At 45.2% G+C, this 576,716-nt stretch overlaps 3 protein-coding genes across 14 annotated transcripts; 2 read left to right on the plus strand and 1 right to left on the minus strand.

Moving 5' to 3' along the window:
• Positions 1-389: 389 nt before the first annotated feature.
• CERS3 (ceramide synthase 3) lies at positions 390-283,196 on the plus strand. 8 transcript variants are annotated; one of them, XM_073653363.1, is made up of 13 exons: positions 396-476; positions 144,237-144,285; positions 201,499-201,579; positions 223,920-224,096; positions 245,207-245,324; positions 256,382-256,500; positions 274,144-274,201; positions 275,713-275,763; positions 277,023-277,115; positions 277,474-277,602; positions 277,692-277,798; positions 279,061-279,214; positions 282,611-283,196. In XM_073653363.1, exons 4-13 carry the CDS (start codon positions 223,921-223,923, stop codon positions 282,725-282,727), a joined length of 1,122 nt encoding a protein of 373 aa, XP_073509464.1. In that variant the 5' UTR covers positions 396-476; positions 144,237-144,285; positions 201,499-201,579; position 223,920; the 3' UTR covers positions 282,728-283,196. The 8 variants fall into 8 exon arrangements, with proteins under 8 accessions (XP_073509462.1, XP_073509464.1, XP_073509461.1 ...); XM_073653361.1 differs by lacking the exon at positions 201,499-201,579 and having other exon boundaries at positions 390-476; XM_073653360.1 differs by lacking the exons at positions 396-476; positions 201,499-201,579 and adding an exon at positions 144,022-144,114.
• A 12,625-nt stretch (positions 283,197-295,821) lies between these two features.
• LINS1 (lines homolog 1) lies at positions 295,822-322,557 on the minus strand. The gene is made up of 8 exons (XM_073653365.1): positions 322,370-322,557; positions 320,466-320,665; positions 310,617-310,825; positions 305,413-305,502; positions 302,301-302,442; positions 301,231-301,830; positions 298,070-298,253; positions 295,822-297,428 (listed from the first exon to the last, which is right to left on the minus strand). Exons 2-8 carry the CDS (start codon positions 320,596-320,598, stop codon positions 296,693-296,695), a joined length of 2,094 nt encoding a protein of 697 aa, XP_073509466.1. The 5' UTR covers positions 320,599-320,665; positions 322,370-322,557; the 3' UTR covers positions 295,822-296,692.
• A 14,616-nt stretch (positions 322,558-337,173) lies between these two features.
• On the plus strand, positions 337,174-408,004 carry ASB7 (ankyrin repeat and SOCS box containing 7). Of its 5 annotated transcripts, XM_073653367.1 has the most exons (7): positions 337,175-337,378; positions 341,638-341,682; positions 345,109-345,206; positions 358,281-358,364; positions 360,245-360,500; positions 365,901-366,506; positions 404,854-408,004. In XM_073653367.1, exons 5-7 carry the CDS (start codon positions 360,263-360,265, stop codon positions 404,991-404,993), a joined length of 984 nt encoding a protein of 327 aa, XP_073509468.1. In that variant the 5' UTR covers positions 337,175-337,378; positions 341,638-341,682; positions 345,109-345,206; positions 358,281-358,364; positions 360,245-360,262; the 3' UTR covers positions 404,994-408,004. The 5 variants fall into 5 exon arrangements, with proteins under 5 accessions (XP_073509470.1, XP_073509468.1, XP_073509467.1 ...); XM_073653366.1 differs by lacking the exon at positions 358,281-358,364 and having other exon boundaries at positions 337,180-337,378; XM_073653368.1 differs by lacking the exons at positions 337,175-337,378; positions 358,281-358,364 and adding an exon at positions 337,397-337,668.
• The last annotated feature ends 168,712 nt before the right edge of the window (positions 408,005-576,716 follow it).

Genomic DNA, 576,716 nt, shown 5'->3' on the forward strand with positions numbered 1-576,716 from the left:
TTCATCCAATTTTAATGTGGATACCCTCAAATGAAAGCTGAAAGTCTGAACTTCAACTGCATCTGAATTGTTTTGTTTAAAATTCATTGTGGTAATGTCTAGAACCAAAATTAGAAAAATGTTGTCTCTGTCCAACTATATATGGACCTAACTGTAGCCCATTTCATTTTTTTGTTGCTCAAATCTCAGCTGTCATTTTGTGTATAGACTGACAAATAGACTGCCATTGGGAGCCAATGTAATTGTATAGAATGCTGTATATTGTCAAGTCTTTGAAAAGTAGTACCAGTCAGTACCAAGCCCCAGGGAGGGCCTGCTGGAGAATCAAGGCGTGTTCACCTGACATGGGAATTCTCACCTTTGAAATCAGGTCCTGGAGGTGTTTGTCTGTTCTTCCCTGCAGGTTTCTACAACTTACCTGTTCCTGTGAGCTGTGCCAGCCGTGTTCTTACCCCGACCAGTCTGACTCTACACAGGTAAGGGACAGTGTGAAATCTTTACGTGAAGCTGCACACAAAGTAAGATATATGTTATTTCTGTTGGTCAGTGACTAATCTATTATATGGACTGAAATCTGATTAAAATCAGTAGACGCTGCTGTTTTTTTTTTTTAAATAATTGCATAATGTTATTGCTTACATGTGGATACATTGACAAAGGAACGCGAGTTAATTTATTTACATTTATTGAGTTGTGTGATGCTTTCATATCTGTGATGCTGAATCAAAAGAAGTTCTTGGTCACTTTTGTGACGTGACGCGAAACTATGGCTGTGACACAAGCTGCACGCCCAAGAATCACACTGAATTGATGACGTTTTAACCTATAAGATGCTGTGGCATATAAGACACAATGAGTCCAGTAGAGTTGGACTTCATGCTATTTGCATGCCGTGGCCTCAGCAGTTTGCAGGATGCAATGCGACCATCTTCACTTTCATTATGGTGTACATTGGCATCGTGATTCTGCAATTTTTGGCGTTGGAGCATTTTGAAGCCAAAATCAAAGTGTAGCCTCAACCTAAAAGTACTAATATGATTAGTTATAAAATGATGTAATGTGCCATACAGATATAGTCAATTCTCTGTTATCTAGATCACTTTGGAATAAATAAGTATCTAAAAATAATTAAGCGCAAGCAAGATATCCAATGTGCCTCACAGTGAATTATTGCTCCCAAATCCTCATACTGCTAAGGAAATGTCACAGCTTGATAATTATAATAAATCAACAATTCTAAAGTAAAGCCCGTATAAGATGCTTTCCAGTTTATTCAAAAAGCTATTATTAATTGCATTTTATCATTTTGATATCTTTGGTATCATAATTTTGATAAGAATAGAACTATTATTATTCATATTATACAGAGAATAGTTCTAGAACCAGTTTAATAATGACCTATATTTAATAATCTGACTAGTGGGAAAAAAATGTGAGATGCATTTAACTTACACTAGGAAATTACTCGCAAAATTATGATTTATGCGATACTGCATGATGCTATACAAAGAGCTCAATAGTAAAAAAGTATGTCTGAGCTTCTCTTAGTGGTGGTTGCAAATAGGAATGATTTTACAATTTTATCTGTCAATGCAAGGAAGTGATTGTTGTAAAGATATACACTGCTCAAAAAAATAAAGGGAACACTCAAATAACACATCCTAGATCTGAATGAATGAAATATTCTCATTGAATACTTTGTTCTGTACAAAGTTGAATGTGCTGACAACAAAATCACACAAAAATCATCAATGGAAATCAAATTTATTAACCATTGGAGGCCTGGATTTGGAGTCACCCCCAAAATTAAAGTGGAAAAACACAGTACAGGCTGATCCAACTTTGATGTAATGTCCACAAAACAAGTCAAAATGAAGCTCAGTATTGTGTGTGGCCTTCAAGTGCCTGTATGACCTCCCTACAACGCCTGGGCATGCTCCTGATGAGGTTGCGGATGGTCGCCTGTGGGATCCCCTCCCAGACCGGGACTAAAGCATCCGCCAACACCTGGACAGTCTGTGGTGCAACGTGACGTTGGTGGATGGAGCGAGACATGATGTCCCAGATGTGCTCCATCGGATTCAGGTCTGGGGAACGGGAGGGCCAGTCCATAGCTTCAATGCCTTCATCTTGCAGGAACTGCAGCCACATGAGGTCTGGCATTGTCCTGCATTAGGAGGAACCCAGGGCCAACCGCACCAGCATAGGTCTCACAAGGGGTCTGAGGATCTCATCTCGGGACCTAATGGCAGTCAGTCGAGCACATGGAGGGCTCGACTGACTGCCACCCCACACCAATGCCACCCCACACCATTACCCCACACCCCACACCATTACTGACCCCACTGCCAAACTGGTCATGCTGAAGGATGTTGCAGGCAGCAGATCACTCTCCACGGCGTCTCCAGATTCTGTCACGTCTGTCACATGTGCTCAGTGTGAACCTGCTTTCATTTGTGAAGAGCACAGAGAGCCAGTGGCGACTTTGCCAATCCTGGTGTTCTGTGACGAATGGCAAGCTGTGAGCACAACCCCCATCTGTGGACGTCAGGCTCTCATACCAACCTCATGGAGTCGGTTTCTAACCGTTTGTGCAGACACATGCACATTTGTGGCCAGCTGGAGGTCATTTTGCAGGGTTCTGGCAGTGCTCCTCCTATTCCTCCTTGCACAAAGGCGGAGGTAGCGGTCCTGCTGCTGGGTTGTTGCCCTCCCACGGCCCCCTCCACGTCTCCTGGTGTGCTGGCCTGTCTCCTGATAGCGCCTCCAGCCTCTGGACACTACGCTGACAGACACAGCAAACCTTCTTGCCACAGCTCGCATTGATGTGCCATCCTGGATGAGCTGCACTACCTGAGCAACTTCTGTGGGTTGTAGAGTCCATCTCATGCTACCACGAGTGTGAAAGCACAACCAACATTCAAAAGTGACCAAAACATCAACCAGAATGCATTGGTTCTGAGATGTGGTCTGTGGTACCCACCTACAGAACCACTCCTTTATTGAGTGTGTCTTGATAATTGCCAATAATTTCCATCTATTGTCTATTCCATTTGCACAACAGCATGTGAAATTGATTGTCAATCAGTGTTGCTTCCTAAGTGGACAGTTTGATTTCACATAAGTTTGATTTACTTGGAGTTATATTCTGTTGTTTAAGTGTTCCCTTTATTTTTTGAGCAGTGTATTAACCGATTCAGGAACAGGTCATTTTCCCTTTCCTGAACAGGCACATTTTTGTTTTATTTTTGTGCATGTGCTTTTAAAGTCCCTAAAAATGTTTCTCGTTTGGATATTCAAAAAATAATTTCCTCATTTATTTTCCACGATACATGGAGCTTAATTTTTATATAATTTTTCTTTCTGTTTTTTTTTTGCACACATTTGGAGAAAATGTAAAGAAACTTACAAAAAAACCACGTGTCTACTTTTCACATTTTTTATTCATTTAATTTTTTAACGAAGGACCACTAAAAACATTTTAAATTGTCCTCCCCTTTCCATGGAAAATATTTTTATGTACTGATAATATTTTTTTGATAGGGCCTTGGCTAGAAACTGGCTAGTGATTCAGACTTGCAGTGTCTTTTTTTTTTGTTTTGCTTCATTTATTTATGGGTTTTTTTCTATTATATTTTTGATTTTTTTAATTTATGTATTTTTCACTTATTTTACTCACTGTTTAAACATTTAAAAGACCTTCTGGGGGACATTTTAACATGTTATTATTGGAGATGAGTGGATCGCTTCATGCCACCCAGTCCACAGGCCGGGTCAGTTGCAAATTTCTGGGGCTTCCAGGTTCCCCAGCACAGCATTTGATTCACCGGCCTGGTGTGACACCATTTGGGCGGCGTGCAGTGCATAGGTCGCAAAGAGATTGACTCATCTCTAATTATTGTTTTCTTTTTATTGGGGGCTAGTATATTAGCTTCTGTTATCGGGGAATTTCAGCCTCCTACTTACATAGCAAAGCTGAATAGGTCTCCTAGTATTCAACAGATCCTGCTCTCTCCAAACAGGGATCACATGACCATGGGTCTGGAGGAGGAGGAAGCACCCTCAGGACTTCCTAATCTATATACACAAGCGCTGGTTAAGCATTGTATATACATCGATGAAGGTAAACATGGCAATATACCATGTCTACTGCCCAGACATTTATAGTTTATGGACAGTCCAGAAGTAGTTAAACATCAAAATACAACCCCAATTCAAAAAAAAAAGTTGGGACACTGTATAAAATGTAATTAAAACAATAATGCAAAGATTTGGAAATCTTTCATAGACATATTTTATTCACAACAGAGCATAAAAAACAGATCAGAAGGTGAAAGTTACACTGTGATGCTAGTCACTACTCATGGACAAGCCGTGAGGCCGTGTAGTCAAACGTTCTGGGGTCAGACTCCAAGAGAGCACATAGCAAACAAAAGGGAAAAGACAAAGGCGTAGTCAGGTAATGGTCCGAGGTCAGAATACCAGGAAGATAACAAATCAGATCAAAGGGGCTAGGCAAACGGGTGGTCAGAATGAGGTCTAAGGTCGGGCAGCAATAGATCAATAAACAGAGCACAGGAATACAAGACAAAGCAACACCAAGTAAATGCTACGATTGGCAGAGATCTGGGGCTAACAGCTTAGAGTCACGGGTGTGTCAGAAGTGACAGTCACCCTGCAGTTGGTTGCAGCAGATCTCTTCGTTTGGCATTACAGACAACTTCTTAAAAGCTATATCTCTAGGACCCAGCGGCTATCTTCCTCTGGCTAATTAAAACCCTGGCCTGGGTGTATAAATAGCTGCTGTGTGCAAGAGGAAGGTACCGGCGATATTCATTGCTCCTTGTGAAGGCTTGAGCGAGAGCAGTGCTTCTTCCTCCCTGGTGCTAGAGGACGTGTGCACATTTCTCTGGAGTCAACTAAAGCTAAGCGATTTTTCCTTGTTATCTTTAGTGTTCAGTGGAGATCGACTAGCAGTCATCCTCTCCCTTCCCTAGCCTGAGCCTAATGCCAGGGAAAGACAGGGCGAGGTACGCGTGCGGCGATTGGTGAAGAACCAATATAGGGACATTAGTGGAGACAGGGTGACACTAGATCAGCCTAGGAGGTCTCCACTCCCCTCTTTCCCTAGAGTCTGGGCTCCCTTTCCCTCTTCCTATTGTGTTGCACTAAGTCTTTCCCACACCTTGTGTGACACTTAGCTAAGTAGCTGGGTAATCATTTAGAACAGGGAACACCTGAAGGAAGCTCAGCTTCTCCCAGTCTCAGATCAAAATACTGACAGCACAGCATGCCCCTGCATTAGATTGGACGACTGAGCTGTCACTCACTGCATCCAAAGCACACTGAGAGGAGGAATTGTGATAGTACTCCCTCTTCTAGGGGAACCACTGGACCCCCAGGTTTCCTAGGAAACCTAAGATGGAAGGCCTTCAAGAAACAAGCTGGAATTCAGGATCTCTCCTCTGGTCTGTCTCCCCTCCAATGAACAAGATATTGGAGGGAATTTCAGACCTTCTGAAAATTCACAATTCTCTGCGACTTGTATTCTAAACCTCCATTGACAGAAACTGGAGAAGGCGGGGACAAGACAGACAACACTGAAGGGACAAACTCTTTTAACAGAGATCTATGGAACACATTAGGGACACGAAAAGACTGAGGAAATTTGAATCTGAAAGCAACCGGATAGACTAACTCCAGAAACTCGTAAGGGCCAATAAATTTAGGTCTCAACTTCGCCGATACTTTCAGCTTAATATTTTTGGAAGGTAACCTAACGTTTTCTATCGGCCTTCCGTTTTTGACTAAGTTGAGCCATCCCAATAATCCTTTGAGCCTCCCTCCAGACATGTGTAAGTTTCTATATGGCCACCTCCACTCCAGGACATCCAGAACTCATCCTAGAAAATTCACCAATATGAGGATGAAACCCATAATAATTGTAAAAAAAGGTGAGGTTCCAGTGGACTGATTGACCCGACTGTTAAAGGCGAACTCAGCAAGTGGTAAAATTGAACAATCCTCCTGCTGATCCACAATGAAACATCTTAAAATTTGTTCCAACGATTGACTCCTCTCTGTCTGACCATTGGTTTCAGGGTGGTAAGCAGAGGAGAAAGACAAATCAATCCTCAATTTCTTACAAAATGCTCTACAGAATTTGGAAACAAATTGCACACTCCTATCCGATACAATGTTCAGAGGAATACCATACAATCTCACCACATGATTGATAAACAACCCGGAAAGCGATTCCGCATTAGGTAACCCCGATAATGGAACAAAGTGAGCTTGTTTACTGAATCGGTTAACTACCACCCAAATAACAGTTTTCCCAACAGACAAAGGCAAATCAGTATGAAATCCATGGACAAATAAGTCCACTGTCTTTCTGGAATTGGCAGTGGAGCCAATTCCCCAGCCGGCCGGTTATGACAGACTTTAGCGTGTGCACGGGTTTTACAAGCAGATACAAAATTCTTAATAGCATTATACATGGATGGCCCCCTAAAGAGTCTAGCAATAGCTTTCCGTGTAGCAGTAATCCCAGGATGACTACTCAAGACAGAATCATGAAACTCCTGCAATAGATACAATCTTAGGTAGACCAGCACAAATAATTTGGAACCTGGAGTAGCGGAAGGGGCTTTACAGATCTTCGCATCCAACTCCGAGGATACCATAGAAACCACAATACCCTGAGGAAGAATGGAGGATGTAGGCTCTGGAGAAGAAACAGAATCAAAGCTGCGAGATAAAGGGTCAGCCCTCATCTTCTTGGACCCAGGCCTGAAAGTGATCGAAAAGTGAATCTAAAAAGAATAAGGGCCATTTGGCCTGTCTTGAGGATAATCATTTAGCTGATTCAGTATAGACTAAATTCTTATGATCTTTCACCTCCTTGACTTCATGAACTACTCACCAAAAAAATGTCTTCACTCTTCAAAAGATAATTTAACCGCGAGCAGCTTGCGAATCTCAACATCATAAATTCTTTTGGCAGATGAAAATTTCCTAGAAAAAAATGCACATGGTAGCAAGTTGGTCAGTGTTTTTGAACTTTGAGATCATACAGCCCCTACCCTAACCTCTGAAGCATCCACCTCCACAATGAATGGTTTCTTGAGAACAGGTTGGATTAAAACTGGAACAGACATAAAATACACTTTTAATTTATTAAATGCCCCAATAGCATCTGCCAACCAACAATTAAGTGTGAGATTGGTGAGAGGATTAACAATCTGTGAAAAACCCCTAATAAATTTTCTGTAGTAACTGGCAAACCCTAAAAAACATTGTAACGCTTTAAGGTCACGAGGTTGAACCCAAATAATTATTTTCTGCACCTTTCCAAGATCCATCTTAAACCCTAAGCTGATACAATGAACCCCAGGAATGATATCTCTTGGACAGAAAAGGTACATTTCTCCAGTTTTGCATAAATAGAATTCTCTCTAAGCTTTTGTAAAACAAAACGGATATGTTCATAGTGCAAATCCAGATTGGGTGAAAAAATTAGAATATCGTCAAGGTATACCACAATGAACCTTCTAATACAATCAAAAATTATATCGTACATAAAATTTTGAAATACTGCTGACGCATTGGTTAACCTAAAAGGCATAACAAGATTTTCAAACAGGCCCTCAGACATTAAAAACTAAGTCATCACTCATCATCCTCCCAGATGCGTATCAAATTATAAGTCCCCCTAAGATCCAGTTCAGAAAACCATTTAACCCCCATAAGCTGATTATATAGGTCAGGTATGAGTGGAAATGGGAAGGTATTTTTAACCGTAATTTTGTTTAATTCACGGAAATCGAGGCAAGGCCGGAGACCCCCATTTTTCTTTTTAACAAAGAAACATCCAGCAGTTACAGGCGAGGATGAAGGATGGATATGACCCTTCTGTAAACTTTCGTTATATATTCTTTCATGGTAGTATGTTCAGGTCCCAACAAATTATACAAATGAGCTTTAGGTAATATGTCATTAGGGACAAGATCGATAGCACGATCATAAGGTCGATAAGGAGGTAAAATCTCTGCCTCTTTTTCCCAGAATACATCTCTGAAGTTTTTCAGGTACCCTGGCAGACCCTCCAGACTAGCAGTGCAAATCTATTCTGACACTGTTCAATAACAGGATTGTGAATATATAGCCATGGAAGCCCCAATACCATCCCAGCAGGTAAATTGTCCAATACATGGTAAGAGATGGACTCATGAGTGAAATGTTCCCATTCTAAGTGTGAACTCCATCATTACCAACTGGACAAGATTCTGGAGTAATAGTGTCTTGTCAAGGGCAAAAACTTGAATGGGTCTTTCCAACCTAACTGTCTCTAACCCTAATTGCAGAACCAGTCCAAAATTGATTAAGTTGGCGGCAGACTCACAGTCAATGAAAGCTAATGCAAAAAAACATTGGTCCTTAAAAAGTAGTTCCACGTTTAGCATTATTTTGCCTGAGGAGCAAAAAGGTACCTGGGAGTCTGGGTGATCTCCGACAATCACCCAGACTTAGATGTTTCCCGTCGGCTTACATGCTTGAGGGTATGCCACACAGTCCTTAAGGAAATGTCCAGCGCGACTACAATTGAGGCAGAAACCGAGATCATGCCAACCTCTCCTTTCACTGGCCCGAGAGCTGGCAGCTCCAACCTCCATTGGTTCCGCCTCAGGTAAGTGGATTGATTCGAGAATAATGACCGAAACCTCGTTGCTTTTCATGTCTCTCCCGAATTCTTCAATCCATTCGAATGGCCTGAGTCATGGCTTCCTCCAAGGAGGACTATGCAGAGCCAGAGCGTCCTTAAGTGTATCAGAAGGACCTCTGTGGAACTGGTACATGAGAGCATCATCATTCCACAGAAGTTCAAAGAACCATTGCCGGAACTCGGAACTATAGTCATCAGTGATGAGGCCCCCCTGTGTCAGGTTAATGATCTTTGCCTCCGTGACCTGGAACCTGTCAGGTTAATCATAGATCATCCCAAAGGCGTCAACAGAAGACCATTCTGGGGCTAGTGGGGACAAAGAAAATGCCAAGTCTGAGGGTCCCTTCACAGCAGAAAAATGATTATTCCCACCCTCTGGGACTCATTTCCAGAAGACCGTGGTCGTAAGGTAAAATATAGCCTATAGCTCTCCCTGAATGCCCTAATCTGGTCTTTCTCCCCCAAATATTTATCAGGAAGTGTGCCACTACTGGTTTGGGAGAGACCAACTACACTTCAGAAGGTACCGAAGTCATAACTACAGTCGGTAGCGGAGAGCTTTGGGAAGCACCCATAGCACTAGAAAATGGACCCTGCAGCTGGGACTGTGAAGATTCTAGCTTCTGATGCAACCCTGGACAGATCCTGGAATATCTGGGTCAGATTCGCCGCCTGATCACAGAATGTACTAACTGGATCCATTGGTGGTGAAAAAAATATATATGGCCAATCGAAATGTGACTCTAGTCACTACTCACGGACAAGCAGTGAGGCAGGATATTCAAACATTCCGGGGTCAGATACCAAGAAAGTACATAGTAAACAAAAGGGAAAAGACAAAGGCGTAGACAGGTAAATGGTTCGAGGTCAGAATGCCAGGAAGATAGTGGATCAGAGCAAAGAAACTAGGCAAATGGATGGTCAGAACAAGGTCCAAGGTCAGGCAGCAATAGATCAACAAACAGAGCACAGGATTACAAGGTAAGGCACCACCGAGCAAATGTTACAATTGGCAGAGATCTGGGGCAGACAGCTTAGCTAAGTAGCTGAATAATCGTTTAGAACAGAGAACACCTGAAGGAATCTCAGAACCTCCCAGTCTCAGATTGGACAGCTGAGCTGTCTATCAAAATGCCGACAACTCAGTACTTCCCTGCACTAGATTGGATGACTGAGCAGTCACTCACTGCGTCCAAAACACAATGAGTGGAGGAATTGTGACATAGACATTTTCCATTTAACTTGAATAAAATAATTAATTTAGAAATTGATGGCAGCAACACATCAAGTTAAGACAGCGTTAACAAATGACTGGAAAAGTAAGTGGTACTAATGAAAACCAGCTGGATTGTCAATTTTCAACTGTCACATGACTGTGAATAAACAGAGCATGTTAGAGATGCAGAGTGTCACAAAGGAAAGATGCTCAGAGATTCACCAATCTGAAGACCTGAGTCTAAAAATTTTGGAACAATTTCAGAAAAATGTTCCTCAACATAAAATTGAAAAGACTTTAAATATCCCACCACTGGAAGTACATAATATCATCAGAAGGTTCACAGATTCTGGAGAATTCCATGTGTACAAGAGACAAGGGTCCCGGCCAATATTGTATGCTCATGATCTACAGGCCCTCAAGTGTCACTGCATTAAAAACCAGGCATAATTCAGTGGAGCAGATAATTGCATGGGCTCAGGAAAACTTCAAAAAATTGCTGTCTGCGAACATAGTTTGCCGTGCAATCCACAAATGCAAGCTAAAGCTCTATCATGCAAAGAAGAAGCCATATATCAACAGAATCCAGAAACACTGCCAACTTCTCTGGCCAAAGCTCATTTAAAACGGACTGAGGCAGAATGGAAAATTGTTCTGTGGTCAGACGAATCAAAATTTTAAGTTATTTTTGGAAACCATGGATGTCTTGTCCTACAGACTCAAGAGATAAGGGACCATCCAGCTTCTTATCAGAACACAGTTCAAAATCCTGTACTCTGATGATATGGGGCTGCATTAGTGCTTATAGCATGGCTCGCTTGCACATCTTTAACCACTTCGCACCAGAGCCTGTTTTTGCCTTCGTGACCGGGCCAATTTTTTAAATTCTGACCACTGTCACTTTATGAAGTAATTACTCTGGAACGCTTCAACGTATTCCCCTGATTCTGAGACTGTTTTTCATGACATATTGTACTTCATGATAGTGGTAAAATTTCTTCGATATAACTTGCGTTTATTTGTGAAAAAATCGGAAATTTGGCGAAAATTGTGAAAATTTTTCAATTTTCAAACTTTGAATTTTCATGCCCTTAAATCAGAGAGATATGTCACACAAAATAGTTAATAAATAACATTTCCCACATGTCTACTTTACATCAGCACAATTTTGGAACCAAAATTTTTTTTTGTTAGGAAGCTATAAGGGTTAAAAGTTGACCAGCGATTTCTCATTTTTCCAACAAAATTTACAAAAACATTTTTTTAGGGACCACATCATATTTGAAGTCACTTTGAGGGGTCTTTATGACAGAAAATACCCAAAAGTGACACCATTCTAAAAACTGCACCCCTCAAGATGCTCAAAACCACATTCAAGAACTTTATTAACCCTTCAGGTGCTTCACAGGAATTTTTGGAATGTGGAAGAAAAAAATTAACATTTAACTTTTTTCACAAAAATGTTACTTTAGACCCAATTTTTTTTATTTTCACAGGGGTAACGGGAAAAAATGGACCCCAAATTTTTTTGTGCAATTTCTCTTGAGCGTGCTGATACCCCATATGTGAGAGAAAACCACTGTTTGGGCGCACTGCAGGGTTCGGAAGGGAAGGAGCGCCATTAGACTTTTTGAATGTAAAATTTGTCTGAATAATTAGCAGACGCCATGTTGCGTTTGGAGAGCTCCTGATGTGCCTAAACAGTGGAAACCCCCCACAAGTGACACCATTTTGGAAACTAGACCCCTTAGGGAACTTATCTAGATGTGTGGTGAGCACCTTGAACCCCAAGGTGCTTCATAGAAGTTTATAATATTGAGCTGTAAAAATAAAATTTTCACATTTTTCCCACAAAAACGTTTTTCATCCCTTAATTTTGCATTATCATAAGGGTAATAGGAAAAATTGCACCATGAAATTTGTAGTGCAATTTCTCCTGAACATGCTGATACCCCATATGTGGAGGCAAACCACTGTTTGGGCGCACGGTAGGGTTTGAAAGGGAAGGAGCGCCATTTGACTTTTTGAATGTAAAATTTGTTTGAATAATTAGCGGACGCCATGTTGCATTTGGGGAGCCCCTGATGTGCCTAAACAGTGGAAACCCCCCCACAAGTGACACCATTTTGGAAACTAGACCCCTTAGGGAACTTATCTAGATGTGTGGTGAGCACCTTGAACCCCAAGGTGCTTCACAGAAGATTATAATATTGAGCTGTAAAAATAAAATTTTCACATTTTTCCCACAAAACTGTTTTTCATCCCTTAATTTTGCTTTATCATAAGAGTAATAGGATAAATTGCACCATAAAATTTGTTGTGCAATTTCTCCTGAACACGCCGATACCCCATATGTGGAGGCAAATTACTGTTTGGGCGCATGGCAGGGTTTGAAAGGGAAGGAGCGCCATTTGACTTTTTGAATGTAAAATTTGTTTGAATAATTAGCAGACGCCATGTCGCATTTGGGGAGCCCCTAATATGCCTAAACAGTGGAAACCCCCCACAAGTGCCACCATTTTGGAAACTAGACCCCTTAGGGAACTTATCTAGATGTGTGGTGAGCACCTTGCACCCCCAGCTGCTTCACAGAAGTTTATAATATTGAGCCGTAAAAATAAAATTTTCACATTTTTCCCACAAAAAATGTTTTTCATTCCCTAATTTTGTATTATCATAAGGGTAACAGGATAAATTGCACCATGAAATTTGTTGTACAATTTCTCCTGAGTACGCCGATACCCCATATGTGGGGGAAAACCACTGCTTTGGTGTACGGCAGGGTTCGGAAGAGAAAGGAGCGCTATGTTGGCTGGGATAGGCAGCAGACACCATGTCACATTTGAAGAGTCGCTGACATGCCGAAACAGCAGAAACCCCCACAAGTGACCCCATTTTGTAAACTACACCTCTCAAGGAATTCATCTAGGGAAGTAGTGAGTATTTTTTAATTTTTAAATTTATACCATTGGGCAGTGAAAAAAGCATAATTATATTTTTACCAAAAAAAATGTTTTATCCTCAGATTTTACATTTTCACACAGGGCAATGGGTAAAAATGGTGCCGACATGTGTCACACAATTTCTTCTAAAAGTGGCAATACCCCATATGTGGCTGTATCGTACTGCTTAGCCATACGGCGAGATCTGGGGGGGACGGAGTGCTATTTGACAATTGGAGAACAAATTATTGTAGAATAGGCATTTGGATTTGAGAGCACAAAATTTTCTGAATTTCTTTTGGGGGACAAGGGCCATTTCGCTTTTCCAGAGCCTTTCTGCTACCAGTAACTTGGAAGTCCCTTATATTTTTAACAGATGACGGACCTGAGTGGGGACTAGCTTTTTTTGAGGACTGAGTTGAAGCTTTTATTGGGAACATTTTACGTAACATTTATCCGGCGCTCTAGGCTGAGCACTTACATCGGGGTTTCCATCTAAATTTCCAAGTGATGTAATTCAGATGAAACCCCTGCGGGATCCATTCACTGTAATGAGGCAGCAGAGTTACTCTGGACTCCGTCTGGCCTCTGTTTAGCGGTGTCCTTTTTTTCAGAAGTGCACAAAACTGTGGCCAACCGCACTTTTATGCACGCCTAAAACAAATGACACCGTGGGATCCCAGGCCAGACGGCGTCCGCAGTGGCCTATATCTGCCTCATTACAGGGAATCTTCCGTCATGGGTTCCGGCTGAATCACATATTTCAGAGATTTACACGGAAACTCTGGTGTAAGCGCTCAGCGCAGAGCGCAGGATAAATGTGGGCAGAGCCTTAGTGCGATCTTTGGGAGACATAATAAACAAATCAGTAGCAGGTGAAGAATTGGTTTTATTTATTTTTTGCGCCGTTCCTAGTGTGATATAACTGATTAGATTACTTTATTCTTCGGGTCGGTGCGATTACAGAGATACCAGATTTATATCGGGTTTTTATGACTGACAGCTGTCACACACTAAAAGACGCTTTTTTTGCAAAATCTAGTTTTTGCATCACCATATTTTGAGAGCTAGAATTTTTCCATATTTCGGCCGACAGAGTCATGTGATGGCTTGTTTTTTGCGGGACGAGTTGACATTTTTATTGGTACCATTTTTGGGTACGTAACATTTTTTGATCGCTTTCTATTCCGTTTTTTGGGAGGTAAAATTAACAAAAACAAACAATTCAGGAATTGTTTTTTGAGGTTTTTTTTTATGCCGTTCTGCGTGTGGTAAAAGTGATCAGGCAGCGTTATTCTTCGGGTCAGTACGTTTACAGCGATACTACACTTACTGTATTTTTTTTTATGTTTTGGCGCTTTTACACAATAAAACAATTTCATAGAAAAAAATATTTTTTTTGCATTGCTTTATTCTGAGCGCTATAACTTTTTTATTTTTCGGCTGATGGAGCTGTATGGCGGCTTTTTTTTGCAGAACAAGATGACGTTTTCAGCGGTACCATTTTTATTTCTATTTTGTTTTTTGATCGCATTTTTTTCCACTTTTTGTTTGGCGATATGATGAAAAATCATATTTTTTTGCTCCGGTTTTTATTTATTTTTATTACGGTGTGCACAGAAAGAGTTAATTAGTGTGACAGTTTTATAGCTCGGGTTGTTTCGGACGCGGCGATACCAAATATGTGTACTTGTTTTGGTTTTGTAAAAATATACGGATTTATTGGTTTAATATTTTATTTATTTATTTTTATTTATTTTGTGATTTTTTTTTACAGTTTAAAAACTTTTTTTTAACTTTTTTTTACATTTTTACTTAGTCCCTGTATGGGACATTAATTTTTATTTTTCTGATCACTGATCTCATGTAATGTAATAGACATGTATTACATTACATGAGATCTTCGCTGACTGCTTCACAGTCATAGTCTCCTGCCTGGCTTCAGCTGCAGGCTGAGCCAGGCAGGACACCATATATGGCAGATCTGGAGGCGGTCATGTGACCTCCAGCTGCCATAGCAACCCCAGGTCCTGGAAGGTATCAGGGGTCGTCGGAGAGGTAAGTAAGACGACCCCCTCTCCTCCTTCTATCTTCTATATGCCGCGATCACTATAGATCGCGGCATATAGAACATAGCAAAGGGTTAACATCACTGGGACCTGATCCAATCAGGTCCCGAAGATGTCCCTTGTCAGAGCTAACGCTCTGCACCGGAATCGCAGCGCTTGCAGGACCCTGGGGGTCCTGAGCGCTGCGAGACCACCCACCGTTTTTAAACGTCGGCGCTGCACAGAGCCCAGCAAGCGCCGACGTTTATCTACAGTGGGCGGTCGGGAACCGGTTAAAGCACTATTCCTGCAGGGAATTATATAGAGCTTTTAGAACAACATATGCTCCCATCCAGACAATGTCTATTTCAGGGAAGGCCTTGCATAATTCAGCAAGTCAATGCTAAACCACATACTGCATCATCACAACAGAATGGCTTCACAGAAAAAGAGTTCAGTGATGAACCGGCCGCCTGCAGTCCACACCTTTTACCAATAGAAAACATTTGATGCATTATGAAATGAAAAACCCGGAAAAGAACACCCAGAACTGTTCAACAGCTACAATCCTACATCAGACAAGAACGGGCCAACATTCCTTTCCCAAAACTCCGGCAAATGGTCTTCTCACTTCCCAGACATTTATAGACTTTTGTAAAAAAAAAAAAAAAAAAGAGGGGATTCTACACAATGGTAGACATGGTCCTGTACTAGTTTTATTGAGATGTGTTGGTGCCATCAATTTTTAAAGTAGTTACTTTTTCAAATGAAATGGAAAAATTTCTATCACCTTCTGATCTGTGTTCTATGTTCTGTTGTAAATAAAATATAGCTATAAGAGATTTCCAAATCGTTGCATTCTTGTTTTCTTTACATTTTACACAGTGTTCCAACTTTTTTGGAATTGGGGTTGTATGTAACCCCAATAAACCCCCAAAACTCTGTGTCCCTTTTCTGTTTTTGTGCTTTCCCTTTTCACTCCTCTTCTTCCCAGAGTCATAACTTTTTTATTTATTCAGTCAATATGGCCATGTGGGGGTTAGTTGTTTGCAGGACGAGTTGTACTTTTGAACGACACCATTGGTTTTACCATAACATGTACTGGAAAACGGGAAAAAAAATCCTAGTGCGGTGAAATTGCAAAAAAGTGCAATTTCACAATAGTTTTTTGTGTTTTTTTGCTTACCACGTTCACTACATGGTAAAACTGAACAGCCATTATGATTCCAGAGATCATTATGAGTTTGTAGATACCAAACATGTATAGGTTATTTTTTATTTAAGTGGTGAAAAAAAATCCAAAGTTTGTTTAAAAAAAAAAGTTGCCATTTTCCGGAAGACCAATAGCGTCTCCATTTTTCAGGATCTGAGGCCGGGTGAGGGCTTATTTTTTGTGCGCTGAGTGGACGGTTTTATTGATACCATTTTGGGTAGATATGATGTCTTGATCCCCTGTTATTGCATTTTATTGCAATGTTGCGGCGACCAAAAAAAAACGTAATTCTAGCGTTTTGATTTTTTCTCTCGCTATGCCATTTACCGATCGGATTAATTATTTTTATAAATTGATAGATCGGGCAATTCTGAATGCGGCGATACCAAATATGTGTATATTTGATTTTTTTTAATTGTTTTATTTTGAATGGGGCGAAAGGGGGGTAATATCAACTTTTATATATTTTTTACTTTTTACATGCTTCAATAGTCTCCATGGGAGACTAGAAGCTGCGATAATCTGATCGCATATGTGTAGCAGACTCCTACATAGCATCCCGGCAATGACAACCGCAGGGGTCTCCTGCAGACCTCAGGTTGTCATGCTAACCCATCAGCGACCCGCGGTCATGTGACACGGGCGCCGATGGGCGGACTAGTGACGTCTTTCTGCCGCGTCCATGTTAAATGCTGCTGTCGGAGATTAACAGTGGCATTTAACATGTTAACAGCCGCGGGTGGATCGCGGTTCCACCCGTGGCTGTTAGGGGCACATGACAGATGTTCAGATCAGCTGCCATGTCCCCGGGCTCATCGCCGAGCCCGCGCCAAAACAGAAAACACGCATGTCGTCAAAGGGTTAAAGAGGGTCTATCCACAAAAAATTACTGTTCAAACCAAGCACAGGCGCTCAGTGCACCATTGGCATGGCTGAGCAGTTCAGTGCAGCTTCTTATTTACTTTGCCATCTATCTCTGCCTTGCTTTTCATTAATTTTATAGCTTTCACTTTACAAGAAGCAGAATAGGGCTGACACAGATGGAAAACAAGTAGGTGAGAAGGTGCACTGGCCTGCTTGATCATGCAAAGTCTGCACCGATAGCTTGTGCATGGTTTGAACAGTCATTTTGTAGTGACAGACAAGCTTTAAGATAGGCATTGACTTTTAAGCAGATCAACACCTTTTTTTTTTTTTTTTTTTTTTTTAAATTAGTAAACTTTTATTGAAAAACAGTAAAAAAACAAGGTAACAACTGTTCAATTGGCAATGCACAAATTCTTCTTACAACACTACAAGCATATAACATACAATTAGGCCAATGCACAGTTATGCTATAAATTCAAGCTTTAATAATGAACCCCCATTACCCAATAACCGCGGCCGACACCCAACCTCTTACCCCCTCTGTTGTGTGCAATACAAAAAAAAACAATACAAGTTTAAATAAGGAGATTTCCGGGTACCCCGAAACTCAATAATACAGAGAATAGCTAATTTACACAGCTCTGGTGGACTGATCTCACTACTTTATAACATTCTCTTAGACATTATATTGACAAACCTGCTGATGCTTTCAAAAGAGAAATGGGAAAGTGTAATGGGACCCATAGAAGAAAATCACTGGTCAGATACAGTTAGGTCCATATATATTTGGACAGAGACAACATTTTTCGAATTTTGGTTTTAGACATTACCACAATGAATTTTAAACAAAACAATTCAGATGCAGTTGAAGTTCAGACTTTCAGCTTTCATTTGAGGGTATCCACATTAATATTGGATGAAGGGTTTAGGAGTTTCACCTCCTTAACATGTGCCACCCTGTTTTTAAAGGGACCAAAAGTAATTGGACAATTGACTCCAAGGCTATTTCATGGACAGGTGTGGGCAATCCCTTCGTTATGTCATTCTCAATTAAGCAGATAATAGGCCTGGAGTTGATTTGAGGTGTGGTGCTTGCATTTGGAAGGTTTTGCTGTGAAGTAAACATGCGGTCAAAGGATCTGTCCATGCAGGTGAAACAAGCCATCCTTAAGCTGCAAAAACAGAAATAACCCATCCGAGAAATTGCTACAATATTAGGAGTAGCAAAATCTACAGTTTGGTACATCCTGAGAAAGATAGAAAGCACTGGTGAACTCATCAATGCAAAAAGACCTGGGCGCCCACGGAAGACAACAGTCGTGGATGTTCGCAGAATAATCTCCATGGTGAAGAGAAAACCCCTTCACAACAGCCAACCAAGTGAACAACACGCTCCAGGAGGTAGGCGTATCAATATCCAAATCTACCATAAAGAGAAGACTGCATGAAAGTAAATAGAGAGGGTTCACTGCACAGTGCAAGCCACTCATAAGCATCAAGAATAAAAAGGCTAGGCTGGACTTTGCTAAAAAAACATCTAAAAAAGCCAGCCCAGTTCTGGAAGAACATTCTTTGGACAGATGAAACCAAGATCAACCTCTACCAGAATGATGGAAATAGAAAAGTATGGCGAAGGAATGGTACAGCTCATGATCCAAAGCATACCACATCATCTGTAAAACACGGCGGAGGCAGTGTGAGGGCTTGAGCATGCATGGCTGCCAGTGGCACTGGGTCACTAGTGTTTATTGATGATGTGACACAGGACAGAAGCAGCCGAATGAATTCTGATGTATTCAGAGCCATACTGTGTGCTCAGATCCAGCCAAATGCAGCCAAACTGATTGGTCGTCGTTTCATACTACAGATGGACAATGACCCAAAACATAAAGCCAAAGCAACCCAGGAGTTTATTAAAGCAAAGAAGTGGAATATTCTTGAATGGCCAAGCCAGTCACCTGATCTCAACCCAATTGAGCATGCATTTCACTTGTTAAAGACTAAACTTCAGACAGAAAGGCCCACAAACAAACAGCAACTGAAAACCACCGCAGTGAAGGCCTGGCAGAGCATGAAAAAGGAGGAAACACAGCGTCTGGTGATGTCCATGAGTTCAAGACTTCAGGCAGTCATTGCCAACAAAGGGTTTTCAACCAAGTACTAGAAATGAACATTTTATTTACAATTATTTAATCTGTCCAATTACTTTTGGTCCCTTTAAAAACAGGGTGGCACATGTTAAGGAACTGAAACTCCTAAACCCTTCATCCAATTTTAATGTGGATACCCTCAAATGAAAGCTGAAAGTCTGAACTTCAACCACATCTGAATTGTTTTGTTTAAAATTCATTGTGGTAATGTCTAGAACCTAAATTAGAAAAATGTTGTCTCTGTCCAAATATATATGACCTAACTGTATACTGGAAAGAGTTCCACAGCTGTCTTTAAGTGAATCCCATAGACTGTCCCATATATATGTGATACACCAGGTATACAGGACACCTCAATTCTTATTTAACATAGGATTTCGTTCAAGTCCCCACTATTCTAGATACAAAGCTAACATAGCAGATATGCTTCATATGATGTGGAACTGTCCTAACTTGGTGTCCTTTTGGAAGAGTGTTGTAGCAATGATTAACACGGTTTATTCAATTAACGTACAGCTTTCACCATTAGTATGTATACTGGGATATGTTGAAGATCTGACTATTGATGAGTATGGCAAAATTGCGCCGACACGTATGTTATATATGGCAAGAAAATTGATAGCCCAAAAATCGATAGCAGATCAGGAGCCTATGATATCAGAATTTATTGATAAAGTTAACTGGCTAGTAAATGTGGAAAAAGGCATATACCTAAAAAGAGATGTTATCTCTAAATTTGACAAGATATGGGGTCTATGCATTGATGGCTCTGGTTTGACATCTAGGGAACTGAGGAGATTTCGCCTCGGCTTGCTTTGAGTTACGTTTATATGATGCCTCAAATTAAACTTCTCTGAAAATTAATAAAAATGTTATTAGTGCTTCCACAAGTTATATGTAATTGGATTGACTATTGTTACTATGTTCAAATATTTGTTCATCTAATTCTGCTGGTTTTGCAGAGTCAAGATGTGTAAATAACTTATGTTTAATGCTTCTTAAGGTTGGGGGGTGGAGAACTGTGTTTCTCCAATGTTTGTCTGGTTGTTGTAATTTTATTTTTTTTTACCTTTGTGAAAATCTTTATAATATGAAGGTGAAGTGTTTCTAATCAGTGCAGGAATAGGAGAAATCACACAGCGCAGTCTTCTGGCTCCTCTCTGTCGCGGTAAACTCGTGACACCCTCCAAATGCTGTAGTTCCCTCAAATTAGGGTTATTGCAAATGGGAGTGTATCTTGAGCAGTCCTTCATTCCAAGCCACTTTCAGATCAATATCTTTCATTGTTGGACTGTTTAGCTATTACCAAGTGTCTCAGAAGCTGAAAAATGAATAAAGAATTATAAATTACTGAGCATTATTCAACTGATATTTTAAGACAAGCACTCATTTATGTCTTTAGTTATCTCTTCGTTATAGTCACTCTATACCCACACTATGTCCAAGACATCACAGTTGCACCAACACGTTTGAACACTTCACCCATCAAGAAATCTGACATTAGTGGGATGTTCCAGCTTTCCCCTTCTTTCTCCTTCTCCTTTAAGACGTACCTGATCGGGTTGTTTTTCTTTTTTCTTGAATAGTTGTGACGTTCAAGTCCTGACCTCTGTGGTTGGGAATATCCAATTGCCAAGAAATGCCGCTATTGATGCCAGGGGGTTTCCTAACATTTCAATAAATGCATTATGAACGATCCAAGAATAGAATAGGATGCACCATGAATCAGTGGTCCTGACAGATATTAGGCAATTTGGGAAACAAATGAACATTTGAAATAAGAAAATATAAAAATTTGTTTTCCTTTTTAATTTATTTCACATGTAATATTTGCTGTAAAGCTGATTAACCAGTGGCAATGAAAGCGTTAAGCAGGTAAGAGAGTATTTATACAGTGAGCTGGATAGTTCCACTTCTCGGCAGCACGGTGCTGTGTAAATAGAGGATGTCAGGCTAGTGGGAGATACTGACAATATTTATATACACCTGTCCCATTGCCCAGTTGCAAAACTATTGTTTTTTTTTATCCTTAACCTCATATTTCCTGAAAAGGCAGAATGCTGATTACATAAAACAATATTAACTCACCATTGCCATTACTATGTGGGGTGTAGAAAGTGTCATCATTCACACTTGTAATCTGACTAATGTCTCCTCTGCTACTAACAAGACTCCAGTATGGCTCTGTTACAGAATTTATATTAGATTAAAGCATAGTTATAAATCTGTATCTAAGGACTCGTTCAAACATCCATGTTTCACTTACGTGTTCTATTCATACTTTTCATGGATAGGACAAGTACCCATTATAATCTATGGTGCTGTTCACATGTCCATATTATTTGCAGAGCAAATGGCTGCAAAAAAAAAAACTATGGACACATGTCCAATTTTAATCCAAGTCATGGGTGAAACTAACCAATGCAACTCAATGGATCTGTGAAAAAAAATGATATCCTTGGGATGGTAAGAAGTGTCATGCGAACCAAAAATGAATACATTAAAAACAGAATCTAGCCCATGGATGAAAAATCGGTCTGTTTTTTCTTGTACATAAAAATAACTGGACATCCTAAGGAGGCCTTACTGAGTGTCACAGTGAGCGTTTCGCTGTAAACCAGGGTCCTACCTGGGAATATAAATCCTGAGATCACAGTTTATTACAATTTATTATACTCTGTTAAATTATTTTTGTATTAGCCTGGCATCCCATTAACACACCGTATGCCAGATTAAGGCTAGGGCCAGTCAGTGACTTTGGATGCCACACAATTCGTGTGATCAGAGTGCTATATGCCGCTGCTACATCGCAGTGTACTGCAGGTGAATGGGGTCCTGTTGCTTCATCTAGGGTACAGCGACAACCAAATTGCAAAAAGTCAAACCATTCTGATTTTTTTTCAACTTGCTTGTTGCAACCATGGTACCCTATGATTGCTTGTTGAAATCAGTTAGACCTCATTTACTTGCATTAGGCTATGTGTCCACGATACAGAAATGAAGCGGAAAATTTTCGCTTCATTTCTGCATGTCCTTGCCAGTAAAAATGCGTGCGGAATTTAACACGCGTTTTTGAAGCGTTTTGACATGCGGATTTGCCATGCGTTTTTCTAATGCATTATAGATGGCAATTCCGCATGCGTAAACGCACAAATAATGGACATGCTGCGGATTTTTCCGCAGATAAAATCCGCTGCGGAAATTTCCGCAGCATGGGCACAGAACATGCGGATTGTCATTGGTGACCATGGGGCACGTATTACCAAGCGTTTTTCAAGCGTTTCTACAGCAGAAATTCCGCAGCAAAAATGCTTGAAAAACGCATCGTGGGCACGCAGCCTTATCCTGCTTTGTAGCAGCGGCACAGAAAGTGATCTTTGACTGCATCACCTGCGCATGTCTAGCCCCAGCCTAAGGCTATGTTCACAGATCTTGGTTTTTTCAGCATTTTTTTTATGCAAATTTTCAGCTGTGTTTTACAGTACCAGCAATGTCTAGGAGATTTCAGAAATCTCATGCACACATCATGTTTTTTTTTGTTCAGGATTTTGTGCTTTGCATGTTTTTTTTGCACAATAGAGCATGTCACTACTTTCAGTGTTTTTTCAGCGTTTTTTCACCCATTGAAAGTAATGGGTGGTGAATAAAAAGCTGAAAAAACCCCACCAAAAATGCAGGTGTCAGGTTTTTCCGCGTTTTTTGTGGCAAAACCAGAATGAGATTTTTTTTTCACTGAATTTTATGTATATGGATAAAAGGGACAAAAGGACAGTGAAAAAAACGCTGAAAAAATGCACCCTTAAACAAGCAAAAAAGCAGGAAAAATCCTGAACAAACCTCCTGGCAAGAGATCAGGTTTTGCTGCAGAAGAAAACACAGCAAAAACGCAATGTGTGAACATAGAATAAAACTACTGGCTGACATTACACTGCTTGTAGTGGTTGTCACCAAGTTTTTTGCAGATCTCGAATGACACATGAAGCAGTATTCTAATCAGACCATGTCTACACTTGCATAATTCCTTCCATAATTTTTTTTAAGCACACCAAAATCAGGAGTGGATCCCACACAGAGAAAAACTATAATGAAATCATTTGTATGTTTTGGACCATAGTTTTGAGTAACTAGTACTGATACAAAATACTAACCATTGAAAGTGTCTTTATGCAGAGTTTAGCTCTGCATTGTGTGCCACTATGGGTAAGATTTATTAAAAGTATGCACAAAAAAAACTTTGTTGACCACAAGAACCAATCACGGCGCAGATTTCATTATGCCAGAGCTATTTGCAAAATGAAAGCTGTGCTCTGATTGGTTTCTGTGGGCAACAAAGATGTTTTTTATAGACTGAATGGGATCATCCTGGAAGAGCTTTTTTTCTACTAATGACAGATTTGTTGCAGCTGTCCCATTAATTTATATAGGGCTCGCAAAAATCCAACAGCAACATTTAGAATGAATGATTGAAATTTTCAGCGTTAGAAATTTTTGTAATGAATTTGCATGTGAACATACTCTTACTTCACAGTCTTCAGTCCAATCTGCAACTAAATCCTTAAAGGAATATTTTAATGAGAAGTAAAAGGCAGAGTCCTTTGATCCCAACATGGTGTTTAAATGTTACAGTTTTCAGCCCCTCATGACATAAATGATGTTGTGTTCCTAATTAAAAGCACAAAACTAAAATATGAAGAAAAGCGCCGGAGTCTGCAGTTATAAAATCTGTGCCTGGCTTTGAAGTAGGATTAGATGTAGGTTGTTACAAGCAGGCAGCATGAAACCTGCTCCAACAAGTTAATGCTACTGTATGAGCAGGCTCCCCTCACAGAGCCAAGAATTACATAGAAAAGCACATATCTCTAAGAGGGTCCACTGTATTGTCTGCTACTGATGCACAGGAAGCATGCAAAATAGTGTGCCCTTTCAGATGGTTCAGGAGTTGCTAAATGTTGCCATCAGTTCTGTCACTTGCAAAAATGATTCATAGGTTTTAATAGTTTTCCACAGTGACATATCGTTGCCAGGGCCCGATGCAAGGCAAGAATTAAGCCCCCAAATCCAGTAAGAATGCCCCCCGAATGCCTCCTTAAAACAAATGCGATGATTGTCCTCTAACAAAGTATAATTGTCCCCTTAGTGCCACCTCCAAAAATAATAATGATTTTCAAACTTGGAAATGCCCTTAAGAATTTTGTACCAATGACAACCGATTATATGCCCCCCATCTCCACCCACGGTACACCAGTTCCCTTAAGGCATCCTCACATCCTCCTTAACTATGCAATGGGTGGGCGCAGGAAATGTTTGGCCACTATTCCGTCTATGAAGTTGCGCTATAACTGAGCAGCTCTGGCCACTGCCAACACCAGGAACAGCTGATCGGCGGGGTTGCTGGGTGTCCCTGTAAAGTTGGCCAGAGCAGTAGTCATGACCGAGCTGCTGTCCGGTTACGCTTTAGCACTTTACAGGAAAACAGTGTCCCAGTCCCAGTGTGCTGTCAGGTGTGGGGTGCATCACATACACTTGTAGGCCAGGGGCCTCTGCTGTCTCCAGGTCTCCATCCTCAGGAGCTGCCGCACACAATTCAGGGGACTCCAAGTTCATTGCAACAAACAAACAAACTTTTACTGGAGAGTTCAATTTCATCAGGTGATAATGACGCGCCCCCTGGGCCATGTTGTTAGGGATACCCGGAGCCGGATCAGATGGGGGTTGTAGTCTCCGAGTGGCTGTGACCCGGTCCGTGCCCAGGGTGTCAAGCTCAGTGTGTGGCAGTCCTATGATGTTACTGGATGTTCTTTATGTCGACTACGCCACCCGTTGAATTGCGGTCACTACGGCCGCCGCTGCAGCAGGGTCCGCTGAGGCTGATGGTGTTTGTGCAGCTTCGGTAGTATAACCCCCAACGGGAGGGGTATAGCCTCAGGGGGTCAGGTGCAGAGGATGGTGGTTGTGGAAGTGCAGGGATGATGGTAATCAGAGACAGAGTCGGGTTGTGCAGTTCAGGGTTCTTTACTTACTGCAGATGTTCCGGTCACTCCGGCCTTGAGTGACCACCCGAGCCGTGCTGCGTCCACCAGGTCCTGGACTCGGCCAACCCCCAAGTAGTTCTGGAGCGTGGTTCTGAGCTCCCGTTCTGACCTGTCCTCGTCTCTGGCCTTCCCCACCAGGGATCCACCTATGTCCGGCTCCCTCGGGCCTTCTGTTGGTAACCCTTGACTCTGGGTTCCCTGACCCTACGCGTGGTCTGCCTTCCGGGTGGATATGGTGGGTGGCCGTGGCAGATGCTGCCCACGGCCTCCGGTCTCTGGCTGAGGTATGCTGTAGCCCCCACCAGTTTGGGATCCGGTACCCTGTTGCCAACTCTTCACCCTGTGATTGTATTTGGGTTCTCAGAGTTCCTTCTTTCTCCCCCTCTGGGTCTTTCTTTCTCCTCTCTCACTCTTGCTCTGGGGCTGCTCTGCTCCTCTGCTCTCTTCCACTCCTCTGCAAAGACTGATGTCTCTCTGTCTTCTCACAGACTGACTGTGGCTGACTGACTGTGGCTGACTGACCCTGATCTTAGATGGTGCCCACCTTAAATACTCCCTCTATGTGTGAGCTCAGGTGACCAGCACCCAATGAGCTCCTATCTTTACCCAGGCTGCTCCCCCTATCTGCCCCTACACTACTGGGATGTACCACCCCCCTCCCACTCCAGCCAGGAACAGATTCGGTCGTACCTGCACATTTCTAAGTGGGAGTACCGTTGGTCTGTTCCTCGGAAATGGGATGTGTGTAGTGCATGCAGCTTTCTGAGCTCAGCTCCACACTCCATCCTTACCCGGGAGTGGAATATCACACCTCTGGGTTGAGGTGCAATACCCCTGTAGCAGCCGAATCCTCGGGGTGCTACATTCCCCCCTGGTAAATCACAGCACGTCCTCGGGCTGTTAAAGATAAAAACATCCAAAACATACAATTTTTTCATAAACATAAACATAGAAAACATCATATATATATCAGCAATAAAACTTTTTCATAAATAACATTCTTGTAAACATTCCTGTCTCTGGTTCCTCCGGTCACGGTGCAACTTGTGACCGGGTAAAATGCGACAGTCTCTTGAAGAAAATGGTTTTCCCATAAAACCAGTAGGGGGCGCTTTAGAAAGCGCAACTATATACAAGGGGAGGTATGGCCGCTCTCAGTCCTCGGCCAGGTAATAGGAAAGGGATGACAGCTCTCAGTCCTCGGTCAGTGGGAATAGGGACACACGGGTTAACAGTTCAGTTCTGTGGTCCCAACGGGGACTATATTAGCAGCAACGGTTCACTGTGCCCCGACGGGCAACTATATACAGCTTCTACTCTGCTGTACTCAACGACGACGTCCTCCTGCTCTTTCTTTGTGGTTACCTTTAGCTTCAGACCTGTCCGGGTCCTCTTGCTCCTCTTCACACCGCAGCTCCTCCTCCGTCAGGCGATGCACATGGAGGGCGTAGGGTCCTTTGGCACACTTGTGCCGGGTGAAGGTGACCTTGTCCCCTATATAAAGGTCACGACCTCTGTGTCCCTCCGGTAGGTGGGACTCAACGTCTCTCCTGGTCACGAAGACGTCGCCTGGGGTGCGGTGATCTCGGATGAAGCCCCACCCGTGCTGCATATTAAACTTGATCACAGTCCCGGTGGAAGGGGGACCATGGGCTGCACGGGGACTCCTCCTGGCCCGGCTCTTCTGCTCCGCGCTCTTTATTTGGGCTTGTTGTTCCCGGACCCGCCTCTCTCTCCGCTCCCTCTCAAAGACCTCGAGCTGCTGCCGGCAGCACTCTGCACGCTCCGCTGCAGCTGCCCGGGTCTCCTGAGTGAACCCCATGAGGTCTTCTCCGGAGGGGTCCCACTCAAACTGTGCCTCCTCTAGCGGGGGCGAGGTCCTCTTTATCGGCTTCGGGGTTCGTCTAGGGGTCTTTCTTTCCGGAGTCGAGGATGGTGAAACTCCGGTGGCCATATGAAGGGCTGCCCATCCGGGCACGTATGTTGGGCGAACAGATCTTCTCCCAGATGCGGCACTCTTGGTTTTATGGGCGCGGTGGTGGTGGCGCCCGGGTTGCCCAGGCCTTGCGGCCAGGCCTGGGGCACCTGGAAAGTGAAGGGCACCGTAAGGACGGCGGCGCCCTGGGCTACTTGGCCCTGCGACCAGGCCGGGGGCTCCGCGGAGGTAGGGGGCGCTGTTGGTATTGCGGCGCCCGGGGGTACTAGGCCCTGCGACCAGGCTGGTGGTACTTCCTGCTTGGTCACGCTCGGGGTCGAGGCGTGTGACGTCACAGGGGTCGCGGCTGCGGCTTCCGGTTGAGGCCTAGTCTGTGGCGGTGACGTTGCGGTTACGGGCACGGCAGGGGGTACTTCGGGCTCTGCGACGGGGAGCTGGGGCAGGTGCGCGGTTTCCCGGTTTGGGGTAGAGACGTCCCCTTTACCTGCCTCCTTTCGTTCGGCTCCCTTCTCGGCGCCGTCTCCGGCCTTCAGTCCTCCTGCGCCATCCTCAGAGGCGGTCTGTCTCCTCGTCTCGGGTGGCGTGCTCCGCTGACGAGTTCTTGTCTGCTGGGCCATCTCTCGGCTCCACTCCGCTAACGTCTCTCGCTGCACCCGGGCCATCCTCCGTGCGAGGCCCTCCAGCGCGGTCTGTGCACACTCCCGGTCTCGGGGGAGCTGTGCTAGGACCTCCACTAAGCCTAGTGCGGTCGTTGCTTCTAGCAGGCTCCTGACCAACGGGTCGGTGCTGCTCTGCTCTCCTCTTGTTGTCTCCAGCAGGCCTTCTGGAGTGGCGACCGGCAACAGGCTCCTGACCACTGGGTCGGTGCTGCCTGGAGTGGCGGCCCGCATCAGGCTCCTGACCACTGGGTCGGTGCTGCCTGGCTCTTCCTCCATCTCCGGGTAGGCTCTTTCTGGACTCTCCTCCAGACGTCTTGTCTCCGGGTGCGCTCCCTCCAGACGTCTTGTCTCCGGGTGCGCTCTCTCCAGACTGCTCCAAGCGACACCCATCTTTGTTCTCTTCCTCTGTCTCCGCCCACTTCGAGGGTGGTCCCGGGGCAACTTAGTGATTGTCAGTTCCAGGGGCAGTTCTTTCACGCTGACAGACACCTCTAGCATCACAGTCTCTGTTGGTGGGGGCGGTTTCCGCTTTTGGCGCCATTCTTCGACCTGGCCCACGATGGGAGGTGGCCTTTTGCCACCCTCTGGCACGCCCATAATGGCGTCCGCTCCCCCAAGGCGGGAAATCTTCAGAAATGGCGGGAATCGTCTCCCAGTGGCGGGAAACTCTGCAGATGGCGGGAAAAAGCTGTTAATGGCGGACAACCGGCGGGAATCGACCTGTGATGGAGTCCGATGGCGGGGACCCTCCGGAACCGGCAGGAGACTTCTTTTTGAGGTAAACTTGTTCTTTTCTTCAGGCACGCAGTACCCGGTTGTTGCGGGCACGTAATCCTGCCGACTACGCCAAAGTTGACGCGCCCCCTGGGCCATGTTGTTAGGGATACCCGGAGCCGGATCAGATGGGGGTTGTAGTCTCCGAGTGGCTGTGACCCGGTCCGTGCCCAGGGTGTCAAGCTCAGTGTGTGGCAGTCCTATGATGTTACTGGATGTTCTTTATGTCGACTACGCCACCCGTTGAATTGCGGTCACTACGGCCGCCGCTGCAGCAGGGTCCGCTGAGGCTGATGGTGTTTGTGCAGCTTCGGTAGTATAACCCCCAACGGGAGGGGTATAGCCTCAGGGGGTCAGGTGCAGAGGATGGTGGTTGTGGAAGTGCAGGGATGATGGTAATCAGAGACAGAGTCGGGTTGTGCAGTTCAGGGTTCTTTACTTACTGCAGATGTTCCGGTCACTCCGGCCTTGAGTGACCACCCGAGCCGTGCTGCGTCCACCAGGTCCTGGACTCGGCCAACCCCCAAGTAGTTCTGGAGCGTGGTTCTGAGCTCCCGTTCTGACCTGTCCTCGTCTCTGGCCTTCCCCACCAGGGATCCACCTATGTCCGGCTCCCTCGGGCCTTCTGTTGGTAACCCTTGACTCTGGGTTCCCTGACCCTACGCGTGGTCTGCCTTCCGGGTGGATATGGTGGGTGGCCGTGGCAGATGCTGCCCACGGCCTTCGGTCTCTGGCTGAGGTATGCTGTAGCCCCCACCAGTTTGGGATCCGGTACCCTGTTGCCAACTCTTCACCCTGTGATTGTATTTGGGTTCTCAGAGTTCCTTCTTTCTCCCCCTCTGGGTCTTTCTTTCTCCTCTCTCACTCTTGCTCTGGGGCTGCTCTGCTCCTCTGCTCTCTTCCACTCCTCTGCAAAGACTGATGTCTCTCTGTCTTCTCACAGACTGACTGTGGCTGACTGACTGTGGCTGACTGACCCTGATCTTAGATGGTGCCCACCTTAAATACTCCCTCTATGTGTGAGCTCAGGTGACCAGCACCCAATGAGCTCCTATCTTTACCCAGGCTGCTCCCCCTATCTGCCCCTACACTACTGGGATGTACCACCCCCCTCCCACTCCAGCCAGGAACAGACTCGGTCGTACCTGCACATTTCTAAGTGGGAGTACCGTTGGTCTGTTCCTCGGAAATGGGATGTGTGTAGTGCATGCAGCTTTCTGAGCTCAGCTCCACACTCCATCCTTACCCGGGAGTGGAATATCACACCTCTGGGTTGAGGTGCAATACCCCTGTAGCAGCCGAATCCTCAGGGTGCTACAATAACATGTGGCATAGGGCACAGAAATTCATGTTCCTTACTTTCTTTACCACAACGCAGCTTCAACCCTAACCCTCGTTCATCCTGAACCACCCCTAAGCCCACTGACTCCGGCAGCCTCAGGAATTTACTGTCCACTTCAGCAGTGCACCCGGGATCCTCCACCTTCCGTCTACACGGGTCCCTGTCCATCTTCCAATGTACGCCAGACACGATGTGCCTGGTAGCCCCTATGCCAAACCCTGGGGTCCGGACGCGACAGGGGCATCCGCTCGGGATTCTAGTAGGGGTTCTCACTGCTTTGAACTGATACATGCTGACTCTAGCAGCCCACTACACCTGAACTTGACCTTGTCACTGCACTTCTCTAGCCACACACTATCAGGAAGTGCCCACCTTTTATGAGAACTAGATCCCACCCACTGAGCTAGTTCAATCCATTAACTATAGCTTATCCTATAAACTAAACCTATTGAACTATTGTCCTTATGTTATGTCCTAGTTTTATCCTCTGCTTACCCTGCACTATGCACTATTCGTTAACATACATTATAAATATATACATTAACACTTCACATTACCTATATGCTATACATTACCAACAAACATTATAAGAAATGCACATCCCTATTCACATCACATTTCAAACCACATAATACTGTACACACAGGGTGTGACAGAGACTGTCGTGTACCTGCCACTCAAGACAACAAATTGCGATATGTGAATAATGACTTGCAGTTTTATTGCATTTTATGATGACATGTAAAATGTATAGAGTGTGTTGTAACTAATGTATAGTCTTATAAGTGCTGATGCTGCTGTGTGGGCACTGCAAGGTAATGCCTAAGGTAACTCTGGTACACTCAGCTCAGGTATAGGGAAAGTATAGGACAAAGATTAATACTTAGGTAGTAATAGGAACATTAGGGCAGATAGACAGTGGTGGGTCTTATTAGTGTATAAGTTATAGCAATAGTGTAGGACACAGTTAATGTTTGGGATCGGCCCAGATTTGGGTGGGGAAAGGTCAATTAAAAAGGGAACCACTTCCTGGTTGAGTTCATTAGAGTAAGTATGAGTTTCGTGCCAAGATCAAGTACAAGGTGCAGTGGGCTGGAGGCATGGGAGGTACATATCATTCTGGTAGCATGAGGTTGTACCAAATTTCCTGCGGACCTTCCTGTATAGTCCCGTGTCTATGGCCCGAATGACGCACAGAGGAGTGTGCCTTAATCCCTTCCCTATAGAGGAAGCTGGACGGAGAACCGCGTGAGGGAAACATATCGGATTTTGGGAATGCTGTGCCAGATGGAGAGTCCTTAGGGCTAACAAGACCTGTTAAAGTGGGGATAGTTCGAGCTGAACATAAGCAAATGCTTGAAATGTACTGTGTTGATGGATCAACAATCGGAGCGTTCTGTGCCCAATACTGCGAGTTAAAGGCTGATGTACTTGAACTGTCCAGTAAAGTTGAACTGGGTGTCCCCTGCTAAGTGTGCGGCTGTTCTTGGAACTCTGAACGTGGAGACAGCAAAGGCTCCCAGCCTGCAAGTGAGTACAGTGCAATGTACACAGCACCACACTTATGGACTGGGACACAATTTATTTGTAATGTGCCAGGACGTCGTGAGCCTGTTCCTCCACCATGACTACCGCCCTGGGCACCTTCCACAACCTGAGCAGCCGTACAGGGGCCCAAGAAGTATGGAAGCCCATTTCTACCTCTACAGCAGGTGGAATTGTGCATTAGGAGGATCTATTGGACTACTCGTGTCCGCCAGTGAATAAAGCAGAAAATTAAAATTTTAGAGATGAGTGCTGACCTTCTGAGAAGCAGGCTCCTCTGGACTTGTGATTGCCACATGTGACATAGACAGAAGGAGCTTATTACTTCCAGGTCATAATCATTAATATGGGTTAAAACTTTATCTGACATATCATATAGATAAGACTTTGCAGCTCATCTTTTCTTTGTATTCAGAGCAGCAGTCCTTATGTTATTGTCATCAGATAGTGCTTACTTAGTAGCTCTTTGTTCTTTTTTGCATGGGAGTGTTGGAAGGTCAATGGTATTTATAAACATAATGGCACATGGAATAACTTGCTTAACTTGCTTAATCCTTTGTTTGAGTCTCATGTGTCAGTTACCTGTGACCTTGAAAAGTAAATTATTTCAGACCAAACTTAACAGAAGACACATTAGATTACAAGTACAAAAGTAGAGTAAATCAAGATGTCTGTTGGGAGTGTCGGACTAGGGTGCCAAGGGCCTACCAGTAGCCAACCCCAGGGACCCATTTTTCAGCTTCATGCAAATATGACATTGTTACATAAAATTGTGATTGAGGACAATGAACTGGGTAGATTGTTAAACGAATAAGATGCTGCCTTTGTCTGTACATATTGATTCAAGTATATTGTGCCAAGTACTGCTCATATAAGAGGGGCCCACCGGAGGATTCTCCTGTTCTCCTGTGGGACTTTCCAAGCATGGCTGGTGGTTGAATGATACTTTGGACGATCGTTCGTCCGACAGCCATGCCCCATACACAGGAGTGCTTTTGTGTTCTCTATGAGAAAGCTATCACCAGAAATCTCTGACGACAGCTTATTTCCAGGATAACAAAGCGATCGGCAGTCAGAAATTGGACATGCTCCAATAGACATTGTGAAGAATATTGGAGATATAATCCAATGTCAATAATTGTATCCTATTTGGCAGGGGATTATAAACATTGTAATGCAGTGGCTTGCGGCATTACTGTAATGGTCCAGGGTGTGTTTTGGCTGGCCATGTACCTCCCCCTCAGGTGACTGGTCACATGACTGTGACATCAGCACAGATCCTGTGCACACAGAAGGTCTGATCACATGACTATGACATCAACACAGGTCCTGTGTGTGCACTGGAAGATATATAAAGCCTGGTAGTTTTGAGACAGGGTGTGAAAGGCGTGAGGCCTGATCCCTGTGTGTGAGACACCATTAGCCTGGAGAGGCTGGAAGAGAGAGGCCTGGTGAGGCCTGGTTAAGCCTGGTGAAGCCTGGAAGGCAGAGGCTGGATCTAGCATACCAGTAGCCTTTTGAAGGTACGTGGCTTGGAGACTACGTCTGGGAAGCTTTAGAGCCCCTGCAGTGGCAGAGCCGAGCTGAGAGAAGCAGCTAAAACCCGGAAAAGGTAAAAACGCTGCTTGATGTGGACATTGATATTGTTACCTTGCTGAAGGCTGTATCAGGAGCCAAGTGGACATATCTGTCACTGGAAAGGCTCTTGGACATTATATGTGTAATATGTCGGTGAGCCACTGAGATGGAGTATGTTATATGCGGTTTATGATGTGTAATAAACTGCTGGACTGTGAAATACCGGAAAGACGTTGCATGTGTGCTTTAATTGATCCGGTGAAGCGAGTACCCCCAGCATGATGAATAGCGCTGCCTTACATGTGGTGGAGAATGCGGGCAGGTTGCTAGGGGAAACTACAGCCCGGTTGCTAGGGGTAACGGCACAGGACGACGAGTGTGGATACAAGCATCTTGCTGTGGCTCGGCAGGGTCATGAAGATTAAAGCATCTTGCTGTAACTCAGCGGGGTTACGAAAATTGTCTTCACACTCAAACCTGGTTTGCTGTGGCTCGGCGGGGTCACGAAAATTAGAGCATCTGGCTGTAACTCGGTGGGGTTACAAAAATTGTCCTCGCACTCAAACCCGGTTTGCTGTAACTCGGCGGGGTTACAAAAATTGTCCTTGCACTCAAACCTGGTTTGCTGTGGCTCGGCGGGACCACGAAAATTTTCAGGGGGAGAGCGGTGTCTAGTGTGAATAGTGTACCGCAATGGCTGTGAACGGAGCAGCAAAAGAAAATGAAGCTATTGAGCGATTAAAGTGCCGGTTAAAACCGCAACAGGTATTTGAGAAACGTCTACAGGACATGGTGCAGGAACGGCAGGAGCTGTGGGCACCGTATAGAATGGCAGCAGTGAACCATTCGGTGAACTCTCTGGGGGCGCCAGTATTGTCCCAGAATGCCTGGGGAGATGGTAAGAGATGTTGTGAACTGGGTCCTAAGACTATTGCTGATTTTTTTTGTAAAAATTCCCCTACCGGTGTGGTTGTTCAAAAGGGGGCGGAGTCTAAAAAGGGGCAGATTTTCACAAGAGCGTGGAGTATAGAATACCAAAATTTGTTACTGGTTGTGGGTTGGTACCGCCTAAAAATGACAATGTGACCGTTGATAACGGCGTAGCTCCAGTAGAAGGGGTTGATGTCAAGGTGGGAGGTGACTTGTTGGTCCACGACACCATGGGGAGTGACACAGACCCCACAACTGACGGTGACACTATGAAAGTAGAAAGAGAGTTCAGTCAGGAGGAGCTAAACGAGGAGAGAAAGGCCCCCTCTCGTCGTCGACGGCGCAAGGGCCACAAAAAGGTTGCTCCTGTAGTCTTTGCTGCAAGTGAAAATAAAGAAAATGTAGTACTGTGTGCCTTTGTTTCAAGTGTGGATCCTCCTTTAGAGGCAGAAGAGGAGGTGACGTTGCCAGTAGCAACCTCCGGTACAGTACTGAGACAGAAGGATCAGGATCTGACAGCCCTGAAAGAGGAGGCGGCCAGTCATGACCAAGAGCTGGAGCCTATCAGGCAGCAGCGTCAGAGTGACGTGCAGCAACTATGGGAAAATCTGGAGAACGTGTCCTCAGACCAGCGGAGCCTGGAGTCTGAACGGCAGAAAATATACCAGGTTGTGAGGAACTTACAGCGAGACCGGGAAGGAAGCAACGAGGAAATTAACCAATGGAAGGAAATGTTCCAGGAAATTAAGGAGGACCGCCGCAAAACCAAGGAGGAGGTTTTGCAGTTGAAGCTTGAGAAGGAGGCGCTGCAGGATGAACTTTCTGGGCGTGAAAAAAACCTAGAATGACTGCGCGAACATTTCAACTTGGAGCTGTGTGAATCCAAGAAGGAATATGGTGAACGCAGTGGGGAACTGCAACAAATTAAGAGAGACTATGAGGATCTCCTCAGGGTTAAAGAAAAACTAGAGGATGTTAAGGCGGATGCAGAGCACATGCGCCAAGTGGTTGAGACCACTCTGCTGGACACCCGTGATGAAAATGGTGATCTCTGCAGAAAGACCCTAGGTCTGGAAGCTCAGGTGAAGGAGCTGCAGACGTTCTATGATAATCTCCAGAGGGCAGAGGCGTGCTTTAAGGAAAGAATCAGCAAGATGGAAGCTGAGCGGAAAAAGATGGAGGAGTCTATCGGAGAAGCCACAGACCAGGGCCAGGAGTTGGCCACTGGAGATGGGAGGTATGAAACAAATACCTACTCGAATAGTGCGAGCTTGGATGATTCGGTGGATGTAGGAGCCGAGATCAAGGAGCTCAGGGAGTCGCTACAAGCCCATTTGAAGCAAGAGAAGCTTGAGAGACTGGCTGTTGAGAACCGAGTGGGCGCAGTGGAGACAGAGAGGTCTGAGAGAACTCTACTGTTAAAGGAGCAGTTGAAGCAGGAAGAGTTTCAGAGATGGGCTGCTGAGAGGCGAGTAGCTGAGCTAGAGGAAGAAGTTTTCGAGTTCAAAGGTCGCCTAGCAAAGTATCACTCAGTGAACGAGGCCTCCTTGGAGAAGGAAAAGGGCAAACAAGTTGCACTCATTCCCTTATACCATGAGAAGGTGGACCTGAGGAGAGCTAAGAGAGTGTTAACAGAAGATAAATATGAAATGGAAGTGGTCAAGACGAAAATTTGTGAATTTATAGCTGTGAGTCAGCTCAGGGAAAGCCTACAGGGTGAAGAAGCTGAAAGTCAGTTGCCCCTGAAACCTGAGCTAGATGATATTTTGGAGACCACTGGTGAGACAGAAACTTCTCGGTACAAGTGCCTCATAGATGTACCCGAGGATTTGAGAGAAGAATGCACCAGTGAGCCCGTGCATGAAGAGTTTAAGAAGGCCATGGGAGCCTGTGAGGTGTACTCGACCTCAGAAGCTAAACAGCTGGTGGTCCTGTCCACGACCGAAGTCACAGTGAAGAGGGTGGCTATCCTAAGTGACATGCACTGGCGATGTATTCGCACAAAGCGGTTTCTCCGGTTGAAGACGGAACAAGCCATTAGACAACTGGAGCTAATGAGAAAAGCTCACAGTCTGCGGGAAGAGGTCATCCGGGTGCCTCATGTTCTGGTGAGAAAGCTTATTGGGAGAAATGGCCGAGCCGTGCAGATGATGGTAAAGAAGTCTGGTATGATGAAAGTAAGCAGTCCACTTGATCGTCAGGACTGGATACCAGATTAAGACAGCATGGTGTCATTCTCCACTGTAGGAACGGAAGAAAGTCTAGCATATATACGCATGCTGATGGAGTACCGAGTGACCTACCTGCAAGAGGTAGAACAGTTGAATCTCGCTAGACTGCGAGTGGAAAGACAGCATCGTCTGAGCAGCAGAAGATGGCAGCCGTCTAGAAATTGTGGGACCAGACAGAGAAAGGGCCCTTCAAATAATAGAACGGCTACAGTAGAAGTTAGAGACTTTCCAAGATGTCCTGAGGATAGTGGGCGTGGGTTTAGAGGTAGTGAGGGCTCCAGTAACTCAGGTTTGAGAGACCCATATAAACGACCCAATAGAGTATGGGACATTACGAAGTCTAACCGGACCTTAGATACCAGGACGTGTGAGTCACACTGCTGTATGGACCGCTGGGAGCTGGGGAGGTCTGACAAGGTTATGACTGACCGCTGGGAGCGGGGGAGGTCTGACAAGGTTACGACCCGGAAATGTGACTTGACGAAGTCAGTGACAATGACAAATGGTAGGTCCCTAAGGAATGGGCTAATGTTGATGACTAATGTTCCAGGGGCTGAGCAGCGCAATTGTCAAGTACATGGTCTCGGTGTGAACTGTGGGTAATAAGGTGATTGTGTATATTATGTGTTCAACCCCACAAGTTTGAACAGAGGGGGGGATATGTAATGCAGCGGCTTGCGGCATTACTGTAATGGTCCAGGGTGTGTTTTGGCTGGCCATGTACCTCCCCCTCAGGTGACTGGTCACATGACTGTGACATCAGCACAGGTCCTGTGCACACAGAAGGTCTGATCACATGACTATGACATCAGCACAGGTCCTGTGTGTGCACTGGAAGATATATAAACCCTGGTAATTTTGAGACAGGGTGTGAAAGGCGTGAGGCCTGATCCCTGTGTGTGGGACACCGTTAGCCTGGAGAGGCTGGAAGAGAGAGGCCTGGTGAAGCCTGGAAGGCAGAGGCTGGATCTAGGATACCAGTAGCCTTTTGAAGGTTCGTGGCTTGGAGACTACGTCTGGGAAGCCTTAAAGCCCCTGCAGTGGCAGAACCGAGCTGAGCGAAGCAGCTAAAACCCGGCAAAGGTAAAAACGCTGCTTGATGTGGACATTGATATTGTTACCTTGCTGAAGGCTGTATCGGGAGCCAAGTGGATATATCTGTCACTGGAAAGGCTCTTGGACATTATATATGTAATATGTCGGTGAGCCACTGAGATGGACTATGTTATGTGCAGTTTATGATGTGTAATAAACTGCTCGACTGTGAAATACCGGAAAGACGTTGCATGTGTGCTTTAATTGATCCGGTGAAGCGAGTACCCCCAGCATGATGAATAGCGCTGCCTTACAACATCTACAGCATACAGTTGTAACTGGACACTTCTGCAGCTAAGAAAGAGGGAGGGGGCACGAGAGACAGTGAGTGCCAAATATCTCACTTAGCAGCTCCAAACCAAGGAGTTACACCCCCACCAGCTAGCTGGTGGGCTTCAACAGGAAGACCCCCTGGAGATCAAAGCCATGCGGCTCCCTTTGTGTCAGACAACTATAATTCAATACCGAGTTATGGAAATACTATACATCCCAGAGATACACCAAATAGAGTTTTGAAATCCCACGAACATGAGGAATGTCACCCTGGCTTCCAGCCCAGTCTTGCGTGTAGGGATGAGGAGATACATGACCTTTCGGAAACCCCTAGGGCCCCTGTGTTTGGTCTCCATGCGTAGCAGGCGCCCGGCTGGATCTGATGACACCAGAATCGGCTCCCTAGGACCGTCCATTAAGGAAGTATAACCCATTTTAGTTTTTGTAGTTTATAGCTGAGGGAGACCAGGGGTAGAGATTTAGGTCTAGCCCAGGCGGCAGGAGGGGGAGTGACCCAGAGAGGTTAAAAGCTCCTGCAGCTCTAGCCCAGTGCTTTTACTTTAGGAGGTTGCCTCCCATGTGGCAGCCCCTCGTCTGCAAGCCAGGTCTTCCATCTGACTGGTAGCTGACTCTTAATATCTGCGTATATCTTTTGTACCACTACTATTGTGTTTGTATCTCTGACCATTATGTATATATAACCCTTAGGTATATAGTGTATTGTCTAGTGTGCCCTTAAGGCGATTAATTATATAATTTAACCTTGCGCTGCTCTTTTATCTCGATCCACAAATCCTCACGTCCGTAGTTCGGTCCAACTAACACGCTACCGGGGCTGGTTTCTGGCCTGATATAATTCCCGTTAATGGACCTGGGGGCTTATATCTAATAGAAACTGGTGGCAGCTCTACCAGGCTGACAAGGTTCTGTTTCACTGAGGTCAGTGAAAGGGGCCTCTCTGCCTGTCAGGGGTGTGAGCGAGTGTGGTGCCACGTCAGTGACTAAGTGGGCCACCTCTTCTCTCTCCCGGTACCTTCCTGTTCCCATGTGGACAGGGGGTGTCTGTGTAGAACTGTACCAATCAGACCGTACGCGTCCCTGAGGGGGTGCGGAACATCACAATGGTGCAAAGGGCAGATCCATATCACGTGTTCCATCTGACGTAATTGTGACTTCAGGCAGGTGGCAAGGTGTGGATCCTTCACATGTGGTGGCAGCGGTGGGATGGGATTCTGCGGGATCTCTCTGGTGCCATTCATCAAAGAATTCTCCTCCCACAATCAGTTAGACGGTCGGCCAAATGCGTCGATATTAGCAGACAACATTTGTGTAATGTTTATGGGGGCCTTAAAGGCTGACATAGCGAATAGGTTCTAGTCTTATTTATTATTTCTTTGTTTTACTCAGTTATATAGCGCTATTAATTTCACAGCGCTTTTCAGAGATTATCGGCACTGTCCCCATTGGGGCTCACGATCTATATTCCCTATTAGTATGTCTTTGGAGTGTGGGAGGAAACCAGAGAACCCGGAGGAAACCCACGCATATGTAGCACCCTGAGGATTCGGCTGCTACAGGGGTATTGCACCTCAACCCAGAGGTGTGATATTCCACTCCCGGGTAAGGATGGAGTGTGGAACTGAGCTCAGAAAGCTGCATGCACTACACACATCCCATTTCCGAGGAACAGACCAACGGTACTCTCACTTAGAAATGTGCAGGTACGACCGAGTCTGTTCCTGGCTGGAGTGGGAGGGGGGTGGTACATCCCAGTAGTGTAGGGGCAGATAGGGGGAGCAGCCTGGGTAAAGTTAGGAGCTCATTGGGTGCTGGTCACCTGAGCTCACACATAGAGGGAGTATTTAAGGTGGGCACCATCTGAGATCAGGGTCAGTCAGCCAGTCTTTGCAGAGGAGTCAGTCTGTGAGAAGCAGTGGAGGAGAGCAGAGGAGCAGAGCAGCCCAGAGTGAGAGAGGAGAAGGAAGAAAGACCCAGAGGGGGTGAAAGAAAAGGACTCTGAGAACCCAAAGTCCATCACCGGGTGAAGAGTTGGCAACTGGGTACCGGATCCCAAGCTGGTGGGGGCTAAAGCACACCCTAGCCAGAGACCGGAGGCCGTGGGCAGGATCTGCCACGGCCACCCACCACATCCACCCTGAAGGCAAACCACGTGTAGGGTCAGGGAACCCAAGGCCAAGGGTCTCCCAACAGAAGGCCCGAGGGAGCTGGACCTAGGTGGATCCCTGGTGGGGACGGCCAGAAGACAGGACAGGAAGGAGGGCTCAGGGTCACGCTCCGGACTTGCTTGGGGGTTGGCTGAATCCAGGACCTGGTGGGCGCAGCACGGCTCGGGTGGTCACTTGAAGCTGGAGTGACCGGAACATCAGCAGTAAGTAAATACCCTAAACTGCACAACCCGACTCTGTCTTTAATTACCATCTATGCTGCACCACCACAACCCCCATCCTCTGCACCTGACCCCCTGAGGCCATACCCCTCCCGTTGGGGGTTATACTATCAAAAGCTGCACCAACACCATCAGCCTCAGCGGACCCTGCTGCAGCGGCGGCCGTAGTGACCGCAATACAACGGGTGGTGTAGTCGACATAAAGAACTTTATAACATCTGTAGGACTGCCACATACTCTGAGCTTGACACCCTGGGCACGGACCGGGTCACAGCCACTCGGAGACTACAACCCCCATCTGATCCGGCTCCGGGTATTCCCCTAAAGAATATGGCCCAGGGGGCGCGTCACATATACGATGAGAACATACAAACTCCTTGCAGATGTCTTTGGTAGGATTTGAACCCAGTACCCCAGCGCTGCTAGACTGCAGTGCTAATCACCGAGCCACCGGGCAGCCCTGATAGTCAATACCATAAGTATAATTGAGCAACTATCTAATGTGTGTGGGCATTACTCTCCTGATGATGTCAGTTGAGATAAGGCCCAACCCTTTCATTTTCCAGACAAGCAGTTGCCAGATACCTCCATAAACTCTATCCCAATAGAAAACAAATAAATAAATAAATAAAGCTGGTCTAAGCCAAACCCAAAGTCGGCTAGATAGCTGTAATTTTATGGTCTAAATTTGGCAATATACGTTAGCTGTCAGCCAAATGATCACCTGGCTAACAGCTAGATCTCCTAATTACTCCATACACAGAAATGTTCGGCCCGTCCAAACTTTCCTATGTTTTGTACAAGAGAACCATTGCCAGATTATAATCTGGCAGTGGTTATGTGCCCGCCGAATAAAAGGATCAGGCGACGGAATTCCATTCCTTACCTCTCCTGACATCAGGGTCGGTGTCAGCAAGTGCCGGGGCCCACTCACCATCGGGGAACCCCGGTGCGCTATGGGACCCGTGTGCGGTGCCGGTGTCAGCGCCTGCTCCCCCCCCCCGCTTGCTCAGGGGCCCGGCACAATACTTACCTCTCCCCGTGCCTCTGCAGCAGTTCCTGTATCTTCCACGGCTGTTGCATTGTGACGTCTCAGGTCAGAGGGCGCGGTGACGTCTTTACACTGTGCTCTCTCCTGAGCTGTCACAGGCAGCGCAGAGCCGGAAAGACGCCGGACCGGGTGAGGGGTCCAGTGCAGCGGCAGCAGGTGAGCAGTGAGGTGAGTATTTGATTTTTTTTTATATGTATGGAGGCATGGGGCATTATATGGTGGGGGGGAACAAGTGACATCCTGCATGGGGCATTATATGGGGGGGAACAAGTGACATCCTGCATGGGCAATATGTGGTGGGGGGGGACAAGTGACATCCTGCATGGGGCATTTTTTGGGGGGAACAAGTGACATCCTACATGGGGCATTATAGGGGAGGAGAGGTGACATCCTGCATGGGGCATTATATGCGGGGGAGAGGTGACATCCTGCATGGGGCATTATATGGAGGGGAACAAGTGACAACCTGCATGGGGCATTATATGGGGTGAGAGGTGACAGCCCGCATGGGGCATTACATGGTGGGGGGGGGACAAGTGACATCCTTCATGGGGCATTATATGGGGGGGAGAGGTGACATCCTGCATGGTGCATTATATGGTAGGGGGGAGGTGACATCCTGCATGGGGCATTATATGGGGGGAGAGGTGACATCCTGTATGGGGCATTATATGGGGGGGAAGTGACATCCTTCATGGGGCATCATATGGGGAGAAGTGACATCCTGCATGGGGCATTATATGGGGGGGAACAAGTGACATCAGGCATCGGGCATTATATGGGGGGGATAAGTGACATCCTGTATGGGGCATTATATGGGGGGAGAGGTGACATCCTGCATAGGGCATTATATGGGGGCAGAGGTGACATTCTGTATGGGGCATTATAAGGGGGGGAGAGGTGACATCCTGCATGAGGCATTATGTGGGGGGGTGACATCCTGCATGGGGCATTATATGGGGGGGTGACATCCTGCATGGGGCATTATATGGGGGGGTGACATCCTGCATGGGGCATTATATGGGGGGGTGACATCCTGCATGGGGCATTATATGGGGGGAGAGGTGGAATCCTGCATGGGGCATTATATGGGGGGAGAGGTGACATCCTGCATGGGGCATTATATGGGGGGAAAGGTGACATCCTGCATGGGGCATTATATGGGTGGGAGAGGTGACATCCTGCATGGGGCATTATAAGGGGGGGGTGACATCCTGCATGGGGCATTATGTGGGGGCCAGTATTCTGTATGGAGCGTTATAAGGGGGCCAGTATCCTCTATGGAGCGTTATATGGGGGCCAGTATCCTGTATGGAGCGTTATATGGGGACCAGTGTCCTGTATGGAACATTATATGCGGACCAGTATCCTGTATGGAGCGTTATACTGGGGCCATTATCCTGTATGGAGCGTTATATGGGGACCAGTATCCTGTATGGAGAGTTATATGGGGACCAGTATTCTGCATGGAGCAATATATGGGGCCCATAATACTGTATGGAGGACTATACTGTCCGGTCTGCACTGTGTGCTGCGAGGATTCGCCGGTTTCTGAGCTGTTGTAGAATTTACTATAGATATCGCTCATGTAATGTAAGAAGTGAAATCTTCGGCATTGTACTATATATATTATATATTTCTCTGCGGTATCTGTGCATCATGAATCGTGGTATGTTTTGTGGGTCCAGGGCCCACAAATACCTGGAGCTGGCCCTGCCTGACATCATCTGTTTAGGAAGAGTCAGGAAGCCGTAATACACATTAGATTGTCAGCTGAAAGAAATTAGCAGGTTTGGCTGACTAATGTGTTTTGGGGTCATATGGTGTATGGCCAGCTTTACACATGATAAATAGACAAGTCTTTAATGGAAATCTGTCACCAGGTTTTTGCTAACCCATCTAAAAGTAGCATGATGTAGAAGCAGAAGTCTGATTTCACCGATATATCAGTTACTAGGCTGCTTACTTTAGTTTTGATAAAATCCCTGTTTTATCGGCTGCAGATCTACCAGTCCTTTGAATGCTGAGCTCTGTATAACCCGCCCACACTACTGATTGACAGCGTTCTGTGTGTCACAGCACACTACATGACGCTGTACAGCGTCCTTGCCCATACCCCCTGTTGACGCTCATTTAACAGCTGCAATACAGCCTTCCTGCATCTATGACTTTACATTGAGACCTACATGTTCATTTATCTACTGTAGAAACACTGCATTGGAATAAAATATTTTATTTGCATTGAAACTAAGAGTGTGCGGTGATACTATCAGCTTTCTGTGTACGCTGTGCATAGGCAGAAAGCTGCTAATCTGTGGTGAGGACAGAGTCATATAGAGCTCTTGAATATGGAGAACTACATGGCAGCAGGTTTACTAGTACTCTGGGCTAATCTCATGCTGAACAGTGATTTTATCAAAACTGCAGAAAGTAGCCCAGTAAGTGCCAAATTGCTGGAATCAGGTTTTTTTTCTCTACATTACGCAGCTCTTGGATTAGGTAGCAAAAACCTGGTTACAGATTCCTTTAATGTATAGTGAGATATACAGATAGACAAATTTGTAATTCGAGGATTTTAACTCTGCCCTTTCCTCTACTGGTTTCTACTTCCTTCTGATGCAATGATGTCCCTTCACAGCATTAGAATGGTAACAGCAGGGAGCCAGTGAGGTATTGCTTCTTTTATTGTTCCACACCAATCTTAAGGCCCCGTCACACTTAGCGACGCTACAGCGATCCCGACAACGATACAACCTGTCAGGGATCGTTGCTGCGTCGCTATGTGGTCGCTGGTGAGCTGTCAAACAAGCAGGCTCACCAGCGATCAGGGGAGCAGCGACATCGTGGAAAGAATCTTTGCACGATGTCCTGCTCCTGGTTACCAGCCTGCTGAAGCAGGAGCAGGCTGGTAACTATGGTAAACATCGGGTTACTAGGGGCACACGTGCCCCTAGTAACCCGCTGTTTATCATGGTTACCACTCTGCTACGGTGAGCAGGAGGTTACCGCTCACCGTAGCAGAGTGGTAACCATGATAAACAGCGGGTTACTAAGTGCGCGTGTGCCCCTAGTAACCCGCTGTTTATCATGGTTACCAGCCTGATCGCTGGTCCCGCTGGTCACACACAGCGATGTGTGATGACCAGCGGGAGGGCAAAGACCAAAAAATGGTCCAGGACATTTTGCAGCGATCAGCGACCTCACAGCAGGGGCCTGATCGCTGCAAAGTGTCACACATAGCGACATCGCTGGTGAGGTCGCTGTTGCGTCACCAAAACCTTGACTCAGCAGCGATCTCGCTAGCGATCTCGCTATGTGAGACGGGGGCTTTAGCATTTTGTGATTTTATTTGTTTACTTTCCAGACAATGCTTTTATATGTTTATGCTTGTACTCTGGCAGAACTGAGTTTTTTGATTCACCCGCCCCACCTTCCTAAAAAAATACAATGAAACGTTAAGGCTGAGTTCACACGATGCGTTTTTCATGCGTTTCCGCGGCGTTTTTGCAGTTGCGTAAACGCCGCGGAAACGCATGAAAAACGCATGGTAGAAGGGCAGCAATGTTCCCCAATGGAAATCCGCATGTGCTGTGCCCATGATGCGGATTTTTCCGCAGCGTAAACGCTGCGGTCAAAAATCCGCAGCATGTCAATTAATTTTGCGGAAACGCTGCTCTTTTGCCGCCATTGACTTGCATTAGACCGCATCACTGTATATGTTGATGCGCTTTTCATGCGGTCTAATGTGCGGATGGTACCCGGGTGTGGATGAGAGGACTCTCATCCAGACCCAGGTACCATTAAAAAAAAAAGAATAAAATAAAAAATATATATATTCTCACCTTCTGACGGCCCGCGCTGCGTCCTGCCGGCTTCCCGCGCACTTCGGGGTTGAATGATGAAGGACCTTCGCTGACGTCAGAGTCATGTGACGGGTCACGTGACGCTGACGTCGGAAGGTCCTACAGTCTTCACTGCCGGCAGCCGGGACCGATGAAGCAGGACACCGGGGGCCATCAGAGGGTAAAGTATAGATTTATTTTTTATTTTTTGACATCACACACTATATAAATCCATGCCGGTTGCATGGATTTATATACTGTGAAGTTGACAAGCACTTTCCAAGTGATGCTAAAATCGCTTGGGAAGCGCTTGTCAACCCGCATGCGGAAATGAAAGTGAAGACCGCTTCATTTCCGCATGTCCCTGGCAGGAAACCGCATGTACAATCCGCATGCGTTTTTTCCTGCCAGAGAGATGCAGAAACGCTCAGGAAAAAATCCTGAGCATTTCTGCATCGTGTGCACATACCCTTATTCATATGTGGACTCCAAAAGGAGTCAATAATGAAGACTATAACTTGTTCCACAAATAAGCCATGATTGCAACTCCTTCAACATTTAAAAGAAAAGTGGTTACGCAAAAACAATTATTTAAAAACTGGTTTATTGTGAACAAGCAGTAAATATTAAATTTAAAAAAAAAATGAATACCTCAAAATGGTGCAATTAAAAAGTACAACATAGCCTCAATATGGCTGCATCAGCTAAAAATGATAATGTTTTACGGACTTATAGTTTAACAGCACATATACAGTCCGGCTCATAGTTATTGGCACCCATGAAGTTTAAGTACATAATGTGGAATATCTCCTGAAAAAATGAATCAAGTGAAACATTTTTTTTTGTATAGAGCACTCGTGTTAAATACAAAAGAGCAAATGATAAACAATAATTTAAAACCACAACCAATGGGAGAGAAAAATAGAAAAATCTAAAGCTTGCTGTGTCACTGGTATTGGCACCCTTTACATTAATTTAGTATGGAAACACATTTTGATTCGCCTGTAGTAAATCACAAAAGAGATTCACCTGTGATTAATTGTCGGTTCCCATGTGACATAAATTAGCCAATGAATGATGACTTCACTGTTTTAAAAAGCCACGTGGTAGGCCCTGTTCCTTGGTCACAATGGTGAAGACAACAGAGCTGTCTGAGAACATCAGAACTGCTATTATTAGCAAACACAAGACTTCCAAAGGGTAAAAGGCCATCTCCAAAGACCTTGGTATCCCAGTTTCAACAGTGCACAATGTTATTAAGAAGTATGCCAAGCATGGAACCGTCAAGAACCTCCCTAGACATGGGGGAAAGTAGAAAATTGACAAGAGATGTCTTCAAAGGTTGGTGCGAATGGCGGAAAAAACAGTGTCAAACATCCAAAGATCTAAAGGCCAACCTGGAACAGTGTGGGGTCATGGTTTCAACAAGTACCATATGCCGCACACTAAACCAAGCAGAGCTTTATGGGCGAAGGCCAAGGAAGAAACTATTGCTGAAGAAAATAAATAAAAAGGAATGACTGATCTTTGCCAAGGAGTACCTTGACAAACCACGATTCTTCTGGGAAAATGTTCTGTGGACAGATGAAACAAAAGTAGAGCTTTTTGGCAATGCAAAGCAACAGTTCGCTTACAGATGGCGCAATTAAGCTTATAAGGAAAAGAACACCTTACCAACAGTTAAGAATGGTGGAGGATGCATAACGCTGTGGGACAGGGCCGTATTTGGAGTTCCTGCTGCCCTAGGCACTGTCAGCGGTGGCGTCCCCCCCCCCCATCGCAGCCCTCCCCCGTCGCGGCCCCGTTGCATACAATCCCCTCCCCCTCGGAACCCCCCAATCACAGACAATCTTCCCCCCTGTCGCGGCCCAAGTTTCATGTAGCTTCTCCACCCATCCTTGCAGCTTCTCCCCCCACATTCCAGGTAGCACATATAAAAGGTTTGTAGGGGTAAAATCCTGCAGACAGACTACCTTGAGATAAATAGAAAAAATAATAATCTTTTAATGATTTTAATTGGTTTATGTGCAAGTTTATTCTCCAAGTGTTTGCATGGGTTTCCAACCACACTACAGAGACATACTGATAGGATGTTTACATTGTGAACCCCAATGAGGACAGTGTTGATGATGTCTGTAAAGTGCTGTGGAGTTCATAGTGTAATATAAATGCAAAAAATATTATTCCTAATATGTCACAATACCAGGATCTGAGGATCTTCTATTTCGAGGTCAGGGGCTCCCTGATGCGATGTTGCTGGCCGTCTCGCTGTCTTCCTCTTGACACTGCATTGCGGTGGACAAGAGAGCATTAACTATTTAATAAGAAGTATGCAGTGTGTACTAACTGAGCCATAAACCCTCCCCATACCATGTCCAGCAGACATTGCAGGATTACTATATGGATTTTATTATTAGGGTACGGACACACTGGCGTGAAACTTGGACGAGCGCAATGCGTGATGTTATCGCATTGCAGTCGGACCAATGTTAATGTCTGAGAGCACATTGGTGAGTGTCGGACGCTTTTTTCTCATCCAGATTCAGGATGAGAAAAAAGTCGCAACATGCTGCGACAGTATGAGACTCACCAATGCAAGTCTATGGTCCGACAAAATCACGGACCGCACACGGACCATCCGAGAGGCATCCATTTTTTTCACTGATACATTCTCATTCTGCAACAGAGAACACTGTAAAATGTTCATGTAAATGATTGTACAGTAATAGCTGCTGAGAAAAAAAACAGATTGAACACGGACAGCACTCGGATGTGATCTGAGAAAAATGTCGGACACTTGCATAGCAGTTGCATGCCAAACAGACCAAAAAACCGATGACACTCATCCGACTCTCCTGGATGAGAAACGGACCGATTTTAAGGCGGCGGGAGACTGTGTACCACCATGTCCTCAGCTCTGTGCTGTGCACAGTGTACCGCCATTTACCACCATGACCAGGGGCGTACATAGAAATCATGGGGCCCCATAGCAGAAGTTCTAATTGGGCCCCCACCCCCCCCAAAAGAAAAATGTAAATAATTGTTGGGGGCACAGAAGAGATCTCACCACTTTCCAGCCTTTGCACAGCAATTAATAAATTGGGTAGTGGTTCAATGCAGTTTGAGGGGAATATTTTTTTCATAAGAATTTGGGAAAGTTATGAAATGTCCTATAAATGTCTGTCCTATTCCTGATGTAAGGGTCTAGACTTTTAGCTGAGATGAGATGGCCACATTGCCTTAAATGGGGACATCATGAGGGAATAAGCCCCTAATGTATTACATGGTCAAGTCAGGTTATGAGGTAACTGACAATATTACTTGGAAATTTCAGAAGTGGTACAAATCTGGCCTTAACCGGTTTTTGAGCGGGAAATGGAGAACAGCTGATTGGTTCTGTAAGGGGGGGGGGGGGAGTGGGGGCATATGCCTATATAAGGTGACGGCTCCTGTCAGGAGGGGTCAGTTTTACCTCAAGAGCTGAAGAAGCCTGAAGACAGAATGGAGGAGCTCCTGAGCCGGCTGCTGGAGAAGGCGAGCGCTGGGGGAGGTCGGGACTGGCTTCTGCGGTGCCTGGAGGAAGATTCAGCGGCACAGGAAGAGGCAGTTGAGGGGGCGATTGAGGAGCCCGAAGATGGCGAGATACAGGACGGAGCGCCGGTTCCCCGTCGCAGTGCGAGACCCAGGAAGCTGCGGCGCTGGTCCCCATCACCGCCGCCATCAGGAGGCAGGCGGAGCCAGGGCAGGAAGAGGCCGGCGGCATCGCTAAGCGGGGAGCCTGTCAGCAGGCTCTCGCGTAGTCCCGCGAGGGGGCGTGGTTCCGTGAGCCAGCTGGCATCCGGGTCTCCGGAGCGCGGGACGGATGAAGACAGCGGTGCAGCGGTAGTTGTCGCGACCGCTCCGTGGAGCCAGGGCGCCGGCTTGCAGCCGCAGCAAAAGAGCTGTCAGGCGGCTGCAGCTGTGGCTAGTACCAGGAGGGCCCCTTTCACTGAGACCGCTCAGGGGTCTGGTGTGAGAATAGAGAAGACGTCAGTAACGCAAGGACAGAGGCAGACATCTCCGGCACGATCTTCGGATGGTGAGATACTAATGCATAATGACAGTTTAATTGATAATGTTATTTCTAGCTCAGCCTCTCTTAAAGAAATAATTAATATTGCTGTGCAGGATGCCCTTAGGGGATTTTCTAGGTTTGATATGGGGTCCTCCCTTAAGGTTTCTCAGAGGCCTCATGTACCTGCAGCTTGCTTCAAGGAAGCATTGTCCTGCGAGGTTTCCCCTTTGGGTTTTCACTTGTCTGCGTCGGTGAAAGAAAGGATCTGGGCTGGGGAGTATTTGGATGTTTTTTCCCTGCTTCCCGGTAAAGATGCTTTTTGGACCAATAAACCGGATGAGGAAAAAAAGAAAATTTTTAAATCTTTTCATTCGTGGCTACAGACCTTCTTAATTTATGCGGCCGTGTTGGGGGAGAAATCCGCGTCTCTTTGCTGTGGACTCTTTCAACATATAGATATTGTATTGGAGGCTTACCGCCATTTTGGCGGTACTGCTTGGCTGCTGTATGATGAAGCCTTTAGGCAAAAATTGTCTGTTCACCCTTCATTAAAATGGGGGGTTAAAGACGTAGGCCTATGGCTACAAATGATGGTCCCACAGAGGCAACCTAATATTGTTAAAAACCCTGTTTCGCAACAGATTCAGAAAGGGTTATGTTTCGCGTTTAATGAGTCCTCCTGCAGATGGCTACACAATTGTCGTTATAAGCATGAGTGTTCCATTTGCGGGGGGGCTTACCCAATGAATAAATGCTTCAAGAAATTTACTCAGTCGCCTCAAAGGGCTATTGCAAAAGAGCCATTTCTTAATGGCAAAGACACCGGTGAAGGAGGCAGAAATGCTACCGTTTCTAAACAAATATCACGACAGGGAGAAAGCCCTGCTACTGTTTAAAGGTTTCACAGAGGGTTTTTTTGTACCTAGTTTTGAAGGGTCTGGTTGCAAGGTAATTGAGAATTTACCTTCAGCCAGGCGTTTTCCTGAAGTAGCGAGAGAGAAAATTGTTAAGGAAATTCAGCTCGGTAGGGGTGCTGGTCCATTCATTGATCCCCTTTTTTGAATTTTAGGATCTCCCCATTAGGGGTTGTTCCAAAAAAAGAGCGGGGTTCCTATCGCCTTATACATCATTTATCTTTCCCTCTCGGCGATTCATTGAACGACCAGGTGGATAAGACTAAGGCGTCTGTCCATTATGCCTCATTTGACATGGCCGTAGATTTATTACGGAATGTCGGCGGCAATGCCATGCTAGCTAAGACGGATATTCAAGCGGCTTTTCGCCTGCTTCCTGTTCATCCATCTGGTTATTGTTCATTGGGTTTTGTTTTTGAGGGATTTTATTTTTTTGACCGATGTCTCCCAATGGGTTTTTCGTTATCTTGTTTTTATTTTGAAATTTTTTCTTCCTTTCTGCAATGGTGCCTTCAATCTATTTTCCCACAAGGACATGTGTTACATTATTTAGATGATTTTTTATTCTTAGGCCCTTCTGGTTCTGACATTTGTTCCCAATTGTTGACACGTTTTTTTTCCATTATGGCTATTTTTGGGGTCCCCATTGCAGAAGATAAGACGGTTTTTCCTTGTACAAAACTGGAATTTTTAGGGATAGAGTTAGATTCTAATGAAATGGTATGTAGGCTGCCATTTTATAAAGTGATTAAGCTGAAATCACTAGTCTACCTTTTTCTGCGACCGGACACTGCTTCTTTGAGGGATTTTCAATCTTTATTAGGAGCATTAAATTTTGCTTTGCGCATAATACCTGTCGGGAGAATTTTTTTGAGGCGTTTGTACGATGCTATCAAAGGCCACATCTCCCCGACGTCCTTGATTATTATTTCTCCTGATCTGAAGGAGGATTTATGGGTGTGGGCCCGGTTTTTGGACGAGTATAATGGTGTGTCTTGCTGGCAGTCAGAATTTCAATCAGCGGATAAACTGCAATTGTTTTGTGCAGCCAGTCTTTCCGGTTTTGGAGGATTTTTCCGCGGTGCATGGATTTCAGAGCTTTGGCCGGGTTTTTTCTGCGGTAAGGATTTTACTATATCCTTTTTTGAAGTCTTTGCAGTTTTTGCTATTTTTTCCATTTGGAGTTCTCGTCTCGATAATTGTAGAATTTTGTTGCGCTCCAGATCTCCAGGTCTTTGTTTTTCACTTAACACTATGTCTTCTAGAAACGGGTTGATCTCTAAAATTTTGAGGCATTTGATGTTATTATTACTTCAGCACAACATTTGGCTTAAAACCTGCGTTTCTACAGAATATAGTAATGTAATGGCGGATCTTCTGTCTCAGCAGCAGGTGGAAGAATTCCTTGCGCGGTATCCAGAGGCAGAAGCGGACAGAACGTGGCTTCCCACGTCCCTGTGGGATCTGGTTTAATTCATGTTCCTAAATACATTATTCATTCCTTAGCTCCGCGCACATGGGCTGGTTATACATGCGCGTGGGAGCGATGGCGGGGATTTTGTCAAGTTAATGGCTTTGATCCTCATGCATGTTTTGCTACTTCAGCCTTGTCATTTTTAGACATGTTAGTGAATGATGGGTTGTCTCACTCAGCTTTGGCAAAAATTGTAGCAGGAATATAATTTTTCTTAAAGCTATATGGGTCAGCTCCCTTGTCGTCATTATTTGTGGTAAAGCAATTTTTAAAGGGTTTTAAACGTAATTCTTTTTCTGCAGATACCAGACAACCAGTTACGATTGAACTTTTGTCCAAATTGTGTTCAGTGGTTTCTGAGGTTTGTTTCAACCTTTTTGAAGCAACTCTTTTTAGGGCCATTTTTATTACTTTATTTTTTTCAGCAATGAGGACGGAGGAGTTATTGTCAGATAATGGGCTTCGGCCTACGGGGCTTCTGTATTCTGACGTTTCAGTACTACAGCACAGTATGGTCCTTTTCTTGAGGAGGTCTAAGACAGATCAGTTAGGCAGGGGTACTAAAATCATAGTAAGGGCAATCAGCGATTCTCCCTTATGCCCTGTGTCTAACATGAGACGATGGCTGTCAATTCGCCCCCTTGGTTTTTCCCTTCTATTCATTCATAAAAATGGTAGCCCAGTAACTAAATTCCAATTTTCTTTCATATTGAGGAAATGCTTGGGCGATTTGAAACTGGGGAATTTACGTATTACAGGTCATTCGTTTAGGATAGGGGCAGCAACTACGGCTGCCCAAGCTGGCCTAGATGAGAATTTGATTAAGCAATTAGGGAAGTGGAAGTCAAATCGATACCAGTTGTATGTTCGCCCTGACTTGTTATTTACATGTTGATTCTTTTTATTTTGTAGGGCCCAGATGTATATGGATTATTGGGCACTCTTATGTTTATTGGGCGCAGAGAAGGGCGAGTAAAAGAAATTATTCTGAAAATTTATCGTTTAGTTCATCCAAATTTCAAATCTTCTGGCATGGTATTCGTGGTATGCGTTGGTCACAGTTGAAGAAAGTATTATTAGATTTATCTTTACGTTATCCTATACCTGATTTTTTAATTTTACATTTATTGGGTAATGATATTGGCAAGTTTCGGTCTTCTGATCTGCTCTGGCAAGTCAAACAAGATCTTCTCTGGATTTCCATTTTTTTTCCTGCTGCTACAATTGCCTTTTCGGAGATAATATCCCGCCTTCGTTGGAAATCGGATGGGGTATTTTTTCTTGAAAAGATCAAGCGTAAGGTGAATAGGGATCTTTCCAAATTTTTGCCAAGCCTCAACGGTTTCTGCTATAGGCACAGAGAGTTGGAGGGATATGTAGTGGGGATGTATAGTAGAGATTCCGTTGATCTTTCTGATGTCGGTTATGACATTTTGAATTTAGACTTTCAGACTATGATTGAGCATTGGTCGGGTGGCTTTGTGGGGGGGGGGCTCTGCTTTTTAAGCAGAGTCCTGGTGGATGGGTCACCCAGATACTTGGGTGGATCCGTATGGAGATAATTATTAATGAGTTATTTATTAAATTATTTATTTATGTCTGGAGCAGTTTTAATATTTAATGTATTTGATTATTCATGGATTTACTATATTGATAATTTTATTAAACTTGACAAAGGTACCCGACCAATAAATAAGTTTTACCCCATATATAATGGTAGTGTGGTTCTTTTATTAATTTAAGTATGTTTATCAATTGTGGGCTTTATGAGATGGCCACATTGCCTTAAATGGGGACATCATGAGGGAATAAGCCCCTAATGTATTACATGGTCAAGTCAGGTTATGAGGTAACTGACAATATTACTTGGAAATTTCAGAAGTGGTACAAATCTGACCTTAACCGTTTTTTGAGCGGGAAATGGAGAACAGCTGATTGGTTCTGTAAGGGGGGGAGAGTGGGGGCATATGCCTATATAAGGTGACGGCTCCTGTCAGGAGGGGTCAGTTTTACCTCAAGAGCTGAAGAAGCCCCGCCCTCCCACCCCTGTTATTTTGCTTTTGGTATTTATACTGCTAGGTTTGGGTGCTTTGTCAGAGGATCGGTCACCCAGATACTTGGGTGGATCCGTATGGAGATAATTATTAATGATTTATTTATTAAATTATTTATTTATGTCTGGAGCAGTTTTAATATTTAATGTATTTGATTATTAATGGATTTACTATATTATTTTATTAAACTTGACAAAGGTACCCAACCAATAAATAAGTTTTACCCCATATATAATGGTAGTGTGATTCTTTTATTAATTTAAGTATGTTTATCAATTGTGGGCTTTATGACTTCATAAATCTGTGCTACAGTAAATGTATCACTTAAACATGAGCCATGTATGAGGGAGTCGCAGTTGGAGTCGGAGTCATGGAAATTGAGGAGTCGGAGGTTTGGCTTACTGACTCCACAGCCCTGCCTACTGTACCCCACCTCAACTCCCAGGGCAAAGTATGGTGACCCCAACACAGTATAATCCCCCAACTGTGACCCCCACACAGCCTTCCATGCAGTATAGTGAGCCTACATACAGTATAGTGGGCCTACATACAGTATAATGGCCCCCACACCTCTCCACACTCCACTGAGTATAATGCACTCGCCATGGTCCTCCACGCAGTATAATGCACTCGCCATGGTCCTCCACGCAGTATAATGCACTCGCCATGGTCCTCCACGCAGTATAATGCACTCGCCATGGTCCTCCACGAAGTATAATGCACTCGCCATGGTCCTCCACGCAGTATAATGCACTCGCTATGGTCCTCCACGCAGTATAATGCACTCGCCATGGTCCTCCATGCAGTATAATGCACTCGCCATGGTCCTCCACGCAGTATAACGCACTCGCCATGGTCCTCCACGCAGTATAACGCACTCGCCATGGTCCTCCGCGCACTATAACGCACTCGCCATGGTCCTCCGCACAGTATAACGCACTCGCCATGGTCCTCCACGCAGTATAACGCACTCGCCATGGTCCTCCACGCAGTATAACGCACTCGCCATGGTTCTCCACGCAGTATAATGCACTCGCCATGGTCCTGCACGCAGTATAATGCACTCTCCATGGTCCTCCACACAGTACTGTATAATGAACTCCTCATGGTCCTCCACACAGTATAATGCAGTCCCTATGGTCCTCCACACAGTATAATGCAGTCCCTATGGTCCTGCACACAGTATAATGCAGTCCCTATGGTCCTGCACACATTATAATGCACTCCCCATGGTCCTCCACGGAGTATAATGCATTCCCCATGGTCCTCCACACAGTATAATGCACTCCCCATGGTCCTGCACACAGTATAATGCACTCCATGGTCCTCCACACAGTATAATGCACTCCCCATGGTCCTGCACACAGTATAATGCACTCCCCATGGTCCTCCACACAGTATAATGAACTCCCCATGGTCCTCCACACAGTATAATGAACTCAGCATGGTTCTGTATGCAGTATAATGCAGCCCCCCATAGGGTAAAAGGCAGCACCCACCATATGGTAAAATGCAGCCCCAGTCCTCCAGTATTATCAGTACTCACTGATTTACAAAAATAAATAAATACATACTTACCCCTCCTTGTTCCCCGCAGCTTCAGTCTCTGCAGCGCGTCTCTGTCATCACCTCAGCAGCTGCCAGCTCCACTGTCTGACAGAGCGTGGAGCATCATCACCCCACTGCATCAGAAGCAGAGGAGGAATGATGAGAGAGAGTGTCATATGACTATCCCTCATCCATCATTGCTTTCAACCAGGGTCGCTCCAGGTTTTCGTGGGCCCCGGGCGAAAGAGTCTCAGTGGCCCCTTTAATACATACAGCATTCATGATGCACAGATACAGCGGAGAAATGTAGGTATACAACACAGGGCAAAGGCTGCTCCCTCATCCTTCACATGCATGTACACGCACACAGCACGCAGACATGCAGATAGTACACAGATATGCACACATACATATGCAGACAAGCACATACTCAGATACGTACATATTTGAACACATTCTTAAAAACACATAAAACAGACATAAATAAATATATATATATATATATATATATATATATATATATATACATATACAGTACAGACACACCTTCTCATTTAAAGATTTTTTGGTATTTTCATGACTATGAAAATTGTACATTCACACTGAAGGCATCAAAAACTATGAATTAACACATGTGGAATATTACTTAACAAAAAAGTGTGAAACAACTGAAGATATGTCTTATATTCTAGGTTCTTCAAAGTAGCCACCTTTTGCTTTGATGACTGCTTTGCACACTCTTGGCATTCTCTTGATGAGCTTCAAGAGGTAGTGACCGGAAATGGTCTTCCAACAATCTTGAAGGAGTTCCCAGCAGCAGGACCACTATCTCCGCCTTTGTGCAAGGTGGAACAGGAGGGCAATTGCCAGAGCCCTGCAAAATGACCTCCAGAAGGCCACAAATGTGCATGTATCAGCACAAACGGTTAGAAACCGACTCCATGAGGGTAGTATGAGGGCCCGACGTCCACAGATGGGGGTTGTGCTCACAGCCCAACACCGTGCAGGACGCTTGGCATTTGCCACAGAACACCAGGATTGGCAAAGTCGCCACTGGCGCCCTGTGCTCTTCACAGATGAAAGCAGGTTCTCACTGAGCACATGTGACAGATGTGACAGAGTCTGGAGACGCCGTGGAGAGTGATCAGCTGCCTGCAACATCCTTCAGCATGACTGGTTTGGCAGTGGGTCAGTAATGGTGTGGGGTGGCATTTCTTTGGAGGGCCGCACAGCCCTCTATGTGCTCGCCAGAGGTAGCCTGACTGCATTAGGTACTGAGATTAGATCCTCAGACCCCTTGTGAGACCATATGCTGGTGCGGTTGGCCCTGGGTTCCTCCTAATGCAGGACAATGCCAGACCTCATGTGGCTGGAGTGTGTCAGCAGTTCCTGCAAGATGAAGGCATTGAAGCTATGGACTGGCCCGTCCGTTCCCCAGACCTGAATCCGATTGAGCACATCTGGGACATCATGTCTCGCTCCATTCACCATGCACCACAGACTGTCCAGGAGTTGGCGGATGCTTTAGTCCAGGTCTGGGAGGAGATCCCACAGTAGACCATCCGCAGCCTCATCAGGAGCATGCCCAGGCGTTGTAGGGAGGTCATACAGGCACGTGGAGGCCACACACAATACTGAGCCTCATTTTGACTTGTTTTGTGGACATTACATCAAAGTTGGATCAGCCTGTAGTGAGTTTTTCCACTTTAATTTTGGGGGTGACTCCAAATCCAGGCCTCCATTGGTTAATACATTTGATTTCCATATATTTTTGTGTGATTTTGTTGTCAGCACATTCAACTTTGTACAGAACAAAGTATTCAATGAGAATATTTCATTCATTCAGATCTAGGATGCGTTATTTGAGTGTTTCCTTTATTTTTTTGAGTGTATATTATGACAAAGTCACTGACAAAGTGCTGGAGTGGAGGGGAGATATGTTTCATAGGCTATTAGCTTCAGTAAATTGAAGCCTCAAAGTTTTCTCCAGCACACTATGTACTGAGAGGGGTTAAGCAGCCATTTTATAAGGGCGTGTTTTTTTGTAAAGGACCATAGAGCGGGTGGGAGGTCGTTCACCATATCTCCACCCCAGGGTGTGGTCTGGGGTTTAAATAGACGGCCTGCTGAGGCATTCAGTGTTCGGTATGGCTGGATAAAGGAACTTCAGAGTTTTGTGTCCTAACAAGGAAAAGCTGAATCGCTCATTTGCTAATCCTGAAGCGTGTGGATCCCACATAAGGACTGTTAGCACCACGCCAGATCCCTGCATTGACACGCAGGGTCTCCGGCGTGTCACTTCACTCACCCGCGCTGCGGTCGGTGCTTCCCTTCCCCGTGCTCTACCTGCTTCTAGCAGGGCTTCCAGCCATGTCCTTAGGACACCCCTGAGCTTCTCCCCTCTTAAAGGGCCAGCGTGTGCACTTGCTATTACATCCCCAGCCAATGGCTGTGGAACATTACATATATATTGCTTCCTCCCCACTGGGAGGTGCCTGAGCAACCTTCCTGTTCCGCAGTCTAAGTTGTTAAGGTTATGTACCAGTCCTTGCTGCACTCTGATGCAGATCCAGCCTGCTGCACTCTGGTGCAGATCCAGCCTGCTGCACTCTGGTGCAGATCCAGCCTGCTGCACTCTGGTGCAGAGCCAGCCTGCTGCACTCTGGTGCATATATATATATACAGTGGGTATGGAAATTATTCAGACCCCTTTAAATTTTTCACTCTGTTTTATTGCAGCCATTTGGTAAATTTTAAAAAGTTAATTTTTTTCAGTACTCTCTGCACCCCATCTTGACTGAAAAAAAAACAGAAATGCAGAACCTGTAATTGTGATACATTACTAACAGCTGCCATACTTAAGTGAGTGATAAGTCTGCAGTCACTCTGTGTGACTGCAGACTTATGAATCTCCGCAACGCAGGCACAGTGCACTGCGGGGATTCGCTGGTATGAGACCCAGGACTGGAGGATATGTATACGTTATACATACAGTGGGTACGGAAAGTATACAGACCCCTTTAAACATTTCACTCTTTGTTTCATTGCAGCCATTTGGTAAATTCTAAAAAGTTCATTTTTTTTCTCATTAAAGTACACTCTGCACCCCATCTTGACTGGAAAAAAAACAGAAATGTAGAAATTTTTGCAAAATGTATTAAAAAAGAAAAACTGAAATATCACATGGTCATAAGTATTCAGACCCTTTGCTCAGACACTCATATTTAAGTCACATGCTGTCCATTTCCTTGTGATCCTCCTTGAGATGGTTCTACTCCTTCATTGGAGTCCAGCTGTGTTTAATTAAACTGATAGAACTTGATTTGGAAAGGCACACACCTGTCTATATAAGAACTCACAGCTCACAGTGCATGTCAGACCAAATGAGAATCATGAGCTCAAAGGAACTGCCCAAGGAGCTCAGAGACAGAATTGTGGCAAGGCACAGACCTGGCCAAGATTACAAAAGAAGTTCTGCAGTACTCAAGGTTCCTAAGAGCACAGTGGCCTCCATAATCCTGAAATGGAAGAAGTTTGGGACCACCAGAAGTCTTCCTAGACATGGCCGTCCAGCCAAACTGAGCAATCGTGGGAGAAGAGCCTTGGTGAGAGAGGTAAAGAAGAACCCCAAGATCACTGTGGCTGTGCTCCAGAGATGCATTAGGGAGATGGGAGAAAGTTCCACAAAGTCAACTATAACTGCAGCCCTCCACCAGTTGGGCCTTTATGGCAGAGTGGCCCAATGGAAACCTCTCCTCAGTGTAAGACATATGAAAGCCCGCATACAGTTTGCTCATAAACACAAGAAGAACTCCAAGACTATGAGAAATAAGATTCTCTTGTCTGATGAGACGAATATGGAACTTTTTGGTGATAATTCTAAGCAGTATGTGTGGAGAAAACCAGGCACTGCTCATCAACTGCCCAATACAATCCCAACAGTGAAACATAGTGGTGGCAGCATCGTGCTATGGGGGTGTTTTTCATCTGCAGGGACAGGACGACTGGTTGCAATTGAAGGAAACATGAATGCGGCCAAGTACAGGGATATCCTGGATGAAAACCTCTTCCAGAGTGCTCTGGACCTCAGACTTGGCCGAAGGTTCACCTTCCAACAAGACAATCACCTGTTATGATAGGCTACAAGCACTAAGGAAAGACAGGAGATCTGTCCCTACAATAGAACTAAGCTAGATCCCTACGATGTAACGGGGAACCTGATCCTGCGATCAGACCCACTAAAGTCCTCAGCTAGTCTGAACGAAGACCTATAGATGTGAGGGAGGGATCCCTACAAGAACTAGGGACTGGGAGAAAGATGGACACCTCCTAGCAGAAATTGTAGCAGTAAAAAGACAAACACACAACATAGAACATAGAGTTCAAAAGACCTAGCTAAACTGACTGACAAAGGCTACAAAGCACCTGGCTAGCTTAAGAGTAGAAATTACAATGAAGTCCAGCATGGCCAGAAGGGCGGAGCAGGATTAAATAGGCAAAAAGGTCATGTGACCAGCAAAATAGAAAAAACCTAACAGGAGAGTTCTAACAGTACCCCCTCTTATATGAGGATCCTCCGGATCCCCTAGGCTCAGGCTTATCAGGAAACCTCTTGTGAAACGCTCTGACAAGTCTGGAAGCAGAAACATCATCCGCCCTCACCCATGAGTTATCCTCGGGACCGAAACCCTTCCAAGTGACGAGATACTGCAAACTCCCCCTATACCGTCTAGAATTAAGGATGCGGGAAATTTCATATTCCCCGTACTCCACCACCGGAGGAACAGTGGCAGTGGCGTCTCTATCTGATACATCAGCTTTTTTCAATAGAGAAACATGAAACACCGGATTAATCTTCCAGGAGGTAGGAACCTCCAACCTAACAGCAGATTGGTTAACCACCTGATCCCTGCCTCAAAAGTCTCAATTCCGTCTCAGCTGATGAGACACGATCAGGATCATCATACAACAACCCCAAAGCAGAAAAAAAACTATCCACTGATCTAAAGCACGGATCACTAGGTTGGAGAGAAAAGGCCCATTCCTGAGGTTCTTTGCGCAAAAGTGACATTATGAACCCTATGCGCTGTGATTCATCACCAGAGGATCTGGATCTCAAACGAAAATACAATAAACAAGCATTTTTAAAGGAAAAAAAAATCTTGTTGTTCACCAAAAAATAAATCAGGCAATCGTACCTTTGGCTCCACAAAATGCGCTCCAGAACAGCTACTCACGTGTTGTTGGAGCTCGGCCACCTCCAGAGAGAGTCCCTGCAGGCGTTGAGCCAAATCCTGAACCGACACCATGATGGAAACTGGAGGTCTTTCCTAAGAGATATTTTTGGGCTGGACTTACTGTTATGATAGGCTACAAGCACTAAGGAAAGACAGGAGATCTGTCCCTACAATAGAACTAAGCTAGATCCCTACGATGTAACGGGGAACCTGATCCTGCGATCAGACCCACTAAAGTCCTCAGCTAGTCTGAACGAAGACCTATAGATGTGAGGGAGGGATCCCTACAAGAACTAGGGACTGGGAGAAAGATGGACACCTCCTAGCAGAAATTGTAGCAGTAAAAAGACAAACACACAACATAGAACATAAAGGTCAAAAGACCTAGCTAAACTGACTGACAAAGGTTACAAAGCATCTGGCTAGCTTAAGAGTAGAATTACAATGAAGTCCAGCATGGCCAGAAGGGCGGAGCAGGATTAAATAGGCAAAAAGGTCATGTGACCAGCAAAATAGAAAAAACCTAACAGGAGAGTTCTAACATCACCCTAATCTCGCAGCTAAAATAAGAAAGGAGTGGCTTCAGAAGACCATTCTTCACTGGCCCAGGCAGAGCCCTGACCGAAACCCAATTGACCATCTCTGGAGAGACCTGAAAATGGCTGTCCACCAACGTTCACCATCAAAGCTGACGGAACAGGAGAGGATCTGCAAGGAAGAATAGCAGAGGATCCCCAAATCCAGGTGTGAAAAACTTGTTGCATCATTCCCAAGAAGACTCATGGCTGTAATAGCTCAAAAAGGTGCTTCTACATACTGAGCAAAGGGTCTGAATACTTATGACCATGTGATATTTCAGTTTTTCTTTTTTAATAAATTTACAAAAATTACTACATTTCTGTTTTTTTTTCAGTCAAGATGGGGTGCAGAGTGTACTTTAATGAGAAAAAAAATGATCTTTTTAGGATTTACCAAATGTCTGCAATGAAACAAAGAGTGAAAATTTAAAGGGGTCTGGATACTTTCTGTACCCATATATATACACTGCTCAAAAAAATAAAGGGAACACTCAAATAACACATCCTACATCTGAATGAATGAAATATTCTCATTGAATATTTTGTTCTGTACAAAGTTGAATATGCTGACAACAAAATCACACAAAAATCATCAATGGAAATTAAATTTATTAACCAATGAAGGCTTGGATTTGGAGTCACCCCCAAAATTAAAGTGGAAAAACACACTACAGGCTGATCCAACTTTGATGTAATGTCCTTAAAACAAGTCATAATGAGGCTCAGTATTGTGTGTGGCCTCCACGTGCCTGTATGACCTCCCTACAACGCCTGGGCATGCTCCTGATGAGGTTGCGGATAGTCTCCTGTGGGATCTCCTTCCAGACCTTGACTAAAGCATCCACCAACTCCTGGACAGTCTGTGGTGCAATGTGACGTTGGTGGATGGAGCGAGACATGATGTCCCAGATGTGCTCAATCGGATTCAGGTCTGGGGAACGGACGGGCCAGTCCATAGCTTCAATGCCTTCATCTTGCAGGAACTGCTGACACACTCAAGCCACATGAGGTCTGGCATTGTTCCGCATTAGGAGGAACCCAGGGCCAACTGCATTAGCATAAGGTCTCACAAGGGGTCTGAGGATCTCATCTCGGTACCTAATGGCAGTCAGGCTACCTCTGGCGAGCATATGGAGCTGTGCGGCCCTCCAAAGAAATGCCACCCCACACCATTACTGATCTACTGCCAAACCGGTCATGCTAAAGGATGTTGCAGGCAGCAGATCGCTCTCCACGGCATCTCCAGACTCTGTCACGTCTGTCACATGTGCTCAGTGAGAACCTGCTTTCATCTGTGAAGAGCACAGGGCGCCAGTGACGACTTTGCCAATCCTGGTGTTCTGTGACAAATGTCAAGCGTCCTGCACGGTGTTGGGCTGTGAGCACAACCCCCACCTGTGGACGTCGGGCCCTCATACCACCCTCATGGAGTCGGTTTCTAACCGTTTGTGCTGACACATGCACATTTGTGGCCTGCTGGAGGTAATTTTGCAGGGCTCTGGCAGTGCTCCTCCTGTTCCTCCTTGCACAAAGGTGGAGGTAGCGGTCCTGCTACCGGGTTGTTGCCCTCCTACGACCCCCTCCATGTCTCCTGGTAGCGCCTCCAGCCTCTGGACACTACACTAACAGACACAGCAAACCTTCTTGCCACAGCTCATATTGATGTGCCATCCTGGATGAGCTGCACTACCTGAGCAAATTCTGTGGGTTGTAGAGTCCGTCTCATGCTACCACGAGTGTGAAAGCACAACCAACATTCAAAAGTGACCAAAACATCAGCTAGAAAGCATTGGTACTGAGATGTGGTCTGTGGTCCCCACCTGCAGAACCACTCCTTTATTGAGGGTGTCTTGATAATTGCCAATAATTTCCATCTATTGTATATTCCAGTTGCACAAGAGCATGTGAAATTGATTGTCAATCAGTGTTGCTTCCTAAGTGGACAGTTTGATTTCACAGAAGTTTGATGCACTTGGAGTTATATTCTGTTGTTTAAGTGTTCCCTTTATTTTTTTGAGCAGTGTATATATATACACACACACACGTATGAGCCATTCTGGACAAAGTGAGTGCAATACAGAATACATCCACTTAAGAGCAGAGTCACTTATCCGAGAGGCGAGCGTCCTCCACCCCCCACGTGCTTGGGTAGCAGGGACTGCTTCACAAAGGAACCACTTGGCACAAAAGCTGGTAAGCATGGACCTCTTTGTGCTTGCCAGTGCCCACATCATGCTGTAAATTCCTGTACAGGCCTTCAATGTGAGTGTTGAATGCAGCAAGAGTGGCTGGCCATAGGTTTGTTGAATCAGAAGCAGCTGTACCATACGTGCAGATATTATAATGCAAGCAGCTCTCCTCTACACTGCTGAGTGCAGGGCACAATGGCGTGAGTTTGGATGAGACGACTTTCTTCTTCCAACCATTAACCTCAACTTGGTACTGTCAACATCATGCTGTAGATTTCTGTATGCTGACTGTGATTGTAGCAGGAGTTGCTCTTCGTTACACTGATGAGTAGGTGGCATGGCATCGTTCTCTTTCAACTCCTTATCTCGGCTGCAGAGTGGGGACACTGTGTCCTCTACAGTGTAAACAATTAGCTGTCAATGCCTTAGCATGTCATGTGGTCATCCAACCACAAGGTGGCTGTATTTTGGCTACAAAGTGACACAGGCCACGCTAATTATATATATATATATATATATATATATATATATATATATATATATATATATATACACACACAGTGCTCAGCATAAATAAGTACACCCCTTTTGAAAAGTGAGATTGTTACTCGATAGATCACTGAACACAAGAACAATTTCCAAATTTTTTTACAAGACTGAGTTTCATAGAACATTTTTAAACTTATGACATACTGTAAAGTATGGTTATTAATATAACTTTAATTTCAAAATCTTCAGTTTTGTTCAAATTATGAAAACATTTATACACCCCACATCAACAACTACTATATATAGTATTTTAGACTACCTCCATGATTTTTAAAGGACAGCACCATGTCTTCTAGGCAAGGAATGAACAAGTTGGTGACATATAGCAACATCTTTCTTTCCATTCTACAAGAAAGACCTCTTTTAGAGCCTGGATGCTGGATGGAGAGTGATGCTCAACTTGTCTCTTCCGAATTCCCCATAGGTTTTCGATTGGGTTCAGATTAGGAGACATACTTGGCGAAGGAATCACTTTCACCCTGTTCTTCAGAAATGCAACAATTGCCTAAGATGTTTTGGATCATTGTCATGTTGAAAAAGTTCACGTCTACCAAAGGCACAGGGTGATGGTGGCATCTTCTCTTTCAGTATAGAGCAGTACATCTGTGAATTCAGGATGAAATCTAGCTTCTTGACACGGGCAGCTCTCATGCAGCCCCACATAGGGACACTACCACCACCACGTTTCGCTATAAGCACCGTGCATTTTTCTTTGTACTCCTCGCCATTGCGGTGCCATACAGTTTTGAAACAATCAGTTCCATTTATCTTTATCTGATCACCCCAGAGTATAGAGTCCGTGTAGCCTTCATATTTTTCAGCATGGGCCCTGACACCGCTCTGCTCCCAGCTTATTACTATTCATCTAAACAGACAACAGAACAGACCGGATGCTGTCCTGTGCTCATCACACAGGGCACTGGGGGAGATACTGCACAAGGGAGACACTCGGGGCCAGTGCAGGAACACAGCAGGGACCTGCTCCGCCCCTGAAACAAGATGACATTTTGTTTCAAGCAGTGACAGTGACCGCAGCCTCTGGGACCTGCTCTGATCATTTGAGTATCCCAGGATGCACTTGGGATACTCAAACGAATTGTCATCATACAGGAAATAGAAAAAAAAATACAATAGCTGTTAGAGAAGTTAGGGAACAGTAGGGAATTTTGAAAGCAAGTAGTGTATATCAGAAAATAGTTTAGATTATGGGACTATGTAGATAGGGAGTTAGGAGAAAAATGCTTTGCCTTCTGACCACCCCTTTAAGGCTAAGATGTAAGTAAACAATATGAACAAACCTTTTCTTTTGCCCGGCCAAATCTAACTTCTCTGAGCCTTTAACATAGTGATTATAATAATGGTAAACATTTCTTGTGAAGCTTTTAAGTGAATACTATTTATTAAAGGAGGTAAAACATATAATGGATATCTTTTAACAAACAGTTGATTGTCGTGTTTGTGATGGGATCTGTAAAGTACAGAACTTATGATGCAAAGGTAAATAGAGCTTTATTTAAAAAAATGATAGTTTGTTTCATTAGCCAATTTACAATTTGTTTTTAATTTTTATAGCTATAATTGTGGCTCCTAGTGCAGAAAAAAGCATAATTGTCCAACAGCAATCTGTATTTCTAAAAACCAATGGCAGAATGCTCCACATGGCCCTTATATTAAAATAATTTTTTTATATTATACATTCATTTAATACAGAAAAAAAAATAATTTGCAATGCAGTGCAATAGTTTTGCAATGCTAAAGAACCTGACAGACTGCAATACCGGTAAAAAAATGAAAAATATATTTTATGGTAAAGGAAAGCCTCTTATATTCACTTACGACAGTGAGCATTTAAAAGGAGTTATTACCACAATGGCAATATTTTTATACAAAGCACAGTATTTGCATGACTATTGTTACTATAAAGTATAAGCAGGGATTTACATTGAAATCCTGAGGTCCCATAGCAAAAGTCCTAATTGCCCCACCCTTTCAATAATATATTCAGTAGAGTACAGTGCTGGTCACCATTATTGGCACCCCTTCATTTTTTTCATAGACTGTACAATATCTTCAGAAATAAATGGAAATGTACCAAAGTTATATGCTCAGGATTTTTTAATTAGTGGTCCCAAATAATACAACAATAAAACATTGTTTTTCAACTTCCATGTTGCAATTTCAAAGAAGAAACAGAATAAACAGCATGTGCAACAATAACGACACCCCTAATTAATACTTGGCAGCACACCCTTTGGCGTTGCTGACAGTCTCCAAACATTTATTGTAGCCATCTATAAGTTTCTTGCACTTCTCACCTGAAATTTTCTCCCACTCTTCCTTTGCAATTTGTTCAAGCTCTTAAATGTTTGCAGGGTTGCTTTTCCCAATGGCAGATTCCAGCTCACCCCAAATTTTTTTAATGGGATTGAGGTCAGGACTCATTGCTGGCCTTTTTAAAACAGTGCACTTTTTTTTCACCATTCCTGTGTACTTTTGGATGTGGGCTTTGGGTCATTGTCTTGAGCTTCGACTCAAACCAAGTTTTCTTACACTGGGTAGAACATTTCACTCAAAAATCTCTTGATAAATCTCTGATTTCATGATTCCTGTGATACGGTTAAGGCCTCCAGTACTGGATGCAGCAAAGCAACCCCACAGTATCATGGATCCTCCACCATGCCTAATTGTTGGTAAGATGTTATTTTCCTTATAAACTTCATTGCGCCGTCTGTAAACAAACTGTTGCTTTGCATTGCCAAAAAGCTCTATTTTTGTTTCATCTGTCCACAGAACATTTTCCCAGAAGGATTGTGGTTTGTCAAGGTACTCTTTGGCAAAGATCAGTGATTCCTTTTTGTAACGGGCCGGATGGTGGAACCACTGTGCTGTGGTGCAAGGAGAGGCCGGAGGGGTGTGACTAGGTGCCTCACCAAATCCGACCTTAGATTTACAGCGGCTTATCGACTCGGTTCTGAGGAGGGACTAGGGAGGTGGACCAGGTGCTACTCCTGTACTGACCTCGGGTGGATGGCAGCTGACCCCCAAGGACAGGAGGCGGGTACAGACTGACACGGCTGATGGACAGGCAGACTGACACAGATGATAGACATTCTGGTGGGCACGGCTGAAAGACAGGCTGAACAGAGTGTTACAAACAAACCAACAGATCCGCAACCACCCAGATGACGGTACAATCAGTCGATACTGAAAGATCCGTGATGAAGTCCATCACAGTATGCTACCAGGGAGTGGAGGGTACTGGCAAAGGAAGTAACTGACTGGTCGAAAGTTGCTTAGAAGTTTTGTTTCGGGCACAAGAGGAACAAGCTGACACGAAATCCGCCACATCCTAGCGTAGGGTCGGCCACCAGTAATGTCGGGAAATGAGCAGAACTGCCTTCTTTTGTCCGACATGACCGGCCAGTTTGGATGAGTGCCCCCAAAGAAGGACGCGCTTTCTATTTGGTGCCGCCACATATTTCTTACCGGGAGGAAGCTGGAGGTTGAGCAGGGCAAATGGGAACCAGGCAAGATTTGTTACAATCCTGGCCCCAACGGAGCACTTCTCCAGAACTCCAATTTAAGACTTGTTCGTGTCTCCGCAACCATGGTAGACCTAGTAGCAAAGGGTGAGAGAAGCTGGGCATCACATAAAAGGAAATCTTCTCTGAGTGGAGCATTCCTACCTGGAGCATCACAGGCTCAGTAGCGAACAGGATGGTCTCCGAAAGGGCCCTCCCATCCACTGAAGAGACTGCCAATGGATCCGGAAGGTGTTGGATAGGAATTTAATACCGCTCCACCAGGGCCTGCTAAATGAGATTACCAGAGGCGCCAGAGTCCAGATAGGCATATTCAACAAAATGGATGTTGCCGCAGGATACCGATACTGACGACTGAGAGACAAGCTGGCGAGCACGACTGATAGACAGGCAGGCAGGCGCATGCACTGGGACCTGAGAGCTGTACAGAGTGTTACAAACAAACCAACAAAGTTGCACAGGCACCTCCATATTGGAGGAGGTGCCTTAAATAGTTAGTGTCCTCCGGCCATTGGCCAGGGACACTTTAGGAAGACGCTCGGTCCCTTTAAGAGGAGGGGAGCGCACGTGCCATGCGCGCACCCCGGGCACAGTCGGCATGGTGAGAGGATGCCGGACTGGGACTCTCCGGCCGGGGGCTGCGTCGGTAAGGGGGTTGGCGTCTCTGCTGGGGAATTAGGGAAGGAGGCAGAGACGCCGACGCTACCCTTTTTATGTATTTTTGTTACGCTCGCACCTGGACTGACTGGCGTGAGCGTGATTAGTGATCCCACTGTACCGTGAACCGAGGAGTGCCTGGAGGGGCGTAACTAAGTATCATCCCGATCCGACCAAGGTTTCACGGCGGCTCAGTCAACTCCGTGAACCAAGGAGGAACCGAGCAGAGGGACCAGGTGCTACTCCAGGTCAGACCCCGGTCACAGCTGTTGACCCACACTGGGGAATGCAGAAACAGGCAGGTTAGGCTGGCATACAGACAGGTGGGTATTGGCAGGCACGGCTGGTATGCAGACAGGTGGGTACTGGTAAGCACGGCTGGTATGCAGACAGGTGGGTACTAACAAGCACGGCTGGTATGCAGACAGGTGGGTACTGGCAAGCACGGCTGGAGTGCAGACAGGGAAATACTGGCAAGCACGGCTGGAGTGCAGACAGGGAGGTACTAGCAGGTTGGAGCGCAGGCTGGATAAGGTCCAGTACAGACTGGGAGACAGGAACAGAGCAGCAGATGGGGTAGACAAGCAGAGTAAAGCGAAACCGCCGGAGCGGAGAACAAGGCAGAGCAGAGCGGAACTGCCGGAGTGGTGGACAAGGCAGAGCAGATTGAAACCGCCGGTGCGGTGAGTAAGCAGAGCAGAGCGAAACCGCAGGTGCGGTGGACAAGGCAGAGCAGAGCGAAACCGCCGAAGCGGTGGACAAGGCAGAGCAGAGAGGAACCGCCGGAGCGGAGGAAAAGGCAGAGCAGAGAGGAACCTGCTGGTGTGGTGAGCAAGCAGAGTGGAGCGAAACCGCAGGTGTGGTGGACAAGGCAGAGCAGAGGGGAACCGCCGGAGCGGTGGACAAGGCAGAGCAGAGGGGAACCACCGGAGCGGTGGACAAGGCAGATCAGAGGGGAACCGCCGGAGCAGTGGACAAGGCAGAGCAGAGAGGAACAGAGCAGCAGATGGGGTAGACAAGCAGAGTAAAGCGAAACCGCCGGAGCGGAGAACAAGGCAGAGCAGAGCGGAACCGCCGGAGCGGTGGACAAGGCAGAGCAGAGCGAAACCGCCAGTGCGGTGAGTAAGCAGAGCAGAGCGAAACCGCAGGTGCGGTGGACAAGGCAGAGCAGAGCGAAACCGCCGAAGCGGTGGACAAGGCAGAGCAGAGAGGAACCGCCGGAGCGGAGGACAAGGCAGAGCAGAGAGGAACCTGCTGGTGCGGTGAGCAAGCAGAGTGGAGCGAAACCGCAGGTGCGGTGGACAAGGCAGAGCAGAGGGGAACCGCCGGAGCGGTGGACAAGGCAGAGCAGAGGGGAACCACCGGAGCGGTGGACAAGGCAGAGCAGAGGGGAACCGCCGGAGCAGTGGACAAGGCAGAGCAGAGCGAAACCGCAGGTGCGGTGAGCAAGAAGAGCAGAGCGAAACCTTAGGTGCGGTGGACAAGGCTGAGCAGAGCGAAACCGCCAGAGCGGTGGACAAGGCAGAGCAGAAAGGAACCGCCGGAGCGGTGAACAAGGCAGAGCAGAGCGAAACCGCAAGTGCGGTGAGCAAACAGAGCAGAGCGAAACCGCAGGTGTGGTGGACAAGGCTGAGCAGAGAGGAACCGCCGGAGTGGTGGGCAAGGCAGAGCAGAGAGAAACCGCTGGCGCGGTGAGCAAGCAGAGCAGGACAGGGCTGCAGGTGCAGGCAGAGAGGACAGGGCTCTGTTCACATGGAACAGACTGGAAAATGCAGGAAGATTGCTAGAACACAGGAGGTAGATACGGAGGAAGGGAAAAGGGACAAGCAGAACTAGATACACACAAGGTACTTTCAATGAAGTAGCGAGAGGACACAAAACTCACAAACAGAAGTACAGAGACAATGAGTTGGAGTTAGGTGCAGGTTCAGACACAGCAGGAAAAGGGAAGGTACGGATATAGAGACAAACAGGTAACAGGCTAGGAGACAGTTCAGACAGGAACTGACACTGCAACGATATACAGGAACGAGCCTGGGTATACAGCCCCCAGAGACGGAAACAGACTAGAAGTCACAGGTAACAGGCCTGGGTATACAGCCCCCAGGGTGGCAGAAACAGACTAGAAGTCAGAGATAACAGGCCTGGGTATGCAGCCCCCAGGGTGGCAGAAACAGACAAGATACAGGACAAGACCTGGCAACTCAGAGGCAAGGAGCACACTGATAGATAGTGTTGCTCAGGCACCTCCTTCTGGGTGGAGGGCGTTTAAATATCCAGTGACTCACAGCAATAGGATTGAGACGCATTAGGAGTGCGCCCACAGCAGCTATAAGAATCAGGAAGTAACCGGGCAGCCGCCCTAAGCAGTCAGACAAGAGACATGCACACAGCATGAACTGGAGCAAGGTTTGCAGGCTGGACTGATGGGTAAGATTGTGGTCTTGCATAGTGGGAGGTGGTGCACTATGCAAGCATGCCGCCAGGGATGTTACAATTTTCTTCAGCAATGGTTTTTTCCTTGGCCTTTGCCTATAAAGCTCTGCTTGGTTTAGTGTGTGGTGTATGATACTTGTTGAAACCATGACCCCACACTTTTCCAGGTTGGCCTTCAGGTCTTTGGATGTTTGATGTTGTTTTTTCCACCATTCGCACCAACCTTCGAAGACATCTCTTGTAAATTTTCCTCATTCTCCCACGTCCAGGGAGATTCTTGACGGGTCCATGCTTGGCAAACTTCTTAATAACATTGCGCACTGTTGAAACTGGGATACCAAGGTCTTTGGAGATGGAAGTCTTTGGAAGTCTTGTGTTTGCTAATAATAGCAGTTCTGATGTCCTCAAACAGCTCTTTTGTCTTCACCATTGTGACAGAGGAACAGGGTCTACCATGTGGCTTTTTAAAACACTGAAGTCATCATTCATTGGCTAATTTATGTCACATGGGCATTGACAATTAATCACAGGTGAATCTCTTTTGTGATTTACCACAGGCGAGTCAAAATGTGTTTCCATACTAAATTAATGTAAAGGGTGCCAATACCATTGACACAGCAAGCTTTAGGTTTTTCTATTTTTCCCTCCCATTGTTTTTTGTTTTAAATTTTTGTTTATCATTTGCTCTTTTGTATTTAACACGAGTGCTCTATTCAAAAAAACTGTTTCACTTGATTCATTTTTTTCAGGAGATATTCCACATTATGTACTTAAACTTCATGGGTGGCAATAGGTGCAGGTACAAAAGGGCATACCTCCTAATTTTTGATAGGCAAGGAGGGGGACATGCATTGTGGTAGTTACAGAGTAAATTTGCCCCTATTGAAGCACCATAGTGTTCTCATACACTATAATACCCCTTTCATGGCTCCCATAGAGTATGATGCCCCCAAAAATGCCCCTCACACACAGTATGATAACCCACAGTGAATTTTTGCACAGTATCCCCACACGCACAGTAAGATGACTCCACAGTGCCCCCAACAAAGTATTATGTCCCCACAGTATGATGTTGCCATAGTACCTTCAACACTGTATAATATCCCTGACGCGCCCCCTGGGCCGTGGGGTACTCGGCAACCGGGCCTCTGGATGCCGGTTGGGGAATATCACGGTGGCAGGCCCGGTCCGTGACCCAGGGCGGTCATTAAAAGGGGTATAGTTTATAGGGGATTTGGGAAAGTTCGTGACGCCACCTGTGGAATGCGGCTAAGGGGGCCGCCGCTGCGGAGCAGTCCTCTGGAGCTGGTGTTACGGCAGCAGGGACTGTGTGGCTCTCCATAGGTAGAGCTAGCTCCAGGGCAGCGTGGGGTGTAATGGATGGCGGTGCAGGGGAGAGACGGCAGGATGATCCTGGAGGAAAGACGGACACTCACACGGGGTTAAGCTTCTGTACCTTTACTGGTGATGCTGCAGGCACGGTCCAGGGTACTCCAGGCGAAGGGCGCACTTTTGGACTCTCCCCAGTGAGGGGGTATAGGGCCTCCTGATCCGTGGCTTCACTTGTTAAGCTTCTGACCTGCCTGCAGCTAGGCCTAGCTTGGTTACTGTCTCTCTTTGCACCTGGTGGTAGGGCCTTCTCTTTGGAGATCACTCTACCTGGACACTGGGGCCTCTGTGACTCCTAGCCCTGGTACTGTAGTCAGCGTTTGGTGAACCTGGGACCTGTAGTCCTCCAGGGGTTCCGGTGGTTCCTACTGGGTGTAAAGAGTCCCTGTAGGCGCGGACCCGGTGTCCGGTATATATATCGGGGTGAGCCTGGTATGCTCCTCTGCCCCCTCACTACTTCTTCCTTCTTCTCTCGCCTTCGGCCACACTCAGGCCCTCACTAGGCTTCCACACGTGCTATAGGCCTTGGCTCGCCTAAGCACAGCAGCCAGCGTGCTGCCTCTTCACTGGTCTAAGTGCCAGCACACTCTCTCTCTGACTGAGAGACTAACTGCCTAGCTCCACCCTCTGCTCGTCTGAGGTGGTAGGGTGGAGGTGTGTGAATGTGTGAGGGCCTCTTGTGGAGAAGTCCATCAATGCACCCTTCTGGGTTCTGTGGCACCACTGCGCAGCAGGGCGCCACATCCCCCCCTAGTAAAACTCAGTACTCCTGGACTGAAGCATTTTTCTCAAAACAGGTTAAACAATAACATTTCTTCCCTTTATGGGAGGCACTTTTCTTGATCGTTACAGGTAACATTATAATACAATAATATAAAGTATCTTCAGAGTTCCTCAACTCAGTTCCAGTGAGATCCCAACAGGGTATCCCTCTCACTGGTTAAAGTGCAAAGGTAGCTTGAGGGACCTGTCCGTAAACTCTCCACGTAGGCCCTGGGCGTGGCTGTATGGCACAAGTGATCCGGCGTCGGACCACGACTTCTGCCACGCCAAACAGGTTTTTGTTCTGAGGTCGCTTAAAGGGCACTCCAGGGAGTGCAACTATGTACATGACAGATTTTGGGCTGCTCACAGTCCTCAGCTACCGAGTCCTTTATATATATACCCTTACGGGTAACTAAATGCAATGAAAAGTGTCCATGTCACATAAATTGTCCATTAGCAAGGCAAAATAAATCAATAAATAAATACATGAAATTATTACAAGAACATACTCTACGGGGTAACTATTTATACTGTCAGTGTTTCTCTATTTACTCTCTATACCTGACAGGGGCCTGGCCTTTTGTGCTACGCGATGACCTATGTAGTACTGGTATGCGTGTAGTATGGATGCTTGCGCTATTTTCCACTCTATCAGCTCTATGTGTTGGTGCACTGCAAGACTGCCTTAACCTCTCTACGGAACTAGCAAGTATACCATTGGCTGGGACTTCTTGCTCTTCTTCAGCCGGTGATCCTTCTTCCGGGGATTCTTCCTGAGCAGGCTCTTCCGGGGCACTTACAGGTCTTACTTGCAGTGGAGGGTCTTCTGGCTGTTGGTAGAAGTGTATCACAGGTATTATTATAGCTCCACCTAGTTGAGGCCAATCTGCCGGGAAATCTCCTAAGTCAGTATGGAGTACTTCTTCTTTAGGCTCCTCCGGTACGGTGAGAGGCACTTCTTCCTGGGGCTTCAACAGACTTGGGCACAACTTCAGATGGTCTCTCGATATTGTTGCAGTGGTTCTTCCTCCGTCTTTGCTAATTAGACAGGTTTTCCTATTGTCGAATCTGGAATTCAAAACAGTGTAAGGTTCTCTTTCCCACTGGTCGTCAAGTTTGTGGTTTCTCCTTTTTCGTTTTAGCACAACTTCTCCAGGTGTCAAGGGTTCGGCTGGTGCACTCTTGTTGTACTGTGCTTACAGCTTATCTCTCACCCTATGTAGACTGTCTTCGACACAGGCCTGTACTCTCCTGTACTGCTCCTGTCGCGTCGTAGCCCAGTCTTCAGTGGACATATCTGCTTCTGGCTCTACCACTCCAAGCTCCAGGTCCATGGGCAACTTTCCGGGTCGTGCTCTCATGAGGTACGCTGGAGTGCAATTGGTGGAACTCACAGGTATGTGATTGTATAGATGTACCAGGTCAGGTAGTTTGTCTGGCCACTGATTTCTCTCCTCTAGCGGTAAGGTCTTCAACAGGTCGATGACTATGTTATTCATCTTTTCACATAATCCATTGGTTTGGGGGTGGTACAGTGTAGTCCGGATCTTCTTTCACCCGTACAGATGGCAGAACTCCTTGAACAATTCGACTTCAAAGGCAGGGCCTTGATCCGTCAGCACCTGCTCCGGGTATCCATGGGGCCTGCAGAAGTACGCTTGAAACGTCTTTGCCGCAGTCTCTGCCGTCAGATCCTTGACAGGGGTGACCACCAGGAACCGGGAGTAGTGATCCACCATGGTCAAGGCATAGGAGTATCCTGACCTGCTGGGTGACAGCTTGACGTGATCCAAGGCAACAATCTTCAAAGGTTGAGTTGTCTTGATGGGCTGCAGGGGTGCCTTCTGGCTGCTGTAGTCTTTTCTTCTGAGGCTACAGGGTCCACAATCCCGGCACCATCTCTCTATGCAACTGCGCATTCCAACCCAATAAAACCGACCCTTCAGCAGGGTTTCTAGCTTCTTCCAGCCAAAGTGCCCCACTTTATCGTGGTAGGCCTCCAACACCATCTGGATGTCTGTCCTGGGCACTACTATCTACCATACCATCTCATGGGTCCTGGTGTTGACATACCTTCGGCACAGCTTCTCTCTATAGATCAACAGCCGGCTTCTCTCATTCCACAGTTGCTTGGCTTGCAGAGGAGCGTCCTTCTCCAGGGAGGAACCTTCCTGGGTTATCAGTTCTTTAATACAGCTGACAACTGGGTCGCTGTCCTGGGTCTCCTTCCAACTGTGATGAGGTAAAGGGTTTAGTGTCTTACCACGATACCTCCTGGAGGTGCGCTGCTCGTGGACCATCCCATTTCTGTGGAAGGCAGGTAGCTCAATCTCCTCCAGGTCATCCACTTCTTCTTCAGTGTCCGACTGGTGAGGCATTCTGGATAGGGCATCAGCGTTGGCGTTCTTGTGGCCTGCCCGGTACTTGATGGTGAACTGATAGTTTGACAGTCGGGCCATCCAATGCTGTTCCATGGCTCCCAACTTGGCTGTCTCTAGATGCGTCAAGGGGTTGTTGTCAGTATAGGCCATGAACTTACTGGAGGCCAGGTTGTGCTTGAATCGTTCAGTGATGGCCCAGACCAAGGCCAGGAACTCCAACTTGAAGGAGCTATAGTTTTCCGGATTCCTCTCGGTCAGGCGAAGCTTCCTGCTAGCATAGGCAATCACCTTCTCCTTGCCATACTGCTTCTGACTCAACACAGCTCCTAGTCCCTCGTTGCTGGCATCAGTGTACAGCAGGAAAGGTTGGCTGTAATCAGGGTAGGCCAGGATTTCTTCACCAGTCAGGATCTCCTTCATCGCTGCAAAGGATTCAGCCTGTTCCTTGCCCCACTGGAATGGGGGACTTTTGCCTCTCTTGGACTGTCCTACCAGGAGATCTTGTAAAGGTGCTGCCTTCTTGGTGTAGTCCTTTATGAATCTCCGGTAGTACCCGACCAGTCCCAGGAACTGACGTACCTCCTTGAGATTCTTCGGTTCCGGCCATTTCTGGATGACAGAGACCTTCTCCGGGTCTGGTGGTACTCCTTCTGGACTGACTATGTGCCCCAGGTACTGAACCTTCTGTTTGAGCAGGTGGCACTTGGAAGGCTTCAATTTCATCCCATACCGGGACAACGACTCAAATACCTCTGCCAGGTGCTTCAAATGGTCCTCATACGTCTTGGAGTACACTATCACGTCATCCAGGTATAGCAGCACGGTCTTGAAGTTACGGTGTCCCAAACAGCACTCCATCAATCTCTGGAATGTTCCGGGGGTGTTGCAGAGTCCGAACGGCATACTGTTGAACTCGCAGAGTCCCATCGGGGTAGTAAAGGCCGTTTTCTCCCGATCCTCCTCAGCAACAGCTACTTGCCAGTACCCACCAGTGAGGTCAAAGGTGGAGAAGTAATTTTCAGACTTTAATGCAGCCAAGGATTCCTCTATACGGGGCAAAGGGTATGCATCTTTGTGTGTTATGCGATTTACCTGTCTGTAATCTACACACATTCTCATGCTTCCATCCTTTTTCCTGACTAGGACCAGGGGAGCTGCCCAGGGACTACAGCTATCCCTTACTACCCCTGCCTTCTTCATGTCGTGCAACATCTCTTTCGCCTTCTGGTAGTGTGCTGGTGGTATGGGCCTGTAACGTTCTTTGATGGGTGGATGGTCACCTGTGGGTATATGGTGTTGTACCCCTTTAATCCTCCCAAAGTCAAGTGGGTGTTTACTGAATACTTGCTCGTATTCCTGAACCACCCTGTTTCTGATGGGCAGGAGTGGTGTCTGTCCCAACATGGAGCTGTTGACACCAATCCTCCACCTGGGTTCCCAGGTCATTATCCTCCACTTCGTCTGGTGAGGTTAAGGACTCCGCCGTGTGTATGGAATTGTTATCTACTGTGTACAGATTGATCGTGGTAATCTAACCTCGTCCTCCCCATAGTTTAGGAGGCGTACGGGCACCCTCCCATTGCGTACATCCACTACCCCTCTGGCAGTCAAGAGTGTAGGTCTATGCTCCGAGCTACGGGGCTCTACTACCGCCTGGTAGATCCGTCCTTTGAGACCTATTGCTGCTCTACACCAAATCAGCATCTCACTCATCGGGGGGATCACAATGGGTATTGGGTCTGTCACCCGTACATTACCAATTTCACCACCTGTTAGCTTTACCTGTTGCTGGTACATAAGGGCTCGGATCTCTTTCTGGAGCACCCTCTGCCCTGGTTTGGCGGTGTCAGCCATCTGTTGGAGCAAGAACAACACTTCTCCCAAACAGTTACCAACAATATTTGTGCCAAGTACCATATACAAGTCTGTATCATCAGGATTAGTCTCTACTACAATTAGTCCCTGGTCCTTCAGTTCCACTCTTCCCACCTTTACTGCCACATCCTTAACCCCGACAAAGTTAAGGGGAAGGCCATTTGAGGCATACACGGAAAGGTTTGGATCTGGCGGGCGAAGTTCGTCTATGGATCAGAACCTTTTGTAGAGGACATCAGGCATGATGGTTACCTGAGATCCTGTGTCCAGCAGGGCTGGTGTCGCGATGCTGTCCAGCACAATGGACAGGAAAGGTCTTCCTCCCACAAACCTGCGGTACCAGTTTGATGGGCCTGGAGGGTCTACTCCTGGGTGTCGGCCCTCGGCCTCAGGGTTTGCTCGTTTAAAGGACAGTTCCGCGCTGTGTGGCCTGCCTTCTGGCAGATGAGTTCCTTTGGAGGGCTGCGTTGGTCGCTGGTCCTCCCACGGGGTGACGTTGCTCTCCTTCTTCTCCTCATCCAGGGGACATCCTCTGGGCTGTCAGCTAGCAGGATCCTTCCCTCCGGCTCAGGCTCTATCTGTAGCTGCAGGGCGCTCATGACAGTGGTTAGAGTTTTGCTTAACTGACGCACTTCAGAGCGCAGGCTGTCCAGCTCGCTAGGGGGCACTGTTTGCATCTTTGTTTCAGCTGTTACTGAAGGAGCAGTGGGTGCTGCGGGCACTGGGGTGGCCCCACCCTGGTAACGCTGGATAGCAGTATCTGATGTTTCCAGGGGTTGCAGACCCTTTATAGCCATGTCCTTAAGGGTGTCAAAGGTGGCATCTGGATGGTCTAAGGCTCACCACCACACAGTTCTGCTCTCCTCCTGGGACCTCAACCCCCGGATGAACTGTTCCGTCAGCATTTTATTTTCATTTTGTATGCTGGCCGGACTAACCTGTTTCAGGGCCCGCAGGACTTCCTGTAAACGCCAGGCGTAGTCCCGTACACTGTCCTCAGGCTTCTGGACACAGTGGTAGAACCTCATCCGGAGATCTGTCTCAGTACGGTTTTCAAACACAGCTTGCAGCTTTTTAAATATTGCGGATACTGACTCTTGGTCTGCGGCTAACCAGGTTTCAACTTCCCGCTCTGCAGCACCAGTCAATTGTCCAAGTACAACAGCGGCTCTTTGTTTGCCTGTCATCGAGTACATGTCCAGCACACCGCATATTCTCCTTTTAAATCCGGACAGCGTATCTGGTCTGCCGCTGTACTGGGGGAGCCACTTCGCTCCAGGGATGTACGGTAGGGCCATGGGTATGACAGGGATTAGAGGCCCTGCTGGTGGAGCGGCTGCTTCAGCCTGCTCAGCGCCGAGCGCAAGTGGAACATCGGGGCCGTTAACCAGTACTCCGGCGTTCTGCTGGGCTTCGGACATTGTTGCGCCCCCCTAGTGAACCGGAGCCTACCTTCTTCACTTCTCATCCGGTAGGCCGCAGCTCCGCGGGCGACGGTCTTCTTCCAGGACCTTGCGTCGCTCACGTCTGACGTCAGAGTGTCCTCTGGGCTCCTTCCAGGACCTGACGCTTCCTCGTACGACGTCAGGGGCGGGGCGTGTCCTAGGCTTCGTGCGCTTCCAGCGGTGACGCCTCTCCGATTCCCGCGGTTACGCCCCTCTTCTTCCTGCACGGCAACAGGAAAATGGCGGGAAATCTCGGGAATGGCGGGAAAACTTCACCACAGTGAGTACTACAGTCTTTTAAGGCGCACAGTACCCGGTGGCAATGGGCACGCAATCCTGTTCGTGACGCCAAGGCTGACGCGCCCACTGGGCCGTGGGGTACTCGGCAGCCGGGCCTCTGGATGCCGGTTGGGGAATGCCCCTCACACACAGTATGATAACCCACAGTGAATTTTTGCACAGTATCCCCACACGCACAGTAGGATGACTCCACAGTGCCCCCAACAAAGTATTATGTCCCCACAGTATGATGTTGCCATAGTACCTTCAACACTGTATAATATCCCTGACACGCCCCCTGGGCCGTGGGGTACTCGGCAACCGGGCCTCTGGATGCCGGTTGGGGAATATCACGGTGGCAGGCCCGGTCCGTGACCCAGGGCGGTCATTAAAAGGGGTATAGTTTATAGGGGATTTGGGAAAGTTCGTGACGCCACCTGTGGAATGCGGCTAAGGGGGTTGCCGCTGCGGAGCAGTCCTCTGGAGCTGGTGTTACAGGTAGAGCTAGCTCCAGGGCAGCGTGGGGTGTAATGGATGGTGGTGCAGGGGAGAGACGGCAAGACGGTCCCGGAGGAAAGACGGACACTCACACGGGGTTAAGCTTCAGTACCTTTACTGGTGATGCTGCAGGCACGGTCCAGGGTACTCCAGGCGAAGGGAGCACTTTTGGACTCTCCCCAGTGAGCGGGTATAGGGCCTCCTGATCCGTGGCTTTACTTGTTAAGCTTCTGACCTGCCTGAAGCTAGGCCTAGCTTGGTTACTGTCTCTCTTTGCACCTGCTGACCTGGTGGTAGGGCCTTCTCTTTGGAGATCACTCTCCCTGGACGCTGGAGCCTCTGTGACTCCTAGCCCTGGTACTGTAGTCAGCGTTTGGTGAACCTGGGACCTGTAGTCCTCCAGGGGTTCCGGTGGTTCCTACTGGGTGTAAAGAGTCCCTGTAGGCGCGGACCCAGTGTCTGGTATATGTATCGGGGTGAGCCTGGTATGCTCCTCTGCCCCCTCACTACTTCTTCCTTCTCCTCTCGCCTTCGGTCACACTCAGGCCCTCACTAGGCTTCCACACGTGCTATAGACCTTGGCCCGCCTAAGCACAGCAGCCAGCGTCCTGCCTCTTCACTGGTCTAAGTGCCAGCACACTCTCTCTCTGACTGAGAGTCTGACTAACTGCCTAGCTCCACCCTCCATATATATGTCCCTGATGGGCTCCCTCTGCTGGTCTGAGGTGGTAGGGTGGAGGTGTGTGAATGTGTGAGGGCCTCTTGTGAAGAAGTCCATCCATGCACCCTTCTGGGTTCTGTGGCACCACTGCGCATCAGGGCACCACATCCCCACAGTGCCGAAACACAGTATAATGACCCCACAGCCACCCAACACAGTATGATGCCTCTACAGTGCCCCCATATACATTATGAAGCCCAATAGCGAACTCCTCCCCACAGTATAATGCTTCCACAGTTTCCCTATGCACATAAGGCCCTCAGTGACCCACACACAGTATGATGCCCCTACAACCTTACCACACAGTGTGATCCTCACATGGTCTCCCACACAGTATGATGCCTCCACAGTGAACACCAAACAGAATGATACCCCAAAAGCACCCCATACAGTATGATCAACCACTAACAGTATGATGTCACCACAGTCCCCCTACACAGTGTAATGGCTTCCTACAGCCCCCCACATATTGTGATGGCTCCCAGAGCCCCACACTGTATGATCTTTATAGAATTATTGAATATGAATAGCGGTACCAGAGCGCCAATAACAGGGCAAAAATATTAAAAGGACTGGTTTATTAATACACACAACGCGTTTCGGTGGACACAGCCACCTTCATCAGGTGTGACTAGCAGCAAACAATTGATCCTTATATACATTTGACTAGGTATACAATTACTTAAAAGGGGCGGGGCCAGATACAGAGTAATACCTCTATATTAACCCCTTGAGTTCATATATGCTTAATAGAGTAAAAAGGATTGTTATAAATTAATGCCTAATGAAGCATATAGGTTTCTTATAAAAAGGATTCGCTGTATAAAAACTTGTGAATCCTATAATCATAATACTTAATAGGATATATTGTCATCTACCACCCTATATTTTATATTATAAAAAAAAAAAAAATTTTTACATACAACATAAAACAATGTATAAATATAAAGTTATAAAATTACCCAAAATTCATAAAGATAAATGTAATCCCCCTGGATGTCCTATTATTTCTGGTATTAATTCTATCACATCCAACTTATCCCACTATATTGATCTTTTTTTACAGAAGTACGTTTTATCCCTAGATTCTCATTTAAAGGATTCCACACATTTAATTAGACTATTGAGAGAATTACCCCCTCTTCCAGGCTGTCTTCTTATTACACTCGATATAAGCTCTCTTTATTCCAATATCACACATGTATTGGGTTTACAGGCAATTAAAAAATTCCTAGATGAGGACCCTAACTTACAAGATCCTCAAAAAAACTTTTTATTGAGGGGTATAACTTTCATTCTTGAGAACAATGTATTTTCTTTTGAGGGGGTGATGTATCGGCAGCTGAGGGGCTGCGCGATGGGGACGAGGTTTGCCCCCAGTTATGCAAATCTATATATGGGGGCATTCGAGTCTATCCACATCGTGCAATCCCTCGGCGCCGATAAATCCATCGTTATGTACCGCCGCTTTATAGATGATCTGTTTATCATATGGAGGGGAAATACTGTGGAGGCTGCCAAATTTATTGATGAATTAAACTCTAACGACTGGGGTCTTTCCTTTACCTCTACCATATCTGAGAGTAATATTCAATATCTTGACCTTCAGATAAATATAGACAATTCGGGTAAAATATCCACATCTACCCACTTTAAGGAAGTGGATGTAAATAGCTATCTTGAATTTGACAGTGGCCATCTACCCAGCTGGATTAGAAATATTCCATACGGTCAATATTGGCGTGTCAGAAAAAATTGTACACATGATTCGGATTTTTTTCTGGAATCTAAGGTTTTACAAAAACGTTTTAGAGCTAAGGGATACCCCCAGAAATTATTAAAGGATGCTTTCTCCAAAACTAGATCCCTATCACAGAACTTGTGTATCAACAAATCCAAGAATACCAGCCAAGAGCCATACAACGATTTCAGTTTAAATCTGATTACTACTTATGGTAAACCTACGCAAGTGTTATCCAGTTTATTAAAAAATTACTGGTTCATTTTAAGTAATGATCCAATATTAACTGGTCATTTACCGGAATTTCCTCATGTCATATATCGGAGGAGTAAAAATCTAGGAAACTATATAGCCCCTAGCAATACAACAATTAGTAGAAGACCGAACCATTTAAATGTAGCTCCTATTAGCAATAATGGATGTTATAAATGTAACGTCCCTAAATGCTTATGCTGTCAATCCATTGATAACGGAGCCAAAACATTCATCTCTGCGGTCACTGGAGAGATATATCCCATTCTCTTTAGACTTACATGTCAGTCCTCATATGTGATATATCTGCTCCTGCAATACATTGGCCGCACTATCCAGGAAATGCACTCCAGATTAAATAAACATCGCCAAAATATTAGAAACGGCTTTCCCCTACATAGTGTTTCTAATCATTTCTTAAAAGAACATCAAAAAAATCCTAATAACCTAAAACTAACTATCTTTGATCATATAGTTGATACACACCCTGATAGACTAAATCGTCTCATTACACGTGAAAATTATTGGATTTTCAAAATGGGAACCTTGTCTCCTGAAGGTTTGAACCTTAATATAGAGAAGACAACTTTTTAAATAATTGTTTTTATATTTTAACAAATTTATTATACATATCTTTTATATGGGGGAGGAGGGGGGAGGAGAGAGAGAAGGAGGGAAGAGGGGAAAGGAGAGAGGGAGGGGAGGAGGGAGGAGAGAGAGAAAAGAGAAAAAAATGTAAAACATTTTTTTTTTTTTTTTTGAATTTTTTTTTTCCTCTTTCCTTTCTTCATCTACTTTTCCCTAATTATAATGATAGAAACTGATTGTAATTTTATAACTTTATATTTATACATTGTTTTATGTTGTATGTAAAAATTATTATTTTTTTATCATATAAAATATAGGGTGGTAGATGACAATATATCCTATTAAGTATTATGATTATAGGATTCACAAGTTTTTATACAGCGAATCCTTTTTATAAGAACCCTATATGCTTCATTAGGCATTAATTTATAACAATCCTTTTTACTCTATTGAGCATATATGAACTCAAGGGGTTAATATAGAGGTATTACTCTGTATCTGGCCCCGCCCCTTCTAAGTAATTGTATACCTAGTAAAATGTATATAAGGATCAATTGTTTGCTGCTAGTCACACCTGATGAAGGTGGCTGTGTCCACCGAAACGCGTTGTGTGTATTAATAAATCAGTCCTTTTAATATTTTTGCCCTGTTATTGGCGCTCTGGTACCGCTATTCATATTCACTGATTGTCCCTTTCCCCCTGTTGGGGTGCGGTAGAGCTGCCTTTAATCTATTGTTCTTTCACCTGTGGGAGCAATTTAATTAGAATTACTACCCAGGTTTTCCAAGCTGCGCTGTCCTAACCCCTCCGGAACGCTGCCGGGGGTGTTGGTGAAGTTGGGCGTCCATCTCGGCGTTACATGCTACTAACCTGACCACGTGATCCACCACCGAGAGATCAGGATCTGTGAACGCCGCTGGAAATAGATGACAGCCACCAACAGAGCGGAGCTTGTGGAGCTTTACACTGGGGTTGTGCAGAGGTGCACAACTTCACAAGGTTAGTAGCCATCCCCACACCCCTCTAACAATTGCAATACTGAGTCACCCATTGCGCCTTGTTCTCTCCTCTCTTTACATCTTTATAGAATTATGGCTCACATAGCCCCACCACCTCACACAGTATCAGGCTTCCACAGTGATCTCCTGTAATGCTTATGTGTGTGGCTTACCCAGGAGAGTCGTGATTAAATGTCTACTGGGTATTCACCAGAGCCTCTGATGGTGAGGACAGGCTGGGCCTCCAGGAGACAACAGGTACCACTCCAGGGCAGTCTTCGGGACTGCAGTAAGAGACTTGGGTACAGGTGGGCAAGACAGAAGCGTAGTCAGACAGTCCGAGGTCGGGAAGGCAGCACAGGTTCAGAATTTGTAGCCGAGGTCAGGAGCGGAGAGAGCAAGATAATTGAGAAGGCAAGCCGGGTCAATAACAGGTGAGACAAAACAGGCCTACGCCAACACAGGACACTAGAGCCTGATCTACTAAAACCTAAGATCAGGCGAGTAATGGACGGTGGAGTCACCTGATATATTACCTGCTGGTAGGTGATAGGCAGGGAAATTAGATCTCTGCAGAACAGAATGGATACAAATTCCCGCAGAGTTTGTCCTTGCCCCCCTAAGACTCACAAACAGCAGAGCTGGAACTGAAGTACAAGGCAGCTCAGAGCGATGGTCAGGTACTGGGAGGAGCAGAGCTAAATACGCGGTGGGGTGGCGCTTAGAAGGCGTGCGAGTGGTTGGCATAACATTTCCCAACAGCATTATGCCTCCACATTCCCTACACAGTATGATTCCCCTCACACAGTATGATGCCGTTGACTCGCCCCCTGGCCGTGTGTGCACGTGTGTGGGATACCCGGAGCCGGGTCTCTGGGAGTTGTAGTCTCCGTGGCGGCGACCCGGTCCCGTGGCTCAGGGTGGTCAAACCAGTGGCAGTCTTTTATAGGTTTTAGGTTAATTGTCCGACTACGCCACTCGTGGATTGCGGTCAGGGTGTACCGCCGCTGCGAGGCAGACCGCTGAGGCTGGTGTTGTATGCGCAGCAGAGAATGGGATGACTCCCCACGGGAGGAGTATAGCCTCAGGGCAGGGAGTGTGGATGATGGGAGTGATGGTGCACGAGCACAGCAGGAACGACTCAGAGGCTTTGCAGTGCAGTTCAGGGTCTTTACTGATGGTAATAAGGCAGACCCTCCCGGGAGTACTGGCTAGCATAAGAAGCCTGGTCAGTCTGTGAGCAAACAGGAGTTCCCCTGGCCAGGTGGAGTTGTAGGCCTCCCCGTCTGTCTGCACTCTTCCTGGCTACCTTGCTGTAAGCGAGTGGAAGTAGCCCACGTCCCTGAGTGTACCGTGTAGTGCTCACCCGTATGGCTGGTGACTTGGGGCCTTCTGATAGCCTCCGCTCCTCGATGGCGGTGCTGGTCCCTTGCTCGTGACTGAGCCTCCGGGCTTCTATGGCCAGAGGACCTGGAATCCCCTGCCGGCTGGTTTCTGCTGCTGGACTTAAAGATCCTTGCAGCCTCGGACTCCGGTGTCCGGTTCTTAGATTCTTCTGCCAGGGCAAGCTCTGCTTAGCTCCAGCCCCTGGTCTTCAGCTCCTGCTCCTACAGAGCTCCTAGCTGTTACTTTCCCTGTGTCTGGAATAAACTCCAGGCTCTGACTGAACTAACCCCGCCCCAGATCCAGTTTATATAGGGCAGGTTCCTCCCCCATCTGGTCTGGGACAGGAGGTGTTGCATGTTTAAGGGCTCTTGACCAGGAAACCTCCCACTTGCTCTCAGACGTAATATTTCTATTACTGTGGTAACCAGACCCCTGGGGTGCCACATTCCCCCCTAGTGAATTTTAGTACTCTGGGACTAAACACATTTTTAAGAAAACACAAATAAAGGGTATAACAATAGCATAACATATGTACAAGGACATTTTGTCTTTAAGGTCACGGCGCTTCCGTAACCGGGTGTCCATATCACCCAAGGTGAAGTTTTAGAACGGAGTAGGAGACCTGTTCAAAGCAAACCCCAAACGTTGGTCCTGGGCGTGGCTGCAAGGCGAAGCTAACTACTTTGGACCACATGGGGCCACGCCAGACAGGTTTTTCTTCCGTGGCCGTTTTCGCAAGAAGCACCAAGTGTAACTATCTACAATGTAGTTACGGTTATTCAGCGTCCATAACCTGTCAGTCCAAATAAACCTGAAGGGTAACTAGAGAAACATAATTAATAAACAGGCAGAAAACATAAACCATTTTCAACATTTGTAGTTTACAGGTAAATTCACATTATAGTTTAGATTCTCCAGCGAGCGGGCATCTGTCCTCTAGTGCTCCTGGTGGACCTACGTAACCCACTATCTGGTTCTGCACTACAGGGTGTAGGACGTGTTGCGGGTTGGCCTGGCAGCTTTCTGCGTACTCTTTGGCTTACTAGGGGCACGGCAGGCTCATTACTAGCAGAGGGTTGATTCTCCTGGGCTGCTGGTATGGATTCTTCTGCCTCCTGGGCCGGCTGCTCTTCCGACACTACCTGTTCTTCTGTAGGCCCTTGAGGGGCTGGCTGGAGAAAGGTGAGGACGGGTACCACGATAGCGTTGTTGATTTGTGTCCAGGACTGGGGAAAGTCTCCGAGTACTGTACTGATCATTTCTTCCCTTTCCTCTACGGGTTTAGGGTTCTCTTGATCTTCGTCAGGGCTTTGCAGCTGCTCGGGACACTTTTTCAGGTGGTCTCTGGAAACAATGGCTGTGGTTTCTCCTCCATCCTTACTGATTATGCAGACTTTTGGATTATCATGGCTTGAGGGCAGTACTGTGTACGGGTCCTTCTCCCACTGGTCGTCCAACTTGTGGAGCCACCTCTTTCTCTTCAAGACCTGCTCTCCAGGTACCAGAGGAACAGCAGGAGCATGCTGGTTATAAGTCTTCTCTTGCCTTCCTCTTGCTTGAGACAGACTTCGCTCGACGCTCTCCTGTACTTTCCGATACTGCTGCTGCCGTTCTGTATCCCAGTCTGCCCCTGGCGAGGTGTCCTCAGGTGTCAGGACTCCCATATCCAGGTCAATAGGCAGCTAACCAGGTCTTGCTCTCATTAGGTAAGCCGGGGTACAGTTGGTGGAACCTACGGGGATGTGATTATACAAGTCCACCAGATCAGGCAGTTTTTCAGGCCACAGACTGCGTTCTTCCAGGGGCAACGTTTTTAGCAAGTCTATCACCACCTGGTTCATTTTCTCACATAGTCCGTTGATCTGAGGGTGATAGGGCGTTGTTCTTATCTTCCTGCAGCCATACAGATTGCAGAACTCTTGGAAGACCTCCGCTTCGAAGGCTGGTCCTTGGTCCGTCAACACTTGCTCCGGATACCCGTGTGGACGGCAGAAGTGCTGCTGGAAGGCTCTAGCTGCTGTTTGAGCCGTTAAGTCCTTGACAGGGACCAGCACCAGGAACCGGGAGTAGTGATCTACGATGGTGAGGGCGTAGACGTACCCAGATTTGCTTGGAGCCAGTTTCACATGGTCCAGGGCTACCAGTTCCAGTGGCTGCCTGGTGACGATGGGCTGCAGGGGAGTCTTCTGGCTGGCACGGTCTCTTCTTCTTAGGCTGCACGGGCCACAGTCTGTGCACCACCTCTCGATGGCTCCTCTCATGCCTACCCAGTAGAACCGTCCACGCAACAAGAACTCCAGCTTCTTCCATCCGAAGTGTCCTGCTTCGTCGTGGTATGCCTCCAGAACCATAGCCGCGTCTCGTCTTGGGACCACTACCTGCCAGGTCAGCTCATGTGTTCTAGAGTTGACCATTCTCCGGCACAGCTTCTCCTTGTAAAGAAACAGTTTACTTTTTTCCTTCCACAGTTGCTTGGTCACCTCCGGAGCGTCTGGGTCAAGACGGGCATCAGCCTGTGTCAGCATTTCCTTCACCAGACGGACTGCGAGATCACTGTCTTGTGTCTCCGCCCAGCTGTAGTGGGGTAAGGGATTGAACGTAGCAGAGCACCTGTCCCTTACACGGTGGGAATACAGGGTAATCCCATGACGGTGGAACGCAGGGAGTTCGACTTCTTCCAGTTCTTCTGGATCTTCCCCTACGTCCAGTAAGTTTGGCATTCTGGACAGGGCATCTGCGTTGGCATTTGAGCGTCCCGCCCGGTATTTGATGGTGAATTCATAGTTGGACAGGCGGGCCATCCATCTCTGCTCCAGGGCACCAAGTTTTGCAGTGTCCAGGTGTGTCAACGGGTTGTTATCCGTGTATACGGTGAACTTGGAAGAGGCGAGGTAATGCTTGAAACGTTCGGTCACTGCCCACACCACTGCCAGGAACTCTAGCTTGAATGAGCTATAATTCTCAGGGTTTCTCTCTGTGGGCCGTAGTTTTCGGCTGGCGTAAGCGATTACCCGTTCTTTCCCCTGCTGGATCTGGGACAGTACGGCTCCTAGCCCGATGTTGCTCGCGTCCGTGTGGAGGATAAAGGGCTCGCTGTAGTCAAGGTACGCCAGGATTTCATCCCCCGTGAGGGCCATCTTCAGCTGGCGGAAGGACTCCTCTTCCAGCTTTTCCCACCTGAAGGGCGGCTTCTGGTTTTTGGCCTTCCTGGATTGACCTATCAGGAGGTCCTGCATAGGATCTGCCATTTTGGTGAAACCGGGAATGAATCTTCGGTAGTAGCCTACCAACCCAAGGAACTGCCGCACTTCCTTTATGCTGGAGGGTCTTGGCCAGTCTTTAATCATGGTGATCTTGTTGGGGTCGGGAGCCACTCCGGCAGCACGCACCACGTGTCCCAGGTACTGCACCTTTGGTTTCAGCAGGTGACACTTGGAGGGTTTCACCTTTAGGCCGTAGCTTGCCAGGGCATCAAACACTTCTGCCAGGTGTTTCAGATGGTCCTCGTAGGTTTTGGAATAAACGATGGCATTGTCCAGGTATAACAGGACCGTCTCAAAATTCCGGTGTCCCAGACAGCATTCCATCTGCCGCTGGAAGGTTCCTGGTGCGTTGCAGAGCCCGAACGGCATACAGTTGAATTCGCTGAGACCCATCGGGGTGGTGAATGCGGTCTTCTCCTTGTCTGTCTCTGCTACAGGAACCTGCCAGTACCCGCTAGTAAGATCCAAAGTGGAGAAGAAGTTAGCAGATTTTAATGCAGCTAATGATTCTTCTATTCTAGGTAAAGGGTACACATCTTTGTGTGTGATATGGTTGACCTTTCTGTAGTCTACACACATTCTCATTGTGTTGTCCTTCTTTTTCACTAGAACTAGTGGAGCTGCCCAGGGGCTACAGCTGTCCCTGATTACCCCAGCCTCCTTCATGTCCCGCAACATCCCCTTTGCATGCTGATAGTGTGCAGGGGGTACAGGTCGGTATCTTTCCTTTATGGGTGGATGGTCTCCTGTGGGGATGTGATGTTCTACCCCCTTTACTCACCCGAAGTCTAGCGGGTGTTTACTAAAGACTCTTTCGTACTCCTGAACCACCCGGTAGACTCCCTGTTTTTGGTGTGAGGGAGTGGAGTCAGTACCCAAATGCAGTTGCTGACACCAGTCCTCCATTTGTTTCTTAGAGCCGTTACCTTCCTCTGGTTGAGATGGAGGCAAGGGTTTTACGGCCTTTACAGAATTTTGGTTTATGGTGAACAATTTGGCTAGCGTGGCATACCGGGGCAGGTATACTTCTCTCTCCCCGATATTTATGATGCGGACGGGCACCCTCCCATGGCATACATCGACCACCCCCCGTGCTGTCAAAATGGTGGGCCTACTGTCTGAGTAGACGGGTTCTACCATTGCTTGGTAGTCTCTACCTCTTAGACCAATAGCTGCCCGGCACCAGACCATCATCTCACTTTTCGGGGGCATGGCAATAGGGAACGGGTCACACATTCTCACGCTACCAATCTCACCACCAGATAGTTCCACTTGTTGCCGTTTCATTAGTGCCCGGATCTCTTTTTGGAGAACACGCTGCTGGCTGGAACTGGCGTTCTTGGCAACCTGCTGTAAAATGAGAATTACCTCTGCAAGACAATTTTCAATTATGTTAGTCCCCAAGGTTATTTTAGGGTGACTCTCATGACGGTCAATGTCCACAATAATCAGTCCTTGTGCCGCCTGTTCAACTTTACCGATCTTAATGGTCACCTCTTTGAACCCCACCTGCGGCACGGGCTGACCGTTGTTGGCGATGATACTCAGGTCGTCATCTGGGTAGCGGGTTATGTCCGAGTCATTCCAGTACCGCTTAAAGAGCACGTACGGGATGGTAGTCACCTGTGACCCAGTGTGCAGTAGGGCACTCATAGGAATGCCATCCAGTACCACAGGCAAGACCGGACGTCCCCCTACGTATTTATCACGCCAGTTCGATGGGCCTGATGATCTTATGCCTGGGGGTTGGCCCTCTGCCCCAGGTTGTGCCCGTTTAAATGACAGTACCTTGCCATATGTCCGGGTTGATTGCAGCGGCGGCAGATGGGTTGTCCGTCCTCGTTGTATCTGTCGCTGGGTCTTCCTCTGGACGTTGGGATCCTCCTCTGTCGGCGCCACGGGACGTCCTCTGGTCCGGATGCCAGCTGGATCTTTCCTGGAGGAGAGACCTGTAAAGACTGCACAGTTCTGGTTAGCGCGGCTACGCTTCTGGTCAGTTCTTGGACCTGGTGGTGCTAGTCTGTAGCCGGGTTGTTATCCAAAGCCTGCGCACCAGCTCCTACAGATTCTGTAGACAAGGGCGCCGCCTCCTGGTGATAGGTAAAAGCAGGGCGCCGGTGGGTTACATGCGCTACCCGGTGCCGGTTCTCGGAGCACCCGGATGGTCCTGTCTTTGAACTTTGCAAAGTCTAAACCAGGGTTCTGCAAGGCCATTGCACGTAACTGGGTTCGGTGGGCGTTGGGCAGCAGACTCTCAATGAATTGCTCAGTTAACAGTTCATCTGCATTCCGCACACTGTCAGGGTCTGCCTGTTTGATGGCTCCCAGGGCCTCTTGCAAACTCAAAGCATAGTCTCTTATACTGTCTTGGGCCCGCTGCTTGCACCCATAAAATCTCATTTTGATCTCGGCTGAGGTGCGGGTATCAAAAGTGTCCTTCAGACGGGCCAAGATCTCCTTTACGGTCTCCTTGTCCCTGACTGACCAGGACTTTACTTCGCGTTGGGCTGCGCTGGTTAGCTGGCCTATCAATATGCTCACTTTCTGGCCCTCCGTCATGGGGTATACCTTAAATAGGCTGTACAGTCTCTCTTTAAAGTCGCTTAGGGTATGCGACTCCCCTGAGTATTGGGGCAGCCAGGCCGCTCTGGGGATGTATGGCATTGTGAACGGCATTACTGCGGCTGTGACCGCCCTGGTGGTAGAGGGTCCCTCCGTGTCTGTCATCTTCTTCCCCCCTAGTTAAGTGAGGCCTACCTTCCGTCGATCCTCTTCCGTAGGCCGCGGCTCCGATGATGCTGCTCTTGGCGAGGACCTTGCGTCGCGTCCTGGTGACGTCAGCGTCGCTCTCTCTCCCTTCCAGGACCTTGCGCAGCGTCGGTGCGTGGGGCGGAGCTTCAGGTCTCGCACGGTTTGGACGTCCACGCCCCTCTTCTTCCTGCGCGGCGTCTTGAAGATGGCGTCCGATGGCGGGAAACGACTGAAGATGGCGGGAAACTTCACTCAGGTAAGTGCAAAGTCTTTTTCAGGCACGCAATACCCGTTTGTGGCGGGTTGGTCACAATCCTGCCGACTACGCCAAAGTTGACTCGCCCCCTGGGCCGTGTGTGCACGTGTGTGGGATACCCGGAGCCGGGTCTCTGGGGGTTGTAGTCTCCGTGGCGGCGACCCGGTCCCGTGGCTCAGGGTGGTCAAACCAGTGGCAGTCTTTTATAGGTTTTAGGTTAATTGTCCGACTACGCCACTCGTGGATTGCGGTCAGGGTGTACCGCCGCTGCGAGGCAGACCGCTGAGGCTGGTGTTGTATGCGCAGCAGAGAATGGGATGACTCCCCACGGGAGGAGTATAGCCTCAGGGCAGGGAGTGTGGATGATGGGAGTGATGGTGCACGAGCACAGCAGGAACGACTCAGAGGCTTTGCAGTGCAGTTCAGGGTCTTTACTGATGGTAATAAGGCAGACGCTCCCGGGAGTACTGGCTAGCATAAGAAGCCTGGTCAGTCTGTGAGCAAACAGGAGTTCCCCTGGCCAGGTGGAGTTGTAGGCCTCCCCGTCTGTCTGCACTCTTCCTGGCTACCTTGCTGTAAGTGAGTGGAAGTAGCCCACGTCCCTGAGTGTACCGTGTAGTGCTCACCCGTATGACTGGTGACTTGGGGCCTTCTGATAGCCTCCGCTCCTCGATGGCCGTGCTGGTCCCTTGCTCGTGACTGAGCCTTCGGGCTTCTATGGCCAGAGGACCTGGAATCCCCTGCCGCCTGGTTTCTGCTGTTGGACTTAAAGATCCTTGCAGCCTCGGACTCCGGTGTCCGGTTCTTAGATTCTTCTGCCAGGGCGAGCTCTGCTTAGCTCCAGCCCCTGGTCTTCAGCTCCTGCTCCTACAGAGCTCCTAGCTGTTACTTTCCCTGTGTCTGGAATAAACTCCAGGCTCTGACTGAACTAACCCCGCCCCAGATCCAGTTTATATAGGGCAGGTTCCTCCCCCTCTGGGACAGGAGGTGTTGCATATTTAAGGGCTCCTGACCAGGAAACCTCCCACTTGCTCTCAGACGTAATATTTCTATTACTGTGGTAACCAGACCCTCCACAGCCCATACACACAGAATGATTTCCCTCACAACCCCTACATAGTATGATCTTCACTCAGTATGATGGCACCCACAGCCTCCAAACACTATGATGGCTCTCCCACTGTATGATGATGCCCACAGTCCCACTGCAGATAGCATGATAACTCACACAGTGCTATCGCTACACAGTCCCCTACAAGTGCTGACCTATAAAATAAAAACTTCCCATTCCCTAATGCACTGCTTAGGCCTGTGCAGCATGTGGACTAAGGGTCTGAGCAGCAGGTGCGATCCGTCTGCTACACTGAGGCTGCGTGCCCACTATGCGTTTTTCAAGCGTGTTTGCTGCGGAATTTCCGCAGTGAAAACGCTTAAAAAACGCTTGGTAATACGTGCCCCATGGTCCCCAATGATAATCCACATGTACTGTGCACATGCTGCGAAAATTTCCGCTGTGGATTATCATTGCGGAAAAATCAGCAGCATGTCCATAAATTTTGCGGACACACAGCGTAATTGCCGCCATTGACTTGCATTGAATCGCTTAATATCCGCATGACTATATGTGCTCATGCGGATATTAAGCAATTCAATGTGCGGATGGTATCCGTGTCTGGAGAAGAGGAGACTCTTCTCCAGACCCGGGTACCATAGTACCTGTTAAAAAAAAGAATTAAAAAAAAAATATATACATTATACTCACCTTCCGATGTCCCTCTGTCTCCTCTATGGTGCGTCCAGGCTCCCCGATGGCTCGCGATGGTGTAAAAGGACCTTCCATGACGTCATTTAGTCATGTGACAGGTCACGCGACCGCCGACGTCAGCGGTCGCGTGACCTGTCACATGACTAAATGACATCATGGAAGGTCCTATTACACCACCGCGAGCCGTACAAAAGACCAGACGCACCGGAGAGAAGACCGCGGGCCGTCAGAAGGTGAGTATAATGTTTTTTTATTTTTTGATTTTTTACCATTTTTATTCTTTTTTTTAACTATTACTTGGTCACACTATATAAACCCATGCTGCTTACATAGATTTATATAGTGTGACCAAGTTGTCAAGCACTTTTCCAAGTGATGCTAAAATCGCTTGGAAAAGCACTTGATAACCCGCATGCAGAAATGCATGCAAAAAACACTTGACAAACGCTTCTACCTGGCAGGAAAACGCATGTAAAATCCGCATGCGTTTTTCCTGCCAGGGAGATGCAGAAAAAATCTGCAGCATTTCTGCATCGTGGGCACTTAACCTGAGACTCATAAAGTCAGTCTAAATGTTGTAACGATCATATGATTTCCAAAACTCCAGGACTTTTCCTTCTTGGGTTTGCAATTTGAATATTGAGGAGTGTATTAGACAGAATCATGTGCATCTACCTTTCAGGATTTATACAGGGTCATGAAGTGCATCCACATCTGCTATCAATCCGGCTGTCAGATCTATGAGGATGCTGTGAGTGTCTGGGCACTGTTTTATTAGACAGGGTCATCATTAGGTGTAACTGTGCATGCTCCACCAACAACATTAGAACTACTGGATGATGGATTCAGGGGAAATAGAAGATAAAGAGAGACATGGGAGGGCATCATTAAAGTGTGTTTTCTGCAAATCAGTGCAGATTTGAAAATATGTTTTATTGGCACACATACGTGATTCTGTAATTTTGGTAATAACCCTTGAAAGCACCACTCCAGTGTCTTCTTTTTATTCCAGTGCTGGAGTGGTGCCACTAACATAAGGTCTCTGACCCTAGTAATATACTCACCAAACGTTGTCTTCAGCTGTTCCCAGTGCTGCTCTGGTCCCCCACCGCCATCTTTGTGACTGCAACTTCTGACTGACCGGAAGTCCGAGGTAACAGTCGCAAGCTCTCAGTGTAAGTCTATGAGAGCCTTGTTCTGGCCTCATTCTGGCTCTTATAGAGTTACATTGAGTTGGGACTTCCGGATCATCCAGCAAACACTGGAGCGATCCGGCATGTCACAAACTGCTGGAGACCGACCGGAGCAGTGCGGAGAACAGATGAAGACAGCAGCTGGTAAGTATAAGACTAGAGGCAGGGAACTTAGATTAGTGGCACCACTCCAGCAGTAAAACAAGTGGTGCCACTATGTTAAATGAGTCATGCACGTGACTGTATAACTGCACAGTACAAGTTCAAAGCCATAAGAAGGTCATTGAGCCATATCGGGTGCCCAACCTGATTCAGATTTTATAAAGAAAAGTTATGTTTTTTTTCCCTTGAATTTATGCAAAATTGGACTAAAAATTGTGCGCGCTGGATGTTGTGTTTTTCAGGTGTTCTCTCCTAGAAGCAATTAAATAATATTGTGCTGTACAGAAGCACCATACAGAGTTTATACTGATGTAATATGTAACCATAGGGACACGTGCATGAGCTTGGTTTTGTCCAGGACTAGAAAAACATGGCTGGTTTCTTTCAAAACCAGCACCACACTTGTGTACAGGTTATATATGGTATTGCAGCGTTAATGGCGCTGAGCTGCAATACAAAAATAAAACCTGTAGACAGGTGTGGGGCTCTTATTGAAAGAAAGCAGCCATGGTTTACTATCCCTTAAAGAGCATCTGGCATCAGAATATGGTGAACTTAGTAAGGGCACTTTATTACTCATAAATGTAAAATTTGTGCCTTTTTGGAAATAGAAGTAAAGAAAAAATACAGACTAGACTCCTAGTACTTTCATCGCTCCTATTAGCCAAATGGCACACACTTATTCTTGTGTTATTTTGGCTAATAAAAGAATTGACCGGCATCTGTAACTTGCTGCCCTATGATAGGGTTGCACATTTAGATGGCAGTTTTTTTTTCTTGGCTTTCAGGTAACACATGACTATTGACGCACCCCCTGGGCCATATTCTTTAGGGGGAATATCCGGAGCCGGATCAGATGGGAGTTGTAGTCTTCCGAGTGGCTGTGACCCGGTCCGTGCCCAGGGTGTCAAACTCAGTTGTATGTGGCAGTCCTACAGATGTTATTAAGTTCTTTATTGTCGACTACGCCACCCGTTGTATTGCGGTCACTATGGCCGCCGCTGCAGCAGGGTCCGCTGAGGCTGATGGTGTAGGTGCAGCTTTTGGTGGTATAACCCCCAACGGGTGGGGTATAGCCTCAGGGGGTCAGGTGCAGAGGATGGGGGTTGTGGTGGTGCAGCATAGATGTTAAAGGAAGACAGAGTCGGGTTGTGCAGTTTAGGGTATTTACTCACTGCTGATGTTCCGGTCACTCCAGCTTCAAGTGACCTCCCGAGCCGTGCTGCATCCACCAGGTCCTGGATCCAGCCAACCCCCAAGCGAGTCCGGAGCGTGACCCTGAGCTCTCCTTCTGTCCTTTCTCTGGCCGTCCCCACTATTGATCCACCCAGGTCCAGCTCCCTCGGGCCTTCTGTTGGGAGACCCTTGGCCTTGGGTTCCCTGACCCTCCACGTGGTATGCCTTCGGGGTGGATGTGGTGGGTGGCCGTGGCAGACGCTGCCCACGGCCTCCGGTCTCTGGCTAGGGTGTGTTTTTGCCCCCACCAGCTTGGGTTCCGGTACCCTAATGCCAACTCTTCACCCGATGATGGACTTTGGGTTCTCAGAGTCCTTTTCTTTCACCCCCTCTGGGTCTTTCTTCCTTTCTCCTCTCTCTCTCTCTCTGGGGCTGCTCTGCTCCTCTTCCTCTACTCTGCTCTGACAAAAGGCTGACAGACTGACCCTGTTCTTTGATGGTGCCCACCTTATATACACCCTCTATGTGTGAGCTCAGGTGACCAGCACCCAATGAGCTCCTATCTTTACCCAGGCTGCTCCCCCTATCTGCCCCTACACTACTTGGAATGTACCACCCCCCTCCCACTCCAGCCAGGAACAGACTCGGTCGTACCTGCACATTTCTAAGTGGGAGTACCGTCGGTCTGCTCCTCGGAAATGGGATGTGTGTAGTGCATGCAGCCTACCGAGCTCAGATCCACACTCCATCCTTACCCGGGAGTGGAATATCACACCTCCGGGTTGAGGTGCAATACCCCTGTAGCAGCCGAATCCTCAGGGTGCTACATTCCCCCCTGGTAAATCACAGCACGTCCTCGGGCTGTAAGACATAACACCAAAAACATACAAATTTTTGCATAAACATATAAAACATATTAAACAACATATATTAGCAGCATAACTCTTCATATAAAACATTCTCGTCGCCTCTGGCTCCTCCTCCGGTCACTGTGCAACGTGTGACCGGGTACAATGCGACAGTCTCTCTAGAAAACTGGTTTTCCTATAAAACCGGTAGGGGGCGCTTTAGGACGCGCAACTATTTACAGGGAATATGGCCGCTCTCAGTCCTCGGCCAGGAATTAGGGAGGAATGACCGCTCTCAGTCCTCGGTCAGTGGGATTTAAGGGATAAACGGATAAACAGTTCACACTTGCTGGTCCCAACGGGGACTATATTAGCAACAGTAACAGTTTCAGTTTCAGTTTCAGTTTCAGTTCACTGTGCCCCGACGGGCAACTATATACAGCTTCTGCTTCGCTGTATTTAGCGACGGCGTCCTCCTGCTCTTTCTTTATGGTTACCTCTAACTCTAGTTTCAGACCCGTCCGGGCACGTATGTTGGGCGAACAGATCTTCTCCCAGATGCGGCACTCTTGGTTTTATGGGCGCGGTGGTGGTGGCGCCCGGGTTGCCCAGGCCTTGCGGCCAGGCCTGGGGCACCTGGAAAGTGAAGGGCACCGTAAGGACGGCGGCGCCCTGGGCTACTTGGCCCTGCGACCAGGCCGGTGGCTCCGCGGAGGTAGGGGGCGCTGTTGGTATTGCGGCGCCCGGGGGTACTAGGCCCTGCGACCAGGCTGGTGGTACTTCCTGCTTGGTCACGCTCGGGGTCGAGGCGTGTGACGTCACAGGGGTCGCGGCTGCGGCTTCCGGTTGAGGCCTAGTCTGTGGCGGTGACGTTGCGGTTACGGGCACGGCAGGGGGTACTTCGGGCTCTGCGACGGGGAGCTGGGGCAGGTGCGCGGTTTCCCGGTTTGGGGTAGAGACGTCCCCTTTACCTGCCTCCTTTCGTTCGGCTCCCTTCTCGGCGCCGTCTCCGGCCTTCAGTCCTCCTGCGCCATCCTCAGAGGCGGTCTGTCTCCTCGTCTCGGGTGGCGTGCTCCGCTGACGAGTTCTTGTCTGCTGGGCCATCTCTCGGCTCCACTCCGCTAACGTCTCTCGCTGCACCCGGGCCATCCTCCGTGCGAGGCCCTCCAGCGCAGTCTGTGCACACTCCCGATCTCGGGGGAGCTGTGCCAAGACCTCCACTAAGCCTAGTGGGGTCGTTGCTTCTAGCAGGCTCCTGACCAACGGGTCGGTGCTGCTCTGCTCTCCTCTCGTTATCTCCAGCAGGCCTTCTGGAGTGGCGACCGGCAACAGGCTCCTGACCACTGGGTCGGTGCTGCCTGGAGTGGCGGCCCGCATCAGGCTCCTGACCGCTGGGTCGGTGCTGCCTGGCTCTTCCTCCATCTCCGGGTAAGCTTCTTCTGGACTCAGCTCTAGGCTTCTTGTCTCCGGGTGCGCTCTCTCCAGACTGCTCCAAGCGACACCCATCTTTGCTCTCTCCCTTCGTCTCCTCCCCCTTCGAGGGCGGTCCCGGGGCCACTTGGTGTTTGTCAGCTCCAGGGGCTGTTCTTTCACGCTGACAGACACCTCTAGCATCACAGTCTCTGTTGGTGGGGGCGGTTTCCACTTTTGGCGCCATTTTCGGTCCTGGCCCACGATGGGAGGTGGCCTCTCGCCACCCTCTGGCACGCCCATAATGGCGTCCGCTCTTCCAAGGCGGGAAACCTTTGGAAATGGCGGGAATCGCTTCCCAGTGGCGGGAAACTCTGCAGATGGCGGGAAAAAGCTGTTAATGGCGGACAACCGGCGGGAATCGACCTGTGATGGAGTCCGATGGCGGGGACCCTCCGGAACCGGCAGGAGACTTCTTTTTGAGGTAAACTTGTTCTTTTCTTCAGGCACGCAGTACCCGGTTGTTGTGGGCACGTAATCCTGCCGACTACGCCAAAGTTGACGCGCCCCCTGGGCCATATTCTTTAGGGGGAATATCCGGAGCCGGATCAGATGGGAGTTGTAGTCTTCCGAGTGGCTGTGACCCGGTCCGTGCCCAGGGTGTCAAACTCAGTTGTATGTGGCAGTCCTACAGATGTTATTAAGTTCTTTATTGTCGACTACGCCACCCGTTGTATTGCGGTCACTATGGCCGCCACTGCAGCAGGGTCCGCTGAGGCTGATGGTGTAGGTGCAGCTTTTGGTGGTATAACCCCCAACGGGTGGGGTATAGCCTCAGGGGGTCAGGTGCAGAGGATGGGGGTTGTGGTGGTGCAGCATAGATGTTAAAGGAAGACAGAGTCGGGTTGTGCAGTTTAGGGTATTTACTCACTGCTGATGTTCCGGTCACTCCAGCTTCAAGTGACCTCCCGAGCCGTGCTGCATCCACCAGGTCCTGGATCCAGCCAACCCCCAAGCGAGTCCGGAGCGTGACCCTGAGCTCTCCTTCTGTCCTTTCTCTGGCCGTCCCCACTATTGATCCACCCAGGTCCAGCTCCCTCGGGCCTTCTGTTGGGAGACCCTTGGCCTTGGGTTCCCTGACCCTCCACGTGGTATGCCTTCGGGGTGGATGTGGTGGGTGGCCGTGGCAGACGCTGCCCACGGCCTCCGGTCTCTGGCTAGGGTGTGTTTTTGCCCCCACCAGCTTGGGTTCCGGTACCCTAATGCCAACTCTTCACCCGATGATGGACTTTGGGTTCTCAGAGTCCTTTTCTTTCACCCCCTCTGGGTCTTTCTTCCTTTCTCCTCTCTCTCTCTCTCTGGGGCTGCTCTGCTCCTCTTCCTCTACTCTGCTCTGACAAAAGGCTGACAGACTGACCCTGTTCTTTGATGGTGCCCACCTTATATACACCCTCTATGTGTGAGCTCAGGTGACCAGCACCCAATGAGCTCCTATCTTTACCCAGGCTGCTCCCCCTATCTGCCCCTACACTACTTGGGATGTACCACCCCCCTCCCACTCCAGCCAGGAACAGACTCGGTCGTACCTGCACATTTCTAAGTGGGAGTACCGTCGGTCTGCTCCTCGGAAATGGGATGTGTGTAGTGCATGCAGCCTACCGAGCTCAGATCCACACTCCATCCTTACCCGGGAGTGGAATATCACACCTCTGGGTTGAGGTGCAATACCCCTGTAGCAGCCGAATCCTCAGGGTGCTACACTATTGTCCGTTATTTCAACCCCCAACCATTACAGCCCCTAGGACCTTTCTCTTCATTTGCTAAATTACAGCTAATTAAAGCTAATTGGTGACTGCTGTCATTTGTGATCCACGGTAAGTGTCTGTCAGTGTATTATTTTACTGTGCATTGCGAGTGAAATCTTAGGCCACGTGCACACCTTCAGTATTTTAAATCAGTATCTGTAAACCAAAACCAGGAGTGGGTGATAAATACAGAAGTAGTGACGTGTTTCTATTATACTTTTCCTCTGACTGTTCCCCTCCTTATTTTGGCTTACAAATACAAAGGTAACGTTTCTCCTTATGGAGAGTGACACACCAGCTCTGGCACGTCAAGGTAAGGAGGCTTATTCGCCGTGCAATGCTCCTCTGGGAAATTTAATATGCAAATTGCCTCTTCAGAGAAAAAGAGGACTTGTACTCTATAGCGCCACCTATTGGAAGTAGCAATCCTACAAGTCACAATCAACCCTTTAACGAGTCATGCAATATGACTTAGGATAAAAGCCAAAACAGAATCTCAATTTGCAGTCACGGCGTTTCGGGCTGTTGGCCCTCGTCAGTGCAAAGTATAAGAACTGATTTGGCTAGATGAGAGGCTCTGGGAGAAACGCTACCCCTTAGACCTCAGTCCAGAGCCTCTTCCCAGCTATCTAAGACTTCAAGGGGTTTTCCCACGAAAAAAGTACAATTTAAAGGGAATCTGTCACCACGTTATCAGACCTCTACTATGGCCTCTACTATGGCTTTCTATTGCGTAGGTGCCTGTGACTATTGCGTAGTCACTGTCACTTTCCGGCGCCTGCGCAATAGAAACCTGCAGCGCAGAGCACAGAGAGACGGGATCGGGATGAAGCAAAGCGCGCTCTATGTGAGCGCATGCCCGGGAAGTAAGGGAGCACAGTGCACGTCACAGGGCCCTGTGACATGCAAGGGAGGGGGGAATATGATAATTAAGCATACAGGCGGGGATTTGGGGGAATAATAAGCACATAGTGGGGGATTTCTTGGCGTCCCCCGGAAGGCAAGCCTGTACACAATAGAATTGATTAAAGCGCTTTTCTCTGCAATCAAACCTCTACTATGGGCCATACAGGTATGTATATATTTACTTTTCTATAACTTGTATGGCCATAGTAGAGGTCTGATAACTCCAAAGTGGTGACAGATTCCCCTTAATGAATAAATCTTGCAATAAAAATAATTTCCACAATTGGATGTGTTTAAATAAAATGTTCCTGTGCTGAGATAATGTTATAAATGTGCCCCTGCTGTGTACTGTGTAATGGCTGTGTCTGACCATACAGGAACATGGTCTGATCATACAACATCTCCTGGGCAGGGAGGAAGAAAAAGAAAGTATACAAACAGGACAGCAGGGGATCGCAGCTGATTCTTTGTGAGGTAATGTGACACCCCAGGGGTCTGGTTGTCACAGTGATAGAGATATTACGTCTGAGAGCAGGTGGGAGGTCCTTTGGTCAGGGATCCTGTGCATGCCACACCTCCTGCCCAGCCTTGGGAGGGGAAGAACTTCCCCTGTATAAACCCGGGGCTGAGGCAGGGTTAGTGAGTCCAGGAAGGGTAGAGACAAGAGCAGCATAGGAAGCAGCAGAGTCACAAGGAGTCAGGGGCTGGCAGCTAAAGAGCTCGCCCTGACTAAGAAGATTCTTTACCGGACCCGGAGTCCGAGGCTGTGGGGACTAACTTCTACCCAGCAGCAGAATCCGTCAGGCAGGGGATTTCAGGTCCCCTGGCCCAGAAGCCCGAAGGCCCGGTCACACGCGTGGGACCAGCACCGCCATCGTGGAGCGGAAGCCATTAGAAGGCCCCGAGTCACCGGCCATACGGGTGAGCACCACACGGTACACTCAGGGACGTGGGCTACTTACATCAGCTTCTAGCAAGGTAGCCAGAAGAGTACAGTCAGCTTGGGAGGCCTACAACTACGCCTGGCCAGGGGAGATCCCATCTGCTCAAGGACTGACCAGGCCCCGTTCGCTAGCAAGTACTCCGGGAGGGTCTATCGTTGTTACCAGTAAAGACCCTGAACGCTACCATACCGTCTCTGAGTGGTTCCTGCTACCCCCATCATCCACGTCGGCTGCCCTGAGGCCATACCCCTCCCGTTGGGGGTTATACTATCACGCTGCACCATCCTTCCACCGGCCTCAGCGGTCTGCCCTGCAGCAGCAGCCCCCTGGCTGCATTCAACGGGTGGCGTAGTCATCAACCATTTTCTACCGCTAACAGACTGCCGTCCAGTTTGACTCCCTGGGCACGGACCGGGTCACCGCCACGAGACTACAACCCTAAACAGATCCGGCTCCGGGTAAGCTCCCGCGTGCGCAACGCAGCGCGACACAGGCCCAGGGGCGCGTCAACTTTGGCGTAGTCGGCAGGATCACGTGCCCGCAACCACCGGGTACTGCGTGCCTGAAAAGCAAAGACTGTTCAAACTTACCAGTGGTGAAGATTCCCGCCATCGGTGAAGATTCCCGCCATCCGGCGCCATCTTCAGCCTTCTTCCCGCCATCGGTGAAGTTTCCCGCCATCCGGCGCCATCTTCAGCCTTCTTCCCGCCATCCGTGGAGTTTTCCCGCCATTGGACGCCATCTTGAGGACGCCGCGCGGGAAGAAGAGGGGCGTGGACTCCGAAAGCGCGCGAGAACTGAAGCCCCGCCTCACGTCCGGACGTTGCGTAAGGTCCTGGAAGGAGCCCAGCAGACGCCGACGTCACAGGAGCGCGACGGAAGGTCCTCAACCCTGACGATCCACTGCGGAGCCGCGGCCTACGGAACAGGATCATCGCAAGGTAGGCCACGGTCCACTAGGGGGGTGGAAGATGTCGGATACGGAGGAGAGCTCCACTGCCTCAACCCCCGCCAGCGCTACCGCTGTTGCAGTTATGCCCTTCACCATGCCCTATATCCCGGGAGCAGCTTGGCTACCCCAGTACTCAGGGGAGTCACATACCCTGCATGACTTTAGAGAAAAGCTGGATAGCCTCTTCCAGGTGTACCCCCTCACAGAAGAGCAAAAAGTGAGCATCCTGGTGGCCCAACTAACTGGGGCAGCCAAAAGGGAAGTAAAATCCTGGCCACCTGGGAGGAAGACTGTCGCAGGGATACTAACCCGGCTGAAGGACACCTTTGATACCCGCACCTCAGCCGAGATTAAACTTAGATTCTACGGGTGCAAGCAGCGAGCGCATGAGAGTATAAGGGACTATGCACTCAACCTACAAGAGGCCCTGAGGGCCATTAAGCAGACCGACCCTAATGGAGTGGGAAACGAGGACAGGCTGTTGACCGAACAATTTATAGAGGGTTTATATTGCAATGCCCACCGCACCCAGTTGCGGGCAATGGCCTTACAGGACCCTCATCTAGAATTTGCACAGTTCAAGGACAGAGCCATCCGGGTGCTCCGAGAACCGGCACCAGGTGGCGTTGTGACCCACAGACGCCCCACTACCACTTACTACCAGGAGGCGGCGCCCTTGTCAGCAGGGCCTGTGGGAGCTGATGCGCAGGCTTTGGACAATGACCCGGCTCCAGACCTACACCATCAGGTCCAAGAGCTAGCTAAAAGCGTTGCTGCGCTAACCCGAACTGTGCAGTCTTTACAGGTTTCCACTCCAGGGAAGATCCAGCTGGCATCCGGACCGGAGGACATCCCGTGGCGTCGACCAAGGAGGACCCCACCGGCCAGAGGAAGACCCAGTGACCGATACAGCGAGGACGGACGACCCATCTGCCGCCGCTGCAGTCAACCCGGACATATGGAAAGGTACTGTTCTTTAAACGGGCACAACCTGGGGTAGAGGGCCAACCCCCAGGAAAAAGATCACCAGGCCCATCGAACTGGCGCGACAGATATGTGGGAGGACGTCCAGTCTTGCCTGTGGTACTGGATGGCATTCCCATGAGTGCCCTACTGGACACCGGGTCACAGGTCACCACCATCCCGTACGTGCTCTTCAAGCAGTACTGGAATGACTCGGATATTACCCGCTACCCTGACGACGACTTGAGTATCATCGCCAGCAATGGTCAGCCCGTGCCACAGATCGGATTTAAAGAGGTGACCATCAAAATTGGTAGAGTCGAACTGGCCGCACAGGGACTGATCATTGTAGATATTGACAAACATGAGAGTCACCCAAAAATAACTCTAGGAACTAATGTAATTGAAAATTGTCTTGCAGAGGTGATTTTCCTTTTACAGCAGGTTGCCAAGAATGCCAGCTCCGGCGAGCAGCGGGTGCTCCAGAAAGAGATCCGGGCACTGATGCAACGGCAACAAGTGGAACTCTCCGGCGGTGAGATTGGTAGCGTAAGAATGTGTGACCCTTTTCCTATTGCCATGCCCCCAAAAAGTGAAATGATGATTTGGTGCCGGGCAGCTATTGGTCTGAGAGGTAGAGATTACCAGGCAATGGTAGAACCAGTTTACTCAGACAGTAGGCCCACCATTTTGACAGCACGGGGGGTGGTCAATGTACGCCATGGGAGGGTGCCCGTTCGCATAATAAATATCGGGGAGAGGGAAGTGTACCTGCCCCGGTATGCCACGCTAGCCAAATTATATACCACTAATCAAAATTCTATACAATCTGTGGAACCCTTGCCTCCATCTCACCCGGAGGAAGGTAACGGCTCTAAGAAAGACATGGAGGACTGGTGTCAGCAACTACATCTGGGTACTGACTCCACTCCCTCACACCAGAAACAAGGAGTCTATCGGGTGGTTCAAGAGTATGAGAGAGTGTTTAGTAAACACCCGTTAGACTTCGGGCGAGTCAAGGGGGTAGAACACCGCATCCCCACGGGAGATCATCCTCCCATAAAAGAGAGGTATCGACCCGTACCCCCTGCACATTACCAACACGCCAAGGGGATGCTTAGAGACATGAAGGAGGCTGGGGTAATCCGGGATAGCTGTAGCCCCTGGGCAGCCCCACTAGTTTTAGTCAAAAAGAAAGACAACACCATGAGGATGTGTGTAGATTACCGGAAAATCAACCGTATCACACACAAGGATGCGTACCCCTTACCAAGGATAGAGGAGTCATTGGCTGCTTTAAGATCTGCTAACTTCTTCTCTACCTTGGATCTCACTAGCGGGTACTGGCAGGTTCCTGTAGCAGAGGCGGACCGGGAGAAGACCGCATTCACCACCCCGATGGGACTTAGCGAGTTCACCTGCATGCCGTTCGGACTCTGCAACGCCCCAGGAACCTTCCAACGATTAATGGAGTGCTGTCTGGGCCACAGAAACTTCGAGACGGTCCTGTTGTACCTGGACGATGTCATCGTATACTCCAAAACTTATGAGGACCACCTGAAACACCTGGCGGAGGTGTTCGAAGCTCTGGCGAGTTACGGCCTAAAGGTGAAACCCTCCAAGTGTCACCTCCTGAAACCAAAGGTGCAATACCTGGGACACGTGGTGAGCGCTGACGGAGTGGCTCCCGACCCCGATAAGATCACCGCAATTAAGGGATGGCCAAGCCCCTCCAGCGTAAAAGAAGTGCGGCAGTTCCTAGGGTTGGTAGGCTACTACCGAAGGTTTATTCCCGGTTTCACCAAAAAGGCAGCACCTATGCAGGACCTCCTGATAGGCCAGTCCCGGAAGGCCAAGAACCAGAAGCCGCCCTTCAAATGGGAAAAGCTAGAAGAAGAGTCCTTCCGCCAGCTGAAGATGGCCCTCACGGGGGATGAAATCTTGGCGTACCCGGACTATAGCCAGCCCTTCATCCTCTACACCGACGCCAGTAACATCGGGCTAGGAGCCGTACTGTCCCAGATTCAGCAGGGGAGAGAACGAGTAATCTCCTATGCCAGCCGAAAACTGCGACCCACCGAAAGGAACCCCGAAAATTACAGCTCATTTAAGCTAGAGTTCCTGGCCGTGGTATGGGCAGTCACCGAGCGCTTTAGGCATTACCTCGCTTCTTCCCGGTTCACCGTATACACGGATAACAACCCGCTGACACACCTGGACACGGCAAGACTCGGTGCCCTGGAGCAGAGGTGGATGGCCCGTCTGTCCAACTACGAGTTCACAATTAAATACCGGGCAGGGCGCTCCAATACCAACGCGGACGCCCTGTCCAGGATGCCCAACCTGCCGGACGGAGGAGAAGATCCGGAGGGACTGGAAGAAGTTGAACTCCCTGCGTTCCACCGTCATGGGACTATCCAGTATTCCCACCGGGTAAGGAGTAAGCAGGCTGCTACGTTGAACCCCTTACCTCACTACAACTGGGCGGAAACGCAAGACAGCGACCCTGCCGTCCGACTGGTGAAGGAGATGCTGACTCGCCCGGAGGCTAGCCTGGAATCAGACGCTCCAGAGGAAGCCAAACAACTATGGGCAGAGAAGAGTCGACTGTTCCTTTACAAGGGGAAGTTGTGCCGCAGAATGGTTAACTCCAGGACGCATGAACTACTCTGGCAAGTAGTGGTGCCACGAAGAGACGCAGCCATGGTGATGGAGGCATACCACGACGGAGCTGGACACTTCGGGTGGAAAAAGCTGGAGTTCCTGCTGCGCGAGCGGTTCCACTGGGTAGGCATGAGGGGAACCATCGAGAAGTGGTGCAGAGACTGTGGCCCATGCAATCTGAGAAGGAAGGACCGGGCCAGCCAGAAGACTCCCCTGCAGTCCATCGTCACCCGGCAACCGTTGGAACTGGTAGCCTTGGATCATGTAAAACTGACCCCCAGCAGAAGTGGCTACGTCTACGCGTTAACCATCGTGGATCATTACTCCCGGTTTCTGGTTGTCGTCCCCGTCAAGGACTTAACGGCTCGAACAGCAGCTAGAGCCTTCCAGCAGCACTTTTGCCGTCCACACGGGTACCCGGACCAAGTGCTGACGGACCAGGGACCTGCCTTTGAAGCGGAGGTCTTCCAGGAATTCTGCAATCTGTATGGCTGCCGGAAGATAAGGACGACACCCTACCATCCGCAAACTAATGGACTTTGTGAGAAAATGAACCAGGTGGTAATGGATCTTCTAAAAACGTTGCCCCTGGAAGAACGCAGTCTGTGGCCTGAGAAGTTGCCCGATCTGGTGGACCTATACAACCACATCCCGGTAGGTTCCACCAACTGTACCCCGGCTTACCTAATGAGGGCAAGACCTGGTAAGTTACCTGTTGACCTGGAAATGGGAGTCCTGACGCCCGAGGACACTTCACCAGAAACGGACTGGGACACAGAGAGGCAGCAGCAGTACCGGAAAGTACAGGAGAGCGTGGAGCGAAGTCTCTGTCAGGCTAGGGAAAGACAAGAGAAGACTTACAACCAGTATGCTCCCGCTGTTCCCCTGGTACCCGGAGAGCAGGTCTTGAAGAGGAAGAGACGGCTCCACAAGTTGGACGACCAGTGGGAGAAGGACCCGTACACCGTACTGCCCTCAAGCCACGAGAACCCGAAGGTCTGTACCATCAGTAAAGACGGAGGGGAAACCACAGCCATTGTATCCCGGGACCACCTGAAGAAGTGCCCCGAACAACTGAGGAACCCTGAGGAGGAACAGGAAGACCATCGACCCGTGGAAGAAAGGGAAGATATGGTTAGTACCGTGCTCGGGGACTTCCCTCGGTCTTGGACTCAAGTCAATGGTGCAGTTGTGGTACCCGTACTCACCTTCCTCCAACCATCATCCCAAGAACCTACAGAGCAACGGGTAGAGCTGGAAGAGCAGCCGGTCCAGGAGGCAGAAGACTCCACCCAAGCGGAACAGGAGAATCCACCCTCTGCTTATAGTGAGCCTGCCGTACCCCTAGTGAGACAAAGAGCCGGTAGACAGCTGCCCAGTTTACCCTTGACAGCTCCTACACCCTGTAGTTCAGGGCCAGACAGTCAGCTCCGTAGGTCCACTAGGGCCACTAGAGGCCAGTTACCCGCACGTTGGAGGATCTAAATGTTTAAATTGTTTTACAATGTTTACCTGTTTATTGTTGCTTGTGTGTAATTTTGTGTTTCTAGTTGTTTTTAGGAGTCTTCGGTGGATTTACCGGGAATCCTTTGTATATAGTTGGAGCGTAACCCAGGATGGACTAGAGACTGTTAAGGACTCGGGGTAGGACAGACCCCTACCTGGTTACGTCTCCCTGTGTTGGTGAAATGGACACCTTTGCTTTTCTTCAAAGACTGCACCCGGTTGCGGACATCCGTGACCATCTTATTGTGTTTCCTTATTGTATTTTATTGTTCTTTGATATACCTTGTTATATTTTTCTAAAAAGTGTTTAGTCCCGGAGTACTAAATTTCACTAGGGGGGAGTGTGACACCCCAGGGGTCTGGTTGTCACAGTGATAGAGATATTACGTCTGAGAGCAGGTGGGAGGTCCTTTGGTCAGGGATCCTGTGCATGCCACACCTCCTGCCCAGCCTTGGGAGGGGAAGAACTTCCCCTGTATAAACCCGGGGCTGAGGCAGGGTTAGTGAGTCCAGGAAGGGTAGAGACAAGAGCAGCATAGGAAGCAGCAGAGTCACAAGGAGTCAGGGGCTGGCAGCTAAAGAGCTCGCCCTGACTAAGAAGATTCTTTACCGGACCCGGAGTCCGAGGCTGTGGGGACTAACTTCTACCCAGCAGCAGAATCCGTCAGGCAGGGGATTTCAGGTCCCCTGGCCCAGAAGCCCGAAGGCCCGGTCACACGCGTGGGACCAGCACCGCCATCGTGGAGCGGAAGCCATTAGAAGGCCCCGAGTCACCGGCCATACGGGTGAGCACCACACGGTACACTCAGGGACGTGGGCTACTTACATCAGCTTCTAGCAAGGTAGCCAGAAGAGTACAGTCAGCTTGGGAGGCCTACAACTACGCCTGGCCAGGGGAGATCCCATCTGCTCAAGGACTGACCAGGCCCCGTTCGCTAGCAAGTACTCCGGGAGGGTCTATCGTTGTTACCAGTAAAGACCCTGAACGCTACCATACCGTCTCTGAGTGGTTCCTGCTACCCCCATCATCCACGTCGGCTGCCCTGAGGCCATACCCCTCCCGTTGGGGGTTATACTATCACGCTGCACCATCCTTCCACCGGCCTCAGCGGTCTGCCCTGCAGCAGCAGCCCCCTGGCTGCATTCAACGGGTGGCGTAGTCATCAACCATTTTCTACCGCTAACAGACTGCCGTCCAGTTTGACTCCCTGGGCACGGACCGGGTCACCGCCACGAGACTACAACCCTAAACAGATCCGGCTCCGGGTAAGCTCCCGCGTGCGCAACGCAGCGCGACACAGGCCCAGGGGCGCGTCAGTAAAATATTTCCCTGCCTGTTACTAAGCAATGTTTTACCTCAAAGAAAAAATCCGCTACGATCCCATGCTGTAATGTCTGTAAACTCCCCCCCCCCACCCAGGAGCTGTGATATGATCAGACCAGTACACAGCAGGGGCACGTGTATAAGATTATCTCAGCAGAGGAACTCAGAGCCACCATGCTGCACAGTACAGAAATACACCACCAGAAGCACCAGCAGTACATGAATACCTCACCAGTACTATCATCAGTACAGGAATGTGTCCCTAATTAAATAATTGCACTCTACTATGCCCCCTGAACAAAAATATTGCCTCCACGCCATCCACCTTTATGAACTATAATCACCACTGTCTGTGACGCGCCCCCTGGGCCGTGGGGTACTCGGTGCCGGGCCGGTCGTTGCTTGGGGAGATGTCACAGTGGCGGTGACCCGGTCCGTGACCCAGGGCGGTCAGTAAAAAGGGGATTTTATAGTTTTTATGTACAAAGTTCGTGACGCCACCTGCGGTATGCTGCTAAAGGGAGCCGCCGCTGCGGAGCAGGTCCTCTGGAGCTGATGTTAGTGCAGCAAAGCTGGTGTGGCTCTCCACAGGTAGATCTTAGATCCAGGGCAGTGTGGATGTTATAGGTGATGCTGGGCGTTGTAGTGCAGGGTTTGATGGCGCAGCAATAATCAGTCTACAACTTAATGGCGGTTTCCTCTTATCTTTACTGGCGGTGATTAGGCAAACCGGGACTAGAGTACTGGCTAGAAGTGGAAGTCCGGACAGCCTGGAAGCAAGTAAGGAATCTACCTCACCAGGTGAAGTTGGAGGCCTTCCCTTTTCACTACTCTCTTTGGCCCTGCTGCTTGTAGCTGTGCGGTGGCCCTCGTCCCTGAGTGCAACGTCTTTGAGCTCACCCGTATGGCAGGCGGCTCGGGCCTTGCTGATGCGTCACTCCCACGTGGTGGTGTTGGGCCCTGCGGTGCTGCTGAGCCTCCGGGCGTCTGCTGGGGCCAGGAGGCCTGCAATCTCCTGCTCTCCGGTTTCTGCTGCTGGGCCTTCAGTGCCCCACAGCCTCGGACTCCCGTGTCCGGTTCCTCTGTGTTGGTTCCTTCTGGGGTGAACTGCGGCGCAGCTCCACTCCCCAGCTCCTCTCTCATCGACTTCCTCACTTCAACTCCTCACACCAAGTCTAACTAACCCCGCCTCCAGATCCCAGTTGCCAAGGGGAGGAGCTCCCCTTGCTGGTCTGGAGCCAGGACAGTGTTGCATGCTTAGCAAAACGTAATTAGGGGACCCCTGCTTGCTTCCAGGCATAGCATCACCTCTTGTGAGGGAGGCAATGCCACTGTGCAACCATCCATAACTGCCATGTTGTTTGCCCTCATTAGCTATAGCTGCCACAAAGTCCGTATTTTAAGTGTCTCCCCTTCCCCTGTACTGGGCCCCCTCTTCACATTGCTCTCTCCTGATACTGCCCAGTTTCTGTACTGTGCCCCTCCTCACACTTTCCCCCATATTGCGCGTGCTCTCACATTGTCCCCCCACACTGCACCCTTTCTATACTGTCCCTCATACTGTCCCCTCACACTGTGTCCCCCACACTGCCTAGTCTCAGTATTATGCTCCCTTCTCAAATCATACTATCCCTCACACTGTGCCCCTATGGTGCCCTCTCAATACTGTCCCCCAACAGTGCTCAGTTTCTATACAGTGCCATCTGTTCCTCTGTCTCATGTACAGTTTCATAGAATGTAAAGACACAGCAGCTGCCTGAATAAATGCAGACACAGCAGCTGCAGGATATACCTGTATGGCGTCAACACCTTTGCTAAATGGAGTGAATTATGGTTCATGATTTTTCAAGCATTGATGATTTTGAGCATAACATAGCGATGAGCCACATTGTCCAAAATTTAGGTTCAGATCACATAATGACTAGCTCAGAATAAATTGCTTCTTGAATCCCGAGGTTATTGATTACGTAATTTAAACTGCACTGCTTTCTGAATCTCAGAGTACAATGGTACAATAGAGAGCCAGCATCAATGCTTAGAAATGAAAAGTACATTCAAGGACTGCGCAACACAATGGACTTTGAGACATTGTTATAGTGAAACACATTGTAGGATACTCTCAAGTTGCAACATTGTGGCAGATTTACAAATTTTTTAATGTATAAAAAAAGCTTAAATTAGACAGTCTTAAAATACGCCAAATTTATAAAGATGGCTCATGCTGGATAGGAAACATGGTGCTTCTTTATACAACTTTGTCTGAGTTTACACCACTTTTTGGCTCATTTGGAGCCACATACCTTTCCTATTAAGAATAACAAAAGTGTCTAAAATGCATAATAAATGTGGTGCAAGACAAATACAACAAATTTTGTGGATCATACATGGTGATTGCCCTTTCCCTTAGTCCTTTCCCACCCCTAAGTTGAACTTACTTGACACTTGACTTTTCTCAACCTTTTCTCAGACTAAGGGTATGTTCACACACGTTGTGTTTTTTTCTGCAGCTAAACCTGCTGCAAATCTGCTGACAACTTTTCTCTGGCAGGAAAACAGCTGCTTCAAAAATGCCGGTTTTCCTGCATTTTTTATGCGTTTTTTTCACTGTCCTTCTGTTTCTATTTAGGCATGTACATAAAGTTCTGTGAAAAAAAAAAGAACCCCATTCTATCTTGCTATCAAAAACGCTGAAAAACCACAGATGCGTTTTTTGCTGCATGTTTGCAGTTTTTTTCACCACCCATTACTTCCTATGGATGCAAAAACGCTGAAAAAACTCTGAACGAAGTGACATGCTCTATTTTCCAAAAACACAACCAAGCCATAAAATAAGCAGCAAACAAAAAGCAACATGTGTGAACAGAGAATTCTGGTTTCTCATAGACTTTGCTGGTACTGCTAGATGCAGCTGAAAATTTGCATAAAAATCTGCTGCAAAATACACAGCGTGTGTGAGCATAGCCTATAAGACGCTCTGGACCATAAGACGCACCCGAAATTTTGGGGTGGAAAATGGGAAAAATATTTTTTTATAAGATGGGGGTCCGTCTTAGGCTATGTTCACACTATCAGTATTTGGTCAGTATTTTACATCAGTATTTGTAAGCCAAAACCAGGAATGGAACAATCAGAGGAAAAGTATAGTAGAAACACGTCACCACTTCTGTATTTATCACCCACTCCTGGCACACGGCCAACCCTAGGCACACGGCCATTCTCTCCTTGGATGCCACCAAGGCCTTTGATAGTGTGGGGATATATCTAGGCTGTGTTAAAGGATATGGGTTTTGGCCCAATTTTATTGAATGGATTAAGATACTTCATAGGGCCACAACCGCTAGGGTAAGGGCCAATGGGAATATTTCTGATAGTTTTAAAGTTTACAGGGGTACAAGACAAGGGTGCCAACTGTTACCCCCACTTTTTGCACTCGCAATACATCCTTTAGCATGTATTATCAGAGGGCATCCAGTGATAAAAGTTTTAAATATGGCAATAATAAGGAAACAATAGCTTTGTACGCCAACGACCTGTTTTTATTTGTTAATAATTCTAATATTTCCCTTCCAATTATAATGGAAACAATAGAGATATTTTGGTCCTTTTTTGGCCTACGTTTAAATTGGTCAAAATCTGATCTACTTCCTCTGGATGATAGAGATTGGGTGGTTCTGGATAATATGTCAAATACCCAGTGGTTCAAAAATTGAAATATCTTGGTATCCACATTACAAGGAAGACATATATAGCCTACAAAAATGCAATTGGAGTACTTTTTTATGTATAAATACACAATTTTTATTAGAATAATTTAATACAATTTATAAAGAATGATAAACCTATAATACGAGGGGACATAAAGGGTAGACCACTAAACAATCCAAAAGGTACAGTACAGACCAAAAGTTTGGACACACCTTCTCATTTAAAGATTTTTCTGTATTTTCATAACTATGAAAATTGTACATTCACACTGAAGGCATCAAAACTATGAATTAACACATGTGGAATTATATACTTAACAAAAAAGTGTGAAACAACTGAAAATATGTCTTATATTCTAGGTTCTTCAAAGTTGCCACCTTTTGCTTTGATGACTGCTTTGCACACTCTTGGCATTCTCTTGATGAGCTTCAAGAGGTAGTCACCGGAAATGGTTTTCACTTCACAGGTGTGCCCTGTCAGGTTTAATAAGTGGGATTTCTTGCCTTATAAATTGGGTTGGGACCATCAGTTGTGTTGTGCAGAAGTCTGGTGGATACACAGCTGATAGTTCTACTGAATAGACTGTTAGAATTTGTATTATGGCAAGAAAAAAGCAGCTAAGTAAAGAAAAATGAGTGGCCATCATTACTTTAAGAAATGAAGGTCAGTCAGTCCGAAAAATTGGGAAAACTTTGAAAGTGTCCCCAAGTGCAGTTGCAAAAACCATCAAGTGCTACAAAGAAACTGGCTCACATGAGGACTGCCCAAGGAAAGGAAGACCAAGAGTCACCTCTGCTTCTGAGGATAAGTTTATCCGAGTCACCAGCCTCAGAAATCGCAGGTTAGCAGCAGCTCAGATTAGAGACCAGGTTAATGCCACACAGAGTTCTAGCAGCAGACTCATCTCTTCAACAACTGTTAAAAGGAGACTTTGTGCAGCAGGCCTTCATGGTAAAATAGCTGCTAGGAAACCACTGCTAAGGACAGGCAACAAGCAGAAGAGACTTGTTTGGGCTAAAGAACACAAGGAATGGACATTAGACCAGTGGAAATCTGTGCTTTGGTCTGATGAGTCAAAACTTGAGATCTTTGGTTCCAACCACCGTGTCTGCAGAAAAGGTGAACGGATGGGCTCTACATGCCTGGTTCCCACCGTGAAGCATGGAGGAGGAGGTGTGATGGTGTGGGGGTGCTTTGCTGGTGACACTGTTGGGGATTTATTCAAAATTGAAGGCATACTGAACCAGCATGGCTACCACAGCATCTTGCAGCGGCATGCTATTCCATCCGGTTTGCGTTTAGTTGGACTATCATTTATTTATCAACAAGACAATGACCCCAAACACACCTCCAGGCTGTGTAAAGGCTATTTGACCAAGAAGGAGAGTGATGGGGTGCTACGCCAGATGACCTGGCCTCCACAGTCAACAGACCTGAACCCAATTGTAATGCACACGCCCGGACTGACTGGCGTGTGCGTGATTAGTGATTCCACTGTGCCATGAACCGGAGAGTGCCTGGAGGGGCGTAACTAAGTATCTGCCCGATCCGACCAAGGTCGCACAACGGCATACGACGCCAGTGCACCAGGGAGGAACCGAGCAGAGGGACCAGGTGCCACTGCAGGTCAGACCGCTGACACGGCTGTTGACCCACACCGGGGAATACAGGAACAGGCAGGCTAGAGTGCAGGCTGGGTAGGGTCCAGTACTGACTGGGAGATGGGTCCAGAGCCGCAGATCCGGTAATCAAGCAGAGCAAAGCGAAACCGCAGGTGCGGTAGACAAGGCTGAGCAGAGCAAAACTGCAGACGCGGTAGACAAGGCTGAGCAGAGCAAAACCGCAGACGCGGTAGACAAGGCTGAGCAGAGCGAAACCGCAGATGCGGTAGACAAGGCTTAGCAGAGCAAAACCGCAGACGCGGTGGACAAGGCTGAGCAGAGCAAAACCGCAGACGCGGTGGACAAGGCCGAGCAGAGCAAAACCGCAGACGCGGTGGACAGGGCTGAGCAGAGCAAAACCGCAGACGCGGTGGACAGGGCTGAGCAGAGCAAAACCGCAAGTGCAGTGGACAAGGCTGAGTGGGTAGGAACCGCCGAAGCGGTAAGTAAGAAAGGACAGAGAAAAATCGCCGAAGCGGTAAACAAAGACAAAGCAAAGGGGACAGGGCTCTGTTTACACGGAACAGACTGGAAAAGAAAGGCAGAACCAGATACACACAATGTACTTGCAAAGAAGTAGCGAAAGGACTCCAACTCACAAACGGAAGTACAATGACAACGAGTAGAAGTTAGGTGCAGGTTCAGACTCTACAGAAAAAGGGAGCAAACGGACGTAAAGACAAAACAGGTAAGAAACTAGGAGACAGTTCAGACAAGAACAGTTACTGCAATAAATACAGGAGCGAGTCTGGGTATGCGGCCCCCAGAGGGCGAGACGAACAGGCTAGGAGCGTGTTCAGACAGGCCTGGAAATACAGCCTCCAGGAAGGCAGACAGACAGCTGGCTAGAGTGCACAGACAGAACACAGTTCAGACACGGGAACTGATACCGTAAGGCAGGAAACATAGACAGGACCTGGCACATCAGTGACAAGAAGCCAACTGACAGAACAAGATGCTCAGGCCTGGATTCCAAGGAGGAGCTGGTTTAAATACCAGGTGACAGACAGCAATAGGCTGAGGATGCATTAGGGGTGTGTCTGCAGCAGCTACAAGAAACAGGAAGTTCAGCGGGCGTCGCCCTAAGCAGCCAGAGCAGAGCAAAGCAGACTGTATGGAAAGAAGCCAGAATGGCAGTCTGGACTGGAAATCAAGTGCGCGCTCTTGCACAGTGGGAGATGGACCACTATGCAAGGATGCCGCCAGGTATGTTACAGTACCCCCCCCTTACGCCCCCTCTTCTTCAGGCCTGCCAGAATCTTCCGCAGGGAATTAGAGGGCCAATCCTTCTCTTCAAGGAGATTACTTCTTCTGTCCACAGGAAGAGACAAAACTGGTCTCTTCTGGGTAGCTAGGATGCTACCTCCCATCCAGCCATCCTCAGCACCAGACGAAACGGGTGGAGTACCAGGAACAGCACACAAGGAAGTCTCTCTCCACCTATTATCAAGTAGCACCCCAGAGGGTTCAGGAGACAACTGGAAGTCCTCCGCCGGGTTGGAGAGGTGCAGAGACTCGGGGGTAACCTCTGCTTTGGGGTACATCTTGTCAAGCTCACAGGATGAAATGGGCGAGGTATCAGGTACAAGGTGTAGAAAAGTCACTGTCCCTTTATTATCTGGTGGTACCCCGGAGGATTCAGGAAACAACTGGAGGTCCTCCGCCAGGTCGGAGGAGTGCAGAGACTCGGGGGTAACCTCTGCTTCGGAGTACACTAGGTCGGACTCTCTGGACGAAGCGGGCGAGGCATCAGGTACAGAGTATAGGAAAGTCTCTGTCCATTCGCTACCAGGTAGCACCCCGAAGGGTTCAGGAGACAACTGGAGGTCCTCCGCCTGGTCGGAGGGGTGTAGAGACTCGGGGGTAACCTCTGCTTCGGAGTATACTAGGTCGGACTCAGTGGACGAAGTGGGCGAGGTATCAGGTACCGGGTGTAGGGAAGTCTCTCTCCATTTGTCATCAAGTGTGTAGCTTCGGCGTCCCTGCCCTCTGCTAGGCAGGGACGCCGTCCCTGCCCTCTGCTAGGCAGGGATGCCGTCCCTCTCACCTCCACGCTCCTCGCGTGGGTCCCTCCAGTGCTCCTGTCTGTCGGCGCAGCGGCGTCCCTGCCCCATGTCAGACAGGGACACCGTCTCTCCCGCCCCCCGGCTCCTGGCGCCGCTTCTCCCTGCGCTCCGTTCCCTGCTGTGGCCGGCGTACGTTCCTCCTCCAGCAGAGTGCTTAGGGCTCGCGCGCGCGCGCACTCCCCCCCCTCTTAAAGGGACAGCGCGCGTCTTCCTAAAGAGTCCCCGGCCAATGGCCAGAGGACTTCCCACATTTAAGGCACCTCCTCCAAAATGGAGGTGCCCGAGCAAAGTTGTTTGCACTGTGTCTTACCTGTGCTTCAGCCCTCAGGTTCTGCTGCTAGCCTGACTTCTCGTCCTGCCTGCCAGCCTGTTATCCGTCCGTTACCTGCCGAGCCTGCCAGCCTGCTCACCTGTTACCTGCCTGTTACCTGCCTTGGCTATCTGCCCGCTCACCTGGGAGCATCCGCCTGTCTCGTCTGTCACACCGCTCACCTGGGAGCGTCCACCAGTTACCTGCCTGTTACCTGTCTCGTCTGTTAGACCGCTCACCTGGGAGCGTCCACCAGTTACCTGCCTGTTACCTGTCTCGTCTGTCTGCCTGCTCACCTGGGAGCATCCACCAGTTACCTGCCTGTTACCTGCTGTGCCCGTCAGCCCGCTCACCTGGGAGCACCTGCTTGCTTTCTGCCAGCCTGCCTGGAGACCCTGCCGTCACTTGCTGTGACCACCTTCCTGGTAAACCTAAAGACTGCTACTTGCCCTGCTTTCTCGAACTGTGACCTCCTGTCAGCTACCAGAGACTTCCGCCTGCTTGCCGTGTCCATCCACCATACCGGTCAGTCCCAGCCCTCTGACCCGTGGGAGCCACCTGCTCTCTTACAAGGTCGTCCCCAGAGTAGCACCTGGTCCCTCTGCCTGGATCCTCCCTGGTCATGGTGTCGTTAGCTGCCGTACGACCAGGGTTGGTTCGGGTGGATACTTAGTCACGCCCCTCTGGGTCCCTCCTTGCACCTCGGCACAGAGGTTCCACCTCCCGGACCCGTAACAAAGTGATATCCCGGAGGATTCAGGAGGCAACAGGGGGTCCTCCGCCAGGTTGTAGAGGTGCACGGACTCGGAGGTAATCACTGCTTCGGAGTACCCTTGGACAGGCTCACCGGGTAAAGTGGGTGAAGTATCAGATACCGGGTGCAGGAAGTCCTCCTGTGTGGATTCTGGATGGGCAGCAGTCTCTTCGGGCAGGAGAACTGGTGCACTACTCACGCACATTACCCGTCGGGGCAGCTCCGGGATACTGGGAAGTGAAGCTTCAGCAGGGACTTCAAGGTTGGGGTCAGGAGATCTTTGGGAGGACAGACCCTGACGTGACGGCTTGCCTCTACGCCTAGCACGTCTGGACAGCCTCTTGAGGTTGGGAGAAGTATTCCGGAGAGCGTAGTCATCCTGTGTGGATACTGGGTGGGCAGTAGTCTCTTCGGGCAGGAGGACTAGTGCGCTACCCACACACATTACCCATCGGGGCTGCTCCGGGATATTGGGAAGTGAAGCTTCAGCAGGGGCTTCCGGGTTAGGGTCATCGAAGACCATTAGAAAGGCCACCAGGAAGGCCTGCAGGTCCAGGACAATAGGATCCTGTGCGTCCCATAGGGGGGTGATCCATTTCAAGGCATCACCAGCTAGGTAAGACATCATGAATCCCACCTTAACCCGATCGGTGGGAAAATAAAGAGGGTAGAACTTAAAGTGTAGCATGCATTGCTCCACAAATGCACGACTCTGTCTTGGATCCCCATAGTACCGTGGTGGATCCGCAGGAACGGGTGCAGAAAGCTCCATCTGGACGGGTGCGTAATTCGCCTAGAACTCAGCTTGTAGCAAAATAAATAAATAAATAAATTTCTTCTAGATGCACGTATTCGCTGGAAAACGTCCCAGAGAGCGAAGGCCGTGGGGCTCAACGGGAACCATGGCCTGAGCATGCTGTAATGCACACGCCCGGACTGACTGGCGTGTGCGTTATTAGTGATTCCACTGTGCCATGAACCGGAGAGTGCCTGGAGGGGCGTAACTAAGTATCTGCCCGATCCGACCAAGGTCGCACAACGGCATACGACGCCAGTGCACCAGGGAGGAACCGAGCAGAGGGACCAGGTGCCACTCCAGGTCAGACCCCGGACACGGCTGTTGACCCACACCGGGGAATACAGGAACAGGCAGGCTAGAGTGCAGGCTGGGTAGGGTCCAGTACAGACTGGGAGACGGGTCCATAGCCGCAGATCCGGTAATCAAGCAGAGCAAAGCGAAACCGCAGGTGCGGTAGACAAGGCCGAGCAGAGAAAAACCACAGACGCGGTGGACAAGGCCGAGCAGAGCAAAACCACAGACGCGGTAGACAAGGCTGAGCAGAGCGAAACCGCAGACGCGGTAGACAAGGCTGAGCAGAGCGAAACCGCAGACGCGCTAGACAAGGCTGAGCAGAGCGAAACCGCAGACACGGTAGACAAGGCTGAGCAGAGCAAAACCGCAGACGCGGTAGACAAGGCTGAGCAGATCAAAACCGCAGACGCGGTGGACAAGGTCGAGCAGAGCAAAACCGCAGACGCGGTGGACAAGGCCGAGCAGAGCAAAACCGCGGACGCGGTGGACAAGGCCGAGCAGAGCAAAACCGCAGACGCGGTGGACAGGGCTGAGCAGAGCAAAACCGCAAGTGATGTGGACAAGGCTGAGCGGGCAGGAACCGCCGAAGCGGTAAGTAAGACAGGACAGAGAAAAATCGCCGAAGCGGTAAACAAAGACAAAGCAAAGAGCACAGGGCTCTGTTCACACGGAACAGACTGGAAAAGAAAGGCAGAACCAGATACACACAAGGTACTTGCAAAGAAGTAGCGAAGGGACTCCAACTCACAAACGGAAGTACAATGACAACGAGTAGAAGTTAGGTGCAGGTTCAGACTCTACAGAAAAAGGGAGCAAACGGACATAAAGACAAAACAGGTAAGAAACTAGGAGACAGTTCAGACAAGAACAGTTACTGCAACAAAATGCTGGAACGAGCCTAGGTAAAGCCAAGTGCTGGTTCAGACACTGCAGAAAAAGGGAGCAAACGGACATAAAGACAAAACAGGTAAGAAACTAGTAGACAGTTCAGACAAGAACAGTTACTGCAATAAATACAGGAGCGAGTCTGGGTATGCGGCCCCCAGAGGGCGAGACGAACAGGCTAGGAGCGTGTTCAGACAGGCCTGGAAATACAGCCTCCAGGAAGGCAGACAGACAGCTGGCTAGAGTGCACAGACAGGACACAGTTCAGACACGGGAACTGATACCGTAAGGCAGGAAACATAGACAGGACCTGGCACATCAGTGACAAGAAGCCAACTGACAGAACAAGATGCTCAGGCCTGGATTCCAAGGAGGAGCTGGTTTAAATACCAGGTGACAGACAGCAATAGGCTGAGGACGCATTAGGGGTGTGTCTGCAGCAGCTACAAGAAACAGGAAGTTCAGCGGGCGTCGCCCTAAGCAGCCAGAGCAGAGCAAAGCAGACAGTATGGAAAGAAGCCAGAGTGGCAGTCTGGTCTGGAAATCAAGTGCGCGCTCTTGCACAGTGGGAGATGGACCACTATGCAAGGACGCCGCCAGGTATGTTACACCAATCGACATGGTTTGGGGTGAGCAGGACCGCAGAGTGAAGGCAAAAGGGCCAACAAGTGCTAAGCATCTCTGGTAACTCCTTCAAGATTGTTGGAAGACCATTTCTGGTGACCACCTCTTGAAGCTCATCAAGAGAATGCCAAGAGTGTGCAAAGCAGTCATCAAAGCAAAAGGTGGCTACTTTGAAGAACCTAGAATATAAGACATATTTTCAGTTGTTTCACACTTTTTTGTTAAGTATATAATTCCACATGTGTTAATTCATAGTTTTGATGCCTTCAGTGTGAATGTACAATTTTCATAGTCAAGAAAATACAGAAAAATCTTTAAATGAGAAGGTGTGTCCAAACTTTTGGTCTGTACTGTATACAGACAGAATAATAATATTATATGTATGCAAATATGTGCTAAGGTTTTGCCAAGTATACTAGACTAAATGAACAGTCAATTGAGATACAGTGTAGTTACATAGATCGCACAGCAAACCTTATTTAATGCTATAAACCCAATGAGACTGGATGGAAATACTATGTAGGTATGAAATTGGAGCGCATGTGGTCCAAGTTAAAAAAATCAAGATACTAATGGGTCTTTTAAGTAACATATAGGAGTATCCTAGCACTCACTACATCAACCACAAGTGGCATCCCCTAATAACATGTCAGAGAACGCTTATCCATAGTTAATTCACTGCTGCAGGAACCAGGAAGGGAGCCCTTGTTTGAAAAAGCTACGCGAAATGCGCGTCACAAGAGTTCCTTCCCTGAATAATACAATCTATATGGAGAAAAGGTGTATATCAAAGGGGAGCTACCGCCAAGTTTGCGAAACAATGGAGGAACTGTATCAGATGTCCTGCGGTAGTATCGAGGGAATTGGCAAATGAAGTGATTTTCAATTTGCTAATACTTTAATGAACATATTCTCAATGGGTTTTGGGGTAATGTATTGTTTGTTGTACACCGGTAGGGGAATGTTTGATCTATATGTGAACAATAGCGGTGTAAGTCTACAATCCTTACATGTATATTCTGTATAATGCAATTGTGATCACAAATTGCTCTGAAATGTATTTTGCCAGTTGTGTTAATAAAAAGCTGCTTGATTTAAAAAATAATCGTGCCTGCCTTACTAGAACAGCAGCTAAATGGAGAAAATTAACTTATTTCCTCTCTACGGCGGCTCATTTCCAGTCATCGGGCAGTGCAGGGAGCAGTTACAGTCACCACTTAGGATGCAGTGAGTGTGCTATAACCACACCCCAGCACTCTGACAGCCAGCTCTACACACACACACTGCTGAGCAGGCTGTCAAGCAAAGTGCTGGAGAGTGATTTCAGCACACTGACAGTATAGTGAGTGATGATGTGCAGTATCTGTCCCAATAACGTAGCTACCAGAGTGGCAGAGGGGGCCCCGAGCTCAGACAGGCCCACCCGGAGCTACCGCTACCCTTAACATCGATGTAGTTAAGCTGTGCGGTAGAGCAGGGAGACACGTGCTCCCTGCACTACTGCTCCCCGTTCTGTAGATCCCAAGTCTCTTTATACTTGCGGCCTACAGAACGGCAGGGGGTGCAGTGTCAGAAGAGCTGGCGCATGTGTGGCGCCCCTGAGGGTTTAGTCGCCACAGAGGTACTGCACCTCACCCAGAGGTGTGGTGCCTCCTTCACTCAGGTAAGGAGGGAGTGCTGCCCAGAGCCTCAACACCCACATTCAACACTACACTGCTCCAGGCCGGCTGGAAGGGCAAGATGCACTGTGTCTCCTGCTGAGCCCTGTCCCTGGCTGGAGTGGGGGGAACCAAAGAGAGGGGGAACCAGTAGTGCGTGTGGGTGGAGGATGTAGAGGAGGGGAGCACCATAATAGGAGGTATATAAAGGGAAGCCATCTTAGGGTGGCAGGAGAGTCGGTTAGTCAGTGAGTAGTAAGGAGAGGAGGGGAGCAGAGTCTCTTCAGGAGCTCTGCTCCACAAGTGGGGCCTAGTAATAGAGGCCCAGGAGGGGAGCAGAGGAGAAAGGCTCCGTTTTATAGAAGGGATCCCAGGGGGTACGGTGAGTGCAGGACAGCACCCGTACCCGAATCTGCCAGGTGTCAGAGGGATCAGGCCGTGTTACTCCAGGTCTCGGCTGGAAAAACCGGAGGCTTCTGCACTTCCATGGTGCAGTCGCCACAGTCTCACCCTAGTCACTGTGAGGGTTAAGTAGGTCTGGGAACTCCAGGTTGCCCAGAAGGGACTTCAGAGCACCTGATCGGGACTGTGTGTGGGAAGCGCAGGGCTGGAGGGAGAAGACCCAGCGCGAGAAGTCGGTCTAGTAAGGAACATAAAGAAAGTGGGGTTCCGTCAAGCGCTCCTGATCAATTTGAGAAAGTGCTGAACCCCTTATCTGGTAGACGCAGTGCAACGCGGAGGCTGACACCCGTACAGTGTACCTGAGAACCTTGAACAAGAACTGTGAGAAAAACTCGGCTGACTGCACTGCACTGCCTCTGTCAGTTATTTCCGCTGCGCCATCCCTCCTGCACCACAAACCCCGGCATCACCACCATGTGCACCTACACTGCCCTGGGGGCCCGCTCCGCCTGTAGGGAGCAGGAACATCCCAGCTGCCATCCCATCACCCCCCGGAAGTCTGCAGCAGCGCCGGTAACCGTTACCGGAAACCACAGGTGGCGTCACGAGACAAACTAAAAACATTAAAACCCCTTTTTAAAGAGAGACCCAGAGTACGGGCCCGGGAGCCAACTGCCGTGACCTCCTAAACATGGTAAAAGGCCCGGATACCGAGTCCCCTATATTCCCCCTGGGTGACACACATGCATGGTACGCCAGTGTCTCGGAGTGGTGGCATCATCGCGCCATACCAGGACTCTGATGTGCTTTGCATCAGGGCTCGTCTGGATCGTGGATTAGGTGAATATGTGATGTTTTTTTTACCTTTTTAAAACGTGTGGTGTGACTGTGGGGGCATCAAAGAGTATGGGGGCCCCTCGTACATTGTACGGGTTAGTGTAGAGGGCCCTCATGTAGTGTGGTGACTACTGTGGGAGGTCTCTCAAAGTGTGACGGCCATTATGCAGTGTGGGTGTAAATGTATGCGCCATTATACAAAGTAGGTGCAAATGTGGGAGCCATTATACAGCGTGGGTGAAAATGTGGAGGCCATTATACAACATGGGTGTAAATGTGAGGCCATAACCAGTGAGGCCACGTGACTGCTGTGAGCGCTGACACGGGCCCCATATCGGGCCCCCTCCCGTATCGGCCCCCCACACACAGCCAGCGCTGCCCTCTCCAACCCACATTCAATTGTATTGGCAGATGCCGATACAGTTGAAAGCAATGATGGAGGAGGGTGCATTATACTGTATGGGGGACCATGGGGCCATTATACTGTATAGAGCTGTATGTGGGACCATTATACTGTATGGGGGACGATGGGGGTGCATTATACTTTATGGAGAGCAATGGGGGTGCATTATACTGTATGGAGGACCATGGGGTGCATTATACTGTATGGAAGACCATGGGGTGCATTATACTGTATGGAGGACCATGGGGGTATATTATACTGTATGGAGGACCATGGGGGTGCATTATACTGTGTGGAGGACCATGGGGGGTGCATAATATTGCGTGGAGGACCATGGGGGGTGCATAATATTGCGTGGAGGACCATGGGGGTGCATTTTAATGCATTGAGGACCATGGGGGTGCACATTTTATTGCATGGAGAACCATGGGAGGCGCATTATACTATATGGAAGGCTATAATGCCCATTATAATATTTGGAGGGTTATGTGGGGTCATTATACTGTGTGCAAACAATTATACAGTGTGAAGGTTTGTGTGGGGTCCATCTTACAGTTTGGAGGGCTAGTGCGGGCCATTATACTGTATGTAGGCCCATTATACTGCATGGAGGGCTGTGTGGGGGAGTCACAGTTGGGGGATCACACTGTGTTGTGATCACCATACTTTGCCTTGGGAGTTGAGGTGGGGTACAGTAGAGTCATTATACTGTGCATGTGGAGGAATTCAGAATGGGGGTATCATACTGGGTTTGGGGGGGCACTTTTGTTGGCATCATACTTTTTATGGGGGCAATGAAAGAGGAATCTAGGACTTCAGCAGGAGGAAAATTACTATGTAAAGGATTGAAAGTTGTGAGATCTGCTCCTCTGTGACCCCGACAATTATTTCATTTTTGTTTTTTAGTTTTCTTTTTTTGGGGGAGAGGTTGGGGTAGGCCCGATTAGAACTTCTGCTATGGGGCCCCATGATTTCTATTTACGCCCCTGGCCATTACATGCTATCTGTGTAAATGTTGGCGCCATTATACAGAGTCGATGTAAATGTGAGGGCCATTATACAGCGTGAGTGAAAATGCGGGGCCATTATACAGCGTGTATAAGTCTCCTTACGCCAGCTTGGCACTCTCCATAAGTAGAATCGTTCCTTCCTTAGGCTAAGTTACCACAATGAGCTTAATGGGTGCATAAAATTTGCAACATCTAAAACTCACCAAAAGCTCATCGTGGGAACGCAGCCTTAGATCCCTAGCTCACCTTAGTCACTGCAGTGTCAGGGTCCCCCTTTCTCTGGTATGCCTCGTAACATCTTTACATTGCAAGCATATGAAATACATTTGATGCATTTGACAGGTAAGAAATATACGGTATATATGACGCGCCCCTGGGCCTGTGTCGCGCTGCGTTGCGCACGCGGGAGCTTACCCGGAGCCGGATCTTTTGAGGGTTGTAGTCTCGTGGCGGTGATCCGGTCCGTGCCCAGGGAGTCAGACTAAGTGGCGCTGTATCAGCGGTAGATGTTGGACGACTACGCCACCCGTTGAGTACAGCTAAGGAGCTGCTGCTGCAGGGCAGACCGCTGAGGCCGGTGGTAGAATTGTGCAGCGTGATAGTATAACCCCCAACGGGAGGGGTATGGCCTCAGGGCAGCCGACGTGGATGATGGGGGTAGCAGGAACCACTCGGAGACGGTACGGTGTAGTTCAGGGTCTTTACTGGTGACAAAGATAGACCCTCCCGGAGTACTGGCTAGCGATTGGGGCCTGGTCAGTCCTTGAGCAGATGGGATCTCCCCTGGCCAGGCGGAGTTGTAGGCCTCCCAAACTAACTGTACTCTTCTGGCTACCTTGCTAGAGGCGGGTATAAGTAGCCCACGTCCCTGAGTGTACCGTGTGGTGCTCACCCGTATGGCCGGTGACTCGGGGCCTTCTAGTAGCTTCCGCTCCACGACGGCGGTGCTGGTCCCATGCGTGTGACTGTGCCTTCGGGTTTCTTGGCCAGAGGACCTGGAATCCCCTGCCTGACGGATTCTGCTGCTGGGTAGGAGTTAGTCCCCACAGCCTCGGACTCCGGGTCCGGTAAGAAATCTTCTCAGTCAGGGCGAGCTCTGCAGCTGCCAGCCCCTGACTCCTTGTAACACTGCTCCCACAGAGCTCCTGTTGTTTCTTCCCATAGCTGCTTCTCTTCTCTGTCTCTACTTCTGGCATGGCCCAGGAGCTGGACCCAGCCGGAGCCACAGCTCCCTGTCAGCCCTCCTGGCTGAACTCTCCCTCTGAACTCCCTAACCCTGCCTCAGCCCCAGGTTTATATAGGGGAAGTTCTTCCCCTCCCAGGACTGGGCAGGAGGTGTGGCATGCATAGGATTCCTGACCAAGAGACCTCCCACCTGCTCTCAGACATAACATTGCTGTTACTGTGGAAACCAGACCCCTGGGGTGCCACATTCCCCCCTAGTGAAATTTAGTACTCCGGGACTAAACATATTTTTAGAAAAACATAACAAGGTATAAACAATAATAATACAATAAGAAAAACACATAAAGATGGTTACGGCGTGTCCGCAACCGGGTGCAGTTTTGAAGAAAAGCAAGGTGTCCATTTCACCAAAACAGGGAGACGTAACCAGGTAGGGGTCTGTCCTGCCCCGAGTCCTTTACAGTCTTTAGTCCATTCCTGGGTTACGCTCCAACCATGTACAAAGGATTCCCGGTAAATCCACCAAAGACTCCCATAAATTACTAGAAACACATAATTATTTACAGGATATGGCCGCTCTCAGTCCTCGGCCAGTGGGGATAAGGAATGGCTGCTCACAGTCCTCAGCCTGGTTTAAGATAGGGGCACATGGGGAACAATTCACTAATCCCAACGGGGACCATATTTTAATTAGCAGCAGTCCTTGTACCCTTACGGGTAACTATTTACAGCTCTTTATTCACGCTACTTCCCTTCAGTAGCTATGTCCTCTTTGTGCTCCCTCCTGAGGGTAGTCCTCAGACCCGTCCGGGTCCTCTTGGCTTTCCTCGTATTGGTAGTACTGCAGCTCCTCCTCGGTTAGCTGGGTTAGTATCTCTGCGACAGTCCTCCTCCCAGGTGGCCAGGACTTTACCTCCCTTTGGGCTGCCCCGGTTAATTGGGCCACCAGGATGCTCACTTTTTGCTCTTCTGTGAGGGGGTACACCTGGAAGAGGCTATCCAGCTTTTCACTAAAGTCATTCAGGGTATGACTCCCCTGAGTATTGGGGTAGCCAGGCTGCTCCCGGGATATAGGGCATGGTGAAAGGCATAACCGCTACAGCGGTGGCGCTGGCGGGGGTTGAAGCGGTGAAGCTCTCCTCCGTATCCAACATCCTTCTCCCCCCTAGTGGACCGTGGCCTACCTTGCGATGATCCTCTTCCTTAGGCCGCGGCTCCGCAGTGGATCGTCAGGGTTGAGGACCTTCCGTCGCGCTCCTGTGACGTCGGCGTCTGCTGGGCTCCTTCCAGGACCTTACGCAACGTCCGGACGTGAGGCGGGGCTTCAGTTCTCGCGCGCTTTCGGAGTCCACGCCCCTCTTCTTCCCGCGTGGCATCTTCAAGATGGCGTCCAACGGCGGGAAAACTCCACGGATGGCGGGAAGAAGGCAGAAGATGGCGCCGGATGGCGGGAAAACTTCGCGGATGGCGGGAATCTTCACCACTGGTAAGTTTGAACAGTCTTTTTCAGGCACGCAGTACCCGGTGGTTGCGGGCACGAAATCCTGCCGACTACGCCAAAAGTTGACGCGCCCCTGGGCCTGTGTCGCGCTGCGTTGCGCACGCGGGAGCTTACCCGGAGCCGGATCTTTTGAGGGTTGTAGTCTCGTGGCGGTGATCCGGTCCGTGCCCAGGGAGTCAGACTAAGTGGCGCTGTATCAGCGGTAGATGTTGGACGACTACGCCACCCGTTGAGTACAGCTAAGGAGCTGCTGCTGCAGGGCAGACCGCTGAGGCCGGTGGTAGAATTGTGCAGCGTGATAGTATAACCCCCAACGGGAGGGGTATGGCCTCAGGGCAGCCGACGTGGATGATGGGGGTAGCAGGAACCACTCGGAGACGGTACGGTGTAGTTCAGGGTCTTTACTGGTGACAAAGATAGACCCTCCCGGAGTACTGGCTAGCGATTGGGGCCTGGTCAGTCCTTGAGCAGATGGGATCTCCCCTGGCCAGGCGGAGTTGTAGGCCTCCCAAACTAACTGTACTCTTCTGGCTACCTTGCTAGAGGCGGGTATAAGTAGCCCACGTCCCTGAGTGTACCGTGTGGTGCTCACCCGTATGGCCGGTGACTCGGGGCCTTCTAGTAGCTTCCGCTCCACGACGGCGGTGCTGGTCCCATGCGTGTGACTGTGCCTTCGGGTTTCTTGGCCAGAGGACCTGGAATCCCCTGCCTGACGGATTCTGCTGCTGGGTAGGAGTTAGTCCCCACAGCCTCGGACTCCGGGTCCGGTAAGAAATCTTCTCAGTCAGGGCGAGCTCTGCAGCTGCCAGCCCCTGACTCCTTGTAACACTGCTCCCACAGAGCTCCTGTTGTTTCTTCCCATAGCTGCTTCTCTTCTCTGTCTCTACTTCTGGCATGGCCCAGGAGCTGGGCCCAGCCGGAGCCACAGCTCCCTGTCAGCCCTCCTGGCTGAACTCTCCCTCTGAACTCCCTAACCCTGCCTCAGCCCCAGGTTTATATAGGGGAAGTTCTTCCCCTCCCAGGACTGGGCAGGAGGTGTAGCATGCATAGGATTCCTGACCAAGAGACCTCCCACCTGCTCTCAGACATAACATTGCTGTTACTGTGGAAACCAGACCCCTGGGGTGCCACATATACTTTTTTCCACTCTCTCTGGTCCTCCATAAAAAAAAATATTAGTTCACAGCTGGGTGAATTAAATGTGTTTTAGGAAAATTTTTAAAAAATTATGCTGAAAAACATGCAAAAATAGGCATATGGCCACACAATGACTCCTATTATAAAAAAAGGTATGCAATAGCCTTATGCTATTGAATTATAAAAAAAAAAAAAAGTACTCGGTGTATTGCACAAAAATGAAGGCTAAAATACACACTATCAAATATTTAACCAAAAGAGAACAATGGGATATGTCAGGGATACCTCCATGTCAGGGATAGGCTCCTATGGGGCAAAGTCCATTTAATTATTATTCTGTGGGCATCTGTTTATCAGGTTTCCATCTGGATCCTGTTTTCCAACAGTACAGAAAAACATGTCAGATCCTTTTATTACGTTTATAAACGGCTGTGGCATTAGGTACTTGGAAACAGACCCTCCTAGGACAACCTCTTTATAGTTAATGCTATATTGCCAATGTAAAATAAAAACACCATATATTTACATCCCATATCAGCAGAGCTGCAGAGATGTCAGCACTAGATAGCCCAAGGCTTGGGTTACATTGTTATGTCACATCAGCGATGCAGCCAATCAGTGGTTGCTAATTGGCAGCTGCGCTCACTTCCTTTGGACATCTGAAGTTCGTCTGAAGGAAGTGAGAGCACAGCAACTCAAAAGCGTCTGCTGATTGGCTGCATGGCTCACGTGGCATAACAATGTTACATGAGCCTCAGGAGACCCAGTGCTGACATCACTGGAGTGGCGCTGGTGTAGGAGGTGAGTATAAGGTGTTTTCATTTTACATTGGAAAATATAGTATTTAAGAGGGTTCTACGAGAATGAGATAAATTGGCGTCCCTGATGTAATTCGAACTGCAGCCCATCCTAGTCACTTGTCAGTACAGGCTGCAGAGTGAAGACATACAGCTACCAAAACCTGCGTCTCAACTGACAATCATTGTATCACGCTTACCTCAGTCGGCGGCCAGGAGCATGGCTGTCATATGTGAAGAAATATATCTCTTTCCCGCTGAGCACAAAGGGTGTTATCTTCAGCTTCATCCTCCTCAATGTTTTCATTTTTTAGTTGGGAGCAGTCAGTCTGCACTGGTATGAAAGCTGGTAGACTAACAGAGGAGGAGGATGAAGCTGGAGATGAGAGACACCAGACCCAACAATGCAGATGAGCTGAAGGCTGCTATCAAAGCATCCTGGGCTTCCATAACACCTCAGCAGTGCCACAGGCTGATCGCCTCCATGCCACGCCGCATTGATGCAGTAATTGATGCAAAAGGAGCCCCGACCAAGTATTGAGTGCATTTACTGGACATACATTTCAGTAGCCCAACATTTCGGATTTTAAAAACATTTTTCAAGCTGTTGTTATAAAGTATTCTAATTTACTGAGATAATGAGTTTTGTGTTTTCTTTGACTGTAAGCCATAATCATCAACATTAACAGGAATAAACACTTGAAATAGATCACTCTGTTTGTAATGACTATATAATTTATGAGTTTCACTTTTTGTATTGAAGAACTGAAATAAATTAACTTTTTGATGATATTCTAATTTAGTGAGAAGCACTTGTAGGTCTCGGGAGCTGTGTGTCTTCAGTCTGCAGCCCATACTGACACATGACTAGGATGGGATGCAGTCTGAATTAAATTAGGGACTCCTTTTTATCTCATTCTTGGAGAACCCCTTTTAGAAGGGAATGTTCTGGTAGTGAAAAACCCCTTTAAGTATTAAAAATTTCAAATTCTTGGTGCTGTGTTGGGCGTTAATTTCATATTGAAATCAAATGGAAGTGTAAAGGGAACCAAGCTTAACTTACTATTTACTATCATGCCCAGAATAACATTAATATTCTGGGCATTTTTTTAATGCAGCAATATTGAAAAATTGTAAAGCTTCAGTGGTTAAAAATTGTAAGTGAGAAAAAATTGAAAGAAGTAATGTTCAAAACTGTTTTAGGAAAAATTTTCTTGAGGGTAAAAACGTTCCCCAAAAATTTTTGTGTCCAGATGTAGAAATCCAGTAGGTGGACCATTGCCGAGCTCGTCTTGGGAAGGTGATGGATACACACAGCCTACAGTACATTCCTCCTGATTAGCTCTATTATAATCCTGACCTTTGAATCAAACTCACTGCATGTAACTGTGACACTCTCAGCCCTCCCTGGGAAATGGGTTACTCGGAGTCGGGTCAATGTAAGTGTCTCGGGGTTGCAGTCGTGGCCCGGACCCGGTCCGTGCCCAGGGCGGTCACATAAAAGGATTTAATGGGCTTTCAGGGTTGAGTGGTATTTTCCGACTACGCCACCTACGGTTCCCGGTGATGGACACCAGCGCTGCTTCAGTCCACTGAGGCTGGTGTTACAGGCAGCTTAGATGGGACGGCTCCCCGCAGGCGGAGCAGGCCTCAGGGCTGTGTGAGGAAGGATGGTGGGTGCAGTGCCGCGCAGGAAATAACAGGCTGAAGCAGGGTAGGAAGTGATCCAGGGTTTTTACTCACAATCAGACTAACTTTAGCCGCAAAGCTTCCCTCTGCTCCTCACGGCGCGCTGCGGCCACCAGGAAGGGGGTTCAGCACTTTCCAGACAGATCAGGAGCACCTGTCGAGACCCCTCTGGTGTGTGTTCCTCTCCTTGGTGAGTTCTCCCACTAAGTCTTCACTTGACTGTTTGTGTGGTTAGAACTAGGTGTAAGGCCGGGTCCCACTGGATAAACACAGGTGGCGTATGCCGCTCCGTCCATATCCCTCCTGGGATCCACTAAGCCTCCGGGCTTTTCTGACTGAGACGTGAAGTAACAAAGTCAGATATCGGGGGCCGGTCACCCCTCTTGCAGCAGGAGTCCCTCTGACTAGGCCAGAATAAGAAATACAGGTGGCGTAAGCCGCTCCGTCCGTATCCCCCTGGGATCCTTTTGCCTGTGGAGCTTGTCTCCTCTGCTCCCCTCCAGGCCTTCTTAGGTCAGGACCTTGACCGGGCAGAGGCAGTGGTTAACTCTGACCCGCTTCTCGCCTCAAGGCCAGAGTACGAGGACCGTGTATCTTCAGTCGGATGAGGCCTATTACAGAACTCTGGTGGGTGACCACAATCAGAGACGGAGACCACAATCACTGATGAAGATCACAATCAAAGACCTTGAACCTAAGATGGCCGTAGATTAAATATGAAAGAATAAGTGTTTCCTAAAAGTGTATCCTCCACCCTCACCCACTACATGGTTCCCCCTATCTTTGGTTCCCCCCATCTCCTCTATCCCAGGCCGGGGCAGCACCCTGGTGCATTTTGGCCCCCTACAGGACTGGAGTGGTGTAGTGTTGAGTGGTGAAGTGGTATCCTGAGAGATGCTCCATCCTTACCTGGAAGAGGAGATACCACACCTCAGCTGAGGTGCAGCACCCCTGTGGCGACTGAACCCTCATGCGGCTCTCATAACAGCCGGGAGCAGAGGCTCCTGTAAACGCATAAGCACAAAACTTATCGTTTCAGCCTCTTGATGTGCCCATAAAGAGTATCATATGGGTGAAAGGCGTAGAGGCGTTCATAAGTGCTGTAGGTGTGTATGCTTATATAGGGACATACACATGTACACACTGCTGTGATACCCTGAGATATAAATAAAGGGGCAGCATGCTTTAAAGGTGCAGCTCAGTGACAGACGGTATATCAGGTCTGGACATGACATAATAAGAGCTGTGTCCTATTCTGATGAAGAGCTGCCATTGAGTTATCTGCGATTGAGCAGGAATGAATAGGCAGTAAATTAATATACCAATTGCTGTAAGAGAGTAGCACTGTTAATTCAGTGTTACTAATATCCCTTATCAGTGGACTGGAGTCTTTAAATTTCTATGTATATGACTCTGACTATACATCAGTGGTCCACTTTTGGACACCTTATAGAGGACAAAGTGTAATAATATTTATCCGCTTGATCTATAGGAGTATGTGGATACCTGCTTAGAAGCTGTTAACCGGAGATATAAGAATATTTAGAGCAGTATTTAGGTGCTGGATATATAAATGACGCGCCCCCTGGGCCGTGGGGTACTTGGTGTCGGGCCGGTCGTTGCTAGGGGAGATGTCACAGTGGCGGTGACCCGGTCCGTGACCCAGGGCGGTCATTCAAAAGGGGATTTTTATAGGGAATTTATGTACAAAGTTTGTGACGCCACCTGTGGTATGCGGCTAAAGGGAGCAGCCGCTGCGGAGCAGGTCCTCTGGAGCTGATGTTAGTGCAGCAAAGCTGGTGTGGCTCTCCACAGGTAGAGCTTAGCTCCAGGGCAGTGTAGATGTTATATAGGTGATGCTGGGCGTTGTAGTGCAGGGGTGATGGCGCAGATAATAATCACAGAGACAGTGAGGTGCCGTCTTCCGAGTTTACTCACAGTTGTTAAGTTCCTCAGGTTACAGGTTCCGGACTACAACCTCCCACGTCGTGCTGCGTTCACCAGGCAAGGGTTCAGCAATCCCTCAGGTAGTTCAAGAGTGCCTGACAGGACCCCTTTCTATGTGCCTTCCTCAGTCGTCTTCCTGCACTGGCTCTCGCCCTCCTGCCCTGCGCCTCACAATCAGTGTCCCAATCCGGTAGCCTCGGGTCTTGTGGGGCGACCTGCAGTCCCCTGGACCCTCTGTGGCCACCTTCTTGGCGATATAATTGTGGTTGTGGTAACTGCACCTTGCAAGTACAGCAGCCTCTGGTTCCTAGCTGAGCCTTGTAGTTCTCCACTAGTTTAGGGGCCGGTCCCCTCTGCGGCTCGATCCCTCCACCGCCTGGCAGATTCGGGCGTACGGGTGGCCTCCAGCACTTCCCGTACCCTTGGGATCCCTTCTGTTCCTCGAGCCTTTCTCCTGCTCCCTCTCCTCTCTCAGTCCTGGGCCTCTCCGCTAGGCCCACTCTGGGGCAGAGCTAGTGCAGAGCCCCTGCTCCCTCCACTCCTCCTCTGACTGATCTGACTGGACTGAACTCTCTTTCCAAGATGGTTCCCCCTTTTTATACCGCTTCCTTTCATGCTCCTCTAATCTGCTTCCTCCACCCACACCCACTACATGGTTCCCCCTCACTTGGTTCCCCTCCACTCCAGCTAGGGACCAGGGACTGTGCTCTCCCATAGGAGCAATCTCGCCCTGCCCTACTGAAGTGGATGTGTTGGATGCAGGTGTTAGGGTCCCGGGCAGCACTCTATCCTTACCTGAGAGTGGGATACCACACCTCTGGGTGAGATGCAGTACCTCTGTGGCGACTGAACCCGCAGGGGCGCCACATAAACACATTGAGTGCTTGGTTTTAGGAGAATATTAGTATCCAGAGTATGACCCTGAGAAATTAGTTGGTCGTACAGGATACACTGCAACAAGTATGATGGGAAAGTCTATTTGTTTTTTAATTATTGTAATAAAGTATTAGCATTTTAATTAATTGTATTCCACCTCAGTCAGTGATATTTTCTATCATGCCCAGAATAACATTAACCGCTTCCCGACCGCCCACTGTAGATAAACGTCCGCGCTGCCTGGGCTCTGTGCAGCGCGGACGTTTAAAAACGGTGGGTGGTCCCGCAGCGCTCAGGACCCCCAGGGTCTTGCAAGTGCTGCGGGAGCGGTGCAGAGCGATAGCTCTGACAGGGAACATCATCGGGACCTGATTAGATCAGGTCCCAGTGATGTTAACCCTTTGCTGTCTTCTATATGCCGCGATCTATAGTGATCGCGGCTGTAGTGCCGGCGTCCCTGCCCTCTGCTAGGCAGGGACGCTGTTCCCCTCACCGCTCTGCTCCGTGCCCGGCGTCCCTCTCCCGCTCTGCTGGCAGCGCGCGCTCCTTCCCGGCCACTGTGCTTAGGGCGCGCGCGCTCTCCCTCCCTCTTAAAGGGGCCGCGCGCGCCGTCCTAAGGAGTCCCCGGCCAATGGCCGGAGGACTTTACCATATATAAGGCACCTCCTCCAAAATGGAGGTGCCCGAGCAATGTTGTTTGCACCTGTGTCTCACCTGTGCTTCAGCCCTCAGGTCCCGTTGCCAGTTACCTGCCAGTTACCTGCCAGATTCCTGCCTGATTACTTGCTACCTGCCTGCTAGTCTGAGGTCCGACGGTCTGCCTTACTAATCCTGTCAGTCTGTCTAAGGACCAGCCTGCCCGCTCACCTGGGAGCGCACATCAGCTACCTGCCTGCTTGCCTGTGGTCCGACGGTCTGCCTTCCAACTCCTGTCAGTCTGTCTATGGACCAGCTTGCCCGCTCACCTGGGAGCGCACATCTGCTACCTGCCTGCTAGCCTACCTGGAGGCTCCGCCGTCACGTGCTGTGACCACCTGCCTGTCCAGTGACTCCTGCCCGCTCACCTGGGAGCGCTCATCTGCTACCAGTCTGCTTGCCTACCCGGAGGCTCTGCCGTCACGTGCTGTGACCACCCGCCTGTCCAGAGACTTCTGCCCGCTCACCTGGGAGCGCTCATCTGTCGCCTGTCCGCTGGTCTTCCTGGAGGCTCCGCCGTCACATGCTGTGACCACCCGTTCATCCAGAGACTCTCGCCTGCTCACCTGGGAGCTCACGTCTATCTTCAGCCGCCACAGGTCGTACCAACCCTATACCTAGAGACTGCCCCGGTCACTTGCCGTGACCTCCAGCCCGTTCACTCAGAGACTGTCCCGTTCACCTGCTGAGACTTCCAGCCCGTCTTCCCTGGTCGCCACCCGCTCCCTTACAAGGACCGCCCCCTTGTATAGTAGCTCAGAGGTTCCGCCTCCCAGACCCGTTACAGTTTGCTCGGGCCATGGAACCCGGTGGCACCCAAGCTCCCTCGCTCTCGGACCTGTGTCATGAACTGTCCCGTCAAAGGTCCCAACAGGAGTCCATTCTGGGTCACCTGCGGAATGTCAATACTCGCCTGGACACTCTGACTGCTCCACCAGCAACATCCGCCAGTACCATGTCTCGCAATCCGGCAGCTCCACTGCCCACTAATACCATGGTATCTTACCCCGGACCCCGGCTTTCTGCACCTCCTCGCTTCGGAGGCGACTCCGCCCAGGCTCGGGGCTTCATAAATCAGTGCACCCTGCACTTTGAACTATTATCTCACCAGTTTAACTCCGACCGGGCCAAAATTGCATTCATCATGTCCCATCTCACCGGGGAGGCCCTGGCCTGGCTAAATCCTCTATGGGAGAGAGGAGACCCCCTGGTATCCAACTTGCCTGCTTTTCTCACGGCTTTCCGGAAAGTCTTCGACGAACCCGGACGGAAGACCTCATCCGCATCATCTCTGCTACGCCTCCGTCAGGAAAGTCTCACCGTGGGCCAATATGCCATACGGTTCCGTACCCTTGCCTCGGAGCTGGCTTGGGATAACGACGCTCTGGTTTCCGTCTTCTGGGAGGGTCTGTCTGGCCGTATTAAAGATGAGCTTGCCGGTCGGGACATTTTTACCACTCTCGATGATTTAATAACTCTTGCCACCCGGATTGACCTACGGTTCCAGGAGCGTGCCAGAGAGGTCACCCGTGAGAGGAGATTACCACGTCTAGCTCCTACTTTTCAGAAACCCGTCACTCCTTCTGTCTCTTACCAGGTACACTCTCCTGAGCCTATGCAGGTCAACCAGACCAAGATGGTCAAGACCCGTCAGGACTTACGCCGTGCCGAGGGGACCTGCTTCTACTGTGGCAGTAAGGAGCACCGGATCCGTGCCTGCTCGGAGAGGTCGGGAAACGCCTGTGTCTAGGTTCGCTCAGAGAGGTCCACCTAGACAAGAATAAATCCTCTCCATCCCTGCTGTTGTCAGTTTCAATCGTCTACGGGGAGAACCGTTATTTCGAACTAGCCCAACTTGACTCTGGAGCAGCCGGGAATCTTATCTCACAGTCCCTGGTAGAGAAATACCGCATCCCCACCAAACCTCTGGCTGTACCCTTGTCTGTTGCTGCCGTGGATGGGGGGCTCTTACCACGCCCCATCCAACTCATCACCGAATCCATTACTCTGCAGGTGGGAATGCTGCATTCTGAAAGTATCTCCTTCCATGTTCTGCCTGGACTCTCTCACGCCCTCCTGCTAGGTCTACCTTGGCTCCAGAGACATGCACCCGTTCTTGACTGGCAGACCGGAGAAGTCCTTCGCTGGGGACAGGGCTGCCATAAGACCTGTCTGGTTCCCGTCCATCCCGTCCGTCCTTCTCCTACCCCAGCTAATCTACCTGGACTTCCGATCCCTTATTGGTCTTATGCTGATGTCTTTAATAAAAAGGAAGCAGAGACACTACCCCCTCATAGACCATACGACTGCCCTATCGACTTGTTACCTGGTACTTCTCCTCCCCGTGGGCGTATTTATCCATTATCCGCTGCTGAGACCCGCTCGATGTCCGAATATATTGAGGAGAATCTGGCCAGGGGATTCATCCGGAAATCTACCTCCCCGGCGGGAGCAGGCTTCTTTTTCGTCAAAAAGAAGGACGGCTCTCTCCGTCCCTGTATAGACTATAGAGGCCTTAACCAGATCACGGTGAAGAATAAGTACCCCCTTCCGCTCATTCCGGAGTTATTTGATCGTCTGAGGGGGGCTAGAATCTTCACCAAACTAGACCTCCGTGGGGCGTACAACCTGGTTCGTATCCGTCAGGGGGATGAATGGAAGACGGCATTCAATACCCGGGACGGCCACTATGAATATCTGGTAATGCCCTTTGGCCTCTGTAACGCTCCTGCCGTCTTTCAAGAGTTGGTCAATGACATCTTCCGGGACCTTCTCTACTCCTGCGTAGTGGTGTACCTGGACGACATCTTGGTCTTCTCTCCGGATCTCCAGACTCACCGGAGGGACGTTCGTCAGGTCCTGCTCAGGCTCAGGCAGAACCATCTCTATGCTAAATATGAGAAGTGCCTCTTTGAGCAGACCTCGCTTCCGTTTCTGGGCTACATTATCTCTCAGACCGGCCTACAAATGGATCCTGAGAAACTGTCTGCCATCGAGAAATGGCCCCGACCGGAGGGGTTGAAGGCCATTCAGCGATTCCTGGGCTTCGCCAACTACTACCGCCTCTTCATACCACACTTCTCTTCCCGGACTGCCCCAATTTCCGCGCTCACCCGTAAGGGTACTAATCCCAAAGAGTGGCCGCCCGAAGCAGAGGAGGCCTTTCTTTCCCTAAAACAGGCCTTCTCTTCCGCCCCGGTGCTGCATCGCCCGGACGGCAACAAGCAGTTCTTCCTGGAAGTTGACGCCTCCTCCTCTGGAGCCGGAGCGGTACTTACTCAAAAATCATCTTCCGGGAGAATGGTAACTTGTGGCTTCTTCTCCAAACTCTTCTCCTCTTCTGAGCGCAACTATTCCATAGGAGACCGAGAGTTATTGGCCATCAAGCTGGCGTTGGAGGAGTGGCGTTACCTACTCGAGGGGGCTCTTCATCCGGTAATAATTTACACTGACCACAAGAACTTGGCTTACCTCCAGCATGCCCAGAGACTTAACCCGCGCCAAGCCCGGTGGTCCTTGTTTTTTGCTCGCTTTGATTTTGTTCTTCATTTTCGCCCGGCTGACAAAAACGTCAAAGCAGACGCCTTGTCCCGATCCTTTCTGGTGTCCGATCTCGAGGAAGAACCTAAACATATCATCGATCCCGCCAGAGTAATGCAGGTGGCTCCCGTGAGTCTAAATCGTCTCCCTCCCGGTAAGACGTTTGTTTCAGTACCTGATCGGGAGAAGATCCTACACTGGGGCCATTCGTCTAAGCTAGCTGGCCACGCCGGTCAGAAAAAGACCCTCCAGCTTATTGCCCGGCACTACTGGTGGCCTACCCTGCACAAGGACGTAATAGACTTTGTTTCTGCCTGTGTGTCCTGCGCCCGCAACAAAGTCCCGAGACATCTGCCAGCCGGACGCCTCCTTCCGCTTCCTGTGCCTGCTGCCCCCTGGCAGCATATTGCTATGGACTTCATAACTGATCTCCCCGTCTCTGTCGGTTGTACGGTCATTTGGGTGGTCGCTGACCGCTTTTCCAAGATGGCTCACTTTATTCCCCTGCCAGGCCTCCCGTCTGCACCCGAGCTGGCTAAAGACTTTATCCGCCATATCTTCCGTCTTCATGGCCTGCCCCTCCACATCGTGTAGGATCGTGGGGTACAGTTCACCTCACGTTTCTGGAGAGCCACTTGTAAACTACTAGACGTCACCCTGGACTTCTCCTCCGCTTACCACCCACAGTCCAATGGTCAAGTGGAGCGGATCAATCAGAACCTGACCAGTTACCTCCGGCACTTCGTTAATGCCCACCATTCTGACTGGGTGGATCTCCTACCATGGGCCGAGTTCTCTTATAATAATCACGAGAGCGAATCCTCCTCCAAATCCCCGTTTTTTGTAGTTTTCGGTCAGCATCCTCGGATTCCTTTTCCTGTCTCCACCTCTGTGGACAACCCGGCTGCGGAATCTCTCGTTAGCAAATTTTCCTCCATATGGGAGAGTACCCGGTCCGCACTCCTTCTGTCATCCGAGCGTATGAAAAGACACGCTGACAAAAAACGCCTGGATCCTCCACAATTTCGTCCAGGAGATAAGGTCTGGCTCTCATCTAAATATGTTCGACTCAAGATACCTTCTTACAAGTTAGGGCCTCGGTTCATCGGTCCTCTGGAGGTCATCAGTCAGATCAACCCGGTGGCCTATAAATTGAAACTCCCGGCCAACTTACGGATCCCTAACTCCTTCCATGTATCTCTCCTCAAACCCGTGGTGCTTAACTCTTTTTCCAAGTCTACAGGTACGCCTCCTGCTCCGGTTTCCGCTGAGGACGAGTTTGAGGTAGAGAACATTCTTGCTACCAAAAGGGTAAGAGGGAAGACCTTTTTTCTGGTAGATTGGAAGGGGTTTGGTCCTGAGGAGAGAACGTGGGAGCCCCGGGAGAACATCCATGCCCCTCTCATCCTAGCTAAATTTCTCTCTGGCCTAAAAAAGGGGGGGCCTAAAGGGGGGGGTACTGTAGTGCCGGCGTCCCTGCCCTCTGCTAGGCAGGGACGCTGTTCCCCTCACCGCTCTGCTCCGTGCACGGCGTCCCTCTCCCGCTCTGCTGGCAGCGCGCGCTCCTTCCCGGCCACTGTGCTTAGGGCGCGCGCGCGCGCTCTCCCTCCCTCTTAAAGGGGCCGCGCGCGCCGTCCTAAGGAGTCCCCGGCCAATGGCCGGAGGACTTTACCATATATAAGGCACCTCCTCCAAAATGGAGGTGCCCGAGCAATGTTGTTTGCACCTGTGTCTCACCTGTGCTTCAGCCCTCAGGTCCCGTTGCCAGTTACCTGCCAGATTCCTACCTGATTACTTGCTACCTGCCTGCTAGTCTGAGGTCCGACGGTCTGCCTTACTAATCCTGTCAGTCTGTCTAAGGACCAGCCTGCCCGCTCACCTGGGAGCGCACATCAGCTACCTGCCTGCTTGCCTGTGGTCCGACGGTCTGCCTTCCAACTCCTGTCAGTCTGTCTATGGACCAGCTTGCCCGCTCACCTGGGAGCGCACATCTGCTACCTGCCTGCTAGCTTACCTGGAGGCTCCGCCGTCACGTGCTGTGACCACCTGCCTGTCCAGTGACTCCTGCCCGCTCACCTGGGAGCGCTCATCTGCTACCAGTCTGCTTGCCTACCCGGAGGCTCTGCCGTCACGTGCTGTGACCACCCGCCTGTCCAGAGACTTCTGCCCGCTCACCTGGGAGCGCTCATCTGTCGCCTGTCCGCTGGTCTTCCTGGAGGCTCCGCCGTCACATGCTGTGACCACCCGTTCATCCAGAGACTCTCGCCTGCTCACCTGGGAGCTCACGTCTATCTTCAGCCGCCACAGGTCGTACCAACCCTATACCTAGAGACTGCCCCGGTCACTTGCCGTGACCTCCAGCCCGTTCACTCAGAGACTGTCCCGTTCACTCAGAGACTGTCCCGTTCACCTGCTGAGACTTCCAGCCCGTCTTCCCTGGTCGCCACCCGCTCCCTTACAAGGACCGCCCCCTTGTATAGTAGCTCAGTGGTTCCGCCTCCCAGACCCGTTACAGCGGCATATAGAAGACAGCAGGAGAGGGGGTCGTCCACTTACCTCTCCGACGACCCCTTGATTCCTTTCAGGACCTTGGGTTGCTATGGCAGCTGGAGGTCACATGACCGCCTCCAGCTCTGCCATATATGGTGTCCTTCCTGCCTGGCTTCAGCCTGCAGCTGATGCCAGGCAGGAGACTGACTGTGAAAGTCAGTGAAGATCTCATATAATGTAATATATGTCTATTACATTACATGAGATCAGGGATCAGAAAAATAAAAATTAATGTCTCCTACAGGGACTAAGTAAAAATGTAAAAAAAAGTAAAAAAAAATGTTTTGAAACTGTTAAAAAAAATACAAAATAAATAAAAATAAATAAATAAAATATTAAACCGATAAATCCATATATTTATGCAAAAATAAAAAAAGTACACATATTTGGTATTGCCGCGTCCGAAACAACCCGAGCTATAAAACTGTCACACTAATTAACTCCTTCTGTGCACACTGTAATAAAAATAAATAAAAAACGGAGCAAAAAACTATGCTTTTTCCTCATATCGCCAAACAAAAAGTGGAAAAAAATGCGATCAAAAAGCAAAATGGAAATAAAAATGGTACCACTGAAAACGTCATCTTGTTCCGCAAAATACAAGCCGCCATACAGCTCCATCAGCCGAAAAATAAAAAAGTTATACCTCTCAGAATAAAGCAATGCAAAAAAAATATTTTTTCTATAAAATTGTTTTATTGTGTAAAAGCTCCAAAACATAAAAAAATATACAGTAAGTGTAATATCGCTGTAAACGTACTGACCCGAAGAATAATGCTACCTGATCACTTTTACCACACGCAGAACGGCATAAAAAAAAACCTCAAAAAACAATTCCTGAATTGTTGGTTTTTGTTAATTTTACCTCCCAAAAAACGGAATAGAAAGCGATCAAAAAATGGCACGTACCCAAAAATGGTACCAATAAAAATGTCAACTCGTCCCGCAAAAAACAAGCCATCACATGACTCTGTCGGCCGAAATATGGAAAAATTATAGCTCTCAAAATATGGCGATGCAAAAACTAGATTTTGCAAAAAAAAGCGTCTCTTAGTGTGTGACAGCTGTCAGTCATAAAAACCCGATATAAATCTGGTATCTCTGTAATCGCACCGACCCGAAGATTAAAGTAATCTAATCAGTTATATCACACGAGGAACGGCGTAAAAAAATAAATAAAACCAATTCTTCACCTGCTACTGATTTGTTTAATATGTCTCCCAAAGATCGCCGTAAGGCTCTGCTCACATTTATCCTGCGCTCTGCGCTGAGCACTTGCGCCAGAGTTTCCGTGTAAATCTCTGAAATATGTGATTCAGCCGGAACCCATGACGGAAGATTCCCTGTAATGAGGCAGATATAGGCCACTGTGGATGCCGTCTGGCCTGTGATCCCACGGTGTCATTTGTTTTAGGCGTGCATAAAAGTGCGGTTGGCCACAGTTTTGTGCACTTCTGAAAAAAAGGACACCGCTAAACAGAGGCCAGACGGAGTCCAGAGTAACTCTGCTGCCTCATTACAGTGAATGGATCCCGCAGGGGTTTCATCTGAATTACATCACTTGGAAATTTAGATGGAAACCCCGATGTAAGTGCTCAGCCTAGAGCGCCGGATAAATGTTACGTAAAATGTTCCCAATAAAAGCTTCAACTCAGTCCTCAAAAAAAGCTAGTCCCCACTCAGGTCCGTTATCTGTTAAAAATATAAGGGACTTCCAAGTTACTGGTAGCAGAAAGGCTCTGGAAAAGCGAAATGGCCCTTGCCCCCCAAAAGAAATTCAGAAAATTTTGTGCTCCCAAATCCAAATGCCTATTCTACAATAATTTGTTCTCCAATTGTCAAATAGCACTCCGTCCCCCCCAGATCTCGCCGTATGGCTGAGCGGTACGATACAGCCACATATGGGGTATTGCCACTTTTAGAAGAAATTGTGTGACACATTTCGGCACCATTTTTACCCATTGCCCTGTGTGAAAATGTAAAATCTGAGGGTAAAACATTTTTTTGTGGTAAAAATATAATTGTGCTTTTTTCACTGCCCAATGGTATAAATTTAAAAATTTAAAAATACTCACTACTTCCCTAGATGAATTCCTTGAGAGGTGTAGTTTACAAAATCGGGTCACTTGTGGGGGTTTCTGCTGTTTCGGCATGTCAGCGACTCTTCAAATGTGACATGGTGTCTGCTGCCTATCCCAGCCAACATAGCGCTCCTTTCTCTTCCGAACCCTGCCGTACACCAAAGCAGTGGTTTTCCCCCACATATGGGGTATCGGCGTGTTCAGGAGAAATTGCACAACAAATTTCACGGTGCAATTTATCCTGTTACCCTTATGATAATGCAAAATTAGGGAATGAAAAACATTTTTTGTGGGAAAAATGTGAACATTTTATTTTTATGGCTCAATATTATAAACTTCTGTGAAGCAGCTGGGGGTGCAAGGTGCTCACCACACATCTAGATAAGTTCCCTAAGGGGTCTAGTTTCCAAAATGGTGTCACTTGTGGGGGGTTTCCACTGTTTAGGCACATCAGGGGCTCCCCAAATGCAACATGGCGTCCGCTAATTATTCAAACAAATTTTACATTCAAAAAGTCAAATGGCGCTCCTTCCCTTCCGAGCCCTGCCGTGCGCCCAAACAGTGGTTTGCCTCCACATATGGGGTATCGGCGCGTTCAGGATAAATTGCACAACAAATTTCATGGTGCAATTTATCCTATTACCCTTATGATAATGCAAAATTAAGGGCTGAAAAACGTTTTTGTGGGAAAAATGTGAAAATTTTATTTTTACAGCTCAATATTATAAACTTCTGTGAAGCACCTTGGGGTTCAAGGTGCTCACCACACATCTAGATATGTTCCCTAAGGGGTCTAGTTTCCAAAATGGTGTCACTTGTGGGGGGTTTCCACTGTTTAGGAACATCAGGGGCTCTCCAAACGCAACATGGCGTCTGCTAATTATTCAGACAAATTTTACATTCAAAAAGTCAAATGGCGCTCCTTCCCTTCCAAACCCTGCCGTGCACCCAAACAGTGGTTTTCCATCACATATGGGGTATCGGCGTGTTCAGGAGAAATTGCACAACAAATTTCATGGTGAAAGTTATCCTATTACCCTTATGATAATGCAAAATTAAGGGATGAAAAACGTTTTTGTGGGAAAAATGTGAAAATTTTATTTTTACAGCTCAATGTTATAAACTTCTGTGAAGCACCTTGGGGTTCAAGGTGCTCACCACACATCTAGATATGTTCCCTAAGGGGTCTAGTTTCCAAAATCGTGTCACTTGTGGGTGGTTTCCACTGTTTAGGAACATCAGGGGCTCTCCAAACGCAACATGGTGTCTGCTAATTATTCAGACAAATTTTACATTCAAAAAGTCTAATGGCGCTCCTTCCCTTCCGAACCCTGCAGTGCGGCCAAACAGTGGTTTTCCCTCACATATGGGGTATCAGCGCGCTCAAGAGAAATTGCACAAAAAATTTTGGGGTCCATTTTTTCCTGTTACTCCTGTGAAAATAAAAAAAATTGGGTCTAAAGTAACATTTTTGTGAAAAAAGTTAAATGTTAATTTTTTTCTTCCACATTCCAAAAATTCCTGTGAAGCACCTGAAGGGTTAATAAAGTTCTTGAATGTGGTTTTGAGCACCTTGAGGGGTGCAGTTTTTAGAATGGTGTCACTTTTGGGTATTTTCTGTCATAAAGACCTCTCAAAGTGACTTCAAATATGATGTGGTCCCTAAAAAAATGTTTTTGTAAATTTTGTTGGAAAAATGAGAAATCGCTGGTCAACTTTTAACCCTTATAGCTCCCTAACAAAAAAAAATTTTGGTTCCAAAATTGTGCTGATGTAAAGTAGACATGTGGGAAATGTTATTTATTAACTATTTTGTGTGACATATCTCTATGATTTAAGGGCATGAAAATTCAAAGTTTGAAAATTGCAAAATTTTCAAAATTTTTGCCAAATTTCCAATTTTTTCACAAATAAACGCAAGTGATATCAAAGAAATTTTACCACTATCATGAAGTACAATATGTCACGAAAAAAACAGTCTCAGAATCAGGGGAATCCGTTGAAGTGTTCCAGAGTAATTGCTTCATAAATTGACAGTGGTCAGAATTGAAAAAATTGGCCCGGTCACGAAGGCAAAAACAGGCTCTGGTGCGAAGTGGTTAATATTCTGGGCTTTTTTTATTACAGCAATATTGAAAAATTTTAAGTCTTCAGTGGTTAAAAATTGTAATTGAGAAAAAAATGTAAGAAGTAATGTTCAAAACTGTTTTAGGAAACATTTTCTTGAGTGTAAAAACATTCCAAACTCACCGGATGTAACAAATAATTGGTCACTTGCTCTGGAGCGTTAAAGTTTGCTTTGCGCACACTGTGTAAACCGAGGGGTCAAGGGTACGATTTCTGATGTACCCTGCAGCTGCACCTACATGACCTTCACACAGCGTTTCTTTGTGTGGATGCTGTGCCCATTCTGTAAGTACATTCTTCTAATCATCTACAACCAGTGGTTACTAAGCAGAGTTACTGATTTGCAGATACATTGATAATACAGGAACAAAGCTGCCCTGATGTGTCTTTTCCTTTTGTGATTGCAGAGCTGGGAAGCTAGTCAAAGCAGGAGAAGGCGGCTCATGAAGGAAAAAAGTAAGTCATCCCCCATCTCCATTCATACAAGACTTTATTCCAAAAAGGGCATTTTTTCCTAGTGAATGTAGAACAGCAGATGATATTTGATCCACAGGCTTAACCCACGTTATTCTCATTTCCTACTGTGTGCGCCAGCACCACCTCTGCTGAAAACCTCTCCGACCAGTCACTGGTATTATTTTTTACACTTCTGGCGATCCTGGCAAACTCTAGTTGAAGTCTATTGCAGTTTCCAGTTCTGGCTCTGTTCCTTGAATTTGCTTTCTCTGCTGAATGTTGTGGAATAAATCTCGTAATGTATATGAAAGGTTTCTATCGCAACCCCCTCAGATTTGGCTTTTGCAGGCTGGATGAATCCACAGTCCCGCAGTGCTGGCTCAGCTGCCTCCGCCACAGTTTGCTAACCTACATTTTAACTTGAACCTTGGACACTGTGCATTTTACTTTTATCCACCTGTGGATTGCAAAAGAGAAGGGGGCGCCTTTACAGCCTGAGCCCTGGTTATATTTGCTAATGGGTCATTGCACTTTACAGGGACAGAGCGAAAACTGATCTTATCTCCATAGGTGGTGCAGTGTCATCTTCTCTTCTATTGCTATCTGTAAGCAGCCATTTCAGGCTAGTATTCTTTGCACTACTGACTATCTGTCTCAATGATCTCTCCAAGTAGTGTTGCCCACCGGTCAGAAATTCCTGAACAGTCTGTAAAAATAGAGCACTCTTTGCCCTGTCAATAAAAAAAAAACATTTAAAACGTTCGTGATTTTTAGACTTACCGTATATCTTTTATTTAGACTTTAATTATCATTATCAGTTTACAGTGACTGCAGCTGATGTCTTCATATCAGAATTATGGGCTGTAGACATGGATCACTTATAATCATACTGATTTATTATGGTTTTCCAATATGTCCGTAAAAAAAATATTGTCTGGCTTTGATTTTTGATAAGCTGTCTAGAAAAAATAAAAAGGCATGTTGGCAATGTAGCACCCTGAGGATTCGGCTGCTACAGGGGTATTGCACCTCAACCCAGAGGTGTGATATTCCACTCCCGGGTAAGGATGGAGTGTGGATCTGAGCTCGGTAGGCTGCATGCACTACACACATCCCATTTCCGAGGAGCAGACCGACGGTACTCCCACTTAGAAATGTGCAGGTACGACCGAGTCTGTTCCTGGCTGGAGTGGGAGGGGGGTGGTACATCCCAAGTAGTGTAGGGGCAGATAGGGGGAGCAGCCTGGGTAAAGTTAGGAGCTCATTGGGTGCTGGTCACCTGAGCTCACACATAGAGGGTGTATATAAGGTGGGCACCAACTAAGAACAGGGTCAGATGCAGAGAACAAGTCAGGAGCAGAGGAGAAGGAAAGACCCAGAGTGAGAGAGGAGAGAGAGAGACCCAGAGGCACAGAAGAACAGGACTCTAAGATCCCAAATTAAAACCCCGGGTGAAGAGTCGGCATCAGGGTACCGGAACCCAAGCTGGTGGGGGTAAAAACATTCCCCAGCCAGAGACCGGAGACCGTGGGCAGCGTTTGCCACGGTCACCCACTACATCCACCCCGAAGGCACACCACATGAAGGGTCAGGGAACCCAAGGCCAAGGGTGTCCCAACAGAAGGCCCGAGGGAGCTGGACCTAGGTGGATCACTGGTGGGGACGGCCAGAGAACGGGACAGAAGGAGAGCTCAGGGCCACGCTCCGGACTTGTTTGGGGGTTGGCTGGATCCAGGACCTGGTGGACGCAGCACGGCTCGGGTGGTCACTCGGAGCTGGAGTGACCAGTACAACATCTGCAGTAAGTAAACACCCTTAACTGCATAACCCGACTCTGTCTTCACTGCCGTCTGCACTGCACCACCACAACCCCCATCCTCTGCACCTGTCCCCCCTGAGGCTATACCCCTCCCGTTGGGGGTTATCATCACAAGCTGCACCTGCATCATCAGCCTCAGCGGACCCTGCTGCAGCGGCGGCCACAGTGACCGCATCACAACGGGTGGCGTAGTCGACACAAAAGAACTCTTAATAACATCTGTAGGACTGCCACATAACACTGAGCTTGACGCCCTGGGCACGGGGCCGGGTCACAGCCGCTCGGAGACTACAACCCCCCATCTGATCCGGTGCCGGGTATTCCCCTCAAAAAGGAATATGTCCCAGGGGGCGCGTCAACTTTGGCGTAGTCGGCAGGATTACGTGCCCGCAACACCCGGGTACTGCGTGCCTGAAGAAAAGTGCAAGTTTACCTCAGAAAGAAGTCTCCCGCCGGTTCCGGAGGGTCCACACCATCGGACCCCATCAGAGGTCGTGTCCCGCCGATTGTCCGCCATTTCCAGCTTGTTCCCGCCATCTGCAGAGTTTCCCGCCACTGGGCGACGCTTCCCGCCAAATCCGAAGATTTCCCGCCTTGGAAGAGCAGCGGACGCCATTATGGGCGTGCCAAAGGAGGGCAAGAGGCCGCCTCCCATCGTGGGCCAGGACCGAAAATGGCGCCAAAAGTGGAAACCGCCCCCACCAACAGAGACTGTGATGCTAGAGGTGTCTGTCAGCGTGAAAGAACTACCCCTGGAGCTGACAGTCACCGAGTTGCCCCGGGACCGCCCTCGAAGGGGGAGGAGACGAAAGGAGAGAACAAAGATGGGTGCCGCCTGGAGCAGTCTGGAGCGAGCGCACCCGGAGGCAGGAAGCCTGGAGAGGAGCAGCAAAGAAGCTCACCCGGAGATGTCCAGAGAGCAGAGCAGCACCGGCCCGCTGGCCAGGAGCCTGCAGGAAGAAGAGCAGAGCAGCACCGACCCGTTGGTCAGGAGCCTGCTAGACACCACGACCCCGCTAGGCCTAGTGGAGGTCCTTGCACAGCTCCCCCGAGACCGGGAGTGTGCACAAACTGCCCTGGAGGGCCTCGCACGGAGGATGGCCTGGGTACAGCGAGAGATATTGGCGGAATGGAGCCGGGAGATGGCCCAGCAAGCTGAAACCAAGACCCGGAGCACGCCAGCCAAGATGAGGAAACAGACTGCCTCTGAGGATGGCGCGGGAGGACCAAAGGCCGGAGACGGCGCCGAGAAGGGAGCCGAACGCATGGAGGCAGGTAAAGGGGACGTCTACACCCCAAGCCGGGACACCGCTTACCTGCCCCAGCTCCCCGTCGCAGAGCCCGAAAGTCCCCCTGCTGTGCCCGAAAACGCCATGTCACCGACGCAGACTAGGCCCCAACCGGAAGCCGCCGCCGCGACCCCTGTGACGTCACACGCCTCGACCCCGAGCGTGACCAAGCAGGAAGTACCACCAGCCTGGTCGCAAGGCCTAGTACCCCCGGGCGCCGCAATACCAACAGCGCCCCCTACCTCCGCGGAGCCTCCGGCCTGGCCGCAAGGCCAGGTAGCCCAGGGCGCCGCCGTATTAACGGTGCCCTTCACCTTCCAGGTGCCCCAGGCCTGGCCGCAAGGCCTGGGCAACCCGGGCGCCACCACCACCGCGCCCATAAAACCTAAAGTGCCGCATCTGGGAGAGGACCTGTACGCCCAGCATACGTGCCCGGATGGGCAGCCATTTATATGGCCACCGGAGTTCCACCATCCCCGACTCCGGAGAGAGAGACCCCTGGATGAACCCCTGATCCCGGCTCCAAAGCCCGTAAAGAGGATCTCGCCCCCGCTAGCGGAAGCGCAGTTCGAGTGGGACCCCACCGGAGAAGATCTCATGGGGTTCACTCAAGAGACTCGGGCAGCTGCAGCGGAGCGTGCTGAGTGCTGCCGCCAACAGCTCGAGGACTTTGAAAGGGAGCGGAGAGAGAGGCGGGTCCGGGAACAACAAGCCCAGATAAGGAGCGCGGAGCAGAAGAGCCGGGCCAGGAGAGACCCCCGTGCAGCGCATTGTCCCCGCACCATCGGGACAGTGATCAAGTTCAACCAGCAGCATGGGTGGGGCTTCATCAGAGACCACAACACCCCCGGCGACGTTTTTGTAACGCGCAGAGACGTTGAGTCCCATCTGCCGGAGGGGCACAGAGGTCGTGACCTTTATATCGGGGACGAGGTCACCTTTACCCGGCACAAGTGTGCCAAAGGACCTTACGCCCTCCACGTACACCGCCTGACGGAGGAGGAGTTGCGGTGCGAGGAGGAGGAGCAAGAGGACCCGGACGGGTCTGAAGTTACCACCAGCTATAAGACCACCAGCTATAAGCAAAGAGCAGGAGGAAGACGCCGTTGAGTGCGGCAGAGCAGGTGCTGTAAATAAGTTACCCAATCGGGGTATAAAGAAACTGAAACTGTTGCTACATATATATAGTCCCCGTTGGGACCAGCAGAGTGAACTGTTTACCCGTTTACCCCTTAATCCCACAGGCTGAGGACTGTGAGCAGCCATTCCCTTTCCCTCCTTACCTGGCCGAGGACTGAGAGCGGCCATATCCTTGTAAATAGTTGCGCGTCCTAAAGCGCCCCCTACCGGTTTTATAGGAAAACCATTTTTCTAGAAAGACTGTCGCACTTTTCCCGGACACACGTTGCACAGTGTCCGGAGGAGGAACCAGAAACAAGAGACGACGAGAATGTTATATGAAAAGTTTTATATATATATAATGTTTTATATGTTTTATATGTTTATAAAAATTTGTATGTTTTGGTGATGTTTTATGTCTTACAGCCCGAGGACGTGCTGTGATTTACCAGGGGGGAATGTAGCACCCTGAGGATTCGGCTGCTACAGGGGTATTGCACCTCAACCCAGAGGTGTGATATTCCACTCCCGGGTAAGGATGGAGTGTGGATCTGAGCTCGGTAGGCTGCATGCACTACACACATCCCATTTCCGAGGAGCAGACCGACGGTACTCCCACTTAGAAATGTGCAGGTACGACCGAGTCTGTTCCTGGCTGGAGTGGGAGGGGGGTGGTACATCCCAAGTAGTGTAGGGGCAGATAGGGGGAGCAGCCTGGGTAAAGTTAGGAGCTCATTGGGTGCTGGTCACCTGAGCTCACACATAGAGGGTGTATATAAGGTGGGCACCAACTAAGAACAGGGTCAGATGCAGAGAACAAGTCAGGAGCAGAGGAGAAGGAAAGACCCAGAGTGAGAGAGGAGAGAGAGAGACCCAGAGGCACAGAAGAACAGGACTCTAAGATCCCAAATTAAAACCCCGGGTGAAGAGTCGGCATCAGGGTACCGGAACCCAAGCTGGTGGGGGTAAAAACATTCCCCAGCCAGAGACCGGAGACCGTGGGCAGCGTTTGCCACGGTCACCCACTACATCCACCCCGAAGGCACACCACATGAAGGGTCAGGGAACCCAAGGCCAAGGGTGTCCCAACAGAAGGCCCGAGGGAGCTGGACCTAGGTGGATCACTGGTGGGGACGGCCAGAGAACGGGACAGAAGGAGAGCTCAGGGCCACGCTCCGGACTTGTTTGGGGGTTGGCTGGATCCAGGACCTGGTGGACGCAGCACGGCTCGGGTGGTCACTCAGAGCTGGAGTGACCAGTACAACATCTGCAGTAAGTAAACACCCTTAACTGCATAACCCGACTCTGTCTTCACTGCCGTCTGCACTGCACCACCACAACCCCCATCCTCTGCACCTGTCCCCCCTGAGGCTATACCCCTCCCGTTGGGGGTTATCATCACAAGCTGCACCTGCATCATCAGCCTCAGCGGACCCTGCTGCAGCGGCGGCCACAGTGACCGCATCACAACGGGTGGCGTAGTCGACACAAAAGAACTCTTAATAACATCTGTAGGACTGCCACATAACACTGAGCTTGACGCCCTGGGCACGGGGCCGGGTCACAGCCGCTCGGAGACTACAACCCCCCATCTGATCCGGTGCCGGGTATTCCCCTCAAAAAGGAATATGTCCCAGGGGGCGCGTCAGCAACCCTGTCTGCAAGGTGTATTTAGTAACACAAGGCACATCACTTGTCACGTCAGAAGGGGCCATTTAAATGGCCTGGGTACCTGGAGCATTCAATCCTAAACTTGGGCCCTGATTCATCATTGCGGTTTCTCCACTTTTCTGAAATAATTAGCTCCTTTAGTATTCACTGTTTTTTCTCTGCACGTTTTGTGCCCCTTTTTGAGTTGCCTTTATTTTTTAAGTCTTTTTTTTTCTTGACAGCTTTGCCTATTCGAATGTTTTAGACGAATGCATGAAATGTGATTTTTACCAAATATTGCACTTTTTCGGTGTATCTCACTCCAGTTTCCCCTTGGAGTGAGGTTACCGGAGGCAGGGCCGGCTCCAGGTTTTTGTGGGCCCTGGGCGAAAGAGTCTCAGTGGGCCCCTTTAGCACATACCACGATTCATGATGCACAGATACCACAGAGAAATATATATATATGTGACTTGCCCCCTGGGCCGTGGGGTAACCGGAACCGGGCCTTCTGGTGCACGGTGCTGATGGGGTAGTAGTGGCAACCCGATCCCGTGGCTCAGGGTGGTCAGACCAAATGCTGTGCAGTCTATTTATCAGTGTTTTGAATGTCCTACTACGCCACCCGTGGATTGCGGTCAGAGATAACCGCCGCTGCGAGGTAGACCACTGAGGCTGGTGTTGGTGTGCAGCACAGGGATAGGATAACTCCCCACTGGAAGAGTGTAGCCTCAGGGCAATGTAGGTGGATGCTGGGGGTGATGGTGCAGTCGCAGCATAAATCACACAAGTCCAATGGTGCAGTTCAGGCCTTTTACTCACAGTTGATATCCAAGTCTCTTCTGTCAGCAATGACTGCCCAAGCGGTGCTGCGTCCACCAGGTGAGGGGCTCGGTCAACCCCCAGGCAACTCAGGAGTGTGGCACAGGACCCCCTTCTATCCTTTCTCTGGCCTCTCGTGCCCCACCAGTGACCACGCTTCTGTCCGGCTGCCTCGGGCCTTCTCTGGTAAAACTTGGCGCCAGTTTCCCTGACCCTATGTGGTGCCTTCCTAGCGGGTGTAGCAAGGGGTCGCACCAATAAATGATCACGACCTCCGGTTCTTGGCTGAGGGATGATTTACCTCCACCAACTTGGGAATCCGATACCCTTCCGCGGCCTGACCCTTCACCTGATATAACGCGGGCTTGCAACGGTTGCTGTCCGTTCTGCTCTCTTAGGGTCCCTTCTGCCTTCTTGTTTCTGGAGCCTTTCTACTCCTCTGTCTCTCCTCTTTCCTTCCTTCTCCTTCTTCTCTTCTCCTCTCTGGCCCCGGCCTTCTCTCTAGGCCTGCCTCGTGGAGCTGAGCTCAGGCTGAGCCTCGGCTCCCTGTCAACTCTCTCTCCCTTCTCTGACTGACTGAACTTCTAAGATGGCTCCCACCTTTTATCTACCTCTCTGTGTCTGAGCTCAGGTGACCTGCACCCAATGAGCTCCTTCCTATGCTCCAGAAACCGTCCCCTTCTGCTTCTACATCACTGGGTTCTCACCCCCCTCCCCACTCCAGCCAGGGACATGGTCAGTTGTGCCTGCATAAATGGGAGCACCGTCGAGCCTAGTCAGTCGTGCCTGCATAAATGGGAGCACCGTCGAGCTGTCCCCCGGAAATCGGGTGAGTGTGTGTATGTAGCTAACTGAGCCCTGGTCCACACTCCATCCTTACCTGGGAATGGAATATCACACCTCTGGTTGAGGTGCAATACCCCTGTGGCAACCGAACCCCCGGGGCGCCACATATATATTATATATATATATATACAGTACAGACCAAAAGTTTGGACACACCTTCTCATTTAAAGATTTTTCTGTATTTGCATGACTATGACAATTGTACATTCACACTGAAGGCATCAAAACTATGAATTAACACATGTGGAATTATATAGTTAACAAAAAATTGTGAAACAACTGAAAATATGTCTTATATTCTAGGTTCTTCAAAGTAGCCACCTTTTGCTTTGATGACTGCTTTGCACACTCTTGGCATTCTCTTGATGAGCTTCAAGAGGTAGTCACCGGAAATGGTCTTCCAACAATCTTGAAAGAATTCCCAGAGATGCTTAGCACTTGTTAGCCCTTCTGCCTTCACTCTGCGGTCCAGCTCACCCCAAACCATCTCGATTGGGTTCACGTCTGGTGACTGTGGAGGCCAGGTCATCTGGCGTAGCACCCCATCACTCTCCTTTAAGGTCAAATAGCCCTTACACAGCTTGGAGGTGTGTTTGGGGTCATTGTCCTGTTGAAAAATAAATGATGGTCCAACTAAACGCAAACCGGATGGAATAGCATGCCGCTGCAAGATGCTGTGGTAGCCATGCTTGTTCAGTAGGCCTTCAATTTTGAATAAATCCCCAACAGTGTCACCAGCAAAGCACCCCCACACCATCACACCTCCTCCTCCATGCTTCCCGGTGGGAACCAGGCTTGTAGAGTCCATCCATTCACCTTTTCTGCATCGCACAAAGACACGGTGGTTGGAACCGAAGATCTCAAATTTGGACTCATCAGACCAAAGCACAGATTTCCACTGGTCTAATGTCCATTCCTTGTGTTCTTTAGCCCAAACAAGTCTCTTCTGCTTGTTGTCTGTCCTTAGCAGTGGTTTCCTAGCAGCTATTTTACCATGAAGGCCTGCTGCACAAAGTCTCCTCTTAACAGTTGTTGAAGAGATGTGTCTGCTGCTACAACTCTGTGTGGCATTAACCTGGTCTCTAATCTGAGCTGCTGTTAACCTGCGATTTCTGAGGCTAGTGACTCAGATAAACTTATCCTCAGAAGCAGAGGTGACTCTTGGTCTTCCTTTCCTGGGGCGGTCCTCATGTGAGACAGTTTCTTTGTAGCGCTTGATGGTTTTTGCAACTGCACTTGGGGACACTTTCAAAGTTTGCCCAATTTTTCGGAATGACAGACCTTCATTTCTTAAAGTAATGATGGCCACTCGTTTTTCTTTACTTAGCTGCTTTTTTCTTGCCATACTACAAATTCTAATAGTCTATTCAGTAGGACTATCAGCTGTGTATCCACCAGACTTCTGCACAACACAACTGATGGTCCCAACCCTATTTATAAGGCAAGAAATCCCACTTATTAAACCTGACAGGGCACACCTGTGAAGTGAAAACCATTTCCGGTGACTACCTCTTGAAGCTTATCAAGAGAATGCCAAGAGTGTGCAAAGCAGTCATCAAAGCAAAAGGTGGCTACATTGAAGAACCTAGAATATAAGACATATTTTCAGTTGTTTCACACTTTTTTGTTAAGTATATAATTCCACATGTGTTAATTCATAGTTTTGATGCCTTCAATGTGAATGTACAATTTTCATAGTCATGAAAATATAGAAAAATCTTTAAATGAGAAGGTGTGTCCAAACTTTTGGTCTGTACTGTGTATATATATATAATATATATATAGTACAATGCAAAGATTTAACTTACTACATTACATGAGCGATATCTATTGTAAATTCTACAATAGCTCAGAAACTGGCGAATCCTCGCAGCACACAGTGCAGATCGGACAGTATAGTCCTCCATACAGTATAATGGACCCCATATAATGCTCTATACAGGATACTGACCCCCATAAAATGCTCCATACAGGATACTGGTCCCCATATAATGCTCCATACAGGATACTAGACCCCATATAACGCCCCATACAGGATACTGACCCCCATATAACGCCCCATACAGGATACTGACCCCCATATAATGCTCCATACAGGATACTGGTCCCCATATAAAGCTCCATACAGAATACTGGCCCCCATAAAATGCTCCACACAGTATACTGGTCCCCATATAATGCTCCATACAGGATACTGGTCCCCATATAAAGCTCCATACAGAATACTGGCCCCCATAAAATGCTCCACACAGTATACTGGTCCCCATATAATGCTCCACACAGTATACTGGTCCACTTATAAAGCTCCATACAGGATACTGGTCCCCATATAAAGCTCCATACAGAATACTGGCCCTCATAATATGCTCCATACAGGATACTGGTCCCCATATAAAGCTCCATACAGGATACTGGTCCCCATATAACGCTCCATACAGGATACTGGTCCCCATATAACGCTCCATACAGAATACTGGCCCCCATATAACGCTCCATGCAGGCTGTTCCCCCCTTATAATGCCCCATACAGGATGTCACCCCCCTTATAATGCCCCATGCAGGATGTCACCCCCCCCTTTTAATACCCTATGCAGTATGTCACATACCCACCCTCCTTATAATGCCGCATGCAGGATGTCAGACCACCCCCTCCCTTATAATGCCCCATGCAGTATGTTACCCACCCACCCTCCTTATAATGCCTTATGCAGTATGTCACATACCCACCCTCCTTATAATGCCCCATGCAGGATGTCACCCCCCCTTTTAATGCCCTATGCAGGATGTCACCTCTTCCCCCTCCATATAATGTCCCATGCAGGATGTCACCTCTACCCCCCCCCCATATAATGTCCCTTGCAGGATGTCACTTCCCCCCCTTTAATGCCCCATGCAGGATGTCACACACCTACCCTCCTTATAATACCCTATGCAGTATGTCACCCACCCACCCTCCTTATAATGCCCCATGCAGGATGTCACCCCCCCCTTATAATGCCACATGCAGGATGTCACTTCCCCCCTCCCCTCTTATAATGCCCCATGCAGGATGTCGCACCCCCCCTCACCTTATAATTAATGCCCCATGCAGGATGTCACATACACCCCCAGCATATAATGCCCCATGCCCCCATACATGAAAAAAATAAAAAAATCCAATACTCACCTCACTTCTTACCTGCTGCTGGCGCTGCTGCGGACTCCAGCGTCGCCCGCGTCTTCCCGCTCTGCAGTGTGACAGGTCAGGAGAGCGCGCGCGGTGTAAAAACATCACCGCGCCCTCTGACCTGAGACGTCACAGTCAGAGGACGCGGAAGACGCTGCGGAGGCACGGGGAGGGGTAAGTATTGTGCCGGCTGCCGGGCCCTGAGCAAGCGGGGGGGGGGGTGTCGGGCGCTGACACCAGCACCGCACCGCTCACGGGGCCCATAGCGCGGCGGGTGCCCAATGGCAGTGGGCCCCTCCGCCTGCTCAGGGCCCCGGCACTTGCCCAGTTGCGCCGGGTGCTGACGCTGGCCCTGACTGGAGTAGTGGTCAATTTGGTACATATTTGCAACTTTTTAAAGGATTTGTGACTTTTCAGTATTAAATAAAGAGCATTTTTGATTTTGCCCCAAATTCATGAACCGCTTTCGGCACTTTGAGGCAATTTCAATAAAACGCAAATTTTGAATCGGGCGTTTAGTGTCTAAACTATAGAGGGGCAGCTACGAAGCCTGATTGGGCAATGGTTTTAGGCACCTTGTAACTGTTATTTGGGTACTATATGGCTGTATTATTTAGGCATTATATGATTACAATATCTGAGTCATTATAGAACACGATAAGGAGAAGGGTGGTTGGGGGGATCATCTGAAATCACTGCATGAGGCGACCTTTGTAAATCTACTGAAGTACTTGAAGAGGACCTGTCACTTTCCATAAATATATACAGTACAGACCATTTCCGGTGACTTCCACTTGAAGCTCATGTAGAAAATGCCAAGAGTGTGCAAAGCAGTCATCAAAGCAAAAGGTGGCTACTTTGAAGAACCTAGAATATAAGACATATTTTCAGTTGTTTCACACTTTTTTGTTAAGTATATAATTCCACATGTGTTAATTCATAGTTTTGATGCCTTCAGTGTGAATGTACAATTTTCATAGTCATGAAAATACAGAAAAATCTTTAAATGAGAAGGTGTGTCCAAACTTTTGGTCTGTACTGTATATTTTTAAAAGCTGCTGTTATCCTGAATCTGGCATAGTCTATCTTTTGTCCCTGCGGTCCTAAAGAAGATGCCCATAAAGATGAGTGGAGGACCTCACCACTTAGCTAAAAAGATTAGATTTATCTACAGAGAAGGGGGGCAATATCTAAGGAACAGAGAGGCGCATAAATTAAACGCCATATTCAGGAGAACAGCAGCATTTACACCAGATAAAAAGTTATATCAACCACATGGTTTCAAAAAAGGTTGTTGATGGGAGATCCCCCGATAACATATCCTTACCTTAGCTTTCCAGTCCATGATATGTCTACTATATAAAGCCACGCACCATGAAGATGAGATCCTCTACAATCACTATACTTTACTTGAAGGGGCATAGAAAGAAACATAGGCTATTATTGTTTTTGGCGCTCAGTTAACGCCATTTTGAAAGTTTACTTTATTGTCCATTAATATATTGTACAGCAATTAATATTGCTACATTCATTTATACCAAAAAGGTTTTTATATTGAATGTTTTTTTTCAGTTAAATTAACCACTTATTGTTCTGTTTCCTTTGAACATACACTTTATATATTTTTGTAAACCTGAAAATGTTAGTAAAAATATTCATACTTTTTTTTTTTTTTTACATATTTATGGCAAAGACATAATAACAGGGAATTTAGATTGTGATCTCCTTTGGGAACAGTGATGATGATGATTTCTGTAAGACGCTGTGGAATTAATGGTGCTATATAAGGGTACATGCACATGACCATATTTTTGGTCTAAGTGCGATCCGACAAAACATTGGATATCATTTAAACAATGTTTTTCCATGGGGCCATGCACATTTTCGACTATTTCCTCGGACCAAGCCGGTCCAAGGAAAAAATCGCAGCATGCCCAAGTTTGATCTGATATTCGGATTGCACTCGGTCATGCAAGTCAGTGAGTCCATGGAAAACATCAGTCTGGACTCAGATGACATGAGTGCAGTTCAATTTTGACTGACAGAATGGAGAAGATGGAGAAATTATTTTTTCCATCTTCTGCTCATCTGAGAGAATCGGATCACAGTGTGATCACACTCTGTTCAAACTCTGATTAGAGTGTGATCAGAGTGTGATTAGCATATTCGGATAGATTCTCTCAGATGAGAGAATGTACGCTGGCGTGACAATGGCCTTGTAATGTCAGCGCCTGCGTCCCTGCACGATCCTCCTTCCTCCTCCTGGCAGGGACACCGATGTGCTCACCACAACGCTGCACTGTTCCGCTCCACGCTGCGACTTCTTCCTTCCAGGACCTGCGCACGATTTGCAGGTTTTCTGGGAGTGCACTTAGGGAAGTGCTCGCTCTTCAGAAAATGTCCCCAGTCAATAGCTGGAGAACCTGAAATTACATGTGGGAAGGTGTTTGGAGATATATGGTGGAGACAGATTATGGACAGCTTTGTAGGTCAACGTTAGCAGTTTGAACTGGATATGTTGGAGAATTGGGAGCCAATGAAGGAATTTGCAGAGGGGAGAAGAGGAGGAATAGCGAGGAGAGGTGGATTAGTCGGACAGCAGAGTTAAGGACGGACTGAAGAGGTGTGAGACTATTAGCAGACAGGCCACAGAGGAGGATATTGCAGTAGTCGAGTTGGGAGATGATGAGGGCATGCACTAGCATTTTAGTAGATTCGGGGTTGAGGAAACAGCGGATTCTGGAAATATTTTTTTGTTGAAAGTGGTGAGAGCTTGGATGTGTGGTTTGAACGACAGGGCATAGTTGAGGGTCTCTACTAGTGATGAGCGAGCATGCTCGCCACTGCTCGGTACTCGGAGCTCGCTGAGTACTTGCGCGATGCTCGGACGGGAGCTCAGGTCCCCGTCCTGCATGTTTGGCGCTATTTAGAGCACCAATCATGCAGGGATTGTCTGCCACTCACTGTAATGTCACAGCCATGGTGGTTGTGGCATTACAGTGATTGCCCAAATCGATGGGAACAGTTCTCACAGTGAAACATGAAAAGCCGGCAATTCATCAGTGGCATATACTGGTACCCGACAATTTAGAACAGAAAGAATAGAGCATCACACATAGATTAGATAGATAGAAACATGTCAGTCACATATATAATAAGTACAGTGACAGTGTTGGTTACTGTACTTGTCATTTAGTGTTAAAATAAAGGCTTTATTAAAAAAAAAATTGGCGTGGGGTTCCCCATAATTTTAGTCTCTAGCGGAGGTTAAGCAGACGGCTGGGGCAGATGTTTGAAGCCTGGGAAGGGGGTAATACCCATGGAGCTTCCCAGGCTACTAATGTCAGCCCCCAGCTGAATACCTAGCCTTTACTAGCTATTAAAATGGGGGACACAAAAAAAAATGACGTAGGGTCCCCCCTATTTTAATAGCCAGCACAGACTAGGCAGACAGCTGGGGGCTGATATTAATAGCCCAGGAAGGGTGCCATGAATATTGGCCCCCTCCCAGGCTTACCGTATCGCCCATTCCAGCTGAAGCCAACGATCTCCTGCAATAAAAGTAAAATAATTAACCAACCTCATCCTTACCTTTCCATGGTTCCCAGGACGGCTTCAGCTCTGCTACATTGACATGACAGGCTGGATCGCAGCAGAACGCTGCCATCCAGCTTGTCATGCCACAGACACTGAGAAGCTCCTCAGTGTCAGCGTTCTGCTGCAATCCAGCCTGTCATGTGAGTGTAGCAGAGCTGGAGCCGTCCTGGGAACCATGGAAAGGTAAGGATGAGGTTGGTTAATTATTTTACTTTTATTGCAGGAGATCGTTGGCTTCATCTGGAATGGGCGATACGGTAAGTAGAGTTTAATTTAGAACATTAAAGGAATGTGTCTTTATTTCAATTAAAGGACTTCATTCTAGGTGTTTGTGTTTTTTTTAACTTTCACTATGGAGTTAGTAATGGGGGTGTCTTATAGACGCCTCTCCATTACTAACCTGGGCTTGATGTCAGCTGGCATTATAAGCTGACATCAACCCCAACCCTATTACCCCACGGCCACCGCTACAAGGCAGTGGGAAGAGCGAGGCTAAGTGCCAGAATTGGCGCATCCTATGGGTGCGCCATTTCTGGGGCGGCTGAGGGATGGTGTTTCTAGCCTGGGAGGGGGCCAATATTCATGGCACCCTTCCTGGGCTATTAATATCAGCCCCCAGCTGTCTGCCTAGCCTTTGCTAGCTATTAAAATTGGGGGGACCCCACGTCATTTTTTTTTGGGTCCCCCATTTTAATAGCTAGTAAAGGCTAGGTATTCAGCTGGGGCTGATATTAGTAGCCTGGTAAGCTCCGTGGATATTACCCCCTTCCCAGGCTTCAAAAATCTGCCCCAGCCGTCTGCTTAACCTCCGCTAGAAACTAAAATCACGGGGAACCCCACGCCAATTTTTTTTTTAAATAAATCCTTTATTTTAACACTAAATGACAAGTACAGTAACCAACACTATCACTGTACTTCTTATATATGTGACTGACATGTTTCTATGTGTGATGCTGTATTCTTTCTGTTCTAAATTGTCGGGTTCCGATGTATGCCGCTGATGAATTGCCGGCCGACTTTTTTAAAGAGACGGGTGCATGAAAATGGGAGGGTACTAGTGTGTTCTGAGTGCCCTGCTATGTTTTTCATGCACCCTCTTATATACCCTGCCTGCCTGTCTGCCTATATATTCTGCCTGCCTGACGTTTAATTGAGCACTGTTCCCATCGATTTGGGCAATTTTTGACCTTCTGCAGACCGCCGGGGGGGGGGGGACCGCCAGAAAAATGCTCGAGTTTCGGTCGAGCACCCGAGTATTCCAATGTGCTCGACCCGAGCCTCGAGCACCCGAGCATTTTAGTGCTCGCTCATCACTAGTCTCTACGAGGCAGCAGCCTTCCGGTACAGGGGAAATCGTGCTATAATTTATTGTGATAGATAAATTGGGTAGGGGGGTTAGGCGAGATGGAGGAAAGATAATGAGTTCAGTTTTGTCCACATTGAGCTTTAGAAAATGAGAGGAGAAGGAAAAGGATATGGTTGATAGACACTCTGAGATTCTGGACAGCAGAGAGGTGATGTCTGTTCCAGAGAGGTAGATATGAGTTTCATCAACATATAGGTGGTACTGGAAGCCATGACACTTTGTGAGTTGTCCCAGGCCAAAGGTATAGATGGAGAAATGTAGGGGTCCCAGTACTAGAGCCTTGGGGGACACCAACAGAGAGAGGGCGGGGTGAGGAGGTCATATGGGAATGGGAGATGCTGAATGTGCGGTTAGTGATGAATCTGCAAATGTGCCCATAGACTACTATTATTCAAACTTGTATCAGAAAATGACTTTTTCACATATGTTTAGCCTATATATTTAGCATATCTTCCAGTGCATAGTTTTTATGATTGTTATCCATGGCATACAGCTGTATAAGTCTAGCACAGAATTTTGCCAGACACATGATCATGGAAGGAGTGCAGAAGGGAACCGGACCTATTTTGGGGGTACAAAGCCTTGCACTATAAACGGTGGCCCAGTTTGGTTTTGAAATAAAGCCCCCACATCATCTCTTCTCCATTTAGTATAACTGCTGGTGTTTAGATATAATTGTTACTTACAGGCTAATGCATATCAGGCAGGCTTAAATGAAAGCTATACGCTCACTGCTTTATGACCGCCGGCAGCCTTTTGTTTATGGACAAACAATAGGCAACAACCAGAGGGAATTTGATATTGCTGTGGTTGAGATTCACTAGCTGCAAAATGCTTCTGTTTGTGGCAGGAGCTATTCAGAGAATGAAAACATGTCAAGAAATATAATACTTAAGAGTCAGTGTATCTGGCAGAAAGCCATTATGTAATAGCCCTTGAAGATTGCTACAGAGTTATATAAGGTTATGTGTCAGTTACGACTTCACAGGATGTTATCGTCCCATTTGCTTTTATTATGAATAGGTGGAGTTTATTTGTGAAAACATCTCCTTTCTTATCTAAGTCTCATGTCTCCTTTATCAACTAAGTCTCACATCCCATAGGCTTCCACCTATTATTTTATTAGCCATTTAATCTGTAGTGCTGGGATAATTTAATTATTTACTAACCTGTAGCTCAATACAGGATATAAACTAAAATGCTGTGACTTATGGTCCGATAGTGTGGAGCCCAGGGGATGGGGACTACTCGGCGCCCAGGCCTTAATGCCTGGTCTTGGGGGATGTCGCGGTGGTCAGCTCCTGGGCCCGTATCCTGCGGTCTCTCTTAAAAAGGGGAAAATGAAATGTCAAAGTTCGTGACGCCGCCTGTGGTGTCTGGTGAAGATCACCAGCGCTGCGGCAGTCCACTGAGGCCGGTGTTACGGCAGCTTTGATGGTGTAGCTCCCCACAGGTGGAGCTAGGCCTCAGGGCAGTGATGTTTGACGAGGTGCACGATATGGCGGTGACCCAGCCGAGTCCAAGGAAGAACAGGGGACACACACACACTGTTTGCTTCTGTACCTTTTACTAGTGGAAATGCAGGTACCGTCTAGAGCACTGTAGGGTGAGGGGTGCACTGCAGGACTCTCCCCAGTGAGCAGGTGTAGGGCCTCCTGTTTCTTCGCCGCTTAGTGTTAGTTTCTGGCCTGCCTGGAGCTAGGCCTAACTTAGTCTCTGTTCTGCACCGGCTGATCCTGTGGTAGGGCCTTCTGTTGGAGTACACATTCCCTGGTATATGGGGCCTCGGTAACTCCTGACCCTGGTATAACAGTCAGCGTTTGGTATTCCTGGGACATGTAGTTCACCAGGGGTTCTGGTTGTCTTTTGCTGGGTGTAAAGAATCCCTGCAGACTCGGACCCGGTGTCCGGTATATTGTTTCTGGGGTGAGCTGGTAAAGCTCCTCTGCCCCCAATGCTACTCACTCCTCTAGCCTTCGGCCTACACGGGCCCTCACTAGGCTATACACACTGGCAGTTAGCTGGCTGCCTCTTCTGCTGCTCTCTGAGCGTCAGCAACGCTCCTAGCTCACTTAACTCGAGCTGCTTGAGTCTGACTGAGCTCCACTGCAGACTGACCTGTTTCTCTGTGTCTCACTCTGCAGGAGCTTGCTGTGGACTCCAGACTGTTCTGTCTCCACTCACTTCCTGAGGAGAACTAACTCACAGACTGACTCCTTCTGTGTATGAGCAGGAACTGCTGAATCTCTCCACCTTCCCTATTTATATCCCTATCCGGGCTCCCTCTGGTGGTCTGAGTTGGAAGGTGGAGGTGTGTGTATGCTGTGAGGGCCTCTTGTGGAGAAAACCTGAAATGCACCCCTCCAGGATCTGTGGCTCCATGCACAGCAGGGCGTCACATTCCCCCTTAGTTGAACTCAGCACTCCCGGGCTGAAGCACATTTTGTAACAACAACAATAACAAGCTTCCCTTTATGGGAGGTTAGGACACTTGAATGTTGCATAACCAGAACATGGATAAATATACATATATATTTCAATAAACAGTAGGCAATGAGCAACCAGAAAGTCCAAGTCTCTTCCGGAGAGGTTGCTCAAAGGGGCACTCAGGGAGTGCAAATATGTACAAATAAAGTCTTTGGGCTGCACATAGTCCTCAGCCACAGAGTTCTTAGATACCCAAGTGGGTAATGGGAAGCAAATAAGTAAAGTGTCCGTTTCACTTAGATTGTCCATTAGAGGGACAAAATATAAGTTAAAGGCATGTAAAGGCAATAAATACATAGCAATACATACACAGGATAATGCAATAATATACAGTATTATGCAATACAATACAATACCATACCCCAGGGGTAACTATCTACACCTGTCGGGGTTTAACTATTTTACTTAGTGTACCTGACAGGGAGTTGACCTTTCGTGCTACGTGTAGATCTGCGTAGTGCGGTGGTCTGTGTAGTGTCAGTGTTTCTCTCAGCTACCCTGTTAGTTCTACTAGCGATGGTATTGAAAAACTGACTTAACCTCGCTACTGGGCTGGCAAGTTCACCATTGGCTGGGCCTTCTTGCTCTGTTTCTGCCGGGGACCCTTCTTCCGGGGATTCTTCCTGAGCAGGCTCTTCTGCGACACTAGGCTCTTCTGCAGCACTTACAGGTTCAACTTGCTGTGGAGGGTCTTCTGGCTGTTGGAAGAATTGGAGTACTGGAATTATGACTACTCCTCCGATTTGAGGCCAGTCTGCCGGGAAGTCTCCTAAATCAGTATGTATTACTGCTTCATCAGGTTCCTCCGGGAAAATGAGAGGCACTTCTTCTTGGGGTTTCAGCCGATCTGGACACAACTTCAGGTGGTCCCTAGATACTGTTGCAGTTGTTCTTCCTCTATCTTTGCTGATCAGACACGTCTTCCTGTTGTCAAACCTTGAATTCAACACAGTGTAGGGTTCTCTCTCCCACTGGTCATCGAACTTGTGGTTCCTCCGCTGGTGCACTTCTGTTGTATTGTGCTTCTTGTTTATCCCTCACCCGAGTGAGACTGTCTTCGACACAGGCTTGTACTCTTCTGTACTGCTCCTGTCTGGTCGTGTCCCAGTCCTCAGTGGTCACATCAGCTTCAGGTTCTACAACAACAAGCTCCAGGTCCATGGGCAACTTCCCAGGTCTTGCCCGCATTAGATATGCCGGAGTGCAGTTGGTGGAACTTACTGGTATATGATTGTACAGGTCTACTAGGTCAGGTAGTAGGTCTGGCCACTGGTTTCTCTCTTCTAATGGTATGGTCTTCAGTAGATCGATGATGTTGTTATTCATCTTTTCACAGAGACCGTTAGTTTGGGGGTGGTACGGTGTAGTCCTGATCTTTTTACACCCGTACAGATGGCAGAACTCTTTGAACAATTCAGCCTCAAAGGCAGGGCCTTGGTCAGTCAGTACCTGCTCAGGGTATCCATGGGGTCTGCAGAAGTATGCTTGGAACGTCTTCGCTGCTGTCTCTGATGTCAGGTCTTTGACAGGGGCGACCACCAGGAACCTGGAGTAGTGATCCACCATGGTCAGGGCATAGGTATATCCTGACCGGCTGGGTGACAACTTCAGGTGACAACAGGGCCACGATCTCCAGGGGTCGAGTCGATTTGATGGGTTGCAGGGGTGCCTTCTGGCTGCTATAGTCTTTTCTTCTGATGCTACAGGGTCCACAGTCTCTGCACCACCTCTCAATGGAGCTGCGCATTCCTACCCAGTAGAATCGACACTTCAACAGGGTCTCTAGCTTTTTCCAGCCAAAGTGCCCCGCCTGATCGTGGTAGGCCTCCAACACCATCTGGATGTCCGTCTTAGGGACCACTATCTGCCACACCATCTTATGGGTTTTCGGATTGACGTACCTCCGGCACAGCTTCTCACGGTAGATAAACAGCCGGCTTCTCTTGTTCCACAGCTGCTTTGCCTGCAGAGACGCTTCCTTCTTGGGTTATCAGCTCCTTGATACGGCTGACAACCGGGTCACTGTCCTGGGTCTCCTTTCAGCTGTGGTGAGGCAAAGGGTTTAACGTCTTACCACGCTGCCTCCTGGAGGCTCGTTGCTCGTGGATCATCCCATTCCGATGAAAGGCAGGTAGCTCAATCTCCTCCAGGTCATACACTTCTTCTTCTGTGTCTGACTGGTGAGGCATCCTGGACAGGGCATCGGCGTTGGCGTTCTTGCGGCCCGCCCGGTACTTAATTGTGAACTGGTAGTTTGACAGCCGAGCCATCCATCGTTGTTCCATGGCTCCCAGCTTGGCTGTTTCAAGATGAGTTAAGGGGTTATTGTCAGCGTAGGCAGTGAACTTGCTAGAGGCTAGGTAGTGCTTGAACCTTTCTGTGATGGCCCAGACCAAGGCCAGGAACTCTAACTTAAAGCTGCTATAGTCTCTGGGTTCCTCTCAGTCGGGCAGAGCTTCCTGCTTGCATACGCGATGACTTTCTCCTGGCCATTCTGCTTCTGACTTAGGACAGCGCCCAGCCCTTCATTGCTGGCATCAGTATACAGCAGGAACGGTTGGCTGTAGTCAGGGTAGGCTAAGATCTCATCACCTGTCAGGATCTCCTTCATTTCTTTAAATGATTCAGCCTGTTCTTTACCCCAGTGGAATGGGGGATTTCTGCCCTTGGGGGACTGTCCTACCAGGAGGTCTTGCAGAGGCGCTGCTTTCTTCGTGTAATCTTTTACAAACCTCCGGTAGTATCCTACTAGTCCCAGGAACTGACGAACCTCCTTGAGGTTCTTCGGCTCCGGCCATTTCTGGATGGCAGTGACCTTCTCCGGGTCTGGTGCTACTCCCTCTGGACTAACAATGTGCCCCAGGTACTGTACCTTTTTCTTGAGCAGGTTGCACTTTGAGGGCTTCAACTTCATGCCATACCGGGACAGTGACTCAAATACCTCCGCCAGGTGCTTCAAGTGGTCCTCATACGTTTTGGAGTACACAATCACGTCATCCTGGTATAGTAATACAGTCTCAAAGTTGCGGTGTCCCAGGCAGCACTCCATCAATCTCTGGAACTTTCCGGGGGCATTGCAGAGTCCAAACGGCATACTGTTGAACTCGCAGAGTCCCATCGGGGAGGTGAAGGCCATCTTCTCCCGATCCTCCTCAGCCACAGCTACTTGGCAGTACCCACTAGTGAGGTCAAGGGTGGAAAAGTAATTTGCAGACTTCAAGGCAGCCAGGGATTCATCAATACGGGGTAAAGGGTATGCATCTTTATGTGTAATGTGATTTACTTGTCTGTAATCTACACACATTCTCATGCTTCCATCCTTTTTCCTGACTAGAACTAGGGGAGCTGCCCAGGGACTACAACTATTCCTTACTACCCCTGCCTTCTTCATGTCATGCAACATCTCCTTGGCTTTCTGGTAGTGTGCTGAAGGTATAGGCCTGTACCGTTCCTTGATGGGGGGATGGTTGCCTGTGGGGATGTGATGTTGTACCCCCTTAATCCTCCCAAAGTCAAGTGGGTGTTTGCTGAATACCTGCGCGTATTCCTGAACCACCCGGTGTACTCCCTGTTTCTGGTGGGTAGGAGTGGTGTCTGTCCCAACGTGGAGCTGTTGACACCAATCCTCCACCTGTGTTGTAGGGTCATTATCCTCCACTTGGTCTGGGGAGGTTAAGGACTCCGCCGTGTGAATAGAGTTATTATTTACAGTGTACAGTTTGGCAACAGTGGCATAACGTGGTAGTCTGACCTCGTCTTCCCCATAGTTGAGAAGACGGACGGGCACCCTCCCATTGTGTACATCTACTACCCCCCTGGCAGTTAAGAGTGTAGGTCTGTGCTCTGAGCTAAGGGGTTCTCCTACCGCCTGGTAGCTCTGTCCTTTAAGACCTATTGCTGCTCTACACCAGATAAGCATTTCGCTCATTGGGGGAATCACAATGGGTATCGGGTCTGTTACCCGCACGCTTCCAATCTCCCCACCGGTCAGCTTCACTTGCTGCTGGTACATCAGGGCTCGGATCTCCTTCTGGATCACTCTCTTCTGCCCTGGTCTGGGAACGTCAGCGAGCTGTTGGAGTAAAAACACAACCTCCTCCAAACAGTTACCAACAATGTTAGTGCCTAGTACCACATTCAGTCCATTTTCCTCATTGACAGTCTTCACTACAATGAGTCCCTGGTCCTTTAACTCCACTCTCCCCACTTTTACTGCTACATTCTTAACCCCAAGTAGGTCAAGAGGGAAGCCGTTAGAGGCATATACTGAAAAGTCTGGGTTTGGGGGTTGGAGACTGTCCATGGACCAGTATTTGCTATAGAGGACATCAGGTATGATTGTTACCTGGGATTTGGTGTCCAGCAGGGCAGGTATCACAATGCCGTCCAGTATGATGGATAGGAAAGGTCTTCCTCCCACGAACCTGCGGTGCCAGTCTGAGGGGCCTGCTGAGTCTATTCCTGGGTGTTGGCCCTCGGACCCAGGGTTTGCTTGTTTAAAGGACACTGGTGCACTGTGTGACCTGCCTTCTGGCAGCGGTGGCAGACGAACTCTTGGTGAGGATGGCGCTGGTTGTTGGTCCTTCCTGGGGGCGGCGTTGTCCTCCTCCGGGGTGGCGACGTCCTCCTTCTCCTCCGGTTCAACCAGAGGACATCCTCAGGGCAGTCGGCTAGCAGGATTTTTCCTTCCGTCTCTTGCTCCGTCCGTAGCTGCAGGGCACTCATCACAGTGGCCAGGTTTTTGGTCAGCTGGCGCACTTCTGAGCGCAGACAGTCCAGCTCAATAGGGGGCGCTGCCTGCACTTTGGCTTCAGCAGCCAGCGGGGAAAAGGTGGGTGCTGCTGGCGTTGGAGTGGCACCACCCTGGTAAAGTTGGATTGCAGTATCTGCCATCTCCAGGGGTTGAAGTCCCTTTATAGCCATATCCTTAAGGGTGTCAAAGGTAGCATCTGGATGATCCAAGGACCACCAACGCACAGTCCTGCTCTCTGCTTGGGACCTCAGCCCCCGGAGAAATTGTTCTTTTAGCATTTTACTCTCATTACTTATGCTAATTGGACTAACCTGTTTTAGAGCTCGCAGGGCCCCTTATAAACGGCAGGCATAGTCCCGAACGCTGTCCTCCGGTTTCTGAGAGCATTGGTAGAACCTCATCCGGAGGTCTGTCTCAGTGCGGTCCTCAAAGGTAGTCTGTAACTTTTTGAAAATTGCGGACACTGATTCCTGGTCTGCGGCCGACCAAGTCTCTACTTCTCTCTCCGCAGCACCAGTCAATTGTCCCACAACAACTGCAGCTCTTTGTTTGGCCGTCATAGAATACATGTCCAGGATGCTGCATATTTTGCGCTTGAATCCAGACAGGGTGTCTGGCTTGCCGCTGTACTGGGGTAGCCACTTTGCTCCAGGCATGTATGGTAAAGTCAATGGTACGATAGAGGCTACAGGCCCTGGTGATGCAGCGGCCGCTCCGTCTTGCGCGGCGGCGGCCGCATCATCGGGGCTGTCAGCCTGGGCCGCGACGTCGGGTTGTTGCTGTAACATCTTGGTGTCCCCCCCTAGTGAACCGTGGCCTACCTTCCTTCTGTAGGCCGCAGCTCCGCAGGTGACGGTCTTCTGGTAGGACCTTGCGTCGCTTACGTTCCACGTCAGAGTGTTCGCTGGGGATTCCTGCCAGGACCTGACGCTGCGTCAGTGCGTGGGGCGTGTCCTCGACTTCGCGCGCTTCCAGCGGTTACGCCCCTTTTCTTCCCGCGCGGCGACCGGAAAGATGGCGGCCAGTGGTGGGAAACTCCAGAAAATGGAGGAGCTGGCTGTGGACTCCAGACTGTTCTGTCTCCACTCACTTCCTGAGGAGAACTAACTCACAGACTGACTCCTTCTGTGTCTGAGCAGGAACTGCTGAATCACTCCACCTTCCCTATTTATATCCCTATCTGGGCTCCCTGGGCTATCTGGGCTCCCTCTTGTGGTCTGAGGTGGAAGGTGGAGGTGTGTGTATGCTGTGAGGGCCTCTTGTGGAGAAAACCTGAAATGGTTCCATGCACAGCAGGGCGTCACAATAGTATAGCTGTATCATAGGGTCACACCCTATCATTAGTGAGTCTCAGCTTTTGGGCAATTGCAAAAGCAGAATAGATTGCCTCCTTTCTGTCCTTTTCTATTGTCTTCTTCTCTGCTGTTGGACGTAGATACATCTCTAGTTCTGGCAATGACTTCCCAGTATTTTACATCATGTGTAGATCAAAGCATAAACTGTGGTGAGAGGTAGAGTACAGAGGAAAAATCTCCCAACGTATACACACATTTGCACATACTTGGATCCTACTGGTTTAAATTAATTTTTTGCAGTTTTCCATAAAGTTAAAAAAATATCAACTGCACAATATTAACATGTTCTGGCCAAACATAAATATAGAAAGTCGTGCAATGCTAATTTAGCCTCAAGTGCGCAACAGTTATCCCTAAATGTGCTTACATTAATAAGTTGCACTGCTTACTGATATACTGTATTTTTCGGACTGTGAGACTCACCGGACCATAAGACGAACCTAGGTTTTAGAGGAGGAAAATAGAAAAAAAAATGTAAGTAAAAAATGTGGTCATGAATCATGATGCACTGTTAAGGGGGAGGTGGTCTGCTGCTGACACTGTTATAGGGGTAATTTCCCCTAATTCTATTAATATCCCTCATCCTGGTATATATGGCCCGCCCTTCCTATTAAACCTGGCCCTCATCCCCATCCTGGTATGCATGGCATCCCTCATCCCCATCCTGGTATGCGTGGCACCCCTCATCCCCATCCTCGTATGCGTGGCACCCCTCATCCCCATCCTGGTGTGCATGGCATCCCTCATCCCCACCCTGGTATGCATGGCATCCCTCATCCCCATCCTGGTATGCATGGCACCTCAATCCCCATCCTGGTATGCAAGGCACCCCTCATCCTGGTATGCATGGCCCCGTCATCCTGGTATGCATGGCACCCCTCATCCTGGTATGCATGGCACCCATCATCCTGGTATGCATGGCACCCATCATCCTGGTATGCATGGCACCCCTCATCCCTCACCCTGTTATGCATGGCATCCCTCATCCCCATCCTGGTATGCATGACATCCCTCATCCCCAACCTGGTATGCATGGCATCCCTCATCCCCAACCTGGTGTGCATGGCACCCCTCATCCCCATCCTGGTGTGCATGGCACCCCTCATCCCCATCCTGGTATGCATGGCATCCCTCATTTCCATCCTGGTATGCATGGCACCCCTCATCCTCATCCTGGTATGCGTGGCACCCCTCATCCTGGTATGCATGGCACCCCTCATCCTGGTATGCATGGCACCCCTCATCCTGGTATGCATGGCACCCCTCATCCCTCACCCTGTTATGCATGGCATCCCTCATCCCCATCCTGGTATGCATGGCACCTCTTATCCCCATCCTGGTATGCATGGCATCCCTCATTCCCATCCTGGTATGCGTGACACCCCTCATCCCCATCCTGGTAAGCGTGGCACTCCTCATCCCCATCCTGGTATGCGTGGCACCCCTCATCCCCATCCTGGTATGCGTGGCACCCCTCATCCCCATCCTGGTATGTATGGCATCCCTCATCCCCATCCTGGTATGCATGACATCCCTCATCCCCAACCTGGTATGCATGGCATCCCTCATCCCCATCCTGGTGTGCATGGCACCCCTCATCCCCATCCTGGTATGCATGGCATCCCTCATTTCCATCCTGGTATGCATGGCACCCCTCATCCTCATCCTGGTATGCGTGGCACCCCTCATCCTGGTATGCATGGCACCCCTCATCCTGGTATGCATGGCACCCCTCATCCTGGTATGCGTGGCACCCCTCATCCCCATCCTGGTATGCGTGGCACCCCTCATCCCCATCCTGGTATGCATGACCCCTCAATCCCCATCCTGGTATGCACGGCACCCCCTGATCCCCATCCTGGTATGCAAGGCACCATTCAACCTGGTATGCATGGCACCCCTCATGCTGGTATGCATGGCACCCCTCATTCTGGTATGCATGGCACCACTCATGCTGGTATGCATGGCACCCCTCATGCTGGTATACATGGCACCCCTCATGCTGGTATGCATGGCACCCCTCATCCCTCTTCCTAGCATGCATGCCACCCCTCATCCCTCTTCCTGGTATGCATGGCACCCCTCATCCCTCTTCCTGTTATGCATGGCACCCCTCATCCCTCTTCCTGGTATGCTTGGCACCCCTCATCCCTCTTCCTGGTATGCTTGGCATCCCTCTTCCTGACATGCATGGCACCCCTCATCTCTCTTCCTGGCATGCATGGCACCCCTCATCCCTCTTGCTGGCATGCATGGCACCCCTCATCCTGGTATGCATGGCACCCCTCATCCTGGTATGCATGGCACCCCTCATCCTGGTATGCATGGCACCCCTCATCCCTCACCCTGTTATGCATGGCATCCCTCATCCCCATCCTGGTATGCATGGCACCTCTTATCCCCATCCTGGTATGCATGGCATCCCTCATTCCCATCCTGGTATGCGTGACACCCCTCATCCCCATCCTGGTAAGCGTGGCACTCCTCATCCCCATCCTGGTATGCGTGGCACCCCTCATCCCCATCCTGGTATGCGTGGCACCCCTCATCCCCATCCTGGTATGTATGGCATCCCTCATCCCCATCCTGGTATGCATGACATCCCTCATCCCCAACCTGGTATGCATGGCATCCCTCATCCCCATCCTGGTGTGCATGGCACCCCTCATCCCCATCCTGGTATGCATGGCATCCCTCATTTCCATCCTGGTATGCATGGCACCCCTCATCCTCATCCTGGTATGCGTGGCACCCCTCATCCTGGTATGCATGGCACCCCTCATCCTGGTATGCATGGCACCCCTCATCCTGGTATGCGTGGCACCCCTCATCCCCATCCTGGTATGCGTGGCACCCCTCATCCCCATCCTGGTATGCATGACCCCTCAATCCCCATCCTGGTATGCACGGCACCCCCTGATCCCCATCCTGGTATGCAAGGCACCATTCAACCTGGTATGCATGGCACCCCTCATGCTGGTATGCATGGCACCCCTCATTCTGGTATGCATGGCACCACTCATGCTGGTATGCATGGCACCCCTCATGCTGGTATACATGGCACCCCTCATGCTGGTATGCATGGCACCCCTCATCCCTCTTCCTAGCATGCATGCCACCCCTCATCCCTCTTCCTGGTATGCATGGCACCCCTCATCCCTCTTCCTGTTATGCATGGCACCCCTCATCCCTCTTCCTGGTATGCTTGGCACCCCTCATCCCTCTTCCTGGTATGCAAGGCACCCCTCATCCTGGTATGCATGGCCCCGTCATCCTGGTATGCATGGCACCCCTCATCCTGGTATGCATGGCACCCATCATCCTGGTATGCATGGCACCCATCATCCTGGTATGCATGGCACCCCTCATCCCTCACCCTGTTATGCATGGCTTCCCTCATCCCCATCCTGGTATGCATGACATCCCTCATCCCCAACCTGGTATGCATGGCATCCCTCATCCCCATCCTGGTGTGCATGGCACCCCTCATCCCCATCCTGGTGTGCATGGCACCCCTCATCCCCATCCTGGTATGCATGGCATCCCTCATTTCCATCCTGGTATGCATGGCACCCCTCATCCTCATCCTGGTATGCGTGGCACCCCTCATCCTGGTATGCATGGCACCCCTCATCCTGGTATGCATGGCACCCCTCATCCTGGTATGCATGGCACCCCTCATCCCTCACCCTGTTATGCATGGCATCCCTCATCCCCATCCTGGTATGCATGGCACCTCTTATCCCCATCCTGGTATGCATGGCATCCCTCATTCCCATCCTGGTATGCGTGACACCCCTCATCCCCATCCTGGTAAGCGTGGCACTCCTCATCCCCATCCTGGTATGCGTGGCACCCATCATCCCCATCCTGGTATGCGTGGCACCCCTCATCCCCATCCTGGTATGTATGGCATCCCTCATCCCCATCCTGGTATGCATGACATCCCTCATCCCCAACCTGGTATGCATGGCATCCCTCATCCCCATCCTGGTGTGCATGGCACCCCTCATCCCCATCCTGGTATGCATGGCATCCCTCATTTCCATCCTGGTATGCATGGCACCCCTCATCCTCATCCTGGTATGCGTGGCACCCCTCATCCTGGTATGCATGGCACCCCTCATCCTGGTATGCGTGGCACCCCTCATCCCCATCCTGGTATGCGTGGCACCCCTCATCCCCATCCTGGTATGCATGACCCCTCAATCCCCATCCTGGTATGCACGGCACCCCCTGATCCCCATCCTGGTATGCAAGGCACCATTCAACCTGGTATGCATGGCATCCCTCATGCTGGTATGCATGGCACCCCTCATTCTGGTATGCATGGCACCACTCATGCTGGTATGCATGGCACCCCTCATGCTGGTATACATGGCACCCCTCATGCTGGTATGCATGGCACCCCTCATCCCTCTTCCTAGCATGCATGCCACCCCTCATCCCTCTTCCTGGTATGCATGGCACCCCTCATCCCTCTTCCTGGTATGCATGGCACCCCTCATCCCTCTTCCTGGTATGCTTGGCACCCCTCATCCCTCTTCCTGGTATGCTTGGCATCCCTCTTCCTGACATGCATGGTACCCCTCATCTCTCTTCCTGGCATGCATGGCACCCCTCATCCCTCTTGCTGGCATGCATGGCACCCCTCATCCTGGTATACATGGCACCCTTCATCCCTCTTCCTGGCATGCTTGGCACCTCCATCCACATTAAGCTGCACACAAAAAAATAAACAATTCTACTCACCTTCTTTCCCTCTGCTCCAGCGCTGCGTCCTGCTTTGCTGCCAGCACTGATCTCACTGTGTGATCCGCGCATGACGTCACTGCCATGCGCCCTCACATGGTGAGATGATCTGCCGGAATAGTCACTGCTCCCCACGCCCGGACTATGGGAGTAGGGAGCAGTGACTATTCACTCTCCTTAATAGAACCCACACCGTAGCCGCAATCATGGCTCCTGCTGCGGCTTGACGGTCACGTGTGCCCGCTATTAAAGAGCATGAATATTCACTACTCGCCACTCCCATGGTCCGGGCGTGAATATTAATTTTCTTTAGCAGCGAGCACAGTGTGGGCTGCGGCAGGGGCTCCTGCCTACAGTGCTTGCTAAGTATCCTACGTTATTTATATGCGCTATTGCTTTGTACTTCCTTATAGCAGGGTATATTTGTTTCTATCTTAGGATTTGTGTATGTAGAAGAAAAATTTGACCTACAATACATCTGGAAAAGTGAACATTGTGCACACTTCTGCACTATGAAATGTTTGATATATGATCACAGTTATGGCACAGTCAGATGGCCGTATACATCAGACCGAGATTGGAATGCAGTACACGGACTGGCCAGCGGCTCTCCTGACCCGAGAGTGACAGCTGCCTAGAAATACAAGAAGCTGTCTGTTCAGGAGAGCCGACAGCCAGTCAATGCACTGTGTTCCGAATTCAGTCTGATTTATATGGTCATCTGACTGCGCATTTACACTTTAAAGACTGCTAACACAACCTAGCCATAGACATGTACTTTGGTTATAAGAACATAACCTAATGAATGGGAATAAACACCAACTGGTCCATGTAGTTTGTCAGTTTTACTTATAGTTGCGGGTTTAGAATTGATTATGTGCAGTACATTACAAGTATGGAATGTTTTCACCATGAACATCAGATTTTCTGCCTCAAACTGTACCAAAAGCCAAAGCAGACATCATTTCACAGTCTGACTTTTTCAATAAAAATAAAATTGACAAATGTAGAATTGCCGTTTTATCTTCTGCCTAATGACAGAATGGCTAAAGTGGCTAAAAAGTACCATTTACGTTTAAAGCAATTAATTTCATGTGTCCTGCACTCTTCCGCATACTGAGTATACACATGGTAAGAAAAAGGAGCAGGAAAATTCATTATATTAAAGTGTTGCAAATCCAAATTGTTAAGGGCAGTGAAGAATGCTGTGAACTTGTCACAATACGGTAAAAGGCACTCTAAGGGTATTGCACAAGCACGCCATAAAATTAATTTATCACACCGCAATGTCAAAACAACAGTGCTGTGCACACGTTCCATCTTATGTCACTTCATTCAACTGCTTCAGGGTTTAGAAACCCTAAGCCAGGCCTGCACAACATACGACCCGCAGGCCTATTGCAGCCCACCAACGACGTTATGAACCCCACGGAGCTATCCATGAGACGCTACTCTGTCTTCCCATATTAAAATGTATTTGAGTCTTCAAAATTTGGATCTGGTGATGTACTAATGTACTGATGGTGGTTCTCATGATATATTCATGTAAGTACCCCTTTAAAAAAATTTGCGGCCCTTGGGATTGGTTCAGCATGGCAATGAGGCCTTTGACCAAAAAATGTTGTGCACCCCTGCCTTAAATGGTTAAAAGAATTGACACACTCATTCTTGACTACCCAGCGGAAGTCGCCCGCTTTCTATACTTAAGGTATAGGGTGAAATTCGCCGCAAGAACGACGGCAATGCTGCCTCAGGAAAATGACCGCTGGAGTTTTCCTGAAGTGGTTTCGCCGGGGAAAACTCAGTGGCAGCTGCGCCCACGTCCAAATATCGCCATGAGAATTTACTGTAAGGCTATGTGCACACGAGTGTTTCGAGGAGGTTTTGGAGCAGAAACTCTCCAAATCAACCTACAAAACTCCTCAAAAAAATTGAGTTTTTGCTTAGTTTCTGCTCTGAAAACTCAGAAAAAAAGACAACTTATGCACATAACCGCTGAGCAGAAACAAGTTTTTGAGGAGTTCTGAGCTGATGAGGAGGATTTGGAAAGTTTCCTCTGAGTTTGGTTAGGTTCCCAGAATGAGTTTTTGACACTGTGTGTTTCCGTTGTGCAAAAAATGCAGCGTCTTACAGTTGTAGCAAAGTGGATGGGACTTCTAGAAATTCTATGATCCTGTCTGTTTTTTCTCAGAGTAAACTGACCTGCGTTGTGTGTTTGAAATCTGCAACATGTCAATTTCCCTTGCGAGTATGGTGAGTTTTATGTGCGTATTTTCCTCATAGAATTGTATTAGGTGCAAAAAATCTGCAGGAAAAAAATTCACATGCATTCTAAAAACGTATGTAATACGCACATTACTTGGAGCAACAAAAGGTTTTGTCAAAGTCAAACACCAGGAAATATAAAAAACAAAGCAGTTTATTTAAAGGGAACCTGTCACCAGGTTTGACCGACATGAGATTTGGCCACTTTTCAGCCCTCGTATACCGCATTCTATAATGTTGTATATATGCCCCCGATCCAACCAGCAAGACAAGAAAAAGAGCTTTTATTATACTCACCTGGGGGGCGGTCCGGTCCGAGGCATCGCGCTCCTGCGCAGGCGACTTCTCTGCAGAGTAAAGTACTGCAATGCACATGCGCCGAGGCTCTTTAACCTTTCCCGACTCCTATAAGCTGCAGTACTTTGCTCTGCCTTCGTTGGGTCAGAGAAATACGCCTGCGCAGGAGCGTGATGCCTCGGGGACTGAGTGGATGACGTACAGAACACGTCATCCACACGAAGCAAGATGGAGGACGGCATCGCAAGAAGAAGGGAGGCACCGGACCAAGATGAGTGACGCACCTCGGACCAGGCCTCTCCCCCAGGTGAGTATAATAAAAGCTTTTTCTTGTCTTGCAGGTCGGATCGGGGGTTTATATACAGTATTATTCAATGCTGTATATGATGGCTGAAAGGTTCTGGCCGAATCTCATATCGGTCAAACCTGGTGACAAGTTCGCTTTAAAACATGACATACTAAAAAGAGACAAAAGGTGCAGCGTCAAAAATGCAATAAAAATGCAAAATAGAAAGCATTCAAAAGCTCAATGAAAAAGACACGAGTAACCTAACTTACCTAACAAGTTCAGAAATGCAGCAGAAAATCTAGATCAAGAACTAAAAAATACTCATTATGGGAATATAACCTTTTTGCTCTATAAAACTCCTCAAGAAACTCAGTGTGAACACACCCGAAGGCTAAGTTCCCACGATGTATACTTGGTGAATTTTCACTGTGCAAAAAATAGCGTAATACAATTTCAGGAAATTGTATGGGATTTCTTTAAATCTCATGCCCACTGTGCTTTTTCTTTTACGCTGCGGAAACTAACCTGTGGAGCGATTTTGAAATTTGAAAGTTTCTATTTCGGTAAATGTGCGTTCTATTTACAGATTTTCCCTATATACCTGAATGAAGAACATCTGCAGGTAAAAATGCATGTAATCTACTCATGACATTATTAATAAAGTTTTATCAAAGCTAAATATGCAGAATCCAAAACAATGCAGTTTTATTTAAAACATGACATAAAAAAAGAGACAAAAAAAGCATGTAAAAAAATGCACTGAAAAAGACAATGTAAAAATGCAAACTGTAAGCTAAATGGTACAGAGATACTGCAGATTTTCTGCAGCATCAAAAACGCACAAAATACTCATCGTGGGAACCTAGCCTAAGGGTATGTTCACATGCTGCATTTTAGCAGCATTTTTTCATGGAAAAAAAAGCAGCATTTTACAGTAGCAGCAAAATTAATGAGATTTCTAAAATCTCATTCAATGGTGCTTTTTTCCCCCCTTGTTATTTGAGCTGCAGTGCGTTTTTTGGAAACTGCTGCATGACAATTCTGTTATGGTTTTGTTGAGTTTTATTTACCCATTCAGTTATAATGAATAAAAAAAACACTTCCTGACAACGCTTTACATTTTATATGTGGGGAAAAAAACTGCAAAAAACCACTGTGTGAACATAGCTTAGCAGTGTGCATCTCTGAGTTAGGGCTCACTCTTATCTGCTTAAAAAAAATCACTCCAATGTTGATCCAGAAAAGTAGGATGAGTGTCATGCTAGTACAATGCGATTTGTCTCAACTAGCATCTGTATCACGTGTATGCAATCCGTATGCAATGCGTTTTTAACATCAGCTTTTACATACTGTAATTCTCTGTCATTTAAAGGTAGTTTTCAAACTAATAAAGCAATATTATATACAGAGATAGATAGATGTCAGTGAAATATATAATCAGTGCTTTGTGTGTGTAGTTTTCTGTACTTGTATTTAGCTAATAAATAAAAAAAAATGAAAAAAAATGCATGGGGTCACCCTTATTTTTAATAACAAGCTAAGGGAAAGCAGATAGCTGTGAGCTGGTCTTGGTAGTCTAGGAAGGGGCCAATAAATATGGAGCTTCCCAGCCTATTAATATCTGCTCATAGCTGTCTGCTTACCCTTTATTGGTTAATAAAAAGGTGGGACCCCCAAAAAATGACGTGGGGTCCCCCTTATTTTTAATAATCAGCAAAGGCTAAGCAGACAGCTACAGGCTGATATTAGTGGGCTGGGAAGGTCCATGGATATTGGCCCCTTCCCAGCCTAATAAGAGCAGCCCTCAGCCGTCCCAGAAATGGTGCATTCATTAGATGCGCCAATTCTGGCGCTTAGCCTCGGCTCTCCCCGATTGCCCTGGTACTGTGGCAATTGGTGTGATGGTTTTGGGCTTGATATCAGCTGTGTAATGTCCGCTGAAATCAAGACCAGGGGTTAGTAATGGAGAGGTGTCTGTTAGACATCCCCATTACTAACCTCGTAATCAAAAGAAATAGACACACACACACAGAAAAGTCCTTTAATTGTAAAATGCACTCCCCAACAATTACCCTCTTTTACCCATTTACTAACAAAAGAAAAGCTAAATACAATTACAGAAAACTACACACGCACTACACTAGTGATATATATCACTGACATAATTTTATCTATCTATTCTATTCTGACGGTTCAGGCTATGAATTTACTGATGAAAATTCCTTTGAGATGTATGCGTAAAAATCAAACTTCACATGAATGGTCCGTGTGCCGTACGATTTTTTTTTTTCTCACACCCATTGACTTGCAATGGCGAATTGCGTCTGATATACGCGGACATTCACAGCATGCTGCGATTTTTTTTCTCAGTCCGATCCGAGCTGAGAAAAAACTCACAGATGAACTCACATTGAATAACATTAGTCAGAGTGCAATCCGATTTTTTTTATCGGATTGCACTTGTTCGATTTATACGCAGATGAGAACGAGCCCTTAAATGGATTTTCCACTACTCTGACATTGATGACATCATTAATATCAGGTCTGTGGAGTTCGGACTTCCAGCACCCCATGATCAACTGCCATCTGCTCCAGCAGTAAACAGTGTATGGAGCGAAATTCCACTTTAGTTTAGTGGTCACTGCCGGGTACTGCAGATCAGCTCCTATTCATTCTGTTCTGTACAGTCATTGCCAAAAGTATTGAGAATGAAACAAATAGTAATTTTTCCAAAGTTTACTGCTTCATTTTTTGTAATGGCAATTTGCATATACTCCTGAATGTCAAAGAGTGATCAGCTTAACAGCAATTACTGTACTTGCAAAGTCAATATTTGCCCAGAAAATGAACTTTAACCCCCAAAACACATTTCAACATCATTGCAGTCCTGCCTTAAAAGGAGCAGCTAACATAGTTTTAGTGATTGATTTATTAACACAGGTGTGGGTGTTGATGAGGACAGGGCTGGCGATCAATCAGTCATGATTAAGTAAGAATGACATCACTGGACACTTTAAAAGGAGGCTGGTTCTTGGTATCATTGTTTCTCTTCAGTTAACCATGGTTATCTCTAAAGAAACACGTGCAGCCATCATTGCACTGCACAAAAATGGCCTAACAGGGAAGAGTATCGCAGCTACAAAGATTGCACCTCAGTCAGCAATCTATCGCATCATCAAGAACTTCAAGGAGAGAGCTTCCATTGTTGTCAAAAAGGCTCCAGGGCGCCCAAGAAAGACCAGCAAGCGCCAGGACCGTATCTTAAAACTGTTTCAGCTGCGGGATCGGACTACCAGCAGTGCCGAGCTTGCTCAGGAATGGCAGCAGGCTGGTGTGAGTGCTTCTGCACGCACTGTGAGGCGGAGACTCTTTGAGCAAGGGCTGGTTTCAAGGAGGGCAGCAAAGAAGCCACTTCTCTCCAGAAAAAACATCAGGGACCGACTGATATTCTGCAAAAGGTACAGGACTGGGGCAAAGTCATTTTCTCTGATGAATCCCCTTTTCGATTTTTTGGGACATCTGGAAAACAGCTTATTCGGAGAAGAAGAGGTGAGCGCTACCACCAGTCTTGTCTCATGCCAACTGTATAGCATCCTGAAACCATTCATGTGTGGGGTTGCTTCTCAGCCAAGGGAATCGGCTCACTCACAGTCTTGCCTAAAAACCGGGTTACTAGGTGCGCGTATGCCCCTAGTAACCTGCTGTTTATCATGGTTACCAGCCTGCTACGGTGAGCGGTAATCTCCCGCTCACCGTAGCAGAGTGGTAACCATGATAAACAGCGGGTTACTAAGTGCGCGTGTGCCCCTAGTAACCCGCTGTTTATCATGGTTACCAGCCTGCTCCTGCTTCAGCAGCAGGCTGGTAACCAAGGGCTGGACATCGTGGAAAGATTCTTTCCAGGATGTCGCTGCTCCCCTGATCGCTGGTGAGCCTGCCTGTTTGACAGCTCACAAGCGATCACTTAGCGACGCACCAGCGATCCAGGCCAGGTCACATCGTTGTCGGGATCGCTGGTGCGTCGTTATGTGAGACGGTACCTTAACTACTGAGGAGTGCGGTAGGATTTTTTACCACATTGTATCTTTTGGAAGTCTAATAATTTTATTGAAGTTTTTCTGGTTCAAGTAATAATAGTTTGTGTTTAGAACGTTAAGATTGAAGTCACTTATTTTCTCACATAACTTACCTGACAAACCTAAACCCTCAATAACATGTTTTAAAATTAAGTAATTCTTGTGTATATCACTCAACGCTGCTGATATCAAGGGGGCTATAATCTGGCATGAGGGGGTATAAATTGGCCTAGGTTATAATATGCCCAGGGTATAGTGAAGCCTTGGCCGCTTTAACCTCAGGTATGGTCTGGACTACACCGGGCCTCCTGATGGCTGCTTGTTTGTTCTCATTTTCCATTTGGTAACCTGCATTGGAAATAATTTTCTGCTGGGACATAATAAAATACTAGGAGAGTCATGGCATTATACTGCATATTAACCATTCTTTCAAAAACCTATTATTACCATAACTCAATAAACATAACACACGCAGATTTGGTTGGAAAAATTTATGGCCACGGCCTTTATTAAAAAATCCTTACATCTTAAAAAGCCATAACTTCAATAAAACTGTTATAACAGCGCAGCATATCCATAAGCTCAAGCCCGTTTACCTTACCAACCTGCTGTCCATTCAGTCTCCTGAACGACTAACCCCAAGGCCGTGACGTATATAAGCATATTGTAGGGAGAGTGGGGGGGCAGCAGCACTAAGTGAGCAGCGTCTGAGGACTGACACTCTCCTCAGGCGCTGCTATCTTTAACCCATTTACAGCCTGTGCTGTATTAGTATGCACAGGCTGTAACCCCCGGTTCAGCGGGGACTCCGGCGGTGGGCCCGCACTGAACCAGGCACATGTCAGCTGATTATTACACCTGACATGTGCCCGCAACAGCCGCGCGTGGAATCGCGATCCACCCGCGGCTGTTAACATGTTAAATGCCGCTGTCAATCTCTGACAGCGGCATTTAACATCGCCACGCTGGAAGCGCATCACGCCACCCATCGGTGACCCCGTCACGGGATCGCAGGTCACCGATGGGTGGGCATGACAACCCTGGGTCTGCAGCAGACTCCAGTGGTTGTCATGAGCTGGTCACTATGAGCGCCACCTAGTGGTCGGCGCTCATAGCACAGGACCATTTCTGCTACATAGAGGTGATGTTTTTAAAAATATAAAAAATATATAAAAGTTTAAATCACCCCCCTTTCGCCCCATTCAAAATAAAATAATAATAAAAAAAAAAACACATACACATATTTGGTATCGCCGCGTTCAGAATCGCCCGATCTATCAATATAAAAAAAGAATTAATCCGATCGGTAAACGGCGTAACGAGAAAAAAATCTAAATGCCAGAATTACGTTTTTTGGTCGCCGCAACATTGCAATAACGGGCGATCAAAACATCGGATCTACCCCAAAATGGTATCAATAAAAACTTCAGCTTGGTGCGCAAAAAATAGGCCCTCACCCGGCCCCAGATCCCGAAAAATGGAGACGCTATGGGTCTTGGAAATGGCGCCTTTTTTTTTTTTTACCAAACTTTGGAATTTTTTTTCACCACTTAAATAAAAAAGAACCTATACATGTTTGGTGTCTACAAACTTGTAATGACCTGGAGAATAATAATGGCAGGTCAGTCTTAGCATTCAGTGAACGTGAAAAAAAAAAAAAACATCTGTGGTATTGCACTTTTTTGCAATTTCAATTGCACTTGGAATTTTTTTCCCGTTTTCCCGTACATGATATGGTAAAACTAGTAATGGCGTTGAAAATTTCAACTTGTCCCGCAAAAAATAAGCCCTCACATGGCCATATTGACCGAAAAATAAAAACGCTATGGCTCTGGGAACAAGGGGAGCAAAAAGCGAAAATCCAAAAATGGAAAATCCCAGGGTTGTGAAGGGGTTAATACCCTGCACCACCAATGTTTAATAAATATTAGGACCCTATCAGCAGCTGTGGCATAAGGAAGAAGTAGTCTTCCCCCTGCGACACCCCACTGACAGGCTGGTTACCTGCACCAATCCTCAGCAGGCGGGAAAAACACGGCGGGAAACCATTCCCGCCATTTAACCCCTTCAGGAGAGGAAAACAATGCATAATAATGCCATGTATTCCCCTCCTGAAGGTCCGGGTCTTAACATTCTAAATAGACGGTGTTTTCTAGTATTTTATTGTGTCCCAACATCATTTTTAAGTTTAATGATAGGTTGGATGTTTTATTACATTAGTTTCTCCAATGCTGAACTAGTTTTCAATATACTTTGCCCAGCATAACTACATCACCTTTTATTAAGCCCATAAAGCCCAGAAGTGTTATTTTAATCGAGAACCTGTCGTCACTGCTTATATATGGCATCTGTTTTAGTAAAAAATAGTATGCTCCAGGAAATAAGAATGTGAGAAGATATTTAGCTTTAACTCTGTGTCGTAACATTTCTCTCTTATTCCTCATTGAAATTTATGAATAACTTGCCAAGTGGGTTTTACCAGTTGGTGGCATCTCCTCTTCTACGGCCCAATCAGACTGTAGCAACATACCTCATTGACAAGGAGAATGGTAACACCTTTTAGTCAATTGATTCATGAACTTCTAGGAAGAATACCGGAGGTGGTTAAGCACTACTGCTCCATTCACACATGAGTCTTTGGGCGCCCAGGTCTTTGGATCAGTGGGGTTTTACACCGGTTTTTATACAGCTGCATTTTAACCTGCTATTTTGCAAAAGTCTCAAAGCAGCACTGAATGGACTTGAATGAATTAGTGAAACGTCCCTTTATTCCCAGCATTTAGAGCTTTATTGTTTATGTCAGTGACATGTAGGTGAACCAGATGAATACAGGTTTACTCTCAAACACATGGCCTTTACCGTGTAATGAACAAGATGAAACATTATCACATGACAGGAAACCGTGTCCTCCCTTGTCTTGCTTCATGTGTTCATTGTCAGTTTCCTCTGAAGATAACATTTCATCATTTCTCAGCCTCTTTCTACCTCTAAATGTTTCCTATCATCGTTGATGCTGCTGGACAAAGAGGAGTTCTGCATAAAAATATTACGTTAAAGGCAAGCTTGATAAGAAAAACACATTGGCCCCGATTCATGAAAACGTTTACGTCGCCATATAGCACTTTGAAAAACTGCAAAATTTTAGCGCAACTCAGAGTTGCGCAGAATTTTTTCGACTTTTTTCCATTTTCAGGTCAGTTTCGGGCAGCTCCCACGCCAAAATGGGCAGCACTGTGGACGAACCAGGTTGGAACAGCGAGTGGCTGCGCCTGTCCATCAAAGTCATGAAAAGTGGCGACGTTTCTTACACCAGAAATATTACTCCAATCCTAGACTTGCTTAATATTTCAGGCGAGTTGCACGGATTTTCCAAATTTATTAGGTGGCATGCATTTCTTAATGAATTTTACACATCTTATTCCCATTAAGACTGGCATACGAAACACCAGTCTTAAAGCACCACTACAGTTTTTTTTTTTATTTTACCGCTGAAGTGGTGCTACTAATGTAAGTTCCCTACCCTTAGTATTATACTCACCAGCCGCCATCTTCATCTGTTCTCAGCACCACTCCAGTAGGTCTTCACCTGTTCGTGACCTGCCTGATCACTCCAATGTTTGCTGGGCGAGCCGGAAGTCACACCTAAATGTAAGTCTATGAGAGCCAGAATGAGGCCAGAATGAGGATCCCATGGACTTACACTGAGAGCTTGTGACCGTTACCTCTGATTTATGGTCAGTCAGAAGCAGGGGAGGACACAGACTGTAGTGGGCCCCTGTGCAAGAATTTTTTTTGGGCCCCCCCCTGCCCTTCATAGGGGGCATGAAGGCCCCCCCCCCACGTGCATCTCTCATCCCCCCGTGCATCTCTGATTCCCCCCCACTTCTAGTTAATTAATTTTATATAAAAAAACTATAACTTGTTATACTTACCCCCAGGGCCGGCTCCAGGTTTTTGTGGGCCCTGGCCGACAGAGTTTCAGTGGGCCCCTTTAACACATACTATGATTCATGATGCACAGATACCACAGAGAAATATATATATATATATATAGTACAAGGCCAAGGATTTCACTTACTACATTACATGAGCGATATCTATTGTAAATTCTACAATAGCTCAGAAACCGGCGAATCCTCGCAGCACACAGTGCAGACCGGACAGTATAGTCCTCCATACAGTATTATGGGCACCATATAATGCTCCATACAGGATACTGGTCCCCATATAATGCTCCATACAGGATACTGGTCCCCATATAACGCTCCATACAGGATACTGGTCCCCATATAACACTGCATACAGAATACTGGCCCCCATATAACGCTCCATACAGAATACTGTCCCCCATATAACGCTCCATACAGAATACTGACCCCCATATAACGCTCCATACAGAATATTGGCCCCCATATAATGCTCCATGCAGGCTGTTCCCCCCTTATAATGCCGCATTACACCAGCGATATCTATTGTAAATTCTACAATAGCTCAGAAACCGGCGAATCCTCACAGCGCACAGTGCAGACCGGACAGTATAGTCCTCCATACAGTATTATGGGCACCATATAATGCTCCATACAGGATACTGGTCCCCATATAATGCTCCATACAGGATACTGGTCCCCATATAACGCTCCATACAGGATACTGGTCCCCATATAACACTGCATACAGAATACTGGCCCCCATATAACGCTCCATACAGAATACTGTCCCCCATATAACGCTCCATACAGAATACTGACCCCCATATAACGCTCCATACAGAATATTGGCCCCCATATAACGCTCCATGCAGGCTGTTCCCCCCTTATAATGCCGCATTACACCAGCGATATCTATTGTAAATTCTACAATAGCTCAGAAACCGGCGAATCCTCACAGCGCACAGTGCAGACCGGACAGTATAGTCCTCCATACAGTATTATGGGCACCATATAATGCTCCATACAGGATACTGGTCCCCATATAATGCTCCATACAGGATACTGGTCCCCATATAACGCTCCATACAGGATACTGGTCCCCATATAACACTGCATACAGAATACTGGCCCCCATATAACGCTCCATACAGAATACTGACCCCCATATAACGCTCCATACAGAATATTGGCCCCCATATAACGCTCCATGCAGGCTGTTCCCCCCTTATAATGCCCCATTACACGAGCGATATCTATTGTAAATTCTACAATAGCTCAGAAACCGGCGAATCCTCACAGTGCACAGTGCAGACCGGACAGTATAGTCCTCCATACAGTATTATGGGCACCATATAATGCTCCATACAGGATATTGACCCCCTTATAATGCTCCATACAGGATACTGGTCCCCATATAATGCTCCATACAGGATACTGGTCCCCATATAACGCTCCATACAGGATACTGGTCCCCATATAACACTGCATACAGAATACTGGCCCCCATATAACGCTCCATACAGAATACTGTCCCCCATATAACGCTCCATACAGAATATTGGCCCCCATATAACGCTCCATGCAGGCTGTTCCCCCCCTTATAATGCCCCATGCAGGATGACACCCCCCTTTTAATGCCCTATGCAGGATGTCACCTCTACCCCCCATAAAATGCCCCATGCAGGATGTCACCTCTCCCCCCCATATAATGCCCCTTGCAGGATGTCACTTCCCCCCTTTTCAATGCCCCATGCAATATGTCAGACCACCCCCTCCCTTATAATGCCCCATGCAGGAGGTCACCCCCCCTCCTTATAATGCCCCATGCAGTATGTCACACACACACCCTCCTTATAATGCCACATGCAGGATGTCACAACCCTTCCTTATAATGCCCCATGCAGGATGACACGCCCCCCTCCCTTATAATGCCCCATGCAGGATGTCACTTCCCCCCTTCCCCTCTTATAATGCCCCATGCAGGATGTCACTTCCCCCCTTCCCCTCTTATAATGCCCCATGCAGGATGTCATACTCCCCCCCCACCCCCATATAATGCCCCATTCAGGATGTCAATTCCCCCCTCCCCCTCTTATAATGCCCCATGCAGGATGTCACACCCCCCTCCCTTATAATGCCTCATGCAGGATGTCACACCCCCCTCCCTTATAATGCCTCATGCAGGATGTCACTTCCCCTCTTATAATGCCCCATGCAGGATGTCACTTCCCTCCTTCCCCTCTTATAATGCCCCATGCAGGATGTCACACACACCCCCACTCCCATATAATGCCCCCATGCAGGATGTCAATTCCCCCCTCCCCCTCATAAAGCCCCATGCAGGATGTCAATTCCCCCCTCCCCCTCTTATAATGCCCCATACAGGATGTCACACCCCCTCTCTTATAATGCCCCATGCAGGACGTCACTACCCCCCTTCCCCTCTTATAATGCCCCATGCAGTATGTCACCCCCCCCCATATAATGCCCCATGCAGGATGTCACCTCTCCCCCCATATAATGCCCCATGCAGGATGTCACCCCCCCCATATAATGCCCCATGCAGGATGTCACGCCCCCCCTTATAATGCCCCATGCAGGATGTCACCTCTCCCCCCATATAATGCCCCATGCAGGATGTCACCCCCCCCCATATAATGCCCCATGCAGGATGTCACCCCCCCCCATATAATGCACCATGCAGGATGTCACACCCACTCTCCCCCCACCATATAATGCCCCATGCCCCCATACATAAAAAAAAAATCAAATACTCACCTCACTTCTCCCCTGATGCTGATCCGGACTCCAGCATCGCCCGCGTCTTCCCACTCTGTGACAGCTCAGGAGAGATCGCGTGCGGTGTAAACATATCACTGCGCCCTCTGACTTGAGACGTCACAGTCAGAGGACGCGGAAGACGCTGCGGAGGCACGGAGAGGGGTAAGTATTGTGCCGGCGCCGTCATATGACCGGAGATGTCCCTGCGCTCAGCATGGGGCCGGGGGCCATGTGACGGCGGGGGGTCATGTGACGGCGGGGGGTCCTGCGGGGGGGCCCCATGAGGAGACGCACAAGAGGGGGGCCCCGACCGGCCGGGCCCCATGGTCAGAAGTTTCGGGGACAAGAAGGCGGATCAGGACTAGAGGAGCGCCGGGAACAGCTGAAAACGGTGGCTGGTCAGTACTATGTAATACTAGGGTTAGGGAACTTGCATTAGTGCCACGAGTCCAGCTCTGAAATAAAAAAAAAAACGCTGGAGTGGTGCTTTAATTAATCGGGGCCATTATATCTGATGTCTAGGAAACTAAAGGCATATTACCATCTTATAAAGTTGCAATGTATTTACCATATGGATCTCTATCAATCTCGACAAGGGGCCCGTTCGCTGCAGCGAGTCATTCTCCTCTGCTCCTCAGCATGTGCAGTCACCGCAAACCAGGTTACAATTTTTGAAGACCGCAACAGCAGACTACTCTCAACATTATCCCCTGCTATCGCTGATCGGCCCATGCAGCATGCAAAAAATGGACATGTCAGAGTGTTTGCCCGCGGTCCGCGGAAATACACTGACATGTGCACAGACCCATTTATTTGAATGGGTCTATGTGTGTTAGTGTCTCCGGTACGTGTGGATACTGTCACCACACGTACCGGAGACACTGACGGGTGAAAGAGCCCTTACTGTGAGTACCAAATTCCGCTCTGAGAAATGGTCGTAAGCTATATTCAGCGCCCTCTCCCCCCAGAGTAGTGACACCGAGAACCTGTTATATAGACAGCCAAAGCTTCCCCACAAAAAGTACATAATGACTTTGTGCCCCTTCACTTATAGGCAGGATACCTACAGTACAGACCAAAAGTTTGGACACATCTTCTCATTTAAAGATTTTTCTGTATTTTCTTGACTATGAAAATTGTACATTCACACTGAAGGCATCAAAACTATGAATTAACACATGTGGGATTATATACTTAACAAAAAAGTGTGAAACAACTGAAAATATGTCTTATATTCTAGGTTCTTCAAAGTAGCCACCTTTTGCTTTGCTGGCTGCTTTGCACACTCTTGGTATTCTCTTGATGAGCTTCAAGAGGTAGTCACCGGAAATGGTCTTCCAACAATCTTGAAGGAGTTCCCAGAGATGCTTAGCACTTATTGGCCCTTTTGCCTTCACTCTGCGGTCCAGCTCACCCCAAATCATCTCGATTGGGTTCAGATCTGGTGACTGTGGAGGCCAGGTCATCTGGCGTAGCACCCCATCACTCTCCTTCTTGGTCAAATAGCCCTTACACAGCCTGGAGGTGTGTTTGGGGTCAATGTCCTTTTGAAAAATAAATGATGGTCCAACTAAACGCAAACCAGATGGAATAGCATGCCGCTGCAAGATGCTGTGGTAGCCATGCTGGTTCAGTATGCCTTCAATTTTGAATAAATCCCCAACAGTGTCACCAGCAAAGCACCCCCACACCATCACACCTCCTCCTCCATGCTTCACGGTGGGAACCAGGCATGTAGAGTCCATCCGTTCACCTTTTCTGCATCGCACAAAGACACAGTGGTTGGAACCAAAGATCTCAAATTTGGACTCATCAGACCAAAGCACAGATTTCCACTGGACTAATGTCCATTCCTTGTGTTCTTTAGCCCAAACAAGTCTCTTCTGCTTGTTGCCTGTCCTTAGCTGTGGTTTCCTAGCAGCTATTTTACCATGAAGGTCTGCTGCACAAAGTCTCCTCTCAACAGTTGTTGTAGAGATGTGTCTGCCGCTAGAACTCTGTGTGGCATTGACCTGGTCTCTAATCTGAGCTGCTGTTAACCTGCGATTTCTGAGGCTGGTGACTCGGATAAACTTATCCTCAGAAGCAGAGGTGACTCTTTGTCTTCCTTTCCTGGGGTGGTCCTCATGTGAGCCAGTTTCTTTGTAGCACTTGATGGTTTTTGCAACTGCACTTGGGGACACTTTCAAAGTTTTCCCAATTTTTCGGACTGACTGACCTTCATTTCTTAAAGTAATGATGGACACTCGTTTTTCTTTAATTAGCTGCTTTTTTCTTGCCATAATACATTTTCTAACAGTCTATTCAGTAGGACTATCAGCTGTGTATCCACCTGACTTCTGCACAACACAACTGATGGTCCCAACCCCATTTATAAGGCAAGAAATCCCATTTATTAAACCTGACAGGGCACACCTGTGAAGTGAAAACCATTTCTGGTGACTACCTCTTGAAGCTCATCAAGAGAATACCAAGAGTGTGCAAAGCAGTCATCAAAGCAAAAGGTGGCTACTTTGAAGAACCTAGAATATAAGACATATTTTCAGTTGTTTCACACTTTTTTGTCAATTATATAATTCCACATGTGTTAATTCATAGTTTTGATGCCTTCAGTGTGACTGTACAATTTTCATAGTCATGAAAATACAGAAAAATCTTTAAATGAGAAGGTGTGTCCAAACTTTTGGTCTGTACTGTATATTAAGCATACTCACCACACTATTGCATCAGCTTTAAGCGTCTCTCTAACTGAAAGTATCATTCTATCTCCAGTTTACCATATTTATTGCCCCTCCACCCAGTATACGCGCATCCAGATCTGCTCTTCTGTGCAAGGCTACTCAGAAAAGTCACCATCTGGAGATCTGCTCTTCATATCTGTTTGCTAGACCAGGTGCTAATACACCAAGCTGGCAGACAGCCACAAGCCACACATTATGAGTCCGTGAGCCACATGTGGTTCCCAAGCAACAGGTTGGGTTCCCGGCTAAAGTACCCCCATACACCATCTATGTTAAGAACAGCATTACTGCAAATGTCCATGTTCAATGAGCTACCTTCTCAGGGCTCATTCACATGTCAGCTTTTCACATACGAGTGCTATCTGGTTATATTTTTTACAGATAGCACTTGTACCTGGGACAGTCAAAAGGGCTGTTTACATGTCTAAATTTTTTCCTCGGACTGAGTGGCCCATGCGAAATCGCTGAGACATGTCTGATATTGATCCGAGTGTCGGATCAAAATCGGCTGTGGAGGTCTATAGGTCAGGCAATGTTCACACGTTCAGTATTTGGTCAGTATTTTCCATCAGCATTTGTAAGCCAAAACCAGGAGTGGGTGATAAATACAGAAGTGGTGACGTGTTTCTTTTATATTTTTCATCTGATTGTTCCACTCCTGGTTTTGGCTTATAAATACTGAGGTAAAATACCGAACAAATACTGAACGCGTAAACGTGGCCTCAGTGGAAAAATCTGGCAGCACTTGGATGCCATCCGTGTGCTGTCCGTTTTTCAATCACTGATAGAAGAAAGTGGAGAAACCTTTTTATTCTCATCAGTGAAAAAAACTGATGAAACTCTGATCAACTCTGATGAAAACCACTGATGAAACTCGTTTAGTTTTTCTCATACGTCAAAAAACCTGACGTGTGAATGAGGCTTTACCCTAAGACCTCTTACTCCTCACATGTCCATTCTGTGTGGCATGAAGCCGTAATAGGGCTTCCATTGTGGATCATGACCCCTATGATTTCATATGGAGTCCTGCAGAGTTTTTACATTGGTATTTGGCATCAAGTGTTGGGATGCAGCCTTTTTTCATCTCCATATTATGCTCTGCTTTGCGCACGAGGCCTAAAGTGGTTTCCCAACTGATGATCATTATTTTGCAAATGGCTCCAATGGTTTAAAAAAAGAAAAGAAGTGATGTCTGACTTCATTAATCCCATACAGCTCATTCCAAAGCTTGCCTGGTCTACTTGACTACTATTTGACATGCAGGAAATGGCAGGACATGCCTATTCAGCCAGTCGCTGGCTAAGGCGAGTCGCTGCTGTCACCAGTGATTGCTGAGCCAATCTCCTGCCACTTCTGCCACTCATGATTAACCCTTCCACCACGTCCTCTTATGTCTAGCCCCTCACCCCACAGTTCTTCAGCTCATACTAAAGTAAGCAAATCATTGTCCTCACCACAAACTTCTCACATGCAAATGGTGGTCAGATCAATTTCCGTCTATCATACCAACACAAAGACCTCGCAGATCTATAAAATGAAGGCAAATGGTCAATTTTTAATTTAAGTACTCTTATAATAAGTCAAAATAATTTGCTTCTAGAAAATTAAACCTTTTAAAGAAGCAATTTAGCACACTGAATTATTCAGTCTACATTACAGTCATTTTCATAGAAATGGAGCAAAAGCCATAATGCAATGCTACAGATCTTGGAACAGAACTTGGATCACTTCTAACAACATTTATATGATCAGCAAAGCGTCACCTATAAGTAAGGAGACTATGTAGGGAGAAGCGTGACTGCTGTTTGCCATAAACCAGGTTTTTCTTGGTGTGTGCTCATCACCTGTCAGCGGCCGATGCCCGGTGTCAGCAGTTTCTAGGACAAGAGGAATAAAGTTCTGAGTATAAGCCGCATGCTGTGTGCTAAAAGTGCGATGACGTCCCTGTCTATGAGGTGATAGGATCCGATCCTCTTCCTAAAGCCTTTCACCTCAGTTAAACGTCGAATTTTCATGTTTTCTCTGTTTTTTTTCCAGATAGAACATGTACCCATTATAATCTACAGAGCTGTTCAAACGTCCATGTTTTTATAAGACCTTGTGTCTGCGGAAAAAAATCGTGGCGATGTGTAGAGAGGTGTCTGTTTTTATCTGAGTCACAAATTAAAATTACCTATAGAAGTTCATGGGTCCATTAAAAATCACAGTCAGCACACAAAGCCAAGTGCAGTCCGTGATTAACATTGCGCTGGGTAGGTCACATTTTTTTGAGCATCTATCTCCAGTTTCCCTCTACCTTGGAGTAAAGTTTCTAGAGAAGTTTTCAATTTGGCACATTTATGCGAATTTTTTAAAGGATTTGGGACTTTTGGTGCTGAAAAGTAAAAAAAAAAAACTGTTAAAGACAAAAATAAAGAGCATTTTTGATTCTGCACCAAATTCATGAACCACATGTGCCATCTGAAGAATTTGGCACAAAAAAATGTCAGCAAATACCACAAGACAGAAAAAGTAAAGTGACTTCAATAAATCAAAAATGATGAATCAGGCAGATTGTTTTTTTATAGAGTTGTAATATGGCCTGGAAAAAAAGGTGCTTGAGGCCTCTGCAGTATTTCTGTGTGCGTCCAATGTCAAAAGGAGGAAAACAGAAACAAAACAATGCCATGCTTTGTGTCACATCTGTAGTGAGCTGTGTGTGTCACATCTGTAGTGAACTGTATGTCACATCCATAGCGAGCTACGTGTGTCACATCTATAGCGAGCTACGTGTGTCACATCTATAGCGAGCTGTATGTCACATCCATAGCGAGCTACGTGTGTCACATCTATAGCGAGCTACGTGTGTCACATCTATAGCGAGCTACGTGTGTCACATCTATAGCGCACTACGTGTGTCACATCTATAGCGCGCTACGTGTCACATCTATAGCGAGCTACGTGTGTCACATCTATAGCGAGCTACGTGTGTCACATCTATAGCGCGCTACGTGTGTCACATCTATAGCGAGCTACGTGTCACATCTATAGCGAGCTACGTGTCACATCTATAGCGAGCTACGTGTGTCACATCTATAGCGAGCTACGTGTGTCACATCTATAGCGAGCTACGTGTGTCACATCTATAGCGAGCTACGTGTGTCACATCTATAGCGAGCTACGTGTCACATCTATAGCGAGCTACGTGTGTCACATCTATAGTGAGCTACGTGTCACATCTATAGCGAGCTACGTGTCACATCTATAGCGAGCTACGTGTCACATCTATAGCGAGCTACGTGTGTCACATCTATAGCGAGCTACGTGTGTCACATCTATAGCGCGCTACGTGTCACATCTATAGCGAGCTACGTGTGTCACATCTATAGCGAGCTACGTGTGTCACATCTATAGCGAGCTACGTGTGTCACATCTATAGCGAGCTACGTGTGTCACATCTATAGCGAGCTACGTGTGTCACATCTATAGCGCGCTACGTGTCACATCTATAGCGAGCTACGTGTGTCACATCTATAGTGAGCTACGTGTCACATCTATAGCGAGCTACGTGTGTCACATCTATAGCGAGCTACGTGTGTCACATCTATAGCGCGCTACGTGTCACATCTATAGCGCGCTACGTGTCACATCTATAGCGAGCTACGTGTGTCACATCTATAGCGAGCTACGTGTGTCACATCTATAGCGAGCTACGTGTGTCACATCTATAGCGAGCTACGTGTGTCACATCTATAGCGTGCTACGTGTGTCACATCTATAGCGCGCTACGTGTCACATCTATAGCGAGCTACGTGTGTCACATCTATAGCGTGCTACGTGTGTCACATCTATAGCGCGCTACGTGTCACATCTATAGCGAGCTACGTGTGTCACATCTATAGCGAGCTACGTGTGTCACATCTATAGCGCGCTACGTGTGTCACATCTATAGCGAGCTACGTGTCACATCTATAGCGAGCTACGTGTGTCACATCTATAGCGAGCTACGTGTGTCACATCTATAGCGCGCTACGTGTCACATCTATAGCGAGCTACGTGTGTCACATCTATAGCGAGCTACGTGTGTCACATCTATAGCGAGCTACGTGTCACATCTATAGCGAGCTACGTGTGTCACATCTATAGTGAGCTACGTGTCACATCTATAGCGAGCTACGTGTCACATCTATAGCGAGCTACGTGTCACATCTATAGCGAGCTACGTGTGTCACATCTATAGCGAGCTACGTGTGTCACATCTATAGCGCGCTACGTGTCACATCTATAGCGAGCTACGTGTGTCACATCTATAGCGAGCTACGTGTGTCACATCTATAGCGAGCTACGTGTGTCACATCTATAGCGAGCTACGTGTGTCACATCTATAGCGCGCTACGTGTCACATCTATAGCGAGCTACGTGTGTCACATCTATAGTGAGCTACGTGTCACATCTATAGCGAGCTACGTGTGTCACATCTATAGCGAGCTACGTGTGTCACATCTATAGCGCGCTACGTGTGTCACATCTATAGCGCGCTACGTGTCACATCTATAGCGAGCTACGTGTGTCACATCTATAGCGAGCTACGTGTGTCACATCTATAGCGAGCTACGTGTGTCACATCTATAGCGAGCTACGTGTGTCACATCTATAGCGAGCTACGTGTGTCACATCTATAGCGTGCTACGTGTGTCACATCTATAGCGAGCTACGTGTGTCACATCTATAGCGCGCTACGTGTGTCACATCTATAGCGCGCTACGTGTGTCACATCTATAGCGAGCTACGTGTGTCACATCTATAGCGCGCTACGTGTGTCACATCTATAGCGAGCTACGTGTGTCACATCTATAGCGAGCTACGTGTGTCACATCTATAGCGCGCTACGTGTCACATCTATAGCGAGCTACGTGTGTCACATCTATAGCGAGCTACGTGTGTCACATCTATAGCGAGCTACGTGTCACATCTATAGCGAGCTACGTGTGTCACATCTATAGTGAGCTACGTGTCACATCTATAGCGAGCTACGTGTCACATCTATAGCGAGCTACGTGTCACATCTATAGCGAGCTACGTGTGTCACATCTATAGCGAGCTACGTGTGTCACATCTATAGCGCGCTACGTGTCACATCTATAGCGAGCTACGTGTGTCACATCTATAGCGAGCTACGTGTGTCACATCTATAGCGAGCTACGTGTGTCACATCTATAGCGAGCTACGTGTGTCACATCTATAGCGCGCTACGTGTCACATCTATAGCGAGCTACGTGTGTCACATCTATAGTGAGCTACGTGTCACATCTATAGCGAGCTACGTGTCACATCTATAGCGAGCTACGTGTGTCACATCTATAGCGAGCTACGTGTGTCACATCTATAGCGCGCTACGTGTCACATCTATAGCGAGCTACGTGTGTCACATCTATAGCGAGCTACGTGTGTCACATCTATAGCGAGCTACGTGTGTCACATCTATAGCGAGCTACGTGTGTCACATCTATAGCGAGCTACGTGTGTCACATCTATAGCGTGCTACGTGTGTCACATCTATAGCGCGCTACGTGTGTCACATCTATAGCGAGCTACGTGTGTCACATCTATAGCGCGCTACGTGTGTCACATCTATAGCGAGCTACGTGTCACATCTATAGCGAGCTACGTGTGTCACATCTATAGCGAGCTACGTGTGTCACATCTATAGCGCGCTACGTGTCACATCTATAGCGAGCTACGTGTGTCACATCTATAGCGAGCTACGTGTGTCACATCTATAGCGAGCTACGTGTGTCACATCTATAGCGCGCTACGTGTGTCACATCTATAGCGAGCTACGTGTGTCACATCTATAGCGCGCTACGTGTGTCACATCTATAGCGAGCTACGTTTGTCACATCTATAGCGCGCTACGTGTGTCATCTATAGCGAGCTACGTGTGTCATCTATAGCGAGCTACGTGTCACATCTATAGTGAGCTACGTGTGTCACATCTATAGCGAGCTACGTGTCACATCTATAGCGAGCTACGTGTGTCACATCTATAGCGAGCTACGTGTGTCACATCTATAGCGAGCTACGTGTGTCACATCTATAGCGAGCTACGTGTGTCACATCTATAGTGAGCTACGTGTTTCACATCTATAGCGCGCTACGTGTCACATCTATAGCGAGCTACGTGTGTCACATCTATAGCGAGCTACGTGTCACATCTATAGCGAGCTACGTGTGTCACATCTATAGCGAGCTACGTGTGTCACATCTATAGCGAGCTACGTGTGTCACATCTATAGCGAGCTACGTGTGTCACATCTATAGCGAGCTACGTGTGTCACATCTATAGCGAGCTACGTGTCACTTCTATAGCGAGCTACGTGTCACTTCTATAGCGAGCTACGTGTCACATCTATAGCGAGCTACGTGTGTCACATCTATAGCGAGCTACATGCGTCACATCTATAGCGAGCTACGTGCGTCACATCTATAGCAAGCTACGTGCGTCACATCTATAGTGAGCTACGTGCGTCACATCTGTAGCGAGCTACGTGCGTCACATCTGTAGCGAGCTACGTGCGTCACATCTGTAGCGAGCCGGGTGCATCACATCTGTAGCGAGCCGTGTGCGTCACATCTGTAGCAAGCTACATGCGTCACAGTTGTACGAGCCGTGTACGTCACATCTGCACGAGCCGTGTGCGTCACATCTGCACGAGCCGTGTGCGTCACATCTGCACGAGCCGTTTGCGTCACATCTGTACGAGCCGTGTGCGTCACATCTGTACGAGCCGTGTGCGTCACATCTGTACGAGCCGTGTGCGTCACATCTGCACGAGCCGTGTGCGTCACATCTGCACGATCCGTGTGCGTCACATCTGCACGAGCCGTGTGCGTCACATCTGCACGAGCCGTGTGCGTCACATCTGTACGAGCCGTGTGCGTCACATCTTTAGCGAGCCGTGTGCGTCACATCTTTAGCGAGCCGTGTGCGTCACATCTTTAGCGAGCCGTGTGCGTCACATCTGTACGAGCCGTGTGCGTCACATCTTTAGCGAGCCGTGTGCGTCACATCTTTAGCGAGCCGTGTGCGTCACATCTTTAGCGAGCCGTGTGCGTCACATCTGTACGAGCCGTGTGCGTCACATCTGTACGAGCCGTGTGTGTCACATCTGTAGCGAGCCGTGTGTAATACAACGAAAAATTAGCTTGTCTGCCTGTTCTCAAGAATTCAGATCAGCAGTAGAATTCAGGCCTCTTCATGCCTTGCTGTATAACACTGCCATGAGCACTTCCCATGTGTGACACCACAGGGGTGGGAGAATTGGAGTCTGGCCTCTACAAAGTCCAAACCCTTTCTCCAACAATCTTTAGTTGCCAAAGCTGCTATTGACGCACCCCCTGGGCCGTGGGGTACTCGGTGCCGGGCCGGTCGTCGCTTAGGGAAAGGTCACAGTGGCGGTGACCTGGTCCGTGACCCAGGGCAGTCATTCAATAGGGGAATATTTACAGGGGATTTATGTACAAAGTTCGTGACGCCACCTGTGGTATGTGGCTAAGGGAGCCGCCGCTGCGGAGCAGTGCTCTGGAGCTGATGATGTTACTGCAGCAGGGATGATGTGGCTCTCCACAGGTAGAGCTTAGCTCCAGGGCAGTGTAGATGTTATGGGTTATGCTGGGCGTTGTAGTGCAGGGGTGATGGCGCAGATAATAATCACAGAGACAATGAAGTGCAGTCCTCAGGGTCTTTACTCACGGTTGTTGCAGTCCAAGTTACAGGTACCACAGTAACTTCCCTCGTCGTGCTGCGCTTACTCAGGGAGGGGTTCAGTCTACCCTCAGATATCTCCGGAGTACTTAGCGGGACCCCCTTCTGTGTCCTCTCTCTGGCCGTCTCCCTGCACCTCATACCTAGTGTCCCAATCCGGTACCTGCGGGCCTTGTCGGGCGACGTCTGTCCCATCCCCTGGGTCCTCTATAGCTACCTTTTTGGTGAGACTGATATGGACTGTTGGCTGCAGGACTTGAAATACTGTAGCCTCCGGTTTCTAGTTGAGTCATAAAGTTCTCTGCTAGTTGAGGGACCGGTCCCCTTTATGTGGCCTGACCCCTCCACCTCCCGGTAGATTCGGGCGTACGGGTGGCTTCCAGCACTGCCCGTACCCCTGGGGTCCCTTCTTCCTTTCCTGGAGCTCTTCCTGCTCCCTCTCCTCTTTCTTCAGTCTTGGGCCTCTCCTCGGGCTCTCTGCCTGAGCAGAACTCCTGCAAAGCCCTGCTCCACTCCTCTCACTGTAGACTGTTCTCTCTCTCTCTCCTTAGACTGATTGGCTTGTCTTTCTAAGATGGCTTCCCTTTTTATACCTTCCTCTCATGTGCTCCCCTAAGCTACTTCCTCCACCCACACCCACTACATAGTCCCCCCCCCCCCCCCCAGCTAGGGACCGGGGACTGTGCTCTCCCTTAGGAGCAATCTCACCCTACCCCCACTGTGGGTATGTGTTGGATGCAGGTGTTAGGGTCCCGAGCTGTACTCCTTCCTTACCTGAGAGTGAGATACCACACCTCTGGTTGATATGCAGTACCTCTGTGGCGACTGAACCCTCAGGGGCGCCACACTATGCTCCTCTGATATTATGTTCCTTCAGGAGCCACAGAAGATATACGACTGTGTTGTATATAGTTGTTTTTTGCATTTAAGGACAAAAGAAGCTAGACTATAAAAGATCATTTCTCTATGAAATCAAAGGAATAAACTATACATAAGTGTCCATACGGTGTGATTTTGTGTAAAACTCATTTTAGGTTTATCTATTCCTGGGAAAGCCGAGTGACCACTAAGATGACTACAATTGCAACCACTAAATGCATTGTCACCCAGCTTTCCAAGATTATGGCTAACAAATCTGCACCATAATCCTGCTTAACCAGGCATATTTGCCATTCACAAATCTTATAATGCTGAGTGACAACCTTGTGGGAGCGGACATGGCAGTCATATTGGATGTTGCTAATCTTTTCTAGAAGCATAAATAATTAGTAAAAGCTGTATTAAATTTTGACATCTTGACAGGATAATTAAATAACTTCTATTAAGAGGTGCGCTTTGTTTCTACATGGGAAGGCAACCTGTGGGATGTAGAGATCTACTTTAGTGATGTGTCGAAACATCTACTAATCATCTACTATACTAGAATGTCCTGCTTTCACACAGAAGTCACCATGTTTAAGTCACATGATGATTTTTGCTTGTTTTGTACCCCCATATATTCTAAAATGCAGCCAAGAAACCACATACAGTATCTGCAGTATATTAATGGTATATCATAGAGGAACTTATTCAGTCGAGCAAAGAAGAGAGGGATGTGCCAGTCACTTTGATAAAACAAAGAAAAGATGGCTCCAGTGACTCTGGGCCAATGTGTTGGACTTTTTTTGGTCATTGTTGCATGCACTTAAATACATAATTATTTTACTCTGAGGGGGAGATTTTGATATTCATGATTTCCACTCATCTGCTAATGATTGACATCTTTATACCGGGATTCAGCACTTAGATTGCAACCATTAATAAAATCTGTGATTTTATGAAAACTACAGCATATGAAAATAAGTGTCCACCGAATAGGGCAGCATAAACCTGAATCTGTCACCAGATTTCACAAAACAAATGGCATATATTATTAAGTTAAGTTTTAAGGCTATGTTTCCACAATGCATTTTTGGTGGGTTTATTTACGCTGCGTATTTTCGAAAAAATGCAAGTAACCTATTTTACTTAATAGGTTCAGAAAATCTGCAACATCAAAAACTCACCAAAAACTCATTGTGGGAACGTAGCTTTAGACTCAAGAGACGTATGTACTTACTTTGAAAATCCAGAGCGGCATGCATTTTCAAACAAATTACACCAGCCTCATCAGAGCGCTATTTAATAGTAAATCTAGTTTATAGTGTGAAATCTGCCGACAGATTAGTTTTCAGTTGTTGGTTTCAAACAACAGATTTGCACCCTGTCAATAGCAGCTTTGATCAGGGCTAAAGCCCAGGTCATAATTTTTTTTTTTACTTGTGACAGCATCATCCATGATGGCAACCGTTGCAGGCCAGCTGTGAAAGACAAGCTGTTTAGAAAATGGGCAGCAATGGGCTACCAATGAATGAGGAGAGGGAAACCGCGGTGGATGCTGGGGGTGACACGCGGTGACACCCCGCCCACAGCCTATCAATCGGGGGCAGCGCGTCACTGGGTCACACCCGGCTGCAGCCGGAACTTGACGTGACTTCAGCGCAGCGGATGTCAGATCCGGCTGAAGCCGGGTCACATGATGCCTGGTGAGCGGTCAGCAAAAGGTTTTGGTCTCCCCTGACCACATGACCTTCTCCCATGTTCCCTCTGGATTATTTAGATGGTCATTGGTGAACTTCAAACAGGCTTGGACATGTGCTGGTGTGAGCAGGGGAACCTTGTGTGCCCAGCAGGATTATAATCCATGATGGCGTAGTGTGTTACTAATGGTAATGGTTGAGACTGTGGTCCCAGCTCTCTTCAGGTCATTGACCAGGTCCTCCCATGTAGTTCTGGGCTGATTCCTGACCTTTCCCAGAATCATCCTTACCCCAAGAGGCAAGATCTTGCATGGAGCCCCAGACCGAGGAAGATTGACAGACCTCTTGTTTTTCTTCCATTTTCTAATAATTGTGTCAACATTTGTTGTCTTCTCACCCAGCTGCTTGCCTATCGTCTTGTAGCCCATCCCAGCCTTGTGCAGGTCTACAATTTTGTCCCTGGTGTCCATAGACTGCTCTTTGGTCTTGGCCATGGTGGAGAAGTTGGAGTATGATTGACTGACTGTCTGGACAGGTGTCTTTTATACAGGTAACAAGTTCAAACAGTTGCAATTAATACAGGTATTAAGTGCAGAGTAGGAGGGCATCTTAAAGAAAAACAGGTTTTTGAGAGCCAGAATTCTTGCTGGTTGGTAGGTGATCAAATAATTATTTCATGCAATAAAATGCAATTTAATTATTTAAAAATCATACAATGTGATTCTGTTTTTTTTTTATTTTTAGATTCTGTCTCTGACAGGTGAATTGTACCTACGATAAAAATTATAGACCTCTCCATTCTTTGTAGTGTGGGAAAACGTGCAAAATTAGCAGTGTATCAAATACTTATTTTCCCCACTGTATTTTAAAATGAATGGTGTCATTCAAAACTTTAACTTGCCCTGCAAAAAAATCCCTTTTATGGCTAGATCTTTATTTATTTATTTTACTCACTTATATAGTGCCCTTATTTCCACAGCTCTTTACAGACATCATCATCACTGGGGCAGTAGGGTATCACAATCTAAATTCCCTATCTGTATGTCTTTTGAGTGTAGGAGGAAACCAGAGGAAACCCACACAAACACAGGGAGAGCATAAATGCTTCATATAGATGTTGTTCTTGCTGGGATTAGAAGGCTACAGTGCTAACAACTGAGCCACTGTGCAACCCAGTACAAAAATACATCACCAGAAGCACCATCTGTACACACATCCATCACCATGAACACCATCAGTACATGAATACAGTACCAGAAGCTACATTGACAGAAAAATTAAACAGTTATGGCCCTCCGAAGGTGAGAAAAAAAAATGAAGGCGCAAATATGAAAAAAAATGGCCAGTCCTAAAGGGCTAATAAAGATTATGATCTGAAAAAAAATACATTTGTCAGTTTTTTTTTAAATACTTATAACATAGAAATCTGATTTAAACCTTTTCTGATGATTGCTTCCTTTTAAGCCATTGTGATCCATTCTACCTTATATGTAAATCTTGTCTTGGTACCCAAAGGGGCAGGAACTGCATGAATACGGCCATACAGAAGAGTTATGGATCACCCCCTTAGGTGAACAAGACTACATTTTCATACAGGTAAGAGTGGCCATATCTCAGGAACAGATAGGCGCAGAAACTAAAAAAAAATATGCAGATTTCGGAGAACTACGGCATTTAGTCCAGATAAAGAAATTACATATTTAATAGCAAATGACAGGTACTCTTTAAAATTACATTGGTGAACTTACCTATTCATCCAATTAACAACTATTCTGTTTTAGAAAAGAAGATATCATTGAGATTGTGTATAAAAATTGCCACTTATTTGGTGATTTCCAGATAGTAACCACTGTACATATATAACCGCCTATTGGCTTCTATATCTTAATAGTCTGTTTAGAAAAGCTGAACGCACTTCCATGCACAGAGAATGATCAGTAATAGACTGATTTTTCTGTGTGCATAGACTGGCATTGTTCTTGGTAACACATGTCCTGTTTGCACAAGCTTAAAAATTACTTGTTCATCAGGTGATTGGCAGCCTGTTTACATTGTCTCGTTATGGGGAACAATAAGCTGATTCCCAATATTTGAGTAGTGTAAATGCACCCTAAAGGTATGTGCACACGAAACAGAAACTGAGTGGAAATGGTCCAACATAGAATAAACATGTTACTTCTTTTTACTTCTTCAAGGTTTCAAATATTCAAAACATTTAAAAAAAGTAAGACAGAACATGTGCACAGCAATGTTTTGACATTGCTGTGCATTATATTCATTTTTTATGGCACTTTTTCAGACAGATTTCAGGCTTTGTGTGCACATACCCCAAGAATGTTTTCACACAGATTTTATGTGGAGTTAAAAAACTGAAGCGGTTAAAAGAAATAGCATATTCATTCTTTATGCAGCTTTGTAAGTTGCCTACTCTCTTAAAGTAGATACAACGGGAAAAAAGGCTGGCGGCAGAGCCACTGTAAAAACGATGGCAAGACTGCTAGCAGTTTCGCCTGAGAAGACTCAGCTGCTGCACTAGCGTCTAAATGACAGTGTGCATGCAGCCTACAGTGGGGAAAAAAAGTATTTAGTCAGCCACCAATTGTGCAAGTTCTCCCACTTAAAAACATGAGAGAGGCCTGTAATTGACATCATAGATAGACCTCAACCATGAGAGACAAAATGAGAAAACAAATCCTGAAAATCACATTGTCTGATTTGGAAAGAATTTTTTTTTTTAAATTTTGGTGGAAAATAAGTATTTGGTCAATTACAAATAAGCAAGATTTCTGGCTCTCACAGACCTGTAACTTTTTCTTGAAGAGGCTCCTGTGTCCTCCACTCATTACCTGTAGTACTGGCACCTGTTTGAACTTGTTATCAGTATAAAAGACACCTGTCCGCAACCTCAAACAGTCACACTCCAAACTCCACTATGGTGAAGACCAAAGAGCTGTCGAATGACACCAGAAAGAAAATTGTAGCCCTGTACCAGGCTGGGAAGACTGAATCTGCAATAGGCAAGCAGCTTGGTGTGAAGAAATCAACTGTGGGAGCAATAATTAGAAAATGGAAGACATACAAGACCACTGATAACAGGCCCTGCGTCAGCACCCAGCGCACCCGGGGCCCTGAGCAGGTGGGGGGGAGGCCCACTCACCGTCGGGCACCCCGGCGTGCTATGGGACCCGTGAGCCGGCACAATACTTACCTCTCCCCATGCCTCCACAGCAGGTCCGGTGTCTTCCGTGGCTGCTGCACTGTGACGTCTCAGGTCAGAGGGTGTGGTGACATCTTTACACCGCGCTCTCTCCTGAGCGGTCACAGCGCAGAGCGGGAAGTCGGCGGCGACGCTGGAGTCCAGATCTTAGCAGTGGCAGCAGGTGAGAAGTGAGGTATTTGTTGTTGTTTTTTTTATATGTATGGAGGCATGGGGCATTATATGGGGGGGAACAAGTGACATCCTGCATGGGGCATTATTAGGGGGGGGCACAAGTGACATCCTGCATGGGGCAGTATATGGGGGGAACAAGTGACATCCTGCATGGGGCATTATATGGGGATGGAGGAACAGGTGACATCCTGCATGGGGCATTATATGGGGGGAGAGGTGACATCCTGCATGGGGCATTATATTGGGGGAGAGGTGACATCCTGCATGGGGCATTATATTGGGGGAGAGGTGACATCCTGCATGGGGCATTATATGGGGGAGAGGTGACATCCTGCATGGGGCATTATATGGGGGGCAGAGGTGACATCCTGCATGGGGCATTATATGGGGGGGGCAGAGGTGACATCCTGCATGGGGTATTATATGGGGGGGCAGAGGTGACATCCTACATGGGGCATTATATGTGGGCTGGGAAGTGACATCCTGCATGGGGCATTATATGGGGGCTGGGAAGTGACATCCTGCATGGGGCATTATATGGGGGCTGGGAAGTGACATCCTGCATGGCGCATTATTGGGGGGGCACAAGTGACATCCTGCATGGGGCATTATATGGGGGGGAACAAGTGACATCCTGCATGGGGCATTATATGGGGGGGACAAGTGACATCCTGCATGGGGCATATTATATGGGGGGAGAGGTGACATCCTGCATGGGGCATTATATGGGGGAGAGGTGACATCCTTCATGGGGCATTATATGGGGGAGAGGTGACATCCTTCATGGGGCATTATATGGGGGGGGCAGAGGTGACATCCTGCATGGGGCATTATATGGGGGGGCAGAGGTGACATCCTGCATGGGGCATTATATGGGGGGGGAGAGGTGACCTCCTGCATGGGGCATTATATGGGGGGCAGAGGTGACATCCTGCTTGGGGCATTATATGGGGGCTGGGAAGTGACATCCTGCATGGGGCATTATATGGGGGCTGGGAAGTGACATCCTGCATGGGGCATTATATGGGGGCTGGGAAGTGACATCCTGCATGGGGCATTATATGGGGGGCACAGCCTGCATGCAGCATTGTGTAGGGGCCAGTATCCTGTATGGAGCATTATATGGGGACCAGTATCCTGTATGAAGTGTTATATGGGGGCCAGTATCCTGTATGGAGCGTTATATGGGGGCCAGTATCCTGTATGGAGCATTATATGGGGACCAGTATCCTGTATTGAGTGTTATACTGGGGCCAGTATCCTGTATGGAGCGTTATATTGGGTCCATTATTCTGTATGGAGCAATATATGGGGCCCATAATACGGTATGGATGACTATGTGGTGCCCATAATACTGTACAGAGGGCTATGTGGGGTCTTTATTCTGTATGGAGCAATATATGGGGCCCATAATACTGTATGGAGGACTATATTGTCTGGTCTGGACTGTGCTCTGCGAGGATTCGCCAGTTTCTGAGCTATTGTGGAATTTACAATAGATATCGCTCATGTAATGTAAGAAGTGAAATCTTTGGCACTGTACTATATACACCGCGTGCAGAATTATTAGGCAAATGCGTATTATGATCACTTTGATACTTTTTATACATGTTGTCCTACTCCAAGCTGCATAGTCTTGAGAGCCAACTACCAATTAAGTAAATCTGGTGATGTGCTGCCCTGACCAAAGTCACAAACGACCTACTAAATGCCAAATCCAAGCGACACTACTCCATCCTCCTCCTTCTGGACCTGTCATCTGCCTTTGACACAGTGGACCATTCCCTCTTACTCCAGATTCTCTCATCTCTTGGCATCACGGACTTGGCTCTATCTTGGATCTCCTCATACTTAACAGACAGGACATTCAGCGTCTCCCACTCACGCACCACCTCCTCATCTTGCCCCCTATCTGTCGGTGTCCCCCAAGGTTCAGTTCTAGGACCCCTGCTCTTCTCCATCTACACCTTCGGCCTGGGACAGCTCATAGAGTCTCACGGCTTTCAGTATCACCTCTATGCTGACGACACACAGATCTACCTCTCTGGACCCGATATCTCCTCCCTACTAACCAGAATCCCACAATGTCTGTCCGCCATCTCATCCTTCTTCTCCGACAGGTTTCTAAAACTCAACATGGATAAAACAGAGTTCATCATCTTTCCACCCTCTCATTCACATCCCCCATCCGACCTATCCATCAACGTCAATGGCTGTTCACTCTCCCCAGTCCCACAAGCTCGCTGCCTTGGGGTAACCCTGGACTCTGATCTCTCCTTCAAACCACATATTCAAGCCCTTTCCACCTCCTGCCGACTCCAACTCAAAAACATCTCCCAGATCCGTGCATTCCTCAGCAAAGACTCTGCAAAAACACTAGTGCATGCCCTCATCATATCCCGCCTCGACTACTGCAACCTCCTGCTCCGTGGCATCCCTTCCAACACTCTTGCACCTCTCCAATCTATCCTAAACTCTGCTGCTCGACTAATCCACCTGTCCCCCCGCTATTCCCCGGCCTCTCCTCTCTGTCAATCCCTTCACTGGCTCCCTATTGCCCAGAGAATTCAGTTCAAAACTCTAACCATGGCATACAAAGCCATCCACAACCTGTCTCCCCCATACATCTGTGACCTAGTCTCCCGGTACTTACCTGCACGCAACCTCCGATCCTCACAAGATCTCCTGCTCTACTCCCCTCTTATCTCCTCCTCCCACACTCGTATACAAGATTTCTCCCGTGCTTCCCCCCTACTCTGGAACTCTCTACCCCAACATATCAGACTCTCGCCGACCGTGGAAACCTTCAAAAGGAACCTGAAGACCCACCTCTTCCGACAAGCCTACAACCTGCAGTAAACACCACTGCACGACCAGCTCTACCCTCACCTACTGTATCCTCACCCATCCCTCGTAGACTGTGAGCCCTCGCGGGCAGGGTCCTCGCTCCTCCTGTACCAGTCGCTGACTCGTTTTGTTAAGATTATGTAAATGCTTTTGTTATGTATATCCCTATCACATGTAAAGCGCCATGGAATAAATGGCGCTATAATAATAAATAATAAATAATAATAATGTGCATCTCTGTAATGAGGAGGGGTGTTGACTAATGACATCAACACCCTATATAAGGTGTGCTTAATTATTAGGCAACTTCCTTTCCTTTGGCAAAATGGGTCAGAAGAGAGATTTGACAGGATCTGAAAAGTCCAAAATTGTGAGATGTCTTGCAGAGGAATGCAGCAGTCTTGAAATTTCCAAACTTTTGAAGCGTGATTAGCAAACAATCAAGCGTTTCATGGCAAATAGCCAACAGGGTCGCAAGAAGCCTGTTGGCCAAAAAAGGCGCAAAATAACTGTCCATGAATTGAGGAAAATCAAGCGTGAAGCTGCCATTCGCCACCAGTTTTGCCATATTCCAGAGCTGCAATGTTACTGGAGTATCAAAAAGCACAAGGTGTGCGATACTCAGGGACATGGCTAAGGTAAGGAAGGCTGAAAAACGACCACCTTTGAACAAGAAACATAAGATAAAACGTCAAAATTGGGTCAAGAAATATCTTAAGACTGATTTTTCAAAGGTTTTATGGACTTATGAAATGAGAGTGACTCGTGATGGGCCAGATGGATGGGCCAGAGGCTGGATCAGTAAAGGGCAGAGAGCTCCACTCTGACTCAGATGCCAGCAAGGTGGAGGTGGGGTACTGGTATGGGCTGGTATCATCAAAGATGAACTTGTGGGACCTTTTCGGGTTGAGGATGGAGTGAAGCTCAACTCCCAGACCTACTGCCAGTTTCTGGAAGACAACTTCTTCAAGCAGTGGTAAGGAAGAAGTCGTTATCGTTCAAGAAAAACATGATTTTCATGCAGGACAATGCTCCATCACATGCATCCAACTACTCCACAGCGTGGCTGGCCAGTAAAGGTCTAAAAGAAGAAAAAATAATGACATGGCCCCCTTGTTCACCTGATCTGAACCGCATAGAGAACCTGTGGTCTATCATAAAATGTGAGATCTACAGGGAGAGAAAACAGTACACCTCTCGGAACAGTGTCTGGGAGGCTGTGGTGGCTGCTGCACGCAATGTTGATCGAAAACAGATCAAGCAACTGACAGAATCTATGGATGGAAGGCTGTTGAGTGTCATCATAAAGAAAGGTGGCTATACTGATCACTCATTTTTTTTTTTTGCATGTCAGAAATGTTTATTTCTAAATTTTGTGTACTGATATTGGTTTACCTGGTGAAAATAAACAAGTGAGATGGGATTATATTTGGTTTTTATTAAGTTGCCTAATAATTCTGCACAGTAATAGTTACCTGCACAAACAGATATCCCCTCCTAAGATAGCCAAATCTAAAAAACCCCACTCCAACTTCCAAAAATATTAAGCTTGGATATTTATGAGTCTTTTCGGTTGATTGAGAACATAGTTGTTGATCAATAATAAAAATAATCCTCTAAAATACAACTTGCACACAGTGTATATATTTCTCTGCGGTATCTGTGCATCATGAATCATGGTATGTGTTAAAGGGGCCCACTGAGACTTTTTCGCCTGGGGCCCACAAAAACCTGGAGCCGGCCCTGACTGATAATCTCCCTCGATCTGGGGCTCCACACAAGATCTCACCCCGTGGGGTCAAAATGATCTCAAGAATGGTGAGAAAAAATCCCAGAACCACACGGGGGGACCTAGAGAATGACCTGCAGAGAGCTGGGACCAACGTTACACAGGCTACCATCAGTAACACACTACGCCGCCAGACTTGTCCCCCTGCTTCAGCCATTACATGTCCGGGCCCGTCTGAAGTTTGCTAGAGAGCATTTGGATGATCCAGAAGAGTATTGGGAGAATGTCATATGGTCAGATGAAACCAAAGTAGAACTGTTTGGTAGAAACACAACTCGTCGTGTTTTGAGGAGAAAGAATGCAGAGTTACATCCAAAGAACACCATACCTACTGTGAAGCATGGGGGTAGCAACGTCATGCTTTAGGGCTGTTTCTCTGCCGATGGACCAGGACGACTGATCCGTGTACATGAAAGAATGAATGGGGCCATGTATTGTGACATTTTGAGTGCAAACCTCCTTCTATCAGCAAGGGCACTGAAGATGAAACGTGGCTGGGTCTTTCAGCATGACACTGATCCCAAGCACACGTCCAGGGCAACGAAGGAGTGGCTTCGTAAGAAGCATTTTAAGGTCCTGGCGTGGCCTAGCCAGTCTCCAGATCTAAACCCTATAAAAAACCTTTGGAGGGAGTTGAAAGTCCGTGTTGCCCAGCGACAGCCCCAAAACATCACTGCTCTAGAGGAGATCTGCATGGAGGAATGGGCCAACATACCAGCAACAGTGTGTGCCAACCCTTTGAAGACTTAAAGAAAACATTTGACCTCTGTCATTGCCAACAAAGAATATATAACAAAGTATTGAGATGAACTTTTGTAATTGACCAAATACTTATTTTCCACCAAAATTTGAAAAAAAATTCTTTCCAAATCAGACAATGTGATTTTCAGGATTTGTTTTCTCATTTTGTCTCTCATAGTTGAAGTCTACCTATGGTGTCAATTACAAGCCTCTCTCATCTTTTTAAGTGGGAGAATTTGCACAATTGGTGGTTGACTAAGTACTTTTTTTTCCCACTGTATGTGCACATGTTGTCTTTTCTGAGCGGAAACTGAGAGGAAATTCTTCAAATCCTCCTCAAAAACTTGGATGTTCTGCTCAGTGGCTATGTGCACACGGAGTTTTTTTTGCTGATTTTTCATTTTAGAAAAACTGAGCAGAACCTCAAAATTTTTGAGGAGGATTTGAAGAGTTTCCGCTCAGTTTCTGCTCCAAAAAGTTATTGAAAAACTGTGTGTAAACCCAGCAAAAAACCTCAGTGTGAACTCAACTTAAAGAGTGTTTTCACACAGTACATTTTTGAATGCCCCATTTGTCTATGGGGAAGTGTAAGTATGCTTCTAGTAGCATGTTTCTTGATATATACACTACTCACAAAAAGTTAGGGATATTTGACTTTCGGGCTAAATTTATGGAAAACGTAAAAAGTGCACTCTACAGTGATAGTTTATCATGAAAGTAGGGCATTTAAGTAGAAGCATGCAATGGTGATTGGTATACCCCTAGAAAAAATGTCAACGTCTCAATAACTTGTCATGTGGCCTTCAGCATCAATTACTGCTTGACAACGATGTCTCATGCTGATCACAAGTCGAGTTATTATCTGCTGAGGCACGGCATCCCGATCTTCTTGAAGGGTGGCCCTCAGGTCATTGAGGTTCTGGGATACAGAGCTACGAGCCTCTACATGATGATTCAGCTGATTCCATAGGTTTTGTAGGGGAATGTACAGGCCACTCCATTTGAGGAACAACAGTCTGCAGCAGCCATTCCCTAATGTTGCGACATCGATGAGCTGGAGCATTGTCATCCATGAAGATGAAATTAGGCCTGTGTTGTTTGTGCAGAGGCACAATGACTGCCAACACTAAAGCCCCCGTCTCACATAGCGAGATCACTAGTGAGATCGCTGCTGTGTCACTGTTTTGGTGACACAACAGCGATGTCGCTATGTGTGACACTTTGCAGCGATCAGGCCCCTGCTGTGAGGTCGCTGATCGCTGCAAAGTGTCCTGGACCATTTTTTGGTCGTTGCTCTCCCGCTGGTCAGAACACATCGCTGTGTGTGACCAGCGGGAGCAGCGATCAGGCTGGTAACCATGATAAACAACGGGTTACTTTACTAGGGGCACACGCGCACCTAGTAACCCGTTGTTTATCATGGTTACGAGCCTGCTAAAGTGAGTGGTAACCTCCCGCTCACTGTAGCAGAGTGGTAACCATGGTAAACGGGTTACTAGGTGCGCATGTGCCCCTAGTAAAGTAACCCGATGTTTACCATGGTTACCAGCCTGCTCCTGCTTCAGCAGGCTGGTAACCGGAGCAGGACATCGTGGAAAGATTCTTTCCACGATGTCGCTGCTCCCCTGATCGTTGGTGAGCCTGCCTGTTTGACAGCTCACCAGCGACCACATAGCGACGCAGCAACGATCCCTGACAGGTTGTATCGTTGTCGGGATCGTTGCAGCGTCGCTAAGTATGACGGGGCCTTAACACTACCAAAGGCTCGTCTGGTGACAACAGTGGCTGATGAATAGCGCTCTCCTTGACATCTCCAACATCGTTAGCGGCCATCATTTCTGCTCAGCGTGAATCGACTTTCATTAGTGAACAGCACTGAGGCCCACTGGTCCCTCGTCCAGCATAGATGCTCCCTGGCCCATGCAAGGCGAGGACGCCTGTGCACGGTGGTATGGTCAGGTACTCTTGCAGGTCATGTGGCACGCAGGCCATGCTGATGTGAATGGTTTTGAATGGTCTGACATGACACTTGGGTGCCTCTCATCTCCCGTAAATGTGCCTGGAGCTGTGTGGCATTCATCATCCGGTTCCGAAGGGTATTGTTCCCAATGAAGCAGTCATCAGTGTGGGATGTGGCCAAAGGATGTCCACTTCTCTAACTTTTAGTGACTCTTCCAGTGTCTCTCTACCTCTATTGCAATCTGCTGATGACTCTGTGACACTCTGAGCTCAGTGACCACTTCCGTCTGTACAGTTGATCAATTGTTAGGTGTCTTATGATGTCAAAATGTAAACAGCATGATGTGGAGGACTGTTTAAATACCAATGCTAATTGAACCCAGAAATGTATTGGCCGATTCATGGATCAAACACCTGTTGCAGATTTTGCCATCAAGCTCCTTGTTAGAGAACAGCAGGTTGTGTAAAAAGTACTGAAACAGTTTAGAGAAGGTCAAATTAAGTTCACTTGAAAAGGTTAGAGTGCACTTAAGTTCACCCTGAAATTTCGCCCGAAAGCCAAATATCCCTAACTTTTTGTGAGTAGTGTATTTATGTATATACATATATATCCGTGTTGCATGCATGCATGTTCTTCACAGATACATTGGCACCCATTATAGTCTATGGGGCTGTTCACATGTCTGTATTTTCACGGACTGTGTATCTGTATAAAACCTTTGGAGATTTGTCTGTATTTTTTGGGCCAATACAAGTCAATGGATCCATGAAAAACTCATCCAGCACACGGATGGCATCCGCGAGATGATCGTGTTTACCAGTGCAAAAGATAGGAGAAGCTTTGTAATTTATTTACTTATTTATCCATACATGAAAATCACTGATAAAACACCGATGACAATCAGATCCAAAACAATGATGACACAAGTACCATTTTTTTGCATACATAAAAAATGTCTGAATGAGGCCCTACAGCTGTCTGTACTGATATTGGGAAAAAAGCTTTAAACTCAATGTTCTTTACAAAGCATAAAAGAATATATAAAATAGTAGCGTATGTGAAAGTGGTCTAAGAGCTGCTATAACTGCTAAACATAATTTTTCATTATTTTTATTATGTGTTTATATAGTAAGATTAATTTTTATAATTTTGTATTCTGGTATGTTGAATCTTATTTGGGAGATTTCTGAATGTAATTACAATGTTTTTTTTTTTAACCATTACGTTTCGATCCGAATGTGATCCGACAAAACATCAGATCGCACTCGGCCAAATGCTAGTGTATGGGGTTGTGCAAAGTCCGATTTTATTCCTCGGACAATCTCAAAAGAATCGCTGCATACCCAAGTTTGATGTGTTATTATTGAATTGCACTCGGCCGTGCAAGTCAATGAGTCCGTGGAAACCATAGGACTGCACTCGGATGACATCTGAGTGCAGTCCGATTTGCACAATGGAGAACTTTTTTCCTCTATCGTCTCCTCATCCAAGATAATTGGATCACACTGTGCTGACACTCTGATCAGTGTGATTAGCATAATTGATCTGATTTTCTCCGATGACAAAAAATATTTGCACTTAGCCTAAGGCTGCGTGCCTACGTTGCGGATTAAAAGCGTTTTTGCTGCGGATTTTCCGCAGCGGAAACGCTTGTAAAACGCTTGGTAATCCGCATCCCATTGTCCCCAATGAGAATCCGCAAGTTCTATGTCCATGCTGCGGATTTTTCCGCAGCGTTTATGCTGCGTTCAAAAATCCGCAGCATGTCCATTAATTTTGCGTTTCCGCATGCGGAATTGCCTTGTGCAATGCATTAAAAACGCAAGGCAATTCCGCATGTGGAAAACGCGCGATAAACGCGCAATAAACGCGTGCGGAATTCCGCATGCGTTTTTCCGGGAGAGGACATGCGGAAATGAAGCAGAAATTTTCTGCTTCATTTCCGCAACGTGGGCACATACCCTTCTAGGCTATGTGCACACTATCCGTACTGTCAGCGCTTTGACTTTATGCTGCGTCCAAAGTGCTGCACACAGGTGAATTTGCATGTGTTCATTGAACCATGCGGATTCACCGCATCCTATACATTACACTGATCTAATTTCTCTTGTTGAGAATAGTGACTCTGCAAGAGAAATTGACATGCTGCATGTCCGTGTCCACAGGTGATCCGCAGGTGCACGGAGACGCATTGTAGGCATGGGATTGAAATCCATCCACTTTGCTTGTAATGTGGAACGCTGCATTTTGCACACAGCGCAAGTGTTTCCTGACCGTGTGCACATACACTTAGGCCACGGCCCCCCAATCAGTATTTGCCCAGTATTTTTTCTCAGGAGTGGAAGCTAAAACCAGGAGTGGGTGATAAATGCAGATTTAGTGACTTGTTTCTATTATACCTTTTCTCTGATTGTTCCTCACCTGGTTTTGGCTCCCACTCCTGAGAAAAAATACTGACCAAATACTGACCAAATACTGATAGTGGGGCCGTGGCCTCACAATGACTGACAACACACTTTTACCATCAGTGCTCTGATCCTCCTTTTCAGCAGAATGGATCTCCCCAATGTCGGACATAAGGCTGTGTGCCCACGATGAGTTTTAGGTAAGTTTGTGACACTGCGTATTTTCTCTGTGTCAAAAAAGCGATAAAAACGCAAGTAAGCTAAATTACTTAAAGTGCAGAAAATCTTTAACATAAGGCTATGTTCACACATTGCGTTTTTGCTGCGTTTTTTTTTCTGCAGCAAAACCTGATCTCTTGCCAGGAGGTTTGTACAGGATTTTTCTTGTTTTTTTGCTTGTTTTTTGGTGCAATTTTGGTGAGTTTTTGCTGCTTTGTTTTCACTGTCCTTTTGTCTTTTTATGCATGTACATAATGATCAGTGAAAAAAAAATAATTTAATTCTGGTTTTGGCACAAAAAACGCTGGTGCATTTTTTTCACCACCCATTACTTCCAATGGGTGAAAACACGCTGAAAAAATACTGAAAAAAGCTAAAAGAAGTGACATGCTCTATTTTGCAAAAAAAAACATGCAAAGCACAAAATCCTGAACAAAAAAAATGCAAGATGTGTGCATGAGATTTCTGGAATCTCCTAGACTTTGATGGTACTGTAAAACGCAGCTAAAAATTTGCATAAATAAGCGCAACAAAAAACGTTGAAAAATACAAGATGTGTGAACATAGCCTTAGGCTACCTTCCCGTGATGAGCTTTTGGTGAGTCTTTAAGGCTATGTTCACACGTTGCACTTTTGCTGTTTTTTTTCCGGAGGCAGAAGCTGCTCACAAAAAGCATGTTTTGCTGAGGTTTTGCTCTATTTTTATTGCTGTGTTTTTGTCTGGTACATTTGTCTCTTGCATAAAAAAAAAATTCAACTTCTTTTAGGTTTTTGCAGCAAAAACGCAGCAAAACCTGACACCTGCTTATTTTCTGCATATTTGCACTTACTCATTGCTTTCTATGGGTGAAAAAACGCTGAAAGTAGTGACATCCTGCAGTTTGCAAAAATGTAGCAGTTTTCCAAATCAGTCAGGAAAAAAAACAGTGTGTCCATGAGATTTCTGAAACCTCAGACTTTGCTGATACTGTAAAACACAGCTTAACACTAGAACTACTGATGGAGTCATTTTGACTCCTTTCGTTTTTTATTTCTCTTCTGTGACTACATTTTTCAGAATTCCGGCTTGAAACTCGGTGACATTTCCTCAAATATGATGTGAAAAAAGATTTTGTGAGAATAAATAATTTTGGTGAAAAATTTGCGCGTTTTTTTCAAAATTTACCAAGAACTACTGAAGGGAGTCATTTTGACTCCCTACTATATTTTGAGGTCCTTTTGTCACTAAATGTTGCTATAAAGTTTTGTGCATAATTTTTTCACTCTGTCTTATTTACCCTGATGTTCATATAGATGTAGTTCAATTTACATGTCAACTTTTCACATTTTCCTTGTGTTTTACCTGCTTGTATTACTGTGTAATGCTGAACAAACTCTATCTGATGAGGAGCTAGATGCATTCATTGCGATATTCTATGCTCGTGGAATATCTGGCACGAAGCGTCACTCGATTAGCAGTATTTCGTGTAATGACTGGGGAATACCGTTTTGCAAAGCGACAATGTCTAGGGACCGCTTTGTTGAAATTATGAGGTTTCTCAGATTTGATGAGAAATCTACTCGATCGGAGAGACTGCAAACGGACAAGTTTGCTCTATTTTCTACTGTGTGGGACAGGTTTATTGAAAATTGTATTGCGTGTTACAAACCTGGCCCATACATAACGGTGGATGAGCAACTTTTCCCAAGCAAAACTAGGTGTCCATTCACGCAGTACATGCCTTCCAAACCAGATAAATATGGCCACAAATATTGGCTAGCTGTTGATAAGAGGAGCAAATGGCTTCCCTTATCTAGGCAAAGATGACACACGCCGTGCTGAGGACCGTTTAGCTGACCATGTGGTAATGAAGTTATTGGACCCGTTTTTGAAAAAAGGTCGCAATGTTACAACCGATAATTATTTTACTTCAGTAAAATTAGCTAAACAGCTAAAAAGCAAAGGAACAACCATCGTGGGAACACTGAACAAGATAAGGCGAGAAGTGCCTAAAGAAATAAAATCCATGAAAGAGGAATTGTACAACACTAAAGTGTTTAGAAATGAAGACAATTTTACACTTACAGTATATCAAGGAAAGCCCAACAAAAATGTTGTCATTTTGAGTTCCGTCCATCCAGATGTTGTTGTTGCGTCTGATTCCGCTAAAAAAACTCCAGAAACGGTAAAGTTTTACAATGAAACAAAATATGGAGTAGATGTAGTGGATCAGATGGCACGAAAATATACCACACGAACATGCACAAGGAGATGGCCTGTTCATGCATTTGAAAATGCCTTAGACTTTGCGGGTATAAATGCATGGATAATATTCAAGGAGATTACCCACCAAAAAATGTCACGCAAGGCATTTTTGCAAACGCTTGTGAGAGAGTTGAGCGGTCCTTATGTCACAGATAGGGAAAAGGGTTCCACGTCCCAAGTTTCTACATGCTCAGAAGTGATGGTTCAAACAAAATTTTGCCAGATCAAAGAAAAGTGCAAGAAAAATAGATCTGTCGGAAATTGTAAGACTTGTGGTAAATCTTTGTGTGGGCAATGTACTGCCATAAATCAAAGGCAATGCCTAAAATGCGAAACACCAAATGTTTAGAAGGTGAATTCTGCGCCATATTTTCATTTTAATGCTCCTCCACCTACATTTTCTCTGCTTTTTGTTCTTCAGTTGTTGTTTATATGTGTGCACTTGAATAAAAAGAAATGTTTGAAAAACGTCTATTATAATTATTGTTATTTTCTGTAGAAAAATAAGAAAAGCAGAAAAAAAACAATCAAAAGCATTACTGTTGGAACTCACAATAATAATACATTACAAAAAATATAATTATTAATAAATAACCACAAATGAAACTCTAAAAATAAACGAAAACAAGCAAGGAGTCAAAATGACTCCTTTCAGTAGTTCTAGGCGGGGTCACGAGTCCAGTAGTCCTAGTGTTAAAATTAGCATTAAAAAATGCAACAAAAATGTAATGTGTCAACATAGATTAAAGGGACAAACTGACACTTAGTGTTGGACTAATTAATAAAAGCTTTTCCACTGTTTTCTGTAGCCATCACAATATTCTCCAGCAGTATGTGCCTTTGTCTTGTCATAATGCATTATTCACTGGGGCAGTAGTTATCAAAGGGTGACACTTAGGCCTCATTCACACGGTCAAGTTTAAACACGTACTAAAAAAATGGTACTGGTGTCATCAGTGTGTATGTTTTTACAATCAGTGTTTGGTCAGAGTTTTTCAAGAATGAATGAAGAAATAAATGACAAGGCTTCTCCTATACTTACACGGTCGCACGCATCCGTGTGCTGTACATGTTATTCATGGACCCTTAGACTTGTATTGGCCCTTGATACAGCAATAAAAAATCCAATGTTTATCTCATAAAGATTATTTATCAAAGCCAGATACTAAAGATTTATATTAACCCCTTTCTGGCCCAGGGCATACTGATACGTATCTGTGCCCAGGGCCTCATACGTATTCGTACGCCTTGGCAATTTCGCACGCACACAAGCGGTGCGGGCGAGATCGCCGCCGGGTGTCAGCTGATTGTTACAGCTGACACCCGATGCTATGTGCCAGGAGCGGTCCCGCACCGCTCCCGGCACATTAACCCCCGAAATGCTGCGATCGAAATCGATAGCAGCATTCCGGTGGCAAGAGAAGGTAAGCGCGATACTTACCTTCTCCACGTCCTGCGGCGTCTGAGTCCGGTCCCGGATGTTGCCATGGTGACCCGACGTCATCATGACAACACCTGGGTCACCAGGAGGCAGGAAGTTACTTTGGTCATGCGCAGTGCACGACCAAAGTAACTTCTCCCTGTGCAGCGCTGACAGGCTGCATAGCACAGGGATGGTTCTGCATTCCTGTGCTATACAGCAGATCAGGCTGCAAAAAGTGAAAGTCCCATAGTGGGACAAAGTGTAAAAGTAATAAAAATGTCAGAAAGTGAAAAAACATTTTTTTAAAAACTTGTAAAAATATAAAAAAAATAAATAAAAATATATTGTACCCATAAATAAATAATCTTATGAAAAAAAAAAAAATAAACCAATAAAAGTATACATATTTGGTATTGCCGCGTCCGGAACGACCTGACCTATAAAACTGTCCCGCTAGTTAACCCCTTTAGTGAACACGGTAAAATAAATAAATAAAAAACGAAACATAAAACAATGTTTTATCATCATACCGCCAAACAAAAAATGGAATAAGACGTGATCAAAAAGACGAATGTAAATAAAAATGGTACCACTGAAAACATCATCTTGTCCCACAAAAAACAAGCCGCCATACAGCTCCAACAGCCAAAAAATAAAAAAGTTATAGCTCTCAGAATAAAGCGATGCAAAAACAATTCTTTTTTTCTATAAAATAGTTTTTGTGTAAAAGCGCCAAAATATTAAAAAAAAAATATATAAATGCAGTACCTCTGTAAACATACTGACCCGAAGAATAAAGCTACCTTATCAATTTTACCACACGCAGAACGGCATAAAAAAAACCAATTCCTGAATTGTTGTTTTTTGTTTATTCTGCCTTCTAAAAATCAGAATAGAAAGCGATCAAAAAATGTCACGTGCTCAAAAATGGTACCAATAAAAACGTCAACTTGTCCCGCAAAAAACAAGCCGTCACATGACACTGTCGGCCGAAATATGGAAAAATTATAGCTCTCAAAATATGGCGATGCAAAAACTAGTCTTTGCAAAACAAATGTTTTTTTAGTGTGTGACAGCTGTCAATCATAAAAACCCAATATGAATCTGGTATCGCTGTAATTGCACCGACCTGAAGAATAAAGACGCCTAATCACTTATACCACACGAGGATCGGCGTAAAAAATAAACTTTAGGGTTAGGGTTGGGCTATGGATAGGGTTGGGCTAGCGTTAGGGTTAGGCTAGCGTTAGGGTTGGGCTAGGGTTAGACTAGGGTTGGGTAGGGCAGTGTTTCCCAAACCCCATCCTCACTGCCCCCACAGGTCATGTTTTCAGGATCTCCTTAGTATTACACAGGTGAATGAAGTATCATCAAGGCATCAGGAATTCTCTCACCTGTGCAATACTAAGGAGATCCTGAAAACATGACCTGTGGGGGGCCGTGAGGATGGGGTTTCGGAAACACTGGGTTAGGGTTAGGCTACGATTAGAGTTGGGCAAGGGTTGTGCTAGGGTTAGGGTTGGGCTAAGGTTAGGGTTGGGATTTTTTCAGAAGAAAAAAAAATGACGACGATATGGCGACTAATGTTGAGTGCAAGTGCTCGCTACTTGAGTTTGCATCGGGTGCTCGGGTATGCACAGAGTATAGCGGGTGCTCGAGTGACATGCTCGAGTCTCCGCCCCAAATGTTTTGCAGCTGTTATACAGCTAAAAAAAACCTTGCGGGGATTGCTTGCCATGCACAAGCGATCCCTGCATGTTTTTTTTCGGGTGTCTAATAACCATGAAACAGGCGGGCAGGGACTCGAGCATGTCACTTGAGCACCCGCGATACTTGGTGCATACATGAGTTCCCGATGCAAACTCAAGTAGCGAGCACTTGTGCTCAAGACTAATGACAACTTATTCAATATGATGAACTAATGTTATCAAATTCTGTGTCGTACCTCTGGGTTCAAAATGTTCACTATACCCCTTGATAAAATCCTGGAGGGGTGTAGTTTCCAAAATGGAGTCACTGGGGTGTGGGGGGAGTGGTTTCCACTATTTAGGCACATCAGGGACTCCCCAAACGCAACATGTTGTCCGCTAATTATTCAAGCAAATTTTACATTCAAAAAGTCAAATGGCGCTCCTTCTCTTCCGAACCCTGCCGTGCGCCCAAACAGTGGTTTTCCCCCACATATGGAGTATCGACTTACTCAGGAGAAATTGCACAACAAGTTGCATGGTGCAATTTCTTCTGTTACCCTTATAAAAATGCAAAATTGGGGGCTGAAAAACAATTTTGTTGGAAAAATGTGAAAATTGTATTTTTACGGCTCAATGTTATAAACTTCTGTGAAGCACCTGGGGGTTAAAGGTGCTCAACACACATCTAGATAAGTTCCCTGAGGGGTCTAGTTTCCAAAATGGTGTCACTTGTGGGGGGTTTCCACTGTTTAGGCACATCAGGGGCTCCCCAAACGCAACATGGTGTCCGCTAATTATTCAAGCAAATTTTATATTCAAAAAGTCAAATGGCGCTCCTTCCCTTCCGAGCGCTCAAACAGTGGTTTTTCCCCACATATGGGGTATCTGCATGCTCAGGGGAAATTGCACAACAAATTTTGGGGTCCATTTTTTCCTATTACCCCTGCGAAAATAAAAAAAATTTGGGTTTAAAGTAACATTTTTGTGAAAAAGGTTAAATGTTCATTTTCTTCCACATTCCAAAAATTCCTGTGAAGCACCTGAAGGGTTAATAAACTTCTTGAATGTGGTTTTGAGCAGCTTGAGGGGTGCAGTTTTTAGAATGGTGTCACTTTTGGGTATTTTCTGTCATAAAGGCCCTTCAAAGTCACTTCAAATGTGATGTGGTCTCTAAAAAAATGGTTTTGTAAATTTTGTTGTAAAAATGAGAAATCACTGGTCAACTTTTAACCTTTATAGCTCCCTACTAAAAAAAATTTTGGTTCCAAAATTGTGCTGATGTAAAGTAGACATGTGGGAAATGTTATTTATTAACTAGTTTGTGTGACATATCTCTCTGATTTAAGGGCATAAAAATAAAAATTTTGAAAATTGAGAAATTGAGAAATTTTCGCCCAAATTCCGATTTTTTTCACAAATAAAGGCAAGTGATATCGAAGAAATTTTACCACTATCATGAAGTACAATATGTCACGAAAAAACAATCTCAGAATCAGCGGGATCTGTTGAAGCGTTCCAGAGTAATTACCTCATAAAGTAACAGTGGTCAGAATTGTAAAAATTGGCCTGGTCATTAACGTACAAACCACCCTCGGGGGTAAAGGGGTTAAAATCACTATTTTATTAACATTATATTAAAAAATGTTATTCAAAAAGACAGACACCACAAAGTAGAAAAAAATAGTTTAGGCCAGTATTGGATATATACTGTACAGACCAAAAGTTTGGACACACCTCATTTAAAGATTTTTCTGTATTTTCATGACTGTGAAAATTGTGCATTCACACTGAAGGCATCAAAACTATGAATTAACACATGTGGAATTATATACTTAACAAAGAAGTGTGAAACAACTGAAAATATGTCTTATATTCTAGGTTCTTTAAAGTAGCCACCTTTTGCTTTGATGACTGCTTTGCACACTCTTGGCATTCTCTTGATGAGCTTCAAGAGGTAGTCACCGGAAATGGTCTTCCAACAATCTTGAAGGAGTTCCCAGAGATGCTTAGCACTTGTTGGCCCTCTTGCCTTCACTCTGCAGTCCAGCTCACCCCAAACCATCTCGATTGGGTTCAGGTCTGGTGACTGTGGAGGCCAGGTCATCTGGCGTAGCACCCCATCACTCTCCTTCTTGGTCAAATAGCCCTTACACAGCCTGGAGGTGTGTTTGGGGTCATTGTCCTGTTGAAAAATAAATGATGGTCCAACTAAACACAAACCGAATGGAATAGCATGCCGCTGTAAGATGCTGTGGTAGCCATGCTGGTTCAGTATGCCTTCAATTTTGAATAAATCCCCAACAGTGTCACCAGCAAAGCACCCCCGCACTATCACACCTCCTCCTCCATGCTTCACGGTGGGAACCAGGCATGTAGAGTCCATCCGTTCACCTTTTCTGCGTCGCACAAAGACACAGTGGTTGGAACCAAAGATCTCAAATTTGGACTCATCAGACCAAAGCACAGATTTCCACTGGTCTAATGTCCATTCCTTGTGTTCTTTAGCCCAAACAAGTCTCTTCTGCTTGTTGCCTGTCCTTAGCAGTGGTTTCCTAGCAGCTATTTTACCATGAAGGCCTTCAGTTGTTGAAGAGATGTGTCTGCTGCTAGAACTCTGTGTGGCATTGACCTGGTCTCTAATCTGAGCTGCTGTTAACCTGTGATTTCTGAGGCTGGTTAATCAGATAAATGTATCCTTAGAAGCAGAGGTGACTGTTGGTCTTCCTTTCCTGGGGGGGTCCTCATGTGAGCCAGTTTCTTTGTAGCGCTTGATGGTTTTTGCAACTGCACTTGGGGACACTTTCAAAGTTTTCCCAATTTTTCGCACTGACTGACCTTCATTTCTTAAAGTAATGATGGCCACTCGTTTTTCTTTACTTAGAATTTGTATTATGGCAAGGAAAAAGCAGCTAACAGTCTATTCAGTAGGACTATCAGCTGTGTATCCACCAGACTTCTGCACAACACAACTGATGGTCCCAACCCCATTTATAAGGCAAGAAATCCCACTTATTAAACCTGACAGAGCATACCTGTGAAGTGAAGACCATTTCCGGTGACTACCTCTTGAAGCTCACCAAGAGAATGCCAAGAGTGTGCAAAGCAGTCATCAAAGCCAAAGGTGGCTACTTTGAAGAACCTAGAATATAAGACATATTTTCAGTTGTTTCACACTTTTTTGTTAAGTATATAATTCCACGTGTGTTAATTCATAGTTTTGATGCCTTCAGTGTGAATGTACAATTTTCATAGTCATGAAAATACAGAAAAATCGTTAAATGAGGTGTGTCCAAACTTTTGGTCTGTACTGTATATAATCAAATAATATTCAAATTTATCCTTAGATCCATAGTATAAAGTAGACAAAAAAAACAATAGTCTCTAGGATCTTCTATAATCAGAAAATAATAGCTTGCGTGCTTAATAGCCACTCTATTAGTCAGCCATCCCTTTGGCTGGTCCTTCAGTTAAATATGACCTATTCCCATTCAGTCCAAAGGAATAATATCTCACAATATCAGTGGCTTTTCACTCCCCCAATTCATGTCTTATTAATGGATCCTCACGCAATGGACAAAATAGGATACCATACATAGAAATCAAATACATATCTATTCATGAATGAACTCAATTATACGTGCCTTTGTTTGACAGTGGTCTCTCTAATGCTACGTATAATATAATATGAATCAATGATCAGGGGATATATCAACAGTGGTCCCATGTATTTTATTTGTTTCCATGCGGTATTCTCACCTGAGAAGTAAATGCTGGTCCACCATGTCAGGCTTTTCAGAGATCTGGATTCAGAAAGGGAAAAATCCATCAATCGCCTGACCCTAAGGGCCCTTACTTACTATTGTATTGGCCCTTGTCATCCATTCAATACATGGGTCTGTCCATGTGTGTTTTGCACTGACAGTCTGTGAAACACATGAATATGTGAATAGCACCATAGATTATAATGGGTATGTGTGGTATCTGTGAAAAAAGATGGATACAACACATATGGGCAACACAGACTTCTGAATGAGGCCTTGACCTGAACAATATATTTACCAAGCCCCTCTTCCCAATTGCTAAGGCTTAGATTCGGCTTACATCTGCACTTATGCTGGCGGCTTTTGTAGCATCATAGGCTAAGAATACTTAAAAAACTTCACTGTTGGATCCATTATAGACTGACGCCGATCAGTGTCCAATAGACCCCGTTGATTAATTGTGGGGTCTGCCAGGTGTCTATCCTTTTACTAGAAAAATATTGCTATTTTACAGAATCTGTCAATGAGGCTATTGGGCAGAATCCACGTGAATACGTTTCCTCCAGCAGCGTCTTTAAGAGTATGTGCACACAGGTTTTTTTTTTTTTTGAGGCGGTTGAAAGCGAGTTAATGGATAACGCTTCAGGAAACGCTCCTCCTTCGCTTTTTTTTTGCAGTTTTTTATTTTCTGCAGCAGTTTCTCAGGTGTTTTTGGAGGTGTTTTTTTATAACTGTGATTGGACGCTGCCTAGTTTGTAGTGTTTTCCATCAGGAGCCGCTACAAAAGTCCAACGCTTTTGCTTTTTCCCACCAGGCGTTTTTCATAACCTGAAATAGAAGAAAACCGCTCAAAGCAATGAACATATGACGTCCAGGAAAGTGGTTTTCACAATAGAAAAGAATAGGAAGTGACTTTCAAGTGTTTATCCCGTGGTACTTCAGGCGTCTGTGCCAAAAAAAACCTCTTTAAACTGCACCGTGTGCACATACCCTAATCAATGCTGTGGAGACATGCAATGCAGATGTTATATGCCCAGCCTGGGAGCTGGGGGCACAGCAAGTACCCAGGTAACATAAATGTGCCACCTTACTACGTGTCCCTGTGTATAAAGCAGTGGTGGCAACCTGTGGCCCTCCCTAACCCCACTCCAGGTGGAGCTCCACAGCTTGGGGCACTGTGTGACTGCTGAGGCTGGCAGGATGTGGCAGTGCAGCCCACCACTTGCCCTCTACATCCTCTTGGCCGGGACAGGTCCCTCTTTTCTTATAAAGCTGCGAAAGTACAAAAAAAAAAAAAAAAAAAAAAAAAAGTGAAGTGAAGAGAGGGGGAAAGCGAGAACACATCCCAGCGGCAGCAAAGAATGAATCACTTCCCCTCCGCGCAGCAGCGCAGTGTGCCAGTCACAGGACGCGTCTGGTAGCTGCCCGGACCGTACAGCCGCTAACCCGTGCCTCTCCCTGCAGGATGGCGCTGCAGACCCTCAGCGACTGGTTCTGGTGGGAGCGGATCTGGCTGCCGTGTAACTACACCTGGGGCGACTTCCAGAACAGCGAAGGGACCGGCGCGGCGTCCACGTCTCAGCTCCTCATCACCCTCCCGCTCGCCCTGATCTTCATGCTGCTCAGATATGGCTTCGAGAGGTAAGTGACCGGCCCCTGCACGGAGACACACCCTACAGCCGACCCTGCAGACGTCCCTGCAGACGTGTACAGTCACACACACCCTACAGCCGACCCTACAGACGTGTACAGTCACACACAGGCTACAGACGTGTACAGTCACACACACCCTACAGCCGACCCTACAGACGTGTACAGTCACACACACCCTACAGCCGACCCTACAGACGTGTACAGTCACACAGACCCTACAGCCGACCCTACAGACGTGTACAGTCACACACACCCTACAGCCGACCCTACAGACGTGTACAGTCACACACACCCTACAGCCGACCCTACAGACGTGTACAGTCACACACAGGCTACCGCCGACCCTACAGACGTGTACAGTCACACACAGGCTACAGCCGACCCTACAGACGTGTACAGTCACACACAGGCTACAGCCGACCCTACAGACGTGTACAGTCACACACAGGCTACAGCCGACCCTACAGACGTGTACAGTCACACACACCCTGCAGACGTGTACAGTCACACACACCCTACAGCCGACCCTACAGACGTGTACAGTCACACACAGGCTACAGACGTGTACAGTCACACACACCCTACAGCCGACCCTACAGACGTGTACAGTCACACACACCCTACAGCCGACCCTACAGACGTGTACAGTCACACAGACCCTACAGCCGACCCTACAGACGTGTACAGTCACACACACCCTACAGCCGACCCTACAGACGTGTACAGTCACACACAGGCTACCGCCGACCCTACAGACGTGTACAGTCACACACAGGCTACCGCCGACCCTACAGACGTGTACAGTCACACACAGGCTACAGCCGACCCTACAGACGTGTACAGTCACACACAGGCTACAGCCGACCCTACAGACGTGTACAGTCACACACAGGCTACAGCCGACCCTACAGACGTGTACAGTCACACACACCCTACAGCCGTGTACAGTCACACACACCCTACAGCCGTGTACAGTCACACACACCCTACAGCCGTGTACAGTCACACACACCCTACAGCCGACCCTACAGACGTGTACAGTCACACACAGGCTACAGCCGACCCTACAGACGTGTACAGTCACACACAGGCTACAGCCGACCCTACAGACGTGTACAGTCACACACAGGCTACAGCCGACCCTACAGACGTGTACAGTCACACACAGGCTACAGCCGACCCTACAGACGTGTACAGTCACACACAGGCTACAGCCGACCCTACAGACGTGTACAGTCACACACAGGCTACAGCCGACCCTACAGACGTGTACAGTCACACACCCCTTACAGCCGACCCTACAGACGTGTACAGTCACACACACCTTACAGCTGACCCTACAGATGTGTACAGTCACACACAGGCTACAGCCGACCCTACAGACATTCAACACCTTGTGTGTGTGTGTGTGTGTGTATAAACATATACATGATGACTGTAGTATACAGAGCTGTGCGTGTGTATATAGATATAAATGTATATTTGTAAATATCTAAACACCCCCACACCTCCTGTATACTACACAAACCACATACTTTATATTCGTGTGTGTATAAATAAATGTTATATATATTATGCACACACAGGCTCCAGTCTACACTTTATATTACACATAAGATTCTGTACAATGAATATAAATACACTCCACAGTATGTCACACTCACACCTATATAACTATATACAGTATATCTGGTCACTGTCCATACAGATGTAGCAAAGTGCTGTGTTATCTGCAGTAAGGTAAACTTTGCTCCGTCTATATAAATTGTACACGTTTCCTGTATACACTTATGTATTACAGTACAACACACTCCTGTATACAGACTCCGACTTCTGTACACTACTCACTACAACTACACACAACTGTATACAGCACACTCAAAATATACACTTCAGTATAACACCTATATAATACATCCAAAGTCTAATTCTCTACAAAGTATATCAATATTATGCCCAGGTTCTGTATATACTATACACACCTATATACTCCTATGTACTCCTGCACACACACAATCTGTATTCACTGTCCATGCAGTAAAAAGTTCGATATGTTGGGAGTAGTAGTTTAATTGCAGTTGTAATTTGACCACCTCCGTGTAGTTCAGGAGAGTGGACTCTATGATCTGTCAGACACTTGAGTATGAGTGACTGGCAGTGTGACGGCAGGAGTGGGCACCAGCAGCAGCGGGTATATAAAAGCTTGATTCATGGCATGTAATGAGCAGACTCCAGCAGATGAGTGGGCGGCTGTTCTATTCCTGTCTTTCATCTCTGGCAGACCAGGCCTTGTGTGCGGCTGTAGAAGGGCCTGCATCTGTAGGATGGGGCAGGAATATAGCCTGTAGACACATCAGCTCTGCTCCTTGCTCCTGCAGAATGTGGCCTACAGCTGCAGCAACAAGTCTGGCCCAGGCTGTGTGCTGTGTGCCTGGGAGGTGACAGAATGCAGCCGGATTCCAGGACCTGAGCGTTAAGCCTCACAACCATCAAAACCGTCCACATCTTAAAACGTTGTGACTTCCTTGCAGAAGTGCAGGGGTGGCAGGACGATCTGCACAATACAATATAGGCATTTACCAGGCGGTGTAACAGATAATAGCCCCTGCTGACGACTGCACGTGATACAACAGGAAACTTGTGAGTTTTTAAGACCCCGAGAGCAGGACACACGGTCTCAGCCTCTGGCCAGGAACCTGCTTTCTTTATACATGGGAAGATAGCAGATCTGTAAAGTGGATGTAATTGTCTTATAGGAGGTCTCTTTTTGCCATACTGTATTACGAGAGCTTTCCCGGTTGTAAGGGGAGCGATGCCGATAATAACCATGATAATAAAACATTTTAACATAATGTCAGCATCTTAAATGGGCTAAGAGATTGATGGATTATCTTGATGATGGGGACCCCAGACAATTATCATTACATTATTTATCCAAAACGCATACCTGTGCCTGGTGATAAGCATCAGCCCATTTGCTCTGATCACTCATGGGTATACAGCAGGGCTGTGGAGTCGGTAAGCCAAACCTCCGACTCCTCAATTTCCATGACCCTGACTCCGACTCCACGACTCCGACTCCCTCATACATGGCTCATGTTTAAGTGATAAATTTACTGTAGCACAGATTCATCTCAGCTGAAAGTCTAGACCCTTAGATCAGGAATAGGACAGACATTTATAGGACATATCATAACTTTCTCAAATTCTTATGAAAAAAATATTCCCCACAAACTGCATTGAACTACTGTACCCAATTTATTATATATTTTAGGAGTCGGAGTCAGTCCATTTTATACCGACTCCAACTCCACCAAAATGGACACTGACTCTACAGCCCTGGTATACACATGAAACTTTGTTACCCTTTACCGACGATGGGCCAACAATATATGAAAGTTTTCCCTGGGATTCGATGTGTTTGGGGGTGTCCTGACTCTCCCCCAATAGCACATGTTGGGCTGGAGGAAGGATTGGGTGTATTGTACTTCTACCTGATCTTTGTTCTCACAGAGGATAAGCCACTGTCCGAAGCTGATCTGGCAGCGGCTTATTCCCCTCTCTTAAAAAACATGTAAATTCAGCCAAGCTGAGCATGAATGTGTCTGGAGAGGAGGAGGATGGCTGATGGCTATGCCTCCTGACTACCCCATACACAGGAATGGTCGACTGACCAGAGAGTTCCAGTATTTTCTATGGGGAGAGAGGAGTAAGGTGCTAACAGAGTCATCTGATCCTTGGCCAACTTTTTCTAATGTTCCATAAAACCCATTTACTCACTGGTCATTGCTCAGTTCTTTTCACTGCACAACTATAATCTTTTTTACATTACTGTCTGCCATGCCTACAGGGGTGCCCATCCATGCCTATATAGGGGTCCAGGGAAGAGCCCTGGGACGACGTTTGCTGGTTCTCTGTGCTGACGGCCTCATTTTGCTGTCTCTGCACCTCGGCCTGTCTGTGATGACTCGTACAAGTAGTCAGTATCCTTCACTGATTAAATAGAAAATAATGGCTTTATAGAAATAACAAGTGGCTTTTTAGTGGATATTAGGCAAAGACATTCCCGGATGATGAAATCACTGAATTATGTAGACACAAGGACAGTGTAAAGGGTTGTCCTTAACAGAAAATCAGAGCTGTGATCTAATATGTTATTATGGACCACACTGACACTTTTCTCTTTATTATGGCCATACACCTATTCACATTAGAGAAGGTATCTGGATCAACAGACCACCTAATGTGTTGCATCCCATGTTGTAATCTGGCCCTGGCAGAGCTGTGCTCTTCTCACTGTGCAGTGACGCAGCGGATGCATGGTTGCGTATTTACAGTAATGGATGCCTCCTGTAAATACAATTGTGGTGTTATCTATACTGTCTATTGGAGAATCTGTGTCAGAATTGGCCATAATTACCAGTCAGAGCACAGCTTTCATTTTTTAAACCGCTGCGGTGAAATGAAAACTGCACAGTGATTGGTTGCAATGGGCACCAAGACAGATTTTAGAGCTAGGAAAGGAAGCACAGGGGAAATATATCTACAGTGGGTACGGAAAGTATTCAGACCCCTTTAAATTTTTCACTCTTTGTTTATTTGCAACCGTTTGGTTAATGAGAAAAAAAAATTAACTTTTTAGAATTTAAGTACACTCTGCACCCCATCTTGACTGAAAAAAAAACAGAAATGTAGAAATTTTTGCAAATTTATTAAAAAAGAAAAACTGAAATATCACATGGTCCTAAGTATTCAGACCCGTTGCTCAGTATTTAATAGAAGCACAATTTTGAGCTAGTACAGCAATGAGTCTTTTTGGGAATGATGCAACAAGTTTTTCACACCTGGATTTGGGGATCCTCTGCCATTCTTCCTTGCAGATCCTCTCCAGTTCCGTCAGGTTAGATGGTGAACGTTGGTGGACAGTCATTTTCAGGTCTCTCCAGAGATGCTCAATTGGGTTTACGTCAGGGCTCTGGCTGGGCCAGTCAAGACTGGTCACAGAGTTGTTCTGAAGCCACTCCTTTGTTATTTTATCTGTGTGCTTAGGGTCATTATCTTGTTGGAAGGTGAACTTTCGGCCAAGTCTGCGGTCCAGAGCACTCTGGAAGAGATTTTCATCCAGGATATCTCTGTACTTGGCCGCATTCAGGTTTCCTTCAATTGCAACCAGTCGTCCTGTCCCTGCAGCTGAAAAACACCCCCATAGCATGATGTTGCCTCCACCATGTTTCACTGTTGGGATTGTATTGGGCAGGTGATAAGCAGTGCATGGTTTTCTCCACACATAACGCTTAGAATTCTCACCAAAAAGTTCTATCTTCATCTCATCAGACCAGAGAATCTTATTTCTCATAGTCTGGGAGTCCTTCATGTGTTTTTGAGCAAACTCTATGCAGGCTTTCATATGTCTTGCACTGAGGAGAGGCTTCGGTCGGGCCACTCTGCCATAAAGGCCCGACTGGTGGAGGGCTGCAGTGACAGTTGACTTTGTGGAACTTTCTCCAATCTCCCTACTGCATCTCTGGAGCTCAGCCACAGTGATCTTGGGGTTCTTCTTTACCTCTCTCACCAAGGCTCTTCTCCCACGATTGCTCAGTTTGGCTAGACGGCATATCTAGGAAGACTTCTGGTGGTCTCAAACTTCTCCCATTTAAGGATTATGGAGGCCACTGTGCTCTTAGGAACCTTGAGTAATGCAGAAATTCTTTTATAACCTTGGCCAGATCTGTGCCTTACCACAATTCTGTCTCTGAGTTTCTTGGGCAGTTCCTTTGAGCTCATGATTCTCATTTGGTCTGACATGCACTGTGAGCTGTGAGGTCTTATATAGACAGGTGTGTGCCTTTCCAAATCAAGTCCTATCAATTTAATTAAACACAGCTGGACTCCAATGAAGGAGTAGAACCATCTCAAGGAGGATCACAAGGAAATGGACAGCATGTGACTTAAATATGAGTGTCTGAGCAAAGGGTCTGAATAATTATGACCATGTGATATTTCAGTTTTTCTTTTTTAGTACATTTGCAAAAAATTCAACATTTGTTTTTTTTTTCAGTTAAGATGGGGTGCAGAGTATACATTAATGAGAAAAAAATGAACTTTTTAGAATTTACCAAATGGCTGCAATGAAACAAAGTGAAAAATGTAAAGGGGTCTGAATACTTTCTGTACCCACTGTATATCACATACAGAATTAGAGGATTAGAACGTGGAAGGACTAGAATGGTAAAAACAGATAATAATTATACACTATTGATATAATATTAGACACTGTGCACATCACCATGTACCCTGTTGGCAGTGCTGCCCAGGGGGCATTAGCAGACCACTGGAGCAGCTAGGGGAGTAGCTAATTATCTGTGAATGGGAAAAAGCAGAAGCAGGTGCTTGTGGGAAATGTAGTTTACTATGGTCACCTGGGCAGCACTGGAGCACCGCCCACTGAGCAGAGAGACCGAATTATGGAGGAACTGAGCCAGAATGATATTTAAGAACTTAGCCAGTAAGGGGTCTGAAGGCATAACTTTGTCACGTTAGAGGGATTTTTAGACGACGGGGAGTATTTAAAAAAAAAAAAAAAAAAAAAAAAAAGGATGACCCCTTTAAGGCACATTCATCAAATGGTTATAACTTTATGACTTACAGGAAGCCTGATTTGACCTTTTACCCACTTAACCATTCTTACTGCTTGATATGCCTGACGGTTATGTTTCTAAGGCTGCATTTACACTTGACAGATAATCGTGAACAAATGTTCCTGAAAATGCTTGTTTCACGATAACCTATCAGTGTAAATAGGCTGCCAATCACCTGATGAATGAGCGAAACGCTGGGTCATCAGGTGGTCATCGTTCTCGGCAGCGCATCGCCTTGTAAACAGGACTCTTGACTGCCGAGTACCATGGCAGCCTGTGCCCACTGAACCATCTATTACTGTGTAAATTGGCTATTTAGTAAAGGTTTACCAATCAGAGTTCGCTCAGTGCCGCCGGTTGGGTTGTGTATACAGACCCAAAATATGTCACTATACCAATTTTTAAGTTCCTGCATTATCTAAATACGGTTGCATGGATTTATATAGTGTAACCAAGTTGTCAAGCACTTTTCCAAGTGATGCTAAAATCGCTTGGAAAAGTGCTTGATAACCCTCATGCAAAAAACTCTTCTACCTGGCAGGAAAAGCGCATGTAAAATCCGCATGCGTTTTTCCTGCCAGGGAGAAGCGGAAAAAATATGCAGCATTTCTGCATCGTGGGCCCTTAGCCTAAACCTATGTTCCCATGATGAGCATTTAGTGAGGTTTTGATATTGCAGATTTTCTGCACCTATTACGTTACTTGCTGTCTTTTACATGTGTTTTTGAAGCTGTCTTTTTGGTATATCATGTTATAAAGCTGCTTTGGTTTTGACAATACTTCTGGGTATTTGGCTTTGACATCTTTATTGATAGTTGTGTGCGGATTACATGTGTTTTTAGTGCACTTCCGTAGCAGAAATGTACTAAGAATGTATATACGTTATTTTACCTGCTGATTTTCTACATCTAATCTAATACTAGTCTACAGGAAAGTCTGGACATAAAACTCAGCGTGCCAACAAGAGAAATTAACATGTTGCGGGAATGAAACACGCACCGCAGGTCAGTGTACATGGAGTAAAAGAAAAAGAAAGCCCAATGGGCATGAGATCCCTATAAATCCCATCCACGTTGCTGGAACTATAACTTCATGAAACAGCGTTTTTAGCTCCGCAAGAAACTGCAGCGTCAAAAACTCATCATGGGAACTTAACCTAAAACAACAATATGACTACATGTGAAAAATGGGATCCAGTACTCTAGTCCAGTGGTATTTAGCGCTGTTTTTTCCAGGGGAAAGCTGCAGATAGAAAGACATTTCACTTCAGGAGAATTCAGAAGCTGATGGTGGGGAATGAGCGAGTACTTTATATGCGCTAAGGCCACATTCACGCGTTCAGCAGTATTTTATATTCCATCAGTATTTGTTCCATTCATGATTTTAGCTTACAATCAAATGAAAATATAATAGAAACATGTCACCACTTCTGCATTTTTCACCCACACTTGGTTTTGTCTTACAAATACTGAGGTAAAATACTGAATGTGTGAACATGGCCTCATAGGGTGAATACGTTTTGATTATTTTATGAGCCCCCCCCTTGTAAAAAAAATTCTTATAAGCCTCGTGTATTTACAGTGATGTGGAATACTTTGATCACATCTTATATCTGATATCTGTTCCCTTTATAATATATGCGTGTTGTAAACTGTGATGTTTGAAAAGCTGGCACTTCCTTTTTCTTCGGAGACTTGTCAGACTCCTCCATACACACTACCTGCTATTGATGACATCTCTGGGGGTATCATGAGTCCGAGGCATTTCCATGTGTCCCACAGGCAATCAGGAACAATGGGGCGGGTAGGAAGACTTTGTAGTTGTACGCAGGGCTCACATACAAACACTCATTCCCCTGCTTATTTTCAAGTAAAATGAGTGGGAAAATTGTCAGACTTTCTGATCATTTTTTACTTTTTCAGTTCATTGAGCCATATTTTCATTGAAATGTGAATTTTGAATTTTATATTTCTCAAAGTTGTAGATTTTTTATTTTTGCATTGAAGAGATCTAAGGTTTGTTATTAGGGTGCTTTCACATTGCGATCTGTTTCCCCGTCGGGGCATATGTCCCAAATTCCCCGCAAAACCGGGTCTGGACGTATGCTGTGACAGGGGCAATAGACCGCAATGGTGACAGCAGAGAGAACATACGCTCTGCCGTGCACTTTTTTTCGGGAATGTACGCCCACAGGAGGCAGACACTCAGCCGCAGCAGCCTACATCTGAGTGTCTGCCTCCTGAGGGCGCACACTTTGGGAATTTGGGACGTATGCCCTGACAGGAATACAGAACGCAATGTGAAAGCACCCTAAGGCTGTGTGTCCACGATGCGGATTTAATGCGTTTCCGCGGCACCATTTCTGCCGCGAAAACGCTTGTTAAGTTGTCTGCCATGTTCCCCAATGATAATCCGCATGTGCTGTGCACATGCTGCGGAAATTTCCGCTGCGGATTATCATTGCAGAAAAATCCGCAGCACTACCATCTCTTGTGCGTAATCGCGGCGAAATCGCCGCCATTGACTTGCATTGAAGCGCATAACATCCACATGCATACATGTATACATGCGGATGTTATGCGGTTCAATGCGCGGATGGTACTCTTCTCCAGACCCGGGTGCCATTAGTAAAAAAAAAAAAAAAAAAAAAAAGAATTAAAACGTAAAAACGAATAAAAACTCCCATTATACTTGCCTCTCCGGTGGCCCCCAGTCTCCTTCTCCGGTGGCGTCCCCTGTCATCGGCGTCCCGCAGTGTTCTGAAAGGACCTGCGGTGACGTCATTTAGTCATGTGATGGTCACGCGACCGATGACCTCGGTGGTCGTGTGACCTGTCAGCTGACTAAATGACATCAACGCAGGTCCTTTCAGAACACTGCGGGACGCCGATGACAGGGGACGCCACCGGAGAAGGAGACTGGGGGCCACTGGAGAGGTAAGTATAATGTTTTATTTTATTTTTTACATTTTAATTCTTTTTTTTTTTTTTTTCTATGATGCTGCATTTAAAGCTGCATAAGTTGGGCACACACTATAAATCCATGCCAGTTGCATGGATTTATATTGTGTCACCAAGTTGTCAAGCACTTTTCCAAGTGATGCTCAAAATCACTTGGAAAAGCGCTTGAGAAAACACGTGCAGAAATGCATGAAAAACTCTTCTCCCTGGCAGAAAATCCCATGCTCAGGAAATTTCTGCATCGTGGGCACATAGCCTTAGCATATTTGAGCTCCAGCAAAATGGATGGCATTTCTAGAAATCTCATGCCCACTGTTATTTATTTATTTTTTTTACGCAGCGTAAACTGACCTGTGATACATGTTTCAAATCCTCGAGGCCACTGTCACACATTCAGTATTTGGTCAGTATTTTACATCAGTATTTATAAGCCAAAACCAGGAGTGGAGCAATCGGAGGAAAAGTGTAATAGAAACACGTCACCACTCCTGTATTTCTCACCCACTCCTGGTTTTAGCTTACATGCGAGAGAGTCCGGTCAATTATACTAATGACACTCAGATCAAATTCTGTCAGTGTCATGTTAGTGTGATCAGATTTTCTCGGATCAGCGAGTCAGGTGTGGAGAAGAAAGACAACTTATTTCCTCCATCTCCTCCATTGTCTCTGTGAGCCTACATCGCACTACACTCAGATGACACTCGAGTGCAGTCCAATGTTTCACACGCACACACAGACTTGTATGGGTGCACATAGTCCGATTATCGGAGCCACTTGCAGCATGCTGCGATTGCAGATCTGCACTGCCCCATGGTATAATAATGGGCCAAGTGCTATCCGATAAAGCATCAGATAACACTCGTCCGAGTTATACGCCAGTGTGAGCAAGCCCTTAGATGTAGAAAATTTGCAGGTAAAAATGCATGTAATCTGCACATGTCTATATCAATAAAGTTTTGTCAAAGCCAAATACCGGGAAATGTCAAGAACAAAGCAGCTTTATTTCAAACATGACATGTCACAAAGCGACAAAAATACACTCAAAAATGCAAGTAACCTAATTTACTTAAAAGGTGCAGAAAATCTGCAACATCAAAAAAATCACCAAATGCTCATCGTGGGAATGTAGCCTAAGGCCGCGGCCCCACTATCAGTATTCGGTTAGTATTTTTTCTCAGGAGTGGGAGCCAAAACCAGGAGTGGGTGATAATAAATGCAGAATTGGTGACTTGTTTCTATTATACCTTTTCTCTGATTGTTCCTCACCTGGTTTTGGTTCCCACTCCTGAGAAAAAATACAGTGGTTTGAAAAAGTGTTTGCCCCCTTCCTGATCTATTATTCTTTTGCACGTTTGTCACACTTAAATGTTTCAGATCACAAAACAAATGTAAATATTAGGTAAAGATAACACCAGTAACACAAAATACAGTTTTTAAATTAAGGTCTTTATTAAGGGAAAAATAAATCCAAACCTACAGGGCCCTGTGTGAAAAACTGATTGCCCCCTAAACCTAATAACTGGTTGGGCCACCCATAGCAGCAACAACTGCAGTCAAGCGCTTGCGATAACTGGCAGTGAGTCTTTTACAACGCTCTGGAGGAATTTTTGCCACTCATTTTTGCAAAGTTGTTGTAATTCAGCCACATTGGAGGGTTTCCGGACATGAACCGCCTTTTTAAGGTCATGGCACAGCATCTCAACTGGATTAAGGTCAGGACTTTGACTAAGCCACTCCAAAGTCTTAATTTTGTTTTTCTTAAGCCATTCAGAGGTGGACTTGCTGGTGTGTTTTAGATCATTGTCCTGCTGAATAACCCAGGTGCACTTCAGCTTGAGGTAACGAACAGATGGCTGGACATTCTCCTTCAGGAATTTTTGGTAGACAGCAGAATTCACGGTTCCATTTACCACAGCAAGTTTTCCAGGTCATGAAGCAGCAAAACAGCCCTAGACCATCACACTACCGCCACCATATTTCACTGTTGGTATGATGTTCATTTTCTGAAATGTTGTGTTACTTCTACACCAGAAGTAATGGGACATACACCTTCCAAAAAGTTTTACTTTTGTCTCGTTAGTCCACAGAGTATTCTCCCAAAAGTCTTGGCAATCATCAAGATGTTTTCTGGCAAAACTGAGAAGAGCCATTATGTTCTTTTTGCTCAGCAGTAGTTTTCGTCTTAGAACTCTGCCATGCATGCCATTTTTGCCCTGTCTCTTTCTTATTGTGGAGTCATGAACACTGATCTTAACTGAGGCAAGAGAGGCCTGCAGTTCTTTGGATGTTGTGGGTTTTTTGTGACCTTTTGTATGATTCATTGTTGTGCTATTGGAGTAATTTTGGTTGGTTGGTTCACCTCTGTTCCGTGTTTTCGCCATTTGTGGATAATGGCTCACTGTGGTTCGCTGGAGTCCTAAAGCTTTAGAAATGGCTTTATAACCTTTTCCAGACTGATAGATCTCAATTACTTTGTTTCTGATTTGTTCCTGAATTTCTATGGATCACAGCATTATGTCTAGCTTTTGAGGATCTTTTGGTCTACTTCACTTTGTCAGGCTGGTCATATTTATGTGATTTCTTGATTGAGAACAGCTGTGGTAGTAATGAGGCCTGTGTGTGGCTAGGGAAATTGAACTCCGCTTCCCAAAGATGTGATAAACCAGTTAATTTATGTTTTATGGTGGGGGGCAATCACTCTTTCACACAGGGCCCTGTAGGTTTGGATTTCTTTTTCCCTTAATAATAAAGACCTTAATTTAAAAACTGCATTTTGTGTTTACTTGTGTTATCTTTGTCTAATATTAAAATTTTTTTGTGATCTGAAACATTTAAGTGTGACAAACATGGAAAACAATAAGAAATCAGGAAGGGGGCAAACACTTTTTCACACCACTGTATTTGCCAGTGTGAACGGACACTAGGCGCTGCAAACTTTCGTATGCTGAACTAAAGACATGAAAACATGGATCAGTTGCAAAACTGATGCAAATGGGAGAAGATTGATTATTGTTGGGTCACTCTGAGTTCTGTTACATGTCCATTTTTAGAAGGAAAAAAAACCTTCAAAACTTTTTCTTTCAGTCTGTTTTAAACACTGACACAAAATAGAACCCAGACAGACCCCAGTTTGCACCAGTTTTGCAACAGATCCGATTATTCCTTTTGTCTTTTCATCTAAGCGGAAGTATGAACATAGAATTGTAAAAAAAAGCAGAAATGCTTTAACCACAATGCACAGCATTGTCACCAGATCATCACATAGGACAAGGGTGAGGAATCTTGTTTTTTTTCCTGCCAAGCGCCATTTGGATATTTATACCATCCTTCGGGGGTCGTACAAATCACGGGCTACCTCCGCCCACAAAGTACGTCCTGACGCTGTCACTGATGTCAGGACGTAATCTTTCATTGCACGAGCCTCAGCGTTCGGTAGTGATCACTGCGTGCATGTGCTCACAAAGCAAGAAGAGATTAGTGGGCCGGCGGCCATCAAAATACAGCTGTCAACCCAAGCACTGCTGTCTCCAGACATCTGCCAAGGGGCTACATAAAAGGTCATCAAGGGCTGTAAGTGGCCCATGGCCCAAAGTTCCCCACCTCTGGCATAGGAGAAGGGTAATCAAAACTAGTGTAAGGGAAAGGTGGATCAGTAGCCTGTAGACATCAAACACATAAACTCTAAAGGGGTATTCCAGTTTTCCAAAATGATCACCTGTTGATTGGATCCCTGGAACACAAGTCTGCAGCCAGGAGTAGAATGGAGCTGCTGGTCGCATATGTGAAGTGCATTTTCCCCAGGGTGCGGGTTACTTCACACATCCATATTTCCAGTCCGAGTGCTGCCCACGGAAAAAACTGACAGCACTCGGAGCAGTATTATTCAATGGGGTTGAGATAGCGTATTAGTATGGAACGATATGCTAAGTATGAAGAGGAGCTCAGGCCATTGTTCTTGTGTGTTTGACATACAGCTATTGGATAGAGATCCTCTAGTCGCATGTTCAGTTTTCATTTTAAGCAGTAGACTGTAAAAATAAAAAGTGTGAACCCCTATGTAGTTGGAGATTTCCTTCAAAGATTGCAAACTAATTGGTTATTTTAGGGTTTCTTGTTTTAAATATTTGGATTAAATAGGGAAAGGAAGGATTAGTTTGCCATTATTAATTCATGAATCGTATTTTAAGTTTTATTGACTGATGTATAAAAACGAATGGCATATGTATGATAATACAGATGAAAAGACATCCTTGTTTATAGATGAAAATCAGACGATTGTTTTATACGCTCATGTGACCGTAGCCTGACAATAAGAGCTAAGTGCAGCTCTCGGCTATGTTGTCAGTGCACAGATATAAAGCGTAGAGTGCACTCACTGATGCTGCTACAAATGTCTTTATTCCATCTTCATTAAAACAGCAAATACAGTAACATTATACAAGGAGCAAAATTACAGCGTGCCCCTGGCTGCGAAGCTTCCCCTTGTAGAAACGATGGGCCTGATTCATATAGACTGGAGTTGTGCACAGCAGTCTTCGTAAAGGGCGTGGGGTGTAAGATGCACCAAATTCTTTAAGAGACGCACACCTCTTAAAGGGGTGTTCTCAAGTTTGAAAGTTATCCAGAGGCTGAAGATTGCCAAGTGCTGTGCTCGGCCAACCTTCAGTGCTGCTATTAGAATGAATCGAGAGTCAGCGCTCATGTTAGACTTCCTTGGCAGCCATGGCGGTTGGATCCCCAGCGATCGACGTTATCCCCTATGCCGTGGCTAATGGATAACTTTGAAACTTGTGAACACTCTTTTTAATAAATTCTGCACATTTTCTCAGTGGTGTGTGCCTCACCAGAAATGCTACTCCAGTGAGGGACTGGAGTAACATTTCTGGTGTAGGTTACAACACCAAAGTGGCATAATTCTTGATGAATTCAGCAAGCGGGCACTGCCACTTTCCATCTTACCCATGTTCTTCCCACTTTGGCGGAGCTAGCTGATTATGGTACGACAATACCAAAAGTTGCAAAATTTTTGCGCAACTTCATATTGGACAAATATGTTGCACTTTTCAAAGTCGAGGCCTTTGTGTCGCACTTGTACTGAAAATCCACATGGTACACACAGACTTTGCCACAGATTTTGGTGCAGATTTCACGCTGTGCGTTGCAGATGCAGGTGACATGCCTCGGATTAGATAATCTGCAGAGGTGTTTTCTACTATATGTGGATTGTGGTTTCTAAAGGCTCATCTCCATGTATTTTCTGATATTCTGCAGCTCATTGCTCTTGAGGTCGTCCTATGGCTCTGACGGCGGGTTATGTTATAAGGCATCCAGACGTGCCATGAAGAGACCATTTCTCCTGCCACATGGTCATTGCTGATGTCAGTTATCTGATCACAGCAATTTATAGGCCTAAGTGACCTCCATATTTAATAATCCACTCTAATTTGACAGAATTAAATTGGATAACACTATAAACCCTATCAGAAAGGGATCGAGTCACTTTCAGAAAATAGAAATAAGCTACAACAGGCTGCAGTCATCTTGGGCACTTCTCCTACTGCCGTACTAATGGAGTTAGGGGACAGCGCTGTGATTGCGACTAATTTATGTAACTGACCGTAGTTTACCTGATTATTCAGCTTTTCAAACAGCCGGATGCAAATTTCCAATATTCAGGCACATGTCCCTTATTTACAGCGGTAGTCTCGGGTTTCTAAGCGAGTTCATGGAAATTTTTGTCCATGGAAGTTTTCCAAGTATTGTACATCATCAAAAGCATACAAGCGAATACAAGGCTCCTTGTGGAGGGGAGCATAGTCCTAAAATGGCGAAATCTACGACTCACTTTAGGGTCATTTCACAGACAGACGTTTTTGATTAAATACTGTGAGGTTTTTCCACTTTTTTTTTTTTTTTTTTTGCAACAAAAGATGTATGCAGCCGAATGTAATTTGTAAAACAGTCAAAATATAACATTTGATACAAACAATGCATTTTTTTCCCCCAACGCTTTTTGGTCCGTATTTAGGATTTCTGGCTTTATTTTTCAATTACAATTTTGCCATTATTATCATGAATTTTCGGAGCGGTGTGAGGGACCTTACCCTGTGTACGGAGCTATAAACAGCCCTGTACCTAATGGAGCACGGTTTAACTGCACAGAGACCCTCTGCTGCTTGCATGAGGCCTGAAGGGGCTATTCATCCAAGGACTTTGGCACTCAGTAATGGAAATGTACTGCACAGCACTGACAAGAGGCTAACTAAATTATTGCAAATTTACATTACCAGAATAGTAAAAATATGTTCCAAACAGAGGATGTTTCACTATAATCATAAAGGAGAAGAATGTCTTATACAAGAGCGATGTTGTTCTATTACTTATTATTTAAAGGGATTATCCAGGACTTTTATTATTGTTGTGCATGGGGCTAAGTACTGTGAGGCAGGTAGCCACTAACCCCCGGCCTGTTCTGCTGCACGGGCACGATTCCTGCCAGCTCAGCCGGCGATTCCCCTGCTTCTCTCATCAACAGATTAGCAGCAGTCCGGCAGCCGGGATCTGCCTGTCAATCAGCTTGACATCGGCATAGACGTCCTGTCAACAGAGCAGAGCGGAAAAGAAGACTCTTCTGTCGACATGACGTCAGCAGAAGCGGGGGAATCACCTGCCGGTGGTGCAAGTCTGACCACCGCCACTGATCTGATGAGTATGAAAGAGTGTAACACATCTGGGCTCGTTCAGATGAACATATTGTGCGTCCATGTGCTACCTGTGTGGACGGGGATGGCATACTGGTGGCACACTGACCAATGCAAGTCAACGATTTAGTTCATATGCATATTTTATCACTAGAACTGACGGTTCTAGAAACTCGCAGTATGTACTAGTCTGATCCGTTTTTCAGATCAGACTCCCCCAACAAACTCAGTGCATGCGCTAAAAAGAAAAAACAGATGCCACACACACTTTTTATATAGCATCTGTTTTTTTACAGATCCAATTATTCTTATTGTTTGGACTCTATTTTAAATTTATAAAACTTATGCTGTACTGGAGTATAAAATGACATAGACGTGACAATATGCATGAAAATTGTCTGTTTTATTTTTGTACATGAAATACAGACAATTTACATACGCTCATCTGAACCCAGTCTAAGGGCTTGCTCACACAAGTGTATAACACAGCCGAGTGCCATCCATGCGCTCAGCCCAATGTTATAATATGGGGCAGTGCAGATCTGTGATTCTTTTTTTTTTTTTTTTCCTCATGCCAGTATGAGGAAACAATCACAGAATGCTGCGGGTGCATCCGATGATTAGATCACGCACACCTTTACAAGCCTATGGGTGCAGGTGAAACATCGGCCTGCACTCGGATGACATCCAAGTGCAGTCCGACTCAGACAATGGAGAAGATAGAGAAATTAAGCTCTCTGTCTTCTCCGCATCTGTGCTGTGATTCTTTCATGCGATAGAATCAGATCCACTAAGGTGACACTCAGATCAGACTCTGACATTAGCATAATCAGCACGATTCTCTCGCATGAGCGAACCTATTCTATGGGGAAAACCCGCCCATAAAACTGTGACTCCCAACCTTGGGGTGAATTCCCACACTGAAAATTGGTTCCATTCTTCTGTATGAGGTTGATTCAGATGAATAGGACAATTGTCAAATTTTCCACAGCAAAATGCTCAACAACATGTAAACCTACCCAAAGAAGGAACCTGTCCGCAGATTCTTGACACAGTGCTGCATAAAACAGCTGCAGTCTCTGTCTTTATAATGCAGCGTTGTTTGAATACCCTATCTACTGTATATTACTGCGTTTATTATATTGATGGCTGGACCATACATGACGAGCACTTTTTACCATTTGTGTGTCCCCTATTTCCTCATAGATTGTAGCTTGTAATCAGGGTCCTCTCTCCTCAAATAAACTAAAAAGTCCGTGCAATGTGGTCCGATCTCAGTCCGATTTATACAGCTGTCTGACTGCGCCCTTATAATGAAATATGTTTTACTGTGAAACGCCGCGGCTTCTCCCAGGATGGTTTTGCTTGATTGACAAGTCTCTCTCTCTACAGGTCTCTAGAGGAGGAGTTATTCATGCACTATAGAAAGAAAAACCATTATCTCCGCTGCGGCATCACGGTTATATCATTTGTCCTTGGATGTGTCTGTGTAATAAGCTTAGCCTTATTTTACTTACTTTAGTTGTGCAGGTCACAGTTTTGTTCACTCGCGTTTTTGTTGTGTCCTTTTTTTTTTTTTTTTTTCCATTAAAAAAAAATGCAGCATTTTACAGCACCAGCAAAGCGAATGACATTTCTGAAATCTGACGCGCACGTTGCTTATTTTTTGCCTTCTTCATTTGAACCTTCAAATCTGCAGCTTGTCAATTCTTTCTTTCAAAGTTATTGCTGCATTTTTCACCCATTCAAACGGATGGAAAAAAAAAATTGCACGCAAAAAATGTGTGCATTTAATGCAGCATTTCTTCTGCTAACACTTTTTGCAGCAGAAAAATCTATTAAACATGTGTACAGTACATACCATAAGAGAGCTACTACTGATCTAGTTCCTTCAGGTAGAAAATGCTTAAACTTGGGCCTCATTCAGACTTGTTCTCCCCGTATTTTTCACAGACAGAACATCTACCGATTATAAGCTGTTTACATGTCTATGGTTTTTTGCATACTATGTCCGTTTTTGATCAGCCGTGGATCAAAATTACTCATATCGGTCTATGGGGTCCATGAAAAATCACAGCGAGCACATCGCCATCTGTGTGTGCTGTTGGTTTTTAACACTGCTTTGGACAGAAGAAGCTTTGTTTTTGGCAAATTAAGAAATGATTGATGGTAAAAATGTACCAAACACTGATGAAACTCTGATTCAAAACACTGAAGAAAATTGTGTGTTTTTACATATGAAAAAAATCACTGAAGTCTGAATGAGGCCTAAGGGTCCTTATACAGAGGCAGATTTCTGCGGATGGCATAACCAGTGGATTGGCGTTCACTTACACTATCTGATGCTGGTTCACTCAGGGAGATGTGCTGATCATTATGGCCATTGACAGAGTATAAGAGGTGCAATTGCTTGTTCATCGACTCATCTCTGCCATGTAGGATTGCCACCCGGCCGGTAAATTACTGGCACAGTCGGTACTTCTACTCGGAGGCTGGTAAAATAATAACAAAAGCTGGTATTTTTGCATTATAAAAGGTGCGCGGAAGTAAAGTTGCTTCCTATATGAATAATTACTCCTTTGCCATGCCATCTAGCCCTATAAATGTCAGTAATGTCAAGTGTAGGATTGGCACCGGCAGGGAATTGTAAGGCCACGTTCACACGTTCAGTATTTTACATCAGTATTAGAAAGCGGGAGTGGAACAATCAGAGGAAAAGTATAATAGAAACTCGTCACCACTTCTGTATTTATCACCCACTCCTGGTCTTGACTTACAAATACTGAGGTAAAATACTGACCAAATACTGAATGTGACCTAATGGAGTGTCCTGGGAGAAGCTAGAAGTTTGTGTTTTTGGAGCATTTTTCACCCATTCAAATTGATGGTGAAAAAACCGCCAGTAAAAAAGCACTCAACAAGGCAAAGAACGTATGGATTTTACAGTGTCTTTCCTGCCAACACTCTAGCATTTGCAGCAGATTTTTCTTCTGCAAAAACCAAACGTGCACCTCCCCGAACATTGCAGAAATAAATACACACTAGTCCTATATACAGTACAGACCAAAAGTTTGGACACACCTCATATAAAGATTTTTCTGTATTTTCATGACTATGAAAATTGTACATTCACACTGAAGGCATCAAAACTATGAAGGAGCACATGTGGAATTATATACTTAACAAAAAAGTGTGAATCAACTGAAAATATGTCTTATATTCTAGGTTCTTCAAAGTAGCCACCTTTTGCTTTGATGACTGCTTTGCACACTCTTGGCATTCTCTTGATGAGCTTCAAGAGGTAGTCACCGGAAATGGTTTTCACTTCACAGGTGTGCCCTGTCAGGTTTAATAAGTGGGATTTCTTGCCTTATAAATGGGGTTGGGACCATCAGTTGTGTTGTGCAGAAGTCAGGTGGATACACAGCTGATAGTCCTACTGAATAGACTGCTAGAATTTGTATTATGGCAAGAAAAAAGCCGCTAAATATAGAAAAACGAGTGGCCATCATTACTTTAAGAAATGAAGGTCAGTCAGTCCAAAAAATTGGGCAAACTTTGAAAGTGTCCCCAAGTGCTGTTGCAAAAACCATCAAGCGCTGCAAAGAAACTCACATGAGGACCGCCCCAGGAAAGGAAGACCAAGAGTCACCTCTGCTTCTGAGGATAAGTTTATCCAAGTCACCAGCCTCAGAAATCGCAGGTTAACAGCAGCTCAGATTAGAGACCAGGTCAATGCCACACAGAGTTCTAGCAGCAGACACATCTCTTCAACAACTGTTAAGAGGAGACTTTGTGCAGCAGGCCTTCATGGTAAAATAGCTGCTAGGAAACCACTGCTAAGGACAGGCAACAAGCAGAAGAGACTTGTTTGGGCTAAAGAACACAAGGAATGGACATTAGACCAGTGGAAATCTGTGCTTTGGTCTGATGAGTCCAAATTTGAGATCTTTGGTTCCAACCACCGTGTCTTTGTGCGACGCAGAAAAGGTGAACGGATGGACTCTACATGCCTGGTTCCCACCGTGAAGCATGGAGGAGGAGGTGTGATGGTGTGGGGGTACTTTGCTGGTGGCACTGTTCGGGATTTATTCAAAATTGAAGGCATACTGAACCAGCATGGCTACCACGGCATCTTGCAGCGGCATGCTATTCCATCCGGTTTGCGTTTAGTTGGACCATCATTTATTTTTCAACAGGACAATGACCCAAAACACACCTCCAGGCTGTGTAAGAGCTATTTGACCAAGAGGGAGAATGATGGGATGCTACGCCAGATGACCTGGCATCCACAGTCACCAGACCTGAACCCAATCAAGATGGTTTGGGGTGAGCTGCACTGCCGAGTGAAGGCAAAAGGGCCAACAAGTGCTAAGCATCTCTGGGAACTCCTTCAAGATTGTTGGAAGACCATTTCCGGTGACTACCTCTTGAAGCTCATCAAGAGAATGCCAAGAGTGTGCAAAGCAGTCATCAAAGCAAAAGGTGGCTACTTTGAAGAACCTAGAATATAAGACATATTTTCAGTTGTTTCACACTTTTTTGTTAAGTATATAATTCCACATGTGTTAATTCATAGTTTTGATGCCTTCAGTGTGAATATACAATTTTCACAGTCATGAAAATACAGAAAAATCTTTAAATGAGAAGGTGTGTCCAAACTTTTGGTCTGTACTGTATATATTTATTATTATCATCATAACAGTCCCAGAGATTTTATTGTCCTTACAGGGTTATTGGTGCTGTTATCAGTCTGATATCAAAGTCTAATTTACAATGTGTGTCTTTCCTATCCACAGAGCCATTGCTACACCTGTGGCCAGAGCCATGGGGATAATGAGCAAAGTCCGAGTAAAAGCTTCATTTAATCCGGTCTTGGAAAATTTCTACATCTCGAGCTCTAAACAGCCATGTCAAGTAAGTGTTTCAGCAGTTGTATCATAAAGCTGAGTGGCATAATATTCTGGCACTATTAATGGATGGGCAGTATCCCTGAGAACTTGTATTGTGCTACAGAGCAAAAAAACATATGTTGTACTGTCCCATCTAATAACCAGGGCTTAATCCACAAAACACACCACAGGGTATATACAGAATGGACTTCTGAACATGATTATGAGCTGCAAGGCTTGTCTAAAATTATCTCACCAAGGTCTGGTGTGCCAACCACAAGGCAAACTGAGAGCTATGTAAGGAACCTTAATTTACTGGTTCCCTTGAAGATTTCCTGCAAATTATATACATATAGTGTGTGTGTATAAATATATATATATTCTGTACAAAGTTGAATGTGCTGACAACAAAATCACACAAAAATCATCAATGGAAATCAGATTTATTAACCAATGGAGGCCTGGATTTGGAGTCACCCCCAAAATTAAAGTGGAAAAACACACTACAGGCTGATCCAACTTTGATATAATGCCTTAAAACAAGTCAAAATGAGGCTCAGTATTGTGTGTGGCCTCCACGTGCCTGTATGACCTCCCTACAATGCCTGGGCATGCTCCTGATGAGGTTGCTGATGGTCTCCTTTGGGATCTCCTCCCAGACCTGGACTAAAGCATCTGCTTTGGTGGATGGAGCGAGACATGATGTCCCAGATGTGCTCAATCGGATTCAGGTCTGGGGAACAGGCGGGCCAGTCCATAGCTTCAATGCCTTCATTTTGCAGGAACTGCTGACACACTCCAGCCACATGAGGTCTGGCATTGTCCTGCATTAGGAGGAACCCAGGGCCAACCGCACCAGCATATGGTCTCACAAGGGGTCTGAGGATCTCATCTCGGTACCTAATGGCAGTCAGGATACCTCTGGCGAGCACATGGAGGGCTGTGCGGCCCTCCAAAGAAATGCCACCCCACCCCATTACTGACCCACTGCCAAACCAGTCATGCTGAAGGATGTTGCAGGCAGCAGATCGCTCTCCACTGTGTCTCAAGACTTTGTCACGTCTGTCACATGTGCTCAGTGTGAACCTGCTTTCATCTGTGAAGAGCACAGGGCGCCAGTGGCGACTTTGCCAATCCTGGTGTTCTGTGGCAAATGCCAAGTGTCCTGCACGGTGTTGGGCTGTGAGCACAACCCCCATATGTGGACGTCGGACCCTCATACCACCCTCATGGAGTCGGTTTCTAACCGTTTGTACAGACACATGCACATTTGTGGCCTACTGGAGGTCATTTTGCAGGGTTCTGGCAATGCTCCTCCTGTTCCTCCTTGCACAAAGGCGGAGGTAGCAGTCCTGCTGCTGGGTTGTTGCCCTCCTACGGTCCCCTCCACCTCTCCTGGTGTACTGACCTGTCTCCTGGTAGCGCCTCCAGCCTCTGGACACTACACTGACAGATACAGCAAACCTTCTTGCCACAGCTCGCATTTATGTGCCATCCTGGATGAGCTGCACTACCTGAGCAACTTCTGTGGGTTGTAGAGTCCGTCTCATGCTACCACGAGTGTGAAAGCACAACCAACATTCAAAAGTGACCAAAACATCAGCCAGAAAGCATTGGTACTGAGATGTGGTCTGTGCTCCCCACCTGCCGAACCACTCCTTTATTGAGGGTGTCTTGATAATTGCCAATAATTTCCATCTATTGTCTATTCCATTTGCACAACAGCATGTGAAATTGATTGTCAATCAGTGTTGCTTCCTAAGTGGACAGTTTGATTTCACAGAAGTTTGATTCACTTGGAGTTATGTTTTGCTGTTTAAGTGTTCCCTTTATTTTTTTGAGCAGTGTGCATATGTGTGTATATATATACAGTACAGACCAAAAGTTTGGACACACCTTCTCATTTAAAGATTTTTCATGACTATGAAAATTGTACATTCACACTGAAGGCATCAAAACTATGAATTAACACATGTGGAATTATATACTTAACAAAAAAGTGTGAAGCAACTGAAAATATGTCTTATATTCTAGGTTCTTCAAAGTAGCCACCTTTTCCTTTGATGACTGCTTTGCACACTCTTTGCATTCTCTTGATGAGCTTCAAGAGGTAGTCACCGGAAATGGTCTTCCAACAATTTTGAAGGAGTTCCCAGAGATGCTTAGCACTTGTTGGCCCTTTTACCTTCACTCTGCGGTCCAGCTCACCCCAAACCATCTCGATTGGGTTCAGGTCTGGTGACTGTGGAGGCCAGGTCATCTGGCGTAGCACCCCATCACTCTCCTTCTTGGTCAAATAGCCCTTACACAGCCTGGAGGTCTGTTTGGGGTCATTACCCTGTTGAAAAATAAATGATGGTCCAACTAAACGCAAACCGGATGGAATAGCATGCCGCTGCAAGATGCTGTGGTAGCCATGCTGGTTCAGTATGCCTTCAATTTTGAATAAATCCCCAACAGTGTCACCAGCAAAGCACCCCCACACCATCACACCTCCTCCTCCATGCTTCACGGTGGGAACCAGGCATGTAGAGTCCATCCGTTCACCTTTTCTGCGTCGCACAAAGACATGGTGGTTGGAACCAAAGATCTCAAATTTGGACTCATCAGACCAAAGCACAGATTTCCACTGGTCTAATGTCCATTCCTTGTGTTCTTTAGCCCAAACAAGTCTCTTCTGCTTGTTGCCTGTCCTTAGCAGTGGTTTCCTAGCAGCTATTTTACCATGAAGGCCTGCTGCACAAAGTCTCCTCTTAACAGTTGTTGAAGAGATGTGTCTGCTGCTAGAACTGTGTGTGGCATTGACCTGGTCTCTAATCTGAGCTGCTGTTAACCTGCGATTTCTAAGGCTGGTGACTCGGATAAACTTATCCTCAGAAGCAGAGGTGACTCTTGGTCTTCCTTTCCTGGGGTGGTCCTCATGTGAGCCAGTTTCTTTGTAGCGCTTGATGGTTTTTGCAACTGCACTTGGGGACACTTTCAAAGTTTGCCCAATTTTTCGCACTGACTGACCTTTTATTTATTAAAGTAATGATGGCCACTAGTTTTTCTTTACTTAGCTGCTTTTTTCTTGCCATAATACGAATTCTAACAGTCTATTCAGTAGGACTATCAGCTGTGTATCCACCAGACTTCTGCACAACACAACTGATGGTCCCAACCCCATTTATAAGGCAAGAAATCCGACTTATTAAACCTGACAGGGCACACCTGTGAAGTGAAAACCATTTCGGGTGACTACCTCTTGAAGCTCATCAAGAGAATGCCAAGAGTGTGCAAAGCAGTCATCAAAGCAAAAGGTGGCTACTTTGAAGAACCTAGAATATAAGACATATTTTCAGTTGTTTCACACTTTTTTGTTAAGTATATAATTCCACATGTGTTAATTCATAGTTTTGATGCCTTCAGTGTGAATGTACGATTTTCATAGTCAAGAAAAATCTTTAAATGAGAAGGTGTGTCCAAACTTTTGGTCTGTACTATGTATATATGTATATATATATATATATATTATATTATATTATATTATATTATATTATATTATATTATATTATATTATATTGTAATGTATGTATATGTAATGTAATTAGAACTTTTTTATTTTAGAGAGGAGTCAATTTGTTTGCACAACCCTTGTCCATCAAATGCCACTATTTCATGGCTGCCGGATGGAAGCCCTGCTTCCTCGGCTCCTCTTTGATTAGCTGTGGCGGTGCGGCATCTTTTGTGCGTCCATGCCGCAACGTTGACGTCGCTCTTGGTCCGCAAATAGGAAGCAGTTCCCCAGGCTCCCATTTAGCAGCCACATAATCCTGAATATCCCCTGACCTACAAAGAATGTGTGAACAAGTTATGATGAAATTGATGTTATCTGGTGTGTATTCTGTACAGTTGTCCAGGGGTGACACGCGGTTTTATCATCCGCCCTAGACATTTGCTATGATGTCGCCATTCTCTATGGAGAATGCATAAATGTATCTGCTAAATGCTAATAGCTCAATATTCAGCAGGTTAAGTGTTTTTTCTTCACAGAATGGTAGGTGGATCATGAAAACCTTGTGAAATTGTCTTGAACCAGGCCAGATTATTTTCCTCTGATCTTCGTATGGAAATTTTGCTGCCTATTCCAGTATGTAATATTGTGAAGGAAAGTTCAGATTCTCACTCACACAGTACAGAGGCCACGTTCAGTATTTGGTCAGTATTTTCCATCAGTGTTTGTAATCCAGAACCAGGAGTGGGTGAATAATACAGAAGTGGTGACGAGTTTCTGTTATACTTTTCCTCTGATTGTAAGCCAAAATCAGGAGTGGAACAAATACTGATGTAAAATACTGGACGTGTGAACATGGCCTTACTTGTGCAATGCAACAGGGGAAATATACCAAAACACTGCTGCATTTCAGCAACCATTTCTGTGGCGTTTTTGGCTGCCTGTGGTCTCACTGTTGTCTTTCTGGTGGGCACATGCTAGAGGAAATAACATTTTGAACAGTGGAAAAAGTTCATTTTTTGTTAGGATTTCCACTTTAATCAAAGGTGACTGTGGTATTCTTCTTGCACTGTGATGGGTCTTTGGAAACGAAAGCTAAAACAAATGAGATTCAGTGAAAATAAAAATAGACGTCTATATTTGTGCGTATAAAAATATAAATAGTCGTTTGTTAATGAGGTTGGGATGAGTTTGCCAGGACTCAAAATATGAAGATGGAAAAAACTGGGTCTGTGAATTGAGACGACTAGAAAAGCTGTGACGAAAGCTCCAGATATATATCATGTGGGTTACAATATCTAAAAGGAAGTCAGCTCATGTAACTAAATGAGTCCTTCTCAACAGTGACAACCAAGAAGTGCCCGAAACCGGCAAATCCTGGTGACAGAGATTATAATGTTTCCGAAATATTTGTTCAGAGCGCATCCATTCTCGAAAGTCCATTTTACCTGCACGCGGTTGCATAATCTAGTTCACAGCTGTGCGACTTTTGGACCCAAGTTCCCTTTGTCACACTGTCACGATTTTGTTTCTGAAATTCTCCCATTGTATCAATAAAATGGATTCATAGAATCACTCATTGTCTTTAAGAGACAACCTAGGCAAGCTTGGTGATGTCCTTAAGGAGAAATGGTCCCCTCTGGTTGTAGCCATTGTGGCAATCAGAGATCTGTAAGGGCTGTTCTGGGGATCAGTAGAGGTTGCAGGGCCAATGCCAGTTCCCTGTAGATACCTCCATTGTTCTGTGATACATTTTCAGTTCTCTGCTATCCTACGATGATTTACTTTTTTTTTTTTTTCTCTAGAAAGTTTTCTTTTTACTGCAATTTTTGTTGGTTTTCTTAACGGGAATCTGTTGCCCTTAAAACGCTGTCTATGGGCTGCCGCTTTGTACTGTACTGCGGGCAGGAGCGAGCGATGAGAGCGCACACTGACAGTGCACAGCTTCGCTCCTGCAGAACAGTCACCGCAAAGGAGCAGAGCAGCTGATTGAGTTTCCGGAAGCCCTCACTTGAGCGCTGTCAATCAAGATATGACAAAGTGCTCAGTATGCAAATAGAGGGAGCAGAGCGCTGCACTGAGCCCTTGGCCACACCAAAGGTGCACTGAAGCCACCTCATTTCTGGCAACTAAACCCCTAAAATCTATACTTCCGGTATAGTTTTCATAGGGGCTAAGTCCCCTACATACCCATAGAAGTGGTTTATTTAGCACTTTGGGGGTGACAGACTCTTTAATAAGGGTTTGTTGGTGATGTGTATCATAAAACTATATAATATGCATACAAATATGGAGTGGTGTCTACTACATTAGCTCCCACTCCATCAACTATAATTTTGTCATGACCCTGAGTATCAGGCACTCTTTCCTACATGGAACCTCCTAAGCGTAGGCCTCATATACCCACAGACACCAGCATACAAGCAAGGACAGCTTTATACTTTTCCGTTAACCGGTCTCATGGCTACTATGCTGAGCGAAACAACCCTTAGTAAAAAGTTACTGACTCACCAACAGAAACCCTGCATTTAATGTGTAAGCTGCATATATTATTAAAGGTAATCCGACAGCAAGTTTTTGCTATGTAGGCTGAGGGCAGTTGTCAGATTACATAACAAAAACCTGATGACAGATTCAGATCTTGTAGACCTGATGAGACTGGTATATTTACTTTTAAAATCCTTGCCAGAATGTCTGTGTAATCCTTATATGAATGTTTAACTCATTCTCCACCCACCTGATCTGATTGACAGCTGAGTCTCATACTGCTCAGTACATGATGCTTCTGTCAATACTCTGGACCCATGGCCGTTTCATTCAATAACTGGACTGCTTTTAATTTCCAGATTATAAAGCCATTATGACATGGATTTTCAAAGTAAGTACACTGACATCATCAGGTGTAAGAGATCTGTTTAATATGTGTACAGGTTGTATTGTGAAATCTGGTGACAAATCTGTTTTTAAAGGTAAGGTCACAGCGTATAAAGGTTTGTTCAGAGTTTCCTCCAGAAAAGTGGAATGATTTTTTTCTCACTTGTCATCCGTATACCATCAGTTTTTTACAGCAGCGGCCATTAATCATGCACAGGACACTTACAGATTTCTGTGTTACAGAATTGCAATATATCCGCAAAAATCAGATGCTGCACTGTGGCTCTGTATGGCATCCGATTTTTTTTTTTTTTTTTTTTTTTTTTTTTTTTCCATGCGCCCATAGACGACTTGAATGGGTCAGTCTCATCCGATTTACAGAAGAATTTCACAGGCAGTGTAAATAATCGCTCATCTGCACTGCCCCATTGAATAACATTGGTCTGAGTGCTGTCACGTTTTTTCCGTGGACATCACTCAGACCAAAAAAACGGTCATGTGAACGAGCCCTAATGTGAATACTGTGCCCATGCATACACCGAGAAGAGGATCATGATTACTCTGAAATTTGCCTGTGCAAATCATTCATGTTGCATATTGTACAGACATGCAAAACCTTTCTGGTTTCCTGGAATATTAAACGTTGTCATCAGGGTTGCTGCAGGACATTTACTGCATTCGTGGCCATGTACAGATAGAGCAACTGTGACCGAGCTGGATGTTGATAGTGGATTTACCCAGAAAGTCAGATGTTGGGTTTATCTGTATGCTGCATACATTTCTTTATTGTTTAGATTGAAGTCAGGGCGATGCAACCCTTACTTCATTGTAATGCATGGTGCTAGATCCTCCATTGATAATGGTCCTACAATGAGTCAGGGTTTCCTAGTAGGACATTCCTAAATGGTTTCTTAGAACGTATAACCCCCTAAGCTGGACTTGCACAGTTGTCTTCCCAGACTCTCCATAATGGGCGATGCTTGGATTGTCTGAGCACGACTTCTTACTGCCTCGGGCACAGGGGATAATCCGCTGTCAGACACGCCACGTGCTAGAGTATTGTGCGTCTCCAGGTGATGCATGGCAGGGAAATTCCCTACTTGAAAAATACTTCTAATGTGAAATACCTCAATCATATAGATTATATTTTTCAGCTTTGCACAATCTGACATTGGAAAAAAAAAATCTCTATATGCCCCAATACAAAATCAGAGGTACAATAAGGGTCCATACACTTCAGTGGGTTCCCTATTACAGGTCTGTATAACTTGAATCCTTAAAGGGGTTTTCCACTTTTAAAAAGGTGGACCCCAAACGCTCTAAGATACCTAAAGTAACAGAGCAGGTACTCTCTTTCCCCCGGTTCAGTGTCGGCCTCCCAATGCTGCTCGGATCGTTGTGACGTTACGTTGACTCATATCACCTCTGTAGCCAATCGCTGAGGTTAAAACCTATGACAGAAACATAATGAACAGTGACGTCAATGTGAATAAGAGCCGAGCAAGACCGGGTCCCGAACATGGACACACAGCAAATGGGAAGCTATATAAACTTAATGTCCAGCTCTAAGAAATGGAGGTCACACCCTTACCTGAACTAAATGCTGAAACTTAAGCGAAAAAAATGAACTGGTGTATAGGTTGGGATGCATGCAAAATATAGGAGCATGTTCACACTGGCCATTAAACAGGCAAAACCTAAGATAGAAACAAAATGACCATATACTCTGCTGTAAGTAAAAGCAATAGTGCAGATAAATAACACCGAGTTTGATCAAAATAATCACTGAGGTTGGAGGCTCATGCAGAGTACTTTGGATCTTTTTCACCCCCAACAGCATTTGTTGAGAGTTGGGTGACTTGTTGGATTGCTGCTTCCAATAGTTGGCGCTATAGAGTACAAGTCCTCTTTTTCTCTGAAGAGGCAATTTGCATATTAAAGAAGCCCCTATAAACACTACACTGCTTATCCTGCCGAAACCAGCAGCTGACTCTAGTCTAAGGCCGCATTTAGACATCCAATTTTTGCATACAAGTGCTATCTATGATTTTCACGGATCCATGGAAAATATCGGTGACATGTCCGGTTTTGATCTGAGGGTCGGACCAAAATTAGCAATTCAAGGCCGTGAAAAAAATCATAGTGCACTCTGATTACATCTGAGTGCAGGATTTTCACGAACTGTTAGAATGGAGAAAGAGAATTTTTTTTTTCAATTTCTCCACTTGTGAGAAAATCTGATGACACTCGTCCCACACTCTGATTAAACTCAGATCTTTGACCTTCTCCGCAGACCTTTTGTTTTTGCAATAATTGGGGATTGAATAACTTTTAGGGCAGAGCCAGGCGGCCATATTTCTCTTGCCAGGATCGCATCATAAACCTCGTACTGGCCAGCTCCTCTCCTGACCTGAGCTTCACGGCTGCATAGAAATCCATCATACTGTCACGCTCCGGTCCGGAGAGGTACCGGCCTGTCCATTCAGTGCTTTGCGATCCTCGCACGAGTTATACAGCAGTGTGTCTCTGCCCTTATATACCGTCTGTGTGATAATTCTATTTGCCCTGAGAACATCTGTGTAATATAAGAGGCTGATGGAGGATTCCTCCTCCTGCGCTCCTGCTCATGTCAGTGCCTCGTCTGATGTTCCCATGTATGATGCAGTCACTTCCCTGTAATATAACCTTGTCATAAGCTGCACTCTGAGAGGACTGATCTCATCTGGTGCTGGAAGCACACCCTTTTCTGCCACTGTCAGCATCAGCGTTTGTCATCACAAACTATGAATAGGACTGGTCATCTGTAAACCTCCCCAGGGTCAGCTGTTTCAGTGGTGCAAAGCTTTAGGGGCCCCATAACCCATAGATGGCTGTCTGTTCTGCTAGCAGCTCTCTCCCGATTTCTCCATACACTCTGCCGAGCGCTCCTGTGTTCTGTAGCTACATGACCTCTGGTGACTTATCTGACCGAGAACAAAAGGATCGGACGTCCGAAATCCGACATGATGGCTAATCCTTTCCCCTAACTTTATCTGACAGAAGAGTCCGGAGGCCTCCATATACATTACTGTCAGCTGATCCCACTGATATTGGCAGGTTCGGCCATTGTATGGAGGCCTTCAGATCTGCACGGGAATATTATCTATATTAGGTCATGGCTGCTTGCTGGAGTTGATGGATTTTATGAAGTATGTCAAATATTTTCAATAGTACTTTTATTTTTCAATATACTTTAATATCTAATTAGTTGCTGTCTATAAATATTTAACGTGTTTTGGCAGGTATATCATTTCATCGAGAACTTTATTTTTGATGACCTGTATTTTAGGATGGTCATCAATTTCAGATTGGGGATCCGACTCCCCAAATCTCTAACAATCAGTTGATGCCATCACAAGTTATGGAGCTGTGCCATTTCCGGTGCACCATGGCATCTTCAATCAGTGACGGCGTTGGGTGTCCACCCCCCCCCCACCACTGATCTGATAAGAATAGATAATTTTAATGTTTTGAAACATCCTTTTTAAAGGGAAACTGACCTATTAACCTAACCCCGTGCTCCTTCAAGCAATCACGTGATAATTATAATGGTGTTTGTATCTAAAGTTATAAATTAAACACTTACCATGTGTAAACCCATTGCTCCGAATCATCGGGCCCGTACGGCATCCTAGTCTCAGTCATCTATTAAAAAAAACACCAATTCCCGTTGATTGATCCCTCCAGTCTGGTAATGTCAGCAGCGCATGACAGAGGCGCTCTGAGCCCGGACCCTGCAAGGTGTGCGCTGATTTTCCAAGATGTCTGCACTGACGTTGACAGACTGGAGCAATCAATCAACCGGAATGGCTATTTTTTTTCAATAAATGACTCGGAGACTCGGCCAGGATACCGTGCTGCCCCGATGATTCGGGCTAACTGGTTTACACACAGCAAATTTTTAATTTAGAACTGTAGCAAAACCACAGAACGTATAGTTGGCTACAAAACCATAGTAATTATCATATGATTGCCTGCAGGAGCATGGGGTTAGGGTAATAGGCAATTTTCTGATGTCAGGTTCCCTTTAAGGCGATCTTCACATCTGCATCCAACTACAGTATATACAAATGAATGGGGCCTTTTGAAATCCCATTTAAATGTGTACAGATTATAGGGCACAAAGGTGCATGCCTCTGGGTAATGATGGTAGATTTTACCTTTGGCATTACAAAGAGTTAAATCGATTTCCATATCCTCATCAAAATCCATAAAGATAACACGAGCCTATTATGGTGCATGGGGACAGCTCTGTCTAGTCACACATAACAATGTGCTATGGTTATAAAGTAGGTCATGCAGATAAGATATACAGAGCAACCTCAAGTTACAACATTAATCCTTTCTGGGACGACTTTAGTAACTTGGCCTCAAGTTTCAATATTTCCATCACTGCATAGAAAACTAGAAATTGGTTCTAAAGCCTCCAAAATGTCACTAACTAACTCTTGTAGATCAAGCAGCTCGGAGACCTGCTGAAAGCTAGAGGATCACTTTGTATTGTAGAGGACAAGATCTTCTCCATTGTGCGCACTGTACAGGACAATGTGCTAACATTATTTCTATATGAGGATGCGTTCATCACCTTACCTGGACCGCATACTGGGGTTATTGAAATAACGTGTATTGGAGTATTAACAGCTAAAGGTAATGGTTTGCAATTTTTGCTTATGCAGACGGACATCTATGGCCTAGCTAAGAAATGCAACCGTACAACAGTACAGATCGAAAGATGGTTCAGGAGGAGAAGGAATCAGGACCGGCCTGCTGTGATGAAGAAGTTCCAGGAATCCTGGTGAGAAAAGGTTCTCGGGGTTGGGAATACTTCGCCAACGTGCAGTGTCTACTAACTTCATCTGGAATGTTATAAACAGAACATGCCATAAGGTGGCCATACACAAGAGCCAACAGCTATTTCTTCTGACTTCCCCATACACATGAATGTTCGGTTTGGCAAAGCTTTTCTGATGGGGAGAGTGGAGTAGGCCACTTGACAGATGAGTTTCCTGAAGAGCAAATAGATCAGGGGAGAGTCGGGAGGCCCCCATACACATTAGATGGCCCGCCGATGCCACCAATATTGGCGGGTTCAGACAAATGTTATCTAATGTGTAGGTGGGGCCTGTAGAAACGAGACTAGGAATCTCATACAACTCAATGGTCAAGGAAGTCTGAGGACCTTGGTTGTCACATCAGACTATAGGAGTTATTCTAGTCTGTGTTGCTAAACCAAGAGCATTGGTTATTGGTGTATTTTCTTATTTGTAGAAGTGTGTTTTTGTATTATTACACATCTGATATAGATATATTCTGTAGAATATGTGACTTATTTTGCTTTACCTCTCATGCCCTGTTCATAAGTTACAGCCAACATCAGGGCATGTGCACACAACGTCTTTTTCAGGCTGGCGTACCTTACCAGTTTTTCCAGAGGAGACGTTTCAGGAAACACCGATGTGCTTTTTTTTTCTTTTTTCCTGAAGCTTGTTTTTTGGCATTTTTTGGGGGGTGGGGTTGTTTCCGGAGTCCTTTTTTGACGTTCTTAACCACCTGAGATTTTTTTCAGCATTTTTTCATAGCTTTTTTGGGACGTCTTTTGCATTGGAGTTTTACAGATGTTTTTTTATTTTATTTTAACTCTATTCAACATTGAAGAAACTGTTAGCGGTTTTTGAAAAACAGAAAGCCCAGCGTTTTCCGGTTGAGCCTACCTATGTACTTTTTACTATAAAGTATAGTGTGTCTTCAGAAGGGAAAACTCCTGAAGAACTGCCCACTCACTTCCCTAAACCACTTGGCATCTTTGGTAACCTGAAGTGATTAAAAGACGCTCAAAAGCCTGAACATGATCAGCGAGTCGTTATTACATTACAATGCATATGTTAATTCTTTTGAGCGTTTAGTTAGCGCTCTTTAAGGTGGGTCCTGGAGCAGGACCACCTGAACAAGATGTCGTGAGCACATGCCCTTGTAGTCCAGTGATACAGTAACTACTTTTTGCTATTGGAAACAGTCCACAAACTGGTCGACAGACAGTTCTAAGAGCGACGCTGAGCTCCTATAACGGGACCCCATCGTGGGTCAGTTTGTGCCTCCTACATCAGCACAGAAATACATTGTATGGACAGAGATTGAGTGTTTTTATTTTACCCACTCATGAACCGTTGTGACTCAGTGACTTGCATCGCTGAGTGCGATCTGAATATCGAATCAGACTCTAGAATGCAGCAATTTTTTTCCTCAGACAGACTATCTGAAGAAAAAATCGGACTTCTGCAAGGCCACATAGACTAACATTGGTTCGAGTGTGATCCTATATTTTGTCGGATCATACTCTAACTGATAATACAGTTGTCTCCTCGAGCTCTTAGTATAGACATGAAGGGGCTTCTGTCACAGGGATCAGCGATCCCACCAATCTCTACGATTTTCACCAGCTTTTAAGCCGTGCATAATGTCCGTGGATAGGTCCAAAAATGTAATTGCTGCCAAAGAAAATTCATCTGGTTTTTATTTTGCTGATGCTTAAGCTGATTGTTCTGAAAAGGATTCTGTCACTGTAGCTATCAGAGCATATACAGTACAGACCAAAAGTTTGGACACACCTTCTCATTTAAAGATTTTTTTCTGTATTTTCATGACTTTGAAAATTGTACATTCACACTGAAGGCATCAAAACTATGAATTAACACATGTGGAATTATATACTTAACAAAAAAGTGTGAAACAACTGAAAATATGTCTTATATTCTAGGTTCTTCAAAGTAGCCACCTTTTGCTTTGATGACTGCTTTGCACACTCTTGGTATTCTCTTGATGAGCTTCAAGAGGTAGTCACCGGAAATGGTTTTCACTTCACAGGTGTGCCCTGTCAGGTTTAATAAGTGGGATTTCTTGCCTTATAAATGGGGTTGGGACCATCAGTTGTGTTGTGCAGAAGTCAGGTGGATACACAGCTGATAGTCCTACTGAATACACTGTTAGCTGCTTTTTTCTTGCCATAATACAAATTCTAAGTAAAGAAAAACGAGTGGCCATCATTACTTTAAGAAATGAAGGTCAGTCAGTGCGAAAAATTGGGCAAACTTTGAATGTGTCCCCAAGTGCAGTTGCAAAAACCATCAAGCGCTACAAAGAAACTGGCTCACATGAGGACGGCCCCAGGAAAGGAAGACCAAGAGTCACCTCTGCTTCTGAGGATAAGTTTATCCGAGTCACCAGCCTCAGAAATCGCAGGTTAACAGCAGCTCAGATTAGAGACCAGGTCAATGCCACACAGAGTTCTAGCAGCAGACACATCTCTACAACAACTGTTAAGAGACTTTGTGCAGCAGGCCTTCCTGGTAAAATAGCTGCTAGGAAACCACTGCTAAGGACAGGCAACAAGCAGAAGAGACTTGTTTGGGCTAAAGAACACAAGGAATGGACATTAGACCAGTTGAAATCTGTGCTTTGATCTGATGAGTCCAAATTTGAGATCTTTGGTTCCAACCACCGTGTCTTTGTGGGACGCAGAAAAGGTGAACGGATGGACTCTACATGCCTGGTTCCCACCGTGAAGCATGGAGGAGGAGGTGTGATGGTGTGGGGGTGCTTTGCTGGTGACACTGTTGGGGATTTATTCAAAACTGAAGGCATACTGAATCAGCATGGCTACCACAGCATCTTGCAGCGGCATGCTATTCCATCCTGTTTGCTTTTAGTTGGACCATCATTTATTTTTCAGCAGGACCATGACCCTAAACACACCTCCAGGCTGTGTAAGGGCTATTTGACCAAGAGGGAGAGTAATGGGGTGCTACGCCAGATGACCTGACTTCCACAGTCACCAGACCTGAACCCAATCGAGATGGTTTGGGGTGAGCTGGACGGCAGAGTGAAGGCAAAAGGGCCAACAAGTGCTAAGCATCTCTGGGAACTCCTTCAAGATTGTTGGAAGACCACTTCCGGTGACTACCTCTTGAAGCTCATCAAGAGAATGCCAAGAGTGTGCAAAGCAGTCATCAAAGCAAAAGGTGACTACTTTGAAGAACCTAGAATATAAGACATATTTTCAGTTGTTTCACACTTTTTTGTTAAGTATATAATTCCACATGTGTTAATTCATAGTTTTGATGCCTTCAGTGTGAATGTACAATTTTCATAGTCATGAAAATACAGAAAAATCTTTAAATGAGAAGGTGTGTCCAAACTTTTGGTCTGTACTGTATTATTTGTCTTCATGTGATGAGATGACATTGCGGTGAGTTATCCTCTCGCCTGAGCAGTTCATCCCAGAGACACCAAGTATGAGCGCCACACCCTGCTGGCACTGCTGGCACCCGGCCTGTGAATCTGCACTGCTAACCACAAGTCACAATTGTAACTGCAAAGGAAACCCTTCATTGTCAGGATCTCCAAAAAGGGGCTTCACATAGGTAGAGGAACACGGCATGGGATTAACATTGGGTGCAGCATACATCACTTACTGGAAATAAATATGGAAGCTACCACTCATGAAGATAAGACCATAGCATATGTCCTATTAGAACATTGGTAAGAAGTGAAACATGTAACCAAAGAGAAAAAAGGGGGATGTGCCAGGAACAATGTACAACAATGTTTTTTAATAAAAACATACATTTTATTGAGTCAGTCAAAAAATATACATAAAGCAGCAATACAGTAAAAGCAAGAAACAGACACAGGCGACAAAGAAAGTTGATGGATGAGCTAATCACATAGAAGATTGCGTAAGTAAGTACATGTGTACATAGGTATACCAAAAGCAAATCACCATGAGGTAGATTTCATCGTAACACAAGAGAGCACATGTTGGTTCACCTAGACTGCTAAAGCCTATCTAGAGGGCCTTAAAGGGGTTGTCCGGTCAAAAGTGATAAGTCTGCAGTCACTCTGTGTGACTGCAGACTTATGAATTTCCCCAGCACAGGCACTGTGCGCTGCGGGGATTCGCCGGTATGAGACCAGGTAACGGAGGGTATGAATGTGTTATACATACCCCCACCAGTGAGCGTGGCCTCGCTCTCCATACACTTGTATTGAGTGAGGCTGTGCTTTCTAGTCGACGTGCCCACTGGCCGTCCACGTCACTAGACGGGGCATGGCGCTGAATGTCCGGGGTGTACAGTGTGTACGGCAAGTATTCAGACCCATTTAAATTTTTCACTGTTTCATTGCAGCCATTTGGTAAATTCTAAAAAGTACATTTTTTTTCTCATTAAAGTGCACTCTGCACCCCATCTTGACTGAAAAAAAACAGAAATGTAGACATTTTTGCCAGTTTATTAAAAAAGGAAAAACTGAAATATCACATGGTCATAAGTATTCAGACCCTTTGCTCAGTATTGAGTAGAAGCTCCTTTTTGGACTAGTACAGCCATGAGTCTTCTTGGGAATGATGCAACAAGTTTTTCACACCTGGATTTGGGGATCCTCTGCCATTCTTCCTTGCAGATCCTCTCCAGTTCCGTCAGGTTGGATGGTGAACGTTGGTGGACAGTCATTTTCAGGTCTCTCCAGAGATGCTCAATTGGGTTTAGGTCAGGGCTCTGGCTGGGCCAGTCAAGAATGGTCACAGAGTTGTTCTGAAGCAACTCCTTTGTTATTTTAGCTATGTGCTTAGGGCCATTGTCTTGTTGAAAGGTGAACCTTCGGCCAAGTCTGAGGTCCAGAGCACTCTGGAAGAGGTTTTCATTCAGGATATCTCTGTACTTGGCTGCATTCATGTTTCCTTCAATTGCAACCAGTCGTCCAGTCCCTGCAGCTGTAAAACACCCCCATTGCATGATGCTGCCACCACCATGTTTCACTGTTGGGATTGTATTGGGCAGGTGATGAGCAGTGCCTTGTTTTCTCCACACATACCGCTTAGAATTATCACCAAAAAGTTCTATCTTCATCTCATCAGACCAGAGAATCTTATTTCTCATAGTCTGGGAGTCCTTCATGTGTTTTTGAGCAAACTCTATGCAGTCTTTCATATATCTTGCACTGAGGAGAGGCTTCCATCGGGCCACTCTGCCATAAAGGCCCGACTGGTGGAGGGCTGCAGTGATAGTTGACTTTGTGGAACTTTCTCCCATCTCCCTACTGCATCTCTGGAGCTCAGCCACAGTGATCTTGGGGTTCTTCTTTACCTCTCTCACCAAGGTTCTTCTCCCACGATTGCTCAGTTTGGCTGGACGGCCAGGTCTAGGAAGACTTCTGGTGGTTCCAAACTTCTTCCATTTAAGGATTATGGAGACCACTGTGCTCTTAGGAACCTTGAGTAATGCAGAAATTCTTTTGTAACCTTGGTCAGATCTGTGCCTTGCCACAATTCTGTCTCTGAGCTCCTTGGGTAGTTCCTTTGAGCTCGTGATTCTCTGTCGGTCTGACATGCACTGTGAGCTGTGAGGTCTTATATAGACAGGTGTGTGCCTTTCCAAATCAAGTCCTATCAGTTTAATTAAACACAGCTGGACTCCAATGAAGGAGTAGAACCATCTCAAGGAGGATCACAAGGAAATGGACAGCATGTGACTTAAATATGAGTGTCTGAGCAAAGGGTCTGAACACTTATGACCATGTGATATTTCAGTTTTTTTCTTTTTTAATACATTTTGCAAAAATTTCTACATTTCTATTTTTTCCCAGTCAAGATGGGGTGCAGAGTGTACTTTAATGAGAAAAAAAATGAACTTTTTAGAATTTACCAAATGGCTGCAATGAAACAAAGTGAAAAATTTAAAGGGGTCTGAATACTTTCCGTACCCACTGTATGTATAACGTATACATATCCTCCAGTCCTGGGTCTCATACCAGCGAATCCTCGCAGCGCACAGTGCCTGCGTTGCGGAGATTCATAAGTCTGCAGTCACACAGAGTGACTGCAGACTTATCACTTTTGATTGGACAACCCCTTTAAGTATGGCAGCTGTTAGTAATGTATCACAATTACAAGTTCCCTGATGAAGCTGTGGTGAAAAGCGTTTCGGGTCTCTTGATGGGTGAGCTGATCACATTTAGGAGTATTGATCGTTTGTGTGAATACCATTTGCAACCCTTCCCCTTTTTTTTCTTGTTTTTATTCTCTGTTATGGATTACACACATTATTCCTCTTAAAGGGGATTCACCTGTAATTGTGATACATTACTAACAGCTGCCATACTTAAGGCCCTCTAGATAGGCTTTAGCAGTCTAGGTGAACCAACATGTGCTCTCTTGTGTTACGATGAAATCTACCTCACGGTGATTTACTTTTGGTATACCCATGTACACATGTACTTACTTACTCAATCTTCTATGTGATTAGCTCATCCACCAACTTTTTGTCGCCTGTGTCTGTTTCTTGCTTTTACTGTATTGCTGCTTTATGTATATTTTTTGACTGACTCAATAAAATGTATGGTTTTTTTTTATTACATGGTCGTTGGGATGTATGTTGGGGCCTCCACTAATGGGGAGAGACTCTTGCGCTGGAGTTCTTGGCTCGTCTGGCTAGGATGCAGCACCAGACATGAGCCGCTGGCCGCAGATTCTACCATTTTTATAGCTCTATCCTCTAATATTTGAACTTTTATAAGGAGGATGTCCAATTATATATTGCCCATTTTCCTCAGCATGCAATGTATAGAGGTCATATTATTATATTTTACATTTAGTATAGTAAAGAAGAAAACATTGTTTTGTCCACACCAGAAAAGTTATTCCTGCAATTTTTACATTACGCCGAGTATGTTTTGTGTAAAATGCTCTGTAATCTTCATTGTTCTGGGCTGACTTCTGTGTGTGTAATTAGACTTCTTCCGCTATGTATAATTGATGGGTCGGGGTCCACATAATTACAAGCCTCTCCATGATGTGGATTGCTTCTGTCTCCATGCACACCATATAATAAATGATGTGCTCTTGCATGTACGACCTCTTAGACGAGATACCCGGTGATTGTGTCCATAGGAGAGGCTCTATTTAGCTGGAAAGCTTTCCATTACACCAGCCAACATTAAGGGCCTCAGCTTTAATGTATTGTAATGAGAGGCAGCGTGAGGTCTCTGGGGGCCGTAATTACCCATCACCAGGGGAGCAGGCAGCCTTCATTTCTCAATTGGTTGCTGCTACTGCCAAGAGCCGCTCTAATCTCATTACAAGCACAATGGTCTCACAGGGGTTAAGTTCCTGCCTGGTAACGTTCCCCTTGTGAAATATTAAATGAGGGAATTAGAATATAAAGTGAGCGAGGATGGAAGTGGATGTGGGCATTATGTCACGATTGTGTGGCTGATCCTAGCGGCTGCGCTCGCCTTGTGCAATGTGTAACGTGTGCTGTCGTACACTCCCCGCACGGGCCCAGGAAAAGGTACTTTTTATTTTTTTTTTTACCTTTTATACTGGTTTATAATGCTGCCTTGTTTTCATGTGATTTTGTTTCTTGAGATGTGTATTCTATAATATACACTAAAAAACATTTACTCTCTGTGTGTAAATATAGTCAAATATAAGTAAAGCGGAAGTAGTTAGTTTGGTAATTATATACTTTTTTTTTACTATTACTTACTGATCTATTCGATTTTTTTAAATTTAGGATCTTCTATCAAAAAGTAACATGTGATAACGAATATGGCTGTCACCTTATAGAAGATAGCCAGTAGACATAACTTAACGACCAAACGTCCCTTGGATAGTTTGTGTTCAATAAAAAAATATAATATACTGTTAAAGACTAATACATGTCATGTCAATACCTATATAGTAGCACCCGCCATGATAATGAGGCCTAACCCTATCAGGTCTATCTATAGAATCCGATATGAGCTGTCAGACTGACCACTCAACATGTTTCATCATCATTCATCTGTCTGTAGCTTATGGCAAAGCTTTTCTTTGAAAATCAGCAGCACATATGTTTATGCCCAACAGAATCTTGGTGCCAAGTAAAGACATTCTCTGCAGCAGGGGTACACAACATTTTATGGTCCAATTGCCACACAGATCCAATCCCAAGGGCTTAAAAAAAATAATTAAAGGTGTATTTACATGAGTACATCGCCAGAACCACCACCAGTACATTAATACATCATCAGAACCAAGTCTTGAGTATTTGAGGAGGACTTGGAGACAGGGCTGTGGAGTTGGTAAGCCAAACCACCGACTGCGACTGACTCGGACTCCTCAATTTCCCTAACTTCTGACTCTGACTCCGACTCCACAGCCCTGCCTCATTACTGAGCATGTACATAATGTGCAGCACAGATTCATCTCAACTAAAAGCCTAGATCATTGGATCAGGAATAGAACAGACATTTATTGGACATTTCATAACTTTCCCAAATTTTTATGAAAATATTTACATCCCACACGGAACCACTGAACCCAATTTATTATATGTTGTTGGAGTCGGTCTGGTTTACACCAACTCCGACTGCACCAAAAATAGACACTTGACTCCTACTCCACGACTCCGACTTCACAGCCCTGCTTGGAGAGTTTCTGCTCCAAAAAGTCAGTGTGAACACATGCTAACTTAAACTGACTTTTTGAAGCAGAAACTTGTCAAATCCTCCTTCATAATTTCAAATCACATTTTGAGGATCGTAAGTGTTAACATAGCCATGAAGCACGTTATGGATTTCTACATGTGTACAAGATCAGAATTACCGTCGGTACATGGATGCAGCGCCAGAACTACCTTCGGTAGATGGATGTAGCGCTAGAACTACCGTCGGTACATGGATGTTGCGCCAGAACTACCGTCGGTACATGGATGCAGTGCCAGAACCAACGTGTGTACATGGTTGTAGCACCAGAACTACAATCAGTAGATGAATACAGCACCAGAAGTAGCAGAATTACTTTCCCTCCTCTGCATACTGCCCCCACGATGCTTTGCTTTCACATTAACATCGTATACAATAAAAGTCCCTAAAATCTGTGGCTCCATAATGTGCTTACCTTACCCATTTCGGCAGCAAGGTGACAGTTCCAACAAGGTGACGGCAGTGGCAGACGGCAGTGGCAGAAGGAGGTGGACTCAGCAGGGTGACAGTGGCATAAAGTGATGGGCACAGCAGGCTGACGGCCCCAATAGGGTGACAGTGGCAGCATAGAGACCTCCTCAGCTAAGTGAGAACCTCTGACCGGTTATGGATTGATACATGTGTACACAATCAGAACCACCGTCAGTACACGAATCTAACAGCCGAACCACAGTCTGTACATGAAAGCTGCACCAAGTTTAGTACAGTGATCAATTACAATGTCACGTCAGCCGCCTATACACGTGTATCTCATAAATCTGCAACTCCCAGTATGTATATAAAGAAGCACCCCTACTAAGTTTCTTTTATTAAATGTGTGTGTATGAGCATATAACGTAGTGTAGTTTATTAATATACTCCCCTACCGCCGCTTTCTCTGGTGTCCAGCACCGTTCTTCTCAGTGACGTCACCGCAATTACGACTAGCCGGCTCACTGTGCTATAGCCATGAGCTGGATGTCTCTTTTACAATGTAAGTCTAAAGAGCCTCGTTCTGACACTCCATAGGCTTACAATGTAAAAGCCACTTCCGGGTCACACAGCAATCCCATGCTGCTCCCTCTTACACCGCCCCATAATGTGCACACACAGCAACACTACATCTACCAACTTTTAACTCTTTGGCTGCACAATGCTGCAGTGTTCACCCTGGGTCATTGCTCATTATTACATATAACTTAATTTATGGACATCTATGGTTTGATTTCTTTGCCTGTGTGGATTGAGTTGTTACCTAAATCTGGTGAGAATTTCATGTCAATAGCACCTTTAGAAATATATTTTCTTATCAAATTGGTGACTTGTTCAATACTTATTTTACCCACTGTATACCCTATGTATTTGTAAAGAAGTATAAACTGGACATGCTCTGATGTAGGCAAAGGTCATTGTGAAGAATGGGGTAGGAAGTGAGCTGTAAGATCATTTACTGTGAATGGTGGATCCTGTGTTATCTACTATATATATATAGAGGTGTTACCTGTCATTGTAATCCAGCCTGTGACGATAAGGATACTGCTGAAAAGTCTTCTATAAAAATCAGGTAATATGAGTATAGTTTAAAGGGAACCTGTCATGTAAAATAATGCTATTAACCTGCAGGTTAATAGCGTTCTAAAGCCGTGCGGCCACCCCACTGAAAGCCCAGCTACCGGGAGGAAATGAACTTTATTCCTCCCAGCAGGCTGTCTGGCTTTCAGTCATAGAGGCATGTCCAGCACAGTTTTAGTCATCGCTCAGTACACTGTGAGTGGCGGCTGTAACCATGTCTCTGTACTAACTGACAGTCGGGTTTGTACTGATGCCCTGCAGAGCCGGCTGTCAGTGCCGGGGAGTGGTTACAGCCGCCACTCACAATGTACTGAGCGGTGTCTAAAGTTGTGCCGGCGGCGCCTCCACGACTGACAGCCAGAGGCTGACGAGAGATATCAAGTTAATTTCCTCATGGTAGCTGGGTTGGCAGTGGGGCGGCCGCACGGCTATAGAACCCTAGTTATTATTATTATTATTTATTTTTATAGCGCCATTTAATCCATGGCACTTTACATGTGATAGGGATATACAGTACATAGCAAAAACATTTACATAATCTTAACAAAACGAGTCAGCGACTGGTACAGGAGGAGAGAGGACCCTGCCCGCGAGGGCTCACAGTCTACAAGGGATGGGTGAGGATACAGTAGGCGGGGGTAGAGGAGGTCATGCAGTAATCAGGTGGGGCGGTGGTTACTGCAGGTTGTAGGCTTGCCGGAAGAGGTAGGCTTCCATGGTAGGCGAGAGTCTGATGTGTTGGGGTAGAGAGTTCCAGAGTAGGGGGGATGCGCGGGAGAAATCTTGTATGCGATTGTGGGAAGAGGAGATAAGAGGGGAGTAGAGAAGGAGATCTTGTGAGGATCGGAGGTTGCGTGCAGGTAAGTACGGGGAGACTAGATCACAGATGTATGGAGGAGACAGGTTGTGGATGGCTTTGTATGCCATGGTTAGGGTTTTGAACTAGAGTCTCTGGGAAATGGGGAGCCAGTGAAGGGATTGACAGAGGGGAGAGGTTGGGGAACAGTGGGGGGGACAGGTGGATTAGTCGAGCAGCAGAGTTTAGGATAGATTGGAGGGGCGCAAGAGTGTTGGAAGGGAGGCCACAGAGCAGGAGGTTGCAGTAGTCAAGGCGGAAGATGATGAGGGCATGCACTAGTGGTTTTTTGCAGAGTCTTTGCTGAGGAATGCACGGATCCGGAAGATATTTTTGATTTGGAGTCGGCAGGAAGTGGAAAGGGCTTGGATATGTGGTTTGAAGGAGAGATCAGAGTCCAGGGTTACCCCAAGGCAGTGAGCTTGTGGGACTGGGGAGAGTGAACAGCCATTGACGTTGATGGATAGGTCAGATGGGAGATATGAATGAGAGGGTGGAAAGATGATGAACTCTGTTTTATCCATGTTAAGTTTTAGAAATCTGGCAGAGAAGAAGGATGAGATGGCGGACAGACATTGTGGGATTTTGGTTAGTAGGGAGGAGATATCGGTCCAGAGAGGTAGAACTGTGTGTCATCAGCATAGAGGTGATACTGAAAGCCGTGAGACTCTATGAGCTGTCCCAGGCCAAAGGTGTAGATGGAGAAGAGCAGAGGTCCTAGAACTGAACCTTGGGGGACACCGACAGATAGGGGGCGAGATGAGGAGGTGGTGCGTGAGTAGGAGACGCTGAATGTCCTGTCTGTTAGGTATGAGGAGATCCAAGATAGGGCCAAGTCCGTGATGCTAAGAGATGAGAGAATCTGTAGTAAGAGGGAATGGTCGATTGTGTCGAAGGCAGATGACAGGTCCAGAAGAAGGAGGATGGAGTAGTGTCACTTGCATTTGGCGGTTAGTAGGTCGTTGGTGACTTTGGTAAGGGCAGTTTCAGTCGTGTGATGCGGTTGGAAGCCAGATTGTAGGCGGTCGAAGAGGGAGCAGGAGGAGAGGTGGGAGGACAGTTCAAGGTGGACATGTTGTTCTAGTAGTTTTCAGGCATAGGGGAGAAGTGATATGGGGCGGTAGCTAGTCAGGATGGGTCAAGGGAGGGCTTTTTGAGGATGGGTGTGATTGAGGCATGTTTGAAACATGAAGGGAAGACACCGGTTGTTAGTGACAGGTTGAAGAGGTGGGTTAGGGTTGGGATGAAGACTGTGGTAAGGTTAGGGATGAGGTGGGATGGGATTGGGTCAAGTTCGCAGGTGGTGAGGTGTGATTTGGAGAGTAAAGAGGAGACTTGACCTCTGTAATGGTGGAGAAGTGGGGTTTGGAGGAAGAAGGTTGAGTAGATATGAGGAGGGGTTGTGCAGACTTTAGGCAAAAGCTTTGTCTGATGGTGCCAATCTTCTGCTTGAAGAATGAGGCAAAGTCTTCGGCTGAGATGAGAGAAGAGGGAGGAGGCGCAGTGATGTTCTCGATGATCGTAATCATTAATTTTCTCTTTTCTTTTTCATTCGGTCCAGACTGCCATGACCACTTCTTCCACCCATAATTCGTCAATTCGTCCCGGTTTCTTGATTTTCTTGTGACGCAGGGAGAGGATTCTGCGGTCGCAGGCACGGCTCTTTGTTACAGGCTGAGGCCTACCACCGCATGGTCAAACTGCTCCTCCCCTTGGTGGCCTCAGCTGGTGCTCAGATGTTCAGCACACCACTCTTGGGTCAAGACTAGTAACCTCATATCTGCAAATTAATAGTGTTTTGGAACATGACAGGTTCCCTATAAGGCCAGGAGGTCTGTGTGAAAGTTGCAATATTTCAGCTTTTTGTTTAAATTTTCCATTTTACTATAAAACAGATTTTTAGAAAATTCAAAAATACATTTAACATAAAAATCTGATATCCACAATGGATCATTTTCTGATGACACATTCCTTTTAACCCCTTATTGACCTGCTAACTCCCTGTCCCTGGAGCTGATCCCGCATCTTAGCCAGCAGATGATGACTGTTATTCAGCCATCATTCGCTTCAGCTACAAGTGTAGCACTGCCTGCAGCTATTAACCTGTTAAATGCTGTTGTTGAGAGCACTGTTATAACCAGCCATCTCCCCTGTGACGCTTGCTATTAAGGTACTCCGACGAAGACCTGCCTGTGGCTGGCTTTCATAGAAGTATGGAAGAAATATAGGGTGTATAAGGCAATCTTCAAATGGATATCCTGTACAGACTACTCACATCTTGCGGTCCTCACACATAAGGAAGGGGCATGTCCTTTCAAAACGTCTCCTCCTGTGACACTATGTAATCTCGGCATGTCAGGTGGTTACCATTTATTTTCTTCAATAAAGTATCAGGACTCTGTCCGATAAAGGCTGCAAGATGTGAGTATTTGTAGATATGCACCCTATATTTCTTCTGTACATTGATTTGTTGGCTTCAGTGATAACCTGAAGCTGTATGTTAGTGTGCCTGCTATTTACGCTGTACACGTGTGTTTAAACTATAGAAAAGTTATGGCATTCAAAGGAGACTACGATTTTTCCTATATACAGCAAAAGCGTGGTATTGCTGTATATAACACAAGCGATCGCAGGTTCCCAAAGAAGAATACAAGATACAGTTCGTTACAGAATATAAAAAAAATGAGAAAAATTACTCCCTTTTTCCCCATTAAAAATAAAGGAATAAAAAACACACATGTGGTATCTCCACATCTGTAAAAGTCAGTTCTATCAAAATATAAAATTAATTAACCCGATCGGTAAACGTTGTAATGAAAAGAAGAAGTCAAAATGCCAGAATTGTGGTTTTTCAGCCTCGGTAACACTACAAAAAAATGCAACAAGAAGTGATCAAACATTTTATTTACCCCAAAATGGTATCCATAAAAACGTCCGCTCAGGATGCAAAAAAAAAAAGCCCTCACACAGCTCCATTGACCAAAAATTGAAAAGGTTACAGTTCTCAGAAAATGGCAACACAAGACTTTTTTTTTTTTTTTTTGTTTAATGAATTTTTTTATTTATTTTTTACCACTTTTTTTTTTTTTTTATTAATTTTGTATAATCGTATTTGTACTGACCTGGAGAATCATGTTGCGAGGTTATTTTCGCCTTCTAATAAACGGTGTAAAAACAAAATCCAAAAAAAAACAATTGCGGAATTACACTTTTTTTTACCCAATTTCATCGCTCTCTGACTTTTTTCCTGCTTTCCAGTACATTACTTGATAGAATTAAAAGGGTTGTCCAGTACTTTTAAAAATATGCCAATGTGTTTTAATGATAAATAGAAGCTTCATTCTCACCATGTGCTTTCCCAATGAATGGGGACAGGGAGCGCGCGGTGGATGCTGGGTGTGACGCGGGGAATAACCCCGTCCACAACCCAGAAGCCACCGGTGGAACACGGAAGAGGGACCCTTGGCTGCAGCCAGGGGTCACGTGCTGCCTGTGAGCAGCTACCAATAGCGCCGCTCACAGGCAGAAACAGCACCAGGAGGTAATTAGAAAGAAGCTTCTATTTATCATTAAAACACATTGGCATATTTTTAAAAGTACTGGACAACCCCTTTTAAGTCATTCAAAAATTCAAGCCATCCCACAAAAACAAGCCCTCCTAAGACCCCTGGCAAAAATGATGGAATCACCGGGCTCAGAGGATGTTCATTCAGTTGTTTAAAATGTTGTTGAAAAAAAGCAGATCACAGACATGGCACAAAACTAAAGTCATTTCAAATGGCAACTTTAGGGCTTTAAGAAACACTAAAAGAAATCAAGATTAAAAATGTGGCACTCAGTAAGGGTAATTTTTTTCAGACCAAGCAGAGGGAAAAAATTATGGAATCACTCAATTCTGAGGAAAAAATTATGAAATCATGAAAAACAAACACACAAAAGAATACTCCACTACATCACTAGTATTTTGTTGCACCACCTCTGGCTTTAATAACAGCTTTCATTCTGAGGCATGGACTAAGGCTGTGTGCCCACGTAGCGTTTTTCAAGCGTATATGCTGCGGAATTTCCGCAGCGTAAACGCTTGAAAAACGCATGTAGATCCGCACCCCATGGTCCCCAATGGCATTCCGCAATGTCAATGCCCATGCTGCGGATTTTTCCGCAGCGTATATGCTGCAGTCAAAAATCCGCAGCATGTTCATTAATTTTGCGGAAGCGCAGCGGAATCAATGTGCGGATGGTACCCAAGTCTGGAGGAGAGGAGACTCTCCTCCAGACCTGGGTACCAAAGAACCTGTAAAAAAAAGAATAAAATAAAGTTTATACTTATCTTATGATGTTTTCCCTCCGTCGCGCTGTTGTCTGAAGGACCTGCCACGTCATTGAGTCATGTGACCTACCACATGACTCAATGACGTCACCGCAGGTCCTGCACACAACAGCGTGAGCCGCTCAAGCCTCCGGACGGGGCAGAGAATGCATCAGAAGGTGAGTATAAAGTTTATTTTTTTATTTTTTACCATTCTGAACAAGTTGTCAAGCACTTTTCCAAGTGATGCTTGGAGAAGTGCTTGATAACCCGCATGCGGAAATGCATGCAAAGACGCCTCACAAACGCTTCTACCTGGCGGGAAAACCGCATGTAATATCCGCATGCGATTTTTCCCGCCAGGGAGAAGCGTAAAAAATATGCTTCAGGTCCGCAACGTGGGCACATAGCCTTAATGAGTGACAAACCGTACTCTTCATCAATCTGGCTCCAACTTTCTCTGATTGCTGTTGCCAGATCAGCTTTGCAGTTTGGAGCTTTGTCATGGACCATTTTCTTCAACGTCCACCAAAAATTTTCAATTGGATTGAGATCCGGACTATTTGCAGGCCATGACATTGACCTTGTGTGTCTTCTTTCTAGGAATGTTTTCACAGTTTTTGCTCTATGGCAGGATGCATTATCATCTTGAAAAATGATGTCATCATCCCCAAACATCCTTTCAATTGATGCGATAAGAAAACTGTCCAAAATATCAATGTAAACTTTGGCATTTATTGAAGATGTAATGACAGCCATCTCCCCAGTGCCTTTACCTGACCTGCAGCCCCATATCATCAATGACTGTGGAAATTTGCATATTCTCTTCATGCAGTGATCTTTATAAATCTCATTGGAACGGCACCAAACAAAAGTTCCAGCATCATCACCTTGCCCAATGCAGATTTGCGATTCATCACTGAATATGACTTTCATCCAGTCATCCACAGTCCACGATTGCTTTTCCTTAGCCCATTGTAACCTTGTTTTTTTCTGTTTAGGTGTTAATGATGGCTTATGTTTAGCTTTTCTGTATGTAAATCCCATTTCCTTTAGGCGGTTTCTTACAGTTCGGTCACAGACATTGACTCCTGTTTCCTTCCATTCTTTCCTCATTTGTTTTGTTGTGCATTTCCTGTTTTGGAGACATATTGCTTTAAGTTTACGGTCTTGACGCTCTGATGTCTTCCTTGGTCTACCAGTATGTTTGCCTTTAACAACCTTCCCATGTTGTTTGTATTTGGTCCAGATTTTAGACACAGCTGACTGTGAACAACCAACATCTTTTGCAACATTACGTGATGATTTACCTTTTAAGAGTTTGATAATCCTCTCCTTTGTTTCAATTGACATCTCTCATGTTGGAGCCATGATTCATGTCAGTCCACTTGATGCAACAGCTCTCCAAGGTGTGATCACTCCTTTTTAGATGCAGACTAGCGAGCAGATCTAATTTGATGCAGGTGTTAGTTTTGGAAATGAAAATTTACAAGGTGATTCCATAATTTTTTTCCTCAGAATTGAGTGATTCCATAATTTTTGTCCCTCTGCTTGGTCTGAAAAAAAATACCTTTACTGAGTACCACATTTTTTATCTTGATTTCTTTTAGTGTTTCTTAAAGCCCTTAAGTTGCCATTTGAAATGACTTTAGTTTTGTGCCATGTCTGTGATCTGCTTTTTTTTTTTTAACAACATTAAACAACTGAATGAACATCCTCCGAGCACGGTGATTTCATAATTTTTGCCAGGGGTTGTATGACTATATCAACGGAAAAAGAGCTTTATGGCTCTTGGAAAAAGGGGGGGAAATAATAAAAGCGCAAAAAAAACGGAAAATGGCTCTGTTGGGAAGAGGTTAAGGAAGAAGTTGCATGCGGCAGATTTGTTGCAGGAATTTTTGCAAACGTCAACTAAATGGGGCGTTCAGAAATCCAAGAATCCCACTCATATGAAAAGAGCTCCAGAGACGTCTGCAGTAGTTGTGTAGCATGTGAATTTACCCCAATATTTCATTGTAGAGCTGGTAAGTAATAGCGCTTTGTGCAGACAGTTTTGGCTAATAGTTCAGATAATGATCAGTAACCAGCGCTGCACATTGATTGTATACTGTATAGCCAGAGACGTTTTCTGTACTGCAGACATGGAGGGGTCGGTAGACAGCACTTGTACCCAGCTAACTCTTACACATCTGTTTCCTCTCCAGCTGGAGGTTCACCTTTTACTTGTGCGCCCTGATCGGAGGATTTGCTGTTCTTCATGATGTAAGTAGTTATTCATGCTTTGACCTCTGTAGATACCAATGCAGTAATGTTGAAGTAAACCATTGTGTCGCCTGTGTTCACGCCACGGTCACACACAGTGCATTTGTTGTGAATGTTCAATGGTAACTAAAAGAAAAGCAGCCGCTCTGACCATTTGAAAGCGGGAGTGCGCGCCTCTATGATCCAACAATCAGCCAATCTAGAGTGAGGCAGCACATCCCGAGAAGATAACCTTTTATTAGCCCATGAGACATTTCAACTCCAATGAGCTTTTCTCAATGTGACTGTTACTTTGCCTTTTTTTTTTTTTTTTAGATGTTTTTGAACCTAGTGTTAGCAACCTCATTCTTCACCAGAGAACCACACCGGACGCCTATGTTATCCCCTATCCATAGGATAGGTGATAAGACACCCGCCCATCAGCAACTTATCTCTGGGACTCGCACTGATCAGTAGATTGGGGAATTTTTGTCCCGAACAGGTAACTTTTATCCTCGTTAGAGAATGCCTCGGCAGGTTGGACGCCCGACCGTCTCTCCATTCATTCTTTATGGGGCTACTGGAAAAAGATGAGCACAGCGCTCAGCAGCTCCATGGTGAGTGAAAGGAGCAGCGGTTGGGCATGTGTACTTCCACTCCATTGTAACGGGGTTAAAAATACCCCATTCTGCCTTTCGGTGTAGGTCCCAGCAATTGAATCCAACTATGGGCAGGTGATTAACTTTTTTTTTTTTTATCAGACAACCTCTTTAAGTATAAACGTCTGCTCTGCTATGCAGGAGGAGAGATGACACGAGTAAATACATCCATCTTTGTCCCATCAGTTCTTTCACTTGGACAATAAGTTTTGCATTAGGTCTCGATGCAGACCACCATTCAATTTGCTTTCCATTCCAACTCTGGACAGGTACCCACACAGCCCTCACTGTTTAGTCAGTGGCTCTCAATGTCCATAAAGGGATTGTCCCACGAGCAAACTTTCTCACCTATCCACAGGATGATATGATTGTTATGGATCCAACCAGTGGGATCCCATAGATCCTGAGAATGAGGTTCCAAAGTCCTGTGTGTATGACGGGTTAGTGTGTATCCGTGTCATTTACTTCCATATGTCACATGTGTGACCACTGCTCCCATAGACAGGGAATGGAGTGCTGGTCGTAAAAGGTGCAACAACAAATATAAAGGGGAGCAGATAACAGAGTAATGGGTTACCCCATACATCCAGGCTCACAGGGGCTCCAGCTTTTGCTGTACATACTCTGTGCTTGCGTTTCGATTGAATAATTTTTATTGGTAATTGCGCTTACTGGACCATGTAGGAAATTAATGAATGTAACCTTAAGACAATGTTGGTTATCGGATTTTCTCCTCCAGTAGTGTGAGACTTTGGAGGACTGCAGTAATGTCACTTTCCCTACCAATACCCGGGTGTGCCAACTATTTAACAGAGAAATTCTTATATTGCTACAGTGGGTATATCGCTGTAATAAGATGTTTTTCTTTTGCAGAAACCTTGGTTTCATGACGTGTGGGAAGTATGGGTAGGATACCCAAAGCAGGTACAATAACTATTCAAAATGGACAGAGCCAAATTCTGATAGGAAATTGTTCTAATAGGAATTAATTGGTCCATTGGTCAGTATCTGTCATGTTCCAACTCCCTTCTATATTCTATTGGTTCCCTACTATTGGTAAACTGGCCAGAAATCATGGAGGATAATTGTTTTATGACAGTGCCGTTTAGTAGCTAGAATACTAATGATAAAAGATATACATTATTATAATAGCGAAGTCCAAATTCTGAAAAGTCAATTTTTGATTTGCCCACTCACTTGATGTCCTTAAAATCCGCTATAGATATAATCCATTAGGATTTGTCAGGGAACACCAGTGCACCTCGCATCACCCGACGAGCTGTGTCTAATGCATCCCATTTAGCCAACTATTACCTTCCATTGCGCTGATGAGGGGCAGAGTCCCTGAGACTGCTGTCTGCAGATGGATCTCTGATAGCTTTCTTCCTCTAGAGCTGAGCTAATTAGCATCGCTCATCTTGTGAATGAGAAGTATTAGTGTGGATTGTCTATTACACAGCATTGCTATATCCTTCTTGGCAATACTGATGGGCTCCACATAATGAACCTCCCAATTTCTTTTTAAGCTGGATCTCATGTAAAAATAAAAAAAACACACGTAAAGTTAAAATACACACTAAATGTGCTATGTGATCATAGTTCTATAGAAAATGTGATCTAAATGTTACTTTTTTTTTTTGTTTTACTCTAATTCCTATCTCGGAGGAAAAAATTAAAGGGAATATTCCCCATCTCCAATATCCTATCCCAATATTTAGTAGGTGTAATAATAATTATATTAGCAAATACTTCCAAATAGAAATGTAGTTTAGTTCTTCAGACTCGCTCTGTCGCTTACCCCATGTGCAGGGCATTGCAGTAGGTTTGGTATCCATGGTTACGACCACTAAGAGCTGTCTAACTAACGAACTGTCACCATATGACTGGTCATAACCATGGATACCTAAGCTACTGCAATGCCCTGCACATGGGGTAAGCAACATCTGCTAGAGAATCAGAAGAACTATACTAATTTCTAATTGGAGGTATTTGCTAATATTAGTAATATTACACCTACTACATATTGAGATAGGATCTTGGAGACAGGAATACATACCCTTTTAAGCAGTGTATGCCTGGATGATGTATTTCTGTTTCATTTTTTAAATTACAGATGCAGAAATTCAGCAGGTCTTACACATGTGAACATACAGTAACCTTATTCTGTGTTTCTTTTATTTTAGGAAGTTCTGGAGTCACAATACTGGTACTATGTCATGGAATTGGGCTTCTACTGGTCCCTGCTGTTTAGTGTTGCCTCTGATGTTAGACGGAAGGTAAGAGAGCCTTGTGTAACAGCATGAAACTTTTTTTATTTTTTATCAGGATTTTCTGATCATCCTTTCAGCTGGTCCTTTCTTTCGGTTGGATACAACCCTTCATGTGTTTTTATGTCCTGCCAAGCTACTGAAGACACAGGAAATCAAAACCTTTCTAAGGACTAAAGATGAAAATCCAGCAATGTCCCATGAATTTTTAAGGAAGCTGGAGGAAATTTGAGGATATCAGCTCTACATTTAATAATACCAGAGCAAAGCAATAATATCATAAACTTTCTATTTGACAGAATTCATTTTTTTTCAAACATTTGTATATTCGATTTCTGTTTTCTTGACTATTAGTTTCTTAATGCAGGACTTCATGGTACAAGTTGTTCACCACTTGGCCACCATTTTCCTATTGAACTTTTCATGGGGAGTCAAGTATATCCGAGTGGGAACACTGACCCTGCTGGTGCACGATGTCTCAGATGTTTTGCTAGAGGTAAAGTGAAGATGTTGATGGCAGCAGCTTTATATTTTTGTATAATTATCCTGGTTGATTAGAATCTCGTCTTTTATTTCTTTTTGAAGGCGGCTAAAATGTGCAGCTACGCTCAGTGGAGCAAGACTTGCAACATTCTCTTTGCCGTATTTGCAGTTGTTTTCGTCATCAGTCGGCTCATTGTCTTCCCATTCTGGTAAGTTCCCATCCTTGTATATATGTCATCTGATCGAAGTAAAAATTTTGATATTTATATTGGCTGGAATTTAGGAGTTTATGACATTATTGGATGGAGGCCGGTGAAGAGCCACAGATTTATTCTCGGTTCCATTTCTCATAAGAAGGAACAAAGAAAACATACAAAGGAAAGGTTTGGAAATGTTGTTCCTTGCACATAAAGTCTCAAAGGAAAAAGTTGAGAGGGTGTATGGATTTATGTATTGGTAATAACAAGTGAGAAGGTACACACTGCCACTGCAGTGCAATATAGTGATGGAAAGCTGCAGTTAATCTGATATACAGGAATTAACATCACACTGGCATACGGATTTGTTCTGGGGGGTAAAAGGCTGGTTTTCCTTAGAGGCATGTTTTGTACATTTATGGCATATCTACAGGGTGTGACATAATTGTATATTAGATGCAGATTTAGGTCTCATTTGTGTGATGTAACTCAAGAACTGGTCCCTGACGTGTCACTGACAGAGAAGTGGCTAAAATTCCCATTCATTTCTATGAGAATTTCGACCACTTTTTGATTGGAAGCAGCGGGCAACAGGGTCCCATTCTCAAGACAGATGTGGGACCCACATCTATTGGATATATCTTAAATGTATGAGATTCGATTACCCTTTATTGGAAACCAGTTGTCTTATTGGGAACAGTCCATGTGAAAAACATCTAGAAAAGAACTTTCCTGGAAAGAGAGAAACCTATCTCGCTGGCTACCAGCTATTGGAGGTAGCCTTCCAACGTCACGAAGGATTTTTGCCTCGATTCATTAAGACTGGCATCTCGCACTCCAGTCTTAATGAGGAGCGTGTAGGAATAAGATGCGCCAAATTCATTAAGAGGCTTAACAAATTCAGTGCATCAGTGGCGTGCACTTCCGTCTGCCTCGCTACAAATGTTACTCCAGTCAGGGACTACAGTAACATTTCTGGCATAATAAACATCGCCACTTTCTATGGATTTGTCAGCTCTTCACCCATTTTGGCAGAGCTGCTTGAAACTAGCGTGAAAATTGCAAAAAGTTGGAAAATTTTTGCACAACTTCTCATTGCGCAAAAACTTTGCAACTATTTGAAAGCCTTTCAGACCAGTTTGGTGTAAACACTTTGATGTAGTGAAAGTTCGATTTCCATTTTCCTTTGATTTTGTACAAAGGTGAAGTAGAGCCCGGCCTCGGAAAGCACAGCATTACTTGTATGAGATATAACTAACATGTCTGTTTTGCAGGATAATCTATGCAACGGTGGTGTATCCCCTGTACTACTGCCCGCGATTCTTCCTCTACTACTTCTTCAATATGGTTATGTTCATCCTCCAGTTCCTTCATATATACTGGGCTTACCTCATCTTTAGGATGGTGCGCAAAATGCTCTCAGGAAATGTAAGTTCTAATGATAACAACTAAGTCACTCTTTACAAGCGAGTATAGGAGGAGGCAGTGAGGCAAAATGACCCTTCATTCCTCCATACTAGGAAAGTGAAAAAAGCTTAAGGCCATGTTGTACTCTGGTCAGTTTGTGTGGTTCTTACATAGAGTATAATGTGAACAGAGGCTTCTCTTTTTGGATCCAGGTTCTGTTTTAGCTAGAACAGATGCATCAAGCTGCCCTATACGATCCTGGCATTGAGGTGTCTTCAGCCTGGTCGTCCTATGCAGCAGATATATGGCACACAATGTACATCATTGGCTTTGGAGTTTATAGGTATTTGCTTGATCACATTTCTACAATTTCCCAACAACATGGCCTCCTGTTTGTATTCCCACACTAAGGGTTTATGTACACTACTAATTTACAACTATAATAATCCCCTCAATTATAGAGCGTTGCCTGTAGAAGTGTATAGGAACCTACTGCACCCTCATTTCAGAAAATGGAAGTATTTTCTGTTGGAGAAAAAAAAAAGTGCAATGGTTCCTTTGGATACTATATGTCAGCAGTATTCTCCTTAAAACTGATTTCACACATCAGGCAATCACAGTCGAAGTACGGACTGCGGTGTGTGGACTGGCCACGAGTCTCCTGACCCGAACTGCACAGCCACATAGGCATATATGAGATTGTTGGGTCAGGAGACCCGCACTCAGTTTGGAGATTGCGGTCTGTACTTGGACATGTGAAATTGGCCATAGAATTTATGTGTACTCTATATATTTTTTTACAGTGATCAAAAACGAGTTTTTCAAACCGAAACTGCTTAAAAAAAGTATTTTTTTTTTTTTTTTGGCCTTTTTTTTGTTTTGTTCGTTTACTGAAGTGTTTTGTTAACCTTTTTTCTTTGGCATTTTTTGCAAACATTTTTATATTTTGGTGATTTTCAGGCACTTTTTAAATCTTATTAAAGCACTGAATAAAACACTATTGATTTTTTTAGCCGAAAACTCTCACAAAACATTGCCAAGGTGTCTACTAGGAATTGTTTTAGACTTCCCTTTGACTTCTATCGTAAAGTATGGAGCATCTTTCTTGTAGAAATGTCTGAAGAAAGGTTTGCTCACTTCTTTTAACCACTTGTTGTTTTGTAAACCTAAAGCAGTTAAAAGATGCCCACAAGTCTGAACATTTGAGCAACAAAGTGGTTTTACAATAGAAATAAATTGGAAGAGTCGAGCATTTTCTGAGCAACTTTTGAGACCTCTTTTGGAGCGAACACATTGTGTGAACATATCCTAATACTGTGTTCTAGAGAGGCAACATGGCAGATGATTAACTGCTTGTGTCTCTATGTGCCTGGGGCCTAAAACTTGATAACTAATCCCAGCAGCGGTCTATATGGCAGTCTGGCAGTAAAATCAATCCCCGATAAGATGGAGTTTTCTTACAGTCTTGCTCATTTTAAATATTCGGAACACTGGATTGCTCCACATGTGAACGGTACAATGGAGGTAAGAATTGTTACATATTTTTGGGCAGCTTCGGCCAGCAAGACTTCATTCATATAAGAGCAGCAGTGTCTAGGAGGCACATGTGGCTTGCGATACAATCATTCAGCGGCCACATTTTAAAACTTTCTGGACACAAGAGATTGCACAACGTCTCGCGTCCTTATCAGGTTCCTGTAACAAGCCACGTTGTGTTCTGTGCCTGGGCAGGTTAATCAACGGTGTCTAACAAAATGCAGCTTTCGTTTACTAAGCTGCTCGGGATAATTGAAAGTTTCATTCTGAATGGTCGCTATGAGCAACAAAGAGAGTTTTCAGAAATGATATTAAGTGAAATTGTAAATTTCCTGACTTCCCCTTCTATTGGGGCCAATATTCAGGGCTGGGGGAACAAAGCCCCCTGCATGTGCAGGCATCCAGAGGCTTATGCTCTCGCTCTTTGTATATGTGCCAAGTGAGGATTTAAAAGCAGAGTTTTGCAATAAGCCACAGATCTTACACGAGCCAAGCACTGCCAGCAGGAAACTTACCAGCTCTGCGAGAAGAAGAAAAGAATGTTCTGCATTCAGCAGCCTCTGCGGGAATGACGTGCTCATCTGTAGAAGGCCACGATGCCACTTGTTTCAGCATATCCTCCACTTTACAACTTTGGTAGCTCCCTCTCACCTAAAAGCGCTGCCTTAGTGACCGTCTCTAGCACAGGGGTTTGAACGTTGTGACACCCAGCAAAGCTAGAAAGGTGCTGCCATATGGATACTAAGTTGCACTGTACTTTCCTAGTACCCATACCTTTTCGTTCTAAGAAAAGTTCAGGGGTGAAAATAGTCAGAACCCTGCCAATCAGACATTGGTACTATGCCACCAGTGTCTGATGAAACTAAATGGTACATTTACCTTTTGACAAACCTACAAGAAGATAAAAAATAATGCCCGGTAATGAGTCTTGTGACTGTGTCAATGGACGTGATCAGGACCGCCTTTCAGCCTGTGGATCTACACCATTCGTGTCTAAATTCCAGCCAGCAGAGATCTTGAAAATAGGGAAGAAGTTGTTATTAAAAATATATTAGACCTAAGCAGAAGTTTCCATTATGCAATTGATTTTTCATTTACAGAAAAGTAGAATAGTATCTCATTTGTACGAGCTGTCCTGCACTTTATGGGATTGCTCAGGTTCAGATGTGCGTATTGCCGGCAGTTTTGTGCTCCTGTATTATTGATCCAACTCCGGCAACACCAGGGGTCCGAGTACTTGAACGGACACCTTTATAGATCCCAATTAAGCTGTTAGTTTGGGTCCTTAAACCAGTTATTGGGCCGGTACCTGCATGTGTAAACGGGGCAGAAATGTGCTTGGAATACACTTGTCTAAAGCTGGCTGCTGGGCCTTATCCAGGGGTTTATTATTTTATGTATGTGAAAAAAAACATCAATGTTTGGTCCATGTGTCCTTTTTTACCATAAGTGTTTTAATCAGTGATTTTCTTGTATTAAAAAATAATAATAAAAAAAATGAAGCTTCTCCTATACATTATAATGTTAAAAAATGGCCAGTACACGGATTGCACACTGATGGCATTAATAAAAATGGCCAGTACATGGATTGCACACTGATGGCATCTGTGCTGGCTGTAATGTTCAAGGACCTGTAGACTTGCCATGGCAATTTTGATCCGAGACTCTGATCAAAATCCGACATGTCACTATGTTTTTATGCTGACTACTCATTCCATGAAAATACATGAATATGTGAACATCCCCATAGATTGTAATGTATATGTGTTTGATCAAGTTAAAATGCAGACAGAACTCGACACACGTCTGCATGAGCCCCTAGCTTAATATTTCTACTCCCGGGTAAACCTGTTATAAACCACTCTTCCTATCCTTGTGCAGATGTCTGGTGATGATCGAAGTGACAATGAAGAAGAAGACAGTGAAGAAAATGAGGAGCAGCCATTATCCAATGGGGACGGCAAGAAGCGGATCATAAACGGGCAGCACGACCGCTAGGTTTGCTGCTCATTATCAGAAGTCGCACCCCAACCCTAATAAACCAGAGAATAAAAAGTAAAGGATCGTTGCTGGATTTTTAGTCAGCCATGCAGCAGGGGACGGGGGCAGCGGACTACAGCAGGATGGGCACCACTGATCAGAAGGTGCAGGGTCCTTTTTCTTTAGGACCAAATATGTTTGAGACAAGGTCCAGCCAACTTTCAGTTCCAAAACCTATAAACCTTAAAAAGAAGAAAAATCCACCTAAAGTGACCGCTCGTTCTTTATGCTTTAGATGAAAATTTTTAAACAATGACATTTTCAGCTGGAGGAGACACCAGGAGACAGTACTGTGTCAGCGTCTCCTCTACAGGGTAATTTACACAATGTGCCTGTGTGGTGGGGCGGGATTCTTACAGTGTATTCCAGAAAGCAAATAGATCTGATGCCAACTCTGGCTGACAGCAGCCTCGCAGCAGCTTGGAAACAGTCTCTTCATTTTTCCTTTTCGGATACAAACTCTGAGGAATGGGACTACAAGCGATTGCACTAAACCCTGGTTACCACTCCTGTGGTTATTGCACAAGAGGGTTAACTTTGGAGTGCACTGAAGACGATGACGCGGTATCCCCACCTCCTCCTTGCCTCTATTTATACCACATACGGGAACACAAGAGGAGCTCTGTGTATAATACACACCAGATTAACCGTGCGCATGCTGTGACCTCATACTTCAGTTGTGTGCGGGGGGGTGGAGGGCGGCAGGATAACTCTCCGCGTCTATCCCAGCGACGACCACAGGAAGCGCTAGCTGATCCTTCTGCCATTGACACACATCACTGCTGTGCCTGCTTATAACAAACAGCAAAGGACGTAGGTCTTTTACTACATATGCAACTTTTTAAGGACTTTTAGTTGGTATTCTAGCCAAAGATGTGTGGTTCATGCCGAGAGAGGAGAGGTGGCACCCTAATAGCTTTAATGCATACATATCACAGTATATTTTCTGTCTAACTACAGCCTATTTCTAAAGCCCATAGTAGCTACCTGCCTATATCGGCTCCACGTGGCGCTTTTAGCCACGTCTTCTCTTCTTCTATAGCTCCCGTTAATAAAGCTCTTTTATACAGTTTGTAGTGACGCGCTGCCTTAATGTACATGTCTTGTAAAGCAGGATCAGCTGCTGGTAGATGCATATTTTACCAAGCAGTATCCCCCCAAATACAAACACAAGTTCCACATCAGGTTATTATGCAGCCAAGTTTCTAAAGACCAAATCTGGAGGGAATTAACTGTACACGTGTTACCTGCAGTGGACTGGCCTGGATACACGTGGTTAATGCCAGTCCTAAATATTCTTTACACACACTAATTTTGTACCTTTTATTGTCTACGTGAAAAAAAAAAAAAGAACCTCCACAAAAATAATAAAGCATTGGATTTTACCTGGTTTATTGGCACGGTGTGGTAATTCAGCAATATTTCTGGACTTTACAAAGCATTATCTGCTTATAGTCAATTTCCAATGCCCTAATTCAAAGTATTATCTTCATTTCATGTGTGCTTATATCACTCACATTCACTACCAGATCCTAGTCCCATTATGCTCTTTCTAGGTTTTCCATGATTTAGGCAATTAGTGTTTGATTAGTGTGAGACTGCTCCCCCCCCCCCCAAAGCTTCTCCTCGCACCCCTTTCCCAGAATTGCACTCTAAAACCAGTCTGAGTATGCACCGCCATGTTCAGAATGGTCACATTTCTCCTGACCCGAACTCAACATCCTCCATAGACAAATATGAAGATGTTCAATTCAGATCAGGAGACTCGCAATCAATCCAGAGATCTCAGTCCCTAATTTTACAGTGAACATCGCATGTGTGTGAATCTAGTCATTCAGACGTCTGTGGATTTCAGTCCAATATTGGACCGCAATGCATGGACTGGCTGACGATCTCCCGCCCCGAGCTTGACAGCTTCATAGAAATATATGAAGCTGTCACACTCTGGTCAAGAGACCCACGGCCAGTCCATGCATTGGTGATCCGTTCTCAGACCAGTTGGCACGGACGTCTGAATGAGCCTTTAGCGTACAAGGGTAAGATATGCTGTGTATTTTAACAGCAGATTTGCACTGGTAAAATCCACAGAAGGTTAACGTATCGGGCAAATGTATCTGGTATTAAAAAGTCATCCAAATACTGCAAATGTTTCTGGGTGGAAATCATACTTTTGTTGTGGATTTACAAATCTGCAGCATGTCAATTTCTGTGGTCGATTTTACCACTGTCGATGCGGGGTGACAACGGCCACTAAATATGCATGTAGCGCACAGATTTTGCGGCTGATCCACTGTTAAATCCACCTTGGGTGGACTTTTCGCTATAGGGGTTTAACAAGCAGAAAAAAAGTTTAGATGTGTTTTAAAGTGAAAATGAATGAAACTTCCAAATATAATTAAATATGAGCTTTTAGTGGCTCCTTTTCTGGCTTCCTCTCCCCTCTGTGTGTCAATGATGTAATGCATAGGGGTGCTGGCTGTCTACCAATAGCGAGAGGGAGAGGTGGCTGTTCTCTACTGTGTCCATGTGACGCTGCCATGACTTGAGACCAGGACCGATTCACTATATGGACACCTGCACATTACATGTACAGGAGCCTTTATCACATCCCAGTATACATTCGTAGGCATTATTATAGAATTGGTCCTCCATTGCAGGTAAAAAATACTCCCACTCTTCTGGGAAAGTTTTCTATAAGATCTGGAAATTTGTGCCTACTCATCCAGTAGAGAATTTGTCAGGTCAGATGCTACTGTTGGATGAGAGGGCCTAGCTCAAAATATCTGTTTTAATTCATCCCAAAATATGCTAGATAGGGGTTGAGTTGAGGTCTCTGTGTGGGTCAGTGAAGTTCTTCCGCACCAAACTCCCCCAACAATGACTTTATGGACTTTGCTTTGTGCATCGGGGTACAGTCATGATGGAACAGAAACAGGCCTTTCCCAAACTGTCCCCACAAGTTAAAAACAACAACTGTCCAAATGTGTTGGTGTGCTGAAGCCTTAAAGAGTAACCACCATTTTAATTTTTATTTTCTAAATCAATAGTCCTCATGAAATTAAGCAACTTTGTAACATTTTATCAAAGAAATCTGCTTCCCCCCAGATTGAGTTTTTATTCTCAATTCTGTAAAGTCTGTGAAATCTGTATCCAGTGAAGACAGATCTTCCTATTATCGTGCTACTGACAGTTGGTGCTTTTAACATTTTATGGAGGAAGGGGGATCTAGATGCAGATAGACTTTTCTTCTGCAAGTTCTCCTGAAATGACAGTTACTGTTCACCATAAAACTTTAAGCTCCAATTATCATCTATCTCAATAATGGGAAAATCTGCATTCACTGCAGGCCTATTTTAACAGCGAATTGAGAATTTTGAGAATGAAAGATCGGTGCAGTAGAAAAAAAAAGCAGATTTCTTTAATAAGGTACATTATAAAGTTTCTTATTTTCCCTTTTACTATTGAGATATGAAAGAAAAATTTAAATGATCGTTACTCGTTAAGATTTCCCTTCCCTGAAACTAAGTTGAATATGGCCAACCTCTGAAAAACACACCCAAAATCCTCTTATATCCACTAAACTTTTAAGGCCACATTTACATGTTCAGTATTTGAGCTTTTTACATCAGTATTAGAAAGTCAAAATCAGGAGAGGAATAATCAGAGGAAAAGTATAATAGAAACACGTCACCACTTCTGTATTTATCACCCACTCCTAGATTTGGCTTACAAATACTGACCGAATACTGAATGTGTGAACGTGGCACAAAGCAGTCAAGCAGGGAATGTGCTCCTGGCATTAACCAAACCCAGAGAATACGTAAGGTAAGAGAGAAGTGTGATTTGTCACTTCACAGAACACGTTACCACTGCTCCAGCGTGCATCCGACACTTGGCATTGTGCTTTGCTTGCTGACGTAAGGCTTGCATGAAGCTGCTCAGCCATGGAAAACCATGTCATGAAGCTTTGTGTGCCGTTTTTTGCTGATGTTAATGTCAGAGGAGGTTTGGACTCTGCATTTATAGAGTCAGAGTGTTGCTGACTTTTATGTCCTCAGCACTTGGTGAGCACAGTCTATAACTTTGCTTTGTGGCTGAGTTGCTGTGCATCCAAAACACACTTCCACTTTTCAATAATCCCACTCATGGTTGAACGTGGAATATTTAGAGGGAAAAAGTTTCAGACTGACTTTTTGTGAGGTCTTATTCCACCATTAAGCTCAAATTCAGGGATCTCTTTAGAATGGGCTATTCTTTAACAATGTTTGTACTGCATGGCGGGGCTCGATTTTATACACATTTGGCATTAGGACTGAGTGAAAAATCAGAATTCAATGAACAAAGGGAATCTGTCAGTAGGATCAACCTTCTTAAGCAGTCTATGTGGGCATGCAGGTAATACCAAAGTTTCATTTTATTCAATTTTCTATCTGCAATCCAATGTCCCTTATATGTAAATGAGCTGTTAAGATCTATGGGTGGGACATAGATCTCCCCGAGAATGTGCCTACAAGGCTAATAAATGAAAGGGGAGTTGCCAGTATGAACTAACTGACCGTCTGCTCATCTGATCTACATGTCTCACACTGGTAATGCCCCTTTCATTTATCTGCAGGGGCAAATTATCATACAGATCAGTGTCCGGCCCATAGATCTTAACAGCTCATTTACATATTAAGATAAACATGGATTTCTGTGGAATAAGACATCAGATCGCAGATATCAATGTATCATTTTATTCCATTTTCTATCACCGACATGCCCATATAGACTGCTTAGGAGGGTTGATCCTACTGATAGATTCCCTTTAAGAGGCATATCAATAACTGCATCATTTTTAATTAAAGTATATTGTTTTCATCTTTCTGGACAACCTCATTAGCTGAGATCTTACACTATCTCCTAGGCCTAGGATTACAAAGTGAACTCAGGGCAGGTGGGATGAGCGCATTATAGTTACGAGTAATACCACTTAGTAACATTTTAGACAGTCTGAAAATTCATGAATATTAAGATAAAACCAGAAGCATTTCTTCACTGAAACCAAATAACTGCTCACATTTTCCAAAGTGTATTAGAATGTGAGTGACGTAGAATTGGCTGGTATGGGCACTTAACATTATTTTTTGTTAAATCACCACCATATGGTTTGAGCCAATCGCCCATAAAGATCCATATTCACTTTCTTTTTGGCTTAGACACCAGCAGCAGTTATCTGGGTTTAGGTGTGCTTGTTGGTCAGTTAGAAGGTACTGACAATATATTAGAAGTGGTGTCGAAAAATACAAGCCAGCTAACACAGCAACAATTCTGCAACTTAGTCATGGCCGAAAGTGTTGGCACCTTTAAAATTGTTCCAGAAAATGAAGCATTTCTCCCAGAATTTTTTTGCAATTAAACATGCTTTGTTATACACATGTTTATTTCCTTTGTGGATATTGCAACTACACAAATAAGAGAAAAAAAAGGCATAATTTCACACAAAACCCCAAAAATGCAGCCAAAGTTGTTGGCACCCTCAACTTAATATTTGGTTGCACACCCTTTGTAATTTTAAGATCTCTCCACAGGTGTTCAATTGGATTTAGATCCGGACTCATTGCTGCCACTTCAGAACTCTCCAGCAATTTGTTTATATCCATTTCTGGGGGCTTCTTGAAGTATGTTTGGGGTCATTGTCCTGCTGGAAGAACCATGAACTGAGCTTTCTTACACTGGGCACTATATTGCGACCCAAAATAATTTGGTAATCTACAGATTTCATGATGCCTTGTACACAGTCAAGCCACCCAGGGCCAGAGGCAGCAAAACAACCCCAAAACATCTTTGAACATCCATCATATTTGACTGTAGGTACTGTGTTCTTTTCTTTGTAGGCCTCATTCCGTTTTTGGTAAACAGAATGATGTGCTTTACCAAAGAACTCTTAGTTTCGTCTGTCCACAAGATGCTTTCCCAGAAGGATTTTGGCAAACTGCAGTCTAGCTTTTTTTATATGTCTGTGTCAGCAGTGGGATCCACATGGGTCTCCTGCCATAGTTTCATGTCATTCAAAGGTTGACGGATAATTTGCACTGATGCAGCCTGAGTTTGCAGGACAGGTTGAATTTCTTTGGAACTTGATTGGAGCTGCTTATCCACGATCTGGACTATCCTGTGTTGCAACCTTTCATCATTTTTTCTCTACTGTCCAGGGAGACTATCTACAGTGCAATTGGTTGAAAACTTCTTGATTATAAACTTCTCCCTGAGGACGATACTCTTTCCCTGCTCTGACCATGTTCTGTGTGCATAGGGGTTATTACCCATGGAGGGCTAAGTATTTGTTGCTTTCTCTCACTTTTTGCACTATTTGTTCTTTGTGAGCAAACTGCTTATAGATCATTTGTATTTGGTGTGAGTGATTTATTGATTTGGGTATTTTCCCTACAGCACGTATACTGGACTGCGCGCCGTATCATTTTGATAGTTTATTGATTTGCCCCCAAGTTATAGCATTTGCATAACTTTGGTCCAGTCAGGGAATGCTACTGCCACATCAGGCTGTAATTTGTTTTCTTAGTCATTGGGCTTTTTAATTGTTTTTACATTTTTTGCATGTAAATTAATCATCTGTAATAATTGATATTCTCTTAGTTCTGGTGATCCCTACATATGCACACCTCTGTTTTGTTTTTTTTTTGTCTATGCTAATTTGGTGTGCATCAGGTAGATCCCAGTGTCTTATTGGTGGTGCCCACTAACCTTCAATTATCACAAAATTCTTGATTATGTTGCGCACCGTGGACAAAGAAACATCAATATCGTTGAAGATGGACTTGTAACCTTGGGATTGTTGATATTTTTCAACAATTTTTGTTCAAGTCCTCAGACAGTTCTCTTCTCTTTGTTTTCCATTAGTGTGGCACAAACATACACACAATGAAAAGATTGAGTCAACGTCTCGATTTTTTTTTTTTTTTTTTTTTTTATCTGGTTTCAGGTGTGATTTTCATATTGCCCACCCCTGTACTTGCCACAGGTGAGTTTGAACAAGCATCACATGGTTGAAAAAAAAGTTGTTTCCCCACAATTTTGGAAAGGTGCCAACAATTTTCTGGCCCATTTTGAGGGTTTTGTGTGAAATTATGTCCAATTTGTCTTTTTTTTTCCCTCTGTTTTTGTGTTATTCCAATATACACAAAAGGAAACAAACGTTTATAAAACATTGTGTAATTGCAATCATTTTCTGAGAGAAATACTTTATTTTCTGGAACGATTTCAAGGGTGCCAACACTTTCAGCCATGACTGTATCTGATAAAATCTTTTCACCAAGATAGCACGGGTGAAAATACAAGTATTGATAGTACAGGCCCATTAGTCCATCAAATCAACACTGGTTACATAGTTTTCCAATGTGATACTGGTAAATAATCTTTTTTTGCAGAATTAGGGTAGGTTCACAGCTATACAGTGCTCTCCGTCAAGCACTAAGTAAGGGTTCCTGGCAGATTCCCTTAAAAAAACAACAACCTAGATTCTGACAGGAACCCCGATGGAATCAATATATTGCCTCCATCCTGACAGTATTCTTCATGGCCCAGGCCACATTTCCTGCACGTCGGCAAAAGAAGAATACAGACAGGAAGGAAACCATACAGCAACTCCGTCAGCTCATTTAAGTGAATGGCTTTATTGGAATCCAACTTTGAGGATTCTGCAAGCAACCTCGACATAGTGCTCGATGGAGAGTACTGTATCAAGGTGAACCTAGCCTTAACCAGCTTCCTGGAAATAAAATATTACTTAATCTGTAATAAGATTAGAGTACTTGATTTGGAGCGTGCTTATAATAAGCAATCAAGCGGCAGAGTAAAGACCGACTGGTGTTGCTGTGGCTGTGGGAGAACAGAGGAATTCGCTGGTCAGAACATTCCTTCACCTCCTACTGATAAGCTGATGGAGCGCAAACATACATAGCCTCCATGTGTGACATTCAGCTGATCTGAAATAGGGTTTGCTTCCAAAACTATAGGAAAGACTATAAGCAGACACCCAGAATACCTACAGCAGGTGCAGAGCACAAGAAGCAGGCAGGTCTTCTTTCACTTTTCCTATGGTAAAGACTAGATTGCTTTTCCAAAGGTCAGTAAAATACGACATTTACGGTCTGTCCAGATCCCACTCGGTATATTCAGTGTGCCGTGTAATACTGACCCACATGCTGGCGTATCCATAAAGCACTTTAGATCCAGAGGATGTCCCTTTAGCATCTGCAGCACACATAAGACAGCAATTCATGATGCCATTTTTTACAGAATTCTGGCATAAAACACCTTTAAATGTCACCATATTTTTGCACAACACAAAGTTCCGCAATAGTTTTTTTGACTTTTGATGCTTGTTTGCCAGTTTCGGCTAGTTCTGCAAAAGTGGGTGAAGTTGGAGCAGGATAGGCCAGTGGTACCGCCAGCCCAAAGAATTCGTGCCAGAAAAGTTGTGTCGTAACTTATACCAGAAGTGTTACTCCAGTCCTTGACTGGAGGAACATTTTTGGCGGAGGTGCATGCCCCTTATAAAATGCACCTAACTTCTAAACTGGTGTGCGCCTCTTCAAGGGGTTGTCCAGTCTAAAGTGAAAAGTCTGTAGTCACTCTGTGTGATAGCAGACTTGTGAATCCCCCCCCCCAGCGCACACCTTGTGCATTGAGAGGACTCACCAGTTTGAGCCGTGAACATACAATAAACTTGACTGTCGCATACTCCCAGGCAGAAGCAGTCTAGTGGGAGCGGTCTTGCTCAATACAAGTGTATTGCGCGAGGCTGTGCCCACTAGACGGATTCTGGCCGGATTTAAGGATATATCGCATACTTGGCCGCCACTCCCGGCGCAGACACCGACAAATCCCTGTTTGGAAGATTTACAAGTCTGCAGTCACAAAGAGTGACTGCAGACCTTTCACTTTAGACCGGACAACCCCTTTAATGAATTAAGCGCATCTTACTCTGTTCAGTGAGATTGCGTGCACAACATCAGTCTCAACCTCTTCTACACCAGGTGATTTTCAGTTTTTTGCTCCCCTTCTTCACAGAGCCATGACACTTTTCTATTTTTCTGTCAATATGGCCATATGAGGGCTTGTTTTTTGAGGAACGAGTTGTACTTTTGAATGACAATTGATTTTACCATATAGTCACCATGTTCACTAAATACTAAAACTGACCTGCCATTATGATTCTTCAGGTCATTACAAGTTCGAAGATACCAAACATGTATAGGTTATTTTTTATTTAAGTGGTGTAAAAAAAAAAAATTAAATCCAAAGTTTCAGCTGTTATTGGATTGTACTGCAATGTTGCAGCAGCCAAAGAAATGTAATTCTGGCCTTTTGATTTTCTAGAGGATTTCTTTTGGTTTCCATACAAGTCTATGGGTGCGGGCGAAACATCGGACTGCACACAGATGTCATCCAAGTGCAGTCCGACATCTGAGGACTCAGACAATGCAAAAAGAACAAAAAAAGAGACACATGGGTATATACTATATGTGAGAATAATCTATGTTAACTCAGTCATGGACATATAAGAGAAATGTGACCATGGAAGCAAAGCTACTAATGAAGGACAAGAGAAACACACTTCGAAATTGGTCAAATATATCATAGAAAAATATTTATTGAATTTTAACAAGCATAGGTGATGAATCACAGAACACAGGAAATATTAAAAACAATGCGGTGAAGAGGCACCAATGGACAGAAGTGCAATAATAACAACAAATGTATGATCTACAGTATATTAGACATCCGTCTATATACGCTGCTGAATAAGTTTATATAAATAAAGAATGAACTTTATTATATTGTTAGGCACTGGCACCTTCTTATAAAGGGCAGATATTGTATGATAATGCCAAATGGCATATGCCTATAAGTCATGGATTTAGATAAATTGGTCAAGTAAAGTATAAACCGAAGGCATATCATCAGATATATCAAATGCACAGAAAGGTCACAAGTAGAGAATTAATGTAAGGGGCCCTCTGCCTACATGTTCAACCGGGGACTAAATGAAGCAGTGAAAATATCCATATCTATTTGAGTTAGCAATTACTTACATCAACTATGGGTGTAGACAACCTCCTCTATGGCGCACACCCTGACACGCGTTTCGGCTCAGCTGCCTTCGTCAGGGGGTGGACATTGAGGAGGTTGTTTACACTCATAGTCGATGTAAGTAATTGCTAACTGCCATAGATATGGATATTTTCGCTGCTTCATTTAGTCCCTGGTTGAACATGTGGGCAGAGGGCCCCTTACATTAATTCTCTACTTGTGACCTTTCTGTGCATTTGATATATCTGATGGTATGCCTTCGGTTTATACTTTACTTGACCAATTTATCTAAATCCATGACTAATAGATAATGCCAAATGGCAGAAGCCTAAATATCATATAATACCTGCACTTTATTACACTGTTAGGCACTGGCACCTTTAGAAAATTCATACTTCACCTGCATAAATGTTATTCAGCAGTGTATATTGATGGATGTCTCATATACTGTATATTTGTCATTTCTAGTTCATACCTTACCTGACTAATTTAGTTTATGATTTGATTCATAGGCATCTGCCATTTGGCAATATCTGTTATCATGTAGTATCTGCCCTTTATTATATTGTTAGGCACTGGCACCTTCTTATAAAGTTCATTCTTTATTTATAGAAACTTTATTCAGCAGCGTATATAGATGGATGTCTAATATACTGTAGATCATACATTTGAGGTTATTATTGCACCTCCGTCCATTGGTGCCTCTCCACCGCATTGTTTTTAATATTTCCTGTGTTCTGTGATTCATCACCTATGCTTGTTAAAATTCAATAAATATTTTTCTATGATATATTTGACCAATTTTGAAGTGTGTTTCTCTTGGACTCAGACAATGCACAAGATAGAGAAATTAAAGTTCTCGGCACCTGTGCTGCTATACTCATGCGAGGGAATCGGATCACACCAAGTTGACACTCGGATCAAACTCGACAGAGTTTGAGCTGAATGTCTTTAGCATAAATCGGCCCGATTCTCTCCTCATTGCTCTTGTGACCCAACTACATTTTGTAATGTAGTTACAAAAACAAAAAAAACTCTCAAAAAAACAGCAGGCAGTGAAAAGCATCAGAAAAGTTCTCTGGAAACGAACAAAACGGCAAAAGACACTTAAACTTCTTCCCCTTAAATAATGGATGTTTGTGGAAACCTGAAAAAGATGTCACTTGCATATACCCTAAGGAGGGATTTCTAGGTCACTTAGATGGAAGTTTTTTTTGCAGGACTAAAGCCAAATTGCAGTCTGCAGTCAACTCCATGTGACTGCAGACCTGTCAATCCTCACATTGCACACAGCGCGCTCTGAACGAGCGGCGAGGCCAAGCAGCCATGTGACCGCAGATCTGCAATATGCATACTCCCAGCCACATTCAGACTAGACGTGCACGGTCTCAGTAAATTTACTTAATAATCCTATACAAACTCCTTTACTAAAGTGATTTGCAAAGTTAATAAGTTTCAATGCTGCATAAAATAAACAAAAAAACCCAGACAATTTAATTACCCATTTCTAACAAACTCAACATCGTGAACGGCCAAGATACATTTCTTGCTACACACATCTAATGCACAGAAAACTATGGCCCTTATTCATGAAAGTGATTACATCAAAGTTCTGGTGTAAATTCCTTTGAAAAAAGTTGCTACATTTTTGCGCATTGCGGAGGGGCCTATATTTTTAAGCATAAGAATGACGAAACTAAAATGCTACTCTAACTTTTATTTCCAACAGGACAAGATTTACAGCATATAACAGTCGACATAATAGCATAGGAATTACCAAGAATCTGGTTCTGGCAATCTTACAGATCAGTGTGACGATACAATGTCAATTTATAGCACCTATTACTTAGAGCAAAACGGTCATGATTGATTTAACAGAATTTAGATTCTTATCCTGCATGACCTGAGAATTATTCTCTGACTTGACAAAAGGGTCAGTGGTCTCAGTAAGGTCATGTTCCCACCTGCAGAAATGCTGCTTTTATGCCATGTTCCCACGATGAGTTTTTGGTGCGTTTTGATGCTGCACAGAAAACGCAGCGTCTTACAGTTCTAGTAAAGTGGATGGGATTTATAGAAATCTCCTGCCCCCTCCCTTGTGCTTCTTTTTAATGCAGTGTAAATTGACCTGCGGTGTGTGTTGCAAATCCGCAACATGTCAATTTCTCTTGCGGGTACGCGGAGTTTTCTGCAGATTTTCCCCATAGACTTACATTCGGTGCGGAAATTCCACAGGTAAAAAAAACACACATGTGTATGCATGGCAGAAACTCATCAAAAACGCATGAAATCTGCACCCAAGTATGTTAATAAAGTTTTTGGCAAATCCAAATATCAGGCAGTATTAAAGAAAAACTTATCAGCCGACCATGCAGTACATGGTCCGTAATCCCTATAGAACTAGCACAACCAACAGAAAAAACGTATTTGGAGAGGAAGTTTATGCGTGAAAAGAGAAACCACTAAATAGGGGTGAGTACCTCAATATACCTATAAGTTATCCCCAAAATAACACAAAAGTGATTTTAATCATAAAAATATGTACTTTATTGAAGAAAAATTCATATAATACACAAAAAATTATACAATACCCTGCCTTTTCTCTCCAGCTGTCCCCCCCCCATATCCTTCCCCTATTTATATTGTATCATTTTTTGTGTATTATATGAATTTTTCTTCAATAAAGTACATATTTTTATGATTAAAATCCCTTTTGTGTTATTTTGGAGATAACTTATAGGTATATTGAGGTACTCACCCCTATTTAGTGGTTTCTCTTTTCACGCATAAACTTCCTCTCCAAATACGTTTTTTCTGTTGGTTGTGGTAGTATCAAAAACAAAGCAGCTTTATTTAAAGCATGACATACCAATGGGAGACAAAAACGTGATAAAAACGCACACAAAAACACAATAAAAAAAACGCAAGTAACCTAATTTACATAATAGCTGCAAAAATTGTGCAACGTCAAAAACGCACCAAAAGCTCATCGGGGAACGTAGCTTTGGATCTCCTTTATGTGCAATAGCCATCTGCTCGGATTACACTGCGGTGTGTTTGAATGCGTTTTCCATGCATTTTTTTAGTGCAAAAACAGTGGGATTCTGCACTTAACACTGCGTGTTTTTCAGGCTCTACAGAAAAGTATGTAGGGAATAAATGCGGCAAAAAAAAAAAAAAAAATGCACATTTCTGAAGCAACAATACTGGGTTTGAGTTTGTGACATCACATCCACTTTGCTTGAACCCTTAAATGCACTCCTGCCCAAAAAACTGCAGCATTTACACCAAGTGTGAACACGGCCTAAGATAATGATTAAATCAGTGCAAGTTGAAACATTGTGGGGTACACCAGGACATATGAAGGTGACGTTTTCATTACTGGCTGTTCAGTGATGGCTTTAAAGGGTTGTCCCAAGATCACACATCACCTGTGTTTGACTGCAGTGGTCCAACTGCTGGGACCCTCATCTTTCACAAGTTTGGGGGTTTCATGTCATCTAATTGAATAGAGTGGGTATGTGCATTGCCATGGGACAATGGAAATAGCTGTACAGCAGTGATCTAAGGGCAACCCTAATAAACGACAGCCTGTCTTGAATAATTTACTAGGCAAAGCTCAGATAATATTTTTCAGTGTCATATTGATTTTGAGAGGTCAAAAAAGTCTTGAGTTTAGGCCTAGATTACATGCATGTAATATGGGTCAGTATTTTATTTTAAGGAACATGGAGCGGGAATCTCCAAAACGTAGTGAATGTTCATTGCTTCCTTATTGGAAAAATGGTTCCAGATGACATGTGTTAGTTTTAGTCACATTTGAGCGCTTCATTCTTTGCTCAGGGCACAAGCGTGGGTCAGCAGCTTTAGTAAAGCAGAGGGGTTGTATGGAAACAGTTTCTTTCTATGGAGTCGGCTAATGGCTTCCTGGAGATCTTGCAGACACAGTGCCGATTTCTGCAGGGTGCCCACACTTGCCGATGTGGTATGGAATACCGAACCCTTGGCTGTCAGCCCCAGCTTCTTCATAGGTTTCTCTAAATCTGACTTGTCAGCCCCAGCAGGGTGAGCGGTAACCAGACACGAATCGCTAGCAGACATTTCTGATTCTGAGTCTTCAGAGCTGTCATATTCTACAAGGCGATGAAGAGCACCTGAAGAGGAGGAGCTTTCAGAGTCCGATGGGGGCTTATTCTTTGGACCAGGCACAGTAGATGTATCCACACATGGACTGCAAATGGTTTCTTGTGCACATGACCTGTTCACTGCCTGCATAGGACAGACGGAGACATTGTCCACACCATGAAACTGGAGAGAGGTTGACTGATCAATAAAGGTGCAGGTTATGCAAAATTGAGGCCAGTCTCTCTTCAGAAGCTTCAAATACCTGACAAAATACTCTAGAAAGCATGTCTCTGAGGAGATCAGGAAGTCCAACAGGACCGATGCATCAAACGACACGTTCTTCAACAGGAACAAGAAGATACAATGTGGGTTGATCCCGCACTGATGTGATGGCAACTTCCAAACGTCCTTCTCAATATCACTAGTTTTAGAGTGCAGTCTAAACCGGAATACAAAAAAAAATAACATTCTTGTTACTATCATGAACTAGCCTATGCTTGTCCCTCCGTGTTACTCATCGTTCAATGCCATGCAGACAAGGTCAAGGAAGCATGAAGATAATTAATGTCATTGCTCCACAGCCTTTTTTCTCCAACATATAAAACTGGAAAAGAATAATAATAATAATAAAAAAAAAAAGACGCACTACCAAAACATACGTTGGAGACAATGGCACATGCCTTGTAAGGTGGCTCATATGCTCACATGGAGGGTCCATAGCCATTTTTCTTCTAAAATACTTCAGTAACCCAACATGAAATAATTTCCTCAGCTTTCCGTATGAATGCATCAGAAAAGAAAGGTTGGCGGGCATCAAAGCTGAACACAGGTTATGGATGATGTATAAACTAGTAAAACTGTAATTTGGCCGTATCCATGGGGCCTTAGTGAGGCCACGACGTGAGTATTTAGTGAGTTTTTTACCTCAGTATTTATAAGCCAAAACCAGAAGTCTTAACATGTTTCTATTATACTTTTCCTGATTGTTCCACTCCTGATTTTGACTTACAAATACTGAGGTAAAAAAACCTCACTAAATACTAAAAGTGTGCACACGGCCTAAGAGATGAAGCTGCACACCTTGGATTGTGTAGGTACATCTGGAGCAAACTCTTCGCTACCTCCAACATGTCATCGTCCTGCTCTATAAAGGTGAGGGACACCCATTCACAGAGGTGCACTGGCTCCTTCCATCCAAGATGTGGTTTCAGGAAATTCAGGATGTGAGCCATACACATGGACATTTCTGAAAATTCAGTATACCCTAGAAACAAATAAAAAAAAAAAAAAGGTTTGTCTTCTTACCTTAAAATTCGTGCAATCCGATCTCACCTAATTTAAAGTGATTTCCTGCACCAGTGAATGAGTGACAATCCAAGAGCCCTCATCATAAATCATATTATGTCTACGTGGGGAACTGATGAGGTAATGTAACGCAATTGTACTTATTACACCACCATTCAACGGGCACACAAAAAAGACAAGTAGACCTGGAGGGGAACAAGAAGTTCTAACATCTTGAAGTTTCCACCTCCCTCAGATATCCAAACAAAGCCAGTCTTGTAAAATTCAGAACATTGCCTTTTACAAGTCTCTAATTTATCTTAGAACAGTGTGTAAATTAATGTAGTCCTAACTATAGATGTATGGAAAGTGAATGGAAGAAAGGTCTAAGATTGTTTACATATATAGGACAATAATGGAGGCTAGGAGAAAAGGCAATAAATGAAGATTTCTGCAAATAGCAATTATACCACAGCAAGTATCGAGGAGGGCTCAGGCAGCGATGAGATGTGTGGCCTGAACTCAGGATTTTACTATTCATTTCCAGGGTGTTAGGGGATTTAGCAGCCATCATAATGCGACGCCACCCCAGGAGATCTAGATGGGGAGTGCACAGACTTCCATCTTCAAGGTAATATTGATTGTGTGGATGCGTGAAGTGGAGGGGAGCTGTGCTGCCGAGAACAATGATTTTCAAAAGTCATTTCACCCGATGAACGAGCGGTTTGCTTGTTCGTCAGGTGATCGCCAGCCTGTTTACAGTGCATGATTATAGGGAGAGGTACTTTTTAGGACAATAACAGGCTAGCGTAAATCCAGCTTAACTATGCGATTATGTCCTGGAGTTGAAGCGTCACTAAAAGTGGTGGTGGAACGTGAAACTTCATAGTTCAGGGAAGAGTTAACCTTCATCTGTCTGAAAACCTTATTAAATGACTTCATTGTTGCACTGAGTAGTAAGACTGGCGCCATCTAGTGGCCGAAGCTTAGTCTTTTACTTACATAAACCCAAATGTCAGCATAACCCCATCAGAGAGAGATTTCGTATAGGAAATTAACTAAGGACAGATATCACAGCTCAGCAGAAGTTCTCCCCGTCTTTGCTTGGGTTTCCTCCGGGTTCTCTGGTTTCCTCCCACACCCCAAAGACATACTGATAGGGAATGTAGATTGTGAGGGGACAGTGATGATGATGTCTGTAAAACTCTATGGAATTAATGGCTCTATATAAGCGAGCAAAAGAAATAAATAAATCTTTTCAATTTTGTTATTCCCTTCCCCCTATTCTAAAGGCTGAAATTGAATTTTCCACGGATACAGTAGCTTGGGGGTCTGCTTTTTTGAGGGACAAGTTGTAGTTTTGAATGATAAAATTCAAAATCCTCAAATTTTTTTAAGGTTTTGTTTTCACAACATTTATTGTGTAGTAAAAATAACCTGGCATTAGGATTCCCAAGGTCAGTACAATTAAATTTTTTCTTTACTTTTCTGTCGATGGAGCTTTTTATTCATACCATATTCAGATACATTCAATGTTTAGATTGCTTTTATTACATTTTTTTGGGGAAGTTGCGGTGACTGAAAATGTACGGTTTAAATGAATTCAGATCATAGTTTTTTCTTTGTTTTAATTTTTAAACTAGGAAATGAAGGCAATTTAAACTATTATTCTAAAACTTTTTTGTTTTTACTTTATTTGTAGTGCCCTTAGGGGAAATTGAATCTCTGATCATCTGATTGCTTGTTCTATATACTCCAATATATAGTTAAATTGACATCGCCCTACGAAGCTTAGCCATAGGTTGGACTCTATAGGGAGGACCAACGTGGCAGTGATGGGGGCTTTCAGCAGGCCTTCAGCTGCTATGGTCAACCTTCGGAGTCCCACAATCACATTGCGGGGGTGTCCAATGGGAGATGGTGCCTAAAAGCACCAGCGATTGCACCATTTAATTGCTGCTGTTACTGATTGACAGTGGCATTTAAAATGGTTAAAAAGCAGTGATTTAATCTCACTACTGTTACAAGCAGAAAATGGCTATGCAACACAGCCAGCATCTACTCAGTATGGAGTTGGCTGAGCACCCTGGCTATAATGTACAGTGATGTTAGGGTGTACGAATGAGTTAAATATGTAAACTCACAAAAACAAATAAAAGGCTGTCACAGCCCAACTTTCTACTACTTATAGGCATAACCTGAAATTCCTCGGTGATGTCTACTTTGAAGTATGGTGGTGTCTCGGTGATGCCTACAGTGAAGCATGGTGTTGGATCGGTCATTCATACAGTGAAGCATGGCGGTATCTCAGTGATGCCTACAGTGAAGTATGCCGATAGCTCGGTGATGCATGGCGGTGGCTCGGTGATGCCTACAGTGAAGCAAGGTGGTGGCTTGTGATGCTCTGGGGCCGCCTTTTTCCCTTGTGGCACTGAAAACCTGCAGCGTGTGGAGGACAGGATGGATTCAATCTAGCATCAGGAAATCCTAGAGGAAAAGGTCATGGCAGCTGTGAAGAAGCTAAAGCTTGGTCATCATTGGATCTTCCTACAGGACCATGGATCCCAAGGATATCCCAATGTCCACCAAGGCTTTTGTTTCAGGAGAAAAAAAAAACTGGAAGGTTCTGGAGTGGCCATCCCATAGAAGTTCTGTCTGGTGTCTAGCTATGGACCATAATCGCAGCAGCTGATCACAGCCAAAGGGCTGTATTAAGTACTAAAGATGCTTGTTAAGGGGGGTGAATAATTCTGCGCCTGCATTAAATCAGTAAAAGTGGCATTTTGTGCAGAATTTGGAGAAACCCCTTGTTATATTAGTTGTGTTGAGCTATTTGCATTGTTCTTGGTTGATTGCAGTAAACCAAACAGAAGAGAATTTGTAGACATTGTTAATAAACCTGATTTGCACTGGAGGGTGGAATCATTTTGATTGGAACAATATATTGCAGATATTACCTTGTCCAATGCTACTGTAGGATTTATTTTTATTATGGAACAGGATTTCCAAGGCTTTGAGAACAGAAAGACTGGCAGCACCCAGGAACACCAGGTCAGGACCACGCTCTGAGCCTTTGTTGGCACCACCAAAGCTGCTTGACCGGTCACTTGAAGGCACTTGCAGTAGCCAGCCGTGGTATACTGAATTCAGCAGAGTGGTAGCCAGGATGGCCAACTCCTCATCTAACGTTGCATCTTGCTGGTTACATATATTGTGAGGAGAAGGCAGAAAATCTTCCCCAGCTTTATACAGTAGACATCGCTTTAGCACCAGGATGACCTGCTTCTTGACAAAGTAAGGAATAGGAACAGACATTAGGTCCAAGGTCTGAGGAAGAATCACAGATAAGACGTGTCTGCAGAAGGAGATGTTTAACTTCAGCTCTATCCTTAAGGCAACCATGACTTCCAATAGATCCAAGAGGCAGGAGAGCTGACTGCTGGACTCAGCCTTTAATGGAGGGGGCTGGCATTCAGTTACTGAAAGGCGAGTGATACTGGTGGAGCAGAATCCTACAAATACATCTTCCAGAGCCCCCATAATCTGCAGCAGATGATCTAGAAAAAAAAAATGCAAAATTACTAAACCAGATTGTGGCTGACCCTCAGCTATTTTACATTTATTTTTTGTATAATTTACAACATGTAAATTACTGTATGGCATCAAGAACTAGTCTCAGTATACTTGCTCCTACAGTTTGATTCTCTGAGGGTGACAGCTCATATTGTCAACTAAGGTCATTTCTAACCTGTGGATATCGAGGACCCTAGCCACTAGGAGGTTGGGGGCTATGATGTATTCTGAACATAACATGAGACACACAGATCCTGATTTGGAGTTTCAGCAGCATACCAGACCCCATTGACTACATAAGAGCGGCGACTTGGTGGGAGTCAGCATTGGGGCATCATCCTCTCCCACTTCTTTATAGTCAAGTAATTTGCTAATTTGATTCCGTCAGCAGATCTCAAATTTGTGGATAGAACATGTCCATTGTTACATTCATAAAAAAGTGGCATAATCCTACCTGCATTTCTGATTCGCTCGTCCACAAGGAATCCTTTGTAAACAGATATCAGAGACATCAGACATGGCGTGAGTGTGCGGGATCCTAGATCTTCACCCAAAGTATTTAGGCAGAACTGAATCCAATGAGTATTAACCTCGTTCTAGAGAACAGAAGGCAGGGAGGAGAGCACAAGTCATGAAAAATACATTCAGTGATCGCCTAATGGGATATTGCTGTAAATAGAAATACATCTAGTGGCATAAAAATCTCATCAAAATTTCTCCAGTCAAGCGATTTATTTTATTCCCATCATGCTTGGATTTCAAAGTGATTTTAACAAAGCAGCACCCTCATTTTGTCTTTACAAAAGGAAAAAAACAAAAATCACTTGGAAATCTTTTGCAAATTCAGCATCGATTTTTACAGTCATAGTGATAAAACTTACTGACACCCTTACTATTAGGATACATGCACACTGCGCCATTTCCAATGTGGACCCTTTAAAGCAGAAATATAACTGCATTTCATTATGAAAACGGTGCGACTAAGATGCAGCAGGGCAATTTCACCTCTGTGGTAACAATCCGCATAAACAGAAATGCTGTGGATATTATGCACAGTGTGAACGAGATCTCTAATAATCCCATACACGATGCTGGTACAGTAATACACAGCAAGTTTTCCACTTGGATACAAAATCCAGCGCATATACGCTCCATGTGCATGTACCTAAGTGGGCTTATATACACTGCTCAAAAAAATAAAGGGAACACTCAAATAACACATCCTAGATCTGAATGAATGAAATATTCCCATTGAATACTTTGTTCTGTACAAAGTTGAATGTGCCGACAACAAAATCACACAAAAATCATCAATGGAAATCAAATTTATTAACCAATGGAGGCTTGGATTTGGAGTCACCCCCAAAATTAAAGTGGAAAAACACACTACAGGCTGATCCAACTTTGATGTAATGTCCTTAAAACAAGACAAAATGAGGCTCAGTATTGTGTGTGGCCTCCACGTGCCTGTATGACCTCCCTACAATGCCTGGGCATGCTCCTGATGAGGTAGCGGATGGTCTCCTGTGGGATCTCCTCCCAGACCTGGACTAAAGCACCCGCCAACTCCTGGACAGTCTGTGGTGCAACGTGACGTTGGTGGATGGAGCGAGACATGATGTCCCAGATGTGCTCAATCGAATTCAGGTCTGGGGAACGGGCTGGCCAGTCCATAGCTTCAATGCCTTCATCTTGCAGGAACTGCTGACACACTCCAGCCACATGAGGTCTGGCATTATCCTGCATTAGGAGGAACCCAGGGACAAACGAACCAGCATATGGTCTCACAATGGGTCTGAGGATCTCATCTCGGTATCTAATGGCAGTCAGGCTACCTCTGGCGAGCACATGGAGGGCTGTGCGGCCCTCCAAAGAAATGCCACCCCACACCATAACTGACCCCCTGCCAAACCGGTCATGCTGAAGGATGTTGCAGGCAGCAGATCGCTCTCCACGGCGTCTCCAGACTCTGTCACGTCTGTCACATGTGCTCAGTGTGAACCTGCTTTCATCTGTGAAGAGCACAGGGCGTCAGTGGCGACTTTGCCAATCCTGATGTTCTGTGGCAAATGCCAAGCGTCCTGCACGGTGTTGGGCTGTGAGCACAACCCCCATCTGTCAACGTCAGGCCCTCATACCACCCTCATGGAGTCGGTTTCTAACCGTTTGTGCAGACACATGCACATTTGTTGCCTGCTGGAGGTCATTTTGCAGCGCTCTGGCAGTGCTCCTCCTGTTCCTCCTTGCACAAAGGCGGAGGTAGCGGTCCTGCTGCTGGGTTGTTGCCCTCCCACGGCCCCCTCCACGTCTCCTGGTGTACTGGCATGTCTCCTGGTAGCGCCTCCAGCCTCTGGACACTACACTGACAGACACAACAAACCTTGCCACAGCTCGCATTGATGTGCCATCCTGGATGAGCTGCACTACCTGAGCAACTTCTGTGGGTTGTAGAGTCCATCTCATGCTACCACGAGTGTGAAAGCACAACCAACATTCAAAAGTGACCAAAACATCAGCCAGAAAGCATTGGTACTGAGATGTGGTCTGTGGTCCCCACCTGCAGAAGCACTCCTTTATTGAGGGTGTCTTGATAATTGCCAATAATTTCCATCTATTGTCTATTCCATTTGCACAACAGCATGTGAAGTTGATTGTCAATCAGTGTTGCTTCCTAAGTGGACAGTTTGATTTCACAGAAGTTTGATTTACTTGGAATTATATTCTGTTGTTTAAGTGTTCCCTTTATTTTTTTTGAGCAGTGTATATTTTGACATAAAATTGAGATGGGTCGGCAGATCACATGTTGCAGCCCATCAGCTTGTTCCTCCTCCAATTTCCAGGAATATCAAGCTCCCACATACCCACCTTTTTTTTTTTTTTTATTATAGTATTACAGAGCAAACCAAGGGTTCGCTCACACTGGCGTATAACTCGGACGAGTTTTATCGGATAGAACTCGGCCCAAAGTTACACTATGGGGCAGTGCAGATCTGCAATTATTTTCTCATGCCAACTCAGCATGAGAAAACAATCGTAGCATGCTGCGAGTATATCCAATTATTGGATCACGAGCACCCATACGAGTTTATGGGGGCGTGTGAAACATCAGATTGCACACTGATGTCATCTGAGTGCAGTCCTATGTAAGCGAACAGAGACAATGGGGAAGATGTAGAAATTAAGTTCTCCATCTTTTCCACACTTGTGATATGATTCTTTCATGCAAAAGAATCGGATCACACTAAGATGACACTCTTAGCATAATCGGCCCAATTCTCTCAAATGTCAAAATCTACGCTAGTGTGAGTGAACCCTGAGGCCACGGCCCCACTATCAGTATTCGGTCAGTATTTTTTCTCAGGAGTGGGAGCCAAAACCAGGAGTGGGTGATAAATGCAGAATTGGTGACTTGTTTCTATTATACCTTTTCTCTGATTGCTCCCCACTCTTGAGAAAATATACTGACAGAATACTGACCAAATACTGATAGTGGGGCCGTGGCCTATTAGTGAAATACAGACCACACACAATTACAAGGAAAAAAGTATAACAAAATGACCGCTTACCTGGAATTTAAGTTGATATAGCACCAAAGAAGAGAGGCACTTGGAGGAGATGTGTGATAGCACCTGGTCTGAAGAGTGTAACAGTGCAATCTGCACAAAAAAAACAGACTATTATTTAAATGCCATTAATTCCATGGCGCTTTACATGTTTAAAAGGTGTATACATAGCAAACAACAAGTAAAATAATTTGAACAAAAACAAGTTGGCGACTGGTACAGGAGAAGAGAAGACCCTGCCCGCGAGGGCCACAGTCTACAAGGGATGGGTGAGGATACAGTAGGTGAGGGTAGAGCTGGTTGTGCAGCGATGTAGTGGAGAGAGGGTTACTGCAGGTTGTAGGCTTGTCATAAGAGGTATATTAAAGATATTAAACATATTCGTATATAAGAAAGTTGCATTCAAATACTTTTTCCCCATAATTATAGAAAGTTTTATTTGAAAGGTGATCAAATCACCAAGACTGCTCTATTGCCATTTATTATAATCAGACATATGTCTCAATAAGAAGATGGAGACATTCTCTGTATGACTTTGACTTTCCAAAGTGCCCATTAACAGGTTGGAAAATACACAAAATTATGGGGACCCGTACACGAGACCTACAGGAACTTTTACAATGTCCAAATCTAAAGTCATAGGCATTATTATAGAGCTGGTCTCCCCTTTGCAGATAAAACAGCATCCACCAACATCCGAGCCCCACAAATGGTGGTCATTAAAGAGAACCGGTCAGCAAAATTTTGGTAATTAAACTACAGGCAGTGTCATGTTGGGGCTGCTGCACTGATTAATAGGATACCTGTGGTGAAGAAATCCATCTTGTGGTTCTTGTGTAATGATAATCAGTGTTTGCAGTTATGAGTTAATGAGATGCCCGTGGTCTGGGGCAGGACTGTAGGCAGGGTCTTATCCTGGTGCTCTAGGCCAGATCAGCAAGATGAGACCTGTACACAGGCCGCCCCGAAGCACAAGTATGGTCCTCATCATAGAGACAGAGACAGCCAGACATAGAGACAGGGGCGGACTGTGAGCAGGTCTTTTCTTGCTAAATGCAGTGTAGGGATTTGTACTCACTGAGCCACGTTAGAGGTAGGCACAGGTTCACACAGTGATGCAGTCCACGGGTTCAAACAAACTGGTGGTTTATTTAGTGTCCATACACCAGTGAGGGAAACAAAGTAACAGCCTTTTCCTGGCACAAAAAGGAATAATAGAACAAAGCTCAAAATAACAAGTCCATGCAGCACGGCCTCAGCCGAACAAAGTGCTTTTCTCTGCCTCCTGCAGAGTCTAAGAAGCACATGCAAGGTCTGCTCACCTTGCCCAAACACACACAGACAAACTGAGACAGGCGCAGCTGTCTTAAATCAGCCTTCCAAGACCTGGACTGGAGGTAAGTGAGCAGCTGTCCCCCCCCCCCCCCAGCTCTTTCAGCTGCTCGTAAAAATCGGCCCTGTAATCCGGGCCCTTTAAATTCCTCTCAGCACTACGTGTGCTGGAGCCCGCTTCTCCGGGTCCTACATCACCAAAGCTTGGCACTTCGGGGACACATACCTCCCGTCCACGACCTGTCCAGCAGCCACCTTACAGCAGACATAGACAATCTGTTGCAAGTTCTACTGAAACCACAGTCACAGGTCTCCATAGAGCTTTATAAGCACAAACTATGATCTCTTATCCCATTAATGGGGAAGTCTGTATTCAGATGAAGACAGATGTGACGACACAGCTTTTAATCTTAATTAGCTAGACTTCTAGATATGTTAAGCCAAGAGAAGTGCACTATTGTGTTTGTGTTGACATTTGAATGTGTGTGTTTATTTGGCAGGTTAAGAAGTACAGTGACTCAGGGTGGAACAATGAATGTTTGCTAAATATGTTAATTAACCATTGTGTGGACCCTGTGGCTTGTTGACTCACAAAACAGGAGGACAAACCTTGCAAATTCATTAAATGCTCAAACAACGAGACCTGATATCTGCACATACATACATATGTGGCTATATATATATATATATATATATATATATATATATATATATATATATATATATATATATATATATATATATATATATATATATATATATATATATATATATATATATATATATATATATATATAAGGGTTTTTCTATCCTGCTGCAAGGAGAATCAAAGATCAGACAGACAGACTCTTCAGGACAGTGGTGTGATAGCATGACTCCATCCAGAGAGACACAGATTTGGATTCTACAGGTTTCCAGCCTAAGGGTATACGGCCCTGACTGGAAGGATACAGATCTGCTCCATTGACCATCACAGAACCCATGGATACATTTGGGGGAACCAGGTTGAGACAATGAGGTCACCTGGCCAATGGATATGTTGTTTGGGGTTGCCAGGTGAGACCCTTGGAGAAGCCAGATTGTCTTCACCTGGCCCCATGGAAACTCTCGGACAGGCCAGGGTGGGACCCTCGGGACTACTGGCCTTGTACCTCGATGGACTGTCAGCTTCCTAAGCTAGCTGCTACCTCCTCTCTGTGGGGGCCCTCCAAAAGTGGGGGGCCACTGGTTGAGGTAGTTGGGCCTGGAAGTCTCAAAGACGCAGCTGCTCTATTCTTGGCGGGCCAGCGGAAGGGTGAGACTGTGTAATGTTGTACCATCTTTGGTATTAGCTGGGACTGTTCTATGTGTTTATTGTCCGTTTGGTGGTTCAAAAACTATTGCCATGCTGTTTTACCCTCACCCTGTGTTGTCCGAGTAGTGTTATGCCCACGGAAGACCCCTGGTCTTCACAACAGATTTTACTCGTGAATGGAGAATGAATAGCAGAGAAAGAAGAGGATTTCTTTAAATAAATATCAATAAAAGCAGAAAATCTGTGTGTGAAACCAACTGAATACAAAACCACATTTTTTCACCCGATTTGAGTGAAATTCTGCATGGCCTGTCTTTAACACCAGATTAAAAATACTGAGAACATTAAAACTTGAACTCTCCCACCCATTTACGATATTTGGCCTCCGAATTTAGGCTCTATAGAAGTAAAGTAGAAAATGGGTGTCTGGATGTTGAATGCAAAACAGTTTTTTGCCTAAAGGGTCTTACAGAATTAAAGCAACAGTGCCCAAAGAGCCGCTCTTAATGGGGCAGCAACCATATAGTCGCTAAGGTGGGGCAACCTGATAAGTCACACTAAAGTCTGTAATTATAGCAACGGCTGTTGCAGAAGTAACTGGGGCCTCACAGTAAGAGCATTCTGGTTGCCTATAGCCACTGCAGAAGGAAAACTGTCTCAAACAGTTGAGACAAGTGAACAATGCGAGTCCTTGCTTGAAAGGAAATAGAGGAGACAGGCTGAATCAAGGGAAGCTGAAACATCTGAACAACGGGAACGTCGTCTTCAAGAGAAACGAATAAGACAGGCTGAATCAAGGGAAGCTGAAACATCTGAACAACGGGAACGTTGTCTTCAAGAGAAACGAATAAGACAGGCTGAATCAAGGGAAGCTAAAACATCTGAACAAAGAGAACGTAGTCTTCAGGAGAAATGGATAAGACAGGCTGAATCAAGGGAAGCTAAAACATCTGAACAAAGAGAACGTAGTCTTCAGGAGAAACGGATAAGACAGGCTGAATCAAGGGAAGCTGAAACATCTGAACAAAAGGGTGAACGTCGTCAAAATGACAGCATGCAACATATGCAACTTATGCTAAGATGTAGGCAGGCTGACTTGAGTTTGGAAGCGTTTCACTACGTCCCAATTCAGGACTATAGGTCACACCTGAGAGTCAAAATAGGCAAAATGGATGTAATATGCGAACAGTGTCAAGCAAAAAAGTTTAACTTGAAATCATCTGGTATGTGCAGCTCACAACAAATTTGTAAAAATAAACAACTATTAGCGCCAAACTAACAAAACAAGAAGAGTTGAAAAAAAAAACTAATTTTAAACACTGAAGATGTCAACTTCATTGTGAAACCAACAATTTAACATAGAATTTTCCGCGATCAAAGCCGCGGGCATTTTGCTATTAAGATATAATACAAAGTATTCTATTTTCATGTGTACTATTGATTTATGTAAAAAAATTAAATGACTATTACTCTTTGTGGTTTCCATAAATTTTGCATAATTCAGTAGTATAAGCAAACATAAGAAATGTTGTAATATATCTTATCAGAAAATATGCTTCCTTCTTCACTGCATTTCATTACCAAACCCCTGTCTACTGAACTTATCATTCACTTTGTAAAACAGCTAACTTAGAGATCAGATTATGGCTGCTTATTGCAGTATATGGTGCGGAGGAAAGGCAGAGATGTTGCTGACGCTTTCTAGTAATTGTCGTCTCACCCCAAAGCTAGATTCACAGCTACACTGCTCAGTACTGCTGTATAATGTTCCATGCTGCTGCTTCTGTTCGTATGTTATAAATAGACAGAAGAACAGGAATCCCTCATGTCTATGTGTGCAGAATATGGGAGAAATTATAACAACTAGTCTCCACCTACTAGCTCCGAGACATATGAAATTTAGAGAGAGAGCCTGCCGAGAGGAAAACTGGTAGAAAATGCAGGATTCAAGTCATACAATGCAAGAAATAATGTTATTCTAAATGTACACACGACATGTAATTTTGAAAAGTTAGTCGAATCATGAATTTTCTGCAGTCTGTTATGCACTATAATTTATAGAGGTTATAGAAGCCAAACTGTCCACATTTTTTTAATGAAACCCTACTGAAATATTTATTTTACCCAAAGAATCATTGATTTAAGTAATTAGAAAAAAAAAATTAAAAAGGTGTCAATACCCTTTAACCAATGTCCTACTATATAAGCCCCAGAGGCTAATATTAAAGGGGTTGTCCGGCCTTAGACTACAAGTATGCAGTCCTTCTGTGTGACTGCAGACTTGTGACGCTTCACATTGCACACACTGCCCGCTGTGGGGAGCGGGGGGGGGTCAGCTGACCTCATGTATGTAATTTGCATACTTCCAGACACATTCCAACTAGAAATGCCAGGACAATATACTTGCGCTAAGCGAGGCCACACACGTCTAGTTGGTATATGTCTGCATGTATGAAAATCGCATACTTGCGGTCACGCTCCCGAAGCCGGTACCGGAAAATCCTCACAGTGCGCAGTGAGTACTCACAAATCTGCAGTCACAGAGATATTCAAGTTGTACTTAGCAGAGTTTAGTCCTTACTATTGTGGTGTCAACGCCATTTTGTTGCAACAGCTCCACGACATGGGAATACTGACGTTGAACTTTTGGCTCAGTGCAGAGATTTTCGGCCTTGATGATCAGGATCTGGATAAGAGACAGCTGAAGTAAGGTAGCATCCCGGGGTAACCACGCTGTAGACACACTGTCCAAGCTAAGATTTGTCACAGTCCCAACATTTTCATGGATTGCTAAAATTTATGAAAAAAGGAGAAAATATAGAATTAATGAGATGGTGGAAGCACAATTAAGAAAGGACTATATACTGTAGCGCCGGCGTCCCTGCCCTCTGCTAGGCAGGGACGCTGTTCCCCTCACATCTCTGCTCCGTGCCCGGCGTCCTCCTCCCGCTCTGCCAATTGCCGGAGGACCTCCCATATAAAAGGCACCTCCTCCAAAATGGAGGTGCCCGAGCAATGTTGTTGCACTGTTCACTACTCTGCTTCAGCCCTCAGGTCCCGTTGCCAGCTACCTGCCAGTTACCTGCCAGATTCCTGCCTGATTATCTGCTACCTGCCTGCTAGTCTGAGGTCCGACGGTCTGCCTTACTACTCCTGTCAGTCTGTCTAAGGACCAGCCTACCCGCTCACCTGGGAGCGCACATCAGCCACCTGCCTGCTTGCCCGAGGTCCGACGGTCTGCCTTCCAACTCCTGTCAGTCTGTCTATGGACCAGCTTGCCCGCTCACCTGGGAGCACACACCTGCTACCTGCCTGCTAGTCTACCTGGAGACTCCGCCGTCACGTGCTGTGACCACCTGCCTGTCCAGTGACTCCTGCTCGCTCACCTGGGAGCGCTCATCTGCTGCCTGTCTGCTAGCCTACCTGGAGGCTCTGCCGTCACGTGCTGTAACCACCCGCCTGTCCAGAGACTTCTGCCCGCTCACCTGGGAGCGCTCATCTGCCGCCTGTCTGTTGGTCTTCCTGGAGGCTCCGCCGTCACATGCTGTGACCACCCGTTCATCCAGAGACTCTCGCCTGCTCACCTGGGAGCTCACGTCTATCATCAGCCGCCACAGGTCGTACCAACCCTTTATCTAGAGACTGCCCCGGTCACTTGCCGTGACCATCAGCCCGTTCATCAAGAGACTGCCCCGGTCACTTGCCTTGACCTCCAGCCCGTTCACTCAGAGACTGTCCCGGTCACCTGCTGTGACCTCCTGCCCGTCTTCCCTGGTCGCCACCCGCTCCCTTACAAGGACTGCCCCCTTGTATAGTAGCTCAGAGGTTCCGCCTCCCAGACCCGTTACATATACATTAGATAAGAGTCACCTGAACCTGACAATCAAGGGGGGATTGGTCAAACATATATGTGGGATCCTCCAGACAACCCCCAAGAGATTATGAGGGAACATAAGGATCAGGTGATGGACTTGAGTTGTGCCATCCTGATGTTCTCCGGGAGACAAGCCGCTACCAGAGAGTCTGCCAGTGCCTGTCAGAGAAAACTGGAGATCTCAGCCGAGACAAATGTTCATGTGTATGGGGGTAGCTGGGGGGAGATTCTTGAGCTGTAAGGTGCACAATTGTCAGCTGACAGCTATCTGATGTGTATGGGCTTGGAAATGTTTTGATAACCAACACAATTAATTTTTTTATTATGACAATTTTTCACAAAATTGCCTTGTGCGAGTCTTTACAGTTTTTATTAATGGCCGGTCCTCAGGATAGGCCAAGAGCGTGTGATCGGTGGGTTCTAGAGATGAGCAGATCGCTTTACACAAACTCAGTCCAGGTCATGGCTCTCTTGCCGTAGACAGGAGCGGCGTGAATTTCTTTAAATTCTGGGATCCCAGGCTCGGCTTATGATTTGCGGGTTGTCACCTGTGCACAGATGATATCATGCCAGGCCGGTGATTCAATCGGCAACCCGGGGGCACCCAGAAGCTCAGGAGATTGGCACAGCTCCTATCCACAGCCAGAGTGCACTGACCTGGACCATGGCCTAGGGTAGAGAGAAGCGATCAGCTCATGTCTAGTGGGATCTGTACCTTGGGACCCCTAGCGATCATCAGGTATATGGGACTTGCCTCTTCAATGTTTTACAGATACAGGTCGGCACTTTGGACTTTTCTGTGTGATACTGAGCACCATTATACCGAAACATGTTTGATACAATGAACCACTAGAGCTTTCTATTGCAATATTATTTTGGCTGATAACCGAGAGAACATTATTAGGCAAGTGAGTATTAGACCATATCATCATTATTATGCAGATTTTCCAACTTCAAGCTTTATAAACGTGAATGCTTATTGGATGAAGCAGATCAGGTGATGTATCTTTGTGTAATGAGGCCAGAGAGGCCTAAGGATACAACAGCCTTTATCAAAGCGTGCAGAATTATTAGGCAGCTTGTTTTCCTCAGGCAAAAATGGGGTAAAAAAAGAAATTTGACTGCCTCTGAAAAGTAAAAAAAAAGTCTTACAGAGGTATGCAGCACCCCAGAAATTGCTAAGATATTGGGGAGCGATCACAGAACCAGCAAAAGTTTTTTTGCAAAAAGTCAACAGGGTAACAAACGTGTTAAGAAAAAAAGTCACGTTATCTGCCAAAGATTTGAGAAGAATCAAAGGTGAAGCAACCAGGAAGCCATTATCCTCCAGTGCTGTCATATTCCAGAGCTGCAGTCTCCCTGGAGACCAGAAGTACAAGGTGTTCAGTGCTCAGAGACACGGCCGAGGTAAGGAAGGCTGAAACCCGACCACCACTGATCAAGACACAGGAGGGGAAATGTCAAGACTGGGCCAAGAAATATCTGAAGATGGATTTTTCAAAGGTTTTATGGACTGATGACATCAGAGTGACTCTTGATGGACCAAATGGACAGGCGCATGGCTGGATCAATAACTGGCACAGACCTCCACTTTGACTTAGATGCTAGCAAGGTGGAGATGGGATACTGCTATGGTCTGGTGATATTAAAGATGAGCAAGTTGTACCTTTTCGGGTTGAATATGGACTCAAAGTCAGCTGCCAAACCTACGGCCAGTTTTTAGAAGAGCAATGAACCTATAATGAGAATAAAAACGCCGGGTGCTACATAGTGTAGAAATCCTTGATAAAGTGGAGATGGTTAGGGCTGAAAGAAAGGGCATATGGTAGTACATTCACCTTAGAGAGATACACAAGTACCAGGCACAAGCCAGTTTCAAAGCCAGAGATGGGAGATGGAAGGAATCAGCTGCATTTTGCCCCAGGTTTTGGTCCGGTCCAGGAACCACCGTGTATCAGATAAATAGTATAAAAATTGAAATAAAAAAAGTGGGAGATCTAAGCACTGCTGAGTATGACAGAAAGGCAAGAATAAAAGAATAAAGCCTACGTGTTTCAACATCGGACAGATGTCTTCCTCAGGCCAGGCGAGTTGGGAAATTTCACGTTTTTCATTTAGTTGCCCAATAATTCTGCACACAGAGATATTCTCCCAAGAAAGACAAAACCTCACTTTTACTTTCAGAAATACTCAGGTTTATTAACCTTTTGGATGGATGAACAGCACCGCAGTTGTTCAATACAGGCAATTTGTATGTGTGCATATACAAATTGCCTAATTGTGCACACAGTAGTGCTGACCATATTTCTTCTCTATACAGACTTGTATCACATATACAGTACAGACCAAAAGTTTGGACACACCTTGTCATTTAAAGATTTTTCTGTATTTTCATGACTATGAAAATTGTACATTCACACTGAAGGCATCAAAACTATGAATTAACACATGTGGAATTATATACTTAACAAAAAAGTGTGAAACAACTGAAAATATGTCTTATATTCTAGGTTCTTCAAAGTAGCCACCTTTTGCTTTGATGACTGCTTTGCACACTCTTGGCATTCTCTTGATGAGCTTCAAGAGGTAGTCACCGGAAATGGTTTTCACTTCACAGGTGTGCCCTGTCAGGTTTAATAAGTGGGATTTCTTGCCTTATAAATGGGGTTGGGACCATCAGTTGTGTTGTGCAGAAGTCTGGTGGATACACAGCTGATAGTCCTACTGAATAGACTGTTAGAATTTGTATTATGGCATGAAAAAAACAGCTAAGTAAAGAAAAACGAGTGGCCATCATTACTTTAAGAAATGAAGGTCAGTCAGTCCGAAAAATTGGGAAAACTTAGAAAATGTCCCCAAGTGCAGTTGCAAAAACCATCAAGCGCTACAAAGAAACTGGCTCACATGAGGACCGCCCCAGGAAAGGAAGACCAAGAGTCACCTCTGCTTCTGAGGATAAGTTTATCCGAGTCACCAGCCTCAGAAATCGCAGGTTAACAGCAGCTCAGATTAGAGGCCAGGTCAATGCCACACAGAGTTCTAGCAGCAGACATCTCTACAACAACTGTTAAGAGGAGACTTTATGCAGCAAGCTTTCATGGTAAAATAGCTGCTAGGAAACCACTGCTAAGGGCAGGCAACAAGCAGAAGAGACTTGTTTGGGCTAAAGAACACAAGGAATGGACATTAGACCAGTGGAAATCTGTGCTTTGGTCTGATGAGTCCAAATTTGAGATCTTTGGTTCCAACCACCGTGTCTTTGTGCGACGCAGAAAAGGTGAACGGATGGACTCTACATGCCTGGTTCCCACCGTGAAGCATGGAGGAGGAGGCGTGATGGTGTGGGGGTGCTTTGCTGGTGACACTGTTGGGGATTTATTCAAAATTGAAGGCATACTGAACCAGCATGGCTACCACAGCATCTTGCAGCGGCATGCTATTCCATCCGGTTTGCGTTTAGTTGGACCATCATTTATTTTTCAACAGGACAATGACCCCAAACACACCTCCAGGCTGTGTAAGGGCTATTTGACCAAAAAGGAAAGTGATGGGGTGCTACGCCAGATGACCTGGCCTCCACAGTCACCAGACCTGAGCCCAATCGAGATGGTTTGGGGTGAGCTGGACCGCAGAGTGAAGGCAAAAGGGCCAACAAGTGCTAAGCATCTCTGGGAACTCCTTCGAGATTCTTGGAAGACCATTTGCGGTGACTACCTCTTGAAGCTCATCAAGAGAATGCCAAGAGTGTGCAAAGCAGTCATCAAAGGAAAAGGTGGCTACTTTGAAGAACCTAGAATATAAGACATATTTTCAGTTGTTTCACACTTTTTTGTTAAGTATATAATTCCACATGTGTTAATTCATAGTTTTGATGCCTTCAGTGTTAATGTACAATTTTCATAGTTATGAAAATACAGAAAAATCTTTAAATGAGAAGGTGTGTCCAAACTTTTCGTCCGTACTGTACACATAGTGCCTTCAAAAAGTATTGATATGCCGTGAACTTTTCCACATTTTTTCATTATACACTCACAAACTTAAATTAATTTTATACGATATACCAAACCAAAGTAGCAAGCATTTGTGAAGTGAAAAGGAAATGATACATGGTTTTCTAAATATTATAAAAATATAAATCTGAAAATTGTGATGTGCATTTATATTCAGTCCCCGAGTCAATACTTTGTAGGACCACCTTTCGCCTCAGTTACTGCTGCAAGTCTTTTGGGGTCTGTCTCTACCAGCTCTGCACATCTAGTGGCTGAAATTTTAGCCCATTCTTCTTTGCAAACTCGCTCTCGCTCAGTGAGATTGGATGGAGGCGTCTATGAACAGCAATTTTCAAGTCTTGCCACAGATTCTCATTGGGATTTAGGTCTGGACTGTGACAGGGCCATTCACACACATAAATATGCTGTGATCTAAACTACTGCAGATCTGGCAGTATGTTTAAGGTCATTGTCCAGCTGGAAGGTGAACCTACGCCCCAGGCAAGACTTTTGCAGCCTCTAACAGATTTTCATCCAGTACGGCCCTGTATTTAGCTGCGTCCATCTTCCCATCAACCTTGACCAGCTTCCCTGTTGAAAATAAGTATCCCCACAGCATGATGCGGCCACCACCATATTTGATAGTGGGGATGGTGTTTTCAGGGTGGTGTGCAGTGTAAGTTTTCCTCCACACATAGTGTTTTACATTTAGCTTTTGTCTCATCTAACCAGGGCACCATCTTCTACATGCTAGTTGTGTCCCCTACATGGCTTTTTGCAAATAAGGCTTCTTATGGCTTGCTTTAAAAAAAATGGCTTTCTTCTTGCCACTCTTACATAAAGGCCAAATTTGTGGAGTATATGACTAAGGCTGTGTGCCCACGATGCGTATTTCATGCGTTTTTGGTGCAGAAATTTCCGCAGCGTAAACGCATGATAAACGCATGGTAAGCCTTCTGCCATGGTCCCCTATGCAATTCCGCACTTTCAATGCCCATGCTGCGTATTTTTCCGCAGCGTTTATGCTGCGCTCAAAAATCCGCAGCATGTCCAATAATTTTGCAGAAGCGCAGCGTTTTCGCCGCCATTGACTTGCATTAGAATGCACCAATTCCGCAAGACTGCATCTGTACTTGCGTAATTAACGCGTTCTAATGTGCGGATGGTACCCGAGTGTGGAGAAGAGAAGACTCTCCTCCACACCCAGGTACCATAGAACCTGTAAAAAAAAGAATAAAATAAAAAATAAAGATTATATTCACCTTCTGGCAGCCAGCGCTGCGCTCCTTCTCCTTTGCCGGCACATCGCGTTGGCCTGTAGGACCTGCGGTGACGTCACAGTCATGTGACGGTAGGTCCTTCAGTACAGGGCATCGCGATATCCCGGCAGCCAGTAACGAGCGCAGCAGCACACCCCGGGCCATCGGAAGGTAAGTATCAAGGTTTTTTTTTCAACCATTCTAAAGGTCACACTATATAAATCCATGCTGTTTGCATGGATTTATATAGTGTGACCTAGTTGTCAAGCACTTTCAAAGTGATGCTAAGGCTGTGTGCCCACGTAGCGTTTTAAAAGCGTTTTTGATGCGGAATTTCCGCAGCGGAAACGCTTGTAAAACGCTTGGTAACCCGCACCCCATGATCCCCAATGGGTTTCCGCAACTTCTATGCACATGCTGCGGATTTTTCCGCAGCGTTTATGCCGCGTTCAAAAATCCGCAGCATGTCATTTAATTTTGCGTTTCCGCAAGCGGAATTGCCTTTGTCCAATGCATAAAAAACGCAAGGCAATTCCGCATGTGGAAAACGTGTGATAAAGGCGCGAAAAATGCGCGATAAACGCGTGCGGAATTCCGCATGCGTTTTTCCGGGAGAGGACTTGCATTTATGCAGCAGAAATTTTCTGCTTCATAAATGCAACGTGGGCACATAGCCTAAAATCGCTTGGAAAGTGCTTGTCAACCCGCATGCGGAAACGCATGTGAATCCGCATGCATTACGCAGGAAAAACGCATGTAAAATCCGCATGCGTTTTTCCTGCCAGGGAGATTCAGAAATTTTCTGCTTCATTTCTGCATCGTGGGCACATAGCCTAATAGTTGTCTTGTGGACAGATTCTCCCACTTGAGCTGTGGATCCCTGCAGCTCCTCCAGAGTGGCAATGGGCCTCTTGGCTGCTTCTCTAATTAGTGCTCTCCTTGCTTAAAAGGGTAAAAGGGTTGTCCAGTACTTTTAAAAATATGCCAATGTGTTTTATTGATAAATAGAAGCTTCTTTCTAATTACCTCCTGGTGCTGTTTCTTCCTGTGAGCGGCGCTATTGGTGGCCTCTCACAGGCAGCATGTGACCCCCCCGCTGACGTCGTGTCAAGTGAGGCGTGACTCAGAGCTGGGGTCCCCGCGTCACACCCAGCATCCACTGCGCGCTTTCCCAATGAATGGGGACAGGGAGAACGCGCTATTTGTGTATTTTTAGTTAGTACCATAAATAGAAGAACAGCTGATATGACTCGATATATAATCTCATGTTAGAGACAGGGGGCGCGCTCTTGCCATTTCACAGGACACTGGACGACACATGGCGTCATCCTGATACACGTGCTGGACACAGACAGACGTAATCTACCATCCAGGATCCCAGGAAAAAATGGGTGAATCTCAACTATTAAGCTAATTATGGACAAATGGACAATCACTCTGTAACTAACTATTTAACTATTATATGTAACTATTGAAATCACTCTTTTTAATGCACAATCCGAGAATAAATCAATACATTTTTTTCATAAGAATATCGTGATATAGTTTTTGATCAATTGCATCTGATAAGAAGTCCTCGATAGAAAAATTATACGGTAATAAGTATTTTTTTACAGCGGTGGATGCCAGGTGTGACTCATGGGGTAACCCCGGCCACAACCCAGCAGCCACCGGTGGAACGCGGAAGAGGGACTCTCGGCTGCAGCCTGGACTTGTCGTGACGTCAGAGCCAGCTGCAGCTGGGGGCCACGTGATGCCTGTGAGTGGTCACCGATAGCGCCGCTCCCAGGCAGAAACAGCACCAGGAGGTAATTAGAAAGAAGCTTCTATTTATCATTTAAACACATTGGCATATTTTTAAAAGTACTGGACAACCCCTTTAATGTCAGTGTAGGTGGACAGCCATGACTTGGTAGGTTTGTAGTTGTGCCATATTGCTTCCATTTTTGGAAGATGGATTGAACAGTGCTCCGTGAGATGTTCAGAGCTTGAGCTATATATTTTTTTTTTTATAACCTAACCCTGCTTTACTCTTTTCCACAACTTTATCCATGACACGTCTGGTGTGTTCCTTGGATTTTTAGTTTCCATGATGCGGTTTGATACTTAATGTTTTCAAACAAACCTCTGAGCCCTCACAGAACAGCTATAGTTATACTGAGAATAAATTACACACAGGTGGACTCAATTTACTAATTATGTGACTTCTGGAGGCAGTTGGTCACTCAGTATTTTATTTAGGGGTATCAGACTACAGCGGGCTGAATACAAATGCACGTCACAATTTCCAGATTTATAGTTTTGAAATATTTAGAAAACCATGTATCATTCCTTTACACTTCAAATACTTTCTACTTAGTGTTGGTATATTACATAAAATACATTTAATTTTATGGGTGCAACCTGACAAAATGTGGAAAACATATTGGGGTATGAATACTTTTCCAAGGCACTGTATAAGCATGTAGTGGTGACTACATACAACAACTCGATCCCTATTCAAGCGACTGAACTAAATTTAAGATGAATAGAAGCACAAGACACTGCTGCCATGAATGGATGCATTGCAGCCCCCTTTTTTGGATGAAGCATTGATAGTCTAACCAACAATAAGACATCAATGTGTTTACTTGGAATTTAATACTAGTAATACTTTTTGCAATTACATGGATCCAAAATAAGTCACTATGATCTAGAGAATAAAAGGACAGCGGTGCCTTTGGTCTTTCCATTGCACATCGACACTCCCATCCACGTGCTGGGCATGGATCAGCCACACAGCTCAGGTCAATCATGAGGGGTTGTGCTGTAGTTCCTTGCACAGTATGTGACCAGGAACGCTGATGTACACAGCACAATCGTGGCAGGGCAGCGCCTGTATACTAAGAGTGACCATACATGTTTGATGGCTGTTGGTTGTATGTTCATTCGGAAGACGCTTATTCCTTCCAACTCCAGTCAAAACCTGCACACTTGGATATGAGCGCAAGTGTTCTCAATAGGGAGATAAGCTGCTGACAGACACCTCTGGTGGAACCCTACCCACCAGGAGAACAAAGGATCAGGCATAAAGAAATTCAATATGCCCCATACTTCATCACCCCCAACAAATGCGGTCAGGGGAGATTTGAGCATACATATTAAATGGTCAGCTGGCCCCGCTGATGTCCATTTATTATATATGGTCACCTTGACATGAATTTAAACAGCTGGGCACCCATCAGTCAGTATGTACTGGTATATCCTACTTACTTCACAAACCAACTGGACAATGAATATAGAATGGGATATATTATCAGCAGTGTCACCTGAAGGGCTACATGCTCCGCTTGCATTGCCTGGCATTAGGAGGGCCGCAGAAGCTTGTACATCTTCATGTAGAGGGGCAGCTTGCAGTAACTTCTTGTGCAGCTCCCTCAAGCCTGGGAACGGTCCTGCCATCTCCTTCAGACACTTGTGTAAAGTACATTACATGGAAGATCATTATTGGCCTCCGCATCTAATCCTCCTAAATAAAGAAAAGTATAAGGAACATAAAAAGTGTATATGGATACAAGCCAGACGGCTGATGGGGTTCCTGTGACACAAGACCCCAGGAGTCATAGTCTGAACCCCTTTTGTATTATTTTCCATTCTTCCTTAAGGATTCTCATCTAGTCTATTAAACAATGCGGGAAATAGGAAATGTGAAAAATGATGGCAAATGCTTACAAAGCGCAACACGTAACCATCATTTTCATTTTATCCCCAGAAATTAACAATACATGAAAATAAGCAACTTTGTGATAACTCTTATCAGAGGAATTTGCTTCTTTCTCCTCCTGGACTGATCAATCATTCTCAAGTCACAGGTAAAAACGATCTTCAGAGAATACAGACTTCCCCATAAGAGCTCATACAGACGTCCGTGCAAATCAGTCAGCATGGCCTGGCGGAGGGTCTCCTAACCCGAGCTTGAGAGCCTCACAGAAATACATGAAGCTGTGACTCTTGGGTCAGGAGACCCACGGCCAGTCTGTGCATTGCGGTCTGAGGTCCACGGACATCTGCATGAGCCCTTACTGAGATAGGAGATGGCGGCTGCTGCTCATAATATTCTATGGAAGGTGGAGGAGCTGGAGGCAGACACACATCCTGCTGCAAGTTCTCATGAAATGTTACACTTTAAGGAAAGAATAGAAAAGTGGAATAAAAACATTTATAAATCTGCTGTACAATTTTCATTGATTAGTTCTTCCACCCAGTAATAACGTGCACCAGGCAAAATTAAAGGGGTATTTCCATCTCCAAGATCCTATTCCTATCCCAATATGTACTAGGTGTAGTAATAATAATAATAATATTAGCATATACCTCCAATTTGAAATGTAATATAGTTCTTCTAATTCGCTATGTGCAGGCATTACAGTAGCTTAGGTATCCATGGTTACAACCACTAACAATTGACTATCACTATATGGCCATTATAGTGGTTGTAACCATAGATACCCAAGCTACTGCCATGCCCTGCACGTGGGGTAAGCGACATAGCGAATCAGAAGAACTATACTACATTTCTAATTGAAGGTATTTGCTAATACTATTATTATCACACCTACTACATATTGGGTATTTATGTGAATCAGGAAAATGGCCAAAGGGCTGTATAATAAACAGCAACTGATAACCGGCTGTCTGGAATCTCAGACCCCACTAAAAAAAAAGCATCCCCCCAGAGCAGGTGATCTCACCGCTCAGCTGTCACGCCCTGGCACTGCCTAGGATCGGTGTCTTGTACGCCACCATGCCCTGAATGGCTGATGTAGGGGATCTGGGGGTCCCCCGGCTGTAGTGACCAGTCACAGCTCTGTAGTCCCTTCTGCACTGCGGTGCGGTCACATCCATGTGCCGATGTCAGCTAATCACTGGCCTATACATGGGCATCAGCACGGGGTCCAGCGATTAAGACCACCACTGTGACTCTGCTGCCTACAGGGCTGCTCATTGTTATATGATCACATTTAGTACCAAATTAAAAATCCTGGGTGACCCCTTTAATGACTGCACTGCCGGCTTCCACTCTTCACAGCTCTGCAATATATATTCTTGCTGTTGCCAACTTTGGAGCAATCCTACAAAAAGGATGTGCCCTCCTCCTCTGCAGCCGCATACCTCAATGCACCAGTGTGAGAATCGTAGAAAACACGTCCGTGTGATCTATATCATCACCTACCAGATCCAGAATGTCATACTGCAGCCAATACAGCCCGGACAGACATCACTATAGAGCCCTGGACACAGGAGACCCCACACACCGCAAAGCACGCATGGTAATGTAGTCCTTTGAGGACCCGACCTACTGCACATGCGTATGACTTGTTTCCAGGTTCTGTTCACAGCTGTCTGATAGTTTCTGGTGGTGGGCGGGGTTTAGTCTGTACGTCAGCCAATAGGCTTCTTCGGTGGAGACTGGACTCCTCAGCAGTGTGACGAGCTTCGTCTGTTGCTGTGCGATGAGCCGTATCATAGCTGTGGTGCCCGCAGTCAAGATGGCCGTGTTAGGTCATGTATGGCCCCGCCCAGTGTCCGTACACACGTACTACAGCCGTGGACACGCCGTGTGGACCGGCTGTGTGCGGATCCACGTCTCTCTCCTTGGAGTCAGCACTGTATGGCTTGGTTCGCAAGTTTTTGAAGGTTTTTTTTAAGAGGACTTTCTTTTTAAGACATTTTTCTTCTTTAGCGTTTTTACAGCGTTTTTTTTTCATCTTACAGTATTTTGCAGCTTCTTGAACACAATGTGAAGTCTAAAGGTGATTCTGTGAGCCATCCTCAAAGAAATATGGCGGAGTTTTTTTTTTAGTTAGATTTTAAAGCTGATCTGCTCCAAATTCTTCTTTAAAAAAACACTTTAATCCTTTATTAAAACAAATGGATATGTCACTTCTCTGACGCTATTGTTAATTTAAATGAAATTCTTTGTAGGAGGAAAAATACAATCAGTTTTCTAATCAGATTCCACTGCAGGAAAAATTCTTTGGTTTCCTGAAACATTTTTGAGGAGGTTTTAAGCATTGTTCACACGCAGAGTTTTTACTGCGTTTTTTTTTTTTGTCTGCTGCCAAAACCTGCTCTCTTGGCAGTAAAACGCTGCTATCAAAATGCAGGTTTTGCTCAATTTTAGCAGCATCTTTTTTTTGGTGCGGAATAGATATGATTTATCTACCGTACATGTTTAATGAAGTCAAAACCCGTTTGCAGCATTTTTGCAGTTTCTCATTGCTTCCTATGATTGAAAAAATGCATGCCTGTATAGATGGCTTAGGAAGATTGATCCTACCGACAGATTCTCTATAAGGCAGGGATGTCCAACACACAGAGGGCCTAAATGAAAAACTTGTTTAGTCATAGGGGTGTGATTCATTGCATTAAGTCAGGGTTGGCGCCGCCCACGCCATTTGAATGCTGTTACCGCCTATGCCGCACTTGCGCAGTATGTCATGGTCAGCCGCGCTTGTGCTGCGACGAGCGCCTGCCCGCTTGTGCGCAGTCAAGCTGTGTGTAGTTCCCAGCTTCACTATGTGCAGCTTGAGCCGCTCGTCACAGCACATGCGCGGCTCCTAGATCGACAAGCGCGGCTGGCCATGACATACTGCGTAAGTGCGGCATAGTGACGTCAACGCAAGCCGGGAACAGTATTCAAATGGCGTGGGCGGCTCCAACCCTGACTTAATGCGATGAGTCACACCCCTATGACTAAACGAGCAGGTATGATATAAGTATATAAAGTGCTTTTTACACATGATATTAGCGCCAATTTTAATGGAAAAAGCGTGTTAGTGATGCACATTGCATCACTAACAACGCAATGGGGGCAGTTTAGATACTACACAGGACATGACAGGTTCCCCTTAACAAATCTAGAAGTCTGGCTGATTAAGATTAGAAGCTGTTTCGTCACAGGGTCCTACATAATCCTCTTTACATAATAATGGGCCCCACATAGTTCTCCATACAGAATAATGTCCCCACACAGTCCTCCATACAGAATAATGGGCCCCACATAGTCCTCCATACAGAATAATGGCCCTACATAGTCCTCCATACAGTATAATGGGCCCCACATAGTCCTCCATACAGAATAATGGCCCTACATAGTCCTCCATACAGTATAATGGGCCTCCACATAGTTCTCCATACAGTATAATAGCTCCACATAGTTTTCCATACAGTATAATGGGCCCCATATAGTCCTCCATACAGTGCAATGGGCCCCATATAGTCCTCCATACAGAATAATGGCCCCACATAAGGGTGGTGGTTCTGTTGTCGCGGGCAAAATATAATCACCCTGCGGACCAGATTTGGCCCACGGACCAGAGCTTGACATGTATGCTTTAAGGGCATGTTCACATGCAGCGGTTTCTTATGTAAACAAGAAACTGCAAAAGCTCTTTTCTACATGTTCCATCTTATGTCATTTCTTTTAACCACATCAGGATTCAGTGGTTAAAAGAAGTAATATGTTTATTCATTGCTACACTGCTTGCTCTATATACACTGCTCAAAAAAATAAAGGGAACACTTAAACAACACAATGTAACTCCAAGTCAATAACACGTCTGTGAAATCTACCTGTCCAGTTATGAAGCAACACTGATTGTGAATCAATTTCTCCTGCTGTTGTGCAAATGGAACAGACAACTGGTAGAAATGATAGGCAATTAGCAAGATACCCCCTATAAAGGAGTGGTTCTGCAGGTGGTGACCACAGACCATTTCTCTGTTCTCATCCTTTTTGGCTGTTGTTTTGGTCACTTTTTCATTTTGCCATTGCTTTCACCCCTAGAGGTACAATAGCATGAGGCGGTGTCTACAGTACAACCCACAGAAGTTTCTCTGGTAGTGCAGTTCATCCAGGATGGCACATCAGTGTGAGCTGTGGCAAGAAGGGTAGCTGTGTCTGTCAGCACAGTGTCCAGAGCATGGAACAGATACCAGGAGAGGTGGAGGGAGCCATAGGAGGCCAACAACCCAGCAGCAGGACCGTTACCTCCTCCTTTGTGCAAGGAAGAACAGGAAGAGCACTGCCAGAGCCCTGCAAAATGACCTCCAGCAGGCCACAAATGTGCATGTGTCTGCTCAAACGGTTAGAAACCGACTCCATGAGGGTGGTATGAGGGCCCGACATTCACAGATGGGGGTTGTGCTCACAGCCCAACACCGTGCAGGACGCTTGGCATTTGCCACAGAACACCAGGATTGGCAAAGTCGCCACTGGCGCCCTGTGCTCTTCACAGATGAAAGAAGGTTCACACTGAGCACATGTGACAGACGTGACAGAGTCTGGAGATGCCGTGGAGAGCGATCTGCTGCCTGCAACATCCTTCAGCATGACCGGTTTGGCAGGGGGTCAGTAATGGTGTGGGGTGGCATTTCTTTGGAGGGCCGCACAGCCCTCCATGTGCTCGCCAGAGGTTGCCTGACTGCCATTAGGTACCGAGATGAGATCCTCAGACCCCTTGTGAGACCATATGCTGGTGCGGTTGGCCCTGGGTTCCTCCTAATGCAGGACAATGCCAGACCCCATGTGGCTGAAGTGTGTCAGCAGTTCCTGCAAGATGAAGGCATTGCAGCTATGGACTGGCCCACCTGTTCCCCAGACCTGAATCCGATTGAGCACATCTGGGGCATCATGTCTCGCTCCATCCACCAATGTCATGTTGCACCACAGACTGTCCGGGAGTTGGCGGATGTGTAACACGGGTACTTTAGATGCAGTGACACAGAAACGCAGAGCAGCCAATACAGGGTTAATAAACGGGAGGTTTATGATAACAGGGTCAATCTCCATGCAGGGAGTAACAGGGGAAAATATGGGGAAAAACAAGGGAAGTAGAGGTAAAAGTCTATAACTAACAGTTCACAGTTTAACTAAATGTAGCAGAGTCGAACCGGTTGTAATCGACAGTTTTTACACTTAGCTGACTCTTATCCTCCACAAGGCTGTTGCCAGCTGATGCCGGTGTTGCTTTCTTCAGGCTTCCCCGCCCAAACAATGCTCCATCTTCTGGCGATAGCGGGCGGTCTCCGGTTTTACCCGCTGAGCCCCTAGTCTATAACACGGCACCTCACGTGCCCGGCTCCACGGAACCTGCGTCTCTTCTCCCTCTAGTTGGCTTGACTCCTCCGGTCCACTGCTCTCTGATCTTGCCCCAAGTACTGGAGCCAAGAGCCTGGACCCTCTCACACTGCTCTCCTGAGCGGGACTCTCCTGCCGCTTTCCCGCGCAAAAACCTCATCTCCCCCTCTGCCTAGCCACGCCACCAGTTTCCCGGTCACCTGACCTCCCAGCTCTCACTCTGGAAACGCCCCCAGCTTCCCAGTCACCTGACTCCTGTGCTCGCAGTCTGTCTTCCCCCTGCAACCAGAGGTACGGCCCCGGCAGTTCCGTATCCCTTGTTCTGAAAGTACTTACACCCCGGTCTTCCCCCTTACACCCCCGCTCTTCTTTAACTCGCCATTGCACGGACGAGAGTTCCTTCACCAAACGTTCACATTCTTGGACTTCCTGGACAATATGGTGCCACATGAATTGATCTTGTTCGTAACGGTGAGGAGGCACTCCTGCTGCTGTCCGTTCTGACCGGCGTAACTCAGTTTGACCGATGGGGGGTGCAGGGTCACGTGGATTCCCAATCTCCGCCTGCCCGGTGGCTTCAACTGATGGTGTTCCCTCGCCGCCTGCACTGGGGACTGCAGGTAATCGAGTGCTGGGGCTTGGAGGTAGAATCAACAATTCTTCTTCGTCCACATCGTGGCTTTTGGCAACTGTGAGAGGACCCTCTCTAGAAGCTGGTGATTCTTCTCCATCCTCGTCATCTTTAGACAAACAGGATCGCAGCATACTACGATGAACCACTCTGGTAGGGGCTCCTTCAGCCCCCTCGGATTGAACTTCATACACAGGTCCTTCAGCGCCAATCCTGCGCTTCACTCGGTGCGGGGTCCGTTCCCACCGCTTACTCAATTTGCCCCGGGGCCGCCTGTCCCGAACCAACACCCGCTCCCCGGGCCTCAGAGCTGTCCCTCGAAGAGGCAATGTCTCATGATGTTTGAGCTCCTGAAACTTTTGTTGTACCAACCGTTGGAGGGTCTGCAGTCGATGCCGATGTTCCCGGACCCAGGAAGACATCCCCGTCCATGGGTAGTCCTCCTCGGGGTCCAGCTCTAACTTGGTAATCTCTCGCCCCTTTCGCCCGAACAGCAAGGTATAAGGAATGAACCCCGTTGTACTATTCCCTCGGTTGTTGTAGACCCACACCAGCTCGGCCACAAACTCAGGCCATCATACCTTCCGATCTACCTCCGACATCTTTGACAAGTGTCTTCTATTGTTGCTCGCAGTCGGGGATGATACAACAGCTTCTGCAACCACTGAAACGTCTTCTCTGGTCCGAAGTGAGCCCCTCGTTCATGAGCCTCCTTAGCCACTACTCCGACCAACTTCTCTGGGATCACCACTTGCCAGGTGGTCCCGAACTCTCGCAGTAGCTGCACCCGTCGGTACAGCAGCCCATCTCGCAAACACAGTCTCTCCCATTGTCCCAGCAATTTCAGTGCTCCCGGGGACAGGGTACACCTCTCTTCTTGACTGGGGACTTGCCGCAAAGCCACCCATTGACGTAATTGAAGTCGGGTTCAGTCATCTCTTGGCCGCCCTAGCCCTTGTTCTTCCGACGTCTCTCTGATCTGTCCCTGCGCCGCGGCCAGCGGTCCCACGAAACTTCGGAAGCTAGGGGTCTCATCCACCTCCAAATCTTCATCGCGGTCATGATCAGGCCGTTCATATGTCACTCTGGAGAGGGCGTCGGCGTGAGTATTCTCTGCCTTAGGCCGGTAGGCGATCTTATACCGGTACCTGGCCATGCGGGCCACCCACCGCTGCTCCAGGGCCCCCAATTTCGCATTCTCCAGGTGGGCCAGCGGGTTTTTATCTGTTCTCACCAGTACTTCGGACCCTGACAAATACTCTGCAAACTTCTCGGTCATTGCCCAAACCAGAGCCAGCAACTCTAATTTGAAAGAGCTATAATTATCTGGGTTCCTCTCGGAGCCGTGAAGGGAGCGGCTGGTGTATGCAATCACGCGCTCTTTCCCCTTCTGTACTTGGGATAACATGGCTCCCAGACCATGTAGGCTCCCATCAGTGTGGAGTATGAATGGTTGGGAGAAATCCACATAGGCAAGTATTGGGGCCTCGGTCAGGGCCATTTTTAGGGCACGGAAGGCCTCTTCCTGGCTGCTTCCCCACCGAATCGCCTGATTCTTGGAGCCCGCCGGCACTCCCTTAAGTAGCTTCAGCAATGGGTTGGCTATGTGGGTGAGGTTCTTCACGAATCTTCGGTAGTATCCGGCAAGTCCCAGGAAGGCCCGAACGTCCTTCACTGTCTTCGGGTTAGGCCACGCCTGTACGGCAGCCACCTTTTCCTGGGTGGGCCTGACTCCTTCACCGGACACAGTATGACCGAGATATTCGATCTGTTTGCTGAACAGTTGGCACTTCTGGGGCTTCACCTTTAGGCCATGACTCTGTAGGCGACTAATTACTTGCTCCAGTCGCTGGAGGTGCTCCTCGAAGGTGGCGGCATAGACAATTATGTCGTCAAGGTAAATCAGTGTCGCCTCGAAGTTCAAATCGCCCAGGCACCTCTCCATCAGACGCTGGAACGTCCCGGGGGCGTTAGTCAGGCTGAAGGGCATCCGATTGAATTCGAACAGTCCCATGGGTAATATGAATGTCGTCTTCACACGGTCATGTTCGGCCACGGGCTCCTGCCAGTACCCACTGGCCAGATCCAAGGAGAAGTATCTTGCCTTCCCTAAGGCCGACAGGGACTCTTTGATTCTGGGTAGTGGGTAAGAGTCCTGTACTGTACAGGCATTCAGTCGTCTATAGTCCACACAGAACCGCAGGGTCCCATCTTTCTTCCGGACCAGGACAATCGGGGCTGCCCACGGACTCTGACTCTCCCGTATCACACCATTCTGTAACAGATGGGCTAGCATCTCCTTAACCTCTTTATACATCTGGGAAGGTATCTGCCAGTATCTCTCCCGCACTGGGGCAGCGCTCCCCATGGGAATCTCGTGGGTAATGACTTCGGTGCAACCAAAATCATCCTCATGGCGAGCAAAGACTTCCTGGTACCGCCCCAGTACCTCCTCAACCTGCTGCACCTGTCGAGGTGTAAGTCCCGTCAATTCAGCCCTCATTCGTTCTAAGATTCTTCGTCCCCCCTTCGTACTAGCCCGGTGGGATTCCGGCGGCACGGTGACCGCCAGAGTCCAGGGGTCTCCTCATACAGCGGACAGCTGTACCACATCAGGTCGCACCAACTTCTCTGGCATTAACAGAATCTGGGCTATTTCCACCCTGGGAGGGAGTGTGAGATCATCTTCGCCTAAATTAACACACCGCACTATAACATTGCCACCCTAAACGGTGGCAAGTGTCCGTGCCACCAAGAGTCCGGAGGGTACTTTGTCCATCGATGTTGGTTCTATCTGAACTTCGACCCCCTCAAGAGGTGTGCAGGCACGTGTGGATAACGTGAGTACAGTTTGTCTGGGCGGTAAGGTGATCTCCGTAGCTGCTGGCACTATTATTTTCCCCAGGATCTTCCCTTCATTCAACGTCTCCTGAGCCTGGGCAGCTCGGATTAGTTGTTGAAAGACCCTCCTTTGGGGGGTTCGCGGGTCCCACTGGTCTAGAGGAATCTCCTTTGGCTCACTAATCAGGATTTGCCCGATCTCTTTCAGCACATTCATTTCGAGGGTCACCGGGGTCCACTTCCGGTTCCCCCTGCGACCAGGACGACTCCTATTTTTCCCACATCTTTTCCACACACTCGGATCTTCATCCACACCACCTCTGCGACCGGGATGGGTAATTGATTAGCTGCTGTGAGTCTAATTACTGGTCCCCATTCAGGCCGCGCTATCTCTGGAAATCGTTGTTGAAAGTAGGCTTCTGTCATCGTAGTCACCTGGGATCCCGTGTCAATCAGGCAGTGAACAGCCCGACCGCTTATTTTGGCCCAGACAGTCGGGCTGATGGAAACCAGGTCCTTGGAGTTTAACGGCTTCCCCGACAGGGGACGCCCTCGGCTAGCACAGCCCCTGGCGTAATGTCCTGCGCCTCCACACTCCCAGCAGGTCGTGTTTCTGTCTGTGTAGGGCTGCCTCACTCCTTTACGGAACTCTCCTGCAGGGTGGGGCCTGAATTCAATTCTTTCCATAACTGGGGCAATCGATATGGGTATCTCTGGTGTTGGGGTCAGGTGTCTTCTTGAGACTGGACCATTCATCCCGCATCTCCTGTATCTCCTTTCGCATCTCTCGAGCCCATTCCGGTTCAGCTGCAGGTGGGGTGGGTACCTCGTTACTCCGGACCATCCCTGCCAGGGCCGTCACCCCCATCTCCTGCTCTCTCACACGTGCCTCCGCCCCCACTTCTAGAAAAGTCATATGTGGGTTGGCGCGCAGGCGCTCCCGCAGGGCCTGCTTCAGCTGCACATCCCTGAGGCCTGCCACAAACTGGTCCCTTAAGATCACGTCAGGGGGGCCCATTCCCAAATTCCCCATGTCGTCTTTTCTAGTGATATAGGCATGCACCCTCTGTAAGGCATTAACATACTGCGTCACAGTCTCACCCTCCTGCTGCACTTGGTGAAACAGCCGTATCCTCAGCTCTCCTACATTGGTGGGATCCCCATGCATCTCCTCCAGTATCCGCACCACTTTTTCTACAGTATCCCGGTCATGGGAAGGGCGGTACATCATGGATTGTCGGGCTTCGCCGTCCAGGGCCAGTAAGGCTATTTCGGCTTGCATAGCTGGGGTCATCAGATGCATACGTAACATACTCCTAACTCTCTCAATCCAGTCTCACAGCATCATATTGTACCCGGTGAACTTTGGGAGATTGCTGAGCATGGCCCCCAGCGGCAAGCTAGATTTAGGGGCTCCCAGAATGGACTTCTCTGCAGTGTCTGTGTCTAACGACTGCATCCTGCCGACTACGCCAAATGTAACACGGGTACTTTAGATGCAGTGACACAGAAACACAGAGCAGCCAATACAGGGTTAATAAACAGGAGAGGTTTATGATGACATGGTCAATCTCCACGCAGGGAGTAACAGGGGAAAATATGGGGAAAAACAAGGGAAGTAGAGGTAAAAGTCTATAACTGACAGTTCACAGTTTAACTAGATGTAGCAGAGTCGAACCGGTTGTAATCGACAGTTTTTACACTTAGCTGACTCTTATCCTCCACAAGGCAGTTGCCAACTGATGCCGGTGTTGCTTTCTTCAGGCTTCCCCGCCCAAACCATGCTCCGTCTTCTGGCGGCAGCGAGCGGTCTCCGGTTTTACCCGCTGAGCACCTAATCCATAACACGGCACCTCATATGCCCGGCTCCACGGAACCTGCGTCTCTTCTCCCTCTAGTGGGCTTGACTCCTCCGGTCCACTGCTCTCTGATCTTGCTCCAAGTACTGGAGCCAAGAGCCTGGACCCTCTCACACTGCTCTCCTGAGCGGCACTCTCCTGTCGCTTTCCCACGCAAAAGTCCTCGTCTCCCCCTCTGTCTAGCCACGCCACCAGTTTCCCGGTCACCTGACCTCCCAGCTCTCATTCTGGACACGCCCCCAGCTTCCCAGTCACCTGACTCCTGTGCTCGCAGTCTGTCTTCCCCCTGCAACCAGAGGTACGGCCCCGGCAGTTTCAGATCCCTTGTTCTGAAAGTACTTACATCCCGGTCTTCCCCCTTACAGATGCTTTAGTCCAGGTCTGGGAGGAGATCCCACAAGAGACCATCCGCAACCTTATCAGAAGCATGCCCAGGCGTTGTAGGGAGGTCATACAGGCACGTGGAGGCCACACACAATACTGAGCCTCATTTTGACTTGTTTTAAGGACATTACATCGAAGTTGGATCAGCCTGTAGTGTGTTTTTCCACTTTAATTTTGGGGGTGACTCCAAATTCAGGCCTCCATTGGTTAATAAATTTGATTTCCATTGATGATTTTTGTGTGATTTTGTTGTCATCACATTCAACTTTGTACAGAACAAAGTATTCATTGAGAATATTTCATTCATTCAGATCTAGGATGTGTTCCCTTTATTTTTTTGAGCAGTGTACTTGAAAGCACAGAGCAAAGATGCCGGTGGTGGAGCAGCCACAAAAACGACGGCAAGACTGTCAGTGAAGCCGCTTCAGGAAAAAGATGGCAGGCTTTTTCCTAAAGTGTCTCGACCTTAGAAAACTCAGCACCGTGTGCACAAATTCTTAGGCTTCATTCATGTATTGCACGGAAGCAGTTTAAAATCCCATACCAGAATTTTGGTGTGGAAATGAAGCTGTTTTGAAATCTACAGTAAAAGTCTGCAGCAATTTCTGCACAGATCGCACAGACTGCGTATATCATAATGTGCAATTGTCTGCATTTCATACTGTGACTAAGGTCACGTTCAGTATTTGGTCAGTATTTTACATCAGTATTTGTAAGCCAAAACCAGGAGTGGAACAATGAGAGGAAAAGTATAATAGAAACACGTCACCACTTCTGTATTTATCACCCACTCCTTGTTAATGAGGTTTTACAAATCTCATCTACACATTGCAGAAATTTTCACAGATAAATTGACCCACTGTGCAGATTTTAATATATGTTGCATGTGAATACTCCTGTATTCTAGAGAAATGTGGATTTCTCTGGAATAAGACATCAGATCGCATATATCAAGGTATCATATTATTCAGCTTCCTATGACCTGCATGCCCATATAGATGGCTTAGGGGGGTTGATCCTACTGACTGATTCCCTTTAAAAAGAACATACCCTCTACTCTACATTGCATTCTCCATGTTGTTTTGCAATCTATAAATAATATATATATGGGTTTAGTATCATATCTGTATTTAAAAAAAATAGTATTAGCAATAATGTCTATGCCACCCTTCTAAAACATGTAATATAGAGAGCTAAGTGAGTGTAATGGAGGGGAAAAGGGAAAATGGCAATTTTGTAGCCTCTGTCATACTTATACTTGGAAACAACCTTTAAAAAACTGCAGTGATTAACCATTGATACCCACATTATATTATACTTACTGTATATGGAAGGAAATATGAATGCAGAGCTTGTCTGTAGCCCATTAAAGGGGACATCATTAAATCTGCCCCTATTGATGTTCTGGATAGGGGACTACTTTGAGTATAAGGCCACACCCCACTATCAGTATTTGGTCAGTGTTCGGTCAGTATTTTTTCTCAGGAGTGGGAGCCAAAAACAGGAGTGGATGATAAATGCAGAATTGGTGACTTGTTTCTATTATACCTTTTCTCTGATTGCTCCTCACCTGGTTTTGGCTCCCACTCCTGAGAAAAAATCCGGACCAAATACTGATAGTGGTGCCGTGGCCTAAGGCTATGTTCACATGTTCAGTATTTGGTCAGTATTTGACATCAGTATTTGTAAGCCAAAACCAGGAATGGAACAATCAGAGGAAAAGTATAATAGAAACAAGTCACCACTTCCGGTTTTGCCTTACAAATATTGAGGTAAAAAACTCACCAAATACTGAATGTGTGAACGTGGCCTTAGAGTAAGACTACATTCACACATCTGAGTGAACATTACCATCTGAGAGAAATGGAGTAATTTTTTTTCTCAGGTTGCTTCCATTTTTATTCTATTTTTGTCACTGAAGCAGGTAGATTGTCTGAACATATTTTAGCCATTGACTTTTAACAATGTATCAATTAAAAACATGTATCAATTTTGAAACTGGATGGAAATGTGAAGTACAAAGTATGCCTTCAGTGTGTCATCTGTTTTTCAAGAATCCCCATAGACCTTAAAGTTCCACTCTAGCTTTTTTTTTAGTGCTGGAGTGATGCTTCTAATGTAAGCCCCCTACATATAGGCTCATATACTCACCCTTTGACATCTTCAACTTTTTTCGGGGCCGCTCCGGTCCTGCGGCGCCATCGTGTGACCGCAACTTCTGACTGGCCGGAAGTCAGAATTTACGTCACAAGCTCTCAATGCAAGTCTATGAGAGCCAGAACGAGGCCAAAATGAGGCCAGAACGAGGCTCCCATAGACTTGTATTGAGTTGTGACTTCTGGCTCGCTCCATGACAAAAACTGGAGTGATCCAGCAGGTCACAAACTCCTGTAGACCGGCCGGAGCGGCGGTGATAAAAGATGAAGACGGCAGCAGGTGAGTATAATACACAGGCCAGGGACCTTAGATTAGAAGCACCACTCCAGAGCTGCAATTAAAAAAAGAACACCTGAAGTGGTGCTTTAATGGCTGAGTCTGACCAGAAAAATGAATGAGAATAGGACATGACGAGTCTCACTAACCGAAGTTTTTATAACCAATGTGTGTATTGATCAATTAAAGTTTATGGGTCAGTGTGCTGTCTGTTAGAGCAGGATTTATCTATCCTGACTCCATTTTGGAAATTCTACATTCATCTCCTGCTTCCCAAAATGGAGTTTGAGCCAGTATGTGTGTCTTGAGATAATTGAGGTCTTAAGAATTTCTTTGCCTGAAGACTTAGACATAACGGAGAAGCAAAACTAAGTGAGAGACACACCTAAAATCTTCAGCTGCGTGTAGACAGAATTACCGTTAGCCAATGAGATGTATGTACTGGTGCTTCTCACAAAATTAGAATATCATCAAAAAGTTAATTTATTTCAGTTCTTCAATACAAAAAGTGAAACTCATAAATTATATATAGTCATTACAAACAGATTGATATATTTTTTCAAGTGTTTATTTCTGTTAATGTTGATGATTATGGCTTACAGCCAATGACAAGTCATTATCTCAGTAAATTAAAATAATTAACCAAAAACACCTGCAAAGGCTTCCTAGGCGTTTAAAAAGGTCCCCTAGTCTGTTTCAGTAGGCTCCACAATCATCGGGAAGACTGCTGACTTGACAGATGTCCAGAAGGCAGTCATTGACACACTCCACAGGGTAAGCCACAAAAGGTCATTGCTAAAGAAGCTGTCTGTTCACAGAGTGCTGCATCCAAGCATATTAATGGCAAGTTGAGTGGTAAGAAAAAGTGTGGTAGGAAAAGGTGCACAAGCGACCGGGATACCCGCAGCCTTGAAAGGATTGTTAAGAAAAGGCGATTCAAAAATTTGGGGGAGATTCACAAGGAGTGGACTGCTGCTGGAGTCATTGCTTCAAGAGCCACCACACACAGACGTATCCAGGACATGGGCTACAAGTGTCACATTCCTTGTGTCAAGCCACTCATGACCAATAGACAACGCCAGAAGGGTCTTACCTGGGCCAAGGAGAAAAAAACCTGGACTGAAGCTCAGTGGTCCAAGGTGTTGTTTTCAGATGAAAACAACAGATGAAATTTTGCATTTCATTTGGAAATCAAGGTCCCAGAGTCTGGAGGAAGAGTGGAGAGGCCACAATCCAAGCTGCTTGAGGTCTAGTGTGAAGTTTCCACAATCAGTGATGGTTTGGGGAGCCATGTCATCTGCTGGTGTAGGTCCACTGTGTTTTATCAAGACCAAAGTCAGCGCTGCTGTCTACCAGGAAATTTTTAGAGAACTTCATGTTTCCCTCTGCCACAAGCTTTTTGGAGATGGAAATTTCATTTTCCAGCTGGACTTGGCACCGGTCCACACTGCCAAAAGTACCAATATCTGGTTTAAAAACAACAGTATCACTGTGCTTGATTGGCCAGCAAACTCATCTGACCTAAACCCCATGGTCCCCAATGATAATACACATGTGCTGTGCACATGCTGCGGAAATTTCTGCTGCGGATTATCATTGCGGAAAAATACTCAGCATGTCCATTAATTTTGCGGACACGCAGTGTAATTGCCGCCATTGACTTGCATTGAATCGCTTAATATCCACATGACTACATGTGCACATGCGGATATTAAGCGATTCAATGTGCGGATGGTACCCGGGTCTGGACCTGGGTACCATAGTACCCTTAAAAAAAAGAATTTAAAATAAAAAATAAACATATGTTCCGATGTCCCCCGGTCTTTTCTCCCCGGCGTCTGGGCTCTTGTACAGCTCACGGTGGTGTGAAAGGACCTGCCATGACGTCATTTATTCATGTGACAGGTCACGCGACTGCTGACGTCGGCGGTCGCGTGACCTGTCACATGACGTCATGAAAGGTCCTTTCACACCACCGCGAGCCGTACAAGAGACCGGACGCACCGGAGAGAAGACCGAAGGCCATCAAAAGGTGAGTATAATGTTTTTTTTCCATTTTTATTCTTTTTTTCAACTATTACTTGGTCACACTATATAAATCCATGCCGGTTGCATGGATTTATATAGTGTGACCAAGTTGTCAAGCACTTTCCAAGTAATGCTAAAATCACAACCCGCATGTGGAAATGCAAGTGAAGAACGCTTGACAAACGCTTCTACCTGGCAGGAAAAACGCATGTAAAATCCACATGGCCAGGGAGAAGCGGAATAAATCAGCAGCATTTCTGCATCATGGGCACATAGCCTTACATTCTCCTCAATAGGAGGTGCCAGCTGTAGCTACAATGTGCCTCTTCAGAATCACAATTATGGGAGTCGGCGGAGTCCACTCTGCACAGCGCTCTGCTGCACCTTGTGGAAGGCCTCCAGCAGAATTCTCCATGTAATGGCATATTTCCTCTGCTGCTGGCCCTGACCCGCAGTGCTGCAGTCTCTCTCCCTCCTGCATTGTCTGACTGACATCCTGTTGGTAAAGTCAGTCCTAAAATACAAGGCAGAGTTTTCAAACGATGCGCAAAGACAGACGGGAAATGTAGTCGTTGGACTAGTTCGCTCTACAGCGCATGCGTACAAGCTAACTGCCGCCTACAGCAGCTGGTCGTTGTTGCTTGGCAACCACTAGGGACTCTGAGGGGATCGGGGCGGGGATTTGGAGAGCTCCTGAGCCAATCGTCGAGTTATCCGGCCTGCGCCACCGGATTTCCCTCTCTATTAGCGCATGCGCAAATTTTAACTTTTGCAGCGTTCCGAGCTCGGTTTGCGGTGCTGTGTTCTGATTGGCTGTGATGGAGGGGTTTTCTGTGCCTGCTTCCCGTTAACGCGGAGGGTTATGGGGCAGGCCCCGGGAAGTACGGAGCGGTGTGAGGCGCTGGGCAGTGGTGTGTCCCGGGGGTGAGTGTGTTTCCGTTCAGTACGCCCTTCCTGCACTCACCACTTCCCAGACAGGCCCTCACACCCAGAACCCGACCCCTGCAACAATGGGCAGCCGTGTGCCCCGTACCCAGCACCGAGTGCCCACCACATGCCCTGCCTGTGCCTGTGCTGGGGGCCGTAATGCTGCCATGCCACACCGGATAACTCCATTGTACGCCTGGAGACAATAGCCAGAGCTGCCATACTGGGATCCCAGCACTACCAGCCCCACATTCCCTCCTCGTACCGCCCCATACGCCTGTCCATAGGTGTGTACTGATGGTAGCTGGGCTATTTCCACCCCATGCACCTCACCGGCCTCATTATCATTATTCTGCCCCCCACAGACATAGAAGTAATCCCCAATACGAGTCCCTTCGCACCAATCTATCCTCAGTGGCCGTCCCGTGTATGTGTCCGGTTGCATAAAGGGCCATTCTAGTTTTTCTAAAGTTATAACTGTCCATTAAAGAGTTAACAAAAGCTGTCACAGACTGCAGCTCTGTCCTTGGGGCTTATTCACATTTTGCAGATTTAATTGGTAGTTTAAAGGCAAAATCAGGAGTGGATGCATAGTAGAGAAGTATAAATCTGTTATTATATAGGATCCACTATATAAGTCACCCGTCACCAATGACTCAAATTTACTTCGGGATAGGGTTGTGGTTTGGTGGTGAAAAAACATTGTGGCCGATGATGGCAAAATGAGTTTTGAAAAAAAATCCATTAGGTTTGGACTTTTAACATCAGTTGTGGCTCACTGACCATCATTGATTGTTGCCCCTGACCTGAATCCAGCGACTACATACGTGGCCAATAATTAGTAATAACAAATGTACTCCAGTTAAATGGTAACGTCATTGGTGCAGGGACCTTAGATGAAAAATAAAATATACTGACGCTTCTAAACTTGGTGTAAATTCCTTTGATAGTTAAGGTAACCAATATGAGTAACTTTTTTTTATTTTTCCTCTAAAGACGAAGTCAGTATGTTTCTACGAACTCCACCCAAAACTGGCTCAGACTCCACAGCCCTGGTGATAAGTGTGTATCGTTTGCCTAAGGCCACATTCGCAGGTTCAGTATTTGGTCAGTATTTTACATCAGTATTTGTAAGCCAAAACCAGGAGTGGGTGATAAATACAGAAGTAGTGACGTGTTTCTATTACACTTTTCCTCGCCTGGTTTTGTCTTACAAATACTGATGTAAAATACTGAACATGTGAATGTGGCCTTAGAGTCAATAGTGTCCACTTTTTGCTCTTATTTTATTCCTGCTGCTCCTCTTAGTATTGTGTTTTTTTTTTCATCCACTATACAGGTTTCAGAGTAACGGTCTTTTATTTAGTGCTATTTTTTATGGTCTTTAGCAAGGGGGTGATTTGCAGGGTTTTTAGGGGGTCTTTAAGCAGATTTGCATTATCAGCAATGCTGCCTTTGTACTGACTATAAAAATTAGCACTAAATAAAAAGACCCAGATCTCTGGAACCATATGGCGGATTTAAAAAAGGAAAAACAAAAGCAGAATTCTTAGGAAAGCAACTGGATTAAAATAAAAGCTAAAGCTGGTCACTTCAATGTAGGCAGTGGTGTAATGTTATAGGGAATCTATAAGAACGATCCACTCCCCAAACTGTTTATATGGTCACGCACCTTTACTTATGCACTGTGTTACTACCTGATTGAAGGAAAAAAAATCACTGTTATAATTCATACTCAAATGAGGCTTAAAGGGGTTTTTCCTTCAAAGTACATATTAATCAATAGATCTTGGAATAGTAATAAGTTCCACAATTGGATGTGTTTGAAAAATAATGTTCTGGTGTTGGGATAATCTTATAAATGTGCTCCTGCGATGTACTGTGTAATACTGTGTACATTGGGGGGGCAAAACAGAGGATACAGACAGGATGTCAGGGGGTCACACATTTCTCTGCCTGTTTAAAAACAAAAAATACAGAAAGTACTCTTTTTTTTTTTTTTTTTCTCCCCCTGCCCAGGAGATGTGGTATGATCAGATCATGTTCCTGCACAGTCAGACACAGCCATTACACAGTACACAGCAGGGGCACATTTATAAGATTATCTCAGCACAGGAACATTTTTTTTTAACACATCCAATTGTGAAACTTATTATTATTCCAAAGTCTATTAATTAAAATGTGCTTTGTTTGTGGGAAACCACTTTAAGTTCTGCAATTGTCAAAGCACTTCCCAGTCCTCAGCCTGAACAGTAACATCATGACACGCTACCATTCGGCAATGGCTTAGTAATGTAGCAGCAGAGCTGTGTTCGTGTAAAGAGTGAAATTGCGCTTTTTTTCCACTGTGAGAGTGGCCGCGGAGGGTAGTGGGATCTCACTTTACATGCTAGGATCACATATATCAGAAGTTCGGGCCTGATTTGTACTTGAAAGTTGAGCCCTTTTGGGGGGGAGCCCCCTAATCACTTTTGTTAACAGATGATATTTAGAAAAATCGCCCAGTCTTATTAAATAAAAAGGGTGACCCTCAGATTGGCAATTGGGACTGGTTAAGCCTCATTTGCATATGAATTAAAACAGCGATTTTTCAGTCAGAGGGCAGCACATTACAAAAGTAAAGATGTGGATGACACTGTTTCAGAAAGCAGCATGCCCATATGAAGAGATGGAGGGCAGAGGGATCGTTCTGACAGATTAATCACCATAATTCCCCTTTTTATATAGAGATATAATTTTAATTGTTCAGAAGATGAGCTCCTGACCAAGCCTTTGTGTAGATCATGGTAGTCTGTGCAGGATAGGAAGCTGATCTGGACATTGGCTGTCACCGCACAATGTCTAGTGCTGTATCTGTGTAATGCCTGTACAGGTCAGATGGGATTAATGCTACTGATTAGACACAGTCCTTTATAGCTACAGTACATTCTGGGAATAAGAATAAATTCCACAAAGATGAAAACCTGCAGCCTTTTCATGATTTTTTCTTACTTGGTGGGATTTAATAAAAATAGAAAAAGTTCTGCAAATATGGGCTTTAATTGAAACTGTATTTCTGCCTGCCTGGTGCACCTTGCCATGGGTAGTAACAGAAATTGATTTTGCTCAAGGGTGGGCAAGGAAGTGTAAGCAAATATTTTTAATTTTTTTACTGACCAGATAAACTTTTGTAGACATTATTGGAAAAAGACCCAAAAAAGAGGACCCAGGTGCAAGTTTCTTTGTACATTAGCAAAGTTGTTTCTGGGATTTGTTGAGCCTGGACATCGTAGTCCGTCAGCCTGTTGCTGTTAGGGGTCTCCCTTGAAGGGAACTTAACAACAATATTTGCCCCTCAGGTATTAGGAGCTCTCTATTTGTCTATTATCGTTTTGATGAACTCTCTTATTATTCTTCCAATATCGGCGGTTATCACGCTCACACATTGGGATGTCAGTCACGCCGCTGTGCTACCAGCAGCATTAGGAGTAATTGACAGCGGTCCCAGAGCAGTACTCGTACACACATGCCGGCATTAAGCATCGTTTTTAAAAATACTGCAGCAATGCTTAGGGATCATGAAAAATAGTATTAGCCGGATGTTCATGCACTCATAATACCTTCTAGGGGTAAATCCTGCTGTCAGGTTTCTTTTAAACTGTATACATCTGAAATATTGGAAGGGGCTCCCCCTCTATATACTCTGTGCAGAAGACAATTGATGTTATTACTTGGCTGCCTCTGAGTAATGCCGTGAGATGGTACTCTTCATGGTGCAAGACCTGGTACTGATTTTGATGGGATAAAAGAAAACCCAGCAGTCTTTTGCTTAGTAATTTTTCTTTTTTAGGCTGCCTTGCATTACAGAGCTGTGAGGGAATCTGACTTCATGATGGTTTTATTCTGATTGTACTGTATATACTATTCTGCACTTTATATAATCATCTAGGCCTCTTACATGGACTCCATGGGTTTGGTTTTTACAGGATGCCTAATGGATATGATTTATCTGGTATAACTAATCCTATACAGTTTCCTAGTCTCATTTTTGTCCCAAGACATCACTACACGATCAAAGTAACCTTGATACCAGTGTAAACACAAATTGACACATTTCCATGCATATATTATATATGTGTATATAGAATATATATACATACATCGTTTCCTCCTTAAATAAGCAATGTATATACATTTGGAAATGGCGATGTTCGATTTGGATAATGAACTCCTTTATCTTCTCTCATTCTCTTCTCTCTTTTCCCATTATATTATAGGTCTGCTGTTAGTGACTTTGTAGAGCTAAAAGGACAGGACCAGAGGTAAGACTACTTTTTCATACTATGTTTATTAAAAATATTTTCATCTGTAAATCTTTTATATATTGGACATAAAAGGGATTTTTTCCAAATTGCAAGTTATATTCTATCCACAGGACAGGAGATAACTTGCTGGGATCTGTAGATCCTTGTCTGCAAAAGAAGGAAAGTGCGCATGCTTGACCTCCACTCCATCCATCGGCAGTGAGACTGCCGGGAATAGCCGAGCACTGTACTCTGCTTTCTCTGACAATCCCATAGACAATGAATTGAGCAGAGGTCGCCCATTCGCACTTCCCCTTAGTTCGAGACAGGGGCTGTGCAGAATTCTCGTTCTCAGGAGAGTTGGGGGCTCCAGCGGTCGGCCCCCAAAGATCAGTAGGTTATAGACCTTTTTAAAGCATTACTCTAGCTTTTTTTTCTTTTTTATTGCACCTCTGGAGTGGTGCTTTAAGGCTATGTGCCCACGATGCAGAAATGCTCCGGATTTTTCCTGAGCGTTTCTGCATCTCCCTGCCAGGGACATGCGGATGTGAAGCATTCTTAACATGCATTTCCGCATGCGGGTTGTCAAGCGCTTTCCAAGCGATTTTAGCATCACTTGGAAAGTGCTTGACAACTTGGTCACACTATATAAATCCATGCAAAAGGCATGGATTTATATAGTGTGACCCGAGAGAATGTCAAAAAATTAAAAATAAATCTATACTTACCTTCCGATGGCCCCCGGTGTCTTTTCCAGCTTCGCTCCGGTCCGTCTCCGGCGAAAAGTGATTTGCCAGCACACTCTAGTGTCAGCTGGAGCACGTCGGAGGTCACGTTTCAATACAATGGGTACGAAAAGTATTCAGACCCCTTTACATTTTTCACTCTGTTTCATTGCAGCCATTTGGTAAATTCTAAAAAGTTCATTTTTTTCCCATTAAAGTACACTCTGCACCCCATCTTGACTGAAAAAAAAACAGAAATGCAGAAATTTTTGCCAATTTATTAAAAAAGAAAAACTGAAATATCACATGGTCATAAGTTTTCAGACCCTTTGCTCAGTACTGAGTAAAAGCACCCTTTTGAGCTAGTACAGCCATGAGTCTTCTTGGGAATGATGCAACAAGTTTTTCACATGTGAATTTGGGGATCCTCTGCCATTCTTCCTTGCTGATCCTCTCCAGTTCCATCAGGTTGGATGGTGAACGTTGGTGGACAGCCATTTTCAGGTCTCTCCAGAGATGCTCAATTGGGTTTAGGTCAGGGCTCTGGCTGGACCAGTCAAGAATGGTCACAGAGTTGTTCTGAAGCCACTCCTTTGTTATTTTAGCTGTGTGCTAAGGGTCATTATCTTGTTGGAAGGTGAACCTTCGGCCAAGTCTGAGGTCCAGAGCACTCTGGAAGAGGTTTTCATCCAGGATATCTCTGCACTTGGCCGCATTCATGTTTCCTTCAATTGCAACCAGTCATCCTGTCCCTGCAGCTGAAAAACACCCCCATAGCATGATGCTGCCACCACCGTGTTTCACTGTTGGGATTGTATTGGGCAGGTGATGAGCAGTGCCTGGTTTTCTCCACACATACCGCTTAGAATTATCAGCGGTTCTATCTTCGTCTCATCAGACCAGAGAATCTTATTTCTCATAGTCTGGGAGTCCTTTTTTTTTTTTTTGAGCAAACTCTATGCTGGCTTTCATATGTCTTGCACTGAGGAGAGACTTCTGTCGGGCCACTCTGCCATAAAGGCCCGACTAGTGGAGGGCTGCAGTGATAGTTGACTTTGTGGAACTTTCTCCCATCTCCCTACTGCATCTCTGGAGCTCAGCCACAGTGATCTTGGGGTTCTTCTTTACCTCTCTCACCAAGGCTCTTCTCCCATGATTGCTCAGTTTGGCTGGACGGCCAAGTCTAGGAAGACTTCTGGTGGTCCCAAACTTCTTCCATTTAAGGATTATGGAGGCCACTGTTCTCTTAGGAACCTTGAGTACTGCAGAAATTCTTTTGTAACCTTGGCCAGATCTGTGCCTTGCCACAATTCTGTCTCTGAGCTCCTTGGGCAGCTCCTTTGAGCTCATGAGTCTCATTTGGTCTGACATGCACTGTGAGCTGTGAGGTCTTATATAGACAGGTGTGTGCCTTTCCAAATCAAGTCCTATCAGTTTAATTAAACACAGCTGGACTCCAATGAAGGAGTAGAACCATCTGAAGGAGGATCACAAGGAAATGGACAGCATGTGACTTAAATATGAGTGTCTGAGCAAAGGGTCTAAATATTTATGACCATGTGATAATTCAGTTTTTCTTTTTTAATAAATTTGCGAAAATGTCTACATTTCTGTTTTTTTTTTAGTCAAGATGGGGTGCAGAGTGTACATTAATGAGAAAAAAAAATGAACTTTTTAAAATTTATCAAATGGCTGCACTGAAACAAAGAGTGAAAAATGTAAAGGGGTCTGAATACTTTCCGTACCCACTGTACAAGTCTATGAGGGCCTCATTCTGGCCTTGTTCTTTATAGACTTGCATTGAGAACTTGTGATGTAGATTCTGACTTCTGGGCAGTCAGAAGCTACTGTCACAAGATGGCACCACGGGACCTGAGCGGTGTCGGTAAGAAGTGAAACTGCCGGAAGCTGAGTATATGACTGGAGGACAGGGGGCTTACATTTAAAGCGCCACTCCAGCACTGAAAAAAAATCTTGCTGGAGTGGTGCTTTAAGGATTTGTCTTCTCATAAACCACCACTTTAAAATGCTGCTTTCGGCACCCCTGGCAAACAGCTGACTTAGCCAAACGTAGCCATGGTCAGCGAGGCATTTTGATGCAGGGCAAATGTAGTGTAGCATGGCGGTTACTTACACGAATAACCTTAATGTAATAAAATATTAGTCCACCAGAACATGAGCTGTTCTCATAGTCTCTACTTTGATCATAGAAGGGGGTATACGGTCGGGGGTTGCCTTCATGAAACAACACCTTTAAAACCTGACTAATGGCCTCAAGGTTATTTACCGCCCTCTATTTGTCTTGAAGAAAATTAAAAAACAATGTGATTGTTTAATGCTCCGGCCACCACTATGCTGTCCTGGGCAGGACTAGAAGTGCGCGTGCTACAAATGAATGTAGATATTGTCGCTAATTATGTACGATTGCTAAATATCTGCTAATGGGCGAGCATCTGTGTTTGCCAGTAGGGGGCAGATTTTCTTACTAAATATTAGCCAACTGCACAGTTAAGAAATAGTTTTTTAGAAATCCTAAAGAATTATTATTGGTTAGCGGGCCACTAATCAGATGGGTGCTGCAGGCCTTGTTTGAGAAGATACTGTTGATGAACTGTCGCCACCTATATATAAATACTTGCCATAAAAGTATTCATTTTGCTGTGTATTCCCTATACCAGTCTGAATTTGTATATTTTTTTCTGGTTCTTTATTACATTAGGTGAGGACATTCACTCTGGGGACATGAAGTGGTTCAGTACCTCAGGTCAAGAGAGACATCACCACTGTTCGAAAAGGAAATAGTCCCAGGACTGAGAGGTATTCCCGTTCCCAATAATGGCCACTATCGTGGCCTGCCAAGTGGCATGGTTGACCCTTTAAATATTGTATGTGGCAGCTGTTAAGAGACATTATTGTGCAATGCTGAAGGGCAGTGGGAGTACAGAGGATTGTGCAGCCACAGGGTTTGTGCCCAGAAGCCAATTAGAGGAGGGAGAAATGGGTTTTTACCTTTTCTGCCTTCTTGATCTATATATCCACAAGCCTGTGAACACCACTGCATCTACTTTTCCTGGTGATTACTTAATTTTCAGGAAAATTATCAAATGACCAAGCTGCTAAGACTAGTTGCACACTCCCATCTCCATCTTTCACGGTCTGTGTACAGACCGGGATATACAGACTGACCGCAAGTCTGCTGACCCATACTCACCAGCCTTGTAAATAGATATGAGACTGTCGTGTTTGGGTCAGGAGACCTACAGTCCATAATCAGGCCGGTTTCAAACATATTTCACGTTCTAAGCCTAGCTAGACCTCGCACCGCCCCGATTTGACAATTCACATTAGCATGTCTGTTTTCACTTGAAAGTGGAACAGCTATGATGAGTTCTCTTACAGGGAAAATATGTGGTGTAAAAATAAATTATGTCCCTATATCAGTGATGGCGAACCTTTTGGAGACTAAGTGGCCAAACTGCAATCCAAAACCCATTTATTTATCGCAAAGTGTCAACACGGCAATTTAACCTGAATTTTTTGAAGGTTTTAGTTTAGAAAAACAACTCGTACATTAGCGCGCTATAGAGTCTATAGCAGAGAGCTTGTAATCACTGCCCTCCAAGCCTAAGATACTAGCCACCGATTGCAGAGGATTTTTAATCAAAAGTCAAATTGCAAAGTTGTTTGTTTTTACAACCTCTTTGTAATTGTAACCTTTTATCACAATGAGAATAAACCTTTTAGCCAAGGATGTCAATCTGAAATACACAGTGGGCCAAAGTTAAAAGCTTGGATAAAGTCACGGGCCAACCTAGATATTTGTTTTAAAAAAAAAAATGTACTCAATTGAGGATTTTTCCTTATCAAATAAAACAATTAACTTTTGGAATTATAGTGGAATAATATAACATGTTATGTAAAAGCAGTAAAAAGCATATGGCCTAATTTAAATATGTAATAACAAAGGATAAAAAAAACTTTGAATAATACAGATAATAAAGTAGGATGCAAACAAAACTGTCCCCAAACACCGTGTGATACCCCCACAGTGAATTTCTCCACACGCACAGTATAATGACCCTACTGTACCCCCCTCCCTCAATCCCCCCAACAAAGAATGGTGACCCTCATCACAGTATGATTCTCCAACTGTAATCGCCACAAAAAGTGCTCCATACAGTATAATGGCCACAACAAGTGTTCCATACAGCATAGTGGCCCCACATAGTGCTCCATACAGTGTAACAGATTAGATATTAGAAAAAACTTTTTGACAGTTAGGGTGATTGAGTGGGACAGGCTGCCACGAGAGGTGGGGAGTTCCCCTTCAATGGACGTCTTCAAACAGAGGCTGGACAGACATCTGTCTGAGATGATCTAGTGAATCCTGCTTTGAGCAGGGGGTTGGACCAGATGACTCAGGAGGTCCCTTCCAACTCTACCATTCTATGATTCTATGATTCTAATGGCCCCACATAGTGCTCCATACAGTGTAATGGCCCCACATAGTGCTCCATACAGTGTAATGGCCCCACATAGTGCTCCATACAGTGTAATGGCCCCACATAGTGCTCCATACAGTGTAATGGCCCCACATAGTGCTCCATACAGTGTAATGGCCCCACATAGTGCTCCATACAGTGTAATGGCCCCACATAGTGCTCCATACAGTGTATGGCCCCACATAGTGCTCCATACAGTGTAATGGCCCCACATAGTGCTCCATACAGTGTAATGGCCCCACATAGTGCTCCATACAGTGTAATGGCCCCACATAGTGCTCCATACAGTGTAATGGCCCCACATAGTGCTCCATACACTGTAATGGCCCCACATAGTGCTCCATACACTGTAATGGCCCCACATAGTGCTCCATACAGTGTAATGGCCCCACATAGTGCTCCATACAGTGTAATGGCCCCACATAGTGCTCCATACAGTGTAATGGCCCCACATAGTGCTCCATACAGTGTAATGGCCCCACATAGTGCTCCATACACTGTAATGGCCCCACATAGTGCTCCATACACTGTAATGGCCCCACATAGTGCTCCATACACTGTAATGGCCCCACATAGTGCTCCATACACTGTAATGGCCCCACATAGTGCTCCATACACTGTAATGGCCCCACATAGTGCTCTATACAGAATAATGGGACCCACATAGTGCTCCACACAGCGCTAGATACAGCGTAATGGGCCCCACACAGCGCTCCACGCAGCACGAGGGGCACCACACAGCGCTCCACGCAGCACGAGGGGCACCACACAGCGCTCCACACAGCGCAATGGGCCCCACACAACGCTCCACGCAGCGCAATGGGTCCCACATGGTACTCCATGCCATGTAATGGGCGCCACATGGTGCTCCACGCCGTGTAATGGCCCCAGATTAAAATAATAACTACTCACCTCTGCCCATCCCAACGCTGATCTGGACTTCTACTTGTGGGCACGTGCACTATGTGGACTGTAATATCTCTTCACCCTTCCCAGCGCTTCACTAGCTCTAGTGAAAGGGGAAGGTGCGTGGGCTGAGGAGCGTTGTGGCAGTGTTGAGGAAATGGCGCGCGTGCTCACCGGGAGGGCTCTTCGTGCCCCCTCTGGCACGCGTGTCGTAGGTTCGCCGCCACTGCCCTATATGATTTTGGCTGACATTCAGGTGAACAAGGCAAAGCACAAAAAAGTAAAAAAATAAATAAAACAAAATAGTAAAATACATAAAAAATAAATAAATAAAAACTCGAAAGCCGAATTTTGGCCCATCAACACGTTTGCAGCCGTAGCTCAATGTGATTCCTCGAACTAGGTCATATATATCAGAACACGCGTTAGAAGCTAAATACAAAAATAGAATATCCTTCAACCACAAAACATTTGAATAAACACCAGGTGCAGTAACGTTTTTTTTAATGGGGGTTTTTAAGCAAAGATTTTTTTCAATGATTGAAGAAATTATTTAAAACCTCACCAATCACCATTGTCCTTGTTCCGGTTGCAGCAATGTGATTCCTGCAGTCAGTCCCTTTCTTAAGTGGAGCACCGCTGTAGCCAGTGATTATAGAATCATAGAATCATAGAATGGTAGAGTTGGAAGGGACCTCCTGGGTCATCTGGTCCAACCCCCTGCTCAAAGCAGGATTCACTAGATCATCTCAGACAGATGTCTGTCCAGCCTCTGTTTGAAGACGTCCATTGAAGGGGAATTCACCACCTCTCGTGGCAGCCTGTTCCACTCATTAATCACCCTAACTGTCAAAAAGTTTTTTCTAATATCTAATCTGTGTCTCCTCCCATTTAGTTTCATCCCATTGCTTCTAGTCTTTCCTTGTGCAAATGAGAATAAAGATGATCCTTCTACAATGTGACAGCCCTTGACATATTTGTAGACAGCTATTAAGTCTCCTCTCAGTCTTCTTTTTTGCAAGCTAAACATTCCCAAATCCTGCAACCGTTCCTCATAGGACATGGTTTGCAGACCAGTCACCATTCTGGTCACTCTTCTCTGAACTTGCTCCAGTTTGTCTATGTCTTTTTTAAAATGTGGTGCCCAAAACTGTACACAGTATTCCAGATGAGGTCTGACCAAAGAGGAGTAAAGACCGATAATGACTTCACGTGATCTAGACTGTATGCTTCTGTTAATACATCCCAGAATTGTATTTGCCTTTTTTGCTGCTGCATCACACTGTTGACTCATGTTCAGTCTATGATCTATTAGTATACCGAAGTCTTTTTCACATGTTCTGTTGCTTAGCTCTATTCCTCCCATTCTGTATATGCTTTTTTAATTTTTATTGCCCAGATGTAGTACTTTGCATTTTTCCCTGTTAAAAACCATTCTGTTGGTTGCTGCCCACTGCTCCAGTTTATTTAGGTCTTTTTGAATCCTCTCTCTCTCTTCTCTAGTATTAGCTATCCCTCCTAGCTTTGTGTCATCAGCAAATTTAATCAGTTTACCCTCAATTCCTTCATCTAAATCATTGATAAAGATGTTGAACAATACAGGTCCCAGGACGGAGCCCTGTGGTACCCCACTTGAGACATTCATCCAGCTGGATGTGAAGCCATTTACAACCACCCTTTGAGTCCGATCACTAAGCCAGTTATGAATCCACCTAACAGTTGCCTGGTCCATTGCATACTTGGGTCATTTTTTCAATAAGGATGGTGTGAGATACTTTGTCAAATGCTTTGCTGAAGTCAAGATATACTATATCTACAGCATTTCCCTGATCCACCCAGTCAGTGATTCTGTCATAGAAGGAAATTAAGTTAGTCTGACATGACTTGTTAGTTACAAACCCATGCTGACTCTGGTTAATCACTTCATTCTTATCCATGTACTTACATACATGTTGTTTACTAATTTGTTCAAAGATCTTTCCTGGTATAGAAGTCAGACTCACTGGCCTATAGTTCCCTGGGTCCACCTTCTTCCCCTTTTTGAAGATAGGAACAACATTTGCTCTTCTCCAGTCTTCTGGGACTTCTCCTGTTCTCCAAGAACTTTCAAAGATTATGGAGAGTGGTTCTAAAATTTCTTCTACGATCTCCTTCAGTACTCTGGGGTGTAATTCATCTGGACCTGGAGACTTGAACTCATTTATGTTAGCTAAATATTCCCTCACAATCTTTCTGTTTACAGATAACTTGGATTCCTCTATTCCTTTAAAAGGACAGTGAAGATCAGTTGATGTTACATTTTCTTTCTGAGAGAAAACAGATGCAAAATAGGAATTAAAAAGTTCGGCCTTCTCAACATCCTCTCTTACCATTTCTCCATTTTCATCCTGTAAAAATCCTATAGCATCTTTGACTTTTCTTTTACTTTTGACATACCCCCAAAATCCTTTTTTATTGCTTTTGACATCTCTTGCAAGCCTTAATTCATTGTCCGCTTTAGCTAACCTGATACGTGCCCTGCAGGATCTGCAGACTGCATTATAATCTTCTTTAGATATGCCTCCCTCTTTCCATTTAATAAACATTTCTTTCTTTCTTTTTAGCATGTGTTTAAGTTCTGTGTTCATCCATCCTGGTTTCCTTAAATGCTTCCCATTCTTCCTACTTTTCGGGATTGTTAACGATTGTGCTTTGAGAATCTCATTTTTAAAAATTTCCCATCCTTGCTGGACATTTTTGTCCTTAAGGACATCCAGCCATTGGATCCCTCCTATTCTCTTTCTGAGTCTCTTAAAATCTGCCTTTCTAAAATCTAACCTTGAAGTTTGAGTCTTCACATGTCTTCCTCCTCTAGTTATCCAAAATTCTATAATAGCATGATCGCTGCCTCCTAGGGTCCCAGCCACCTTTACCTCCTCAACCATTTCCTCCCTGTTTATAAGGATTAGATCCAAAGTAGCAGATCCCCTTGTTTTCTCCCCTACCTTTTGGAAGATAAAGTTGTCAGCAAGAGAGGATAAGAATTTGCTTGACCTGTTAGTTTTACTTGAGAGAGATTCCCAACAAATGTCTGGATAGTTGAAATCTCCCATGACCACTACGTCATATTTTTTGGAGAACTTGGTCATTTGATACATAAAGAGTTCATCCATATCTTCAGCTTGCCCAGGTGGCCTGTAGTAAATGCCTACAATGGTCTCCTTTCTGTTGTTCTCTCCTTGTATTCTTACCCAAACAGTTTCCACAGAACTCCCAGTCTCTGAAGCTTCAATCTCTGTGCAGATATACGCTTTTCTAACATACAATGCAACACCTCCTCCTCGTTTATCAAGTCTGTTTCTTGCAAATAAGTTGTATCCTTTTAGCCTTTTATTCCAATCATGTGTATTGTCCCACCAAGTTTCAGTGATTCCAATGACATCATATTCCTTTTCCTGCATTAGTAGTTCCAATTCTCCTTGTTTGTTGCCCATGCTTTGTGCATTTGTATAAAAACATTTTAGTTTGTGATTGGTTTCTCTTCCTCCCATATTTTTATTGTTTAAATTGTTTTGTCTTTGTTCTTCCTTTCCACTTCCAGTAGCAGAGATCTCAATAGTATTTGTCAGCTGTATGGCTTTTTCTGGCCTTTTGCTTCCCTTCCCACATTGTTCTAGTTTAAAGCTCTTCTGATGAGTGTAGCAAGGCGACTTCCAAATACATGTTTTCCAGTCTTCGTAAGGTGCACCCCATCTCTAGCAAGTAGTCCATCGTATAGGTAATTCATTCCGTGATCCAGAAATCCAAATCCTTGTTGACGGCACCATCGACGTAGCCAGTTGTTCACCTGTAGAATCTTATTCCACCTCATTGTTCCATGGCCATCCACTGGGAGGATGGATGAGAAGACCACCTGCACTCCCAATTCTTTCACTTTCTTGCCTAAGTCTTCAAAGTCACTGCAGATGGTTTCCAGGTCCTTTCTTGCGGTGTCATTTGTCCCCACATGTATTAGCAGGAATGGGTAGTGATCTGTAGGTCTGAAGAGTCTTGATATCCTGTCAGACACATCTTTAATTTTTGCTCCTGGAAGACAGCACATTTCTCTTGAGGTTATGTCTGGTCTGCAGATAGCGGCCTCTGTTCCTCTTAACAGGGAATCCCCCATGACCACCACTCTCCGTTTTTTCTTCACAACATTCTTCTTTCTCCATCCAGGAGGATTCTGAGGGCTTACAAGGTTATTCATTGCTGGCAAAGTCTTATCTTGCTGTATTTCTTCATGGTTCTCCTGCGTGAGAGCCTGGTACTGGTTCCTGAGCAGTATGGGTGCTGACTGCCTTTCGATCCTCCTGCTTCTGTGGGTCACATGCTTCCATTCCTCTGTTTCGTCAGGTGCAGTTTGAATTTCTTCTCTTTCTGAATCATGAAGAGATAATTCTGCTCTGTCTAAGAACTCTTCACCTTCCTTAATGATTTTCAAGGTAGTTAACCTCTCTTCTAGATTTCGCAACTTTTCCTCCAACAGGGACACAAGCTTGCATTTCTGGCATGTGAAGTTTGGCTTTTCCACTTTTTCCAAGTCTGTGAACATGTAGCAGGATATGCAGCTCACCAAATGGGTCCTGGACTCTTCCATGTTCTTATTGTTAATGTTCTGAAAACAGTGAAAAAAGCTTAAAAAAAAAGCTTCAAAATGCTTTACCGATGTCCTCTTTTCAGCTCCAACAGCCAAAATCCAGTGTTCTTTGAGCTCGCGGAGACTCTTCACTTACCCCAAAATGCAGTGGGAATATGCAAATTATCTCCTCAGGACTCCTCCCCTGGTTTACCGATGTCCTCTTTTCAGTTCCAACAGCCAAAATCCAGTGTTCTTTGAGCTCGCAGAGACTCTTCACTTACCCCAAAATGCAGTGGGAATATGCAAATTATCTCCTCAGGACTCCTCCCCTGATTGGCTGCAGTGTTCACATGTCCCTGTTGTGGGACATCATTGCTGCAGTTGGAAGCAGGGAGGAGACAGTGTTGGATTGGGAGCACAGAGAGGTTGATGACGTAATGCTCTTTATTTTGATATATTGGACTTTTATGGATGCAGCAATACCAAGTATGCTTATTTTGTTTTTGGATTATTTTAGTGTGAGGAAAAAAGGGGTGTTTTGAAAAAAAAGTTATATGTATGTATTTTTTCCATATTTTTAAAAGCTTACATTTTTTTTACAGTATTTTTAGTCATCTTATGGGACTTAAACTGCAATCTTTCGAGCGCTTGTACTATATACTGCAAGGATAAAGTACTGCAGTATATAATAATATCGTGGGTCCCCCATGGACCTCCTTCTGGGGCTAAGCTTCACAGGAGGACCAAGGGGGCAGCTACAGGACCCTTCTGCATGCTCCTTGCTGACATGACAACCCGTCTGTTTCCAGTGATCATGTCACGGTGGAGCCTGAGGAAGCCGGTGTGTGCGCGCATCAGTACTGAGGTCATTTACATGCTGCTGTCAGAGATTTGTCAGCTGCATTTAAGTAATTAAACTGCAGAAATTGGAGCAAGCTCTGGTCACTGCGGTACCGGCAGATGCCATCTATGCCTGGTATGGTGTGGGCTCAGCTCCTGAGCCTGCTCTATACATGGGTACCCGATATTGATGTACTATTATGTTTTATGTAAGAGAGGGGTTAAGGTTCTTCTATATTATTTAAAAAAATGTTTAAAGTGTAACCATCCTTTTAGTTAATAAATTAATAGTACATGTGTTTATAAGCAACTTTGCAATATATATCTTATAGAAATCTGCTTCTTTTTCTGCCAGGAATGGTCATTCATTTGCAACATTTTCAGATAAAATTCCTATTCAGTGAAGACAGACTTTTACATGACTGAGATAGCAGATGGTAATTACTACTGATAAGATTGTATGAAAAAAGGAGGAGAACATTGAGTATGAGCTAAAAACATATAATTTTATTGATTCATTTCATTAAAAAAAAAAAAAAAAAAAATTGCATAAATATTTAAGGTTATTTAATATCAAGATGTGGAAACAAGTAACCCAGTGCAAGGCTGAAACACCCAGACACAGTACGCATGCATAGGTTATTTAAGTAAGCTGCATGAATTAAACATAATAGTAAACTAGGTAGGTACAAGTATACCCAACATAATACACCAAAAAAATTGGTAATTACGTAAGTACTTCCTGCAGCAATGCTTTATACAGATGTAAAAAGTAAATAGACAAACAACTATAGGTGGAGAGCCCATATAGTAGTCACATTAATGCTAGCTATCCGCATAAGTATAAAAGTGGACTCCATCTATTGTTAATAGAAATCGAATCAAAAGCAAAAGACAATCATACCCATGCTTGCGAAAGTCTGCGCCAGGTACCCAGCCCAGCCTCAGCCCCAAACGCACGCTTTCGCCGTCTGGCTTCCTCAGGGGGCATGGTTGGACACATATCCATCTTGTGTTATATAGCTGCAAGGACCTTCCGTCCACATGTCCAAAGATAAGATTGTATGTAGACTAGAGGCGGAGGGAGGCTGCAGCTTTGCATTTAGCTCTTCCCTTCTCCCCCTCCCATCCACATAGAATCTTATTAGTAGTACGGCTGTGTGCCCACGATGCGTTTTTTAAGCGTTTCCGCAGCGGCAAAAACGCTGCATAAACGCTTAAAAAAACGCATGGTAGAAGGCCTGCCATGGTCCCCAATGATAATCCGCATGTACTGTGCACATGGTGCAGGAAATTTCCGCTGCGGATTATCATTGCGGGAAAAAACGCAGCACTACCAATTATTTTGCGGAAGTGCTGCGTTTTCGCCGCCATTGACTTGCATTGAAACGCATGGATTACGCATCACTGCATATGTAGATGCGCATTCCTCGTGTTTCAATGTGCGGATGGTACCCGGGTCTAGAGGAGAGGAGACTCTCCTCTGGACCAGGGTACCATAGAACCTGTAAAAAAAAAAAGAATAAAATAAAAAATAAATATTATATTTACCTTCTGATGGCCCCCGCTGCGCTCATCCTCCCTTGCCGGCAGATCGCGGTGGACTGAAGGACCTGCGCTGACGTCATAGTCATGTGATGGCAGGTCCTTCAGTGCAGTGTACCGTGAGCTGCCGACAAGGGAGAACGGAGCGAAGCAAGACACCGGGGGCCATCAGAAGGTAAGTATAGATTTATTTTTTATTTTTAACCATTCTTTAAGGTCACACTATATAAATCCATGCCGTTTGCATGGATTTATATAGTGTGACCAAGTTGACAAGCACTTTCCAAGTGATGCTAAAATCGCTTGGAAAGCGCTTGACAACCCGCATGTGAAGTACGCTTCACATCCGCATGTCCCTGGCAGGAAAAACAATGTACAATCCGCATGCGTTTTTTTCTGCCAGGGAGATGCAGAAACGCTCAGGAAAAATCCGGAGAATTTCTGCATCGTGGGCACATAGGATAGGACAGTTAGCCTATCTCAGTCATGTAAAAATCTGTCTGTGGCTGCAGACTTGTGAATCCTCACATCGTGCACACTGTGTACTGTGAGGATCCTCTGGTGCTGGCGGTCACATGCCGACTAGATGGGTGCGGCCTCGATCAATGCAACTGTATTCACAAGTGTGCAGTCATATAGTGTAAATTAAGGCTAAGTGCCCACGATGCAGAAATGCTGCATATTTTTTACGCTTCTCCCTGGCAGGAAAAACGCATGCGGATTTTACATGCATTTTTCCCGCCAGGTAGAAGCGTTTGTCAAGCGTTTTTGCATGCGTTTCTGCATGCGGGTTATCCAAGCAATTTTAGCATCACTTGGAAAAGTGCTTGACAGCTTTGTCACACTATATAAATCCATGCAAACGGCATGGATTTATATAGTGTGACCAAGTAATAGTTTAAAAAAATGGTGAAAAATAAAAAATAAAGATTATAGTTACCTTCCGATGGCCCCCGGTCTCCTTCTCCGCTCCATCCGATCTCCCGGTGTCTCGCGGTGGTGTGAAGGACCTGTGATGACGTCATTCAGTCATGTGACAGGTCACGCGACCGCCGACGTCAGCGGTCGCGTGACCTGTCACATGACTCAGTGACGTAATGTCAGGTCCTCACACCACCGCAAGCCGCCGAACACATCGCTCAGGAGGTCGGGGGCCATCGGAAGGTAAGTATAATCTTTATTTTTTATTTTAAATTATTTTTTTTACTGGTACTATGGTACCCTGGTCTGGAGGAGAGTCTCCTCTTTTCCAGACCTGGGTACCATCCGCACATTGAACCGTGTGATATCCGCATGTGCAGATGCAGTGATGCAGATGTCACGCGGTCCAATACAAGTCAGTGGCGATGATTACGCTGCGTGTCCGCAAAATTAATGGACATGCTGCGTACTGTTCCGCAATGATAATCTGCAGAGAAAATTTCCGCAGTGTGTGCACAGCACATGCGGATTATCATTGGGGACCATGGGGCACGTATTACTAAGCGGTTTTTAAGCGTTTTCGCTGCTGAAATTCCGCGGCAGAAACGCTTGAAAAACGTATAGTGGGCACGCAGCCTAAGAGAGGACAACCCCTTTAAGGCCCAAAGAGTACTGTTAAGTTCCTTGACTTCATTCAATGTCTATGCCAAAAATGCAGAATATTGCGCCCGGCTATCTCAGGCAGTCCAATAGAGAATGAATGGAGTTTTCAGGGATTGCAGGAGATCCCAGCAGCTGGGTAACTTATCCCCTATCAATAAGATAGCTTCTAAATGTAGTAAAACACATGCGAATATTTAAAGTGCAGCTCCACTTTGAAGTTAATATTTTAGGCAGTATACTTATTGTAAATTGCACTTTGTAGCCTCAAGCACATTTAGTGTCCTAAAATTACCTCTTGCCTTAATAGGTCTGTGTCATTAAGACTTCTTTTACATACTATTAAGGTACATGGATGAGAGAGGGGTGTCTCCTGCTAGGCCATTTGGACTTGGTTTTGTTGTTATCTATTAATTTGAATGGCCGATATGATACAAAACACTAAGGGCCTGATTCATTAAGACTAGTGACGCGCCCCCTAGGACTGTGGGGTACTCACCACCCGGTCGGTCGGTTCCTTGGGATAGTCACGGGGGCATGACCCGGTCCAGGGTCCTGGGCGATCAATAAAAAGGACAGTTTATTTAGGGGAAAAGTTTTGTGACGCCCCCAGTGGTATGCGGCTATAGGTGGCCGCCGCTGCTGAAAGAGACCGCTGGGTCCTTTGGTCACGCAGCTGGGATGGATTTTCTCCCCACGGGTAGAGCGGGGCCACAGGGCTACCGGTACGGTTTATGTAGGGGACTGTGAATGTTGGGGTGCAGATAATGACCAGATAAGACAAGGATGGTGGTTTCCTCTACCTTTACTTGATGTTTGATGGTGCAGACCGGGGCACTGGTAACAGAAGGTAATGGAAATCCGGGCAGCCTAGAAGCAATTTGGGATCCACCTTGCCAGGTGGGGTTGTAGGCCTTCCTTCTGCGCTGTCCTCTTTGGCCCTGCTGCCTAAAGCTATGCTGCGGCCCTCTTTCCTGATTGATCGTTAAATCCTAGCCCGTATGGCAGGCAGTTCGAGCCTTTTACAGGTGTCACTCCTTCATGGCGGCTCTAGGCTCTAGTATGCTGCTGAGCCGCCAGGTGTTTGGTGGATCCACCTGCCGTCTCCTGCGCTCCGGATTTAGCTGCCAGGACTTCAGTACCCGAGCAACTACAGACTCCGGTGTCCGGCTTCTGGCGCTTTTCTCTGGGGCGAGATTGGTCACAGCTCCCCTCCCCAGGTTCTCCCTCGTCTTTCACTGACTCTCCTCCGCCCCGAACTGACTCTCCTCCGCCCCGAACTGACTCTCCTCCGCCCCGAACTGACTCTCCTCCGCCCCGAACTGACTCTCCTCCGCCCCGAACTGACTCTCCTCCGCCCCGAACTGACTCTCCTCCGCCCCGAACTGACTCTCCTCCGCCCCGAACTGACTCTCCTCCGCCCCGAACTGACTCTCCTCCGCCCCGAACTGACTCTCCTCCGCCCCGAACTGACTCTCCTCCGCCCCGAACTGACTCTCCTCCGCCCCGAACTGACTCTCCTCCGCCCCCGCCTCCGGGCCTCAATATAAAGGGGAAGCTCCCCTGAAACCTGGTTAGAGCTCCCCCTTCTGGTCTGGAGCCAGGAAAAGTGTTGGATGCTGGTGTTACCTGATAAGGGGACCCCTCCTTGCTTCCAGGCATGGCATCACCCCCTGTGAGGGAGGCAATGCCAATGTGGCAACCGGACTCCTGGGGTGCCACATTAGCTTTTGTCATGCCAGTCTTAATGAACGGGATTGCTGGAGTTAGATGCCCCTAATTAATTAAGAGACGCACCTCACTTTACTAAGTAGGCTAATCTCGCAACTGGCGTGCGCCTCAGACACAAATGTTACTGCAGTTGGGGACTTAAGTACATTTCTGGTGAAATTTACTGCACTTTGTTGAATTTGTCAGGTGGACTTTGCCATGCTCCATCCTTGCCCAGCTCTGCTGAATTTGGCAACTTGCCCGGGACTGGAGTAGGAATGTCAAAAATCAGTAAGTTTATGGGCAATTTTTTCTGCAAAAATCTTGCAATATTTGAAGCTGGTTTACACCAGAAAACTGGTAAAAACACCTTCATGTCTCAGGCACTAGAAGTATGTCCATTTGTAGAAGATTTGCTGCGATTTTATCTTCGCGTTGCAAAGTGCGACATTCACAACTTTTAAATCTGCACTACATGTCCATTTCCATGTAGAAATTTTCCACAAACTGCAGATTCATTGAAATCTTGTTTACATAGCTGGTAAGGAAAATCCCCAACAATCACACAACACACAAAAAGACCACTAGGGGAAAATTTACTAAAATTGTTTTTTTCTGAACCAGTCTTAAATGAATTCGCTTTGGATTAAGACGCACACATCATAATAAATTTGGCACATTTTGGGCTGTCATTGGGGCAGAAATAATGCTCATGTCAAAGCGTAGATTTATGTTATCATTTATAACAATTACTGATGTAAATATAGTGAATCTGTTGGACCGTGAGAAGTAAAATTTTTCAACTTTTTTTTCAAGATTTTTTTCTCGCATGAAAATAGCTGTAAACAGTTTAATAAATTATACGCGCAATGTATGATTAGCTGCAGCTCTTTTTTGACAGCACTAAGGGTAGAGGCAGACGTGCGGCGACTGAAGCTCCGTCGCCCGAAGTAGATTCATGTGAATTAACTGAATGCATTACTGTCAGTTTAAAATGACAAGCACAGGCGCTCGGTGCACCCTTGACGTAGCTAAGCAGTCTAGTGCACCTTCCCACCTACTTGCTTTCCACCTCTCTCTGCACTCCTCATCTATGATTGACAGCAGTGGTTTCATAGGAGACACAAGAGAGCAGAAATGGATAGAAAGCAAGTAGATGGGAATGAGCACTGGACTGCACGGCCACTGTAAGACCTGCTCTTGGTTTCAATAGTCATTTTGTGCTGACAGATTTTCATTAAAGAGAATCTGTCAGCCGGTTTTTGCCGTTTTCTTTCAGAAACATGATGTCGGGACAGAGTCCCTGATTGCGGCAATGTGTCACTTAGTTTACTGGGTGCAGCAGTTGTGATGGAGTCACAGATGTCTCTGCTGCAGATGTAGTTGAGCTGGGAATGCTGAGCTGTGTATAACCCGCCCACACCACTGATTGGTAGCTTTCTGTGTACATTGTATAGTGACAAAAAGCTACTAATCAGTGGTGGGAGTGGGGTTCTCTGCTCAGATCCAATACATGTGCCCTTTCTATATACAGTCTTATTTGACCATGCAGTGCCACTCCAGTTCATGGTTGGCACATACCACAGCTCCTGGCCAGGCGAGAAAGCATAAGTCACTTACTATAAGAGCATATAAAGATGACAGCAGAGGCTCGTAGCTGCTGCTTTCTGTGGTAACAATTTCTTCTGCCTGTTTTATCACAGGAGTGAGTGTTTCTACCATGTTTTTCCAGCCCTCTGGGGTCTTTATAAATCAAGTAAGTGATGCAGTTCTTATGACTACTGCAGCTTCTATGTCACTGACTTCATTTATGATGACCCCAGAGGGCTGGAGACATGGCAGAAACACTCACTCCTGTGATAAAACACAACAGTTTTCTAATGCACCACATATGTACATAAATCCGGTAGATTGATAAGATTAACTAAGATTTATGTTTGCCAGCTATAAGAAGCCATACAGGCACATATAGCCAAGGCAGTCCTGGTGGTCCTTATTAGATCTCTCGCTGCACTGGCCATGCATTAACATCTCATGGTTGTGACAGGACGTCAGTGGGATAACTTCGCTTGTGCCTGTTGATTCCAATGTGCCCTTAATGCAGTAACACTGCAAGCATTGCCTTTTGATCTGCTGATGGAAATGATAATCCTGTATATTTGTGACTTCAGGTGACTTCACTTGAATCTATGTGGAGGAAGAGCCGAGTGTGGAGGATGTTACATCATCACTGTCGCAGGAATCCTGAGCTGCAGGAGGAATTGCGGATCCAGGGGGCAGTGGCTGTAGGCGATGTCCACACCGTCCGCTCAATGCTAGAACAGGGCTACTCCCCGAATGGCCGAGATACTAACGGGTGGACTCTTCTGCACTTCTCAGCTGCCCGAGGGAAAGAAAGATGTGTGAGAGTATTCCTGGAACATGGAGGTGAGATGCAATTTGTTTAATGGGGAGCCAAACATTTTATATGAGTGTTTTCTGGTTGGGAAAAATCCTTGTTCATGTGAATGGTCCCCCGACATTGTTCTGATCCTGCAGGATTCTGGAGAGAAGATGTCGGCTACATTTTTTTTTTTTTTTTGCTTTGTGCCCCCTGTAATTTGTGTGACTGCCCATTTAATACACAGATTCACTGGGACCTTAAGAAGGTGAGAGTTGTTACCCAATGATTATTAAATACGTCTTTGGATATTACCATTAACTACCACTATTCATTTTCATTAATGTTTAGGAACAATTTCTGCTCTGAATGTTACTTCTGCATAATTTTGAAGCAGTCTGATGTCATATTGCTTTATTTCCAGGAGATGGCAGCGCATCATATACACACGTGGTTAAAATTGTTGTTACCCCTCTTTTAATGAAAGAAAAACCCACTATGGTCACAGAAATAACTTGAATCTGACAAAAGTAATAATAAATTAAAAATCTAAGAAAATGAACAAATGAAAGTCAGACATTGCTTTTCTGCTTCCACAGAATTTAAAAAAAAAATAATCTCATGAAATAGACCTGGACAGAAATGATGGTACTCTTAACTTAATATTTAGTTGAACAACGTTTTGAGGCAATCACTGCAATCAAACGATTCCTGTAACTGTCAATGAGACTTCTGCACCTCTCGACAGGTATTTTGGCCCACTCCTCATGAGCAAACTGCTCCAGTTGTCTCGTGTTTGAAGGTTGCCTTTTCCAGACCTCATGTTTCAGCTCTTTCGAAAGATGCTCAATAGGATTTAGGTCAGGGCTCATAGAAGGCCACTTCAGAATAGTCCAATGTTTTCCTCTGAGCCATTCTTGGGTGTTTTTTAGCTGTGTGTTTTGGGTCATTATCCTGTTGCAAGACCCATGACCTGCGACTGAGACCAAGCTTTCTGACACTGGGCAGCACATTTCTCTCTAGAATCCCTTGATAATCTTGAGATTTCATTGTACCCTGCACAGATTCAAGACACCCTGTGCCAGATACAGCAAAGCAGCCCCAGAACATAACAGAGCCTCCTCCATGTTTCACAGTCGGGACAGTGTTCTTTTCTTGATATGCTTCATTTTTCCATCTGTGAACATAGAGCTGATGTGCCTTGCCAAAAATTTCCAGTTTTGTCTCATCTGTCCATAGGACATTCTCCCAGAAGCTTTGTGGCTTGTCAACATGTAGTTTGGCAAATTCCAGTCTGGCTTTTTTATGCTTTTTTTTCAACAATGGTGTTCTCCTTGGTCATCTCCCATGAAGTCCACTTTGGATCAAACAACGACTGATGGTGCTATCTGACACTGATGTTCCTTGTGCTTGAAGTTCACCTTTAATCGCTTTAGAAGTTTTCCTGGGCTCTTTTGTTACCATTCGTATTATCCGTCTCTTTGATTTGTCATCAGTTTTCTTCCTGTGGCCACGTCCAGGGAGGTTGGCTACAGTCCCATGGATCTTAAATTTCTGTGTAGTCACAGGAACATCAAGCTGCTTGGAGATGGTCATATAACCTTTACCTTTAACATCCTTGTCTATAATTTTCTTTCTAATCTCCTGAGACAACTCTTTCCTTTGCTTCCTCTGGTCCATGTTGAGTGTGGTATACACCATGTCACCAAACAGCACAGTGAGTATCTGTAGCCCTATATACAGGCCCACTGACTGACTACAAGATACCTGTGATGTTAATTAGTGGACACAACTTAATTTAACATGTCCCTTTTGTCACATTATTTTCACGGGTACCATCATTTCTGTCCAGGTCTATTTCATGAGTTTAATTTTTTTTTTAATTCTGTGGAAGCAGGGCTGAAAATCAATGTCTGACTGTCATTTGTTCATTTTCATAGATTTTTAATTCACTATTAGTTTTGTCAGATTCAAGTTATTTCTGTGATCATTGTTGGTTTTTCTCTCATTAAACGAGGGGTACCAACAATTTTGACCACGTATGTGTGTGTGTGTGTGTATATATATGTATATGTATATATATATATATATATATATATATATATATATATATATATATATATATATATATATATATATATATATATATATATACACACACACCTCTGTCTATTATGGCGTCCATCAAATGCTCTAAATTGACCAATGTGTGCGATGACACCCACAGAATGCCCCCACTGCTCTCCTTCAGGAGAAGGATTACCCTGCTGGGTCCACATCAAGAGCTGTACATGCCTAATTATAACCTCATTGGGCCTCTAGCTTAGGTTAAAGGGTAGAGATCGGTATTAGATCTAGTGTTTTTAGAAAACTGCAGAAAACAATTAGATCTTACAATTATTACAGTATGTACCATTACTGTATATTTTGCAGAAGGGTGCTCCTACAGCCGATCGAGGACCTGATAAAGCTGCGGGGTGTGGTCATGAAACTTTTTGTCTTTTGCCAACTTTACACTGAGTTCAGTTATTCCACAAGGCATACTTAGCACAGCTTTCATTCCTTGTACCCATTGGGGCTCACAATTTGTAATTGTGAAATGTTAGTACCCTTTGATCATGCCTTATATGAACTTTTTTAATATCTTTTGATATGAATCTGTAAACTCCCCATTAATATATTCCATATATTCTGTTCTTAAAATGAGCATAAAGATTACAATGAGCAGATCCATATGTCGTACAAGCATAACGTCTCAGTGATGTCAATCCGCTGATGTCTTTATTTCTCTGATTTAGTTGCCAGAGATGATGTTTTTTCTTGTGGTTTCTAGTGTGAAAGTGATGTCTTCATGTGTTTTAATTCCACCAGTAATTGGAAACATTCAGGCAGCTCTGGTCATAAATATGGAAGATTTTATTAAGAATCATTAAATATCTGGTAAATATCATTTTGTAAAAGATGCTGCTGATCGGTGGGGGAGTCCCGATCCTGAGATCACCACTGATCGGTCAAAACACTTCTCTTGTAAGACCCATAGACTTCATATTGAGCCGTGCTCTGTTCTGTGCTCGCAGCTATGCAGAAATGCCGCACTTCAGAGCAGTGTTTTGCCCTATCGATGGGGGCTCTCAGGTCTAGGACCCCCCGCCCATAAGCAGCACTGTGCAATATCTATAATTTATGAAAACTTTTACAAAATGATAGTTTGTTAGCACGTATGTTCTCTTGTCAGAATGTCTTAGTTCTCAATGATTTAAATTTTATATTTGTCAAAAATTCCATTCGTATGTAAAACTGGAAGACATTGAATGGTTATGTTTATACCACTGCGATAACTGTTACCTTCTCATTTTGTCTATATCACCAAAGTATACAGTTTGTGGGGAGTGTACCCTGACCTATACCTTCCACTTGTCCATAGGCCCCTATGTACACAGAGGATGCCTATAGAGTGCCCTCTTCGGCATAGGCTGCGTATTCACTGTATAGGAAAGCGTAGTCTACTACGCGCTCTCATGCAGAGGGACACATTAAAAAGTATATAGCATGGCATACAGTCGGGAGCAAATGTGCAACTTTTGCCTATAGAGTGGTATATATTGTAGCGTTCTGTCAGAGGTATACCTGGGAGAGGAGCTTCTCCTGTTCGGGATCCTCCTGTTAAGGGTGGATATAAGGAGCGTCTCTCACTGATAGGACTTACTTGGTTTCTGTCATTACAAGAATGGCCTAGTTATTCCAGTGGCCACCACGTAACGCTTTATTTTCCTGTTTCGGAGCGGCAGGAGAGGCGTATTCAGTACTTATCATTAGGTTTCCTGCAGATTACAGCTGATCGCTCAGGAGCCCCACTAAGTGTAGGGGACAATTCTAACAGAAAATCCAAAGCTATAAATCTTTTTTTTCTGGAATATCAATGAAACCTTCTTCAAAACTGAACCTGTTAGTACCCCCACCAATCCCAAAAATAAGGGTCACTGCTCCCTGCTGGAAAGGTATGGTAAATCCTTTGGTAGTGCCCCATTGAGAATTGTCAGTATGACGCATTCTGATTACAGGGTTATAAACGTATTCAGCATAACCCGTTAATTATGAGGCTTGTCCATTCTTCCCATGCAGGGTATAAATGTCCAATTTCTGTCATTTTTGTTGGAATAAACCTTTGTATTTGTACCTGGCGTGAAAACGAAGTACCTTTCTTATAGTGAAGAATGGTGACCAGCTAGTTATAATAAAATGTAGAATATGATTGCAGCATTTGACTAGGTTGCCATGGTTTACAACAGTGTTGAAATGTGATTTACTGAATGTAGAGGTTACCCTGGTGTCCGGGTGGAGTCGTGTACATGCGTCCTATCCCGGTCTCCTTTGTCTTGCGTGCCCCCATTATTCTGCTGCCATTGCTGCTTTGATTTTGTGACATTGCTTTTGTAAACAGGTAACGGATGAATGTGTTCCAGAAATCCAGTCTCCTCAGACAGCCGATTAATCCATAGTCAGAGGAAAACAGATTTCCATTACTCACTTCCTGTCCCTTCACTTCCATTTAAATAAACTGCAGGGGCACAATCTGTGCACACTGAACATAGTGTACCAGAGACCCTTAAATAATGTATGTTGTATTGCTTGGACGGGCGACAAGCCACAGAGGAGCATGTTACCTAAATTCCTTACACCACTCGTGCCAGACCACAGGAAATCCACTGATTGGCAGATGTTCTGACACATGCTTTCTCTTAACAAGGACATGAAGCGCAGAAGACGATATTTGGAGGCATCAGAGGACATAGCTGGGTGGGAAGTCCTCTTATGTCAATTTGTGTAATGCCACAGTCCATATTACTAATGCAGCTTAAAGACTTTCTCTCTGGATATTAATGGAAAAAAAATATTCTTTAGTCTATTTTCACACTTTATTTTGTCACTTATGTCATGTATAATATTGTATACCAAAAAAGACCTATAAAAAGGTTTTACTTTTTTTTTGCCTAAAGTGAAATTGGATGAAACGGAAATGTGTAAAGGAAAGTGTACCAAATCTGATGTAACCCAGAAAATAAGTTCTGCGGGGCTTTATTTTTGGGGTCAGAGGTTTTGTTAGAATAAAGCGACAGTAAGACTTGTCATTTTTATATTAGTAATAATGACTTTAGACGGCTCCAAGATACTTAACAAATCATCATGTAAGTCATTACATGGGTAGATTATAATCGTAGCAAAGAATTATACACACCATACAAATGCCTCCCTAATATGGCTGCTCTTCCTGGACCTCCTGTGGTTCTACACAACGAAACGTGGAAAAGGTGGCCAAGGCTGGGGTCTGTGGAAATCTGGAGACCATTGCCTATCCTGCCCAGTTGCCCATCCTGCCCAATTGCCTTAACCATTGTGCTTTTTTCAATTGTGCTCTTTATTAGCCTAATTGTTGCTTTCTGTTACAGCGGACCCTACAGTGAAGGATCTGATTGGTGGCTTCACAGCATTGCACTATGCTGCCATGCATGGACGGGCTCGGATTGCACGCCTTCTGCTGGAGTCGGAGCATCGAGGTGACATCATTAACGCCAAGAGCAATGATGGCTGGACGCCCCTGCATGTGGCTGCACACTATGGCAGAGACTCCTTTGTCACACTGCTTTTGGAGTTCAAGGCTGAGGTTGACCCTTTAAGTGACAAAGGCACAACTCCCTTGCAGCTAGCCATCATTAGGGAAAGATCCAGCTGCGTGAAGATCCTACTGGACCATAATGCCAATATTGATATTCAAAACGGGTTCTTACTACGCTATGCCGTGCTCAAAAGTAACCATTCTTACTGTCGCATGTTTCTCCAAAGAGGTGCTGACACGAACTTAGGGCGACTAGAGGATGGACAGACCCCTCTTCACATTTCAGCACTCCGGGATGATGTCCTGTGTGCCCGGATGTTGTACAATTATGGTGCAGACACGAACACTAGGAACTATGAGGGTCAAACCCCATTAGATGTATCACTAAGCATCTCTGAAACTAGCCGGCCATGTCTGGATTTCCTGCAGGAAGTACGAAGTAAGTAACTAAGTCATAATACCCATTCGTGTATAAGAGTAACTTGACCAGCTTCTCTCCTGTTCCGCCTTATTTTAAAGGGTTTTTATCAGATATGACAACCTCTTTAACCTCTTAGTGACCAAGACAAATCTTTAAAATCTGAAGTGTCACTTTATGTGGCAATAACTCTGGAAAGTTTCAACATATCACAGTCCTTTTGATAATGTTTGTTGTGACACATTGTACTTCATGATGGTGGTAAATTTAGGTTATGTTTTGCATTAATGAAAATATTAGAAATTTGACAAAATTGTAAAAAAAAAAAAAATAGCAATTTTCAAACATTAAATGTTCATACTTTTATTCCAGATAGTCACACCACAGAAAATAGTTAATATATAGCATCACCATTTGTCAAATGCTCTTTTATTTTGTTAGGATGTTAGAAGATGTAAAAATTTTGTGGCAGTTTTTCATTTTTTCAAGGAAATTTACAAAACGCATTTTTTATGGTCCTATTCAGTTCTGAAGTGACTTTGGGAGATCTATATATTGGAAAGTTCGCAAAAGTGATACCATTTAAAAAACTGCACCACTGAACATGTTGAAAACATCTGTTAAGAAGTTTATTAACTCTTCAAGTGCTTTTCAGGAATGTCATAACACAAAGTGGAATTTCAGAAATGCAAAATTCTATTTTTACCATTGAAATATTTTTACCATATTGCTAACGTCTGAACAGGTCATAATAGCCAGACGAATATAAGGCCAGTACTTGTCCTTGGATTGCCATCGCAACCATCAGGTCCACACAAGTGCGATCTCAGGGTGCCGATTGGGTTAAAGAGGGAGCTGCCATGTTCTGTTAATCATCTAGATGTCACTGTCACTATTGACAGCAGCTTTTAGAGGGTTAAACAACCGTGGTCGGTGTCGACACCAATCGTGGCGGATGCAGCAGCGTGTCAGCTATACTATCCAGCTGACTGCTGCTGCTTTTTCTCCCCTTGGGTGATAGTATTCTCTTTTATCTGAGGTCATTAATAAGGCACGTATTGATGGTCAATAAGCGGTTGAAGTTAGCCATGCTGGCCATGTTATTTATGGAACCTCTTGGTTGGCTTGCGTTACATCAATATTTTGTGTCAAAATTTTGAGTATGCCATAAATTGCACTAGATTTATTAAAGATTTACCCCCCCAAAAAAATCAGAAAGAAACATGCTATGGCTACAGGGATCACCAAAAATAGAAACAATTTGTATTGAACCATATTGCAAACAATTAAAAACATTTAAAAAGTCAAAAATGATATGAAAACAACACTGTTAACCTAAAACAAGGATGAAAAGCCCATTGATCTCAAACCGCCAACCATAAAGAGTCTAAAAAATTAATAACAGTTGAACTATACAGCACTATGAGGAAATTTGCTTATGTTGTCAATAATCTATGCCCAGAAGTATAACAGGACTAGGTAAAGTCAAGGTGTAAACTATAGTTCATCTATTATTTTGACTTTGATAACTTTAGGTGGGCTATTTATCTCTGTTGGTACTTTTGTCAACATATACTATCCACAATTTGTATGGATAGTGTAAACAAGGTGTAAACATTTAGAGCATAGTAAGATTCAATTTACACTATCCATACAAATTGTGGATAGTATATGTTGACAAAAGTACCAACAGAGATAAATAGCCCACCTAAAGTTATCAAAGTCAAAATAATAGATGAACTATAGTTTACACCTTGACTTTACCTAGTCCTGTTATACTTCTAGGCATAGATTATTGACAACATAAGCAAATTTCCTCATAGTGCTGTATAGTTCAACTGTTATTAATTTTTTAGACTCTTTATGGTTGGCGGTTTGAGATCAATGGGCTTTTCATCCTTATTTTAGGTTAACAGTGTTGTTTTCATATCATTTTTGACTTTTTAAATGTTTTTAATTGTTGCTGTATGGTTCAATAAACAAATTTTTTATTTTTGGTGATCACTGTATCCATAGCATCTTTCTTTCTAGTTTTTTTGGTAAATGGTTAATTCATGACATGCTGCAGGCTGGTCCCTAGTATTAGGTGGTGCCTTCTTTTTAAAATGTGTTTCTTAGATTTATTAAAGACTCCTTTCAGCAATGCCACTTTTTTACATTTCAAAACTATCTAGTGCTGCTCAAAAATGGTCTAAAATACCCTGAAAAACAAAACATAAATATGTCTGAAGACATGTATGCCAGTATTTTATTTTGTTTAGTAAATCTCTCACCTGTTGTTTTTTCCTATTATTTTCTGAATACAATGACAATTGGGTGTTACCAGACCAGTCACTACACACTCTGGCCCTGACCAATCAGTCCTGACTGCACGCGTAAGGACACACTGTTTTGACTGGAGGAAATTCAATATTATGGGAAATTATTTGCTAAAACAGACCCGTCAGGAAAGGTGCCAGATCCTCTTTAAGCCTACTTAAACAGAGAATGGCTATTTTCTATAAAGCATGTTTCCTTTTTAGAATATTGTATGTCCACCAGGTGTAATTGTAATCTCCAGATATAGCCTGTTGTTATCCACGCCGCTGGATGTTATTTATTAGGATTGGCATTAAGCATATCAGCTATTCAGTCTAATATTAGGCTGCATTAACGCATCCATGTGTCACAGTTCATGTTCCACAGACCCCGAAAACAGCCTCATACACATATATGAGGTAGTCAGGTTCTGGTCAGTAGTCTTGCGACCAGTCCTTGCATCGTATTCGGACCGCCACACATGGATGTGTTAATCCAGCCATAAGCAATTATATGTAGGTCCACTGGAACTTGTAGTTCCTTATGAACTGTAGCATAAATAGAGCTCTGCAAAAGTTTTGGTGTGGAAAAACACTGCTACAGTAAAAATTCTTCGAAAATCAAAATTTTGGAAAGTGAATGAACAAAATAGAAATCTGTATCAAAACAAACTTTGGTTTGATCACCTTTTGACTTCAAAACAGCACTTCTGGGAACACTTGCACACAGTTTTTGGAGGAACTTGGCAGGGAGGTTGCTCCAAACATCTTGGAGAACTAACCACAGATCAGTGGATGTAAGCTTTCACAAATCCTTCTGTCTCTCCATGTAATACCACATAGTCTCAATGATATTGAGATCAGGGCTCTGCAGTGGCCATATCATCACTTTTAGGATTCCTTTTTCTTTTTTTTGCTGCTGTATGTTTAGGGTCATTGTCCTGCTGCAGAACAAATTTGTAGCAAATCAGACGTCTTTCTGATGGTATTGCATGTGAATAAGTATCTGCCTGTATTTATTAGCATTGAGGACACCAAGAAATGGGCAACGTTGAGCACCATAGACACATTGGTCAGCCAAGGAAACGTCTTGCAGCAAATTAGGCACATCATGCTTACTTCGCTTCGAAATCAGAGGATGTCCAACAGTGCCATCAGCTCAGAACTGGCAGTAACCAGTGGGACCCAGTTACACCCATCTACTGTTCGGAGAAGTGTGGCCAGAAGTGCTGTTCATGGAAAAATTGCTGCCAAAAAAACATACGTGCCAAATGGAAGCAAGACTTGCCTATGTACGAAAACATAGGAACTTGGGTGCCGGAAAATGGCCACCGGTGGTCTGGACTGATGAGTCAAAATGTGAAATATTTTGCTGTAACAGAAGGATTAGAGAGTGGTACAATAATGAATGTCTGCAGGTGACACTGAAGCACTGTGGGGTGACATTGAAGCATGGTGGGATATCACTGTAAGCTTACAGCGGTATTTCCATAAACCGAGTTGGGGATTTGGTCAGGATAATGGTGTCTTCAATACTGAGAAAAACACTCAGATACTTATCCCTTATGCAATACCATCAGGGAGTTGTCTGCCTGGCTCCAAATTTAGTGTGCTGCAGGACACCTGCCCTAAACATAAAGCCAATGTCGTTAGGAACTATCCAGCAGGAAAAAATCCAAGGCATCATGAAAGTGATGATGGCCCCACCTCCACAGAGCCCTTATCTCAGCATCATCGCCTCTCTCTGAGAGAAGGATTTGCCCCAACCTACATTCACAGATCTGTGGTTAGTTCTCCTAGATGTTTGGAACAACCTCCCTGCCGAGTTCCTTCAAAAGCTGTGTGTAAGTGTAGAAGAACTGACACTGTTCTAAAGGCAAAGGGCGGTCACACAAATATTGATGTGATTTAGATTTCTGTCTTGTTTATTCACTTTTCTTTTTGTTAATTGATAAAAATAAACTATTAACACTTCTAGTTTTAAATGCATTCTTATTTTGCAGTATTTTTTCCACACTTGCCTAAAACGTTTGCACAGTACTGAATATACAATGCACACTCCGGGTTGTATCTAATGAAGTGTTGCAGTAGTACATGTCCTCTGACCGGCACAAGAGACGTGTTCTCCATAACTACCAGCATCGGCATTCAGATATGTTCTTCTGTACTGTGTGATTAGATGGCAGTAAGCACAGATCCGTGTATTACTAGGAGACCTAGTGTGCATGTCTAACTGCTGAGAGGAGGGGGATTAAGTGCTTATACTTGTGAGGTTCTTTGGTTGTGCAAGCCATTAAATGAAACACATCACTTAGCTTGCAGCATGCCAGAGCCGTTCAAAGGAGCCGGCCTTTTTAGCATTAAATCTTCATAAGTTTGATTTAATGGGGGAATATAAATCTTTCCCAAAGACTCTGACCGCTCCAATGAGGATTGAATACTGACCGACCTGAAAGAAAGTTCTTTGAAGAACAGAGGGCCAGAAAACAAAAAAAAAGTGACTTATAAAGAAGCCTCAAGATGATGAACATCTTGGATAAGATCAGAGAGTGTTGGGAATAGCATAGGATAATGAGCCCGAGGTAATGTACTGTACAGAAGATAAGATCATTATTAATGGATTTCACCAGCTCTGCTGCTTTCTATAGGATGAATACCAATGATTTAACTCTGACCTTCTACAACATAACTTTATAAGACATATCACTGGGACATACAGGAAAGTTCTCTTAAGTAGACCTGGAAGGTGATTAAATAATCAATCTTCTGGATTATTAGCCCATCATAGACTTGTAAGGGAAAGGGCTCCTCTGTAGAAGAGCCTAAAAAATATGCTGCCATCAATTATACAACGAAAGTACTCCCCTTCCCCCGGGCCCACTATTAGAACTTTAGGCTGTGTGCCCACGTAGCGTTTTTCAAGCGTTTTTGATGCGGAATTTCCGCAGCGGAAACGCTTGTAAAACGCTTGGTAACCCGCACCCCATGGTCCCCAATGTGATTCCGCAAGTTCTATGCACATGCTGCGGATTTTTCCGCAGCGTTTATGCTGCGTTCAAAAATCCGCAGCATGTCATTTAATTTTGCGTTTCCGCAAGCAGAATTGCCTTTGTCCAATGCATAAAAAACGCAAGGCAATTCCGCATGTGGAAAACGCGTGATAAACGCGCGAAAAATGCGCGATAAACGCGTGCGGAATTCCGCATGCGTTTTTCCGGGAGAGGACTTGCAGAAATGAAGCAGAAATTTTCTGCTTCATAAATGCAACGTGGGCACATAGCCTAAAACCGGCGCTATGGAAGATGGCATTCAGGTTTGAGTCTCTAAATTATCAACCCTTAAATTAAAAAAAATTAAAGGAGTTGTCTTGTGACAGACCCGCACCTATCTCCAGGACGATGGGGGCGAAAAAATGCATCATTTTATTGTCCCAGCTAAGTCAATGAGATTTCTGAAATCTCATACACATATTCATTATTTTTACCTTGCAGATTTGAAGCAGTTTCACATCTGCAGCATGTCAACTCTTTTCAGCTTTTTTTGCAGCATTTTTCACCCGTTTTAATTACTGGGGAAAAAAAAAAACACAACACACATTTTTTTATGAGCAGTTTTTACTGCCAAGACACATTTTTCGCGCAGAAACGTCTGCAGCAAATACTTAATGTGTGCACATACCCTGACACTGGAAGGAAATGGAAAGAATGAAAACCAACAAAGAAAATCTTATTCACATGGAAACAGCAAGAATGGAAAATTTTGTAAGTGCAGCAATGAACAGAAGTATCTAATAAATTAGGTGAAAAAGAAGTTATGTGACTTAGAACTCGTGCATACAACAAAGCTCTGAGTGTAGCCTACGGTTCCTTTGTACAATGCGATGTGTGCATCCATACAGCAGGGTTTTCTCAATGATTTAAAGGGGTGTTCCAGCTTAAAGCATGCATCACTTACCTGCTGGTTAATTGATAAATGTTAGATCATTAGAGTTACCACCGCTGAGAGCCCCAAGCCTCCATTCTCAGCAGGGCTGTGGAGTTGGAGTCGGTATAAAATGGACCGACTCCAACTCCTAAAATATATACCTTATTTTTCGGACTATAAGACGCACCTAGGTTTTAGAGGAAGAAAATAGGGGAAAAAAATGTAAGCAAAAAATGTGCTCATGATGCCCTGTTATGGGGGAGGGGGTCTGCTGCTGACACTAGTATTGGGGTAATGTCCCCCAGTTCTGTTAATATCCTCCATCCTTTTATATATGGCCCCTCCTTCCTGGTATATGTGGCCCCCAGCCCCATCCTGGTATACATGGCACCCCTTGAGCCCTCATCCTGGTATGCATGGCACCCCTTGAGCCCCCATCCTGGTATGCATGGCACCCCTTGAGCCCCCATCCTGGTATGCATGGCACCCCTTGAGCCCCCATCCTGGTATGCATGGCACCCCTTGAGCCCCCATCCTGGTATGCATGGCACCCCTTGAGCCCCCATCCTGGTATGCATGGCACCCCTTGAGCCCCCATCCTGGTATGCATGGCACCCCTTGAGCCCCCATCCTGGTATGCATGGCACCCCTTGAGCCCCCATCCTGGTATGCATGGCACCCCTTGAGCCCCCATCCTGGTATGCATGGCACCCCTTGAGCCCCCATCCTGGTATGCATGGCACCCCTTGAGCCCCCATCCTGGTATGCATGGCACCCCTTGAATTTATGACAACATTCAGTCTTTTTGGGTAGGAGTCTATCACCATGGCAAGTCTTAAATTGGCAATCTTGGCACACTCTTCATTGCAGTAGTGTTCCACAGATTGCAGTAGTGCACTGTAGGAAAGCCAGGTAGGCTAGGGGTTAAATCCTAGCACTACAGGTCCTGATTAGCTGTACCTTGATAGCTATGACTAGAACCAGGTCATGTGTTCACTGGTCAGTCAGCTGGGGTAAACCGCGCAGCGTGTTGTGTTGGAGCTGGAGAGAGACAAGCCAGAATTTCTTTGAAGAGACTGCACAGGTCGTGTGCACCAAACTGCAACTATCACTGGTTGATCTAGACCAGTGTTTCCCAAACTCCAGTCTTCACGGCTCCCACAGGTCATGTTTTCAGGATTTCCATAGTATTGCAGAGGTGAGAGAATTCCTGATGTCTTGATAGTAATTCCATCACCTGTGTAATACTAAGGAGATCCTGAAAACATGACATGTTGGGGGTCGTGAGGACTGTAGTTTGGGAAACACTGATCTAGACGATGGCTGTTTTGTGTTACCAAGCTGAGGATAGCTTAGCTGTGTCTGAATAGCCAGGGTCTTATTGTTTAGTTAGCACCTGGACAAGGCTGGGGATTTTGTTTATGGTTTTATTTTCGGTACTGTACAACCGGTGGAAATAAAGACTCTTCCATGTGTTATATAAAAACCCTGTGGCTTTGTGTCCCAAGTGGCTACCCAAGAGAGTGAACCCCTAAAGCACCAACAAAAGACTTTTTTGTTGTTGATTTGGAGGTTTTCTTAGGCTTGTTGTCCTGCTGAAAGATGAAATTCCTTTTCTTCTTAACCCCTTCACCCCCAAGCTGGTTTTCACCTTCATGACCAGGCCAAATTTTACTATTCTGACCACTCTCACTTTGTGGTAATAACTCTGGAACGCTTCAACATATCCCACTGATTCTGAGACAGTTTTTTCATGACACATTATGCTTTAAGTTAGTGGTAAATTTAAGCCAATATTTTCTTTTGGCAAAAATTTTACAATTTTCAGACTTTAAGTTTTTATGCCCTAAAACCCAGAGAGTTATGTCACACAAAATAGTTAATAAGTAACATTTACCACATGTCTACATTACATCAGCACCATTTTTGATACGTTAATTATTTTTTTTGTTAGAAACTTAGAGAAGGGTTAAAAGTTGATCAGCAATTTCTGATTTTTCCCCAAAAAATTACAAAACCAATTTTTTTAGGGACATCACATTTGAAGTGACTTTGAGGGGCCTATGTGACAGAAAATACACAAAAGCAACACAATTTTAAATACTGCAACTCTCAAAGTACTCTAAACCACATTAAAGCTTCACAGGAGTTATCGAGCCCCTAAGTGTCAAAAGAGCAGAATTCTCCCCCCTCAAGTCACCACATTTTGGAAATTACTCCCCTATGGGAATTTGTCTACAGGTATAGTGACAATTTTGACTCCATGGGCGTTTTTCAGAAACAAGCAGCAGTGAATGTTGCTGAGTGAAAATTGCACTGCCATTGTAGTGCACAGTACGCTGTCGTGCCCAGCTCGTGCTTCTGGAGACATGGACCCCTTAAATTAAGCAAGCTCCCTTCCCTACAGTAATGTCAAACATGTGGACGCTAAATGTGGTTTTAGGCACACTGTGGGTCTCAGAAGGGAGCGGGGCATTAGGATTTGGGAGCGCAGAATTCGCTGGATTTCTTTTGGGGGGTGAGGAGTTATTTTGTTTTTTTAGAGCCTTTGTACTAACATGGAAGCCCCCTATATTTCCATTGACAGATGACACACCTGAGTGGGGACTTGCATTTTGTTTGGATTGAGTTGAAGCTTTTATTGAGAACATTTTACATAACGTTTGGGATCGCATTTATCCTGCTCTCTATGCTGAGCACTTACATCGAGGCTTCCATCTAAATCTCCAAATAACGTGATTCAGATGAAACCCCCGAGGGGACGATTCACTTTAATGAGGCAGCAGAGTTACTCTGGACTCAGTCTGGCCTCTGTTCAGCTGTGTCCTTCTTTTCAGAAGTGGACAAAACTGTGGTGGACCGCGCTTTCATGCATGCCTAATAAAATAACTGACCCCGCCGGATCGTAGGCTGGACAGCGTCCACTATGCCTCCATCTGCCTCATTATTGGGAATCTTCCGCCGGGGGTTCTGCCTGAATCACATATTTCAGAGATCTACATGGAAACCTCGTGTAGTCCTTTAGCATAGAGCGCAGGATAAATGTGTGCAGATCCTTACTGCGATCTTTGGAAGTCAGAATGAACAAATAAACAGCAGGTGAAGAATTGGTTTTATTTTTTTTTTATGCCATTTCCCATGCTTCTAGTGATTAGTTTGTGCATTGCCATATTCTGAGAGCTATAATGTTTCCATATTTCTGCCGACAGAGTCCTATGAGGCTTGTTTTTTTGCGCGACTAGTTGGCGTTTTTATTGGTACCATTTTCGAGCACATAACATTTTTTGATCGCTTTCTGTTCCGATTATCAGGAGGCAGAATGAACAAAAACCAGCAATGCGGGAATTTTTTTTTATGCTGTTCACAGTGTGATAAGGCAGCTTTATTCTTTGGGTTAGTACGATTACAGCACTACCACATTTCTATATAATTTTTTTTGTTTCGGCTCTTTTACACAATAAAAACAGTGTTTTAGAAAAAAATAGTTTTTGCATTGCTATATTCTGAGAGCTTTAACTTTTTTTATTTTTACACTGATGGAGTTGTGTGACGGCTTGTTTTTTTTTTTTTTTTGCGGGAGATGATGACATTTTCAGCAATACCATTTTATTTCTATTAGACTTTTTGATTGTGTTTTTTTTCCCACTTTTTGTTTGACAGTATGATGAAAAAATATTTTTTGCTTTTTTTAACGGTGTTCACTGAATGGGTTAATAGCATGACCGTTTTATAAGTCGTGTCGTTCCCGAAGCAGCCATACCAAATATGTGTTGTTTATTTTTTTTTTTTTACATAAATATATGTACAGTGGCTTGCGAAAATATTTACCGCCTTGGCTTTTTACCTATTTTGTTACATGCAACCTGTGTTTAAATATTTTTTTAATCCAATTTGTGTGCGATGCATCAGCACTTAAATAGTCTAATTTGGTGAAGTGAGCTTTTTGCTATGAAGCCCCTAAAAATTTCTGGTTCAAGCAATTACCTTCGTAGATCACATGCTTAGTGAAAGGAAGTCCACCTGTGTGCAATCTAAGTGTAAATGTTTTGGCGTGGCTTAGTCAAAGCTCAGACTTTAATCTAATTGAAAATCTGTGGTCAGACTTGATTGCTGTTCACCAGAGGTAACCATCTAACTTGAAGGAGCTGGAGCAATTTTCCCTTGAGGAATGGGCACAAATCCTAGTGGCAAGATGTTGAAAGCTCATAGAGACTTATCCAACATGACTTGCAGCTGTAATTGCCGCAAAAGGAGGCTCTACAAAGTACTGACTTTAGGGGGGTGAATAGTTATGCACACTGAAGTTTTCAGTTGTTTTGTCCTATTGTTTGCTTCACAATAAAAAGAAAACCAAATGTTCACAGTTGTAGGCATGTTCTTAACATGAACTGATGCAAACCTTCAAACAGTGAAATTCCAGGTTGTGAGGTAGCAAAACACGAAAAATTCCAAGGGGATGGGGTGTGAATGCTTTTTCAAGGCACTGTATTTATTGGTATATTTTTTTCATTTTTTTATTTTGTGATTTTATTTTTTTTTAAAACTTTTGTTTTTACTTTTCTACTTAGTCCCTCTATGGAACTTAAACTTTTATTATTCTGATCTCTGGTATAATGCATTGCAATGCGTTATAACTGTCAGTGTTACACTAACAGAAGCCTTTTAGACCATGCTACTGAAATGGTCTAAACAGCCCACCGTAGCTGGCAGACACTGAGGTCGTCATTATGAAGAGAATATAGTCGGCACTCCGTACAGCTAGGGTGGTGCATGTGGAAAACAATGTTTCTAGGAAAAGCAAATCCCGGCACTCACGTGTTGATGGTTAATTCGTTTATTCCACAACTCACAAGTTGTGGAATAAACGAATTAACCATCAACACGTGAATACTGAGGTATTCATGACTACATCGGGTTGCCATGACGATGATCGGTAGCCTGTGATGACGTCATTGGGGGGGGTGCCGATTGCTTGGCAGAGAAGCCAGTTTCCATCTCACAGACAGACATGGCTGCAATACTGTTACAGTAGAGCATAACTCAAAGAGAAGCAAAAAATGTGCTTGCATCAAGACAAAGTTTGTATCCTGTTCTGTTATTTACTTGTCTCACTGGTATCTGCCCCTTTTATAATCTTTGGAGGCAGCATTATCTCCCAGGCAGCGTCCTCCCCATAACCTGGAAGAGGTCATTTATATAAAGTGATAAAATATGATTTCTCAACAAGGCATCTGATATGAGACATACAGGTAGGACTATTCTCAGCAGTCTATGACCTGTATGCCCATATTAATAGTTTACATAGGTAAAATGTGACAGATTCCCCTTAAAGCACCGTTCCATCTGTTATTTTTATTTCACCACTGGAGTGGTGCTTAAAATCCAAGTCCCCTGCCCTGTCTTATACTCACTTTCCGGTGTTTTCATCTGGTAAGTCTCCTGCAGTTTGTGACCTGCTGGCTGCTCCAGTGTTTCATGGAGCAAGCTGGAGTTAACTCTTCAATGCGAGTCTATGAGAGCCTCGTTCTGGCTCTCATAGACTTGCACAGAGAGCTTGTGACGTAAGTTCTGACTTCCGGCCAGTCAGAAGCTACGGTCAGAAAATGGCGACACAGGACCGGAGCGCCCCCAAAAACCGCGAAGACACCGGAGGTTGACTATTACTTTGGGCAGGGGACTTTCATTTAACGCACCACTCCAACGGTGAAAAACAAAGCAAAACGCTGGATTGGTGCTTTAACACCTTTCTGACGCACTCAGTAATAGTAAGTCCCTGTGCCCCGGGACTATTGGACCAGGCACGTATTATTACGCGCACTGCGATCGCGCCCACACACAAGCGGTGCAGGGCGATCAATGCCGAGTTTCATCTGATTCTCACAGCTAACACCCGATGCTATGTGCCAGGAGCGGCCATTAACCCCCAAAATTCTGCGATCAAAGTCGATCGCAACATTCCAGAAGCAAGGGGTGGTAAGCGCGAAAAAAACCAACAAATCAATAAAAGTACACATATTTGGTATTGCCGCTTCCGGAACGACCTGACCCATAAAACTGTCCCACTAATTAACCCCTTTAGTGAACACGGTAAAACAAAATAAATAAAAAAAACGAAGCAAAAAACGATGCTTTATCATCATACTGCCAAACAAAAAATGGAATAAAACGCGATCAAAAAGACGAATGTAAATAAAAATGGAACAGCTGAAAACGTCATCTTGTCTCGCAAAAAACAAGCCCCCATATAGCTCAATCAGCCAAAAAATACAAAAAAGTTATAGGTCTCGGAATAAATCGATACAAAAAAATAATTTTTTCTATAAAAGTTTTTATTGTGTAAAAGCGCCAAAACATAAAATAATGATATAAATGTGGTACCGCTGTAAAGGTACTGACCCGAAGAATAAAGCTACCTTATCAATTTTACCACACACGGAACGGCATAAAAAAAAAAAAAAAAAACTATTTCTGAATTGTTGGGGTTTTTGTTTATCCTGCCTCTCAAAAATCGGAATAGAAAGCGATCAAAAAATGACACATGCCCGAAAATGGTACCAATAAAAACGTCAACTTGTCCCAGAAAAAACAAGCCGTCACATGACTCTGTCGGCCGAAACATGGAAAAATTATAGCTCTCAAAATATGGCGATGCAAAAACTAGTCTTTGCAAAAAAAAAAAGGGGGGTTTTAGTGTGTGACAGCTGTCAATCTTAAAAACCCGATATGAATCTGGTATTGCTGTAATCGCACCGACCTGAAGAATAAAGTCGTCTATTCACTTATACCGCACAAGAAAAGGCGTAAAAAAATAAACGCTAGGCTTAGGGTTGCGCTAGGCTTAGGGTTGGGATTTTTTGAAAAGTAAAGAAAAAAAATGATGACGATATGGCGACTAGTGTTGAACGCAAGTGCTCGTTACTTGAGTTTGCATCGGATGCTCGGGTATGCAACGAGTATCGCGGGTGCTCGAGTGACATGCTCGAGTCTCCGCCCCATATGTTTCGCGGCTGTTATACAGTCAACAAAACCTCGTGGGGATTGCCTGCCATGCACTAGCGATCCCCGCATGTTTTTTTGAGGGTGTCTAATAACCGTGAAACATGCGGGGACTTGAGCATCCACGACATATGGTGCATACCCGAGTGCCCAATGCAAGCTCAAGTAGCGAGCACTTGCGCTCAAGACTAATGACAACTTATTCAATATGATGACCTAATGTTATCAAATTCTGTGTCGTACCTCTGGGTTCAAAATATTCACTATACCCCTTGATAAAATCCTTGAGGGGTGTAGTTTCCAAAATGGCGTCACTTGTGGGGGTTTCCACTGTTTAGGCACATCAGGGGCTCTCCAAATGCGACATGGCATCCGCGCTCTATTCCAGCCCATTTTGCGTTCAAAAAGTCACACAGTGCTTCTTCTCTTGTGAACCCTGCCGAGTGCCCAATCAGTGTATTTTCCCCACATATGGGATATCGATGCACTCAGGAGAAATTGCACAACAGTTTTTGGAGTCCATTATCTCCTCTTACCCTTGTGAAAATAAAAAAATTGGAGCTAAAAGATCATTTTTGTGGAAAAAGTTTGATTTTTTTTTTAATTCACACGGCTCTTTGTTATAAACTTCTGTGAAGGACCTGGGGGTTCAGGGTGCTCACCACACATCTAGAGAAGTTCTTTGAGGGGTCTAGTTTCCAAAATGGGGTCAGTTGTGGGCTTTTTCCACTGCTTAGGCACATCAGGGGCTCTTCAAACGCGACATGGCGTCTGCTAATTATTCAAGCAAATTTTACATTCAAAAATTCAAATGCCGCGCCTTCCCTTCCGAACCCTGCCGTGTGCCCAAGCAGTGCTTTTCCCCCACATATGGGGTATCTACTTACTCAGGAGGAATTGCACAACAAATTGCATGGTGCAATTTCTCCTGTTACCCTTATGAAAATGCAAAATTGGGGGCTGAAAAACATTTTTGTGGGAAAAATGTGAAAATTTTATTTTTACGGCTCAATGTTATAAACTTCTGTGAAGCACCTGGGGGTTCAAGGAGTTTACCACATATCTAGATAAGTTCCCTGAGGGGTCTAGTTTCCAAAATGGTGTCACTTGTGGGGGGTTTCCACTGTTTAGGCACATCAGGGGCTCACCAAACGCGACATGGCGTCCGCTAATTATTCAAGCAAATTTTACATACAAAAAGTCAAATAGTGCTCCTTCCCTTCCGAGTCCTGCTGTGCGCCCAAACAGTGTTTTTCCCCATATATGGGGTATCTGCATGCTCAGGCGAAATTGCGCAACAAATTTTAGGGTCTGTTTTTTTCCTGTTACCCTTGCGAAAATAAAAAAATTAGGTCTAAAGTGACATTTTTGTGAAAAAAAATAAATTCATTTTTTTTCTTCCACATTCCAAAAATTCCTGTGAATCATCTGAAGGGTTAATAAACTTCTTGAACGTGGTTTTGAGCACCTTGAGGGGTTCAGTTTTTAGAGTGGTGTCACTTTTGGGTATTTTCTGTCATAAAGGCCCCTCAAAGTCACTTGAAATGTGATGTGGTCCCTAAAAAATGTTTTTTGTAAATTTTGTTGGAAAAATGAGAAATCGCTTGTCAACTTTTAACCCTTTATAGCTTCCTAACAAAAAAAAAATTTTGGTTCCAAAATTGTGCTGACATGTGGGAAATGTTATTTATTAACTAGTTTGTGTGACATCTCTCTGATTTAAGGGCATGAAAATTCAAAGTTTGAAAATTGCAAAATTTTCACCAAATTTCCATTTTTTTCACAAATAAACGCAAGTGATATCAAAGAAATTTTACCACTAGAAGTACAATGTCACGAAAAAATAATCTCCGAATCAGTGGGATCCGTTGAAGTGTTCCAGAGTAATTACCTGATAAAGTTACAGTGGTCAGAATTGTAAAAATTGGCCTGGACATTAACGTGCAAACCACCCTCGGGGGTAACTGGGTTAAGGTAGAAAAAGTTTTGTAATGGACCTTATTTTTTTTACCTGGCCAACCAGGATTCTATGTGCACAGAACAATCGTTAATATGATCCTTCTGTGCCTATGGATTATCATGTTATCAGCAGCGCACAACCTGTATGAAAGAAATGGTCTGCTGCTGACAGTCATGATTTTAATGTCGGCATGAACGATTTAGTCACCCAGCAAACAAGCAATTTGGTTGGTTGTTCCCCAGCTGATTACTGGCATGTTTACACAAGCTAATATACAGTGAACGCACATGCCTTAAAAAGCTTGTTCCCAATTATTGGCTTTTCTGAAGGTTCCTTAACCCCTTAACCCCCGAGGGTGGTTTGCACGTTAATGACCAGGCCAATTTTTACAATTCTGACCACTGTCACTTTATGAGGTAATTACTCTGGAACGCTTCAACGAATCCCCCTGATTCTGAGACTGTTTTTTCGTGACATATTGTACTTCATGATTGTGGAAAAATTTCTTCGATATAACTTGCGTTTATTTGTGAACAAAAACGGAAAATTTTGAACATTTTGCAATTTTCAAAATTTGAATTTTTATGCCCTTAAGGCTGCGTGCCCATGTAGCGTTTTTCAAGCGTTTATGCTGCGGAATTTCCGCAGTGGAAACGCTTGTGAAACGCTAGGTAATCCGCACTCCATGGTCCCCAAGGGGATTCCGCATGTTCTATGCACATGCTGCGGATTTTTCCGCAGCGTTTATGCTGCGTACAAAAATCCGCAGCATGTCATTTAATTTTGCGGAAGCGCAGCGGAACTCCCGCCATTGACTTGCATTGAGACGCATAGAAACCGCGACTGTACATTTTTACAAGCGGCTTCTATGCGTCTCTATGTGCGGATGGTACCCAGTTCTGGAGGAGAGGAGACTCTCATCCAGACCTGGGTACCATTGTACCTGTAAAAAAAGAATAAAATAACAAATAAAGTTTATATTCACCTGTCCGGCGGCTTGTCTCTGAATGCCGGCATCGCTTGAGGACCTGCGGTGACGTCACAGTCATGTGACCGCAGGCCCTTCACCGCTCTGTCTCGCGAGATGCCGGCATCCAGGAACCAGACAGGAAGCAGCGCTGCAGCCACGCCGGGACATCGGGGGTGAGTATAGCTTTATTTGTTTTCATTTTTACGGTTCATACTGTATAAATCCATGCCGTTTACATGGATTTATATAGTGTGACCTAGTTGTCAAGCACTTTCCAAGTGATGCTATCGCCTGGAAAGCGCTTGTCAATCTGCATGCAGAAACGCATGTGAATCCGCATGTGGATCCGCATGTATTCTGCAGGAAAAACGCATGCACAATCTGCATGCATTTTTTTCTGCCAGGGAGATGCAGAAATGTTGCAGAAATTTTCTGCATCGTGGGCACATAGCCTAAATCAGAGAGATATGTCACACAAAACAGTTAATAAATAACATTTCCCACATGTCTACTTTACATCAGCACAATTTTGGAACCAAAATTTTTTTTGTTAGGGAGCTATAAGGGTTAAAAGTTGACCAGCGATTTCTCATTTTTCCAACAAAATTTACAAAACCATTTTTTTAGGGACCACATCACATTTGAAGTCACTTTGAGAGGTCTTTTTGACAGAAAATACCCAAAAGTGACACCATTCTAAAAACTGCACCCCTCAAGGTGCTCAAAACCACATTCAATAAGTTTATTAACCCTTCAGATGATTGGAGAGCCCCTGTGTGCCCAAACATTGGAGCTCCCCCCACAAGTGACCCCATTTTGGAAACTAGACCCCCCAAGGCACCTATCTAGATGCATAGTGAGCAGTTGGAACCCCCAGGTGCTGCACAAATTGATTCGTAAAAATGAAAAAGTGGAAAAAAAATACTTTTCCATTTTTACGAATCAATTTGTGAAGCACCTAAGGGTTCCAAGTGCTCACTATGCATCTAGATAGGTGCCTTGGGGATTCTAGTTTCCAAAATGGGGTCACTTGTGGGGGAGCTCCAATGTTTGGGCACACAGGGGCTCTCCAAACGCAACATGGCTTCCGCTAACAATTTGAGCCGATTTTCCATTCAATTTGTTAGCGGACACCATGTCGCGTTTGGAGAGCCCCTGATGTGCCTAAACAGTGGAGCTGTTTTTTGGAAACTTTACCCCTCAAGGATTTTATTAAGGTGTATAGTGAACATTTTGAACCCAGAGGTACGACACAGAATTTGATAACATTAGGTCATCATATTGAATAAGTTGTCATTAGTCTTGAGCGCAAGTGCTCGCTACTTGAGTTTGCATCGGGTACTCAGGTATGCACCATGTACTGCGTGTGCTCGAGTGACATGCTCGAGTCCCCGCCCGTATGTTTCACGGTTATTAGACACCCCAAAAAAAACATGCGGGGATCGCTCGTGCATGGCAGGCAATCCCCGCAAAGTTTTTTGGGCCGTGAAGCATATGGGGCGGAGACTCGAGCATGTCACTCAAATACCCACGATACTCAATGCATACCAGAGCACCCGATGCAAACTCAAGTAGCGAGCACTTGCGCTCAACACTAGTCGCCATATCGTCATTTTTTTTTCTTACTTTTGAAAAAAATCCCAACCCCAGCCCTAACCGTAGCACAACCCTAACCTGAGAGTTTATTTTTTACGCCGTTCCTCATGCGGTATAAGTGATTAGACGACCTTATTCTTCGGGACGGTGAGACTACAGCGATACCAGAATCATATGGGGTTTTTATGACTGACAGCTGTCACACACTAAAAGACGCATTTTTTGTAAAATCTAGTTTTTGTATCGCCATATTTTGAGAGCTATAATTTTTCCAGATTTTGGCAGACAGTCATGTGACGGCTCGTTTTTTGCGGGATGAGTTGACGTTATTGGTGCCATTTTCTGGCACGTTACATTTTTTGATCGCTTTCTATTCCAATTTTTGGGAGGCAGAATAAACCAAAAACCAACAATTCATGAATTGTTTTTTATTTTTTTTATTCTGTTCCGCGTATCGTAAAATTGATAAGGCAGCTTTATTCTTCGGGTCAGTACGTTTACAGCGGTACCACATTTATATCGTATTTCTATGTTTTGCACTTTTACATAATAAAAGCAATTTTATAGAAAAAAATATTTTTTAGCATAGCTTTATTCTGAGAGCTATAACTTTTTTATTTTTTGGCTGATTGAGCTATATGGCGGCTTGTTTTTTGCGGGACGAGATGCCGTTTTCAGTTGTACCATTTTTATTTATATTTGTCTTTTTGATCGCGTGTTATTCCATTTTTTGTTTGGCGGTATGGTGATAAAGCATTGTTTTTTGCTTCGTTTTTTTTTTTTTTTACCGTGTTCACTGAAGGGGTTAACTAATGGGACAGTTTTATAGGTCAGGTTGTTCCGGATGCGGCGATACCAAATATGTGTACTTTTATTGTTTTTTTTTGTTTGTTTTTTATAATAATATTTATTGATGGGTACATTATATTTTTATTTTTGGTGGATTATTTTTTTTTTTAATATTTTTACAATTTTTTTTACATTTTTTTTTTCACTTTCTGATAGTTTTAATACTTTATTACTTTGTCCCACTGTGGGACTTTCACTTTTTTTTCTCTGATCGCCTGCATGGCACAGGAATGCAGCACCATCCCTGTGTCATGCAGGCTGTCAGCGCTGGACAGGGAGAAGATTGTTTGGAGATGCACTGCGCATGTCCAAAAAATCTTCCTGCTGTCTGGTGACCCGGATGTTGTCAAGACGACATCGGGTCGTCATGGCAACATCCTGGAAGCCACTTCAGTCAGCGCTGGAAGCCGGAAGAGGAGGTGAGTATCTGCGATCACCTCCCCTTGCCACCGCAATGCTGCGATCGACTTCGATCGCAGCATCGCTGGGGTTAATGTGCTGGGAGCGGTGCAGGACCGCTCCCTGCACATAGTATCGGGTGTCAGCTGTGACAATCAGCTGACACCCGGCGGCGATCGCGCCCGCACAGCCTGTGTGCGCGCGCGATCGTCATGACGTACTAATACGGGTCTGGCTCTTAAGTCCCAGGGCACAGACGCGTATTAGTACGTCAAATGTTGTTAAGGGGTTAAATGTTTGTTTTTTTCTCCTAATGATGTGCAAAATTACGATTTTGCTTGCCAAATTAATGTTATATGTGAATGTCCTTGAATGAGCCGGACTGGACACCATTACCATGGGAGCATTCCTCTGTCTCTTTGATATGAGAATATCTTGTGTATGGAGCAAAGGGAAGGGGGCTTCAGATGTTGATTAAAGGAAAATGAGTATTGTGCTCTATTGACGTTTGGCAGGAATTGCTACTTTCTGTCATTCAAAAATCTTCTTACATAGGACGATTTAAAGGGGTGCAGGTGTAATGTTTACCAATGAATTTTACCTTAAAGGGGTATTCCCATTTCCCAATATGTAGTAGGTGTGATAATTATATTATGAGCTAATTCTTCTTATTTGCTGTGTCGCTTACGGCATGTGCAGGGTATTGCAGTAGCTTAGGTATCCATGGTTAAGAACACTAACAAATTAAAGCTGCACTCTGAGGCCATGTGCCCACGTAGCGTTTTTGTAGTGTTTACGGCTGCGAAAACGCTTGTAAAACAGTCGGCCATGCAAAGCAATGTGAATTCGGATGTGCTGTGCACATGATGCGCTAATTTGTGTGCCAAATTCGCATTGCGTTGCAAAACGCAGCATGACTATTTCTACCGCGAATACGCTGCAAATTCGTGGCCATTGAGGAACATTGAAGCTCAGCAAACCCGCAGGTATATGTGGATTTGCTGCGTTTCAATTAAATTAAATGGCCGCGAATTTGCAGCGTAATCGCGGTGCGTGTGGTACCCGGGATGAAGAGGAGACTACAACTCCTCTTCATCCCGGCTACCACGCGGTGAAAAAAAGAAATAAAAAAGCTAAAATTAAACAAAACCTGTATATTCACCTCTCCAGCGGCCCCCGGTCTGCTCCCGCCCACGTCCTCTCTCCTTGGCGTCCCGCAGTGTAGTGTCAGGACCTGCGGTGACGTCATTTAGTCACCTGATGGTCGCTGACGTCGACGGTCAGGTGATGGTCTCGTGACCATCAGCTGACTAAATGACGTCAGCGCAGGTCCTGACAGTACACTGCGGGACGCCGAGGAGAGTGGATGCCGCCGGGAGCAGACTGGAGGAGACCGGAGAGGTGAGTATACAGGGTTTTTTTTTTTTATTAACATTTTAATTCTCTTTTTTTTTTTTTTTTTTTTTTTTTACTATAGATGCTGCATTTAAACCATCAGTTGTTCACACATTATAAATCCATGCCGGTTGCATGGATTTATATACACGGTGTTCCAAATTATTATGCAAATAATATTTTCTCAGATTTTCCCAAATTACCTATATGAATTGCAGTCATTGTAATTTTCCAGTCAAATAACTATTAGAGTACAATTGAAAGGTTTTTGTACAAACTGCCTATGTTAACAGTATATTTAAAAAAAAAAAAAAAAACCTCAAACTGCACTCAAAATGCATGTTCCAAATTATTATGCACAGCAGAGTTTTCAACCTTTTCATTTTAATAAAGAACAAAAAAAATGGTCATTTTTGAAATTATAAGCATTAGCAGGTTATTACAAACTGAAATCAAACAGTTTTCAACTCAAAACTTTATTCTAGGTGATGTTACATTTGCACATAGGACCCCTTGTTCAAAAGGAGCTTCTGAACTCTCTCGTCCATTGAATTTGTCAGGTTTTGGATGGTTTCTGCTTCAATTGTTTTGCATGAGGACAGAATACCCTCCCAGAGCTGTTGCTTAGATGTGAACTGCCTCCCGCCATCATAGACACTCCTTCTGGTGATGCTCCAGAGGTTCTCAATGGGGTTGAGGTCAGGGGAGCAATCGGGTCACACCATAAGTTTGTCCCCTTTTATGCCCATAGCAGCCAGAGATGCAGATGTGTTATGTGCAGCATGAGAAGGGGCATTATCAGTTTATAATAACCTGCTGATGCTTATAATTTCAAAAATGACCATTTTTTTGTTCTTTATTAAAATGAAAAGGTTGAAAACTCTGCTGTGCATAATAATTTGGAACATGCATTTTGAGAGCAGTTTGAGTGTTTTATTTTTTTTTAAATATACTGTTATCATAGGCAGTTTGTACAAAAACCTTTCAATTGTACTCTAATAGTTATTTGACTGGAAAATTACAATGACTGCAATTCATATAGGTAATTTGGGAAAATCTGAGAAAATATTATTTGCATAATAATTTGGAACACAATGTAGTGTGACCAACTTGTCTAGCACTTTTCCAAGTGATGCTCAAAATCGCTTGGAAAACTGCTTGTAAAAAACGCTTCTCTCTGGCAGAAAAAACGCATGTATATCTGCATGTATATCTGCATGCGCTTTTTTCTGCTAGAGAGAGGCAAAAACGCTCTGCATCGAATCTGCTACTTGGGGACATAGCCTGAAACTCTATATGTAAACATTGAATATGTGAAATGGAACCGCATTAGTTCTGTAGAAAACAAGTGTGAACAGGTGCAAGCTAAGAGAGCCACTCTCTTTTGTAGGCTTTTAGCATAGGAGAGTCATCATATTAGATTTAGGATCCCAATAAAGGCCTACGCCTTCTCGCTGGCTGGTTGGGCTCACAAGAATTGGCCAATTTATAAGTACCTTCATTTTTTAACATGGTTTGTACAGCAGTAATGCAGTTCCAATTTCATATATTCAATGTTTACATATTATAGCGTTTCAGAGTGCAGCTTTAATTTGTTAGTTATATAGAGTGTCTCTCTTAGCTTGCACCTGTTCACACTTGTCTTTTTCTGTTTGGAAGTGCTGGTCAGTTTTTTTGAAATTTTCACTAACAACTAACTAACTGTCACTATGAGTGGTCGTAACCATGGATACCTAAGCTACTGCAATGCCCTTCACATGGGATAAGTGACATAGTGAATCTGAAGAACTATTTTGTAGTTGGAGGTATTGCTAATGGTATTATTATTACACCCACTACATATTGGGATAGGATCTTGGAGATGGGAATACCCCTTTTAAAGTAATTGGTTAACATTTCACCTGCAGATCTGTTTATATGGGATTTCCTTGTATTATGGAGTGAAGCAGTTCTTGGAAAAAAAAAAGTTCTGGACTTAGAAGTTTTCCAAGAAGACTGTAAAGACCTATTCTTAGGAAAGACTTGTCTGTAAAGGTGGCTGCACCGTGTACTGCAGCTTACCCCATACTTGGCTCGGCCACACTTACAGATGAAACTGGATGAACTATACGGCCCTTTGTGCTCTTTATTCATCTGATCAGCGGAGGTCCTGGGGATCAGACCCCCAAATCATACATTAGTGGAGTATTTGAAGTACAACACTAAATTCACCTTGTTCCATTTACACATTGTAAATAAAGAGTCAAACAGAAAGCTTTATACGTCCTCTAACTTTCATGTATGTTTTATTTTTACTAAAAAGGAAAGCCTATTATACAAACTGCATCTTGGGTTCCCCATGTACCCTGTTTACAAGCCCTGTACCACGCCTCAGAGGCTAAAAATATGGCCCGCTCCTCAAAGGGTTTGTACCAAGATTTGAAGTTGTTCCCTACATAGGGAATCATTTCCTGATCTCCGGGGGTCTTACTGCTGGGACCCCCACCCATGCTTAGTATTTGCGGTAGTTCTTTTTTTTTTTTTTTTTAATCAAATCATTTTTATTGAAAACTCCAAATACAAATTTTTCATCTTCAATTATCATGTATGATCTAATAATTCCATATTATAAAACATCACAACTTCTATTTTCATTTTCACTGCAGTTGTAGAAAAAAGGAGAATAAAACTCATCTTGGTGGGAGGGGGAGGAGAGGGAGCGGAAGAAAAGGACTAACAATTAGGAAATAACATAGAATATATACAATCTCTAATTAGTAGACTCGTGGGTAGCCCAGGAGTGTCAAGCCAAGTTCTCCATATCTTTTCAAATTTGCCAATCGAGTTGTGTTTACAATGACTCCTCTTTCCAACCAGAGTATATTGTTTAACTTTCGCTGTAGTTCTTCAATAGATGGAGGTTGTGTGTCTAACCAATGATTTACAAGAAGTTTACGTGCTTGAAATAAGATACAAGAGAGACCTATGAATAGGGGCAAGTCGAGATCCACTCCATCTTCAAGTAATCCCAATATACATATACGTAGGTCTGTTAATAGTTTCACTCCATACACCCTTTCTATCAAGGAGATGACTTCTTTCCCAAATGGGCCTATCTGTCTACAATTCCACTTCAAATGCGCATAATCAATCCTACACTTAGGACATTTTACATCATGGCGATACCCTATCTTATGTAGACAGTGTAGAAAGCTTGGCGTTTTGAGTACAGGACTTTTCAGAGCTCTGTCTGCATGGAGTGGAGGTCAAGCATGCGCCCTTTAATCATATTTTTTGACAAGTCTTTAGTTCTAATAAGGGAGGATGATGAGCAGATTTCTGGTCCCTTTACTACCACTCACCTCGTTGGGGAATTAAAGAGCAAATTGGTCAAAATTCAATGCATACTCTCTTAGTTTACCCTGAAGAGTGCCTTTAAGAGCCCTTTGGGCTGTCATTGGAGCCTGCTGGACTTCCCATGGGCAGAATACAAAGGTTGGATGGATCTCTGGCCCACGCTTGAGCTGCTCAATTATTCCCCTGCTTTGCCCCTAGTAATTTTGATACTAGAAATTTTCAAGGAATTTCTTCACATGATTTTGCTGTATTAGTATAAGGTCATAAGAGGAGAACTGTTTGTTTGTCTGTGCCGAAAAGACCATATCAAGAAATAATTTTGAGGAACAGTGTTAGAGACACACGACTCCTGTATACTTCATCCCGCCCCCCAGCCCAGATGTTGTTAGTCCTGCAGTGTACGGAGACATGAATGCGGGTCCTGAAGTTAATTTGTCACAGATTACATTACATTCTCCATCACAATAGAGAAACGTGAACACATCTGTGTGCGGACATAATGCAGCCATGTGATCAGGATTGAGAGGACCCACATGGTTCCCGAATGCTGCCAGATGTCCAGCCGTATTCTGCCTGCGAGTAAATGGGATTGCCCCATTTATAAGCATTGAGGCCCCTCTAAGTGGAAGATGTTTTGCTTGTTAATTTTCATGGGGGCTCTGTGTCTCTGCAGGAAATCCCAGCCACACAGCTTTCCAGAAATGTTTGGTGCCAGCCAAGGAATGGTCACCCATGGGAAGTGTTCCAGTGGCACCTGCTATGGTATACATGATCCTATTCTGCTGATCAGTCTGCATATTTGTGAGGCTGAGAAACTGCACAAGTGACCTCATACTTCTTGCTGAAAACAATTCATAAATCCTTGTAATGTTCATGGTCAAGTTGTCAGGCAAAGTTTTGCCCAAAAGATAGTTACTTGCTGCTGCTTCTTTTCCTAGATACCAAGGATATAATTCCACTTCTTTCTTAATCTCTTTCGTATGGTAATTTAGGTTGGTGTGTTGTTGGCGCGGACAGACAGCAGACTACAAAAAAATCACTAAAAAACATTAGTAAACTATTATTCATACTTACTCATATATCATGTTGTAAATTGAACGTTTGCTATCATTCCAAGTAAAAATTAAATGAAAACAACATAAGTGGGGCATTTATAAAACCTGGCAAATATATTGGTGTAAAAAAAGCAAATTGATGCAACCGATGCAATTACACTTCATTTCCAGATTGGCAATCTGGAATATTCCTAAATATGATCTTGTACAGCTGCAGGTAAAACAGACAATCCCTGTCAGGGAGACGCAACCCCACTGCATCCAATCATCAGGACAATTACGCAATTGCCTGACAAGTGACGGCCGAGGCAGTGGATGTTTTCCCTACTGGGCCAGCTATTGGGGAGCTCACAGTGCGCATATGGTGTATATATGACACGCCCCCTGGGCCTGTGCTGTGCAGGGGATACCCGGAGCCGGGTCGCTGGGGGTTGTAGTCCTCCGTGGCTGTGACCCGGTCCGTGCCCAGGGCGGTCAAACCAGTGGCAGTCTTAGTAATGTGACAAATGTCCGACTACGCCACCCGTGGATTGCGGTCAGTGGGGACTGCCTCAGGGCAGCTAGTGTGGATGATGGGAGTGATGGTGTGAGCGTCCCCGTACTGATGGTGCTGGTGCGGCGATGAAACAGCGACGTGGGGTTGCAGTTTCCAATGCTTTACTCACAGTTGTTATTCGTGTCAATCCTGCAGGCGATGACTGCCCAAGCCGTGCTGCGTCCACCAGGCAAGGGGCTCGACCAACTCCCAGGCAATTCCAGAGCGTGGCACAGGGCTCCCTTCTCTTCCCTTCTCTGGCCGTCCTCACCAGTGACCCACCTTTGTCCAGCTCCCTCGGGCCTTCTCTTGGCGAAACCTATCTCCGATTTCCCTGACCCTATGTGGTATGCTTTCCTGGTGGAAGTAGTGAGGGGTCGCACCAAGATGTGGTCACAACCTCCGGTCCTTGGCTGAGGAATCTGTTGCCTCCACCAATTTGGGTTCCGGTATCCTGCTCTGCCAACCCGTCACCCGCAATCTCCTGGGTCCTTAGGGTTCACTCTGTCCTCGTGTCTCTGGGCCTTTCTTGATGTTCTTGTTCCTTTCTTACTTTCCTTTCTGTTCCTTCTTCTCTCTCTCTCAGGCCCCAGCCTCCTGACAAGGCCTGCCTGGGGAGCAGAGCCCATGCAGCAGCTCTGCTCCTTGTCACTCCTCCTCAGACTGCACAGACTTCCCTTCTCCCTGAACAGACTCCTCTATCTAAGATGGTGCCCACCTTTTATACCTCCCTCTAGCCATGAGCCCATGTGACTAGCAACCAATGGGCTCCTACCTATGCCCAGAGACCCACCCCTATCTGCTCCTACACCACTGGGTTTTCCTCCCCCTCCCCACTCCAGCCTGGGACAGAAGCTATCGTGCCTGCACTTCTGTGGGAGCACCGTTGAGCTGTCCCTCGGAAATGGGGTGTGTGTGGTGCATGCAGCCTACCGAGTCCTGGTCCACACTCCATCCTTACCCGGGAGTGGAATATCACACCTCTGGTTTGAGGTGCAATACCCCTGTAGCTGCCGAGCCCTCGGGGTGCTACATATACACCTCTATTTACAGCACATGGGGGGGGGGGGGGGGAGATTGGACACTCGTTACAGGTAGCCTAATGCTTCAGCGGTACTGTTTACAGAGCAAGACGAACTGTGCTATTCAATTCTATATATTTAATCCGCAAAGGTAGTCAGTGTTTATAAAAAAAATATATATATATAAATATATATATATATATATATATATACACACAAATATGTTAGAAAATGGTAACAAAACAAGCCAGTATATACAATCACATGAAATAAAAGGGATAACAAAAGAAAAGTACTAAATCTATGTCACGGAAATAGCTCAGAGCTTAGCAGATAGAAGCACTCCTTTTTCCTTTTTAGGAAAACAGACAAAAACTCAAACTTAGATCAAGGTTATGTCCACATACCTCCCTTTGGTGATCTCATATGGGGGGCTGGTTGTGGGATGTTCTAGGTCTTTACAAGATTGAGATCCCCAACTTTCAGGATATCTTTGACCTTGGAGGTCCCAGGCTGGAGATATTGTAGTCATGTTTCCTATCGCGATTTTACCTTTCTATAGAGATGGAACATGGCGTGGATTTCATCATCCATCTGTCCGATATTAAGTTGGAGGCATTAGGATGGTCTTACGGTGATGTGTATGCGTTATGTTCATCACTTCGCCACAACGCTGAAAATATATTTTCCTTAAATAACGGATTGATGCAAACACCAATATTAATCACTGACCATTGGCTCCAGTGTGTCTGAGATTCCTTTGAACAAAGGAAGCTCTTTGTACTTCTCTGCCTCTGAGTATACGAATCCTAGACTTGGTGGCTGGCTCTCAGCAGATTTCTGCTGTAATTACCTTTTCAGGACGTCCCTCCTGACTGCATCATGGAGGTCGTCCTTCTTATCCTTAAAGGGACAGGAAATACACGAGCGGTTAAAAGACCCCTCCCACCCACACCCCATAGTGTTTTTCCTGTCCCTGTAAGGACAGACACGAGAGAAGAAGACAGAAGAGCCTCAGAAGCGAGGTTACCTTGTCGGACTCTCCTTCCCCCTATCAAGCGGTCCGGCCTGACACTCCCTGAAGGAGGGTCCCTCAGCCACATACCATTCGTCGAGCGGGGGGAGCTCCTGGTCTTCGAGCTACTTCCCTCCAAGTGGGGGTTTCTGCCAGCGACGAGCTGCTCGTCCTTGGTGAGCGTTCGCGACGGATGTGAGATGCACTTCCGGTGTGAGATGCACTTCCGGTGACGTGACTGGAGTGCGTGGCAGTGCAGACTTCCAGACCCGGCGTGCGTACTAGGGAGTTACGCAAAGACTATCAACGATGAAGACAAGGTAATATAAAAGGATTACCATTGTCTATTGGGGCAGCGCTGACATAATCATCAGTATGGAGGATACAGGACGTACAGATGCCCCTATTGAACTGTCCACGGTGATTGTGAGTATTTCAAGTAGAATTGCTCACTACATAGGTTACTCTATATTGAGTATCTTCCCTGTTGTTTGTATATTAGGACAGGGGAGCCTCTGCTACACTATTACCTACACCCAAAAGGGCAGGCAAGGCCTCAGGGAAAATCAGAAAATTTGTCATTTGCAGTGTAAAATTAACCGACATGTGAGAAGCAGTTATCTGAGGGTTGCACCTCTAAGATCATTAGGGATGAGCAGGCTACTTTCCTATCTGACATGAGACCCATGACCAGAGAGGAGGTTCAAGATTCTATCTCTAGTCTCATGCCCGCACATATTTCTCAACCAGGTCCCTGGGCTAAGAGACCAAGATGGGAGATGGAACTGAGTTCAGAGGACATACACTCCCTTGGTTCAGATCAGGATGAGGAAGGGAAGGTAATTTCGCAACCCCCGGAAGAGGGTAAGAGGTATCTCTTCTTCTCGGATGACACAGATGAGCTTCTACGAGCTGTCAGATGCACTATGCAGGTGGAGGAAGCCCATAAATTTCAGTCGGTCCAAGTTGAAATGTTTGGAGGCCTGAGATCCCAGAGACAGAGTCTTCCCGGTGGAAAACCACATTCGAGCCATGATTCTGGAAGAATGGGAAGATGCCTAAAAAAGACTGGTGATACGTCTTGACTTTAGGATTCGCCTACCATTCGAACCAGAAGATATAAAGACCTGGGAAGAGATTCCAAAGATTCACATACCGATGGCCATAGTAGTCAAGAAGACCTTAATTCCCTTTGAGGATTCTTCAAGCCTCAAGGAACCCATGGACAGGGAAGCCGATGGTCTTCTAAAAAGAGTTTTGGAAGCATCAAAGTAGTAATAATGTAGTGGTAATAATGAAAACTAATATAGCCACTACTTCAGTTGCTAGATCCATGTACCTGGGGATCGATCAACTGGAGGAGAATTGAAGAACTAAGACATCTTAGGGTCCACCCCATTGATGAAGTTAACCACAGGATTCATGGTGGATGCTTCCGCAGAATCTGTTAGATTTGCGGCTAGGAATAACTCTTTATCTAATGCAGCCCGTCAAACTATTTGGATGAAGACCTGGTCGGGAGATAACCAGTCCAAGAACAAGCTCTGCTCCATTCCTTTTTCTGGGTTAAGAGTATTTGGGGCCAGTATTAGATGAAATTTTAGAGAAAGCCACGGACAAAAAGAAAGATTTTCCAGAGGATAGAGTCAGAAAATGTCAGCCCTTTCAGAGACCTTGCCCCTCCCAGAGGCTGGAATATCGGGGAAAGGGGAAGTCAGGTAGATGGAGTTACCACAAAGGCAGTAGGGGTAGAGCTCCCCTTTTTGGTTCAGGGTCAGGATCAAGGAGAAAATGATGCCAATGGCGTAGGGGGGCGACTCCCAGGGCCTTTCAGATCAGGTGATATCTACAATTCTGGCGAGCAGAAAGCCAGTCACCTTGGCCATTTACAACAAAATTTGGAAGAAATTCTGTTCGGAGTGTGGCAGTTCTTCTATATCTATCTATATATATATATATATATATATATATATATATATATATATATATATATATATATATATATATATATATATATATATATATATATATATATATATATATATATATATATATATATATATATATATATATATATAATATATATATATAATATATATGTCCCGCCCAGATATTCCTAAAATATTAGACTTTCTTCAAGCAGGGTTTAATAAGGGTTTAACCCCTTTCTGACATGTACCATATTATTAAGACACATGTTGGGTCCCTCCCTTTGATGCGGGCTCCGGCGCTGAGCCCGCACCTTTCCGGACACATGACAGCTGATCTGTACAGCCGTCATGTGCCCCTAGCAGCCATGGGTGGAATTACGATCCACCCGCGGCTGTTAACTAGTTAAATGTTGCTGTAAGTCTCTGACAGCGGCATTAAACTCACGCTTACCGGAATCACATTGTTAAGCCCGCCTATCTGTGCCCGTGTCACATGACCGCGGGTCGCTGATGAGTTGTCATGACAGGTTGGCATGACAACCCGGGGTCTGCAGGAGACCCCTGTGGTTTCCATTGTCAGATTGCTATGAGCACCGCTCAGCCGTCGGCGCTCATAGCCATTGAGCATTTCTGCTGCACACCGGTGATCTGATCCGTGTTTAGCGGAGGCAATCAGATAATTGCAGCTTCTAGTCTTCCATGGAGACTATTAAAGCATGCAAAAAGTAAAAAAAAAAACATTTTTTAAAAATATATAACAGTGTAACTCCCCCCCCCCCCCCCTTCGCCCCATTCAAAATAGAACAATAAAAAAAAAAAAATCAAATATACACATATTTGGTATCACCGCGTTCAGAATCGCCCGATCTATCAGTATTTAAAAATAATTAATCTGATCGGTAAACGGCGTAACGAGAAAAAAAACTCAAAATGCCAGAATTATGTTTTTTTGGTCGTAGCAACAGTGCAATAAAATGCAAGATCAGGCGATCAAAACATCGGATCTACCCCAAAACGGTATCATTAAAATCATCAGATCGGCACTCAAAAAATAAGTCCTCACCTGGCCCCAGATTCCGAGAAATGGAGACGCTACAGGTCTCGGAAAATAGCGCTTTTTTTTTTTTTTAACAAACTTTGGATTTTTTTTACCACTTAAATAAAAAAAAGAACCTATACATTTTTGGTGTCCACAAACTCAGAATAATCTGGAGAATAATAATGGCAGGTCAGTTTTAGCATTTAGTGAACATGGTTAAAAAAAAACAACCCAAAGAACAACTGTGGAATTGCACTTTTTTGCAATTTCACCGCACTTGGAATCCCCCCTCCTGAGACCGACAAGGTAACCTCGCTTCTGAGGCTCTTCTGTTTTCTGATGTCTTCTCTCGTGTCTGTCCTTACAGGGACAGGAAAAACACTAAAGTGTGTGGGTGGGAGAGGTCTTTTAACCTCTCGCGTGTTTCCTGTCCCTGTAAGGATAAGAAGGATGACCTCCATAGTTCTATCAGGACGAGCCTCTGGAAACACAATTACCTGTAGGTCTAATCCCCGTTTTCACTGCAGGAGGTCTTACTTCAATGGAGGTTGAAGTGTCAGCTCTTTCTCACTTGCACAGTTATAATTCATCCCATATGTTAAATGGGAGGGTGATATATCCCGTCTCTGGAGATGTCTTTATGGATTTTACAATTTTTCTCTACGACAATCCCCATTGAAACAATGGGCTTTCTGTTATTTAACCCCTTAATAACATCTGACGTACTAATACGCGTCTGTGCCCTGGGACTTAAGAGCCAGACCCGTATTAGTACGTCATGGCGATCGCGCGCGCGCACAGGCTGTGCGGGCGCGATCGCCGCCGGGTGTCAGCTGATTGTCACAGCTGACACCCGGTACTATGTGCAGGGAGCGGTCCTGCACCGCTCCCAGCACATTAACCCCCGCGATGCTGCGATCGAAGTCAATCGCGGCATTGCGGGGGCAAGGGGAGGTGATCGGCGATACTCACCTCCTCTTCCGGCTTCCAGCGCAGTCTGCAAAGGCTTCCCGGGTGTTGCCATGACGACCTGATGTCGTCATGACAACATCCGGGTCACCAGAGAGCAGGAAGATTGCTTGGGCATGCGCAGTGCATCTCCAAGCAATCTTCACACTGTGCACTTCTGACAGCCTTCATGGCATAGGGATGGTGCTTCATTCCTGTGCCATGCAGGCGATCAGAAAAAAAAAAGTGAAAGTCCCAGAGTGGGAGAAAGTGTATAAACTGTGTGAAAGTGGAAAAAAAAAAAAATGTGCAAAAATATTATAAAAAAATAAAAAAAATAATACACCAAAAAAAAAAATATAATGTACCCATCAATAAATATTATTATAAAAAAAAAAAAAAACAACAACAATAAAAGTACACATATTTGGTATCGCCGCGTCCGGAACAACCTGACCTATAAAACTGTCCCACTAGTTAACCCCTTCAGTGAACACGGTAAAAAAAAAAAAAAAAAAAAAACGAAGCAAAAAACAATGCTTTATCACCATACCGCCAAACAAAAAGTGGAATAACACGCGATCAAAAAGACGCATATAAATAAAAATGGTACCGCTGAAAACGTCATCTCGTCCTGCAAAAAACAAGCCGCCATATAGCTCCATCAGCCGAAAAATAAAAAAGTTATAGCTCTCAGAATAAAGCTATGCTAAAAAATATTTTTTTCTATAAAATAGCTTTTATTGTGTATAAGCGCCAAAACATAGAAAAATGATACAAATGTGGTACCGCTGTAAACGTACTGACCCGAAAAATAAAGATACCTCATCAATTTTACCACACGCGGAACAGAATTAAAAAAAAAAAAAAAAAAAAAAAAACAATTCCTGAATTGTTGGTTTTTGTTTATTCTGCCTCCCAAAAATCGGAATAGGAAGCGATCAAAAAATGTCACGTGCCTGAAAATGGCACCAATAACAACGTCAAGTCATCCCGCAAAAAACGAGCCGTCACATGACTGTCTGCCAAAATCTGGAAAAATTATAGCTCTCAAAATATGGCGATGCAAAAACTAGATTTTACAAAAAATGCGTCTTTTAGTGTGTGACAGCTGTCAGTCATAAAAACCCCATTTGATTCTGGCATTGCTGTAATCACACCGACCCGAAGAATAAAGTCGTCTAATCACTTATACCGCACAAGTAACGGCGTCAAAAATAAACTCTTGGGCTGGGGCTAGGGTTGTGCTGGGGCTAGGGTTGTGCTGGGGCTAGGGTTGTGCTGGGGCTAGGGTTGTGCTGGGGCTAGGGTTGTGCTGGGGCTAGGGTTGTGCTGGGGCTAGGGCTGGGGTTGGGATTTTTTTCAAAAGTAAGAAAAAAAGATGACGATATGGCGACTAGTGTTGAGAGCAAGTGCTCGCTACTTGAGTTTGCATCGGGTGCTCTGGTATGCATTGAGTATCGTGGGTATTTGAGTGACATGCTCGAGTCTCTGCCCCATATGCTTCGCGGCCAAAAAACTTTACGGGGATTGCCTGCCATGCACGAGCGATCCCCGCATGTTTTTTTTTGGGTGTCTAATAACCGTGAAACATGCGGAGCAGGGACTCGAGCATGTCACTCGAGCACACGCTGTACATGGTGCATACCTGAGTACCCGATGCAAACTCAAGTAGCGAGCACTTGCGCTCAAGAATAATGACAACTTATTCAATATGATGACCTAATGTAAACAAATTCTGTGCCGTACCTCTGGGTTCAAAATGTTCACTATACACCTTAATAAAATCCTTGAGGGGTATAGTTTCCAAAATGGGGACACTTGTGGGGGAGCTCCACTGTTTAGGCACATCACGGGCTCTCCAAACGCGACATGGTGTCCGCTAACAAATTGAATGGAAAATCGGCTCAAATTGTTAGCGGACGCCATGTTGCGTTTGGAGAGCCCCTGTGTGCCCAAACATTGGAGCTCCCCCACAAGTGACCCCATTTTGGAAACTAGACCCCCCAAGGCACCTATCTAGATGCATAGTGAGCACTTGGAACCCCAGGTGTTTTACAAATTGATTCATAAAAATGAAAAAGTGTTTTTTTTTTCACTTTTTCATTTTTACGAATCAATTTGTGAAGCACCTGGGGGTTCCAAGTGCTCCCTATGCATCTAGAAAGGTGCCTTGGGGGGTCTAGTTTCCAAAATGGGGTCACTTGTGGGGGAGCTCCAAAGTTTGGGCACACAGGGGCTCTCCAAACACAATATGGCGTCCGCTAATTATTCAAGCAAATTTTACAATCAAAAAGTCAAATGGCGCTCCTTCCCTTCCGAGCCCTGCCGTGCGCCCAAACAGTGTTTTTTCCCCAAATATTGGGTATCTGCGTGCCCAGGGGAAATTGCACAACAAATTTTGGGGTCCATTTTTTCTTGTTACCCCTGTGAAAATAAAAAAAATTGGGTCTAAAGTAACATTTTTGTGAAAAAAGTTAAATGTTCATTTTTTTCTTCCACATTCAAAAAATTCCTGTGAAGCACCTGAAGGGTTAATAAAGTTCTTGAATGTGGTTTTGAGCACCTTGAGGGGTGCAGTTTTTAGAATGGTGTCACTTTTGGGTATTTTCTGTCAAAAAGACCTCTCCAAGTGACTTCAAATGTGATGTGGTCCCTAAAAAAAATGGTTTTGTAAATTTTGTTGGAAAAATGAGAAATCGCTGGTCAACTTTTAACCCTTATAGCTCCCTAACAAAAAAAAATTTTGGTTCCAAAATTGTGCTGATGTAAAGTAGACATGTGGGAAATGTTATTTATTAACTCTTTTGTGTGACATATCGCTCTGATTTCAGGGCTTAAAAATTCAAATTTTGAAAATTGCAAAATTTTCCAAATTTTTGCCAAATTTCTGTTTTTTTCACAAATAAACGCAAGTGATATCGAAGAAATTTTTCCACAATCATGAAGTACAATATGTCACGAAAAAACAATCTCAGAATCAGGGGGATCCGTTGAAGCGTTCCAGAGTAATTACCTCATAAAGTGACAGTGGTCAGAATTGTAAAAATTGGCCCGGTCATTAACGTGCAAACCACCCGCAGGGCTTAAGGGGTTAAAAAGGCATCTGTTGTGTTTGCTTTTAATCCAACTTTTATGATCTTGCATATAAATAGGTAATTATAATATCTAGGGGAAGTATTGGTTCCCCAGCTGAGTATAGCATCCTAATTCCTCTATGTTGCCTTATGGGCATGACACTGATCTTGTTCTACACTGATGAGGGGAAAACACCCCGAAATAGGTCCTCTGTAGATGAGTTTTTGTCCTGGTATTTGTCTCTGGTCATATTGCAAGGCTTGTCATGGGGTCAGAGATCAACTTATAGGATAACTACCTCTCCTGGATGGTATTTGCGAGGGTTTCCTTCATCTTATGAGTGCGCTAATTTATATCTGTAATATCTGGAAAGTTCTGGGATTTTGCTGACGAAGTGTGTCAGTTCATTTGCAATATACAATGTTATTAGTTCAGTGAAAATTTTTGACTATTAAGGAGCACAGACTATTTTTTGTCATCTTTCGTAGTGAGTCAGCGACAGCAATTCATCAGCACTGGGAGTTACCAGTGACCTTTCCTCCTGTTACTGGTTTTCTTGAATTTGATTTCATTCATCTTCAACCAAGAATGACTAAGTGCTCCTGACACAGCTTCTGGGGAACCTCGCACTGCTCAGGACTTTGTCTTTTGGCTGTAATATAAAGGCTTGAGACTGGAAGAAGCGACTTATTCCTGGAAAATGCTCTCAAGTGTTTACCAATTTAGAATGGGAGGGATAAGGTTTGTTCAGAGCGAGATTGCGCAATGGTCTGGTGATATTATCAGGAATCTTTGGATTAAGAACTATTGTCAGAGACTGTGACATGAATCTTCCTAAAGTCATAGCTTTCCTGGTGTGTAGTTGATGGTGTATACTGACTCCACAGTGAGGGTCAGAATCTACTGCAGAAAGTGAGAAATTCTACTTACTGATGTGGTACATAAGTATCTTAAAGGGAACCTGTTACTTTCCATAAATGCAATTTATATATTGAAAAAATATTATAATTGATTTCTTTTTTCAATTTTACTTTTTTATTTATTGATCAATTATCTGACCTAATAAATGCAGCTGTTTTCCAGAATCTGGCGTAATTTTTCTTTTGTTTCTGCACCTCTCCGTTCCGTTTCTGCACCTCTCCGTTCCGTTTCTGCACCTCTCCGTTCCGTTTCTGCACCTCTCCGTTCCGTTTCTGCACCTCTCCGTTCCGTTACTGCACCTCTCCGTTCCGTTACTGCACCTCTCCGTTCCGTTACTGCACCTCTCCGTTCCGTTTCTGCACCTCTCCGTTCCGTTTCTCCATTCCTGGCTCCATCTTTGCTGTATGTAAATTCTAGTCTTACTAGTTAAGTGGGCGCAATCCTCTTGAGTAGAACGCCCCTTTGGCTAATAAAACTAACGTTACATACAGGAAATAGGGGGTTATATCTTAAGAACAGAGAGATGCAGGAACAAAAGCTAAATTGTGCCAGATCCAAGAGGACCTTAACATTTACACCAGGTAAAAAGTTGCACCTTTATGGCAAGGAACAAGGCCTTCTTATAGCAGGGCAGAACTAATACCAGGAGTCAGGTAGCCATTGCACCTAGATATTTCCTTCTAGCATTTTTATGCTTATGGATGTTATTCCTTAGCTACTGACAGATATAATGATCTGGAGTGGTCTAATTGGCTCCTAAAAATTATAGTAATAAATTCTTAATCCTCAAGTCTTGACAGTGAAGCTCCGCCCTTGATTAACATTGGCTATGTGGCAGGGACATCAATCTAGCTTCTTTATAATACTATATATCCTCTATTACTGTAGTATTTTTTTGTTTCCTACCTGTTGACAAAAGTTGACTTATTACCCATCAACCAGTGTCAAGTGTTCTCGTCCATATTTGCGTAATTCTGAGCCAGTTATTGGATGAACAGAACTATTACACATTAGTTTTCTGCTTAGATTCAAGATCATCTCGATTTGTATGGTAAGTTTTTATAGAAACCAGTCATCCCTGGACATCTTACTGTCTCTGTATACCTGGCTTTAGTAATGACATGGTGTGTTGGCACATTACCGCTGTGATTAATCACTGGCCTGTTCTGTGGATGCCACTGTGGTCAATGTGGCCAGTGATTACTTACAAAGGCCACATGTCGTGACGACACGTCATAAATGGAGAAGGCCGAACAGAAACTGGCGGGGGACCAGAGAAGCATCGGCACAGGATTGGTCCTTTTGTTCTTGTATATGATGGGACCTGTATGAGGATCCTAGTTAAGACCTTTCTGTAGAGTTCTATCCTGAGGATCTAGTTATGTTTTTGCAAACGTGAGAAAAGCACTGGTGTTACTCCTGGACAGCAGTGCTGAGTTTTTCTACTTTCTCATGAGTCCCACTTTGCTCTGTGCTTCTCATATTGGAGTTACGAGCGCTGACCTTGAGGCTGCAGAGACGTGAAGTTCTTTGGATGTCCTGTGACTTTCTGGATGGGCTATTGCTACATTGTGCCTGTACTATTGGCAGGCCAGACTGCTGAGAAGATTCATCTCTATTCCATGTCTTCTTTTGGAAATTATGTCTCTCAATGTGGTTCATTTGAAACATTGAACCACAGAAATTATTTTGTAACCCATTCCAAACTGCGGTTTGCTCAGGTTCTTGTTTTCTATGTTGGATGCAGAATGGATTGAAGACACAATGAAAGTATTAGATTTTTTCCTGATAAAGGTGGTGCAGTTGTTTTTGGAACCACCTAAGGAGTGTAAAGGTATGTGCACACGATCCTTTTTGGCAGCGCCTTGAATGCAGTATACTTTATGCTGCGCCCAAAGCGCTACACGCAGGTGAATCCGCATGTGTTCATTGAACCATGCGGATTCACCGCATCCTATACATTACACTGATAGAATTTCTCTTGCGAAGACTAAAGTCTCCACAAGAGAAATTGACATCCTGCGGTCTGTGAAGACGCGCCACATGTCCGTCTCCGCGGGTGATCCGCAGGAGCACAGAGACGCACAGTGGACATGGGATTTCTTGAAATCCCCTCCACTATGCTCTAACATCTGGCCACTGCGGATTACACACAGCACAAGTGTGCACATACCCTAAATGCTTTTTTACATATGTCGTCTGTATGTTGATAAGATTAGTTTTGAGTATAGGCTACTACCTCATGACACTTGCACACACAAATTACTGAAGTAAGGCTTTAAGACTTGGTTCAGACCGCCATATACAGACTGCAATGCACTGAGCATCTTCTGACCCCAACTTCCAGCCTAATAGGCATATATACATGTATATGGACCATGAAATATGGCCTATTGCACCCAGCAGGGAACATCTGTAGCAATGCAAGTGCCCCTTATGGCTTATATTATACTATTTGTAGGCACAATAGATCTGCTGCCGGTCTCGGCCTCATGCCATATGTTACCCCTGCACACTGACGTTGAAGGTAAGTGAACATTATGGCTCTTTTCCTGGAATCGTTGTGCTGTTCCTTCACTAGTGACTTGGTATTACATACTGTTCCGAGAGCATATTAATGCTGTTGATCATCATAAGGACTTCTTGTGTTCATTTCTTTTCCCCTCTGTTTAAAGTGGTTTTCCAAATTTTTTTTTAAGTTTTATTCTTTTGTTTGTGTTTTGCATATCCAGTTTCAAAATAATAAAACTCACTGACCGCTGCTCCCACACTGCCTCTTTATTGCTACCACAAGTCTTTTCAGACAGACTGCAGAGGTAAAGGTGACATGACGGCTACAGCATGTGACCCCTGCAACCAATCACTGGGCACATCCATCTTGTGCAGTCTAAATCAGTATCACTGCTTAGCTCAGTGATTGGCTGCAGCGATGACATACTGTAGTTGTGACTTCACCATTGCAGCCAGTCAGGGGTGCAGCTCTGGAGCAGCAGTCTGTGATTACATTTCTTTTTGTTATTTTTTAAATTGGTCAATTTATTTATTTTGTTTAACTAGAACAAATTGACCATCTAACCTATTGCTATTTTTCCTCTTTTGCAGGACAGCCCCGATATTTGCAGGATTTATGCCGTATTAAAATTCGCTACTGTATTGGACTACAGAACCTCAAGCTACTGGATGAGCTCCCCATTGCCAGGGTTATGAAGGACTACCTAAAACACAAATTTGATGACATCTAAGTGTGGGTGTGCAGTAGAAAAAGAGTAATGCTAAGTGTCACTATTCCAAATGTGGGTTAGGCTATTGTCTTGCACAAGTATATCCTATGCAATTTCTGATGTGGGACGGAGTCAGAAGGCGGGTATACAATTTTGTTTTTATCATTTCCCTTAATAAAAAGTGACCCAGAAAGTCTTAACACTTTGGGGTTCAGGTTTTGAGGTCCATGCTTTCAGTTTCACATGAATAATTACCTTATAAGCTTTTAATAAACTCTTCTTTAATTTATTTTTTCCCCTTTCCTACTTGACACAGTGCAAATTTGGGTACAATGGTACCACTTTATCCCCCTCTCTCCCAATCTGGGTTCCCCTTTTTCCTTACTGTTTACATACATCTAAGGCAGTAACTTTTATTTTAGCTGAATTGTTTAATCACTAATGATGGCACTAGTGAACGGACACTGACCGACCGGCTGCCTGTCTTGTGTGTAGGCGATGGAAACATAATGCAAAACTTGTTTAATCTTCAATTGTGCACACATCTATGAGTATGGTGGGTTTGGTGTCTTCGGCTGACACCTGAAAGTGGATCTATCACCAGATTTTCCAATAAAAACTATATCTTAATAAGCCGTGTGCTCTGTCATGCATCATTTTCAGGCGTATACGCCTACTGGAGGCGAACACCAAGATGTAGTAGATTGTGTCTTGATTGTCCACCTTCAGTAGGCGCATACGCCCGAATCCCTTTTTGTAGGGCGTTTGGGCGCATGTCCCGACACGAGGCAAAGATCGCAGTGTGACAGCACCCTTAGACCTGATGAGTCTGTTATACATTCTTTAAAAATCCATGTCAGAAAAGCGATGTAATGTTTTTCAAATATTTCCTGCCTAATATTAAAATGACAATTTTTTTCAATCCAGCTCTAACCAGTATCATAAAATCCTTATTTTAATTTCAGGATTATGCTTCCATTCTACCAGGAAATATCAAAGTACATACACCAGCCTCATCAGGTCTAAGCTATCTTCTTAATAATGTATTCAGTTAATCAAACCTGGTAACAGATCCACATTAATGTATACCGGACTCCCACTTTCCTCCCTATCCAGCCATTTTTAAGCCTGTTAAATAATTTCTTTCCTCCATAGGCGTATCCTTTATGTTATAGGTGGGAACAGATGTTAGTTGCCTGCCGAATAACATATCGCCTTCAGTGATCTACCAGCTTGAAGGAGTTTTCAGAGTTTGAAGGGAAATATTACAGCTGATTCACGCTGCCTGAACCACATTCAAAATGTAGCCAACACCGGCTGAATTATTTTAGCCAATTGGGTTTTATTCTGAAATTCTGTGGCATTTTAGGGTAAGCATAGATGGTCGGGAGCATGCCTCTTTAATGACTAGTCCAAGAAACCAGTTACTGATGGCTTCTTCTTGCCCCAACACTACACTGACTGGTCAGACATGGGACACCACGCCACGCCAGGCTGACTAATCAAAAGAAGAGCTATGGATACTGGAAGGTAGGAGGCGGTTTACTTTACTCCTGTCCGGTGACCACAGATTACTGACTCTGTGCACCATCTCTAGTCTGTTCCTTTATGTCTGTGTATACGGAGAGAGGGGGACTGGGTCGAAGCTGCCAGGCACCAGTCTTTTAGACTAGTCATCCGAGATGCATGCTGCCCTGGGATCTTTTAAAATTATATTTCAGAGAAAACATACACGGCTGCAGTAACGCAGCCAGCGTCTAATTCAGCTGTCAGGTTCACTGTAAATAACAAGCCAACCAGTGTTGAACTGATAACTCTCCCGCTGGTCAATCTCCTCCGCTGAAATGTTCCCCGGCGGTCTCTGTTTACGTCTCTGCAGCGATTATGCACAGTCTTCCACTTGACCTCTGCAGCCAATTTAATTTCCTCCCTCTGGGAAATCTTCGAAAACTCCATCAAAAGGAAATCTTCATTTTACACTTCCTCATAGCATAAAATAGATACAACACATTGCGTAACTACATATACTTTTGCTTTACTTATCTTGTACTGCTTTCATTTCCTTGATGTTTCCTTTCTCCATTCAAGCTAACTTCACATTTCGGCTGACTCTGTTCATATCTATGTGCTTGAACATTGAACTACTTGGTTGTAGACCCAAAAACGTAAAACGGATTTGATGGCGGACCCCAATGTTTTATTATTATTTATTTACTATTATGTCAATCATTTTAGCCATCTTTATGTTTTTCTCAGCATTTTGGGTTGTTTGCTACTTTTTGAATATACTCATGTCTTTGCTTTTGTTTTTTCTGGAGTCAACAGAGAAAAGAACGCACAGAATTACATCTCCATTCACTTTTTTACGTAATGTGTTTTTGGCCCTGAAACATTATAGTGGGAGCAGGAGATAACCAGAGACCAGTGCATTGTAGGAGTCTCAGGTGGTCATTACTTAGAAGTAAGCGCGTGCGTCACTTATCAGGCAGGAGGGTGCAGATACGCCTCTGTATGCACAGACAACCTGCCAAACTGAAAGCAGCCATGTAAATGAATGGAGAAGAGGGATGTGATCACTTAAAAGCAATACAGAGTAAGGAAAGCAAAGTATAACTGCAGAATAACCCTTTAAGTCATAAATACCAATGTAGCCAAAGGATTAGCCCCTCCAGAACCCTCCTGTTCCTGTACATCCAGGACCACCTTTTCAGGAAATCATTTATTTCCATTTAGAAAACAATTCTTTATTAAAAAAAAAAAAAAAAAGACAAAAACGTTTTTAAATGAATGATGCAGCAGATCAAAGCAACTTGGTTACGTCATACTTTTTTCTTTTATTACCATGCTGTGAAATATATATATATGAATATATATTTTTCTTTAACCCCTTTTAGGCAGCATTATGTTTGCAGTTAAACATACCTTTATTTTTTTTTCTTTCCCTCTGCTCCGTGACTTTGTTTTCTTTCATGTGTATGGTGCTATGGTGTCTTATTTATATACATAATTAATAAAAGTCACATTTTGAAGAATTGTGAGTTTTGTGTATACATTTATTTTTTTACTCTGTGGGTGTAATGCTTAGTGGTAAGTGATTAATTTATAATGGGTGTTGTTGGTTTATACTGGTAAGCAGATTGGGGTACCACAATGACGTAACTGAAATGATCAACTGTTCAGAATTGCATTAAAGGGGTTGTCTTGGATAAGAATGTTGACTTAATTTCAGATAGATGTGATCTGACTCCTGGTACCACCTACCCCTACTAATCAACTGTTTGAAGGGGCTGTGAATCTCATGTGACTCTTGCGGCCTCTTCATGTTTTACGTCCCCCTTTCTACACTTGGTATAGGTGGTATTTCAACTTTTCCCAAGGAAAAAAGGAAGAGAAGTTCCAGTTTCATAAATAGTTCAAAATGTATTCTTTAAAAACAGATTCCATAATCAAATTTACATATCCGGACAAGGAGCAACGCGTTTCGAACACAACAGACCTGCGTTCTTTATCAGAGCTCTGATAAAGAACGCAGGTCTGTTGCGTTCAAAACTGTAAAAGTTGAAGAAACTGTGACACTCGTAAAAGTGAAAAAGTCCCTTCCAAAAACTGATCCACAGTGGTGGTGACAGTGGGACCCCCACGGACCTGACATTCATGGCTAATACTAATAGCAGATATTCTGATACCTGGAAGCCCCTTTAAGGCTCTGCACACAATGCATCTAAATCCTACATTTGACATACACTCCCTGACAGAAGTTATGTCGCTTATCCATGTTATGTAAATGAAAGCCTATAACCTGATGTTAAATTCATCCATTGGTTTTATAAATTACTCTTTTAAAAGCTGAAACCCTCCCAAATTTGGTTTAGGTTAAGAAAATAAATTGGCATCAATGCTGAAATATTGATCATTTAATGAACACAGAATGGTCCGATTTTGGCAAGACAAAAGTTTAGTCGCCCACAGAAAGTAATGTGATATTCAAACATATAATTATCTTAAAATACAAATATATGTTGCATAACATTGGTGAATGAAGTTGTGGTGCTATTAGAGTCATATTTAATATTTTGTGTGACTTCCATGAGCTTGAAGGACTGCATCCATGCGGTTCAACAATGATTCATACAATTTATTAATGACGTCATCAGGAATAGCAGAGAATACAGTCTTACATGCCTCTCAGAGTTCATCTAGATTCTTTGGTTTTGTCTTCCAAGCTTCCTCTTTCATCCTACCCCAAACCTGCTCAATGATGTTCTTGTCTGGTGACTGGGCTGGCCAGTCCTTGAGCACCTTGATCTTTTTTGCCTGGAGGAACTTTGTTGTAGAGATGGATGTATGAGATGGAGCACCACCCTGCTGCAGAATTTGACCCCTTTTATGATTTGGAATGTAAGAGGTAGCTAATACTTCTTGATATTTTAGGCTATTGATATTGCCTTCCACCTTGCAAATGTTTCACACACCCCCATACTGAGTGTAACCCCAGACCATGATCTTTCCACCGCCAAATTTAACTGTTTTCTGGGTGTATTTTGGATCCATATGGGCTCCAGTAGGTCTCCTGCAGTATTTGTGGCGACTGTGGTGTAATTCTACTGAAGATTCATCAGAGAAATGCACCTTCTGCCACTTTTCCAGTGTCCATCTGTTTAGTAGGCTGTGGGACTTTGCAAATGCCACATGGTTTTTTATTTGCCTTTTGTTTAGTGCTGGCTTCTGGGCACTGATTCGACCATGGAGGCCATTTCGAGACAGAATCCTACAAACTGTTCTAGTTGACACAGGGACTTGAGGTGACCAGGCCTGTTGGAGCTCTGCAGCAATGTAAGAGGGGCTTGCTTTGGATATTCTAACCAACAAACGTTCCTCCTGAGCAGTTGTCTTGCGGGGTCTGCCGGACCTTGGCTTGTCAAACACATCTCCAGTCTCTTCAAATCTTTTTTTAATTCTTTGTACTTGACGCTGAGACACATTAAAGGTGCCAGCCACCTCTGCAGTGGATCTGGTCTTCAGCCTCTTGATAATCAAGGCTTTGGTCGCAGGGTGGATTTTTGGCATGTTGTCAGAGCTGAAGTTGCAGTTCAAGTGAAGGTCTGGGGTGCTGGGTTTCTTTTTATACACACCCACTAATTAACCGATCATTTACTGAGCACTGGTGAGGATGTAAACTAGGATTGGGTGCATTATATGACCAGGCGACAAAACTTTTGTCTTGCCAAAATCTGACCATTCTGTGTTCATTAAATGATCAGTATTTCAGCATTGATGCCAATTTATTTTCTTAACCTAAACCAAAATTGGGAGGGTTTCAGATTTCAAAAGAATAATTTATAAAACCAATGGATGAATTTAATGTCAGGTTATAGGCTTTTATTTGCATAACATGGATAAGCGACATAACTTCTGTCAGGGTGTTCATAGGAAAAGATCCCGACATTTTATCAAGACTTTCCATAGAGTTCCAATTCCCAATAGATGTCAAAAGAGTACATATAATATACGTCAGGATGACTTCTCAGACAGCCGAGTCAAACATTGTTCTCATTTGGTTATATGTCTATGCAGAAGATTTTGATAGAGGTGATAACAGTACACCTAAACAGCTTAATGACTAATTCAGCTCTGTGATATCTGAATTTGCTGGGGTCTTCACATTACAAGAGATGGTGTATTCACGTGTATTAGTGTAAATCATGTATGCATAAACTAAGACGAAGCGTAGAGCCTGGACTAGAATATAAAGCTTCTATTCAAGGTCATGTATTCGGATGAAGAAGCCTCAGCATTATTCCTTCTCCCCATAAGAACTGTCTAACAGCTGAGACCTACAGAAAGGATACTTTAGTGATCAGACATTAGCTCTCTCAATAAGTGAACACCACCCTTTCCTTACCTCCTTGTGTTGTACAGTATTTACATTAATCATGAGTTATCACTTTTTGGTTACTATTGTGACGTGGCCGAGCACCATCAATACAAAACATACAACTGTGTTTCCCATAATAAAATATATGAGGAGCTTTAGACATACCAATGAGTCTTGTAATCAACCAAAATACTTTTCTAAATGCCTCAATCCCAAGATGCGTCATTCCTTAGTAATGACAAGTGGCCACACAAGCAAAATCAGACATTTTCCAACATTTTGGCAGAAATTCCAGGTGGTTGCCAGATACGTCACACCTTTCTTTGTCTCTAGTTAGTATACCGTAGTTTTCGTTTATTCACATTACAAACTGTTAAAATTAGCAAAAAAAAAAAATGTAACTAAGAAGTTTTGAATATTGAGTCTTGTGTGCGCTGAACGTCCATCACCATCTTTAGGCCAATGTTCCCATGCAACATATTGTACGTTCCTGCCCTGAAAATCTTACTGGACAAAATTAAATCTTCCCTGCTCATACGTGTTCACCAAAAGGTTTATACAAAGGACTCCAAGCAGTGAGAATAGACAGCCTTATCATTTTTGGGTTTCTGGACTGGTAGTCATATTGTGTAGCCTATATGGTCCTCACTCCACACTTTATACTTGTAGGAATTTGAGTGCCATGAAGTACACATAAAGGTTTGCAATGGTAATCTAAAGCAAGAAAGCACAACTTGTGATTCAGGGGCCACATGAGACCCATTTTCCGCAGAGCTACAACTGTGTCCTGGTAGTTAACAAAGACATGGCGGTCAAAAAACCGCATGAGAGTATAGCGTGCTACTGAATAATTACACAATAATTCACATCTTCCCTGCACTAATTCCGAATGTGAAACTTGCTCCTTTTAGACACTTATGGCATATACTGCTGATATACCATAAATGTTTCAGATGGTAATACCACTTTAGATGTGGCCCTTTGATCAGAAAAGGCTGTGTATTTCTATGAATTAAACTAGGCTATTACGCAAAGGTGACAAGGTAAAATTTCCCACCAGGCAGTTACAAAGGTGAATTCAGAATTACCTTAATGGATATTGATGTACTAAATCCTAAAACGGACAGTCCAGACTTCAAATATCCATAGATAAATAGAAGAAATTCAAAAGTCCATTACCATAACATCTATTTCCACTGGGCTTGACTTTGTGAGTTCAACTCTGCCTGAGCTTCTGAAATAGTTCCCCGGCCGGCAGCCACTATCTCAATGTCCATGATGCAGACAAGTAACTCCTTATGCAGATGGTGATGTCACCTTGAATGGCTAGGAGGTCCTGCTAGGTCCTGCACACTGCGTTATCCTACATGTTTCAGAGAACTCTTGTCTCCTTCGTCAGGGACTGTAGTATTTCTTTTCTAAGGATCCACAATTGGAAATCCTATTACACACACAACCCCAGATGTATTAACACCAGTCCTCATTTTATGAAAATGCAAAGTGAACAAAAGAGAAATCTAAATGAAATTGATACCTGGTGTGACCACCCTTTGCCTTCAAAGCAGCATCATTGCACTTGCACAAAGTCAGGGAGTTTGTAGAATTACACAGGTCTACAAAAAAAAAACAATTTCAGGTGCCAAGGTTTTTTTGAATGGATTTAGGGTATTTTGAGGGTGCTGAATTCAAAAACCCCGTTACTTTTGCTGAATTGGTTCTAGTTTTTGAGATAATTCATCCATGAAAATAATGCATTCCCTCAATGCGACTTGTGTGTGATAACAAATGCAATAGCTTTTGGTCTGTCTTTTGACTCTTTAACAATGTCTTAGCTAATGAAATATCCCATATAATTTTAAAATTTCAATTTGTAGCCTTACAATGCTATAAAAGCGACTTTTTACAGCCAAAATTCTACTGTAATTAATAAACTATGAAATATCTCGGAAGCTAGAGCCAATCGGGAAAAACCAAAGTCATATTCTTATTTGGCACCATAAACTTAAAGGGAATCTGTCACCCCCTCAGAGATTTGAGACCTCTAATATAGGCATACATGTTATAGAAAAGTAAATCTATACATACATGTATGGCCTATAGTAGAGGTCAGCTTGCAGAGAAATATAGTTTTATAAAATCTGTTCTCACATGCTTGGCATCCCCTGGACACCAAGAAATCCCCCGCCTATCTGAAGTGGTGCAAGTTGGAAGGTCCTTGAGTGTATGGGACTGCATTTCACCAAATGGACTTCGTGATTAGGTCAGGATTAATGGTGTCCTTGATGCTGAGAAATACAGGTAGATACTTATCTATCATGCAACAACATTATTGAAGCATCTGATTGGCTCCAAATTTATTCTGCAGCAGGACAAGGTATTCCAAATATACAGCCTAAGTCAATAAGACTTCAGCGTAAAGATCAAGCAGTCCTGGAAGTGATGACATGGTAGCCACAGAGCCCTGAATTGAACATAATCGATCCTGTGTGGGATTATATGAAGGGACAGAAAGATTTGATCAAGCCTACATCCACAGAAGATCTGTGGTTAGTTCTCCAAGATGTTTGGAGCAACCTCCCTGCTGAGTTCTTTAAAACATTGTGTGCAAGTGTACCTAAAGAAATTGATGCTGTATGGAAGACAAACGGTAGTCACACCAAATGTTGACTTGATTTAGTTTTCTCTTTTGTTCATTCACTTTGCATTTTGTTAGTTGATAAAAAAAATATTAACACTTCTATTTGTGAAAGTATTCTTACTTAGCAGCATTTTTTCACACCTGCCTAAAACCTGCACAGTCCTGTATATACACACAGTGTAAGTCGTGTTCACACTTTTTCTTCCTCTAATGGTTTAATATTGTCAATGAACCATTTTTTCAGTCAAAATCACCAACAGTATCATAGCATCAGACTACATTGCTCTTGTTGTTAGACATGTTCCCACATAGCGGAAACACTGCATTTTTTTCTGTGCAGAACCTTTATCGCATTTAACATTTCAAACTAACTGGATGTGTTTTCATGAAAGCTCATGTCCACTGTGCATCTGAAGATGCTGCTGAATAGTGTTTTTTTTGGGTGCCTTTTTTTCTCCTATAGGCTTGTAGGTTGAGCCTGAAAAAGGACATGGAAAAAAAAAAACACAATCACATTTTTCTGTGCAAAATCCTAGTGTATCTGTATAAAAAATAGCGGTCAAATCTGGCAGTCTATTCTTTATATCTGAAGTTTTGGGTACATACCAGCTTTCTTTTTACATGTATGGTGTTGATAAGGATGGTGGTGACCGAAATGAGAGACATTTTATATGAATTCATGTAATGCATTTCTCAAAGACCGTTGACCTGATGGCACCTTATAGGGAAAAAAAAGTGTTTTGAAAGTGAGAAAACCCCAAAAATCAGGATAATGAAAGTTTCTCTGCAACCCAATGCCAACGTTTCCAATACAGTTATATGAAAAAGTTTGGGCACCCCTATTAATCTTAAGCTTAATGTTTTCTTAAAATTGGTGTTTTTCAACAGCTTTTTCAGTTTGATATATGTAATAACTGTTGGACACAGTAATGCTTCTGCCTTGAAATGAGGTTTATTGTACTAACAGAAAATGTGCAATCTGCATTCAAACAAAATTTGACAGGTGCATAAGTATGGGCACCCTTATCATTTTCTTGTTTTAAATACTCCTACCTACTTTTTACTGACTTACTAAAGCACTTTTTTTGGTTTTGTAACCTCATTGAGCTTTGAACTTCATAGCCAGGTGTATGCAATCATGAGAAAAGCTACTTAAAGTGGCCACTTGCAAGTTGTTCTCCTGTTTGAATCTCCTCTGAAGAGTGGCATCATGGGCTCCTCAAAACAACTGTCAAATGATCTGAAAACAAAGATTATTCAACATAGTTGTTCAGGGGAAGGATGCAAAAAGCTGTCTCAGAGATTTAACCTGTCAGTTTCCACTGTGAGGAACATAGTAAGGAAATGGAAGAACACAGGGACAGTTCTTGTTAAGGCCAGAAGTGGCAGGCCAAGAAAAACATCAGAAAGGCAGAGAAGAAGAATGGTGAGATCAGTCAAGGACAATCCTCAGACCACCTCCAGAGAGCTGCAGCATCAACTTGCTGCAGATGGTGTCACTGTGCATCGGTCAACTATACAACGCACTTTGCACAAGGAGAAGCTATATGGGAGAGTGATGCGAAAGAAGCCGTTTCGGCAAGCATGCCACAAACAGTCGGCTGAGGTATGCAAAAGCACATTTGGAGAAGCCAATTTCTTTTTGGAAGAAGGTCCTGTGGACTGATGAAACCAAGATTGAGTTGTTTGGTCATACAAAAAGGCGTTATGCATGGCGGCAAAAAAACACAGCATTCCAAGAAAAACACTTGCTACCCACAGTAAAATTTGGTGGAGGTTCCATCATGCTTTGGGGCTGTGTGGCCAATGCCGGCACCGGGAATCTTGTTAAAGTTGAGGGACGCATGGATTCCACTCAGTATCAGCAGATTCTTGACAATAATGTTCAAGAATCAGTGACAAAGTTGAAGTTACGCAGGGGATGGATCTTTCAGCAAGACAATGATCCAAAAACCGCTCCAAATCTACTCAGGCATTCATGCAGAGGAACAATTACAATGTTCTGGAATGGCCATCCCAGTCCCCAGACCTGAATATCATTGAACATCTGTGGGATCATTTGAAGAGGGCTGTCCTTGCTCGGCGACCATCAAACTTAACTGAACTGGAATTGTTTTGTAAAGAGGAATGGTCAAAAATACCTTCATCCAGGAACTCATTAAAAGCTACAGGAAGCGACTAGAGGCTGTTATTTTTGCAAAAGGAGGATCTACTAAATATTAATGTCACTTTTCTGGTGAGGTGCCCATACTTATGCACCTGTCAAATTTTGTTTGAATGCAGATTGCACATTTTCTGTTAGTACAATAAACCTAATTTCAAGGCAGAAACATTACTGTGTCCAACAGTTATTACATATATCAAACTGAAATAGCTGTTGCAAAAACACCAATTTTTATAAAACATTAAGCTTAAGATTAATAGGGGTGCCCAACCTTTTTCATATAACTGTATATCAGCAGGCATCAGCAGCTCTTTAGGACTTATTAAATCAACTGCAGGTCTGGGTCATTGTGGTGTGTCTGCCACCCCTGGCTGACGGTATGCGGTAAGTGTTGTATCCGTGTTACGGCCCTGAGTCCTCTTCAGCTTGTCATGTTCAGGTCATGTTCCACGTTGTGGTCACTCCATACATTTTGTTCGTGTTCACATAGTGTGGCTAATGAGCTTAAGAAACTTGTCACTTTAACACCTCCTCTGATTGTTGCTCTCTGCTCTGCCATGAGGAACTAAACCACAACCTTTTCCATAAACCTCCTGATCCCTTCCTAATTAACATACTATAAGGCGTCTGATCTTTCATTCTGCCTCCAGTGCACCATTCACTGCTCAAAGAACCGGCTATAATCCTTGTCATACTTCTGCCTTGTAGCGGAATTGCTTATGTCTGTTGTCTTAGGACTGTTACATGGCAGATATAAGTATGGCAATTGGAAATTGATCACAGGACAATAAAAGTATAAAACTACATTTATACTTCTCATAGTTCTGCCTTCTAGCAGAATGACTATTGTATGTCGTCCATGGAAAGCAGATATGGCATACAAATGTTACTTGTTCTAAAGCTTACTGGCAAATCTAAAGATGGCAACTAGAAATGGATCACAGAAGTGAAAGTATGCAATGGAGAAGGGATCACCTATAAAAGTCAACATATTTTTTTATTAAACATAGCCTTTCTTTTATCTTTTGCCAGTTCATGTTTATTGGGTATGCCATAGGTTGATCCCCTATATTTGGTTGTGCCCTCTTTTTTCATTTATTAGAAATGGATCACATCTCTCGAATAAAAGGATAAAAGCGCATTTAAACTTTTGTTCTATGATCTTAAAGGGGTTGTCCATTTACATATCCTTTAATGTGTTAGCACTATAAATATATATAGCTTACTAATATATTTGGAATTCCAAACATTCCCCTGTCTTCAGATATCCGCATTAGTCCTGGATACTGCCAGGTCCACTGCCGCAGAAGAGTATCCTATATTGGTACGTAATCAGTGCTGTGTTTTAAAATGACTGGCGGATTGCTCATTTTCCTAGATAAACTAGTCCACTTCTGTGTCTTTGAATAAGCCATGACAGATAGAGTCTGGTCTAGCTAGTGAAATAAGCAGTTAGCCTCATTCACATATTTGACCAATTACGTGCCAACAGAGGAAACACTAATTTATTGAGCTGAAGTGAATCTGCCGGGATAACGGAAGACCAGTGTTACACGCACGCCGCCTAAGTTCAGATAGGGGCGGGACCGGTTACATGAATTTGTTGGAATCCTGAGGGAACCGTTACTCAGGGCGACCATAGGCTGCAGCTTCTCTCAGGCACACGATAGATTCAGTTGCTGACCAGACACATCTGACAAGAGTCTTCATGAACGGTAGAACAGTAACATTTAATGAGGCACGGCCAGTGCAATGCAAATGTCTCTTTGAGCAACAGGCTCCAGTAATAACAGTACAGTCTCCTTTGCAGCACAGCAGTACACAGTCTATTATCCGGTAGCACAGTACAGCACAGTTTTATTGCATACACAACCACAGGCTTTTCCTTCACAAGGACTCAATAGTACACAGCATTCTTTATCCTGCATGGAGATGGAGGGGGGAAGGGTGTGATGAGGGAGATGAGCTATGACAGTCCTTATCTTCCTGGCTGATAATATTCCACACTGTTAGCTCAGGGAGTCTAACTGACCTTTGTTTAGCTTCCCTCCTGACCTGAATTCTGTTCCCTTGCCTTCTGTGAGATACAGATCATAAGCCACCTTTCTCTTCGGCTCCAGACAGACCGTAAACAACTTCCCCACAATCCCCCCTGGGGCTCTGCTAAAACACTCCCCTTCTCCTGTGACTGTTAACCCCTGTAGTTGCTGGATGCTTCTGGAGCACAACACTTCCTGTCTCATGTGCTTGTGTTACTTCTAATAGTTGCTGAATGCTGTTAAAGCAACAGCACTACTTCTGCATGTCACATTCTGCAACAGCACTATTTCTGCATGTCACACACTTCCCTCCTTTTTGAATGTCGTCCTCAACATTCGTCTTAATTGGTCAAATTGACCAATTCTGAGACAGTGGTGAAAGTTGGATAACTTTCTATACAAATTGGCATTGTCAAATTGGTATAACGTTCATAAACATTGATAACAACCTAATCTTACGACTTTTTTCTTGTAGGATGCCTGTAAGAAATAAACAATTACATCAATCAGCATCTCTTCAGCTGGAGCTTTTCGTACGTCTTCAACCAGCTCTCTCTCTCTATCTTTTAACTGTTCTTTGTTTTTACAAAGTCTTTTAAGGAAAATCAAAGCATGAAAACTAGTCTTTCTATCAGGCAACATCTTCCATACTGCCTCTCGGTGGTGAATACCACTCAAGTGGGCTCACCTGGTCCGCAGGCAGAGATACCAATTTCCAGTCGACAGTCCTTGGCACTTGACTCGGTTCACCAAGTGTCTCATACGTCAGCATCACGGGCCTCCTCACTTCTCGATTCGACATCCTCCTGGTGGGTTGTTCCTCAGAGAGCACGGGTTCTTCGGTCACAGAAGTTTCTTCCTCCGCACTCATTTCCCGTGCTTCCTCAAATGCTCTTGGAGCTGCCTCTGTAAGTTCCTGTACTTCTCCTGAGTCACTTGTTTCCGCACGGTCTTGTAATTCCGCTCCTCCTAAGTGTCGATCGTTCTCTTCAGGGGTCGTTGTTCGATCATCAAATCTGAATTGGACTTCATCTATACTCCTTGGTACGAACTCTAGAGCCTCAGGATTTAGTTCACTCTCCTGGGGATGGTACATCCCTCTCCTTGCCGGTCCGAGAAATACAACTGTGTGTTCTTCTCCATCGGAACTTTCAACCTGGTTAAAAACTGTATTAGTTCCTGGAGGAATGTCTCCATGACGTCTTCAGCTTCTTTCTCCCCCAGCTCATCCATTTTTCCATTAATGGCAGCTAACAGTTGCCTGCGGTTGTGTGCTTTGGAAATCTGTTCTACTGACATCTTTATATGTTCTGCTACTGTTCTCAATTCTTCACAGGTTAACTGAACAAGCAGCCCACTAATTCTGTCTGTTTGTATTTCCACATCCATTGCTGCTAGTGAGTTTTTCTTTAGGGCTGGTCCTCTTTAACTGGTGTAGCAGAGTTGAGTTGAGGTGCTGTGCTGCCTTGTTTTTTCAGACACTTTTCCTCTTCTCCCTCTACACGCTAATTCCTGCTCAGGATTCCCCGTACGGGCCACCAATGTTACACGCGCGCCGCCTAAGTTCAGATAGGGGCGAGACCGGTTACATGAATCCGTTGGAATCCTGGGGGAACCGTTACTCAGTAATATTTAATGATGCACGGCCAGTGCAATAAAAATGTCTCTTTGAGCAACAGGATCCAGTGATAACAGTACAGTCTCCTTTGCAGCACAGCAGTACACAGTCTATTATCCGGTAGCACAGTACAGCACAGTTTTATTGTATACACAACCACAGGCTTTTCCTTCACAAGGACTCAATAGTACACAGCATTCTTTATCCCGCATAGAGATGGAGGGGGGAAGGGTGTGATGAGGGAGATAAGCTATATGACAGTCCTTATCTTCCTGGCCGATAATATTCCACAGTGTTAGCTCAGGGAGTCTAACTGACCTTTGTTTAGCTTCCCTCTTGACCTGAATTCTGTTCCCTTGCCTTCTGTGAGATACAGATCATAAGCCACCTTTCTCTTCGGCTCCAGACAGACAGTAAACAACTTCCCCACAATCCCCCCTGGGGCTCTGCTAAAACACTCCCCTTCTCCTGTGACTGTGTTAACCCCTGTAGTTGCTGGATGCTTCTGGAGCACAACACTTCCTGTCTCATGTGCTTGTGTTACTTCTAATAGTTGCTGAATGCTTTTAAAGCAATAGCACTACTTTTGCATGTCACATCAGGACACCTTTGCAAATACAATATGAGATTATATCATGACATTTTATGGTATTTATATTCGCCACACTTGTGTATGTATGTATATATATAATAATTATATAGCGCCAGCATATTCCGCAGCACTGTATATATACACAGTATATACACACTGCGGGTGAAATAAGTATTGAACACGTCACCAATTTTTTAGGTAAGTATATTTCTAAAGGTGTTATTGACATGAAATTCTCACCAGATGTCGGTAACAACCCATCTCATCCACACAGGCAAAGAAATCAAACCAGAGATGTTCATAAATTAAGTTATGCACAATAGTGAGAAATGACATAGAAAAAAAGTATTGAAAACATGAAGAAAGGTGCGAAAAGCCATGGAAAGTCAGGACACAAGCTGAAATCTATTAGTAATTAGAAAGCAATCATGCCATTTAGTGAAAAATAATATCAGATGGTTCAACTGATGCCCTATAAAAAGATGTCTCATTACCAAGGTGGCACACAAGAAACCTCTCATGATGGTAAAACCAGTGAGCTACCTCAAGACCATCGCACCAGTATGTATTACTTTATGGTCTATTCTTCATGCTAAATATGAGACCTGAATAACCTCTGCAGATCTATCCGCTCAGCATATCAGTATTCTAACTATTCTGCACATGTCCTTCTTGGACCCCAAAGTTATTCTAGGACCCGATGCCAGGGTTTCAGACTGATTGCATGCTTTGTCTTCCCAAATCTCTTGTTTTCCTAGGTTCAGCTCCCTTGTGACATTTATAATGAGGAACCATATGTTGAGGGAGCCTCCACGTACCAGTAAATATCACAATACAACTTGTAATGTTGTTTAGCACATGCCATTTCCACAATGTAATAATCCTTATTAATTGCAGCTGCCCCATTCCTTTTTTCTTTTGTGTCTAATAACTAAACATTGGATCTGTTAGCAAGAAACATCATAAATAGAACAATATGCAATGATTCTGGCAAGCAAAAAACATGAAACAGCCACTTTCTCCGTTTACTTTAAAGTGGATCTGTCACCAGATTTGAATGTACAAACTGCATACATTACTGAATAGATGCCTTAGACCTGATGAGGTTGGATTACTTACTTTGAGTACCCATATCAAAATTGCTGTATCATATTATATTCCTTTTTTAAAGTTTTCCCAGCTGATATTGACATGAACATTTTATGAGTTTAGATTTAAAAAGGAATTATACAATCTGACGTGGATTTTCAAAGTAAGTACATTAGGGTTTTGATTTTAATTCTAATAAAAAGGGAGTAGTGAAATCTTTGGCGCTTAATTGACAATGAAGGGTATGAGGATAATAGAGCACACATTCGTGATGACATTTACAGCACACACTGGCCAACCTGAATATACAAGCTGAACATATTTAATTCTGTCACAATAATTTCTCAGTAAACGAGGAACCAATTTATGTGTTTTGCATGTCATTGCTGGACTTAGGTGCTCTGGTGTTCACCAGTCCAGTTCTGGCAGAGAATCATAGAAATGTCCTGATGTAGGGGAGGCCGGTACTACTCACTAGTTGGCTATGTGCAGACAAAGTTGTTTGAGGCAGTCAAAAAGGACAAGTTTGTCAAACAAAAACCGCTCCAAGAAACGGTCATATTTTGGGAAGTTTTTCCCTTCACTTATGACAGCACCTGAGAGATGAATCTGCGCCATTACTGAACAGGAAGCCAAGAGCAAAAAAAAAAAAAATGCAATTCACATCTTTCAGTGATTTCCTGTCTTTCAGACAGAGGAGCCTTAACACATGGCTGGAGCAGCCGTGAATCATAGAGCACCCTTAGGGTGCTCTATGGCAATCTCTAGCAAGAATCGCAGTGAGTACATTGACCCAGTTGGGCACTGAAATGTTATCAGCTTGGAGAAAGCTAGATTTCATGTCTCCAGTACCTATTACCTCAAGTTTTATGTTTGTCTTACAGCTTCATGGTTTATGCGGAGTCTGGAGCCTCATGGTTGGTGTCAGGTCTGCAGCCTCAGGGTTGATGGCGGCTTTGTGTTAGCTGTATGGTCTGTGGCCTGGTGCTAGCTGTATGGTCTGTGGTCGGGTGTTAGCTGTATGGTCTGCGGCCGGGTGCTAGCCTTATGATCTGCGGCATGGGGTTGAACTTTATGGTCTGCAGCCTGGTGTTATGGCCTGCTTTTTGTGTCAGCGCTGCGGCCTGTGGGCTTGTGTTAGCTATATGACTTGCAACCTGGTTTTAGCTTGATGGCTTGCAACCTGGTGTTTAGCTGCAGACTAGTGTTAGCTGTATGGCCTGCAGCTTGTTGTTTTGGCCTGCTGCCTCTGCCTCATGGTATGGCTAATGTGGCCTTTGGCTGGTTATGACCCTCGGAGATATACATTAACATTGGACTATGCGTCTTTGCCTGGTTAGCCAGCTGACTCAGGCTGCTGCATCCAACAGATTCCCAGTCTATTCCTTCTGCTTGGGATATGAATATTGCACTAAATCAAATGTAACCATTATAAGCCAGACAGTGAGGACCACATGAAAGCGCTTCATCCATCTCACACACACAGCTTACACCTTCCCTGCCACCACAAGCCATGGCGGGGAGAATGCAGAAGAAGCAGCAAATACTACCACAGTATCTTCTTCATGCACAGAAGTCTGCGGAGAAGTCGTGTGAAGATATGCCTGGAGAAAACCGTAAGGGTGTACGCCATCCTGGATGATCAGAGCAACCGCTCACTTGCAAGGTCAGAACTCTTCGATTTGTTCTACTTAAAGGGAAATGTTTGGCAGAGACATTCTCCGGCTGCACAAGGTACATCACCAAATCAACATGATGCGCCATTTGCCCAATGCTTTGATCTAGGCTGGGTTATCATAGGCAATGTCTGCATAGATAAGATGAAGAGGTCTACAAAGATTTCCTCATTTAAGAATTATATCTTGCCAAATGGTTGCATCGCTTATTTTCAGCCATGCCCACATCATTACTGGGTGAAAGAGAAGCTGAGTGACGGTAAGTGGCAGCAAGAGCCCCTTGACAACAAAAACGCGTTCCTGTCCTGTGATGACAGCCTCGGATCAACAGTGTTCCTTCTACAAGTGAAGACAAGTTGGCACCTGCAAGAGAAAACAAAGAATTCATAAAGTTTATGGAATGAAATTATCTCAAAATAATTCCAACCATTATCTTTTTGTTCTCCTAAAACAAAGTTTCCAAACAATTTGCCGCAAGCAGCTACAAAGTTTTCATCTTTAAAACACACCCTAAAGAGGAAACCAGAGATGGAGAAACATTTTCATTGACTTCATGCAGAATATCTTTGACAGAGCTCATACAGAACTTGCTCCACCACAGGAGACAAATGCTGGTACTTTCCATCCTTTGTCATCTATCACCTTCGCAACTCTAACCAAATCAGGGTGGTGTTTGACTAAATATGAAGGTATCTCTCTCAATAACCAGCTCCTCACTGTGCCTACCCTAAACAACAGCCTTATAGGAGTACTGATTCGTTTCGGACAAGAACCTGTTGCAGTAAGAGCCGACATCCAGCAAATGTTTCATTGTTTTGTCATGAGAGAAGATAGTAGAAACTACCTCAGGTTCCTATTGCACAAGGACAATGACATCCACAACGAGGTCATAGACTACCGAATGAAGGTACATGTCTTCAGGAACAGCCTCTCACCTGCTGTGGCAATTTATGGACTGAAACGGACAGCCCAGGAAGGTGAGAGAGTGTACGGATCTGATGCTTTGTGGAGAAGATCTTCTAAGTAGATGATGGACTTAAGTCTTTGCCCACAAGTGAAGAGGCAATTGATCTGCTCTCCAGAACACAGGAAATTATGTCTGCAGCAAACCTCCAACCTCACAAGTTCATCTCCAACAGCCAGGAGGCAATGAAAGCATTTTCATCTGAAGACCATGCAACAAGGACCTCTATCTGGGTTCTGATGTTCCTCCCATGCAACACAGCCTTGGTCTGCTATTGGACATTAAATAGGTCACGTTTACATTTCAAGTGTCAGCCTGCGTTGAACCGTGCACCAAAAGAGGAGTTTTATCTGATGTGAACAGCATTTATGACCCTCTGGTTCATAGCACCATCACCATTCAAAGCAAGATACTGCTTTGAATCGACTAAGACTCGAACTTGAGTTACCTGATTCTAGTTTTATTATCACTTTGGATATGGTGATATTTTTTTTTAGGGATTTTTTTTTTTTTTTTATGATTTCTTGCTTTTTTAATTGATACCAATAAATAGTGATTTTATGTGTATTATCTGTGAATATACTGTCCCAGAACAACACGAGAAATGGAAGAAGTTTCTGAATGTTGTAGAACAAGTCCCACATTGTTATGCCTTAAGGTTCATTTCATCTGCTGTCAGAAAGGAAGCCCCCATCTTCACTGTTACATCTACAGAGGCCATGGCTGCAGAGACCAGTCTGGGGACCTCGGAGGCCAGCAACAGGGTGCATTACGAATTCGTTCCTTGTAGGGTCAAACTAAGCCCAAAACCGACATATCAAACCAGCCATCTCTACATGCTTCACATCTGTGATACTGAGGTTGGAGCTAATGTCTCATCACCTTGGTTGCTTCTCGAGCTGGTCATCTGTCATGCAGACTGTTGCTTACCTGACGTACATCGCCAAGTGCTTTATGAGAGATGGTGTCACATAAAGGACACTACTACTGCACACAGCTCACAACAGGGAGAATATCTAGATTATTGGGTTGGTGGAAGAGTTTACATGTTACGGATTCCCCAATCTGAAGATAGGTTTCCATGGTACTTGGACTTATCCTATTGTTGTGGACTACAGGCCACCAGCCATATATTTGGACTTTACAGTTGTTTATAGTTTTATTATTGCATGCTTGTGTGTTCCTTTTTGTCCTTCAGGTTCCAAACAGTGGCGGACATCATCGAAGGACATTGAGATTGGATTATTGTCGAGGAGTGTCATGTCCCATGACTTGGGAATCATACAGTATTGTATTGTTGCTGTTACGTTGCTATGCAATAAGGTTTGCCTTTTAGAAGTTTGTCATTCCTCTCTCCCAGTCTGCCTCCGTAGCTCTGATGTCAACAACAGCCCTCCTTTCGTCTTCCTCATTGTGTGTATGGCAGCAATCTTATAAAGTCACAAGTCTTACAGCTCTGGTTCAGAATAGTCTTTTTTACCTACAGCAGCTGTTACAGCTACTGCTACTGTAATTGTGCATACTACAAGAATTCAGCTTGAAAATAAACCTTCTTCTGGAATCTTTATACATGCCTCCTGCAGTCGAGTCAAGCTATTTGATGAGATCTCTTCGTGTGAGTTCTGGTACATAGAGACAGCCTAGAAAGGTGTCTCAAGCGCCCTACACTTGCAGCCTAGTTATGTAGTCAGAATAGTGCCAGATCTTTGTGTGGGGCTAGCATGAAGTAACCAGAAGTTCTCCAAGATTGAATTTTCACTGCAGTAGTTCTTTTGGCTTAAGCACCATTTGACTTTCTTAGTGGACTTATTGGGTGGTATCCTAATGGACATATGAAAAAGAGAAACATATGAGATAGTGAAGTTGAAGTCAAGTCCCTTAGCTACATTTGGAAGTAGGCATACTTAATTGCTCAATCAGCACTTAATGACAAAGAACTCAGTGGCTATTTTGAACCCGTAAGTGTTTCTTGTTAAAATTAAATTGCAAATTGCTAGTAATGAATTGATTATGTTCTGTTGTCAAACACTAGAAGAATTTCTTTAAGGTTCAAGATCTTGGCCTTAGGAGGCATTATTTTAATATAGGAGTGTCACCAATATTCAAATTGATGTTAAATAATTTTGACCAGGTGTAGTTGTTGGGCCTGTCACCCTACTTGGAACCCTGCTCTATGCCTTGTTAGGCTTGCCAGGTTCTTTTGATCTCTTGACTTCTGCTTCCATTAACATACTAAGTTTTAGTACCACTTCATAAATACTTCTTCAGTTGTTAGTTAAGTGGTTTAATAAGTACAGAATATCTAATTAAATTCAGGAAGATAACCAAGTGTACATATAAGGAAAGTCTATAAATATGGATCCTCTCCTTTAAACAAAAAAAAGTTCTGGATGGTGGTAACCTGTTCAAATTCTTCCTTATTAGGTCAGGTGTCTCCAGTGAGTTTATGGACACTGTCTTTCTCGGAGCTCCAAGTCGAAGAAGTTATTGTCTTGAAGGAATAATATCTAAAACTTTCACCATCTGTTTTCCTTAAGCACTATCCGTTAAACTGGGACATTCTTGGGATGTCCCATTCTTTCTTCAGGTGTAAGATCTTACAAGGGGTGCTCCCTCCCTATCAGAGGATTAGTTTGTTAACGTCTTTCAGGTGCCATCATGGGTAAGGGGAAAAATGGTAATTACTTACCGGTAATTTGATTTTCCTTAAACTCATGACAGCACCCCTATTTATTCCCTCCCTCTGGCTTCAGGTGGTTAGGTTTCGGTTTTTTATCTTCTCACAGTGAAGAATGAGCTTAAGTGAATGTATAAATCATAACAAAAATAAGGATGATAATAAATCTAGATGACTTCTACTTGACTTTTTGGAAATCACTGAAGGAGGAGGTGAGAGTAGCCTTTTTATTTTTTGCTCTTGGATTCCTGTACAGTGATACCTCTCTCAGGTGCTGTCATGGGTTTCAGGAAAATCAAATTCATGGTAACTATTTAACTAATTATCATTTTTGCAGTTTTTCTTTCCCTGAAGTGTTTCCTGTTGAGGTTTTGAACAGTTTTTGAAGCTATTTGGAAGCCTTTTTTCTTTAAGCTTTTTTTGTAGCCTTTTGACTTGACAGTGTCTGGTTTGGAGCTGCTTCTAAGAAATTACATGACGTTTCTGTTTTTACTCCAGAAACTTCAGCACCTGAAGTGAAAAATAAAAAGCTCTAAAAGCTTAACATATCAACAGCAAAGAGGTTTAACAATAAAAAAAAATAGGAAGCGTTTTTAATTTTTTTAGGTGACTTGCTGGGCGTAATTTGGCCATTTTCACTTATAGGTGTACTCACTTTTGTTGCCAGCAGTTTAGACATTAATTGCTGTGTGTTTAGTTATTTAGAGGGCACACCAAATTTACACTGTTATAGAAGCTGTACACTGACTACTTTACATTGTACCAAAATGTCATATCTTCAGTGTTGTCCCATGAAAAGATATAATAAAATATTAAAAAAGAGAGGGGTACTAACTTTTTGGATATACTGTAAATAACATAGGGTATGTAGTTAACACTACGGTATTTTGATCAAAAAGGCGTAAAAGTAATCCCACCTCGACAAGGTGTATCCAATTGGGATGTTCCTATCCTGTTTCTAGCATCAGGTGCTCGGGTATGCACCGAGTATCGCGTGTACTCGAGTGAGAAACCCCCCACAACTGATCCCATGCAGGCAATCCCGGCATGATTTTTTTTTCGGGTGTCTAGCAGCCGCAAAACATGCCGGGCGGAGACGCGAGAATCTCACTCGAGCACCCGTGATACTCGTTCAATATGACGACCCAATGTTATCAAATGTGTAGTACCTTTGGGTTCAAAATCCTCATTACACCCCTGGATAAAATCCTTGAGGGGTGTAGTTTCCAAAATGAGGTCAGTTGTGGGGGGGTCTGCTGTTTAGGCAAATCAGGGGCCCTGCAAATGGGACATGGTGCCCACAGTCTCCAAAATTCAAATATTGCTTCTTACACTCCGAGCCCTGCCGTTTGTCCGAACAGATCTTTTTGACTACATGTAGGGTATCGCTGCTTAAGAAAGTGGGTATCAAGCTGTGGGTCCACTTTTCGGTGTTACTACTTGCAAAACTGACAAAATTTGGTGCTAAAGCAACATTTTGGTGAAAAAAAATTAACTTTTTCAATATGACAAACTTATGTAATCAAATCATGTGTTGTACCTGTGGGTTCAAAATGCTCACTATACCCCTGGATAAAATCCTTAAGGGGCGTGATTTCCAAAATGGGGTCACTTGTGGGTGGTTTCCACTGTTTAGGCACATCAGAGGCTTTCCAAAAGCGATATGGTGTCCGCTCTTGATTCCAGTCCATTTTGCGTTCAAACAGTCAAACGGTGTTCTTTCTGTTCCAAGCCATACTGTGCGCCCAAACAGTGTTTTCCTCCCACATATGGGGTATCAGCATGCTCAGGAGAAAATGCACAACAAATTTTAGGGCCCATTTTCTTCCGTTACCCTTGTGAAAATAAAAAAGTTTGGGTCTAAATAAATTTTTTGTGAAAAAAGTTAAGCATTTTTTCCTTACACATTGCTTCAGTTCCTGTGAAGCAGCTGAAGGGTTAATAAACTTCTTGAATGTGTAGTTTTGAGCACTTTGAGGGGTGCAGTATTTAGAATGATGTCACTTTTGGGTACTTTCTGTCATGTAGGCCCCTCAAAGTCACTTCAAATATGATGTGATCCCTAAAAAATTGTTTTTGTAAATTATGTTGGAAGAATGAGAAATCGCTGGTCAACTTTTAACCCTTATAACTTCCTAACAAAAAAAAATGTTTCAAAAATTGTGCTGGTGTAAAGTAGACATGTAGGAAATGTTATTTATTAACTATTTTGTGTGGCATATCTCTCTGATTTAAGGGCATAAAAATGAAAAGTTTGAAAATTGAAAAATTTTCCACATTTTCACCAACTTTCCAATTTTTTCACAAATAAACACAAGTCATATTGAACAAATTTTACCACTATCATGAAGCACAATAAAAAAATAATTTCAGAATCAGTGGGATCCGTTGAAGCGTTCCAGAATTATTACAACATGCAGTGACACTGGTGAGAATTGTAAAATTTGGCCTGGTCATTAAGGTCAAAATTGGCTCAGTCACTAAGGGGTTAATCAGTCTTAAAAATAGAAAGGCCAGATTAAGGTTTGCCAAAAACATCTAAAGAAGCCAGCCCGGTTCTGGAAAAGCATTCTTTGGACAGACAAAACTAAGATCAACCTGTCATAAGAAAACCAACAACTCACCACACTTGTAATGGAGTCATCCTGGGTGCTCGTACACTTGAGCAGAGCTTGTCAATATAATCCATTAAGAGAAAAGCCAACACTCCGTCCTTCTTGAGAAAACTCCTTTTTAATTATAACTTTATTCCATATGTGCTAAAACCACTGAACAGGTCATCAAGCTTCTGACAAGTTTCAGAAGTAATCTTCCTTATTCATAGCTAGGAGTTGTAAATAAGGAAGTTTACTTCCGAAACACGTCAGAAGTTTGATGACCTGTTCAGTGGTTTTAGCACATATGGAATAAAAGTTATAATAATAATAATCTTTATTTTTATATAGCGCCAACATATTCTGCAGTGCTTTACACACATTATCATCGCTGTTCCCATTGGGGCTCACAATCTAAATTCCCTATCAGTATGTCTTTGTAGTGTGGGAGGAAACTGGAGGAAACCCATGAAAACATGGGGAGAACCTACAAACTCCTTGCAGATGTTGTCCTTAGTCGGATTTGAACCCAGGACCCCAGCGCTGCAGTGCTAACCACTGCGCCACCGTGCTGCTGTGTTATAATAAAAAAGGAGCTTTCACAAGAAGGATGGAGTACTGGCTCTTCACTTATAAGATCAACCTGTACCACAATGATGGGAAGAAGAAAGTATGGAGAAGGCTAGGAAGCACTCATGATCCAAAGCACCCCACATCCTGTGTAAAACATGATGGCTTGGGCATGCATGGCTTCCAATGGCACTGGGTCTCTAGTGTTTATTGATGATGTGACTGAAGACAGAAGCAACTGGACGAAATATGAAGCTTATAGGGCGATACTTTCTGCTCAGTTTCAACCAAATGCATCAAGGTTAGACAATGACCCAAAACATACTGCGAAAGCAACTCTGCATTATCTCTACAATCATCTGTGTTTTTAATTATTCTTTTAGAAATTCTACATTTTTACTATCCTATTTTTGCTTTTTATTTTGAGAAAGATTTGAAAGTAACAAATGTCAGATCAAAAACATTTACGAGGGTTGGCAGCCATGGCCCAGACTCCCCGCTGTCTCTTCTGTTATGATATCACCACTTTTCTCACTTCTGAATCACACGAGAGAAAATGTTGGTATGAAATTTAATAGATTTTTTGTCCATGAATCACAGTAAAAGATGACAAAACTGCTTTACAATTCGACCATGGCATGCAGTTTTTATACCTGCTATTCCCTAGCTATTAATTATCTATTTGCTTCATTGTAAAAGCGATGTGTCCTGTGGTTTTCACTGCTAGACTTATAAAATATTGCATTGCCTGGAACTATATGAAGACATTCACTGGGGGATACCCTGACTAAGAGGGACAGCAAAGTAGTTAAAAATAGAAGCACTTAGGTTACTCTTAGTAACTAATATAAAATCTCACTTGCATATTTTTTGGCGTGGTTTAAAAGTGGGAACAGGGCTGACCTTGGAATTGTATTATCTGAATTTTTCTCATATAGTATTTGGTCCAAGGGACGCTTGTAGCACAGAATGACTGTTCAAACCAGGTACCGACACTCGGTGCATCATGGCGTGGTCAAACATTTATATACATCTTCCCACCTGCTTGTTTTCCTTCTATCTCCACCTTTCTCTTGCTCTATGAAGCCAGAGCTGTCAATCAAAGAAGATCGAGTAGGGTGGAGGATGAGGCAAAACAAGCAGATGGGAAGGTGTATTTAAATGTTTGGCTATGTTTGACTGCTATATTATGGAGGCTTCTTTCTCTAGAGGTATAAGATTGGGGCCAATATTCCATCGTTCTTGCTGCCTGAGGCAAAAATTTAAATGGCGCTACATCCCCCTAATCCAATTTAAATCTGCAGTGAACAAATGCAATTCCGTCATTGCATTTGGAGGTTTGCCTCCACTATTCATGATGGCCCCATAGCTCCCTATATACAGTGACATGTAAAAGTTTGGGCCATTGTGGTCAAAATTTCTGTTATTGTGAACAGATAAGCAATTTGAAAATGAAATGATATCTAAAAGGCCTAAAGTTAAAGATGACACATTTCCTTTGTATTTTAGGCAAAAAAATACATATATATTTTCATCTTTTACATTTTAAAAATTACAAAAAAGAAAATGGGTCAATGCAAAAGTTTTGGCACCCTGCATGGTCAGTACCTAGTAGCACCCCCTTTTGAAAGTATCACAACTTGTAAACCCTTTTTGTAGCCAGACAAGAGTCTTTCAATTCTTGTTTGAGGGATTTTCATCCATTCTTCCTTGGAAAATTCTTCCAGTTCTGTGAGATTCCTGGGTCGTCTTGCATGCACTGATATTGTGAGGTCTAGCCACAGATTTTAAATGATGTTCAGATTAGGGGACTGTAAGGGCCATTTTAAAACCTTCAGCTTGCACCTTTTGGTGTTGTCTATTGTGGATTTTGACATGTGTTTAGGATCATTATTTATTTGTAGAAGCCATCCTCTTTTCAACTTCAGCTTTTTTACAGATGATGTTATGTTTGCATTAAGAATTTGTTGAAATGTCATTGAATCCATTCTTCCCTCTACCCGTGAAATGTTCCCTGTGCCATTGGGTGCAACACAACCCCAAAGCATGATTGATCCACCCCCATGTTTAATGGTTGTCGAGATGTTCTTTTCCTGAAATTAAGTGCTGTTTTTTACCCACCCACCTTTGATCATTTGTGGCCAAAGAGTTCTATTTCAACATCATCGGTCTAAAGGACTTCTTTCCAAAATGCATTAGGTTTGTTTCGATGTTCTTTTGTATACTTCTGATGCTGAATTTTATGGTGAGGAAGCAGGAGAGGTTTTCTTCTGATGACTCTTCCACGAAGGCCATATTTGTGCAGGTGTCTCTGAACAGTTGAACAATGTACCACAACTCCAGAGTCTGCTAAATCTTTCTGAAAGTCTTTTGTAGTCAAGTGGGGGTTCTGATTTGCCTCTCTATAAATGTATATGATGTATACATTTTCTTTCAGCGTCTTTGATTAATAATGCACTGATATCTCTAAGCATGAAGTAACTAATAACCCTCTACCATTAGTCACTCCTGCTTGTTCCCTATTTCAAATAACAATATTAAGCGCTAATCACCCTTGTTAACTCAGAGCTTCTGGGGGATCAGCCTAAATCTCTATCAGAATGTGGCAAACATATTCTGACCACTATAATGTCCTGTTCACACGTTCAGTATTTGGTCATTATTTTACATTGGTATTTGTAAGCCAAAACCAGGAATGGAACAGACAGAGGAAAAGTATAATAGAAACACGTCACCACTCCTGGTTTTGGCTTACAAATACTGATGTAAAATACTGACTGAATACTGAATGTGTGAACATGGCCTAAGGGTATGTTCACATGTAGTTTCTTTTACATTTTTGGCATGGAACAAGCTTCCCAATCATTTGAATTTTATTATTATGATTTATTATGCTTTTTTTATACAGCACCATCACATTCCGCAGATATTTACAGAAATTGCCATCGCTGTCCCCATTGGGGCTCGAACATAAATTCTGTATGTCTTTGGAGTGTGGGAGGAAACGCATGGAAACACGGGGAGAACATACAAACTCCTTGCAGATGTTGTCCTTGGTGGAACCCAGGACTCCAGCGCTGCAAAGCAACAATGCTAACCACTGAGCCACCGCACTGCCCTTGAATAAGAAAATACGCCTACAGTGTACGTTGAGTTTTTTTTCCACGCGTTTAACGTGCAGAATCAAAAAACGTGTTCTTACAAAACCATGCCAAAATTCATATGTCTTTAAGGACGCAGTCAGGTGACCATATAAATCGGAGCGAGATCGGAACGCAGTGCACAGACTGGGCGGCGGATCTCACGATCCGAGTGTGACAGCTTCATGTATTTCTATGCAGCTGTCACGCTTGAGTTGGGAGATCCGCCGGCCAGTCCGTGTACTGCGTTCCGATCTCGCTCCGATTTATATGGTCGTCTGACTGCGCCTTAAGAGGTGGATTTCAAATGTGGATTTTTCAGCTAGAAGAGCCCATGCAAAAATAACTGTGAATATATCCTTAGGCCGCATAATTCCCTGGAAAAATATCTACAAAAATTTGGAATTAAAAGATCGTATTCTAGGGTGAACATTCAATATCCAAAACACTATCAACACAAAGGTTAAGCATCACATATTGAAGGAAGTTTTCCACTAAATGAGGCATATTTAGAACAAAGGTGTGTCATATGGAGACTGGTTTTATTTTATCAACGTAATCTTCTAATTGAGGTTTCCTGTAAGTGAAGGAGAGTTACCGATGTTCCACTGTTTATATACAATAGTATAGTTATAGCACAAGACATACAACTAGTTGAATATACAGTGAAGTCTAGACAATGCAATACTAATTAATACTTAACGTAAAAAGAAAAACCATAAAAAGTCTAGTCTAATAAATCAACAATGTGAACAATGCTGAACATTGTTTAGGATGTTTGGGAACGTGAAGTGATACATTGAGAATAGGGAGGAGAACATGTGTGGAAATCAGTACACTGACATATTTCACTATCTTTATCTAAATGGCTGGACCACCTAAAAAGTATTGCTCCAAGTGAGATGCTACCACCATACTTCATAGTAGATAAGGTATACATATTTTAAAATGTGGGCCAAAAAATACAGTCTTGGTTTTTGTCTTGTCACTTTACCCCACAGTGTAGATGTGTGCAGGATCAAACATAATGTCAAATGCAGAAAGTGACATTGTATCTAGGGGTATAAGAGAGAAGGGGGGCACCAGTGTGCAGCCCTGGCACAATTTTTTGCCAGCCATGGCATCTAAGGGCTATCTAAAAAAGACTCCTCGTTTCCTTGACTTTTATTATCTAAAAATAAAAGCTAGAAGCTTCAGCACAAGAAGGTCCTCATCCTATCTAGAGAATCAGCACTCTGTATGGAGCTCAATACTGTATATTGCCCCCTAGTTCTGGCTCTGACTTAGTCTCTTATCTGCAATAAAGATATCAATGATGCCCTCCCCCTAGTTCTATATGCAGTACGCAGCTTCTGTAAAGGAGTGGGAAAGCTATCAACAACCACCTTGAAGACTTGATGGATATAATGCATTGTGCTGTTTTAAATCTTATTTTATCTATTTTGTGGCCTGCAACAGTGTGTTGCAGACAGGGTTAAGTATTGGGGTCAGCCCATGATGGGAGGAGTTACGTTGTCAAAAGGAACTCAGTTCTTCATGTTGTTAGGCAGATAGGGAAGAGTGCTGAAAAGAGAAGGACCTATGGTCCTTGTTATGACTGCACAAGCACATGCACTGGGAGTGTACAAATCAGGGGGACAAATACCTGAACCTGACAGATCCCTGTTCAGACTGGTAAAAGCCCTACTGTCACCTTGGTTTGTCCCTACCTTACCGTGGAGGTTGACACACTATATAATGCAATGGTGCCCCCACTCACCAGAGGCTCACCCTGAATGCTCCTAACAGCTCCTAGTATAGCTATGCTTGTGTAGCAACTAACATGGGAAAATAGGTTAGACACTAAAAACTGCAGCTGACCCTGCCTGTTCCTGTACAGACTAGATATCCTGACTCCGCAGTCCCTAGTGGTACCTGCGGGTGCAGAGATAGACCTAACCACAGACTAGGAGATGGCAACTTTGGCATAAACTGCCTAAAAGGGCAACGAGTTGCTTTACGTTTGTAACATCCCTGGCGGCGTGCTTGCATGGTGCACCTCCTCTCACCATGCTAGACTGCAATCTTACCTGTCAGTCCATGCTGCACTCTTTGCTCCAGTACCTGCTGTGTCCATGTCGCTTGTCTGATTGCTTAGGGCGTCGGCGCGGCTTTCTGCTTGTTTCTTATACCTACTGTGTGCACAGTTCTAATGCGTCCCCAGCCTATTGCTGTGAGTCACTGGATACTTAAAACCCCCTCCACCCAGTAGGAGGTGCCTGAGCAACACTTTCACTCAGTTTGTCTTTTGCAACTGAGTTGCCAGGTCCTGTCCTGTATCTAGTCTGTTCCGCCACCCTGGGGGCTGAGTACCCAGGGCCGCTACCTGTACCTCTGACTTTTAGTCTGTTCCTGCCACCCTGGGGACTGAGTTCCCAGGCTCGTTCCTGCATCTTGTTCCCGGTTCAGTTCCTGTCTGAACAGTGTCCTAGCCCGTTACTTGTTTCTCTCTTTGTCCGTACCTTCCCTTTTCTTGCAGTGTCTGAACCTGCACCTAACTCCAACTCGTTGTCTCTGTACTTCTGTTTGTGAGTTTTGTGTCCACTCGCTACTTCATTGTAAGTACCTTGTGTGTATCTGGTTCTGCTTGTCCCCTTTCCCTGCCTCCGTATCTACCTCCTGTGTTCTAACCATCTTCCTGTATTTTCCAGTCTGTTCCATGTGAACAGAGCCCTGTCCTGTCTGCCTTCACCTTCTGCTCTGTTCTGCTCTGCATGTTCACCGCTCCGACGGTTCCGCTCTTCCTGCTTGTTTACCGCACCTGCAGTTCTGTTCTGCTCTGCTTGTTCACCGCTCCGGCGGTTCCGCTCTGCTCCGCTTGTTTACCGCACCTGCGGTTCTGTTCTGCTCTGCTTGTTCACCGCTCCGGCGGTTCTGCTCTGTTCCGCTTGTTTACCGCACCTGCGGTTCTGTTCTGCTCTGCTTGTTCACCGCTCCGGCGGTTCCGCTCCGCTCTGCTTGTTCACCGCACCTGTGGTTTTGCTCCGCTCTGCTTGTTTACCGAACCTGCGGTTATGCTCCGCTCTGCTTGTTCACCGAACCTGCGGTTTTGCTCCGCTCTGCTTGTTCACCGCACCTGCGGTTTTGCTCCGCTCTGCTTGTTCATCGCACCTGCGGTTTTGCTCCGCTCTGCTTGTTCACCGCACCTGCGGTTTTGCTCCGCTCTGCTTGTTCACCGCACCTGCGGTTTTGCTCCGCTCTGCTTGTTCACCGCTCCTGCGGTTTTGCTCCGCTCTGCTTGTTCACCGCACCTGCGGTTTTGCTCCGCTCTGCTTGTTCACCGCTCCTGCGGTTTTGTTCTGCTAGTCCACCGCACCTGTGGCTCTGTTCCTGTATCTCAGTCTGTACTGGTCTCTATCCAGCCTGCGTTCATACCTGCCAGTATCTGTCTGTCTGCATTCCAGCCGTGCCTGTCAGCACCCGCCTGTCTGCATACCAGCCGTGCCTGCCAGTACCCACCTGCCTTCATACCAGCCGTGCCTGCTAAGTACCCACCAGCCATCATACCAGCCGTGCCTGCCAGTACCCACCTGTCTACATACCAGCTAACCTGCCTGTTCCCGCATTCCCTGGTGTGGGTCAACAGCTGTGACCGGGGTCTGACTTGGAGTAGCACCTGGTCCCTCTGCTCGGTTCCTCCCTGGTTCACGGAGTCGACTGAGCCGCCGTGCGACCTTGGTCAGACCGGGTTGATACTTAGTTACGCCCCTCCAGCCACTCCTCGGTTCATGGTCCAGTGGGATCACTAATCACGCTCACGCCAGTCAGTCCGGGCGCGAGCGTAACAACGTTCCTCCTAAAGAACCAGAGGGCAGAGCAGAGTGTGAATTACCTACTAGAAAAGAAATGTGCTGAACAAAGGAAAGTGAGTAAAGTATATAACAAAATACCAAACAAAGAATAAAGCAAGTACTGTTAACAAATATACTGCTTACTTCCTCATGATAAACAGAAGATAGGTGCAAAGTATAGCAAAGAAACAGCGAAGCGAAAACCCTTATTTGGAATCTCACAGACTGGCACTAAACATCAATAGAATGTCAGAACATCCAAATGAATCTATCACCAGCAGGAAACACCTGTAGGGGGACATAATATGAACCTCCATCCAAAAGGTGATAGGCATGAAACATGGGCGAGGGATGGCCACAGGAAAAGAGGTACAGCAGCAATCAGCAGACAAGCACAAAGATTAGATATAATATAATAGAAATATAATATGAACATTTACTAACGAGTTTATAAAACAAAGGAGAGGATGGTAGGTAAATGTAACGGGTCTGGGAGGCGGAACCTCTAGGCTACTATACAAGGGAGCGGTCCTTGTAAGGGAGCGGGTGGCGACCAGGCAGGCAGTCACAGCAGGTGACCGGGACAGTCTCTGGGTGTACGGGCAGGAGGTCACGGCAAGTGATCAGGGCAGTCTCTGGAAGAACGGGCTGGAGGTCACGGCAAGTGACCGGGGCAGTCTCTGGAAGAACGGGCTGGAGGTCACGGCAAGTGACCGGGGCAGTCTCTAGGTAAAGGGTAGGTACGACCTGTGATGGCTGAACCTCCAGGTAGGCTAGCAAGGCAGATGGAGGATGTGTGCTCCCAGGTGAGCAAGCGAGAGTCTCTGGAATAGCAGGTGGTCACAGCACGTGACGGCGGAGCCTCCAGGTAGGCAAGCAGGCAGGTAGCGGAGAAGCGCTCCCAGGTGAGCGGGCAAGAGTCTCTGGAATAGCTGGTGGTCCCAGCACGTGACAGCGGAACCCCCGGGCAGGCAAGCAGGCAGGTAGCGGAGAAGCGCTCCCAGGTGAGCGGGCAAGAGTCTGGAATAGCTGGTGGTCACAGCACGTGACAGCGGAGCCTCCGGGCAGGCAAGCAGGCAGGTAGCGGAGAAGCGCTCCCAGGTGAGCGGGCAAGAGTCTGAAATAGCTGGTGGTCACAGCACGTGACAGCGGAGCCTCCGGGCAGGCAAGCAGGCAGGTAGCGGAGAAGCGCTCCCAGGTGAGTGGGCAAGCTCATAGACAGACTGACCGGAGTTGTAAGGCAGACCGTCGGACCTCAGGCAAGCAAGCAGGTAGCTGATGTGCGCTCCCAGGTGAGCGGGCAAGTTGGTCCTTAGACAGACTGACCGGAGTTGTAAGGCAGACCGTCGGACCTCAGGCAGGCAGGCAGGTAACAGGAAATCAGGCAGGATTAGGACAGCAAGCTGGCAGGAATCTGGCAGGTAACTGGCAGGTAACTGGCAACGGGACCTGAGGGCTGAAGCAGAGTAGAACGGTGCAACAACATTGCTCGGGCACCTCCATTTTGGAGGAGGTGCCTTATATATGGTAAAGTCCTCCGGCCATTGGCCGGGGACTCCTTATGACGGCGCGCGGCCCCTTTAAGAGGGAGGGAGGGCGCGCGCGCGCGCCCTAAGCACAGTGGCCGGGAAGGAGCGCGCGCTGCCAGCAGAGCGGGAGAGGGACGCCGGGCACGGAGCAGAGCGGTGAGGGGAACAGCGTCCCTGCCTAGCAGAGGGCAGGGACGCCGGCACTACAGTACCCCCCCTTTATGCCCCCCCTTTTTTAGGCCAGATAGAAATTTAGCTAGGATGAGAGGGGCATGGATGTTCTCCCGGGGCTCCCACGTTCTCTCCTCAGGACCAAACCCCTTCCAATCTACCAGAAAAAAGGTCTTTCCTCTTACCCTTTTGGTGGCAAGAATGTTCTCTACCTCAAACTCGTCCTCAGCAGAAACCGGAGCAGGAGGCGTACCTGTAGACTTGGAAAAAGAGTTAAGCATCACGGGTTTGAGGAGAGATACATGGAAGGAGTTAGGGATCCGTAAGTTGGCCGGGAGTTTCAATTTATAGGCCACCGGGTTGATCTGACTGATGACCTCCAGAGGACCGATGAACCGAGGCCCTAACTTGTAAGAAGGTATCTTGAGTCGAACATATTTAGATGAGAGCCAGACTTTATCTCCTGGACGAAATTGTGGAGGATCCAGGCGTTTTTTGTCAGCGTGTCTTTTCATACGCTCGGATGACAGAAGGAGTGCGGACCGGGTACTCTCCCATATGGAGGAAAATTTGCTAACGAGAGATTCCGCAGCCGGGTTGTCCACAGAGGTGGAGACAGGAAAAGGAATCCGAGGATGCTGACCAAAGACTACAAAAAACGGGGATTTGGAGGAGGATTCGCTCTCGTGATTATTATAAGAGAACTCGGCCCATGGTAGGAGATCCACCCAGTCAGAATGGTGGGCATTAACGAAGTGCCGGAGGTAACTGGTCAGGTTCTGATTGATCCGCTCCACTTGACCATTGGACTGTGGGTGGTAAGCGGAAGAGAAGTCCAGGGTGACGTCTAGTAGTTTACAAGTGGCTCTCCAGAAACGTGAGGTGAACTGTACCCCACGATCCGACACGATGTGGAGGGGCAGGCCATGAAGACGGAAGATGTGGCGGATAAAGTCTTTAGCCAGCTCGGGTGCAGACGGAAGGCCTGGCAGGGGAATAAAGTGAGCCATCTTGGAAAAGCGGTCAGCGACCACCCAAATGACCGTACAACCGGCAGAGACGGGGAGATCAGTTATAAAGTCCATTGCTATATGCTGCCAGGGGGCAGCAGGTACAGGAAGCGGAAGGAGGCGTCCGGCTGGCAGATGTCTCGGGACTTTGTTGCGGGCGCAGGACACACAGGCAGAAACAAAGTCTATTATGTCCTTGTGCAGGGTAGGCCACCAATAGTGCCGGGCAATAAGCTGGAGGGTCTTTTTCTGACCGGCGTGGCCAGCTAGTTTAGACGAATGGCCCCAGTGTAGGATCTTCTCCCGATCAGGTACTGAAACAAACGTCTTAGCGGGAGGGAGACGATTTAGACTCACGGGAGCCACCTGCATTACTCTGGCGGGATCGATGATATGTTTAGGTTCTTCCTCGAGATCGGACACCAGAAAGGATCGGGACAAGGCGTCTGCTTTGACGTTTTTGTCAGCCGGGCGAAAATGAAGAACAAAATCAAAGCGAGCAAAAAACAAGGACCACCGGGCTTGGCGCGGGTTAAGTCTCTGGGCATGCTGGAGGTAAGCCAAGTTCTTGTGGTCAGTGTAAATTATTACCGAATGAAGAGCCCCCTCGAGTAGGTAACGCCACTCCTCCAACGCCAGCTTGATGGCCAATAACTCTCGGTCTCCTATGGAATAGTTGCGCTCAGAAGAGGAGAAGAGTTTGGAGAAGAAGCCACAAGTTACCATTCTCCCGGAAGATGATTTTTGAGTAAGTACCGCTCCGGCTCCAGAGGAGGAGGCGTCAACTTCCAGGAAGAACTGCTTGTTGCCGTCCGGGCGATGCAGCACCGGGGCGGAAGAGAAGGCCTGTTTTAGGGAAAGAAAGGCCTCCTCTGCTTCGGGCGGCCACTCTTTGGGATTAGTACCCTTACGGGTGAGCGCGGAAATTGGGGCAGTCCGGGAAGAGAAGTGCGGGATGAAGAGGCGGTAATAGTTGGCGAAGCCCAGGAACCGTTGAATAGCCTTCAACCCCTCTGGTCGGGGCCATTTCTCGATGGCAGACAGTTTCTCAGGATCCATTTGTAGGCCGGTCTGAGAGATAATGTAGCCCAGAAACGGAAGCGAGGTCTGCTCAAAGAGGCACTTCTCATATTTAGCGTAGAGATGGTTCTGCCTGAGCCTGAGCAGGACCTGACGAACATCCCTCCGGTGAGTCTGGAGATCCGGAGAGAAGACCAAGATGTCGTCCAGGTACACCACTACGCAGGAGTAGAGAAGGTCCCGGAAGATGTCATTGACCAACTCTTGAAAGACGGCAGGAGCGTTACAGAGGCCAAAGGGCATTACCAGATATTCATAGTGGCCGTCCCGGGTGTTGAATGCCGTCTTCCATTCATCCCCCTGACGAATACGAACCAGGTTGTACGCCCCACGGAGGTCCAGTTTGGTGAAGATTCTAGCCCCCCTCAGACGATCAAATAACTCCGGAATGAGCGGAAGGGGGTACTTATTCTTCACCGTGATCTGGTTAAGGCCTCTATAGTCTATACAGGGACGGAGAGAGCCGTCCTTCTTTTTGACGAAAAAGAAGCCTGCTCCCGCCGGGGAGGTAGATTTCCGGATGAATCCCCTGGCCAGATTCTCCTCAATATATTCGGACATCGACCGGGTCTCAGCAGCGGATAATGGATAAATACGCCCACGGGGAGGAGAAGTACCAGGTAACAGGTCGATAGGGCAGTCGTATGGTCTATGAGGGGGTAGTGTCTCTGCCTCCTTTTTATTAAAGACATCAGCATAAGACCAATAAGGAATCGGAAGTCCAGGTAGATTAGCTGGGGTAGGAGAAGGACGGACGGGATGAACGGGAACCAGACAGGTCTTATGGCAGCCCTGTCCCCAGCGAAGGACTTCTCCGGTCTGCCAGTCAAGAACGGGTGCATGTTTCTGGAGCCAAGGTAGGCCTAGCAAGAGGGCGTGAGAGAGTCCAGGCAGAACATGGAAGGAGATACTTTCAGAATGCAGCATTCCCACCTGCAGAGTAATGGATTCGGTGATGAGTTGGATGGGGCGTGGTAAGAGCCCCCCATCCACGGCAGCAACAGACAAGGGTACAGCCAGAGGTTTGGTGGGGATGCGGTATTTCTCTACCAGGGACTGTGAAATAAGATTCCCGGCTGCTCCAGAGTCCAGTTGTGCTAGTTCGAAATAACGGTTCTCCCCGTAGACGATTGAAACTGACAACAGCAGGGATGGAGAGGATTTATTCTTGTCTAGGTGGACCTCTCTGAGAGAACCTAGACACAGGCGTTTCCCGACCTCTCCGGGCAGGCACGGATCCGGTGCTCCTTACTGCCACAGTAGAAGCAGGTCCCCTCGGCACGGCGTAAGTCCTGACGGGTCTTGACCATCTTGGTCTGGTCGACCTGCATAGGCTCAGGAGGGTGTACCTGGTTAGAGACAGAAGGAGTGACGGGTTTCTGAAAAGTAGGAGCTAGACGTGGTAACCTCCTCTCACGGGTGACCTCTCTGGCACGCTCCTGGAACCGTAGGTCAATCCGGGTGGCAAGAGCTATTAAGTCATCGAGAGTGGTAGGAATGTCCCGACCGGCAAGTTCATCTTTAATACGGCCGGACAGACCCTCCCAGAAGACGGAAACCAGAGCGTCGTTATCCCAGGCCAGCTCCGAGGCAAGGGTACGGAACCGTATGGCATATTGGCCCACGGTGAGACTTTCCTGACGGAGGCGTAGCAACGATGATGCGGATGAGGTCTTCCGTCCGGGTTCGTCGAAGACTTTCCGGAAAGCCGTGAGAAAAGCAGGCAAGTTGGACACCAGGGGGTCTCCTCTCTCCCATAGAGGATTTAGCCAGGCCAGGGCCTCCCCGGTGAGATGGGACATGATGAATGCAATTTTGGCTCGGTCGGAGTTAAACTGGTGGGACAATAGTTCAAAGTGCAGGGTGCACTGATTTATGAAGCCCCGAGCCTGGGCTGAGTCGCCTCCGAAGCGAGGAGGTGCAGAAAGCCGAGGTCCGGGGTAGGATATCATGGTGTTAGTGGACAGCGGAGCTGCCGGATTGCGAGACATGGCACTGGCGGAGGTTGTTGGTGGAACAGTCAGAGTGTCCAGGCGAGTATTGACATTCCGCAGGTGACCCAGGATGGACTCCTGTTGGGACCTTTGACGGGACAGTTCATGACACAGGTCCGAGAGCGAGGGAGCTTGGGTGCCACCGGGTTCCATGGCCCGAGCAAACTGTAACGGGTCTGGGAGGCGGAACCTCTAGGCTACTATACAAGGGAGCGGTCCTTGTAAGGGAGCGGGTGGCGACCAGGCAGGCAGTCACAGCAGGTGACCGGGACAGTCTCTGGGTGTACGGGCAGGAGGTCACGGCAAGTGATCAGGGCAGTCTCTGGAAGAACGGGCTGGAGGTCACGGCAAGTGACCGGGGCAGTCTCTGGAAGAACGGGCTGGAGGTCACGGCAAGTGACCGGGGCAGTCTCTAGGTAAAGGGTAGGTACGACCTGTGATGGCTGAACCTCCAGGTAGGCTAGCAAGGCAGATGGAGGATGTGTGCTCCCAGGTGAGCAAGCGAGAGTCTCTGGAATAGCAAGTGGTCACAGCACGTGACGGCGGAGCCTCCAGGTAGGCAAGCAGGCAGGTAGCGGAGAAGCGCTCCCAGGTGAGCGGGCAAGAGTCTCTGGAATAGCTGGTGGTCCCAGCACGTGACAGCGGAACCCCCGGGCAGGCAAGCAGGCAGGTAGCGGAGAAGCGCTCCCAGGTGAGCGGGCAAGAGTCTGGAATAGCTGGTGGTCACAGCACGTGACAGCGGAGCCTCCGGGCAGGCAAGCAGGCAGGTAGCGGAGAAGCGCTCCCAGGTGAGCGGGCAAGCTCATAGACAGACTGACCGGAGTTGTAAGGCAGACCGTCGGACCTCAGGCAAGCAGGCAGGTAGCTGATGTGCGCTCCCAGGTGAGCGGGCAAGTTGGTCCTTAGACAGACTGACCGGAGTTGTAAGGCAGACCGTCGGACCTCAGGCAGGCAGGCAGGTAACAGGAAATCAGGCAGGATTAGGACAGCAAGCTGGCAGGAATCTGGCAGGTAACTGGCAGGTAACTGGCAACGGGACCTGAGGGCTGAAGCAGAGTAGAACGGTGCAACAACATTGCTCGGGCACCTCCATTTTGGAGGAGGTGCCTTATATATGGTAAAGTCCTCCGGCCATTGGCCGGGGACTCCTTAGGACGGCGCGCGCGGCCCCTTTAAGAGGGAGGGAGGGCGCGCGCGCGCGCCCTAAGCACAGTGGCCGGGAAGCAGCGCGCGCTGCCAGCAGAGCGGGAGAGGGACGCCGTGCACGGAGCAGAGCGGTGAGGGGAACAGCGTCCCTGCCTAGCAGAGGGCAGGGACGCCGGCACTACAGTAAACAGTGTATATATGACAAATACAATGACAGCAGTTACGCTAAATAACACTAAGAGTATACACAGGTACAGTTAACAGAATTAACAGTTATATGCAAGCAAAAAGCCATGCGATTAACCCTTTCTATGCATATATCCATAAAACAACAGTGTTGTGTCAGTACTTTAGTAATTGCATACTTGGAGCAGTTTTGTTGAAGTGTCTCTTACAGAAGAGATCTTTCTCCTAACTAACTAGACCTCCATAAAGTTATTTATATATGCACATATATATTCTGTTGTAAATGCTATGTCCTGAGACTGAAGTGTCCTTGCTGGGCTGAGTCCTGAATAATCAGAAACACTGACTTGAATCTCTTAGAGAATGCTGATCACTCAAACACAGGGCTTCTCGTAGTCATTAGAAATAAGGCCTCACATGGCATACCGCAAGATGCTATGTCCTTGGTTTTCCTCATCGAGTTGGCTCATGTCAAGCCGAACAACGCGTCCCAGAGTCGGCAAAAGCAGATCAGAGTCGCACCACTTTATATATACAGGCCTTTTTCCAGCGATGTGTAGCTTCACTGTGCTGGAACTCACCTAGCAACAGTCACTAACTGCCAAAACCCTGCGCTGCAACTCCCGCCTCTCCGCTGCCTTCTACTGGCAAGATCATATATTGCATCACAAATCTCCAACAATACAGTAAACTGTGATTAACCCTTACATTCCACCCCACTAACATTTTGACGTCTCGGCAAAAACAGCACCAACCGAGATTTGGCCCCACTCAAAGTAGTTTTGTAGGTACCTTTGTGGAGGGACGCCTGCTGTGGGACGCTCCGACCTACGCAAGCCAGCAGGAAAACCCTTAGCTGAAATCTTACAAACATCAATAGAATGTCAGAACATCCAAATGAATCTATCACCAGCAGGAAACGCTAGCAGGGAAACAGAATATAAAGCTGCACCCAAAAGGTGATAAGCACACAAATGAAAACACCTGTGTTAAGCTAAGCAGCCTGCAGCGAGAAAAGCAGAACCTAAACATCCAGAGAAAAGGTGTGTCTTCTATTGCTTGGCAGAAAGAGAAGCCAACCATGGAACACAAACTCAAGAGATCAAATCCAGTAGCATGACACTCCCAATGTTAGCAGACCTGCATTGAAACCTGATAACACGTTCTGAGCAAGGATTTTGCAAGGATTAAGTGGCAGAATAATTCCTTATCCCAGGAAAGTGGGTCTAAGGGCCCCGTCACACTAAGCGATGCAGCAGCGATCCCGACAACGATACGACCTGTCAGGGATCGTTGCTGCATCGCTAATACATCGCTGGTGAGCTGTCAAACAGGCAGGCTCACCAGCGATCAGGGGAGCAGCGATATCGTGGAAAGAATCGTTCCACGATGTCCTGCTCCCGTTACCAGCCTGCTGCAAGCAGGAGCAGGCTGGTAACTATGGTAAACATCGGGTTACTAAGCGCGCGTATGCCCCTAGTAACCCGCTGTTTACCATGGATACCACTCTGCTACGGTGCGCGGGAGCCTCCGTGCACCGTAGCAGAGTGGTATCCATGGTAAACAGCGGGTTACTAAGTGCGCGCGTGCCCCTAGTAACCCGATGTTTACCATAGTTACCAGCCAGATCGTTGGTCCCGCTGGTCACACACAGCGATGTGTGCTGGCCAGCGGGAGGCTAACGACCAAAAAATGGTCCAGGACACTTTGCAACGATCAGCGACCTCACAGCAGGGGCCTGATCGTTGCAAAGTGTCACACACAGCGACATCGCTGGTGAGGTCGCTGGTGAGTCACCAAAACCGTGACTCAGCAGCGATATCGCTAGCGATATCGCTATGTGAGACGGGGGCTTAAGGTAAATATTATCTATACTAGATAATTAGTGGAAATGTAGCCAGACCTGAGGGTCATAGAGGAGAAGATGGCCAGGCAGGGACACATGTTCTCCTACGGGGAATTAAAGATACAGTGGCACACCAAGGAATGTGTGGCCCACTTCAAATGGACTTTGAGAATAGTAGTGAGAAGTCCTTACACAAAGGGAAGATGGAAATTCCCATAGTGGTTTGCTGGTCTAATGTAACATGTAACAGAAGTAATGTACCGCCATGTGTAACCATGAAGTTCTGGCCTCTGAACTGTGCAGAAAAAGTGTTCTTTAAGTGTTGCGCCTGCTATATGATGTATATACTGTACTTCTCATCAGTTTGTTCAGCAAAGAAAAGTTTATTTTTGGACTCTGGCCTCTCTCATTCATCTCTATTTCATTGTGTCCTGGCCTGCCAGGTGAAGCAGCAGCATGCAGTCTGCAGTGGCATATTCCTAAGGGAACTGCACACACACCCAGCCAGGATCCCCGTTTTTCTGTAGCGTGGCAGGGTGTGGATGAGACCCTCGTCCACAGCTGCCGCCCCGCCTGTTACGCTTCTGCATGCTCTGCTGAACCGATGAGTCTAGTCTATATCCAGACACTAAGTCCTTGAGCATATCCACTCCTCTCGATATCTTGCAATATGTAGCTAAATTGCTCTTACTTGCCCACCAGATTTGACCTGTGCCAGCAGTGTCTGTGTGCAAAAGGAATTATCCAGACAAACGAAAGTTAGCATTATATGATTGTTTAGGGGCTGTTTTAGTAATACTATTGATAAATTATTAGTAGTTTACTATTATTATGTAGCTGGTCTTTTTGGTTGGTATCACTGTTATTCTGTGGGCTTGTCGGTATGTCTGACACATGTCAGCTATGTATCATTGTCCATGACCAAGTGTCAGACTAGGGTTGCTAATTGACATTTTTTTCCAGACAGCAGACAAACCTTCCTCATCAACAGACAAACAATATGTTCTACAGATACATTGGAAAACCATAATAAATGATTAATTATGCTTCACAGGAATTTTTGGAATGTGGAAGAAAAAAATTAACATTTAACTTTTTTCACAAAAATGTTACTTTAGACCCAAATTTTTTTATTTTTGCAGGGGTAACAGGAAAAAATGGACCCCAAAATTTGTTGTTCAATTTCCCCTGAGCACGCATATACACCATATGTGAGGAAAAACCACTGTTTGGGCGCACGGCAGGGCTCGGAAGGGAAGGAGCAGCATTTGACTTTTGAATGTAAAATTTGCTTGAATAATTAGCGGACACCATGTTGCGTTTTGGGGAGCCCCTGATGTGCCTAAACAGTGGAAACCCCCCACAAGTGACACCATTTTGGAAACTAGACCCCCCAGGGAACTTATCTAGATGTGTGATGAGCACCTTGAACCCCCAGGTGCTTCAAAGAAGTTTATAACATTGAGCCGTAAAAATAACATTTTCAAATTTTTTCTACAAAAATGTTTTTCAGCCCCCAATTTTGCATGTTCATAAGGGTAACAGGAGAAATTGCATCATGTAATTTGTTGTGCAATTTCTCCCGAGTAAGCCGATACCCCATATGTGGGGGAAAACCACTTTTTGGGCGCATGGCAGGGTTCGGAAGGGAAGGAGCGCCATTTGACTTTTTTAATGTAAAATTTGCTTGAATAATTAGAGGACGCCATGTTGCATTTGGGGAGTCCCTGATGTGCCTAAATAGTGGAAACCACCCCCCTCCCTCCCAGTGACTCCATTTTGGAAACTACACCCCTCCAGGATTTTATCAAAGTGTATAGTGAACATTTTGAACCCAGAGGTACGACACAGAATTTGATAACATTAAGTCATCATATTGAATAAGTTGACATTAATCTTGAGTGCAAGTGCTCGCTATTTGAGTTTGCATCGGCTACTCGGGTATGCACCAAGTATTGCGGGTGCTCAAGTGACATGCTCGAGTCCCTGCCCCGCATGTTTAACGGTTATTAGACACCCAAAAAAACCATGCGGGGATCGCTCGTGCATGGCAGGCAATCCCCGCGAGTTTTATTTGGCTGTATAACAGCTGCAAAACATTTGGGGCGGAGACTCGAGCATGTCACTAGAGCACCCGCTAAACTCGGTGCATACCCGAGCACCCAATGCAAACTCAAGTAGTGAGCACTTGCGCTCAACATTAGTCGCCATATCGTTGTCATTTTTTTTTCGGAACTTCTGAAAAAATCTCAACCCCAACCCTAACCCTAGCCCAACACTTGCCTAACTCTAACCCTAGCCTAACCCTAACCTAACCCTAACCTTAGCCTAACCCTAACCTTAGCCTAACCCTAACCCTAGCACAACCCTAACCCTAGCACAACTCTAGCCCTAGCCCAACTCTAACCCTAGCCCAATCCTAACCCTAGCCTAACCCTAACCCTAGCCCAACCCTATCCTAACCCTAGCCCTACCCTAACCCTAGCCCAACCCTAACCCTAGCCCAACCCTAGCCCTAGCACATCCCTAACCCTAGCACAACCCTAACCCTAACCCTAGCACAACCCTAACCCTAGCAGAACCCTAACCCTAACTAAATGATCTACTAACAGCTAAATCTAATGGTCACTACTCCCTGCTGATTCTCCTGGATCTCTCTGCAGCATTCGACACTGTGGATCATCAGCTCCTCCTCACTATGCTCCGCACTATTGGCCTCAAGGACACGGTTCTCTCCTGGTTCTCCTCTTATCTCTCTGACCGCTCCTTCTCTGTGTCTTTTGCCGGCTCCTCCTCCTCCCTACTTCCTCTTACTGTCGGGGTTCCTCAAGGATCAGTCCTAGGCCCCCTTCTTTTCTCCTTATACACCGCTACTATTGGACAAACAATCAGTAGATTCGGTTTTCAGTACCATCTCTATGCTGATGACACCCAATTATACACCTCTGCTCCGGACATCACCCCTGCATTACTACAAAAGACCAGTGATTGTCTTTCTGCTGTGTCTAACATTATGTCCTCCCTCTACCTAAAACTGAATCTGTCAAAAACTGAACTACTCGTCTTTCCTTCCTCCATTAATCTACCTGTGCCCGATATTGCCATCTCCGTTTGTGGCTCAACCATTACTCCCCAGCTACAAGCCCGCTGTCTTGGGGTCATTTTTGATTCAGATCTTTCTTTCACTTCTCACATCAAATCACTCGCTCGTTCATGTCATCTACACCTCAAAAAACATCTCAAGAATCAGGACTTTTCTCACCTTTGACTCGGCAAAAACTCTTACTGTCGCTCTTATTCATTCTCGTCTTGACTATTGCAACGCTCTACTAATCGGTCTCCCTCTTACTAAACTCTCCCCTCTCCAATCCGTCCTGAACGCAGCAGCCAGGATCATATTCCTCGCCAACCGCTACTCAGATGCCTCTTCCCTGTGCCAGTCATTGCATTGGTTGCCCATCCAATATAGAGTTCGTTTTAAACTTATCACGCTTACCCACAAAGCGCTCCATGCTTCAGTACCCCCCTACATCTCCTCCCTTGTCTCAGTCTACCACCCTACACGTGCCCTCCGTTCTGCAAATGACTTGAAACTAAAATCCTCCATAATCCGAACTTCCCACTCCCGTCTCCAAGATTTCTCGCGTGCTGCGCCAATTCTCTGGAATGCACTACCCAGGACAGTTCGATTAATTCCCAATACCCACAGTTTCAAGCGAACCCTAAAAACACATTTCTTTAGACTGGCGTATCACCTAAACACACTCTGTCCATCCTAGCTTTCCCCCATATTAAAATCTTCTTCAACTTCGGGTTCAAACCAACCATGCACATAAAAGCCTCTGTCAGGACTGCACACATACTGGCTGGCGACCAGTCCATGTATTATTATTTATCCTATTCAGTATATCAAGGCTGCATTATACAATATATGTACTTTTTACCTTTTGTGTCTCCCCCACTTCCTCATAGACTGTAAACTCGCGAGCAGGGCCCTCACTCCTTTCGATATGAGATATGCTTATTCTGTATTGTCTGTATAAGTCCCCCCTAAAATTTGTAAAGTGCTGCGGAATATGTTGGCGCTATAAAAATAAACTATTATTATTATTATTATTATAACCCAAACCCTAGCACAACCCTAACCCTAAAGTTTATTTTTTACGCCGTTCCTAGTGCGGTATAAGTGATTAGACGTCTTTATTTTTTGGGTTGGTGCAATTACAGTGATGCCAGATTCATATCGGGTTTTTATGATTGACAGCTGTCACACATTAAAAGACGCATTTTTTTGCAAAGACTAGTTTTTGCATCGCCATATTTTGAGAGCTATAATTTTTCCATATTTCGGCCGACAGAGTCATGTGACAGCTTGATTTTTGCGGGACAAGTTGACGTTTTTATTGGTACCATTTTTGGGCACTTGACATTTTTTGATCGCTTTCTATTCTGATTTTTAGAAGGCAGAAAAAACAAAAACCAACAATTCAGGAATTGTTTTTTTTTTTATGCCGTTCTGCGTGTGGTAAAATTGATAAGGCGGCTTTATTCTTCGGGTCAGTGCGTTTACAGCGGTACCACATTTATATATTTTTTTATATTTTGGCGCTTTTACACAATAAAAACGATTTTATAGAAAAAAGAATTGTTTTTGCATCGCTTTATTCTGAGAGCTATAACTTTTTTTATTTTTCGGTTGTTGGAGCTGTATGGCAGCTTGTTTTTTGCTGGACAAGATGACGTTTTCAGCGGTACCATTTTTATTTACATTCGTCTTTTTGATCGCGTTTTATTCCATTTTTTATTTGGCGGTATGATGATAAAACATTGTTTTATGTTTCGTTTTTTTTGTTTTTTTTACCATGTTTACTAAAGGGGTTAACTAGCAGGACAGTTTAGAGGTCAGGTTGTTCCGGACGCGGCGATACCAAATATGTGTACTTTTATTGTTTTTTTTTTTTTTTTTCATAAGATTATTTATTTATGGGTACAATATATTTTTATTTTTTTTGTATTATTTTTATTATTTTTTTTTTATATTTTTACAATTTTTTTTTTTCACTTTCTGACATTTTTATTACTTTTACACTTTGTCCCACTATGGGACTTTCACTTTTTTCAGTCTGATCGGCTGTATAGCACAGGAATGCAGCACCATCCCTGTGCTATGCAGCCTGTCAGCGCTGCACAGGGAGAAGTTACTTTGGTCGTGCACTGCGCATGACCAAAGTAACTTCCTGCCTCCTGGTGACCCGGATGTTGTCATGATGATGTCGGGTCACCATGGCAACATCCGGGACCGGACTCAGACGCCACAGGACGCCCGCAAAAAAGGTAAGTATAGCGCTTACCTCCTCTTGCCACAGGAATGCTGCGATCGATAAACACAGCTGGACTACAATGAAGTAGAACCATCTCAAGGAGGATCACAAGGAAATGGACAGCATGTGACTTAAATATGAGTGTCTGAGCAAAGGGTCTGAATACTTATGACCATGTGATATTTCAGTTTTTCTTTTTTAATAAATTTGCAAAAATTTCTACATTTCTGTTTTTTTCAGTCAAGATGGGATGCAGAGTGTACATTAATGAAAAAAAAATGAGCTTTTTAGAATTTACCAAATGGCTGCAATGAAACAAAGAGTGAAAAATGTAAAGGGGTCTGAATACTTTCCGTACCCACTGTATGCAGAGAGTGTATGGACCCGTATGAAGCGAAGCGCTGCATGCAAATGTTAACCTATTAAATGCGGCTGTCAAGCCTTTTTTCAGAGGCATTAATAGCGCACAGGCGCGCCATTCTATGTGGTCTTTCTATCGGCACTCATTCATTCTATGCGTCATTCTATAGGTGCTCCAATGATGCGATTGAGGGGCACCTATGGATTGCTATGACAGATGGGGGTCTGTTGACGACCTCTGTACCTGTCATTGCAGCGCTCCCTTGAAACTCAGTCACTGGCCGAGTTTCAAAGGAGATCATAATTTTTACTATATGCAGAATTTCTGTGGTATCGCAGATGATCGCAGTTTCAAGTCCCTTACGGACTAATAAATACAGTGAAAATTAAAAAAAATAAAGTTGAAAAAAATATGAATAGATAAAAAAAAACTCTTAAAATTAAAGATATAAAAAAAATTAAATAATATACATATGTGGTATCGCCAAGTCCATAAAATCTGATTTATCAAGATATAAAAATAATTAAACTAATCAGTAAACACTGTAAGCAGAAAAAAATTCAAAACACAAAAATTGTGGTTTTTTTTGGGTTGCTGCAAAGCCGCTGTAAGAAGGGATCAAAATGTAATATCTAACTGGAGGTAATAAACAAAAACAGAAACTGACCATGTCTAGAAGGGGTTAATAACAGTAGGTGAATGCTTACTACGCTTGGACACATAACGGAATGTGAGTGGTTTATTCTGAACGGAACTAAAGCCCACTTTGCAAAAGGTTGTGTAATTGAGGAAGTTTCTTGGCTCATTATGATTATTTTTTCTACACATTATCACATGAATTAGTCTTTTTCCTTGAAGTGTGTTATCTGCAGTGTCCTAATAATGCTGGGAAAATGTAGCTGACTTATGAAATGTTCTAGTAGAGAAAGAAAACAATTCAACAGTATTTCCAGCTTATTGTCCTACAACCCAGACACCTAATGGAGCTGGAGCAAAAACCACAAAAAGTTTATACAGGGTGGGCCACGAAAAACAGTATCTTGTTACTTACCAACAGTAAATACAATCAATACCCACACTCGTGATCAGGGGCACCACAAAAAATCTAATTTGGAAAGGGTAGGCCATAGATTGTGACAAGCGAAGCGTGAAATGTAATTTATGAGCCTGGTTTGATGATGTTATAAATGGGGTTGTGCATAGCTCCCAAATATCCCAGGTTAGGCGGCACTGTCCCGATTTGAAGGGTCAGTCCCGATATCCCGGCAGGTCAGACGCTTTGTCCCGACTTCCACTCATTCTCTTTTCTCTTCGTCTTAAAGTGAACCTGTCACCATGCAGTCCAATCTGCAGGCACCATGTTATAGAGCAGGGGGGAGCTGAGCAGATTGATAAATAGCCTTGTGAGAAAATATAAAATATAACATGTGTTTTCATCATATAAACCTCTGATCTTTCTACGTTTTTCGGTCCAATGGGCGATCCTATCAGTGACTGACAGTTATCTCTGTATACCCACTTATGGAAAGTAAGTAGTGAGTCACTGATAGGACAGCCCACTGGACCAAAAATCCCAGAAAAAGCAGAGGATTAAATTATGAAAAATCACGTTATACTGAACTCAGAAAACTATTTACCAATCTACTCCACTCCTCCTGTTCTATAGCATGGTGCCTGCAGATTGGACTGCATTTTCATGGTGACAGGTTCCTTTAATTGCTCCCTAACTCCTCCTCTTCGGGGGGTAGGGCAGGCATCTCTCTGCACACACTTACATTTTTTAAATAAAAATACTTTTCTATATTTGTGATCTGGTCTCTACAAGGAATCAAAGCCACAATGTGACCACTGCAGGCAGTAATTTAAAGCTATGAGCCATAGTGAGAAAAACAAGGGTAGTTCCCGGCACAATCGACTAGATAAAAAATGCAAGTTTATTGAATCAAGTTAAAAGTCCAATAAAAGTTAAAAACATCAACACTTGACTTGTTTCTGACGTACTAGTACCCCCTTAGTCTTAGTATGCCTAATAAGACTACGACTAAGCTTTTTTATGCTGATTTTTGTGCACAAAAAGTCTTGTATGTTTAACTGCCAGGCAACGTGGATGCGATATCATGAAAACTGCACCCACTATGCGTATGAAGACGCTGCTGATCTGATGCTTTTTGCTTTCTATATGGAGCCTAAAAAATGCATGTAAAAAACTGCAGTTACTTTTAAGTGCAGAATCAAAGTGTTTCTGTACTATAAAAATCACATTAAAAATACGACTTCACATTTGCACCAAAAATCCATCAAAATGAGGCAAAAGGCATAAGAATTGCAGCAACAATGTAAAAATCCCCGCCCCTCCTCCTGCCAAGATGGAAACAAATGGTAAATGGGTATGGCTTGTGGTGTGGCTAGGGGCGTCGTCAAAATTTGCTGCAGTACGCTATGCATATTTTTTCCCTCTTTCTGTACTGTAAAAGTCGGGATGTATGGGTTATAAGTTATACACATCAAAGGCTGGGGGCATTGGATCACTGCCGGCACACCATGCTGTGGACAGGTAACTGAAAGCAGAGTATTTGATGAAGAGCAAATATGGGGTATGTGTACAGAGTAATTAGCAGGTAGCTGTCAATGTTGGATAACCATTTGGGCCACCAAATGGTTTTCTTGTATGCCTCCACTGGCATGTAGGCGTTAAATGCAAGGTTGTCAATACTTTCACCTTGTGCAGCCACTCCTTCTGTACTCCATAGACAGGTAAAGGTAAAACAATATTTTAAGGGTTTTTGAATTATAATTCTAGTTTTACAGAATCCATAGATATATCCATGATTGGGGAACATAATCTCATCCAGTGGGTAAAATTGCAAAAGTTTTGGTAGCCGCCAACCCACAGGAGCACATTATCTTCCTGAATTATAGATATATCATATTTGTGTGGGGTATGCATAGAATGCTTGAAGGAGTTTCGGTAAGATGATGGCCATATTGTTTCTCTAGGTGGTAACTGGGGGAAAATATGACCCACAGCAGAAATTAGGGCTAAAACTGGATTAGAATTTAATCTAATCAGCCGTCCTCCTCTTACCTCAGTGGAGGGAGGAGTGAGGGATCAGGTGAGAAAGAGTGCTGTATCCAAGCATATTAATGGAAAGTTGAGTGGAAGGAAAAAGTGTGGTAGAAAAAGGTGCACAAGCAACCAGGATAACCGCAGTCTTGAAAGGATTGTTAAGAAAAGGCCATTCAAAAATTTTGGGGAGATACACAAGGAGTGGACTGCTGCTGGAGTCATTGCTTCAAGAGCCATCACACACAGACGTATCCAGGACATGGGCTACAAGTGTCACATTCCTTGTGTCAAGCCACTCATGACCAATAGACAACGCCAGAAGTGTCTTACCTGGGCCAAGGAGAAAAAGACCTGGACTGTTGCTCAGTGGTCCAAGGTGTTGTTTTCAGATGAAAGTAAATTTTGCATTTCATTTTGGAAATCAAGGTCCCAGAGTCTGGAGGAAGAGTGCAGAGGCCACAATCCAAGCTGCTTGAGGTCTAGTGTGAAGTTTCCACAATCAGTGATGGTTGGGGAGCCATGTCATCTGCTGGTGTAGGTCCACTGTGTTTTATAAAGACCAAAGTCAGCGCAGCCGTCTACCAGGAAATTTTAGAGCACTTCATGCTTCCCTCTGCTGACAAGCTTTTTGGAGATGGAAATTTCATTCTCCAGCAGGACTTGGCCCCTGTCCACACTGCCAAAAGTACCAATACCTGATTTACGAACAACAGTATCACTGTGCTTGATTGGCCAGCAAACTCGCCTGACCTTAACCCCATAGAGAATCTATGGGGTATTGTCAAGAGGAAGATGAGACATCAGACCCAACAATGCAGACGAGCTGAAGGCTGCTATCAAAGCAACCTGGGCTTCCATAACACCTCAGCAGTGCCACAGGCCGCATTGATGAAGTAATTGATGCAAAAGGAGTCCCGACCAAGTATTGAGTGCATTTACTGAACATACATTTCGGATTTTAAAAACATTTTTCAAGCTGGTGTTATAAAGAATTCTAATTTACTGAGATAATGACTTTTGTGTTTTCATTGGCTGTAAGCCATAATCATCAACATTAATAGAAATAAACACTTGAAATAGATCACTCTGTTTGTAATGACTCTATATAATATATGAGTTTCCCTTTTTGTATTGAAGAACTGAAATAAATTAAATTTTTGATGATATTCTAATTTAGTGAGAAGCACTTGTACCTTGTGTCTTGCTGCTGTGCTCAGTCCTGCTGTGGTGAATGACCTGCGACATGAAACTGTCTTCCACAACTTCACCTTTGTAGCAGAGTCTGGCTGTACCTCAACTAGTTTTAAGCCTCCTACACACTGTTTCAGTTAAATGGGTTGTCCGGCATTAGGCTACAAGTCTGCCTTCACTTTATGTCACTGCAAACTTGTGAATCCTCACATCACTCACACTGTGGGCTGTGAGGGTTCTCGGATGGCAGTGCTGGGAGCAGCGAGCGTGTGAGCGCAGGTATGTGATATGCATACATGCGGTCACGTGACGAATAGATGGGTGCAGCCTCACTCATTGCATATCACTTAAAGTGTCTTCAGCGAGGCAGGACACGTCTAGTCATAATGTGGCCAGAAGTATACAAATTGCATACTTGCGATCAAAGCCACAGTCTGAGCGATGTGAGGATTCACAAGTCTGCAGTCACATAGAGTGACAGCAGACTTGTGGCCTAAGGCCAGACAACCCCTTTAATGACTGTGTTTTAGCCAACATATGAAAATGATAATGTGATGTTTGGTGTAATTGGTTACTCATACATCTCATTATAATCCAACAAAATCCCTGACATTGTGCAAGTGTACCCAAAAGAAATTATGCCGTTTTGTTAATTCATTAAATAAACTATTAATGCTTTTATTTTTTACAGCATTGTAACTTTGCAGCATTTTTTGCACGCCTGCCTAAAAGGTTTGCACAGTGCTGTACATAGATTATCTTTGCTTTAGACACTGGACAAATTGCCATATTTTGATTGTATTCAAAACTTACTAAAGTCCATTCCTGGCAGGACACGTGACTGCCATGGGGCCCTTGGGCTGAACAGCCCTGCCACCATGCCTATAGCCCACCCACTTCTCCTGATATCTGTAATTTATTTATGGCAGAAGTTGAGAGGATCTCTACGGAGCGGGCTCATGTGCTGAGCCTACTATTTTACACAGCAGACAATTGCAGCTATTGGATCTAGCTTTGATGGCAGTAGTTTAACACAATATATGCTGTAAAAAACGACCTTGGCATCCAAGTGGGTAGACGGGTGAATTTAGGGGTTAGGTAAGTGTGGTAGGGCCCCTCTGTCATCCTCATTAGGATCCTGCATTGTGATCACAGGAACCCAATGAGTTTTTTAATGGCAGCCAGGCCTGTGAGGGGCTCAACTTGTACCTTCACTATGGGTCTCATATGCAGATTAAGGTCATACACAAAATCTGCTATGTTTCTCCCTCAGAAGCAATTCTTCTAGGTGTCCATACCTCCACTATACAGTGTTTGTTAAACCACACTTCATTTTTATGAAGTCATACAAAAGTTTTGTGTTTCTCCCTTTATAATGGAGACATTCATAGTTAGAATATATATATATATCCATATTAGACAGATCTGTAATAGAGCAGGTTGGCTGATCTTTTATAGTTGGCGTTCTCTTAGGGTTACAGACACCAAAATCTGGACCACACAGAGACCCAAAGGACATCTAAGAGCCACCACACTGTAAACTCCTTGCTATGTTGGCTTCCAACCAGTCCCTCTCCGTGTGCAATAAATCCACCTCCTCCTGTATTTGCAACACATGGCAGCCTTATCACATGCTGTTTAGGGAATTTTGGAGACTTGTTTAGCTTTCTGTAAGTTACTTTGAAGGAGTCAGTGTTTTCTTTGAATTTCTTGTTTCACTGTGGGAAATGTTATCTGAAACAATGAAAAAGAAAACTAATGCCATTTACAAGAAAACACAGATTTCACGAATGACTAAAACCAGTAAACTGCTCCTCTCAGAGCTCATTATAATAGGATTCATTAACTTCACGTGTTCATTATCACTATTATTACAAATAAATTAATACTGCAGTTAAAACATAATGTGAAGTCTTTTTCCTACATTATAAAACCGATTACCTGAACATGAGGCAGTGTGGTATACCACCCATCAAATCGGGGATCGCCTCTCCCAACATAATGCAATGTCCACTGCAAAAGTACCTTGTTGGCTATATTCAATAGTGTTCAAAATAATAGCAGTGTGTTCAAAAACACGAGTTAAGAACAAAATCTTTATACTAGTTTTTATTTCCAAGCATTGGGAACATTGCTCACTGTTTTCTAGTTCAAAACATGAAGAGAAATGTATATAATTTTTAACTACTTTACAGAAAATAACAAAAAATGAACATTGTGCTGTTCAAAAAAATAGCAGTGTCTGCATTTGTCTTTACAAACTCACTTTATGTACTCTTTTTTTCTTGAGGATTTAGTATTCTTGTGAATCACTAACCTAATATTTAGTTGTATAACCACAGTTTTTTAGAACTGCTTCACATCTATGTTGCATAGAGTCAACCAACTTCTGGCACCTGTCAACTGTTATTCCAGCCCAGGATTCCTTGTCTACATCCCACAATTTTTTGGCATTTGTTGACTTTGCTTCAGGAACAGCATTTTGATGTCACCCCACAAGTGTTCTATCGGATTAAGGTCCGGGGATTGAGCTGGCCACTCCATAACCTCAATTTTGTTGGATTAGAACCAAGATTCTGCTAGTCTACTGGTGTGTTTAGGGTTGTTGTCTTGTTGAAACATCCATTTCAAGGGCACATCCTCTTTAGCGTAAAGCAACATGACTACTTCAAGCATTTCAATATTTGCAAACTGGTCCATGATCCCTGGTATGCGGTAAATAGGTGCAGCACCATAGTAAGAGAAACATGCCCATATCATGATGCTTGCACCAGCATGCTTCATTGTCTTCAGAGTGGACTGTGGCTTGAATGCAGAGTTTGGGGGTCATCTGACAAACTGTCTGCGGCCCTTGGACCCAAAAAGAACAATTTTACTTTCATCAGTCCACAAAATGTTTCTCCATTTCTCTTTAGGCCAGTTGATGTATTCTTTGGCAAATTGTATCCTCTTGGGTACATGTCTTTTTTTAACAGTGGGGACTGCTTGCTAAGAGATTAGCTTCACACAGGCGTCTTCTAACTGTCACAGTACTCACAGGTAACTTGAGACTGTCTTTGATCATCCTGGGGCTGATCATTGGCTGAGACTTTGCCATTCTGGCTATTCTTTGATCCATTTGAATGGTAGTCTTTTGTTTTCTTCCACATCTCTCTGGTTTTGCTTTCCATTTTAAAGCATTGGAGATAATTTTAGCTGAACAGCTCATCATTATCATCTGCACTTCTTTATAAGTTTTACCCTCTCCAATCAACTTTTTAATTAAAGTACGCTGTTCTTCTGAACAATGTCTCGAACAATCCATATTGTAACATACCTGGCGGCGTCCTTGCATAGTGGTCCATCTCCCACTGTGCAAGAGCGCGCACTTGATCTCCTGTCCAGAATGTCTCTCTGGCTTCCCTCCATGCTGTCTGTTTGTGTCTGTTTCTGCTGCTTAAGGGCGGCGCCCGATCACTTCCTGCTTTTTGTACCTGCTGTGGGTCACACCCCTTGTGCGTCCTCAGCCTATTGCTGTCTGTCACCTGGTATATAGCTCAGCTGCTCCCATCTATTCCTGCCTGAGCATAGTGTTTCATTCAGTGTGTGCTTGCACTCTGAAGGTGCCAGGTCCCGTTCTGTGTTCTCTTGTCTGCCTTTCCTGGAGGCTGTATTTCCAGGCCTGTCTGAACACGCTCCTAGCCTGTTCCTCCCGCCTTCTAGGGGCCGATTACCTAGACCCGCTCCTGTATCTTGTCTGTCCTGTCTGAACACGCTCCTAGCCTGTTCCTCCCGCCTTCTAGGGGCCGATTACCTAGACCCGCTCCTGTATCTTGTCTGTCCTGTCTGAACACGCTCCTTGCCTGTTCGTCCCGCCTCTCTGGGGGCCGTATTCCCAGACCCGCTCCTGTATCCCTCTGCAGTGTCGGTCTCCTCCGTACACTCAGTTCCAGTCTGAACTCTCTCCTATCCTTTACCTGTTTTGCCTCTATGTCCGATGTCCGTTCCCTTCCTTTTTCTGCAGAGTCTGAACTCGTACCTAACTCCTGCTTGTTGTCTCTGTACTCCCGTTTGTGAGTTTGTGGTCCACTCGCTACTTCACTGCAAGTACCCTGTTGGTATCTGGCTCTGCCTTTCTCTTCCTGTCTGTTCAGTGTGCACAGAGCCCTGTCCCCCCTGCTCTGCCTTGCTCACTGCTCCGGCAGTCCTGTCCTGCCCTGCTTCTGCCCGCTGCTCCGGCAGTCCTGTCCTGCCCTGCTTCTGCCCGCTGCTCCGGCAGTCCTGTCCTGCCCTGCTTCTGCCCGCTGCTCCGGCAGTCCTGTCCTGCCCTGCTTCTGCCCGCTGCTCCGGCAGTCCTGTCCTGCCCTGCTTCTGCCCGCTGCTCCGGCAGTCCTGTCCTGCCCTGCTTCTGCCCGCTGCTCCGGCAGTCCTGTCCTGCCCTGCTTCTGCCCGCTGTTCCGGCAGTCCTGTCCTGCCCTGCTTCTGCCCGCTGCTCCGGCAGTCCTGTCCTGCCCTGCTTCTGCCCGCTGCTCCGGCAGTCCTGTCCTGCCCTGCTTCTGCCCGCTGCTCCGGCAGTCCTGTCCTGCCCTGCTTCTGCCCGCTGCTCCGGCAGTCCTGTCCTGCCCTGCTTCTGCCCGCTGCTCCGGCAGTCCTGTCCTGCCCTGCTTGTGCTCGCTGCTCCTGCAGCCCTGTCCTGCTCTGTTCTTGCCCACCGCTTCGGGCGTTCCCTCTCTGCTGTGGTTGTCTACCGCATCTGCGGTTCTGTGACCCAGTCTGTACTGGGTCTTAACCTTTCTGTGCTCCAGCCCGTCCTTTCGGCCAGTACCTCCCTGCCTGCATACTCGCCTGTATCCACCCATCTGCATACCTGCCGTGTTTGCTTATATCCACCAGTCTGTGCCAGCCTAACCTGCCTGTTCCTGAGTCCCAGTGTGTACTGGGTCCTATCCCGCCTGTGTTCCTACCTGCTAGTGCCTCCCTGTCTGCACTCTAGCTGTGCTTGCCTGTACCCCTCTACCTGTATTGTTCCTGAGTCCCAGTGTGTACTGGGTCCTATCCCGCCTGTGTTCCTACCTGCTAGTGCCTCCCTGTCTGCACTCTAGCTGCGCTTGCCTTTACCCGCCTGCCTGCATACCAGTCGTGCCTGCCTATACCCTCCAGTCTGTGCGTCAGCCTAACCAGCCTGATCCAGTAATCCCTGTGTGGGTCAACCCCCGTGTCCGGAGTTTGACCTGGAGTAGCACCTGGTTCCTCTGCCCGGTTTCTCCCTGGTGCACTGGCGTCGTATGCCGTCGTGCCATCTTGGTCGGATCGGCCAGATACTTAGTCACGCCCCTCCAGGCACTCTCCAGTTCATGGTCCAGTGGAATCACTACAATCACACGCACACGCCGCTCAGCCCGGGCGTGTGCATAACAGCATGCTCAGGCCATGGTTCCCGTTGAGCCCCACGGCCTTCGCTCTCTGAGAAGTTTTCCAGCGAATACATGCATTAAAATAAATAAATAAATATATTTTTTTTCCTTTAGCTGAGTTCCAGGCGAATTACGCACCCGTCCAGATGGATCTATCTGCTCTCGTTCCCGCGGATCCGCTACGTTATTATGGGGATCCTAGACAAAGTCGTGCATTTGTGGAGCAATGCATGCTACACTTCAAGTTCTACCCTCTATGTTTTCCCACCGATCGGGTTAAGGTGGCATTCATTATGTCTTACCTGGCGGGTGATGCCTTGGAATGGATCAACCCCCTATATGAAACACAGGATCCGATCCTCCTGGACCTAATGGCCTTCCTGGTGGCCTTTCTAATGGTCTTCGATGATCCTAACCCGGAGGCTCCTGCTGAAGCTTCACTTCCCAATATCCCGGAGCAGCCCCAATGGGTAATGTGTGTGGGTAGCGCAATAGTCCTCCAGCCCAATGAGACTACTGCCCACCCAGAATCCTCACAGGGTGACTACGCTTTCCGGAATACTTCTCCCAACCTCAAGAGGCAGTCCAGACATGCTAGACGTAGAGGCAAGCCGTCACGCCAGGGTCTGTCCTCCCTGAGACCTCCTGACCCCAACCTTGAAGTCCCTACTGAAGCTTCATCTCCCTGTATCCCGGAGAAGCCCCAACGGGTAATATGCGTGGGTAGTGCACCAGCTCTCCTGCCCGAAGAGACTTCTGCCCATCCAGACTCCACACAGGAGAACTTCCTGCACCCGGCATCAGATGCTTCACCCACTTTAACCGGTGTGCATGTCCAAGGATGCTCCAAAGCTGTGGTTACCTCAGAGTCTGTGCACCTCTACTACCTGGCGGAGGACCCCCTGTTGCCTCCTGAATCCTCCGGGATACCACTCGATGACAAATGGAGAGAGAATTCTCTACACCCGGTACTCGATACTTTGTCCGCTTCGTCCTGTGAGCCTGACAATGGGTACCCCAAAGTGGTAGTTACCCCCGAGTCTCTACACCCCTCCGACCAGGCGGAGGACCTCCAGTTGTCTCCTGAACCCTTCGGGGTGCTACCTGGTAGCGAAAGGACAGAGACTCTCCTATACTCTGTACCTGATACCTCGCTCGCTTCGTCCAGTGAGTCCAACCTAGTGTACTCCGAAGCAGAGGTTACTCCCGAGTCTCTACACCCCTCCGACCAGGCGGAGGACCTCCAGTTGTCTCCTGAACCCTTCGGGGTGCTACCTGGTAGCGAAAGGACAGAGACTCTCCTATACTCTGTACCTGATACCTCGCTCGCTTCGTCCAGTGAGTCCAACCTAGTGTACTCTGAAGCAGTGGTTACTCCCGAGTCTCTACACTCCTCTGACCAGGCGGAGGACCTCCAGTTGTCTCCAGAACCCTTCGGGGTGCCACCTGGTGGTAAATGGACAGAGACTTTCCTATATCCTGGATCTGATACCTCGCTTGCTTCGTCCAGTGAGTCCGACCTAGTGTACTCTGAAGCAGAGGTTACCCGTGAGTCTCTACACCCCTCTGACCAGGCGGAGGACCGCCAGTTGTCTCCAGAACCCTTCGGGGTGCCACCTGGTGGAGAATGGACAGAGACTTTCCTATACTCCGTACCCGATACCTCGCCTGCTTCGTCCAGTGAGTCCGACCTAGTGTACTCTGAAGCAGATGTTTTCTCTGAGCCTCTGCACTCTTCTGACCCGGCGGAGGACCTCCAGTTGTTTCCTGAATCCTCCGGGGTACCACCAGAAAACAAAGAGACAGTGACTTTTCCTCATTATGTACCTGATAACCCGTCTATTTCTTCCTGTGAGCTTGACAAGATGTACCTCGAAGCAGAGATTACCCCCAAGTCTCTGTCCCCCTCCAACCCGGTGGAGGACTTCCAGTTGTCTCCTGTACCCTCTGGGGTGCCACCTGAAAATATGTGGAGAGAGACTTCCTTGTGTGCTGTTCCTGGTACTCCACCCGTTTCGTCTGTTGCTAAGGGTGGCTGGATGGGAGGTAGCATCCTAGCTACCCAGAGGAGACCAGTTTTTCCGGTGGACAGGGGAAGTGATCTCTTCGAAGTGAAGAATTGGCCCTCGAATTCCCTGCGGAAGATTCTGGCAGGCCTGAAGAAGAGGGGGCGTAAGGGGGGGGGTACTGTAACATACCTGGCGGCGTCCTTGCATAGTGGTCCATCTCCCACTGTGCAAGAGCGCGCACTTGATCTCCTGTCCAGAATGTCTCTCTGGCTTCCCTCCATGCTGTCTGTTTGTGTCTGTTTCTGCTGCTTAAGGGCGGCGCCCGATCACTTCCTGCTTTTTGTACCTGCTGTGGGTCACACCCCTTGTGCGTCCTCAGCCTATTGCTGTCTGTCACCTGGTATATAGCTCAGCTGCTCCCATCTATTCCTGCCTGAGCATAGTGTTTCATTCAGTGTGTGCTTGCACTCTGAAGGTGCCAGGTCCCGTTCTGTGTTCTCTTGTCTGCCTTTCCTGGAGGCTGTATTTCCAGGCCTGTCTGAACACGCTCCTAGCCTGTTCCTCCCGCCTTCTAGGGGCCGATTACCTAGACCCGCTCCTGTATCTTGTCTGTCCTGTCTGAACACGCTCCTAGCCTGTTCCTCCCGCCTTCTAGGGGCCGATTACCTAGACCCGCTCCTGTATCTTGTCTGTCCTGTCTGAACACGCTCCTTGCCTGTTCGTCCCGCCTCTCTGGGGGCCGTATTCCCAGACCCGCTCCTGTATCCCTCTGCAGTGTCGGTCTCCTCCGTACACTCAGTTCCAGTCTGAACTCTCTCCTATCCTTTACCTGTTTTGCCTCTATGTCCGATGTCCGTTCCCTTCCTTTTTCTGCAGAGTCTGAACTCGTACCTAACTCCTGCTTGTTGTCTCTGTACTCCCGTTTGTGAGTTTGTGGTCCACTCGCTACTTCACTGCAAGTACCCTGTTGGTATCTGGCTCTGCCTTTCTCTTCCTGTCTGTTCCGTGTGCACAGAGCCCTGTCCCCCCTGCTCTGCCTTGCTCACTGCTCCGGCAGTCCTGTCCTGCCCTGCTTCTGCCCGCTGCTCCGGCAGTCCTGTCCTGCCCTGCTTCTGCCCACTGCTCCGGCAGTCCTGTCCTGCCCTGCTTCTGCCCGCTGCTCCGGCAGTCCTGTCCTGCCCTGCTTCTGCCCGCTGCTCCGGCAGTCCTGTCCTGCCCTGCTTCTGCCCGCTGCTCCGGCAGTCCTGTCCTGCCCTGCTTCTGCCCGCTGCTCCGGCAGTCCTGTCCTGCCCTGCTTCTGCCCGCTGCTCCGGCAGTCCTGTCCTGCCCTGCTTCTGCCCGCTGCTCCGGCAGTCCTGTCCTGCCCTGCTTCTGCCCGCTGCTCCGGCAGTCCTGTCCTGCCCTGCTTCTGCCCGCTGCTCCGGCAGTCCTGTCCTGCCCTGCTTCTGCCCGCTGCTCCGGCAGTCCTGTCCTGCCCTGCTTGTGCTCGCTGCTCCTGCAGCCCCGTCCTGCTCTGTTCTTGCCCACCGCTTCGGGCGTTCCCTCTCTGCTGTGGTTGTCTACCGCATCTGTGGTTCTGTGACCCAGTCTGTACTGGGTCTTAACCTTTCTGTGCTCCAGCCCGTCCTTTCGGCCAGTACCTCCCTGCCTGCATACTCGCCTGTATCCACCCATCTGCATACCTGCCGTGTTTGCTTATATCCACCAGTCTGTGCCAGCCTAACCTGCCTGTTCCTGAGTCCCAGTGTGTACTGGGTCCTATCCCGCCTGTGTTCCTACCTGCTAGTGCCTCCCTGTCTGCACTCTAGCTGTGCTTGCCTGTACCCCTCTACCTGTATTGTTCCTGAGTCCCAGTGTGTACTGGGTCCTATCCCGCCTGTGTTCCTACCTGCTAGTGCCTCCCTGTCTGCACTCTAGCTGCGCTTGCCTTTACCCGCCTGCCTGCATACCAGTCGTGCCTGCCTATACCCTCCAGTCTGTGCGCCAGCCTAACCAGCCTGATCCAGTAATCCCTGTGTGGGTCAACCCCCGTGTCCGGAGTTTGACCTGGAGTAGCACCTGGTTCCTCTGCCCGGTTTCTCCCTGGTGCACTGGCGTCGTATGCCGTCGTGCCATCTTGGTCGGATCGGCCAGATACTTAGTCACGCCCCTCCAGGCACTCTCCGGTTCGTGGTCCAGTGGAATCACTACAATCACACGCACACGCCGCTCAGCCCGGGCGTGTGCATAACACATATTTATGAGACTTTCAAGGAGAAATGCATGTACAACATGTGCTGGCTTCACCCTTAAATAAAGGCCACCTGATTCACACCTGTTTCATCAAGGAATGATTGACCTCACTATTGAACTCCACCATGCTATTATTTTGAACACTCCCCCTTTCAATGAATTATTCAAATACACAGGTTCAAAAACTTGCAGATCATGAATGCGGAGTCGATTGGTTTTCATAGAATCTACTGCACCAACTGGTAAACTGTTTGACATATGGTAATATAATTTATACCAAAAACAGTGATTAATCTGGTTAGTCATAATGGACTGCTATTATTTTGAACACTGTATCTATTCTGCACTATTCAAATGTAATCCTACTCTCTGTGCGCATGCACTACAATTCTGGGTCATTATGCATACTCCTATCCTTATTCATATATCCACCGCGCATTCGCTATAATAATATGACACATACCCCATGTCTCTTCTTTCGCATATTCAATATGGCACCCGTTATAATTTTTGTAGCTATTGCGCATGCGCCATGACCTCACTTCTCTTTTCCATATACCAATATGGAGTGCACCCAACTCCTGCTGGTGACTGTGTATGCATGTGCCATGTTTTCGCTGTACACTGCGCATGTGCCATGATGCCTAGTACACACCTTCAACATACGTTGGCGGCGTCATCAATAGGCTGCAAGCCAGACACTGTGCATCACACATATCTGTGTGACTGGCGACCTATGCAGACTCCATCGGTGTGCATGTATAATACTACACAGCCACCCTCTCCATGTATTGGTAGGTTAGTGAGTGGCTGTCTGCATCAGTATTTTGCACATGTGTTGCCCCCGCCTTTATCATGGAGGCTTGCTGCATCCTGTAGTACATTGGTAATCTGGCCTGGTGTTGGTAAGGCATTATCTTTTACTGTGATGTTTTTTGAAATTATGTCCAATATTCACCATTTCTATCTAAACTCCCATAGTCACTCTTTTTCATGTACAGTGGGAAAAATAAGTATTTGATACACTTCAGATTTTGCAAGCTTTCCCACCTACAAAGAATGGAGAGATCTGTAATTTCTACAGCAGTTTCACATCTAATTCTACTTCATCTGGCCCTGACATCACGCCTCTATGCCCTCCTTTTAAATTCACCAGTAATGTAATTTACATAACTAATAATTAATTTAAAAGGACGGCATAGAGGTGTGATGTCAGGGCCAGATGAAGCAGAATTAGATGCAAAACAGCTGCAGTCTAGTCTGTGTATCTTTACTTTCTATTCACATATGACCTTGGAATAGAAAAGCACAAAATAATGCGCCATTGGAGAGTGCCACTGATTTTTTTTTATTTTCTCATAATTTTTAAAGATTGTGTTGCTGCACAGTTGAGCACCACCATGTCCTGCATTCTCTTTTAACCAGCATTGCATTCTCTTGTGGTATCTACTTGCAGTAGTGCTGTTATGTTCTGCTACCAGAGCTAAGGAAAGAGAGGAGATCAGTCCCTACGATAGAACTCAGCTTAATCCCTACGATGTAACAGGGGACCTGATCCTGCGATCAGACCTGCTAAAGTCCTAAGCTAGTCTGTACGGAGACCTATAGATGTGGGGAAGGAATCCCTACAAGTACTAAGGACTGGGAGGAAAATGGGACACCTCCTAACAGAAATAGTAGCAGACAGACGAACAAACAAAATATATAGAACATAGAGGTCCGTAGACCAAGCAAACTAACAGAGTTAGATACAGAGCACAGGCTAGCTAGAAAGTAGTTAAACAATGAAGTCCAGCAAAGCCAGAAGGGTGGAGCAGGATTAAATAGGCCAACAAGGTCATGTGACCAGCAAAGGAAAAAACCTAAGAACAAGGTTCTAACAGTACCCCCCCTTCTAAGAGGATCCTCCGGATCCCCTAGGACCAGGCTTATCAGGAAATCTCCTGTGAAACGCTCTGATAAGTCTGGACGCGGAAACATCATCCGACCTCACCCAAGAGTTATCCGCGGGTCCGAAACCTTTCCAGGCCACAAGATACTGCAAACTACCTCTATACTGTCTAGAGTTAAGGATGCGAGAAATTTCATATTCCCCGTCCTCCACCACCGGAGGAACAGAGGCAGAGGCGTCACAATCCGATACAACAGCTTTTTTCAACAGAGAGACATGAAATACCGGATTAATTCTCCAGGAGGTAGGAACCTCCAACCTAACAGCAGATTGGTTGACAACCTGAAGCACCTTAAAGGGCCCTACAAACTTGGGACCCAATTTCTTAGAAGGAATCCTCAACCACAGATTCCTAGAGGACAACCAAACCATGTCACCAACAGCGAACAAAACCTCCTGTCGTTTCCTATCAAAGTAGTCCTTAGATTTTCTGTTGGCCTCCTGAAGATTACCACGCACATCCGTCCAAACTCTCTCCAAATCACCGGAAAAATTCTCCTCCTCAGGCACGGCAGATCCCAACTTGGAGAACGACCCAAACGACGGATGTCTCCCAGAACAACAAAAAAAAGGCGAACAACCAGCAGAAGAAGATGTATGATTGTTCAGAGCAAATTCAGCAAGTGGCAGAAACTCAGACCACCCCTCTTGATTGTCTGCCACAAAACAACGCAAGAACTGCTCAACATCCTGGTTTTTCCTTTCTGTCTGGCCATTAGATTCAGGATGATATCCGGACGAGAACGACAAATGAACTCCCAACCTGTCACAAAAGGCACGCCAAAAACGAGCCACGAACTGAGGACCCCTATCAGAAACAATGTCAGTAGGAACGCCATGAAGTCTGACAATTTCCTTGACAAAGGCCTTAGCGAGAGTTTTAGCGCAGGGCAGTTTGACGAAGGGAACCAAGTGACACATCTTGCTAAAACGGTCCACGACCACCCAGATGACAGTAAAACCCTCAGAGGGGGGAAGGTCAGTTATAAAGTCCATAGCCAAATGTGTCCAAGGAGCACTGGGAACCTCCAAAGGACAAAGCAACCCCGCAGCAGGAGTATGTGAGGACTTAGATCTAGCACAAATAGTACATTGGCGCACCCACTTAATGACTTCCTTCTGCCATCCAGGCCACCAAAAACTGCGACCCACCAGTCTCTTGGTCTCAGAGATTCCGGGATGACCTGCCAACCGAGATTCGTGACACTCAACAAACAAATCTCTCCTAAAGGTCCCAGGCACAAACAACCTCCCATGAGGAGTGTTAGATGGGGCATTCTCCTGTGCTTTAAGAATCTCATCTTCCAAAACGGAGTCCAAAGCAGCTATCACAACACCTTCTTGTAAAATGTTCTCCTCTTTCTCAGCACCGACTATGGGAGAAAAACTGCGAGACAAGGCATCCGCCTTAACATTCTTAGTACCAGGGATGTAAGTAACGGAGAAATTAAACCGCGAGAAAAACAGTGCCCACCTAGCCTGACGGGCATTCAGGCGCTTGGCAGCATCAAGATATATCAGATTTTTATGATCCGTAAGAATCTGAACGGGAAATTCCGCTCCTTCCAAGAAGTGGCGCCAGTGTTCAAATGCGAGTTTAATAGCCAATAATTCCCGATTACCAATATCGTAATTCAGTTCAGTCTCCGAAATTTTTTTTGAAAAAAAGGCATAGGGATGTAATCCATCCCCGTTATCCTGAGACAATACTGCGCCAACCCCCACAGAGGAAGCATCAACCTCAACCAAAAACGGCTTAGTCACATCAGGCTGCATAAGGATGGGAGCAGAGGTGAACCTCTCCTTGAGATACACAAAAGCTTCAATGGCCTCAGAAGACCACTGAACCGCATCAGCACCTTTCCTGGTGAGATCGGTCAGAGGTTTGACAATACTAGAAAAATTTTTTATGAATTTTCTGTAATAATTGGCGAAACCCAAAAACCTCTGTATCGATTTCAAACCAATAGGCCTAGGCCATTCCTGTACAGCTTGAACTTTAACCGGGTCCATCTCAAAACCTTCGCTGGAGATAATGTAGCCCAAAAAACTAATTCTCTGCACAGCGAACTCACATTTCTCCAGCTTAGCAAAAAGCGAATTGTCCATTAATAACTGTAATACCTCACGTACGCTCCGCCAATGAGACTCCAGATCCGGCGAATAAATCAAAATGTCATCCAAATACACAACCACATTTTTGCCGATCAAAGGTCTAAGGATGTCATTAATAAGATTCTGAAAAAATGCAGGAGCATTAGTAAGACCAAAAGGCATAACCAGATTCTCAAAATGACCCACAGGAGTGTTAAAAGCAGTCTTCCATTCGTCACCCTCCTTCATGCGCAACAGATTGTATGCCCCCTTAAGGTCAATTTTAGAGAACCACTTGGCCCCCATTAACTGGTTAAACAGATCAGGAATCAATGGCAGTGGGTAAGGATTGCGTACAGTAATTTTGTTAATCTCACGAAAATCCAGACAAGGACGTAAACCGTCGTCCTTTTTTTTTACAAAAAAAAATCCAACCGCCACAGGAGACTTAGAGGGCCTAATGTGACCGGCGGCCAAACTTGTCTGTATGTATTCCTCCAAAGCCTTCCTCTCAGGAATAGTAAGGTTAAATAAACGACTTTTAGGAAGAGTCGCTCCAGGGACAAATTCAATAGAACAATCATAGTCTCTATGGGGAGGCAAAACCTGCGATTCCTTCTCAGAAAAAACTCTCCAAAAATCCTGAATAGGAACAGGCAATTCTCCCCTATCCAAAGCTGCAATACGCCCGTTACAACACTTGTCATAACATTTATGGCTCCAGGATTTAATTTCACTGGTAGACCAATCCAGTACAGGATTGTGAAATTTTAACCAGGGCAATCCCAATATTACTGGAGAAGGCAAGTTATTCAACACTACCAAATCCAATTTCTCATGGTGAACACCATTAATAGTGAGAGGAAATTCACAGACCTTGAGAGTAATATTCTTCAAAGGGGAACCATCCACAGAAACCACAGCAATGGGGGATGATAAAGGTTCGGGTTTTAAATTGAGTCTTTCCAAGAATCCCCCATCAATAACATTCAGAGTAGACCCACAATCAACAAACACCCGAAATTCCATTAATTTTTCCTGAGCAATCGTGGAAGCAGCTAAAAATACACCCTTGGAATTTAAACAGGCAATACGGGCATGACTGACCATTTTTTTTTCTTTCTTGATACGAAGCTCACAGTCTTTAATTAAATGACCAGATTTTCCGCAATAGAAACACAAGCCTTCAGAAAATCTGCGATCTTTTTCTTGAGAGCGAGGTGCCATCGCTCCAATCTCCATCGATTCACCACTGTTAGTACACACATTCTCATAACCAGAAACTGACATAGCAGAGGATTTGCTCTCATTAACCCTTGCACGCAGTCTCCTATCCACCCGTATAGCTAATTGCATAGCCTGTTGCAAATCTTCAGGTGTAGGATAAGCAATTAGCAGGTCTTTAACCCTTTCACTGAGCCCAGCAAGAAATAGACTTTTCAGAGCAGAATCGTTCCACCCTGTTTGAGTAGACCATCGACGGAAATGAGTACAATATTTTTCCACATTACCTGATCCCTGTCTCAAACGTCTTAACTCAGTCTCAGCTGATGAGACACGGTCAGGATCATCATATAATAGTCCCAAAGCAGAAAAAAAACTATCCACTGAACTGAAGCATGTATCACTAGGTTGCAAAGAAAAGGCCCACTCCTGAGGCTCTTTGCGCAAAAGTGCCATTATAAATCCTATGCGCTGGGAATCATCCCCAGAGGACTTGGGTCTCAAACGAAAATACAATAAGCAAGCATTTTTAAATGAAAAAAATTCTCGGTGTTCACCAAAAAATAAATCCGGCAAACGTACCTTAGGCTCCAAGAAACGTGCTCCAGGACAGTTACTCACGTGCTGACGGAGCTCAGTCACCTCCAAAGAGAGTCCCTGCAGGTGTTTAGCCAAATCCAGAACCGACACCATGATGGAACAGAAAAAAAATCTTTCCTTAGAGCATTTGCTGGGCTGGACTTACTGTTATGTTCTGCTACCAGAGCTAAGGAAAGAGAGGAGATCTGTCCCTACGATAGAACTCAGCTTAATCCCTACGATGTAACAGGGGACCTGATCCTGCGATCAGACCTGCTAAAGTCCTAAGCTAGTCTGTACGGAGACCTATAGATGTGGGGAAGGAATCCCTACAAGTACTAAGGACTGGGAGGAAAATGGGACACCTCCTAACAGAAATACTAGCAGACAGACGAACAAACAAAATATATAGAACATAGAGGTCTGTAGACCAAGCAAACTAACAGAGTCAGATACAGAGCACAGGCTAGCTAGAAAGTAGTTATACAATGAAGTCCAGCAAAGCCAGAAGGGCGGAGCAGGATTAAATAGGCCAACAAGGTCATGTGACCAGCAAAGGAAAAAACCTAAGAACAAGGTTCTAACAAGTGCCAGTCTGCTAATGTGCCAGTGGTGAGTGAAACTTATTTTTATTCTCTTTATTCTCTTCTCATAATTTTTGAATTATGTAGCACTAAAATAAATAGTTAATGTATCCACTTTATTGAGTTGGGAATACAGAAATCTAGAATACTAGGTTTTTGCCCTTTTCCTGTGCATAATCTACAGATGGAGTGCATTACTTTCTCATACTGCTAGGCCATTGAGATACCTAACCTCTCATCTCTGACACTGCGTCTAGTCATTGGGAATCAAGAGAAGAATAGAGCACATTCTGTATCAGTTTGTAGAGTGATTTACAAACTCTTCTCTATGGCTGAGGGATTTCAGATGACTGCAGCTGCAAGGACCGGATGCCGTAAGTGGACGCTGAGCAGGCTTGATATTAGAAGGGTGGATGTGTTTGTGTTCCAGCAGGTGGTCAGGATTCAGAATTTCCACTATGTATTTTACAAAGTATTTTGTATCAGTGACAAACACATTGTTTTGCCAAATAAATCTGTAGAACCAGGGGCGTATGCAGAAATCATGGGGCCCCATAGCAGAAGTTTTAACTGGGCCCCCACCCCTCAAAAAATATATAAAATTAATATTCGGCGGGATCACATAGGAGCATACCTTACAAATTTGCAACCTTTACAAAGTCATTTTCCTCTTACTGAAGCCCTGGATTCCCCTTTCATTGCACCCATAAAGTATGACGCTAACAAAAGTGCCCCACAAACACATTATGATACCCCACAGTGAATTCCTCCACAGTATCTTCCAAATGCATAGTATGATTGGACACTGTACATAACAGCAGAGGAAGCTATATAATAAGAGACGGCATCATATATAACTGGAGAGGATGGTACGTAATAAAGGAGGGTGTTATACATAATAAAAGAGGAAGCTATATATCTAAGGATGACGCTATACATAATAAGTGAGTACACTATATACTAAGGGACTGTGCTATACATAATAAGGCTACGTTTCTGTATCCGTGTGCAGTGTTGGTGTGCTGCCCGCTTTTACAGACGCATTGAGCATGTCCTATTCTAATCCTCAAAATCGGATCAGAACAGGACAATCTCTGACCCTCTTAGATCTCATTCTCAGATCCGTGATTTTCATGGATGTGTGAATGGATCTATAAAACTCTATGAGTCCGTGGTCCATCCGATAAAAAAAATCTGGCAGCACGCGGACATTACACACAAATAAGAGAATGCAGCTTAAGGGATTTTACAGACAACATTATCACTCCAAGTCACACAGTGCAGATACAGAATAATATTTACATCCAGGCACTTACCGCTGACGTCTCATCTGATCAGAGCCGGTTTCTGCTGCTTCTTCTCCATCTGGTCAGACCTTCATGTCGACATCTCCCAGCCACGACTCGTCTTGTCACGATGATCTCCAGCCTAGAAAATAACAAGGTCACATATATTGTATATATACATGTGTCTCCCCCACACTGTGCCCCTGAATACAGATATGTACCCCTCCTTCATTAATATACTATTAGCCACTTAGTAATCAAAATATAGAGTGATAAGCAGCACTGTGCCCCCCATTAACTATAATCTGCACCGGCCAATAATATAAATTATTCAGTCTCTGTGACTCTCCCCAATTAACTGTAAGGCTATGTGCACACGGAAAATATACAAGGCTTTACAGTACAAGCAAAGGGAAACCCCCATCAATGCTCTGTCCCAGCACCCCCGTAATTGCTCTCTCCCAGCACCCCCATCATTGCTCTCTCCCAGTACCCCCGTCATTGCTCTCTCCCAGCACCCCCGTCATTGCTCTCTCCCAGCACCCCCATCATTGCTCTCTCCCAGTACCCCCGTCATTGCTCTCTCCCAGCACCCCTGTCATTACTCTCTCCCAGCACTCCCGTCATTGCTCTCTCCCAGCACCCCCTTCATTGCTCTCTCCCAGCACCCCGTCATTGCTCTCTCCCAGCACCCCCGTCATTGCTCTCCCCATCCCCACCATCCTCATCATTGCTCACCCTAGCCCCATCATTGCTCACCCCAGCCCGATCATTGCTCACCCCAGTCCCATCATTGCTCACACCAGCACCATCATCGCTCTCCCTCACCTCCCCTCATTCTCTTGTTCCTCTCCCAGCGTTTCAGTATATATAAAAAAAACGCATACAAACTTACCTCTCAGCCCGCTCCCCTGCAGCATCCTCCTAGTCTTTGGTAACTTTCTCCCTGACACAGGCCTGCACTGCATGATGACGTCATCAAGCAGCTCAGGCCTGTGTCAGGAAGGAAGTGCCGGGCAGGAAGCAGAGGTGAGGACGGATCCCTGCAGCTCTGTGGAGCTGGAGGGATCGTTCCCTGCCCGCTGCATATAATCTGGCCATGGGCCCCCCGGAGCCTTGGGCTCTGAGAAGCAGTTGCACCGGCGGTAGGTTCGCCCTTATCTTCCATACAGTATACTTCACTGACCCATAGTTCTCCATACAGTATACTGCATTTCCCATAGTCTTCCACACAGTATTCTTCAATTACAATAGTCTTCCATACAGTATGCTGCACTCTCCCTAGTCCTCCACACAGTATGCTGCTCTTCCCATAGTCCTCCATACAATATACTGCACTCCCGATAGTCCTCCATATAGTATACTGCACTGCCCATAGTCATCCATACAGTATACTGCACTCCCCATAGCCCTCCATATAGTATACTGCATTCTCCATAGCCCTCCATACAGTATACTGCACTCCCCATAGTCCTCCATACAGTATACTTCACTCCCCATAGTCCATCATATAGTATACTGCACTCCCCATAGTTCTCCATACAGTATAATGCACCAGATAGTCCTTCATGTAGTATAATGCTCTCCCCTTTCTCCTCCAAATAGTATACTGCATTCCCCATAATCCTTTATACAATATACTGCACTCCTCATAGTCTTCTATACAGTATACTGCACCTACAAAGGCGTCCTAAGCATTTAAAAAGGTCCCTTAGTCTGTTTCAGTAGGCTCCACAATCATAGGGAAGACTGCTGACTTAACAGATGTCCAGAAGGCAGTCATTGACATACTCCACAAGGCCCCGGAGCTCCAATTGTCATTTAGAAATCAAGGTCCCAGAGTCTGGAGGAAGAGTGGAGAGGCACACAATCCAAGCTGCTTGAGGTCTAGTGTGAAGTTTCCACAATCAGTGATGGTTGGGGAGCCATGTCATCTGCTGGTGTAGGTCCACTGTGTTTTATCAAGACCAAAGTCAGCGCTGCTGTCTACCAGGAAATTTTAGAGCACTTCATGCCTCCCTCTGCCGACAAGCTTTTTGGAGATGGAAATGTCATTCTCCAGCAGGACTGGGCACCTGTCCACACTGCCAAAAGTACCAATACCTGGTTTACACACAACAGTATCACTGTGCTTGATCGGCCAGCAAACTCACCTGACCTTAACCCCATAGAGAATATATGGGGCATTGTCAATAGTAAGATGAGAGACACCAGACCCAACAATGCAGACGAGCTGAAGGCTGCTATCAAAGCAACCTGGGCTTCCATAACACCTCAGCAGTGCAACAGGCTGATCGCCTCCATGCCACGCCGCATTGATGCAGTAGTTGATGCAAAAGGAGCCCCGAGCAAGTATTGAGTGCATTTACTGAACATACATTTCAGCAGGCCAACATGTTGGATTTTAAAAACATTGTTCAAGCTGTTGTTATAAAGTATTCTAATTTACTGAGATAATGACTTTTGTGTTTTCATTGGCTGTAATCCATAATCATCAACATTAACAGAAATAAACACTTGAAATAGATCACTCTGTTTGTAATGAATCTATATAATATGAGTTTCACTTTTTGTATTGAAGAACTATAATAAATTAACTTTTTGATGATATTCTAATTTAGTGAGATGCACCTGTATATATATCTCCCACAACACCCCATCATTGCTCTCCCCCACCACCCTCATTACTGCTCTCCCCACCACCCTCATCATTGTTCTCCTTCACCACCCCCATCATTGCTCTCCCCCCACCACCCCCATCATTGCTCTCCCCCACCACCTCCATCATTATTCTCCACCACCACCCTCATCATTGCTCTCCCCCCACCAAACCATCATTGCTCTCCCCCACCTCCCACCACTCCCATCATTGCTCTCCCACACCACCCCCATCATTGCTCTCCCCACCACCCCATCATTGCTCTCCCACACCACCCCATCTTTGTTCTCCCCCTCTACCTCATCATTGCTTTCTTCCACCACCTCCATCATTGCTCTCCCCATCACTCCCATCATTGTTCTCACCACCACCCCATCATTTCTCTCCCCCACCACCTTCATCATAGCTCTACCCCACCATGCCATCATTGCTCTACTCCACCACCCCATCATTGATCTCCCACACCACACCCATCATTGCTCTCCCACACAACCCCCATCATTGCTCTCCACCACCACTTCCATCATTGCTCTCCCCACCACACCCATCATTGCTCTCCCCCACCACCTCCATCATTGCTCTCCCCCAACACCTTCATCATTGCTCTCCACACCACCCCCATCATTGCTTACCCCCGCCACTCCCATCATTGATCTCCCCACCAACCCCCTCATTGCTCTCTCCCACATCTCCATCATTGCTCTCCTCACCACCTACATCATTGCTGTCCCCCACCACCCCATCATTGCTCTCCCCACCACCTTCATCATTGATCTCCTCCACCACCCCATCATTCCTCTCCCCCACCACCTTTATCAATGCTCTCCCCACCACCTTTATCATTGCTCTCCCTACCACCTCCATCATTGCTCTCCCCCACCACCTTTATCATTACTCTCCCCACCACCTTTATCATTGCTCTCCCCACCACCTCCATCATTTTTCTCCTCCATCACCCCCATCATTCCTCTCCCTCACCACCCTCATCATTGCTCTTCCCCACCACCTTTATCATTGCTCTCCCCACCACTTCCATGATTGCTCTCCTCCACCACCCCATCATTCCTCTCCCCCCCACCCTCATCATTGCTCTCCCTCACCACCTTTATCATTGCTCTCCTCCACCACCCCCATCATTTCTCTCCCCACCACCCCATCATTGCTCTCCCCACCACCCCCATCATTGCTCTCCCTCACCACCCCATCAATGCTCTTGTCCACTATCTCCATCATTGCTCTCCCCAACCACCTCCATCATTGCTCTCCTCCACTGCCCCATCATTGCTGTCCCCCACCACCCCCATCATTGCTCTCCCCACCACCCCCATCATTGTTCTCCACCACCACCTCCATCATTGTCTCCCCCAAGTATTGGTTAAAAAAAGTCACACTCACCTCTCTACTCGTTCCCCTGCAGCACCTTCATCCCTAGTAACTTTCTCACTGACACAGGTGCGGTGTGCTGATGTCATCAAGCCGCATGTGCCTGTCTCAGAGAGAAAGTGCCGAGCGAGCAAGAAGCAGAGGATGGATCCCTGTAGCTCCGCTCCACTGACATTTTGTCCTGTCTGCAGTGGAGCTGCAGGAATCGCCCTCTGCCACGCACAGGAGAGGGCAATCTGGCCATGGGCCCCCCAAAGCCTCAGGCTCCAAGAAGCAGGCCAGATTGCCCTCAGTATTAGCTGCCCGGCACGGGCCCCCTGCACCTCCGGGCTCCGGTGCAGCTGCACTGGCTGCACCAGCGGTATGTCCGCCCCTGCCCCATAGTCCTCTATACAGTATACTGCACTCCCCATAGTCCTCCATAATCTATACTGCACTCCCCATAGTCCTCCCCATAGTCCTCCAGCTGACACTCCCTCCTCCATCATTGCTTTCAACTATAGTGTTATCCAGTATGCCGATACAGTTGAACATTCAATGACGGGTGGGGGTGTGGGGGCTCTAGCGGCCGAGTGGCCTGTCACCATTGGCTGCACACCACTGCGTAGAACATACAAAAAGAGAAAGGTTTTCCCAAGGATTTTTGTAAAGCATAACAGCAGACACATTCCATATGAGGTATTAGTGATGTATAAACTCAAGGAAACCTTCATTATAAAATAATGATATTGACTTAAGTTATGCCATAATTTCCAGTCACATCCAGAGCTGCACTCCAAATTCTGCTAGCTTTTAGAGTCAGAACTGCCACACCACATAGAATTCAGCTGACCTCTCATAATGCATTGCTAACTAAAATTTTCCAGGTAACAGATTCATGTTGTTGTTCTGCTCCTATGGTTGAGCAGAACAATGGAGCTAAAACAAACAGATGTGAACAGGTCAGATTGATCAAACTGTTAGGGGCTTCTGGGGTCTGTCATTTTTAGGGGTCTCTACTGGATGTCTGTCATTTTTAGGTGTGTGGGTTTTGGGATTTCGGTCGGTCACAACAAATTACAATGGGGTTCATCAGAATTTTAGTGTGATGTCTGTCATTTTATTAAGAAAAATATCAGTGAATGCTACATTATTCTTCTTGTGAAATCTAAAGGAACTGCTGACAGAGGTGTGAAATGGAGCGTCTGACATGAGTGTAAGCATGGCCCCATTTCCAGTTATCATTTAAAGCTGATTGTCTCCTTGAGGGAATGGAGTTTGAACTTCTGGAGTCAGAAGATTGAGAAAAATTGGTGTAGTGAACTGAACAGAAAAATGTGGTTGGAGGGGACGGTAAAGGAATCTTTGAGCTTGGCCCGAGTATAGGGACGCCCTTCTCCATTTTAAATGAAAAAAGTTAAAGGGGTATTCCCATCTTTAAGATCCTATTCCAATATGAAGTAGGTGTAATAATAATAATATTGTCAAATACCTCCAATTAGAAATGTAGTATAGTTCTTCTGATTCGCTATGTCGCTTATCCCATGTGTAGAACATTGCAGTAGCTTAGGTATCATGGTTACGACCACTAACTGTTAACTTACTATCACTATATTAGTGGTTGTAACCATGGATACCTAAGCTACTGCAATGCCCGACATAGCAAATCAGAAGAACTATACTACATTTATAATTGGAGGTATTTGTTAATATTATTATTACACCTACTGCATATTGGGATAGGATCTTGGAGATGGGAATACCTTTAAGACAAGCAAGTTGACTTACATTGTCATTGGTTTTTGAGAGTTTTTTAGAGAGCAGAGTGAAGACAAAACTGTCAGGAGGCATATTTCTACTAACCTATAAATGTATTCATATGGTGGCATTACATCCACATACTGTACATGCACCAGATGCCAACTCTTCTCCGGATACAGATAATGTTGACAAAGACCACATTGGCCGAAACGTTGGATGAACATTATCTGTTAATTCACTTGTTACATTCATTAAAATACACATGAAGCAAATATTTTAGTGCCAGAGTTCTGCCACACTATTGGCATGAGGACAGAGCATGGAAAAGTCTCTCCTGTAGAGCAGGCTTACCTAAATGATATTCATATGGTACCATGAAATAGTTACAAATGTACATGATAATTCTTCTTTCTGACCCCGCTGTTCATTTGATGATTACATAATTTGGTGGAAAATCTACTAAAAAGTTACATTTTTTCCTGTAAGGCACCTAGAGGGTGTTGGATCCTTAGAGATCTTCTTTCCTGTTTCTAAACCATCTATCGGCAGCCGCCCTGCTAATTTGTATTGTTTTAGCTGTCTTTTCATCCTCCTGATCGGACATACTTGTAATATTACATTGCACAACCCTGCCCTTTATACAGCAGCCAGCTCCACTGAGAGAGGCTCGGATTGTCAGAAGAAGGTCCCACGCTGCTGATTAACATAACAAGCAAAAACTGGGTTTGGGTTAAGACATCTTTACGAAATCAATTGTGTCCATCTGGGAACAGAAGGTGCTCTGATGTGCAATAAAGAGATATGACAAGACATCTGATTCATACATACAGTGCTGTGAAAAGTATTTGCCCCCTGATTACTTCACATTTATTTCAGATCTTTAATTAAAAATTAATATAAGGTAGAAACAAGTTTTGACTTAAATGCAAATTTGAATTAATAATGAAATAGACTGGTTCAGTGTGAAAAATGGAATTACCTCGATTTTTTTTGTGCCATTTTGACTAACAGGAAAGCAGACCAGAAATTCCAGGACAGTCCATAAAAATAGGGCACTTTTTGCCCTGTCTTTAAAAAAATAGATTTTTTTGAATCTGAAGAAACTTTTACAGATTATATTTACAGTAATTGTTATAGTTTTACAGTTTGCAGTGAACACAGCTGATGTCTTCATATCACTTATCATAATGATTTATTATGGTTTTACAATGAATCCATAAAAAATATTGTCTGTCCGTGATTTTTTCACAAGCTGTCCAGAAAAAAAAAAGTCAAGTTGGCAATCTTGGAGCAGACTAGTAGATGTTTCTGGAGCCAAGCAATAGTATTGTAGAGTGGAGAGTAGTAGCCCGAGTGATATTGGAAATCGGAGCTTGAGTTTCGAATCCTGGCAAGAGAAGTTGGATCCAAGAGGCAGTGGAGAAGCCGAATAAGACGTAAACTGCTGTAGAAGCCAAGCATGGCAGAAGATGCTATTAGTGAGTGCCAGGCATGGCAGAAGATGCTAAGTATAATTACCAGTAGAGACTCTTAATTACTGTGCGGTTGTGACGTCCAACTAACTGAACTGAAGAAAGAATGAACAGTAACCAACCTTGCAGGGAAAAGATACATACGCATTCACAATGGTGTAACACTATTTTCACAAATTGTTGATTTCAAGTCTCAAGTGAGCAAGTGTCTGACCCTTAGGCTACGTTCACACACCCATGACTACTTTTACATCCATGTAAAATGGACCATGAGTCACCCATATTGCCTATATTTTGCATCCATGTTGCATCTGTTTTTTTCTCATATTTTTAAAGCCTGAAGGTGGTAGACTAATCTTTTATTTATCCACTGACTCTCCTTAATAGATCAGTTAAAAAAATATGAAACACAATTGGAATAGTATGTGCTCTGTTTTTCCTCCATTTTTAATGGACCCCTGTAGACTTTAATGCCCGAGTCTGATCTGCTCAATGGAGGGGAATAGAACATGTTCTGAGTCTCATGATCCAGAGACACATTGGTTTTTAAAACAGATATGTATATGATGTAATGTTATTCTATGGGTCAGTGTGTGAATGCAGCCTTATTGTAACCACCAAGAACTGTAACCACTAAGGAAAAAAAGTTTAATTTACACCAGCCAGTGCATCCCTTTACGGGGCTGCTGCCAACAAGCTATTTTCTTGCCTTACTGCACCCACTTTACCATTAAAAGACAGCCCCTAGAAATGAGTCATTTATTAGTTTCAAAATAACCAGTTTGTAATGTCTCATCTGGTGAGGTAGAGCCCCAAAGCCTTTAATCTGGATGAGTAGATGGATTGTTGCATGGACTGATGACGTTGATGTAGCCAGGTAAACTGGCTGAAGCAATGGAAGCTGTAGAGACTGGATGACAGCTGGAAGAACAGATTATCTAGAGACTGGAAAGTCAATGTAGGAACGCCAAAGAGGCAGCGTTAGGTTAGTGGCACAGTCGTCTTTTAGATTTAGCAGAGCTGGAAGGTTGAGATGGAGCAGAGTACAGTGTTGTTGCAGAGCCCAGCAGAATAGCAGAGATGGGTATGTCAGGACACTAACTTGTGACATTATAACAGAGTCCAGCAGTTTTAGCAGAACGGGATTTCTCAGGAGACTCACTCGTGAATGTAGCAGAGTCTAGCAGTTGTAGCAGTGTTGGCAAGAGACTCAATGGATTTAGTAGAGTCCAGCGGTTGTAGCAGATTTAGGCTTGTCAAAAGGCACCTCAGTAGCAGAGATGTGTCATATAGCAAAGTCTAGCAGTTGTAGCAGAGCTGGATAGTCAGGAGTCATTTCTGGTGCAGATAGTGGAGCCAAGCAAGAAAGCAGCGGTCTGCAGCATGATTGATTCAATAAGCTCTTTGAGAATGATATCAGAGGTGTGTGCTGGGATACCATAGTGACTTGGTGTGCACAGGAGCAGAGGGAGCACAAAAAGGGAGTTGTGGATATGATGGTTTTTGTCCTGAAGAAGAAGTGTGTATACTTTGAAACGCGTAGACAAAATAAAAAAACGCAAACCTATTTATGTGTGCCTGGATCCACCACCATTCTACCTACCAGCAGCGCAAAATATCCACAAATCCATTTTAACACAAAATTTCTGGTCTGGGGACCCTTGGATCTGCAGCAACTGGAATTTTATGCCTCAATTTCATTGTGTGAACACAACCTTACCAGGTTAGCATAATTTTTTTAAATCTTTAATTGTCAACTGGATAAGACCCTATTGCGCTTTTCTTTGCTCCCTAGTTTTCTATCAGGAGCAGAGGGAGCAGACTGCAGAAGGAGGAGGACAAACAGAGCAACACTGGAGCCGGGACAGGTGAGAGACACAGGTCAACTTACTCATCAGCTAAAATACATCATTTCTAAAACCAGTACACATCTTTCCTCAATAATATATGTTAAAGGAACATCAGGTCACTGAGATTGGTAAAAGGAGAAAAAACAAGAACACACATGTATCAAAATCAGGCTTAAGCTAAGTATCACTTTGCATGATTTTTCTTTGTAACTCACTTTGGCAAGTGGAGAATGTGATAAATGACTGAGCATAGTCTTATAAACGCTTATATGGTGTATGTTGTTTTAATATGGTAATGATACAGCAAACTGTTTACATTTCACCACCTCTTGGGAAATCAAGATTTAGAGAATAGAAAGAGAGAAAAGCTCCAGCTATAGAACAAGATGTTATTTTAATGACCATAATGAATAGACCCCGATGGTTTTGGCTGTTCTCACTGATTTTAATGTTGGCTTTTTCTATTACAATTTGCATTTTAAATTCCTTCTTGCTATTCTCATAAACTCTTCTGCTTCTCATCTCCCCTAAATTTAGGACTTCCGGTTATTTGGCAAAATAGTGGATAATGAGGACACTGGGTGATGATTATGACCTGCCCAAAAACTATTATAAACTGCTACATCAACAGTAACCTAACATGGGGATTGTTCTGGGACAAAATCTGCTTTGTAACCAGATGGAAAAAGCAACCGAATTAATCCATCCTGTGACCACCAGAGGAGCTAAGAGGAATAAGATGTGATTAAGTTGCTCTCCTGTGTGAACTAAGACCTACTTTATTTCTGTCAGCATGTTATATGCTGGTAGGTTTACTCTGTTAAAGATTGTTCGGTTTCATGGGAATGGCAAAGAGGCCAGATGCCATTCCCCCTACCCAGGGGTGGATGAAGAGTAGCAAGGGCCCCGGGCAGTTTAGAAGGAGCGGGCCCCCCCCACCACACACACACCTGATGCATCACATGTCACATGATCCCCTGTGATAGATCATGTGATAGTTCACGCGAAATTAATTTGGCACAATATTAATTATAATAATTTTTTTTAGGCTGTGTGCCCACTATGCGTTTTTTAAGCGTTTCCGCAGCGGCAATTCTGCTGCAGAAACACTTTAACGCTTGGTAGAAGGTCTGCCATGTTCCCCAATGATAATTTCCGCTGCGGATTATCCTTGCGGAAAAATCCGCAGCATTACCAATTATTTTGCGGAAGCGCTGTGTTTTCGCCGCCATTGACTTGCATTGGAACACATGGAATCCGCATCCCTGCATCTGTAGATGCGGATTCCATGCGTTTCAATATGCGGATGGTACCCGGGTTTGGAGAAGAGGAGACTCTCCTCCGGACCCGGGTACCATAAAACCATAAAAAATAAATATTATACTTACCTTCTGATGGCCCCCGGTGTCTTTATCCGATGCGTCCTGGCTTGCCGGCAGCTCGCGATGGTCTGAAAAGGACCTGCTGTGATGTAATTTAGTCATATGACGAGTCACGCGACCGCTGATGTCGGCAGGCCATCAGAAGGTAAGTATATATTTTTTATTTTTTACCATTCTTTTGCTGTCACACTATATAAATCCATGCTGGTTGCATGGATTTATATAGTGTGACCAAGTTGTCAAGCACTTTCCAAGTGATGCTAAAATCGCTTGGAAAGCGCTTGTCAACCCGCATGCAGAAATGCATGCAAAAACACTTGACAAATGCTTCTACCTGGCAGGAAAAACGCATGACAATCCGCATGTACAATCCGCATGCGTTTTTTTCTGCCAGGGAGATGCAGAAACGCTCAAAAAAAATCCGGAGCATTTCTGCATCGTGGGCACATAGCCTTACATTAATTGTATGACTCAATATGGTGCACACGTAGCCATCTATACACAGCAGGGGGCCGCACGACGCCATCTATACACAGCAGGGGGCCGCACGGCACCATCTATACACAGCAGGGGGCCGCACGGCGCCATCTATACACAGCAGGGGGCCGCACGGCACCATCTATACACAGCAGGGGGCCGCACGGTGCCATCTATACACAGCAGGGGGCCGCACGGCGCCATCTATACACAGCAGGGGGCCGCACGGCGCCATCTATACACAGCAGGGGGCCGCACGGCGCCATCTATACACAGCAGGGGGCCGCGCAGCGCCATCTATACACAGCAGGGGGGCGCACGGCGCCATCTATGCACAGCAGGGGGCCGCACGGCACCATCTATACACAGCGGGAGGCCGCACGGCGCCATCTATACACAGCGGGAGGCCGCACAGCGCCATCTATACACAGCGGGAGGCCGCACGGCGCCATCTATACACAGCGGGAGGCCGCACGGCGCCCCCCCCCAGAGATAGCAGGAGGCCTCATGTAGCCATCTATACTCAGCAGGAGGCTGCACGCAGTCACGCACACACACAAACATATACAGACATACACATACATACACGCATAAACACATTTGAAACAAAAATACATATAAACAGACATCACACAATTATGTCTGCCTGCACACACACACTCACTCAATCACACACACACACACACACACACACACACTCACTCTCACTCACTTTCACACACTCTCACACACTCACCATCCCCTGGCTCGGCTCCAGTCCTCCTACTCCTCTCCACTCCAGTCCTCCTGCTCCTCTCCGATACAGGCTGCAGCAGTGCAGGCCGGGCGCGCACTGCGTGACGTCACAGCTAGGAGACACGGCCGCACACAGGGCCGTGTCTCCTAGCTGTGACGCGGCCAGGCCAGCACAGAGAAGTTAACTGCTTCAGTGCTGACCTGGCCGAAGAAGAAGTAGCGGCCGTGCGCCACTGCTGGGGGAGCGGTCTGGGGGCCCCCCTCCACTGTCTGCCTGTATTCCATGCCCCTGTGTATGCTGGGCCCTGCCTGACTTCATGTGGCAGGGCGGTCCCAGCATCATTCAAACTGCCCGCCCCGGTGGATCTGCAGCTGGCCGGATAGGAGCGGCTGCGTGATGCAGCGTGTCTGTGAGTGGCTGCTTTGAACTCTGGGACCGCCCTGCTTGACGTCATGTGGCAGGGCGGTCCCAAAGTTCAAAGCAGCCACTCACAGACACGCTGGCTGCATCACGCAGCCCTGTATATGCACTAGCGCTGGCGGGAAATTTAAATGATGTTGGGACCGCCCTCCCACATGACGTCAGGCAGGGCGGTACCAACAGCATTTAAACTGCACACCCGTGCTAGTGAATATACAGCCGCGGCGGCCAGATGGGAGCGTCATGTGGCACTGGCAGGGCGGGGCAACACAGTATGATTCAAACCGCCTACAGCTGCGGGCCCGCAGCGGTGATCATCTAAACCTTCGGCCAGCGCGGCAGTGACCGAAAAAAATGCGCATTATAATGGGAGCAATTCATGGGCCCACTGGAACCTCAGGGCCCCGGGCGGTAGCCCATATTGCCCTCATTATAATCTGCCTATGCCCCTACTTCCCCTCAGGGTGTGGCTGAGCAATGTGTAAAAGCTCAGTCCCTTTTTTTCTTCTCTGGAGTACAGTGTCCATTTTCGGACATGATCAGATATCAAAATCAAACATCAGAATGATGTCAGTTTGAGGCTAAATACACTGTCTGAGAACTGATTCTGACGAGTGATTTTGACGAGTGATTTTAACGAGTGATTTTGATGAGTGATTCTGATGAGTGATTTTGACAAGTGATTCTGACGAATGATTCTGACAAATGATTTTGACGTCAGAATCACTCGTCAAAATCATTTGTCAGAATCATTCGTCAGAATCACTTGTCAAAATCACTCGTCAGAATCACTCATCAAAATCACTCGTTAAAATCACTCATCAAAATCACTTGTCAGAATCAGTTCTCAGACAGGGCATTTAGCCTCAAACTGACATCATTCTGATGTTTGATTTTGATATCTGATCATGTCCTAAAATGGACACTGTACTGGAGAGTGAAGTCTCCAGACAGTGTTGTGGAAGCTGCAGCTTTTCACAAGGACTTTGCCTGTGCAGTTTGTGCTACCGAGAGCGGGCGGAACCCGCTCACCCATGGACTGAGCTATATTTTGTTTTGTTTTCCCGTTTAACCCAAAGGGATCTTGTTTATTTTTCCTGTGGAACCCTGCATGAGTTTATGCCATAATAAACCAGCGGAAAGGTAACCTGAGAACGTGTGTCCTGAGTCTGCCTCCGGGAGAGACGAGCGAGTCGTTTTGCCACAGTTGGTGTGAGAGTGCGTGGAGGATTCCAGGAACACGTGTACCTGCCACAAAGACCAGTGGATGTCCTGGGTGAAGGCCGGCAGCCAGCCAAAGAAGTCCGGCAGCATGGAGGAGCTCTTTAAGCACCTGATCCAGTTGCAGCAAAAGCCGCAGCAGCAGAACCAGCAGAAGGCGCAACAGCAGATACAGCTTCTGGGGGACGCCATCCAGAGCAGGGCGGCCGCCCCACCCCCTGGGCTGACTGATGATTCTCACGTCAGGAGCAGAAAGGTCTGCCTCTGCCTCCGGGAGAGCCGAGCGAGTCGTCTTGCCACAATAAGGATAACATTTGCGGCAACGGTCCTGTAAAAAATATCTGGTAATAGTGATGTCCATGGATAAATGTGAATTATGCCTAAAATAATTAGACAACTATATAATATATGAAAACAGGAGTTGTTCTATGCAGTGACACAGGGGCTCAATAGAGAAGTAAATGTCTATTTACCGTCCAAGATGACATTAAGGTCAATGCTGCCTCTATATTTATGGAGACTGTAGATTTTTTATTTGCATTATTCCATTGTTTCCATGCTTATTATGAAATTTATGTTTCAGAAATATATATCCTCTGGGTTTTCAGTGTACAGAGAAGAAGACTGTCTAAGAAGGTTATGACCGATATGACCTTTATTCTGAAACTAAAAGGGTTTTCTAGCTGATTCAATTTATTTTTAAAAGGTGGCTAAAAATATTAAAGAAATCATGTCCTTGCTGATCTGCTGCAGGTCCTTTATGGCACTTATCTGGTTCTTACTCATGTGCTTCTTAGTCCCATCATTAGAAAGGCAGGTCACCCAGCCATCTGAACTCAAACATGGCACTTTGTTTTTGGACCACATATTTCTATAATATCCCTTAAATGGGAATGTTCTGTAACTGGAGGCTTTTAAAAGAAATATATCACCAGTGTATTGCTACCTCATCTGATAGCAGAATAATGTAGGAAAAGACACCCTGATTCCAGGGTTGTGTCACTTAGTTTACTGGGTGCAGCAGTTGTCACACAGAGTTTTTAGATTTAGTGTGTAGCAGGGCTGAGAGAGCTAACCCCGCCCACATGACAGCTTTCTGTGTACATTGTCTATTGACAGTGAGCTGCTTATCAGCAGAAGGGGCGTGGTCAGACCACTTGGCATGAGGGAGCAGCTAGTCTGGACAGTGATAATCTCCTGGTACTAAAACATTCATTGTATGAAAACAACAGAACACAGACTAATAAGTGACACATTGCTGAAATCTGTCTCAGCTGCTACATTATGCTGTCCTCAGATTACATAGCAAAAACCTGCTGACAGATTCCCTTTAAGTTTCTAACCTTGTTTAATGCTTTAAAATGGTTCCTGTTTGTAGTATTAAGGGGTGGACATATGATTTGTGCAACCTATGTAGCCGCATGGGGCCCAAGAAGTAACAGGGCCACTTCTACCTCCAAAGCAGATGGAACTGATGAGCTATTGGACTGCAAAGGACCCATATATTGTTCTGTGTCCGCTCATAGTAGTATCGTTATTCGGAGAATGCTCATCATTCTAGCTACAGTACAGACCAAAAGTTTGGACACACCTTCCATTTAAAGATTTTTCTGTATTTTCATGACTATGAAAATTGCACATTCACACTGAAGGCATCAAAACTATGAATTAACACATGTGGAATTATATACTTAACAAAAAAGTGTGAAACAACTGAAATTATGTCTTATATTCTAGGTTCTTCAAAGTAGCCACCTTTTGCTTTGATGACTGCTTTGCACACTCTTGGCATTCTCTTGATGAGCTTCAAGAGGTAGTCACTGGAAATGGTCTTCCAACAATCTTGAAGGAGTTCCCAGAGATGTTTAGCACTTGTTGGCCCTTTAGCCTTCACTCTGCGGTCCAGCTCACCCCAAACCATCTCGATTGGGTTCAGGTCTGGTGACTGTGGAGGCCAGGTCATCTGGCGTAGCACCCCATCACTCTCCACCTTGGTCAAATAGCCCTTACACAGCCTGGAGGTGTGTTTGGGGTCATTGTCCTGTTGAAAAATAAATGATGGTCCAACTAAACGCAAACCGGATGGAATAGCATGCCGCTGCAAGATGCTGTGGTAGCCATGCTGGTTCAATATGCCTTCAATTTTGAATAAATCCCCAACAGTGTCACCAGCAAAGCACCCCCACACCATCACACCTCCTCCTCCATGCTTCACAGTGGGAACCAGGCATGTAGAGTCCATCCGTTCACCTTTTCTGCGTCGCACAAAGACACAGTGGTTGGAACCAAAGATCTCAAATTTGGACTCATCAGACCAAAGCACAGATTTCCACTGGTCTAATGTCCATTCCTTGCATTCTTTAGCCCAAACAAGTCTCTCCTGCTTGTTGCCGGTCCTTAGCAGTGGTTTCCTAGCAGCTATTTTACCATGAAGGCCTGCTGCACAAAGTCTCCTCTTAACAGTTGTTGTAGAGATGTGTCTGCTGCTAGAACTCTGTGTGGCATTGACCTGGTCTCTAATCTGAGCTGCTGTTAACCTGCGATTTCTGAGGCTGGTGACTCGGATAAACTTATCCTCAGAAGCAGAGGTGACTCTTGGTCTTCCTTTCCTGGGGCGGTCCTCATGTGAGCCAATTTCTTTGTAGCGCTTGATGGTTTTTGCAACTGCACTTGGGGACACTTTCAATGTTTTCCCAATTTTTCGGACTGACTGACCTTCATTTCTTAAAGTAATGATGGCCACTCGTTTTTCTTTACTTAACTGCTTTTTTCTTGCCATAATACAAATTCTAACAGTCTATTCAGTAGGACTATCAGCTGTGTATCCACCAGACTTCTGCACAACACAACTGATGATCCCAACCCCATTTATAATGCAAGAAATCCCACTTATTAAACCTGACAGGGCACACCTGTGAAGTGAAAACCATTTCCGGTGACTACCTCTTGAAGCTCATCAAGAGAATGCCAAGAGTGTGCAAAGCAGTCATCAAAGCAAAAGGTGGCTACTTTGAAGAACCTAGAATATAAGACATATTTTCAGTTGATTCACTCTTTTTTGTTAAGTATATAATTCCACATGTGTTAATTCATAGTTTTGATGCCTTCAGTGTGAATGTACAATTTTCATAGTCATGAAAATACAGAAAAATCTTTAAATGAGGTGTGTCCAAACTTTTGGTCTGTACTGTACATGAGGTGCAGAAATAGCAGTCACACCCTCTACTATACGAGAGAATAAAAAAACTGCATTATAGATGCACATGGTAAGTGGTAACAACTTTTGCAATGGGGCCCAGGAGCCTTAAAGCAGAATAGATGGTGGATTCCAGCTCACCTGATTGTGGCTTAATTTGGCATGGAGCACAAGAGGCGCCCTGACCAGACGTGAAGATACAATGGAAAAAATAGTGATATCCAGTTCCAATGAGACCATGAATTTATTCAAGATTCCTTAAAACGACATATCCACCATATACACCAGAGCCATACTACAGATGAATTCAATGCTTTTCTTTCTCTGTAGCACACTGACAGAATTAGGAGCAGCATGGAGGACATTATACAGCAGTGCTGTGCTGTGTGGCTGTGAATCCAGTGCTGAAGTAACATACATTTACTAGAAGCTGTGGCAGATCTGTCTGCTCTTTCACTGTGCAGAGTGCTTCCCTCTCCTCCCTCTCCTTAGACTTCTATAGGTTGTGTAACCTGACACCTCAGTGAGCTGGCAGTCTGTCTTGCATTTGGTTTGAGTTGTTTAATGGATGGTGTGTTCAGAAGGACAGGGGAAAGAGAAGAAGTGGCTCATAAGTGGAGGAAGAATCAAATTTCTGTGCTAAGATATATTACATAGTTTGTTATATTTGCTTGTACTATTGATCTATACAAAGTTTATTGAAACAACAGGGACCATTTAAAAGATGACTCTGAGGATTCTTCTGCATTTATCATTATTTTGTTCAATTAGAAAGTATTATAATATTGTGTTCTTATTGTAATGCACTAACATTGGTATTTAAAACCCAAGTAAAGCTATTTCTAGTTTTACCCCGTTCACACTCATGCAGCTATCCAACTATGAAATCACTGAAATAAAATCTGCATTTGAACATAACCTTATGAGAACACTTGCTACGCGGGCTTACCTGTCAGCAGTAGTAATGACTTATGCTACAGGTTATAGTAGCAGGTGGAATAATATTGGAATTATTTAAAGAACCCTCTAAAATGGGTTCTCGTGGAAAAACAGGTGTTATAAGGCTGAGAGGGTCCTGTTCATGCAGGAAACATATTTCCCAGCCAGTGGTGCATGTCACCCCGAGACCCAGACATCAGAATGCCCCTCGCTGAGAAGTTTCACTCAGCAGCAATTTGCAACCAATATTTATTCTCCGGTTATTTCATATAGGTCTCCTATTCTGGACGTAATTAAAAGCTTTCAGTACAAATGCTTCTTGTGAGTGAAGTGACAGCTACCTGCAAGTTAACACCACTTCATGGCTTCAGGTATCTCAGACTGAAGCCCTTTCCAAATTTCGCATAATTATTTGCTCCCAAACAGAAAGGTCTTTATGTAAGATAAGAAGTTTGAAGAGGAATATGAAACATGATCTAATTAGCTGGGATCCAAAGACAGGACGCAGGTATGTGTCTGCACAAGAGCTTCTAATAACAGGAACCCAAAAGCTAAGAGGCCACAATAAGCAGCCAATATTAAAGAACAAATACCTTTCACTTGGATTCCCCAAGGGAATGCGACCTGCTCAGGTTTCTGTTATTTTTACAGGAGAGGTGCAAGATGAGGAGATGTCTGGGAAATACGACTGATATTAATCCCCCCTACAAATCCTGGCAGTGATAGGGTCAACATGATTGTCTCTAACTCCCATCCTATCTACAAGATACTGTCTATAAGCCAGAAAAGTATTATACACCAGCCTGGTCTGCCCAGGGGTAGTTGCCATCTGCGACAGTCACCGACCTATAAAGGCATATGCAGAATTAGAGAATTCGGAGCATATTACAAGAATAATATTTTAAAATCTTGGTTATTACAGTATTTTAGACTTTATTCACATTAGCGGTGTCCCCTTTCCATAAGGAGTTACAGTATTTTTTACAGTAACAACAGTGCAGTCTGCAAGACTCATCTTATGAAAAATCCTGAACCCCAATGAAAGACTAACAGACCTCACTAGGTCAATGAGCTCCAACAGGATTTATTGGGATCTCTTCAAAAATGCATTTGCCATAAATATATTACGTAAACCTTGTACAAAAGTCTTGATGTTCATGTGAACAGTGCCTTAAAAATTGCCACTAATAATTCCTTATGTATAGAAGAAGTCATCTATGAGACTGAAGATATACAGCCAACTGGACTTTACAAATTCCCAAAAAAGCTTTCAAAATCAGATTTTGGCTACGACATATTATTTTCTTGCCTTGGGGTGCACTAGAGAAGAAGTTGAGCAGGACAAGTGTGCTATCTTACCAATGTCTCCAGAGGTACATTAGCGCCATCCTTTCTATTTTGAATATAATACTTACGATTAGTATCGACTTATATTATCCGCCCCCATAAAGGCATATTTGCATATAAGTAAAGCGGTCGGAAAATTAATTTTCATCCTACATCCCTATCTATTTAATGCCATAATCCAATCTGTTTTCTAACATACTTTAATTAAAAATTCCCTATCCTTCCCTTACTCCGCTATTTAAGAGCTTTTTTTTTCTACAACTTCCTTTTTGATGACGCTTTGTTTGAGAATTCCCAGTGCATGCTGGGGGCAGAGACTATGGTCACTGTCACAGCCCAGCCCCTGCACCCTCCCTGAAACAAAGCATCATCAATGACCTTCGCTTTAGGGGGTGGGCTAGTCCCTGCTCTGTCACTGTGTGATGTGCACGAAGAGATTGCACTCTCTCGCCGGCTCAGATCAGTACTAACAAGTCTTTGAATTACTGGTCAATGCTGAAATTTCAAGAGCGGAGGCCGGCGCAGGGCTGGGGAATCACAGACAGGGAGGAGAAGACCCAGTGCATAGTCCGGCCCCTGGGCACCGAAAGCTAATTAGCAGAAAACTTCAAAAGGTGATTAAAGAAGAACAACAAAGCGGATTTCTTCACCAAAGGTCCAATGTAATCAGTATTACAGCGCCATTACAGCCATGTATTTACTTTACATTACAAAATCATGCTGGCTGGTTCTCTATAACAGACAAGTCAAGTCAGATCCTCTTTCAGTTCAGTTTCAGCTACCTGTATATATTGATTTTTGTATTTATACACCTACTACAGCCATCCAACCACCCACTATTGATATATCTGCTATCTTAATGTTGACTTGATGTGCCCGGCTTTTACAATTCTGCTGTTTTATTAATTTTCCAATACCAGTTCCAAACAATATACTAAGAGCTGCACACTAGTGAATAATCATATTTACTCAAGAAGAAAGCATATGTGTTCTTTTTATCCGTACGATTATGACTTTGAAGGATGGGCTAACGCCTCCAAATAACTGATTTTGAGAAGAATCTTATGCATGTTCACGGCTGAGGATAGCACGGAGGCATATAGCTGGGATCCATTATTAATAATAAAAGAATTTGTAGTGGAAAACATCTGGAAAGTCCCTGAGATACGAACTAATATGTTTAGACCTAAATAAGCCAAAAGCAAAACTTTTAATAAAATCCAGAGATTTCCATGATGATGAAAAGTTTTGTTTGTAGATAGTTTGTGTTACAGAAATACTTAGAACTATATTTATCACCGGCCATTCGTTATCAGGAACACACAGTGATTTCCCTACTCATCCTTCTGGTCTATCTCTGGGAATCCCCACGGAGTGGCATTAATGTGACGTCTGCTTCCTGTACTGTAAACTGCCAGTAATGGTCTGACCTCTTCTTGTTATTATGTGATCCATTTATCCTTTATAAGCCACTAAGTTATTCACGGCCACCTCAAAGGAGACGCTGTATAGTCTAGTGCTTTCCCTTCCTTGGCTTTTGCTCCTGGAGATTATGTTGTGGGTTTATTTCACTATATGAGCTCGAAAATGAACATAAAGGACACAATATATGATGACAAGAAAAAGCACAACAAATGGAGGACAAACAAAAAGAGCAGCAAAAAGAGACAAAAGTCACAGTATGAATAGGTACCGTGGAATTCAGCATCCTCCTCTCGCTGCCGCCCGCTTTCCCATCACATACGCAATCCTTTGTCACTTAGTTTATTGTCTTTATATTACAGTAATTGGATAAATAAAGGTTCTGCTGAGCAGATGTTCATTAGTTCTCCTCTTCTGTCGTGCAAAAAAAATTCTGGAACAGCTGGGTGACGAGCAATATAGCCTCTATTACTGTTCCGTTCCCATATGGATTGTCGCATGTCCAAAATGACTGGAATGATATGGTAGAAAGGATATATCACAGTATAAGGGCTCATTCACAAGTCTGATTTTCACGTACAAGTGCTATTTGTGGTTTTCACGGATAGCACTTGTACCTGTGATAGTCAGATTTCAAAATTGCCAATGGGTCAGTAAAAAAATCGGACAGCAATTGGATAACATCCGGGTGCAGTGCAATTTTCACTGACTATCAGAATGGAGAAGGTGGGAAAACTTTTTGCTTTATTTCTCCACATAAGAGAAACAAGGATGACACTCGGAACACACTCTGATCAAACTGATCAAAGTCTGATCAGAATTATCGGTCCGTTTTTATCGTACATGGAAAAATCAGACTGCACTTGGATGACATCTGAGTGCAGTCCTATTTTCACTGACTATCAGTATGGACAAGGTTGAGTTTATCCATGTACGAGAAAAACGGATGACATTCAGAACACATTCTGATTAAAGTGATCAAAGTCTGATAAGAATAATCAATCTGTTTTTCTTGTACATGGAAAAATCGGAAGTGTGAAAGAGCCTTAATAAGCACAGAAGCTAATGACTACTCCGGTTGGAGCTTTACATCTTTGGCTCTGTAAGCTGTATGCTTATAGTACTAATGCTATTTAGTTAGTATCAAGTACAGTAAATGTACGTGGTTGATGCAGGCAGTGGAGCTGTGCCCTTTATCATTCACAGCAGGTGTCAGCTAACACTGCTGCAATGGCTAGATAACCCAGATCTCAGCCATTTACCCTCCCAGATGCCAAAGTCAATAGCTATTATAGCATCTAAGCGGTTGTACAGAGTTAGAAGGATTCCTCTCTTACCCCATTGGTGCTCCCATGCTGGAATCATGGGATGTTGATCAGTTGTCAAGGCAGTAGAGAGTCTAAAGAAGGCTCCATGAGTCAATTCTCCAAGTTGAAGTATAAAAATGTGTAGAGAAAACAATATTAATTAAAATAAATAACTCCAACATTTTTCTACAGACTCTTGGTGCCCCGATGGGCTCAAAATTTTCTCCGTCCCTTGCCATGTCCTGGTGGGAGGAGATGTACATCTTTTCTGATGATAATCCTTTTCTAAATCATATTCACTGGTTTGGTAGATATGTGGACAATTGACTTATCGTCTGGCAAGGTGAGCCCACGGCTATGGTGGATTTCAACACCTACCGTATTTAAATTCTAATGAACTCAACCTAAAATTTACTGTTAATGGTCCCTCTACTGAAACATCGTTCTTGGATATTTATTTGATTGGAGATCCAATAGCTTGCAAGGTAGATACATCCCTTTTCAGGAAGGCAATCTCCCTAAACACGGTCTTACTTTCCTCTAGTTCGCATTCACACCATACAATAAGGCGATACCTTATGGAGAATACAATCGTGCGCGACGCATTTGCTCCACAGATAGCTCCTTCATTCAAGAAGGTGCCATTATAAGTCAGAGACTTATCGATAGGGGTTATAACAGTGCTCAAGTCAAACATGCCCTAAATAATGTATTCAAGAAACCGAGATCCCTGATATTTCACAAGGCACCACAAAATGACACTAATCCTCTCCTTACCTTCACAACTGCTTAAAGTTAGCGATGAGCGAGTATGTTCTGTTAACCCTTTTGGCGAGCATGCTTGGGTGCTCGCCGAGTATCTTCAGCGTGCTTGGCCTTTATGTTTTAGTCACTTCGTGCGCATGATTTGCGACTGTTTGACAGCTTTAATACATGTGAGGAATGCCTAAGAAACAGGCATTCCTCACATGTATTAAAGCTGTCAAACAGTCGCAAATCAAACTCAAACATAACACCCGAGCACGCTGAAGATACTTGGAAAACATCCGAGCATTCTCGTAAATCTCGAGTAACGATCATGCTCGCTGATCATTACTTACAGCCCACAATTCAATAGTATCAAAAAGATCTTGCTTAAATTACCAGTTATTAACCAGGATGACATTCTGCGTAGAATCATTGAACAAGGATGTAGATATGTCCCCACCAAGAGGGGACTCACCCTTGGCAATATGTTATCCACCCGTTCTTTAAGACAACCTCCTCCAAAAACAAATTGGTTATCTGTCAAAGGATTTCATAAATGTGGTAGCTCCAGATGTAATGTGTGCTAATATGCTTCAGATAAAATTCATCTATCATTCAATGCATCACCACTTTTATGAATTGTGACACCAACTTTGGTGTTTATAGCATTTGTTGCAAATCATGCCATTATCGATAAACTGGCTGCATTACCCACAAACTTAAAAGAAGGATAGCGGAGTATATTGCAAATATTAATAATGGCAATAACACTTACTCTGGATCGCCCAAACATTTTGTATGTACACATAAATGGGACCTCTGGCATTTTGCCTTTTTTGGTTTGGAAAGGATGGATCATCCAAAACTGGGCGGTAACTGGCAAAAATATCTTACTATGAGAGAGGCATATTGGATACTATGCTTGGACACAAAATACCCTAGGGGGATGAATTTTAAAAATGATTTATTCTACATATATTAAATCTGCTTTACTGTAATCCATTGCAATTCATTATATGCTGTTTTGTTGTCTGCACAGCTGCTACACGTTTAATGTGATTGACACAGGTGATTGGTTTTCCTTTGTATATATACAGTTATATGAAAAAGTTTGGGCACCCCTATTAATCTTAAGCTTAATGTTTTATAAAAATTGGTGTTTTTGCACAAGCTATTTCAGTTTGATATATGTAATAACTGTTGGACACAGTAATGTTTCTGCCTTGAAATGAGGTTTATTGTACTAACAGAAAATGTGCAATCTGCATTCAAACAAAATTTGACAGGTGCATAAGTATGGGCACCTCACCAGAAAAGTGACATTAATATTTAGTAGATCCTCCTTTTGCAAAAATAACAGCCTCTAGTCGCTTCCTGTAGCTTTTAATGATTTCCTGGATCCTGGATGAAGGTATTTTTGACCATTCCTCTTTACAAAACAATTCCAGTTCAGTTAAGTTTGATGGTGGCCGAGCATGGACAGCCCTCTTCAAATGATCCCACAGATGTTCAATGATATTCAGGTCTGGGGACTGGGATGGCCATTCCAGAACATTGTAATTTTTCCTCTGCATGAATGCCTGAGTAGATTTGGAGCGGTGTTTTGGATCATTGTCTTGCTGAAAGATCCATCCCCTGCGTAACTTCAACTTTGTCACTGATTCTTGAACATTATTGTCAAGAATCTGCTGATACTGAATGGAATCCATGCATCCCTCAACTTTAACAAGATTCCTGGGGCTGGCATTGGCCACACAGCCTCAAAGCATGATGGAACCTCCACCAAATTTTACTGTGGGTAGCAAGTGTTTTTCTTGGAATGCTGTGTTTTTTTGCCGTCATGCATAACGCCTTTTTGTATGACCAAACAACTCAAACTTGGTTTCATCAGTCCACAGGACCTTCTTACAAAAAGAAATTGGCTTCTCCAAATGTGCTTTTGCATACCTCAGCCGACTCTGTTTGTGGCGTGCTTGCCGAAACGGCTTCTTTCGCATCACTCTCCCATACAGCTTCTCCTTGTGCAAAGTGCGTTGTATAGTTGACCGATGCACAGTGACACCATCTGCAGCAAGTTGATGCTGCAGCTCTCTGGAGGTGGTCTGAGGATTGTCCTTGACTGATCTCACCATTCTTCTTCTCTGCCTTTCTGATGTTTTTCTTGGCCTGCCACTTCTGGCCTTAACAAGAACTGTCCCTGTGTTCTTCCATTTCCTTACTATGTTCCTCACAGTGGAAACTGACAGGTTAAATCTCTGAGACAGCTTTTTGTATCCTTCCCCTGAACAACTATGTTGAATAATCTTTGTTTTCAGATCATTTGACAGTTGTTTTGAGGAGCCCATGATGCCACTCTTCAGAGGAGATTCAAACAGGAGAACAACTTGCAAGTGGCCACTTTAAGTAGCTTTTCTCATGATTGCATACACCTGGCTATGAAGTTCAAAGCTCAATGAGGTTACAAAACCAAAAAAAGTGCTTTAGTAAGTCAGTAAAAAGTAGGCAGGAGTATTTAAAACAAGAAAATGATAAGGGTGCCCATACTTATGCACCTGTCAAATTTTGTTTGAATGCAGATTGCACATTTTCTGTTAGTACAATAAACCTCATTTCAAGGCAGAAACATTACTGTGTCCAACAGTTATTACATATATCAAACTGAAATAGCTGTTGCAAAAACACCAATTTTTATAAAACATTAAGCTTAAGATTAATAGGGGTGCCCAAACTTTTTCATATAACTGTATATATATATATATATATATATATATATATATATATATATATATATATCTGTTCTCATTCCTTGTTTGATATATTCTGTGTGCAGAATTATTAGGCAAGTTGTATTTTAGAGGATTATTTTTATTATTGATCAACAACTATGTTCTCAATCAACCCAAAAGACTCATAAATATCCAAACTTAATATTTTTGGAAGTTGGAGTAGGATTTATTTTCTAGATTTGGCTATCTTAGGAGGATATCTGTTTGTGCAGGTAACTATTACTGTGCAGAATTATTAGGCAACTTGATAAAAAACAAATATAATCCCATCTCACTTGTTTATTTTCACCAGGTAAACCAATATCAGTGCACAAAATTTAGAAATAAACATTTCTGACATGCAAAAACAAAAACCAAAAAAATGAGTGATCAATATAGCCACCTTTCTTTATGATGACACTCAACAGCCTTCCATCCATACATTCTGTCAGTTGCTTGATCTGTTTTCGATCAACATTGCGTGCAGTAGCCACCACAGCCTCCCAGACACTGTTCCGAGAGGTGTACTGTTTTTCCTCCCTGTAAGTCTCACATTTTATGATGGACCACAGGTTCTCTATGGGGTTCAGATCAGGTGAACAAGGGGGCCATGTCATTATTTTTTCTTCTTTTAGACTTTTACTGGCCAGCCACGCTGTGGAGTAGTTGGATGCAGGTGATGGAGCATTGTCCTGCATGAAAATCATGCTTTTCTTGAACGATACCGACTTCTTTCTGTACCACTGCTTGAAGAAATTGTCTTCCAGAAACTGGCAGTAGGTCTGGGAGTTGAGCTTCACTCCATCCTCAACGCGAAAAGGTCCCACAAGTTCATCTTTGATGATACCAGCCCATACTAGTACCCCACCTCCACCTTGCTGGCGTCTGAGTCGGAGTGGAGCTCTCTGCCCTTTACTGATCCAGCCTCTGGTCCATCCATCTGGCCCATCAAGAGTCACTCTCATTTCATCAGTCCATAAAACCTTTGAAAAATCAGTCTTAAGATATTTCTTGTCACATTCTTGACGTTTTATCTTATGTTTCTTGTTCAAAGGTGCTCGTCTTTCAGCCTTCCTTACCTTGGCCATGTCCCTGAGTATCGCACACCTTGTGCTTTTTGATACTCCCGTAACGTTGCAGCTCTGAAATATGGCAAAACTGGTGGCGAATGGCATCTTGGCAGCTTCACGCTTCATTTTCCTCAATTCATGGGCAGTTATTTTGCGCCTTTTTTGGCCAACACGCTTCTTGCGACCCTGTTGGCTATTTGCCATGAAACGTTTGATTGTTCAGTGATCACGTTTCAAAAGTTTGGAAATTTCAAGACTGGTGCATCCCTCTGCAAGACATTTCACAATTTTTGACTTTTCAGAGCCCGTCATATCTCTCTTCTGACCCAAAGGAAGTTGCCTAATAATTAAGCACACCTTATATATGGGGTGTTGATGTCATTAGTCAACACCCCTCCTCATTACAGAGATGCACATCACCAGATTTACTTAATTTGGTAGTTGGCTCTCAAGTCTATGCAGCTTGGAGTAGGACAACATGTATAAAAAGTATCAAAGTGATCAAAATACTCATTTGCCTAATAATTCTGCACGCGGTGTACAATGATTAAGGGTGCAATTATCGCACCAGAAACTCGTTAGGTGTTTTTAAACTTTCTCTTTTTTTAACTGGACTAATAAACTTTTTGATGTTTTACCTGTTGGAGTGCTGACCTTCATCCCTCTTCATTTCCTCTACTGGCTGTGCTCACCAGCAGGACCGGCACCCTCCAGAAGTTTATTCTCTACCTCAGATGATCCAAATTGCACACGTGGCAGCTGCCTGACTCTCTCTACTCTCCTAGTTGGAGAATAGATAAAGTTACCAGTTGGGACTAGCCCAGAATGGGAGGGGTTGTGTGGGAAGACAGAAAATGACTTCCTGATAGTGAGTCAATTAGAGGCCAGTGTTCAGCAAAGACAGATCTAAGGTCTGACAGTTGGCAGACTGATATGTTATAGGGTGTTGTGTGTGAAGTGGGAAGACCACAGGACATCAGATAATACATCCTAAGGACCAAATAAACATGAAGAGGTATTTGATGGAGAGATTTGACGAAGAGACTTGACAGATTGGAACCCAGGCCAGAGAGGCCACCTAAACTGTGCAGGACTTAAAGGGAATCTGTCAGCAGGTTTTTGCTGTGTAAGTTGAAGAAATCAGGCTGTGGGGGTTAAAACACAGATTTCAGCGAAGCCTCTCTTATCAAGCCAATGGTTTTGTTTGCTTGCAATGATTGTTTTAGCACCAGGAGCTTATCATTGTTGGGACACAGCAGCTCATGCATGCTAGTCCAACAAGCCCCCTCCTATGATAAGCAGCTCACTGTCTATGGACATTGTACACTGCCCAAAAAAATAAAGGGAACACTTAAACAACACAATGTAACTCCAAGTCAATAACACTTCTGTGAAATCTACCTGTCCAGTTATGAAGCAACACTGATTGCGAATCAATTTCTACTGCTGTTGTGCAAATGGAACAGACGACTGGTAGAAATGATAGGCAATTAGCAAGATACCCCCTATAAAGGAGTGGTTCGGCAGGTGGTGACCACAGACCATTTCTCTGTTCTCATCCTTTTTGGCTGTTGTTTTGGTCCCTTTTTCATTTTGCCATTGCTCTCACCCCTAGAGGTACAGTAGCATGAGGCGGTGTCTACAGTACAACCCACAGAAGTTGCTCAGGTAGTGCAGTTCATCCAGGATAGCACATCAGTGCGAGCTGTGGCAAGAAGGGTAGCTGTGTCTGTCAGCACAGTGTCCAGAGCATGGAGCAGATACCAGGAGATGTGGAGGGAGCCATAGGAGGGCAACAACCCAGCTGCAGGACCGTTACCTCCTCCTTTGTGCAATGAGTAACAGGAGGAGCACTGCCAGAGCCTTGCAAAATGACCTCCAGCAGGCCACAACTGTGCATGTATCTGCACAAATGGTTAGAAACCGAGTCCATGAGGGTGGTATGAGGGCCCGACGTTCACAGATGGGGGTTGTGCTCACAGCCCAACACCATGCAGGACGCTTGCCATTTGCCACAGAACACCAGGATTGGCAAAGTTGCCACTGGCGCCCTGTGCTCTTCACAGATGACAGCAGGTTCACACTGAGCACATGTGACAGACGTGACAGAGTCTGGAGACGCCGTGGAGAGCGATCTGCTGCCTGCAACATCCTTCAGCATGACCGGTTTGGCAGTGGGTCAGTAATGATGTGGGGTGGCATTTTTTTGGAGGGCCGCACATCCCTCCATGTGCTCGCCAGAGGTAGCCTGACTGCCATTAGGTAGAGAGATGAGATCCTCAGACCCCGTGTGAGACCATATTCTGGTGCGGTTGGCCCTGGGTTCCTCCTAATGCAGGACAATGCCATACCTCATGTGGCTGGAGTGTGTCAGCAGTTCCTGCAAGATGAAGGCTGTGAAGCTATGGACTGGCCCGCCTGTTCCCCAGACCTGAATCCGATTGAGCACATCTGGGACATCATGTCTCGCTCCATCCACCAACGTCACGTTGCACCACAGACTGTCCAGGAGTTGGCGGATGCTTTAGTCCAGGTCTGGGAGGAGATCCCACAGGAGACCATCCGCAACCTCATCAGGAGCATGCCCAGGCATTGTAGGGAGGTCATACAGGCACGTGGAGGCCACACACAATACTCAGCCTCATTTTGACTTGTTTTAAGGACATTACATCAAAGTTGGATCAGCCTGTAGTGTGCTTTTCCACTTTAATTTTGGGGGTGACTCCAAATTCAGGCCTCCATTGGTTAATAAATTTGATTTCCATTGATGATTTTTCTGGATTTTGTTGTCAGCACATTCAACTTTGCACAAAACAAAGTATTCAATGAAAATATTTCATTCATTCAGATCTAGGATGTGTTATTTGAGTGTTCCCTTTATTTTTTTGAGCAGTGTAATTTTCACAAGCTAAATGTGTTAACTTCAGAATTGGTGAAGTCATCCACTCTCGATGAGCCATTTCTACAAAATTTTTCAGAGATAATTTTCTGAGGAACATGACTTTCCAGTACATGTTATGGTAACTTTTCAGAATAAGCTGTCATGTGTACATTAGAAACAATATTTCTGGTAATTATATATCTTGCATCCCGAATTTTTCAACACTTTTGTCTTCTGAAGTCTCAATTTCAAATTTTCAATTGTACCTGAGCTAGTGGATAGAAACTACCTACTATGATGTCTCCCATACATAGTATACAGAAACATGAGTTTCCTGCTCTCCTATCTCTATGAGAAAAAGGGAGAACAAGAGTATAACTGGCGTATGAAAATAATGGATGGAGTGAGACATGATGTCCCAGATATGCTCAATCGGATTCAGGTCTGGAGAACGGGTGGGCCAGTCCATAGCTTCAATGCCTTCATCTTGCAGGAACTGCTGACACACTCCAGCCACATGAGGTCTGGCATTGTCCTGTATAAGGAGGAACCCAGGGCCAACCGCACCAGCATATGGTCTCACAAGAGGTCTGAGGATTTCATCTCGGTACCTAATGGCAGTCAGGCTACATCTGGCGAGCACATGGAGGGCTGTGCGGCCCTCACAAGAAATGCCACCCCACACCATTACTGACCCACTGCCAAACCGGTCATGCTGAAGGATGTTGCAGGCAGCAGTTCGCTCTCCACTGCGTCTCCAGACTCTGTCACATCTGTCACATGTGCTCAGTGTGAACCTGCTTTCATCTGTGAAGAGCACAGGGCGCCAGAGGCGACTTTGCCAATCCTGGTGTTCTGTGGCAAATGCCATGCGTCCTGTACGGTGTTGGGCTGTGAGCACAACCCCCATCTGTGGACGTTGGGCCCTCATACCACCCTCATGGAGTCGGTTTCTAACCATTTGTGCAGACACATGCACATTTGTGGCCTGCTGGAGGTCATTTTGCAGGGCTCTGGTAGTGCTCCTCCTGTTCCTCTTTGCACAAAGGCGGAGGCAAACCTTCTTGCCACAGCTCGCATTGATGTGCCATCCTGGATGAGCTGCACTACCTGAGCAACTTCTGTGGGTTGTAGAGTCCGTCTCATGCTACCACGAGTGTGAAAGCACAACCATCATTCAAAAGTGACCAAAACATCAGCCAGAAAGCATTGGTACTGAGATGTGGTCTGTGGTCCCCACCTGCAGAACCACTCCTTTATTGAGTGTGTCTTGATAATTGCCAATAATTTCCATCTATTGTCTATTCCATTTGCACAACAGCATGTGAAATTGATTGTCAATCAGTGTTGCTTCCTAAGTGGACAGTTTGATTTCACAGAAGTTTGATTTACTTGGAGCTATATTCTGTTGTTTAAGTGTTCCCTTTATTTTTTGAGCAGTGAATAAATTAGAAGCAGAGTGACTACAAAGAAAATTTTTAGCCTTTGTTGTCTACATCAAAATAGTGCAAATGCTATTCAATATCTTTTCATCGACTACACAACATATACATTATTATATTATATATATTATGTAATACATATAGAATATTTATGCTAAACATCTTGTTCCTTAGCCTGCTCTTACTCTAAAACTATGAACAATGGACAGTGGCTCACTTTGGCCACCAAAACCATGTTTTTCCCATGGTATATCTCACAGGTCCTGCCAACCAGCACAAAACAAGGGCTGGTATTGTCTGACAGAGGGATTGATGTATTGTGGCTGTAGAGGACATCAAAGTTTTCCTCCTGACTTTAGCTTACAGTGAAATAAAGGTAGTAAACCTTATTTTGTCTATTTTTGATTTGTGCACAAAACGCATTCATTGTCACTGCTGACATCCTATTCACACAAAGCAAATATGCTGCTAGAATAAATGTCATTGCTTTCTTACTTGGCTTAACCCTTACCTTTTATGCTATTATTTTGAGCTTCCGCTCAAAAATCACCTGAAAATACATCTTTTGGCAACCTGCCAATCCAGGAACCATAATAAAAAGATTGCCTAGTTATGCAGTTCTGCAACCCAGACTCTTGTATAGCTACAAAACTAAACGCATTTGACATTTGGGCCTCAGAGAAAGTAGAGTGACAATTAATGATAAGCTACTTGTGGGCTTACAGTCCAAATAGCAATATGAGCCATTTGGACTGGCTCATATTGCCGGGGATTTCGTAATGCCTGTGTGAAGGGAGTACAAAAATGGCAGCATTGTGTTTGGAGGCTAAGGACAAGCAATTAGTAACTATACTATGGCATATCATCACTGTAAAACAAATATATAAAGTCAACAGGGCTACTCAAAGTTCTTGGGCAACAATTCAAAATCTGTATTGATACCCTCAACGTCTATTGAGGGACCCCTCAGGCTACAGGGCTCAGGTGCAACTCTATTGATAATGCCCCTGCATATAGAAATGATATAAATAGCATGTAATTGATTTTGTGTATAAAAAATACTCAAAAATTTGACATGGTATATGGTGTAGGGATTGTACTCACTTAGGTGCGATGAGAGGCCAACAGGAAGCATGTTCCTTTAAGTGTCCATAACGGTTTATTAGCTTCATAAACCGGTCATAAAGCAAAATGCAAACAAACAACCTTTAGTGCAGTCAAAAACAAAGAAAAACAGTTCTTTGAGCAAAGACTCTGGTTAGCCAGCACTGTGGTCACACAGGCTGGTAGGCATCCAGAGCACGGCTCAGACTGGAGACAGCCACCCACAGGAGGCCTTCTCCCTCCAGACACATAGACCCATGTGCCAAACAACAGCCTCCATTGTATAGGCTGTTAACCACACCCAGAGGTGAGGTATGTGGGTAGCTAGGCCCGCCCATCTCTGTAATCTACCCGTAACCCGGCTCCCAGGTGCACCAAACGATCCTCTTATCTTCGTGCTTACTTGCACTAGAGAAAACACTCGGGGTTACATCACAGAGACCAGCCATCTCTGTGACACATACCTCCCATCGACTACGCGACCAATATCCACCTTACATACCTCCCCATCTGCCTTAAGCCGTGGGGCTGGCACTTTCTACTACCAGACGAGGGATTCTCGAGAGGGCATCGGCATTACCATGTAGCTTTCCTGCTCTATGCTCTACATGGAAGTTGAAATCTTGTAGGGCTAAGAACCAGCGAGTGATCCTAGCATTTTTACCCCTTGTTTCCGTCAACCATCTGAGTGAGGCATGGTCGGATACCAATCTAAACTTACGTCCTACCAGATAGTACCTTAATTTGTTCACCGCCAACTTTATGGCCAAGCACTCCTTCTATATTACCGAATAATTCCTCTCACATGAGGACAGCTTCCTACTCAGGTAGAGAGCAGTGTGCTCCTCCCTGTGTATCTCCTGGGAAAGAACTGCTCCTAAACCGACATCTGAGGCGTCTGTTTGGAGTATAAACTCTTTCTTAAAGTCAAGGGCCACCAGGACCGGCTGCTTATGTGGCGCCCTGCTGTGCATTGGTGCCACAGATCCCAGAGGGGTGCATGGATGGACTTCTCCCCAAGAGGCCCTCATAGCATTCACACACCTCCACCCTACCACCTCAGACCACCAGAGGGAGCCCGGATAGGGATATATATACTGGAGGGTGGAGTTAGGCAGTGGAGTCTGGAGTCTGCTGCAGCCAGAGAGGTTGTCAGGTCAGTCTGTTGAGAGGAGCTCCTGCAGCAGCTAGCCTGCAGTGGAGCTCGGTCAGTCCAGACTCAGAGAGCTCGAGTTAGTGAGCCTAGGGCGTGCCGACGCCAAAAGAGCGGTGAAGAGTAGCGAGGCCTACTGCCCGTGTGAAGCCTAGTGAGGGCCCCGAGCATGGCCGAAGGCGAGTGGAAAGAGAGTAACATAGGGGGCAGAGGAGCTTTACCAGCTCACCCCAGGAACATAAACCAGACACCGGGTCCGCGTCTGCAGGGATTCCTTACACCCAGCTGAAACCACTGGAACCCCTGGCGATCTATATGTCCCAGGAACACCAAAAGCTGATTACGTACCAGGGTCAGGAGTCACGGAGGCCCCAGAGACCAGGGAGTGTGAACTCCAACAGAAGGCCCTACCACCAGGTCAGCAGGTGCAAGACAGAGACCAAGTTAGGCCTAGCTCCAGGCAGGTCAGAAACTTATCAAGGAAAGGCAAGGAACAGGAGGCCCCACACCTGCTCACTGGGGAGAGTCCTGATGTGCACCCTTCACCCTGAAGTACCCTGGATCGTGCCTGAAACACCACCAGCAAAGGTACTGAAGTGAACTGTTGTGTGTGAATGCCTATTCTTCCTCTGACCCGGCTGGGTCCCCTCTGTCCTGCATTCTACACTTACGCTGCCCTGAGGCCCCGCTCCACCTGTGGAGAGCCGCACCAACTAAGCTGCCTAAACACCGGCCTCAGGCCTCAGAGGACTGTCGCAGCGCTGGTGATCCTCACCAGACACCACAGGTGGCATCACAAACATTTCCCTATCCCAATAACCTTCCCCCCTTTTTAAGAGTGACCCCAGGGTACGGGCCAGGGAGCCGACCACCGCGACATCCCCCAAAACCAGGCACCAATAAGGCCCGGGCGCCGAGTCGTCCCCATCCCCTGGGCGCGTTATCTCTTCCTGGCGTCACGAACAGGATTCCATGCCCGCTGCAATGACGGAGTGTTGTTCCCGTTGCCACCGGGTACTGTGTGCCTTTAATCAGAACTGTGTATTTAACTGTGGCGAAGATTGCTGCCATTGTTGTGCCGCCGAGCAGATAGAAGGGCGTAACCGCGGGAAACTGAGGGGCGTACCTGCTGAAGCGCGCGAAGTCCCGGACACGCCCCACGCCTCAACGTCAAACCAGGAAGCGCCAGATCCTGGAAGGAGCCCTGGTGAGCGCTCTGACGTAGGACGCAAGCGACGCAAGGTCCTGAAGGAAGACCGTCACCTGCGGAGATACGGCCTACCGGAAGAAAAGAAGGTAGGCCACGGTTCGCTAGGGGGGTGCCAGAATGTCCGAAGAGCAGTACAATGCCGGAGTACTGGTTAACGGCCCTGATGATCAACCCGCGCCCGGCGCCGAGCAGGCCGGAGCAGCCGCTCCACCAGCAGGGCTTGTAACCCCTGTCATACCCATGGCCCTACCGTACATCCCTGGAGCGAAGTGGCTCCCCAGTACAGCGGCAAACCAGATACCCTGTCTGGATTCAAAAGGAAAATATGCGGTATACTGGACATGTACTCTATGACAGGCAAGCAAAGAGCCGCTGTTGTATTGGGACAATTGACTGGTGCTGCGGAGCGAGAAGTAGAAACCTGGTCGGCCGCAGACCAGGAGTCAGTGTCCACAATCTTTAAAAAGTTACAGACTGTCTTTGAGAATCGTACTGAGACAGACCTCCAGATGAGGTTCTACAACTGCTCTCAGCAACCGGAGGACAGTGTTCGGGACTATGCCTGGCGTTTACAAGGGGCCCTGCGAGCTCTGAAACAGGTTAGTCCAACCAGCATCAATAATGAAAATAGAATGCTGAAGGAGCAGTTTATCCGGGGACTGAGGTCTCAAGAGGAGAGCAGGACTGTGCGTTGGCGGTCCCTGCATCATCCAGATGCCACCTTTGACACCCTTAAGGACATGGCTATAAAAGGACTGCAGCCCCTGGAAACAACTGCTACCCAATGTTACCAGGGTGGGGCCACCTCAGTGCCCGCAGCGTCCACCTTTTCCCCGGTGGCTGCTGAAGCCAAGGTGCAAGCAACGTCCCCTAGTGAGCTGGACAGCCTGTGCTCTGAAGTGCGTCAGTTGAGAAAAACCCTGACCACTGTACTGAGTGCCCTGCAGCTGTGGACAGAGCCCGAGGCAGAAGGAAGGATCCTGCTAGCCGACAGCCCTGAGGATTTCCTCTGGATGAGAAGGAGGAGGAGGACAACGCCACCCCCTCGGACGACCAGCGACCAACGCTGCCCGCCGAAGGACCCTGTCTGCCACCGCTGCCACAAGACAGGTCACGCCGTCCGGAGCTGTCCTTTAAACGAGCAAACCCTGGGGCCGAGGGCCGACACCCAGGAGTAGACCCCTCAGGCCCATCAAACTGGTACCGCAGGTTCGTGGGAGGAAGACCTTTCCTGTCCATAATCCTGGACGGCATCGCGACACCTGCTCTGCTGGACACAGGATCTCAGGTAACCATCATGCCTCTACAAAAGGTTCTGGTCCATAGACGAACTTCACCCACCAGATCCAAATCTTTCCGTGTATGCCTCAAACGGCCTCCCCCTTAACCTAGTCGGGGTTAAGGATTGGGCAGTAAAGGTGGGAAGAGTGGAACTGAAGGACCAGGGACTAATTGTAGTAGAGACTAATCCTGACGATACAGTCTTGTATATGGTACTTGGCACAAATATTGTTAGTAACTGTTTGGGAGAAGTGTTGTTCTTGCTCCAACGGATAGCTGACACTGCCAGACCAGGGCAGAGAAGGGCGCTCCAGAAAGAGATCCGAGCCCTTATGTACCAGCAACAGGTAAAGCTAACAGGCGGTGAAATTCGTAATGTACGGGTGACAGACCCGATACCCATTGTGATTCCCCCGATGAGTGAAATGCTGATTTGGTGTAGAGCAGCAATAGGTCTCAAAGGACGGAGCTACCAGGTGGTAGTAGAGCCCCTTAGCTCAGAGCATAGACCTACACTCTTAACTGCCAGAGGGGTAGTGGACGTACGCAATGGGAGGGTGCCCGTCCGTCTTCTGAACTATGGGGAGGACGAGGTTAGATTACCACGCTATGCCACTGTTGCCAAATTCTACACAGTAAATAACAACTCCATACACACGGTGGAGTCCTTAACCTCACCAGACGAAGTAGAGGATAATGACCCGGCAACCCAGGTGGAGGATTGGTGTCAACAGCTCCATTTTGGGACAGACACCACCCCTGTCCATCAAAAACAGGGTTACACCGGGTGGTTCAGGAATACGCGCAGGTATTCAGTAAGCACCCACTTGACTTTGGGAGGATTAAAGGGGTACAACACCATATCCCCACAGGTGACCATCCACCCATCAAAGAACATTACAGGCCTATACCACCAGCACACTACCAGAAGGCGAAGGAGATGTTGCACGACATGAAGAAGGCAGGGGTAGTAAGGGATAGTTGTAGTCCCTGGGCAGCTCCCCTAGTTCTAGTCAGGAAAAAGGACGGAAGCATGAGAATGTGTGTAGATTACAGACAAGTAAATCGCATTACACATAAAGATGCATACCCTTTATCACATATAGAGGAATCCCTGGCTGCCTTAAAGTCTGCAAATTACTTCTCCACCCTTGACCTCACTAGTGGGTACTGGCAAGTAGCTGTTGCTGAGGAGGATCGGGAGAAGACGGCCTTCACTACCCCGATGGGACTCTGTGAGTTCAACAGAATGCAGTTTGGACTCTGCAACGCCCCTGGAACGTTCCAGAGATTGATGGAGTGCTGCCTGGGACACCGCAACTTCGAGACTGTACTACTATACCTGGACGACGTGATAGTGTACTCCAAAACGTATGAGGACCATTTGAAGCACCTGGCGGAGGTATTTGAGTCGCTGTCCCAGTATGGGATGAAGCTGAAGCCCTCAAAGTGCCACCTGCTCAAGCGAAAGGTACAGTACCTGGGGCACATCGTTAGTCCAGAGGGAGTAGCACCAGACCCGGAGAAGGTCACTGCCATCCAGAAATGGCCGGAGCCGAAGAGCCTCAAGGAGGTACGTCAGTTCCTGGGACTAGTCGGGTATTACCGGAGGTTTGTGAAGGACTATACCAAGAAAGCGGCGCCTCTGCAAGACCTCCTGGTAGGACAGTCCCCCAGAGGCAGAAATCCCCCGTTCCAGTGGGGTAAGGAGCAAGCTGAATCCTTTAAGGTGATGAAGGAGATCCTGACCGGCGAAGAGATCCTTGCCTACCCTGACTACAGCCGACCGTTCCTGCTGTACACTGATGCCAGCAACGAAGCATTAGGAGCTGTACTGAGTCAGAAGCGGGATGGCCGAGAGAAGGTGATCGCCTATACAAGCAGGAAGCTCCGCCCGACCGAGAGGAACCCAGAGAACTATAGCAGCTTCAAGTTGGAGTTCCTGGCCCTGGTCTGGGCCATCACCGAGCGGTTCAAGCACTACCTAGCCTCCAGTAAGTTCACTGCCTTCACTGATAATAACCCCTTGACTCATCTGGAAATAGCCAAGTTAGGAGCCATGGAACAACGATGGATGGCTCGGCTGTCAAACTACCAGTTCACCATTAAGTACCGGGCAGGCCGCAAGAACGCCAACGCTGATGCCCTGTCCAGGATGCCTCACCAGTCGGACACGGAAGAAGAAGTGGATGACCTGGAGGAGATTGAACTACCTGCCTTTCATCGGAATGGAATGGTCCACGAGCAACGAGCCTCCAGGAGGCATCGCGGTAAGATGTTAAACCCCCTGCCTCACCACAGCTGGAAGGAGACCCAGGACAGCGACCCGGTTGTCAGCCGTATCAAAGAGCTGATAACCCAAGAAGGTTCCTCCCTGGCGAAGGATGTGTCTCTACAAGCCAAGCAGCTGTGGAATGAGAAGAGCCGGCTGTTCATCTATAGAGAGAAGCTGTGCCGGAGGTACGTCAACCCCAAAACCCATGAGATGGTATGGCAGATAGTGATGCCCAAGACAGACATCCAGATGGTGTTGGAAGCCTACCACGATCAGGCGGGGCACTTTGGCTGGAAGAAGCTAGAAACCCTGCTGAAGTGTCGATTTTATTGGGTAGGAATGCGCAGTTCCATTGAGAGGTGGTGCCGGAATTGTGGACCCTGTAGCTGCAGAAGAAAAGACTACAGCAGCCAGAAGGCACCCCTGCAACCAATCAAGACGACTCGTCCCTTGGAGATCGTGGCCCTGGATCATGTCAAGCTGTCACCCAGCAGGTCAGGATATTCCTATGCCCTGACCATGGTGGATCACTACTCCCGGTTCCTGGTGGTTGCCCCCGTCAAGGACCTGATGGCAGAGACAGCAGTGAGGACGTTTCAGGTGTACTTCTGCAGGCCCCATGGATACCCGGAGCAGGTGCTGACGGCTCAAGGCCCAGCCTTTGAAGCCGAACTGTTCAAGGAGTTCTGCCATCTGTACGGGTGTAAAAAGATCCGGACTACACCGTACCACCCCCAAACCAACGGTCTCTGTGAAAAGATGAATAACATCGTCATCGACCTGCTGAAGACCCTACCACTAGAGGAGAGAAATCAGTGGCCAGACCTACTACCTGACCTGGTAGATCTGTACAACCACATACCTGTGAGTTCCAACAATTGTACTCCAGCATATCTCATGCGAGCAAGACCCGGGAAGTTGCCCATGGACCTGGAGCTTGGTGTAGTAGAACCAGAAGCAGATATGTTCACTGAGGACTGGGACACGACCAGACAGGAGCAGTACAGAAGAGTACAGGCCTGTGTCGAAGACAGTCTCACTTGGGTAAGGGACAAGCAGGAAGCCCACTACAATAAAAGTGTGCCCGCAGAACCCTTCACACCAGGAGAAGTGGTGTTAAAGAGGAAAAGGAGAAACCACAAACTTGATGACCAGTGGGAGAGAGAACCCTACATTGTGTTAAATTCAAGATTTGATAACAAGAAGACCTGTTTGATTAGCAAAGACGGAGGAATAACGACTGCAACGGTATCTAGAGACCATCTGAAGTTGTTTCCAGACCTGCTAAAGCCCCAAGAAGAAGTGCCTCTCACCGTACCGGAGGAGCCTAAAGAAGCAGTACTCCATACTGACTTAGGAGATTTCCTGGCAGATTGGCCTCAACTAGGAGGAGCAGTAATAATACCTGTGATCCACTTCTTTCAACAGCCAGAAGACCCTCCACTGCAAGTAGAATCTGTAAGTGCTTCAGAAGAGCCTGCTCAAGAAGAATCCCCGGAAGAAGGATCCCCGGTTGGAGCAGAGCAAGAAGGCCCAGCCAATGGTATACTTGCCAGTCCCGTAGAGAGATTAAGGCAACCCTACAGTCCCCCAACACTTAGAACTGACAGAATGGGAGGTAGTGCAAACACGTAGCACACGAGGTCAGACCCCTGTCAGATACAGAGAATAGAGAAGGAAACTCTGACAGTGTAAATAGTTGCTCCTGGGGCATTATATTGTGTATTTTCATGTATGAATTTTTTTAACTTGTGCTTCGCCTTACTAATGGACAATTTAAGTGATATGGACACTTCCCTTGTTATCTCTAGTTACCCGTAAGGGTACATAAAGAACTTTGTGGCTGAGGACTGTGTGCAGCCCAAAAACTGTTTGCTGTAAATAATTGCACTCCCTGGAGTGCCCCTTTAGGTGACCTCAGAACAAAAACCTGTCTGGCGTGGCAGAAGTGGAGGTCCAACTCAGGATCGCCATGCCCTGCAGCCACCCCAGGTCCAACGTTGAGGGTTTGCTTTGGACAGGTCCCTCAAGCTACCTTGTACTTTACCCGTGAGATGGACACCCTGTCAGGGGACCTCACCGGAACAGACTTAAATTCTGAGGTTGCTTATTGTATGTATGTATATATATTTATTATTTATAATGTTTTATTATGCAACGTTCAAGCAAAGTGCCTCCCATAAAAGGAAGAGTTATTTTTGTTACCTGTTATAAAAATTACTTCAGTCCGGGAGTACTGAGCTTTGCTAGGGGGGACTGTGGCGCCCTGCTGCGCATTGGTGCCACAGATCCCAGAGGGGTGCATGGATGGACTTCTCCACAAGAGGCCCTCATAGCATTCACACACCTCCACCCTACCACCTCAGACCACCAGCGGGAGCCCGGATAGGGATATATATACTGGAGGGTGGAGTTAGGCAGTGGAGTCTGGAGTCTGCTGCAGCCAGAGAGGTTGTCAGGTCAGTCTGTTGAGAGGAGCTCCTGCAGAAGCTAGCCTGCAGTGGAGCTCGGTCAGTCCAGACTCAGAGAGCTCGAGTTAGTGAGCCTAGGGTGTGCCGATGCCAAAAGAGCGGTGAAGAGTAGCGAGGCCTACTGACCGTGTAAAGCATAGTGAGGGCCCCGAGCGTGGCCGAAGGCGAGTGGAAAGAGAGTAACATAGGGGGCAGAGGAGCTTTACCCGCTCACCCAAGGAACATAAACCGGACACCGGGTCCGCGTCTGCAGGGATTCCTTACACCCAGCAGAAACCACCGGAACCCCTGGCGAACTATATGCCCAGGAACACCAAAAGCTGATTACGTACCAGGGTCAGGAGTCACGGAGGCCCCAGAGACCAGGGAGTGTGAACTCCAACAGAAGGCCCTACCACCAGGTCATCAGGTGCAAGACAGAGACCAAGTTAGGCCTAGCTCCAGGCAGGTCAGAAACTTATCAAGGAAAGGCAAGGAACAGGAGGCCCCACACCCGCTCACTGGGGAGAGTCCTGATATGCACCCTTCACCCTGAAGTACCCTGGATCGTGCCTGAAACACCATCAGTAAAGGTACTGAAGTGAACTATTGTGTGTGTGTGCCTATTCTTCCTCTGACCCGGCTGGGTCCCCTCTGTCCTGCATTCTACACTTACGCTGCCCTGAGGCCCCGCTCCACCTGTGGGGAGCCGCACCAACTAAGCTGCCTAAACACCGGCCTCAGAGTACTATCGCAGCGCTGGTGATCCTCACCAGACACCACAGGTGGCGTCACGAACATTTCCCTATCCCAATAACCTTCCCCCCTTTTTAAGGGTGACCCCAGGGTACGGTCCCGGGAGCCGACCACCGCGACATCCCCCAAAACCAGGCACCAACAAGGCCCGGGTGCCGAGTCGTCCCCATCCCCTGGGCGCGTCACTTACACAGAACCCCTTTCATTTATTGAAAGGCCATTTCTGCCTCTTCAGACCATTTGGCCATTGCCGATTTCGTCCCCTTAAGAAGGTCAGTCAGGGGTGCGGCCATCATGGCAAAGTTTGGGATGAACCTCCTGTAGTATCTCACAATCCCCAGGAAGGCTCTAACCTGTTTCTTTGACAGCGGTCTCGGGCAGGTTTGGATTGCCTCCACTTTACTGATTTGGGGTTTGATCTCGCCTCTCCCCACTACATAACCCAGGTATTTGGCTTCTTCTTTCCCCATGGCACATTTTTCGGGTTTATTGAAACCCTGCCTTCCTTAGAGCATCAAACACCGCCTGGACCTTTTCCAGATGACTCTCCCAGTCTGGGCTAAAGATAACAATGTCGTCCAGGTATGCTGCGACGTATTGCTTATGGGGTGCAAGGATTAGATCCATAGCTCTCTGGAAGGTTGCAGGGGCCCCCTGCAGTCCAAACAGCATCGGGACATACTGGAAGCATCCGTCCAGTGTAGAAAACGCAGTCTTCTCCTTGGCTCCCTGTGCCATGGGGATCTGCCAATATCCCTTCGTCAAATCCAAGGTGGTTATGTACCTTGCTGGCCCAAGTCTCTTGATCAGCTCATCGACGCGTGGCATGGGATATGCGTCGAACTTGGAGACCTCATTCAACTTCCGATAGTCATTGCAGAGCCTCCATTCCCCATCGGGCTTTGGGACCAGGACAATCGGGCTCGACCAGCCACTATTGGATTCCTCAATGACCCCGAGATTCAACATACCATCCACCTCCTTGGAGATCACTTCTCGTCGGGCCTCCGGAATCCGATAAGGCTTCACGTTTATGTGCACATGTGACTCCGTCATAACTTCGTGTTTTATGACCTTTGTGAACCCCGGCAATTCCGACAATAGGTCCCGGTTCTTCTGTAGCAACTCGCAGCACTGCTGTTTTTGGGCCTTCGACAGCGTCTCCGCTATGGGGACACCTCCAACCTCGCCTTCTGGCTTGCCCAGCAAGCACTGAGTTTCAGCCGGCTCTCTGTCTTGCCATGACTTGATGAGGTTGACATGGTAGATCTAATATGGTTTTTGTCTTCCTGGTTGATGAATTTTATAGTTCACATCACCAAGCTTCTCCACCACCTCATACGGCCCTTGCCATTTGGCCAAGAACTTGCTCTCCACAGTAGGAATTAGCACAAGGACTCGGTCTCCCGGATTGAACTGCCTCACTTTGGCTGATCGGTTGTAGACTCTGGCCTGAGCTTCTTGTGCCTGGAGGAGATGTCCTTTTATGATGGGCATCACCTTCGCAATCGTCTGCTGCATCAGTGCCGTGCCATGTGCTCGATGATGCATCTGTGGCGCGTGACTTCGGCTTCCCAGGTTTCCTTGGCTATATTCAGGAGACCGTAGAGGCCTGTAGAACCTCTCGGATGGAGAACAACAGATACTGGAGGAGACAGTCCCAGTCTCTACCATCCTTTTTTATGGCCTTCCTCAGCATACTCTTTAGCATTTTATTAAACCTTTCCACAAGGCCATCTGTCTGAGGATGGTACACTGAAGTCCTCAGTTGGGCAATTTGCAAGACCTTGCATAAAGCCCTCATCACCTTACTTATAAAAGGTGTCCCCTGGTCGGTCAGGATCTCCCTTGGTAAACCGGTCCAAGAAAAAACGTGGACCAATTCGCGGGCTATACTCTTTGCGGAGCAGTTTCTCAGGGGGATTGCTTCCGGATAGCGTGTGGCATAGTTCAGGATGACCAAGATATATTGATGCCCACAAGCATATTTAACCAGGGGACCGACCAAGTCCATGGCGATTCTCTCGAACAGCACTTCAATAATGGGCAATGGCATGAGGGGACTTCGAAAGTGAGAGGTGGGGGGCGGTTAACTGGCACGTAGGGCAGGACCTGCAATACTTTAATATTTCCCGGTGACACCCGGGCCAATAGAACCTCTGCATAATCCGTTCCTGCATTTATTCCACCCCTAGATGTCCTCCCAAGATATGCAAATGGGCCATGTCCAATACCTTTCTTATATAGGGACCCGGCACTATTAACTGTTCCACCAGCGCCAGAACTTCGTTTTTTAATTTACCATACTCCTTGGTGTCCTGCAGAGCTAAGTCATAATAAGCCTTATGGGGCTCCCTTGTCAAGTATGATGCCAGCACCTCTGCCCACTGCTCTGGCGGAAGTCTCTCGGAGACCCTTTCAAACACCGTCAGAAAGGCCTCTGTATCATCCCACAGGGTCATCTTCTGCAGGGCTCCCCTTACCACCATCCAGAGGGAAAAGTTGCCCACTGACATTGTCTTTGGAGCTTTTGCCGAGCCATGGATCACCTCTGCGAGCAACTCGATCTGCTGCTGCTGTTGACTGCACTGGTCCTGTTGGGCCTGCTGCTGGGGCTGGAGCTGCTGCATAAGCAATTTGGTGGTCTCCTGTTGCGCCATCTGCTTGTTGCTGTTGGTGCTGCGCTGGCTGTGCCTGCTGCGCCTGCAACAGATGCTTGAGCAGGTCCTCCATCTTGTCTGGTGTCACTAGCTGGCTTATGGCAGATTTCACCCAGGACATGCAGTCCTTCTTATAGCACTCACACGTGTCTGCTGGGAATGCTGCCTGCACGTCTATCACCAATTGTAGGGATTGTACTCACTCAGGTGCGATGAGAGGCAAACAGGAGGCATGTTCCTCTAAGTGTCCATAACGGTTTATTATCTTCATAAACCGGTCAAAAAAGCAAAATGCAAACAAACAACCTTTAGTGCTGGCAAAAACGAAGAAAAACAGTCCTTTGAGAAAAGACTCTGGTTAGCCAGTGCTGTGGTCACACAGGCTGGTAGGCATCCAGTACACGGCTCAGTGTGGAGACAGCCACCCACAAGGAGGCCTTCTCCCTCCAGACACACAGAAGATGTTCCAAACAACAGTCTCCATTATATAGGCTGTTAACCACACCCAGAGGTGAGGTATGTGGGTAGCTAGACCCGTCCATCTCTCTAAACTACCCGTAACCCGGCTCCCAGGTGCACCAAACGATCCTCTTAGTGCTTACTTGCACTAGAGAAAACACTCGAGGTTACATCACAGAGACCAGCCATCTCTGTGACACATACCTACCATCGACTACGCGACCATTAGCCACCTTACAATAGGGAGATATTTATCAAGCTTGTAAATCTGCTGCTCTGGCCGCAGACACTTGATCTCCTCCATCTCTGCAATTCCTACATTTCTTCGTCAGAAAGCTTTGTCTACGTGTTCATACACTCACCAGTGGTGATGATAAATTCCCTGGATATTCTGGTAAATTGGAAAAAGACCCTTTTGTTTACCATCTTAGAACAGGGATCTATGGAGTGGGGAGCACATCATACAACTGCTCATCCATGTGTTTGGGAAAAGACTTGGAGAGGGAAAGTCCCATTACATGGGGAATTCAGTAGTCAAAATGTTTTGTCTGGAGAAAGTAAATAAAAATGATGATACGAAAATGGTGGATTACAGCTGTCATCGTATAAATAAAAGCAAACACAAAGGGCTTTATTCTGCAATAAGAACATATAGCTGTATTTCAAATGAGAGAAATTACATTGGCATTCAAAGGTGTTTTCCACCACATTGACAATGTCGTGTTTGGAGGGCATAAACAGTGGAAACCCCCCACAAGTGACCCCATTTTGGAAACTAGACCCCTCAAGGAATTTATCTAGATGTATTGCGAGCACCTTGAACCCTCAGGGGCTTCACAGAATTTTATAATGTTGAGCCGTGAAAATTAAAAAACTGATTTTTCCCACAAAATTATTATTTCAGCCCCAAATTTTTCAGTTTCCCAAGGGTAACAGGAGAAAAAGACCACATCACATTTGAAGTGACTTTGGGGCCTGTATGACAGAAAATACCCAAAAGTGACACCATTCTAAAAACTGAACCCCTCAACGTGCTTAAAACAACATTCAAGAAGTTTATTAACTCTTCACAGGAATTAGTGGAAGGAAAAAATTGAAAGTTTTACCTCTTCCCACAAAAATGTAACTTTAGCCCCAATTTTTTTATTTTCACAAGGATGACAGGAGAAAATGCATAACATTTTTTGTATAATTTCTCATGAGTACGCTAATGTAGCACCCTGAGGATTCGGCTGCTACAGGGGTATTACACCTCAAGCCAGAGGTGTGGTATTCCACTCCCGGGTAAGGATGGAGTGTGGAACTGAGCTAGTAGGCTGCATGCACTACATACATCCCATTTCCGGGGGACAGAACGACGGTACTCCCACCAGTTTATGTGCAGGTACGACAGCGTCTGTCCCTGGCTGGAGTGGGAGGGGGGTGGAACATCCCAGTAGTGTAGGGGCAGATAGGGGGAGTAGTCTGGGTAAAGATAGGAGCTCATTGGGTGCTGGTCACCTGAGCTCACACATAGAGGGAGTATATAAGGTGGGCACCATCTTAGAACAGGGTTGTTGTTCAGTTCAGGCAGGAGGAGCAGAGCAGAGGAGCTCAGCCAGGAGGGCTGACAGGGAGCTGTGGCTCCGGCTGGGCCCAGCTCCAGAACAGAGCCTGCTGAGAGAGAGAGAGAGGAGTCAGAAGGACCCAGAGAGGAAACAAGAAGGAACCCCAAGATCCCAGAATAAGGACAGAAGGGTGAAGGGTTGGCGAACAAGGGTACCGGAACCCAAGCTGGCAGAGGCCAAAACGAACCTTAGCCAGGAACCGGAGGTCGTGGTCAGGATCTGCCACGACCCTCACCAAATCCACTAGAAAGGCACACCGAGTATAGGGTCAGGGAGCCCAGAGGAGGCTTGACCACCAAGAGACCCGAGGGAGCCAGCCAAAAGTGGATCCCTGGTGGGAACGGCCAGAGGAAGGGAGAGTCAGAAAGGAGCTCAGGACCACGCTCCAGAATTGCCTGGGGGTTGCCCGAGTCCAGGACCTGGTGGACGCAGCACGGCTCGGGTGGTCACTCAAGGCCAGAGTGACCAAAAGAACACCAGTAAGTAAAAGCCTGAACTGCATCTCCTGACTCTGAGTCTTCCTTCTGCATCTTCACAACCCCCATCATCTACACCTTCTGCCCTGAGGCCATACCCCTCCCGTTGGGGGTTATACCATCACTGCTGCACATATACCACCGGCCTCAGTGGACTGCTCTGCAGCGGCGGCTTCAAAGCCGCACTTAACGGGTGGCGTAGTCGACAATCAAGTTAACATCTACTGCCATAGACTGCCACTTAGTTTGACACCCTGGGCACGGACCGGGTCACCGCCACAAGGACTACTACCCCCATCGAGATCCGGCTCCGGGTATCCCCTACAGCACTGGCCCACATTTACCTCAAAAAAGAAGTCTCCCGCCGGTTCCGGAGGGTCCCCGCCATCGGACGCCATCTCGGATCGGTTCCCGCCATTTGCCCGTCATCTGCAGTCTTTTCCCGCCATCCACAGAGTTTCCCGCCACTGGGAGAAGATTCCCGCCATTTCAGAAGATTTCCCGCCTTGGCAGAGCGGACGCCATTATGGGCGTGCCAGAGGGTGGCAAGAGGCCACCTCCCATCGTGGGCCAGGACCAAAAATGGCGCCAAAAACGAAGACCGCCCCCACCAGCAGAGACTGTGATGCTTGGGATGTCCATCAGCGTGGGAGGTCTGCCCCTGGAGCTGACAATCACCAAGTTGCCCCAGGACCGCCCTCAGTGTGGACGGACCCAGAACAAAACAGAGAAGATGGGAGCAGCTTGGAGGAGTCTGGAGGAGCCGTACCCGGAGATGGAGGGAGAGGCAGGCAGCACCGACCCAGTGGTCAGGAGCCTGTTGCAAGCGACAACCCCAGAAGGCCTGGTAGAGATCCTGGCGCAGCTCCCCAGAGATCGGGAGCATGCACGGACCGCACTGGAGGGCTTGGCTCAGAGGATGGCCCGAGTGCAGCGGGACGTACTGGCCGCATGGAGCAGAGAGATGGCCCAGCAGGCTGGAACCCGCCAGCGAAGCACGCCACCCACAACAAGGAGCATGTCCGCCTCTGAGGACTGTGCAGGAGGGACGACGGCCGGAGACGACGCCGCGGAGGGAGTTGAAGAAAAGGGAGCAGGTAATGGGGACGACAACATCCCGTGCCTGATGGTCGCAAGCCTGCCCCAACTCCCCGTTGCAGAGCCCGAGACCCCACTCACCACTCACGTTGCTGCATCGTCACCGCTCCGAGCTAGGCCTCAAGCGGCAGGAGCCACGGCCACGCCCCCTGTGACGTCACGCGCCTCAATCCTGAGCGCGGCCAAGCAGGAGACGCCACCGGCCTGGTCGCAATGCCGAGTACCCCCGGGCACCGCAGTACCAACAGCGCCCTCTACCTCCACTGAGCCACCGGCCTGGTCGCTGGGCCAAGTAACCCCGGGCGCCGCCGTCTTCACGGTGCCCTTTACATTCAGGGTGCCCCAAGCCTGGTCGCAAGGCCTGGTGAACCCGGGCGCCGCCACCACAAGAGGTCGTGACCTATATCTGGGTGATGAGGTCACCTTTACCCGGCACCAGTGTGCCAAAGGACCCTATGCACTTCATGTACATCGCCTGACGGAAGAGAAGTTGCGGTGTGAGGAAGGTCAAGAGGACCCGGACGGGTCTGAAGCCTACCCTCAGGAAGGAGCAGGAGGGCATCGTCACCATTAAGAGGTGAACTGAAACTGTAAAATAGTTACCCGTAGGGTATATGCCATGCTGCTAAGTTAAAATATAGTCCCCGTTGGGACCAGTGAACTGTTCCAGTGTGTCCCATCTCCCCACAGGCTGAGGACTGTGAACAGCCATTCCTTTTCCCCACTGGCCGAGGACTGAGAGCGGCCACCTCCCCTTGTAAATAGTTGCGCTTCTTAAAGCGCCCCCTACCGGTTTTATAGGAAACTGTTGTTTTTACTACAAGAGACTGTTGCACTTTACCCGGTCACAAGTTGCATCGTGGCCGGAGGAACAAGAATGTTTTCTATGAAAAGTTTTATATGAAAAGTTTTATGCTGATGATATATATAATGTTTTATATGTTTATGATGTTTAAAAAATTTGTGTGTTTGTGGATGTTTTTGCTCTTTTACAGCCCGAGGACGTGCTGTGATTTACCAGGGGGGAATGTAGCACCCTGAGGATTCGGCTGCTACAGGGGTATTACACCTCAAGCCAGAGGTGTGGTATTCCACTCCCGGGTAAGGATGGAGTGTGGAACTGAGCTAGTAGGCTGCATGCACTACATACATCCCATTTCCGGGGGACAGAACGACGGTACTCCCACCAGTTTATGTGCAGGTACGACAGCGTCTGTCCCTGGCTGGAGTGGGAGGGGGGTGGAACATCCCAGTAGTGTAGGGGCAGATAGGGGGAGTAGTCTGGGTAAAGATAGGAGCTCATTGGGTGCTGGTCACCTGAGCTCACACATAGAGGGAGTATATAAGGTGGGCACCATCTTAGAACAGGGTTGTTGTTCAGTTCAGGCAGGAGGAGCAGAGCAGAGGAGCTCAGCCAGGAGGGCTGACAGGGAGCTGTGGCTCCGGCTGGGCCCAGCTCCAGAACAGAGCCTGCTGAGAGAGAGAGAGAGGAGTCAGAAGGACCCAGAGAGGAAACAAGAAGGAACCCCAAGATCCCAGAATAAGGACAGAAGGGTGAAGGGTTGGCGAACAAGGGTACCGGAACCCAAGCTGGCAGAGGCCAAAACGAACCTTAGCCAGGAACCGGAGGTCGTGGTCAGGATCTGCCACGACCCTCACCAAATCCACTAGAAAGGCACACCGAGTATAGGGTCAGGGAGCCCAGAGGAGGCTTGACCACCAAGAGACCCGAGGGAGCCGGCCAAAAGTGGATCCCTGGTGGGAACGGCCAGAGGAAGGGAGAGTCAGAAAGGAGCTCAGGACCACGCTCCAGAATTGCCTGGGGGTTGGCCAAGTCCAGGACCTGGTGGACGCAGCACGGCTCGGGTGGTCACTCAAGGCCAGAGTGACCAAAAGAACACCAGTAAGTAAAAGCCCTGAACTGCATCTCCTGACTCTGAGTCTTCCTTCTGCATCTTCACAACCCCCATCATCTACACCTTCTTCCCTGAGGCCATACCCCTCCCGTTGGGGGTTATACCATCACTGCTGCACATATACCACCGGCCTCAGTGGACTGCTCTGCAGCGGCGGCTTCAAAGCCGCACTTAACGGGTGGCGTAGTCGACAATCAAGTTAACATCTACTGCCATAGACTGCCACTTAGTTTGACACCCTGGGCACGGACCGGGTCACTGCCACAAGGACTACTACCCCCATCGAGATCCGGCTCCGGGTATCCCCTACAGCACTGGCCCAGGGGGCGCGTCACTAATACCGCATATGTGGTGGAAAACGACTGCTTGGGTGCTTGGCAGGGCTCGGACGGGAAGGCGCACCATTTGACTTTTGGAATGCATAATTAGCTGGAATCGATAACGGACACCATATCACGTTTGGAGCGCCCCTGAGGTGCCTAAACAGTAGAAACCCCCCATAAGTGACCCCATTTTTGAAACAAGACCCCTCAAGAAACGTATATGGATGTGTGGTTTGCACCTTGAATCCTCAGGGGCGTCACAGAATTTTATAGTGTTGAGCCATGAAAATAAAAAATCTAATTTTTCCCCCAAAAATGTTATTTTAGCCCCAAGTTTTTTTAATTTTCACAAGGGTAACAGGAGAAAATGAAAGCTAAAATTAGTTGCGCAATTTCTCCGAGCACCATGTCACATTTGAAGAGCCCATTTTGGAAACTACACCTCTCAAGAAATGAATCTAGGGGAGTAGTGAATATTTTTAACCCTCATGCGATTCACAAACTTGTATGACATAGGGCTGAGTAAATGAAATATTACTATTTTTTCCACTAAAATGTTGCTTTGACCCCAAGTTTGCAATTTTCAAAAGGGGTAATAGGAGAAAAAGAACAGTACAATTTGTTACACAATTTCTCCTGAGTACACCGATACTCCATAAGTGGTCGAAAACTACTTTTGAGGCACAGTGCAAAGCTCAGAAGGGAAGGAGCGCCATATTACAGTGCAGATTTTGCTGTTATGGTTTGCGAGTACCCTGAGGTCCCAGAACAACAGAAACCCCCATAAGTGACCCCACCTCTTAATGAATTCATCTAGGTGTGCAGTGATGATATTGACACCACATGTGACTCACAGAAATTTATACCATTAGGTGGTGAAGAAAAAATAATTACATTTCTACCACAAAAATATTGTTTTAGCCCCAGATTTTACATTTTCATAATGGGCAATGGGCAAAAATGGTGCCAAAATGTGTCACACAATTTCTGCTGAATGTGGCAATACCGCTGTACAGTCCTGCTTAACCACACAGAGAGGCTTGGGAGGGAAGGAGAGCTATATACAGAGCCCTTAAGTGCTACAAGAGCAGAATCCCCCGTCAAGTGACCCCATTTTGGAAATTCTACTCCTTTGGGAACTTATTTACAGGTGTAGTGACGATTTTGACTCTATGAGTGTTTTCCAGAAACAAGCAGCAGTGGATGTTGCTTAGTAAAAATTGCAAACTGCCGTTGTAGTGACCAGTATGTTGTAGTGACCAGTACATTTTGCCCAGCTCTGGAGACATGCACCCGTAAATTAGGCGGGCTTTCATTGCTACAGAAATGCCAAACAAGTGGACGCTAAATGTGGTTTAGGCACACTGTGGCTCAGAAGGGAGAGGGGCATTTGGATTTGGGAGCGCATAATTCATTGACTTTCTTTTGGGGGGTGAGTAGCCATAGCATTTTTCCAGAGCCTTTGTGCTACAAGTAACGTGGAAGCTTCTATATTTCCATTGACAGATGATGGACCTGAGTGGGGACTTTTTTGTGGATTGAGTTAAACTTTTTGTTAGGAACATTTTACATAACAGTTTGGATCACATTTATCCGGCACTCTACGCTGAGCACTTACATCTGGGTTTCCATCAAAATCTCCGAGTGACATGATTCAGAGGGATCAATTCACTAAAACAAGGCAGCAGAGTTACTCTGGCCTCTGCTCAGAGTTGTCCTTCTTTTCAGAAGTGTACAAAACTTGGCGGACTGCACTTTTATGCTCGCCTAAAAAGACAGACACCGCCTGATGACAGGTCAGACGGTGTACACCGTGCCTCCTTCTGCCTCATTACAGGGAATCTTCCTCCGGGAGTGCCATTTGAATCATATATTTCAGAGATTTACACGGAAAACCACGATGCAAGCGCTCAGCGCACAGCGCAGGATAAATGTGCGCCGAGCCTTACTGCTATCTTTGGGAGGCAGAATGAACAAATCAAAAGCAGGTGAAGAATTGGTTTTATTTATTTTTTATGCCATTCCTCATGCGGTATAAATGATTAGACAACTTTATTCTTCGGGTCAGTGCGATTACAGCGATAATAGATTTATATTGTTTGTTTTTGTTTGGCTGCTGTCTCACTAAAAGAATTTTGTTTTACAAAAACAAGTTTTTGCATTGCCATATTTAGACAGCTATAATTTTTCCATATCTCTGCCGACAGAGTCATGTGATGGCTTGTTTATTGCGGGACGAGTTGATGTTTTTATTCCACCCTAGATGTTGTGGAAAACTTTTTTTGTTGGATTTCTTTTGGGGATGAGTAGCCATAGCACTTTTCCAGAGCGTTTGTACTACCAGTAACATGGAAGCCCCCTATATTTTTGATATCAGGTGACGGACCTGAGTTGAAGTTTTTATTGGGAACATTTTACATAACCTTTGGGATCACATTTATCCTGAGCTCTATGCTGAGCACTTACTTTGGGGCTTCCATCTAAATCTCCGAGTGACGTGTTTCAGATGAAACTGCTGAGGGATCCATTCACTATACTGAGTCAGCAGAGTTACTCTGGACTCCGTCTTGCCTCTGTTTAGCATTGTCCTTCTTTTCATAAGTGCACAAAACTGTGGCGGACCTCACTTTTATGTTCGCCTAAAAAGACGGACACTGTCGAATCACAGGTCAGATGGCATCCCTAGAGTCTCCATCTGCCTAATGATAGGGAATCTTCCACTGGGGCTTCCGCCTGAATCACGCATTTCAGAGATTTACACGGAAACCCCAGTGTGAGTGCTCAGCGCAGAGTGCAGGATAAATGAGCACCGAGCCTTACTGCGATCTTTGGGGAGGCAGAATGAACAAATCAACAGCAGGTGAAGAATTGGTTATATTTATTTTTTACGCCGTTCCTCGTGCGGTATAAGTGATTAGATGACTTTATTCTTGAGGTCGGTGCGGTTACAGTGATACCAGATTCATATTGTTTTTTTATGTTTGGAAGCTCTCACACAATAAAAGACGCTTTTTTTGCAAAAACTTGTTTTTGCATCGCCATATTTTAAAAGCTATAATCTTCCCATATTACTGCCAACAGTCATGTGAGGGCTTGCTTTTTGCAGGACGAGTTGATGTTTTTATTGGTACCATTTTCGGACACATGACATTTTTGGATCGCTTCCTATTGTGATTTTTGGGAGGCAGAATGAACAAAAACCAGTAATTCAGGATTTTTTTAATGTAGTTCAGGGTGTGGTACAATTGATAAGGCGACTTTATTCTTCGGGTCAGTACAATTACAGAGATACCACATTTATATGATTTTTTTATGCTTTGCTGCTTTTACGCAATAAAAACTTTTTTATAGAAAAAAGAATTGTTTTTGCATCGCTTTGTTCTGAAAGCTATGACTTTTTCATTTTTCCACTAATGGATCTGTATGGCGGTTATTTTTTAAGGGACAAGATGACGTTTTTTGACTTTTTGGTCCGTTTTATTCCACTTTTTGTTTGGCAGTATGATGAAAAAGCATAGTTTTTTAAAAAAAAAAATTTTTTTACAAAGTGCACAGAACTAGTGTGACAGTTTTATAGATAGGGTTTTTCCAGACGTGACGATACCAAATATATGTAATTTTTTTGTTTTTATATAAATATACGTATTTATTGGTTTAATATTTTTTCTTTTTTTATTATTTATTTTGTGATTTTTTTTTTAATAGTATTAAAACATTTTTTAACTTTTTTATTTTGTCACTGTATGGGACTTCAATTTTTATTTTTCTGATCACTGGTCTCATGCATTGCAATAAACATGTATTGCATTGCACGAGACCTGTCAGTTTTTCAGTGGCAGATCGCCTGTTAAAGTCAGCTCCTGGCTCAGCCTAACAGGCCACCATAGCTGGCAGACCTGCATCTCTCAGATTCCCCGTGAGGTGTTCAGATCACATCATGGAGGCGTCGGAGAGGTGAATGGACGACCCCTCTCTCTCAGTCTTCTAAATGTCGCGATCGCTGCATCTAGAAGATAGCAAAGGGTTAACATCATTGGGACCTGATCCAATCAGGTCTGGATGATGTCGCCTGTCAGAGCTGTCGCTCTGCACCGGAATCGCAGCGCTTTCAGGACCCTGGGAGTCTTGAGTGCTGTGAGACCGTCGACTGTAGACAAGCATCGGCCCTGTTTACACCGGGCAATGCAACACAGAGAGCAAAGTTTTTTTTTCACTATGCTAAGGATAATTTTATACAATGGACCTGCGTTTTCCTTGTTCATTGGGTGATTGACAGCCTGGTTACACTGAAAGATTATCCTGACGAGCGTTTTTAAGAACACTCACTCATGATTATATTTCAGTGTAAATGCAGCTTTAGGTCGGTTTCACTCGTCCGTATACTTCCGCTACCAGAAAAAACGGTATCGGAGATATCCGTGTCCCATGTGTCCGGATGTCCGTGTGTGTTACACATGTGGCAACCGTGTGCCACCCATGTGCCGCACCAGGATCACACGCTTGGGAATCAGTATACAGTTAGTGCTGTTCCCAAGCACCGGGTGCTGAACACTGCCCTCATCATCGTTCCCTGCCGGAGCTGCGATCAGCAACAGTAAGGACAATCATGAGGGTAGTAGTGTCTGCTCGCGCAGTGTCCACCTATAAAAATAAGAATAAATTAAACAATCCATATACTCACGTGTCCTAAGTGTACCCCTCTGTAATCCATGCGACCAATCAGCAGAGAAGCCGGGGAGAATGAGCCGCTGCAGAGAGCAGTGTCCTGTCACTCACTGAGCATAGTGGAGGTCCGGGCCCCACTCGCTGCAGCGGCTCATTCTCCCCGGCTCCTGCTCTGATCGGTTGCATGGATTACAGTGCGGGACACTTAGGACAGGTGAGTATAAGAATTTTTTATTTTATTCTTATTTTTATAGGTGGACACTACGAGAGCAGACACTCCTACTCCCATCATTGTCCCTGCTGGTGCTGACTGCAGCGCCGGCAGGGGACTATGATGAGGGCAGCGTTCAGCACCTGGCACTTGGGAACAGCGCTAACTGTACATTGATTCCCAAACACCGGTACGTGTCACATGAATGGCATCCATGTGCGGCACGTGTTTACTTGGACTCATTGACTTGAATGGGTCTGGGTGATCCGTGCTGTCGTCCAAAAATGGACATGTGCGCAGACCCATAGATTTGAATGGGTCTGCGTGTGTCAGTATTTCCAGTACGTGTGGAAACTGTCACCACATGTGCCGGACACATGGACGTGTGACAGTGCCCTTAGAATTAGCTCCAACGCAGTGGCGTACCCCCCCCTGCTCCTGCCCCCCTGATCCGCCGGTGCTGCAGGCTGCAGCTAGATTGCCGGCACTTCCTCAGACATAGCTGCGCGCTATGCGGCAGTGTATGGTAGTAATGACACGCAGAGGCGACACTGCACCTTTAATTGTGCTTGTATGTCGCCCATGACGCGTCATTACTAGCAGACACAGCCACACACAGCGCGGCTATGTCTGGGGAAGTGCCGGCAGACAAGCTGCAGCGCCGGAGCGAGGTCCTGGCTGTACAGATGCTGGGGGAGCGGCCCGGACCCAGACGGTGAGGGGACTCCCCTGAATGGTCCAGGGCCTTGACGGTGAGGGGACAACCCTGATGGTCCAGGGCCCCAACAGCGAAGGCGCCCCCAAGATGGTTCAGGGCCTCGACAGTGAGTGGGCCCCCCTGATGGTCCAGGGGACCTGACGGTGAGGAGGCCCCCCTGATGGTCCAGGGCCCCGACAGCAAACGAGCCCCCCTGATGGTCCAGGGCCATGTCTGTGATGGTCATCAGACATGCCGGCGGCCCTGCTCAGCTGAACGGGAGACAGGCCGGGGGCAGGTAAGTGAGGCTTGTCGCCAGATTCCCCAATCCCCATTTTAAATATATTTCTGTCTTGTGTCTGTGTGTGCATGACTGTGTATATATATTTATGTCTGTTTTATGTGTTTTTAAGAATGTGTTCAAATATGTGTGTATGTCTGTATGTGTACATAACTGTGTATGTGTTTGTGTGTGTGCATGTCTGCATACTGTGTGTGCGTGCATGTCTGCGTACTGTGTGTGCGTGCATGTCTGCGTACTGTGTGTGCGTGCATGTCTGCGTACTGTGTGTGCACGTGCATATCTACGTACTGTGTGTGTGATCGCATGTCTGTGTACTGTGTATGCAATTGCATGTCTGTGTACCGTGTGTGTGTGATTTCATGTCTGCATACCGTGTGTGTGTGATAGCATGTCTGCATACCGCGTGTGTGTGATAGCATGTCTGCGTACCGCGTGTGTGTGATAGCATGTCTGCGTACCGCGTGTGTGTGATAGCATGTCTGCGTACCGTTTGTGTGTGATCACATGTCTGCGTACCGTGTGTGTGTGATCGCATGTCTGCGTACCATGTGTGATTGCATGTCTGTGTACCATGTGTGATCGCATGTCTGCATACTGTGTGTGTGATTGCATGTCTGCGTACTGTGTGTGTGATCGCATGTCTGCGTACTGTGTGTGTGATCACATGTCTGCGTACCGTGTGTGTGTGCCTGTCTGCGCACTGTGTGTGTGATCGCATGTCTGTGTACTGTGTATGATTGCATGTCTGCGTACTGTGTGTGATCGCATGTCTGCGTACCGTGTGTGTGTGATCGCACATCTGCGTAACATGTGCGCGCATGTCTGCATACTGTGTGCATGTCTGCATACTGTGTGTGTGCGTGTCTGCATACTGTGTGCGCGCGCATGTCTGCATACTGTGTGCGTGCGCGCATGTCGGCATACTGTGTGTGTGCGTGTCTGCATTCTTTGTGTGTGCGTACCTATCTTCATACTGTGTGTGTGCTCGTGCATGTCTGCGTTCTGTGTGTGTGCATGTCTGCGTACTGTGTGTATGCGCGCGCATGTCAGCGTACTGTGTGTGTTTGTGCATGTCTGCGTACTGTGTGTGCATGTTTGCATACAGTACAGACCAAAAGTTTGGACACACCTTCTCATTTAAAGATTTTTCTGTATTTTCATGACTATGAAAATTGTACATTCACACTGAAGGCATCAAAACTATGAATTAACACATGTGGAATTATATACTTAACAAAAAGAGTGAAACAACTGAAAATATGTCTTATATTCTAGGTTCTTCAAAGTAACCACCTTTTGCTTTGATGACTGCTTTGCACACTCTTGGCATTCTCTTGATGAGCTTCAAGAGGTAGTCACCGGAAATGGTCTTCCAACAATCTTGAAGGAGTTCCCAGAGATGCTTAGCACTTGTTGGCCCTTTTGCTTTCACTCTGCGGTCCAGCTCACCCCAAACCATCTCGATTGGGTTCAGGTCTGGTGACTGTGGAGGCCAGGTCATCTGGCGTAGCAACCCATCACTCTCCTTCTTGGTCAAATAGCCCTTGCACAGCCTGGAGGTGTGTTTGGGGTCATTGTCCTGTTGGAAAATAAATGATGGCCCAACTAAACGCAAACCGGATGGAATAGCATGCCGCTGCAAGATGCTGTGGTAGCCATGCTGGTTCATTATGCCTTCAATTTTGAATAAATCCCCAACAGTGTCACCAGCAAAGCACCCCCACACCATCACACCTCCTCCTCCATGCTTCACGGTGGGAACCAGGCATGTAGAGTCCATCCATTCACCTTTTCTGCGTCACACAAAGACACGGTGGTTGGAACCAAAGATCTCAAATTTGGACTCAGCAGACCAAAGCACAGATTTCCACTGGTCTAATGTCCATTCCTTGTGTTCTTTAGCCCAAACAAGTCTCTTCTGCTTGTTGCCTGTCCTTAGCAGTGGTTTCCTAGCAGCTATTTTTCCAAGAAGGCCTGCTGCACAAAGTCTCCTCTTAACAGTTGTTGAAGAGATGTGTCTGCTGCTAGAACTCTGTGTGGCATTGACCAGGTCTCTAATCTGAGCTGCTGTTAACCTGCGATTTCTGAGGCTGGTGACTTGGATAAACTTATCCTCAGAAGCAGAGGTGACTGTTGGTCTTCCTTTCCTGGGGCGGTCCTCATGTGAGCCAGTTTCTTTGTAGCGCTTGATGGTTTTTGCAACTGCACTTGGGGACACTTTCAAAGTTTTCCCAATTTTTCGCACTGACTGACCTTCATTTCTTGAAGTAATGATGGCCACTCGTTTTTCTTTACTTAGCTGCTTTTTTCTTGCCATAATGCAAATTCTAACAGTCTATTCAGTAGGACTATCAGCTGTGTATCCACCAGACTGCTGCACAACACAACTGATGGTCCCAACCCCATTTATAAGGCAAGAAATCCCACTTATTAAACCTGACAGGGCACACCTGTGAAGTGAAAACCATTTCCGGTGACTACCTCTTGAAACTCATCAAGAGAATGCCAAGAGTGTGCAGTGCAGTCATCAAAGCAAAAGGTGGCTACTTTGAAGAACCTAGAATATAAGACATATTTTCAGTTGTTTCACACTTTTTTGTTAAGTATATAATTCCACATGTGTTAATTCATAGTTTTGATGCCTTCAGTGTGAATGTACAATTTTCATAGTCATGAAAATACAGAAAAATCTTTAAATGAGAAGGTGGGTCCAAACTTTTGGTCTGTACTGTATGTGAAGGACGAGGGGACAGCCTGGGCCCTGTGTACTATACCGATATTTCTCTGCCCTATCTGTGCATCATGAATGGTGGTATGTGCTAACGGGGCCCACTGAGACTCTTTCGCCCGGGGCCCACGAAAACCTGAAGTCGGCCCTGGTTGAAATCAATGATGGAGGAGGGAGCATCATGTGACACTCCGTTTCCTATCATTTCTCCTCTGTGTCTGACGCAGTGGCATGATGACGCACCACGCTGTGTCAGACAGTGGAGCTGGCAGCTGCTGAGGTGATGAGAAGCGCTGCAGAGACTGAAGCAGTGGGCCGCATTTTACCCTATGGGGGCTGCATTATACTGCGTACAGGACCATGGGGTGCATTATACTGTGTTGAGGACCATGGGGAGTGCATTATGATGTATGAAGGACCATGGGGAGTGAATTAAACTGCGTGGCGGACCATAGGGAGTGTATTATACTGTGTGGAGGACCATGGGGAGTGAATTAAACTGCGTGGAGGACCATGGGGAGTGTATTATACTTTGTGGAGGACCATGGGGAGTGCATTATACTGTGTGGAGGACTATGGGGGGTGCATTATACTGTGTGGAGGACCATAGGGAGTTCATTATACTGCATGGAGGACCATGTGGAGTGCATTATACTGTGTGGAGGACCATGGGGAGTGTCTTATACTGTGTGGAGGACCATGGCGAGTGTCTTATACTGTGTGGAGGACCATGGCGAGTGTCTTATACTGTGTGGCGGACCATGGCAAGTGCATTATACTGTGTGAAGGACCATGGCGTGTGCATTATACTGTGTGGAGGACCATGACGAGTGTCTTATACTGTGTGGAGGACCACGGTGAGTGTCTTATACTGTGTGGAAGACCGTGGCGAGTGTCTTATACTCTGTGGAGGACCATGGCGTGTGCATTATACTCTGTGGTGGACCATGGCGAGTGCATTATACTCTGTAGAGTGTGGAGAGTTGTGGGGACATTATACTGTATGTAGGGCCATCATACTGTATGGAGGGCTGTGTGAGGGTCACAGTTGGGGGATCATACTGTGTTGGGGTCACGATACTTTGCCTTGGGAGTTGAGGTGGGGTAAAGTACGGTCATTATACTGTGCATGTGGAGGAATTCACCATGGGGATGTCATACTGTGTTTGGGGGGGCACTTTTGTTGGCATCATACTTTATGGGGGCAATGAAAAAGGAATCTAGGACTTCAGCAGGGGAAAATTACTATGTAAAGGCTGGAAAGTTGTAAGATCTGCTCTTCTGTGACCCCGACAATTATTTACATTTTTTTTGGGAGGGGGGGGGGGGGGGGGCTATTAGAACTTCTGCTATGGGGCCCCATGATTCCTATGTACGCCCCTGCTCCAACGAGTAAGGAATTTTAAGTAATTTTGTGGCCATTATAGGGAGTGAAAGTGTCAGTGAGCAGTGATTGGAGCTGCCATGTTTCATAACAAGTAAAGTTCAAGTTCTGCAGTATTTGAAGACTCTGTGTCTGCCTACCACTATTCCGTGCCATCCAACATCTGCTCTCTACAATCTCATGGTGCCAACATTACCTAGGCTGGACTGATATGTGCACTCCCTCTTTCCATTGCACATATTTTGGATTTCACTAGGGTACAGATTAGGATGCTTTGCTTCCAAGTCTTCTAACACATCCTGTTCACATATTACAACCGAAAAGTCTAATCTAGTTTTCCAAGCCTGACAGCAAATGTTCTGAATTACCATGTTGGAATTGTTTAGAGGTGTTAACATGCATTGTTTGTCTGCTGTCACCACAGTCTCGCAGCCATAGAAGCACTATAGAAGATCTGCTTTCACCAGAGCTGTGGGATTGAATTGACATGTTGCTCTAAAAAAAAAACCCCGTAACTCAATCTTTCCTTCTGGAGTCTCTGTTGCATCATGTCCACGGTCCCAGGCCGACTGGTAGATCTGTGTCTACATTGTGTGGTTGTATCACATGTCTGTTAATGTAAAACTCATCCTGGAGAGGATTACAATGATGCACTCTTTCTCTGGACTCCTTTACTTTCCCACATGGTTAACCTCTTAATGAAAGTCACTTCTTCCGAAGCACATTCACAACTAATTCCTGTTATTATGAAGTTTTTCCCTCCTGCCAGCTGAAATGTACATGCTCTCATATAATATTACAGTTAGACCAAGTGCACATTTCGTGTTTTAGAGCACCATTTCTAAATCCTTCCATAATTAAAATGGAAAAAAGTCTCTAAATACTGGAATGAAAGGTTTGAAGGCAAATAAGAAACAAGAATTGGCCATCCTCTGAAGTATATATATAAATATATATATATATATATATATATATATATAAAAAACATATATATTAAAGACAGCACCATTTCATCTTACTCACTAGTGGGTGCCAGGCCTCCAAACAGTCTGTCCAAACTGCTGCATATCAATAAAAAGAATATCAAGAGGCAGCACTCCAAAAATATTATAGAAAAATGGACTTTAATGAGCCCAAAGGCAACGTTTCGGTTCACAGAACCTTTCTCAAGCCTTGACTCTATGAGGGTGGTATGAGGGCCCGACGTCCACAGATGGGGGTTGTGCTCACAGCCCAACACCATGCAGGATGCTTGCCATTTGCCACAGAACACCAGGATTGGCAAAGTCGCCACTGGCACCCTGTGCTCTTCACAGATGAAAGCAGGTTCACACTGAGCACATGTGACAGACGTGACAGAGTCTGGAGACGCCGTGGAGAGTGATCTGCTGCCTGCAACATCCTTCAGCATGACTGGTTTGGCAGTGGGTCACTAATTGTGTGGGGTGGCATTTCTTTAGAGGGCTGCACAGCCCTCCATGTGCTCGCCAGAGGTAGCCTGACTGCCATTAGGTACCGAGATGAGATCCTCAGACCCCTTGTGAAACCATATGCTGGTGCGGTTGGCCCTGGGTTCCTCCTAATGCAGGACAATGCCAGACCTCATGTGGCTGGAGTGTGTCAGCAGTTCCTGCAAGATGAAGGCATTGAAGCTATGAACTGGCCCGCCCGTTCCCCAGACCTGAATCCGATTGAGCACATCTGGGACATCATGTCTTGCTCCATCCACCAACACCACAGACTGTCCAGGAGTTGGCGGATGCTTTAGTCCAGGTCTGGAGGAGATCCCACAGGAGACCATCCGCAACCTTATCAGGAGCATGCCCAGGTGTTGTAGGGAGGTCATACAGGCACGTGGAGGCCACACACAATACTGAGCATTTTGACTTGTTTTAAGGACTTTACATTAAAGTTGGATCAGCCTGTAGTGTGTTTTTCCACTTTAATTTTGGAGGTGACTTCAAATCCAGGCCTCCATTGGTTAATAAATTTGATTTCCATTGATGATTTTTGTGTGATTTTGTTGTCAGCACATTCAACTTTGTACAGAACAAAGTATTCAATGAGAATATTTCATTCATTCAGATCTAGGACGTGTTATTTGACTGTTCCTTTTATTTTTTTGAGCAGTGTATATATATATATATATATATATATATATATATATATACACACAGTACAGACCAAAAGTTTGGACACACCTTCTCATTTCAAGATTATTCTGTATTTTCTTGACTTTGAAAATTGTACATTCACATTGAAGGCATCAAAACTATGAATGAACACATGTGGAATTATATACTTAACAAAAAAGTGTGAAACAACTGAAAATATGTCTTATATTCTAGGTTCTTCAAAGTAGCCACCTTTTGCTTTGATGACTGCTTTGCACACTCTTGGCATTCTCTTGATGAGCTTCAAGAGGTAGTCACCGGAAATGGTCTTCCAACAATCTTGAAGGAGTTCCCAGAGATGCTTAGCACTTGTTGGCCCTTTTGCCTTCACTCAGCGGTCCAGTTCACACCAAACCATCTCGATTGGGTTCAGGTCTGGTGACTGTGGAGGCCAGGTCATCTGGCGTAGCACCCCATCACTCTCCTTCTTGGTCCAATAGCCCTTACACAACCTGGAGGTGTGTTTGGGGTCATTGTCCTGTTGAAAAATAAATGATGGTCCAACTAAACGCAAACCGGATGGAATAGCATGCCGCTGCAAGATGCTGTGGTAGCCATGCTGGTTCAGTATGCCTTCAATTTTGAATAAATCCCCAACAGTGTCACCAACAAAGCACCCCCACCCCATCACACCTCCTCCTCCATGCTTCACAGTGGGAACCAGGCATGTAGAGTCCATCCGTTCACCTTTTCTGTGTCGCATAAAGACAGGGTGGTTGGAACCAAAGATCTCAAATTTGGACTCATCAGACCAAAGCACAGATTTCCACTGGTCTAATGTCTATTCCTTGTGTTCTTTAGCCCAAACAAGTCTCTTCTGCTTGTTGCCTGTCCTTAGCAGTGGTTTCCTAGCAGCTATTTTACCATGAAGGCCTGCTGCACAAAGTCTCCTCTTAACAGTTGTTGTAGAGATGTGTCTGCTGCTAGAACTCTGTGTGGCATTGACCTGGTCTCTAATCTGAGCTGCTGTTAACTTGCGATTTCTGAGGCTGGTGACTCGGATAAACTTATCCTCAGAAGCAGAGGTGACTCTTGGTCATCCTTTCCTTGGGCAGTCCTCATGTGAGCCAGTTTCTTTGTAGCGCTTGATGGTTTTTGCAACTGCACTTGGGGACAAGAACCTTGAATATAAGACATATTTTCAGTTGTTTCACTCTTTTTGTTAAGTATATAATTCCACATGTGTTAATTCATAGTTTTGATGCCTTCAGTGTGAATGTACAATTTTCAAAGTCATGAAAATACAGAAAAATCTTTAAATGAGAAGGTGTGTCCAAACTTTTGGTTTATACTGTATATGTGTATATGAAGCTGAAACGTCGCATGTATCTGAGTGAATAAAATCCACTTTTTCACTTATTTCTCTTGGAGTGCTGCTTCCATTCTATTTTTTTGCTATATTTGGAGGTTTTTGGCTGATTGCTTGTGGAAGTATTGTACCCACAAGATTGTGTGCTGCTATTTAAAAAATAAAAATAAAAAGATAGAATATATATGTGTAAAAGGCATTTAAGCACTCCTTAGTATCATAAATAAATGATATCATAACTTTATTCTCAAACAAGTATTAAAACCCAGCAACAATCTAGAGGATAAAAACACATTTGATGCATTTCAGGCACAGACAGTGTTCTTAGTCATAGCATCTTGTATTAATGGCTATAAGGTAATACATACATTGGTAGACCAATAGAATCAACAGTGAAGTCACAGGACAAGGTCTTCTAATTGACAAACATTTCACTGGTGACAAAGACACTGGTCTTTTCTGTGGTAATATATGGATGCGAAAACTGGATGATAAAGAAACAAGACAGAAGAAGAATCAACACCTTTGAAATGTGGTGCTGGAGAAGGATGTTATCAATACCATGGATGGCAAGATGAACAAACAAATCAATTTGAAACAAATAAAGCCAGACATGTCACTCGAAGCAAGGATCGCTAAGCTGTGACTTGCCTACTTTGGACTCATCATACTAAGACAGCAAACACTGGAAAAGGACATCATGGTCAGAAGAATAGAAGGAACATGGCCAAGAGGAAGACCAGCAACCCAAAGGCTTGATACAATCAAGAGAATGGCGGAGAAGACCCTGGTGGACCTATCTAGGCTTGCACAAAATCAATCTCTCTACAGATCGTTCATCCGTCAAGTCGCCATGGCTCAAGATCGAGCCGAAGATTGTTAAAAAAAAAGACCAATAGGAATAAACATTGGAACATCTAAAGTAGTTAATATAATTAGAATATATAGATCTGCTGGGAAACAGCACAAACCCACTTTAATTAACTCTCTAGACATCATGGAAGTGAGAAGAAGAGAAGAATCTAAGGAACACTAGCACGCATAACATACTTAATTGAAAAATAAACTCAAAATGTAAATGAATCCATAAAATCAATCCAATCAAAAATTATAGAATAAAAAAACAATAATCAAATAATAACATACAAATGAATAAATATTTATTTAGAAATAGAGAGACAAATCTTGCTTTCAATTTAAACCATAATAAGAATGAGTTTTAAGCTTAAAGAGCCAGAATGCTACATGGCTAAAAAGTTTATTGTGATGATCACTTTCCCGAATGGGTGCATTAACCCTTTCAATTACCAGTATAGTAAGGCTGCTACTATTGCCATTGTGTATGATGGTAAAATGACAAGATACTGCTGAAATGCTACAGGCATTGTTACCAATGTCAGACAAATATAGTTTAGGCTGTAGGTTAAAGGGATCCGTAGCATAGCCAGCAAATTGAACTCAGCACACAATATTAGCGAAACAACATATGCATTGTTACAATTAAGTTTAACAGTAACATGGCATTTGTTACTTATCTATGGCCTCATTCAGACGTCTGTTTTTTTTTTCCTTACAAGTGCTATCTGTGTTTGTCACGGTTAACACTCGTACCTACAATTGTGAATTAGGATATTCACATGTCTGGGATTTTCCAAGTGGTCCATGCAAAATTGTGGAGACATGAACGATTTTGATCGTAGTGTCGAATCAGAATCGGTAATTCAAGTTAACAGGTCCATGACAAAATCAGACAGCATTCAGATGGTATCCAAGCGCGGTCCGAATTGCATGGATTGTCACATATGAAAAGAATAGAGATTTCTTTTTCCTTTTCATGTACAAGAAAAATTGAAGACATTCGGACCAAATTCGGATGAAACTCTGACCAGAAGTCACTGATCAAACTCCGTTAGTTTTTCTCGCATGTGAAAAAAATGGACGTCTGAATGACCCCTAAGATTGTGTTCTGAATGCCGACTTTAATATGTCAGCTGTAAAATATTTGTCTGACATTATTAGCAATAAAAATAAATATATAGATAGAAAGATTTGTCTCTTTATTCCGAAATATATATTTATTTATTTTTATTTTTTTCTAGCATTGTTTTTATTGGATTGAGTCTATGGGATCATTTTCAGTTTATGCTTTTTCTGAGAATGCTATGTAATTTCTTCATTTGCTAATTATATTAACTACTTTGGATGTTCCAATGCTTATTCTTATTGGTCTTATTGGTCTACTTATATTAACATATCGTCATTAACATTGTATGCAACGAATAATAACACTGTCTGTGCTCGAAACACATCAGATGTGTTTTTATCCTCAGAATTGTTGCTGTGTTTTAATAATTAAAGGTGAGCTGGCATTTTCAATATATATTGTTTTCTATATTATATTCTTTCTTAACTCTTTTTTCTTAATACTGGTACTGGCCTTGACTCAGTGACATTATTTGATTGTATAATATAATCACTTATTAAGTGTTGCCAATGCAAAAATATATATATTTTCTAAGTCCACATAACAAAAGTGAATACTCAGAGGAAACAGAAATGCGGATTCATTCATTTTTGTGCTGCGCGCTATCCTGTGCTTCCCTAGAGATATACTTGTTGCGACACATATGATAAATGCAGACTCGGCTAAACCCATAACTGAGACAACATCTGAGATGTTATCCATCCTAATTCTTTTACATACTGCTCAACACATTCAATTTCATTTTTTTGATGGTCTTAACTTTTTTAATTTACACAGGCTTAATGTTTAACCAAAAGGTGAAAACTAATTTGGGGAACTGAACAGTGGATACTTTTCCCATGTTGATCACCAGGGACACTCTGTAGCATACATGTCAAACTCTGGCCCGCAGGATGATTATATTTGGTCCTCAACACCAGAACCACCATCCCTATGTGGGGCCATTATACTGTATGTAGGACTATGTGGGGCCATTATTCTGTATGGAGGACTATGTGGGGCCATTATTCTGTATGAAGGACTATGTGGGGCCCATTATACTGTATGGAGGACTATGTGGGGCCCATTATACTGTATGGAGGACTATGTGGGGCCCATTATACAGTATGGAGGACTATGTGGGGCCCATTATACTGTATGGAGGACTATGTTGGGCCATTATTCTGTATGGAGGACTATGTGGAGCTATTATACTGTATGGAGGACTATATGGGGCCCATTATTCTGTATGGAGGACTATGTGGGGCCCATTATACTGTATGGAGGACTATGTGGGGCCCATTATACTGTATGGAGGACTATGTTGGGCCATTATTCTGTATGGAGGACTATGTGGGGCCATTATCCTGTATGGAGGACTATGTGGGGCCATTATATTGTATGGAGGACTATGTGGGGCCATTTTTCTGTATGGAGGACTATGTGGGGCACATTATTTTGTATGGAGGACTATGTGGGTCCATTATACTGTTTGGAGGACTAGGTGGGGCCAATTATTTTGTATGGAGGGCTGTGTGGAGCCCATTATTCTGTATGGAGGACTGTGTGGGGCCCATTATTCTGTATGGAGGCCTGAGCAGGGCCATTATTCTGTATGGAGCACTAGGTGGGGCCCATTATTCTGTATGGAGAACTAGGTGGGGCCCATTATTCTGTATGGAGGACTGTGTGGGGGTCATTGTACTGTATACTGGTTGGCCCGCAACTTTGCCCAAGTTTTTCATTTTGGCCCTTTGTGTGTTTGAGTTTGACATCTCTGCTCTATAGCCAAGGTCAGGAAATTCAGCTGTCCTAATGGGTGACAAAATTTGCATAAATTGAAGTATGTACAGAATAAAAACTGATCTTATTAACCTGCACTGATATCATGTTGATGGGCTATTCAAAGGCTAGGCTATCAAAGTCTCAGGGAATCCACTTTAACTCTACCTAGTTGGCTATATTTATAAAAACTGAAGTTATACAAAGTCTAGTCAAATTTCGCAAAAAAATAATTTGTATTTTATGAGAATAAGATTGAAAAAAATCCATGTGTTCTTTGGCTTAGTACATCAAACAAGGAACAAAAATCACGTGCCAGCTAACCTTAGTAATGCCAAAGGATTACAGTGTAATATGTTGCAAACCACATCCTGCCCCTACCTGTTTTGGTTTTGTGCAGGGCAGGTGCTTCGGAGGTTTACCCACACCCCTGAGAACATCTTCTCTATTCTATGTTTACTCAGAGAGTTTACTTTCTCTAAATATGTGACTTCAAAAGACCTGACAGGTGTCTGTGGAGGTTCCACCTGCTCTCAGTGCACCCTGAGACTGAAGTTAAGCTGTCAGGATGACAGTAACATTGATGCACATGTCATTAGCTACCACCTGCTCTGAAGTTGAAAATATCCGTGTATATATATATATCACGTATTACTGTGCAAAAGTTCTAGGCGAATGTAAAAAAAAATGCTGCAAAACAAGGACACTTTCACAAATGGAAGTGTTGATAGTTTATTTTTAGCAATCGCCCTATTTTTCGGATTATAAGACGCACTGGGGTGTGGGGAGCAGTGAATATTAATTTTCTTTAGTACCTGGCACAGTGTAGGTTGCAGCAGGCAGCTACTACCTTCTGTGCCCCGCTACTTCGCCACTGTCGCTTCCCCCACATCTCTCACCACCCCCAGCCACTGTATTTATGTATTTCGGACTATAAGACGCACCCCCCACTTTCCTCCAAAATTTTCGAGGAAAAAAGTGCGTCTTATAGTCCGAAAAATGCGATATCAAAATGCTAAATGAAAGAACAAAAGGGAAATCTAAATCAAATCAATATTTGGTGTGACTGCCCTTCACACTTCGCCGCCCTTCACACAGTATCAATTCTGCAAGGCACACTTGCACAAAGTCAAGGATTGTGTAGGATTATAGTCAGGTGTATGAGTAGCCAATTATACCTATAGCTTGAAACAAAGTAATTAACAGAAACAGCTGTATAGGAGGCTTAAAACTGGGTGAGGTACACCATGGAATGACTGAGCACAGCAACAAGACACAACATATACTGCATAAGAATGGTCTCTCCCAGGGAAAAAAATTCAAAACAGACAAAGGTTTGAAGATGTGCTGATGAAGATCTTTTTGAAGAAGCACCAGGAAATGATCAAATATTGAGGACCGTAGATGCAGGTCGGCCGGGGAAACTTAGTGCAACAAATGAAAGACACATTATGCTTACTTCCCTTCAAAGTCAGAAGGTTTCCAATAGGGTTATCAGCTCAAAACTGCCAGCAACTAGTGGGACTCAGCAACACCTATCTGATGCTCTGAGAAGGTTGTCCAGAATGGGTCTTCACTGAAGAATTGCTGCCAAAAAGCCATACCTTCGACATGGAAATAAGGCCAAGTAACTCAACTATGCACAAAAATATAGTGCAGAAAAATGGCAGCAGGTGCTCTGGATTGATGAGTCAACATTTTAAATATTTGGCTGTTACAGAAGGCAAATTTATTGTTAAAGGACTAGATAGCCATAGAATAATGAGTGTCTGCGGGCAACAGTGAAGAATGGTGGAAGTTTAAGGATTAATTTCAGCAAATGGAATAGGGGATTTGGTCAAGATCAATGGTGTTGTCAATTCTGAGAAATACGGGCAGATACTTACCCATCATGCAATACCATCAGGGAGACATCTGATTGGCTCCAAATTTATTCTGCAGTCAGACAACAACCCTAAACATACAGCCAATGTCATTAAGAACTATCTGCAGTATAAAGAAGAACAAGAAGTCCTGGAGGTGAAGACATGGCCCCCACAGTACACTGATCTCAACTTCAAATCTGTCAGGAATTACATGAAGAGACACAAGGATTTGCACAAATTTACATCCACAGAAGATCTGTGGTTCTGCAAGATATTTGGAACAACCTCCCTGCTGAGTTACTTTATAAACTTTGTGCAAGTGTACCCAGAAGAACTTATGCTGTTTTCAAAGCAAAAGAAAGTCTCACCAAATATTGATTTGATTTAGATTTTTCTTTTGTTCATTCACTTTGCATTTTGTTAATTGATAAAAAGTATTAACGCTTCTATTTTTGAAAGTATTCTTACTTTGCAGCACATTTTTTCTACACCTGCTAAAAACCTTTGCATAGTACTTTTTCTACTATTTGCTGAAATTGAACATGGGATTTTAAAATTAAAAAATGAGGAATTGTTAAATTTTTTACTATTTATTTTTTATTACACTTTTTGTGTTTTAATTACATTATTTTATTACCCTAGCCCTAAGACCATCCTTAAGCCTAGCCCAAACCTTACCTACAAACCTTACGCTATCCCTAGCTCTACACCTAACCATAGACCCAGCCCTGAGCCTAGTTTCAAACCTCTTCCTAAAGCTAACCGTAGCCCTAATCCTAGCCCTTAATCTAATCCTAGCTCTAAACCTAACCCTAGATCGAACCATAGCAGCGACCCTAACTGTAGCCTAAAAATAGCCTTAATTTTAGCTCTAAGCCAAACTATAGGCCTTTCTCTAACCATAGTCACAAAATCTAACCTTAGCCCTAATCCCAACCCTAGACTTAACCCTAGTTATGGTTGTAAAAGTGTAGAAATATAAAATATGTTACAATCTCAATTCCAAAAAAGTTGAGACGCTGTGTAAAATATAAAGAAAACAAGAATGCAATTATTTTGAAATCTCTTATAGCCATATTTTATTCACAACAGAACATAGAACACAGATCAGTAGGTGAACATTAAACATTCTTGTCTGAAAATGTCTGGGAAGAGATGAGACCAATTGCTGGAGTTTTAGGGAGAGAAATGTTGTCCCATTCTTGTATGATGTAGGATTCTAGCTTCTCAACAGTCTCCTGGAGTATTCTTTGCTGGATTTTAAGGCCAAGGGCACACCTTGCTCTATATGGTGAAACCTCAGAAGAAAAACGTTCAGAAGCCCTGGTTTAACCCTTCCCTACATATAATGTATTATTAGGCTATATGTTGGGTACCCATCTTTGATGCAAGTTTAGGATCTGAGTTTACATCATTATCGGCAGATAATGGCTGTGGTACACAGCCAGGATCAGCGCATTGCTGTTAATAAATTAAATGCCACTGTCAATCTCTGACAGTGATATTTATGACCTGAGGGCACACTGTTCCACACTCCCATAGGCTTTTTTCTTCTAATCACTTCTTTGCATAGTCACTCCCCAGCTGAGCCTCACCAGCAACAAGGGGTCAGCCTGAAACGTGATGCAATGATGCAATGATTAAAGACACAGGTCTGAAACATGTTTGCTGATAATATATTCTGGATGGTTGGTGACCCTAAGTGATGTTTTTATCAATACCCTTTTTCTATAATAAACTTGGGTTTTTTACTCAATTCTGACTCTGTAACGCTATTTTCTACTATTTATCTCTGGTGCACAACTGGTTCCTGGCATTGGACTGCAAAGTGGGTGAGCTGACTCAAATCTATTTTTTTTCAAGGAAAACAAAGGTTATGATTAGTGATGGGCGAGTGTGTTCGGCACTGCTTGATACATCGGTGTGCTCAATCGATTAGCGAGCACTGCCGAGTATCGCGTGGTGCTCAAGTGCTTGGATCCCCATTAGTGAATTATCTGAGCCGGGGAGAGAGAGAGAGACAGAGAGAGTGAGAGAGAGGGGGAGAGGGAAAGAGAGACAGTGAAGAGAGAGGAAGAGGGAGATTGTGAGAAAGAGAGGGAAAGAGATAGAGGGAGAGAGAGAGGGAGAGAGAGGGAGAAGGAGAGAGAGAGGGAGAGGGAGATTTTTTACATCCTCCTGAAAATGCTCGAGTTTGCCATTCACTTCCATTATGCTCTTTACTCGACTTGAGCACGTCCGACGTGCTCGATTCAAGTACCTACCACTTGAGCATTTCACTGCTCGATCAACACTACTTATGATGTATCAGGCCCTTGGCTACCACTTTGGAATGTGTCAGACATGGAGCATCATCCATTTGGCAGTCTGTTATGTTCCACCTCAGAAAGCATTAGGATAATATAACTCACTTCACATAGTGCATTATGATGGTGGACACACCGACTTAGTGGGTCCACATGACTTGGCTCACGAATCCCACAGTGAATGTGTCACCAGTAGTGCATTCCACTCCAGAACGTCCATCTGACACTATCAAGGTATTTCTTAGATACAAAGGAAGACGCCTATTTACATGAAGGCTGGCGCTCCCTTATTGAACGCTGTGCTTATACATATTTTTTGGCATTCCGGTCATGCACTTTTGGATATCCGCTTGCTTGCGTGTGTTCTATGCTGGAACAGTATACTGAGATATATTCAACTCAGCATTTTGCACTGCCCCAGTATATATAAGCAATTTAGTTTTACGTTATTATATCCTTATAAAGGGAAAATGAGCGTCCAGAAACGCGTTTGCCCTTTTCTAATTTTTATTGTCTAAGACATTTACTATTTCAGCCGATGTCATATCTGACTAATGCTTGGGCTTCCTTTTCTGTCAAGCCATTTTGAATCCAGAGGGTGAGTTGACTTTCATCTTAAAATGGTGTAACATTTATGTTTAATCAATTGACCTAAAGTGATAAAAGATTTTTCTACAGCCCCACCCTCAGCGACATTTGCATTTTCTTTTTTTATGTCCTGGTAGTAATCGGATTAGGGATGAAGGTAGCAAAATTAGGGAGAAGTGACACTTAATATACACTTACATTCTGTACACTTGACAAGTAGGGAATTAACCCCAAGATTCTTACCAAATATCGTGTGCCAAAGCCCAGTTGTAGTGTCATTTATTATGGCATAAAAAATTATGTTTTGTGGATTATTTTTTTTATCATAGGCATTCTGTGTAGAAAGCCTTTTGAACGGATTGTATCTGCTTCAGAATTGCAGACATATGAGCTGCCAAAGAATAATAAAATGATGGCTTCATGTTCCATTCTCTATACGTTTGGATTCTTTCCAGCAATGGCTAAATGGTGTAGAAGAAAACATTTAAGATCAATTCAAGAGGCTCCTTCTTGGTTCTTCACAACAACAACACAATCTGTGAGAATACCCATCTGGTGCCCAGTGCTCCAAAACAATAATGACAAGACATACATTCATTTCTGAAATACTATTATTACTACTACTACTACTACTACTACTACTACTACTGCTACTACTACTACTACTACTACTACTACTACTACTACTACTACTTCTACTACAACTATAATAACTACTGCAATTACTACTACTACTACTACTAATAATAATAATCTAAAAGGTCTTTATGAGAATTCTGTTTTAAAGAAGCACTCCCATCTATATTTTTTAATGAAACCAGAAGTTTACATGTGCTATATAAAAAGACACATATGCATGTTTTCCTCAATATCTGACATGAAATCAGAATAAACCTTCCCCGTTTTAGGTCAGTTAGGATTACCATAATTTTTAATATTTGCCAAATGCCAGAATAATGAGAGAGAGAGAGAAAGTTTTAAGGCATTTTTATTTCTTACTGCAAAGTCAAAAGTTTACATACATGTCATTAGTATTTGGTACCATTGCCCTTAAACTGAATGACTTGGGTCAAACGTTTGGGATATCCTTCCACAAGCTTCTCACCGCACGCAGATCCCCGTGCACTGTTCGTAGGGCACATGCGCGTGCGCTCCATGTTTCTTAAAGGTGCCGCGCGCGCCGTTCTAAAATGTCCCCGGCCAATGGCCGGAGGACATCTGCTATATAGGGCACCTCCTCCAAAATGGAGGTGCCTGTGCAATGTTGTAGTTTGTTTTTCTAACACTCTCTCCAGCCCTCAGGTCCCAGTGCTTGCCCGCCAGCCTGTCTATCAGCCGTGCCCGCCAGCCTGTCTATCAGCCGTGCCCGCCAGCCTGTCTATCAGCCGTGCCCGTCTGCCTGTCTATCAACCGAGCCTTTCCATCTTCCTGCACTACCTGCCTGTCTACCAGCCATGCTCATCTGCCAGACCATCCACCATGGCTGTCTACTTCGGCTGCCAATCCCATGGGGGTCTCCTGCTCTCTCAAGGTGGGTCCCAGAGTGGCACCTGGTCCACCTTCGCGGTCCCTCCTTGGCTCACGGCGTCCACTAAGCCGCTGTGTAGCCAGGGTTCGTGCGGGTAGGTTCTTAGTTACGCCTCTCTGGTCCCTCCTTGTACCACGGCACAGTGGTTCCACCATCCAGATCCGTAACAATGTGCTTCAGTATTGCCACATAATCTTCTGTTCTTATGATGCCATCTATTTTGTGAAGTGCACCAGTCCCTCCTGCAGCAAAAGAACCCCACAACATCATGCTGCCACCCCCGTGGCACGTTCATCTCTGGGACACAGAACCCATCTCCTTCCTGAGCGGTATGATGGCTGGACATTCCCATCTTGTTTGTAGTTGCGTATAATTGATTGTACAGATGAACGAGGTACCTTCAGGTATCTTGAAATTGTACCCAAGGATGAGCCAGACTTGTGCAAGTCCACAATTCTCTTCCTGATATCTTGGCTGATTTCTTTAGACTTTCCCATGATGCTACACAAAGAAGCAGTGTGTTTCAGGTGTGCATTAAAATGCATCCACAGGTGTGTCTCTAATTAACTCAGATGTTGCCATAAAAACTATCAGAAGCTTCCAAACACACGACATCATCATATGGGCAGTCCAGAATTGTTTAAAGGCATAGTAATCTTAGTGGATGTAAACCTTTGACTTTTCACTGAGTAATAAAAATGCCTTAAAACATTCTCTCTCTCTCTCGTTATTCTAGAATGTTAAAAATTATGGTAATCCCAATTGACCTAAAACGGGAAAGGTTTATTTTGATTTCATGTTAGATATTGAGAAAAACATGTATATGTGTCTGTTTATATAGTATATGTAAACTTCTGGTTTCAACTGTATGTGTATGTGATGTAGTGTGAGCGTATTGATATACTCAACTACCGCTGCTCTCTCCGGGATCCAGCGCTGTTCTGCTTCTCTTCTCAACGACGTCACCGCAATTTAGACTATCCTGCTCACTCTATTCTCTATGTATGAGCCAAAAGTCTCTATTACAATGTAAGTCTATGGAGACTCGTTAAATTGTAAAACTCACTTCCGGGTCACGCAGAGCGCAGCGTGACCCGGAGAGTCTGCATAGGGGCGAGGGCACTGAGAGGAGAAGAACAACAACACTGGATCCTGGAGAGAGCCACAGTAGGTGAATATATTAACACACACTACATTACATGCACATATACACACATTTAATAAATAAACAAAATGGGAGTGCTTCTTTAAGCAGCACTGGATAGATGTCCTGACATGTCTTTTTTAGGAAATAATTGTATTACCTATAATATTCCAATTCTGTAGCATATTTTCCTGTAACTGCATTGTGTTATTCCTCTGTAATTCTTCCTAGAAATTTATAACTAATTTGACAACTGGGTGTCCCCAGTTGGTGGTGTGTTCTCACATACTCTGACATTGTCCAATCACATACACTAGTGGCCAAAATTGAGGCAACACCCTCAAGATTTATGAATTTTTAGCATTTTGCCAATACAAATCAAAACTTCATGAATGTTTTTTATTTCACAGTAAAGTTTTTAAGTAGAAATAACAAAATCTCATATAGAAACACAATATTAGCAGGAAATTTGTTCATTTGTCTACAAATTGGACACTATTGTCACTCAGATGACTGTGAGAGAAAAGCCATTTATTTGTCCTATTTTCATATGTAACACTAAAATGTTAATACTTAGTTGGACAGTCCTTGGCCTTGATAACTGCCTGGCATCTACTTGGCATGCTATCTACCAGTTTGTGTAAATCAGATGGTGTGATGATATGAAACCATGATTTGATGATGGCTGCAATGAGTTCCTGCTTGTGTGAAGCCCGCTGTTTTGACACCGCTCTTTTGAGCCGAGCCCAGAGATTCTCAATAGGATTGAGATCTGGGCTGTTTCTTGGCCAATTCAATAGCTGTACATTGTTGTCTTTGAATCAAGAGAGACATTTTTTAGCTGTATGGCATGGGGCTCTGTAACGGGTCCGGGAGGCGGAACCTGTGAGCAACTATACAAGGGGGCGGTCCTTGTAAGGAAGCGGGTGGCTCCCGGGGAAGACGGGCAGGTAGTCACGGCAAGTGACAGGGACAGTCTCTGGGTAGAAGGGCAGGTAGTCACGGCAAGTGACAGGGACAGTCTCTGGGTAGAGGGGCAGGTAGTCACGGCAAGTGACAGGGACAGTCTCTGAGTAGAAGGACGGGTACTCACGGCAAGTGACAGGGACAGTCTCTGGGTAGAAGGACAGCAGGCAGGTGGCTGGTGAGCGCTCCCAGGTGAGCGGGCGAAAGTCTTTGGACAGGCAGGTGGTCACGGCAAGTGACGGCAGAGCCTCCAGGTAGGCTAGCAGGCAGATAGCAGGTGAGCGCTCCCAGGTGAGCGAGCAAGAGTCTCTGGACGGGCAGGTGGTCACGGCAAGTGACGGCAGGGCCTCCAGGTAGGCTAGCAGACAGGTAGCAGGTGAGCGCTCCCAGGTGAGCAGGCAAGAGTCTCTGGACAGGCAGGTGGTCACGGCAAGTGACGGCAGAGCCTCCAGGTAGGCTAGCAGGCAGGTAGCAGGTGGGCGCTCCCAAGTGAGCGGGCAAGAGTCTCTGGACAGGCAGGTGGTCACGGCAAGTGACAGCGAAGCCTCCAGGTAGGCTAGCAGGCAGGTAGCAGGTGAGCGCTCCCAGGTGAGCAGGCAAGAGTCTCTGGACAGGCAGGTGGTCACGGCAAGTGACGGCAGAGCCTCCAGGTAGGCTAGCAGGCAGGTAGCAGGTGGGCGCTCCCAGGTGAGCGGGCAAGAGTCTCTGGACGGGCAGGTGGTCACGGCAAGTGACAGCGGAGCCTCCAGGTAGGCTAGCAGGCAGGTATCAGATGAGCGCTCCCAGGTGAGCGGGCAGGCTGGTCCATTGACAGACTGACAGCTGTCGGAAGGCAGACCGTCGGACCGCAGGCTTGCAAGCAGGTAAACGGATATCAGGCAGGTATCAAGCAGGTATCAAGCAGGAATCTGGCAGGTGACTGGCAGGTAACTGGTAGCGGGACCTGAGGGCTGAAGCAGAGTGAAGGCTTTGCAACAACATTGCTCGGGCACCTCCATTTTGGAGGAGGTGCCTTATATATGGTGAGGTCCTCCGGCTATTGGCCGGGGACTCCTTAGGACGGCGCGCGCGGCCCCTTTAAGAGAGGGTGAGCGCGCGCGCGCCCTGAGCACAGTGGCCGGGAAGCAGCGCGCGCTGCCAGCAGAGCGGGAGGAAGACGCCGGGCACAGAGTGGAGAGGTGAGGGGAACAGCGTCCCTGCCTAGCAGGAGGCAGGGACGCCGACGCTACAGGCTCCATCTTGCTGAAAAATAAACGGTGTCCCTTCACCAAATACATCACATGCCGAAGGAATGAGTTTAGGCTAAAGGACTTCCTTGATGTACTTTTCAGCATTACCTGTTCCTTCAATTACCTGCAGCCTACCACCTTCATCTCTGGACACGTAGCCCCATACCATAACACTCAGAGGAGGCTTCATGGTGGGTACTGTACACTCTGGCAAGCAATCCTCTCCAGGTCGTCGCCGAACGTAGCGGACACCGTCACTGCCAAAGATGGATATGCGTGTCTCATCGCTAAAACATTTCTCCATTGTTCAATGGTCCATTTAGAATGTTCTTTGGCCACTGCAGACGTTTCTGACGCTGTGAGGCATTCAAAAATGGCTTTTTATGTGGTATTCTCGCTCTTAACCCTGCGTTTACCAATCGTCGTCGAACCGTCCGATCGGACACTGTCACTCCAGTGTTGACAAGCTCCTTGGTGATGTCAACAGCAGTTGATTTCCTGTTATTTAGGGCGATTCTAACAATTCTTCTATCAGTCTGAGGAGTTGTAGCCTACTTCCTTCCTCTACCTGGTTTATTCTTTATCGAACCCGTCTCATGAAACCGCTTACACACTTTGAGAACGCTGGCCGGTGAGATCCCTTTTCCAATTCGTGCTGCAATTTCCCGGTAACTGTACCCTTCTTCTCTTAAAGTAACAGCTTTGGCTCTCTTCTTAGGTGACCACTCCTGTCTAATACTGCTGGCACAATATCGGTCTTAAATCACACCCAGGTCACTATAAAGAAACAAAGAATACATATCGCAGAAGAGAGCGTGTGTTCAAGTAAGTATGTCAGTGAAAACTTTCATTAAATATTGGTGATGGTGAAAAACTGCAGGTGTTGCCTCAATTTTGGCCACTAGTGTAAGTGCTGACTGTGTATGAACACACCACTTCTACAAGGGGAATTGTAACATCAAGTCAGAATCAGAATTATTATTTGATAGGGAATTCAAGTATTATCAAAGCAGACTTGGTAGATGAGCTGACAAACCCCTTTAACTCCTTCACGACATACGACGTAAATTTATGTCATATGTCATGTCCCTGTCTTTGTTTGACACCTTACTGATTTAATCCATCATCATGTGCCTCTGACAGCTGCGGGTGGAGAGGAGCTGTTAACTTGTTAAATCCCACTGTCGATCTCCAACAGTGGCATTTAACACGCGCTGACAGGGGGGCACATCGTTCCACGCCTGAGACGTGATCGATGGTCGCCGATGGGTTGTCATGACAGTCAGAGGTCTGCTGAAGACCCCCATGTCTGTGGCTAGCATTCATAGGAGAATGGGATTTTAGCTATATATAGCAGTGCGATCGGATGATTGCAGCTTCTAGTTTCCTAAAATAAATATTAAATCCAGTAAAAAGTATTAAAAAATAAAAACACACAAAAGTTGAATTCACGCCCCTTTTGCCTCATTAAAAATAAAATAATTAAAGCACTCCCATCAACGTTTTTATCTTCTTAATATATTGCAGTCATCATATTATAAAGCACTGTGTACTTACAATTGCTCATTTTGCCTTTCTACCCAGCTAATTCTTCTCTTTTCTCTGCTTTAAGTAGAAAAAGAAAGTCTCTTGTCCCTGCATTTATGATTCCCCTCTTCAACCCAGCTGTTCCCTCCTCCCCCCTGCCAAGGACTTTTGCAATGACTTATGTCTCATACAGGGAAAATTGACCTCCTGTTTCTACATAAAGGTCAATCACGTGATGTCATAGAGCGTAGCTACCGGGGTCAAGCAGAGAGTGTGGCCGCCCCGGGCTCCGCACTCAGAGGGCCCACCCGGAGCTACTACCACTGTTACCTATATCGAGGTGTGCAGAGCAGGGAGACATGATCTCCCTCCACTACCGCTCTTTGTTGTGTAGACCGCAGGTCACTTTAAGACTGCGATCTACAGAACAGCAGGTGATGCACCGGCGTAAGTGTAAAGGGGAAATATGGCTGACTTCTAACTCTGCGCCCCTAAAAACATTACATGGAGTCCCTGGGTGTGCGTGTGGTTGCGATTATGTTACGGACACCTTCAGGTTTAATTCTGGTACAATTTGTGGGACCCCTTTAATTTTACGATGAAGTCTTGTTTACTGAGATTGGAACATATATACAAGGGGTGTCAGGAACAATGCTTGGCTTTCTCCTCTGTACAATACAGAGGCACATTCATAGTGGTTATGGACGGTGGCACATCACTTGTGATGAACATTACATATACACAAGTATACACAACAGATTACGCTGGGTGCCTCCATCTTCCCAGAACAGGACCACACGGGTCAATGTGTTACGGTGTGCGCACCCTAACTGCCCTCTGTGAACGATAGGAATCCTATCAAAGGATTTGGAGTATAGATCCACCAAAAAATAGTGAACAATAAGACTTTATATATATTTTACATTTTTATTTTTAGATATAAAAATGTATAAACAGACGCAATCATTTCAATAAAATCGGAGGTGAAGACTCAGAAGAGAAATTGTATGTGGCCAGAGCACACAAATAGTAAAGAGCAGGGTGACATACTAAAAGGTAAATGTATCATACATGGATAGACAGTAAATCGCTGCTTTACAAAGTAAATAGTAACAACAGAGTATGAAAAGCTGTCAGAAACAAAATCCCTAAAAGTTCAACCATAGTTCCCTGTATCAGGCCACATATCAGTAACCCCGACACACGTTTTTGCCCCGGGCTTCCTTGAGGGCTTGTGGTGAGACTGTGTGCCAGTTGGATATATATATATATATAATAATATAGTATTGTCTCCATAGATGTTGAGTATTGGCCACACAAAGCCAGTATTCGTGCCCGAAGTGCATTATTTCCGGCAATCACTGTGACGCAGTGGGTGGTCAGAGGGAAATCCCCCGTGACAGGGCTGTCACCAGGAATTTCAGGACCCCGTATTGGCAAAATTTCCGGGCCCCCTTGAGACTCTGCCAAGGCTCTACCCCAGCTCCACCTCCACCCCTTGAACCTTCCACAGTCCCACCGCCCACTCTTGGAAAAACTCCACTTCCGCACCAGGTCCTCACCCATCGCATATTAATAGTTCCCATCGAACACCATATCATATACATAGTCAGCAGCTTTTGTTTCGGCCAAAAGATTTTTTAAACCGCTACCAGGACAGGGTAGACTCTTCTGGCCAGGCCCTACTCTACTCTAACCTATTAAATATTTCTTATAATACCCAATACTCTTTTTGATATATTTTTCTTTATGGGAATGTGTCACATACATTTTTTAAAAATGACCAATAATACCACATACAAGGGACAAATACCACCACACTATGACCATATCACATATTACCACCACATAGTGACCTGATAATACCACATACAAGGAACAAATACTGTCACACCATGACCAGACCATATTTTACCACCTCATAGTGACCGAATAATACCACATACAAGGAACAAATACCGTCACACTATGATCAGACCACATATTACCATCACATAGTGACCGAATAATACCACATTCAAGGAACAAATACCGTCACACCACGACCAGACCACATATTACCATCACATAGTGACTGAATACTACAATACTGATCATTAATAAAAAAACCCACAATGCTAATATTACCATAAATGCCATTATACACAGGAGCTCTGTACATAGTATATAGTGTATAGTGTAAGTGTTCAGGTAATAGAGGGATCACCAGTGACATTATACACAGGAGCTCTGTATATAGTGTCAGTGTACTGGTAATACAGGGATCATCACTCAGTGACATTATACACTGGAGCCCTGTGTATAGTGTAGCATATAGTGTACAGGTAACACACCGACTCACCAGTGACGTCTCTAGTTGAAGTCCTTCATCTTCACTTTTCTCCTTTATCCAGCACAGAATGCCATCACTTCTTTCAGGCAGGACTCGTCTCTGCAGAAAATAACAGTTTTCTAGGGCAGTTTGCAGAGCACATTCCCCAATTTTTCCCCAACTTTTACACTACACCAGATGAAGAAAAAAAAGGGACATAGTGCCGCCCTGCACAGTAACCGGACCCCCTCTCACTGAAAACAGTATCCTCAAAAATAAAATAAATCCTGCCCCATTCTGCCCTGTTGGGGCCCCTCTGCTCACCCGGCCCCATACGCCAGTAAGGGCAGTAATGCCCTGATGGTGGCCCTGCCCTGTGATGTAATCAACCTGCGCGCATCACTGAAAGATGTCATTGGAATGGACAGGTTAAATTGATCAGAAGCAGGAATTTGCACATGCAGGTGCCATATTGAGGAAGGGCAAGAATCGCTTTAGTGCTGGAAAATATTATTATGGCTGCAGTATCAATATGTAAAGAACTAGGTTGCACATCGAATTGGAAGACTGTTGCAAGTAGGATAACACAAGGCTCTGTCCTGGCCCCAGTATTGTTCAACATTTTTAGAAATGATCTAGATAAGGGAACTGAAGGTAAACTAACCAACTTTGCAGACAATGCAAAGCTAGGAGGGATAAATAACACAAGAGAAGACAGAGAAAGGATTCAGAAAGATCTAGATAAGCTTGAACAATGGGTGACTAATGGGTGACTAACAGAATCAGGGTGTGTGGGGCCACAGGGGGAATTGCAAATAACTGTTAGCCATTATCCCCGTTATAGTGGAGCGTCGGCTGTAAAACACAGGCGGCTCCTGCCCATCTACTGTGTGCCACCATTACTGGGATGTACAATTACGTAGTTTGCATTAAAGGGTTCTTTGATGGTTCTTTGATGAAAACGTGTTATCACCAATCCACAGGTTAGTTATCGGTGGAATCCGAGCATTGGAAAACGCACTGATCAGAAGAATGAGGAAGCTTTATCCCTGACCGGGCACTTTTATCCCCATTTTAAAATGGACCTGCAGGTGGGATGTCTGACTGCAGCTCCATTCATCCTCTTTGTGGCTTCCAAAAAAAGCCAAGTGCAGCCCTTTAGGCTGCGTGCCCACGTAGCGTTTTTCAAGCGTTTATGCTGCGAAATTTCCGCAGCATAAACGCTTGTGAAACGCTAGGTAATCCGCCCCCCATGGTCCCCAAGGGGATTCCGCATGTTCTATGCACATGCTGCGGATTTTTACGCAGCGTTTATGCTGCGTACAAAAATCCGCAGCATGTTCATTAATTTTGCGGAAGCACCACCATTGACTTGCATTGAGACGCATAGAATCCGCATCTGTACATTTGTACAAGCGGATTTTATGCGTCTCTATGTGCGGATGGTACCCAGTTCTGGAGGAGAGGAGACTCTCCTCCAGACCTGGGTACCATTGTACCTGTAAAAAAAGAATAAAATAATAAATAAAGTTTATACTCACCTTTCCGAAGGCTCTCTCTGCATGCCGGCATCGCTGAAGGACCTTCGGTGACGTCACAGTCATGTGACCGCAGGCCCTTCACCGCTCTGTCTCGCGATATGCCGGCAGCCAGGAACCAGCCAGGAAGCAGCGCTGCAGCACACGCGGCGGCATTGGGGGTGAGTATAGCTTTATTTTTTTATTTTTACGGTCACACTATATAAATCCATGCCGTTTGCATGGATTTATATAGTGTGACCTAGTTGTCAAGCACTTTCCAAGTGATGCTATCGCCTGGAAAGCGCTTGTCAACCTGCATGCGGAAACGCATGTGGATACGCATGTGAATTCGCATGTATTCCGCATGTATTCTGCAGGAAAAACGCATGCACAATCTGCATGCGTTTTTTCTGCCAGGGAGATGCAGAAATGCTGCAGAAATTTTCTGCTTCATTTCTGCATCGTGGGCACATAGCCTTAGGGTATGCTTGGATCAGTGGTCAAGTCGTACATGCCACTCCATACTAATGGGGATAAAAGTTGCACATTCTGCAGATCGGTGCAGGTCCCAGCAGCTGTACTCCCACCAATCAATAACTTATCACTTATCCTTTGGCCACGTTCACACATTCAGTATTTGGTCAGTATTTTACATCAGTATTTGTAAGCCAAAACCAGGAGTGGAACAATCAGAGGAAAAGTATAGTAGAAACACGTCACCACTTCTGGATTTATCACCTACTGCTGGTTTTGGCTTACAAATACGGATGTGAAATACTGACCAGATACTGAATGTGTGACCATGGTCTTAATATAGGTGATTACTTGTTTTCACCGTAGAACACCTGTAAGTGCATATTTGCTACTGTGTAATATAGTCACAGGACAGAGAGAGGTTAAACAAAAGTATTTAATCTCTATTGGAAATCAAGAATCTTCCCCTTATTGATATCGGAAAGTGCAAATGGACACCATACACAACACAATCCCCTATTCCAAGACCAATAATACCACATACAAGGAACAAATACCGTCACACCATGACCAGATCACATATTACCACCTCATAGTGACCAGATAATACAATACTGATCATTAATAAAAAACACAATACTAATAACACTAATATTACCACTGGTGACAGGAGCTCTGTATATAGTGTACAGGTAATACAGTGATCACCGGTGACATTATACACAGCCGGCGGCCATTTAATGTAACTGCTATGTGACTTCAGCATGCAGCCTGTCACAGAGCAGATCGTCTTATCACAACTGCAGCCGGCATTCATCTTGATGTGCGTCATCACCAGAGCGGGCTCCAGGTTTTCGTGGGCCCCGGGCGAAAGAGTCTCAGTGGGCCCCTTTAACACATACCACAATTCATGGTTAACAGATACGGCAGGGAAATATAGGCATAGTACAATGCCAAAAATGTCCCTTACTTCTTACATTACATGAGTGATATCTATTGTAAATTCTACAATAGTTCAGAAACCGGCAAATCCTCGAAGCACACAGTGCGGGCCCTGGGGGGATTCAAAAGATTTCATTTTAGACCGGAGAGTATAGTCCTCCATACAGCATTATGGGCACCACATAGTGAACCATACAGAATTATGGGCACCACATAGTGAACCATACAGAATTATGGGCACCACATAATGAACCATACAGAATTATGGGCACCACATAGTGAACCATACAGAATTATGGGCACCACATAGTGAGCCATACAGAATTATGGGCACCACATAGTGAACCATACAGAATTATGGGCACCACATAGTGAACCATACAGAATTATGGGCACCACATAGTGAACCATACAGTATTATGTGCACCACATAGTGAACCATACAGAATTATGGGTACCACATAGTGAACCATACAGAATTATAGGCACCACATAGTGAACCATACAGAATTATAGGCACCACATAGTGAACCATACAGAATTATGGACACCAGACAGTCCTCCATACAGAAATATGGTCACCACATAGTCCTCCATACAGAATTATGGGCACCACATAGTTAACCATACAGAATTATGGGTACCACATAGTGAACCATACAGAATTATGGGCACCACATAGTGAACCATACAGAATTATGGACACCACATAGTGAACCATACAGAATTATGGACACTATATAGTGAACCATACAAAATTATGGGAGCAATAACCAGTACCGGGTACAACAGACAAGAAGTTACCTCTTTTAGCAACTACATGCCTATTTCTTGAAAGTCCCGGATATCCTCTTTAAATAATAAAAAAATCTGGGCAAGTTTGAATTTGTTGTTTTATACTGACCAGAAAAATCATGTTGCCAGGTCATCGGGTCGTTTAAACAGCACAAGGATCACCGTACAGAAACCTTAAAAAACACAACAGCAGAATTGCGTGCAGGGGGCAGAAAGGGGTTAATTTTGAATTCTTCTTCTCATTACATTATATGGAAAATGAATGGTGTCATTCAAAACTTTGCTCTGCAAAAACATGCCCTGTACAGCTGGAACTCCATTCTTTCTGCGTGCATGGAGAGTTTCCTGGTGTGGTTTGAGAGGAGAGTGAGCTTCTCTTCTCACAAAGATGCTTCTTAGATTTGAGATTTTGCAATAAAGGTTGTAGTTGCTGTGCAGCTCCCCTTATCACCTCCAGATTTGCAATGCAGTTGACTACTAGAGGCAACCGGTCTCTTTCTTCTTTAGTTTTGTAATGTAGGAGATGATTCCTTGATATTGTGGCGGCTCTTGCAATCTGGTTTTGAATTATTCTTGGATGGTATCCCAGATTCAAGAAGATTTTTCTGAGGCCACCAAGGTGTTTGTCTCTATCTGTAGGGTTGGAACATCTCCGATTGTATCTGATGGCTTGACCATAGACAATGGAGTTTTTATATGTTTGGGATGTAAACTGTCCCATTTTAGGTATGTTGGGTGGTCAATTGGCTTCTGGTGGTCAATTTATTGCTCTGTATCTTGATGATGATGTCCAAAAAAAGTTAATTTCAGAACAAGGGTAGTTGAGAGTTAGGTTGACGGTGGGTTGCTCAGACTCTATCCAGATGATTAAAATATCATCAATGCAACAGTAGTACGATCCCCAGTATTTTCAGCTGCACCACAACTTATGTGGTCTACTTAATTATATGCACCAAATGTTCGCCTGGGAGTCTATATATAGGGGAGTCAAGACAAAAGCTTAGAACAATGATGAATTCCCATTCCCACACAATAAAAGAAAAAAAGAATAGCCCTACCTGTGGACAAACATTTTTGTAGCCCTGATCATGGCATCATGGACATGAAATTTCTGGTATTGAAAGGTAACTTCATATCCCAGAGAGAGACAAAAGAGTTTGGGAGTACAAACTTATGATGACCTTTGACACATTAGGAGCAGGAAAGAATGTGTTGCATGGATTTATGTATTTCTGGATCAATTAAGGAATGTGCTCCTCAGACCATTTTGGGACATCACAACCCTTGACCAGACCTCAATCAGGGGACACTCCTTATCTATGAACTCCTCCAATATTTACTGCCACGACTGTTTTCTCCCCTTCCCACATTTATAGTTTTGCTTCACATCACTTGTTTTATTACTGCACTATTCTATGTGCTGTTGTCCTGTTGTGTATAAATATGTGAGGCTTCAGATTTTAAAAGAAAAAAAGGAGTTTGGTACCATGTTAGCCAGTTGAAAAAAGATTGCTCTCAGTGGGAAAAACAAAATAATCTTGTAGTTCCGATAATTTTGTTAGCCATTAAAAGGTAAAATAAACGATGTTACAAAGCAAGCTTTCGAGACTCCTTAGGTCTCTTCCTCAGGCATGGTATAACAAAATGTGTTTATTCAGATATTTTGTTATACCATGCCTGAGGAGGAGACCTAAGAAGTTTTGAATGCTTGTTTTGTAACATCATTTATTTTATTTTTGTTAGCCATTAAATGTTTTTGTAACCACAAGATTATCTTGTTTTTCCCACTGAGAGCAAGCTTCAGATTTTATGTTATACTGAGCCTCATAAAGAGACCTGAGGAGTCTCTAAAATGGCTATTTATTACCATCTTTTCAGTTAGCCATTAACCCCTTAATAACATCTGACGTACTAATACGCGTCTGTTCCCTGGGACTTAAGAGCCAGACCCGTATTAGTACGTCATGGCGATCGCGCACGCACACAGGCTGTGCGGGCGCGATCGCCGCCGGGTGTCAGCTGATTGTCACAGCTGACACCCGGTACTATGTGCAGGGAGCGGTCCTGCACCGCTCCCAGCACATTAACCCCCGCGATGCTGCGATCGAAGTCGATCGCGGCATTGCGGGGGCAAGGGGAGGTGGTCAGCGATACTCACCTCCTCTTCCGGCTTCCAGCGCAGTCTGCAAAGGCTTCCCGGGTGTTGCCATGACGACCCGATATTGTCATGACAACATCCGGGTCACCAGAGAGCAGGAAGATTGCTTGGGCATGCGCAGTGCATCTCCAAGCAATCTTCACACTGTGCACTTCTGACAGCCTTCATGGCATAGGGATGGTGCTTCATTCCTGTGCCATGCAGGCGATCAGAAAGAAAAAAGTGAAAGTCCCAGAGTGGGACAAAGTGTATAAACTGTGTGAAAGTGGAAAAAAAAAAAAATGTGCAAAAATATTATAAAAAAAAAAAAAAAATAATACACCAAAAATAAAAATATAATGTACCCATCAATAAATATTATTATAAAAAAAAAACCAAACAAACAATAAAAGTACACATATTTGGTATCGCCGCGTCCGGAACAACCTGACCTATAAAACTGTCCCACTAGTTAACCCCTTCAGTGAACACGGTAAAAAAAAAAAAAACCGAAGCAAAAAACAATGCTTTATCACCATACCGCCAAACAAAAAGTGGAATAACACGCGATCAAAAAGACGCATATAAATAAAAATGATACCACTGAAAACGTCATCTCGTCCCGCAAAAAACAAGCCGCCGTACAGCTCCATCAGCCGAAAAATAAAAAAGTTATAGCTCTCAGAATAAAGCGATGCTAAAAAATATTTTTTTCTATAAAATAGCTTTTATTGTGTATAAGCGCCAAAAAATAGAAAAATGATACAAATGTGGTACCGCTGTAAACGTACTGACCCGAAGAAAAAAGCTACCTCATCAATTTTACCACACGCGGAACAGAATAAAAATAAAAAAAAAAAACAATTCCTGAATTGTTGGTTTTTGTTTATTCTGCCTCCCAAAAATCGGAATAGAAAGCGATCAAAAAATGTCACGTGCCTGAAAATGGCACCAATAACAACGTCAAGTCATCCCGCAAAAAACGAGCCGTCACATGACTATCTGCCAAAATCTGGAAAAATTATAGCTCTCAAAATATGGCGATGCAAAAACTAGATTTTACAAAAAATGCGTCTTTTAGTGTGTGACAGCTGTCAGTCATAAAAACCCCATATGATTCTGGTATTGCTGTAATCACACCGACCCGAAGAATAAAGTCGTCTAATCACTTATACCACACAAGGAACGGCGTCAAAAATAAACTCTTGGGTTAGGATTGGGCTAGGGTAAGGGCTGGGTTTGGGGCTAGGGTTGTGCTGGGGCTAGGGTTGTGCTAGGGCTAGGGTTGTGCTAGGGCTAGGGTTGTGCTAGGGTTAGGGCTGGGGTTGGGATTTTTTTCAAAAGTAAGAAAAAAAGATGACGATATGGCGACTAGTGTTGAGAGCAAGTGCTCGCTACTTGAGTTTGAGTGACATGCTCGAGTCTCTGCCCCATATGCTTCGCGGCCAAAAAACTTTACGGGGATTGCCTGCCATGCACGAGCGATCCCCGCATGTTTTTTTTTGGGTGTCTAATAACCGTGAAACATGCGGAGCAGGGACTCGAGCATGTCACTCGAGCACACGCTGTACATGGTGCATACCTGAGTACCCGATGCAAACTCAAGTAGCGAGCACTTGCGCTCAAGAATAATGACAACTTATTCAATATGATGACCTAATGTAAACAAATTCTGTGCCGTACCTCTGGGTTCAAAATGTTCACTATACACCTTAATAAAATCCTTGAGGGGTATAGTTTCCAAAATGGGGACACTTGTGGGGGAGCTCCACTGTTTAGGCACATCACGGGCTCTCCAAACGCGACATGGTGTCCGCTAACAAATTGAATGGAAAATCGGCTCAAATTGTTAGCGGATATCATGTTGCATTTGGAGAGTCCCTGTGTGCCCAAACATTGGAGCTCCCCCACAAGTGACCCCATTTTGGAAACTAGACCCCCCAAGGCACCTATCTAGATGCATAGTGAGCACTTGGAACCCCTAGGTGCTTCACAAATTGATTCGTAAAAATGAAAAAGTGTTTTTTTTTTCACTTTTTCATTTTTACGAATCAATTTGTGAAGCACCTGGGGGTTCCAAGTGCTCACTATGCATCTATAAAGGTGCCTTGGGGGGTCTAGTTTCCAAAATGGGGTCACTTGTGGAGGAGCTCCAAAGTTTGGGCACAGAGGGGCTCTCCAAACGCAATGTGGTGTCCGCTAACAATTTGAGCCGATTTTCCATTCAATTTGTTAGCGGATACCATGTTGTATTTAGAGAGTCCCTGTGTGTCCAAACATTGGAGCTCCCCCACAAGTGACCCCATTTTGGAAACTAGACCCCCCAAGGCACCTATCTAGATGCATAGTGAGCACTTGGAACCCCTAGGTGCTTCACAAATTGATTCGTAAAAATGAAAAAGTGTTTTTTTTTTCACTTTTTCATTTTACGAATCAATTTGTGAAGCACCTGGGGGTTCCAAGTGCTCACTATGCATCTATAAAGGTGCCTTGGGGGGTCTAGTTTCCAAAATGGGGGAGCTCCAAAGTTTGGGCACACAGGGGCTCTCCAAACACAACATGGCGTCCGCTAATTATTCAAGCAAATTTTACAATCAAAAAGTCAAATGGCGCTCCTTCCCTTCCGAGCCCTGCCATGCGCCCAAACAGTGTTTTTTCCCCAAATATTGGGTATCTGCGTGCCCAGGGGAAATTGCACAACAAATTTTGGGGTCCATTTTTTCTTGTTACCCCTGTGAAAATAAAAAAAATTGGGTCTAAAGTAACATTTTTGTGAAAAAAGTTAAATGTTCATTTTTTTCTTCCACATTCAAAAAATTCCTGTGAAGCACCTGAAGGGTTAATAAAGTTCTTGAATATGGTTTTGAGCACCTTGAGGGGTGCAGTTTTTAGAATGGTGTCACTTTTGGGTATTTTCTGTCAAAAAGACCTCTCCAAGTGACTTCAAATGTGATGTGGTCCCTAAAAAAATGGTTTTGTAAATTTTGTTGGAAAAATGAGAAATCACTGGTCAACTTTTAACCCTTATAGCTCCCTAACAAAAAAAAATTTGGGTTCCAAAATTGTGCTGATGTAAAGTAGACATGTGGTAAATGTTATTTATTAACTCTTTTGTGTGACATATCGCTCTGATTTCAGGGCTTAAAAATTCAAATTTTGAAAATTGCAAAATTTTCAAAATTTTTGCCAAATTTCCATTTTTTTCACAAATAAACGCAAGTGATATCGAAGAAATTTTTCCACAATCATGAAGTACAATATGTCACGAAAAAACATTCTCAGAATCAGGGGGATCCGTTGAAGCGTTCCAGAGTAATTACCTCATAAAGTGACAGTGGTCAGAATTGTAAAAATTGGCCCGGTCATTAACGTGCAAACCACCCGCGGGGCTTAAGGGGTTAAAAGGTATCAACCACTGAAGACTCTCAATTTTTAATATTTTTGAATACTTAATCATAATTTTTATTCTGTATGGTATTCATTTTTATTCTACATTTTGTAAATTTTCAGTCATATTTATTCATTTTTTTTGTTTTTAAAGGATTAACAGCCCGAGTGTGCGACTCCTGCACCCACTATAGTTAGACCCCCTTGTAGCCACACATATATAATATTTCAGTATTATTTCAGCTCATTCCTATTAACAACTTAAGAATTGAGTAATTTTTCATTTTTCCCTCCCCTTTTTCCAAGAACAGTAACTTTTTATTTTCCTGCTGACAAAACAAAGTGAGGGCTTGTTTTTTGAGGGACTAGTTATACTTTTGAATGACACCATCCATTTTATCATACGGTTTACTGGAAAATGGGAACAAAATTCCAAATGTAGTGAAGTTGGGGATAAATGCAATTCCACAATTTTTTTTTTTGTTTTGTTTTGTTCGACGCTCATTCTGCAGTAAAATGACCCGGAAATATGATTGTCCAGGTCAATGCGATTATGACGATACCAAACTTGTATATATATTTTTTCTATTTAAGTAGAGAAAAAAATATCCAAAATTCGTAAAAAGACAAAAATTAGCTTGAGTCGCCATTTTTCAAAGCCTCATTTTGTGTGTGATAAGTAACCTGATGTTTTTATTAATACTATATTGGGCAATGTATGACGCTTTGATTGCTTCCTATTGCATTTTTTGTGTAGTTTTGCCAACCAAAAACCCGCAATTCTAGCATTTTTTTTTCTAATCCTTTAAGTTTTTACAGATCGAGTTAATTCATTTTACACTTTTGTAGAACCATCTTTCTGAACATGTTGATACCAATTTTTTTTACATTTTTATACATTTCTTTATTGTTAACTGGGGAAAGGGGGGATGATTTAAATTTTTCTATTTTTTTTATTTTTTTTTAATTTTTCTTTACTTTTTTTAACTTTTTCATTAGTCCCCTTAGGATTGCCTGATCGCTTCTATTATATACAGCAATACATTAGCAGCCACAGAGGAAATCACATGACAGGCTCGGGGGCATTCAGTCCACCCTCGACTTTCATAGCAACCCATCGATGCCCAATTGGTGGGCACGCTAAATGCTGCTGTTAGAGGCAGATGTCAGCTATATAATATGGCTGGCCTCTTCCCTCCGTGAAGCAGGCTCAGTGTCTGAGCCTGCTCCAAAGTCCCTGACTCGCTCCTGGGGCATTAAGTGTTTAAAGTCAATGGGACTGAACTGCAAGACCAGACATAACCCAGATATAGTGCTGTTTCTAGAAAAAGTAGATTCCTTTTTTTCTAATCATGGACAGTCCCTTTAAGTATATAAATTATGTAGATTATTTAGTAATATTTTTACTCGTTAGTTTCCATCTGGCTTACATTTGCCCCAGTGCTGTCAAAATCTGAGGTTTGGACGATAAAAAAGCATTTGTTTAGTTGCTGAGATTTCCTGTGATCCGTGCACATTCTGCTATCTCTAAGAACGATGTCTTATTAAGGTAAAATTGAGTTTGACTCTGGAAATCACTGAGGAGTCACATTATTCAGAGAGAGCATTGACCTCGGCAGTACATTCACAAGACGTCAGCATGCTGCCCAGTGATTTACACATCAGGAATACAGGAAGGAGCTAAGAGACCTGAGTCCATCATATATTCATGTTTCATTTATTTATTTAGCTCACAAAGCTCAGTTAATACTCGAGAGTCATAAAATGTAACATTAATTCATTCTTTCCCAGCATATCCACTGATCTACAAGATACAAATATGGAGCACAATGCTTCTTTATTTCTATTTTTATGTCATATACTGCACTTTCTTAATTTACATTCAGAGTGACAATAATAACCCCCTAAATCTTGGGGCTCATTGAGACGTCCAATTTTCACGTACAACTGCTATCGGTGATTTTCACGGACAGCACTCGTACCTGTGATAGTCTCTGGGGCCATTCTCATGTCTGTGATTTCGGACAATCATGAAGACATGTCCGATTTTGATCAGTGGGTCGTATCAAAATCGGTAATGCAGGTAATGGTTTAGTGAAAAATATCGGATCGGACTCGGGTGACATAAGAGTGCGGTCCAATTTTCACGGACTGTGTCACGGGTGTATCAAGTGTGACAGACAGTGGCTCTGGATTTGGCTGTAGAAGGTCACTGTGCTTGGCATTGCAGACACCCTCTTGATCCTCTCATCTCTGTAGTGTAGTGATATGCTTTTCCTTTTAGGACCCAGCAGCGACCTCCACCTTCTGCTGCTAATTGACACACCCTTGCTTGGTAGTTAAATACTCTTAGTGTCTCCAGAGAGTTGCCAATGATAGTTCTATGTTCCCCTGTCCATGCCTGGTGTTAGAACCTTGCTCTTAGGTTTTTTTTCCTTTGCTGGTCACATGACCTTGTTGGCCTATTTAATCCTGCTCCGCCCTTCTGGCTTTGCTGGACTTCATTGTATTACTACTTTCTAGCTAGCCTGTGCTCTGTATCTAACTCTGTTAGTTTGCTTGGTCTACGGACCTCTATGTTCTATATATTTTGTTTGTTTGTCTGTCTGCTACTATTTCTGTTAGGAGGTGTCCATTTTCCTCCCAGTCCTTAGTACTTGTAGGGATTCCTTCCCCACATCTATAGGTCTCCGTACAGACTAGCTTAGGACTTTAGCAGGTCTGATCGCAGGATCAGGTCCCCTGTTACATCGTAGGGATTCAGCTGAGTTCTATCGTAGGGACAGATCTCCTCTCTTTCCTTAGCTCTGGTAGCAGAACATAACAGTAAGTCCAGCCTGCAAATTCTCTAAGGAAAGATTTTTCTGTTCCATCATGGTGTCGGTTCAGGATTTGGCTCATCGCCTGCAGGGCCTCTCTCTGGAGGTGGCCGAGCTCCGTCAGCACGTGAGTAACTGTCCTGGAGCACATTTCTTGGAGCCTAAGGTATGTTTGCCGGATTTATTTTTTGGTGAACACCGAGAATTTTTTTCATTTAAAAATGCTTGCTTATTGTATTTTCGTTTGAGACCCAAGTCCTCTGGGGATGAATCCCAGCGCATAGGGTTCATAATGTCACTTTTGCGCAAAGAGCCTCAGGAGTGGGCCTTTTCTTTGCAACCTAGTGATACATGCTTCAGATCAGTGGATAGTTTTTTTTCTGCTTTGGGGCTATTATATGATGATCCTGACCGTGTCGCATCAGCTGAGACTGAGTTAAGACGTTTGAGACAGGGATCAGGTAATGTGGAAAAATATTGTACTCATTTCCGTCGATGGTCTACTCAAACAGGGTGGAACGATTCTGCTCTGAAAAGTCTATTTCTTGCTGGGCTCAATGAAAGGGTTAAAGACCTGCTAATTGCTTATCCTACACCTGAAGACTTGCAACAGGCTATGCAATTAGCTATACGGGTGGATAGAAGACTGCGTGCAAGGGTTAATGAGAGCAAATCCTCTGCTATGTCAGTTTCTGGTTATAAGAATGTGTGTACTAACAGTGGTGAACCGATGGAGATTGGATCGGTGGCACCTCGCTCTCAAGAAAAAGACCGTAGACTTTTTGAAGGCTTGTGTTTCTATTGCGGAAAATCTGGTCATTTGATTAAAGGCTGTGAGCTTCGTATGAAGAAAGAAAAAAAAATGGTCAGTCATGCCCGTATTGCCTGTTTAAATTCCAAGGGTGTATTTTTAGCTGCTTCCACGATTGCTCAGGAAAAATTAATGGAATTTCGGGTGTTTGTCGATTGCGGGTCTACTCTGAATGTAATTGATGGGGGATTCGTGGAAAGACTCAATTTAAAACCTGAACCTTTATCATCCCCCATTGCTGTGGTTTCTGTGGATGGTTCCCCTTTGAAGAATATTACTCTCAAGGTCTGTGAATTTCCCCTCACTATTAATGGTGTTCACCATGAGAAATTGGATTTGGTAGTGTTGAATAACTTGCCTTCTCCAGTAATATTGGGATTGCCCTGGTTAAAATTTCACAATCCTGTACTGGATTGGTCTACCAGTGAAATTAAATCCTGGAGCCATAAATGTTATGACAAGTGTTGTAACGGGCGTATTGCAGCTTTGGATAGGGGAGAATTGCCTGTTCCTATTCAGGATTTTTGAAGAGTTTTTTCTGAGAAGGAATCGCAGGTTTTACCTCCCCATAGAGACTATGATTGTTCTATTGAATTTGTCCCTGGAGCGACTCTTCCTAAAAGTCGTTTATTTAACCTTACTATTCCTGAGAGGAAGGCTTTGGAGGAATACATACAGACAAGTTTGGCCGCCGGTCACATTAGGCCCTCTAAGTCTCCTGTGGCGGTTGGAATTTTTTTTGTAAAAAAAAAGGACGGCGGTTTACGTCCTTGTCTGGATTTTCGTGAGATTAACAAAATTACTGTACGCAATCCTTACCCACTGCCATTGATTCCTGATCTGTTTAACCAGTTAATGGGGGCCAAGTGGTTCTCTAAAATTGACCTTAAGGGGGCATACAATCTGTTGCGCATGAAGGAGGGTGACGAATGGAAGACTGCTTTTAACACTCCTGTGGGTCATTTTGAGAATCTGGTTATGCCTTTTGGTCTTACTAATGCTCCTGCATTTTTTCAGAATCTGATTAATGACATCCTTAGACCTTTGATCGGTAAAAATGTGGTTGTGTATTTGGATGACATTTTGATTTATTCGCCGGATCTGGAGTCTCATTGGCGGAGCGTGCGTGAGGTATTACAGTTATTAATGGACAATTCGCTTTTTGCTAAGCTGGAGAAATGTGAGTTCGCTGTACAGAGAATTAGTTTTTTGGGCTACATTATCTCCAGCAAAGGTTTTGAGATGGATCCGGTTAAGGTTCAGGCTGTGCAGGAATGGCCTAGGCCTATTGGTTTGAAATCGATACAGAGGTTTTTGGGTTTCGCCAATTACTACAGAAAATTCATAAAATTTTTTTCTAGTATTGTCAAACCTCTGACTGATCTCACCAGGAAAGGTGCTGATGCGGTTCAGTGGTCTTCTGAGGCCATTGAAGCTTTTGTGTATCTCAAGGAGAGGTTCACCTCTGCTCCCATCCTTATGCAGCCTGATGTTACTAGGCCGTTTTTGGTTGAGGTTGATGCTTCCTCTGTGGGGGTTGGCGCAGTATTGTCTCAGGATAACGGGGATGGATTACATCCCTGTGCCTTTTTTTCAAAAAATTTTTCGGAGACTGAACTGAATTACGATATTGGTAATCGGGAATTATTGGCTATTAAACTCGCATTTGAACACTGGCGCCACTTCTTGGAAGGTGCGGAATTTCCCGTTCAGGTTCTTACGGATCATAAAAATCTGATATATCTTGATGCTGCCAAGCGCCTGAATGCCCGTCAGGCTAGGTGGGCACTGTTTTTCTCGCGGTTTAATTTCTCCGTTACTTACATCCCTGGTACTAAGAATGTTAAGGCGGATGCCTTGTCTCGCAGTTTTTCTCCCATAGTCGGTGCTGAGAAAGAGGAGAACATTTTACAAGAAGGTGTTGTGATAGCTGCTTTGGACTCCGTTTTGGAAAATGAGATTCTTAAAGCACAGGAGAATGCCCCTTCTAACACTCCTCATGGGAGGTTGTTTGTGCCTGGGACCTTTAGGAGAGATTTGTTTGTTGAGTGTCACGAATCTCGGTTGGCAGGTCATCCCGGAATCTCTGAGACCAAGAGACTGGTGGGTCGCAGTTTTTGGTGGCCTGGATGGCAGAAGGAAGTCATTAAGTGGGTGCGTCAATGTACTATATGTGCTAGATCTAAGTCCTCACATACTCCTGCTGCGGGGTTGCTTTGTCCTTTGGAGGTTCCCAGTGCTCCTTGGACACATTTGGCTATGGACTTTATAACTGACCTTCCCCCCTCTGAGGGTTTTACTGTCATCTGGGTGGTCGTGGACCGTTTTAGCAAGATGTGTCACTTGGTTCCTTTCGTCAAACTGCCCTGCGCTAAAACTCTCGCTAAGGCCTTTGTCAAGGAAATTGTCAGACTTCATGGCGTTCCTACTGACATTGTTTCTGATAGGGGTCCTCAGTTCGTGGCTCGTTTTTGGCGTGCCTTTTGTGATAGGTTGGGAGTTCATTTGTCGTTCTCGTCCGGATATCATCCTGAATCTAATGGCCAGACAGAAAGGAAAAACCAGGATGTTGAGCAGTTCTTGCGTTGTTTTGTGGCAGACAATCAAGAGGGGTGGTCTGAGTTTCTGCCACTTGCTGAATTTGCTCTGAACAATCATACATCTTCTTCTGCTGGTTGTTCGCCTTTTTTTTGTTGTTCTGGGAGACATCCGTCGTTTGGGTCGTTCTCCAAGTTGGGATCTGCCGTGCCTGAGGAGGAGAATTTTTCCGGTGATTTGGAGAGAGTTTGGACGGATGTGCGTGGTAATCTTCAGGAGGCCAACAGAAAATCTAAAGACTACTTTGATAGGAAACGACAGGAGGTTTTGTTCGCTGTTGGTGACATGGTTTGGTTGTCCTCTAGGAATCTGCGGTTGAGGATTCCTTCAAAGAAATTGGGTCCCAAGTTTGTAGGGCCCTTTAAGGTGCTTCAGGTTGTCAACCAATCTGCTGTTAGGTTGGAGGTTCCTACCTCCTGGAGAATTAATCCGGTATTTCATGTCTCTCTGTTGAAAAAAGCTGTTGTATCGGATTGTGACTCCTCTGCCTCTGTTCCTCCGGTGGTGGAGGACGGGGAATATGAAATTTCTCGCATCCTTAACTCTAGACGGTATAGAGGTAGTTTGCAGTATCTTGTGGCCTGGAAAGGTTTCGGTCCCGAGGATAACTCTTGGGTGAGGTCGGATGATGTTTCCGCGTCCAGACTTATCAGAGCGTTTCACGGGAGATTTCCTGATAAGCCTGGTCCTAGGGGATCCGGAGGATCCTCTTAGAAGGGGAGGTACTGTTAGAACCTTGCTCTTAGGTTTTTTTTCCTTTGCTGGTCACATGACCTTGTTGGCCTATTTAATCCTGCTCCGCCCTTCTGGCTTTGCTGGACTTCATTGTATTACTACTTTCTAGCTAGCCTGTGCTCTGTATCTAACTCTGTTAGTTTGCTTGGTCTACGGACCTCTATGTTCTATATATTTTGTTTGTTCGTCTGTCTGCTACTATTTCTGTTAGGAGGTGTCCATTTTCCTCCCAGTCCTTAGTACTTGTAGGGATTCCTTCCCCACATCTATAGGTCTCCGTACAGACTAGCTTAGGACTTTAGCAGGTCTGATCGCAGGATCAGGTCCCCTGTTACATCGTAGGGATTCAGCTGAGTTCTATCGTAGGGACAGATCTCCTCTCTTTCCTTAGCTCTGGTAGCAGAACATAACACCTGGAGTACTGTTAGTCGGCCAGTTTCTTCTTGGACTTCCTTTGGAAAACAGTTGGCGTTTTCTCTCTTGTGTCTTCTCACGTTAAGTGTATCCCCTTTGTTTGTTTATCTTGTTGTCTTTAGTTACAGTGGGGCCTGACTAGTGTTCATCCCGTCCCCTCCCTACCTAGGGCCAATCTCTAGGGACATTCAGGGATTAGGTTTCCTGCTTGGCGATAGGTGCAGAACATATATAAGGACGATAGGGTAGTCAGGGTGATATTAGGTCTGCCTAGGGGTCTCCACTCCCCCTTTCCCTAGTTTTTGGGCTCACTTCCCCCTCTTCCCATCATTGTACACTTGTGTCTTCCCTCACCTTGTGTGACAAACTGTCAGTATGGAGAAGATGGAGAAAATGTTTTTGTTTTATTCCTCCACGTACGAGAAAAACGGATGACACTCGGACCACACTCTGATCAAACTCCAGTCAAAGTGTGATCAGAATAATGGGTCAGTTTTTCTCATATGTGGAAACATTGTTTGTGTGAATGAGCCCTTAGATGTATCTTTTGTGATAAGTCAGTAAATAATGTTACGGGGTATGGGATTGATCGGAAGAATATCCTGATAATGAGCTAATTACTGTATATTTGGCTACAATGAGCTCATATTTGCATTTTACAAAAAACCTATAGAAAAGTGTGTTCTTCGTGCACTGTTCCTTTAAAGAGAACCTGTCATATGTGAAAAATATGTAATTTGTCTACCTGGTGAAAATTCCGCTGTTCTCCTGAATCTGGAATTGTACTTTTTCTTTTTTTAGTCCTATACCTCTCCATTCTTGAGATTTGGCCTCCTCTTCCCTGGTCTTTTTGGCCAACTGGTTGGGATCTTATAGAGAAGAGTTTAGGCCCATGAGCACTTGGATAAAAGAACTTGATTTAGTCTGAGGGAAGAGAGGGCTATATCTAAGGAATGAGAAGAAAAGAAAAACAAGGCCAGATTTAGGAGAACAGTGGCATTTATACTAGGCAAAAAAAAACATATATATGGCAAGTAACAGGTCTTCTTTAAAGCAAGATACATTTTACCAATATACCCAGAAAATGTCTGTATTCTCATGCTTTCTTACTTGCCATTCAATCTTTTTTGAGTTTATAGTTTCTCTTCATCAACATTCTGCCAGTACTATAAGTGCAGGTACATCCTTTTCCTCACTTCCCAAAAAATCCCATTATAAATAATCAATAAGCATACTTTACTGAATATGGAATTTTGCTAAAGAGCACAATAACTTTTTAATGTTTCTTAATCCAATCTATTTGTTTTCATGAATAAAGTCCATAATGTTCTTGTCGACTAGAAAAAATACTAAATAAAAAATGATGTCATTCGATGGACAGCAGTGAATAGTTTTACTTTAGCTGTCAAAATATTCCTGAAGTTTGTAAAAATACTGGCAGAGTGTTGGTAATGAAATCCAGCTTGCTTTTCAACTGTTGCATGTCAAATTCATTTTGTAGCTATGACCAATATGTACAAAAGGAGGGAATGCTAGTGTGGGCGCCACATGGCGCGTCCCTGCTTATGTGGGTCCATGTGTACCGTTTAATATTGGTGAAGACTGCATCATCAACTCGACTAAACTAGAAAATATGGCACCTGTACATGGCATAACATTATTAATTTACCTTTGTGAAAGTAATAGGATCTACTGAAAAGTAATGGTCCAAGAGAAAAATGAAAAATGATCATCTCTGAGAGCAGAATATGAAATATTGCTCTCATTATCTGCTCGCCAGGGAATGTGTGTTACTATTCTGCATTGTATATCTAGCTGTAAATTCCTGAAGGCTTTCTTATCTAGTTCATGGCAAGATGCCTGGTTTAGGGGCCAGTTTGTGTTGCTCATGACTTGGAATGTGTCTTCCTACAGCTCACTCCCTGCACGTAGCACATTACCGGATGACAAAACATTATCAGCCATTATCTTACATCATGGAGCAATGGAAGACGTCTAAGATAGTGTGCAACACCCATTTACTGGCATCTCATGCCTAATCTATGAGATAGAGAATGGAGACCCTCATGGTTCAGCCCTGGAACATGGCACGGAGTGATGCTGGAGCATAGGCTAATGATTCCCCCCTGAGTTTCATGATCTTAATCAGATTGAGTCATTGTGGGGGGGGGGGGAGTTGGGAAAACAGATCAGACTACATTAAGGCAGCTCAAAGTCATGACACTTCTTGGCAAATTGAAGGCGATTGTTATGGATGGGTTGTACAGTTAGATACTGATTGAGGTTATAGAGATTTGCAGTGCCCCCTCCTCTCGGACATATGCCTGGAATTTTCTCCACTTCACAGTTAATGATAATGTTTGTGCCAGAAAGGCGACCACACCACTTCTAACGTCAAACCACACAGAAAAAACAAAAAACGGCCAGTTACTGAGAAGCACAAAACATCTATTTTTTCTCTGGTAAAGTTAAAGAGTACCTCTCCTTCCATATCAAACTTGTAGGACAAATACGTGGTATTGCTGCCTTTATACCCCACAACAAGTTAAAACTGCTTTTGGTGCACAAATCAGTCTCAAATGTCCAAGAACTTTTCCGATTCTCATGCTCTATGTAGATTTTTTCACTGAAGAAACTGTGTACATTATTATTATTATTTATTATAATTGTGCCAGTTATTCCATGGCGCTTACATGTGAAAAGGGGTATACATAATAAAAAACAGGTACAATAACCTTAAACAATACAAGTCACTGACTGGTACAGGAGGAGAGTGGACCCTGCCCGAGAGGGCTCACAGTCTACAAGGGATGGGTGAGGATACAGTAGCTGAGAAATATATATCACCATTACATAAGAATAAACATAAATATATAACAGCAGTGGGAAAAAAGTATGCATAAGTATACATATACTTGTCACAGGAGTATCAGAGGTGACAGACAGTCGCCCTGCAGTTGGTTGCAGGAGATCTTTACGTTTGGCATTACAGACATCTTCTTAGATCAGAGGCTGTCTCTAGGAACTAGCGGCTACCTCCCTCTGGTAATTAGCTCCCTGGCCTGGGTGTATATATACCTGGTGTGTCTGAGAGGGAGGTGCCAGCTATATTTATTTCTACTTGTGAAGGCTTAGCAAGAGCAGTACTTCGTCCTTTCTGGAGCTTGAGGCCGAGTTCGCATTTGTCTGGAGTCATCTGAGTCATCTAAAGCTAAGCATTTTCCCCCTGTTTGTCTAGCCTTGTTGTCTATAGAGTTTAGTGGAGATCAACTAGTGCTCATCTCCTCCCATCCCTAGCCTTAGCCATAAGCCAGGGAAAGACAGGGCGAGGCACGCGTGAGGCGATTGCTGAAGAGGCAATATAAGGACGGTAGTTGAGACAGGGTGACACTAGACCAGACTAGGAGGTCTCCACTTCCCCCTTTCCCTAGTGTCTGGGCTCCCTTTCCCTCTTCCCTATGTGTTGCACTAAGTCTTTCCCACACCTAGCATGACAATACTGTGGCAAGACGACTCACTCGGCTGCTTCCAGAAGTAGACTCAGGACACGGTTTCCTCTGCAGGTTTATTGTAGCGGCATAAGCACTGCAGATTCAGCAAAATAAACATAGCCTTTCTGGCATAACGGCAAAACAAAAACATAAACTATAGCACAGTCCATAAGTGAGCGAGCGGGTTTTGCCCGCTCTCGGTATCACAACCGTTCAGGCATAGTCCTTTTGTGGAGCTCTCTAGCTTCCAAACACAGCCTGGAGACTTTACTCTCCAGATCACACCAGAGAAAAAAAAATAGTGACTGAGAATTTAACCTTGCTCAGCCATACCCTGAGGGGAGGTAGGGTGAATGACTTTGCACCCTATCTCTATGCCATTCACACAAAACCACTCCCTTGACAATGGTGATAACACCCCCAACATATAACATGCTGGGGAAAAGTTGTAGGTTCAGTTCACACAGGCTAGCAGCTGTAGTCACACATGCCTCCCCTCGCATATCATACCAGTGACTCTGTCACAATATATATATATGTCGCAATGAAATAAATTGCATACATACAGTTCAAACCAGAAGGTTACTGTACATATACTATATAAAAAGACACATATGCATATTTTTATTTTTATCTAACATGAAATCAAAATAAATCTTTCCCGTTTTAGGTCAATTAGGATTACCATAATTTTTAATATTTGCCAAATGCCAGAATAATGAGAAAGAGAGAGAATGTTTTAAGGCATTTTTATTAGTTACTGCAAAGTCAAACATTTACATACACTAAGATTACTATGCCTTTAAACAATTCTGGACTGCCCATATGATGATGTGATATGTTTGGAAGCTTCTGTTAGGTTTTTTGACAACATGTGAGTTAATTAGAGACACACCTGAGGATGTATTTTAATGCACACCTGAAACACACTGCTTCTTTGTGTAGCATCATGGGAAAGTCTAAAGAAATCATCCAAGATATCAGGAAGAGAATTGTGGACTTGCACAAGTCTGGTTCATCCTTGGGTACAATTTCAAGATACCTGAAGGCGCCTCATTCATCTGTACAAACAATTATATGCAAGTACAAACAGGATGGGAATGTCCTGCCATCATACCGCTCAGGAAGGGGACGGGTTCTATGTCCTAGAAATGAACGTGCTTTGGTCCGACATGTGAATATCAACCCAAGGACAAAAGCAAAAGACCTTGTGAAGATGATGGTGGAAGCTGGTAAGATTGTGTCAATATCCACAGTGAAACGAGTACTGTATCAATATGTGGTGAAAGGCCACTCTGCCGGGAAGAAGCCATTACTCCAAAAGAAACATAAAAAAGCCAGATTAATGTTTGCAAATGCACACAGGAACAAAGACCTTAATTTTTGGAGACATGTCCTGTGGTCAGATGAAACTAAAATTGAACTTTTTTTGTCATAATGACTATCGTTACATTTGGTGGAAAAAGGGAGAAGCTTGGAAACCTAAGAACACCATCCCAACTGTGAAACATGGTGGTGGCAGCATCATGTTGTGGGGTTGTTTTGCTGCAGGAGGGATTGGTGCACTTCATAAAATAGATGGTATCATGAGAAAAGAAGATTATCTGGCAATATTGAAGCAAGATCTCAAGACATCAGCCAGGAAGTTAAAGCTTGGGTGGAAATGGGTCTTCCAAATGGACAATGACCGAAGCATACTGTCAAAATGGTAATAAAGTGGCTTTAGGATAGCAAAGTCAATGTTATGGAGTGGCCATCACAAAGCCCTGATCTCAATCCTGTTGAAAATTTATGGGCAAAACTGAAAAGGCAGGTGCGAGCAAGGCAACCTATAATCCTGGATCAGTTACACCAGTTTTGTCAGGAGGAATGGACCCAAATGCTGACCAACTATTGTCAGAAGCTTGTGGAAGGATATCCCAAACGTTTGACCCAAGTCATTCAGTTTAAGGGCAATGGCACCAAATACTAATGAAATTCTCTGTAAACTTTTGACTTTGCAGTAAGTAAAAAAAAATGCCTTAAAACATTCTCTCTCTCTCATTATTCTGGCATTTGGCAAATAATAAAAATTATTGTAATCCTAATATTCCTAAAAAGGGAAAGGTTTATTCTGATTTCATGTCAGATATTGAGAAAAACATGCATATGTCTTTTTATATAGTGAATGTAAACTTCTGGTTAACTGTATATACAAACATTTAATTTAAAAAAATATAGATGGGAGTGCTTCTTTAAAACAGAATTCTCATGAAGATCTTTTAGATTATTATTAGTAGTAGTTATAATAGTAGCAGTATTAGTAGCAGTAGCTATAATAGTAGTAGTAGTAGTAATAGTAGTAGTCTTTTTATATAGTGTATGTAAACTTCTGGTTTCAACTGTATATATAGCAGCAGTGAATAAAATATATACAACCCCAATTCCAAAAAAGTTGGGACTCTGTAAAATATAAAGGAAACATGAATGCAATGATTTGGAAATCTCTTATAGCCATATTTTATTCACAACAGAACATAGAACACAGATCAGAAGGTGAACAGACATTTTCCATGAACTCATTTAGAAATTGATGGCAGTGACACATTTCACAAAAGTTGAGACAGGACCATGTCTAGCATTGTGTATCATCCCCTCTTCTTTTTACCACAGTCTGTAAATGTCTGGGAAGTGAAAAGACCAATTGCTTAAAGGGGTTGTCCACTATTTATTACCCCTTCCCCAATGTATCCCCCCGGGTCCCATAAGTGTTTTTGTAAATATCTTCTGTTGCAGTTACTGCCTGTGAGCAGCGCTATCGGTGGTCGAGGGGCTCTCTTCCGAGTTCCACGGTGGCTGCTGGGTTGTGGGCGGGGTTATCCCCGCACGTCACACCCGGCATCCACAGCGCGCTCTGCCTCTCCCAATTCATCCGGAAAGCGCGCGGTGGATGCTGGGTGTGATGCGCGGGGAAACCCCACCCACAACCCAGCAGCCACCGTGGGGACCCCAGCGCTGAGTCACGCCTCACTTTTCGTGACGTCAGCACAGGGTCACGTGACGCCTGTGAGCGGCCAGTGAACCTACAACAGAAGGTATTTACAAATATACTTATGATCCCCGGGGGGATACATAGGGGCAGGGCCGGCGTCAGCACCCGGCGCACCCGGGCAAGTGCCGGGCCCTGAGCAGGCGGGGGACCCACTCACCGTCGGGCACCCCGCCGCGCTATGGGGCCCATGAGCGGAGGAGAACGGTGTCAGCATCCGCCCCCCCCCCTCTTGCTCAGGCCCCTGGCAGCCAGCGTTACAATACTTACCTCTCCCCGTGCCTCCGCAGCAGCTTCGGTCTCTTCCGCGGGTGCTGCACTGTGACGTCTCAGGTCAGAGGGGGTGGTGACATCCTGCATGGGGCATTATAAAAGAGGGGGGTGACATCCTGCATGGGGCATTATATGGGGGGGTGACATCCTGCATGGGGCATTATAGGGGAGGGGGGAAAAGGTGACATCCTGCATGCAGCATTATAAGGGAGGGGGGGTGACATCCTGCATGGGGCATTATATGGGGGGGGTGACATCCTGCATGGGGCATCTGCATGGGGCATTATATGGGGGGGAGAGGTGACATCCTGCATGGGGCATTAAAAGGGGGGTGACATCCTACATGGGGCATTATAACAGGGGGGGAAGTGACATCCTGAATGGGGCATTATAAGGGGGGGGTGACATCCTGTTTGGGGCATTATAGGGGAGGGGGGAAAGATGACATTCTGCATGGGGCATTAAAAGGGGGGGTGACATCCTACATGGGGCATTATAACAGGGGGGAAGTGACATCCTGAATGGGGCATTAAAAGGGGGGGAAGTGACATCCTGCATGGGGCATTAAAAGGGAGGGAAGTGACATCCTGCATGGGTCATTAAAAGGGGGGAAGTGACATCCTGCATGGGGCATTATAAGGGGGGTGACAATGCATGGGACATTATAAGGGGGGTGACATCTTGCATGGGGCATT

This window comes from Phyllobates terribilis, unplaced genomic scaffold (assembly GCF_046119375.1).
Source record: "Phyllobates terribilis strain yellow unplaced genomic scaffold, ASM4611937v1 Scaffold_11__3_contigs__length_659146591, whole genome shotgun sequence".
Lineage (NCBI taxonomy): Eukaryota > Metazoa > Chordata > Amphibia > Anura > Dendrobatidae > Phyllobates > Phyllobates terribilis.

Excerpts from the sequence above, each read along its gene's own strand:
- CERS3 (XM_073653357.1), top strand. Across the intron at positions 224,097-245,206 it reads CTCAGATATGGCTTCGAGAG|AGCCATTGCTACACCTGTGG; the intron begins GTAAGTGACCGG and ends TCCTATCCACAG. Across the intron at positions 274,202-275,712 it reads GATTTGCTGTTCTTCATGAT|AAACCTTGGTTTCATGACGT; the intron begins GTAAGTAGTTAT and ends TTTCTTTTGCAG.
- LINS1 (XM_073653365.1), bottom strand. The coding sequence starts at position 320,598 with ATGGCAGGACCGTTCCCAGGCTTGAGGGAGCTGCACAAGAAGTTACTG. Across the intron at positions 310,826-320,465 it reads CGGAGCATGTAGCCCTTCAG|CAATCCATGAAAATGTTGGG; the intron begins GTGACACTGCTG and ends CATAAATTTTAG. Across the intron at positions 297,429-298,069 it reads ATGTACCTACACAATCCAAG|ACTGCACTCTAAAACTAGTG; the intron begins GTGTGCAGCTTC and ends ATTCCGGTTTAG.
- ASB7 (XM_073653369.1), top strand. The coding sequence starts at position 360,263 with ATGTGGAGGAAGAGCCGAGTGTGGAGGATGTTACATCATCACTGTCGC. Across the intron at positions 360,501-365,900 it reads AGTATTCCTGGAACATGGAG|CGGACCCTACAGTGAAGGAT; the intron begins GTGAGATGCAAT and ends TTTCTGTTACAG. Across the intron at positions 366,507-404,853 it reads TTTCCTGCAGGAAGTACGAA|GACAGCCCCGATATTTGCAG; the intron begins GTAAGTAACTAA and ends CCTCTTTTGCAG.